General features: G+C 46.0%; 1 protein-coding gene and 2 non-coding genes across 3 annotated transcripts; 1 reads left to right on the forward strand and 2 right to left on the reverse strand.

Annotated features, from left to right (window-relative positions):
• Nucleotides 1–10,603: 10,603 nt before the first annotated feature.
• Nucleotides 10,604–291,140, reverse strand: TMEM132C (transmembrane protein 132C). The gene is made up of 8 exons (XM_021668938.2): nucleotides 290,258–291,140; nucleotides 171,822–171,968; nucleotides 101,289–101,472; nucleotides 53,617–53,760; nucleotides 25,593–25,798; nucleotides 23,545–23,818; nucleotides 22,212–22,403; nucleotides 10,604–13,712 (listed from the first exon to the last, which is right to left on the reverse strand). The coding sequence occupies exons 1-8, from the start codon at nucleotides 291,115–291,117 to the stop codon at nucleotides 12,507–12,509; spliced, it is 3,213 nt and encodes a 1,070-aa protein (XP_021524613.2). The 5' UTR covers nucleotides 291,118–291,140; the 3' UTR covers nucleotides 10,604–12,506.
• Nucleotides 255,888–255,994, forward strand: LOC135276305 (U6 spliceosomal RNA). Its single transcript, XR_010343873.1, has one exon. It is a non-coding gene; the product is annotated as a U6 spliceosomal RNA (small nuclear RNA).
• A 16,220-nt stretch (nucleotides 291,141–307,360) lies between the features above and the next one.
• On the reverse strand, nucleotides 307,361–307,463 carry LOC135276277 (small nucleolar RNA U13). Its single transcript, XR_010343853.1, has one exon. It is a non-coding gene; the product is annotated as a small nucleolar RNA U13 (small nucleolar RNA).
• Between the last annotated feature and the right edge of the window lie 269,253 nt (nucleotides 307,464–576,716).

Consider the following 576,716-nt stretch of genomic DNA (forward strand, 5'->3'; position numbering starts at 1 on the left):
GAACCACAGGCACATGCCACCATGCCAGGCTAATTTTTGTATTTTTAGTAGAGATGGGGCTTTGTCATGTTGGCCAGGCTGGTCTCCAACTCCTGGCTTCAGGTGATCCACCTGCCTTGACCTCCCAAAGTGCTGGGATTACAGGCGTGAGCCACTGCACTCAGCCAGTTTTTTTCTTTTAAGTCATTCAATCATTACTTCAGTAAATGGATGAACCATCCACTAGTTGCTCAAGTAAGAAATCCCAAGATTCTTTTGTTTTTATTTTTTTTTGAGGCAGGGTCTTTCTCTGTTACTCAGGCTGGAGTGCAGTGTCATGTTCCTTGCTCACTGAGCCTTGAACTCCCGGGGTCAAGTGATCTTCCCATCTCAGCCTCCTGATTAGCTGGGACTATAGGCACATCCCACTGCATTTGGTGATTAAAAAAATTTTTTTTTTAGATGAGATCTTGCTCTGTTGCTCAGGCTAGCTTCAAACTCCTGTGCTCAAGCAACCCTCCTGCCTTGGTCTCCCAAAGTGCTGGGATTACAGGGATGAACCACCATGCCTAGCCCCAAGATTCTTGATCTATTGGCAAGTCTTGATGGTCTTATGTCTGATGTTGAATTCCTCCAGAAGTAGAACCTGGGACAAAGGTTTGAAAACAAACGATTTTGGAGCAGTTTATTCCAAGAAGGCACCACCACAGAGCTGGGCTGTGAAGTCAGGAAGGGAAGGAAGCCAATTCAGGCATGTGAACGAGCATATCAGTCCTGCGGGCACCCTCAGGGAGATGGGGTCAGTGGTGTGCGGGTGAATGGCTCTGAAGGAAACCCTGATTTGTAGTTTACTGCATTGAATGGTGTCCTCTCCCAAATTCGTGTCCACCCAGAACCTCAGAATGTGACTCTATTTGGAAATAGGCTCTTTGTATATGTAATTATTCATGTTAAGTCATACTGGATTAGTGTGGGCCCTATATCCAGAGAGTGGTGTTCTCATAAGAAGACCCAGAAAGACACAGCAACATGCAAACCTGGAGGGAAGGCACTGTGAAGATGGGGGCAAAGATTGGACCGACGCAGCCACAAGCCAAGGAATGCCGGAAGCCACCAGGAGCTGGAAGAGGTGAGGCAGGATCCTCCCCTAGAGCCTTTGGAAGAAGCACAGGCCACTGACGCCTCAATTCCAGACTTCAAGCTTTCTGAACTGTGAAAGATTACTTCTCTGTTGTTTTCGGTTTCTGGTGATTTGTTACAGCAGCCTAGGAGACTAATGCGTGTAGTGTGATACGATTTTGGTCTGTGACTCCACCTAAATCTCATGTCGAACTGTAATACCCAGAGTTGGAGGTGGGCCTGGGGCGAGGTGGTTGGATCATGGGAGTGGAGTTCTCATGAATGGTTTAGCAGCATCTCCTTGGTGCTGTTCTCATGAGAGAGAGTGAGCGAGTGAGTGGCTTACGGCGAGAGCTGGTAGTTTAAAAATGTGTGGCACCATCTTGAGTTAATTTTTGTGTAAGTTTACAAGAGCAAAGATTTGAAATCAACCCAAATGTCCATCGATGATAGACTGGATAAAGACAATGTGGCGCATATACACCATGGAATACTATGCAGCCATAAAAAAGAATGAGTTCATATCCTTTGCAGGGACATAGGTGAAGCTGGAAACCATCATCCTCAGCAAACTAACACAGGAACAGAAAACCAAACACCACATGTTCTCACTCATAACTAAGAGTTAAACAATGAGAACACATGGACACAGGGAGGGGAACACCACACACTGGGGCCTGCCAAGGGTCGGGGGCAAGGGGAGGGAGAGCATTAGGAAAAATACCTAATGCATGTAGGGCTTAAAACCTAGATGACAGGTTGATACATGCAGTAAACCACCATAGCACTTGTATATCTTTGTAACAAACCTGCACGTTCAGCACACCTATCCCAGAATTTAAAGCAAAATGAAAAAAAATGTGTGGCACCTCCAGCCCCTCCCTCCTGCCCCAGCCATGTGAAGTGCTTGCTCCTGCTTCGCCTTCCACCAGGAGGCCTCCCCAGGAGCAGATACCGCCATGCTTCCTGTGCACCCTGTGGAAGCGTGAGCCAATTAAACCTCTTTTCTTTATAAATTACCCAGTCTCAGGTATTTCTTCATAGCAGTGTAAGAATAGATTGATACAGAAAGTTGAATCTGCATTAGTCAGGGTTCTCCAGAGGGACAGAAGCAATGGATCCATGTGTACATGAAAGGGAGTTTATTAGGGCGACTTGGCTCACACAATTATGAAGCAAAGCCCCAGGATAGGCCGTTTGCAAGCTGGGAAAGAAAGAAGCCAGTAGTGGCTCAGTCGGAGTCCAAAGGCCTCAAAATCAGGGAAACCAACAGTGCAGCATTCAGTCTGTGGCCAAAGGCTCAAGAGCCCCCAGAAAACTATTGGTACGAGTTCTAAAGCCCAAAGGCTAAAGAACCTGAAGTCTGATGTCCAAGGGCAGGAGGAGTGGGAGGAAGCATCCAACATGGGAGAAAGAAGCCAGGAGACCCAGCAAGCAAGGTCATCCCACCTTCTTCCACCTGCCTTGTTCTGGCCATGCTAGCAGCTGATTGGATGGTGCCCACACACATTGAGGGTGGGCATTCCTCTCCCAGTCCATAGATTCATGTCTATTTCCTCTGGCAACACCCTCACAGACACACCCAGAGACAATACTTCACCAGCCACCTAGGGATCCTTCAATCCAATCAAGTTTCTGTCTAACATTAACCATCACATAGTGTTGATGGTGTAAATATCCCTCCCATGGCTGATTTCAAGCTACCAGTGAGATGTGACTGAATAAAGATTTGGGAAGAGATGTTATGGTCATACTTTGTGAGCCAATACCAGCTGACTGCAGCCCATGACAGAATGGCATAGATTCTACACTGTAGAACATGCCTCTGACTTATTCCTTCTGAAGGATATAAATGCCTACTTATGTTTGCTGCATAACAAATTACCCAAAAGTTAGCAGCTTAAGATGACAAACACTTATCTCACAGTTTCTGTGAGCCAAGAATTTGGAAGTATTTTCACTGGGTGGTTCTGGCTCAGGTTCTCTTACAATGTTACACTCAAGGTACCAGCCAGGGCTGCATTCATTGGAAATTTTGAAGGGGCTGGAGTGCGTGCCCCTACATGGGTCTTGGCAGGAGGCCCCAGTTTCTCACTGGCTATGGGCAGGAGGCCTCAGATCCTTACCACATGGGGTTGTCTATAGGGCTGCTTGAGTCTCCTTACAACATGGTGGCTGGAATCCCCCAGAATGAGAGAGTGCAAGAAAGGAAACCACAATGCTTTTTGTGACTCAGTCTCAGAAGCCACATATCATGACGTCTACCTCATTTTATTCATTTCCTAGTGTGGCATAAATTAGGGGGAAGAGACCTATATAAGGATGTGGACACCAGGATGCACCTATATCCTCTGTTTCTTGACTGTGATTGGCTGAGGGCTGCTCACCAAGATGGCAACTCTCTAGCTATTCCTAAAGCATTCAGTCATATTTTGCATGCTTGTGCTAGGGTGCTGTTGGCAGGTACCGCTCCTGGAGTGTGGGGGAATATGGGTGGGGCACAGACAGGCTCTGTTGTATTCTTGTTCCAAAATGCATCCTACATTTTACTAGTTCTTTTCGTCTCTCCTGCTACTACCTCTGAGCCACTGCAGTCCTTCCCCAGTACAATTGCAAGTAGCCCTTCTAATGGAACGCATCTCAACACACTCTTCACCTGGTGGCTCGACTCATCTTTTAAATGGGATTCTGAGAATGTCCCTCTCCTGCTTGTAAGCACCCAGTGCCTTTCCCTCTATCCACTCTCCTTGCCATGCTACCCACTTTAGCAATCTCACCCTTTATGATTTTCTCCCGCACTCACTGCTTTCCAGCCACACTGGCATTTTTCCAGTTCTTAAATGCTGTGAGCTCACTCTTGCTTTGCACCTGCTATTCGCTTTGTCTGGGATCCTAATCCCCAGCCACAACTGTGTTTATTCATAAATTCTCAGCTTACATGTCTTCTGGTGACCACCCCACGTAAGTAACACCTTTTCCATGCATGGCGCCTGGTTATTGTTGACCATACCACTCTGTTTATATCCTTGATATCCTTTTCACTGTCCTATGTCATCGTTGACTAATGTTTGCTTTTAATTGATTTTCCCCTTTAGACTACATGTTCCATATGGATAGGGACTCCAACTCTCTCGTTAACTGCCATATTCTGACCACTTAGACCAGTGTCTCATTCATAATCCATACTCTGTGAGTATTTGTTGAGTGAGTGGATGAATGAATTGGATCTGCTGTGTCTTCACTCCAGTTTGTATCATCGTATCCAGTCTGAGTCTACGTTGTCACCTATAATGGAATTGATTTCTCTTTCCTTGGCTACAGAAATACTCTGAAAACAGCAGCTGTCTCAAGAGTGTGTCCTCACAATCCAAAATGGCCTGAGTCTTCCAATCACATGCCTCATTCAGAGGACAGTGCAAATCACAGAAAATGTAAATCTTGACCTCTAACTAACTTAATCTGAATTTTTTTTAATCAATAAAATGTCACAGTCTGGTAATTTCTTTCCACCCAAGTGCCCTCTTTGACAGAAAGGAAAAGGCTTTTTGGACAGAACATTTTGGTTAGTAGAAGATAAATGGAAAAAAATGCCGTAAGCTGCCTCATTTTTTGAAACATAATCTCATAATCTGATGTCCTCCCTAAAAGAAAAATGGTAACAGGATAACCTGACTTTCCTCTTCTTCTTAGTTCTACTTTATAAACTTCCTTGATCTTCAAATGAGCACCTCCACCTCAAAGAACTCCTAAAACAGGACTTAACTGTCCGAGCCCACGGGTTTTTGTTTTCGTTTGTTTATTGTTTAGAAGCAGTTAGCAAAGCCTTTTGAGCAGGCAAACACTCAGGAAACCCCACCCAATTTAGCTCTTCAGATACAAAGTTTTAGACGCAGAGACCAACACCCTAGTGTGATAATCAAATGTTTGAATACTTTGAGGCACGGTAAAGAACTTAGAACAAACACGCATTTAAAAAGCCAACGTATTCCATGGGCGTTTGGCTCCTGTTCCCAGTAGAGCTGCGACCTCCCCAGCTGTGAAGGGGGAACGGTGGCTTTTCACTGCCCCTGGGAAACGCTCTCTCCAGCAACGCTGTGTTTTCGCTTTTGTTTTTCAACGCCCGGTTCCTGGCAAGCTCCCACCTTTCTGTCCTGGGTCTTGGCACCTGCGCTTTTCTCTGCCAGGTATTTCGTCTAGATTCCAAGCATTTCTGAGCATCCTAAGCCTCCGGTCAAGCCACATTTCCTCTGCGTGGCCTTTGCTGACCTCCCTGACCACCTCAGGTGCGTTCCTTAGAACTTCTCCTAGCACTGTCTACCTCTCCTGAACATTTTCTGCAGCTGAAACTTATTTTTTTTTTTTTTGAGACAGAGTCTCGCTCTGTTGCCCAGGCTGGAGTGCAGTGCTGCAGTCTTGGCTTACTGAAATCTCCACCTCCTGGGTTCAAGTGATTCTCATGCCTCAGCCTCCTGAGTAGCTGGGATGACAGGTATGCACCACCACACCTGGCTAATTTTTGTACTTTTATTAGAGATGGAGTTTTACCGTGTTGGCCAAACTGGTCTCAAACTCCTGACCTCAGGTGATCCGCCTACCTCGGCCTCCCAGCATCCTGGTATTATAAGTGTGAGCCACCACACCGGGCCACGGCTAAAACCATTATAGTGGCCACTGTAAAGATTTGGTTTGTATTTGTAATGAATAAAGTTTATGTTCTGCCTACATCCAGATCTCTCCACGCCGTGCGTTTTGTGAATTCCTTCCCCCTGTCTGCCTGCCTTCTGCCGGCTTTCCTTCCCACTCGCTGGCACCTGCAGCTCTTCCTTAGAGGACCGTTCTTGGGCACTGGAATTCCACTTTGCCTACTTCTGCAGAGGCCAAGAAGAGCCTGGGAACTCACATCGTCCCAAGAGGATGCATGTGGCTCTGGGCAAGACCAGGTAGGTAAAGGCAGCACATCCCGCCCTTGGCAATGCTGTTTTTATCATCAGCTGGGTGATTTTTTGAAGGTTGCCAGTTTTGAGTGGTGTTTGGCACATCAGAGGGCTCTTTTTCAGCCCCAAGGGATGGACAAGAATGACTGTCTCAATTCTTTTCTCTCTGTTGCAGAAGAATCCAGGGAAAGCTGGGTGGTTAGGACATTCTGCAGAGCACCACGCTAACCAAGTGCATTCATGGACCATTAATTGGATCTGATGAGCAGGAAGTGGCAAGGGCTTTGAACGACCTGGAACACCTGCTCCAGAGGGTGACAGACAAACTCTGCAGAGTGTTTGAGGCCTGCCACTTTGGCAAAATGCTGAGCAGACTAGGGCACGCCTAAGCTGTTGAAACTTTCCCTATCAGGGACAGTACAAGTTGCTCCTCGTGCCTCCCAGCACTAAGGAAGTGGCACAGTGCTTGGCGTGTCTCCTCTGGTTTCAGAGGCAGCCTATCTTTCTTGGCCATATGTTGAGAGACTCAATAGGCTGCAAGCTTTTAGTGGGGCTCAGAGCAAAAAAAAAGTCTCCATCAAGTCCAGGTTGCAGGTCAATGGCCTTGTCACTTGGGCCATCTGAACTGTCAGAGCCCACGGTCATAGAGGTACTGCTGCTAGACGAGGTGCCCTGTGTGGTTTCTGGAAAGCTCCGAAAAAGAAGCCCAGTGGAGAGCCCAGGGGTCTGGAGCGCGGTCACCTGTCTCTAACAGAGAATAGACAGCATTATTCAAATGGTAGCTGCGAGCAATGGTGAGAGTGAGCACCTAGATTGGGTTGAATGGTGCCTCCCCTCTTAACTGGGGATAGGAAAGTCTGTGCAGGGGGCATATGGCTGAACCTGTGGGAGCAGGCACAGAGCATGAGGTTCACCTATGGCATGTTAATGCCAGACTGCAGAAGAAATACTCAACAAATGGATATGATGACCCACGCGTTAGAAGCCAGCCAGTCCTGATCCTCAACTGCGCCGGTATGCTCAGTAACAGAGTGAACACAGAGGCAGAAACCGGGGCCGTCCCTGGGCCTAGCAGGATAGTTTGCCTCTCGCCAAGGAGGCTCTTGCACTGCCACTACCGAGTGCCTGAGCTGTTCTCCGGAGAGACTCGTCCTGGGCCCCCAGATGGCTCAAAGGTACCGTGTTAGATTCCCATCGCTGCTGGAACAAATGACCGACTGAGTGGCTCCAGACAACACAGCTTTATTATCTTATGGTTCTAGATGGGCATGGATATTTCCCCTCTTATTTAGGTCTCCTTCAGTTTCTTTCAATAGCGTTTTATAGTTTTCGGTCTTCTGTGTAGATATTTTGCAGCTATGTTACAATGTTCATACATAGCTTCCTTTTAAATAACTTTTATGATTGTGACGTGTCTCTTCATCTCTGGTAACGCTTCTTGCTGTGAGGTGTTCTCTTTCTGACATTAGTCCAGCTACATTAGCCTTCTATTAGTGTTAACATCGTACCTTTGACCGTCATTCTTTTACTTTCAACCCTGCTAGCTGTGGCCCTGGGAAGGAGGCTCTGACCCTGCTTCCTCAGCTATAATAGGGGGGTAAAGCACCTGCCTCAGAAGGCATCGTAAGTAAATAACTAAAAGATGTTTAACGTCGGTCCTGGCGTGGAGTAAGTGCTCATTCAGTGGACTCTCTTATTACTGCTGCTGTGGCTATTCATATTCCCAGAGAAGTGCAGGCCTCCATTCACACTGAGAGAGAAGAGTTTCTATCACCAGACCTTAGAGCTTCTGAAAGGCCACGAGAAGACAGGCTGGGGTATACAGTCAACTTCTGTCAACAACGGGGTGGGAGCAGAAGAGCAGCAGGGTGGAGCCCCTGCCCATCACAGTGTCCAGTCATGCTGTGCCATGGCTGCCCCCACCTTCTCTGCCTCTGCCCTCTCACTGTGAGCACCTTAAGGTCTTGGCCATTATTCCATCTTTTGCATGCTGCACCGGGCCAGGCAAGGAGCAGGTGTTCCGTGAGTGTGTGCTGAGTAAATAATTGACCCAGCAACCGAGAGACGACGTAGCCTTCTGTTTCATCCTGTGAACATGAAGGAAGAATTCTAGGCTCGCAGTCGTGCCTCTTTCTCTGGTCTCATACGTCTGTGAAAAGGCAGTGGCTGGTGTGAAGTGGTGCACACCTGTTTAACATTTTACCTTATTTGCATAATGGGTTGAATTAGAGGCTACATGCCCACAGACACATCCAGGGGATCCCGTGTTTACACACCAAGGGGAAGTAGGCTTGGCAGGCTGCTGCAGGGCTGGCACTCAGGAAGGTGTGTTGGGAATCTTTGATGAATGATCCAATTTGTTTTAGGGTCCAACAAGATGAGGACTGTGTGCCCTTGCTGTGTAAGGTCATATTTAGTCCTAAGATTGTAATGAAAGAGAAATTTTGAACACCATGAGGCCCCCGAGTGACTGAACTCACCAACAGAAAGTGTTTGATGATAGTGGGTATCACTTACATAGGCCAGAGTTGCTATCCATCCAGTTGCTCCCTGGGAGGATTCCTGGAATATGGGTCTTCCAGGTTTAAATGAGGATGGTCCCAGAAGAAATGGAACCACCTGGTCACTCTAACATAGACTCTCATTTCTCTACCAACAACAATGGCAGGTTTTCCCTGAGCATCCTGCTTGAGGGAGGGAGTTCAGCCTCATTGTCTCAGGGCCTCAGAACTGGGGTAGCGACACTGGTCTGAGTGGACCACTGAGGGATCTGCCCAAGGCCAGCAGTTGCTTTGCCGCGGGTTCATGCAGGATGGGGGTGGAGATGGCTATGACCATTTTTTTTAGAGTTGGCATCTTGCTTTGTCCCCCAGCCTGCACCCAGGCTGGAGGATAGTGGCAAGATCTTAGCTCACTGCAGCCTCAACCTCCTGGGCTAAAGAGATCTTCATGCCTCAGCCTCCGGAGTAGCTGGGACTACAGGTGTATACATCATGCCTGGCTAATTTTTAAAGTTTTCTGTAGAGACAGGGTCTTGCTATGTTGCTCAGGCTGGTCTTGAACTCCTGGGCTCAAGAGATCCTCCCACCTCAGCCTCCCAAAATGCTGGGACTACAGGTAGGAAGCACCACACCCAGCAGATTGTGACCATCTTATAGTTTAACTCAGGGCAGAAACTAAGCATCCAGCATCACCTCCAACCACAATCGTCCTGTCCCTGGTTTGGAGCACAGGTCTTTTTAAGAATTACAGAGCTAGCTAGGCAGGTACTCAGACACAGGAGCAGACGTGGTATCTAAAGGAAAGGTCGTGAAGCCTCTGTCCTCTCTAACTGAACCTGCAGCTGTGTGGTGAGGAGGCTGACGTCTGCTGCAGTTTTGATTAGGAAAAGGAACAGTATGTTCCTCTCATCTGCTTCTCACAAGGAGAAAAATTGTTACTTGATGATGTCATGGGAATTCTAATCCCATGTGGAGAATTTTTAAGATGGTTTCCCATAACGAGATAAATGCCAGCCCCTCGAGGCAAATCCATGCACACAGAAAATAGGGTGGTTGTGACTTAGGGCTGGGGAGAATGGGAAGTAGGGAGGTGACAGCTAAAGTGCGTGGGCTTTGTTTTTGGGATGATAAAAATGTTCTAAGACTGATGTGATGGTGGGATGCACAACTTGGTGAATATGCTGAAACACACTAAGTTGTATACTGTAAATGGATCAATTTCATGGTATGGAAATGATATCTCAATAAAGTTATTTAAAAAAGAACAGCTTGACTTCTATCAAAAAACTTTCTTTCCCAACCAATCAATAATAGCAACCTCACCTGAACCTCAAACAAACAACAAATGCAAAACTGTCCAGGCGAAAGTACAACTCTTCCTCGAGGAGCGGTCTAACACTGTTTTCCACCTGGTACGTGGCCTTGCCTTCTTCTGTGAAGGACATTGGTAGTTTGCAAAGTTGGGCCTCAGTCTGGCAGTGCTGGCATCCGGCATAACCCTGGAAGTTGGGAAAAAGGCAAATTCAGGAGCCCTGCCTTAGTATTATTAAATCGGAACCTTCGGCCACAGGGCCCAGCCATCTGCATGTCATCAAGTCCTCCTGCTCGCTGACTGGGTACTGGTGTGGATGATGGTGGATCTGTGAATGAACGCCCTCCCGCTCAGTGACTCTGAATGCTGGTGTGAATGGAGGCGGTGTATCTATGAATGAAAGCCCTCCTGCTCATTGATTTTGAGCACTGGTGTGGATGACGCTGGATCTATGAATGAATGCCCTCCTGCTCACTGACTGAATGCTGGTGTGGGTGACGGTGGATCTATGAATGAACACCTTCCTGCTCGCTGACTTTGAGCACTGGTGTGGATGATCATGGATCTATGGACGAAAGCCCTCCTTATTAGGAATCACTGTGGATCAGTGAAGAAACCAAGAGGGATTTTTTTTTTAAAGATTGTCAAATATATTGTTTTCCCTCTAGCCTAACAGTTTAATTCTTCTGTGGTTGTATATTTTGGGGTGAGAAATAGCAATTAAGTGAAACAAAACACACCCCACAAGACACTGACTTGTAAGCCATGAAAAGCCTTTTAATGACAATTGGCATCACAGGTATAAATAAATAATCTTCTTCTTGCGATCTATGATATGTGCTACAAATATATTTTAAAACGTCCAGCCCAGGTTAGGAGGCTTCAAGGACCCTTTCTTAGCTACTGATTTTAGTAATTAAAAAAATAAACACAATAACCCCCCCTGGCATCTTTGTGAGCGTCCCCCTGCGGAGAGCATGAAAGGCTTGCAGGTGTCTTCGTCCTGCAGCCACAGCCAATGGTGCACATGGAGAACTGGAGTCAGGTGATCACGACGGGGCTTGTTTCACTGGTGTGGTCCTCAGTGCCATATGTGTGTCGCTTTGGATGAATGCATTTTTGCAATGTGCTGCTACACAATTATGCTGTTCAAAAACACAGTTGATTGACAATCTAACATAGATTTTATCTTTAGAGTTTATGCTGGTATACCCCACCCAACAAAGTGAAAAAAACAACTTAAAAACCCCACACACAGTTTGTATCTTGGTTCATGTTATGAGCATTTATGTATCATTTGTTATGTCTTGTGATAGACCCAGCCCACCAGGTTGGCTCTGATTATGCCTGAGTGTGGCCTCTTTTTTGATTTTTTTTTTTTTTCAGATGGAGTCTTACTCTGTCACCCAGGTGGGGGTGCAGTGGCACGATCTCGGCTCACTGCAACCTCTGCCTCCTGGATTCAAGCGATTCTCTGCCTTAGCCTCCTGAGTAGCTGGGATTACAGGTGCCCACCACCACGCCCAGCTAATTTTGTATTTTTAGTAGAGACGGAGTTTCACCATGTTAGCCAGTCTGGTCTTGAACTCCTGACCTCGTGATCCACCTGCCTTGGCCTCCCAAAGTGCTGGGATTACAGGCCTGAGCCACTGCACCCAGCCCTCTTTTTTGATTTAACCCAACTTTCTCCTATGCAGGAACATCCCCACAATGACAGGAGTAGATTCCCAAGGGGTCAGGGGTCAGATTCTCCTGGCCACATCCTGTCTGTACAGCCCCTCACAAGGCCACACCTGCTGGCTTTGCCCTATTGTAGTGGTGATGGATTGAGGACAGTTCCTCTCCTCGCAGAGAAGGCTCTGAGAGCTCCCTCCAATTGTACAAAACCAGCTACTATCAACAAAGCTGGAGGGATAGAGAAAAACATTCGAGTTACTACTTAAACAATGGATTAATTGACCTTGTTTCCAGGAACCCATCTGATGAATAGGAATATAATTTATGTTTCATTTAGGAAAAATATACTGCTTGATTCTCAGAAATAAACATTAAATATGAATGCAGTGGAAGTCTGAGACAGAGAGAAAAAAATAGGGAAAAGTGGAAAAGAAAAGATGATCAAGGAAAGGTGTAAAACTCCTTAGTTCTATCCCTGGAGGCATCACTGTTAGGAGACGTCTCCTCCCCGGACCTGTGGTGACAGTTGAAGGCTGTCCTCGAAAAGGTGAAAAAATGTCTCTTAGCAGGCCCTATTTTTATATTTTACTCCTTTATTAGAAATATAAACAGATGATTATTTCTATCTCTTTTTTATTTGTCTTTTTGCATTTTTTTAACAAATAATTTTTGGTAGCTTGTCTGTAGTATGTTTTGACTCATAAAATAACCTTCCTAATTTTGCCTGTGCAGTTCAGTAGCTTGGTCTGCACTCCCCATGGCCCAGACTTTATTCTCCTGACCTTTGAACATCCAGCATCACTGACTGCTGAAAATCCCTTGATACAAAAAAATGTCCTTTCCTGACTTCAAAACTTTCCAACTGGTCTAGCATGGCGCCCGGGACCTTCCCTTCCTAACCCGGCTGACAACTCCCTCTGCCCCACTTGGACCAGTTTCCAGTACAAGGAAGGCATCTGGGCAGGGCCCTTTGGCTAGAGGGGCCTAAGCCTTATCTTTGAGTTTCTCCAGATAGTTTCTGAGTTCCTGGGGGGCACCCACAGCCATGTCTTGGCACACCCATTTGATGTCCTCATCATGGCCGCTGACGATGGATTTCACCGTGGGGCAGCTGTCGTCCGGGGGGATGGTGGTAAAGGTGGTGAATTTCACCTTCTTCCTCTTGGAGGTGGGCGAGTGCAGGGGGTCCTGCTTCTGGTCTCTGCCCTGCCGCCCCCCAGAGTCGGCCGACCTGTGGATTTGGCTCTGCACGTGCTTGTGGGAGCCGCCGTTGAGCAGGAGGTGGTTGCTCTCCTCGCAGGCCCCCGGTCCGCGGTCTATGACGGTGGTGTGCTCATCCTGGGGCGGCGGCGCGTCCCCCACACTCTCCAGGAGCTCGGCCTCATTGCCGAGCCACACCCAGTCATGAGAGTGGGTCACGGAGGCCTGGCCTTCCAGGGGCACTTGCTTGTGCCTGTACTTCAGGGCAAAGGTGGCGCAGTTGATGAGGAAGACGAGGATGGCCAGGCAGAACACCCCCAGGAGGGCGTACATCCCGATCTCCAGGTCACTCAGGCCCCGCTGTGTCTGCACCAGGTCATTCTCCTCCAGCCCACTCCCGGCCTTGGGGAGGTCCACGTGGGCCGGGAAGTTGGTGAAGTCGATGGGGATGTTCTGCAGCTGCCCCTCTCCTGCCAGCCTGCCCCCGTCTGCCCGGCTGTTCTTCACCACTTTGTTGTCCAGCAGGGACCTGGCCGTGGTGGTGGTTCTCCGGAGAGCCCCCTCCTCGCGCTCCCCGGGAGAGCCGCCGTAGAAGTGTCCGTCCTGGCCTGTGCGCTCGTGGTGCTGACCCTTCTGCCGGCGGTCACTGGCGTGGTTCTTCATCTCATCTTTGTCATAGTCCCTGCCGGGGCTGGAGTCAGCATCGTTCTGTCCGAACTTGACCCTGATGTTGCCGATGCCCACGGCCAGGACGCTCTTGCGTTTGGATTTCTGGCAGGCCTCGGCGATCGTCATGTCCACTCGGACCAGCGGGCCCTGGCCTTCCCCTTCGGCCACCACGACGGGCCACCTGGGAGAGCGGGCCTGGGGGACCGACACGACAGCCTCGTCCTGGGAGGTGGCTGCCAGGGAGAAGTCCTTGGTGTCGTAGATGTCCAGGGGCGTCACTGAGCCATCGCTGAACTGCAGCCACGTGCTGACTACAGCTTCCTGCAGGGACACAGGCAGTTAGAAGACCACTTGGGGGGTGCCTCTTCCCTTAGAAACCCCCTCCTAGGAGGACACCCAAAGAAACAGGGAGTGGGACCCCAAATCCAGACCCAGTAGCTGATGCATCTGGGGACAACTCATACAGGGGCAGAGAAATCACCTTAATTTACATGAGAACAAATGAGAATGTGGCCAACAGCCCTCACATAATCCTTACGAGGAACAAACAAACTAAAAATCCCTAAGGGAGATGAGGTTCCAGGTGGCTTTATCCACACAGTGATCGCTTGAATCAGCTAGCTGGTGCATGGTCACAGACAGTGACTGGCTTCCAGGGCAGGCCCTGGTCATGTCGACACGCACCCCGTGATTAGTGGCCTGAGTATGATGAATGGATACAGCTGTTGTCTGTATCCAGCATGACGGCAAAGGCTGATGGGCGGGAAACACTGTCAGAGCCAAGGGCATTAGAAAGCAAGCTCCCTCTTCTCCCTGCACAGCCCCAGTGAATTAAGCTTCACCTGAGAGACAGGAGAACAAGAGCATTTTGCCTTTTAAGGCTGACCCTGTTGTGCCACTGCAGACGCTTTGCTTGGCTGCAGCTGGCTGGCAGTGAGGTGTGGGGTACAGCGCATGGCGTTAGCTGGTGGCCCCGTTCAGTGGTGCTGCCTTTGTTCTGCATGGGTAGCTGGAAATTCCCATCAGAGGGAAAGAGGAAGCTGAGGGCCAGTGTGAAGGGGCTACGTTCATTTCTCACTGTACTTCTGTCAGTGACCCAACAGCTATGTAAAAGTTATTTCCCATTGTGGAGACAGGTCAAAAAAATTAGACTTTATGTGCCTGGCTTATTTTACTCAAAATAATGTCTTTGGGCCCATCCACATTGCTGCAAATGACAATATTTCATTCTTTTTTATGGCTGAATAATATTCCAAAAAGAATTGAAAGCTACTGGCCTAGAAATGCCGCTCACAGCCATGCCCACGTGACTGGCAGATGCTCAGGTGCACAAGGCTTCCTGCTCTCGCCTTTTCTCCAGGGTGACAATGACCATCCTCTCCCCTTTGTGTGCCCAGAGCAAACATAACCCCACGGAAGGCCTTGTTTTTGACTTACCTGTGGGTACTTCTTTTTATTATTATTGTACTTTAAGTTCTGGGGTACATGTGCAGAACGTGCAGGTTTGTTACATAGGTATACATGTGCCACGGTTGTTTGCCGCACCCCATCAACCCGTCATCTACACTAGGTGTTTTTCTAATGCTGTCCCTCCCCTACCATTTGACCCAGCACTCCCATTTCTGGGTAAATATCCAAAGGATAATAAATTGTTCTACTATAAAGACACATGCACACGCATGTTCATTGCGGCACTGTTCACAATAGCAAAGACTTGGAACCAACCCAAATGCCCATCAATGATAGACTGGATAAAGAAAATGTGGCACATACACACCATGGAATACTATGCAGCCATAAAAAGGATGAATTCATGTTCTTTGCAGGAACATGACTGAAGCTGGAAACTATCATTCTCAACAAAGTAACACAAGAACAGAAAACCAAACACCGCATGTTCTCACTCATAAGTAGGAGTTGAGCAATGTGAACATACGGACATAGGGAGGGGAGCATCGCACACCAGGGCCCGTTAGGGGGTGGGGGGCTAGCTATGGGTACTTTTATTCTGCCTCCAAGAGTGGGAACTCCTTAAGGGCAGAGACTCTTAGTAGCTGCCCCAATGTTCAGTACTTAGGACAGAGCCTGGGTATAGATGGGGAATAGTTTTTCCTGGATGAATAGAGGAGGGTGAAATGTGTAAGCTAATCACAAAAATGACAGCCCTTATCCACCGGGCACTTGTTATGGGTCAGGTGTTGTTTGTAGCTATTTACAGAATGCATTTTCTCCTCTTTCGTGAAGTAGGTTGGGTTATGCTTCCTGCCCAAAGAGAGGTTAAGAAATGTGCTCACACACACACATATGTTCATCGCAGCACTATTCACAATAGCAAGGACATGGAGTCACAACAGCAAAGGAACAGAGTCAACCTAAATGGCAGCTGAGCCACAGCAAGTGCCCAGTACATATGGGCTCTCCATTTTGTGACTAGGATTGCACATTTCACCCTTCTCCATTCACCTAGGAAACACTATCCAGTCCATTAGTGATGAACTGGATAAAGAAAATGTGGTACATTTATATGATGGAATACTATGCAGCCATAAAAAGAACAAGATTCTGTCCTTTGCAGGGACACAGATGGAGCTGGAGGCCATTATTTTTAGCAAACTGATACAGAAACAGAAAACCAAACACTGCACGTTCTCACTTATAAGTGGGAGCTAAATGATGAGAAGACATGGACAGACAGAGGGAACAGCACACACTGGGGCCTATTGGAGGGTGGAGGGTGGAGGCTGGAAGCGGGGAGAGGATCAAGGAAAATAACTCATGGGCACTAACCGTAATACCTGGGTCACAAAATGATCTGTACAACAAACACCCATGACACAAGTGTACCTACGTGACGAACCTGCACATGTGCCCCTGAACTTAAAATAAAAGTTAAAAAGTAAAATAAAAAAGAACTATGTCCAGTCACGTGGTTAGGAAGAGGCAGGGTCAGGGCTGGAACAGATGTGGCTTCAGAGCTGAGCTCCTGACCACTGTGCTGGGGACCCCCGGGACAGCCACAGCCAGAGCCCATGTATCAGCCCCACAAAGACCACGACAACTCACCCTCTGCTGAGAAAGTCATGTAGCTGCCTCCTTTCCTCTCTGCCTTGTTTTTTACAGCAAACAGGTCTGACCTGTGGCCTTCCTGGACCTTTGTCCCCATCCATCCCGGACACTGTCATTGCAGCCCAGGGAGGCAGCAGGCACCCTCTCCATGGACGGGGCATGGGAAAATCCTACCTGCTGAGCCAGAGATATAGCAGCAAAGCTAGTGTGTGCTCTGAGCCTTGGCTGGAGATGTCTGCTCTCAAAATCAAAAGCCCACACTTGGGTGTGATACTGTGTGGTATGGGAATTGGGAGAAAAGAAACTCACTTGGAGCTGGACCTGTGCAAATGCAAATACAACCTCCTTCAGAACAAAACTAAGCCAAACAACCAGGGTTCGAGAGGCATTCATGATACAAAGAAAGAAAGGTTATAACCTGTGGGTGGGAAGGCTGCACCATGAGAGGGAACATTTACACAGGAAGGCGAGCAGGCTGATATGTGAGATCACAGAAGACTCCAAAGGCTATAACATAAAACAAACCAGCAAGAAACAATACTCTATGAAATAAAACGTAACGTAAAACAAATCAACAAAAATAGTCTATGAAATAAAATTAAAAAGAAATTAAAAGCTTAATTAAAAAATTAAAGAGACATTAAAAGGAGTTGGAATTGTCTTAACAAAAGTGAATGGGGCCCAGGCATGGTGGCTCACGCCTGTAATCCCAGCACTTTGGGAGGCTGAGGTGGGTGGATCACCTGAGGTCAGGAGTTTGAGACCAGCCTGGCCAACATGGGGAAATCCTGTCTCTACAAAAAATGCAAAAATTAGCTGGGCATGGTGGTGCCCACCTGTAATCTCAGCTACTTGGGAGGCTGAGGCAGGAGAATCGCTTGAACCCGGGAAGTGGAGGTTGCAGTGAGTCAAGATTGTACCACTGTACTCCAGCCTGGGCAACAGAGCAAGAATCTGTCTCAAAAAGAAAAAAAAAAAACAAAAGCAAATGGAAACAGAGCAGGAAGGAAGGGGAGCAAATAGCCATGTAGAATTTCTAGAAAGGAAAACCATGGTCCCTGAAGTCAGTGACTCAATGGGTGGTTCGAACAGCAGATGAGACGTGTTGGAGGAGAGAATGACTATGGTGGGAGACAGAGCCGCCCACGTTACCCCAAAAGATCCACAGGCATATAAAGAAACAAAACTGTGACGGGCAGGTGAAAAGAAAAGAAAAAAGAGAGAATGAGAATATCCAACGGTTGTTTGGTAGGAATTCCAGAAGGAAACATTGGAGTAGCCTGCGAGCAAGCAATGTTCACAGTAATGACTCTACATCCCGCAGGACTGAGGAAGAATGCCTGTGGTTAAAAAAAAAAATTCTGATGACATCGTTTGAGCATCTGCGTCTAGCTGTAGCTGAAGATCCGAATGCCTGGACATGAACTGATGCGTCCTGCTGTGTGTGAAGGCGGGCTGAGCTGGGTCATATCACTTGTAACGGTAAGCCCTGGCCAACGCCAGCTGGCTCTGAGGGGTGAGCCCGTGTAGGAAACTTTGGGAGGGTGTGGAGCTCTCTCTGGGGGGCTTCCCGCTTAGCTCCTGCTAGCTCAACTTTCAATGATCAACTGTGCTTTTTTTTAAACTTATCTTTTGCCCAAGGGCACTCTCTGGCTTCTGGAACCCCTGTGGTTGTGCGTACAGCAAGATGTGCCAGGGAGTGAATACCCGCTGTGGGCAGCCCTCAGTGAAAGACGACAGAGTTGTGTTTATCCCAGATCCCTTGCCCCCCGAGTGCAGTGACTCTCTTGGCCTTTCCAGATGTACAGTCTCCCAGCAGGCAGGCGCTCCGGCGACCCCTGGCGGTGGCTGAGGTGGTAACACACTGCTGGTTGCATTTCTCTTCCTCCCATCAGCCCCGGCTTCTCTGCTGGCGTTGTCTTTACCACTTGAATAAACTATGCACTTGAATCCTTGTCTCTGGCTCAGCTTCCAAGCAGACCAAAACGAACACAGAAGAGAGGCTCAGGGATGCTGGGGCTCACCTTTGTCACCTCTGTCCACATAAGCTGATGAATCACACAACCAGACAAGCCCTAATGCCTCAATCTCACACACGAATACCAAGTGATTTTTCATTTTCCTATCCTACTTTCTTTCTTTTTTTTTTTTTTTGAGTGAGTTTCACTCTGTCGCCCGGGCTGGAGTGTAATGGCATGATCTTGGCTCACTGCAACCTCCACCTCCCAGGTTCAAGTGATTCTCCTGCTTCAGCCTCCCAAGTAGCTGGGATTACAGGTGTCTGCCACTATGCCCGGCTAATTTTTGTATTTTTAGTAGAGATGCGGTTTTACCATGTTGGCCAGGCTGGTCTTGAACTCTTGACTTCAGATGATCCACCTGCCTTGACCTCCCAAAGGGCTGAGATTACAGGCATGAGCCACTGCGCCTGGCCCCTACTTTCTTTAGAGCAAACAAGGCACAGGGGACGTACAAGCCACTACCCTCATATTTATAGGTGTGAAACTCTTTCAGATTTTGTATTTCAAAGTTGAAAAGGTCACGAACAAGGTGCCAGCCTTCTACACTCTAAGGGCTGAGATAAAAGACTTAACAGTGTGCAAGTTCATTGTGGCTGACGTTTCGTCTTGAATTAATTTTTCTTCACAAACCAGATGGAGAAAGAAGTTAACATACAACAAGCCCCCGAAAGGCAGATAATCGGAACGAAGGTCTCAGAACACCCTTGTCTTGCCAAGATCCATCTGCATCAGCCTCGTCGCATGATTGAGACTAACTTCTTCCATTAGCTCATTACAGAGAGGCTGGAATGTAGCGTTTCATCAGGAGAAGCCAACGCATTTCCCCAAAGATGAGAAATTCTGAATGACTTAATGTAACACATGCCCAGAAATGATTTAGAGCTCCATCCTTTCAGGAGCCGTGACTGCAAATCAGATGAACTACATCCACAAATCCCCCTGAGTCAGTGCTAGGGGATGCCAATTACTGTCAGCTGATGAAGACAGATGGGTGACACGAGATGGGGGTCGCCCGGCTGTGCCCCATGCCGGGGGGTTGCAATGCCAATCGCCCACCCTAATTCATTATCCATTCTCAGCAAATAGCTTCAAGCTTTCAGCTTTCCTCGACTCGTTTTAATCCCAAACATGAGAGTATTACTCTGCTCTTTGTAAACCAGAAAACGCCATGCTGATTTCCTGCCCTATCTGCTCTCAGAGAGAAGAACTGAAGCCAGCACTGTGGGCTGGATGCGGACCTGCACGCACCCCAGGTCCCTCCTGTTGGCACTCTGGGGCAAAATCAGGTAGCAGCTGTCTCCTCGTTAGGCAGAATTCCTAGAATGGCCCACCAAAGATGTACCCCAATTCCCAGAACATGGGTGTAGGGTGAGTGATCATTCTCGTGATTATGTTATGCTGTTACATGACAGCTGATAGAGTGATTTTCCTGGATTATCTGGGTGAGTCCAGTGAAATCACATGAGTCCTTAAACGCATAGCGATTTCTCTAGCTGGTGACAGAAGGGGAAGCTGGAGAGACGGGGAGCATGAGAAGGACTCCATACACTGTTGCTAGTGTTGAAGCCGATGAGGGTAGGGTGGGGAGTGAGAAGGAATGCAGGTGGACTTGAGGGGCTAAGAGAGGATTCCGGCCAATAACCAGCCAAGAATTGGCAGCCTCCGCCCTACCACTGCAAAGATCTGGATTCTACCAACAAAGATGATTCTGGAAGTGGATTCTTTCTTAGAGCATGCTGGCAAGAACCTAGGCAACCCACACTGTGATTTCAGCCTTCTGATACTCTGAGCATGAATCCAGCGGAGCTCACTCACCGCGCTGTGCGCTAGCGAATAAGTGCACTTTGTTTTCAGCTGCTAAGTGTGTGGCAGTGGTTGCATAGCAGCAGATAACGGGCACGTCTCTGTGCTCTGAGCATCCTCGCTCTAGCTCCTCGTAGACCGCAATACTGGACAAGGCAGCCACATGGATTTTACACAGCCTGCACTGCTTGCTTCTAACCCCAGCCCAGCCCCGGTAAGCATTTGAGTTTGCAGCCCTTGAACTGCACTGAAATCCTGTACAGTGGTTGGAACTGTCCAATCCCCCCTGGAAGAACGCAAGCCCCTAGATTTGGTCATCATGCCCGCGCCCCTGGGCATCACTGCCCTCTGTTTGCAGCATCATGCCTCTGCTTTGTAGCATTGTCGTGTTCCTGCTAGCACACGCCAGGGAAACCCAGCCCCTACTCTAACCCCCGGGCCCTGTCGCCTGTCACAGCCACACGACAGCTCCTCCAGCATTGTTTAGCCCACAGTGGGGTGTGGATTGAATCTGAGCTTCCTCCCCGGACTGACTGCTTCTTGTGGCCGCAAGTCACCAGAGGAAACTGGGTGTGAAGCAGAATGTCTGCTCTGATGGAGCATCCAAGGCCCTGTGTGCTCTCACTAAAATAATGCTCATAATACCAGCGGGCATTCCCAGGAAAAGGGCTAACACTGGATGGCATGTGCCGGCCGCTGTTTTTAGCACTCGACATCATCAAGCCGAATTTAATTTGCAAACGGACTCTCACAGGTGTTGTTACTTTCTCATTAAGGATTGAGACACGGGTGAGGTGTCTTGCCTGAGGTTACATAGGTTGTAAGGGACATGGCTGTGATGCCATCTGGGCCTTCTGGCTCCTAAGTCTGTCCCAACGATGACGTCAGAAGCAGAAAGTCTTGCAGACAAGGCCAACACCCATATGCAGGTTGCTAAGGTCAGACGGGCACATCCTGGCTGTGTTACGTGGATCATTCTCCCTACTCTCTTTCCAGCATCCTGTCTTCCAGCTCAGCTCTAAGAGTCATTCAGTCACTCAACCAGCATTTATTCTGCACCTACTGTGTGCTGGCCCTGTGATTGTCAATGGGGACAGAGCAATGATCAGGGGGCTTGTCTTGTAGAAGCTTATATCCTATGGAGGAGAAACATGCTTTGTGTGGTAGGAAATGGGGCTGAATCAGACCCATTCGCTGTGAGCGAAGGCACTGATGAGAAGACGGTATCATAAGTGGGTATGAAAATGAGAAGGAGCCGCACTCAGCGGTGAGGGTGGTGTGTTTCAGGCAAAGCAACGGCCATTGCAAAACCCCTAAAGAAGTGCGAAGGGAGTGTGTGCCTCAAGTGGGATGAGAGAGGCGGAGGGCTGCGGAAGAGGAAGTCCGAGATCAGCCAGGGGCTGTGGCACGTGCAATGTCAAGGAATACAGTCTCTTTCTAAGTGCACTGGCAAGTCATCGGAGCATTTTAAACCAGTGTGGCATGATGTGATTTATGGCTCTTTAAAATTATACTTTAAGTTCTGGGGTACATGTGCAGAGCGTGCAGGTTTGTTGCACAGTTATACACATGCTGTGGTGGTTTGCTGTATCCATCACCCCGTCATCTACATTGGGTATTTCTCCTAATGCTACCCCCCCACACCCCCTGCCCCCCAACAGCAGTTTTAAGGCGTACTCTGCTCTTGAGAGGAGCAGGGAGTGCAGGGGTGAGAACGGCAGCAGGGAGGCCTGGTGAGGAGGCTGGTGACGGTCTGTGTTGCTCAAAAGCTACGTGGGCAAGGTGAGCACTTTGCCTGCAATGACTTGGCCTCCATGGTGCCATGTGGTCCTGCTGACCTGCCCCCATCTCTCCCTCCACCCTGCCCTCTGCTGAGGCAGGCACAGTGGCTGACCCTGTTCCCTCTCAACCTCTGACATTCGGCCCCTACCTGTTTGGGGGTCCGCAGCAGCTCCTCAGCGGTGGCCACAGCTGTTACGGCCTTGCTGTTTTCTGCATTGGGGTAAAGGGCGACGGACAGCCTGGCCACGAGCTGGATGGCCAAGTCTGTCACCGACACTTTGTCATCTAGCACGGTTATTGTCTTCTCCGCCAGGATGGAGTCCGACAGTGGGGACAGCACCTGCGGAATTGGCAGGACACAGGAGAATCCATCACACGTTTCCAGAGGTCAGCCCCCTTCCCAGCAATATTTCTTCCATCCCAATAGGCCTGAGGTCCAGAATACAGGGCAAAGGAGTTCCATATCTACTTCACTCTATACACTGGCCCATCTCATGCCTTCGTGATAATCAAATAAAGTCACCCCTTCCCCAAGACACCTTAATTCTTTCTGTTGAAAAATTGGAATATATATTAAAATCCATTCTGTCTTTAAAAGGGAATGATCTCTCCTATTTAGATGAAGTATGCTTGTACAGTGCACAACCTGGTTAACTGTACATGATGATCCTGTTAAACAGGTTCATGAAGAGTTGAATTATAAATTTACAAAAGTGAATTATAAATAGTTCACTCCTCCCACCACCACCACAATGTATCCTCTGCTGAAACACTGCTTTCTGCCTCATCTTGTAAGCCAAATGTCGGGCTTGAGATGTCCAGGGGAAACAATAGAAATGTGCTAAACATTTCCACATATGGTATAGGGATCCTGAATGACATTCCAGAAAGGTGGATTCAGAAGGGTGGGACTTGAGGGGCTGAGGAAAAGGCCGTCCATGCCCCATCATTTATCCTTAACATTTACCATTCTGTACACTTCCTCAAGTGCAAAAGAGAGAGTAGGATTTCCAAGAGTTCGTTGGAGAAGTAAATGACAGGACGACAGAGTGACTGAAGGAGGGAGAGATGAGAGGACGGATCCGTGCTTTTTCCCTGGGCTGCTGGTAGAAGCGGTGCATAGAGAAGAGGGTGGCTACTTCTAAGAAGGCGCAGGGGGAATACGTTAGGAGAGTGTGCGCTAAGTAGGAGAAGCAGAGGTGGGAGGCGGGTGCTGGCAGGTGGTGGGAATGGTGGATGCAGCCGTTGGGAATGAGGTCACACGGGGAGCTGAGAGAGTGCAGCTGCCACCTTCTCCATTCTGAGTGGAAGGAGACTGGATTCTAGATCCATCCTGGACCCATCTTCCTGTGTCCCCACAATACCATCTGGAGCCATCACAGGGTTAAGGAATCGGCCGCAGTGACCTGCCCACCCTTTGAGTCTCCCTCAACACCGCACACACGCCCAGTGCTGGGGACACGGAGACTCCGGTTCCCTACCTGGATGGTGGTCATCCCGACCTCTCGCCCCACCAGGACCCGGCTGTCCTGCAGGGTGGCCACGTGCGGCTCCTCCAGCTTCATGAAATCTGCCACCAGGTGAGTGACGTCGAACTGCCAGTCGGGACCCAGCAGGTGGCTGGGCTGACCCCATGGGCCGGCGCCCTCGGACACAAACTGGGTGAGGACCCGCACGGTGGCGTGCTGGTACTGCAGCGCGCAGCCCCGGCCCCGCCGCTCCTCCTCGTCCTCATCCTCGCTCTCACGAGTGGGCCTTGTGGGAAGGGACAAAGAGCTCTGAGATTCAGGGAGAGGAGTCTCAGATGTTCTTGAGACAGGCAGGCGCCCTCCTCAACCTCAAGGAGACAACACTGAAGACACGAGCCCCAGGACCACCCAGCGGGCACCAGGCCTATCTCTAGGCAGCATCTCCTTCTCGAATACATTTACAGAAAAATAAAAGACAAGGGTTAATATGTACTAAACCTGCACTGTCTCATAAGGAGCCATTGGCCACATGTGGCTATTTTAATTTTTGTTAATTAATTATTATTATATGTTTAGAGACAGGGTCTTGCTCTGTTGCCCAGGCTAAAGTGCAGTGGTCCATCCTAGCTCAATGCAGCCTTGAACTCCTGGGTTTAGGTGATCCTCCTGCTTCAGCCTCCTGAGTAGCTGGGACTATAGGCATGCACCATCATGCTTGGCTAATTTTAAAAAAAAAATCCGTAGAGATAGGGTCTTGCTATGTTGCCCAGGCTGGTCTTGAACTCAAGTGATTCTCCCACATTGGCTTCCCAAAGTGCTGGGATTATAGGCATGAGCTACCACACCCAGCCCTAAATGTTAATTTAAATCAATAAAAATTAAACAACAAAAAAATTGAACTTTTCCGCCACACTGACTACAGTCTAGCCACTCCAGAGCTACCTGTGCTAGTGACCACCATATTGGACAGAGTGGTTCTAGAACATTCCACCACAGTAGAAAGTCCTACTGGACAGAGCTGTCTTACACACTTGAGATGCGGCAGGTCCCATTCTATGCTTCCACATGTATGAACGGTTTTAGCCTCATAAGGCTACGAGGCAAACTCATAATGATTCTCACAACCAGACGAGGAAACTAAGGCACAGAGAGGTTATGTAGCTCGCCCACAGAGCTGATTAGTGGCAGAGATTGGACTGGAGCCCGGGAGTCTCAGTTCCTCCCCCTCAGGGATGTGGAACAAACTTACTGTCTTGGCTACTCATGACCACAAACTGATCTGAAGGACTGGCTAGATTCATGGCTGTCCTTTCCCATGAGCCAAGTGCCTTCAGCTTCTCCTCACAGAGACGGATTCCGCATCTCACTGTCCTGCTTACTCTCCTTGAGAAGCTCTCCCTTAAGAGAAAGGCCCTGTTGCCTGTGGGACTGGCAGGAAAAGAGCCCTGATGGTAGGGGGTGTAACATTCCAGGCGGGAAGCTGGGAACTCAGCGACACCTTCGCTTAGCTAACATCTGCTAATCCGGGGGTCACAGAGCTGAGAAAACAAGACCCCATACCCTTACAGGTTACAGACGGACAGTGCAGAATCCCAGATAACAAATCAGAGGCTTCTGGCTACCAGGGAGCCCAGGGGCCATTAAAATGCAATTAAATTTTATTTGATAATTTGATCTGCACAAAGCAATTCAAACTTAGAGATATGCATAAAGCTCAGAGGAGGACTTTGCCATTTTTCTTGGAGAAAATAAAAGAAACTTCAAATTGCTTGGTAACAGAGATGCTAAAAAAATGTATTAAACTCCATCGTGTCATTTCGGGAGAGCCTCTTTCAAGAGCCAGCCTCGTGTAAGCCACAGTGTAGAGTACAAACAGCCTGGGTTCCACACAGATCTGCTGTGGAGCAGCTTTTGGGCCTGGCTGGGTTATCTGGGAGCCCTGGGGAGACGCGGCTGCTGAGCTCATACCAGCACCTCTTAAGCACTGGGTCCTTTAGTGCTAAGGTCAGTACATAAAGCTGTTGTTTCGGCTCTAGGGTGTCTCCCCATCCCAAGCTCACCTCTTACTGGTCACAATGGGGACCCTCCAGCCCTTTATCTGGCTGAGCTCTGTGTCAGAGACCTCGATCTGCAGGGGCAGCCGGGGCACCCACACGGTGACATGCAGGGGGGCGCTCAGGTACTGGTATGCGAAGGTCACCACCGCATCCGTCTTGCCTTTGATCTCTTTGCCATTGACAAAGATGTAGTCACAGCGGTCAGACACCTGCACAGACAGAGGGAGAAAGGACGGGGGAGACGTTCACGGGGCTTTGGAAACCATCGTTTTTTTGTTGTTCCTATTCTCTTGCGAAGCACAAATCCTTCATTCGGGTTTCTCCTAATGCAGAGCCTGAGACAAGACTTGGTGCGCTCAGTTTAATTCGGAGGTGACTCCAGGGAGCAGGGGTGAAGGAGCAGACGAGGGAGACAGAGAAAGAAGAAAAGCCAATAGGAAGGTGACTTTCTGAGGCTGCTACAGGGACCGTACAGGGACCGTGGGCTCAGCTTTCAGAGACTTCATGAAAAGTATCTAGAATTATCCACCTGAGGGGCAAGAGGTGGGAATATCTTTTAGCTGCCAGCTTATTCCTACTGGTTGAGGGCTGCCCCTGCCTGGGACAGAAAACATACAGCAGACTGAGGTGAGACTGCAATCAAGAAGCGAACGTGAACTTCACAGAACTGCCGCTGTAGCTGAAATCTGGGCGGGCTGAGTAATTTGATGTGAGTACCAGAGGGGTTCGCGCCCTGGGCAGGTGTGTCTTTTCAGAAATTAACCGCACCCACAACCCACCCCTTTCAGCCTCCAAGGATGCAAAGGGCCTGTAGTGCCTTCCTCCCTGCGTGGTTCTCACCAACTCCGAGGTCTCTCCCCTCCATGCACATGCGGACCTGACGCAGGTTCTTTATGGCCTCCAGGCTTTGGCAAGGCCGGTCCCTTTTCCTGGAAGCACCCCCCATCCCTATATGCCCGACCTGCTCCAGCTCAGGGGCTCCTGGGACACGTCTTCCATGACCCCATGGGATTGTTTGTATAATACATGTTCATTACGTGAATGGCAGATCACAGAAGGGACGACCAACCTGTGTTCCCCTTTCCTTTTCCCCTTTCTGGCAGTTTGCTGTCTCAGGAAAGGTATGAGACAGAGCAGAATAAAAACACACAGACAAAAAAATAAAGTTTGCAAGTATCTGGCTTTTGTGTTCCAAGGCTATTCATTCAAATATGACTTGCTCTACAGCCCAGTGGCCATTCCCAGTGCAGCAAGGAAACAGCAGAATGATGCCTATGGTCTCAAGCAGGCAGGAAGGGTCGGTGTGGACAACAATGAGGCCCATTGAGAAGGTAACCTGTGTGCACTGTGACCGGTAAAGGATACCCCCTAGCAACTGCAAACAGAAGACTGTAAGACAGTTCCCTTCCCCAAGGCCTTGGCAATAGTTAAGTTCCCTGGAAATTAGTTTCTGCCACTATGATGAATTGAAAACCAAAAATAGAAACCAAGTTGGGTTACAGAGAAACAATATGACCCACCTTGAATGGTCAAGTTTATCAGATGTGATTTAAATGGGTCCCATGTGTCCATATCACCTCTTAAACTAAGAAATCCTTGAAGGCAAAAAGTACATCTTGTTCATTTTTCACCTCGGGGTTCCTTACACCAGCTGCTTATGAAGCAGGAGCTCAGTGAAATGGATATTGCATGGATGAACGGATGCATGAGTAGACGGATAGACAGATGAACAGATGGAGGAGTGCACACACTGATGCACAGACAGATGGACAGATGGAGAAATGGATGAACGGGTGGATGGACAGGTGAATGGGTGGTGGATACATGGGTGGATAGATGGATAGACAGGTGAACTGATGGATGGATGCACATGCTGATGGACAGACGGATGGACAGATGGAGAAATGGATGAATGGGTGGTGGATACATGGGTGGATAGATGGATAGACAGGTAAATTGATGGATGAAGGCACATGCTGATGGACAGACAGATGGACAGATGGAGAAATGGATGAATGGATGGATGGATGGACAGGTGAATGGGTGGTGGATAAATGGATGAATAGGTGGATTGATGGATAGGCAGATGAACTGATGGATAGATGCATACACTGATGGACAGACGGATGGATAGATGGACAGGTGAATGGGTGGTGGACAAATGGGTAGATAGGTAGATAGATGGATAGACAGATGAACTGATGGATGGATGCACATGCTGATGGACAGACGGATGGACAGATGGAGAAATGGATGAATGGGTGGTGGATACATGGGTGGATAGATGGATAGACAGGTGAATTGATGGATGAAGGCACATGCTGATGGACAGACAGATGGACAGATGGAGAAATGGATGAATGGATGGATGGATGGACAGGTAGATGGGTGGTGGATAAATGGGTGAATAGGTGGATTGATGGATAGGCAGATGAACTGATGGATAGATGCATACACTGATGGACAGACGGATGGATAGATGGACAGGTGAATGGGTGGTGGACAAATGGGTAGATAGGTAGATAGATGGATAGACAGATGAACTGATGGATGGATGCACATGCTGATGGACAGACGGATGGACAGATGGAGAAATGGATGATTGGGTGGTGGATACATGGGTGGATAGATGGATAGACAGGTGAATTGATGGATGAAGACACATGCTGATGGACAGACAGATGGACAGATGGAGAAATGGATGAATGGATGGATGGATGGACAGGTAGATGGGTGGTGGATAAATGGGTGAATAGGTGGATTGATGGATAGGCAGATGAACTGATGGATGGATGCATACACTGATGGACAGATGGATGGATAGATGGACAGGTGAATGGGTGGTGGACAAATGGGCAGATAGGTAGATAGATGGATAGACAGATGAACTAATGGATGGATGCACACATTGATGGACAGACACATGAATGGACGGATAGACAGGTGAATGGCTGGTGGATAAACAGGTGAATCTGTCAATAGACTGATAGATAAACAGATGGATAGATGCACACATCAATGGACAGAAAGAAGGATAGATGGATGGATGGACAGGTGAATGGCTGGTTGATTGGTTGATAAATGGGTGAATCGGTTGACAGATTGACAGACAGATAAACGAATGGATGTGAGCACCAGAGGTGTCCATCAATGGACAGAAAGAAGGATAGATGGATGGATGGACAGGTGAATGGCTGGTGGATAAATGGGTAGACAGTTGGACAGACGGACAGACAGGTGAACAGAGAGATGGATGCACACATTGATGGGTGGCTGGATGGATAGATGAATGGCTGGTGGATAAATGGGTGAATAGGTGGATAGATGGATAAACAGATGGACAGATGCACACATTGATGGACAGATACATGAATGGATGGATGACAGGTGAATGGGTGGTGGATAAATGGGTGACTAGATCGATAGGTTGATAGATGAACAGATGGACAGATGCACACATGGATGCACAGACAGATGGACAGAGGGATGGATGAGCAGGGCCTGCCCTTCATGGGATGCCTGCTTCAGGACAGTCATCAAAGATCTTGGGGTTGATGGAAAATGCAGTGAGAGACTGAGATGAGATGGAGCCAAAATCCACAAAAACACAAGAAGTTAATTCAAAAGTTTCTAGAAAGTTCTCGGGCAGTGTTTCCTAGCCTTTCCTGGGTCATTCACTCCTTCGAGAATACACATAAAGCTATTTATTGCTAGAGAAATGCACATACATACAGTTTAGTGGAACATCTCAGAGTTAATGAAGTCACTCAGAAACCCCTCACATAGCACTTAGCATACTAAGCTCTAATTGCTGATTTGCTTATCGGTCTCCTGTCTATATCATGTATTTTGGAAAGAACAGAGTCCCCTTCTGGGGGTCTGTGGCCTCAGCCAAATAACATCCAGTGCTGAGCAAAGAACTCTTGTAATCTGATCACCCTCTCTTCCCCCAGCTTCCGGGAACCATGGATGGCTACTCTGGGCTCAATTTTCATCTTCAACGTGCACTTCTGTTTGGAGAGGCAGCTGGTGAGGGCTGGGCTGAGAGAATTTCCTCCATCTGCTGGGGACAGTGGCAGGGAGCAGTTGGGAGGGGAACACACGGATGGATCTTCTCATTCATGGTCAAGAGTGGTTTAAAAATGTTTACATGCTGATTAAAGATGGAAGACAATTTTAGTTGCCGTCCCAGGCTTGTCATTAGCTGGTGAACACTGCCCTGGATCTGGGAAGGCATTAGCATAACAGCCGAGCAAGAGTTATATCAGTAATCACTTCTTTAATCAATGTTGTAATTTACAGACCATTGACTCTTCTCATTTATTACCTTTCTGAGCTCTGGTGGGAGGAAACCTGGCCGCTCCCGAATATATAAATAATTAGGAGCAATGCCAAGGGTATGAGGTTGCCGTGCATGATAGAGCCGTCACTGCTATTCCTGAAGGTGTCATAAACGCCTGGGGACATCTCAGGATGCATTAATCATCTCCTAAGTGGCTAGCAGTGAGAGCAGAACCACCGTATTAAAGAATGAGCCTGCTCATCTACACAAAGGAACCAAAACCCCACAGGAGTCTTTTTAGTCCCTCGGCTTTGTTTCTTAGCCTGCTTTCCATCCTTCTTCGTGGATGAATTGCCCGTTGAGAAAACTGCCCACTGGACTCCACTCACTCTGACATTTAAACTATGCGGGCAGAAGGCATGGTGGTCAAGGCCCAGATATCAGTGTCTGTCTGTAAGGATGCGGGGGCGGTCGGGTCATGTGGGGCTTGGTGGAGCCACATACGGTCAGTGGCCATATTCTGTTACCACTCAGGCTTTGGCACCTTCCTAATGGCACCTTCCTGAGACTGCACCTGCCTCCCTGGGGAGAGCCTCGGGGTCACTTTCCAAGGGGAAGGCAGAGGCATCTACCAGTCAGCCATGGATGTCTCATGGAAGCCTTGCCTGAACTGTACTCTAGCCAAGCTGCTTCTCAGACTCGAGTGAGCCTCAGGGAGGGCCTGTTGGCACAGACTGCTGAGTGTCCATCTCAGATTTGGCAGGTCTAGGCTGGTGACCCACACGGGCATTTGTAATGAACGCCCACGGATGCTGTTGCTGCTGCTGCTCTGGGTACCACTTTGAGACCCACTCACGATGGGAATCATTTAGTTATGATGCTTGAAAGTGCATCTCTGTGCTGACACCTCCTAAACTCCTGCCTCTGGACATCCACCTGCTTCTTCCGCGTCTCCCTCGGGTCTCTAATTAGCATCTCAAGCTCAACGTGTTCAAAAATCAAACTCCTAGGACAGTTTCTGTGCATCTCAGGGCACTGAGGTTGTGCTGGAATGAAGTTCACGGGAAAATCAAAGGTGCTTTTCCTGTACACCCGTTTGCAGACCTGCCCTTAATAACATCCCTGCTGCACATTTGCAAGGTGCTTTCAGGTCATTTTCTTTTTTTTTTTTTCAGCTAAGGTGTTTTATTGATTAATAGTAGATTGTACATTTCAAAACTGCTGAGAGAAAGTTTCGAATATTCTTACCACAAAAAGTTATTTGAGATGACGAATATGCTTAGCTTGACTTAATCATTGTATTAAGAATACACTGTATTCATACATCATATCACTTTGTACTGCATAAATATATACAATTACAATCTGCCAATTTACAGTATAACAAAAAATTTAAAAAGAAAACAGCAAAGAAGTCCAGGCGTGGTGGCTCACACCTATAATCCCAGCCCTTTGGGAGGTCGAGGTGGGCAGATCACCTGAGGTCAGGAGTTTGAGACCACCCTGACCAACATGGTGAAACCCTGTCTCTACTAAAAATACAAAGAAAACTAGCTGAGCATGGTGGTGGGCATCTATAATTCCAGCTACTAGGGAGGCTGAGGCAGGAGAATCGCTTGAACCTGGGAGGCAGCGGTTGCTGTGAGCTGAGGGTACTGTGAGCTGAGGGTACTGTGAGCTGAGGTTACAGTGAGCTGAGATCGCACCACTGCACTCCACCAAAAATCAAACCAACCAACAAACAAAGAAACAGAAAAGAAACCCAATTTTTAAAAACAACTTTTAAGGCTTTATTTTTACCATAAAATCAATTTTGCTTCCTAGGCCACCAGGTTTCTTCTCGTTACCATTTGTGTGATTTGCCTTTTCCCCTCTTTTACTTTAAGCCTTTCTGGAGCCTTCTGTATCCTGGATGTTTTAGATGCTTTGTAAAAATAAACACTTACAATGGTTTCCTTCTGGAAGTTTTCTCTGTAATTCATTGTTCTTTTGCTGGAACTTTTAGCACATTCTTGCGAGTTACAACGGACATTTTACTTGGATTTATTTCTACTGCATTATTTGTGCCATCTGTTCGTCCATTCTGTTTTCTTTTTGCTTATTTTTATCTCACTTTTGGCCTTCTTTGCCCATTGTTTTCATACTCAGTTTTTCTAGAGCTATGGACAGCAGTTATGATCCCATTCTGTAGATGAGAAAACTGAGGCCCACCACGGTTGCCGCTCATCCAAACTGGAGAGTTAGAGTGAGAACTATCTATAAGAGTCAGTTCAGGACTTGAATGGACTGTCTCAGCCACGTTGTTTATACTGGGATTATGGCCTTGGCTGAAGTCATCCTTCCTGCCATGTGGCGATTTGAGTCATTTGCATTCCTGTGGGCAGGTGGGCAGGGGAAAGGCAGGTGCTGAGAGAGGCCACTGGCCAGCAACTGTGGCATGCCTGTGGCAAGGGACCAGTGGCAGTCCGGAACCTCTCCTCCAGTGGCTCTGCCCGCACTTCCTCATCCCTTCCCCCAGGGGCCACGCGGAAAGGCTGTCTCTTTCCAAGACCAGGCAGGGAACAGATGGTCCACACAAACCTGAACTTGAGGACTGCTGATTGCAGGGGTGGGAGGGTTAAGGGAAAACAGTGTGAGTGGGGAAAGCACGCCAGGGCTCGGAGGCAGGCGGTGGGTTGCTCTGCATCCTCCAGAATTCACGTCTGCCTGGAACCTCAGACTGTGAGCTTGTTTGGAAATAGGGACTTGCAGATGTAATTACTTAGGGGTTGAGATAAGAATATACTAGCTTACGGCAGGCCCTAAGTCCAATGACTGTATCCCTAGGAGGAGAGGTGAGACACAGAGACACACACACAGAAGGTGATGTGAAGACACACACAGAGAAGGTGATGTGAAGTTGGAGGCAGAGATGGGAACAATGCGCCTTGAGGCCGAGGGATGCCGGAAACCACCAGGAGCTGGCAGAGGCAGGAAGGGTCGTCCCCTAAAGCCTTCAGAGCAGTGCAGCCCTGTCCACACCTTGACTTTAAACCCTGGCCTCCTCAACTATGGAATAATGCATTTCTGTTGCTTTAAGACACAGTTTATGTTACTGTGTTACAGCAACCCCAGACACGAGTACAAAGGCTCCCAGAAGTGGTCACCGCCTGGAAGGCAAAGTGAGCGCATCTACAGATCTGGCGTGGACACTGTCTCTGAGAAGAGGCTGCCGGTGGAGCCGGGAGCTTGTGTCCAACCCACAGCCTTGCATTGAGGGGCCAAGGGACCAACCCTCCTGAGCTCCCTCCTCTCCCACCCTCCGGTTTCACTGGAGCCTCCCATTGCCCAAGCCCAGTGAGAAACGGGCAGTGGCCGAGCTTGTTAGAGCCACCCACAAGGTGTAGCCTCCCAGGGCCACGGGCAGGGTGGGAGAGAGACGAAGGGACCTGGAGGGACAAATACAAACACCCAGACCAGGGGCCTCTTCTCAACAGCTGCCTCTGCATCTAGGGTGATTGCTGGAAAATGTTTAAATAATATCTCCTTTTCAACTCTGGAAAAATCCTTAAAGGATGTACAAGTTCCTCCCCGATGTGCTGGTTATCTTCCCTGTGCATCTTCCGTGGGTCTCACCTTGTCCACTCCACCTAGCCGCTGGCCTCCCTGCTGGTTCCTGGACACGCCAGGCGCACACCTGCCACAGGGCCTTTGCACGTGCTGCTCTGCCTGATGGCCCCTCCTCGACTTGTCTGCCTGATTTGCTCTTCATGTCCTTCAGCTCTTTAATCCAGTAGATCTCAACCTGGGGCAATTTCATCCCCCAGGGGGCATTTGAGCATCTCTGGACATCTTAGTTGTTATAAATGGGAGGCTAGATTGCAACCGGTATCTAGGCGACAGAGGCCAGGCATGCTGCTCAACAGCCTACAGTCCTCCACAATGAAGAATTAACCCACCCCAGATGCCAACAGCACCGAGGCTGAGAATCCCTGCCTTCTCAAATGTTAACTTCTCAAAGATTCTTTCTCTGACATTTCTTCTTTTTTGTGTGTGTGAGACAGAGCCTCGCTCTGTCACCCAGGCTGGAGTGCAATGGCGCCATCTTGGCTCACTGCAACCTCCGCCTCTCGGGTTTAAATGATCCCCTGGCCTCAGCCTCCCGAGTAGGTGGGACTACAGGCATGTGCTATGGCACCTGGCTAGTTTTTGTACTTTTTAAGTAGAGATGAGGTTTCATCGTGTTGGCCAGGGTGGTCTCAAATTTCTGGCCTCAAGTAATTCACCCACCTCGGTCTCTCAAAGTGCTGGGATTACAGGTGTGAGCTATCATGCCCAGATTGACATTCCCATTTTAAATGGCAACTCCCCCGCCCCTCCCTTCCCTCCTCCTTGCTTCCTCTCTCTAGGTCGCTTGCTTTGGTTTTGATGTGTCCTCCCTCATGAGAACCTAAACTCTATGATGGAGAGATTGTTGTCTGTTGTGTTTACTCTTGAATCCCTAGGGCCTAACACCTGACACACAGTGGATGCTCCATAAATATACGAGTTTGTGTCCTTTGTAGGGACACGGATGAACCTGGAAACCATCATTCTCAGCAAACTGACACAAGAACAGAAAATGAAACACTGCATGTTCTCACTTAAAGGCGGGTGTTGAACAATGAGAACACTTGGACACAGGGAGGGGAGCATCACACACTGGGGTCCATTGGAGGGATAGTGGGAGGGAGGGTGCGGGAGGGATAACGTGGGGAGAAATGTCAGGTATAGGTGATGGGGGGATGGTGGCAACAAACCACCTTGCCATGAATGTACCCATGCAACAGTCTTGCATGATCTGCACTTGTACCCCAGGAGCTAAAGTACAATTAAAAAAATGAATGAATGAGTGAACGAATCAGAGCTTGCAAACCGGTAGCCCTCCATCACACCTGGCCTTCACAGCGTTGTCTTTTTCACAGAGGCAGGGTCTTGCTCTGCTGTCCAGGCTGGAGTGCACTGGTGTGATCATAGCTCACTACAACTTCAAACTCCTAGGCTCAAGCAACCCTCTTTTCTCAGCCTCTTGAGTAGCTAGGACTACAGGCACACGCTACCATGCCCAGCTAATTAAAAAAACATTTTTTTTAGAGATAGGTCTTGCCATGTTTCCCAGGTAGTCCTCCAAGTAATGAGCTTAAGCAATTCTTCCTCCTTTGCCTCCCAAATCTATGGAGAACTAAATAGCTGGAGCTGGTCTCAGCATCACCTGAGTAGAATGTTGCCAAGGTAGCCACCAGATGTGGCCTTGGCAAGAAAGGTGCTCAGGTATCTGGGTCACTGAACACTCCCCGTGCTCAGGGGACACTCAGGGGTACCTGCTCACTCAGTGCCCCCAACACTACCCACCTATCACACATGCACACACACACATGCATGCACACACGCACACGCACACACACACGCACGCACACACACATGCACGCATGCACGCACACACATGCATGCACACACATGCACACACGCACGCACACACACACGCACGCACACGCACACGCATGCACACACACATGCATGCACACACATGCACACACACACGCACGCACACACACAGGAAGAGATGGACTTTTATCAGTGATTGCTTACTTTATAACAACAGCAAACATTCAGTGACTGCCCACAGCGCCAGGCACCATCCTAAGAGGCTTACCTGGGTCATCTCTCTGAGTCCTCACCATAAGCACACAAGGGCACGGCTATTTTTATCATATCCATATTGCAAATGAGAAAACCCAGACACGGACAGGTGATGTAACGTGCCCCAGATCACACAGCTGGTTGTCGTAAGTCGGGATTTAAACACAGCCAGCCAACCCTAGAGCTCTGCTCTCAGCCACGATGCCGAACCGGCTCTTCACTCAGGGAGTCCTGCCTTCTCCTCCATTACGGACGTGGTCTATTTCCTCTCCCCATTGGTGTTGGACTTGAGTTTGGCCAGGAAAACGTGAGCAGCAGTGACAGCCATGCTTGGACCAGTCCAAGCTTGGACTCAGAAATGTGTACTTGTGCTAGTCTTTGGAACTTTATCATTAAGAGGAACTTTCTCCAGAGTAGCTATTAATACATCTCTCAGCGTGGGCCCCAGAATGGGACACAAGGAACAGGGAGCTGACCACAGCCCCACGGCAGCAAGAGGCCAAACCCAGCAGAGCTCACACCTCAGGCTGAGCTGCCCACCTGAGCCCCACTTACCTGCAAATCCATAAGCTAGAAGAAATCACAGTCATCTTAGACAACTGAATGCTGGAGTTGTCTGTTACAGACTTGCCGACGGAGCCATTGTGCTAAGAGACGGGATGTGGACGGTCCTGACTGTAACTCTCAAGGGCTTCCGTATCGCCTCCCCTCTCCGCCTTACCTCCTGTTCACCTTTTCATCGTATTCTATTTTCTCTCCTCTTCAGGCAGAGGACACTGGCAGAGTTGAGAAGAAAGCAGGGACTGGCAGAGCCCTGGTCCCGGATTTAGAGGCTTCCCAGGATGTGGGAAGGCTCCTGTCAGAGCTTCTTGTCCTGGAGGGGCCACCTTTTCGGGACATTGACCAGGACCTGACTTTGGGACACCGGTTTAGAATCCCCTTCCTCTCCCTGCCTGCACCTCTTCCCATCCCAGGGGACTTCTGGCTGATCTGGCCTCTCCTGTCCAACGTGCCCTTCCCCTGCAGCGGCCAGAGCTGAAGTGTTACATTTTAAGGAGGTCTCTGGTGCAATTTCAGCAGTTCTCTCATTACTAAAGTGCATTATAGCTACTTCTTCGACATCTCTGGAAGAGCAGGAAAAAGAGAGTGGCAGAGAAAAGTCAGGGCTAAGCAGTATTTCTGAGACTACATCTACCCTCTCCCCTCCCTTCTATATCTCGCCCTTTGAAATGATGGCCAAACGGAATTCAAATGGCCAGGCAGAAATCTGTTCTGTGATAAATCACAGTTTATCCAGCTGACAATGCACGGCGCTGCGAAAGACTTGGACGCGTCTCCTGTTGCTCTCGGCTTGGGGCTGCTGTCCACACAGGGGTTGGCAGTGCTGATGGGCTGCCTGGCCTGGCTTGGGGAGATGGCTGGCTGCCCGCTCCACCTGGGCTGAGGAAGCAGGCCAGATTGTGGGTCAGGGCAGTGGGGCCCAGAGAAAGACACGCCTCCCTATAGGATCCAAATGTTGTAGAAACACAGGCTTGCACCTGTGTTGTGCTAGAGTCCTCGCTGCTCTAAGATTCATTTTCTTCACCTATGAAACAAAGATTCTTTCAACCAAAACTTTCCATGCCCCTACTATGGGCGAGGTGTTTCTAGACACGGAGATAGACACAGAAACGAGTGAGAGACCAGAATTTCACTTAGGGAGTAGGAATAGATGATAACAAGCAAACAAGGAAATCATCGTGAGTAACAAATGCTACAATAAAAATAAAACAAGAAAACATGACTGAGAATGGTGCAGAGACCTCTCGTGCGGTGACGTTTAGGCTGGAGATACAGGGGAAGAGGTTTCTAAGAAGAGATTCGGTAAGAGGCACCACATTTATCAAGTGTCTGCTGTATGACGTTTCTGTTCATTTATTTATTTATTTATTTATTTGAGATGGAGTCTCACTCTGTCACCCAGGCTGGAGTGCACTGGTGTGATCTTGGCTCAGTGCAACCTCTGCCTCCCGGGTTCAAGTGATTCTCCTGCCTCAGCCTCCCGAGTAGTTGGGATTACAGGTGCCCACCACCACACCCAGCTAATTTTTGTATTTTTAGTAGAGATAGCGTTTCACCGTGTTGGCCAGGCTGGTCTCGAACTCCTGACTTCAAGTGATCCACCTGCCTCAGCCTCCCAAAGTGCTGGGATTACAGGCGTGAGCCACTGTGCCCGGCCTGGGAAGTTTCTGTTTTAAGAGTTTATATGTGTGGATTCCTTTCATCTTCACACAAACCATTTTACAGGTGAGGGGGCCAAAGAACAGGGAAGTAAAATAACTGGTCCAAGGTCTCACAGTGACCAGGAGTTGGAGCTGGATTTGAAAGCAACCATCTATGTCCAGAAAAGCCTCACTTAGCCTCTCACTTACCGTGTACGAGGGCCTGGAGGTAGGAATAATTGTGGCCTGTTCTAGAAACAGAAAGAAGGTTGGGAGTACAAGGTCAGAGAAGTAGGCGGAGTGTGTCACGCAGGAAGAGAGACAGCAGCATAGGTTTATCAGGAAAATTAAATAAGAAAACCTACAAGTAGGGGAATTAGCCCAGTGCCTTTAAATAGCAGGGACACACTGAAAGCCTGTGGCCAGGCAGAACCCCAGGGCCTGGCAGATGGGGATCTGTAGAGGGCTGGGCAGACAGAACATATTAGCCCCAGAAGGGTGTTTACAAGGGGGCTGGAAGAGGAGAATGGGGAGAGGTTTCCAGGACATCAGCCTTAATCAGATCTGACCGCACCACGCATGCAGTTTCTCCCTGCAGCTCCTGCCCGGGTCACCCTCTGAGCCATCTGCCTTCTTTCTCCTTAATAGGCACTCGAGATCCTCAAGCCGTAAAACACAGAGGTAAGAGGCACCACATCCCAGCACTTTGGAAGGCCGAGGCAGGTAAGACGCACGGGGAGGACGGCCATTTGAAGAGGCAGGCAGAGAATGCGGTGATGCATCTACAAACCAAGGCACAAATGCACTGTTCCAGACGCTGCAAGAGGCAAGGTGTCTGCCAGCAGCCGTTGCCTGGGATTGTCCCCTAGAGGCCTCGGAGGAGGGGTGGCCCTATCCGCACCTTGACTCCAGACTTCTGGCCTCCAGAGCTGTGAGAAAGTAAGTATCCATTGTTTTAAGTCACCAGTGTGTGGCACTTTGCCATGGCAGCCCTGGGAGACCATGACAGGGTGTGCGCACACCACTCCCACCTGGGGCGGGCGAGGCCCTATTTCCACGGCGTTACATGTCCGCTATTTTCTTCTTGCATCCGTTTTCTGATTTGGAGCCATTCTTCTGAAGCTTCCTGCCACGGACAGTGTTAAGTGCCACGCCAGCGGTGCTGGGGCCTCTCAGTCAACAGAGGACCAACGCCTTCTTAGGAGAACCAACGGGGCCACCTGGCCGGAAGACACCCAGAGAGGATCTCTATTCTCCCACTTCCTCTCCGCCCCGGACTAGGTCGGGAACTTTTGCTTTGATGAATGTCATCGAGGAAAACCCATGCATGGCTGGGGCTGACATGGGCGATTTCCCTGACCCAGGCCACATTAGGAATGGAGTGGAGGTGCTGGGACAGGGAATAATTGGGTGGCAAAGAATAAGGGGGTGGAGGAGAGAGGAGCCCCTACTGTCGTCGCATGCAGCTCCCTGAGGCCACAGCCCTAGTTTCTTTGGGGGTCTTCCCTTGCCCCACTTCAGTCCAGAAGTTTGGCTGAAGCTTCGCCTCCAACCAGAGGAGTGACATTATGTGACCATGGCCTAAGCCAATCAGAACTTCTCATTCCTAGCCACAGCGATTGGCTCAGGGGTTAGCATACTATCTAAGCAGGACCAATCAGAAACCCCAGGAATTTGATTCGGGCCAGCCCAGGCAAAAGGTACCTGCTCTTTTCTGCTAGATTTCTGCCTGTAAAGATACCATCTGGGCTGGGAGTGGTGGCTCACACCTGTAATCCCAGCACTTTGGGAGGCTGAGGCACGTAGATCACTTGAGGTCAGGAGTTTGAGACCAGGCTGGTCAATATGGTGAAACCCCATCTCTAATAAAAATAAGAAAGAAATAAAAATAAAAATTAAAACAAAAGCTGGGATTACACACACCTGTAATCCCAGCTACCCAGGAGGCTGAGGCAGGAGAATAACAACCCGGGAGGTGGAGGTTGCAGTGAGCCAAGATCACGCCACTGCACTCCAACCTGGGAGACAGAGGAGGCTCAAAAAAAAGAGATACGGTCTGGTAGCTGTCTGCAGCCATTGTAGGCCAGGACAACTTGTCTGAGACTCCGACCAGCATGAGGAATACTGAGCCAAATGGTGGAGAGTCAGAAATAATATAAAAGTACTAATTAATTCATTTGAGCCCCCAGATCCAGCCATCCCTGAAGCCACGAGATCTCTTACTGTTCAGACATAGGAGATTCCAGATTTTTTCCCCCTTAATTCAGTTTGGGTCTGTTAACCAAAATCACCCTTTCAGATATAAGGGGCAATTTTGTTGGATATCTTCCCCAGCCCAGCCTCTCAGCAAGGAGGACAAGAAGAGAAACCTTAAAAAGGTATAACAATGAAAAACAAGCCGGTGCGGTGGCTCATACCTGTAATCCCAGCACTTTGGGAGGCCACGGTGCGCAAACGACTTGAGGTCAGGAGTTTGAGACCAGCCTGGTCAACATGGTGAAACCCTGTCTCTACTAAAAATGCAAAAAATTAGGAGGACATGGTGTTGCATGCCTGTAATCCCAGCTACTGGGGAGGCTGAGGCAGGAGAATTGCTTGAACCTGGGAGGCAGAGGTTGCAGTGAGCCAAGATCATGCCACTGCACTCCAGTCTGGGTGACAAAGCAGGACTCTGTCGCAAAAAATAAAAAGATTAAAAAAGTTGCCATTAAGCTCACAAAGCCTGGCCGTGATTAATCCTCTAAGAGGAAGCAGAGTACTGTGAGACAATTCAAAGTAAACTAAGAGGAAGCAGCCTGGCTGAGTTTCAGCTCAGATACACATACATGTGCTATTTAATATTTTTGCTGCCCATCATTCTCTTATTCTATTTTTTGTAACCATTTAAAAAAGGATTTACAGGGGACCCTGCCCATATCCCCATGGCCAGACTGTGTGCTGAGGTCTTGACCTCACCACGTAGTTAAGCAATGTCCATCACACTCCCCTGGCTGCAGGATTGGTCCAGGGATGGTCACGTGGCTCAGCCCGGCTCCATGACAGAAAGCCCCAGGATTTCTGATTGAGTGATGGCAGTGTCTCATTTCTGCTGGGCTTGAACCTGGGGAGGTGTGGATCTAGAGTCTCCAGGGCCCTCCATCTGGGGCTGAGATGGCATGTGCACAGTTGAAGGCAGAGCTGAGAGGTGCAGTGAAACTATTTGTGAATCCACCTGTCCCTGAAGCGAACACTGCCCTAGGCCTTTTATTCAAAAGACAGTTTCTTCCTTTACTTATTAAGCCAATTTGAGGGTCTTAACTGTTCAACCACTGTACACTCCTAGATAAAAGTATGATGGGTTGGCATAAAATGCTGTTGAGACCAAACCCTGGCTCTCAAATTCATTTTAGCAGAGGGGCCAAAGTGGAACAGAAACGATATGATCTGGCAGGAGAAAAAACAAGCAAGAAGAGCCGATTTCCAGAGCTCATCTTCCCTGAGGCACACCAGATACCCGGCTCTCGATCTGGACTCTATCCCGTGCTTCATGGACCCGAGTGGAAACTTTCCATCAATGCAGAGACCAGCTACAAGTTTCCTGGGACTTAAAAAAACCTGTGTTTCCATTTAAACACACCCACATGGAGGCCTATGTAGCTCAAGTAAAATCCGACTTATCAATAAATGGTCTTATCTTCCATAAAAGTCTTTTATTAGAACAGGGTATTATTTGTAGCTTAAATCGGAAGGTCAGAACAACCTGATCTTTTTTGGCCGGTTCTAGGCATTTATTCACCCCTAGGAGTGAATGTGTGGCACAGCTCCTAGCAGTCAAAGGTTTTGATTCTGTGCTTCCCATAGAACTTTCCGTGATGATGGAAACATCCTATATGTGCGCTGTCCAGTATGGCAGACACTAGCCACATGCGATTGCTGAGCACCTGAGATGCGGCATGGGGTGACTGAAAAACTGAAATTTTCACTTCATTTAAACTAATTTAAACAGCCATACATGGTTAGTAGCTGCCACACTGGGCAGCACAGCTATAGATAAATCTTTTTTTTTTTTTGAGAGTCTTGCTCTGTCGCCAGGCTGGAGTGCAGTGGAACGATCTCGGCCCACTGTAACCTCAGCCTTCTGGGTTCAAGCGATTCTCCTGCCTCAGCCTCTCAACAGCTGGGACTACAGGCACGTGCCACCATGTCTAGCTAATTTTTGCATTTTTGGTAGAGACGGGGTTTTACCATGTTGGCCGGGTGGTCTCGATCTCTTGACTTCGTGATACACCCACCTCAGCCTCCCGAAGTGTTGGGATTACAGACGTGAGCCACTGCGCCTGGCCCAGCTATAGATAAATCTTAATGTCAGTCTGAGAGGACAGCATATTCCCATACGCGTCTGAGCCCACTGGGAACCTGAGGCCATATGGGCTTGGTGACCAGGCAGACCTGGTTCGAATCTTGGCTTTGCTACTAACCAGCTGTGTGGCCTTGGCCCAGTCACTCAGCTTCTCTGGGCCTGAATTATCTCATTTGTAAAATAGAATTTATAGTAGTACTACCTCATACTTCCTAGAGTGATCTACTTAAAACCCAAACCAGAATATCCTGCTGTGTCATACTGCTGAGACTAACACCAAACTCTGAACACAGACTCCCAGGCCCTAGACAACCTGGCCTTGCCTGTTTCACCCAGCTTAATGTTTCTCTTCCTCTTCCTACTCTTCATCCTCCTTCGTCCTGGCTGTTCTTTTGTTCCTTGGACATGCAGAGCCTGCGCATACCCCAGGGCCTTTGCATTTGCTGTTCTGTCTGCTTGGACAGCTCTTTTCCAAGCTCTTGGCATTTAGATCTCAGCTCAGATGCTGCCTCCCCAGAGAAGCTTCCATGATGGTTGATCATGAACTAGCCCCGTGCAGTCTCTCCTCATCCCGTTATCCTCTCGGTTTCTCCACAGCATTTACAATATTCGAAACAAACGCGCTTTTGTGTGTGTTTACCTATATACTTTCGATCTCTGCTGTTACAGATACAGCAGTGGGAGCGGGGCCCTGCTGCAGCTGGTACATGGCTGCAAACCAACAGCACGGTGGGTGCTCGGTGAATATCTGGGAAGAGAATGAGAAAACCGTAGCTTTGATGAAAGGATCACAGCTGTAAAGACCATGGCTGTAAAGCAGGATGTCAGTGGGTATCATGTCCGCGAAGACCCCAAATGTGCCTGCAGTTTTGCCTGGCCGCTTGTGCTCCTATGAGCCACCAAGAGCAGAATGTTCTCCAGGTGCTGCTGCCTTTTGCCACCAAAACGAGGCACGTAGAGCCAGCCCAAACCCAGAACAAGCCTGGAGCCCAGCGCACACAACCGACACACGGAGGCAGGGCTGCTCTGCTGCACCCGCGGGCCCCTGAGGGAGAAACCAATGCTGTTGAACGCGCGCTCGCTGTGGACGGCGCGCTCCCTGTGGAAGGCGCGCTCCCTGTCGAAGGCGCGCTCGCTGTCGAAGGCGCGCTCACTGTGGACGGCGCACTCCCTGTCGAAGGCGCGCTCCCTGTCGAAGGCGCGCTCACTGTGGACGGCGCACTCCCTGTGGAAGGCGCGCTCGCTGTGGAAGGCGCGCTCGCTGTCGAAGGCGCGCTCCCTGTCGAAGGCGCGCTCCCTGTCGAAGGCGCGCTCCCTGTCGAAGGCGCGCTCGCTGTGGACGGCGCGCTCCCTGTCGAAGGCGCGCTCGCTGTGGACGGCGCGCTCGCTGTTGAACGTGTGCTAGCAGTTGAATGTTGCTGAGATGTCAGGTTGTTTTGCTATGCAGCATGGTCACAGCAAGAGCTGCCTAATGCAAGTCTAGCCTCCCAGGGATTAAGTAGGGCCCAAGTCCACCAGCCAATACAGGTGTGGAGAACGCTCTCAGCAGAGCTTAGTGAATATTGCAGCTGCCATCACCCCCATTACCAGTGTCAATTACTGAGCACTTACTATGTGCCAGGCATGCCACGTGCCTTTTCTTTTTCAATCTTTGAGTAGCACCTATGCAATAGGACCCTTAGGATCTCCATATTTGAGATAAGGACACAGAGAGGTTGATTTCCCCAAGGGCACTCAGAGGGTAAGGGACAGAAAGACCTAACCCGAGTCTGTCTGAGGCCAAAGGGAGTAACCCTTCCTTCTGTGCCAGATCACCACACCAGGCACTTTGATGGCACTGAGCGTCCTCCCGTGGGGAATGGGAGACCCTGTGGTGTCTGCTCTGTCTAGCACAGGACTTCTCAACCTCAGCATGACTGACATTTGGGGTCAGATAATTCTTTGTTGTGAGGGCTGTCCTGGAATTGCAGGGTGTAGAGCAGCGTCCTTAACTTCTAACTAGATGCCGGTAGCCTCTGCTCCAGGTGTGACAACCACAAACGTCTCCAGACATTGCTAGATGTTCTCAGTGGGGTTTCAACTGCCCCACAGAGAACCACTGGTCTAGGGCAGCCTGGGTAAGAGCTGACACAAAGGCATCGTCCTGCATGCTTCAGATGGATGACTGCGTTCGAACTCACAACAATCACCTGGGGTAGGCCTGGGTCTTCCCCCATTTTGCAGATGGAAGAACTGAGGCTTAAAGAAGAACTTGTCAGTGGCAGAGTTCAAGCTCTTAATCATGCCATTTAAACTGTACTTTGAATCCCAGATGGAGGGATGCAGGCGCTACAAGAACCCCTCAAGGAAGGTACATCCTCGCTTTACAGCAGGGACCCCGAGTCCACAAAGGGCCCATCATAGGGCAATGCCACCCAGCTTGGCTTGGAGCCCGGGACTTCTGGATTCCGGGAATTGCTTTGTTCTCTTTAATTTTCTTCCATCTGAGAACCAAACGGCTCTTGAGGATAAAGACCTTCCAGAGTTTCTTCCAAATCCCCTCCGTCATGACAAATACAAATAGAAAACTCTCTTCTTCCCACCTTCCTGCTTAGGGAGGGATTCCACCCGAAAGCAGCAATGCATCCTGTTGATGCCTTAAAAACTTAGGGCTGTTACCACAGAACTTCACACTCTCAAGGACTCAGAGCCTGCAAAACCAATAGTAGGTTCAACACAGAGAGAGTTTACTGCTGACAGGAGCCTGAGCTCCGAGCAACGATCAGGCTGTTGGCTGAGCAAGGTTGCTCTCTGTGTGCCGGAGCCAATGCAGGCATCTTTGGTCACTGGGGAAAAGCCAGGCCTGCTCGTTGCCCAAATGCATTATGTTTAGCTCTGCACTGGGATCCATTAGCTGGAATCGTGCCCTGGAGGTCAGGCAGGCTGCACTGGAAATTCAATAGATCAACTTTCTCTGATGATGCTTTAAATCTCAGCAGCCCCACCCTGTCCTGGGCAGTGCCTACCAACCCATGGCTGCAGGGGTCCTGTGAAAAGCACATAGGGCTGATGACCAGGGTGGGGGCACACAGGGAGCACAGAGTGAGGTATTGTGTGTCAGTGCATTAGGGTGAGGGGATGTACATAGGGTGCTGTGCAAATAGGGGTACAGTCAGGTGCAGGCATTAATTATCATTATTTTCCTGTGGCACATATACACCATGGAATACTATGCAGCCATAAAAAACGATGAGCTCATGTCCTTTGTAGCGACATAGATGAATCTGAAAACCATCATTCTCAGCAAACTGACACAAGAACAGAAAATCAAACACCGCATGTTCTCACTCATAGGCGGGTGTTGAACAATGAGAACATGCGGACACAGGGAGGGGAGCATCACACACTGGGGTCTGTTGGGGAGGGCTAGGGCTAGGGGGTGGACAGCTGGGGGTGGGGAGGTTGGGGAGGGATAACATGAGGAGAAATGCCAGATATAGGTGATGGGGGGGATGGAGGCAGCAAACCACATTGCCATGTATGTACCTATGCAATAATCCTGCATGATCTGCACATGTACCCCAGAACCTAAAGTACAATTAAAAAAATAATAATCATTATTTTCCTTGCCAACTTGCTCAGCTCCAGTGTCCCCTCCTTGAGGACAATCCCATCCCCAGTAGCCCCCGCCAAGCCCCCCCCAGCACAGCATCCTCTTCATAGTGCCCATCATCTCCGTAAGCTTCTCATGCATTTTCTTATTCCCTGCTTCTCTCTGCCACTAGCGTGCCGCTTCCCTGAGGGCAGGGACCGCATCTGTTCTACTTAATGCTGTGTCCCTGACACCAGAATGGTACCTAGAAAATGGCTAATACATCTGTGTTTAATAGAGTGTATGTGACCTGTGAAAAACAAGGACTGGATATTGCTAAATCTCTGTGACACCACACGTAAGAAAACCACGGCCGGGTAGTCTGTGCCATGTCACCAACTGCAAGACACAGCTTTATTTCGAAGATGCTTTAAAGCACGGCCCTGTAGATGAGGTCCTCTATGATGGACACTTGGGCATTGCAGCTGCTCGTCTGTACTCGTGTTTTTCCTCCTATTACTGTTCCTGGGGTTACTGTTGGGCAAGCCACGTCCTTCTCTAGGTGCTGCTCCTTCACCTTTTGAATGTGAATCACAGAGAGGCCAACGTCCAAGGCTGGCTCCCTTTCAGATATTATGACTCCTGTGAACCTGCGCATTGCAGGCCAGACTCTTCGGCTCGTACGATTCTTCTACACTACACACTGGCCTGGCTTCATTTTCCAAGTGCTCCAAGGCAGGGATATTCACGATGCATTGCAAGGTGAGAGAAGGGATAGGCAGAAATGTGTAAAGATATGGCTCTATTTCTGCCAGACAAACCAGGACTGAAAAACCCTTATACGTGTGCATTGAATGTATGTAAACACGTGTGTGGGTGTGTGTATATGTGTGCATAGATTTGCCAATAAGACAGTTTGTGGTTAACAAAAAACAGTATGTATGATATTATCTTATTCTTATAAAAGTATCTCCATATGTGGGTATATATGTGTAACAAATGATTACTAAAATGTTTACAATGGTTTTCTAAGGGTGATGGGTATAAAGGCAATTCTTTCTTAAAGTTTTCTGGAACCATTATTATTTTAGGCAAATTTTATTTATCATTTATATAATCAGAAAGAATGCCCACCAAACGATTTCAGGGTGATTTAAAAGCCCACAAACATAAATGAAACAAGTATGTACATATATCATCACTTATACAGTTATCCTTGCTGGAATGAAAATATGAAGAAATACTGGGAAACTTCAAATGAGGAATATTCTATTTAAAAAGAAAAAAAGACTGAATTTCTTAAGAGTATTCTGTGTCTTAAAGGACAGGGCAACGCTAAGGACCTGCTCGGCTTAACGGAGACTAGAGTGCGAGACACTTAAATGTGATGTGACTCTAGACTGGATCTTGTACTGCAGGTAAATATGCTCTACAAGACGTGGTTGGCCAACTGACAGAATTGGAAAACAGAATATGGATTAGATAACGTATTGCATCAACATTAAATTAACTGAAGTGATGACTGTGGGTGTGTAAAAGAATATTCTTATTCTTAGGAAATACACATTGAACTAGTTAGAATTAAAAGGCCATGATTATATGTAACTTGCTCTGAAGTGGTCCAGAAACAAATCCATCAATCAATCAATCTAACATCTATCTAAATCTACCATCTATCTAATCTATCATTTATCCATCAAGCATCTATTAATCATTTGTCTATTTATCTATCATCTATCTAAATCTACCACCTATCTATCACTTATCTATCTAACCTATCACCTATCTATTAATCACCTGTCTCTTATCTTATCTATCTATCTATCTATCTATCTATCTATCTATCTATCTATCTATCTATCATCTATTTCCCTTCTTCTATCTGTCCACCCACCCATCTATTCACCTATCCGCCCATCAATCCATCTATCCATCTACTTACCTACCTGTCTGTCTAGCTAGAGGGTGGGAAGAGAGAGAGAGACTGAAACTATGATAAAGCAAATGGGTTAAATACTGACAATAGTTGAACCTCAGTAAAGGGTATATAGTATACTCTGTCTAGTCACTACAACCTTTGAAATAAGTTTGAAATGCCAAATACAAGTAAAAAGCTAAGCAAAATTTGAATGTACAGAGATTATATTGCCTAATGATCAAGAGCTTTTGGCCCTCTAGTTAGAATACCTTCTCTGCCATGTGCAAGCTGTGTGACCTCAGGCAAGTGGCCTCCGTTTTCCGAGCCTCAGTTTCTGCTACTCTAAGAGGGAATGAATACCAGCGATAATGCAGGTGTTGTGAGGAGCAAGTGAGTTGGCATGCGTAATGACGTCTCACACGTCTACCTCTTCTCTTTGGCCGTGAGACCTGAGAGATGCACTTTCTTCATCTGTTTCTTCCTTACCAAATCACGAACCTTAAATGCGGTAGTTGGTTAATAAATGTTGGCTGAATGAAATTGAGGAGGAAAAGAGGAAGAAAGGAAGGAAAGAAGGAAGGAAGGAAAAAAGGAAAAGCTAGGAATAAAAATAATAAAACCCACGTCCTCCAGAACCTCAGCCTCCATATTTACCCAATGGGTATAGTTCCATCTACACACATTCAAATGTTTACACGGGCCAAGCAGATAATGGAAACGGACCAGATATAAGGCAACTGTGACAAGTCAGAAGGTGCCAGTGGGAGCCAAGCTATGAGGATGCAAAGGCATTAGGATGATACAATGAGCTACAGATATGATGCAGTGTATATACTGCTTGGGGGATGGGTGCACCAAAAATCTCACAGATCACCACTAAAGAACTTACTCATGTAACCAAATACCACCTGTACCCAATAACTGATAGAAAAAGAAAAAGAAATAAATAAAGAGCACCCCACAGTGTTGCCAGGTGAGCACGCTGTAGCTCTCCCAGATCTGCGGGATTTTCCCAATAAGCTGGAGGGGGAACCTTCAGATATAACTTGTGAGAATGCAAAATGATGCAGCCACTTTGGAGAAAAGTTTGGCAGTTTCTCAAACATTAAATGGAAGATTATCATACGACCAAGGCATTCTACTCCTCTGCATCTACTCAAGAGGAATGCAAATGTAAGTCCACACAAAGGCATAAATGTGAATATTCATTGCAGCATTATTCATAAATGGATGAAACATTTAAAAAGTAGAAACAACCCAACTGGGTGAATGGATGAACAAAATGTGGCATATCCATACAGTGGAATATTATTCAGCAATAAAAGAAGCACATGACTGCCGCATGCTAGCATGTAGATGAGCTTCAAAAGCATAACGCTAAGTGGAAGAAGGGGACGCAAGGACCACGCATTGTATGCTGTCATTCACGGGACACGCCCACAGCAGGCAAGTCTACAGTGACAGAAACCGGCTTAGCGACGGCTTAGAGGATGGGGATTAACTGTGACAAAAATGTTCTAACATTGGATCGTGGTGATGGTTGCCGAACTTAGCATAATTTACTAAAAATCATAGAATTGTACACTTGAAATGAGTTGCATTCTGTTCTGATCTTTTTAAGCAACACTGTGCATAGCACGCAAAATACACTTGTAAGCCTCCAGTCTTAATCCCTGATCTACCCAATCAGAGGATTACATGAGGTGACCAGAGTTGACTCTGAGTTATTAAGCACTTCCTATATGCTGGCTACTAGGTCACGTTCTCTGCTGGATTTGTAAAACTGATTAATCCTCATGCTGACCTTTTGAATTAGTAACTATGCTCATCCCCATTTTACTAAGAAGGAGACTGAGTACTGGAGGGAACACTATGAATCACCCAAGACTTCATGACTTGAATGTGGCAAAGCCACGAAGAATTCTTTGGGAGAAAGTCTCCATGACACTCTTGCATCTCCTCACATTGTACAAGCACAGCACTGACTGTTTTGGTTCTGAAAGGTCTTTTCAAAGGTGTTTTATATAGTGAACAGTCTTGGAAGGACAGTGCCTTCTTCTGGAGCAAAGGGCAGACACGCTTAAGGTCCAGGATGATAAAGGCGTCGTCTCTTTGGGGAGGTCAGGCAGGCTTCCTGCCTGCCTTAAGTCAGGATGGCCTGCTTTTACAGAATACCATAAGTCAGGTGGCTTAAATGACACACACTTATTTCTCACAGTTCTGGAGACTGGGAAGTCTGAAAGGAGGATGCCAGAATGGTTGGGTCCTGCTGAGAGCCCTCTTCCTGGCTTGCAGACTGCTGCCCTCTTGCTATGTCCTCACATAAGGGAGAGACGGCAAGCTCTGTCTCTTTTCCTCTTCTTATAAGTGTACTGCTCCCATCACGGGAGGTCCACACTCACGACTTCATCGAAGCCTAGTTAATTCCCAAAGGCCCTACCTCTAATATCATTGCATTGGGTGTTAAGGGCTTCAACATATGAATTCAGGGTGGGATACAAACATACAGGCTGTAATACCACCCATTAGAAAAGACACACATTCTCTAAGGTCAGGATTCCTCTTCTGAAACCCAATCCGTTACACGTGCAAGTGTCACTGGCTCCCTCTGCATAACCCTGTGGGAACTGAAGTCCAGGCAACTGGTACAGAAAGATGCTGATACAGTGGCTGTCCTTTGTCTCTGACCCTGGGGTCTTTTGTCTTCTGCCAGCATCCATAAAACGGTGACAGTTTGATTTGCCAGTTTACACTAGGGTGCAGTCTTGGAGTCTTCAGAATTCTTGACTAAATCCAAAAACCTCATGGGCCTGCTGCAGAGCTGGCTCTGATTAAATGTCAGCTCCCTCCCCTCTTCTCTCCACGGCATCCTGAGCTGTCCCCAACTGGCACTGCAAGTATCATTGCTCTCATCAGACCCCAGGCCACAAGCTAAGCCTGGGGCCTAGGGACTGTGCTCATGTACACCAAGCCTGCCTGCTCAGATGTCCTCACCCAGCTTCTGCTGACTCAGATTTCACATTGCTTTGTCAACAGCCAGGGGTATCAACTCTGGATTCATTTCAGGAGGCAGTTTTCTGTTTGAATGTATTTATTTCCCTAAAGACACTGATGATAATTCCTGGACATACTAGTCATGGACTCCATGTCAACATTGTTTTAAGGTAGCTAAGGGTGGCTATGTATACAGCTGTGATCAATTTCAGGTTGTTTCCATCTTGGGTTTTGGAGGCTAAAAGATAGGTTCTTTACCTCTAGAAAAGTTATCATTGCTGGAGCTGTCCTATCAACACGTGACAGTCATCAAGGGCTCTGGCTTTTAGGGGGTCTGTAAATCAGTAACAAAGGCCAACAACGGCAAGGACCTGTGCTGTCCACTGCGGGAACCACAAGCCACACATGGCTACGAAGCACCGGAAATGGGGCTAGTTTCGGTTTAGATGTGCTGTTAGTATAAAACACACACTACATTCCAAAGACTTAGTGTAGAAAAACGTAAAATATCTCATTATTAATGTTTATATATATTACATGGGGGAAATGATAATGTTTTAATATAATGGGTTAAACACAATGCATTATTACAATTAAATTCAACTTTTCTTAAAACTTTTTTTGAACGTGACTATTAGAAAATTTAAAATCTCTTATGTGGCTCACCTTGGGTTTTTACTGGACAGTGTGGTGTAGAACTTCCTCTCCCTTTTCCTCTTCCTGCCATGGGCCTTGTGGTCTTTCTGTTAAAGCACTCTGGATTCAAGGCCACCACAGCCCATATATCACTTTTGGGTGAATTAGGGAAAAAAGCCCTTCCTTGAGACACTACCTCCAACAGTCAGAAGGATGGTCATAATATACGGATGTTGCTGGAACGTTTACTGCCCCCTACCGGAATGCTGTCATGGTTGAGTGTGGACATCACTGTCTGATGGTGGTCCTGAGTGCAGTGGACAATCTAGCATGGGGGTCTGTTGCTTGTTCTGGGGGTAGAGTTTGTAGGGAAGTATTTTTTCCAAGCCGTTTCTCCATCTCAACAGTTCGTAAGGTTCTTCTTGTCTGCTCAGACATGGAGCTTTAAACACCAGAGAAAAGACTGATTGCTGTCTGTCAGACTCTATTCGAGGGAAACAAAAATGAAAAACCACTACCTGAATGCTTTTCTTTGATTTTTGTTTTTTTCTGGATGTGTTTCTAGGGATGACAAAAAGCACACAGAGACCCCATTTCCGGCTCGGTGAAGCCCTTGCAGTGCCTTATTCTTCAAGCAAACATTGTGCTGTAGCATCGTGACTAATGATAGGAAACACCAGGAACTGCAGTTCTTTCTTCAAAAACCTGAAAACTCTAGAGCACACATGACTCCAGGCAAACCTTTTCTGAGAAAAGCAAAATGCTGGATATTTTAGACTTTCTAAGCCATATGATTTCTGTCGACTACTCAATTCTCCTGTGGTAGCCCCCAAGGCAGCCACAGGCTAAATAGAAGTGAATTTGAGTGGCCGTGTTCCAATAAAACTTTATTTACAAAATAGGCGGTGACTAGGTTTGGCCCATGGCTCCTGGCTTGCCAACCCCTACTCTAGAAGAGTGCTTTTAAACAGTTACCCCACGGTCCAACCCGTTATGCAAATGGATTTTGCTTTTTATTTTTTTGCCCATTAAAAAATTATAATTTATTGCTAACTTTGAAAAACAAGGTTCCCCCCACCCCAAAATCTATGTTTCCCATTCTTTTGAAGACATAAAATACTGAACTCCTATTACCTCATGATCACAACTGGTTCTAGCAATTTCCTTGCTGGAAAGACAAAGAGCAGAATCTTGGCTGCCTTCTAGAACAGGCAGATCCAGTTTACCACTGATTTAAGTCACCTGCTTAGCTACAGTAGGCATTCAGGGTTTGACCCATAGTCCAAGGCACCACTGATGGTCCATCAAGGGTTAAGTGGGTAAAGAGAATGTGGTACACAAACACAGGGGTAGACTATTCAGCCTTAAAACAAAAAGGAAATCCTATTACTTGTTAGAACACGGACGAACCCACAGGACATCATGTTAAGTGAAGTAAGCCAGGCACAGAAAGACAAACACTGCATGATCTCAGGTACAGAGTTGAACTGATAGAAGCAGAGCTAGAATGGCAGTTGCCAGGGGCTGGGTAAGGGGACAGTTGTGGAGATACTGGTCAAAGGGTACAAAATATCAGTTAGACAGGAGAAGGATTATGTTCAAGAGTTTTTTGGTACAATATGTTGAATTTGGTTATTAATAATATATTCTTTTTTTTTTTTTTTGAGACAGAGTCTCTGTCACGCAGGCTGGAGTGCAGTGGCAGGATCTCGGCTCACTGCAACTCTGCCTCCTGGGTTCAAGTGATTATCCTATCTCAGCCTCCCAAGTAGCTAGGACTGTGGGTGCACATCACCACGTCCAGCTAATTTTTGTATTTTTAGTAGAGATGGGGTTTCACCACGCTGGCCAGGTTGGTCTCGAACTTCTGACCTCAGGTGATCCGCCCACTTCAGCCTCCTAGAGTGTAATAACATATTCTTGATAATTGCCAAGAGAGTAGATTAAGTTCTCATCAGACCAAAAAAAAAAAAAAAAAAAAAAAGCATGTGAGGTAATTCATATGTTAATTACTAGGACGGTACAAAAATAATTGTGGGTTCTGGCACTTAAAAGTAATGGCAAGAATCACAATTACCTTTGCACCAGCCTAACAGCTGAATTTAGCCATTTCCTAATGTATATGTATTCTACAATAATATGTTGTACATTATACACACAGACAGACACACACACACACACACACAGAATTTTCAATTGTCAAATAAAGGGAAGAAAGTCAGGAATCAACTAAAAGCCCCAACTAGGCCGGCATGATGCCAAAACAAAGAAACGGCAATGGGAACGTTGAGTGGATCGGCTGGAGTGTGTTGCACACAAGCCTCTGTACAGTTGAACCTCGTATATTTCAGTATGGATGTTCTTAGCAAATGGGATGTCCAAGCGAAAGTCCCACCAGTTCCATCCAGCTGGCTGTGGAATGACTTACTTTGACAACGTCCTCATCTGTGGACTTGCACTCCACCGCCTCTGAGATGTCCGTCACGGCACTGTTCTCCTCCACAGAGACCACCTTGATGGGCATGGCGACTGTCTTTCCTGTGAGTATGGCAGTGTTCAGAATTTCAGTGTCCTGCCAAAAAGAATCAGACACACTGGGTCAAGGGAGATAGTCCATTCTGTTGGGAACTGGACGATTCTAGGGGGAACCTCCTGGGGTAAACACCAGGCTGTCCTCATCTGGACTAGACACACTGTACCATTTACACACTGTGCCGGGACTGGGAATAAAGGGTTATTCTTTGGAACAATTTACCAAGAATGTTCAACAATTTACTTTTAGTTTATCTACGATCATCTTCCTAGTTTTCAACAATAGTCAAAAGGTATTTATTCTTTTTCTCTATTGTAGAGATCAAGTGGAAGAAATACATCAGTTAGGTTTTGGTTGGAAGCAACAGAAACTAATTCTGGGTACCTTAGAGAACCATAATAGGTTGAGTAATGCTTTCCTCTCACCCGCTGTAGAAGATATCCATGATCTAATCTCTGGGGTCTGTGAATATGTTACCTTACCTGGTAAAAGGGACACTGCAGGCAGGACTGAAGTAGGATCTTGGGATGGAAGGATTATCCTGGATTATCTAGGTGGATCCAGTCATCCTAAAGTCCTTATAAGAGGGAGCCATGAAGGCCAGAGGAAGATGAGGAGGTGTGGCAGTGGAGGCAGAGGTCAGAGTGATATGGCCATGAGCCAAGAGAGGTAAACAGCCTCTAGAAGCAAGCTGGAGAAGGCAAAGAACAGATTTTCCCTGAGAGCTTCCAGAAGCAGCCATCCCAGCGTCTTAACTTGAGCCCTTTAAGACTCACTTCAGACTTCTGCCCTCCAGAATTGAGGGATAATACATTCGTGTTAATTTGTCATAGCAACATCAGGAAACTAATAGAGATCCTCACGGGCTAGATCCTGGATTGCTCCCAGCATCAAAGGAAGAGCTCAAGAAGGCTTTGCAAAGGCCGGATCACCTTCAAGACTACTAAAAGCAGGAAATAATGGGCAGTGTCTCCCGAGTAAGGTGGAAGGAATGTCTTCAACCATTTCTTTTTTTTTTTTTTAACCTTATGTATAAGGGAAATTTATTGGCTCATCTGAAATGCCTATAGCATGGAATATGATTGTGCCCAAACGGCCAAACAGTGTGCCATATTCTGGTAGTTTTCTTGACCTCTTTTTCCCCCTGCATCTCCCTTTCCCCCTTCATCTCCCTTTGCCCCTGCATCTCCCTTTCCCCCTTCATCTCCCTTTCCCCCTTCATCTCCCTTTGCCCCTGCATCTCCCTTTCCCCCTTCATCTCCCTTTGCCCCTTCATCTCCCTTTCCCCCTTCATCGCCCTTTCCCCCTTCATCTCCCTTTCCCCCTTCATCGCCCTTTCCCCCTTCATCTCCCTTTCCCCCTTCATCTCCCTTTCCCCCTTCATCGCCCTTTCCCCCCTTCATCTCCCTTTCCCCCTTCATCTCCCTTTCCCCCCTTCATCTCCCTTTCCCCCTTCATCTCCCTTTCCCCCTTCATCTCCCTTTCCCCCTTCATCTCCCTTTCCCCCTTCATCGCCCTTTCCCCCATCTTCAACCATTTCTATTCTTTTGTTTTTTTCTTTTGAAATGGGGTCTCACTATGTTGCCCAGACTGGTCTTGAACTCTTAGCCTCGAGCGATCCTCTCACCTTGGCCTACCAAAATGCTGCCACCATAGGTGGGTGTCACCATGCCCAGATAATTTTTTTCTAATTTTTTACTTTTCTTGTAGAGATAGGGTCTTGCTATGTTGTCCAGACTGGTCTTGAACTCCTAGCTTCAAGCAATCCTCCCACCTCAGTCTCCCAAAGTGCCACAATTACAGGCTTGGGCCATTGTGCTTGGCAGCTTTATTATTTTTTTAAATGAAGACTAAAGCAAAGCAAATGGCCTTCCCCTGTTGCTCCATGGGAGCCCATTCCATCACAGCCATGAGGACTTTGATTTATCCTGCTCAGATGACTTCATGCAAAACTACTAGCATCATACCTTTCACGTATGTTGTGATTTGCAAGGTGCTGAAGAAAACACTTTCTATTTGATTTTGTAGGATACTACCTGACTGCCTTTTTATAATCCTTTTCTTTAAGAACAGATGAAAATGCAAAAAGGCCTTTGGCTTTGGGACATCTAATGATGCCAGTTTCTTCCAAAGTCCCTCTCCAGAAACACTGGTGTGAAGCGGAGATGGAAGGAAAAAAGATTTTCTCCATTCTTTCTCCAGGGAAGCAACTGACACGAAAATGACCTTTTGCATTAAACAAGAGCTCAGTTGAAAGAGCTATGAGTTGTAAGTAGAGGCTTGGCCTCTCTGCTGCTTTTGCATCAGCTGGCAGTTCCATCACCCTCGGCCGTGTCTTCTCCCAGGTCCATGGGATTCCTGGAGATGCGCTGCAATCCGGGCAGCTTGTGCAATGGCTATTACGGAGGCTAAGAATACTTTAGAAATTCCCCAAGTCTATTTTCAGGTTCATTACAGGTAATGTGCTCAGAGTTCAGTCTTTACATTTTCTCTCTCAGAATGGTTTTTGGCCAATGGCTTCATTAAGACAGCACATTCCCTCATGGACTGTGATTAGTTTTCTAACAGCTGTTGCAATTACACACACACACTCACACACACACATTCTCTCTCTCTTTCTCTCTCTCTCTCACACACACACATACACACACACACACTCTAACACTCCCTATTCCTAAATTGTGATTAGTTTTCCAATGGTTGTTGCAATTTCACACACACACACACATTCACACACTCTAACACTCCCTATCCCTAAATTGCATGAGTGCAATTGTGCAAGTGCCTGTGAATGTGCACATATGGATACGTGTGTCTGTGTGTGAGTGCCTGTGTGTATATGGGTACATGTGCCTGTGTGTGTGCCTGTATTTGGGTATGTGTGAGTGCTTGTGTTTGTGTGTGTGTGTGCCTGTGTTTGTGTATGTGCGAGTGTCTTCGTGTGTGTGCATGGGCAAGTGCCTGTGTGTGCCTGTGTGTATATGCATGAGTGCCTGTGTGCATATGGGTGCATGTGCCTCTGTGTATGTGTGAGTGCCTGTGTCTGTGTATGTGTGAGTGCCTGTGTGTTTACGATATTGATGTGGCAGGCCTACAGAGTTCTTTGCATCTGGCTGCAGCTCTCAAATACCTTTTTAGCTGAGGCCAATTCACAGCAATATGCCTAGTGCACTATTTATGTGTATACAATTGTTCTGTCTTCTGAAACCCACCCAAACCCCCACTGGCTCAAGAAGGACACATCGTGTGCATGGCTGCCTGGGTGTGGACGCCGCTTCCTTTATGCTGCCACTTAGCACTGCGCATAGGAAGGTTAACACTGCTGGCTGCCTTCCCTCTGGCCCCATTCGGCTCTGACAAGTTCAGCATCACAGAAGGCAGCCCTCTTCCTGAAAGCACACAGGTGTGCAATTCCTGCACGCCCCAGCAGGTCTTAGAGACCGCTTGCGAACACCATCTCAGGGCCTCACAGAACCCGACGAAGGCAGAAGTATGACTTGGAAGCTTTTGTATTATTAAATGTTTCACCTCTCCTTTTACCCTACTCTGAAGCCCCCCACCCACTTCCATCATAAATCAGAGAACTGTTCTGTTTTGCTGAAAAGAATCAATAAGATAGGGTTCTTTAAATCACGGTCATTTCAAATTTGAAAAAAGCCTGAGGCTTCTGAGAAAACACATTTTTGTTGTTTGATTTACCCTCATAAATGTAAATTAGTTTGGCCATTTTCTAGGTGAATTCTATTTTTAACTTTTAAATAAATAAGAACATGGAAATACTTCATGGAATGACTTCCGTGTATGGGTACATGTGCCTGTGTGCATGTGTGTGCCTGTGTGGGTCCCTGCGTGCTTGTGTGTGGGTACATGTGCCTGTGTGTGTGAGTGCCTGTGTGGGTCCCTGCGTGCTTGTGTGTGGGTGCATGTGCCTGTGTGCATGTGTGTGCCTGTGTGGGTCCCTGCGTGCTTGTGTGTGGGTACATGTGCCTGTGTGGGTCCCTGCGTGCTTGTGTGTGGGTGCATGTGCCTGTGTGCATGTGTGTGCCTGTGTGGGTCCCTGCGTGCTTGTGTGTGGGTGCATGTGCCTGTGTGTGTGAGTGCCTGTGTGGGTCCCTGCGTGCTTGTGTGTGGGTGCATGTGCCTGTGTGCATGTGTGTGCCTGTGTGGGTCCCTGCGTGCTTGTGTGTGGGTACATGTGCCTGTGTGGGTCCCTGCGTGCTTGTGTGTGGGTGCATGTGCCTGTGTGCATGTGTGTGCCTGTGTGGGTCCCTGCGTGCTTGTGTGTGGGTGCATGTGCCTGTGTGTGCCTGTTATTGATGTGGCAGGCCTACAGAGTAGGCACTCACATACACACACATAAGCACACACACATAGACACACACACATACACACAGGCACATGCACCCATACATAGAAGTAATATCATGAAGTCATTCCATGTTCCTTAACATGGAAGTGTTAAAAGACTCAGAAGTGTGAATGGAAAATTGGACTGACTGGCCGCAGAGATGGGGGATTTGTCCCAGGAATGGGTGTGCAATGCCCCACTTCGAGTATCCCCCAAGGGTTCTCTTGCAGAGTAGAAGAGTGAGGAAATGTATTCCATCCACACAGTGGAAGACGACTCAGCCACAAAAAGGAATGCGTGCGTGCTACAACATGGGTGGGTCCTGAAAATGCTGTGCGAAGTGAAGCAAGCCCAACACAGAGGCCGCAGCTTATACGGTTCTATTCATATGAAGTGTCCAGACCAGGCAAATCCACAGACAGCAAGTGCATTCATGGTGGCCAGGCGATGCGGGGGTGGGGAAGGGAAGTGACTGGTAATGGGTAAGGGGTTTCCTTTTGTGTAGATGAAAGTGTTTTGAAATTAGACAGGATGATGGTTCATAACCTTGCAAATACCAAGAACCACTGAACTGTATATTTTAAAAGAGTACATTTTATGGCATGAGAATTATATCCTATAAAAAAGAAGGGAAAGGGTGTGGGATGGGGCTATAGCCATGGAAAGGCCATCAGGCTCAGATCTGGTTTTTGACACTGGGCTCCTGCATGGCCTCAGGCAAGCCAACAGTCTATCCACCCACAACTGACTGACCCTGGAAATGGAACGAAAACAGACACCCTCGTGGCTCAGAGACCAGACGCCTGCCTAGTAAAGCAGCTTTGGGGGTTCAGATTTTATGAGTGTCTGGGGAAAGGGTGAGCTTAATCTAAAATATCCCAGAGAGCAGAAAACAACCTCTCTCAATTCATGTGTCTAGGAGTCAAGAAGAGGTAGTAGTTAATAAAAAGGAAAAAACAGCCAGGTCACATTTGAGGAGCTCTTGGCAGGTGCTCGGTGCTGCTAATATTCTTACTGCTACCGCAAACCTATGACGCAGGTAGTTGTGTTATCCTTGGTCTATGCGTGGGAAAACTGAAGAATGGAGCTGAGTGACTCACTTGTCTGGGGACACAGCCCGTACATGTTCCGGCCACACTTGAACGTCCAGCCCAGGGCAGGAGCATATGTTCTTGATCACAACTTCTCAACTCAGGTCAAGAGCAAGGACCTGAGCGAGAATTGCCTTAAATCCTGGCCCTGCCCTTTTCTTGCTATTATTTAAATTCTCTAAGCATCAGTTTCCTCGACTGTGAACTCACAGAATAATTAGGGTTGTTGTGAAGATTAAATCAGATAATGTTTATGGATTGCCTGTCAGGGTTTGGAACAAAGTCTAAGTTGACTCAAAGGGCAGCTATTAAACATAAATGTGGAGTGTCTCCTATGAGGCAAGTGGTGGCTGGAGGGAGGCCAGATTCACCCACTTCAATCCCTCTTTCTCTCTGAAAATTGGGGGTGTGCAGGGGGAGGAATAGAAAATAGAATAAAAAAAAGTCAAACATGTAGCAAACACCAAACACGTTTTAAAGCGCATTTATGTTAGCACTTTTTGTATTCATTTCATATTTTTTTTCTTTTACAAAAGAGAAAAAACATGCTGATAACTTTGAAATCTCCTCTGTCATTTTTTCCCAGTCTTGATCCTCAATTTCCGTGCCCCAGAGGCAACTGCTGTCAGGATTCGGCAAGTATCTTTCCAGCTTGTGATTCTACACTTTTACCGAGTATCCGTATTTATGCAAAGAAAATATATGGAAAACACAATTTATATTTCTTTAAGTAAAAAAAAAAAGAAAATATGGTATTGTCTTTTGCTTTTGTGTTTTATACAAAAGCGTGTTTTATATGGTTTATATAAATAGATCATATTGTAGTTTCATCAACTTATGTTTTGTTTTTCAAAACACTCAACATTACGTTTTATGATCTATCCCTGTTTGCAGAGCTGGACCATTTATTCCCATTTAGATCCGTATTTACATACTGATTGAATTCATTTGTCTCAAAGACTGACTCAACTCCATCGGGTAACTTCTCTGTATTTTACTTCTTCTCCATTCTCCTACCCATGGGAAATTACAGTGCTTTAAATTCTTTGCCTTTGCAAATAACTGGATGTGTCCCCATGCATATGTATCCAGGGTTCTTCAGCATCTTCTGATCCTAGAAGTGAAATTGCTGGTTGAGAGTGTATACATTTAACTCTTTGATTCTGCTGTTTGGCCTTTCCAAGTGGTTGTCCTCATACACTCTGAGCGGCGTGGGAGACTGTCCTTCCCTGAGACCCTGAAACCCCCGTGATTGTGTATCCCGTGGCCAGGTGATGGTTCCAGTTGGTCAATGGAACATGAACCTAGCTGTTGCTGTGATGGAATTTTGTAGAGCGGCTGATGCTCATCATCAGTTGACTTTCATAAAGGAAGTTATCCTATACGATCTGGGTGGGCCTGATCCAATCAGGTGAAAGGCATTTAGAAGCAGAGCTGAGGCTTCCCTGAACAGGAAGAAATCTTGCCTGTGGATAGCAACTTTCGTGTGTGCCCCAAAGATTCAGGCTGCACTTCATGACAGCTTTTCCAGGACACATAGCTGTATCTGTCTATCTAACCTATCAATCTATCAATCATCTATCTATCTATGTGTCTATCATCTATCAAATCTACCTTCCATCCTCTATCTAATCTGCTGTCTCTCTATCTACCTACCTACCTGTCTAATCTGTCATCTATCTATTATCTGTCTTATCTATCTGTCTACCTATCTTCTCATCTTGTTTCTCTAGTGGAATCTCCTGTGTTACCAGCCTCTTTATTTTAGGTAATTCGGTGGGTAGGGTACCATTTACTTCCCTATTACTGTAGTAACTGTGCCTGGCTCATGGTGGCTGTGGAGGTACAGGGTTTGTGGACTGCAGAGACCTGAGAGCTCTAAGGCCTGGCTTTGGGCCAGTCCCTGATGTCAAGTTCAAATGGGGCTTGGCAAGTTGCTTTCTTCCTTGAGGAAGCTGATCCCCATCTTTGAACTATATGCTGGGAAAGTGACTGCATAAAGTGTCCAGGAACCACAACCAACAAGTGGGAATCCCACAGAGAAGCAGGAATTAGCCCGCCTTGCACTTTGCTATGAAAACGTGGCCCTTCTAAGTGGATTCGTTTTAAGGGGCTTTTCTGCCTGTGCACGTTAAACCAGTCAGTCACACACCTCAAAGGAGACCCTGCAGGAACTCCCACTGGTTGAGCCCAGACCTTACATTCTCGTTCACAGATTTAATTTCTGGGGAGAAACTTCTCCTACAGAACTGGCTATTTTAAAGCAAGTTGTAAGTCATCTCATTTTTGAGCACCAGAGTCAGAGAGGAAAGGGGTTCCTCAGCCCACCTGGACAAGGAGGAATGGCTTGCTCAGGGCCACGCTTCTGGATAGTGACACCGTCTCACTTTTATTTCTTTTATCCACCACACCTGCCCCTTCTCTCAAGCGTGCTTTCTCTGAGACAGAGGAGACTTTTGGTGGCAACAGCAGCATGCGTTACACGTCAGATTCTCTTAAGCACTTTGGGCGTCCTAGCTCTCTGAACCCTCGGAGGGAGACTCTGTTCTCACCCTGATTTGAAGGGCGAAGAGACGAAGTCAAGAATGCCAGCTAACTCACCCAAGCTCACAAAGCCAGCAGCTGGCTGGAGCAGAGATATGAACCCCAAGCAAGAGGTCTAGCCCCTGGTTCTTACTCTTTGCACAAGACAACCCTCTAGAAAACAAGCCCCCCAGTGGGGGTGGGGGAGTGAGCGGGTGGCCCTGAGGGCCTGTCTCGCCCTGGACTGGAGAAGCCACTGGACAGTGGGACGTGGACATTTTTCAATTCTCTCCAGACCCGCTGTGACATTGGAGACTCTTAAATCTATCCAATCCGTCTTCAATCATCTATCCAAAGACACTCAAATTTAAGGACATTTAAAGATGCTTAAATCCAAGTGTCCTTCCTTCCATCTGCAGCCAGAGAAGCAGTCCACTCCTGTGAGTGTCCCCCAAATCCATGATTTTCTTCCCCGCCACCTGTCTTTGAAGGAGGAACAATTGGACGAATCTCCCCTTCCACATGGACAGGCATCCACAGAGGCCAGGGTGTCTCACTTGGTCTCCTCCGGGGGCTCACGGAGCTGGCTGCAGACCAAAAGTTTCACATTTTCTCTAAAGAAGGCAACTAGTAAGGAAATCTACTATTCACAAATTCGAAGTAGATGCTGAGAACAGAGATCGCCACCACGTGCTGCTGCTCAGAATGAAAAGAAAGATGAATTGAATTTCTGTGGGGAGAGGAGGTGTCTTTCACATCCCATTAGATTTTCCAGACTGATTAATAAGATGCAGGCACCAATTCCGGCCCATGGCATGTTTTCATGTGAACTTGTTAGCCAAGAATGATTTTTACATTTTCAAGGCTCGTAAAAAAAAGGAAAGAAAAACAATATGCAACAGAGACTGCGTGTCCCGCAACACTGAAAATGCTATCAGCCCTTTATAGAAAATCTTTGCTGATCCCAAGATCATTTTTCCAACACGAGGGGCCCTCTTTCCCCCAAGAGCCTCTCCTAATCCTGGAGTTTCAGGCCGTTCTCTCTGGTAGATCCATGGAGTCGCGTTCCTTGCGATGCTAACTCCCGTCCTTACGGCTTTTTCTTCTTCAGTGGTTCCTGATCCACCGTGTTTCTGGCGGGACTTCAGCACCAGCGTGATGACTTCCTCCACAAAAGCCTGCACCCTTTGCTAAACCTGCCACAGATTTGCACCTTGATAATTTGCACTGCATGTTTCTATGAGAATCCTTGTGCTAAGCCAGAGGGACTCATGTTAAACAGGAAGGGAGATTTGAATTGGGGATCACTTTATAAGGCTTTGATAATTTACATTTGTGATGATATTCGGATGACTGACAGCATCTGGTTCCCTGCACGTGCTTTTAGCTCAAAGAAGGTGAATATAAACACTTGAATAACAAGAAGCCCCTAAAATTGGCCTTTCTGGACTTAACCGTAACAGATAACATTATAAAACCACCTTCTCCAAAGGAAAAGTGTAAACATAGGGAAAAAAAGGTTGTTTCTGTTCACATACAACCAAAGTTGAACTGCAGTTGGCTGGGAAAACATCCCAGCAGGTTAGGACATTGAGGACAGCTGGAATGCCCTCCGCTCACGTGGCAGGCTCTGGGGAGGTCAAAGGTCCAGCTTTGAAATTGGAACCTAGAAAAGAGAGTCCAGCTACCAGCATTCAGAGGGCAGTGACCATCGTGGCTTCATGAGTTCAAACTAAACAGGTGCCTGCCTTGTTGGAGCTTTGCTTTCCTCATCTGTGAAATGGCAATAATCCCACTTTCCCCTGGGGTTGTAGGCAGGAGGACCTACAAAAAACCCCAGGTCAGTGCCTGGTACAGAGGTGACCACTGCACCACCCCGACCCTGTCCATCTTCAACTCAGGAAACAAAGCCAGCAAACTGTGACATTGTATTTGAATGCCCTGATTCACCAAGTTGATTTTGAGCTGCCTGTAGCTGCACCAGATGGATCGGTTCCATTTTTATGTAACAAAGTTGTGAGTTGTTTTTCAGTTGCCATGACCCCCAGGTTGAAGGTCATGTAGCCTGAGCATGCCCAGATGAGCCACACGTGCAAACAGGAAACCTAAGTGCTCAAACTGAGGTGTAGGTACTGAATTAAGAAGAGAGCACTGCATAGCAGGGTCCAGGATCCAATCAGATTGAGCCCTGGCATCACCCATGGCAGGAGCCAATCAGATTGAGCCCTGGCATCACCCCCATGGCAGGAGCCAATCAGACTGAGCCCTGGCATCACCCCATGGCAAGATCCAGTCAGACAGCTCTGGCATCACACCATGGCAGCAGCCAATCTGACTGAGCCCTAGGATCACCCCATGGCAGGAGCCAATCGGATTGAACCCTGGCATCACCTCATGGCAGGAGCCAATCAGAATGAGCCCTGTTGTTACCCCATGACAAGATCATGCCTCCCTGCATCACTTCATTGCCACATCCAGTCTGATCACCTCATGACCCAATGCTTGTAAAATCGGACTCAGCTCTGGGAGACACTGCTTTGGAAACTATCCCAGGTGTTTTCTTTACTTATTACAAGTAATACAGTCTCCTTGCTAACTCCTCCTTGGTTGTGGTCATTGGATTGATACTTGCCAAGCAACTGAACCCACCTGTTGTGTGGGCAACAACCCCAGCTTCTCAGGGGCAAGAGGATGAGCATTCAACTGCAACTGATTTGGGAACCAATTTAGCATCATTTGGAAGGCCAAGGAGTGGCTGTGTAATTGCACTTACAATTGGATAAGGAGGCACCATCAGTGGGAATATGGGGGCATTGGGAAGGTGCTTTGCTGAGGGCTTCAGTGCCTTGAAGCTGAACCCCAGAGTCTGGAGCAAGGTGTGGGCTGGTACTGATCACTGTGAATTTGGGGGCTGGGACTGACCTGACCCAGGGCTGATAAAGCGTTCCCTTCCTGTAGTAAAGAAAAAGAGCTTTTCTAGCTACCAAACAATGATGAAATCTGTTTAGTAGGATAATATTGAGATATTAACTTACGTTTTGCTTTCCCTCTGAGGCGTCCCCCTCCTTCCTCCTATTCAAGCAGGGAAACCAGTTCTGATGCACCTTTTGGGGAGGGAGGAGAAGGACAGCAAACAAAATGCCTCCCTGAATTCCAGAGACGCGAGGAAGATCACAAGTATGACAAAACGTGCGGCCAGAATCGCAGGGGAGGCGGCGTTCTCCCTCCATCCTTCCAGGACAGACAGAACAATGTTTTTTCTCTTGGGAGGTAATGAGAGAGAGGAAGAGTGGGCTTTGGGTTCTGAAAGGGAACATGTGTCTGGTTTCTAGGCAGTGTCTTTGGAGAAGACACAAGAGGACATGCCTGCCTGGTGTCTGTGCAGCAACACAAAGACCCTCGAATCTCAGAGGTAGCCCCCAAAAGGCAGGGGCTAGGAAAATAAGCTGATTAGATCTGGAGGAAATAGAGACCCATGCCTGTCAGTATCCACTCTCCTTTTTAGTCACTGAACCCTGATGCTCTGAGAGGTGGGTTGGGAAGAGACTAAACTTCTCAGCCTCCCTTGCAGTTGGCTGTGACCATGTGACAGGGTTCTAACACAGTTGTTCTCAAAGTGTGGTTGGGGCCTGGGCCAGCAGAATCAGCATCCTCCGGGGGCTTGTTAGAAATGCAAATTATTGGGCTGTACCCCAGACCTACTGAATCAGAAACTCTGAAGATGGGTGGGCCCATCAACCTGTGCTTTCCCAGTTCCTCAGGTGATTCTGGTGTTGCTGAAGGTTGAGAACTGGTCTAGTCCAAAAGTAAATGGAAATATGCAGCACTTTAGAAAATCTCCTTAATGAGAACTAGACTCAGTAAGTGGGGACATTCCTTTTTCCCTTCCTACCATCTGGAATATAGATATAATGGCTGGAATACCAGCAGTCACCTTGGATAATGAGGCAAACATGGATATATAAAAGCCATTTGATATAAAATCGGTGGCTCACACCTGTAATCCCAGCACTTTGGGAGGCTGAGATGGGCTAATCACTTGAGGTCACAAGTTCAAGACCAGCCTGGCCAACATGGTGAAACCCCATCTCTACTACAAATACAAAAATTAGTCAGGTGTGGTGGCGCATGCCTGTAATCCCAGGTACTAGGGAGGCTGAGGGAGGAGAATCGCTTGAGCCCAGAAGGCAGAGCTTTCAGTGAGCCAAGATTGTGCCACTGCACTCCAGCCTGGGTGACAGAGTGAGACTCCATCTCAAAACAAACAAACAAACAAAAAGCAATATGCTGATGGTGAGATGGCTAAATCTCTGATGACTACTGAGTGGTCATGGCCTTACTTATGTATGTGAAATAAACTTATGTTTTATCTATAGGGTAAACTTATGTAGATATTTCTTTTTATGCTTGAGATGATGGGTGGAGAGTACCATGGGTTATACTTGAATTCGTTACAACAAATTCCAGTTTTGTAACCATGAGAAGTCAAGTCTCTGGCCAGGATGCCAGATGGTGGCTTGCAGTTTGGGAATGGCAGGGAGTGGTGATAATTCCACTGTTCTCTGTTGCTGCCGGTGGTGGGTGCCCCTGTGGCGCCAGACTGAGAGCCGGGCTGTTATAGGAGGGAGGAGAAAGCAGAGACTGACAATTCAGCCTAATTTGCAGCAACAGAAAAATTACTCCAAAGGGGCGCTTCATTTTCCCAATTGAAGGCATGCTAGTTAAGATGATGCATGGGCCGCCCAGCATCCGACTGGTGTGCTGATTAGCGAGGGTGCTTGAAGCGTGGGTTCTGGATTCAGGGCAAAGAAGCCTGGAGAAGAGCCATCTGATTAACAAGCTGACTGCGTTAGGTACAACCAGCGATTTACATAATCCGGTGATTAGGAATATGTTACGCACACACACACAGGCATGGTAGGGGAGGCCTCTCGCAATTCCAACCGCTAATGTAATTTTCCCTCTACGCAGGCCGAGTGCACACCCCAGCTCTGCCAAATGCTGTTGTCTAACAGTTTCTCTCATCAGGGGAGCGAAGCCGACCTTGTTACCGCAGCTTGCAAAGGGCAGCCCTGACGGAGCGGACCAGGCTGGACCTGTTATCTGACCACACTGCCTCCCTGCTCCCATTTTCTAACGAACCCCAAGAATTCTGTATGATATTTTGGTAGAACTTATTTTAAAAAATGCTCAAGGAGACGCTGATAGGAAAATGCATTGCTGATGGCGACGCTAACAATTCCCCTCATTTCCTCTGCGACTGCCTGAGATTCCACAGGAGCAGTGAGACTCCGCGGTGGCAGGGCAGGGGACAGAGGAGAGAGGAGGCTTCTCGCAGGAAGCTGTCTCTCCCTAACACTTACAGGAGCAAGAGAAAAGACTTTCTTCATTAATACATCGCAGGTCCATCCATACTGAGGCTGTTCTCAGTTTCGCCTTCTCTGTCATCTCCGTTTGTCTTAACTTTGCAATTCCTTCTAGAAATCTTAGCACAGTGCAGTAGTGTACCAATTAAGATCCGTGTCATATCCAGGCAGCGTCTCAGCCCAGCATTCCGTAGCAGAGTACAGCAGGGTGCGTGTGGCGCTGAGTGACAAGAGCCTACTCGTTAGCTCAGAGATCCTGCGGGAGCCATCAATCATCAGAGCGGCTCAGTTATTGGGCATCCTCAGTGTTGTGAGCAGGAAGCAATGCACTGTTGTATACGTGGTCATGATAATAATAGTAATTTATGCGTATGCCTCTATTAGTTTTCTAGGGCTGCTGTAAGGAAGTACAGCAAACGGGTGGCATACAACAACTGAAATTTATTCTCTCACCGTTCTGGAGGCCAGAACTTTGAAATCAAGTTGTCAGCAGGGCTGTGCTCCCTCTGAGGCTCCAGGGCAGGGTCCTTCTCTGCCTCTTCCTGGCATCAGGGGTTTGTCCGCAACCCTGTAAGTCCCTGTCTTGTGTACGTGACGCTGCAATCTGCCTCTGCCACCACATGGTGCTCTCCCTGTGGCTCTGTCCAAATCTTCCCCCTACAGGGACACCAGCCATTGGATTAGCAGTCACCTAAGGACCTGATCTTAACCTAATGGTATCTGCAAAGACCCTGTTTCTAAGGAAGGTCAGATTCGTCGGTCCCGACGGTTAGGAATCCAGCATGTCTTCTGGGGGAACAAAATTCAACCCGCAATGATGTTTCTTTATTCTTTGCAAAGAATTTTCACCAGTCATTGTCACATTTGATGTTCAACGCAGCAGAGCAGAAAGGGCTGGTGTCCCTGCAGGAGGGGAAACTGAGGCACAGAGGACTTGGATTCCCGCCCTTCTGGTCTCTGGACAGCCACGTCCTCCAGTGTGCGCGCCCCTTCCTGTGGCAGCCCCTCTGAGCTGACGGGGAATTGATCCAGTCAGCAGCATCGTACTAGTAAAAATACCAACCCTAACACGGGCCACCTTGCATTCCACCACGATTCTGAGCTCTTTTCAAGTACCAGATGGTGTTCCAGGCATTCCTGCATGCACTGATTTGCCTACTCCCCGCAGCCCAGCGAGCGGGTGCTTCACAGGTTAGGAAATGGAAGAGTTGCAGGAAACGTAATGAACTAGCTCAAGAATTGGCAGCTACGATGTATGGAGATAGGAGGGGAGCGGGGATGGAGCCTAGCCCGATGGAACCCTAAGCGCATGCCCTGAACCACTACAATATCTGACAGTAATATCCCTCAAATATTGTAACTCAACTTTGAAAAAGCAAATACATGCACTAAATATCTCAAGAAACCTCCTTTTTTTAAAAAAATAGCTTCATCGAGATAGAATTCAGACACCATGCGATGCACACATTTAAAGCACTAGCCAGTACCCTCGCACTTTATCTAGTTTCAAAACGTTCCCCTCGTGCCAAAAGGAGACCCTAATCCCGTTGGCAGGCACTCCCATCCTCCCCCTCTCCCTGCCCCCGGCAACCAAGCATTGCTTTCTGCCTCTATGCACTTACCTATTCTGGATATTTTACTTAAAAGGAATCAGACAGTATGTGGCCCTGTGTGCCTGGCTTCTTCCGTCTTATTTTCAAGGTCTGTCCACGTGGTAGCATGGACCAGTCCTTCCTTCCTTTCAATGGCCGCATAATCTTCTATTGTATGGATAGACCATCAATATCAATTGATGGACGTTGTGTTGTTCCCACTTTTTGGCTACTATGAGTAATGCTGCTATGAACATTTAAGTACAAGTCTTTGTGTAGACGCCGGTTTCATTTCTCTTGGGTGTATACCTAGGCGTGGCATTAGGAAAGGTCCTTTTTAACAGCAGGTAATTACGTAGACTTTTCTCCAAGGTGAATTGTCTTTCTTTAACTCTGGTGAACTGACAAAGTTAGAATAATCTCATGGATTTATGAATCTCCTTCCTCCAAAGTGGCCCAAGTGCTTTTCTTCATGCTGTGAAATCTACTCCTCTGGAATGATTTTTATGGTCATTCCAGACAGCAATGGGGGCAGCAGAAGGGCTCTGCCCAGGTCAGGGCCTGGGAAGCGTGGCCGTTCTGGCCACCTGGCGGCCTCCTGTCCCGGGTCCCTGTTCCCTGGAGCACTGTCCAATTACAGACACGTGGAGGCATGGCCCTCTGTCTTCTGTGAATCCTGCTCCTTGTGGCTCTGGGAACTCCGTGTTCCGAGCTATGAATGTTCCTGGATGGTGTCTCATTAATTATAGCTTATTGGCTGCCTTGCCAGTTGCATCTTAATGAGTGACCCTCATTGCTGACCCTTTATTAGCACAGGAGTTCTTTGTTGGGTCCTGCATCTCTTCCGATTTTTTAAGCACAGATCAATGGGATGTTGTGGGGCTGACGTGTTCCACTTCCCATCCTGGGGGGACGGGAAAGCATCCTTGCATGTGCTCTGCGCAGCTCTGCTCCTGGCACCGACCCCACCCCACAGCCAACAAGCAATCCCTTTGATGTGCAGAGGAGGATGCAGTAGGGTTCTCTCACTATCTACTTCTGTGGCTACATCATATTTCAAGAGAGTTTACTCTGCAAGCAGCAGCCAGGGCCAGCCTTGACGTACCTGAAAACCCTAAGAATACAGAGGTCAGAACACAAAGGAGAGTCATCCTAGCCTAAATGAGCTACAAGGTCCAGGCACGTGGCTTTTGGACTGTGGAGAAGGGTGCTAACTGCATTAGTCACATTAGTTGAAAATAGAGTTAAAAACCCTCTAAAACGTCAGTGAGACCAGGCTGCTGCTCTGCTCAACTTCCTCCTGGTTTTTGTCTGATTCAGAGTGAAGCCAAAGTTCTGTGGAATCTGGACCCCTCGGTTTCCTCCCTGCTTCTTCTCCACTCCATCATGTTTTCCAGCCACAGCGTCTTGTTGCTGTGTCTTGAGCATGGCAGTCTTTGCATACGCTATTCCTTCTGTCTGGAGTGCTGTTCCCCCAGATATCCGCATGGCTCCACGCTCACCTTCCTTCTCCCCCAAGTCCCGTTCCCTGCTGTGGTCTCCCTGGCTGTGATCACCTAGGAGACACTGTTGCATTTCAGCTTCGAGGCCCTGTTGTGTCTCCCGCTTGCCATTCCTCCCCTGCTGCCTGGAACAGTGACTGGGCATAGTGGTTGCTTAACAAACACATAGAGCAGGAAAGAAAAGGAGAAACCATTTGCACGTCTTTCCTATCTGAGTTCTAAAAGCATTTAATAGCAGGGAATTTGAGGGCACAGCGCTTTAGGAAGAAGGTCTTGAATTAGAAAGAAGTGTGATCTTGGCCTGCTTCCTGCAGGAACACCATCAGGACCCTGGATGGAGTCATTGTCTGAAATGGCAGCTTTGGAGATGAGGCTGGAGCCCTGTGCTTGGCCTGCAGACAACTGCAGATGTGGACTGCAATCCAGGATTGATGGAGGGCTCAGGGCAGCCTGTGTCAGGATGGGAGACATAATCTCCTTCCAGCCACAGCCCTGGCTTGGGAAGTGGAAGATCCAGGAGCTGTTACCCCAAAAACTGAAGTGGGCAGAAACGCCTAGAAGGATGGGGCTAAATTCGTTTCTTATTCCCTCACAGAAGGGTGGAGTCAGAAATCTGGGCGAGGTACAGGACAGCAAGTCATGGTTTGAATTTGGAGTCCCCAACTAATGGATGGAGATTTATACCCATGCTGCAGCTCTGAGGGACCACAGGGAACCTCCAACACCCTTCTGATTGGTCAGTGTTATGACTCTGGTCTGTTCTGATTGGTTGGAGCCCACGCCACTCCAGTTGGTGGAGTTTGAGCATCACCTCCTTTACATCCCTGTAAATGGGACATTTCAGGTAACAAATGAGATTGGCTCTGCAATTTCTCTGGTGCCTGTGAGTGACCATGATGACTCCCTAGTATTTTGATGAATGTGGGCCAGCAATGATTTTTTTTTTTGAGACAGGGTCTTGCTGTGTTGCCCAGGCTGGAGTGCAGTGGCAAGATCATTGCTCACGGCAGCCTCTAACCCCTGAGCTCAAGCAATCCTCCCACCTCAGCCTCCTGAGTAGCTGGGACTACAGGCACACTCCATCCTTGCCCTGCTATTATATCTATATCTATATCCATATCCATATCCATATCCATATCCATATCCATATCTATATCTATATCTATATCTATATCTATATCTATATCTATATCTATATCTATATCTTTGGTAGAGATGGAGTCTCGGTATGTTTCCCAGGCTGGTCTCCAACTCCCTGGCCTCAAGCAATCCTCCCACCTCAGCCCCAAAGCACTGGGATTACAGATGTGAGCCACCATGCCATGTGTCCCTCACCTTTTTTAAAAATAAAATTTTATCCATGTTAAAAGTCTTACAATAGCAATAGCTGCCTTTTAATGAGACTCTTACATGAGGTCTTCATGGGTCTTCTTGGGGTACCTGGAAACCTCAAAAATACAGAGGTCAGAACACAAAGGACAGTCATCCTTGTCAAAATGACCTACAAGGATCTAGGCATGCAGCTTCTAGACTGTGGAGAGCTGTGCTAACTGCATTAGTCACATGGCATTAAAAACAAGCCTCATTCCTCTTCCCCACTGCACTCTGAGTTTCTGTCAGAGGTTACCACTAGGGGAACACAGACTCACAATAGTAAACCACTTAGCAGATCAGTCCTGGGGAGATGCAACTCCTCTCAAATGGCAGCCGAGCAAATTTTCCTCCCTCCCTGAGGACACAGTTAACGGCTCTGCTGGCTGGCAGTAACAGACCAATAGTTCTGGGCTGTCACTGCAGGGAAACCCAACTCCCTCCTCATTTACTTTCAATTCATTCACAGTGCAAGCTGGTGTGCAGGAAACAAACTTTACTCATCTGTCAATTTGCTTCTAATATAAGATAGAGAATCCATTCCAAAACGTGCATTTAAAAAAGAAAGCAATTTAAGCAGGCGACATCTTTGGAAAGTTCCATGCTATAAATAAGTACTTAAACAGACCGTCCTTTGGGGTGACATGTGGACTAAGTGGCACCAACTTTCCTGAGAAATGTCTTTTTTTTTTTTTTTTTTGCAACCTAGCCAAGAAAGGAGGCAGTTGAGAAATATGTACTTTCTTTCTCCAAAGTTAATAATCTCTTTCACTGTTTTCAATATTTTGCATCTTGGGTATAAACACATCATTATTGCTATAAATCAAGGGTATTTTCAAAGCCAGTGCCAAGGGCAGACCCTGCTGCAACAGCATTCTGAAAGAGGTGAAAATGGCCTGTGGTATCTGAGTGTTGGAGGCATTTCTGGTGTGCATCCATACCTGGCCTCTTCTCTTTCCTGAGCCACAGAGAAGTATCTATGTCCCAGACCCTTTGCAGCCAATAAAATATGAGTGCAAATGATGTGTGTCCCCAGCTCTCTGCTTCTTCCCTCTCTGGTGGCACAGTCTAGGGTGGCAGTATTACAGGACAGTGTCAGTTGGATCCCTGAGTCACTGGCTGGAGGGGAGGCCAGGCTGACCTGCACTACGCTTTGCATGAGTGTGATTAATACACTTTGGCTGTGCTGAATCCCTGAAATTCCATTGCTAGCCTGTTTTGGGAGCTAGCTTGACAGCTGCTGATAAATCACCCCGGGAAGCCAGGCTGGCATTCACCTGGACACGACGGAGTTCTTCAGTAGACAGACTCTCATCCAACTCTGATGGACTGAGCTAAAAGGGTGCCCCTGCTAGGGTCACTGGCATCTCAAAGAGAACCACAGGTAGAGGGAAACACTTCAAAGACAGGGATGAACTAGCAATGGTGGGTTGAGTCAACACCCGTGGGTTATCAGGGGAATTTGGAGGCTGGTTTTCTTGGTGCCCTTACAATCATAGAAAGCTTTCATCAGGTGGGGACTGGGGACTTGGGGGTGTGAGCACAGAAGCAACATCTGGATAACTCAAGCAAGAGAAGAATGTTGGGTGTCCCACAGAATCGGTGGTCAGGTGTCATGATAGGGCCTGGGCAGTGATGGCCTCTCCACATCTTTGTAGGAAGATGCTGGTGAGGGGTGCCAGGAGGTGGTTTCTGTTCTGTCCTTGTATTACCAGTTAAGAAGCAGAAAGACTCAGTTGGCCCAGCCTGGGTGGCGCCCATCCTTGGCTGGGGCAGGGCAGTGACAGAGAGCTCCAGAGGAGGGAGGCCGTAGTGGGCCCTGAAAAGCCACAGCGCCATAGTCCACCCAGACCCTCCACCGATGGTGGCTTGGGCACAACCACATCTGGTTTCCCAGACTTTGCTAGTAAGGCCAGGAGTCCCCTACCAGGGCTGCCTCTGATCTGTTTCAGTGAAGGCCAGGAGGTTCACAATCTCAATGCCCCATTAGTTCCACTGCAGCTGTCAGCACAGAGGACTCATTTTCCCTTTTAATGTTGTTTGGCCACGTCTATCCAAAAACCCCATGAGTCCTACTTGACCCTAACCATAGGTCGAAAGCCCAGCATCTGCCACTTAAAAAATAGATGGCACTGCCCCCTCGTGGCAGAGACTGGCAGCACAACACGTCCCAGAAAACATTTTACCTGTCACGGACTTTTCTGAACAGCAAGCTGCAGCCCACACACCTGACCAGAGGAAAACAGACTTTACTCCTCCCATGTTGTCGACGCCTCCAGAGCCCTACTGAGGTGAAATATACATGCCGTAAAAGTTAACCATTTAAGCATACAGCGCAATGGATTTTAGTAACTTTACACAATTGTGTAGCCTGTACCACAATCCAGTTTTGGAACACCATCATCACGCAGAAGGGCTCCTTGTGCTATTTGCAATTAATCTCTGCTTCAACATCCAGCCCCAGCGATCACTGATCATGCTTTCTGTCCCTATACTTTTGCCATTTTTTGAGAAAGTTCATCTAAATGGAATCCTACAATATATAATTTGTTAATGCTTGCCTTATTTCATCCCAGTGGTTTCTTTTATTGCCAAATAGCTTTTAACATATTTGATTTATTTTTACTTATTGTTCTATTTGATTGCCAAATCGTATTTTATTCCTTGGCTATCCACACTTTGTTTATTATTTCCCCAGTTGAGGGACACGTGGATTGATTTTGGGTTTTGGAGATGAGGTTGCATGATAACATTGGCCTTCCTGTCTCCAAGTGGACAGATGTTTAGATTCCTGAGAGCAGAGTGTCCGGGTTGCATGGCAAGCATGCATTCCAGGTATTAAGAAACTAGCAAATTGTTTTCCAACAGCTCTTCGCCATCCTGCTGCCTTCCACCACCAGCGTGTGCAGATTCCAGTTCCCCACGTCCGCACCAGCAGCTGGCATTGTACGCTCTTTCCATCTTAGCCTTTATCACGCACGGGCGGCGATATTTCACTGTGGCTCTGATTTGCATTTCTCCTATGACTAATGGTATTGACCATTTTAATTTCTCTACCATTTCAGATTTCAATTAATTACTATTATAGGTTTGGGCTCAAATCCAATTTCTAATATTATATTTAGGCCGTGCTATTTTTGGCTCGAATTCATTGAGCCATTACTGTAACATCATACTTAATCTTTATGTTGGAAAATTTGAAAAGAACCAGAGAATAGAACGAAAAGGAGGTATTTTGGCTTATCACCAACTGAAAAATAAAAATAAATGAAAATCTAAAGAAAATGAGAGAAGTTGGAAGCGGCTTGATGCAGCACAAAACAGTAACAGGTTTCATATTATCAACCATTTAAATCATCAAAACACATATAATTAGACGTACTTCCCTCTCCTCCCAAATTTCCCTGTAACATTGGATTTTTTAAAATCTGCCTGTTGTTTCTCCCAGCAAATACAGTGTATGAATAATGAGATTTTTCGGGCCCCAAATGGATGTGCGTGATGCTCTCAGTGGAGCATGTGAATTGCTGCTGTTATCTGGACGGGCTTTCTCCGCTCTCAGTGAGTCAAGTTCCTTGCCCGAGGTTTCATTACCTCCTCCTCAATTGTTAACGAGCATGTCTACTGAGGAGTCTGGGAGTATCCGCCAGAACGTGAGGTCCACATCAAACAGGTATGCCCAGACAGCAGCAGCCAGAGGCCTCCCTCACTGCCCTGGGTTGATCTCTCAGATTAATTCAAACCTTTTGCAAATTAGTGGAGAAATTTTCCAGTTTCCTGTGTCTCGGCCCAGCTTTGCAGATTTAATTTTGAGAAGCACAAGCAGTAACCTGGTCCTAAAATCCCTTGTCCCACGTGGTGTGACTGTCATATTGGACAAATAAAAGCCTCTGGGGGAAAAATAAAGAGGATCGCATCTCTTTCTTTCAAGTGATTAAGGGAAAGTGAACTGGTGTGTCAACCCCACGGTTTTTCTGGCAAATTCAAGAAAGCATTCTCTGATGCCAGTGAGGGATGATTACAATAACAAGAAGAGACCCAGGTATCAGAGGACCCAAACATTTCCTGCTCCCTGCTTGGGGACACTTGCCAAAACCCTCCTCGGCCTCTGCCCGCTGGCCCAGTCGGTGGAGCACAGGTGAACAGCACACACTCAGAAGCCAGTCCATGGGATTCCAGCCACAGCCTGCTGCTTCTTAGCTGTGTGTCCTTGGATAATTACTTAACCATTCTGTGCCTCTGCTTCTCCGTTAGTTTATTTAGCATTGCCATAAAGGGTGATCTGAGGCTGAGTAACTTATAAAGACAAGGGGTTTAATGGTTCACGGTTCTGTAGGCTGTACAAGAAGCACAGTGCTGTCATCTGCCTCTGGGGAGGCCTCAGGAAGCCCTTATTCAGGGCGGAAGGCTACACCTCCCTCTGGGAGCCTTCTGCGTTTTTCTCTTCATCTTTTCAGCCCTCGTCTCATCAGCAAGTGTGGCCTTTGTACTGGAAACCAAGCTAGCCTGCAGTACACTTTTAAAAAACAGTATTGAGATACAATGCAAATAAAATGTAATCCACTCATTGTGTGTGTGTGTGTGTGTGTGTGTCACCCAGGCTGCAGTGCAGTGCTGTGATCGTGGCTCACTGCAGCCCCAACCTGCTGGGCTCAAGTGATCCTCCCATCTCAGCCTCCCTGGTAGCTAGAACTACAGATTTGTGTCCCCACAGCTGGTTAAGTTTTAAATTGTTTTGTAGAGGTTTTGCCATGTTGCCTAGGCTGGTCTCGAACTCCTGGGTTCAAATGATCTGCCCACCTCCGCCTCCCAAAGTGTTGGGATTACAGGCATGAGCCACTGTGCCTGGCCCACTCATTTAAAACGTATAATTCAATGGTTTTCAGTAGATTCTCAGAGTCGTGCAGTCATCTCTGTAACCAACCTCAGAACATTTTCATCTCCCCCAAAAGAAACTCTGCCCACTTTACTCGTCACTGGCCCCCAGTCTCTCCCAGCCCTGGGCACCCACTAAGCTCCTTTTCGTCTCTATGGATCTACCCCTTCCATAATCTCACATAAATGGAATCACACGGCGTGTGGTCTTTTGTGACTGGCTTCTTTTACTTGGGATAATGTTTTCAAGGCTCATCCACGCTGCAGCAAGCATCAGTGCTTCATTTTTATCGCCGAGTGACTGCAGTACTCTTCAGTTGAGAGGCACTAAGCATTTTAATCCTAAATTAAAATGGCTGTATCTCTGAGTACTTCCCAAGTGCCAAACACTGTGCTCATGACACACATTATTGTAATTGAAACGCTTACAGAGGTTGGGCAGGCAAAAAAAGGAGGTGAAAAGGACTTTGCAGAAATTATTGCAAACCCTAGCCCATGCCTGCTCCAAAGCTGGCAGGGATGCAGCCTCCATTTGGCCTTGCTGATTTCTGTCTTGTGGGCTGCCTGCTGTCAGATAGTTTCATTTTTTTTTTTTTTTTTTTTTTTTGAGATGGAATCTCACTCTGTCACCCAGGCTGGAGTGCAGTGGTGCAATCTCGGCTCACTACAATCTTTGCCTCCCAGATTCAAAAAATTCTCCTGCCTCAGCTCCCCCCAGAAGCTGGGACTACAAGCATATGCCACCACAGCAGGCTAATTTTTGTATTCTCAGTAGAGATGGGGTTTCACTATGCTGGCCAGGCTGGCCTCAAACTCCTAACCTCAGGTGATCTGCCTACCTCTGCCTCCCAAAGTGCTGGGATTACAGGTGTGAGCCACCGCGCCCAGCCCATATTTTCATTCTTTAAGTTAGGAATCCGGATTTATTTGTGTGAAATATCCTAAACAATAGGTATGAACAACAACAAAATTCATCTTAAGATTCTGATAAAGAACTTCCTCCATGTAACAATCTGCACTTGCAAAGCAAGATGGTATCAGCGTAACCATGGTGTACCTACACATCCTGTTTGTAACCCCAAAGTCAATTTGGGAGGAAGGGTGATGGAGTCATCTTGCTTTGCCCAGCTGTCCCCATTTGAAAACTAGGAGTCCCACATCCTGGAAACCTCCTCAGTTTCAGGTGAACAGGGATGGTCGGTCACCCTACTGGGAGACCACTGTCTATTTCCATCAGTGTCCATGTTTGACATATTATGGCTGTTCACCTTTTGGAAATGCTCTCAGAGTTAATTTATGAACACAAGAAAGCAGAGAAGTCAATCCCTTCAGTTTATTGACACCTTCTTTTGGATCAAAAATGCCATTCTCTTTCTCCAATTTTCTCATTTCTCAAATATAGATTTGATAAGTCTATATTTATCAGATCTGATCTTTTGCTATTCTCAAAGATGACATCACCACTATTACCATGACCATGGGCATCACCATGATTATTATCATCACCATCATTCTTGCCATCATCGTTATTATTATCATCACCATCCTTCTCTTCATCATCACCATCGCCATCATCATTATCATTATCACTACCATACCATCATCATCTTCATCATCACCACCATCATCATCAACATGTCATTTTCATCATCACCATCATCATCACTACCATCACCATCACCATCATCACCACTATCACCATCATTATCATCACCACCACCACCACATCACCATCCTCACCATTGTCATTTTCATCATCAATACCATCATCATCATCACCACCATCACCATCATCATCACCACCATCATCATCACCACCATCATCATCAACATCATCATTATCATCAATACCATCCTCTTCCTCATCACCACCATCACCATCATCATCACCATCATTATCATCACTACTACCACCATACTGCCATCATCATCCTCATCATCACCACCACCATCACCATTGTCATCTTCATCAATACCATCATCACTACCACCACCATCACCACCATCACCACCATCACCATCACCATCATCACCACCATCACCATCATCACCATCGCCATCACCATACCATCATCACCACCACCATCATCAACACCATCATAATCATCAATACCATCCTCTTCTTCATCACCACCATCACCATCATCACCATCATCATCATTACCACCACCATCCTGCCATCATCATCCTCATCATCACCACCACCATCATCATTGTCATTTTCATCAACACCATCATCATCACCACCACCATCACCATCATCACCACCATCACCATCATCACCACCATCACCATCAACACCACCATCATCATCACCACCACCATCATCATTGTCATTTTCACCATCATCACCACCATCACCATCAACACCACCATCACCATCATCAACACCATCACCATCATCACCACCATCACCATCATCACCACCACCACCATCAACACCATCATTATCATCATCAATACCATCCTCTTCTTCATCACCACCATCACCATCATCATCACCATCATCGTTATCATCATTACCACCACCACACTGCCATCATCATCCTCATCATCATCATCATCACCACCATCACCATTGTCATTTTCATCAACACCATCATCATACCATCATCATCACCGCCACCACCATCACCATCACCACCACCACCATCACCATCACCATACCATCATCACCACCATCATCATCAACATCATCATTATCATCAATACCATCCTCTTCTTCATCACCACCATCACCATCATCACCATCATCATTATCATCATTACCACCACCATACTGCCATCATCATCCTCATCATCACCACCATCACCATTGTCATTTTCATCATCAACACCATCATCATCACCACCATCACCATCATTATCATCACCACCATCACCACACCATCATTATAATCACCACCATCATTACCATCAGTACCATCCTCTTCTTCATCACCACTATCACCATCATCATTACCATCATTATCATTATTACCACCACCATATCGCCATCATCATCCTCATCATCATCACTACTGTCATTATCATCAACACCATCATCATTACCATCGTTATCATCATTACTACCACCATACTGCCATTATCATCCTCATCATCATCACTGCCATCATCATCATTACTGTCATTATCAACACCATCATCATCATCACCACCATCACCATACCATCATCATCATTACCATCCTCCTCATCACCACCACCATCATCATCATCACCATCATAATCACCATCACTACCAGCAGCTTCACAGTCATTACAACCGCCACAATTATCATCAATGCTATCATCATTATTCTCCTCCTCTTCTCCACCCTTTTCCTGTAAGTATTTTCCAATTTAAGGTGTGCCAGTAAAATGATAAACTCTAGAGCCAGAGATACATAGGTTTAAACCCCATAACCACCTTTCCAAGCTGTGTGGCCATGGAATATTAGCTCTGCCTTCGGGCCTCAATGCCCGCACCCATAAAATGAAGATAATACAGGTTCAGGCATTGCTGAAACAGCTGTTATAGGATTAAATGAAGGAATGAACACGAAGCACTTAGCATAGTGCCAGCACTCAGGAACTGTTCATTATCAGCACTGTGGAAACGAAACTCAATAGGGTTCAGCAAACTTTGATCTTACAGATTTACCAAATCAGGGAGGCTCTAATTTCTGGAAATTCTTGCTAGTTTTTACTCTGATTTCCTCTGGTGAGGTGCCTCAGGATTACACAATCCTATTTTTGTGGGTACTGATGATGTCTGCCTTGAAAGGGGATTTTCCATGACTGACACTGAGAAACAGAAAACAAGGCCAAACATGTGGAAGCATTTTAGAAGCTGTAGAGCGCTGAGCACATGTCAGGAGCGGAGATGACGACTCATCCTTTAGCCTTCAGTCACTCGCGGGGCCAAGAGGGGCATCCAGTCCATTCTCTACCCCGACGCCTGCAGAACTGAGGACAAACACCCAGGGTCGGGCCTCCCATGCAGAACTGGAAGCTTCTAGGGGTTTTGCAGAAAATGAAAGCACTCTCATGTTTCCCATGGCGTCTCTCTGTAGGAAGCTTACTATATAAATAATCTCAATTAAAATCAGCCCCCAAATTATGGGTGACATTTCTTTTGCTGACTCTGAAAGTCCCAGGGTTCCTACCTAGATATGCAAGGCTGCAGAGAAATTAGGTCACAGAAAGACAAACATTCACACTTGAACTTGGCAAATTTCTCTTCCGGGAGCTACTGCTGTGCCAACTGTGCGATCCCACTGGGTTGTCTATAGCGGAGGAGGACTCATTTTATCTGCGGTGTTTCCCAGAAGCAGGTTTGTATGGTCGGGGAAGAAACATCAGGGAGATGCCTTAAAAATGAGAAGGCATCCAGCTACTCAGGAGGCTGAGGCAGGAGGATTCCTGGAGCCCACGAATTAGTTCCAGGCCAGCCTAGGCAACGTAGCAAGAACTTCATTTCTAAAAATAAAATAAAAGCTATTTTAAAAAGAGAATAGCAAAAACAATGAAGACTGTGGTAAATAAAGAGTGTTACACTATAACTACAGCCTCTCAGCTGGTCTCTCAGCTTCTGCAGTCATCGACAGACTGAGGTCAAGCCCCATGGCCACTCCCTACAAGCCGTGTAATTTTGGGTGAATGACTTGACTCTTTCAAGCCTTGACTTTCTCATCCGTGAATGGGAGTAATGCCTGCTACCGTACAGAGCTTTTGGGATGACTTAAGGAGCTTCTGAGCACCTGACAAACACCTCGGGGCGGGGGATTGTAGAGTGTAGGGAGGATTTCTAATAATCCTCTTGGAAAATCAACAAAACATGCACGAGAAGACCTTAAAAATGAAAAATAAAACTACCATGTGATCCAGCAATCCCACTTCTGGGGATATATCCAAAGGAAATCAAGTCAGTATGCACACCTATATTTATTGCTGTTACTCACAATAACCAAAACATGAAAATAGTCTAAGTGTCCACGGACAGATGAATGCATAAAGAAAACATGGTAGATACATACAATTGAATATTACTCAGTCATAAAGAAAGAAATCCTACCATTTGTGACAAGATGGATGAACCTGGAAGACCTTATGGTACGTGACATACGCCAGGCACAGAGGGACAAATGCTGCAGGACTCCACTCACAGGCCTCATAGGCGGTCTCTAGAACAGTGAAACTCATGGCAGAGAAGAGAATGCGGGGTGCCGGCGGCTGGGGGAGGGGGAATGGGGAGACGTTGACCAATGGTGCCAAGTTTCAGTCATGCCAGATGAACACGTACCTTCTAGAGCTCTGCTGTCTGACCCTGTGCCTGTGTTAATAATAGGGTGTTATGCACTTCACATTTGTTAAGGGGAGGATCTCCTATTAAGTGTTCTTAATTAAAACAAAGAAAACCCAGAAACAAAACAGAACAAAACCCACAAAAGGACATAAGTAAACTTTGGGAGGTTCTGGGTCTGCTTATTACCTTGATTGTAATGATCATTTCACAGATACATGTGTATGTCCAAACTGATGAAACTGTATACATTAAACATATGTAGTTTTTTTGATACATCAATTATGCCTCAATAAAGCTGTTTTAAAAATGTATATGACACCAGGTATGGCGGCTCACGCCTCTTATCCTAGTGCTTTGAGAAGCTGAGATGGGAGAATCGCTTGACCTGGGAGTTTGAGACCTGCCTGGGCAACATAGTGAGATGCTGCCTCTAAAGAAAATTTTAAAAAATTAGCTGTTCATGGTGATGCATGCCTGTGGTTCCAGCTACTTGGGAGGCTGAGGTGGAAGGATCACTTGGGCCCAGGAGGTCAAGGCTGCAGTGAGGTATGACTGTGTTACTGCACTCCAGCCTGGGCAAGAGAGTGAGACCTCATCTCAAAAAAAATGTGGATGAGAAGAATTTAGAACATCTCCTGAGAACCTAGAAGTGCCAGAGCTTGCCTCCCTCAGGGAATGAAGCTGAGATTGGGGGGATATGGGGAGTGGCTGTACCCAACTTCTGGGGCTCTCCGAGTGCAGGATGTGTGGCACTAGAACTCCCGTCCTCACCTTTGTGCCTTTGTCACAGCTTGGGGGCAAGAGGAAACTCTGCTCAGAAAAGGGTTTTGGGGCAGGGAGCTAGCATGCTGGGACTGTACACTGTAAGGGACACCCACTGGGAGCCCTGGCCCCTCAGAAGTCCTCTTTAGGTTCAGAAATAAAATTGCAAGTTGCCTAGGACTTTTAGATCATTCTGCTGCAACCCTGAGAGGTCATCACTCCACTGTGGGTTGCTTTTAGACAATAGAGATCTGTGTCAGGGGCTCATGTGTAACCTGGTAGCAGGTGGCCCCTCAAAGGGAAAACAGAACTCTCCCCTATGTACGCTTGGAAGGCAAAAATTACACTTTTTAATAAAACAAATGAATGTACTGATTTTGACCTTTTTAAACTCCTTGACAAAATCCAGATAGAAACAAGCAAAAAAATTATTTCATCTAGCTGTTCTCATATTAATTTACAAAGCAAAATACCCAATTCTCATTCTAATCTGCACCCACCTAAGGTTCTTGAAAATGAAATTCCATTAGTAATTCCTTTTCATTTTTACTTTCAAGAATCTTTCGTATGCAGGGACGTTGGCTCTGGTGATTTCTGCACTTGGGCACAGCGGGGATTCTGTAAGCATTCTGAAAACCGTGTTCTCTCCTACTACGAGATACAATGCAGTATCTTAGGAAGTTTGTTGTTGAGAATCTTTTAACGTTATGAAAGCATGTATTGGAGATAATGCCAGGAACACATTTGTAAGTGAATCTCAGGTCTGATTGCAGCAAATGCTTCCTTTAAAATACTTGCTCTAAGTAACCTGATCGCTCTCATTTTTGTGGTTGATATGTGCACACACACCAGCCCAGCATTTATAAGAATGAGGACTGCTTCCTCCCTACAGCCGCCTGACAGTCAAATTAGAAAAGGAATTCTCCACTGCTCATATTCTCGTTCCCTAATAGATCCAGCCTTTTCCAGGCCCCTTCAGAAGGAAAGGAAGAAAAGGGACACCATGAATCTTAAGCTAATGATGACAGTAACTTCAGGCTATGGCTCAAGCAAAGCCAGAGTCAAAGTCTTTGATTTGGTGCTAAAACCTAAAGTGAGGGTGAAAGAAAAACTAATGAAGAAGTGAACACTCCATAGATGGCATCTGTTTCTCTGTAACCAAGAAAAGTGGGTTTTACTCGGTTTGTAGATGAGATCACAAGCCTGCCAAGTACAGTTGGGCAGGCTTTGCACTGCACAAGGGCTCTACGCCTAAGGAGGTGTCATTCACATAGCAGGCGTCATGTATTTTCTGATAGAGGGAAGTCAATTGTCATATGTCCTTTCTAATTTGTTTGGGCTAGTGTTGGGGCCATTCCCTTGGGACATAATGAATTACAAAGAAGAAGCACATAAATATTTTCAAAGCCATCTGTTCTCAAAGAACTGGTTTCTAAATGAAGCCCAATCACCTTACTGTTTGATTTCGTGCCTGTAATTCCAGCACTTTGGGAGGCTGAGACAGGACGAAGGCTAGAGGTCAGGAGTTTGAGACCAGTTGGGCAACACAGTGAGACCCTGTCTCTACAAAAGAAATTTTAAAAATTAGCTGGGTGTCGTGGCATGTGCCTGTAATCCCAGCTACTCAGGAGGCTGAGGCAGGAGGATCACTGGAGCCCAGGAGTTAGAGGCTGCAGTGAGCTATGATTGCGCCACTGCACTCCAGCCTGGAAGACAGAGCAAGACCCTGCTCAAACAGACAGACAGACAAAGAAGAAAGGCATGTGAACCATGCAGCATGTAAGCAGGAGCCCTGATTATTTTGTTTACTCCCTAAACTCAAAGGCTAGAATATTTGCCTGGCACTTTGTGGATATCTAATATTTGTTAAGTGAAAAGATCGAAAGGTGATTTTGTATATGAAGCTGCAGCTAGCTTGACATCGGCCCTTGGCTTTTATCCCATTATCTTGGGAAGATTAATCATTAACCTTGGTTTTTTTTTGGTGGTGGGGTATGTAACATAAAGGAGTAAAGAATCATCTAGATGAAAAATTAAATAAATGAAATCTCCACTCACACACATTTGACAAGAACTGTTTGGTAAGGAAGTCTAGATTTCCGTGTGAGAATCAGGAATTAAAGGCTCTCCCCATACATCTCTTTTTGCTACTACTATTTAATTCTTCCAGCCTTCTTCACTAGGTGAGGGTTTCTCAAACTTTCTGGTCTCAGAATCCCTTTGTTGTCTTAGAAATTATGGAGAACTGTAAAAAGCTTTTTCCCATGTAGGTTTCATCTATTGATACTCGTTGCATTCGAAATTAAAACTGAAAAGTTTTTGAAACTCAAGATGACACAGTCACATGTTCTATTAGTTGTCAGGGTGATGACAACATCCTATGTCTCTGTGCACTTGTGAGGGAATGTGAGTGAAAAAGGCAAATAACATCATAGCATTTTGGGGAGTCAATTTCCAAGATGGACCCAGTAATTCTTGTCTTCAGTAGTCACACCCGGTGTATAATCCCCTCCGACCGAACCAGGGCTGTCGATGTAACCAATGGGATACAGTGGAATCCATGGTGTATTGTGGGGATTCACTCAGGGTGGTGGCAAAAATATTAAGGGAAAAATATTAGAGAAAGTTATAGAATATAGTCTTTTGGAAGGCCTGAGGATTTTTTCTATAGTTCTTGGCTGAAGGCAGCCAGAGTCTCTTTGCAGAAGCCAGAGAGATTAGGGCACAAATACATAGGAATGTGAGTAGTTCAGCTAATAAGCTTGTTTACTCATGTGGTCTTAAAACTAAACTTTGAGCTGGATGGCCCTCTTGTTGCGGGGGTGGTGAGGAGGTTGGCCAGGATTACCCTCTAATGGTGTTTGCTTTGGGCATTAGAAGCTGGCCTTTAATCTTTCTCTACAACTGCGTTGACTTAAAGCCTCTGTTATTAAATCTATACTGAATAAATGGGGAGAGGGAGCACTGGTCAGGGTCATGTAGCTGCGATCTCTCTGTGAGTGGCTCATGACCCCTTGGCCCACTCGATCACTGGAAATTTGTGTCTGAGTGCATTTATTCATCCGTCATTGGGTCAGGGTCTGCAGGACAGACCACCACAGGTGGTGACACCAACAGTGTATGACATCTGAGGCTGTCATAAAAGGCTCTGCAGCCTTGATCCCTGGGGGGAGCCAGCCACCGTGTTGTTAGGCCACTACATCACCTGCTGGGAAGGAATTCACTTGTCAGCCAGGTGAAAAGACCACCTTGAAACTGGATCCTCCAGCACCAGTCAAGCCTTCAGATGAGACTGCAGCCCCCACCAATCTCATACCTGCAACTCATGAAAGACCTCAGGACAGAACCACCCAGCAGAACTGCTCCTGAATTCCTGGCCCTATATTGCTACTTTAAGCCACTGTATCTTAGGGCAAATTGTTATGCACCAATAGATAACTACTACAGCATTATTAGGAAAATAATTTTGATCTCACAGACTCCTTGAAAGGGTCTTGGGAACCTCTGAGAGTTTCCATACCACATTCTGAAGACTGCTGAAATAGGCCATCCAGGATTTAAGGAGATACATTCCACAGAGATTTGAGGTCAGGAGAAGACTTTGCCTAGAAAAATGAATGGAAAACACAAGGCTTCATGCTAAGGAGACTGTTTGTATCTGGCAACCTCACTGATTCTGCACACGTACCCAAGCTGCAAAGAAAAGTGCTGGTTACTTTCCTCCTGCTCTTTCAGAAGCTTCAGTGCTCGTCCTACTCTGTTATCTTCCCATTTTCATAGTCTTGGGAAAAACTGCTCCTGTTCCTCCACTCACCTGGGAATTTAAGGGCACAATTTTAGCAGGTGTGTTGGCACAGAAACTAGCATAATATTAATAAACTTGGAGTATGCATCTGGAGAGAGAAAGAACATCAATAAAGTCTGTATGGATTCATAAATAACAGCAACTAGCTCCTTTCTTTGTAATAAACAAATAAATTTCCTATGAACATGGAGGAAGAGGCCCATGTTCCTATGAACATGATAAGAAGAAGCCCAGGCATCAGAAGACCCAAACGTTTCCTGCTCCCTGCTTTAGGACACTTGCTAAAATCCTCCTCGGCTTCTGCCCGCTGGCCCAGTCAGTGGAGCACAGGTGAACAGCACACACTCAGAAGCCAGTCCACGGGATTCCAGCCACAGTCTGCTGCTTCTTAGCTGTGTGTCCTTGGAAAATTACTTAACCACTCTGTGCCTCCACTTTTCTATTAGCTTATTTTGCATTGCCATAAAGGGTGATCTGAGGCTGGGTAACTTATAAAGACAAGGGGTTTAATTGGTTCACAGCTCTGCAGGCTGTACAAGAAGCATAGTGCTGATATCTGCTTCTGGGGAGGCCTCAGGAAGCCCTTATTCAGGGCGGAAGGCGAAGGAAGAGCTGGCATCACATGGCGAGAGAGGGAGGAAGAGCGAGAAGTGAGCGTCTAAGAGAAAAGCTAATTAATGTCACTGCTGCCACTGCTACTGATTAATAATAATGACCAATATTTTTCTACAGTCTTTAACATCTGTCAAGTACTCTTCTAAGTGCTTTACACAGATTGACTGAAGCAATCCCTGGTGCACTGGTGAGGGCTAGCATTATTACTATATTACATACTGAGGAAGCTGAGTCACAGAAAAGCCGAGTGACTTACCCAAGATCACGCAGCTCAAAACGCAGTGGGACTGGGACTTGAAGGCAGGCATTTGGATGCCACCATCAAAGCTGTAGCCTCTGACCCCTTATCCCTTTTTGTGTCTTCATAACATCTGGCAAGAGGTGGTGAGGACAGAATTTAGGCGAAGGGATGAGGGTCTGGCTGTGAATGCCAGGGTGCCTCGCTCGGGTTGAAGCTCACCTGCCCCAATCTCTTTTTCAACAGAGATCAGTAGGTTACAATCAAAATAGTAGCAGTCAGATCTGGGATGTCTGTAAAACTGGGGGTCACGGGCATCTGCTGAGGTTTGTCTGTCAACCCCCCTTTCCCCATCCCTGCTCCAATTATTTTGGCTTCTGTTGAACCTGAGGTTATGCTGGAGGCAGGCACACACCATGCCTGGCCAGTCACAGTCAAGGTGGCTGCTTCAGAAACCGGTTGACAATACCATTAGGAGGAGTCCTGGGCCTTTTGCTTAAACTCTTGGTAAAGAGGCAGACGTTTTATCGGGGATGAGGAATTGCCTGGATGCCAGGAGCTACTTTTGGGAAGGAAGCTACTTTTGCCTGAGAAGGAAATCTACAGACAGACAAAGCAGAGCTGAGACATAGAGACAAATGGCTAAGCTAAAAATGGTTGGGCACCTGGATCCAGCTGTGCCTGAAGCTACACGGACAATCTAATTCATTTTCTGTTTGGATTAAGCCAGTTGAGTTGGGTTTCTGCCACCTGCTCCAAAATTGTGCTGATGAAACACAGTGAATTCAAAATCTTCTTCTATGCTTTAATTTTTTGAGTTTGACATACTAGATCCCACATAATCTGAAAAAGAAAAGTAGCCCCAGCACTGGAGGATTTCAGAGGAAAAGACTAAGGGGTGAAGAGATGAAGAATGATGAAGAGAGAGGCGGTGACTCCCTGCAGAGCTGGGGCCGAATCTGGTTCTTGATTTCTAGAGCCACCTCCATCACCACAGATACTCTCTATCACCGCTCTGTGCAGTACAGTGGCCACTAGTCATGTTTGCTACTTATGTTAAAGTTAATTAAAATGAAATAAAAATTCCTCTTTTTTTCCTAGCCAACTTTTGGTGTTCAATGACCGCATGTAGCTAGCGGTCCCCCGAGTGAACGTGGCAGACACAGAACATTGCTGCCGAAAGCTCCATTGCATAACACTGCTTCATCCGTTTCGAACTGTGAATCTTCCCTTCCCAGACCAGGACCAAAACGACATAATGCTTGGAAACATATAGAAAACACAGACATGATTATAACTCACTCATTCAGTGTAGATTTTTTTGGCCATCAACTAGACATTACGCAGTGATCTGGAAGGTGGGGGCTCGGCACTGGACACGGCCAGGTCCCCGAGCCTCTGGGGATGACCGTCCAGAGGGGAGATGGACAATGGAGAGGCTGACGGTGCGCAGCTAGCGTCGTGTCTGGTAGAGACAGCGCTGCAAAGGGGGATGAGCCGGGAAAGCTCAGAGGGGTCCGAGGCTGCCGTTTTAGGCAGGTTAGTCATTCATTTAGGCAACAGGTATTCATGGAGCAATTTTCATGAGGCAGGAGCTGTGCTTGGCACTGGTGATCAAAACATGAAAAAGCCTAGTGAGGACAGGATGTTTGAGTAGATGCCTGGATGTAGCCCGGGAGCCAGCTATGAGAAGTTCAGGAGCAGCTGTGCTGAATCCTGGATGTGCACGGAGTCACTGAGCAGTGACCTCTAAATACAGGCCTGAGTTCTAACGCTGCTGATTTGACTTAAGTGGTGTGGCATGCATCCAGAAGCTCCACCTCTACCCCCCAGAGACTCTCACAGGTAATCAGAGTGGCAACCTTGGACCCAAAGCAGTGGTTCTTGAAGTGGGGTCCCTGGAGCTTGTTAGGGATGCAGATTCCCTGGGCTCACCACCAGCCTGCCCCCTGAGACACCCTAGAGGTGGGTGCCCAGGCTATCCCAAGTCCCTGAAGCCATGCTGACCCTGCTCAAGTTCGAAGACACCTGAAACACAGCCATGCCCCTCCCTTAGCCCACAGCTTGCATTTGAATTTTTTTAAAATTTATTTTATAGTGGTGAGAACAGGTAACATGAGATCTACCCTCTTGCCAAACTTTAAAATGCAGAATACAGTATTGTCGACCACAGGCAGACTCTGGAGCTTGTTCGTCCCGCATGGCTGAGACTTCACGGCCCTGGATGCATAACTCCCCAGCTCCCCTCCCCAGCCGCAGGCAGCCATCATTCCGCTCTTTGCTTCCGTGAATTGGACTACTTCAGATATGCCATATTAGTGGAATCACGTTATGTTGGTTTTTTTGTTTGTTTTTGTTTTGAGACAGGGTCTCACTCCTGTCGCTTAGGCAGGAGTGTGATGGTGCAATCATGGCTCACTGCAGCCTCAGCCTCCTGGGTTCAAGCAATCCTCCTGCCTCAATTTTCGATTTTTTTTGTACAGATGAGGTCTCACTATATTGCCCAGGCTGGTCTTGAACTCCTGGGCTCCAGCCATCCTCCCACCCTGGCCTCCCGAAGTGCTGGAATTACAGGTGTAAGTCATCGCAACCATCCCACAATTTTATTGTTAAGATTAACAAGGGCTGAACAAAGGGCCACGTGAACTCCATTCTCATTTGAAAAATGAATGGATGATGACGTTCAGCAGGTCCCAGCATGCACAATGTTTGTAAGAGAGGTTGAAATCACTCCACAGTATCCCTTACATCCACACAGACATGCATTCCTCATTTTTTCCTCCAAGATATTTTCTTTCCTCTGAACGTGATAATTACTTAAAATAAATTATAAATTCATTTGTAGCTCAATGCTCTAACATATTTCAAATCATGACATAATTGTGAGGCTGGAGAATAAAGGCTGACAACTTTTAGTGTTAGCCCTGCCACCATAATCATAAACCGAACAATAAGGCTAATGCATCTTCCTCGGGCTGCATTCCTTCAGGCAGCGGGCATTCACAGAGCAACTTCCATGAGGCAGGAGCTGTGCTTGGCTCTGGTGATCAAAACATGAAAAAGACCAGAGTCCCTCACCTCTGGGCAGAGCAGGCAGATGTGGCAGGTCATTCGTCCACCTCTACAGTCAACAGCTCCTTGTTACACACCTACTGTGTGCCAGACATTGTTCTAGAAGCTACTGATAGAGTGTCCGCTGCCCACATGGAGCTGACACCCCAGCGGGGAAACTCAGATAATGAATGTACAAATAGACACGCATTTTATTTGGTCATTTTGTGAAAGAAAAGCCAGTCAGGGAATAGAGTGGCTGGCTGTTCTTTTAAATCAGGTGATGGAGGTGCACCTGAGAAGATGCTCGCAGAGACCTGAAGGGCAGGAGGAAGATCACGCTTTGTTTTAGCTGGATGTGTGGCACACGGCTATAATCCCAGCTACTCAGGAGGCTGAGGCACAAGAATCGCTTTGGAATGTGGGGAAGAGGCTTCAAGTACAGGAAATAGTAAGGGCAAAGGCCCCAGGGCAGAATGCATGGGAGGGGCTGGGGAAGGAGGATAGATCCCAGCGTGCGGCTGTGGACCAGACTGCACTTTTTTAAAAAGTACAGTGGAGGGAGTTTTCAGAGAGGCGAGAACAGTGAGGAGATGACCGGATCAAGGTGGATCAAGGCTCTCACTGTAAGGAAGAGGCTGTCAGGAGTCAGCACTGAGCAGGGAAGACCAGGCCAGAGGCAGGTGAAACATCCAGGTGTGAGATGATGGGGCTTGGCTGGGACTGGAAGCTGTAGGCGTGGGAGATGCTACATTCGAGATGCATTTCGAGGGACAGCACAGATGGGCAGGTGCATTATCAGAGCATGTGGCAGGCCCGGGGGACCTGGCTGATGCCAGAATTCTGCACCTGCACCTGTACCCGAGAGTTCTCCTGTGGCAGCAGTTCTGTGCACTCTCATGGGCACTCAGAGTGGCAACCCTGGACCCAGGGCAGTGGTTCTCAAAGTGGGGTCCCTGGAGCTTGTTAGGATGCAGTTTCCGTAGTTGTGCAGATGCTGGCCATGAGCTGTCCAGCAGTTTCACCGCCATTTTTGGCCTCCTTTTCACGGCACTGACCAGAACCCAGCGCTTTGTGGACATGGAGGCCTGACTCCTTGGCGGAGGGAGCCGAGACACTGCAGAGCAGAGCTGCGGGGCAGGCGGAGGCGTCAGACCTACAGAACCTGCTGGCTTGGGTTGCAGGCAGCGAAACAGGGGACCCAGGGCTCACAGGGGCTTTCCAAATGACAGACACAAGATAAACGATCACAAGACAGTCCTGGTGCTTGGGGACAGGAAGCTTATGTCTGTTATGCTCGCTGCTCTTTCCCTAGACTGGCACCCACCAGTGCCCAGGGAATGCCTGGTGGGAGACCAGGAGGCAGAGACTCAAATGCGAAATGAGATAGAGACAAAATCCCAGCTGTCAGGGAGCCAGCATTGCAGACTGGGGCGGTTGGGGCAGGGAATAAATATATACACAAATGAAAACATAAGAAAGATAATGTCAGATAATGATTAGACAGAACAATAACTTTGTCAAGGCTAAAATGAGAGAAAGATGAAATTCCAGCTGTCATGGAGCCAACATTCCAGATTTCAGCGGGGAGGGGAGTAACCACATGAACAAATGAAAATATAACGAAGATAATGTCAGACAATGATCAGATAAAACAATAGTTTTATTGGATATGCCAAAAATAAGATTAGGCAATGTGCTAGAATGGGGGTAGGGAACACAGCTGTCAGCACCATCTGGGGACAGGAGGGGCTCCGGGGATGAGGTGGGTCCTGAGGGACAAGGAGGAGAAGGTGGCGGAGCCTCTCAGGACGGCACAGCCAGGACAGAGATTCTGGGTGAGGAGGGCTGGAAGCATCTGCAACAAGGCCTGCACACAGTAGGCGCTCACTAGGGAGAGGCCCCTGGTGGCTCCTCCCTTGACTCGGCAGGCCGGGGTGGCTGGAAAGAGTGTTTCCTTCTCTATGCAGCAGGCCTGAGCCACTTCTCTGTGTGGATCATGGGCATCTCTAGCAGGCACATAAGGTCTGAGAATCTTTTCTCAGAATAAAATTTTTAAAAGCGTGCAGTAAGATATGTGTGCTCACACAGGAAATCAATTGTATTTAAATGCAGTTACTGGCCGGGCATGGCGGCTCACGCCTGTAATCCCAGCACTTTGGGAGGCCGAGGCAGGCGGATCACTTGAGGTCAGGAATTCGAGACCAGCCTGGCCAACATGGTGAAATCCCATATTTTTGTATTTTTTCTGCTAAAAATACAAAAAATAGCTGGATATGGTGGCACACAGATATAATCCCAGCTACTCAGGAGGCTGAGGCACAAGAATTGCTTGAACCCAGGAGGTGGAGGTTGTAATGAGCTGAGATAACACCACTGCACTCAAGTTTGGGTGACAGAGTGCGACTCTGTCTCAAAAATAAAAATAAAAATGTTCAGTGCAGGCCAGGCACAGTGGCTTATGCCTGTAATCCCAATACTTTGGGAGGCTGAGTCAGGTGGATCATCTGAGATTAGGAGTTTGAGACCAGCCTGGTCAACATGGTGAAACCCCATCTCTGCTAAAAATACAAAAAATTAGCTGGGCATGGTGGTGAGTGCCTATAGTCCCAGCTACTCTGGAGGCTAAGGCATGAGAATTGCTTGAACCCAAGAGTGGAGGCTGCAGTAAGCCAAGATTGCACCACTGCACTCCAGCCTGGGTGACAGTGTGAGACTCTGTCTCAAAAAAAACAAAAAAATGCAGTTACCAAAATTCAAAATATTAAAATATTGTTGAATTAAGTAATAAGATATAGTGTTCTACTTTCAAAGCAGTGAAGAGTATAAAAGATATTTCTTGACATCCGTATCAACTGCATATGACATGACATGGAAATGTCTGAGTCTGGTGGCAGCTGCTAATGCTTTTGGGGGCTATGACCTGTGTTCACAATGGTTGTGTCCCCCAAATTCATATATTGAAATGCCAGCCCCCAAGGAGATGATGTTAGGAGGTGGGGCCTTTGGGAGGTGATGAGGTCATGCAGGGGAAGTCGTTATGAATGGGATCAGTGTCTGATATGGTAAGCTGTTTCCCCACCCAAATCTCATCTTGAATTGTAGCTCCCATAATTTGTACATGTTGTGGGAAGGACCCAGTGAAAGATAACTGAATCACAGGGCGGTTTCCCCCATGTAAGTCTCATGGTAATGGGTAAGTCTCACGAGATCTGATGGTTTTATAAGGGGTTTCCCCTTTTGCTTGGCTTTCAATTCTCTTTTTGCCTGCCACCATCCATGTAAGATGTGACTTGCCTTCCACCATGATTGTGAGGCCTCCTCAGCCATGAGGAACAGTAAGTCCATTAAACCTCTTTATCGTCCCAGTCTTGGGTATGTCTTTATCAGCAGCATGAAATGGATGAATACAGTGTCCTTATAAAAGAGACCCCAGATAGCTCATTTGCCCCTTCCATCACGTGGGGACACAGCAAGAAGGCACTGTCTATGCACCAGGAAGCAGGTCCTCACCAGACACTGAACCTGCTGACACCCTGATCTTGAACTTCCAGCCCCCAGAACCAGGAGCAGTAAATTTCCACTGTTTATAAACCACGCAGTTTATGGCATTTTGTGATAGCAGCTCAAATGGACTACGATAGGAAGGAAATGCTAAGTGTCAGTTGGATGTTAAGTGGAAATGCAGGTGTAACTTTCCCATTCAAGTTCAGAAAGCTGTGTGGATTCTCAGGGGGTTTCTCTGCCTGGGGACCCCTGCAGGGTGGCCGCAATGCGGCTGCAGCTGTTGCACAGTCTTCTATGGGCACAAGCACAGAGTCACCCCCTCACTCGCTACTTTCTCTTGGGACTGTGTTTCTTACATTCCAGCAGGAGGGCTCATCCTGAGAGAATGAGCTGGCAGGTGGTGTCACTCTTCATGTGAGTGTGGCACGGGGTTCACAGGGCTCTATGGACAGATTTTACTGAGAATGGCACCTGCCTGACTCAGTAGGATTCTAACTGGCACATGGATGAACATTTTTGTGGTAACAGACAGCTATCTACTGCAAAGTGATTTATGAACTACTGTTTGAATACCCACTAGTGATAGATAAATATTTATATTTTTATTAATAAATATAAGTAGAAGTTTAACCTGAAACTTGCTTAAGCTAAAATAAGCAGCCTTTCCTGAAGACTTACTAAGTGCCAGGCAAAGATTTCTGAGTACATTTAGTTCTTGAAACAGTCCCATGAGTTGGGGGTCATTTTTATTCCTATTTCACAGACGAAGAAACTGAGTCACTGGGAATTTAAATCATTTGCCCAAGGTCATGCAGGCATTAGGAGGAGGAGGCATTGGGACTCACCCCCACCCAGTCAGGCTGAAGCTGAGCATCCAATCTCTATACTATTCTCTCTTTAGAGAAAAATATTAAGCAAACGATAGACTGTGGCTTTTGGACATGGCAAAAAGTGAGAAAGGCTGTCAGTTAATCAGCCCTGCGGTGTGGTGTTCCCTCCCGGGCTCTCCTCCTGCCTTACGCAACTCCAAGTGAGCTGGAAGGTGAGGAAGGAGAAATGCTGGCCTAAGTCAATCCTGCTAGTTTCTGTTCTAACATCACTCTTTTCATTTTGGGATGACAGATTATTTTATTTTTTGCTTACGTATATAGTCTCTGTTTTCATATCTCAATCATCTCTAATGAAGTCGTATCATCTTTAAAATGAGAACATAGCTTTTACTCCTTCAGTAAAGCAAGTTCCATAACGGACAGGCTAAACTTGGGAAACGCCTGTGCTAGCTCGCAGTCCCCGCCTTCCTTTTGCTGGTGGGGAACCAAAGTTCAGATCATGATGATGCTACAAAGGACAGCAACGATCCCTCATATTTCCTGAGTGTTGACTCTGGCAGGCAGTGGGTATGGTATCATTTATTGGATAATTAATCAGCGACCCTGCAAACATCGCTACCAAGGCAGAACAGCTTTGTATGCATCAGAGATTTGCTTTTTAGGCAAAAATCTGGGCCAGTTAGTTGGAGTGGAGGGACATTTTTAAACCTAATCCCAAAGCAAATCTTCAGCTGTGACAAGAAAATACTTATTCTCCCCATATAGTTATTTTTCAACTGAGCAAACATTTTTCAATTGCCCTAGAGCATCCAACCCGTCCTTAAAATTCTCTTAGAGAGTTACAAATGAAATATTTTGAAGTTGGAACAGGAAAGTGGAGATCAGGGCAGGATGCTTTTGAAAAACAATAAAATATCATTTTTCCATTGTCTCTTTAAAAGCAATATTCTCCAATTCCTGTCAAAAGCAATCTCCCCGAATCCTGTGACATGCCTGCCTCCGCCCTTCTCCAACACAGGAGATACTGCGAACACGCTTCCCCACGGACCCCACAGCGGAGCGAAGCCATTCATCACCTTCAGATTGATGTGCAGATCCTATAGCATCTCTGCAGTGCCACGGGCCTGTTCACGAACACCTGGGTCTCTGAATTTAGCAAGGGCAAAGGATGCAGAAAAACAACCATAGGATGCCCCTGGTGGGGAAGCCCAGCGACGACCACCGGGGTCAGGATACCCCCACAGGGTGCCTTAACTGCTCCCTTCCATTTTGACTGTCTGTGAAGAGAAGAGCACCTGGGAATGTTTCCTGGTCTCACGTAACTGTATATATCACTATGTATACATAATATATATAACTCTATATCTATAACAACTATACATATATAACTCCGGTGCTACTGGAGGCTCCAGTCTTTGCCACCATCCTCACGTCTTGCATCCTCCACGTCCAAATCTCTGTCTCCTTGTAAGGATAGCAGTCATCGAATTTGGACTCCACCGTAATCCAGCATGGCCTCCTCTCAACTTCAGAACATCCGCAAATACCTTACTTCCAAATAAGGTCACATTCATAGCACCAGGAGTTAGAGCTACAACCTATTTTCTTGGGAGGGTGGGCACAATTCAACCCATTCCCTTCAGTTCCCTCTGGTGCCTCCCACTGGTTAAAGCCCTCCAGAAGCCAGAGGGCAAAGGATCCTGGGGGCTGTATTCTCATGGGTCAGCCCCCAGGACCCAGAGCAGAGTCCAGAAGGGTCTGGAAGGGCAAACCAGTCACAGGAGAAGGCCTTGCTGCCATCCTTTTCCTAATAATCCTTTCTAGCTGCATTCTTTATCCAGGGGTTCCAAGGATCTCTCAAGCCCTAATGAATCTCCATGACACCCCAGAGAGGTGAGAATTAGATCATCATTTTGCAGATGCGAGGAGAAGTAGCAATCTCTCCTTTAAACAGCCCTACTGATTGCCACTTTATTTTTAATTGATTTTATGCAGAGAGATAGGAACATGTTCTAGGATTTTTGAAAGCTCTGTGTAAGAAAAAAAACCCAAGTTACCACCATGCTTCAGGGGTCAAGGAAAATGATTTCATAATGAGTTTCGCAAAGGGTGAAAAGTGACAATGATTTGAAACTTTTCAAAATTCCAGGTAAATCTCACCACTTCTCAGGAAATTTAATTTCAGACTGAATATATCAGTCCTGGGGGCAAAGAACTTCTTCCTACACCTGCCAAAATTAGTGGTTACTGCCTTCTCTGGAGCCCAAAGCATGCCTCTAGAGTTTCTTTGTGTTTTGTTTTTTAAATTTCAAATAAACAGTAGGAAGAAAGTTCACGACGTTAACAGAACTAGAAATCAGTTGGACCCCACCCCCTTGCCCACCTTGATTTTTCTGACAGCAGCGTCTGATCACTACCCGGACCTCATCAGAGGAAACATCTACCTATTTGCTGTCTGTCGCTTCACCGGAGTATACCTGCAGGAGGGCAAACTGTCTGCTGACCACTGTCCTCTCAGGACCTGCAACAATGAATACCTGCAGAGCTGAGTGAGGCTGAATAAATTCTGCTGTGTGTTTATTCCTTTTTTTCCTTTCTTTCTTTTTTTTTTTTTGAGACAGAGTCTCATTCTGTTGCCCAGGCTGGGAATGCATTGGCACCATCATGGCTCACTGCAGCCTCCAACTCCTGGGCTCAAGCGATCTGCCCACTTCAGCCTCCCCAAGAGCTGGGACTACAGGTGTGAGCCATTGCACTTGTCCTTGTCCTTGTCCACTTAAAAAGTGACCACCACCCTAGCCACTGTCATACAGAAAGGATCACACAGAAATCTGTGTCAGGCCTCTGCTCATGTGGCCTCAACTTGGGATGCTGGGATGTGAACACTTTTTTCTTACATTGAAGAAAGAACAACTTCTAATGTTTTTTTCAGTCCCAAATGCTCCTTCCTCTGTAGTTTTGAAAGCTTTTTGTAAGAAAGTGGCCTTGGTCCTCCCATTCAGACCCCTCTCTCGCCTCACCCCCCCAAGCCTGACTTTGGCACAGTCGGAGCCAGGGCAGGCAGGAGGGGATTAGGGAGAGATGGGTGCTGGCAGGAGGGCCGTGGAGCTAAGACTTGGAGGTTTCCTGCCCCCACAAGGCAAAAGTCTCATTGCCAAGAAGCCTGGAGGCAGGATGAGCAAAACGGTAGCCTTGGGAATCAGTGCTCTCCAAATAAAACAGTGCCCAGGCACCCGCAGTGAGATTCAGGTGGCTTCCGCCTGCAGGGTCTGCTCTGGGGAGAGTTGAGAGTGCTTCTCCCTGCCTTTCTCATTGCATTTACTCAGGGGGAGAAAGAGGCTGTAGGGGGATGAGGCTATGGCTGAATCCTCCCATCCATGGCTGTATCCTCCCATCCATGGCTGTCTCCTCGGATTTAAGAAAGAGCTTCAGAAGGCCTGATTTTAAGGCAAGAACGTCCCAGTGAGGTAGATTTTCCATCTGTTAATCCCCTATTTCACCTTTCTGAAGTTTGTTTTCTTTAAAACGATCAACAAATTGAAAAACACACTTAATTTGTTCAAATATCTAACCAGCTGTTTCACTTGCTGCTAACAGACAACATAGGATTTGCTTTTTGTTCATTATTATTTTTTTATTTCTCATCTTCTAGTCAAAGCTGCAGTTTTATTAGCTAGTTATTTCCAACAAAAGTTTATTTTTTGCCTGGTTATAAATGTTCTGAAGCTTATTCTAAACCAAAACTTTGAACATACAGAAAATAGGAGAATAGAAATTCCTCCAAACTGTCTCGTCTGTTTTCTAATTTTCCATGTTGCTTTGCATAGCTGAGGTCAAGTTGTACATCCCAGGGGAGGCAAAATGACGCTACTGCATGTATTAGTCAGTTTTCACGCTGCTGATAAAGGCATACCCGACACTGGGTAATTTATAAAGGAAAAGAGGTAATGGACTCACCGTTCCATGTGACTGGGGAGGCCTTCCAACCACGGCAGAAGGAAAAAGCACATCTTACATGGCGACGGGCAAGAGAGAATGACAGCCAAGTGAATGGGGAAACCACTTACAAAAGCTCTAGATCTCCTGAGATTTATTTACTACATCAAGAACAGTATGGAAAAACCACCCCATGAGTCAATCATCTCCCATCGGGTCCCTCCCACAACATGTGGGAATTGTGGGAGCTACGATTCAAGATGAGATTTGGGTGGGGACACAGCCAACCATGTCACTGCATAAGCACCCAAATCCAGTGTTCAGAGCCCAGAACTCCATGCTGGTGCTGCGAAGATGTTTGTTTATCAATGAACTTTTGGATAAAGCTTGTTTGAATTCACAGGCATTTACTTGCAAACAAAAGGATCCTGACAAGAGTACAGACCTTAGTAGTCACTTCCCTTCCCTTTACCTTAAAGGCATTACAAAAACACAGCACCCCCAATAATAAAACATCCATCCAAGGAAGACTTGTGCTCCCTTGAAAAGGGCCATTATGATATCTCACATTCTTAAGATGGCTTTTCCTTTTCAACGTATTTGAATGTCTTATTCTTCTGAAATAGGTAAGACTGAAACTGAGCATTTGTAGTCCAGAACCGATGCGGGTGTGTGTTCTAGGACACAGGTCTGCACGTTTTCTCTCTGAAGGTCCAGATAATAAAAATTTTAGAGTGTATGAGCCAAGAGGCAGAACTGAGCATACCAAGTAGCCAGACAGGACCATTTAAAAATGTAGATATTTAAAAATATTAAAGCCATTCTTAGCTTGCATGGTGTAAAAAACTGGCCAGCAGATTGGATGTGGCCCACAGGCTGTTGTTTTTTGACCTCTGTTCTAGGACATAAAAAGCCAAAAGGAAGTATTCTCTAACCTCACAGTGTTTACAGATCTTTGTGGTAGATGATACCTTCTGGGGTGGACATCTGCTGTCTTGTCTGACCAGCATCTGTTCCCTGTCTTTCAGTGAAAGCCAGATTTTTCCATGATGCATAGGCTCTTAGTCTCAATCCACACCTGCCTCACCTGATTCCACACCTTCCCCACCTGAGGCTACACCTGCCCCACCTGAGGCTATACCTGCCCCACCTGAGGCTATACCTGCCCCACCTGATTCCACACCTGCCTTACCTGATTCCACACCTGCCCCACCTGAGGCTACACCTGCCCCACCTGATTCCACACCTGCCCCACCTGATTCCACACCTGCCCCACCTGATTCCACACCTGCCTTACCTGATTCCACACCTGCCCCACCTGATTCCACACCTGCCCCACCTGAGGCTACACCTGCCCCACCTGATTCCACACATGCCCCACCTGATTCCACACCTGCCTTACCTGATTCCACACCTGCCCCACCTGATTCCACACCTGCCCCACCTGAGGTTACACCTGCCCCACCTGATTCCACACCTGCCCCACCTGAGTCTACACCTGCCCCACCTGATTCCATACCTGCCCCACCTGAGGCTACACCTGCCCCACCTGATTCCACACCTGCCCCACCTGAGGCTACACCTGCCCCACCTGATTCCACACCTGCCCCACCTGAGGCTACACCTGCCCCACCTGATTCCACACCTGCCCCACCTGAGGCTACACCTGCCCCACCTGATTCCACACCAGCCCCACCTGATTCCACACCTGCCCCAGGGTGATACATTCCCCAGGACCGGCCAATAAGAGCAACGCATTATTTTGATTTCAGTGATTGACTTCAGGTTAGGCTCATGACCCAAGCCAATCAGTTCCAATCAGTCCCTGTTCCAAAGGATTTGCTGGAGCGATTGGCAATGAGGTTTCCACTCATTTCTTGCTGGACGTGATGCTGTGAAGAAGCCAGTATGGCATTGCCGGGGCCACCTTGTGACTAACAAAGAGGACAGCGAGCTAAGAAAGGAAAAGAAGCCAACATCCAGACCACATCATTTGCACTTCAAGTGTGGTCTGCAGACCAGACACACTAGCACGGCTTAGGAGCTTTGAAAAATAAGTTCCCAACCCAGACCTCCCAAGCGAGGATGGGCATCTACTCAAAATGTTTATGTGATCCTCATGAACAACAGTGTTTGGGAAACACTTTTCTAGACTTTTAAAGTTACGTGAGCCAAGTTTAAGTTGGGTTGTGTCTGTAGCCTTTATAACCCAAAGAATCCTGAATAACCCATTTCTCGTAATCCTGATGAATCCATTTCTCATGACACAATTCATGCAAGTAGCATGTTTGCGTACACATTCTCATCAGTGCACACTATTAATAGTAATCGAAGAGTGACCATATTGTGAGTCAGACAGAGGGTGCTGCACTACTCAAGCCCAATGTCACTCATCTACTTTCTATATTTCAGGTTGACCTTGCAGTCCAGTGAGCCCAGTGAGAGTTCAATGCTGAGTGAGCCCCATCATCCTAAGCAAAGAGGAGATGAAGGGGCATGTGTCTCAAGCATGGAGTGGGCAGCAGGAAGGAGCCAAGTCTGCAGAAAGATAGCAAAGCTGACGGTCCTTTTAGCTCAGGGTTTTCCAACTCTGGGTGCACGCTGGAATCACCTGGGGAGCGTCTCAAAATAACAGGTGCTCACTTCCACCTCCAGCAATCATTGTGACTTGCTGGACTACACTTTATGACTAAAGTTGGGAAAGGCCAGGCTAATGAAAAGTTGCAACTTCCAGGGTGGGGTAAGAGGAGAAACTGAAAGTAAACACTCCATAAAACCATTGCAGCAAATATCCCATGACAGATAGCAAGGACACAGGATGCGATCAGGTGGCTGAATGCAGGAGCGTCCATGGTAATTCAGGACTCACCATAGCCAAGGGAACGATGCCCACCAGGTCCTTCTGGCTGACGAAGATCTCGGACACTGCGATGTCTGTGGTCCCCTTCCGCGGGTATTCCACCTGCCATGTGATGGGCTGAGTCCCCGAAAGGCTGCTGAAACTGGCTATTTCAAAGTTCATCTGCACAACCTCATTGAATAAACTGTTGCTTCTGGAAAAGAGAAAAGAAAATGGCTTTAAGCCAACTTCATTCAAAGGATCCTTCTCTCCCTCATAATCGTACCCAGAAGATAAAAACAAAGAAAGCACTTTTGGGGGTGGCTCTGGGGTTTTGGTGGGGATGCCTGGGGCATGGAACCACCTACAAGGTAAGGACTGGCAGCTGGGACAGAGAAGCACCCACAAGTTAGGGATACGGGCCAAGGATCTTCAACACTGAGCAGTAACCTGTGACTGTGCTGATGAGGCCCTTGGAATGGTTATCACCAGCTCTGCAGATGATACATTAAGCCAGTTTATGTCACACCTGCAGTGTGCACCTGAATGGCCTCTGTTCAGTTCTGTAGATGCGGCAGATGCTTTAGGCTGGGATCCCCAACCCCTGGGCCGTGAACCAGCACCAGTCCATGGCCTGTTAGGAACAGGGCTGCACAGGAGGTGAGCGATGAGTAAGCGAGTGAAGCTTCACCTCTATTTACAGCCACTCCCCACAGCTGGCATGACCACCTGAGCGTCACCTCCTGTCACATTGGCCACAGCATTGGATTCTCATAGGAGCACGAACCGTATTGTGAACTGTGCATGTGAGGGATCTAGGCTGCACGCTCCTTATGAAAATCGAATACCTGATGATCTGTCGCTGTCTCCCATCACCCCCAGATGGGACCATCCAGTTGCAGGAAAAGAAGCTCAGGGCTCCACTGATTCTACATTATGGTGACTTGTATAATGAGTTCATTATTCAATATTCATTATTTATTCATTATTATCACAACATAATAATAGAAATAAGGTGCCCAATAAATGTAATGTACTTGAATCATCCTGAAACCATCCTTCCCCCACCACCCCAATCTGTGGAAACATTGTCCTCTACAAAACTGGTCCCCGGTGCCCAAAAGGCTGGGGACTGCTGCTGTGGGCCACTCACTCCACAGCACCTTCACCCCCCTCTGCTTGTCCTCCACTGCTCTAGGGGCTGAGGGGCCTAAACTACATTCTCAGGCCCCCTTGCTGCTCGATGCAGGATTGAAGCAGAGTTTGCTCCAGTCAGACTCACTCATTTGGGACTTAAGAGGGAGAATGGGTTCTGGAGAAGCAGCCAGGAAGGGAATTGGGGTTTTCTGGTGAGCACAGTGGCCCTGGTTCTCCTGGGGCAGCTGTGGGGTGCCCCTGGCATCCAGGCCAAGGGGTGACAGTGGTACTTCCACCACAAAGTCTTCTGCAGGGGCTGGATCTTTTCTGTCTGTGTTATCCCTGGCTGCCCTGTCCCTGGCTGTGCAGTAAACATACTCAATTCAGTGGTTCTCCTAGAGATTATTTGAATTACCTAGTATCCTTTAATGACACCTCTTCTGCTTAGAGGGACTATTTAGCTAAACAGCCTCTTCGCAACTAAAAATTCTGACCAATTCCATGCATTTGACATACATGTATTTCAGGAACTACTGGTGGTCCAAATCTTTTCATTTTTTAGATTAAATGTAAATTAAAGCCAAAAAAGGAAAAAAGGTTTGCCCACAGTCACATAGCTGGGTAGTGCAGTCAACATAAAATGTAGCATCTCCTGTCTCCCAGTCCAGTGCTCTTTACAGATCCTCACCTAAGACAGCTGGTGATCAAACACGACCTCACAAGGCTCCAACAGTTTTATTTTTGTTTGTTTATTCATCTTTTTTTTTTCCTTAGGGCAGGAGACACCAAGCTGTGTCCTGTGAACCAGATGCAGCCAGCTGCCTATTTTTTGAGTCACATTTCACTGCAGTACAGCCCGGCCTGCTCCTTTACGGTTTCCTATGGCTGCTTTCGTGTTACAAGAACATGGTTGAGTAACTGCATCCGTCAATGTAGAGCCTGCAAAGCCTGAAATATTTCTCATCCACATCTTTACAGAAAACTTTTGCCAGTATTGGCTACAGAAGGTCAGAGGAGGGGAAGCTGGCTGGGCTTTCCAGAGCTACTGAGTCAATAGAACTGCTATTGGTGGAAACAAGAAGGCAGGGCATGGCCGGGCACCAAGCTGGGTTTGTAGGGGGCCAGGGTTCTGGTGAGCCTTAGCATCCAGCCCGAGGTGGCTCCAGTGCCCTCTGCTGATGGCTAAGGATGGCGATAAGTGGTGGGTCAATGGTCAGCAAGACCTCAGGCTGGCATCCTGGAAGGCTACATGTTTGCAGGTGAATGAAAGGAGATTTTTCCATGGCACATCAAGAAAGAAATGCCAAATACGCTTAAAAACTGCATCTCAAGCATGTGCCAACATAAAGAGTAGCAGTGAAACGCTTCCTTTTGCTGGGGCATTAATATTGGGTACATACACCATTCAATCTTCAGGGCTTGATTGACAGCCAGAATGCTAACTCTCCACCACATCACCCTCAGTCCCGCTCAGTGGCTGGGGAAGGACGTAATGGGAAGGTTACTGCATCAAACAAAAGCACTGGGACTCATGAATCTTCCTGAAGTCCGCAGGGCCAGGAGTAGGGCCCAGACAATCATGATTTACGAGATGCTAGAGATTCCCCTGGGAGGGAAAAGAAATCCAAGGTCTTGACTATCAAGCTAGGGGCTGTGAATCTCGAGCATGAATTGCTGGTCTTTAAAAATGAGGGGGAGGTGTCTTGGGTCTAGAGTGTTTCCAAACTAAGAGACGTGTTCTTGGTCCAGCAGCTGAGGCCCAGAGGGGTCTGAGCCTGCACAACTCAACATCCAGGAGGTCCTCTCACTGCTGACCTGCAGACCGTCTTGCATTCCAGGGAGTTTAATCTTGTCTTCTTAGCAAGCACACCTGGACCTGACTCTCCTTATCTGCCAACTGGCCACCAGTACTGGCGCCGTCCAGGAGCTGCATGGCTACTTGAGTGACTCTACTCAGCAAATCATTACTTCCCTTAGTACTGGACGTGGCAAACATCCAGCTGTCCAAAGACCCCCTTTCAGTCCCAAAGGGGCGCCCATACTGGCAGAGCACCACAGAGGCTGCAGTGAGCTTTCAGCCTGCACCTCTCTTCACTCTCTTACAAAGCTCTGTGATCACTGCAACCACTCACATCATCTCTCCGAGACTCAGTGGCACCATCTAGAAGCCTGAAATAATGGCATTCCCATTGTACAGGGAGGAACGAGGCATGGAAAAGCAGCCAGCACGAGTTCTCATGTTCCAGCGGCAGCCACTGCGATTATGCTAACGAAGGGCATTAAGAAAGGCACAGTCAAGGACAAGAGAAAAGAGAAGCCGTATTTTTCCTTTTGGCCTGAAAGACATTGTTATGTGATTTTTGTGAGGAGTGAGGTGACCTCCTTAAAGCGTTTTGTTATAGTTGGCATAAGAATAAAAATAACATGTGACTGTTGACAATATACCCCCTCTGTGCTAGGCACTGGACCAGGTTCCATGCATGCTTTATTCCAAATTCAAATCCAAACGCTGGGGTGGTGGCTGAGGTTCTCATTTTGCACCAGTGCCCAGCACAGACACTCTCGAACCTCTGCAGCCAGAAAGAGTTTCAACCTGTTCCTCAACCACAGACAGAAGGGAGAGACTCAGCAGGGTCCCGTTTGAAACATTCCGCAGCTCCCAGTCTGATGCCCACCACCTGTGAGCCAACTAAACCTAATCTTAGTTTCAGAATGGAAAAAAAATATATAAATTTCAAAAGTGGATGAAAGCTCCAGCTTTCTGGCAGCTGCACAGAATTCTAGGTCAGGGTGACATCAGGGCAAGCTCCCTGGTGCACTGGGGGCAGGGGTCTGGCTTGAACACTGACATCAGTCTTTCAGGGAGTTGGAGATCTCAGACAGAAAGAAGAAGAGATAGTTCTGTGTCCACAGGGACCCTGGGAATGTGTGTGATAGACCAAAGGTCAGACCAGACTGACCCGACAGAGAAATGAGCTCCCGGGAGGCCTCAGGATTAAACATTCTGACACAAGACAAGGAATTCCTCTGGGAAGACACAGGACCAATGCCCTTGTTTCTTTCCTTTTGTGCATTCATATTCTTTCCTACCCCTTCTCCATCCCCACACAGGCTTGTCTTCTTCGTCTCTAAAAAATGCATAGTATGATATATCTAAGTTAAAGAAAATGTAACCCTATTTCGAAATTTGACCCTTTTGTGGAGATGAGTGACTGGCAATTTGGTGTTGCTGGTTCCGCTCTCGGCATTTTAAGGGAGCTTCTCCACTCTGTCCTTGCTGACTTATGGGATGACTGCTGGATAGCAGAAGATTTTTCCAGAGAAGTTGGGAATCTTGGCTTTTTTCTCTAAAATCCCTGGATTTTAAATTATAAGAACCTTCGCTTTTTAACCATGGTGTAGCTGAGACAACATCTCTGCTGACTCTCAGTTTCCTGCCTGTGGCTTAGAAGAAGGTTTCACTCCAGCATCTCCATATTCTGGCAAAAGCATTTTGTAGAAATGCTGTGACCTGAGGTGGAAGATGTCTTCTAAAAAACGATGCATGTGGTGACTCACCGACTGCAGTGCCAAGGACCCCTGGTGCTCCAGGGCTGAGGCAGCAGTGGCCACGGGGCTAGAGCCAGTCCCTAACCCCGCTCCCACCCCCGACAGACTCCTGTTGCGATGAAAGCACCTCCAAGCTGATGTGTTATCTACATTAGGCCTCCACAAGCATTTCATTGAAATAACGAAAGAGAAAATAAGAAATGAAGCAAGAAATGAATTGAGGAAGCGAGAAGAGAAGCAAGGAAGAAAGTGAGAGAGGGAAGGAGAGAGGAGAAAGTCAGCAGTTTGAACCTAGACGAAAAGCCATGGCTCCTTAAGCGGTGTACACGTGTCGGGATTCATGCTGCGGGCGTCAGACAGGCCTCCAGACTCACAGCCTGGCTTCCCCAGCCACTGGCTGAACAACTGGACAACTCTGCCTCATTTTCTCTATTTGCAAAATGAGGGTGTTAATCCCTCTCATTTCAGAGTTGTTATGAATGAACAAGTCAAAGTACTTAGAACAAAACTCGGTGCCAGCAAGCATCAGTACATTCTGTCCATTTCTTGTTTTTAGCAGGACTTGACATCATGCTCAGGCTTAGTGACTTTAGGGTTGGCTGTCTACAGCCACCATTCAGACACAATCTTGAAGGCTGGTCCAGGAGATTCCTGAGAATGAGCCACAGTGGAGGTCAGGCTCTCAACTGTTCACTGAGCACTGGGATTCAGTAGGATTTGCATACAGTGCATTTCCTGAGTGCTTGTCTCTGTCAGACGCAATGCCATAATGCACACTGTGTGGCAGATAGACACTAAAAAAATAAGAAATCTTCTTCTTTCAGTTCTTCTGTGGTCAGGCCTTTCTGCTGACTCTAATCAGACTGAAATATTTGCTAAGGTTTGCCTTGAAGAGACCGACAGTCTTCCACATCCACTCATATGGGGCTTGTGATGCTGCTGGAGTAATAAAGAGGAATTTAAACACTTAAGTGACTCCGGAGAGCACCCAAGAACCATCACTTGCTAAATCAATACTGTAGATTTCTTGCGGTAACTCTTGAACTAAATTTTAAAAATCAGCTTAAAAAGCTCTTACTCAAGAGCAAATAAATTCCCCCAACAGTCACAATAAAGTTTGGAGCACTGGAAACCTAATTTACCAAACCTCTTAGCTGTCGGAGTCTATTTGGTAAGAAAATTGAGTCTGGGGTGTGTTAAAAGCCAAAAGGACTTTACCTCCCTGGCACAGGGAGTTAGGGATTTTAGCTCCAAAACTGGTTGACAGTTTAGTGCCCACAGAAAGGAAAGAGGCTAACAAAATAAAGATCAACCTTCTCATAGAGAAGCCACTTGAGGAGAAGAGAATCACTTGACGCAGCGTTACTTTGTCCATTCCACCTCATGAGTATTTCATGAAGGTGAGGACACACGTTTCCTCGCTGGGAAAGGCTTTCTTAGAAAGTCCCATTGACCCTAATGTCAACACTCACATCCGATGGCTCTCTGGGATCTCTCCACGGTGCTGAGGCAAGTCCCTTGGTGGTGCAAGTTGCAAGCCACAGAAAACACCTTGCACTGATTGACAAGGAAAAGAGAATGGAACAAATGCCTCAAAACTACCAGGCAGACTGGAGAAATGGGCATGGGGCCTAGGTGGGAACAAAGGAGGGCTACAGAGCTAGAACCTCAGATGCCAGTTCTAGAGAGGACAGTGCTGCTGATGTCAAAACTAACGTTCTCCTGTTCTTGAGTCTTTGCCTTAAGGATCCCCCATTCAAAAGTCTGAGTAAGGATCTCTGAATGGCTGAGCTGAGCTAACACTCCTGGATTCAATATGCCAGGGGAGTGAGAAAGAATCTGGCCTTTTACAGAGGGAGTCCCTCCTTCATCCACACTCTCTGTGCCTAGCTCAGGGTGTGGGATAACAGAGACAAGCAGCAGGGAGGAGCAAAGCGTATGAAGGTCATCCTATTTCCAAGCATCCTTGAATTACATTATGAGTTCAAATTTGAAAAGCCAAACAGGCTGCACGTGGTGGCTCATGCCTGTAATCCTAGCAGTTTGGGAGGCCAAGGCAGGTGGATGGCTTAAGCTCAGGAGTTCAAGACCAGCTTGGGCAATATGATAAAACTCTGTCTCTACAAACAAACAAAAAACTAAAACTAAAAATTAGCCAGCGTGGTGGTGCAGGCTGTGGTGCTAGCTATTGTGAAGCTGAGGTCTGAGGATCCCTTGAGCCTGGTGAGGCAGAGGTTACAGTGCTGCAGAGAGGCAGAGGTTACAGTGTTGCAGGGAGGTGGGGACTACAGTGTGGCAGGGAGGTAGGGACTACAGTGTGGCAGGGAGGCAGAGGTTATAGTGTTGCAGGGAGGCACAGGTTACAGTGTTGCAGGGAGATGGGGACTACAGTGTTGAAGGAAGGCAGAGGTTATAGTGTTGCAGGGAGGCGGAGGTTACAGTGTTGCAGGGAGGCGGGGGTTACAGTGTTGCAGAGAGGCAGAGGTTACAGTGTTGCAGGGTTGCAGAGAGGCAGAGGTTACAGTGTTGCAGGGAGGCGGGGGCTATAGTGTTACAAGGAGGCGGGGGCTACAGTGTTACAGGGAGGCGGGGGCTACAGTGTTACAGGGAGGCGGGGGCTACAGTGTTACAGGGAGGCAGAGGTTACAGTGTTGCAGGCAGGCAGAGGTTACAGTGTTGCAGGGAGGCAGAGGTTATGGTGTTGCAGGGAGGCGGGGGTTACGGTGTTGCAGGGAGGCGGGGGTTACAGTGTTACAGGAAGGTGGGGGATACAGTGTTACAGGGAGGCGGGGGTTACAGTGTTACAGGGAGGCGGGGGCTACAGTGTTACAGGGAGGCGGGGGTTACAGTGTTGCAGGGAGGTGGAGGTTACAGTGTTACAGGGAGGCGGGGGTTACAGTGTTACAGGGAGGCGGGGGTTACAGTGTTACAGGGAGGCGGGGGCTACAGTGTTACAGGGAGGCGGAGGTTACAGTGTTGCAGGGAGGCGGAGGTTACAGTGTTGCAGGGAGGCGGAGGTTACAGTGTTACAGGGAGGCGGAGGCTACAGTGTTACAGGGAGGCGGGGGTTACAGTGTTACAGGGAGGCAGGGGTTACAGTGTTACAGGGAGGCGGGGGCTACAGTGTTACAGGGAGGCAGAGGTTACAGTGTTTCAGGGAGGCGGGGGCTACAGTGTTACAGGGAGGCGGAGGTTACAGTGTTACAGGGAGGCGGGAGTTACAGTGTTACAGGGAGGCAGAGGTTACAGTGTTGCAGGGAGGCAGAGGTTACAGTGTTGCAGGGAGGTGGGGGTTACAGTGTTACAGGGAGGTGGGGGTTACAGTGTTACAGGGAGGTGGGGGTTACAGTGTTACAGGGAGGCGGGGGTTACAGTGTTGTAGGGAGGTGGGGGTTACACTGTTGCAGGGAGGTGGGGGTTACAGTGTTACAGGGAGGCGGGGGTTACAGTGTTACAGGGAGGCGGGGCTACAGTGTTACAGGGAGGCGGAGGTTACAGTGTTACAGGGAGGCAGGGGTTACAGTGTTGCAGGGAGGCGGGGGTTACAGTGTTACAGGGAGGCAGGGGCTACAGTGTTACAGGGAGGTGGGGGTTACAGTGTTGCAGGGAGCTGAGATCTGGTCACTGCACTGTAACCTGGATGACAGAATGAGACCCTGTCTCAAAAAGAAAAAAACCAAAACCCACATTTTATTTCTCGCTACCACATTCCCTAAAGCCTAAAAATTTACAGAAGCAGACAATGTATGAAAAGACGAAATAAGAGAGAGAGAGTACTGAGAATCATACAGATGCCAGTGAAACTGCTTAAAAGAATTGCAGTCCTCATGGAAGAAACCCGAGCCTCCCCATCCTCTCAAGCAGGGGCTCTCCATCCTGGCTGAATATTATAATTACCTGGGGAAATTAAAACATAAACTATCAATAGCTGTGTCTACCTAGACTAACAGAATCAGAATCTTGAGAGGTGACACTCAGACATTAGTATTTTTTAAACTTAAGTGGTTTTAATGTGTTGTCAATGTTGAGAATTCCTGCTCTACACAGAAGTGTTTTCTCTCTGTGATTAACAAGATTTTCACTTTCATTTTTTTCTTTGACTTCCTAATTTCTATGCAGAGATATTGTTGGGTAGATCTTACAGCTCTGGGTTCTGAAATGAACATATTTGGGTTGGAATTCTGACTTCGCTATTTAGCAGAGGGGTAACCTTGGGGAAATTACTTAACCCACTAGTTCTCAACCGTAGTGACACACAAATAATTCTGGAGCCTGGGTCCCATCTCAGAGACCTTGCTTTCGCTGGTCTGAAGTGGGGCCTGGCTGTTGGGAGTCTTAAGAGATCCCCAGGTGATTCTAATATGCAGGGATGTTTAAGAGCCTTTAACTTCACCTCTAGAAGAATCGGGTTTTGACCTGTAATAAGCCCACCTTTGTGAGGCTGTTTGTCGCAAGGATGAATAGCATAGCACAAGTGTAAAGCTTAGTGCATATGGTAGCAGCTACCCACCAAGTGGAAGCTCTTACTATTGCTGCAATTATTTCTCCTGCTTAATAACCCAGCAAGACTTCAGTGCATTTATCTTTCTAAGGCCATGTGTCCTAAGGTTTGCTGAAGGTACCAGGTTAGCAGCGAGCCTTTACCCAAGCTCCCCAGGTTCTGATCGAACTGGTCTTTCTAGGAATCACATGTGCATCCCTTCCTGCCCCTAAATTTGGCTAGACCTGGCCCTGTTATTTATTTTCCTTGCTGCAGCACAGTGGGAGAGTGTGACCACAAGCTTTGGAGTCAACGCCCTGTGTATGAATCCCACATTTAATTATTTACTAGCCTTGAGACGTTACTCCTGTGATTCACGCTCTCAAAACCTCAGTTTCCTCATCTGTGAAATGGGATACACAGACTGGTCTTGCAGGGTGCTGTGCGTATTAGAGAGATAAATGTGCATACCTCGCACACCCAAGGAGTCGGGCACATAGGTGATGCTCCACAATGGTGGTAGCTGTGACTATCACATCGTTGTGTGAGGAGTAAACGCAGCTAAAATTGCCAGGAGTCATTCTTGAATTCTCTCTTCCCTTCACATCCCACGTCTAATCCATCAGCATTATTCTGAAAACATCCCGAACCGGAGCATGTCTCGCCAGTTTCATGACGACTGCTGCAGCCCAAGCAACCATCATCTCTCACCCGGGTCACTTCAGTCCCTCCTATCTGGGATGCCCATTTCTGCCCAAACCCACTCCCCTACCCATGCATCTCTCCTCCACGCGGCAGCCAGAGTAATTCTGCTGAAATGTGACTCGGGCCATGAGACTTCTCCGGCCTAAACCTCCAAGAGCTTTCCCATCGCACTCTGCTAAAGCCGAAGTCCTCGCCAGGGCGTGCGAAGCTGAGCCTGACCGGCGCCACCCACCCCTCACCCTGGGACCCCCCCCCACCCCTCACCCTGGGACCCCCCCCCACCCCTCACCCTGGGACCCCCCCCCACCCCTCACCCTGGGACCCCCCTACCCCTCCTCTTGCTCACTCTCCTCCAGCCCCACTGGTCTCCTCAAAGATTCAAACACTCCAGGAACATTCTTGCTTTAGGATCTTTGCATTTTGCTCCGTCCTCTGCCTGGAGTAATCTCCCTTCACACGTCTGGAGGCTTCCTCAACCTCCCTTACGTCTCAGCTCACATGGGCCCCCATATCACCCTCTCAGCGACAGCTCCTGCCTCCAGTTCCAGACCTGTCCTGTATTTTCCTTATTCCTATCTGTTGACTTCTTCCAGCTCCTGTTTTCTAAAATGAAGCCTCGTAAAAGGGTTTTAAAAACTTGTTTTGTTTACTGGTGAGCCCCAGCAATAACAGGGCTTCATATTCATAAAATGAATTTTAAAAATTCGAGAAAAGATCCACTCTCTGACAAGTTTGTCAATACATGAGAGAGGCCCGGGAACCGAGGCCTGCCCCTTTTCTGAGTCTCCCGGAGTGGGGGTGAGAGGCAGGGAGGGGCATTCATCCACGGCAGGGTCCGCAAACTCAAATGCCTTGCAAAGTCAGGCAGGTGGAATGCAGGTGACTGCGCTGAGTGTCACACACAGGCCTTGACGGAGGCTGTGACACACTAGAGGCCCTCTGCCACATTTAGGGGCAGCTGCCTCCCAGCTCTAGCCCACCACAGCCAGGTGCAAACCTGCGCCCCGTGTTTCCAGAAATTCTAAGAATAAAACCGAAGTTTGGATTTTTTTTAAATGGGAAATCTCCCACTGGGTAAATGTTGAAGTGAATCCAATTAAGAAAGGAGGCTGGGCAGCGAGGGAAATACGGGCAGGGGGAAGAGACCACGGATGAAAGGAAGCCCCTGAGAGAGGGGAGAGACCATGGGAGCTTCCCGTTCTTCCAGGCCCCTCCCATGTGAAAGCCCCTGGCGGTGCCTCCAGGGAACCCCAGCCACATGGGGGAGGGGTCCGCTGTGCTCTTGCGAGGCTGATGGTTTTTATTTTCCATGCAGGATGCAACTTCCTGAAGCAGAGCAGGTGGCCTGCATGGGCCTCGCATACCAGAAGTGTGTCGTGCAGCCATTCTGCAGCAGCTGAAGCTTGAGCTAAATGAGGTCACACTTGAGGAAGTGCAGCTGCCGAGAAGGCCTCGGAGGTTCGGGTGTCTTGGCTTCACATGGCCCCTGGCCCCAGCAGGCTCCCCGTGGGTGGGCCCTGGCCAGCCCAAAGTGGGCACTGAGTCCAGCCCTTCAGAAACAATTAACATGTGGGACAGAGGGGTCTGCGGAAAAATGATGAATCTCTCAAAAGTGGTTCTCAGAGAAGATGGAGCTGGGTGCATGGAAGCTCTAAAGACTCCCACAAATGACCTCAAAAGTTCGAGGAACCTGACGAGGACCCTTCCATATCTCGCTCTCCAAGGAGTGTAAATTCTCCAGTGTGGGAAACCGGCCTTGCTGCCCAGGACCTTAGGAGACACCTGAAGCAATAAAAAGGGGAATGAGGGGCTGGGAGTGGTGGCTCACACCCGTAATCCCAGCACTTTGGGAGGCTGAGGCGAGCAGATCACGAGGTCAGGAGATGGAGACCATCCTGGCTAACACGGTGAAACCCTGTCTCTACTAAAAATACAAAAAATTAGCCGGGCATGGTGGTATATGCGCCTGTAGTCCCAGTTACTTGGGAGGCTGAGGCGGGAGAATCACTTGAACCCAGGAGGCAGAGGTTGCAGGGAGCCGAGATCATGTCACTGCACTCCAGCCTGGGCAACAGAGTGACTCTGTCTCAAAAAAGAAAAAAATGGAGGGGGGGCGGTGTGGAATGAGAGAAGACCCAGTGGTACCTCAGCCACGAAACTGTCCTCTCCCACTTCCCTCTCCCCCGCCAATGCCTCAGGAGCTGGTTTAATGTGATGCCACTGAGGGTCTGGAAGGCTGTCACAACAGTCCCCTCATGCACCCCCGTCCTTCAGTCCCATTTAGTCTCTGCAATGATTAACTTTATGCATTACCTCGACAGAGCCTTAGGATGCCCAGACATTTGGGCAAACATTATTCTGGGTGTGTCTGTGAGGGTGTTTCTGGGTGAAACTAGCATCTCAGCTGAGTGAAGCTCTTGGCCCTCCACAATGTGGTGAACCTCATCCAATCAACTGAAAACCCAAACAGAACAAAAAGGCTGACTCTCCTCAAGGTAAGAGGGAATTCCTGCTGTCTGATCGCCTGGGACATCACTTTTTCCCCCCGCCTTTGGACTCAGAATGAAATATTGTCTTTCCTGGTCCTCACACCTTCAGAATGGAAGTACTTTGCTGGCTCTCCTGGGTCTCCAGCTTGAAAAATGCAGTGTTCAGGATTTGCCATCCTCTATAATTTCGTGAGCCAACTCCTCATTATCTATCTATCTATCTATCTATCTAATCTACCTACCTACCTATTCATCCATTCATCTACCCATTCATCCATCTATCTATCTACAATCTGTCAGCTATCCATCCATCCATCCATCCAACTACCCATCTATCTGTTATCTATTTATTATCTATGTATCCTATCCATCCATGTTTTATCTATCCATCTATCTATCCATCATCTATCATTTATCCATTTATTATCTATCCATCTATCATTTGTCTATCATCCATCTATTCATCATTTATCTATCTATCCATATGTCTATCCATCTATCCATCATATATCTATGTATCTATTATTATCCATCCATCTATCCATCTATTATCTATTTATCCATAATAAATAATTTATCTATAAATCAGTCATCTACCCATCTACCTATCATCCATCTATCCATCCATCCTTCTATCCACCCATCCATCCATCCATCCATCCATTCATCTATTATCTATCTATCCACCCATCTGTCCATCCATTTATCTATTATTTATGTAGCCATCTATTTATTATCTATGTATACATCCACCTATCAGTTGTTATCCATCTATCCATCATTTATTTATCTATCTGTCTATTATCCATCTATCATCTATCTATTATCTATCCATATCTACCCATCTAGTATCTATCCATCCATCTGTTATCTATCTTATCTATCTATCTATCTATCTATCTATCTATCTATCTATCTTATATCCATTATTTATCTAGCTATCTATCATCCACTTATCCCTCCATCTACAATCTATCTATCCATTTATATTATGTGTCTATCCATCTATCTCTCTATCCACCCATCCATCTATCTGTCCATCCACTCATCCTGTCTATCCACCAATCAATTAATCACTCTATCCATTTTATCTATCCTTCAATCCAGCCATCCTATCTATTCATCAATCAATCAAATCTATCTACCCATCCATCCAATGTATCCATAAATCTGTCTATCTAAATCTATATCTATCAACTCACCTATCCCATTGGTGCTATGACTCTGGGGAACCCTCATTCATACAAGCTCCTTGCTGGAAAGGCTTTGGATGGGAGAGGCAAATTCCACCAGGGAGAGGGGCACAGAAGGAAAACCTGCAGCTTTGACAACCTGTCTCGACACTCCCTGTCCTCTACGCTTCCCCATCCCACAGCAGCCAGGTGACCCACTTCCACGCTGGCCTGACCACAGTCGGGGCCCTTTCCTTAAGGATGCAGAATTCTTCAATGCTGGCTTTGTTTCTCAGGGCCGCCAACTTGCCTCCTGCTGCTCATGGACACCCTAGTTTGCACGGTTTTATATGATGCTGTGAAATATAACCAAGCACTTTTCCTCACTGGTGACTGACTGGGCTTCTTTACTGTGCCCCAGTCCTGGCAGTTAGCAAGGAGGCTGCTGTTGCCCTCAGAAAAGCCAGTGCAGTGGAAGAAAAGAGAGGTAACATGCAAGGCTCCTGGGTAAAAAAGTGAATAAAGTAAGCTGTAGACTGGCTGCAAGTGAAGAAAACTTTTGGGGAGAATAATCACCAAGCCCTCTGCCCAACAACCACTCCTGCCCAGACTAAACCAGGCACGGAGGGCCTGCTGGAAGGGAGACGCGTGAGTGGGTGCAGGTCCTGTGCAGGGCGGAGCTCGACCCGGACTTGGACCATTTCCTGTGCTCACTGCCTCTGCTGTAACTGCTAAAAGTGGCATTTGATCTTTTGTTAGACCCTGTGGTAAGTTATTAAGTGGTCTCAGATTCCACCTATCCCAGTGTGCCCACCCATCTGCAAGGGGACTCCATTGTGCCGCCCACCAAGAGGGGCATCTGTCCCCTCACCCGCTTGAATCTCGGCTGGCCCTGGGATTCATGTCAGCCCCTGCAAGGCTGCAGAGGTGATGCTGAAAAATTTCCAGGGCCTTGGGGAGCCTTCTAGCTGCTTTTTGCACTCTCTTTCGGAGCACCGCTGAAGCCAATGTGGCATGAAGACCTCTAGATGCAGGAGCCCCTGGAGAGGGGAGAAGCCTGGCCAGGCCAACCCCAAGTGACTGCACCAGATGGGTACAGCTCCAACAGACGAACTGCCCAGAAAACTCTGATTTATTGTGAGAAATATCAAATAAGTGTTTGGAACCAGTAACCTTGGGACACCTTGTCAAGCAGCAACAGATGAAGGTTCTGATTTCTAGAGTCCTCTTGCTCATTCCCACGTGATCCCAAAGTCTCCTCTGCACTTTGCCGGCAGCGAGTGGTGGAGGTAGATCAGGATTAGCTTGGGATGCCAGGAGCAGAGAGGAACTCAGAAGAAGCTGCCCTAATCCCAGGCCCCTAAAGCCCCAAATGGTATTGAGAGCAGCGGGCCGTGGGCCTAGTTCCAGGGTAGGTCACTCAAGACAGCTGAGGCAGGACCTGAGGCAAGTGTAAACCTGGCCTCAGTTTCTTGCAGGGGGAATGGGTGGAGTGGCGAAGACGGCACAGAGCGTGTATCGGGGACTAGGTAGAAATGTGGATATCTCCGTGAACGTCAAGGCTAAGTGATGGAATTGTACATCCCTGTAAAGGAAGCCACAAGAGAGTGAATACCTAGGATCTAACATTTCCCTCACTGCTCAGTGCCATGATAAACTTGCCCTCCCAGGCCAATCCTGGGCAGATCAGGCAAAGCTTGAGAGGCTGAATCAACTGAGTTTCAACTTGAAATGCCTTACCGGACCTGGAATGAGCGAGAGGAAGTTTTCTGCCACCAGGTAGAATGGGGGGAGATGCCAAGGGTATTGACTAATGGAGAAATAGGGTCGCACAGAGTGTTTTGCATGCTGGAGCTTGTAGATTGGAAATGCACTCATTCATTGGTGAGCTGAAGAGGAATATGGCTTAAAAACCTTTATTTCTTAATTTAGAGACAGGATCCTGCTCTGTCCAAGCTGGAGTGCAGTGGTGCCAATGTAGCTCAATGCAGCCTCGACTTCCTGGGCTGAAGTGATCGTCCTACCTCAGCATCCTCAGTAGATTAGACTACAGGTGCTAACCACCATGCCCAACTAATTTTCTTAATTTTAATGTTTTTGGGGAGACAGGGTCTTGCTACATTGCTCAGGCTTGTTTATTGGCCTTGAGCGACCCTCCTGCCTTAGCCTCCCACAGTGCTGGGATCACAGGAAAGAAACTATGAATATCAGGAAACTCAGAATGTTCATCAGATGACCATTCCGAGCCTGGCCCCAGGATCTGTAATGCGTTCACCTTCCAAATTCTGATGCTAGGTTGGCACAAAAGTTATTGCCACTAAAAGTAAATGGCAAAGACTGCAATTACTTTTGCACCAACCTAATAATGAGCTGTTCCTCTGCCACCAGTGCACTGATCCCCTTCCCTACCTCTCACCAGGTTTTTCCACCCATCTTAAGACAACTCAGACCCGCCAAGCACCCTCCACCTCAGTGCCCCTGCCTGTGCTCTTCCCCAGGGCTCCCCCGTCTCGGCATTCTCCCCTGCCATCCACGGCTCACTTATTCACGACATCCACCCTGGTTACATGGGACTCACTCGGCCACATTAGGTGTGCGGCCTGGGTGCAGGGTGTATTTCTAAGCATTTGGTGTTCACCATCTTCCTCCTCCATTCTCTGGCGTGATGAGCCCCACGACAGCGAGGACACCGTTCCACTCCCCGTTACTGCCTCGCAATACATCACAGCATGGACTCGTACGTAGCAAGTGCACAGCAAATGGTTGCTGCATGAAGAATGACTGGGTAAGTGCTCCAGGAGCCAAGTGCCCTGATAGTCACACTTTTCTTTCCTCCACAAGTCAGGCTGGTATTCATTTTTACTCAAGAAGGGAGTCGGCCTCTCTACATAACTGGAGAGGGGGACAGACGCATCCTTTGAAGCTATCAGCCTTTCCAGAAGGGTTGAGCCCATTCCAAGAGGGAAGCGAGACGCAGAGCTCATTGGAGACCTTCCAGGAAAGACACGCTCCAAGGTCCACTCCTAAAACTTTGCATTTTCAAAATATCACAGAACACAGAAGCTGGATTTGCTCCAAAGCTTGCTATTGAATTTTATGCCTGCTGAGCACTACTAAACACAGAATGAAGAGGCTGAATTAACTATGCAAAAGCATAATTTACAGTTAATGTTCATAATTGATGGGTTGAGGGTCCCTGTGGTAGCACTAACTGCTAAGACTAAAAGGCCCTAGGGGGATACAGTTTTTACTTTTAAAGCAGAAGGCTTTCTCTACTCAGTCTCCAACTCATTCATCCATTCATCCATCCATCAAACATTCATCAGGCACCAGATTTGTGCCAGGCACAGTGGGAGACGTACAGAAGCGAATCATTGTGGTTCATGGTGGGTCCCAGACCGCCACGGGGAGTTCCCTCACACCTGCGATCAGCTCCCCATCTGTTTGGCTAAAGACACACGAGGAGACCGACCAGAGTGCACTGGGAGGAAGCAAGTCTTGGGGCTGCTCTGCTCTCGTCCCTGGGTTCCCCTGGGGCGGCCAGCTGCAAAGGCATTTCCCAAGCAGGCATGGGCCCACTTGACTTGAGAAAGCCATCCAATTCTCGCTGCAGCACTTTCCTGTGTATTTAAGGGTCTGTATTAGTCTGTTAATCACACTGCTAATAAAGACATACCCAAGACTGGGTAATCTGTTAAGGAAAGAGGCTTAACTGACTCACAGTTCAGCGTGGCTGGGGAGGCCTCAGGAAACTCACAATCATGGTGGAAGGGGAAGTAAATAAGTCCTTCTTCACAAGGCGACAGCAAAGAGAAGGACTGAGCATCAGATCTCGCGAGAACTCACCCACTGTCACGAGAACAGCAGCAAGGGGGGAACCACCTCCATTATTCAGTTACCTCCCACCGGGTCCCTCCCACGACATGTGGGTATTATGGGAACTACAATTCAAGATGAGATTTGGGTGGCAACACAGCCAAACCATTTCAGGGTCCACATTATACTCATTCTGGAATAATTTACACTAACAATCTCTGTCTTCTTGTTCAAGGTCTTCAACCTTGGCTGCATGAGAGAATCACTTGGTGAGCTTCAGAAGAACACTACTGCTTTAAAAAAAAACCTTCCTTTTCTCTTTCTCCTTTGCAGATTCAGCTGATCTGTGGTGGGCATGGGTACCACTTTTCATTTTGGTAAAGCTTCCTAGGGTATCCCTACATGCAGCCAGAATTTAAAAGCATTTTTTTTAAGGGAAGAGTTTCAAACATAGAGATCCTATTTCTGCACGAAAGTCGGCAGCAGCAAGGCAACAGTCTCCTCCGGAGCAACACGGCAGAGGCCCAGGTGTCCTGGCCGCTGGCGCTGCCCCAGGCTTCCAGCGCCACAGGAAGGCCCTGTCCCCTAGCACCTGGAAGGGCTCGATCACTGGGTGCTTTTCAATCTTTGCTCATCAGGCAGGAATACCAAGCCCATCCCAGGCAGTTCTGCAGCAGGGATTTAATTCTAGTTATAAAGGTGTAGAAGGAACAGAAAAGTCAGGTTACCTGAGATTATCAACAAGAGGAAGATGCTTCTACTTTCAGGGTCAAGGAACAAACGGTGGGGGTGATGACCCCAGGGGCAAATTCGTTGGATGAGAGCTGGGTCTACACTGGGAGCTGCCCTGTGAGAGCTGCAGCCACAGAGGAACGGGGCCCTGCCAGAGTCACCATCAGAAGCAGAAGCCAAGAAACACCCGAGTTTCTTTCTTCCTTCCCATGGCCAACTTCCCACCAGTGCCTCCTGCTGGCTAAATGCAGCCGAAATCCAGTTGGCAAGGGGCCCAGAAAATGCAGTTTGCAGGGGTCACTGAGCGAAGAAAGGGCAGGAAATGGACTGAGACTAAGCAAACCACCATGGAACACACTCCCACCCAAACCTCACCCAGGCCCCACCTTTAGCTCAGCGGTACATGGTCCCAGCATTATAGTAAGAGGTGGCAAGGGCTATGATATGAAGAAAGCCTGGCATAATCCCTAAAATTAAGACAGCTAAACCCAGGGGTTAGAGGTTTCCCTGATGTCTCAGGGCCTTTGAGCTAAAAGCTGAACAATAAATGAAGAAAGCTCGGGGAAGAGGCAGGGTGTTTCAGGAAGAAGGGCCACTGGGAGTGAAGACATTCTGAGGAACTGAAAGAAGAGCACAGGTCCTGGGGTGCAATGCGCACAGGCCAGACACATTCTAACACTGGGGAGCAAGCTGGGGCTTTGCACCCCATTGCTGTGGCAGCTGTCTTCCACACTCATTCCTCTAACTTCTTTTTTTGAGACCAAGTCTTGCTCTGTTGCCCTGGCTGGAGTGCAGGGGCATGATCTCGGCTCACTGCAACCTCTGCCTCCTGGGTTCAAGTGATTCTCCTGCCTCAGCCTCCAGAGTAGCTGGGATTACAGGTGTGTGCCGCCACGCCTGGCTGATTTTTGTATTATTATTATTATTATTATTATTTTAGTAGAGTTGGGGTTCTGCCATGTTGGCCAAGCTGTTCTTGAACTCGTGGCCTCAAATCATCCACCTGCCTTGGCCTCCCAGAATACTGCGATTACAGGCATGAGCCACTGTGCCCAGCCTCCTCTAACATTTTTAAAAATGTAGTCTTAATGACTGCCAGGTCAACATTTTATCTTTAAAAAAGGAAAAATCTTTGAGAAGGTGTTGCGTTGGGAGGACATGCTCTGGGGAGCCCCCGAAATCTTCTACTTGGACGCATCCGCTCCCTCTGATCTCAGCCTTTGCTTTCCCCCTCTCCTTGATCGCTAAGCTGCAGCTACCCTGCGATCTGTGTCTGCTCCACAAACACACCAAGCTCATTCCCACGCAGGCACTTGCCGTTCCTCCAGCGACTCTGCTTGTTTGCTCCACACAGAAGTCGACACTGTCAAACACTTAAACACCCACCTCAAGGCCTGCGGTTCCAGAAACCATCACAGTGCTAGGTCGTCACTGCTGCCCTGAACACCACTGGAAATCCTGTTTGCTTCTCCTTTGTTCATTTTCCGTCTTCTCTGCTAAGATGTAAGCAGCGCCGGAGGAGAAACTGTGTTGGTCACTGCTGTGACCCTAAGGCTTAGAATAATGCCTGAAGTATAGGAGGGGAGGAATACATCTGTATTCGTTAGTAATAAAAGAATGAATTTACATTGCTTTGTTCTAGCTTCCAGCTTCATTTTTTCTTTCTTTCTTTCTTGCTTTCTCTCTTTCTCTGTCTTTTTTTTTTTGAGACACAGGCTGGTGTGCAGTGGCACAGTCTCGGTTCATTGCAACTTCCAACTTCTGGGTTCAAGCAATTCTCCTGCCTCAGCCTCCTGAGTAGCTAGGATCACAGGCATGTGCCACCACACTTGGCTAATTTTTCTATTTTTTAGTAGAGACGAGGTTTCACCATGTTGGCCAGGATGATCTCGAACTCCTGACCTCAAGTGATCCGCCCACCTCAGCCTCCCAAAGTGCTGGGATTACAGATGTGAGCCACTGCACGTGTCCCCAGCTTAATTTTCTTCGGATAGCACGGCTATCTGCACCGACCAACGCTCGTGTAAACTTACTTATTGGCAACGCTGCAGGAGATAGCCAACTGGTTACGCTCATTTGGAGAAGCAAAAGTAAATTGAGGAGAAGGTGGAGAGAAGGAAACTGATGTCTGGGGGTGCACTGTTGAAAGGCAGGGCTACTTAGCATCCCCAGTTCAGGAAAAGCCATTATGAAATGCCCTGAAAGCATCCTTAATAGAAAACAGATGAGCTGAAAAGAACAGCCTCCTTCGAAGACGGTGAAGTCTTTAGTCACCCAAGTTGCTGGTCGCACAGAGATGACAAAGCACTTGACAAAACCGGTGTTAACAGATAGTCTTCAGTGGGAAGAGCCCTGCGTGGTGGAGTTTCAGTCTGCTGGAGCTGCTGTGCGTGGTGAGGGGAAGGCCGGTTCTTCCAGCCCTGCTGCCATGGCACCAGGACGTTCGTAAGTGACAGCCCAGCATGATGGGGAGAACGGGGGTCAGGAATGGGAAAGTGGGCGGCTGGCCCTGGTAGAGTGGATGTTTCTCATGGCGGAGCTTCCCCACATCCGCCTGACTTAACGGCATGGCGGCAGGACATTGCTTTCCTGGGAAATGGCCCTTCTCCTACCGTATGGAGCTGTGATGGGAGGCTGCGTTCTGGGGGGTGCTCCCTTATTTTAAAGCTGAAGCAGCTGATTCCTCCCTTTCCCATTTTTACAGTCAGTGTGGCGTCACCAAGTGGATGTCCCTTCTAGGTCCTCCAATAAGTGTTGCACGGAAGGAAGAAAAGGGGGAAGGGCTGCATTTGTCAGTGCCACGGGTGGTGCTGGCTGACCCGTCTGCCTGAGGCCCTGGCAAGGGCAGCTGCCGCCTGGCCTCTGGGTCTCACCCCCCAAGTGCGTCCTGCTGCCTCTCAGGACCCGTGACCTCCTCCTCGTCACCGCATGGGTCCCTTTGGCTTATGTTAGCCAGATTTAGTTCTGTTGTTTTATAACCAACAACCGTGACTGCTACACCTGGCTTGGCTGTTACCTTTGCCCCTCCCTGGGCCCAGTTTCCCCCTTAGCGAAAGGCGGGGATGGTAAGACGGCCAGATGAGCTCCATGCTGTGCCTTAATGCCCTGGACTCCAGTGGCATTTCGCACCAACACTTTGGGAAGCCAGGGCCTGGAGAAAAGTCGCTTCAGACCACGAAGTCCTACCTCCCTCGGGTTACCTGGGAGCCATGTCAAACTCTTTCATCTACATAGTTCCTCGTGTTCTGATGCCAAGGCGGCCTGGCTTGAAATGCAGGCAGAGGCTGTGAATGAAGGTCTCCTCTGCGGGCCTCTCCCCCCTCTTCCCTCTCCCTTCAGCAAGAGAGTCAGGCATCAGGAAAAAATGCAGTGGATGGAAAAATAAATGGAGGATCAAAACAAGACTTCCCCGCACTGTTCTCCGGGGAGCAGTGTTGCCTTCTGACCGTGGTCACCGACCGTGGTGACCCATCCTAAGAAAGGAACGCCGACCGGCCAGCACCTTGCCCTCCTCGGATGTAAGGGATACGGCTGCCACCGAAGCCGGTTTCCCTCCGGCAGCTGGGACGGACAGCTAGGGGTGTTTTTCAAATCACAGGCACTGAAGCCGTAGCTGTTCTGCTGCAGCAATCCGAGGGGACCTCCAATTTGGAAAAAGCCATTCTTAGGTGTCTTGGAAGCTGCCCACATAGAGAGCGAAGATTCTGAAATGAACCGCATCCTCCGAGAAATCAGTTTAAAGGCTGCAATTTCGTCTTAGAGTAAACTCTGTTTAGGTGGGCTCCCTGGACTGAGGGCTGCGGGGAATTGAATAATACTGTGTTCACACTGGAAATGGGAACCGTCATCCTTGTTGAAAAACAGTTTCAATCCCAGCTGCCTCCCTGTACCGTGACAGCCGCTCTTTCTCAGCCTTGCTCGGGAGGGAGGTGGCTCCGGGTTCTCCAGGCACAGGGGTGGGAGGGCCCTGGCTCCCTCCATTTGCACTGTGCCATGTGCATTCTTTCAAGAAACGCCCACCGAGCACCTGCAGTAGGCGATGTGGTCCTTGAGGAATGGGGGCACAGCAGCCATAAAACAAAGACCCTGTGTCCCGTGGAGCTTTCATCCCACTGTATGTGGGGTTGGGGGCAGGGATGGGAGGAGAGTCACAGTGGCTCTCCGTGCTGACTGTGCAGCCCGTAGCACGTGGCCCAGCACTGAGCAATGTGCCCGAGACGTCAGCTGACGTGGATTTGCACGGGCACAGCTCCTTTCACCTGGCCTCCCAGGGGTGGGGACGCTGCCAAGAGGCTGTGCAAAGCTGGGCAGTGGGGAAGGGCTTGGTGCTGATCCAGGAGCAAATGATTCTCAGACTCCACAGAGGCCAGGGTCGCCTGTGGTGGAGGTGGGGGCTGTTTTTGGCTGATTTCTTTGTCCCCTCTTGTTTTTTCAGTGGGATTTTTGTGAGGGCGTTGAGAGCAGGCCTTATGTTAGGGGTACAGAAGGAGCCCTATAGCTCCCTAACTCAGGAGAGTCAGAGGCTGGAGCTCAGGCTCCTACCACACCTGCCAGCGTTCCTTCCATGATTTTGTGGGCAAGCAGAAAGTGCAGGGCTGTGATGAGATGAGAGATGGAAGCTCAAAGGCTCTGGAGGTTGGAGCTGCACAGGCGAGGGAAGGAGTCTGCATTCACCCCTGTGCTGCGTCCTCATCTTCAGAATTGCTCAGTGGACTGGACCCTTGTGGAATGAGTGGAGAAAGAGATGGAGACCAGGATTTATGGGGCAGGTGCCCCGTGCTGGGTGTTCCATATGCCTCAGCTCACACAGTTCTCAAAACAATGCTATAAAGTAGACACCAGACTCATGCAGAATCAGGACCTGCCCCAGGCCACAGGGCTCCCGGAGCAGGACCTGAACCCAGATCTGCTTGACTCCAGTTCTCATGCAGGAATCACGCACACCCAGCTCAAAGCCTGAGCTCCATGGATTGGCTGTGTGAGTGTCTCCACGCCAAAATCTGCAAAGTGGGAGGGAGGTCACACCTGTCATGGGCTTCCCTGGAGAGTGGAAGGAACCAGCTCCCACTCCACCCAGGGAGACATCAGTTTCTTACTTTAATTTTGAGGAGGATGGGGAGGGAAAGAGAGAAGGGAGAGGGGAGAGGGAAAGAGAGAAGGGAGAGGGGAGAGGGAGGAGAGAGAGAGAGAGAAAAGGAAGATGGAGAGAAGAAACGAGAGAAAGAGGATAGAGAAGAAAAGAAAGAAGATGAGAGAGAGAGAGAAGAACCATGAGAATTGGGATGACTGTGGCTGTGGCTTCAGGGAACCCCACTGCAGAGATAGGCTGGCTACAGAGGAAAACATGATCCTCAGAGGCCAAGGGCAGCTGCTCCCCCTGAGAAGGGCCCAGGCCTCCTGATTCTTGAAGAATGGAGACAAATGACAGGGCCAGGACCCTGCAGTTAAATGGCCCATAAGAGAAGGGAACCTGGGGGGAGCCTGGGGCTCCTTGCTATGGGAGGACCCTGGAGGTCAGCCATCTTCTCTCCCCAGCCTTCAAGCCTGTGTCTCCTCCGTGGCTGTTCTGACAGACGATCTCTCAGCCTCAGCAAGTTTCCAGCCAGGGCAGAGAGCTTAGCCCCTCTTGAAGCTGCCAATTCCACTCTCACAGCCTGACTGTCAGGAAGTCCTTCTTTATCTGGAGTGGAAATCTACAAGGTAACTTTCCGCCATTAGCCCCCCGTCAGGGCTGGATGACCATGAATTTCACTTATTCATCCATTGCATCCCTCACTTGGTCCTTCAATCATCTGTCCATCCACTGAGAACATATTCCTGAGAACTTGCCATTCAGAAACTGGGGGTGTGTGTGGTTCACAGGAAAGCCGCAAACACGGAGCGTGTTTCCCCGTGGTCAGGAGTCCCACAGTCAAATGTCCAAGAGGGCTGTGCTGAAGTGTTACGAAGCAACCGTGACAGCCGCTCTTTCTCAGCCTTGCTCGGGAGGGAGGTGGCTCCGGGTTCTCCAGGCACAGGGGTGGGAGGGCCCTGGCTACCTCCATTTGCACTGCGCCATGTGCATTCTTTTAAGAAACGAAATGAGTGAAGTGACCTAGGTGCATAAAAACTAGAGCAGTGGCATGGTGCTGTGAGGTGACCTGGGGCCTGCCTGGCCCAGTTAAAGGGGCAGCTGCTTGCTGCACAGACCTTCAGCTTTTCCAGTAAGGCCAAGAATCTGGGTATTTATGTAAAGCCTCTAGTTGTGTCTTTTTTTTTTTTTTGAGTCTCAATCTGTTGCTCAGGCTGGAGTGCAGTGGCACAATCTCAGCTCACTGCAGCCTCTGCCTCCCGAGTTCAAGTGATTCTCCTACCTCAGCCTCCCACATAGCTGGGACTATAGGCGTGTGCTACCATGCCCGGCTAAGTTTTTGTACTTTTAGTAGAGATGGGGTTTCACCATGTTGGCCAGGCTGGTCTCAAACTTCTGACCTCAAGTGATCCACCTGCCTCAGCCTCCCAAAGTGCTGGGATTACAGGCATGAGACATTGCACCTGATTGTCAGCTTGTTAACTTGGCAAAAAACTCAGTAAAAAATGAAAACACACAAACAGGTCAGGCTGGTGGGAACGTCAAATGGTGCAGCCACTGTGGAAAACAGCTGATCAGTTCTTCAGAGGGTTGAAAATAGAGTTCCCATATGATCCAGAAATTCTACTCATCAGTATACATGTCCTACGGAAGCATATGTCTGCATAAAACAACCTGTACAGGGACGTTTCTAGCAGCATTATTCATAAAAACCCACGAGGAGAAACCTGAAAGTCCATCAGCTGACAAAGGCTTGAACTAACCGGTCCGTCCACACACTGGGATGTTACTCGGCCATACAACGGAATGCTGCATGGATGAACCCTCAGACCATGACGCTGATTGGAAGATGCCACTTATAAAAGGCCACACACTATGATTCCATCAACACAAAACACCCAGAAGACAGAAAGCAGGTGGGTGTTTGCCAGGGGCTTGGGGAGGAGGGGGGGTGGTGACTGCTAATGGGTGCAGAGTTTCTTTCTGGGATGATGAGAATGTTCTAAAATCGATTGTGGTGATAGTTATGCAATGCTGCAAATACACTAAAACCCATTAAATTGCACACTTCAAATGGGCAAACTGTTTAGTATGTATTTATAGTAATAAAAGTGTTGTATTAAAAAAAAAAATAAAGGCCAGGCACAGTGGCTCATGCCTATATAATCCCAGGACTTTGGGAGGCTGAGGCAGGAGGATCACTTGAGGCTAGGAGTCTGAGACCAGCCTGGGCAACACAGTGAGTCCCTTTCTCTACAAAACATAGAATTAAAAAAAAACTAGCTGGGTGTGGCAGTTGCATGCCTGTGGTCCCAGTTACTCGGGAGGCTGAGATGGGAGGATGGCCTGAGTCCAGGAATTCAGGGCTGCAATGAACTGTGATGGCACCACAGTACTCCAGCCCGGCGACAGAGTGAGGCCCTGTCTTTAAAAACAAAAACAAGGCTGAAGAACACACATCTGTGCCTGAGCCAGCCTCGGCCTGCCCGCATGCAGCTTCCAATCCAGCGACTCTACACCCCCGTCCCTGGCAGCCTGAACCTCCTCCTCTCCTTGTGTGATGTGACTCAACGCTGTTCTCCTTAATCTGGTGGGACAGTAACAGTCTTAAAGGGAGTTGTCAGGACTGAGGCGCTGTTCTTGCTCTGGTCAGAGGAACTAGGTGAAAGTGGGGGAGACCTGGAGCCCCTCATCAGGACCTCGACTCACACAGCCTCAGCTCCCACTGTGCGGCTATGTTACGCCACAGTTTGCCAACGGTCATTTTCTAAGCATTGAGAATTTGCAAGCTTTTATTTTTCTCCACCCGCACAGTTTCGGAATTACATGTTTCCCATCCGGTATTCCTGAGCGGTTGATTTTCTGACCCAGTTGCTAACTTTTGAATCCACATCTCTGCTGAGCGCTGCCGTCTCTGCTTCGAGGCCATCGTAACAGGCAGCAGCAGCAAGCTCCCGCATCAGGACCCCGCCATCCAGTCTCAGGCAGGCCTCTCTCTCCCGGATCCCTCGCGAATGCACTAACTCTGACTTCACATTGCCCTCCAACGGGTTCACACGTGCCTCAGTGGGTGGCCGGAGTGTTCTGGCCCTAGCCCAGCCCATGGGTACGTCTTCACCAATTTCCCAGTCTCCAGATCCCAGAGAAGTCGTTTTGTTTTGGATTATGATGGTTAACTCAATGAACAACCTCCACTGTGTATTTTTCTTCCTCTCGAGGAAGGCACAGTAATGATTCATGAAACTTTGTGGCTTCAAACGCAACAGCAACGACGATGCTTACTAGCAGTTACTCCAAGCACCGTATGTGCTGCGACCATTCACTGCTCCTCATAACCCTGCAGATAAGTGCTGCTGTATTCCTGCTTTACAGGTGAGAAAACCGGGGCACAGAAAGCCTAAGTACCTTGCCCAAGGCTGCGTTGCTGATAAGAGGAACAAAAGGCAATTCAAATCCAGGCTTAATCCAATCCAGACTCCTTCAGGTATCACACAGGTGCTGTAGGTCCTGGAAAGTGAATGCTGAGCGAAACTGCGACTGCCTCCGCGCCGGGAGATGATTCCGGCATGTCCGTGTGTCTTATGACAGCCTTTCATGCTATGCAAATATCTCTGGAAGCTGGAAAGAGTGTCTCCCTCTGGGGCAGAGGGAAGATTTCCTGACCAGTATCACAAGGAGAGTGTCTTGCTATGGTGCTGAGTTTGGGGAAGTGGGCCGGGAGCCTGGGTACGTTCAGGGGTGTCCTCGGCTTAGCATTTCTCAACTGTGACAGACGCCTCTCAGTGCATCCCAGTTCTACCGGGGACCACTCTGCCTCATCCCTGCCACCCTGCCCCGGGGCTAGGCGGGGAGGATGGGAACCATGGCACCTGCGAAGCTCATGCTGCCTGCCGGGCTGTAAGGCTCTGTCTGAACCCATTTGGGCTCCCTGTTCCTTGGCCAGTGGAATTTAAGGAAGCATGGCAGGCAGACCTCAGGAACCACTCGCCTACTTCACGAGTGGCCTCCTGAATTCATGCTAAAATAGATAATGAATCAGATGAACCTACTACTATGCAATGAGACACAGTGCTGTGGAGAGAGGGTAACTGGTAAGGGGGTGGGGACTGTGGGGAGGGGGAGGGGCAGGCTATGGAATTTTACACTAAAACCTGGAAGATGAAGAGAGGCCAGCACACAGCGGGCAGACAGGCAGCATGTGCAAAGGCCCTGAGGTGGGAGGGAGGCAGGCAGAGTAAGAGGGACGGAGGGAGCCAGGCGAGCCTGGAGGGAGGTCTGGGCGGAGGAATGCAGGCTGGAGAAAAGTCTGGTCTTGGTCCAGAGGGCAAGGGGAGGTCCGTGCAGGGCTGCATGCTGGATAGCTTGCTGTGGGGATGGCTGGTGGAGGGGCCCTCACGTTCTGAGCTAACCCTTGTTCCTGTGCACCTTGCTTTTGTGCCCTGCATTGGGAGAGCCATGTGTGTCTCCTTTCCAGCCGGGAGTCTGTGGACCCCTCTCCATACGTAGGGAACAGACATATGACCTGACAACCTGCTTCTCACCCTGGAGCCTGACACACACCTGCCATCCGGGCTGTGGTCGATGGTCTTACTGCTTTCAGACTCTCTGACCTTCATGCAGTCCCAAAGTCTCCCAAGGTCGCTGCAGCCTGCAGCCCTTCCATAGACCGTCTTATAAAGTCACTATTGCGTGGTATCAGGAGTTTGCAAACACAGTCCCTGACACTCTCTTCATACACCAGGCATCTTGGTTTGTGGGCTGCTGTAATAAAACCTCACAGACTGGGCGACTTATAAACCACAGAAACGTACTGAGTGCAGATCTGAAGCCCAAGGGAGGTCAGCTTTGGTGTCTGGTGAGGGTCCTCCTCCCTGTTCACAGATGCTGTGTCCTCACCTGCTAGAAGGAGAGAGGGAGCTCTCTGGGGCCTCTCTCATAGCAGCACGAATCCCATCCCTGAGGGCTTCATAGGCCTCGCTCCCTAATACCACCACATTGGGGGTGACGCTTTCATATATGAATTTTGTGGGGAGGGACACATTCAGTCCATAGCACTGGGTCAAGGCTCGGGTTCAAGCAACCTGTGGCAATTCCAACTAAAAGACTCCAACTACTTATGAATGAATGGACACACACACACATACACACACATACACACACCAAACACACACCACACACACATACGCACACCACACACACACATACACACACACCACACACATACATACACACACACACCACACACACTACACATACATACAGACACATACACACACCACATACACATACACACACACCACACACACATACACACACATACACACACACCACACACACATACACACACATACACACACATACACACACACCACACACACACCACACACACACCACACACACACACACACACACACATTGGAAAGAGACTTTTAAAAAATTTAACAAATTGTTTTAAGTAGCTTCTTGCTGTCACCCAGGCTGGAGTGCAGTGGTGTGATCTTGGCTCACTGAAGCCTCAACCTCCCTGGCTCGAGCGATGCATGTGCCTCAGCTTCTCAAGTAGCTGGGATTACGGGTGCCCTCCACCCCACCTGACTAATTTTAAACATTTTCTGTAGGGATGGGGTTTCACCATGTTGCCCAGGCTCTCCAACTCCTGAGCTTAAAGTGATCCACCTGCCTCAGTTTCCTAAAGTGCTGATATTACAGGCGTGAGCCACTGTGCCCGGCCAGAAAGACATATGAATGTCATCTTCCGACCATTGATTTTTGTACTCTGGAAATGTGGATCATTTTCTCATCTTAAAATGGGGGTACACCAAAGGGCCTCCGTCTAGGATGTTACGTGCATTCACATGCACGATATGCTTTGCACAGTCTGACCAGGAGTGAGTGCTGTGTAAGAGTTAGGTGCTGCTGCTGTTGCTTTTGTTATAACTATCCTTAAGCTCAGGTCTCCAAACTTCGTATTTAGAATGCATACCACCTGCATCATGTTTTGCTAAATCGAGCTACCTATTGCTCTGTTATTTACTGTGTTTTCTCTGTAAATAGACTCACTTTTTTCCCTCAAACTTACATACATGTATTTAACAGAGAACTGTGTATCAATGCATCATGCTGAAAATGAGGTTCCCTTGCCAATACAAAATCAATAAAGTGAGTGCCTCATTAGCTCTTCCTGCAGGACAAAGTCCTGAGCTGGAAGACTGATCCCCAACAGGACTCACTTTGTGATTTGATTGGCTTAATGCCATTGGGTACATGATCCACATAAAGTCATGTGCTACAGTCTGAATGTTTGTGCCTTCGCTGTCCCCTGATAAATCCAGATGCTGAAATCTAAACCCCTGAGGTGATGGTGTTAGGAGGTGGTGTTTTAGGGAGGTGATTAGGTCAGGAGGGTGGGGCCTTACATGATTTGGCTTAGTGACATTATACCTAAAGTCCCAGAGAGCTCCCTTGGCCCTCCGGCCACGTGAGATTAGAGCGAGAAGACAGCTGTCTAGGAGGAAGCGAGCCCTCACCAGATGCGGAACGTACTGGCACTTCGATCTCGGACTTCCCAGCCTCCAGAAATGTGAGCGATCCTTTCCTGCTGTTTATAAGCCACCCAGTCTATAGTACTTTGTGATAACAGCCTAGATGAACCCAGACACCGTCTTATGTAATCCTTTGGGCAATACGGCTTATCTGGCCAGCGACATCCGCTGCTGCCAACACCCACTGCAGACAGCAGCACAAGGACACGTTCCCTGAACGCAGCTGCACATGATGTGTCCCCGCGCCGGGCAGCTCCCCTTCCATTCTCCTTCCGCCCTTACGGCCCAACTTATCTGTGAATATGGCTCTAAGTGAAAAGGAACAGTAGTTTGAATGAAAAGTGGGGTTACCAGTCCCTTGGCTCTGCTTTTTTCCCATGTCCTGTGACCTCTGTACCCCCAGAGGAGAGCAGGAGCTGCTCAGGGAGGCAGAAATTGTCCCAGGCAGCAGGGAGGGCTTCTGCTGAGACTGAGCACAGTGCTCCCCACGGCACGAGCCAGACGTGGCTGCAGGGTTGAAATCGGCTTTGTGTAAGACAAACATCTTCCTTCCCGCACTGGCTTAGCTTTCTGTTAACATTTGCCACAATTTTCTTTCCATAAAAGGCACAGTTGTTTTTCGTAAAAGAGAGAGAGAGAGAGAGAGAGACAGAGAGAGAGAGAACAAAACAAGGAAGATGCAGAGGAAAAGTCTCACATCATTAAGGAGTATTTAAATAAAGACAGCAGCTTGGCAGTTTTATTTGCTTATGCAATAGAGGAAAAATACAAGCCCAAATCCCATTTCCCCCAGCAGCTAATAATCCTTCTAACCATAACAGAGCAGAATTCTAGTCTTGCAAAGTAGGTCACAGATTGCTAAATATATACTGCTAAATAGATCTTTATAATATACATTATATATTTATGAAAACAATATATTAAAAGATGTCTATACTATTAGTCACATATAAGCATATATTATATATTTATAATGATAGATAATACTAAAGCATATGTGGCTATGGAAATCGTTTAACTTTTTCTGACATTTAAAAAAGACAATTTAAATGGGACCCATGCATGCAGTAGCAAACATTCAAACATAACAAAAAATATGGGAAAATGTAGGTTTTCTCCCATTGCTGAACCTTAATTCCTCAAATCACCTCCCACTGTAGAGCTTCCCAGAGACCTGCTATGCATCGGTCCATATATTCCTGTTTTATTTGCTCTTTTCCATTGTGGTAAGATGCACAGAATGCACGATTTGCTCTCTTCACCATTTTTACGTGGACAGTCCCTGGCACAAAGCACATTCACACTGTTGTGCACCTGTTACCACCATTCCTCTCCAGAACTCCTTTCATCTTGTAAAACTAAACCTCTGTCCCCGCTAACATGAAGCAGATCGCAAGGTCAAGAGATCGAGACCATGCTGGCCAACATGGTGAAACCCCGTCTCTACTAAAAATACAAAAATTAGCTGGGTGTGATGGTGGCCACCACCCAGCTACTTCAGAGGCTGAGGCAGGAGAATCTCTTGAACCCGGGAGGTGGAGATTGTAGTGAGCCAAGATCATGCCACTCCACTCTAGCCTGGGGACATAGTGACACTCTGTCTAAAAAAAATCTAAACCAAAACAAACAAACAAACAAACAAACACACACACCAACATGAACTCCCTACTTCCTCCTCATCCCAGCCCCTGGCACCGACTCTTGTATTTTCTGTCTCTATGAATCTGACTGCTCTGGGTACGTCTTCCAGGAGGAATTCTATAGCATTCATCCTTTAGGGAGGGGCTGATTTCAGGGGGCATAATGACCTCAAGGTTCTTCCATGACATAGCCTCCCTTTCATTTTCCTTTTCACCTCAAATAGTAACACGCCACACATGCTGCTTCCTGCCTTGTTTGGCTTTGTGATATTTCTTAGAGAATGTTCCAATCATTGGGTAACAGGTAACTCATTTTAAATGGCTACACAATATTTCATTTAAGGGAAGGGCCAGGACGTATTTGGCTATTCCCCAATGCCTTGGTGCCATGTGCACCCCTCGTGCAGGACACACTCCTGCAAGAACAGTTGTGTCATGGTCTTTGGGTGTTTAACAGCTCCTATCACCAGGCCACTGTCCAAACAGATGACATTAGATAACAGTCTCAACACCAAAATCCTCAAATATGCATTTCTCACGTGTGTGGTGATTTGGTATCAGGAACACAGTGTTCAAAAAAGCCAGTCTGTACATGTAGAGAACGTCTCATGGCTGCAAGCGTGAAGAGGGTCCGTCAGTGGCTGATGCATTCATGCTGAGGCAGGAAGCATGCCTCCTGGACTCAAGCCTTTCCTAACCCTGCCCCTTAAATCTAGGCTGACCCTGGGAAGGGGTTTTCCAAAGACAATTGGCAGACGTGATGCTGCGGCAGATGGGGACCTAAGTCTTGAGGGGTCACAGCAGCTTCCGCTCTGTGCTCTGGAAAGCCAGCCTCTGACTGCCCAGAGACCACCATGGTGGGAGGGGTGGAAGCTGGCTGTGGGGACAGCTACATGCAGGAGAACCAAGTCCCCCAACCCTCGTCCAGGGAAGCACCCAGCTGACCATGGCCGACACCCAGTCGCCAGCTGCACAGATGAGGCCACGTGGACTTTCTGGACCCAACTGAGCTGCCCTCAATGGGTGCTACACAGATCAGTGTGAGCACCTGCTGGGTCTCACCAAAATGATACACAAGTCAGGAGCAGCAGAAAGATGGCTGTGGAAAACTGCATGCTAGGGTCGCCTGTCACACGGCAGTTAGTAACCCTACACACCATTCACAGCACAGTGGGATACACACAAAACGTAGGAAACCAACCTGAGACCCTAACGGTGCCAGTGTTTCGGTTGGGAGAGACCCAAAAACAAGTGCTTACACTACGACATGCTAAGGGTGAAAAGGACAGAGTGCCATCGCCTTCATGGAGACAACAGATGCCGGAGAGGATGTGGAGAAGCAGGAACGCTTTCACATTGTTGGTGGGAGTGTAAATTAGTTCAACCATTATGCAAGACAGGGTGGCGATTCCTCAAGGACCTAAAAATAGAAATTCCATTTGATCCCGCAATCCCATTACTGGGTATATATCCAAAGGATTATAAATCGTTCTATTATAAAGACACATGCACACGTATGTTCACTGCAGCACAGTTTACAATAGCAAAGACCTGGAACCAACCCAAATGCCCATTGATGATAGACTGGACAGGGAAAATGTGGCACATACACACCATGGAATATTATGCAGCCATAAAAAACGATGAGTTTGTGTCCTTTGTAGAGACATGGATGAATCTAGAAACCATCATTCTCAGCAAACTGACACAAGAACAGAAAATCAAACATCGCATGTTCTCACTCATAGGTGGGTGATGAACAATGAGAACACATGGACACAGGGAAAAGAACAACACTCTTAGGCTAGATGGGGTGTAGGGGTGGAGGGAAGGGGAGGGACAGCAGTGGGGTGGGAAGATGGGGAGGGATAACACCGGGAGAAATGCCTGATGTAGGCGACTGGCAGGGGTGGGGGATGGAGACAGCAAACCACCATGGCATGCATGTACCTATGTAACAATCCTGCAGGATGCAGGATGTGCACATGTACCCCAGAGCCCAAAGTACAATTAAAAAAAAAATACAGAGTGTGTGCCAAGTGCTATGGTTCGAGAAGGATGAGAACGACTCACTTCACCAGCTGACGGGATTGAAGCAGGGCTTTGTGGAGGAGGTGACACGTGCTCCGGGTCCTCCAGTGATATTGCAACTTTCACGCATAGAACTCCAGAAAGTTTCTCATTAATTCCAGTGGTTTCCTGCTTCCAAGGAACTATTTCCTATAGTGGCAAACAAAGGTCAGGGGACTTTCTCTGAAATGTTCTCCAGTTGGGGCAGAGATGGCGACTGAGAACTAAAACGATGTGAGAAATATTTCCAATGCCAGCATCCAGATTCCCTCAACAGCGCCTCATCTACCCCTTTCAGTTCGGATTAGGAAATATGTCTTAGCAGGACCTGTCTTGATCCTGCTACAAAATACCTGAAATGCACAGCCAGCAACCTGGCTGGAGCTTTGTTTTTTCTCGTTGCAGGGAAGAAATGCAGTTAGTTCTTCTCCTACTCATTTTCCCCCAGAGCTTCCAGAGTCCCACAGAGCCATTTAGCAGAGGCACCCTGGGGAGACTCCTCATTCTGCTTTTCTCTGTGGGAGTGGGGCATGGATGGAGATGTTTGAATGCTGCTGTTTCTGCCCAGGAGGCCAGCTTCACGCTCAGCTTCTTCAGACCTCACTGCGGTCACTCGTGGTGCGGGCGGTGTGGTCGGGGGGCTGCTGTGTGGCTGCTGGGCCTCCATCTGGGGGTGCCCAGGAATACTCAGCACACGGTGAGAGAGGGAACCAAGGAGCAGTATTTCCCCTCCTACTCTCTAGGCTCCAGCCATTCCCAGCTGCTGACGGAGCTCTCAATGGCCTGGAGTCCTCCCCGTTCCCAGCATCAGGCAGGACCAGTGAGGTCTGATCAACACCGGTCTGATTTAAGGTGAGCCTTTCTAGAGGCGGTTGGTTGCTTGAGGTAGAGCGCACTTTCACACCTGCAGAGCAACTGTTCTTCAGTACTTAGCTCAAAATTGCTTTTTGTAAAGCTCTTTTTTTTAAAATCGATATTCTGCTTAAGGGTGACTTAGAATCTCATCACTGAAATAACTCCCCCCAGTACATTGCCTGCCTTTGCATTTTCAAAAATCTCTTACTTAAGTATATGTTGTATTGTACGATGTCAGCACAGAAGTGCATCTGTTTAACCTGACATAATTGTACCTGTTAATGAATTGCATGCTCAAAAAGTACCTGTAATTAGGAGGATAAGATCAAGGATGTTTGGAAATCGACAATATATATAGATTTAATTAGCCATGTCCCTATTGATAAACTTTTGGGTTGTTTTCTCTTATAAATAATGCTGCAATGAGCAAAACCTTGATGCCTTTTTATGAGTTCTCTTCTCAGCCACTACAAATGGAAGTACTGTCATAAAGGGTGAACATTTACGAATTGAATGGAAAAATTCCAAATTGCTTTCCTAAGTGTCTATACAGGGCTGAGCACCATGGCTTATGCTTGTAATCTCAGCACTTTGGGAGGCTGAGGTGGGAGGATTACTTGAGCCCAGGAGTTTGAGGCTGTAGTGAGCTATAATTTTGCCTCTGGACTCCAGCCTGGGTGTATTAGTTCGTTTTCATGCTGCTGATAAAGACATACGTGAGACTAGGAAGAAAAAGAGGTTTCATTAGACTTAACAGTTCCACGTGGCGGGGGAGGCCTCACAATCACGGTGAGAGGAAAAAGGCACTTCTTACACGTGGCGGCAAGAGAAAATGAGGACGATGCAAAAGCAGAAACCCCTGATAAACCCATCAGATGTTGTGAGACTTACTCACTACCACAAGAGCAGTATGGGGAAAACCACCCCCATGATTCAAATTATCTCCCACCAAGTCCCTCCCACAACACGTGGGAATTATGGGAGTACAATTCAAGATGAGATTTGGGTGGGGACACAGCCAAACCATATCACTGCTGGGTGACAGAGTGAGGCCATCTTTTTTTTTTTTTTTTAAAGCATCTATATCAGTGTATACTCCCACACAGAGTGTGCCAGAGTCTGCTTCTCCTGCATCCCCATCCACCCATGAGATGATAAAATGCTTGAATTGACACTGATCTGAAAAGGAATCTTATTTTTGTTTTCATGTGCATTTCCTTAACTCCCTTTTCCCAGGTTTAATGGCAACTTTTATTTCCTTTCCAGTGAAGTGCCTGTTCATATTGCTTGCCTATTTTCCATTGGGTTATACTTATCTTTTCCTTATTCTTGATACTATTCCTTTTCTATTACATGGAAGTCTTCAACTTTCTCTTCTGTGGTCGTCTCCTCGAGAAGTCCATGCAGTCACTGAGGCCTGGGAACCCGTGTTTGGAATCTCTGTCCCTCTGACATCTGGCTTCCTGTCTGCCACAGAGTTGGGTGCAGCATTTGCTGGGGAAATGGAGGAAGGATTCGTGAAGCTGAAGCCACATGTTTGGGTCTTCTAAGCTGGAGTCTGGCAGCCTGAACCCTCTCGGTGCACAACTCCATTGTTCTCAACCTTTTCTCAATGACATAAAACCATGAGCTATACATCACCCCTAATTCCTCTCTTCAGGGAATCTGAACAAAACATCTGCTTTCTCCATTTCCTCATAACTTCGTTCCTTTATGACTTGGCACTGCTTGGATCGCCCTGAACCAGAGCCCCCTTGAGCTGATGCAGTAAAAAGAGAAGATGAGAAGTCGGGCAAAGCGACATCAGCTGCCTGCCTCCGAAACACACTCCAGCTGGGTCTCAAATGTGTCTAATATCCTGCTTGGTCATTATCATAGCAAACTTTGCATTTTAAAGACTGGAAAGAGGTTCAGATTCAAGGAGCCCAGGATTTGTGGTAACTGCTGTGATGAGAATCCATCGTCTTCAAAGGAGAGTCAAAGTGAGCTGTGAAATACTGCGGAACCCACAGATGCCGCGTGCCCTTTGCAGACGCAGTAGAGGGCGTTTCCTCTCCCCCCGGTGGAAGCCGGAGTCTGCAAAGAGCCTCACCGCTGACATATGCTGCACATTCGTTCAAGGACTGGATGCGTTTTGGAACTCACTGTGATTTGCAAATTAAACATTTCTTTTGTTAGTGTTTAAAAGGAATTTGTTTTTTTTTTTATAAAAGATTCCTGGAACGGGGACTCCAACAGAGTTGCGATAGGGTCTGAGCGCTCCATCTGGGCCCGCACACGTCCGCATCAGTCTTTGGCAGTGACTTTCTGTCTGCTCCCTGAACTGGTGCACACTTTGCTCTGCCTCTCTGGGGCCCTCATGATGTTCCTGCAGCTCTAGCTCCCTCTTCTTTTTAATAAGAGCCTCAGGTTCGGGAGGGTGTGGGGTCGGTGCTGTAAACTAGTGGTTCTCAACCAAGGGCAATTTTCCCCCTCACGGGCCATTTTTCATTGCCACAATTGGGGTAGAGGAGGGTGTGCAGTCGGCATCTAGTGGGTAGCGGCCATGAATGCTGCTAAATGTCCTACCAGGCACCCGGAAACCCCCGCCAGGAAGAATTACTGGCCTACAGTGTCAACAGAGCCAAAGTCGAGAAGCCTGGTGAAATGCAGACCAGGTGCCTGCTGGCGTGGGGTAAGTCACATCACCGAGGGGAGCGAGCTGGGGTGAGCGGGCGGTGTAAGGGCCCCGCTCAGGGAGTGGTGGGGACTGTCACTATAAGAAAAATCATACCCAGCTCCTTCTCCACTCCAATCAACGCCATGCGCAACACACCTCTGTCCTTTGCAAGAGAATTCAGACATTTAGATTTTTAGATAAAATGTGTTGATCTTAAAACCGCTGTATGGAGTGGAAATAATATATCTACTTTGGCCATCCAATTTCCCACCTGGAACTTTATGTCTGCTCCCTGACCTGGTGCAATCAGATCATTGCAGATCAGGGAGCAGTCAGGCTGAGTGAGGTAAGATTTATTAACATCTGCCAGGCTATTTTCATGGGTTATTTTTGTTTGGTTGTTTTTTAATCCTAATAATTCACAGTATGATTCCCACTTTACAGATGGAGGAACTGAGGCTTGGCGAGATTCCATCATCAGACCCAGCAGTACCTATGGTGGGTTTGAACCTGTGTCTGTCTAGAGCTCTCCTCACTGCCTGGGAAGGCGCATACCACAGCCTCTTTGTTGAGGTGTTCCCTTTCTCTGAACTTCCTCTTCCTCTTTACTTAAATGTTAGCCACCTGTCAAGGTCTAGAGCAGTTCAAACTTCTCCAGAGAGCCTTCGTGACCACATACAGCCCACTCTTAGCTCTCTCTGGATTCCTACAGCAAAGTGGATCAAGACATTTATCCTGGCTCATTCTGGGTCAGCATCAATCAGCCCATCTCTCCAGCTTGAAGGCAAGGACTCAATTAATCATTCGTCTCCTCTGCTTCCTTCTCCCCTGCCCAGCACAGAGGTAGGCACTCAGCAAACAGCATGTACATCACTTCTCTAAGTGGGCTCTGGGGGTCTTTCAAAGATCACCCCTGCAGGGAGAGGTTCTGCCATCCAACACATCTGAGAAGCAAGACGTTTCCTTCCTGCAGGACTCATCAGTGCCTTTCCTATGAATGTACATTGGGATGCTCCAAGAAAGAGAATATAAATTGTATTATCTTCCAAATGTATTTGAGAAGAGAACCTGGGGGCCAGATGTTTGTTGGAGGATTGGGTTAGTGCAAGAGGCGTGTTCATGTTCTCCTTGCCCCAGGACATTTTCACAAAGTGGCAAATTTTCAGCAATTTTAAAGGAGAATGTTGACAGACAAGTGATGCATCCGTCATAGAAGACATTAGAGTAGAAATGATTTATTGATCCAGGCCAGTATGTTGGACATGTGAACAAAGCTGGGCTATGGGGAAGTGAGATATGTGGGGAGAGCAGGGCAAGAGCCTCCTTCGTGTATCTCCCTCCCCATCCACCACGGCACTGAGGCCTCTCCACGGGCGAAGGCGGCTCCTTCAGGCACTCGCCCCTGAGGCTACAAGATGGTGCTTCTGGCCCCGCCAGGAATGGAGCTTCGTTTTCCCTGGCAGTGTTCGCTTGTGTGTGGTGCTAGCATTCCACAGAAGAGGCTTCAGGAAGTTGATTCAATTGTTGCAAGGCAGGGCTGGTATGGATAATTCGCTAAAAATAAAACTCCCCTGGTCACCTCTATTTGGAGTCACATGTCTATGATCTCCCACATTACAACTGTTTATCTGTTACTAAGAATATTCTTGGCTGGTCACAGTGGCTCATGTCTGTAATCCCAGCACTTTGGGAGGCAGAGGTGGGCAGATCACGTGAGATCAGAAGTTCAAGACCCGCCTGACCAAGATGGCGAAACCCCATCTCTACTAAAAATACAAAAATTAACTGTGCAGTGGCAGGTGCCTGTGGTCCCAGCTGCTTGGGAGGCTGAGGCAGGAGAATCATTTGAGCCCAGGAGGCAGAGGCTGCCGTGAGCTGAGATCACACCACCGCACTCTAGCCTAGGTGACAGAGCAAGACTCCACCTTAAAAACAAACAAAAAACAAAAACAAACCAACAAAAACCTCTTTAATTTTCCATTTTCAGGTAAGCTTAATAGGAGGAAAGGATCTATCTGGAAAATCATTTGCATCTGATGATTCATATTAAGGTGAGAAGTAGACTTTGAAGGTACAAACGCATTTAGATGGATACTCGGGTAAAAGGGTGTTATTGGTGGGCAGAGCAGAACAAGCAAAGCTGGGAGTGGGTACCCAGGGAGCTCAGGCAGAGGTGAGAGGAGGGCTGGTGAAGGGGGAGATGAGAATACATGCCGACGTACTGGCTGTGACCAAGATGGGACGGAGGGACGAGCTGCCTGCCTCGCTTCAAGGCATGACCTATATTCTATTTCCAAATGCATCCTTCTGTTCATACAAAAGAGGATTAAGATGAAAGCTCTCTGGGGGCATTCGGAGGCAAGAGGGGAGACTTTTAGGCTCACTCAGCTCCACTGGCATGGAGGGAAGTGGGCCCAAGGCCAAGAATTTAATTGCATTTATTTTTACGGTTGGTTTTTATTTATGGCAAATGATACAGTTTTTTTCAGTAATGACATAAAGTTTCCTCTTGAAATATATTTAAGAAGAAAAAATGAGTTAACTTGAATATATAAGACAAACTAAATAATAATGACCTGCGGATAAGGCAAACGTCATGAATGGTGTTTAGGAAACTCCTCCGTGGCTACCTGAAGGCACGGCAGAGTCCTCCTTTGAGGGGATCTGCGAGGAAGGTGATATTTCAAGGCTTCTAACAAGGCAGCAAGGGCAGAACTGAAAGGGCAGGCACCTGCTTAACGGGAAGTGAGGAGCAGAGACTCATCCCATACCCCGGGGGGAGTTAAAGGCCACTGCTCTCTTTGCGACCCCAAGACGAGATCATAAAACTTTTAAAAGATCAATAGCCACTTCAGCAGGGCCAGGCTGGAGTGGAGTGCTGAGTTAATAAGAGCAGGGTGCACCAGTGGCAAGAGGCACGGTGCCATCCCTTGATGGCCAATGAGTTTCCAAAAGGAACGTTTTCAAGGCTTGGGGACAGAACGCTCAGCCGCTGTCAGTATGATTTCACAGAAGCACAGCTTTGGTTCCAAAGCAGCTTGGAAAAGCAAGTACCACTGGCTTGGGGAGGGTCTGTCTTCCAGGTTCTCCTATTCCCAGGGCGGGTATGGCCACAGTCCCTGGGCATAACCTGATGATGCATCCCCACTCTTAATTTACCACATTTTCTCCCAACAGTGAAAAGAGACAGTAACAAATGGGACTAAGCACAGGTCCCTGTGGTGTATCCATACAGTGGAATATTATCCAGACAGAAAAAGAAATGAACTACTGATACATGCTATCATACGAATAAACTGTGAAAACATGATGCTAAGTGGAGGAAGTCCATATAAAAGAACACATATTTTATAACTTCACATACATAAAGTGTGCAGAATAGGCAAATCCGTAGAGATAGAAAGTGGATTAGCGGTTGCCAGGGGCTGTGGGGAGGGAAGAAGGTCACGTGTCTGCTAGTGGTTATGAGGTTGCCTTTTCTTTGAGACAGAGTCTCCCTCTGTCGCCAGGCTGGAGTGCAGTGGTGTGATCTGAGCTCATTGCAACCTACGCCTCCTGGGCTCAAGTGATTCTCCTGCCTCAGCCTCCCGAGTAGCTGGGATTACAGGCGTGTGCCACCATGCCCAGCAAATTTTTGTATTTTTTAGTAGAGATGAGGTTTCACCATGTTGGCCAGGATGGTCTTGATCTCCTGACCTTGTGATCTGCCTGCCTCATTCTCCCAAAGTGCTGGGATTACAGGTGCGAGCCACCATGCCCAGCCATGGGGTTGCCTTTTGAGGTGATGAAGATGTTTAAGAATTAAACAGTGATGATAGTTGCAGAAGTCTGTAAATACACTAAAAACCACTGGATTGTACACTGTAAAAGGGTGAATTTTAAATATGTGAATTATATCTCAATTAAAAATACTATGAGAAACAAAAAGCAAGACAGTGATTCATTTTAAGTACATTTGAAGTTTTCTGAACAACTTTCTGCCAGCGAAATGAAAGAAATTTTCCATCATCATCATCATCATCAACAACAATGTCAACCACAACAGAGGCATGGGGCTGGGAGTCCGATCCTGCCTTCAAAACTCTGCCACCCCTTAGGCCTCAGTTTTCACATGTGTAACACAGAAATAATTGTAGAGGATGGATGTGACAATAAGAAATGCATACCAAGTGCTTAGCAAAGGCTGGCGAATAGAAAACGTACAAGCATGTCGCTGTTACCATTGATTACGAGCCATTTGCCTCTATCCTAGCTACAGTTCCAAGGGAAAGTCTCATGCCAAGGAAGATGAGCTCAAAAGATAGGAACCATTGAACAAAGAGAACCTGCCCACTCACAGGCTGTTTTAATTAACTGAGTACATACAGAACTCAACTTCAAACCGCAGAGGTGATCACCTTCCCCTTTGCAATGGTTTGCTCTTTTCTGCCTCTAAATAATTTCAAAGGCTTTGGGAGGAAGGCTTTGACTCTACCCTCATAGATACTGGGAGGCCACTGACTCTTCTTTTTCTTTTTTTTTTTGACAGAGTCTCTCTCTGTCACCCAGGCTGGAGTGCTGTGGCATGATCTTGGCTCACTGCAACCTCCCTCTTCCGAGTTCAAGTGATTCTCCTGCTTCAGCCTCCCAAGTAGCTGGGATGCACCACCACGCCCTGCTAATTTTTGTATTATTAGTAGAGAGAAGGTTTCACCATGTTGGCCAGGCTGGTCTCGAACTCCTGACCTCAGGTGATCCACCTGCCTCAGCCTCCCAAAGTGCCACTGACTCTTCAGTTTAGGTCCTCACCATGACTTGCACCACAGGGACATTTGTGATGGCCAGGAAAGGTGCACGATATCAGCTTTACATAATTTGGTGACCACATATTGTAGGAAATACTGTGACAGACTTTGAAGTGACCAAAAGACTACTGAGTGTCATGAATGGCAAATTCTGCCGCGTCTGGAACACATCTTTCCTGTTACTTGATTCTATGATGTGTGCACAGTGCGCCGACCTTGACGCAGTTTACAATTCCATAACATGTAAGTAAATGATAGCAATGGAAATAATTCCTGTCAATAGACAAGCAAATCAATGACATTCAGTGGAGGGGCAATAGCTGCTCTCCACACCCAGGTATAAAAGTCAGCTTTTCACCCATTTACACATTTATCTCCTGGCCTGTATGTGTCTCTGCCTTTTATTAATAAATTTTCCTTTGAAATGCCATATTTTATAGACTCCTTCATTAATCATTAAAATATTTCATACATGTTGTTTTCATATTTGTAAGAGAGTCATGACTTTACTGTGTGTTTTAAAAAAATGATCCTGTAACAATGTAAATGCTGGTCAAAGTTATTATTCCGTAATCCTACTGCCAAGAAAGTTAACGGAAGTACAGGACTGTCCGCATTACAAAGAAGGACACAGCAAGAGCAGGAGGCACAGATGACAGAGAAACTTGCATGGTTTTTATTTTATTACCTCTTAGCTCCGCTATAGCCTATTTTGGACCTACTGACCTCTTAGAAAAGGGGTTGCAAATACAAATGTCTTCAGAGACCAGTCAGATAATGGAAATGTGTGAAGAGGCTGGACCCAAAGTAATGAGGAGTGGCGAGGACAACTGGAGAATCCATTCTCTGCCCGCGCTGGCCAAATTCAGTGATGGAATTCACCAGGAAGGCCCTTTCTTTATGAGGGTCAAGGAATCAGTCCCTGATGCCACATGGTAGCATGGCATTGCCACTTACAACCACCCAAGCCCATCAATCTAGATCTCATGGAACAATCAGGTCTACACTGACGCACGGCCAATTTACTGGAATTGAAGTCTCTCGCCTGCCCTCAATAAGGGGGTCACTGGGAAGGACAATCGAACTTGGCCAAAGCAGCAGAGTTACAGCATGCCAAGGAGCGAGGGCTTCAGATCAGTCAGATTCAGGTGGGGCGGCAGTGCTGCCATGAGGCAAGAAGTCATGTGCAAAAGTGGCTTCACCTGCCTCAGCCTCAGTTTCCTCATCTGTAAACAGGAGATAATAATGGTTTCTCCATGGCAGTGATGCCATGAAGATTAAATGACAGCAGTGAAGCACTTCACCCAGTACCCAGCCTGTAGCTGGTGCTTGAGAGACATTAGTATTATCATACAAATGGTGCTCCAAATATTAGCACAGGAATGAGCCATAACTAGTAAGTATTGCTTAGCACCGTGCGTGGGCAAGATGCTCTGAATGATACGAGGATGAGCGAGGAAGAATGCACAATGGGGCAGGGAAATAGAAATGTCCAGCTCAGATCCACCAGGAGGAAGGAAGTGGAGCTCTGGCCCAGAGCCCAGGTGTGGAGAGCATGTGGGTTCCAAAGGGGGCATGCTCATCTGGGACTGTGTGGAAAGTGCCCCGGTAGTGGACATCTGTTCAGTCTGCCCATCAAGCATGTATTCTGTGTTTCTAATAACAGCATCTGGTTTTCCTTGGGGAAGCATCTCCACTCCTCTTTGGTGGTAAGGGCTCTGCAATGGAGTCCTACCTTCACTACTCGTAGACCACACGTTTCTAGTGGGACCAAGTCATCCCCTTCAAGAAGTGGGCATGTGACCCAGGCCCAGCCAATCAGAGACCAGCAGAGGCCACAGTGGGCATGTGACACAGGCCTGGCCAATCAGAGGCCAGCAGAGGCCACAGTGGGCATGTGACCCAGGCCTGGGCATGTTACACAGATCTGGCCAATCTGAGATCAGCAGAGGCCACAAGTAGGCATGTGACCCAGACCTGGCCAATCAGAGGCCAATAGAGGCCACAGTGGGCATGTGACACAGGCCTGGCCAATCAGAGTCCCATAGATGCCACAGTAGGCATGTGACACAGGCCTGGCCAATCAGAGGCCAGCAGGGCCAGCAGAGGCACATGATTGGTTCAGGGATGAGTAAGTGACTCAATCACAGCCAGTAATTCTCTACCCTGAAATGTTTCATGGGAACAGAGGAGGAGCGGTCATGGCTTTTTCACTTGATTTATATCTAAGAGGATGAAGACCTGGTATGGGTGAAAGAAAAATCTGCCTCTGAACGGAGTCAGCACAGAAAATATACCTACTGTAAGACAAGAAAGCACTTCTCAATGGAATAGATCTGAGTTCCTGCATCCAACCGTGCCTAACTGGATTCTCTTGTGGACTTTGCAACAAATTTCAGTAAGACTTTTCTGTCTCCTATAACCATGAAAGCCCTCATCAAAACATTCTCCTTTAAAAGACAAATACTGTGTAATTCCTCTTACACAAGGTACCTAGATGAGTCAAATTCATAGAGAAAGAAAATAGAATGATTACCAGGGGTTGGGGGAAGGGGGAGTGGGGAACTAGTGTTTAATGGGTACAGAGCTTCGGTTGAAGATAAATAAATGTTTTGGAGGTGGATGATGGTGATGGTTCCACAAGAATTTAATTGTATTCAATGCTACTGAACTTCAATTCAATGTGGTTAGAATGCTAAGTTTTGTTATGTATCTTTTACCACAATAAAAATATTCATTAACAAGCATTCTCCTTTGTATAAGACGGTGTCAGTTACAATATTTTGACTGAACACTCTAGAAACCTAAACTCAGACTGGATTAAATGATAGTGAGATGTACCTTTTCACCAAATAAAGAAAGGGTAGAAGGCAGGCAATAAAGGTTGGTTTATTCAGTAACTCCGCAATGCCATCAAGGACGCAGACAGTTTCCAAGTGTCTGCTCTACCATCCTCAGACCGCTGGCTTTTGTTTTTGGCCTCGTCTGGTATAGTTTCAAGGTTGCTGGAGCAACTCCAGCCATTAAGGCTCCACACAACTGCATCCAAAAGCTGGAAGAAAGCGTGCCCCTCCGGTCTCCTGGGCCAGTCACTGTTGGTTGCTTCTCTGACATCCATCCTTTTCTTCTTTCTTGCTAACACAGTCCTGAATTTTCAGGGTGGTGATGTGACCAAGTGAAAATATTAACTTTCCCAGACTTTCTTGCTGCTAGGAGTGGCTGGCTTACAGGTCTCATCCAGCCACAAGATATAAGGAGATGTCTACTGGCTGGACTTCCAAAGAAGCTATTGTTTTTCTTACACAAAGAGACAAACAGAGCCAGCCTTCACCTGTCTATTGCCTTAGCCATACATCTTCCTCCATTTGCTCTACCTGGAACACAAATAAGATGCCTGTGGGTATAGCTGTCATCCTGCAAGCATGACAAAAGCCACCACATGCCAAAGACAGCAGAGCAGAAAGAGAAAAGGAGCCTGGGTCCCCTGGTGGCTTTGTGGAGACACCGAGTGAGCCCCAGCCTAACCCTAGCCTCTGAACTTCATGCTGGGTCAAAGGAAAAGAAGAAGCCCCGCTTTGTTAGGCCTCTGCAATGTTCAGAGCATTAGTAAAAACACCCATTAGGGCAGCGACTGCGTAAGCGAAGGGAAAAACCAACCAAATTCTGGAATGAGGTCCAACCCAAGACCCATTCATCAGAGCGGTTTTTCTCTGACATGCATGTCAAAACAAAATTTGTAAAGGCCCACGAATACACTCACATGTTGTGAATTATTTGGAAAAGAAACTGACTACAGAAAGCACATCCCCAGTGGCTGTGCCAGTTAAGTGTCAGAATGTGTCTTGCATCTTTTCTTAATGTGACGTGTGTGTGTGTGTGTGCACGCGTGCACACATGCGCATGTGTGGTGGGGTGTGGGTATTTTTCAGTCCTTGAATTTTCTTTCTTTCACTTTTCCACACCTCTCTGGTGCTAAGGACTCTAAGATGAGAAGATAACCCCAGTTGTATTCACGGTGCGTTATATGCTTTTTCATATTTTTCCTAATATGGCCAGTGTTTATTCTCCATCTCTCTTTTCGCTTCTCACGTTAACAGCATGATAATAAAAGAGCATCAAAAGTGATCAAAGAAAATATGGTGAAGAAAGAAAGAGTCCAGGGCTGTGGAGACCAGAGGAGACTTAAATGTATCTGGGGTTGGTTTTTAAATTTTACTTAATTTCTTCTTTTTCAGTATTTTATGATTTTGGCAAAAGATGGGATGTGATCAGGGCTCTATCTGAGGTAGCTGTGTAAGCAATCCTCGTTTAACTGGAGACAATGAAAAATTAATCCAAGCCCAGCGTGGCTAAGTTTTCATAGAAACAATGAAACCCCTTGAATATTATCGTCCTCAACAGATGTTTGCTGACTGTCTGGATTTACCAGATTCCCTGTCAGGCTTCGCTACTCTCTCCACAAGCCACTCTATTGTCAGCTCGTCTTCATGTCACCTGCTTAATACAAAGCTGATGGTATAAATGGAAAATGGAAATCGTGCTTTCTCTTCTTTTTCTTTCTTCCTTTCCCCTCCCCTCCTCTACTCTTCACCCCTTGGTTAGAAAATCTGTCCACCATATATACATTTGCTGCGGTAGGTGAAAGCACTTTTTCCTTTTTCAACATTTAAGAGCTCATTAGTGCTTTTAACATCCGTCTTCATAAGAAAGGCAGAGTAAAAACATACTCGGGCCTGATTTTTGCTGCAGGAAGGAGACTGAGGAAGGCTGTCAGACCCGGGTATGTTTGTCCAGATTGAAAAAATAATAACTGGCCCCTGCTTCCTGCTCTGACCCTAATCACCACCATTGTCCCCTCAGGTGTCCTGCTCCAGCCCTACTGGACACTGTGGAGGCCCCCGGTTGGGTCCCAAACTCAGCTCACTGTGCCCTCTGCCTGTGCTCATGCCCTTCCTATTCAGGTGTCAAATGTCACCTCCTAAGAGAACTGGGCTGACCACTCAAACTCAGCACACCCTCGCTCGCCTGCTTCAATATCCCTCATGGAATGTGTCCTCACCCAGCAGGTCACACGCTTACCTGTCCTCTCTCTTCTCCAGACTGAAAGCCACGAGAGAGTAGGGTCTCAGTGTGTTTAGTCACTCAGTCCTAGAAGAGTGAGTGCCCAGTGCAGAGAAGGATCTCAGTATGCATGTGTGTGTGTGTGTGTGTGTGTGTGTGTGTGTTTTATTGTACTTTAGTTTCTGGGGTACACGTGCAGATCATGCAGGATTGTTGCATAGGAACATACATGGTAATGTGGTTTGCTGCCTCCATTCCCCCGTCACCTATATCTGGCATTTCTCCCCATGTTGTCCCTCCCCAAACTCCCTACCCCTGCTGTCCCTCCCCTAGTCACCCCGCAACAGACCCCAGTGTGTGATGCTCCCCTCCCTGTGTCCATGTGTTCTCATTGTTCAATACCCACCTGTGAGTGAGAACATGTGGTGTTTGATTTTCTGTTCTTGTGTCAGTTTGCTGAGAATGATGGTTTCCAGATTTATTCATGTCCCTACAAAGGACACGAACTCATCATTTTTTATGGCTGCCTAGTATTCCATGGTGTATATGTGACACATTTTCCCTGTGCAGTCTATCATTGATGGGCATTTGGGTTGGTTCCAGGTCTTTGCTATTGTAAACAGTGCCACAATGAACATATGTGTGCATGTGTCTTTATAATAGAATGATTTATACTCCTTTGGATATATACCCAGTAATGGGATTGCTGGGTCAAATGGAATTTCTGTTTCTAGGCCCTTGAGGAATTGCCACAGTCAATATTTTTAAACAAATGAATGAAGTAAATATTGCATAAAAGAACCCACAGTAGCAATCCTTTTCTGGCTTCACACTGACTGTGTTTTTCACTGGGCAGACTGTTTCTGAGAGATGGACACTTTGGATCTTGTTAGTGGAAAGCTGAGAGACCCGGGGCTCAGGGCTTCCTGAGCCCTGAGCGCCCACCTCACGCCTGGCTTGACCTCACTTTCCCACCTTCATTCTCTTCTTGTCCGATTCTGAGCTAGTTGAAATCCCCACTCTGCTACTTGCCAGCTGTGTGACCTTGGAGCGCTTCTGAAACACTCTGTACTTCAGTTTCGGCATCTGTAAACCACAGATGCTGACAACGCCCACTTCACAGGGAGGGTGAGACTAAACAAGCCTGAGAAAAGTGCTTAGCATAATGCCTGGTCCGTGGCAAGTACGGGGTGTTTGCTATGATTATTTATTTGACATCGGTTTTGGCTTCCTATATTGGACGCAGTATTGTAAATTGTTGAAAATCCTTTGTAGAACAAGGTGTGAGCATAAATACTAAAGCTGTTGGAGTGAAGCCAGGAGGAGAACACATCCTTGCTGCCACGCACGTCTGTGATCTTTTTTCCAGTTTCATATCCTTCGGCTGCCTCTGAAGGTCTTCATCACTGAGGAGCACCATAAAAAGCATTTGGTCTGTAAGTAAGACACAACTGCTCCCTTCTTTAAGGCAAGATGACATTGTTAGGAGGTGTTTTTGAACAGAAACGAAGCAACCACACTGTTTAGTAAATGTACCACTGGCATCATTTGTTCCCTAAATCGCAAACCCGTCTGCACACCTAGGCGCAGTGGAGGAGGCCAGCAGGAAACGTCTCTGCATGAGGCCCATCCCTCAGGAAGGGCTGCGTAACGGACACCGGCTCCTGCATCGTGTAACTCAGCGGTTCTCTCATCTATACTCCGGGACATGTGACCGAGACGGGGTTCCCACCGTGCAGCACATGGCACAGGCTTCGCGACTTGAAGCACGCCATGCACAAGGCACTGCGTCTTGTTCAGACAGGCATTGTAGCCTAGAACCTTAACAGCAGACTGGTCCTCAGAACTTCAGCATGGCCACGGGAACAGAGCTGCTTTCTTTCTGCCCTGCTGGACTGGAGCTTGGAAGGTTCAGGGGGTGGAGGTGGTCTGCCCATCATCCTGCCATGTGAAGTGAGAATGATTCCAGTGGAGGAAAGCAGAAAGAAACCACAGACCTTAAACTGGAGGAGGCCACTTTCCAGGGGCATCTTTTTCCTCAGCTTTACTGAGATATATTGACAAAGACAAATTATATTAATTCAAGGCATATGACATGATGACTGGATATGCATACTCATTGTGAAATGATTACTGTAATCACATTTATCACCTACCATAGTTACCTGTTGTGTGTGTGTGTGTGTCTATGGGTGTGTGGACACTTACGATCTCTCTTAGCAAATTTCCAAGTAAACAATACAGTACTATTAACCAGTCGTCTGGTGACATCCATTGAACTACTAAATCCTCTTGAGTGGAATTCAAGCTTACTCCTAGTTTGCTAGGTTCTTTTTTCCAATTCAGTTTGGGTTGGCTCTTCTTTCTCTTGCATTGAAATAGCCTTTTTGGATAAAGCCAACTGTGTGGAACGCCGTTGAATGAGATACCATGTTCTTCTGATTTGGATGGGGTCTTAGAGGACTAGCTATCCTTGAGTGGTCCTGGAAAACTTGAAATTGGGTTGGGATGTTTTCTAAACTGAATTTGCTCTTCAGAATGATGCATCCACTTGGTATTTTGCTCCGGTTTCTAGAAGTGAGGATCCTTGAAACGTTTCAAAGCAACACAATAACCACAACTGTAACAACATCAAGCATGGTGATAAAGCTTCACGTTTCCCAGGACCCTTTAGCAGCACATTAATTTAATTTTCAAAATAGCTGTAGGAGGACGCGATGAATGTCATCACTATTTTAAAGATGAGAAAACCTAGACATAGAGTTTAGTAAATGTGAGATTTCAGTTATTAAGTTGAATGTTGAACCTGAACCCTGGCGGTCTTTCCTGAGTCTGAGATCTGAGCACCACACAACACTAGCTACGTGATGAGGCAGTGCGGCTGAGAATGTGGCTCTTTATCCACCCATCACTCCTCCGACGGAAGAGTCAATCAAAGACATCAATCTCATGCAAGGGCGGCGTCACTCTTCCTTTCAATCTCAGAAGTAATTTCGTAGGCATTTTATGTCAGTTTGACATGCTCTAGACTGGAAAAAACAAAGCGAATACCAGCGGCCAGGATCCTTCCCCCGATGGTGTGGCTGCAATCGATACAGGGCTAAATACAACGTTTCACATTTTCAAGTAATGGTTGAACCAACCCAATGCATAAATAAAACAAGCAAAGAAATAACACTCTCGGGTCCAAAAAGTCAATCAGTTCTTTAGGAAAACCTCCTCCAAACAATACAGGTTGTCAGAAATATGCACACAAAATGCCAATCACTTTTTCTATATTAGACCTATGTTCATCCTAATGCTATCTTCTTCAGTAGCATTCTTTAATCTGAAAGCCTAGAAGGTAAGGGAATCTGAAAGGTACGGGCAGCTATTGATTAAAAAAAACTTTTTTGGCTGGGTATGATGCCTCATGCCTGTAATCCTAGCACTTTGGGAAGCTGAGGCAGATGGATACTTGAGGCCACATGTTCAAGATCAGCCTGGCCATCATGGCAAAACACAGTTCCTGCTAAAAGTACAAAAATCAGCTGGGCATGGTGGCGCACGCCTGTAAGCCCAGCTACTTGGAAGGCTGAGGCAGGAGAATTGCTTGAACCCAGGTGGCGGAGGTTGCGGTGAGCCAAGATTGTGCCACTGCACTCAAGCCTGGGTAACAGAGTGAGATTTTGTCTCAAAAAAAATTTTTTTTAAAACCTATTTAGATTATATCATGTTACTGACCTATATGCAGTTCTTAAGAGTCAAATTATGGCATTTATGCTGAGATGTGGAAAAAAGAATCCCCCAATAGATGGTGAATTTCTTGGAAAGAATAAAGCATTTTGGAGATAGAACACCATTTGCTTCTTCTAATCTGCTAGGTGGTTTCAGATGAATTACTTTTAATGCACTATAAATCTCAGTTTCCTCACCTGTGACATGAATGCCCACCACCCTGCTCAGCTCTCAAAGGTTTATGATGATGATGAAATGATGTCCATGAAGATGGTTTCTGCAAATTATAAAGTTCCATAAAGACAGGAAGGACTTTTCATATCATACTTCTATTTTCCTAGTATTTTTTAATACCAAGAGTTTAACACAGCAATTGTAGGTCATCTGTAAGAATACTGTGAGTTATGTATTTCTGGGAAACAAGTTTACCCTAAAATGTGTGTTTTAAAACAACACACATTTGTCATCTCAAAGTTTCTGTGGTTTAGGAATCCTGAAAGACTTAGATCTGTCCTCTGCCTCAGGGTCTCTCAGTCTGAAATCCAGGTGGTAGGAGAGGCCGGGGTCTTATACGAAGGAGAAGGATCTGCTTCCAAGTCCATGCGGTTGTTGAGAGGATTCTGTTCACCATGGGCTACTGGACTGGCAGCTTCGGTTCCTCCTTGACGGTCAGCTAGAGACCACCTTCGGTTCTCTGCCAGGTGGGCTTTGCCAGCACACAGGCTAAGAAGACAGTGGGGTCTGCTAGCAACACATAAGCCCCAGGCTTTGCCACCTGATCATAGGTGTGGCACATCACTGTGGGTTAGTTAGATATCCCATAATATTTTTATTAATGAGTTATAATAATTATTACCTTTCTCAGCCCATTCTTCATAACAATATCCCATAATATTGATTAACAGCATCGCCAGTCTAGCCCAAGGACAAGGACAGGATTGTGTAAGGGCATGAATACCAGGAAGGGGGGGTCCCTGGAGACTGCATCAGAAGCTGCCTCCCACAAACAAGAAACCCTGGCTTCCTCGATATCAGCAGCTCTCATTTTGGGCCAAGCATGTGGCACCTGTCAAATCATTTGTTCTTGAGGGCGACCTCATGAAGTGAGAAATACAAGCTCCCTTTGAGAGATAAGGAAACTGAGGCCCAGAGAAGTGTCTTCCCTGAGTTGCTTGAGATGTAAGTGGCAGAGCCGATTTCAAATGGCAGGTCTTATCTCTCTGCCCCTCACTGCACTTACACTGTTTTCTGGAATATGGGACTCATCATACCCTTATTTCAGGGTCGATGTAAGAATCAGAAATCATCCTGGTTGAACTGGAATTCCTGCACAGAAGCAGCGTGGGGTGGGCATAGGGCACGGCTGGACAGAAAGCTGGCCTTGAACAGCCCTGGCCGGGCAGCACTGTTTGTACTTGAATTCACGCTGGCTTGGGGGGCACTGCTGGGGATGACACTGTGATGGCTGAAACCTCTCCTCACTGACTCCTTTGCAAGGCCATGAGAAACAATAATGATTATAAAAGTGTGGTGGTCTGCATATCTGTGCCCCCTAAAATTCATATGTTGAAACCCTAAGCCCAATGCAGTTGTATTGAGAGGTAGGGCCTTCTGGAACTGAGTAGGTTTAGATGAGATCTTGAGCATAGAACCCCCCGATGGGACTAATGTCCTCCTAAGAAGATAAAGAGCCTGGAGCACGCTCTCTGTCACGTGGGGCACAAGGAGAAAGCAGTCCCTCCTCAGACAACAGGTCTGTCGTGCCTTCATCTTGGGTTTCCCAGCTCCACAACTTTGAGAAAAAAAGGTGTAGCCATTTATACCTAGTGTTCCATTATTGGAACGCTAAGCATGTGGACATTATTTATATCCTACTGCTCAAGGTCATCGCCAAGGTCTGACTGCAAAAATTCAAAATATCGCAACCCCAGGCATAAGTGGATTAAGCCGCCCAGTCTGCGATATTTTTGTTTGAGCATCCCAAATGAACTAAGACAAAAGACAATATTTACTGAGCATTTGCTAAGCGTCAAGCACAGTTCTAAGCTTTTCACATTTTTACATCATTTGTCACCCCCACAACAATCTTGTAATATCCCCACTTTATGGGTGAGAAGTCTGAAGTCTGCAGAGTGATTTTTCCAGGAATGTACACTGCCTAAACTCAATCACATCAGACCCAGACTTGCCTGAGAGCGCATGGCACAGTCTAGGAAAATAGCAGCTGCTCTGCTGATGGGGGACATCTGATGATCGTATCATCATTATCTTTATCATTCCAGGGAGCAAACAGGAGTCCTTGGCTTGCGGCAATGGTTGCCTTAAATATTGTCTCTCTCTCTGCTGGCCAGTTCTCCATGCTCTCTTGGTCCTTGCTCATGTGATTGATTTTTTTTTTTTTTTTTTGAGACAGAGTCTTGCTCTGTCACCCAGACTTGGAGTGCAGTGGCGCGATCTCAGCTCACTGCAACCCCTGCCTTCCAGGTTCAAGCGATTCTTCTGGCTCAGCCTCCTGAGTAGCTGGGACTACAGGTGCGTGCCACCACGCCCAGCTAATTTTTGTATTTTTTTTTAGTAGAGACAGCGTTTTACCATATTGGCCAGGCTGGCCTCAACCCTGTGATTTGCCCACCTCAGCCTCCCAAAGTGCTGAGATTATAGGCATGAGCCACCATGCCTGGACTGAAAACTTTTAAAAGCCCACTTCTGTCCTTTGCAGTTGAGCCCTCACCTTTCGGTCTGGATGGCCTCCTGCCAGACTGGCCTCCAGGGCCTGCCAAGGCTCTGGGTCTTCTGTCTGTCTCCTAGCAGAGGACTCATGTTGGATTTCCTTCAACATTCATACTCAGTATTTTCGGATTTGTACTTGAATTTGAGCAGAGACTATCAGCTGTCCGCTTCTTCCCCTGTGCCCTTTGGGCATCGCACATAATTAACTAGGATATGAGATGACATTTCCTTGCTTCCCTTGCAGCTAGACACAGCTTTGTGTGCCTGTTCTGTCATGAGACATGACATAGAGCTTCTGGGTCAAAAGCTTCTGGTTTCTGCACTTAAAGCAGCAGGCTCCTGGCTTCCCCTCTGTCCCTCCCCCTGGCTGGAGTTCACGGTGGTGATGAGCTCTCTTGGATTGCATTGACTGTGGCAACATTTTGGGGTGATGGAGCCACAAGCTGGCAGGAGTCTGGGTACCTGTCACCTTTGCAGAGTGGAAGCTGCTGCAAGGACTCAAATGCACAAACAAGAGAGGAATCTGCTCTATGCCAGATTTGGGGGCTGCTGACACAGAAGCTGATTCCTTTATCCTAATCAATCTACACCCCCCATGGTGACAGTGGTGACCACTGGGGAATTAAGATAGTCACTTGCCCTTGTCTGCTCAATGGTAGGAAGGTGAGGTATGCAGAGCCTCAGCCCAAGCAGCCGGTGAAGTATTAAGGTGATTTGCTTTCATCCTACACTTAAGCTGCAGCGCTTTCTCCCAAGGTGGGGAAATCAAAGGCATGATGAATGAGGCATCTTTGCCATTTAGCCAGCCTAGTTTACACACCACTGGTGAGAAAATACTGCACTGGAAACGGAACAAGTAGGGAATAATAAGGACCACTTATAAAGAATTAATGTGATGCTGAAAACAGAAAGAAAAAAAAACTTATTAGGTTACCCAGGAAAGGCATGGAGAGCAGCCTTACAGAGTAACCTGTCACGGCGTCTTTGAGAAGAGAAGTGAGTAAGAGGTCTGAAGGGCCAATTTAAAGTCATTAAGATAATCTCTCTGTGTTAAGAGACTGTCTCTTTTCATACTGCTTCAAAAAAATAGGTGTTGTTACATCTTCTCCTGAACCACAACCTCAAGTATTTTGCCAGCTTAAGGGGCTTGGGTGTCATTTCAGAATGCTTGGTGCCAGACAACACGGGCTTGTGCAAAGTGACAGAGGACAGAGAGATGAGGTCCCAGTTTTGCGGAGGCTGTAGTTCTGGGTAGACAGTGGTGGGAAGGTAGCCGCACACTGGATCTTTATTTGAGGCTACTGGGATAGTCTAGCTGGTTGATGGTGTCTTCCTGAACCACTCCCGCAACACCCCACCCATCTCTTCTCTGCTCCACTGCCCTCACTCGCTCTCCACCCTCCCACTGGCTGGGCTTCCAAGTCCTAGCACACCATACTGAATCGTATCAGCAAGGGCAGCCTCCAAGGGTACCAGAAAAAGAGACTGGGCTTCTGACGGCATTGCAGGGTAGAGGCACCAAACCCCTTTGTATCTCTATGGGGAAGAAAAAATAATGTTTCTGAAATTCATACCACTTTAAACAAAGTCTCTTTTGCAAGCAATTGACCCCCATTCCTGAGTCACGCACTTCTTTGCCTGGGTTCTTTAACATGGCACACCTCCTCTTCATGGCATTTGCCATAGCTGCAACTGAATCCTTTCTGGTGTGCATCTTTTCTAACCAATGATGAAGTCTACACAGTCAAGGTCCAGACCTGATGAACCTGAAAATGCCCACTGCTTAGAAGGCACTCAGTAATTATTTGATTAATGCATATAAAGACAAAAGTTCAGGGGCTTCCTCTAAGACCTTCAAATCAGGCTGATACAGTCAGAAGGTCCCTAACTGGGAAGGTTTAACAGGCATGCAGAAGGCGACATGTGAAGACTCTTTCGTTCTCAAGCTTTCAGGAGAACAGCCTGAGCCTTCCTGCTCCCTGCAAGTCTCTGATTTCTGAGTGGCAGCCTGGCATGAAGAATAGAGATGGAGAAGCTCTCTATTTCCTTATGATTAGCAAATTTCAAGCTCGGGCAAAGCTGTGAAGTTATTGCCAACTGGAATGACATCTTAACAAAATGTTTATATGTCCAGCAGTGCCTAGTACAACATTGACATAAAAACTTTGCTTCATACATTCCTCACTGCGTGAACAATAAATCCTGCCCCTGCCTTCATCACAGCTGTTGAGAGGAGCAGAGCTGCTGGGGACGTCTGGGGTAGGGGAAGAAGGCACGAGGCATGACAGTAGCTTTGGTTTTTGCTTTCATTCCCCTCCAAAATCTTGGGGCCCCATGACTGACTCCTACGGTGCCCTTGTGTCAGCACAAAGAGACGGTCTGAGCCTCTTCCTTTTATATGTACAATGGGACAACAGGCTCTAATTCAGTATATCATCACAAGCATCATTCATTCATCCAGTCATTCAGCAAATATTCCTTTAGGGGCCTGCACTGAGTGGCTGGAGGAAGAAATAGATATTTGCATGTAAATCTGTATACTTTTTGAGTTTGGAACTATATAAATGTATTACCTGTTACCCTAAATAAATCAAGATTATAAAAATAATAAAAGCAGGAACATGGGGAATATACCTTAGGAAGCTGACAAATTGCAACAAGCCTAGAAACTTTAGTGTTGGCTTATAAATAGTCAAAGCAAAGAATACTCAACCACCAGGTGCCCTCTGATGGGGCACTGCCCTCTCTTTTACCTGCAGGTTGCCCTGAGCCTGGGAGTAAAGGCCAGAGCCAACCAGCCTCTAAAAGGAAGAGGGAGGTGGACAGGATAGAGCTTCCAGTGGGAATTTGGAGTGGATCAGAGTCAGCAGGGCACTATGACTCAGTGATCGGCGTGTTCCACTGTATCAGTCTGTTCCACGCTTCTAATAAAGACATACCCAAGATGGGATAATGTATAAAGGAAGGAGGTTTAATTGACTTACAGTTCAGCTTAGTTGGGGAGGCCTCACAATCACGGTGGAAGGTAAAGGAGGAGCAAAGTCATGTCTTACATGGCGGCAGGCAAGAGAGCATGTGCAGGGGAACTGCCTGTTATACAACAATCAGAGCTTGTGAGACTTATTCACTATCATGAGAACAGCCTGGGAAAAACCCAGATCCACGATTCAATTACCTCCCACAGGGTCCCTCCCATGACACGTGGGGATTATGGGAGCTACAATTCAAGATAAGATTTGGGTGGGGACACAGCCAAACTATACCAGCCACCATGGGAAGAGAGTGCTGTGCCTCTGTCACAATTATAATGCAAGACATTCTGCACCACTGTATAAAAAGTGTCAGGAAGAACTCAAGGAGGCCTTCTTCCATAGAAAACACGATTAACACTCCAGATGGGCACCCCCCCCATATATTAACCCATTTAATCTTCACAAACATTCCTCAGCAAAGGTACTATTTTTAGTTATCATCTAATTTTCATATAAGACCCAAGGTGACTGATTGTGTACAAAACCACACAACTTCCAAGCAGAAGAGCCAAAATGTGGATCCAAGTTGCCAGGCTGGTTCAAGAGACCATGTTGTTATTTGTGGCGCCATATTGCTTTGCAGAATACTTGAAATATGGGCACCATGTGAGCAAACACTTCACCTCTGATGCAGAAAAAAAATCCATTATATTAAAAAATTTTAAAAAATGAGCAACTGCTCATTTCTACTGCCGTTTGCCACTGTCTTATGAAGATCAACCAGGTATGAGAAGCAGCCTCAATAACAAAAGTCTGTGAAATCTGAAGGGTTTTCCAAAGTGGATGAACCTTGCATGGCACGTGGCTCAGTGGTGGCTGGGAAGATTGCGAAAATGTTCTCCGAGACACACAGAGCCTTGGGGACATTAGAAATGCAGCCCCACAACCCTGTTCTAGTGTCCAGTTTGCTCTCTGAGGACCAGTAATGGAGGCAAGGCTTCAGGGAGAGGACTTCACCTGTGCCTCTTGGTAAGGCAGGGTCTCTAAGGCCAGACACCAGTTCTGAAATGCACCTGCTCTGTGTCAGAGGCCAGAGTATCAGCTTCCCAGCCTTCCCCTAAAGCTAATTACTGGGCTGGTAAGAACTTGAGAGACTTGTTAACTTGATACAATAAATCATTTCAGGACAGATGCTGAGATATATATTTGTTTTATACATTTTCAGTTTTGACTGGGGATCACATGTCAGACTGTGATAGGAATAAAGAAAGCAGAAACTACTCATTCTGGTCATGAAAGACCTTAAATGAGGCTTGAGTGCAGAAAGAAAAGAAATAAGCTTCCAGAGGTGATGCTGGGCTGGGAAGTGGGAAGGGTCCCTTGGTGTAAGAAGACAAGCCTGTCAACATCTCTTTGCTTAGGAATCTCTTCCTTTTTGTGGGAGAAGCGGGGGTGTGTAGAACCAGACAGAAGAGGATTAAAATATTGACACTGGTTCTTAGTAGCTGTGTGGGCTTGGCAAATAGTTGAACTCCTCTGAGTTCCCCTGTTTTTCATTTTTATGCTGCTATGCTACAAATCACCCCAAAATGCAGTGGCATAACACAAAAGCAATCATTTTATTGTTTCTCGTTGTTTCTGTGAATCAAGAATCCTGGAAGGGCTTAGCTGGGTGTCTTTCGCTTGGGTCTCTCATGCAGTTGCTGTCGGACAGTGGCTGGAGAAGCCAGGGGCAGCTGGACAGCATCCTCTATTCACAAGGCTTGCGGGTCCTCCTTGTGGCCTTTCCACATGGAATAGTTGGGCTTCCTCACAGCATGGTGGCTTTGGACAGTAGGACTCCCTGCATGTTGGTGCAGGGCACTTTTATGACTTAGCTTTAAAGTTACATAGCATCACTTCCACTCAGCACTATGAGTCAACCAGTCACTACAGCCCACCTGGTTTCAAGGGGAAGAGACAAAGTTACCACTTCTTCATGGGAGAGTAGAGAGGTTCCAGAAGAGCATGTGAGCTGGGGACATGCGGAGTATGTCCCTGCGAATATTTCTGAAAAAAATACAACCTATAAGACGGAGTGCCATAATTTGAAAACGGATCATATTAATACTCATTGTAGAGGGGAAACGGGTGATGATGTGGGAAAACTGTCCAACAGTGTGCAGGTTCTCACGGACGCCATGCCCTACACATCGGCTTTCACCGCCTGGCATCTATTCCTCCTCTGTAGACACCTCCTGACTTCCTTGAGGAAAATTAATCTCCTCCACGGTAGGTAGTCTTCATGAGATGATAAACCGTGGGGCTTGCATTCTGAAACAGCACCAAGCAACGAAGAAGCTCCTTCACCATTTCAGACATGAAATGGAGGCTTGGGATGCCAGACCTGGCCCTTCGGTCTCCAGTAAAATCTTCTTTCAGGCTCTTTCCCAGCCTCTTCTCAACTGTTCCTCTCCCCTACTCTCCACCCAGCACTCCAGTGCTTCCAGCAAATTCTCTTGGAAGAGTTTAGGATCTACAAATGGCCAGCAACTCTGGCCAGGTGCAGTGGCTCATGCCCGTGACTCCAGCACTTTGGGAGGCTGAGGTAGGAGGATCACCTGAGCCCAGGAGTTTGAGACCAGCCTGGGCAACACAATGAGACCCTGTTTCCACAAAAAATTCCAAAGTTAGACAGTTGTGGTGGTGCACACGTGTAGTCCCAGCTACTCAAGAGACTGATGTGGGAGGATCACCTGAGCCCAGGAAGTTGAGGGTGCAGTGAGCTGTGATTGTGCCACTACACTCCAACCTGGGTGACAGAATGAGATCTCGTCTCAAAAAAAAAAAAAAGAAAAGAAAAGAAAAGGAGGCCACAACAATAACCTCAATGACCGTGGGCTTTAACATTTGCCAGGAACCTCCGTGGAGCCCAGGCAGCCAAAGGCCTGGCACGTGCTGACGGAGGGAAGGGGGGGGAGTTTTATGGAGACCTGTACAACTTGTGTATCAGTAAATCACCCCGCTACAGATGCTCCCAGAAGCCTGCTGTAAGCTGCGGGTGGGTGGAGTGGGAGACACTTGTAACTTGTTTTAGGAAGGGACCCAAAATGTAGGCTTATGCCACTGATTGGGAGGTTTTAGTTTGTGGTACTTTGCAATCTTCAAATATCTCCTACAGAAAGCAGTTGGTCTGAGCAATTTCCTTTAGGGAAAAGCAGATTATTTTAGCACATGGTTCCTCTAAGCACTGCTGAAAACTGTTTACACTAAGCAGCTATGAGCACGTTCATATTCCAGAATTCTCCAAAACAAATAGCTGAGCACAGTTATGTGTATAAGGTATGCAACTGAGACTGCTTAAATGAATACTAATGGGCGTTTTAGTCACCATTTTCAATGATTTTGGGGTTTTTTGGAAAGAGCCTTCTCGTTTTATTACCTGCCTGATTTACTTCTCTCCCCACAGCAGAGAGTCCCTGAGGCCCGATGCTGGCTCTTGAATTAAGAAGCTTGGGGATGCAGCAGCTGCTTCTGTTCCAGGGAGGGGGAAGAGTGGCAGAGACATCATTCACTGTTCCGTGGAAGCACGTGGATCCCAGACAGTCTCCCCCAAGAACACCTGGGGAACACTGGCCCGGAGACCACCTCATCACACTAGAAGCTGGGTGACAAGAGGAGCAGGGAGGGAGGAACTCCACGCCACGCACCAAGATCCCAATTAGGGCTGACACTTTGAGCCGTAAGAACCAGAGCTCAGATGCGTGTTCACAGCATCTGCTGGAAATACAGGAGCGTCTGTGCGATTTGGTCTGTTTAGGAGGAGCGTGTGGTGAAAATGAGGGGCAGCTGAGTCTCTGAAACAGCTGGCCTCCTTTCTAAGTCCCTCAAAAAGAGGCACAGTCGAGTTCCCGGACAGCTGTTTCGCTGCAAGCTCCGTACCTGGACAATACAGGTAATCAACCTCCTAAAGAAAACAAGCATTATTTTGACTCAAACAGGCCACTTTTGTGCATGGTTTACTTCCCGATGAACAATTTTTCCTGAACAATATACCTTGTGTTTGATTTGCACAGTGATTTTAAACATCCAAGAAAATGTTCAAAAATTGAAAGAGTTCTGGATTTTCAGGAGGCCTAGAAAAATCCAGAGATCTGGCAACTCACAGCCTGCATTCCCCCTTGGGAAGGCTCCAGAGCCTAAATAACGGACGTGTCCTCTAAGAGGGTGAAGCCCCCCACCCTCCCCACCTCCCGCAGCATGCAGAGTGTGGACATTCCACCCACTTCACCTGTCACTTGCATTTGCGACTCCTGACTCCTGCTTAAATGGCTTGGAATTTCACGTGGATGCCTCTGAGTTCGGCTAGCTTTGCAGCCTCTCAGCATGCAGTCCGACAATTAGGAATGTCAGTGGCAGCCACTCTCGGGAACTCACGAGGTATCCCAGGAAGGGTTTCCAAAAGGCAACATGCATCCGTTGAGTAAGGTTGAGTCATGTGGATAGAAAGTGTTTCCCTTTTAGATTCTTTCAGAAGCTTTGAGGTTAAAGCGAAAGTGTCCCAGATGGCCTGTAACCAGTCCTGGGCACAGATGCCCTGGAGCTGCAACAAGGCGGGATTGGGGGAGTGAAAGAGGTTCCGTGCAGGGCCCCTCCCTCTCCTCCCGTGGGCATTCCTGGCTCCCGCCTCTTCCCTGGCCCCTTCACTGGGCTGGGTACCAGCTTTTGGCTCCCCCCGCCCATTTCTATTTTGGGTGTGGGGGCCAGGGAGAAGGGGTGGCGTAATAAAGTTAGGAAGGGCAGGGACGCGGACTAGAGCTACCTCACAGCAGCCCCCGGGTCCCACGATTCAGAACGGGGGGGGGAAGAGGCGGCGCCGTATCGGCACGGAAATGCGTGCCACTGATTGATCTACACTAAAAAGCTAGGAGCAAACAACCCGGGTGCGCTACCACAGGGGGCTTTCTAAATAAATTCGGGTCCATCCACTTAATCAGTAATTGAAAAAGCTAAGTATGGGACAAGCAAAGCACTTTGACAACGTTAAGTTACCAAAAGAGACGTAACATATTACAGACTGATCCCGATGGTATAAAAACACTTACGTATGTTCTGTAAGGCAGGACGCAGTAATGGCAACAGTTACACAAGGTGTGGAATGTGAGTTTAAAAAACATTTCTTTGAATATGTTTTTCTGATTATGAAAGTAAAATAAGGGCATTGAAAAAAATAAGCCTAATAAAAAGGTAAGTGGAAGAAAATCTCAGCTCGGCCTAGTCGCTAGCTGGGCTGTGTGTGGCCCAGGACAGCTTTGAATGTGGCCCAACACGAATTGGTGAACTTTCTTAAAACATTATGAGATTGTTTGGCAATTTTTTTCCCCAGCTCATCAGCTATAATTAGTGTATATTATGTGTGGCCCAAGACAATTCTTCTTCCAGTGTGGCCCAGGGAAGCCCCTAAACTCTGATGTGTCCCCAGCACTTCCCTGACACCTGCTAACCCCCTTCTAACCTCCAAGGCAAGCACCTCGCCTCTTCCTGCTAATATTATCTAACTAGACTTCAATAGGATTTTTATGGTTTTTTTTTTTTTTTGAGATGGAGTCTTACTCTGTTGCCCAGGCTGGAGTGTAGTGGTGCGATCTCGGCTCACTGCAAACTGTGCCTCCCGGGTTCAAGTGAAACTCCTGCCTCAGCCTCCTGAGTAGCTGGGATTATAGGCACACATCACCACACATGGCTTAATTTTTATATTTTTAGTAGAGGTGGGGTTTCGCCATGTTGGCCAGGCTGGTCTTGAACTCCTGACCTCAGGTGATCCACCCACCTCAGCTTCCAAAAATGCTGGCGTTACAGCCGTGAGCCACTACTCCTGGCCAGGATTTTTATATTTTAATTGTATTTGTTTATGCTCACCTTTATTTTGTGCAACTGATAGGCATTCTCTCCATTTATTTGTGAACATTATATTTTTTAAATAAAACTTTTTTATGATTTGAATATTCATTTGGATGTTCACTTCCTGTGAGTGTCTTTATTCTTTTCTTTATCTACCCAATGGTAGGACTCCTCAGTTCATGAGAACATTAGAAAAATTTACTGAAATAAAGTACACAGAGCATTTTAGAAAGTGCCAGAGACAGTGAAATATACACAGTAGTATTCTGTGTGCTGTCAAGCACTATAAAATCTACAGAATATTACAGTTTTCTATGTAAGTTTCTATTTTTAAGATACTATATTTGCTTCTGGAAGAGATGTTAACAGTAGTGTTTTAAGAAGAAAGCCTAAGAGGGAACTTCTGAGATGCCCAAGTGAAGCAGTTTAAGTGAGGGTGAGCAGTACCTAACAGCACAGGTGCACGTGGTTCCGTGGGAAGTTGTGCGGGAGGCAGGTGTGCCTACACCAGCCCCACTGGGGAGCCCACCTCATCAACAGCCTCGGGGGGTTGCACTGCCAGCACAGAGTCCCCTGCACTTCAGAGTATGCCCACAGTTTAAAGAAACACCTGTTTTGACATTTTCCCCTGAAGGAATAAGCTTAAAGTAAGGCTCCAGGAATGCTTGCGGCAGAAACCTTTACTAGATCAAGGTACACGTTCGAATCAAAAGTAGCCAGGGTCGGCTCTTCCCTCCTGCCAGTGCTGAGATCAGCCTCACAGGCTTTGTGAACTGCTGGCTTCACTGCTCCCAGTTACTCAGACTCGCCCGGACACCTGGTTTTGAAAAAAGATGCAGATCAGGGGAAAGCAGAGAAAGGGGGAAGCAGAAGATGGTTCCTAAGGAACAGAAGGATGCCAAGAGGACCGCAAGACGTGTTCCTGCCTTTCAGCATGCGCTCCATGTGCTTTTATGCCTCTTCCCTGCAGACTTCGAGGTATTTGCTTCACGTTCGATCCTCTCCGTCACAGGGCGCTGACGGGGAAGGACCTGGGCAGCATGCTAATTGCTCTGTTGGCCCCGCACCCTGTAAATACGACGTGTACTCTGGTAGGTTGTTGGCTGACTCTGCCTGACTGCCGAGATGCTCAGACCTCTCTCAGAGTGATGCGGAGCCTAGAAGCCAAATGCCATGCTGTTTGGTGTGTGTATGAACCAGGTGCCAGCTGTCTTCCTGGGTCTGAGCATTTACAGGCACATGGTTCCAGGACCCTAACAACCCACAGGTGTTTCGGAGGTTCTAGGTTACAAGGAGATGGCGCACCATCAAAACAGCTGTCTTGTTTGACAGTTTTTCTAACAACTGCTCTCTTCCCATCTAAGAGGCCATTTCACCAGGGGAGGAAGCGGGAGGCAGGCGAAGGGGCTCTTACAGTTTTGAGTCTCAGGTTGGGTTCATTAGAAGCAGATCATAAGATGACGATTCATTTACAAGTGACTGATTAAGGATGCTCTTTCCTTTCTCCCCACCCACCAGGAGAATCTGGAAAGGGGAAGGGGAGAGGGAAATAGTTCACATTGCAGGAAGAAGCAAAGGGAAGGTGTGATTTCAAAGCCCCAGCCTGCAGCCTGATCCTGTGGGAAGCTGAGTCGAGCTGTGTCCGTGACAATTCAGAGTTGTCTGCAATGGGGGAGATGGGTTGGGCTTTCGTACTCCACACCCATCCATCACCGGCAAAGAGGACCCCAGGAAGAAGTTCGAGGCTCTTCCAAGAATCTGCACAAGTACACAAAAGTGAGCGGCAGCCCCAGGTAGTGCAGTGACGGATGCAGGTTCAGGGTGACAGAGCAAACCCCACGATTACGGACTGAATTGTTCCCTCCAAAATTCATCTCGCAAAGCCCCTATCCCCAGCGTGACTATATTTGGAGAGCAGGCTTTTGAGACAGTAGTTAAGGTTAAATAAAGTCGTAAGAGGGGGGCTCTAATCCCATAGGACTGGTGTCCTTATAGGAAGAAGCCAGGCGCAGTGGCTCACACCAGTAACCTCAGCACTCTGGGAGGCTAAGGGAGGTGGATCCCTTGAGCTCAGGAGTTCAAGACCAGCCTGGGCAACATGGTGAAACCCCGTCTCTACAAAAAATACGAACAAAGTAGCCTGGTCCCAGTTACTTGGAGGGCTGAGAGAGGAGGATCGCTTGATCCCAGGAAGTCAAGGCTGCAGTGAGTCCTGTTTACATCACTGCACCCCAGAGTGAGACCCTGTCTCAAAGGAAAAGACAAGACACCGGGAGCTTCTCTCTCCACGTACAGAGGAAAGGCCCTCTGAGGACACAAGACGCCAAGGGGGTGGCAAACTGCCAGACAGGAAGAGATCTCTTACCAGAAACTACCCTTGACAGCACCTGATCTTAGACTTTCCAGCGTTCAGATGGTGAGAAAATAAATTTCTGTTTTTTAAGCCAACCAGTCTTTGGAATTTTGTCCAGGCAGCCCTGGCTGGCTAACACACCTACTGAGGGACACAGAGCAGTAAAAGGGACTTTAACAGGAACCGGTGGAGCAGTGTCTGCTACGTGGGGAGGCCTATTGGGTGTATTTCCTGTTAGGATAAGAATAAGCACAAGGGACGACCTGTCCTTCAAGGCAGACCTTCTGGGTTTGAATTCCACCTGCACCTCTTACTGAGTGGGTTTGAATAATGCATCGTGCCTCAGTTTCCCCACATGTAAATTGAGATCATAGCTCACTGTGTCTACCTCGGATGCCTGAAGGAGGATTCGATGCGCAGGGGGATTAGAGGCAAAGCATTTGGAGCACGCGAGGCACACAGCCAGCACTGCCGGTCTCGCCTATGATTCTTCTTTTCTTCACTCAAGTGCCATTGTTCATCCTGTGCTGAGCACGACACGGTTCATCACTCGCCAGGTGTGAGTTCATATTTGGGACAGTCTTCACATATCTCTTCTTCAAAGGTCCCCCCCGTAAGACTCCTGGCCGTAGACTGTCAGCATGGTAGCTGGCAAGCACCGGACACTTGACAAATATTTGTTGAAGAAATGAATGTGGGAAAGGGGAAGTCTAGAGCTTTTTCCCACAGATGGAACTGTGCGAGAACGTTGCAGCAATAGGGGACACCTTCTGAGCCAAGCAGCCCTTTGACGCGCCGCGGGGTGAATGATAGCTTTACTGTGTGCAGCACGCACTCTCTCCGCTCACCCACCCTGTATGTCTGGGTGGAGAGGACTTCCTCACCCCATGTCCTGGCCTCGTGACTCACATTGGCCAAGGGGATGTCAGTGGATGGGACACCAGTTTTGGTCTTAGATGAGAGGATAATGAGCTGCCGTGAGAAGAGCATGCCCAGAATAACTCTGCCCCTGGGCTCAGGACCGAACACACATGGACAGACAGACTTTCAGCTCAAGGTTTGGAGCTAAGCCCAACCAGCTCACACCTGGAGGCGGCCTCCCGCCTCAGCTTCCCCTTAGCCAGCCCAGACTGCACTTGACCTACAGCCCCGGGAGCAGGAGAGCAAAGCTTGGACAGTCATCCCTCGTTACCCAGGGGGGATTGGCTCATGGACCTTTTGCAGATCACAACAGCCATGGATGTTCAAGTCCCTTAGATAAAAGAATGTACTAGTTGCATATAACCTCTGCATATCCTCCTATATACTTTAAATCATCTCTAGATTATTTCTCATATCTTGTATAATGTAAATGCTATGTAAATAGTTACTGTTGCACCGTATTGTTTAGAGAATAATGACAGGAAAACAAAAGTCTGTACATGTGCATTACAGACACAGCCTTCCACTAAAAAAATATTTTCCCGAGGCGGGTGGATCACGAGGTCAAGAGATCGAGACCATCCTGGTCAACATGGTGAAACCTGTCTCTACTAAAAATACAAAAAATTAGCTGGGCATGGTGGCGCATGCCTGTAATCCCAGCTACTCAGGAGGCTGAGGCAGGAGAATTGCCTGAACCCAGGAGGCGGAGGTTGCGGTGAGCTGAGATCGTGCCATTGCACTCCAGCCTGGGTAACAAGAGCGAAACTCTGTCTCAAAAAAAAAAAAAAAAAAAATATTTTCCATTTGTGGTTGGTGGAATCTGTGGATGCAGAACTCAGAACTCATGGATATGGAGGGCCACTGTACTTAGAAATCACTGAGATTTTGGTGTTTTTTTAATGTGGCATGATTGTGGCAAATGTGTCCACATCCTGGTCCCTAGAGTCTCTGAACATGTAATCTCATAAGTCAAAGGGAATTGGTAGATGTGAGTAGGTAAAGGGTCTTGCGATGGGAGATGCCCTAAGTGGGCCCATGTGATCATGGGGTCCTTATGTAGCTGACTGATACACCAGATTTTCATACTAAAACACTTTCACAAACCACGTAGCTAACTCACAAGCGTAGAGGCCAGATACGAGGCAATAGGCTGGAATGGGGCCTATGGCTAATCGGAGATTTTGTGTGTCCCAGCAAATGTCACTACAATTTTATTTTTGCATGAGAAACGTAGATCAACCAAGTTCAATTCAGGGACGACCAGTTCATAGGAGTTAAGGAACTGGAAGAGAGCAATGAAACTGGTGTAAAGAGAACGGCACTTGGACGCAGCCTCGCACACACCACAGATTTTCAAGCAGTTGTAGAGTTTAGTGGGCCCCTGGTACTCATTCATGGTCCTGTTTGAAACTTATGGACTAGAATGACTTTCAGAACCCTTGAGGCGTCAACGACAGGCGTGTTTAACCACTAGCTGCCTGCCGCTTTCAGAGCTCAGCTCCCCAGATCAGCTGTCATGGCTGATCTCCTGCTAAATCTCCCAATATGGAAGGCTTCTGTGTTTGGGGATTATTAGGGGTGATGCAGTCATGCGGGTAAGGGCCAGGGGACATGCTTTGAAGCTGTGCTTATTTACAAAACCACTGCTTTTAGTTAGACTTGGTGTGTGTGTTTGGAGTTTCTGCCTTTGAAGAAACAGCAACGGATGGGAATGGTTGGTAAGGGGTCATAAAACCTTTCAGAACCACCTTTCTGGACCTGCCTGGGGAAGCCTCTGTGTGGCAGCCACTCCGTGGGCTGACCAGTTTCACTCTTTCAAAACTATTTATGTCTCCCCAGGTGCTCTGTTTTACGAGCCAGGGGATGTGGCCGACATGGGGATGTGGCCAAGATCTTAAGCTGCAGATGCAGCTTCCGTATCTCAAATCGGTGACTCGCCTAAATGCAAAAGCTCACAGGGGATATTTCAAGAGCCAAAGGCAAGGAGCAAACCACTCTCTGCACCTGTGAACGCCATTCCAGATGGCACAGGCTCTCAGAGTCCTGCGGAGAGGCTCCTGCTGGCAGACACAATCATGGCCTTGGTGGGGCTCGGTGCCAATGAGGCTTCAGACACTTGACTGAGCAACTCTCACCTTGAAGCAAGAATACGCCCTGCACACCCCTGACTGGCACTGTCTGCTTCCGCTGGACCCAGCCAGGAAGGGTGACGCCATTGCCCGTGGCAGTGCTGTACATGAAAAAGGTCTTGATATCAGACCACCCTGGCTACCAGGGGAGCTTCCATGGGAAGGAACGTCATTCTCCGTCCTGGGAATCTTGGAAGGTGCACTCACTGGCCTGACCTCAGTACCCAAGGTGTCCAAACCCAGCATTTCAAAGACTCAGGACTGAATGGACATTACAGGGGCCGTGCTATAAGAAGACAGCAGGAGCCCAATTCTTCTACATCCTAATCCTTAGAACCTATGAAATGTTACCTTACAAGGCCAAGGGACTTTGCAGATATGATTAAGTGAGGGTTTTGGTATGGGTGATGATCTGGGATTATCCAGGTGGGGCCAACATCACCATAACGGCCCTTATAAGTGAAAGTGGGGCTGTGTGCGGTGGCTCCACCCAACCCACCACCTGCCCTCCTCTTTGAACACGTTTCTTGGGCCCGACCATCTGCAGTGCTTCTTTCTGCGTCTCAGATGCCATTACTCTCTGTTTCTGCATATTCAGATCTTCCTCGTGTCCACAGTCTGCCGAAACATTCAGGATGGCTGACTGTGAAAACTCATACACAATGTTTACCACTGAGACAGCAAACACAGCTGCAGTCGAAGCGGGGCTCCTGGAAGCCTCAGAACAAGCAGGGTTGCCACAGGAGCCCTTCAAGACTCGATACCATGAGGCTCATCTCCCTCGCTCTGATTCTCATTCCGGTTCCCACCTGAAGAATTATTCACATACGTAAATTCCACGCCTGTTAATGAACACATTCACTTTATTTGCATAATCAACACTAATCTTATGGGTTAATTAGACTTTATGTATATTCGATTCAGGAGATTTAATTTGGCCTCTGATCTCCTGCTTGGAACAAGGGACTCATAAACATTTCTTTCTGGCCATTTTTTCACAAGTTCAAAGATTCAGACACCCAACCCTCGCCCCTGACCTCATCTCCCAGATGCACTAAAAATCCTTCTTAGGGTAATGATGGTGAGGGTTGGTGTTTCAGTTTGTAAACTGTTGGAGACACCAGATTTTCTTTTCCTGGTTACACATTAAAGGAAGGACAGAGGGGGGCTTCCAGGGACATAAGAACAGCATGGCTGTAAACCAAGCAGATACGTTGAGGGTTTTTCATGGTGCCTTGCAGCTGTCACTTAAGAAAATGTGTCCAGTAATAGAATATTCTTTCTTTAATACTAATCCCTTCAGAAAAATAAACTGGCAGTATATATCAAGAGCCTTGAAAAATAATCTCAGTTTTTGAATCTAAGAAGCCACCCTAAGGAAAGAGAGACGTGTACAAAGATTTACGTGGAAGGCGCTTTACTGCTGCATTATCTGTAACAATAAATCTTGGACGTGCAAGTGGCCGGCAAACTTAAGAAAACAGTGCTCCACATGACTAATCATCAGAGAAATGCAAATCAAAACCACGATGAGACGCCATCTCACTCCAGTCAGAATGATGATTATTAAAAAGTCAAAAGAATAACAGATGCTGGAGAGATTGTGGAGAACAGGGAACACGTACACACTGTGTGTAGCAAAGTAAATTAGTTCGGTGGCTGTGGAAAGTAGTTTGGAGATTTCTCAAAGAACTCAGAACTGCCATCTGACCCAGCAATCCCATTACTGGGTATATACCCAAAGGAAACAGACTGTTCTACCAAAAAAGGCACCTGCACTCCTGTGTTCACTGCAGCACCGTTCACAATAGCAAAGACGTGGAATCAACCCATCCGCAGCGAACTGCATCAAGAGAGTCTGGTATACATCCGCCATAGACTACTACACAGCCACAAGAAAGAAAGAATCATACCCTTTGCAGCCACATGGATGCAGCTGGAGGCCATCATCCTAAGCAAATTAATGGAGGAACAGAAAACCAAATACTGCCTGTTCTCACTTGTAAGTGGTAGCTAACCAGGGGGTACATGTGGGCAGAAAGATGGGAACAATAGAGACTGGGGACTCCTAGAGTGGGCAGAGAGGGAGGGAACAAAGGCTGAAAAACTACCTGCTGAGTACTCTGCTCACCACTTGAGTGATGGGATCATTCATGCCCCAAACCTCAGCGTCAGGCAACACACCCACATATCAAAGCAGCGCGTGTACCCCCCGAAGCCAAAATAAGAGTCGAAATTTAAAAACAACTTGGAACCAGCCTAAATGGTAAAAAAGACAGGCATGGTTGGTTGGTTGTAGCATGTTAAATCCATCTCATGGAATATTATAAAGTTATTAAGAATGTTTTTGAGGAATATTTAATGTCAAGAGAAAATGTTTCCAGTATCAGCAAAAATAGTAGTGTCCTTAAAATGAGTACGTATTTGATGATACCAAATTCGTAAAATAAACAGATTTAGTATATATTAGCATTACATAGGTATACAACCCTGGAAGGAAATGAAGAAACATGTTATCAGTGGGTTATCCTTGAGTGGTAAGGATATCTGCGTACGATTTTCCTCCTCATATAACTGTGTTTTCCTCATATTTTAAAATGAGTATGAATTGCTTTTATAACCAAAAAAAAATTATTAAAAAAAAATCATCCGGGATGTCTATAGTGAGTCTCACAGAGCAGGTTCTTCTCTGTTATTGCCACTGACTGTTACCTTCTTCCCTTAAATTCCTTTTCACTGAAGACTCAATCTTAGCCTTCATGAAAAAATGAGTACTTTGTAACTAAGCATCTTCTGATAATCAAGGGAGGGCAAAGCCCCCAGAAAGTCAGTCCAGGTGTGGAGAATGCACAAGCCCTATCAGAGCAGGGACGACCTCACTCTGCTCCACAGCCCCCCGTCAGCGCTGCAGAGCAAGCACCCCCACCCTGCTGCAGAGGCAGAGGGTCCTGCAGTGGGCGTCAGTGCCTCCAGATTTCCGGGCCGTGGGTTCAGCAGTCCTCTGAGCAGGGGCTCGTGCAAGTTCAAGTCAAGGCAGCAGCCCGCCTAGGCCTGGCACCAGGAACCACCCATGCTTGCAGGGAGGGCATTGCTTACCTGTTGCGAGGGCTGGACCCCAGGCGCTGGCAGGCCACGGTGGCTGTCACGTGCTTTCCGCCGCTGCCCACCTCCTGCTTGACGCCCCACTGCCGGGGCTCGCGGGTCTGAGCACTCAGGATGTTCACCCCCTTCTTCACCTTGGCTCTGTGGGGAGGAAGATGGGAGAGAGAGAGCCACAGGGTTACAGGCGGGCCTTTGCCACGTGCCTGCTCCGCAGAGCTGCCCGCTGCAGTTTCTATTTTGCTTTTGCACTTTTTTCATGTCTAATGAGAGGCAGACAAAGCCACCCCGGGTGGTAACGCCGGGCAGGGCGAGCGGGATCTGCCTGTTGATAAGGCAGTCACAGACCTTGCTGTCCGACTCCGACAGGGAGCAAGAAGGACCCCGGAAGTCACTAGACCGGGAGATCGCAGGGCAGAGTTGTCAAGGCATGCACTCAGCCGGCCTGGGTCAGTCTCCTCACTCAGAGGGCTCTGTGCCCTGCCGGGGACGTCTGGCAGAGTCTGGAGACTGTTGTGGTTTTCGTGGTTGTGTGTGTGGGTATTGTTACTCAGTAGGGAAGTGGGGAGAAAGGACAAACGCAGCTAAACAGCCAACAGTCCGCTTGATAGCCCCACCACACAGAGTCACTGGGCCCACCGTGTCACTAGTACTAAGAAAGCCGGGCCTGGGTTCACACCCCACATCCACCACTTTCTAGCTGTGCGAATTCAGGCAAGGCAGAACTTCTCCATGCCTCGCCTCCCTCCTCTGCAAGAAACAGAACGATCATAGTAGCTCCCATTATAAAGCTGTTGTAATGCTTGAATAGATGGAAAGAGATTAGAACAAGAACAGTGCCAGGCATGCAATACACACTTAATAAATGTTAGTGATTGTTACATCACTCCAGGGAAGTCCCCAGCCTGCTTAATGTAACTTGCCTGGTACACACGTAAGAAAGAGAAATTAAGTCAGGGACCAACCAAAAAACACAGAAACGAAAAGGCAGAGAGCTCCTCCCAAAGCTGCTGTTTCGAGCACGCCACTTAGCCGGTCTGTTTCCTTATCAATAAACAGATGAGACAAACGGCAGCTTGCGCACAAACACCTACTTACACCATCTTCCTCTATCCCACTCGCAGGACAGCAAAGAATCTGTTTTAAAAGGCATAAGCCGGCTGGGCACAGGGGCTCGTGCCTGTAATCCCAGCACTTTCCTTTTTTTTTTTTTTTTTTGAGATGTGGTCTTGCTCTGTCACCAGGCTGCAGTGCAGTGGTGTGATCTTGGCTCACTGCAACCTCCGCCTCTTCAATTCAAGCGACTGTCTTGCCTCAGCCTCTTGAGTAGCTGGGACTACAGGCACACGCCACCACGTCCGGCTAATTTTGTATTTTAGTAGAGATAGGGTTTCTCCATGTTGGCCAGGATGGTCTCGATCTCCTGACCTCATGATCCACCTGCCTCGGCCTCCCAAAGTGCTGGGATTACAGGCGTGAGCCACCGATACTGGCCAATGCCAGTACTTTGGGAAGCCGAGGCAGGCGAATCACTTGAGCTCAGGAGTTCGAGATTAGTTTGGCCAACATGGTGAAACTGGTATCTCTGAAAAATACAAAATGTAGCCAGGCATGGTGGTGCATGCCTGTAATTTCAGCTACTCGGGAGGCTGAGGCAAGATGATTGCTTGAACCTGGGAGGTGGAGGTTGCAGCAAGCTGAGATTGTGCCACTGCACTCCAGCCTGGGAAACAGAGCAAGGCTCCCTCTCAGTACTAATACTAGTAATAGTAATAATAATAATAATAATAATGAAAAGGCGTAAGCTCATGAGCGGGAGAGGAAATGCAGCCACAACAACAGATGTGGGAAGCTGGAAAGTGGGACCGTGGATAAAACAAGCCGGCAGAACTTCAAAATGGAGTTGCAAGCGGTCAGTGAGCAGAGCCAATAACCGACAGTTTCTATCAAAGAATCCCCCAGACTCAGGAACTGGTGATAACAGTCACAGAATCGAAGTGAATGAGGACTGAAATAAAGAGAGTTGGCTACCAGTCTGTTTAGGAAGCAGCCAGCAAGTAAACTTCCCTTTTTATGCCCAGAGTGATGCCAGGACCCCACATCGGGTATGGGTATCAGGGTGAGTGGGGAACTGGGGATGCCACACTGAATCCAGAGGGACCCCACAACCCCATGTGTGCTGAACGTTGAGACTCCCAGGCTGGTTCCCCTAGACTGATCTTCACCCTCCAGGAGAAACACAGGATTCCAGAGAGTGCTGCCATCCTAAGACCGAAATGCAAGAGGCAGTGGTGTTGTGGCCTCTCCGAACAGCCAGCCGGATGTCCTGCAGTGAAGCCTGAAGTCAGCAAGTGCTGTTGAGGGGCTCTGAGCCCCTCACAGCCCTTCAGTTCCCCCTCCTTAAATGAACCAGCAAACAGGCACCGTTAGGCACTAAGAAAGGTCTCTACGTGATATAAAGACCGTGATGTGCTGAAATACAGATCTGGTGCTCATCCTTGTTTCCTGGCATATAGCTCCCAAAATCCTGGGAATAGTGATGTCTTCTTGTGTGCTAAGGAGGTGGCTGGCGGCTGGCAACCCCTTCGTAGCTTCAGGATAGGGTTGGCCACTAGAAAGACCAAGGCAAGAATGAGGCAAAAACGACTGTAATAGCTTAACAAAGAACACCCAGCAGGGACGAAATGAGCCCCTGGAAATTTAAAATACAGCAAAAATGGAAAGTTGGTGGAATGGTTGATGGACAAAGGTGAGGAAATTTCCTAAGTAGCAGAGAAAAGACAAAGAAGTGGAAGATAGGAGAAAAAAAGTGTGAGCATGACTTTGAGGTTCAATATTTAATAAAGAGGAGGAATCACTAATGAAGTAATTCAAGAAAATATCTCCAAATGAAAGGATGTGGGTTCTCAGATTGCAAGAGCCCACTATGCGATCAGCACAACGAATGAGAACAGACCCACACCGGGCCATGTGATCAATACATTTTGGAAGATGGGGTACATGGAAGTGAATTCTACAATCCTCCAGAGAGAAAAAAGCATCAGAATGAATTCAGAATTCATAACAGCCACTCTGCAAACTAGAAGATAATAACAAATGTCTTAAGTATTGTAAAGGAAGATGATTTCCAACCTAGAATTCTGTATCCACCCTATGAGCTCAGAGTCTCCACGTATGTGCGATCTAAGAACATTTACTCCTTACACTCATGTTTGGGAACCCACTTGAGCATGTGTCCCATCAAACCACGAAGTGAAGCTGGAAGGACGACATGAGCCAAGGGGAACAGGTCCCAGATGTAAGCGATGTGGAAGGAATCCCAGGTTGATGACAAAGAGAAGTCCCTGAACAACACCAGAGCACAAGGCATGGAGAAGATTCCGGCAAAGACTTCCCCAGGAAACAGAAACTTTCCTAATTAATGTGATGTTGAATGAATGTTTCTTGAGGACATTCAGACCACTAGCGGAGAGTTTCAGGATAAATGTGAGCTGAATACACAGAAAATCAAGAAAAAGAATAAGACCCAATCAGTTTTTAATTCTGAAGATAAGAACTCATTATGCAGAGAAGGAAAAGTAATCAAAATTTAATACTTGATTTTACCGTGATTAGCACATGTACTTATATTTTAAACATTGAATATTAATCTAGACAAAATATGATTATTATACTTGAAGGATAGAGAGATAAAATGGGAGGCACTTATGTGGGGGAGAAAAGAGATATATCCTAATTCTCAAAAGTGGGAAATTTATAGATATGGCCTAAACAAAAGTGTCAACATCAGTGCATTACTTGGTGATATGCCTATAAATATCAGATGAGGAGAGAATTTTGCCTCTGTGCATGGGGAGAGTTAGTAAAAGGGAGCAGGGTGCTGCAGTATTATTTAAAAATAAGTCTGTATTTTTAAGTAGTTCAATAGTTTGAGATTAAGAGGAAGTCGTGGCTGTGTTTGGGGGCTCACACCTGTAATCCCAGAACTTTGGGAGGCTTAGGTGGGAGGATCCCTTGAGGCGGTTTGAAACCAGCCTGGACAACCAAATAAGATGCTGTCTCTACAAAAAGATAAAATAATTAGCCCCGTGCAGTGGCCCACGCCCGTAATCCCAGCACTTTGAGAGGCCAAGGTGGGCAGATCACCTGAGGTCAGGGACTCAAGACCAGCCTGACCAACATGGTGAAACCCCGTCTCTACTAAAAATACAAAAAAATTAGCCAGGCATGGTGGTAGGTGCCTGTAACCCCAGCTACTCAGGAGGTTGAGGCAGGAGAATTGCTTGAATCCTGGAGGTGGAGGTTGCAGTGAGCTGAGATTGTGCCATTGCACTCCAGCCTGGGCAAGAAAAGCGAGACTTTGTCTCAAAATAATAATAACAACAATAATAAGCCCCCTATGACAGAGTGTGCCTGTAGTCCTAGCAATTGGGGAAGCTGAGGCGGCAGGATCACTTGAGGCCAGGAGGGGCTGGGATAGCACCGCTACATTCCAGCCTGGGGAGCAAAGTGGGATACTATCTTTAAAAAAAAGTAAAAAGTTGCAAAACAACAAAATACTGAGTTCCCATGTACCCATCACCCAGCTTCCCCCAATGACAATATTGTACATAACCCTGGTTCATTGTCAAAGCCAGGAAACTGATATAGGCATAATACTACTAACTCAGGTACAGACCTTGTTAGCTTTTCCACGTTTTTACACGCACTTTTTTGGTGCATAGTTCTATGAAATAATCTCCTATGTGTAGATTTGAGTAACCATCACCATAATAAAGATGTGGCACTATTCCTTCAACACAGAGGAGCTCCTCATGTGACCCTTTAATAGTCACGCCCTCCCCAAATCCCGCCACTGATCTGTTCTCTGGCACTACAGATCTCACACTTTGAGAATGTTTTTTGCCAATAAACTTTGCGGAACTATTTGACTTTTCAAATTACATGCAAGAAATAAAAATACAACCCTAAGCCCCACAAAAGATGAAACAGACCCCCTCTTGGCCAAGGAGATGCCAATGAAACCTTGAAAAGTGAGTTCCCAGAAATGACGGGATGGGAGGCTGGAGGCACCTCCTTATGCCCCCTCCTTCCCTAAGCACCATTAGGCTTTCTCCCTGAGGGCTAAACAGAAGCCAGCCATATGGAAAGACTTGCTTTGCCCCAGATACTGCCTGACGCTGCCCTGCCCTTTTTGTGGTTTGACAAAACAACCGACCCACAAGTTCCTTCGTGATAAGAGACCACTGACCTTGGAGTGGTTCTGGCCATCTACTGAGGATGCACAGTGAGTGGTTTCATGTCCTCTGCTTCATCTTTTGATGTCACAAGGCTTAAAACCCCATCCTGGGATCACACTAACCCTGTCATCTTTTGTACATGGGACCCATGAAAGGGCGTGAAACTCAGCTGCACATGCACATGCTTCTCCTCCCATAAATATTCATGACTCCTCCTATGGCCTATTGAATATGCATATTCATCCTTCTTACTCAGCATAAATATCTGTCTCGTTCTTCCTATCTCTGAATGTCTTGTTTCTGGCTTCTGGCTGGAGGCTACACTTCCCAGCCTGTCAGAATGGCCACCTGGCAGGCTGCAATCCTTGATGAGAAATAAAGCTCTTCTTTCCAAATTTAGGAACCTCATCATTCTTCAGCTGACATATGCAAGGTCATGTCTTATGAAAGGAGCAGCTTAAAATATTACACACACACACACACACACACACACACACACACACACAGCCTACCAACCTCCCAGACTGAAGGAGATACAGTCTTGTAAATAGTTAAAAGGCTAAACATCGCTGATGAATGTGATTACCAGGCGGTCACCATGAGGGAACCCTGCTGGCAGAAGGTGGTGAAAAACACATCTTCACCTGCCAAACTTAGCGTGTCCAACCCTCATAGCAGCAACAGCATACCAGCCACACAGCCACCTTCTCTTAAGAAACTTCTCTGCATCTTACATTAAATGATTTCTCTAAATACACTTGCCAGTCTGAACACCGGGAGGCCAGGACCTGCTTGAGGGACAAAGATCAAAGAGGCATTAGCATGGGAAAGCCCTCATTGCCCCTCGCAGGGAAGCAATGCCCCCGGCGTCTTCACAGTGTGGACACCTTCTACTGCTACTGCTGGAAATAAATGCCTCTTGCAGTGTGACCTGGCTTGAAATTGGCTTTTGCTGCATTTGGATTTTTCTCAAGATTTCAGATTTCACTGAAGGTACAAATTGTTCTTTCTGCTTAATAGTGCATGCTCATAGGAGGCTTCTCACCAAACGGTGCAGTGGCTGGTGTCACCTCTGGATGGGGCGGGAGAAGGAACCACAGAAACGGGAGAAAGGCATAGGTGTAAAGGGCTGATTGTGTTAATCGGGTATTTCCTTCGATGAGAGCCGTGAATGTTCCTATTTCAAGGAACTAGCTGTTGCAGGGTTTGTGTCCAGGACCAAAGGTTTTGCAACCAGAGTCAGCATTTTAAAAAAACAGTGGAAGTGGGCGGTAAACACTGAGGATGCCTGGCTTCAAGGTGCATGCCAGGGAAGCTGGCCCGCAGCAGTGTGATGCCACCCCTGCTCAGCCAGGCTGCATGGAGGGGAGGAGCTTCCAGCCCTGCTTCTGAGGGTCAGGCAGATATGCTTCTCCTTCATCTGCTGCGTCCAGGGTGGCCTTAGTTCAGTGGTTTCCAATTTGTGGGTCTGCTGCTGCTGGATGCTTGGGAGACAATTTCCCAGGTAGCATGGAGCGCCGACTGTTCCAGCACTGTGCTAGATGTTGCAATGTAGCCACACGGGCCTCAGGCAAGGGTTGGACCTGGTGGCACCTCCGGTCCCATCTGGGTTACCTGAACGGGGCTCGTGTCATCTACAAGACACGTTGATCGGGATGCTCCTACTCAGGTTTTTAGTGGTTAAAATTAAAACAAAACAAAAAATATTCTCCCTCTTTTCCACATGCGCTTGGCTTGGGAATAACACAGGGATGATTAAGTGTTCCTTAAGGAAAATCAATGTTCAGTACAAATTTTGAACACAGGAAGCCTAATTTCCACCCTGCAAGCCATCTATCTCACGGTCGGCTACAATCTCCTTGTGAAATGCTCTCCCTAGAGGCATCTCAGGCCTGCCGGGGGGTGTGAGCGCCTGTGTATGATGAAGAGCATGTGTGTGTGTGCATGTGTGCACGTATAAGGAGCATGTGTGTGTGCATGTGTGAGTGCGTGTGTATGTGTGCATGAGCGTGCATGAGTGTGCATGAGAGGGCGGGTAAGTACCACCTGGTCTCTGGCCTCTGTGAGGCTGTGTGTTCAGGAGCTGAATCTGATCTTCAGAGTGTGTTCAGACTGAAAAGTGATAACTACTGTTGTTATGGGTTGAACTCCCCACTTTTTCCAATCCACATGTTGAAGTCCTAACTCCCAGCATCTTAGAATGGGACCTTATATGGAGATAGATCTTTACAGAGGTACTCACATTAAAACTGAGGTAATTAGAGTGGGCCTCAATTCAATGACTGGTGTTCTTATGAAAAGGGGAAATTTGGAGACGGACACCAGAAGGGAAAGTCCACGGGAGCATGAAGGTGGCCATCTCCAGCCCATGAGAGGGGCCTGGGACAGACAGTCCCTCAGACCACAGAAGGAGTCAACCCTGCCAGCCTGATCTTTAACTTCCAGCTTCCAGAACGTGAGAGAGTAAATCTGTATCCTTGAAGCCCCTCAGTCTGCAGTACTTTGCTACAGCAAGCAGCCCTAGGACACGGATACAGTTGCTAACATGAAAACGACGAAGCCAGCAAAAAGAAAGCAGCCCCCCCACCCCGGCCTGGCCCGTAGGAGGAGCAGGTGCTGTGAAGCTAAGTCATTGCCTCCCCGAAGGAACCAGCAGATGTAGGGTCCCATGGCACTCAGCCTGTCAGCCCAGTGCTCTCTACTCTGGGCATTGCGCAGGAAAGCCTCCGGTCACATGTACAGAACAACAGCACTGAGAAGAGGAGGGCTGGCCCTTTGCACGTGGTGCACACGGCATACAGAGGCATGGCACACCCGCATGCTTGCTCTCCCACTAGAATAAGACTCACAGACTTACATCCAAATCCACCCACCGACCTGACAGCAGCTCTACAAAGCTGCTTCCTCTAAAGGAAGGGGGCTGTGGGTTTTCAGGATTTCAAAGCACTTCAGAGGGATGTAACAATGGCCTGGGATCGGGGTGTGTGTACCACGTAACGTGGCGTGGGCACTGCTGCTGCTGCCCTCATCTCATCCAGGGAGTGTGGCCGGCCAGGCATCATGGGCTGATGAGGTGCTCACCGGAGGGAAGACGGCTCCACGTTATCCACGCGGCGTTCCCCAGGTTTAGGCACTCGAGCTCCACCCTCACATTGTCGGCACGTCCACACACTCTCTGTAAATCATTTCTTTAATATGTTTTTTTAAAATTTAGCTACTCATCCTTTTTTACTTTAGAAAAGTTATCATTTTCTAAAGTTTTTATTATTACGTAGTCATTTTATTATTGCATACATAGTCGTATATAGCTCCTCAAAAAGAAGCTGTAGATAAAAAAATTAAAAAACCAAACTTTTCCCCCTACATACACATTGAACTAAGCATATCAAAACACAAGTAAAAATGCTCGCTCAAGGATCTCATAAAAACATCTCTTGCTGCTAGCATGCGTACAGTACTCTGGCAAGCACCAAAAATGCACAATTTAAAACACACGTTTCCTTCCATAAGCGCAGCTTTGTATCTGAAATCTTTCAACACGTGGGAGGGAAGGGTAATTAGCAGGGCTCTGCATAGGAACGATATTGAAGGACACTGAAAATTCCTGTTCCTGTGTTTTGTTTTTAACAACACGAGCTGCTTTCCATCTCCACATCTGCCCACAGGAGCCTCGTGAACAGGGTCATCTTATTCCAGTGGCAGCTTTACAGGCTGAGTACAGGTGAGCTGCCAGTGGGGTGAAGGGGCAGTGTCCTTTTCCAGGCTAAGACCCAGACTCCTGCCCACTTGTGCTATCCCCCCTCGATTTTTCCTAAACTACCTGTCAGGGCAGACTTTCTACCCCTGTCAAAGGGAGTGGAGGCCCTAGGAAATGAGGAAGCGCAGACTGCTTCCAAGGCCATAAAAAAGACCCCAGTGGCCACCACTGCAAGTTCCTCAGAGAAGTCATGTGACTGTGCATGAACATGAGCACATACGTGCCTGTGTGTGTGCACACGTGTGCCTGCACCTGCGGTTATGTGTGTGCATGCATGTGTGTATGTGTGAAGCCACTGAAACCCAACTCTTCCCTTCTCTTCCCTGCCTGTAGAACTCCCTGCTCTCTCATTGACCAAGACGGGCAGCCACTGCCAGGCCATCTGGAACAAATGCTCCTCACCTCTTTCAGGTCGGCTGTGAAAACAGCTGCAGTCAAACGTGTTTCCAATCGAGCACTTTTTCATCTTCTGCTCAGCTTATCAGACACTGACCCCCTTTGGCCATTACCTTTCGCTGACTTTTACCATTTACCTCGATCTTGGGTGCTAATGGAAACTTCCTTATCAGCAACTCATGAAATGCCTGAGCTCTGAGAGCAGTAGGATTTCCTCAGCAGTGTTGCTACTTCTAATTCTATCATTTATTTTTCCCCATTCTGGTCCCCAACAAAGGGCTACTCCTATTGCAAAAACTTCAGCAAAAGGAATGTTTATTCATAAAACAATCACCAGCCCTCCCAAGAACTCCCAATTCCATCTCCCCACCCCGCCCCTTCTCTTCTTTCATTGAAACTTCAGGCTGATCAGAATGAACCAATCAGTGGTGTTTTGGCTGTTATATTTTTCAGGAATTTGTCAAGTTAGCTGTCAAACACAGCAATTATTCAAACATAAATCATAAACATACAGATGAATCTATGTTAGAAGCAAAGGTAAAAAATACTCAAAACTCATCACTTTCCTGATTATTTCATGACATTTTGATATTATCTGTGCTCTTGAGCTTATGCATGTATACGTGTATGGAACGAGGAAAATGCTATCTAAAGAAGTGATATTGGATTGTCTTCTCAACTCCATATTCAGTAATGTCAGGTGGCCTGAAATTGGCTATGGTGAGAGTATTTCATGCCACAGAATCTGGCGATCTCTATAAATCAAGGTCTTTTTCCTCTGGGGAGCAAGATGTCAAACGCTGACCAGCACGGCCCTCGTGAGGTGCCGGCTGCTGTGCTGTAAGGGGTGATCTACAGAGAAGTGTCCCCGACATCTTGCATGGCAATCACTGCTTCATTCCCATCAAATCATCCTCAGCCTGGGTGCATCGTCTACACCTGCGGGAGACTCCATCTGCACAATTGCCACGCACCCCACCCCCACCCACTTTCTGCCTTTTTCAGTCGTACTCCATGTCCTAGGAGGCTGACCTCTGAAAAGAGAAGGGATCCTTCCCCTTCTGGCTCCCATGAGGCTCGGCCAAATACTAGATTGAAAGGTAGGAGGGGAGAATTTTAAAAATGTTATCATTTTGCCATTATCATGCCTAAGAAAATTTATTTTCTAATGTAAATATTTTCCTAATAATCTCAAAAATACTGTTTTTCTGTAACTGGTTTGAACCCATCAGAATCCACACAGGGTTCACACATAGCATTTGGTTATGTTCTTATAGCTCTTTTAATTTTATTTTTTTTTGTTTTATTTTTATTTATTTATTTATTTTGAGATGGAGTTTTGCTCTTGTTAGCCAGGCTGGAGTGCAATGGCGCGATCTCGGCTCACCGCAACCTCCGCCTCCTGGGTTCAGGCAAGTCTCCTGCCTCAGCCTCCTGAGTAGCTGGGATTACAGGCATGCGCCACCGTGCCCAGCTAATGTTTTGTATTTTTAGTAGAGACGGGGTTTCACCATGTTGACCAGGATGGTCTCGATCTCTTGACCTCGTGATCCACCCGCCTCAGCCTCCCAAAGTGCTGGGATTACAGGCTTGAGCCACCGCGCCCGGCCTTTTGTTTGTTTTAATATGGAGTCTTGCTCTGTCACCCAAGCTGGAATGCAGTGGCGTTCTGGTTATCACGAGTAGGAGTGGGGGCGATACTGGTATTTAGTGGGCGGGGATGGGGAAGGCATGTTGCTAAACACCTGCAACACACAGGACAGCTTCCCTCACCGCCACACCGACCAGGACTTATCTGGCCCCCAAATACCAATAGTACTGACTTGAGAAACTCTGTTCCAAGGCAGGGTAAGCAGAGCTGGGCAGAGTGAGTGTGGCGAGCGGAAGTCACCACCGTGTGATCACCAGAATCGCCTAGCCACGCTCCCCGAAAACACCGTCCATACATCTGCTCTGAGATGATGACGCTGTGAGCCTACATGTGCACACAGTGAAGAGTTTTTATGAGCTTGCCTTAGCTATTTCAGAATGTAGACTGGCACGATGCTAATTTGATTATGGGAGAATAAACCGTCAGGAGGAGAGATCGTGCTGTGGCCCAGGAGAGTTTCAAAGAGAGCCCGCAACACGTGAGGACACACAATTCCGCCGATGAGACTCCCCTGGTGATCTGAGTCTGGAGATTGGCCAACGGAAGACAAAACCAAGTCTTTTTGCCGCTCCAACTTACCAGGTTCTTGTGGAAGTGAGGCCATAGCCCTGAAATTAGTGCTCTGCTGTTTGTGAGGATGTCCAATCATAACAATGGTAGCAACAACAGCTGACGTTTATTATTAATGTTGCTAGTATCAGCCAGACTCTCTTCTAAGTATTTTCCTTGCATTATTTTTAAAATATCTCCTAGCAACTTCATTGAGTAGACTCTTTTGCTATGCTTCTTTTAAACAGATGAGAAAGAGGAAACCACCACACAAAGAATGGCTAAGGAACTTGGTCAGGATCACACAGGGAGTGAACAGTCAGGAAAGAGTTAGTCGTTGACCCACACACTCTGACGCCAGAGTTAGAAAAATCCCAGGCAAGTGTTGGCTGGAAATATTGCCCCTGATGCCATGCCTTTTCCACTACGGTAAGGAAAATGGTGTGGATGTAACACACACACACACTCGCACACACACATTCACATACATGCACGTTCACACACACAGACAAACACCCCACTGCTAACTTGATAAGAACCAGACTTTTCTTTGGTCAAGAGTCACTGGTGCAAAAGAATGTATTAATAATAAAACCCAAAAGGGCAAAAGAGCCCATCCATCAAATCCTTAATGGCTCCTTAAGTAACTTCTTACAGGTAACTGCAGCTTCCTTGAGAGACAGGCAGCCAGGCACAGAGGAGCTTAGGCAGGAGGAAGATGACTTCAGCGCGGCCACCCTGTCAATATTTGATGAGGCTGACCTACTAACTCCCCCCGAAGGAGCCCTGGTCTCTCACCAGCACCGCTTTCCCCAGCAAGTAAGTAAAAACTCCTGTATAAAAAGCAGCTAAGAATGAGCTAATAGCACCGGGCTCCTGGCTGGGGGGGCATCACATCCCGGCCACTTTCCTGACCCCAGTCCTCGTGCCCCAGGAATTCATCTTTCCTTTGTTCTTCCATGCTGTGGTGCAATTCTGGACACAGCGGCCATCCATGGTTGCTTCACAATTCTTGCGCAAACTTCCCTGAATTTCTTTCTTAACTGCAGCTGAATGTCTTCTGGAAGATAACCAGGAGAAACTTCAAGAGGCTGCACGGGCCGAAACGTGTCTTCCTAGCTTTCCAGGGAGTCAGGCGGTGAGGTGCGGGGATTAGAAGTGTGTGCTTTGAGGCCCACCTGCCTGGGTTCACAGCTCGTCTCTGCCACCGTCGGGGTGTTTTCTACTCTTGTTCATTCCTTAAGGTCCTGCACGCTCTGCTCCCCGTGCTGTTCCTCCCACCTGCCTCTCTGGCCTCATTTTGCAGCCCTCATTCACGATCATCCAGTCCAGGCTCTGTCCTGCTGCTCCTGCCTCCGAGCCCTGTTCTCACTGTTCCCTCCTCCAGAACGCCTTTCCCTCGGGTGTCCGCATGGCGGGCGCCTTCCCTCCCCTCCCTCTCCACTCCAATCACACCTTGGGGGGGCTCATGTAAAGTGGAATCTGCTTATCTCCTCTCTCCTTTATTCAACTTTATTTTTCTCCATAGCCTTTAATATATAGTTTCTATTTTCTGTTGCTGGGTCTCCCCCACTCAAATCTAAACTTTGTCAGAGCAAGGATGCTACGGTCTGAATGTTTGCATCATCCCAACTCATGTGTTGAAATCCTAACCCCTAAGGTGTTGGTTTTAGGAGGTGGGGCCTTTTGGGAAGTGATTAGGTCCCCAGGTTGGAGCCTTCATGAAAGGGATGGGTGCCCTTATAATAGAGGCTGAGGGAGCCTCATCCACTCCACTTCGTGAAGACACAGAGAAGGCAGCACCTCCAGACCAGGAAGGCTCCTTCACCGGACACTAAAGCTGCAGGTGGCCTGATCTTGAACTTTGCAGCCTCCAGAACTGTGAGAAGTTAAAGTCCGTTGTCTATAAGCCATCCAGGCTGTGGTGTTTTCTTACAGCAGCCCTAAGGGACGGAGACAAAGGACTTTGCCTTCTTTGTCTGTTGCAGCATTTCTGGCATCTAGAACAGCTCCTGGCACACGGCACACACTCAAAATGTTTGTTGGCTAATTTCAATAACTATTTACTTACTGAGTGACTGCCCTGTGACTGACACTGAACTTGGTTTCTGAAATAGAGATAAGACCCAGAGCCATTCCTGCAGAGAGCTCATTCTGTGGCATTCCTGTCTCATTTCTGCCCCCATTGTGGTAGCACATGGAGGTCGTGCCCGTGGGTGTGGCGGCCCATGGAGGTCGTGCCCGTGGGTGTGGCGGCCCATGGAGGTCGTGCCCGTGGGTGTGGCGGCCCATGGAGGTCGTGCCCGTGGGTGTGGTGGCCCATGGAGGTCGTGCCCGTGGGTGTGGCGGCTCATGGAGGTCGTGCCCGTGGGTGTGGTAGCCCATGGATTGTCTGCCATCCAGGATTGTGAGCTCTACAAGGCAGGGGTCATGTGTATGTGGTTCTCCAGGTATAAAGACAACTTCAGGCCTCTTTGATGCCAGGAGCACTTTGTGTGACATCAGCAGCCAATGGCACTGCTGCACCTCAGGCACGCCAGGCGTTCCAGGTGTTTCTCTAGGAGGTTAACACAGATCCCTGGGGCTAACAGCTCAGCTCGTCAGATGTGAGCATCCTCTAGGATCCTGGGGCAGGGAGAGGCTGAGTCACCTGCAGCTTGACAGGGTGAGGCTGATGGGCTCTAGAAGCTGCATTCTTAATTCTTGACTTGCACAAGATCACGTCTCTCAGAAGGGCATTTGCAAAACTCAGATCAGCCCTGTGTGCCACTGACACAGAGCACGTGTGAGCACTTGGTGTTACTATGGATGCTTTGGGCTTCAAAAGTCAGCTCAAGAGATGCTTTAAAAAGCAAGACCTTTAATTATTTCAAAGAACAAGATGAATGGAGGCTGGCAGGTATGGGGTTCATCTCTCATCGTGTCAGGAGACTTGCCATAGCTGTTAACATTATATTCTTTTACCACTATTCAAAGCAGAGAGAGAGAGAGAGAGAGAGAGAGAGAGAGAGAGAGAGAGAGAGAGAGAGAGAGAAAGTACAAAGGATTTCTCTTCAAAGGACTTGGTTCCTGAAACACCAGAAAACTTCCCTTTACATCTCGTGGCCAGAAGACTACCGAAGCTAGAATGGAGTGCTTGGAAAGGCACTGCCTAGCACAACAGATTGGCATTAGAGCAATCATGATTCATCCTCGGAGACTCCGGGAAGGCCTACCTTCCTGCGACCAGCGCACCTCCACCTGTAATCTCAGCATCAGGCTCTAATGCCTGGTGTAGAAGGTGGGAGGCTACTGGGCACTGAGCCAGTCCTCCCAGGGTCTGCCTCGTCAGTTATTCTGGCGGGATCCTCCAGGTTAAGCTTGAACAACTGCTACAGTGGGCAGTGACGAGGGAAGGACAGTCTTCCATCCCACTCCCATTCACGGAGCACCCGGGCAAAGTAGGGATCAGACAGAATCAGGCGGGCATCACAGAAAATCACAGTTCTCGACTGGGTGAGTGGATGGTTGGCATTGATACCCTAAGTCCGTCCATATCTTTACAGAGGACTGACAGGTCACCTTCAGGGAGACAATGGCATTTCCACTTGTGCCCTTTCTCTAAGTAAAGAAGGAAAAGAGTGCCAGAAACCCACCGAGCCCAAAGCCCGCTTTAGAAGGACGTTTCAACCTGGAATCTCACCACAAGCTTCTCACAGCGGAATTTTAATGAGTAGGCTTGTTTTCTCCCAATTCACAAATGACTGTTTATAGCCTCCTGTTTGATGAATTCTACCCTGGAGTTTGCCTTCCAGGGTTAGAATTGTATTCTTAGTTGAAAGAAAAAGGTGAACAACAAGATAATACCCAGGGCCATAAATGACAGCACGTCCATGAGCCATGCGGGGCCAGAGCCAGCAGGCGAAGGGCTCTCTGACTGCAGGGGACAGCTCTGGGGCTTACGCACATCCAGCGGCAGCACTTGGTCCTGGGGAGACGGCTCATGGCGCAGCTCATGTTTTCAATGCACACTCCCAATGCCATCGTGTTACGTGGTGACTAGAATTGTATGCGACACACTCCCCAGTTTTTTCCAAAAGCTACCCCGTAGGTGAAGGATTCAGTTGCCCTGGACTCTACAATAGCTCTCTTCCCTTCCAATAACAGAATCCCACCTTAAGCCAAGGAACCCATTCTACATTGTTCTAGCATAAAGAAACGGGTATGAACCATAAGAATCACACCACCCTGGCCATGGCAATTGCTTCAGAAATGCGCCACAATGCAAGCTTTTTTTTTTTTTTTTTTTTGAGATGAGGTCTTGCTCTATTGCCCAGGCTGGAGTGCAATGGCACAATCCTGGCTCACTGCAGCCTCGACCTGCTGGGCTCAAGCGATCCTCCCACCTCAGCCTCCCAAGTGGCTGGGACTGCAGGTGTGCACGACCATGCCTGGCTAATTTTTTTTTTTTTTACTATTTGTAGATACAGGGTCTCATTTGCCTTGTTTTGTTTGTTTCTTACAGATTTTTCTGACATAGTAATAGGGAAAAAACATCCCTTTTCAGGGGTCATTAAATGAGGAGGTTGTGAGTCCACGCTGCTGGTGACATCTGGTCTACCTTGTGGAACATTCCTGAGAAATGGAGAGAGAAAGACAGACCCTTGATAACACCATTCGAACTCCTGGGTCCAGGTCCAGCTCTGCTGAGTCTAGTTCTGTCTCCAGACTTTTCAGCTCAAAGAGTGAATTAGTTTTCTTTTTTTAAAACAAAGTGGTAAAATACACATAACATAAAATTTAGCATCTTGAGCATTTTTAAGCACACAGTTCAGTGCCTTTAAGTACAGGCTCAGTATTGTGGGGCCATCGTCACCATACAACTCAACTCCAGAATATTTTCTTCTCCCCAAATCGAAACTCTGTACCCACTAAACACTAGCAGTCCATGCCCCCCTCCTCCCAGTGCCTGGCAGCCACCATTCCACTTTCTGCCTCCATGAATCTGACTACTGGAGAGATCTCACGTGAGTGGAATCCTACAGGATTTGTCCTTGTGTGACTGTCTTATTTCACTTAGCACAGTGTTTGCAGGGTTCATCCGTTGTAATGTGAGTCAGAATTGCCTTCCTTTTTATGGCTGAATGCTATTCCATTGCATATCGATGCCCCTTCTGCTTGTCCATTCATCCGTTTACAGATACTTTGCTTCCTTTCGACTATTCGCAGCACTGCTGTTATAAACACAGTTGTGTAACTATCTCTTTGAGTTCCTGCTTTCAGTTTTTTTGTGTATATACCCAGAAGTGAAACTGATGAATCATTCAATTTCCTTTTGCTTTTTCTTTAACAGTCTGGGTTAGGGTTCTGTTGCCTGAAACCACGAATAGCCTGTTTAATACGAACGACACCTTCAGCATCAATGGGAATAATGACAACAGAATATCCTCAAATAAAGACTCAGCCCAGCTTGGTTGTGGCCACATCTCAGTAATCATTTTGGATAGACATAAACAAATCAAACCTCATTCAATATTTCTTCAATGGAGGGGCGCTTCTAAAACTTCAGAAACTGTTTTGATTGCTCTGTTTGCCAAATAAGTTAAAAACAAGCTATCGCCATGTAAATGTGGGAAAACACGAAGCTTTCACTAACCAATGATGAAGGTTGGCTAGGGATTGAACATAACCACCTTCTGAATCTGAGCTCCAACGGAAAATGAAAATAAAATAACATAACCAAGCAATGCCAAGAAGAGACTCTGATAGAAAATGTACAGACTAGAGACTATTGCAGAGCAGGGGGAGCGCAGGGCTAGCAACCTGGAAAGCCTTCAATGGAGAAGGCTGTGTCTGAGTCCAGTTCTGCCGTGAGCAACTCTAGACACTGACTACATGTATTAAAATGGAACTGTGTGGCTCTTTGAATACCCACAGACCTCTGAGCATAGCACCTGAGTGTGTAGTAGCAGCTCCTGCTTGATGTGTGCGCTGCTAATTGTTATGACAACATGTTACAAGGGTACCTCCAAAATAGCTACGGGGAACATACTCCCCAGTGTTCTTGAGATAGCCTGGGGTTTGGAATTTCTCCCCTGTTTTCTGGCCATGTGTCAAGGCATGGTGTCCCAAATTTATGTCTAGAAATTACAGTCCTCATGACACCAGCAATGCACAGCTCAGCTCCAGCCAGGGAATCACTGAACAAAGACCTCATGTGTTTAGCTACATGTGAGGACAATAAAGAAAGTGAATTATTTCTACAGTAATCTTTACCTCCCTGGCTACGCAACACAGCAGTGAAGCACAAAATTTTGGACAAGAAGCCATTGATATGGACTTTTACATAAAATGCTATTACTTAAAATTTTTGTAGGGACTTTAAATATTTTAAAAACACTGTGGAAAAACAAAACAAAATATACCTGAACACCAGATTCTACTCCTGAGCCATCATTTGTAACTTCTGCCTTCTCAAGAGAGGCTACAGAATTTCCATGAACAAGGAAAATCTAGCCAAGTTCACGTCAGTAATCTGGTAGGGCAGATGTTGCTAGTTTGCTAAGCAAACAAAGGATTGATTTGTCTCTAACACTGAACATCTAGTTAGTCCCATATAATCTGTTAAAATTACTAAGAATATATGTGTGGATTAGCTAGGGGTATGGTAATCTACTGCAACAAAGACATTCAAAAGCACTTGTGTTAACAATATGTGTGTTCCTTTCTGTCTCTTAGGATAGAGATAATCACTTTGAGGATGGCAGAGCTGCTCTCCAACTTTCATTCTAGTGGTTCTCAATAGGGGGGAGTTTTATCTTGCAGTGAGTATTTGGCAATGTCTGTAGATATTTTTGATGATCAATGTAAGAACTAAAGAAAGAGGAGAGAAACACAAAGGGTGGCTTGACAGTTAACAGGTTTATTTTAAACCCGGGAATGGGCCTTAATAAGGACATTCCTTTCCTTTCAGGTGCACTAAGATAGGGAAGCCAAAGGCAGACTCAGGGATATTCCTGCCACTGCCAAAAAATGTACGGGAACAAACACACAACTCTCCCTCCCAGACAAGCACAACAAAGAGACACAGAAGCAGTCCAAGCCTCTGATAAACTCTCCCACCCTCAATCCTTAAAAGCTCTTAGTCTCCGGGTAGGCGCAGTGGCTCACACCTGTAATCCCAGCACTTTGGGAGGCCGAGGTGGGTGGATCGCCTGAGGTCAGGAGTTTAAAGACAGCCTGACCAACATAGTGAAACCCTGTCTCTACTAAAAATACCAAAAAAAAAAAAAAATTAGCTGCGTGTGGTGGTGGGCGCCTGTAATCCCAGCTACTTGGGAGGCTGAGGCAGGAGTATTGCTTGAACCCAGAAGGCGGAGGTTGTGGTGAGCCGAGATCTTGCCATTGCACTCCATGTATTAAAATGACTCCATCTCTAAACAACAACAACATCAACAAAAAACTCTTAGTCTGAAAAAGAGTATGGCTTCTGACCTAACTCAGTCAGAAGTCTCTCCCAGGTTTAAAATAAACCTGTTAACTGTCAAGCCACTCTTCATGTTTCTCTGCTCTTTCTTTAATTCTAACAATCACAACTGGGGAATGTGCTACTTGCATTTAGTGGGTAGAGTCCAGAGATGCTGCCAGATACCTTATTATGCACAGGGCAGTCCCCTCCAACAAAGAATGATCTTGCTCTAAAATGTCAATAGTGTTGAGGCTAAGAAATTCTGTGGTATACATATCTTCCATCTCTGGGTCTAAGGTGGCTGCTGCAGTGACTGCCATTACATGTATCTCCCAGCCAGTGGAAGGGTGAACCAAGTGTTCACATTTATACCTTTTCAGGACATAACTGGTTAAAAGAAACACATCTCTTTTGCTCGCATCCATTAAAAGGGAAACATAGCCTTTATCCTGGGTAGTCCTGGCCCAGCTAAAACCCAAAAGCTCTGTATTGTCAAAGGAAGAAAGAGGAAAACATTGGTAGACATCTACAGTCTACGACACCCTGACTGACAGCATGAAGGGGTGATAGGTGGACTGCTGAGTGAGGGCTCTGAGCTGGTCAGGAAGTGGCTTCCGGGATGACATCTGTGCTTTTGGGAGCACTGAAGAGGGGAAAGGGTGTCTGGGTGAACCTAGCATGTGTCTTTGCAAGTCCCCTTAAAGTTGGGGAGGGCAGAGGGTGACGGTCATTCCTCTGAGAGTTTAAACAGATCATGATTGAATTAAATGATATGAGAGGGGCTTAGGTCCTACAGATTTAATCGTAAACAGTCTGAGACCAACAGGAAGAAAACCAAGGAGCTTGAAATAACACATGTTTTATGTGGTTACCGAAAGTAACCAGGGGCAAGACACTGAAAACAAAGAGGAGCAGAGAGCAGCAGCAGTCAGGGCCGTGCAGGCAGTGCTGGAGGAGGTTTCTGGATATTACTGCAGAGGCTTGGCAGGGCAGACTCTCGAGGGGTCTCACTAACTGCCAACCCCTCATTCTTCCTTGTCAATACTCCCAGATTTTGTTCAAATTTTGACTGGCCAAGTACTTCAAGGGAAGTTGGCCTCTTTCCCTGGCCCTAGGGGAAAAAGTATTAATGAGAATACAACAAACTTGTAATTTCATTTCCCTTACTAGTGATGGATTTAGAAATAAACATGGATTGCCTTTTTGACCAATAATAAGGAAGGCTTAGTTCATGAGGCTGTAAGATTCTGGAAACGATTTCCTTGACCTTAAAGGACATAAGGAAGGGCCATTTTTTCCTCTAGCTCAGACATGTGCCTTGTAAAGATGTGATGAATGCAGTTGTAGCAGCCATTTTAAGACTTTGAAGGGACAAATATATGGGCAATGTCTACCACAGTCAGGAAGAAGGGGGGAAGAGGGAAAGGATGCAGTCCCTGGAGTGTTGGTGAGCCCTAGACTAACCAACCTAGAAAGCACCACCTCTTCAAACCCCTTGTTTCATCTATTGTTGAAGTGTTCATTTGCCCCTCCTCCATCCCTGACCAAGGCAGACATCACTAATCAATCCTGCCAATCATTGCTCCCAAACTACCATAACACAGTGCTCCAGGGAGCCAATGGACTATGCATGAGAGAAAACCTATGTGCTATTCTGGCCTAGGTGATGCAAAGAAATGTACGATAACTCCAACAATTTAGAATTTATTTACTTATCATTTTTGGCTGGGTACGGTGGCTCACACCTGTAATCCCAGCACTTTGGGAGGCCAAAGCAGGCAGATAACCTGAGGTCAAGAGTTCAAGACCAGCCTGGCCAACATGGCAAAACCCTGCCTCTAAAAAAATACAAAAATTAGCTGGCCGTGGTGGCAGAGCCCTGTAATCCCAGCTACTCAGGATGAGGAGGCTTCAGTGAGCCAACATCACACCTATGCCCTCCCTCCTGGGTGACAGAGCAAGATTCCATCTCAAACAAGAAAAAAATATAATTATTTTTAATTCCACTAACAACACATGATATCAGGCTAGCTTTAAAACACCCAAACAATGCCTCAGTAGTTGGAATAAAAAATGACAGACTGCCTCTTCCTCTCACTGTTTGGATTCCTCAATAGTTCGTTTTTTCTCTCTAATTATACTGTAGGTAAGGTAGGCAAGGAAATGGCACACGGAGAAAATGATGTTCTGCCAGCCACAGAGACAGAAAGTGGGCAGAGATGAGAGACAAGGTCCATGGCACTGAGTCTGGCATCCTACCTGGTTACACCAGGCTTATACAGTGAAAGTAGCTAGGCTTATCACTCAACTTAGCGGCTAGTGGTAAGCGTTAGTGTCCAAGTTCACACCTACATAAATAAAAAGAAGAAAAACAAGCGTAAGAAGAAGAGGAAGGAGAAGAGGAAAGAGGACATTTGGTGGAGGAGGAGAGAGAAGAAAAAGAAACAATGCGTAACCTCATTTGTATCAGGGAAGTGAAAATTAGAACAATCGCAAGGTACCATTTTTCATCCTTGAAATGAAACAGGCAAACACTGAAATCAAGGGTTGATGAAGATGCCAGATAATAGGAATGCATATACCCTGCTGAATATAACAGTTGAAGTGAACGTAAAATAGTTCAGCCACTTAGGATCGCCATAATGCAGTGTTTGTTAAAGATAAAAATGCACCTGATGACCCAGTGAGTTTACTTCTCAAGATTTAGTGCAGAGAATCACCATCGGGGGTAAGTTCACTGCAGCCTTCACTGTAAGGATGAAAACTGGAAGCAGTTCATCAGGGTTCATTCAGGGCAGTCCTAGTTTACACTTGCTGTCTTGGAATAATTATTGCTAACACGTTCTTTCACTCTGAAAAATTCCCAGTTTGGATAATAAAATGTGGTCACCCTCTCACAGGGAATGGCTCCCTAAGCCACACTTTGTCTGTAGTCTGGAATCCTCTGCAGCAGTAAAGGAGAATGAGGCAGAAGAGGTGTCTGTGCTAATGTGGAAAGTTCCCCAGGACGTACAGATGAGGGGAAAATTAAGTCATGCAACGTGAAGTGAAATACTGTATCTTCTGTGTTTAACACCCCGCACAAATACTAAACATTTACCAGTTTACATAGATTATGTAAATTATACATAATAATATGTAATCCTTAGAGTCTGCTCTCCCCATGCCAAACACCCTTCTAAGTTCTTTGTTTTCTTTTTTTTTTTTTGTAGAGAATTACTGATACACACCACAGCATGGATGAATCTTGAAAACATTATGTTAAATGTAAGAAGCCGGTCACGGAAGACCTCATATTATGTGATTCCATCTATATAAAATGTCCAGAATAGGCATATCTATAGAGATAGAAATTAGATTTGCGGTTGCCTAGGGCTAGAAAGCATAGGGTGTCAGGGTCATGGCTAAATGGTGTGGGGTTTCTTTTCGAGGTGATGAAAATGTTCTAATATTGACAACTCTGTGAATATATTAAAAACCACTGAATTGTATGTTTCAAATGGGTGAGTTGTACGTCAGTTATATCTCAATAAAACTATTACCAAAAATGAATAAATAAACTAGACGGAATACCAGCATTTAGGAGAGAAGGGCGGGGAACTGACACCGAGTCTATCAAACGACAGGCAAAGAATCAGGCACTCACACGGTTTCTCTCATTCAGCTGAGTTCCTACAACGTCCCATGCAATACGATTTTTTTCTTTTTCTTTTTTTTTTTTTGTTTTTGAGACAGGGTCTCACTCTGTCTCCCAGACTGGAGTGTAATGGCGATCTTGGTTCACTGCAACCTCTGCCTCCCAGGTTCAAGCAATTCTCTTAACTCAGCCTCCCGAGTAGTTGGGATTACAGGCACCTGCCACTGTGCCTGGCCAGTTTTTGTATTTTTAGTAGAGACAGATACCCTTCTAAGTTCTGTAAATATATTGACATATTTTTTTTTTTTGAGACAGAGTCTCTCTCTATTGCCAGGCTGGAGTGCAGTGGCGTGATCTTGGCTCACTGCAACCTCTGCCTCCCAGGTTCAAGCAATTCTCCTGCCTCAGTCCCTTAAGTAGCTGGGATTACAGGTGCCTGCCACCACACCCAGCTAATTTTTGTAGTAGAGATGGCTGGAGGTTTCACCATTTCGGTTAGGCTGGTCTCGAACTCCTGATCTTGTGATCCACCCGCCTTGGCCTCCCAAAGTGCTGGGATTACAGGTGATGAGCCATCGCGCCTGGCCCTACATTTACTACCCATTTAGAGCCAGGGAGTGGTGCCGTTATTCCCATATGACAGACAGAGAAATAGACAAAGGGTTAGGTAAGTTGCCCAAGTTCCTGCATGGCTAGTAAATGTCTAAGCTGGAATCCAAACCATGGAGTCTTTTGCCTTTTGCTTCTGAAATGATAAGGGTACGTCCCTGTGCGTGCACACAAACACACACACACACTCACATACACACACACTCACACAGATTCACACACCAATGAATAATTCAAGAGGATGGGGTAGGAGGTGTAGATTGAAGCTGAAGATCAAAAGAAATATTAATTTTATATGGAATGCTTTAAAAAATTTACAAAAGGTATCTTCATGACATTTTTGTATAATTAAAATACAGTAATTACTTTTTAGGTCCTGTGAAAAGAGGAGGAAGGGTCTCATCGTGGCCCCTCCGTGTGGCTTCAGGTCCTGTTCTGTCGCCCAAGGACCTTCTTCCTTCTGAACTAGGACACCTCTCAGTCTCTAAGTACAAGGACGCCAAACCAGCCGACCACAGGGTGGGTGATGCCAGCATGGACACCTGCATTCCACGGGCACCGTCTGAACTGCTCATCTTTTCCTCTCTTCCTAAGCTGTTGTTGGTAAAACTCGTGGGTTAATTGCAAAATGACTCCAGACAAAAATAAAAGACTCCTAGAATATATATCCAGGTGCTTTCCATTCCCATCGCATTAATTGTCAGCATATTATTTCATTTTCTGCACAAATAAATCAGTGGCCCAGAAAATGCAAGCTTTATTCACCAGGGTCTGGAAAGCGCAGGGCTGAGCCCTAGAGCCTTCAGCACACATTTGTTTGTGCTACATAAGATGTCGATTCTAATAAAAGAGAAAACGCCGGAGCTTAACCATGCTTTCCCCTAAGGGTGAGGACTTCTGCTACCTGATTTCAATGCTGTTTGCCAAAGCTTTCAATGCAACATAATCCTGAGGTTCCTGGCTTTCCAGGTCTATTCTGGTCTTTGAGACTAAGCTCATTTAGTAGCTGACATGTCCCCTTTTGTCCCTGTCTGAGGCATTCCTCCCTGGCATTGCACGAAGGTTTGCATAAATAGCTCAATCCATGAAGTGCGACTCCACCCTGGCTCATCTAAGCTCCTAGTTCCAAATCTCATTTTCATAAAACTGCTTTCACCAAAGAAAGGAAATAGCTGCTGGGGATAGCATGGAGAATGTTACCAATAACAACTCCTGGAGTGTTTACATTAATGATACCCGCCCCCAGATTTTATTATGAAAAGTTCCAATACACAGAGAAGGTAAAACCGCACAGTGAACACCCGTAGACCCCCCACCTGGAGTCTATGCTCAGCGTTTTGTGATACTTGCTGTATTATACACCTATTCGCTTCTCCATCCATCTGTCCATCCACGGATCAATCTTATTTCTGGATGCATTTCAAAGTGTTAAAGTATAAATCACCCCTAAAGATTATTAACTTGAGTTCAATCTTTTTTGAGAAAGAGTCCCACTCTGTTGCCCAGGCTGGAGTGCAGTGGCATGATCTTGGCTCACTGCAACCTCCGCCTTCTGGGTTCAAGCGATTCCTCTGCCTCAGCCTCCCAAGTAGCTGGGATTACAGGCGCATAACGCTGTACAGCTAATTTTTTGTATTTTTATGTATTTATTTACTGAGACAGAGTCTCGCTCTGTTGCTCAGGTGGAGTGCAATGGTGCGATCTTGCCTCACTGCAACCTCTGCCTCCTGGGTTCAAGCAAATTCTCCTGCCTCAGACTACTGAGTAGCTGGGATTACAGGCATGTGCCACCATGCCCAGGTAATTTCTTTTTTTTTTTTCAGTAGAGACAGGGTTTCACCATGTTGGCCAGGCTGGACTCAAATTCTTGATGACAAGTAATCCACCTGCCTCAGTTTCCCTAAGTGCTGGGATTACAGGTGTAAGCCACCACGCCCGGCAAATTCAATCTTTAAAAAAATTTGTAGAGACAGGGTCTTACTCTGTTGCCTAGGCTGGAGTGCAGTGGGATGATCATAGCTCACTGTAACCTTGAACCCCTGAATTCAAGCCATCTGCCTGCCTCAGCTCCCAAATAGCCGGAACTACAGGAATGTACCACCACACCTGGCTAATTTTCTATTTTTTTTGTAGACACAGAATCTTGCTATGTTGTCCAGCCTGGTCTTGAACTTCTGGCCTCAAGCGATCCTCCCAAAGTGTGGGGATTACAGGTGTGAGCCACCACGTCTGGCTCAATGTTTTTTTAAGGTTATTTTTCTCTCCTTTGGAGGTAAAATTTGCATACAATAAAATGTAAAAGTTGTGACAGCACCCTAAACTCCTATCAAGGCACCGAACATAACCATCAGCCCAGAAAGCTCCTCTTCCTTGCTCCCCGGCCCCTCCCAGCCCCAATCCTAGAGCCATCCTGCGTCCTGATGTTTTCCACCATGAACTAAGCTGCCCGCCGTGGAACGCCTCGGACATAGAATCACACAGCATGCGGTCTTTGGTGCGTGCCTCCTGACTCAGCTTAACGCATGTGGGAGCTGTCGTGTCGTGTGCGCGCCAATTGTCCCACTGGAAGCTTGTCCCGTAGGAAGAATGTTCCCCGGGTTTTTCCAGCCTCCAGCTGATGAGCACTGTTACTGTGTCTTGTGTTTGGCTCCTATAATCAAGGTGCGATGAGCATTTTCCTCAAGTCTTTTTGTGGATACTTAGTGTTTATTATGTTTTAAATCCAGTGAAGAGAGGACTAAGGGTCTCAGTGCCAACCCTACGTGTGGCATCAGGCCCCGTTCTGCCATCTAGGTTCCTCCTTCCTTCTGAACAGCAACATCACTCAGTCTCTAAGCACAAGGACCCCAAACCAGTGATCTGTAGGGCAGGTGATGCTGGCATGGACACGGGCCCAATGTGTCCCTGTAATATCCTATAACTCTGTATCCTGTGGACCCTATAATATACCATCACATCTTCCTATGATACACACACACATTGGGCTATATTTCTTCTTAAAAATGTTATCAAAGGTACTTTTCAAAGAATCAGTGGTGGCCAGAACCTTCACTTTTTGTTAAATGAAGCCCAAAGGCATGTGATCCCGCTGTTAATTCAGCTGCTTAGTGTTTCAAGGACAGAGGTGCATCCAGTTCTTGCATTTGGCCAACGTCACTGGCTTTTGCACTTTGGCTTGGGTGCTCACGTTCACAGAAAGGCTGCCACAGCTCCTGCCATCACATCCTCCTGTTATCATGGATAAATGCAGGTAGCACAGGTGCAGACCAATCAATGCAAGAGACCTACCCCTGTGTACCTCTCTTTATGCATCTGTCAGAAGTCTCCAGTGTATCTGAATGGCCAGAATGGGTTACATGTCCACCTCCTGCATGTAGGGGAGAATGTGATTCATGATGGCTGTTGGTTAGCTGACCAATGAAGTCCACTGTGAAAGATTATTCGATTTTAACCAGGAACTTGTCCAACACGCTAGGGAACAAGTTATCTCCATGGTCAGCCTTATACAACTTTTCTTTCTCCGTGTCCAGACTATTAGCAGTGTAGACACCACGAGTAGTTCTGCCTCAGGTAAGTTACTATCCTGTGTTTTATTGTTTGGGGACTCAGCATCAACAGCCAATAGTCTGTTCACTGTATTTACAGGTTTCATTTATTTAATCTGTTTGTGGTCTGAGTTTCCTCACTAGAGTGCAGAGCTGGGAATGCTGTCTGCTGTGTTCACGATTACATCTCCAGTCGCCGGTGCCTGACAGCTCAGTAAGTACGTGTCACATGAGTGGCAAATCTGGGCCATCTGTGCTCAAGGCATGGGGCTCACGGGGCCAGGAGTGCCTCGCCTTCACAAGGGCATAGAGAGAATTCTCATTCTTGGGTTCCATTACAGTCACTTCTTGCTGTTCAGACATCTCCCTCACAGCGGACAGACAAACATACCGACTTCTTCTTTAGGGTGAAGACTTGGCATCTGGGTTCAAATCAGAACTTTGGAAATCCTAAACACTGAATAAATTGTGTCTCCCCCACTCCTACCTGCCCACCCCCACCTCTCATCACATTCCAGATACATGAACATCAAGATAAAAAAAGATAATGAAATAAATGTAAGAAAGTCCAGTATCTGGCCTTGGGCAAAGAACTCACTCCCTGTGATTCAATTTCTTTATTTTAAAGTGGAGAGAATAAGAGCGCCTGAGTTGCTGCGTGTTTGGAAGACAGACGGAGACCACTTGCCAGGAAGGTGCTTAGCACACGGCGAGAGCTCTCGAGTGCTTGCTAAGTAGAAACAGAAACGTGTTTCCCCCCATGCTTACTGCTTGGAGTTCTTTTGAACTATCCACTTGTAAACTTCTTTCATAAATGTTTCTGGTGTTTGGGCTTCAGGGGTGCCGCCAACTTGGAGTGTGATGTTTCTTTTGCATTAGTTAAGTACAGCACTTTTGTTCACAAGAAAGGGACTTGGTTCCTTGAGGAGCTTGTCAAGCTGGTAGCATTCCTGACTACGCTGCTGTGCAGTAATTCTGCCTGGCAAGCCTCGGAGCCTCAAAACATGATGGATGGCAAAGCTAACTTAGACCGGCCGAGGTGACGCTGCCTTCCCCGCCGTCTTCCTTGCTGCAGGATCAGCTGTTCTTGGAGGCTGGGGCTGCCTGTCCTTGGAAGTGGCTCCATGTTGATCCCCTTTTGGTCGACTGCAAGGGGGAGGCCTGGATAATTCTGCATCCTGGACCACACCCTGCTGATCGTGCATGTGAGGACTTCGCCAGACACTCTGTCTGAAAGTATTTGTTCATTTAAAGGAGAAGTCCTCACAGCCCCTAGACAATTCTTTAGAAAAAGAAATCTCTCTGGTGCCTACATCTCCTTTTCACACCTGACATCTCTCCTAATCAGCTTTCCCCGTCTCCTCAAGGAGCAACTTTCCATTACAATTGGAGATGTCACGGTTAAGCCTGAAAGAGCCAGGACACTCTCCCTCTCACCCAGATCTCACTGCTTGTTAACTAAGTAAAATACTGGCTAAGATGGGAGGGCCCCATGGCTAAGCTCTCTGCCAGAAGGCGAGAGGTGTCGCTGCAGAAAGCCTCCACTGTGGATTATTCCCTTCTCCCTGGCGAGGGCAGGGCAAAGGAATTAAGACTGGTTCTGTGTTCGAGGACGTAATGAGATTATATCTCAGCATATTAATCAAGGTGGTTTTCATTCTTGGTGCAGCCTGTCTCCGACACTTCCCCTATACTTGGAAGCTGGAGGAAGGGGAGGCAGAGGAGATTATTCCACACTGACACTCTCAGCCAGGGACCTTCCCACTTCAGGATGTTTCTGCTGGACGTTGCCCGAAGCAGTCCTTCCCCTGTGAGCAGGCAGCTCCCTCCCTTCCTTCAAGCAGAGCCTACATAATGTCCCTTCCCCAGAGGGCACGCCCTGGCAACTGCATCTAACCCTGCTCACCTCTGCCTTCCTCTGTCTTCCCCTCCTCTGAGCTGCTTCTCACAGCCCCTCTCCCTCCCGAATATCATCCATCCAACCTGTGTCACGTGTTTCCCCACCAGAAGGTCCACACGGACAGCTCCACACGACAGGAGTGCTGCGGTGTCCCCGTGCCTACGCCACGCCTGGCTGAGATCGGTGTTCCATATACGCGTCTGTCGCGCAAACTCAGATGGAGAGCCTGGAAAGTCACACATTCTTGGCTTCAAATTTTCTTTTCTTTGTTTTGTGGCTTCACATTTTCAAAAAGCCAGGTGTGGGAAATCCGAAAGTTGCACCAAACCCACCTCGGTGCTGCGTGGGGAACAGGCGCTCTCTCGCACCGGTGGGCGCAGACCAGTGCCACCCACAGAGGCGAAGTCAACCAAGTCCTTCCAAATGACAAACAGTTTTCTCCCTGTGACCCAGCAGCCCTCCTCTGCTTACTTACAGAGCTTCACAGAATTTACCCCACAGCTTATGCACAAGGCTATCTATTGACGCGGGACTTAAAACACGTTTTTAAAGCATTTTTTTTTTTTCTTTTGATAACAGACATTTGGGAAACGCCTGAGTTCTCTTGCCTGGTGAAATAGATTCTGGAAGCTCCACTCAGTGGAATACTATGTGGCAATGAAAAAGCTGAGAGAATGGATATACGGGTATGGAAAAAACTCTAGGACACATTGTTATGGGAAAATGGAGTAAAACAGAACGCACAGAGTGGGTGCTTTTGCATGAGAAAAGAGGTAAAAGTAAGAAACGTTATCATACTTGCTTATATTTGTATAAAGAGAGATGAGAAGGAGCTACAAGAAGCAAATGCAAGTGGCTCTTCCCGGAGCAGGTGCACGGGGACGCGGGGGCGGGCCTGAGACGGAGAGCCCGGGAAGGGGAGCAAGGCGTCGCTCTATCTTTTTAATTGTTATGATTTTTGAGCTTTACTTTGCTTTCTAACGAATAATGACATACTTTAAAAAGAAAATGAAAAAAAACAGTGGCAGTGAGGTCGGAGAGTGCCTGTGGCTGACAGGGGCAGAGCTCGAGGGGCCTTGGTTGTGCCTGGACTGACAGAGTGTTGGACCAGAGAGGGTCTGGGCCTGAGGCGTATGGTAACAGTGGCCAAAGAAAAGGTGCATCGGCCTCTGGGGTCCTGAAAGGCCAGCTCTGAGCATGGCAGAACTGTCTTTGTTCACCGGGGCGCCCTGGGCCAGCCAGACCATAGCAGTAGGATGGAGAATGGGGACTCTGCGCCTCATCAACAATGCACCTTGTGAGGGGTGTGGGCCACACGCTATCCACTCCACCTCCTGCGGCTGGGGACTGAGGCCAGCCACGTGGAATGTCCACCACACTTAGGTGATGGGGCCCTGGGAGAGACGGGACACCGAGGCCCAGGTGAGCGTCTGGTTGCTGTGCTCCAGGGGTGCTATGACACAGGGCCAGGAAAGCGAGGCTGGCTGTGGCTCCACAGGAAGGTGACGGAAGCCCTGCATTTGGTGTCATCTCGGATCCTGCCCCACGTGCTTCCTCCCTCACATGGCTTTAATCTATGTCCCTCCTAGGAATGAAATGGAACCAGAGAGATGACAGTTTTTGGTGAGTTTTGTGAATCCCTCTATGAAGAACTGTCAAAGCTAATGATGGTTTGGGAACTCCCTAAACTTCTAACCGTTCCTTAACTTCTCACTCCTTCCCCAGAATGTCACTACCCAGGGCTTGGTTGTCTGGTTTATGGAAGGTGCTTTCAAATACCTGCTGGCCTAATGACAGCAGCTGCATCCATGGGAGGGGGCTGCAGCCGGTGCGGAGGCGTACTCCAGACAGAGTGTACTCCAGACAGGGCTCCTCCTTGGGAGTGCCGCGTGGCTGAATCCAGGCACTTTCCAACCTCATCCACACATCAGCTGCAGAAATCCCTGGGCCCACCCGAATGCCAGGGCCAGCCCTGCGTGCCTGCTGCTTCCACGGTGCCTCCAACCACACCATGGCTGCCAGCTCGTTGCGGGAGGAGGTCCTCCAGCAGGGCCTGGAAGGGAACAGCTATCAGCTGGGAGAAATGCAACATGGAGCTACCGGAAAGCAGCATGGACGTTGATGGGTGAGCAGCGCAGAGCATTGCATCACATCACAGGGCATCTCCAGTCTGGGAAGAAACGAGCTGCAGGCACAGGGCACCAAGAGAATGTTCCATCTGCCAGTCGCCAGGCAAGGCTGCCCTGTGCCCCGTGCGTAATCCATGCCATCCGAGGTGCTTCCCCTCCCAGCATCCCAGAGCCTGCCAAGGGCCTTTGATCCTGCCTGGGGAAGCCCTCCAGGGAAAGCGAGACAATTTTGGCTTATTTCCCCTCTGGTAACTCAGTGGGAACTGCGGTTTACCGTGTTCATGTCCATCTGATGGAAGCGGGACGGAAGCCAGAGAGCTTTGCTTTCACTGCCAACCAGCTCCAGCGATGCAGAAAATGTGAGGAGAGCCTTCTAGACGGCAGGCTACCGGAATTTACAAAATGCAGGGGGTGAAGTCAGATCATAGCCGCCATTCTAGGAGCAGGCTTGAGAGACCTTAGCCCAGAAAGAGACGCAGAGCAGAGAGACAAGCAAACCTTGTTATTAAATTTTTTTTAAAAAAAAGCAAGAGAAAATCTGCCCTCGTGGCAAATCCTGTCCCTAGCCTACCAGCACTCAGGGCCATTTATGATGGTGATCAGTGTGCAAACCTCCTTTCCCAGTCACGGTGTTTTTGGCCCGTAAATGTTTTATAGGGTGGTCACTTTCAGGATCCATCAACAGAGTCACAGATTTCAAAGGAAGAATAGTTCACAATATAAAAAGTAGTTGGCCTCAAAGTAGAGAAATACCAAAAGAAGGATGAAAGCGAACTCAGGACCCCGATCTTTCTCACCTTAAATCCCTAGGCCAATTGGGATTGACTTTGTAAGTCCTCGACTCCAGGCAGGTGACCAGCCTCGGGAGTGTTGTTTGACATCCCAAGAACAGTTTCCATCCTTTTTGCATCATAAACTCAGCCTCTTTCCTCCAGCATCCCCTACTCACTAAAGACCAAGGCATGATGGTAAAGTCGCAAAACCAGGAAAAAGGACACAGCCTTGAGCATCAGCATTTAGTTTGACTCTCTGATAACAGAATCATACATCATTTTCCCCTTTTAGGCTCAAGACGTTCTCATGCCTGTGACATGGTACAGAAAGCCTCATCGGCCTTATTTTTAAAAAGGAATATCACCAAATCCTCCCCTGTCCACCAAGAGCCGACCTGGATGTGTTCACTCTGCTGAGGTCTAAGACCTTTTGGGATCTCCCCCATTGCTGATGGCTGCAATACTCCAGTTCCTCAGCCGTCCCTGCCCCACACTCTCAGGCTGCTCATCATAAAAGGACTGAGTTCCTGGGGGGCTCTCTGTGGAAGGAAAACAGAATCTTGGGACCCCAAACTCACTATCCTAAAAGGAAACTTAAGTTTGGGAAACTGAGTCATGCAAAAACTGCCCCTCTTTTGCTACTAAACAGCTGTGATTTCACCTGTTTACATTATCTCGTGTAAAATGCAGATTTACTGAGCACACTAAGAATATCTCGTGTAAAACGCAGATTTACTGAGCACACTACCTCGTGTAAAACGCAGATTTACTGAGCACACTAAGAATGCATAGTTGACTGTTCCTCGACCCCTCCTTTCAACTGTAAAATGTGGATTCAGTGATCGCAAACCAAATCTCCCAAGAATGTGACCCCTGCCTCATTGCCTACCCTTTCCCCTTTTTCTTTCCTTTCGTCTTCGCCTCCTGCCTGCTCTTTCCACTTTAAACACTGAGGTCCACAGACCGTCTTTGGGAAAAGCACAGGTACAGATCCTGCTGTAACTTGTGTTTCCTTTCCCCGTGGCATCCGCAGCCTTGGCAAAATAAACCTCAAAATCAATGGAGGCTCGCCGCCGTCACTTCTTGCTTTGGTTTGGTTTGCACTGAGGACCCGCACACAGCTCAGGCCAGCCCGCTGCCCTCTCCCTGCCCATCATCCTTCTAATTCCCACTCGTTCACCCCAACAACATCTTCCGAGGCCCTGCCCTGGGCCAGGCAGGACACCGGGGCCTGGGTTTACAGATGTGAACCAAACGGTCATGGCCCTTCTCTCCTACAGCTCAGTCTTTGTTAGGAGGCGAATAACTGCAAGTTAGCCACACTGGGGGCGACATGACATGATATGGTGACCCCATGACACTTTCACAGCTCCAGCCCAGGAAGCTGAGCAGCTGGAGGGAGCACGGGTGTCAACAGCTGCAGGTGGCGCCAGGCTGACAAACAGGAAAATGAAGAGCAGCTCTTCTTAAGGAGGGGACGCTGGAACAATGAGAGCCCGAGAGGGAGGAGGAGGAGGATGGTTACAAACGAGCTCCATGGAAGGAGGTGCTGGGGCACCCGGAACCAGGCCTCACTCCACATAGAGGCTGGCAGGCCCGCAGCACGTGCTTGGAGGCCACAGGAAGTGGCTCTGCATACAGCTGGGGGCAGGAGGCACACACCAGGGAGTCCGCAGCAGGACCCACGTCTCCACTCTGCCTCCCTGCACCTGTCATTACCAGGAGAAGCGGCTGTCAACTCCTCATCTCGAGGGCCGTAGGGCAGGTGGACGCCCTTCAGATGGGCCACCCACTGACAGGGTTTGGCTGTGTCCCCACCCAAGTCTCATCTTGAATTGTTTTCCCGTAATTCCCACGTGTTGTGGGAGGGACCCGGTGGGAGATAACTGAATCGTGGACCTAGCTTCCCCCATACTGTTCTCATGAATGAGTAAGTCTTAAGAGATCTGACAGTTTTATCAGGGGTTTCTACTTTTGCTTCTGTCTGTTTCTCTCATCACCTTCTGCCATGATTGTGACACCTCCCCAGCCACATGAAACTGTGACCTCATCAAACCTCTTTTTCTTCCCAGTCTCATGTATGTCTTTATCAGCAGCATGAAAACGGACTAATACACCCACAGACAAAGCAAGGGTGTCAAGCTGACTCCAGACTGTCAGAGTCACTACAACCACATCACGGTTAATATTCAGCAAGAATCCACAGATCAGGCATGTGTTAGGACCTGGGTGGATGAAACTGGTTAGAGCTCCCCCTGAGTGGATCTTTCACCATCTCCCCACAAGCTTCTTAATCCCACTTTACAAAATGGTCCTCAGGTTCCCATGCCTCGGCCAGTTTCCTATCACCAAAATGATCTGATTACCCACAGAGAAGTCTGCGGAGCCTTGGAGGAGCGAGTCCCTTTCTCTTTCAAAACATGCTCCTGGGAGAGTTTGCTCACTTCATCAAACATTTGCCAGCAGAGGTGTGCTTTCGCACCTGTCGAAACACATACAATGTTTAAACGATTTGATGACTCAGGATTGCTGGCTGAGTTGGCAGTCCTGGAAACAGCCCCAGAAAAAAACCCAAAGCAGCTCCCTGTCATGTTATGACACATGGAGATTTTTCAAACATCTCTCACGGATGTTTCTGAAGCTTTTCCTACAAGACAGTCCAAGGAAATGAGGCACACACACGGTGCCTCGGGAGAAATCCTGTCCTTTGGATTTTCACTGGAAAGACTAAGTCACAGGGATGGCTTGGTCTCATGAAAAGAAACAGCCTGGGCAAACCTTCGCAACAATTGCAAGAGTTTCACTTTCTTCTCTCTCTTGATGCTAAAATCTCATTATCACATCTCTCTCTGCATGGTCCAGCATTTCCCAAGTACAATTAGGTCTCCAGGTGAAGTATGTAGTAATGGAATAAAAAATAAAACAGGAACAGGAGTCACCCAGGGTGTGGGGCAGCCTGTGCTGGTCGGGGATTTATTGCTTATAAGCAGCAGAAACCCAACTCAGACTGATGTAAGCAAGAAAAAAAAATGGTGGAAAGCAGAAAACCAAACACTTTAAATTAATCCAGGGGCTCCAAAGCCAGGGAAACCAGGATTTTCTCCTTCCCTGGGCTCTGGTTTTCTCTGTGTGGAACTCCTTTTCAGGGCATGCTCTCCTGGGTGGTAGCAAAGGTGGCCACCACGAGTTCACGATGCTGAAGAGAGGGTGCCTTTTAGCTATAGCACAAGTCCCAGATCTGAGTCTGAGGTCATGGTCACACCGCCCGGCACTCACTGTGACCCTGGCTGTTCTGGCTAAGGGCATCAGCCCTTTCTGGAGACAAGCACTGTGGCCAGTGGAGATGGATGTTCTGATTCATCAGTCTACTTCATGCGCCCAACCTTGGAATCTGGCGGTGGGAACAGGAGCATGGGAGCCACCGGGATGGTGCGTAGGGGGCTGGACATTACCAGTGGAAGCAGACAGCGGCATTTTCAGAGGAAGCGAGATGGAAGCCAGATAGGTTAAGGCAACCGATGTCCATGACAGCTACCCACAGTGGCCTCGGGTAATGTTACCCAATTTAAGCTGGATGACCCACATCTGCATCCTCCTCAAATAGCCTCCACCAGAGCCCTCTCCCGTGTCCAAGTCTTGGAGAAGAGAAAACCTGGGAGATCCTGAGGCAGCTGTGCAGCCACGGCAAATCTCCTCTTCCATGTCCTCTGTCTAGAACTCTACAAAGGAACCCCAAACATCTCCCACATGTGTTGACTCGAGCACACGCCTCTTTTTGGAGAGAAACTCGTTTTTCTGGTTCATAGCATTTTGCTCCTTGTAATGCTCACTGACTGGAAAGCAGACCTGAAGGAGACCCAAGTAACGCGGAGGGTGCTGAGGCCGGCTTCCCCCAGCCGTTCCCCACTGCTTTCTCCTGCACCTGGAGGGCTGGCGGGACGTCTGGAGGCGTGTCTGCTAGCTGCTGACCGTGGGCACAAAAGCCACACATTAATGATGGTGAGGCTGGCTCCTACAGAATGAGCGGGGCTTCTGCCTCCACCACAAACTGCTCATATCCAGGCTTGTTACAGAAGAACAAAACCAGAGCCAACAATACCTAAGATGCTCCATATTTTGCCACCATGGTCTGGTTTTCAGTTCCATGCAGCAGCAGCCCATTCTGATGGAGAAGGTTCTAAAACGTGGGGACTGGGAGGCTCTGTGGAGTGTCAAGTGCCGCCCCAATCCCATGCGTCTGCCCGCTCCTCAGCTCTCTGACCTCCCTCCTTAGACCTGTCTTCCAGGAGGGAGGCCAGGCCCCAAGATGAGTCTTCGTGTCCTCTGTCTGGAGAATTTAAATGTCACTCATTCATCCAGTTCATCACTCAGTTGACATTGGGCACCCCTCACATTTGCAGGGAGAGGCTCAGACACACACTGAGCAGAGGAGCAGTCAAACACATTGATTATGCTTTTTAGTGGTGGGCAATGATGACTGAGGGCCTCCTAGGTGTCAGGCATCAGGTTTGGCATGTTTTACGTACCATGCCATGTTTACAACAGCCCTCTAATATGAGGAACACTCGTCAGGTTTTCAGTGGCTATATATTTCTCCTCCGTGGGAGGGTACCAGGGCCCCCCCCCCAGACTCCTCTGACTGCGATCTTCGCAGAACTGTCTTTCAAGGTGTGGCACTAGCCATGAGCTAGCTGAGCAAGTAACTCACACTCTGACAAGAGAGGTGCCTCCTAGGATTGAGCAGAAGGATGTAGGAGTGTGGAGGGAAGAGAAGCATGCTGGAAATGATCCATCCCACCTCGGTGCCCTCTCAAGACTGCTGATTAGCCGCCGGCACCTCCATCTGTCTGTTCTCATCCCTTTCCCTGCCTGAATTTCCATCAGGTCCTTTGGTTCTAGGAGCCACCATCTCCTCAATGAGCCCTGATTTTGTTCAATCCAGCCAGTGTTGATTTCTGCTGCTTGCAAACAAAGGACTCTAATTGAAACATGTTCACTATGGGCTCTCTAACCCTGAAAAGGGTGCCAGGGCTGTGAGATAGTGATTTGTTTATATTTATGTAGTAACTAATCTAGCTGGTCCCCAAAATTATATATTGTTTTCTTTTTCTCTATCATAGTAGCCATTTTCCCGTAAGTCCAGTAAAGCATTTAAGACTTTGCAGTTAGAAATGATTATGGAATGAATTGTGTTTCTGCTCCCACTCCCCACCCCCACCTAAATTCATGTAATTCAAGTCCTAACCCTCAATGTGACTGCACTGGAGACAGGACCTATAAGGAGGTAATGAAGGTTAAGTGAGGCTGTACAATGGGGCCCTCATCCAATAGGATTGGTGTACTTATTAGAAGAGGGGGAGATGCCAGGGACCTCTCTCTTTTCACTCTCACACAGAGAAAAAGCCATGTGAAGACACAGGGAGTAAGTGGCCATCTGCAAGCCAAGGAGAGAGGCCTCAGGAGAAAAGAACCCTGCCGCCACCTTGGTCTTTGACTTCCAGCCTCTGGAAATGAATAAATTCCTGAAGGGCAAGCTGCCCAAACTATGGTATCATCTTATGGCAGCCTGAGCTGATGAACAAAGATATTGTGGCAGACTGTAATTTCCAAAGATTCCCCAACAATGAATTTCATTATGTACATTCCTCTTAAAATGTGACTTTGACATTCCTCCTATTGATAGCTGGAATGTATGTTCCATCCCTTTGAAACTGGGTGGGATTCTGGGACTCTTTTGGCTAAAAGAGCATATTGGGACAACTTCAAGTGTGTCGTGTGACTTCTGGGGCTAGCAGGCTGGGTTATCAATGGTTATTCAGGTTCTGATCTGGCCCGTGGGTTCACTTGCTTTTGGGGACCCTGAGCGGCCACATGAACAGTTTGGAGGTGTCCTGAGACCACCATGTTGTGAGGAAGCCCAACTAGCTCTCATGGAGCCACCACCTGGAAAGGCCCTGATAGGATGTGGGAGGGAGGGAAAGGGGGAGAGAGGAAAGAGGGAAGCCCAGACACCTCCCTGCTTTTCTAGTTCTCACTCCAGTCACTGTCTGTCTGTTCACAACTGCAGGAGTGATCATGGGCTACAATCACCTGGCAAAACCCTTCCCAAGCTCTTGATCCCCATAAACCATGAGAGATAATAAAATGTTGGTTGTTATGAGCCACCGAGTTTTGGGGGTAATTTGCTGAATAGCACCATAGAGGCTGACCATCCTGAGGGTTGATAGTCAGGTCTGGATTTGAAGCCAGCTCTGACACTTGCTAGCTGTGTGATCCTGAGCAAGATACGTAACCGGTCTGCATTTCCATTTCCTCATCTGTGTAACAGAGAGAACGATAGAACCTCCCTTGTGACATTGATGAGGCGATTAAAGTAAAGGATACAGACACCACATGGTAACCGTCCCGTAAGCATTAGTTATTGCTATTACGGTATTTGTGTTGTTTTTGTGTACCAATCCAAGAAGATTATGTCAATAGGAAAAAGTCAGAAACACTGAAGTTCAGAACAAGAAGAATGTTAGAAGTCCAACCCAATGCCCCACTTTATAATAGATAAACTGAGACCCAAAAACATACATTAGGGGTCCACTGGAAAAAAAAGAACGCTGCAAACTGAGCAGGAAGAATCCAGCACAGGAAGCCACCATCAGGGCATTCCCAACAAGACCAGAAACCTCAACTCCACGCCTGCACTTAAAATTCCTCATTGTTTTGAATCCAAGGTGGGAGAATTTTCTTGACTCTGAAAACCGTACATCAAGCTCTCGTCAGATGAACTCCGAAAGCCCCATGCATAGATAATGCATCTCCAGATGTGACAGACTGCCGTATTAAGGTCAATGATAGCCTTCAACTTTTCTGCACTTCCTTTAAAAGCAATTATTATTTAAAGGTGGAGAGCATCAAAAGTAAGTCCTCAAGAGTTAATGGGACCATTTTGGCTAGATGCCATCGCTCTGAGAACCTGAATAATGAGACACATTTTAGCCTTCATGTTTCAACAATGCTCAAGGTAATGGCACAGCTATTATCCAGCCTCCGATTGACACAGCCTTCTAAAATGCTCTGTGACAGGTTAAATGGAACCGAATGAGAAATACTTGAGAGATCAGAGCAGATGGAATATTCCATCTACGTGTGTTTTCTATTCAAAGAAAGATAGTATCTCGGCCCAAACTGGGAGCTGCCAAGGCCTCCACCACAGTGTGAAGGGTCTTAGGGTAGGTGCATTCCACTGGGGCCATCAGAGTCTCTGGTGAGGGAGTGGCCTGAAGAGGGCAAGGTTATTCATGGTGCACCTGTTACCTTGCCAAGTCAAGGCAAACCAAGAGGCTGCCAATCGCCTATGTCTTCACTTCTGTGTATCTTCCTCCCCATCCTGAGGCACAGCACAAATGGTCAGGGATGCTGGCCCTTGAGCCACTCCGGTGTAGATGGCCTATGAGGCTGACCACACCATACCACTTACCTACATAGGATTTGCCCTTTAGGGCGAAAAAGGTGATGACCTCTGCCAATGTGTTCTTCCAATATAGCCAGGAAATCAAATTGTAACTAAGTTAAATAAATTAGAGCTATAGGCTCTGAAAGAGCTGCCATTATTATCCAAACGGACCCTTTAGAAGCCCAGGAATCACCCTGTTCTTCCAAGGCGCCTCCTGATGTCTCCATGGAGAACAGCCCACATGCATCTCTGCCTTCTCCCCATGCCTGGCTCTCACCACTTCAAGAACACCCATCACACAGACCACTATTTGTTCATGTGTCTGTCTCTCCTCAGGGCTGCAGGTTCCTCAGGAGCAGGGCACCCTCTGTCACTTCTATATCCAAAACACAATGCTGGACCCATGGTCATTGGATTCAATGTGTCATCCAGTCAGTGCCAACCTTGGCTGCACATTGCAATCACTCAGCGAGATTTCCTTTTGTTTATTTCATCTGTAGATATTTGGGATGTAGTCGTACAATAGAATAACTTCCTTCTTAAATGACTTCCTTCTTAAATCATAACCTTGCACACAGAAAACAGCAAATGATTTCAGACAGAAATTTAGCAGGAATGGTGCTCAGGCTTCTCCCTACACCTGCTGACTCAGGCTTTCCAAGGGTGACTCTCAGGATGTCGGATTTTTTAAAGTGCTTCAGACACAAAGGCTTGGGATGCAGTGGTTGAGAATCATGGTCTAAGGTTTAACAGGTTTCTTTCCACCCACATGTAACCAACTTGGGCCTTACAAAAACTTCATCTGGATGCACTGCTGCTGCTGCTGCTCTCAGGTTCAAAGACTCATTCTTCTATTTTTATCTCGGAGGTTCAGATTATCATTGTGGTTGGTGGTTGGATCATTTGATTTCTCTCCAAGACACAAAACCCAACTCCAAGTATTGAAACCAGGGCATAATCGAAGCCCTGGCCTTCCAGAGACTTCTGGTAGAGTACATCACAGCCCATGCTCACACCCTCCTGTTGGTCCATGAGGGGAGAATGAACGTTTAGATGCTTCTTATCAGAACACAATGGTTTCCATGGTCTTAAGCTATAAAAATTATAAGGATGATAACACGGCACCGGTCACTTACCTAGGAGCTATGATGAATTTGGATTATTGACTGACATTTGGGTCACATAGGGATTCAGGTGGATGGGAGAAGAGAAAGAAAGCATCGAAGTGATGATGAAGTTTAAATAAGAGTCTCATCACGTGCATCTAGATTTCAAAGGTGACCACCAGCCTGCATTCCAGACTATGTGGAGTAGTCTAAGGATGCTGAAAACAAGAATGGCTGCCTCAGTCTTGGTTCCATCCGGGGAGCTGAGCCACCTGGGGTACCATGGAATATGGTCTTAGTTATAGGAGTACCACAGCTATGGGGGAGAGCTTCAGAAGTGAAGGCATGCAAAGGGAAGGTGAGGAATCACACAATATTTTGTCTTCTGTGTCTGGCTTCTTTCACTTAGCATGTTTTTGAGATTTGTCCATGTTGTAGTAGGAATCAATGCTTTATTCTTTCTATGGCTGAATAACAGCCCACAGTATGGCTATTCCAAGTTTTGCTTATCAGTTCTTCTGTTGATAGACATTTGGGTTGTTTCCACATTCTGGCTGTTACAAAAAGAACTACTGTGAATATTCATGTTCACGTTTTAATATAGATATATAGTTTCAATCCTCTGGCCTATATATCTGGGAGTAGAACTATTAAATCATGTGATAATTCTATGTTTAACTTTTTGAGAAACTGACCAATTTCTTTCCAAAGCATCTTGTACCATGTTACATTCTCACCATCAGTGTTGAGTGTTTCTATTTCTTCACATGCTTGCCAATGTCAGTGGTCTTTGGATTATAGTCATCCTAATGCGTGTGCAGTGGTATCTCCTTGTGGTTTTGTTCTGTATTTCCATAATGACGTAGGATGTTGGGCACCATTTTGTGTTGGACATTGGTGTATCTTCTTTGGAGAAATATCTACTCATGTCGATTGCTCATTTTAAAATGGAACTATTTGACTTTTTGTTACTGAGTTGTAGCAATTCTTTACGTGTTCTAGATACTAGGTGCTTATCAGATGATTGGTAAATTTTTTTCTATTCTGTAGGCCTCTTCACTTTCTTGACAGGATTCTTTGAAGTGCAATTTAAAAAAACATTAATAAAATCTGGCTTATCTATTTTATCTTTTATTGCTTGGGCTTTCAGAGTCCCATCTAAGAAACCATTGTCTAATCCAAGGTAATAAAAATGTACGTGCCCATCTATTTTCTTCTAGGAGTTCAGGTTTTAGCTCTTCCAAGTAGATTCTGCACTAATTTTTGTAGGCAGTATGAAGTAGAGTTGCAACTGGGTTGTTTTGCCTGAGGATAACCAGTTGTCTCAGGACCACCTGTTGAAAAGTCTGTTGTTTCCCCCACTGAATTGTCTTGACACTCACTCTTATGGCTTTTATCCAAAAGACAGGCAATACGAATGCTAGTGAGGACACCAAGAAGAGGAACCCTTGTACACTGTTGGTTGGAATGTAAATGAGTGCAGCTGCTATAGAGAGCAGTATGGAGGTTTCTCAATAAAACTAAAAATAGAACTATTATATGATGCAGCAATCCCACTACTGGGTATATATCCAAAAGAAAAATATCTGCATAGGGAAGAGAAATCTGCACTCCTATGTTTACTGCAGCAGTAGTCACAATAGGCGAAATACGGAATAAGCTTAAGTGCCTGTCATCAGATGAATGGATTTTTAAAATGTGGTACAGATACACAGTGGAGTACTATCCAGCCATAAAAAAAGAATGGAATCCCGTCATTTGCACCAAGATGGATGAAACTGCAGGACGTTATTTTTAGTGAAATAAGCCAGGCACAGAAGGACAAATATTGCATGTTCTCATTCATATGTGGGAGCTTAAAAATGAACTTCTAGAGACAGAGAGTAGAATGATGGTTGCCAGAGGCTGAGAAGGGTAGTGGGGAGAGGGTAGTAAAGTGGGGATGATTAATGGATACAGAATTCAGGTTGAGAGAATGAGTAAGATCTAACATGTAGTAGCACAGTAGGGTGACTACGTAACAACAATTACATATTTTACAATTACTAAAAAGGTGGAATTGGAGTATTCTTAACATAAAGAAACGCTAAATGCTTGAGGTGATGGAAACCCCAATTATCCTGATTTGATCATCACACACTGTATGTCTGCATCAAAACATCACATGTACCTCATAAATATGTACACCATTACATATCCAGAACAATCAAAAACAAAAATTTAAAAAAGAAAATCAATTGACCATTGATTTGTGTTTATTTCTGCACTCTCAATTCTATTCCTGTGATCCATATATTCATGTGCCAGTACCATACAGTTTTGATTACTGTAGCATTGTAGTAAGCTTTGAAATCAGGAAGTGTGAGCTCTCCAAATTTGCTCTTTTTCAAGATGGCTTTGGCTATTCTGGGTCCCTTGCATTTCGCTATAAATTTTAAAATCAGTTTGACAATTTCTGCAAAACTGATAGCTGGGATTCTGATAGAAATTGCATAGAATTGGTGATCAACTTGGAGAGTAATATTGCCATCTTGATTAAGTGTTAGTCTAAGTCTGCCAATCCTAAAACATGGGATGTTTTTACATTTATTCCGATCTTCTCTCATTTCTTTCAACAGTATTTTGTAGTTTTCAGAATAAAAGTCTTACTTTTTTTTGTTACATTTATTCTAAGAATAAATGTAATTCTTTTTGATGCTACTATAAAAGAAATGCTTTTTTAAATTTCATTTTCAGTTGTTCATTATTCTGAAATAGAATGTTTGTTTTTTGTATATTCTTTTTTTTTTTTTTTTTCTGAGATGGAGTCTCACTCTGTTGCCCAGGCTAGAGTGCAGTGGTGCAAACCCAGCTCACTACAATCTCTGCCTCCTGGGTTCAAGCAATTCTCCTGCCTCAGCCTCCTGAGTAGCTGGAATTACAGGTCTGTACCACCACACCCAGCTAATTTTGTATTTTTAGTAGAGACAGGGTTTCACATTGTTATCCAGGCTGGTCTAGAACTCCTGACCTCAGGCAACTCGACTTGCCCACCTCATCCTCCCAAAGTGCTGGGATTACAGGCATGAGCCACCATGCCCAGTCTTCTTAAGGTCTTTTTTTCTTTTAAATATAGAACATCATGTCATTGGCACATAGAGACAGTTTTACTTCTTTCTTTCCAGTCTGGATGCCTTTTCTTTTTCCTGCCTGATGTTTTGGCTGGAACCTCGGGTACAATGTTGAATAGAAACTGTAAGAGCAGCCGTACGTGTCCCACTCCCGACCAACCAAATTCTATCTTGCAGACAGTAGTGGGCAGTGCATTCGAAGGGTCTCCTTTATGGAGCATATAATTAAATCAGGGGGATCATTCCATCAAAATAAAAACAAAAACTATTCAGATCCCCAAAGAATTTTAAATCCTAGTGAGCCTGCCGAAATATGTAAGGGGGACCAAGGAAGATTGTGAGCCACTGGTCCAAAGAATCCATTGGAAGCTTCTCTCATAAAGAACTGGTACAGCCAAAGAGGTCACTGGCAAGTAGCCCATATGAGGACAGCAGGGGTAAGCAGACTGCTGGAGGCCACCTGAAGTTGGGAGCAGGTGCAGCTGAGAACTGGTACAACCCGTCCTTGAGAGAGAGCCAAGCAACGGTAGGCAAGGAGGAATGATGTGGGTCAGCGCCAGGTCTGCAAGCTCCCGGCAGAGGCGCGGAGTCGGCATCAGCACGTCGGGGAGAGTAGGAGCAGGATCACACTGAAAAGGCCCTGAATGGTTTAAAAGAGTTTCTCAAGTGCTTGTAGCTCTCAGGGAGTCCATCGGGCTGTTTGCCATTTTTATTCCAGCCAAAGATGTCACAGGAATAGTGCAGGGACTAATCTCGGACTGGCTCTCGCTCCACTGGGTACAAGCAGCCCGCTGACATTGCTGAGATGTATGTGCTGCTCCGTGCTGACCAAGGCAGGACTGCCTGAAGCAAAATTCATGGACAGAATCAATGGGATTGAGATGCCCAAATTGCTCAACTGCAGCAAAATCCATCAACCTCAATGTTGCCGTATTTCAAGAAAAATGGAGGCTCCAGACGGCAAGTTGGTGAAATTCATCTGACCCCTTTTTGTTTCTAGCTAGAGTTCCTGCTCCTTATCAGTGATAATTAATGTCCCTGCAGTGATGCAGCTTTTTCTTTGTCCACAGAGCACCTTGCCCATCACCTTCCGTTTGGCCACCACAGGGCAGCGCTATGGTCAAGAGGTTGGTCTTTGGAGCCAGACAATGCTGGGCTGAAATCTGAGCTCCACTCCTTACTCATTCTGCACCTTGAATGAGTCTTACTTAAAAGTAAGCCTTGGTTCCCTCATCTGAAAAACTGGTATTATAACTAGAAGTGCTCCTGAGGCTGTGAATTAAGTGAGATAAGGTGATGAGGGCTTAGTACAGTGCCTGATAGAGAGTAATCACTAAAGAAAGGCTGAAGAGTGCTATGAATGAGTCATCCCATGGGACAGAAAGGACAATCACTATTATCTTTATGAAATCAATGTAGATTTGCCATTTAGAACTTGGGGACTTTTCTAGAATTGCCTCTTGATACAAGACCAGAGCTAATTCTTAAACCCTATTATTCTGATTTATCATCAATATTCTTCCCACTCCACTCTTCGGGATTTTGCTTCGTGATTAACTTGTTATTCAGCACTGATCAGCAGGTATGTCAATACTAACACAACCACAGAGGCTCTCTATAAGGAGCTTCTGCGATGATAAAATATATTATTCAATGTGGCAGTTGCAGAATGCATCATTATGCACTGGCTTAGGTCTCTGGGAGTCTCCCCACCCCTCACTGAATTCAATGAGGTGCCAGGCCCCACCCACAAAGTCATTCCTCTAAATACACTGCTAGGGACAATGAGGGTGTGGAAGGGGAGGGATTTGCTTCCCATCATCGGGGAGCCATCCTGGTGGCCAGGTGTTCTCTTCCGGGGCGGGGCAAGGGAAAGAAAGCCCACCAGAGCTCCTGAGCACTTAAGAGCCAGGCTAGCTCCTATGACAAAAGCCAGGCACAAGAATTGCCTAGAAGAATCACATCTATGACCAAAGCTGGTTCTTGGATCAACACAAAACTCTTGGCTCAAAACCCAGTCTCTTTCACAGATAATCAGTGAAGGGAACTGATAAGGTAAGGTTAGGGCATTCTTCCCCAAATCACCTCCCTTCCGAGCCTCCCACTCATGCTTACTCATCCATACTTAGTCTCCTCAGTTGGAATTCATTTGGGATTAGATCTTGAAGGAATAGCTGAAAAGTGAATGTCCAGTGTAGACTATAAGCCTGTGGCTTCTCAGGCGTATTTTGGGGTCCATGACATGTTTGCAAACATAACGATTTTGGTGGTATACACGTGGACGAAAGGGAACTTCCAGATTCTTTTGATTGCTTGTTGGCTTGAACAGCATATATTAGGATGCTGTGAAAAAATTCCAGTTACTGTACTATTCAGCTGGCGGCTCTTCAATAGAAGGATGCTCATGAAACAAAGATTTCACGTGCGTGTGTGTGTGTGTGTGTGTGTGTGTGTGTGTGCGAGGCAAGAAAGCACTGGGGAATTCGAGCAGGGGAGTAGCATGATCAGACCTAAAGGTTTAAACAATCGCTTTCACTTCTGTGTTGTGGACAGTATATATATTCTTTAATTCTTATACAAAGTCTTTAAGGGCTTGTTGCCATATTATTATGATGTCTGTGAGATGGGGGCTGAGCTGAGAGAGTGTGAGGAGGGAAGGACAGACTACTTGTGAGATGCTAAGGCAAGTTGATGCCCCCAACACACACACACACACACACACACACACAGCATATGAACATATATATATATATATGAGCATATAAAAATACATATATATAATGGGGGGATCACCTTGCCTTTACATCTCACAAGCAGTCTGTCCTTCCCTCCTCACACTCTCAGCTCAGCCTCCATCTCACAGACTCATGATAACACGGTAGCAAGCCCTTAAAGGCTTTGTGCGCAGCAGTAAAGAGCCCACGTTTTCTTCAGCTTTTATTCTCATCTCCTTTTTCCCCTTATCCTCTTCCTCTAGTATGAGCATGGTGGGCGAGGGGAATGTCAAGGTGAGTTGGAAGAAATAACCAGGTGTATCATCATCTGTAACATCACTTAGCAGTTGACATCCTGGTGTGAATACCTGCCCTTCCACCCTCATCTAGCAGGAGTCGCCCCTGATAAGTACTGGCTGGGGTGGATGGGGTAGAGGGGACAGCTGGAGAACACATGGAAGAGAAGGAACAGAGACAGAGGCGCCTGCTGCCCACAGTCCGGGGACTAGTCCTGCGGGTCTGGACCCCTGGTCTTCAATTGCGTGATCTGGGACTCTCTAAGGCACTCCAGGAGTAACAGCCTTGAAAAGACCCTCCATATGTATTTGTGGATAAAAATCTTGTTTTTGGCAGGAAGAATCACAACCTTCATCAACCTGGGTGGGACAAACAGCACTGAGATATGAACTGAGAAGAGAAAAATTTGACTTGTAAAAGCTATTCTGTCATGGATTTTTTTGTTTTGTTTGGAAACATTCAACTTGTTTTCAATCAATAAGTAGTTATTAAGAGGCCCTGACATCCTAGTTATTGTAGATAAAGTTTTTGACATTTGAAGAAAGTTGGTTTCTAGTTGTAGGAACAGACAACAAAGTATATATAACATTAATACATAATATTTAATATCATATTTATAATATCTAGCTATCTATACATTTTTTTGAGATGGAGTCATGCTCTGTCACCCAGGCTGGAGTGCAGTGGCATGATCTTGGCTCATTGCAACCTATGCCTCTCAGGTTCAAGCAATTCTCCTGCCTCAGCTTCCCCAGTAGCTGGGATACAGACATGTGCCACCATGTCCAGCTAATTTTTGTACTTTAGTAGAGACAGGGTTTCACCATGCTGACCAGGCTGGTCTTGAACTCCCAACCTCAGGTGATTCATCCTCCTGGGCCTCCCAAAGTGCTTGGGATTACAGGTGTGAGCCACCACGCCCAGCCAATAATATCAATATTTTAAAATACTAAATATTATATGTACAATGTTAATTTGTCAGGTAATAAGAAGTGGTAAAATCAATCAACCTATCAAACAGGGTAAACATTCAGAGCACTGCTCTCCAATAGAACTGTCTGAGTTGACAGAAACGTTCTATGATCCACACTGTTCACATAGCCACTAGCCCCGTACCATGCAGTGGTAGGCTGGAGTCAATAGTTTAAATCTGATACATTTTTCAAGCCAGTTGGTAAATGCAGCCATCTTTGAAATTAGCTGTGATGTGAGTATTTACACCATGGGAATTGTCAAGTGCTACAAATTAGAACTTTGTTCTTTCTTGTTAAACAGTCAGTTACTAAACGTTGATCAGCACATCACTGTGTGTGTGTGTGGTCATCGCCACTTGAAATGTGGCTATTGCAACAGAATAACTGTGCTTTAAAGTTTGATTTTAATTAATTTTAACGGAAGCAGCCACACATGGCTCATAAGTACTTCATTGACAGTGTAGATCTAGAAAAGGAGGCCAGTTGCATCTATTTTAGGTAGAGCGGTCTGGGGAGGGTTATCCAATGAAGTAAAATCTGAACAGGGAAGTGAATGATGGGAGAGGCTGAGCCCTGGGGCTATTTGAAGAAAGTACTCCAGGCAGAAAGAACAGTGTGTGTCAAGGTCCTGGGGTAGAAACCTTCCTGGTTTATTCACACGATGGCCAGGGAGTGAGTGTGGCTACACAGAGAAGTCAGGTGCAGAGCTGCAGGCAGTGGGGCTGGGGTCCTTAAGTGAGGTGGGACCATGTGAGGACCTGCTGTCCACGACACGGACTGGAGCTTTGCTCGCCTCAGTGAGGCAAGAAAGCACTGGGGAATTCTGAGTAGCAGAGTAGTGACACAGGAGTTATTAAGAATATATATACATATATATATATAATTAAAAAAAATAATTTTTAGACAGATAGTAAGGGTAAAGGTTTCCAGTGGAAATTTTCCTGTGATAAAATACAACCCCCAAACCATCTCTTTCCTAATGGAAAAGGCCACGTGAAGGGGCAGGCTGGCAAGCTCTGATATGCAAATACAGGCCATTAGAAACCAGGTCCACCTCTCTTCTCGCCTTTGCCCCAACAGATGCCTGGGAACATGGCCACCCCCACAAATCCCCACATGCAGAACATCATGGTGCCCTGCATCTGCACATTAAAAGGCTAGGGCGAATACCCTTTATTTATTTATTTTTTTGTCTGATTGCTCTGGCTAGAACTTCCAATACCATATTGAATAGGAGCGGTGAGAGAGGGCATCCTTATCTAATGCCTGATTTCCAAGGGAATTCTTCCAGTTTTTGCCCGTTCAGTATGATATTGGCTGTAGGTTTGTCATATATAGCTTTTATCATTTTATGATACGTGCCATCAATACCTAGTTTATTGAGAGTTTTTAGCATGAAGGGCTGTTGAATTTTGTCGAAGGCCTTCTCTGCATCTATTGAGATAATCATGTGGTTTTTGTCTTTGGTTCCATTTATGTGATGGATTACATTTATGGATTTGCATATGTTGGACCAGCCTTGCATCCCTGGGATGAAGCCTACTTGATCATGGTGGATAAGCTTCTTGATGTGCTGTTGCAATTTGTTTGCCAGTATTTTATTGAAGATTTTTGTGTCGATGTTCATCATGAATGTTGGCCTGAAGTTTTCTTTTTTAGTTGAGTCTCTGCCTGGTTTTGGTATCAGGATGATGTTGGTCTCATAAAATGAGTTAGGGAGGAGTCCCTCCTTTTGTATTGTTTGATGCAGTTTCAGAAGAAATGGAACAAGCTCCTCTTTGTACATCTGGTAGAATTCATAGCCAAGACAATCCTAAGCAAAAAGAACAAAGCCAGAGGCATCACACTGCCAGACTTCAAACTATACCACAAGGCTACAGTAATCAAAACAGCATGGTACTGGTACCAAAACAGAGACATAGACCAATGGAACAGAACAGAGACCCCAGAAGAAACACTACACATCTACAATCTTCTGATCTTTGACAAACCTGGCAAAAACAAGCAATGGGTAAAGGACTCCATGTTTAATAAAAGGTGTTGGGAAAACTGGCTAGCAATGTGCAGAAAGCAGAAACTGGACCCCTACCTGTCAACTTACACTAAAATTAACTCCAGATGGATTAAAGATTTAAACATAAAACCTAACACCATAAAAACACTAGAAGAAAACATAGGCAAAACCACCAGGACATAGGCATAGGCAAGGACTTCATGACTAAAACACCAAAAGCAATGGCAATAAAAGCCAGGATAGACAAATGGGATCTAATTAAACTCCAGAGCTTCTGTACAGCAAAAGAAACCATCATTAGAGCGAATCAGCAACCAACAGAATGGGAAAAAATTTTTGCAATTTACCCATCTGACAAAGGGCTAATAACCAGAATCTACAAAGAACTAAAACAGATATACAAGAAAAAAACAAACAACCCCATTCAAAAGTGGCTGAAGGATATGAACAGACACTTTTCAAAAGAAGACATATATGAGGCCAACAAACATATGAAAAAATGCTCATCATCACTGGTCATTAGAGAAATGGAAATCAAAGCCACATTGAGATATCATCTCACGCCAGTAAGAACGGTGATCATTAAAAAATCTGGAGACAACAGATGCTGGTGAGGATGTGGAGAAATAGGAACACTCTTACACAGTTGGTGGGAGTGTAAATTAGTTCAACCATTGTGGAAGACAGTGTGGCAACTTCTCAAGGATCTAGAAATAGAAATTCCATTTGGCCCAGTAATCCCATTACTGGGTATATACCCAAAGAACGAAAAATTGTTCTCCTATGAAGACACATGCACACGTATGTTCACTGCAGCCCTGTGTACAATAGCAAAGACCAGGAACCAACCCAAATGCCCATCAATGATAGACTGGACAAAGAAAATGTGGTACATATACACCATGGAATACCATACAGCCATAAAAAATGATGAGTTCATGCCCTTTGTAGCAACTTGGATGAATCTGGAAATCATCATTCTCAGCAAACAGACACAAGAACAGAAAGCCAAACACCTCATCTTCTCAGTTGCAGGTGGGTGTTGAATAATGACAACATGTGGACTCAGGGAGAGGAGCATCACACACTTGGGGCAGTTGGCAGGGGTAGGGGAGAGACAGTGCAGGGTGGGGAGGGATAACATGGGGAGAAATGCCAGATATAGTGTGCATCTAAAGTTAAATAAATTTGAAAAAAAAGGCTAGGGTGGGAGGGTCAGGTTTTTTCATCGGCTATGTAAGTGACATGTCTGGTCAAACCAATCCCCTAAGCCCTGTGGAAATCAGGCACTACCTCCACTAGCCTCCACATATAAGCAGCCACTTTTCTGCTGCACGCGGGGTTTTCTCTTTGTTCAAATCCCGTCCCCGCCGTGCCTGTACAGGGGAGCTGTTGTCTTCTTCCTTCCTTCTTTCTTGCCTATTAAACTTTTCACTCCTTAAAACCACTCCACGTGTGCCCATGTCAATAATCCTGTCGGTGTGAGACCAAGGACTCTGGTGTTCCTCCAGTCATTAGAGCCATATCAGTAGCATGATCGGACCTAAAGGTTTAAACAATCACTTTCACTTCTGTGTTGTGGACAGACTGCGAGCAGAAAGGGATGGGGTGGGAGTTGTAGGGAGGCCAGTTAAAAGACTTTTCAGCTTTTTTCAAGAGAGCCCCAAACTAGAAATGACCTGCGTGTCTATTAATAGGTGACTGGATTTTCAAACTGTGATATATCCACGTGGTAGAATTCTACTCAGCAACAAAAAGAAATGAACTCAGACACAAGCAGGGCAAGGACAGGTCTCAACATCGTGCTGAATGAAGGAGCCCCACACAAAAGGGAGCAGACCATATGATCCTGCGGGTATGAAGTTCCCGGACTGGCAAAATGGACCGAGGGAGATGGGGAGGCTGTTCCTTGACTACGAAGGGGCACCAGGGAGCTTCCTAGGGTGACTGGAACACTGTAGGTCTTGATGAGCAGTCCTTGAAACTGATTACATGGGGCACTTAAGATCTATGCCTTTCACTGTGTGTGCCTGTGTATACATGCACATGTACATGCACACACACACACACACACACACACAATTTATATGTATAAAAGACTATACTGAATCCCAGAGAGAGACCAAAGTAGCTCATTCTTGGGCAATTGGTGTAAAATTGCCAAGAATGGTTAGCGTGTCAGATTACGGTCAAGTTCTTCATCTGAGAGCTAGAACAAAATAGTGAAGTTGATCTGGGAAGAGGGTGAGCAAATGCCAGCTGAACAGTTGCTTGAAGGGCCTGAATAGAACAAGGAGGATGGGTGAGGAAGAGCAGGAAGCAAACCTCACTGAGCTCCCTGGAACCAGATACCAGCCCTGTGTGGGGCATGCTGCCATAGCACAGCACGTGAGATCCGTGCACAGCCAATCACACCAGAAAGTCCCTCCATCAGTGGCCGGGTTTCCAGAACACCCCGGCGCCCCTTTCTTGCTTTGCTGTCCCGCTGTCGCTCTCAAATGGGCTGAGCTAGTAAGTTTCTAGAATAAAGTAGCAGCTGACAGCCTTAGGATCACTATGATGTCTTGACATTGTTTCTTTCTTGAATTTCACACTAGTAGCAGCACTAAAAGTGCTGAAGTGTGTGTGTGTACGCGCACACATGCACACGTTTAGAAGCATCTAAAAACACATTCTTACAGATCTGCAGTAATTCCGCAGCTGTTGCAAATTCTCTGCGAAGACTTGGTTCAGGTGACATTGGCAATGAGGTATAATGGTCACCAAAACATCCCCGGGACTGCCTGAGCTGAGAGGCTGGCCTTGTCAAAATCTCTCCTCCCACAGTGTAATTTACTTGTCATTGTTTCTCCAACGATGCTGAGAACGTAAAAAGGCAAGTGAAAAATAGAGAAAGAAGGCATGTTGTCAAGGAAACAGCATTTTTTCCAGAAGCTGTCTTTTCGAAGTCTTAGCGACCCACACGTGACAGGGCAGGGCTGTGAAAAGTCCCTGAGGCTGACTGTCTGGGAGGGAAAGTCTGCTGGGTGGGACGGTCCTTTGACTCTTGGCTGGTAGATTTTCCTTGGGCTAATTTCCTCCCAAACCATTTTCACTCCTGTGCCCAGTTTCATGTGTTCTCTTAATTACTTTTCCCATTATTGAGAAAGGTTAGATTCCCCCGGCTCTTGCCTCACTCACCACATGTCCATCTTGGAGATAGGAATGTCCAGAGAATGCTGTCACTTCTCAAAGTTAAAGTCACCAAGGGCTCTGAATAAAGGTGGCAAGGATCTTCAAAACAGTAATGCTTCAATGTAAGACTCTGAAAAGGTCACAAGCAGACGTGCCTACAAACGTGTCCTCACCCAGCCAAGAACCCGACGGTGAACCTGATGGCGTTCTAGGTCCAGAAGGCGTCGCCGAGTAGACCACAATGTCTCCGTGAATTATTGCATTGTCGCGTTTCTAAAATCCAATCCACGCACATCGCGTCAGACCCCGTCTCCCAAGTATGAGCGGAAATCTCTGACCATCCAGGAGAAGCCATTTTTTACGGACTGGACATCTCAGTGTCTAACCTTGAAGCGTTACGAGCTGTAAACATGACATACAGCTGCCGCAAAAGGAAAGGTGGATGCAAACCAGACCAGGAGGAGGAAGAAGGGAAAGGCGCTTTGCTGTCCCTCAGAAACCTCCGCGCCCTCCATCAGCTCAGTATTCGCGTCCAGCGGGATGGCTGGAAGGACAGGGGCAGAATGCTTCTGCGACACCTTCTTACGGCCCGAGACTGGAGGCCTTGCATCCCAGAGCGCAGTCCCTCAACCTCGGCACTACTGATGTTGGGGATGGATGAAGCTTTGCCGTGGCGGGCTGTCCTGTGTTTTCTGGGGTGTTTTGCAGCATCCTGGCCTCCACCCACTAGATGACAGTAGCACCCTCACTCCCCAGTAGTGGCAACCACAAATGCCTCCAGACACTGCCACATTCCTTCGGGCAAGGGCTGGGGGAAATATCCCCTCCGAATTAAGACCACTTAAGAGTTAAAAGGGAGCCCGGGTGCGGTGGCTCATGCTTGTAATCCCAGCACTTTGGAAGGCCGAGGCGGTGCCTGTAATCCCAGCTACTCAGGAGGCTGAGGCAGGAGAATCGCTTGAACCTGCGAGGAGAGGTGAGCAGAGATTGCACTACTGCACTCCAGCCTGGGCAACAGAGCGAGACTTCGTCTCAAAATAAAAGAAAACGGAACCTTAGTTCAGCATTACTCTTGAAGCCTGGGTCCCTCTTCCTGCATCCTTTCAGATGGCCAACAGGCTCTGCTCACACTTTTCGAAGATGTTTTTATTTTTAAGAAAGCCTGTTTCTTGGGCTGCTCACCTCTACTTGTTAAGAAAGCCTTCCTCTAATCCCCTCTCCTCCCCTCCCCTCCTTTCCTCTCCTTCCCTCCCTCCCTCCCTCCTTCCCTCCTTCCTTCCTTCCTTCCCTCTCCCACCTCCTTCCTTTTTTTTTTTTTTTTTTTTGAGGCAGGATCTTACTCTGTCACCCAGGCTGGAGTTCAGAGGCATGACCACAGCTCACACAGCCTTGAACTCCTTGGTTCAGCAATACCCCTGCCTCGGCCTCCCAGGTAGCTGGGACTACAGGCATGCACTACCATGCTTAGCCAGTTTTTAAGATTTTTTGTAGAGGTGGAGTCTCACTCTGTTGCCCAGGCGGGTCATGAATCCCCCGGGCTCAAGCTATCTTCCCGCCTTGGCCTCCCAAAGTGCTGGGATTACAGGCGTGAGCTGCCACACTGCCAAAAAGTGTTTCTTTAATTCAACTGAACTCTTCTTCCTTGGAATGTTTCCACGCGGCTGTTTTCCTTCCTTCATCACAGCCCTTTTAATATGAGAGCTCGGCCATTCTATCTCCCACGAGAAGAGACATAGAAATGAGAAGTAAGGTGTTCATGGGAGACAAGAGATCTGGGAGGGAGACTGAGCCAGAGTGCAGAAATGTACGTATCATCATGTATGGGACATGGAAGGCCCCAAAGATTCTACCTGCCTATGACGTCAACGTGCTCCTAGAAAATCCGCCCGCTGGACACCTGCTGCCCTCCTTCTGCTCACTGGAGAGCTTCCCTGGAGCTGCGGGGGCCTTCTTCCCCCACGTTTCATTCTGCCCCATTCCAAGTTCACAACCTCGGCCAGTTCTGTGATCTGATAAAACCTCTCACCACTTTTCAAGATGAAAGCAGCTTAGAATGCCTTTCCCTTAGTCTCTCCATTTGAAAGGAATTACTTGAGACCAGTGATGGCTTCATCCTCGGGCACCGGCAAACATGGAACAGCTCTCTGAAGCGTGGGAAACCAAAGCCCAGCTCTGCAGTGTTTGCTGGTTTCTGTGCTGCAAATGCTCGTCAGTCTAAGCTTCTGCAGAAGGATTCTGAACTGGAGTTGGAAGAGATGGGAGGAACATATCTGTAGCATTGTTACCATTTAGATACAATAAACATGAATGAACTCAAGAGCACAGATCACAGCAACACAGAATGTAATCACCAGGAACCGAAGAGCTTCGAGTGTTTATTATCTTTGTTTTTCATTTTGTTTAACTCTATTATTACATATATTTACTACTTTTGTTTATGTAATTTATATTATATGGAAGCGTAATGACAATGAAATACGTTGTACTTGTATATAACATCCTTTCTGACGGTGGCTGTGTTTAAACCCACTCGCTCCATTCCTGGACAGTTTCCCACGGGGCTCTGAAGAGCCAGTTCCACAGATGTCCATACACCATTGCTCTGGTTCACAGAAATGTATTTAACAAACACCTGTACAAAGTTTGCTCTTGGCAGGCTCTGCTGTAAACACTTTATCCTGATCTTTATAACAACTGCATTTTACAAGCAGGGATACTGAGGCACAGAGGTAGGAAGCTTGACAACCACTGCAGAGTTATGAAATGCTGGAGCAAGGACAGGAGCCCAGGAAACCCAGGTGGTGTGCTGCAGCAACTGCGACGTGTGGGAGAATCTTCTGGAGCCCTGGAGCCCCTCAAAGACTCACAAGTGATTACCCAGGGGCGCCATGGCCCCTTCGGCTGCTTGTCTTCTGCCTCTTGAGCAAGATTCCTTCCTTCCTTCTCCCCTCCCTCCTCCCCCCTCCCCTCCCCTCCCCTCCCCTCCTTCTCCCCCTCCCTGCCTCCCCCCTCCCCCACCTTCTTTCTCTCTCTCTTTCTTGTTTTAAGACAGGGTCTCTGTTGCCCAGGCTGGAGTGCAGTGGCATAATCACAGCTCGCTGTAACCACAAACTCCTGGACTCAAGTGATCCTCCTACCTCAGCCTCCCAAGCAACAAGGACTACAGGTGTGTGCTACCACGCCTGGCTAATCTTTTAATTTAATTTTTTAGCAGAGATGGGGTCTTGCTCTATCACCCAGGCTGCTCACCAACTCCTGCCCAGGACTGCTGGGCTCAAGTGATGCTCCTGCCTCAACCTCCCAACGTGCCAGAATGACAAGCATGAGCTTCCGCGCCTGGCCAGCAAGCATTCTTTATTTTATTTTTGGCTCTTACTCACATACACACCCATCTGCCCACTCATCCAGGAATGTGCTGGGCTCTTGCTCTGTGCAAGGTTGGTGCTGGGAGATAAGCATCTGTGGGAGACTCACAGGCATGAGGGGAAAGGGAACTCTGTGGGTGGCTCAAGGTGTGGAGCTGGGGCTTTGGGAAGAGGGTGCTTGATACAGAAGAGGCAGAAGGAGGAGATGAAGGGCCCTCACACGTGACACCTTCCACGTGCTCCAGACTTCGGCAGAGGCTTCTCAGCAGCTTTGCAAGGACTGGTGAGGTCTTACACTCATTTCCTCACGAGGAAACAGGGGCTCCACCAGGTCAAGCAGAGTGCCTCCAGCTCCGCAGCTGGGAAGCGAGGGACCACCAAGCCCCACTCCCCTTCCTCTGAAGGAGGCCAAGGCGGCTCAACGCACTTCCGCATCTGGCACCAAACCATGGAGGCCACGTGGAAGGTTCTGAGCATCACTTTTTGAGAAGGCAGGATTCAGAATCTGGTTCCAGAATCCGCCTGCTGGGGTGGGGCCTGCGCTTTGATGCTCACTCCCTGTATGGCTCGGAGCCATGAACTGGACGCTGTCAGGCCTCAGCTTCCTCATCCGCAGGGCGGCAGGTAGTGAGCGTGCTTATGGTGATGGGTGGATTCTAGGGCGTGATGCTGGAAAAGCCCTTGGCCTGGGGCTGGGGACCTGTGAGCACCCTGGAAGGTTTCCTGCTCTCTCTGGACAGCAGAGAGGTGAAGAGCCGTGGCCCCAAAGCCATCAGCCTGGTGAACATCCTGCCCCAATTCCTGATATGTGTGCAACCTCGGTCACACTTCACAGTCTCCCTGTGCCTCGTTTTCTACAATGAATAAACAGCATTAGGGCTGTAGAAGGGATTAAATGACCTACGCATGCTGAGTGAGTCACACCTAGCAGCCCCTGTACACCCTTAGAAGGGGTCACGGCCGCTGCCATGACTAGACTGGTGGAAATACAGACCCGACTCCAGCAATGATACATTTGGGCACCTAGATGTTTCATCAGGATAAAAGCAGAACGGACCATGCACAGGCCTGGATTCCATGAGCAACTCACGTGCACCTGCTCATTCCTGTCTTCAGTTCACATTGATTAAACATCTACCATGAGCCAGAGACCGTGCAAGGAGCTGGGAACAGTGTGAGGAGCTGGGGAACAACAGAGGCTCCATCCCCGCCCTCTCTGAGCTGACAGGGAAACTCTATTCACAAACCCTTTCCAAGCGGCTGGATCCTTTTTGGTGAATGACGGGCCGGAAGACGATGCAGGACTTCGCGCTCTTCCTGCTCAGATAATTTCTAAGGCCTGTGTCAAGGCTTCGTGGCTTCTCCCTCTGAGGTTCTGTGCCCCCTCATGCCAGCGTGGCCCCAGGAGGAGGCTGTTCAGGTCTCACAGTCACACTCCTGACTGGGATGACACATCTATACCCTAAATGCTAATAAGTGGGAAACCTGAGAATTCCCAAAATTCAGCTCTAACGCGGTCCTCACAGAGGAGAGCTCTTCTTTCACTACAGTCCAAAGAAAGCCCCGGGGTGCTTCAGTAACTGGGGCTGCAGCCTCAGAAAAGCGGGTGCAGCCAGACACCCCAGCTCCCGCATAGGCTGGCCCTGCCTGGGACTGGGCACTGTTACTACCTTGCAACGCTGCGGAAGCTGGCGGAGACCTCTGATGTAAAGCTGTTAACTATCTCAGACTCCTGGCACAAGCTTAGAGGCTCACTGCTGTCTACTTTAGCTTAAGAAATACAGAGGTTTTAGATTCAGTGAGGAAGGTCCACGTAGAATAATCACAGAAGCCAAATGTATCAAATTGACTGGGCCCTACGGTCCATGAATTCAAGGAGGAAGGTCAAAGAGATTTCGTCTTTCTTTGTGAGGCAGGCCCTCACTTTGTCGCCTGAGCTAGAGCGCAGTGGCTCAGTCATATCTCACCACAGCCTTGAATTCCTGGCCTCAAGCAATCGTTGCGCCTCAGCTTCCAGAGTAGCTGGGACCACGGGCACGCACCATCACACCCAGCTAAATTTTTAAATTATCTGTAGAGATGCTTTCCCACTACGTTGCCCAGGCTGGTCTCAAACTCCTGGGCTCAAGCAATCTTCCCACATCTGCCTCCGAAAGTGCTCAGATTACAGACATGAGCCACCATGCCTGGTCAAAACCAAGATGCTCCCCCCCCATGATTTACTGCCAAAATTGTCCTCATTCCTCAAACAATCATTTTTGTGTGTGAGGCACTGTGGTAAGCACCCAATCTATATTAATTCTGACCGTTCTCACAATATTCACATGAGAGAGATACTGTTGTCATCACCACCATTCCCATTATCTGGAAGAGGAAACTGAGCTCAATGTAGTTAAGAAGCTGGCTCAAGGCCACATTGCAGATAAGCAGCGGAGCCGGGCCCAGGTCCACCTCGGCTGGGGGTTGGCAAACAATTCCTCTAAAGGGCCACAGAGTAGATGGTTTTGATTTCTCCGGCCACGCAGACTCTTGCAACTGCTCAACTCTGCCACTGGAGTGTGAAGACAGCTGTGGCCAAAATATAAACCGATGAACATAACAGGGCTCTGATAAACTCGATCAAAACATACTGCAGTGTGAATTTCATATGATTTGCACTTGTCACAAAATACTTTTTATTTTTTTTCCCAATGGTTTTAAAATATAAAAGCTACAGGCCATCTCCCTGGCTGTGCAAAAGCAGGCGACCTGCCAGACTGGGCCTGTGGGCTGTAGTTTGCCAAGCCCTACTCTTTTCTTTCTTTAACTTTTAAGTTCAGGGGTAAAAGTGCAGGTTTGTTACATAGGTAAACTTGTGTCACGAGGGTTTGTTGTGCAGAATATTTCACCCCCTAGGTATCAAGCCTAGTATCCATTAGCCGTTTTTCCTGATCCCCTCCCTCCTCCCTCCCTCCTCCCTCTGAAATGCCCCGGTACCTGCTGTTCTCCTCTAGCTGTACACGTGTTCTCATCATCTAGCTCCCACTTACAAGTGAGAACGTGCGGTGCTTGGTTTTTGTTCCTGCTTTAGTTTGCTAAGGATAATGGGTTCTAGCTCCATCCACGTCCTTCCAAAGACATGATGTCATCCTTACCCACCCCTACTCTTAGGCAACCTATATGTACGTCGATGCTGAATGACTTGGTTTGACTTGTCCAACGTTGTCATAGGCCAGCCTTATGAGGTCTCTCTCTTAACTTTTTATGATGAAAATTTGCAAATTCACACAAAAGAGGAGAGAATGGTGCCATACATCGTTAAGGCACTGGCCCCCAACTATGACAGGTAGGCAGCGTTGTGAGACCTCTTAGCATAAGTCGGGAGTGTTGCGTAGACAGGATTCAACGAGCAGGTGCGTCTGAGTTCTTGTAGCGTCTCTCTGGCATGCAAATAATTTAGGAGGCTTCTGTGCCCTTGCTGTGGCTCCGGTAATGCTGCATTGAGAAGGACTGAAGCCTGGAGCATTGTCTTTTCACCTTCCAGTGAGCTACCAGATAGGACAGGTGCTGTCTTAAAACGAAATGCCTAAGCACTTTCCCAGTTCGATTAGAAGCAGAGACTGGATAGGATTTAAATACTCTCCACTCTACCTACGGGAAAAGAAAGCCCGGGATGAGTCCAGCCGACACAATTCCTCATGTTCTTTGGGCCAGCAACCTGGGATGGAATTCCTTCCTGAAAGGAGGCCATCCTGACTCCCACTCCTCTGCTCAGCCTTGATGGCCTCCTGATGCTAAAAAGAGGCAGAAGTGAGCCTTTGCTGGCTTGCCACAATGATTCATTTTGTTTAAGAACTATAAGTGCTTAGAGATTAAAAAAATAAAAAAACAACAGTGTTTTTCAATAAACAGCTGAGGGCTAAATTGAAGATGGAAACGCAGTCACAGTCATCTCGAATGAGCATTCATTAAGCGCCTATCCGCATGTGGGATGGGCTTTAGAGGAAATGATGCATTGACCTACTTTTTTCCAACAGAGATGCTTCACCTGTTTGGGTTTTGGTAGTCTGCAAACTGTTGCGACTTTAAAAATAAGTGCTCACAGACTTAGGGACTTGAGCTTGTAGACTACGGAATGGCTTGAAGCCCTAGTAAGAAAACGCCTTTGTCTTGTTATGCCACCATGTTCTCCGGTAAAGCATGACTGTTAAGAACACACGTTCTCACCCCCAATTTTCATCATGGAGAGACCAAGACCAAGTTTCATTCTACAGGAACTTATCAATAAGATGGTAGCTGCCCATCCTAATGTACTCTATTAGTTGTCTCAGTTCTTATCCCATTCTGGAGCCCAGAAAGGGCGTTTGCAGTGCCCTTCTGGCGGACGGGCTGTCCAATTCTTCATCTCTGGGCTGAACTTTAGCTAACAGAACACAATGGAAATGATCCTTCTGCTTCCAAGCTTCAGCCTCACGCTGCGGGGGTGCTCTGCTTATTCTTTTCTTCTCTGCTATTGCTACAAGGAAGACATTCCCAGGCTAGCTTGGTGGCCCAGGACGAAGCTGAGATACTTACAGTGCAGAGTGCATCTACCCAACTGATGTGTGTGAGAGTCTAGCCATGATTAGCAGGAAGACTAGCAGAATTCCCAGACCAGCCCACGCCAAATCGGCCAGCCCATTCCCTCTCCCAGGCAACCTTCACAATAGAGAGAAATCACAAATGAATGCTGTTTTAGGCCACTGAGTTTAGGGGCGGTCTGTTACACAGCAGTAGCTAACTAATATGTCAACTCACCTTAAATCAAACTTAAGCAAACTACAAGCAGAAAGCTATTTTTTTTCTGGAAAAAAATAGTTGTGATATATTCTAAATCCAAGTGAAAGTGAGATTTTATGTACAGATGTGGTTTATGAGTATTTATGTGGATAATTAAGGCTTTCCTATGGAATGCGGGAAGTTTAATAAAATTCTTTGCTTAGGAAATATTGTAGGCAAATATAAATATCCAGTGCTGCTCAAATCTAGCTGTGCAATACATCAGTCTGAAGATCCCTCACTTGTGCCCGACTGCCACGGATCAAACATTTACTGGTCAGGGAGTGAGGCCCAAATATTTTCTGCAAAACTCCCTGAATGTCTGCTTGCCTCATGCAGCTAAGGCTGAGAAACACTGAGCTCCAGGATGCTAAGATCTAAATAGTTAAAATGTAGTAGAGATTTTAGCAGATTCTGTGTTTTGTTTTTTCTCTAACACTAAATGCATTTCCCAGTCCCCATCAATATCAGATCAGACAGGTGGCTTTTTTCTAGATGACTTTATGATGTAGACAGGAAATGCTGTACTTCCAGGCTGGAGGCAGCTGCAAGCCACGTGAGAAATGTTCTTTTCTTCACCCTTTCTCTCCCATTACAATCTCCCAGAGTCATTAAGCCCCGTCCTGTGGCCTTGCTTGATTTTACATTGTACGGGCTTTGAAATGTGACGATGTGCACGCCACAACCCTCTCCTCACTTTGCCAGGAAGGATACCAACTCAGAGTTGCTGCTGAATCCCTATCTTGTGGACACAGGCATCAGACATTGCTGTTTTCATTCCAAGTGAATTAATCCCACAGACAGCCTTTTTTGATGGTACCCTGCCAGTGACAGGGAACTCAGAGGAGAATGCAGGGGTGATCGGAGACCGGCTCTCAAGGGAAGTTTGCCCTTTGCTGCCCACCAGGAGGAAAGCAGGAACTCAGCTGCTAGCGCACGTCCTGGGGCCCAGAAGACGGCTTGATTTAATGTCTGGACAAAGTCAGAGCAAAAGTCACTGGTAAAGCAGACACAGAAAGGTCTGGCTCCCGAGCCGCTGGTGGAAGTGGACGGGGACAGCAAACCACCTACCTCCCTGGGTCAGTCCCAACCTGGTCACTTGCCAGCTGTACAGTCCTGAGAGGCAGGGCGTCAGCTTCCTCATCTGTAAAAGGGTTGGCTCAGGGTCTGCCTCGTACAGGATGGCTGGGAGGCTTCTATGAAGTTACACATGGAACCCTGAGGCCAGTGTTCCCGTTATATTCACTCTACACAGATTAAGGGGCCAGCAAATATTGAGATAGACATTTGAAAGAACTGAAAGGAAATTCGATGACAAAAGAGATGGGACTTCACTGTGTGATCTTCTTCTCCTGCCTTCTGTCCTCCCCCAAATAAAGCGGTCTTCAGTATAAACTTAAACCTGAATTTTTTTATTGAGATATAAATCACATGCCATGTAACTCACCATTTAAAAGTGTATTCAGTGTGAATTCATATATATTCACAAAGTTGTGCAACCATCTCTATTATTTAATTCCGGAACATTTTCTATTGCCCCAAAGTGCAAGGGCACGCCAGTTAGCAGTCCCTCCCCATTCCTTCCCCCACCTGCACGTGCAACTGCTAATTTGTTCTCTGGTTCTGAGGACTTGACTATTCTGGGCATTTTGTATAAATGGAATTATGTCTAAATGGAATGGAGATAAGTACAATAGGTGACTTTTTGTGTGTAAGCCTGAGTCATTTTATAGAGGAAAAAAAATTGCAGGTAACTTCCTAAATGCCTAAGAAATGACATTTTGAGTTGGGGGCGGGGTCTTATCTTCTGGCTGTTACCTGATCTTCCCATCTGCTAGCAGGTGCTTGCATGGAATTCTGGAAATGGGGCTCCCAGCCACAGCCCTTCTGCAGAATGACTGCCACATCCTCACATCCCCACCTGTGGTCCCTTCCACGTGTAGCCTTGGTACTGGATCCCGTGCTCTGCGGGGAGGAGTTGTTGGGTAACTCGTTGTCCTGGGCAAAGAAGTATTCCAAAGCGGGCACTGTCGGAAATGTGTGACAACTTCTCACACACAGTAAAACTGAGACACAGATAAATCCCGTGGCTTCACGCCAAGCTGCGGTCTTTAAGAACGGGGCAGGTTATTTCCGAGACATACTATGTGGTACCAATTTGTGCAGCTTGCCACTGTGAAGTTTTCAACAGACCACTGCTCAAAGAAGAGACATATTCATAATTCCAGAATTCTTAGCAAAAATAAGGGATTGCATGGAGTGGCACAAACGGGCTATGTTGTAATTTCTTCTCCCGGGATGTCAGAATTTTCTCCGCTTCAGTGAGTGTTCTCACCGGGCATTCTAATCACTATGACAAATATCAAAACATTGCGTCTGCTGTTGCTGCAATCTTACTTAAGGAAATGCGTCTGGATATAAAACATGGTGTTCTGCTGCTTTGCTGCAAGACAAATTGTGTCTTATTGAAGTTGCCCATTTGGCAGTTGGCAAACATCCCTAGATGTGATGCTTTTCTGGAGTTTCACAGTGTGTGCCAAAGGCAGTGAGGACTTTGAGCAACAATTGAGGAAGCTGGGGTACTGTGTATCCAGGAACACAGACCTCCTGCAAATGGTGGGCCCAGCGTGCATGTGGTTCCTCTCCTAAAGAAAACCTGCCAGACCAGAGGTTCTGAAAGTGCCTCCTGGACCAGCAGCACCTGCATCACCGGGAACTACTTACAATGTAGATTGTCAGGTCTTCCAGACTTGCCACAGCAGACGGTCGTGGGTGGGACTCAGTACCTGGGCAGATTAAGACCTTCAGATGTGAATGCTTCCTCAAGTTTAAGAACCATAGTTCTAGAATTTTATAACTGGATGATTCATCAATGCCAGGAATTTGTGTAACAGGGACCCAAGATCACAATAAAGCAGTTTGTTATCAGGAGCATCAGGCATTTTCAAGATGACATGGCATGCAGTAGGTGACTGGTGACCCCCAAACATACATTGACGTTTGGGAAACGGCCAAAGTGACCTACTTTGGAGAAATGATTTTCGCAGATATAACTAAGTTAGGCATCCTGTGATGAGAACATCACAGACTCTCTAGGTGGGTCCTTAATCCAGTAACAAGTGTCCTTACTGGAGACACGAAGGAGAAGCTGGGAGCAGAAGACACATGAAGATGAAGACAGAGGCCAGAGTGAGGATGAAGACAGAGGCCGGAGTGAGGATGAAGACAGAGGCCGGAGTGAGGATGAAGACAGAGGCTGGAGTTTAGGTGAAGACAGAGGCTGGAGTTTAGGTGAAGACAGAGGCCGGAGTGAGGATGAAGACAGAGGCTGGAATGTGGATGAAGGCAGAGGCCGGAGTGAGGATGAAGACAGAGGCCGGAGTGAGGATGAAGACAGAGGCCGGAGTGAGGATGAAGACAGAGGCCGGAGTGTGGATGAAGACAGAGGCCGGAGTGAGGATGAAGACAGAGGCCGGAGTGAGGATGAAGACAGAGGCCGGAGTGAGGATGAAGACAGAGGCTGGAGTGAGGATGAAGACAGAGGCTGGAGTTTAGGTGAAGACAGAGACCGGAGTGAGGATGAAGACAGAGGCCGGAGTGAGGATGAAGGCAGAGGCCGGAGTGAGGGTGAAGGCAGAGGCCGGAGTGAGGATGAAGGCAGAGGCCGGAGTGAGGATGAAGACAGAGGCCGGAGTGAGGATGAAGACAGAGGCCGGAGTGAGGATGAAGGCAGAGGCCGGAGTGAGGATGAAGGCAGAGGCCGGAGTGAGGATGAAGACAGAGGCCGGAGTGAGGATGAAGACAGAGGCCGGAGTGAGGGTGAAGACAGAGGCCGGAGTGAGGGTGAAGACAGAGGCTGGAGTGAGGGTGAAGGCAGAGGCTGGAGTGAGGATGAAGACAGAGGCCGGAGTGAGGATGAAGACAGAGGCCGGAGTGAGGATGAAGACAGAGGCTGGAGTTTAGGTGAAGACAGAGACCGGAGTGAGGATGAAGACAGAGGCCGGAGTGAGGATGAAGACAGAGGCCGGAGTTTAGGTGAAGACAGAGGCCGGAGTGAGGATGAAGGCAGAGGCCGGAGTGAGGATGAAGGCAGAGGCTGGAATGTGGATGAAGGCAGAGGCTGGAGTGAGGATGAAGACAGAGGCCGGAGTGAGGATGAAGACAGAGGCCGGAGTGAGGATGAAGACAGAGGTTGGAGTGAGGATGAAGACAGAGGCCGGAGTGAGGATGAAGACAGAGGCCGGAGTGAGGATGAAGACAGAGGCTGGAGTGAGGATGAAGACAGAGGCCGGAGTGAGGGTGAAGACAGAGGCCAGAGTGAGGATGAAGACAGAGGCCGGAGTGAGGATGAAGACAGAGGCTGGAGTGAGGATGAAGACAGAGGCTGGAGTGAGGATGAAGACAGAGGCTGGAGTGAGGATGAAGACAGAGGCTGGAGTTTAGGTGAAGACAGAGGCTGGACTGAAGGTGCAGATGGAGGCTACACCCTCTGTCTTCAGAGGGTCCCTGGCTACACTGGTAGGTAGCATTTTATAACTAACAGCGTATGGGATGAAAAACCCTGTTCCCAGGGTCACTGTATGCAAAGGAGCCTGGCACACCTAATCTCAGATGAATCCAGGCCAAAGCTGAGCCCCAGGTGTTTGAAGTCCTTTGCTGCAGAGTCCCTGATGCAGGTGTCATCCCATAGCCTTTCCTGATGCCAACAGGGATATCATCTCCACTTGGAATTCACAGAAATCATCAGGATAGCAAGTTTAATATAGAAAGGTCTGTCTTGATATCATCCAATCTTCCGTCAGCATGGTGGTATTTCCCAGCCACTCCATGCACACGTGTTCCCTGGAAGGTAACATGGAGTCCCCTCAGGCTCCAGTGCATAATGGCCTACTAAGGCTCCCAGGAGTTCTGCCATAAAGAACTCTGTTTCCCTTTGACAAACTTAGTATTTCCCAATCTTGCATGGAGACAGGGCCTCTGACTCAGAACTGCTAGCATCTCACAAGACAGGAAAGTTCTCTGGAACACAGAGACGTGGGGAAATTACGCTGCTTGTTTATAATTGGCCAAGCAGGTGAAAAGATGCATGGGGCTGCAGAGAGTGTCTTTAATCTTGTATTATTTCATGGTGTCAAACATCAATATAGAAACCCAGGTTATTAGACAGCCCAAAAGTTTGTAGGAGCACAGAGCCCCACCCCTCCTGGGCCATCTTTGTCAAGAGGCACTGGGTATGCACAGGTACCTCCCTCAGGACCTACCTGCAGGTCTCTTGGGGAAGCACCATGGCTGTCAGCAGTGTTTCTTTCCTCACCATAACCCTAAGCTACCCCCAGACTGCAGACAGCAAGAGCAGTTTGATTTTCAGGGAACTGAGAATACTGCTTTTTGCTCCTAACTAAATATTTCCAAATTTCCTACTTGAACATTCCTAGAAATTTGACTTCAGAATATCCTTTTTTGGTGAGCTTTTATTTTATTTGTATTATTCAACAAGTGCTTATAGAGTGCTGACTTCAGGCCAGCCACCATCTAAATAGCTTGAGATATCAATTCATCCAATCTTCTACATGGCCCTAGCAGGTAGGAATTAACATTATTCACATTTTATAGATGAGAAGACTGAAGCACAGAGAAGTCAAGTGACTTGCCCAAGGCCACACAGCAAGGAAGTATTAAAGTCTGTATTACACCCAAGCAGTCTCACCCCAGGCTCTGTGCGCCCAAGCATGATACTATGCATTCAGTGCTGTTTCTCGCTTAGAGGCTGCCTCACATTTTAACCCCCTCTAGCAAACATAACTTCTTAAACTCCTACCTTACATATTTCTGTCTTTTTTTCATAGCTATGCTTAGGGCCAGGGGAAGAGCTTGACAACCTCCTCCCATTTGGTTCAGAAGAAGGAAGATCAAGATTCAGGTCATGGCCATCATTGATTCTTTAAGCAGCAACCAGGGGCCATCTGTGCTTCCACTTCTCTAAATTAATGCCTTAAGATCTTGGCCAAAGAGACCAAAGCACAAATACATCAGGAAGGAAAACAATGGTGAGAATTTAAAACACGAGTTCTCCACTGAGGGAAGTAAAAAAAATTCCTCTTTAAAGTTGCCTTTCTTGTTAAAGAATAAATCACAAGTGTGCTAATAACTCTTTGTTAAACCCTATCCTATGTAGCTGTTAGATGCACCATGCTTACAGGCATGTAGTATTTTCTATGTCCTTGTACTTTAACCAAGATGTCTGTGCTGGACCTGCTCACAGGCATGTCCCAGCTCTCCATTGCTTTTACCTGTTTAGAAAAGTTTTAAGTTGTTAGCCAATTGGGTTTTAGTTTAGATTGTGAGGTCTGGCTCCAGCCAATGGAAATCAGACACAGCAGTAAGGACGACCACAAATGCGTAAGGGATACATATGTCTGCTTTTCCTTTGTTCATTGTACTCTCATGGCAAGATAGCTAGTGAGAGTACCCTTCCTGCAGTCCAGGAGGTAAAAACTGCTTTGCTGAAAGATCCTTTGTCTCAGTGCCAATTTTTCTTTGTGGCACCGAGCATCTGTTTCCACCATCCAGTGAGGGCAATTTTCCCCCAACCCCACCTGGAGGGGAATTTGGCACTGCCTGGAGACATTTTTGGTTGTCACAGATCGAAGTGGGGATACTTCTGGCATTTAGTGGCTAGAGGCCAAGGGATGCTGGTAAACATCCTACGATACACAGGGGAGCACCCTTAGCACAAAGAGTCGTTTGATTAAAAATACCAAGAGTGCCACGGTAGAGAAACCCTGGTTTAAAGATGTCTTACGACATGATCTATGAAAGAAGAATGAAAGTACAGAAAACATGCATGGTTCAGGGCAGGGATAGGCAAATTATAATTCACGGGCCAAAAGCAGCCTGCTGATTGTGTGTGTAAATAAAGTTTTATTGGCACAGCACACTTGTTTTTAATGTACTGTCTAAGGCAGAGGTGAGTAGTTGCAAGAAAGGCCACCTGGCCTGCAAAGATGGAAATATTTACTATTTTGCTCTTTACACTAAGAAAAAGTGTGCAGACGCCTGACGTAAAAGCCCACCAAAACTTGAACGCATTCCTCTTGCAAAGTAAATTCGACTGAACAAAATATGGTTATTTCTCATATGTGCAGCTGAATGTAGTTCATGTATCAACGGAATCTGTTTGGCTCTTTAGTGTGTATGCGATTGATCCATGCTGGTTTTATGAACTGGATTATTTGTCTACATCCTCTTCCCCACCATCCTGTCCTGAATATTTTCCTCCTAAATTAGCAATGGTTGGAAAATTGGCTCCAGCAAAGACTGAGAGGCAGCAGGGTAGACCACAGAGAAGCAGGTGATTAGCAGGGACAAGAAGATCCTTCCGCCACTGCCTGAGCTACAGAACAAAGGGAAGTCAACCCAGCCTCGCCGAAAACTGGTCTTGGAATGACAGGGAATTCAGAGGGCATGCAACAAATGCCTCTTTGCTGTCAGAGTTCACGGGTTGGAAATCGTCCATCATAAGCCAGATAGGATGGTGAGTCGGCCAGCCACTTTCCCTGCCTCAGTGGCTGACCTTTCCAGTTCTCATTGCCAGGCAAAAATGAAATGACGGCCTTGAGGTCCTGCCATCCACATTCCACTCTTGCTTTTCAGAAGCTCGTCCACTTGGAACAGGAAACTTCACATCAGTGGTGTTTGAATAGGGGTTGCAAGCTATTTGGAATCAGATTAGAGGGTGTCATGCAGTCTTTTGTAAGTAACAAAGGAGAACAGAGAAGCATCAGTTTGTCACATAAAGCAAAAGCAAATACTGTTTTCTGAAACTGCATTTCAGATATAAACATACACACGTGTATGTGTGTATATATATGTGTGTGTGTATATAAATGCATTTATGTGTGTGTATATGTATGTGCATTTATGCATGTGTATATGTATACACATATATTTATGTGTGTATTTATGTATGCATTTATGTGTGTGTGTGTATATATATATACATAAATGCATACACACATATAAATGTATACAAGCATATAAAAATGCATGTTGTGGCCACGTGCAGTGGCTCATGCCTGTAATCCCAGGACTTTAAGATGCCAAGCTGGGTATATCTCTCAATGTTAGGAGTTTGAGATCAGCCTGGACAACACAACAAAACCCTGTATCTACCAGAAATACAAAAAAATTAGCTGGGTGTGGTGGTGCATGCCTATAGTCCCAGCTACTTGGGAGGCTGAGGCGGAAGGATCACCTGAAACCAGGAGGTTGAGGCGGCAGTGAGCCATGCACTCCAGCCTGGGCAACAGAGTGATATCCTGTCTCAAAAAAAGAAAAGCATGCTGTATGACCGTATGACATTACTTGTTTTGTGCACTCATGCTCATATATATGATCTGAGTCATAAAGTAAAATGTATCTCTGTGTATAATCAAAAACGAGAAAGCTTGCTTTAAATACTGTCTTTATTATCTGAGATGCCAGAACTCTTCTGTAAATGGCTTAGGCTGCCGGACAGAATTAGGAAATCAAAGAGAAATGTTTCCATTTCCTCCTGTGATGAAAACATCATAAATGATTCCTTTTGTTTCCCCTACGAGTTTGATGAAACTTCAACCGGGGCTATGTTTGCTACAAGGGATGAGTTGAATTCTTTGTGTTTCTAAGACCTAAGAAACAAAAGAGTTAGGGAGCTTGAAGGAAATATAGGAAAAAGAAAGTCCAATGTTTCCCACATGGAGTCTCTTCTATGATTTTTGTTAGAACCGTGACCAATATACTTTTATTTAATATTTTAAACTAATTTTTTTAAAAGTTGTCTTAAGTAGGAATATCTGTGCTATGGCCCATTTGATGTGATGGTGTTTTATTTTTTCCTAATACATATTCAACTAAACTCATTATTATATAAATAAAAAAGCTAAAATACACCTCCTAACATTAGTGGTATGCGTGAGACATTTTGGGAAATCCTGACTTTGCTAAACCCTCTCATGTCATTCTCCACCTTGGCAGTCAGAGAGAATTTTTTTAAAGTAAATTTGGCCCCTTCCCCGTAGCTTCCTCGTGCTTTTAGGAGAAAGTCTAAACCCCTCACCCTCCCTGCACACCCCTCATTAGGACTTCAGGCCATGCCTCTAACTCCCATCATCCTTGTCACCCCGGGGTTGGTGTTCCCTCTGGACTGCTAACCCCCCCCACAATTAACGGCTTCCCTTTGCTCGACACTTATTCGCTGAGGCCAACACTGTTAAGCTTCAGCACTGAGTCAGACATCGCATCATCAGCAGATACTTCTCTGCCCTCTGCCTCCCTAGGGTGCCAGATTCCCATCACCTCCGGAGTGATTCCCCTGCACACTTCATCACAGACCACATGTTTGTCATAGGTTCACATGCTCGTGTGACCCTCTGATCGATGCCCCCTCCTCCACTGGACTGTAAACCTCATGAGGGTGAGAAGCATCCTGGTATAACACATGATGGGCACACATCAAATGTTTGCTGAATGAATGAATGAACAGGCGGATAGACAGATGCTGGTGCCTGTTTAGCAGATGGGGAACCAGAATGCTGAGAAGAACGGAGGGAGGCTTGCTCCAGATGCAGCTGATCAGAAGCTGAGCGTTAGGGCTCTAGTCTGAGCTCTTCATCCTGCTCCCTCCCCCACGCTCCATTCTTGCAGAAACTATAGTGCATTTACCCAAATAATCCCAGACCATATTCCAAATGAGCCCCACGCCAGTGCTGGGGTCCCTGCTCCCCTTATCAGTGCTGTTAGGATCCAAAATCTGGACCTGACCCCTGCTACTGAGAGATCTAGAGGCCAACGTGGAGCAGATTTGCTCCAATTCATGGAATAACAACAACAAATGGAATAAAAGAAAACACAAAACTTAGCTCAGTTGGCTCACAATCAGCCGTAAATATCAGCTTATCATTAGCCACCTCATTAAAATAGAAACTAATTTAATTCAATCATTTAAACAACAGCCCAAGCCAGCACAGCCATTATCATCGAAAACTCCATAATGCTCACTCTCCACAAGACATGGCCATTTGGCATTTTTATTAAGAATATGGATATCACGCTGGGACGGAGAAGAAAATCTCTGGCAGCGGCCGTTCTCCCATTGTTCCCACGTACCAATGGCATCTCTGTTACTTTCCCAAACAAAGCAGGGAAGAAACCACCCCAACAAACCCAGAGACTGAGATCACAGTGCATAGAAATAGTGCAGGAGGAGGATTTTCTATCAAATCAGCAACGTGTCTGATGCTTGGACCATGAATGCCGTGAGCGCCCAATTCCATGGGAGGCTTCAACTGTCCCTGCCTGTGCATCCTGGGCTTCCAGCTGCTACACATCTGACCTTCACCTGAAAGCCCCTCTTCCTTATGATGTTGAAATCCTACTCCTTCCACAAGTGCTAGCTCAAAACCTCGGCAAAAGTCCTTCTCAGCTGTACCGGGAAGAAGAAAGACCTCCCCTCAGCAGGTCTGCAGCTTTATCTCTTCCCCTTTGAAGCCAAGTGTCAGGGCTCCAAACCTGAATGTCTAAGGGGACGAGGACAGGTCATAGAAAGAAGTGTAGCTGGCCAGCTGCAGTGGCTCACGCCTGTAATCCCAGCACTTTGGGAGACCGAGGTGGGTGGATCACTTGACCCTAAGAGCTCAGGATCAGCCTGGGCAATATGGTGAAACCCCATCTCCACAAATAAAAACAAAAATCAGCCAGGCGTGGTGGCACATACATGCAGTCCCAGCTACTCAAGAGGCTGAGGCACGAGGATGGCTTAGGCCCTAAACGTTGGGGCTGCAGAGAGCTGGGATTGCACCACTGTACTCCAGCCTGAGCTACAGAAGGCACAGTGAGACCTTGTCTCAAAAGAAGAAGGAAGTGTAGCCCTCCAGGCTGAGAAAGTCCCGACCTGGTGGAAGCACTGGGCTCTATTTGGCTGTAAGCAGTCCATTATTCTAAACTGCCATAAGTAGTCAGACAGTTGAACTTCCAAATGAAAAGTTTAAATGCTGGCCACTAAATGAGTAAGATGTAAACTTTATATAAGCCAAACAAAACATGCCTGCAGGTCAAACTGAGTCAATGGCTACCGCTTTTCTCCCCTCCGTTCTGGGGTTGTGCTGACCCTCCAGCGTTCTGTCCAAGGGCAGCGTGGATTCTTGGGTTTGTCACTCCCAGAGGGAGGTGGTGCCGGCCCCTTCGTTCCCGTGCTCTCCTCTTCACGAGGCTGGCTACTTCTCCGCTGCAGCCACGGTATCGCGACCTCACTTCTGGGCCCTTCTCCCACGTTGAATTCCACCTCCCTGTCCTGTTCTGTCTTTATTTAAAATTTTGATATATGGTTTATTTGCATTAATTTTAAAATTTCAAAAATATTTTATTTTCATGCAGTATTTACTATGGAGGCTTTTGGAGGCCCCTTCAACCTCACACCCAGTGCTTCACCTGCCTTCCCTCATCCCCGGGCATCCTGTCACCTGTGCCATCATCGTTTCCATGGACACATCCTTGTCACAGCCCCGCTGTGGGACAATGAGCAGCCGGCTAACTTAGCACCCCGTGCCACAGTCCAACAGCTGACGGCTCGTGTGCACATAGTCAGGTTCTGCACCTTAACTACGGCATGCTACTGCCAAGCCTGCAGGTGCTATTTTGGCCCTTGGGACCCTCCCGCCACACCCAAGCAGAGTCTCACTTTAGTGCTTGAGAGCGCAGGCCTGGGTCCAGGATGGAATGAGACAGGAAGCTCCAGGCAGGCCCTCACCGCGTGCCTAGCAGAACAGATTGTGCTGGTGTCACCTGGGTGGACGCCTAGCTGCAGACAGTGCTGGGTGTGTCGAGTGTGCTCATGAGTATCTGCCATATGAATAAAGAAATGAAGAGGTCGGGCGCGGTGGCTCACGTCTGCAATCCCAGCATTTTGGGAGGTGGAGGTGGGTGGGTCATCTGAGGTCAGGAGTTTGAAACCAGTCTGGCCAGCATGGTGAAACCCCATCTCTACTAAAAATACAAAAAATTAGCCGGGCATGGTGGCAGGTGCCTGTAATCCCAGCTACTTGGGAGACTGAGGCAGTAGGATTGCTGGAACCCGGGAGGTGGAGGTTGCAGTGAGACGAGATTGCGCTGTTGCACTCCAGGCTGGGTGACAGAGAGAGACTCTGTCTCATAAAAAAAAAAAAGAAATAAAGAACAATCGGGATGATGAACAACTTATTTTGTGTGGGCGTCTCCTTAGCAGGGGTTTAGAGAAGAAGACATTTGGACGGAGGACACAGAAACTCACCTGACACTGCTTACAGGCCACCAAGCATGGGAGGCTGTCTCGTGGGACATGATTGCAGAAAGCACGCCCTAGCCTCGGGAAAACGGGAAATTCCTCCTGGTCCACTCTCCTCCTTCTCCCCCCTCTCTGTGTCTGCCTCTGTCCTCTCTCTCATCTGTGTTCACTCACTGGCTGTGTACCCCTCACCGCTGTCCCTAAGTGGTGCCAGAGGCCCTTACGGTAACACAGCCTTGCAGGTCTGCGCTTCTCATCTGTGTTATGTTTTGTATTCTATTTTCTTTTATTTTATTTTTTTTTTTTTGAGACAGGGTCTTGCTCTGCTGCCCAGGCTCGAGTGCAGTGGTACAATTACAGCTTACTCAAATCCCAAACTCCTGGACTTGAGAGAGCCTCCTGTCTCAGCCTCCTGAGCAGCCGGGACCAAAGGCATGTGCTACCCTGTCTGGCTATTGACTTATTTATTCATTTTTTATAGAGGTGGGGGTCCCAAATATGTTTCCCAGGCTGGTCTCAAACCATCCTCCTGGCCTCAAGTGATCCTCCTGCCTCAGCCTCCCAAAGCCGTGGGATTACAGATGTGAGCCAACATGCTACATTCTATTGTCAAATGCCCTAAGAGGACACAGGCTCAGCCCAATCTGGGTGGACCACCTGCTCCTGGTCTATCAGCTAAGGTCCAGGGGCCCGGTTCAGGCTGAACATCATGTGCCCCCACCAGGGTGTGGGCAGGGCCAACTGCAGAGCATGCAGGGGAGAAAGGGATGTCCAAGGCCGTCCTTGCCTCACTGGTGTTTCAGTCCTGAAAAGTGTTACTCTGGGAAGCACCATTTAAGGCACGGGCTCCCTTTGCTCATGAAGGGTGGTCTCCAAGGCTGAGAGTGGAGGAGAGATGAAAGAAACTGATGACTCACAACGGAAGTGGAGAAGTGTTGCCTGAACTGACATCAGGAGATTAGGAGGTGTCTGGACAGAACTTAGCACGGTAGACGCTGTTGGCCGGTCCCTACACACAATTTCTGGTCTCCTCCCTTGTCTGTTGAAATACCTGTGTTATATAGGGGAGGGTCAGCTGCTGGAAAAAGGAAATGGCAGAGAGTCGGTGGTTTACATGATATAGGTTTATTTATGATCGCACACGAATCCAAGGTGGGCCCATGGCCGGGGGGCTGGTCTCCTGCACGTGGCCATTGACTGGCATCTCGGAGTCTGCCCACTCCCTAGGGCCTCAGCGTGCTCTGTATCCAGCCACAGATAACGAGAGAGGCCATAGGGAAGGCATGCAAACTGCGCACAGAAGCAACGCAAGCCAGTTCAGCTCACATCAGATGGACAAGAGCCAGTGCATATCTCACGGCACGCTGAGCTGCGAGAGGACCAGGGAATACTGGCCATGGCCAGGCGGGCCCTTCCAGGCACAGGCTTCACTAAGAAAAGGGAAGCATGAGTTTTTGGTAAACCACCATCCCTGCCATCATAGATGCTGAAAGAACAAAATACCAACTTCTCCAGCTTCCACAGCAAGCGGATGGGGCCGTGTGATATAACTGCGGTTGGTTATACACAATTGGAAGTGGCCGGAAGACCTCCAGGCTAGCTTCTGCTTCTCTGATAAGAGAAAGTCATAGCTTCAGCCAGGATGTCTCCTCTCCTCCTGCTGGAACGTCAGCTTGGCGTCTGTAGGAGCCGTCTGCAGCCATGAGGCAGAGACCAAGTGCATGGCAGATAAAAAAACCAAAGACCAGATGGGGCTGGGCTGTTCAGCTGGGCATCCCTACCTCCAGGTGTATTGATCCACCCAGAAAACGACCCACTATTTGCTTAAGTTCCTGTGACTGAGGAGTTCGGGTACTTCAGCCAATAGCATTCCTAACTTGCACCCACCCTGGGGCCCTCATCTTCTTTCTCTTCCTTCAAAGCAGGTATTACAGACTTCGTCAAGGTTACAAGCATTCCTTTCTGTGGCTCGTGCACATATGGGCCTGTGGACATTTTTGCTCCCTGCTACTGATTTAGGGACTTTGGTAAGTTTCTAAACGAATGAAAAGAAAAAAAAAAAATGAAACAAGAAGAGATCCAAGAGTTAGAATCTGGCTTTCCTTCAGGAGGAAGAGCTCCACAGAACGCCTGATCTTTTCATGTCTTCACCGTGGTGAAGTTTCATTTCTATAAAAATATTTAGCTTTTCTACTTCACATTACAAACAACTTTGGGAAAACCAGAAATAAATACACACGAACTGCAAGGGAAAACCATCAAATAGGGAAATAAAAGTCTGACTGCGATGTTGTTTCTCTGGGGATCATTTCAACTGCCTGCTGTAAGTTGCTTTCTCTTCCTCAGGTCTGCCGAGACCTCCACCGTCTCCCCACTGGAATTCTGCCTTTAAAAGTCTCCCCCAAGGACTTATCCCTGATGCTAGCATGTGCTGCCCAGTTCCAAGACTTATTGCAGACAGAACAATTCTCAGTGGCTCCCAGTGAATGTAAACTTCATGAGCCACCCACCTGGCCAATGACTGACCACCTACTGTGTGTCAGGAGTGTGCGAGGGCCTGGGGGAGCCAGAGGAGCAGAATCCAGTCCCTGCCCACAGGACACCACAGGCCCAAGGGGGCTCTGGGGGTACACAGAAAACATTCTACAAGGTCACGAGCTGTGTGCCCGGGGGAAGGAGGGACGGTCTTGCATCATCGGCCCTTTCAACAATGGGAAACCTTTGGAAAGTTTTAAGTAGAAGGAGTTGAAATATTGTGATTTATGCTGTATAAAAATCTCTCTGGATGCTGAGAAGAGATGGATGATGGAATGGAGAAGACGCCAAAGGAAGCGTCCGGTGGCGTCGTGGCTGTCAAGGGATGAGGCCCAGCTAAGGGGGCTGTGGAGAGGGGAAGAGCTGGGGACAGAGCTGGGAATATTCTGGAATGGAGTCACAGCACTGTATGACCAATGAAAGGGGAGACTTCCGGCATGACTCGTGGGCTTAGGGCCTGGCATTTACTGAGATGGAGAAAACTTGAGTGTAAATTGCTGAACTTCCTGTTGTGGGATGGGTTCAGGCAGGGAGAGTGGGTGGACAGCGGATGGAGGGCCTGGCTCAGCCTGTGTGGCTGGAGATGAACTGCAGACACACAAATGTAAATGCCAAGTGTGAGGCTGGATTTACAGGACAGGAGCACGGGGGCGGCCGAGGAATTCCTATCACACAGCAAATGAAAGACAAACTCCCCCGGGCGCGGAGGCTCACGCCTGTAATCCCAGCACTTTCGGAGGCCGAGGCGGGTGGATCGCCTGAGGTCAGGAGTTCGAGACCAGCCTGACCAACATGGAGAAACCCCATCTCTACTAAAAATATAAAATTAGCTGGGTGTGGTGGCACGCGCCTGTAATCCCAGCTACTAGAGGGGCTGAGGCAGAAGAATCGCTTAAACCCAGGAGGTGGAGGTTTCGATAGGCTGAGATCGTGCCATTGCACTCCAGCCTGGGCAACAAGAGCGAAAAAAAGGAAAAAAGAAAGACAAACTCCCTGCCTGGCCCAGCCTACGTTTCCAATCTTCCTTCTTCCCTCTCTCCCCCTCACTGTCAACCCTCTAGCTGCAACGATCTTCCTGTCTTAGGAATACACCCAGCGTGTTCCCCTGGCAGGGGCTCTGCATCTGCCATTCTCTCCACCTGGTCCGGACCCCTCCTAGTATTCACATTCTGCTCAGATGTCACCTGCTCACGAAGAACTCCTCTGACAACCCAGTCCTAAGTCACTCCCATGACCCGGCTTTCTTGTCTTTAGTGGTGGCTGAAATTATCTTAGGTCTGTATCTGTTTGGTGATTTATTGTATGGTATATAAACTTGCTACTGGCATATAAACTCCTGGCTCCAGCGAGAAAGGATCCCTGGACTGTCTCATTTGCAGACGCACCATAAGGGCATGAAACACAAGCAGGCGCTCAGTAGATCTGCGCTAATTTAGAGAAAGGCTTACGTAAATAGCACAGGCACTGTTCTTTGTTTCTTAAACACACAAGTACTTTTGCTTCTTAATGTCAACCACTGTATTTAATTCTGCTTTCATAAAAACAGATGCAAAATGTGTGGGGTGCGGTGGCTCATGCCTGTAACTGTAGCACTTTAGGAAGCTCAGGCGGGCAGATCGCCTGAAGTCAGGGATCCAAGACCAGCCTGGCCAACAAGGCAAATCCCTGTCTCTACTGAAAAATACAAAAATTAGCAGAGTGTGGTGGCGGGCACCTGTAAGTCCAGCTACTTGGGAGGCTGAGGCAGGGAGAATTGCTTGAACCTGGGAGGTGGGCTTGCAGTGAGCCAAGATTGCGCCAGTGCACTCCAGCCTGTGGAACAGAGCAAGACTCCATCTCAAAAAACAAAGCAAACAAACAAATAAACACACAAACAAAAACAAAAACAGACGCAAAATGGAAGCTGTATCTATTCCCAGAGCTCCGAGGAGGCTGGACTGCAGAGCGAAGAAGGCGCCCACCTTCTGCTGAACACACAGAAAATGAGGCAGCTGCTCCAGTCCGATGGTGTTTGCCATCCGACTGTGCACTTAAGAGGCAACAGAAACCTTTGAGGTTAGAATGTGAGGTCATTCAAATGGCGCTGAACTCTCTGCCTGAAAAGTCTTTTTTATGAGCAGGTCCTAGGTTAGGTACTCCACCACCCCTGGAGAATGGAGCTCTGGAAAGTGGGGCTTTGGAATTGAAGCAAAACAAAGGGAGAAGCCTTTGCAGGGGGCTTTGATAGAGAGTGACACATCACTATCACATATACCAACTTTGAATGAATTATTCAAAAAGTTTCCCTGGGTGGGCACAGGCCTACGAGATCCTGACTTGTTGAACAATGGGGTGGGCTAGATATCAGCCTCATCATTCCCTCAATGGAGCCTGCTGGAGCAGTGAACAACCTGTACAACTATGCGGAGCTCCTGGAAATGAGGCACAATAAAAACTTTGCCTCACTTTTTAGGGGGTCTCCCACTGACAGTCTTCAGGCCAAGTCCCTTTCTCAGACCATTTTCTTTTTGTTTTTGTGGGTGGAAGGGGGTGAGGTGGTGATCTGTATAGCGTTTCATGATAACTCAAAGTATTTGCGAATGTCTTCAGATGGGGCCTGTGCGCGCTTACTGATCGTCCATAGATCCCCCATCCCCTGCTCCTCATTCGTGACGCTCCCCCAGGGCACAGTTCTATGGTGCTGGTCTGGGCTTGTGCGGCACCTGATTCAAGAGAATCAGAACATGTAGATTTTAAAATGCCAACTGCCTCTTCTTCCCGTCTTTGAATTAATAGCTGCCAGGAGCAAACTCTGAGGTGCAAGTCACACACAGAGAAGATAAGTGGCTTTTTAATTTGGGTCACTGACAAGGTCAGCAATAGAACTCAGTTATTGTTATTTTTTTTCCTGCAAACCTGCCTACGTTAACTTTCTTTGAAAAAGCAACACAAAGAGGTCCCAGGCTTCTGATGAACGTACATCCTCTCCCCAGCTACTCAGTATCCAATCAAGTCGCTGGGGCGGGCCCGAGCCCTGGGAAGCTGGGGCTGCCTCTGGTCTGCTGCCCTTGCTTCTTGGTAAGGTTTCCATCAGGCATGTCCCCCGTCCAGCTGCTGAGCTGGAGGGAGTTAGAACAAGAGTGTGCATGAGTCTCCCTGATCAAATGTGGCCACATGGAAAGCAGCTGCCCCTCCCCGCAAACTTGCATTTATTGACCAACATCTGTAGCTTTGGCTTGGCCAACACCCATTTGCCCTTTTTCTGGTGACAACTTTTATTTTCTGTTGGGTAGCCATTGCTACTCAATGGGGTGGCAATGAGGGGCACTGCCGGGGGCACTGGGACTGGCCGCACTCTAGCTCTCGGGGTGAGTACAATACTCAAGCCAGGTAAAGTCATTCACAGGAACTGGTTCAGGAACAGCATGGACGTGAGTCACTAAGAGCCAGTCTGAGACTTCGGCTTGAAGAAGTGGATTTATTAAATTGAAAAGACACAGGTCTGGATTTACTGGTGGCCCCTGGTTTCCCTGTGAGGAGAGGCTGCCTGAGAACGAAGCCGTCACAGAAAAAAGCAGGGGTGAGAGATGGGTCTAACGGCAGTCCCAATGACACTGTCATTAGCCTTGATCCAGCTATGCCTGAAGTTTGTTCTACTGGAGTTTTTATTTAGATGACCCACTATTTACCCCTTCTCTAGCTGGATTTGGGTTTCTGTCGCTTACAAGTGAAACAGTTCGAGCTATTTATTCCATCTCCCAAGCAGTTCTGTTCTGCAGAATTCACTGGGAAATCCTAGGAATCTCCAAACTTGTTAACTACTAATACAAACCCTTGTTACTTTTCAATCTGAGACTCCAGACTCTGCCCTCCCTGAACCTCCAGGCCTTATTTTTAACACTTGCTGGATAACACTCAGAGGTGCCAAGAGAATCTCAAATTCAGAAAAATTTAAGAGAGCATTCTTTACCCTCCCCTCAAAACCTGGTTTTCTGTTTTTCTTATTTTCACCAATGACACCACTATTATCCGGGAGAGAGAGACTTCAGCGTCATGCTCTGTCTTCTAACTCCTTTTAACTCTCACATCCTACCACAGCTTCTAGCAGCTTCTAGCAACCAACAACCAAATCCTGGGAAGTCCACTTCCTCAGCTGCTCAAACCCAGGTCCTCTTCTCTACCCCAGCCACAGTGACCCCATTCAGGCCCTCCTGATCGCTCCCAGCATGGGTGCCAGGCTCCTGAGGGAGGTTTTCCTATGGCCAGCAGTGCAGAACAAAGACTCTGGTTCATATTCATGGAACTTAGGTCCTTACTAACCCTGTGATGCAGGGTTCTCAATGGCTAGATTCTCTTATTAGTCAAATATGAAAATAAGAGATATGCAGAGAATGCTTATCTCCACCCCCACTATCCCCCATTTTCTCTGAAAAGGCTGCTGGTCCAGTCTTCCCCTTCCATGCCTCCTCCACGACTGTAGTGGGACCTTCTAAATCCAGTTGTAATAACCAGATACTCTCCTGTCTAAAACCTCTTGTACTGCAGACGTCCAGTGGCCTCAATGATTTACACTCCATTTCTTCTATAAGAAAAGAGCCTTTAATTTGTAGCTGGGCCACCTGGCCACTGGACTTAATGTCAATGAAAAACTACCTTCCCCAGCCTCCCTTGCAGACAGGTGTCTAACTCCGGAGATGTTGGTGGAAGTGAAAGAGGCGATGTGTAGATGGAGCTCTTAAAACTGCGACATGCCCAGCCTGCACGGTGAATGTCTCTTCTGGACTCCACATTCAGTTTACTTCACATTGGTAGCTTGAAACTGCTGATGGTGGGAAAATTTACACCATGGAAATTGGCAAAAGCAACAAGTCAATCTCCCCTGCCCCCCAGCAGAGATCTGGTTGTTAAACACTTACTGGCGTACCACGGCTTTAACGTGAAGGGGTGAGCCCTTCCTGTCCTGTTTCTCCTTCCACCGGTGGGAAAAGGTACCTGGTGGTAGCCACTGGGCAAAGGGGACCATGTTCCAGGGACAATGGAGCAAGAATGAGAGGGACCCTGCATCCCCAGCACCACGAAGTGATTACACAACCCTAAACTGCTCACGGCTGGATGGCATGTGAGCAAGGAAGAAGGAAATAAAATTAAGAACACTGTATTTTGTCCAGATCATTAATATTTTGGGTTTCTGTTACAGCAGTTACCATAATATATGCTATGAGATAAAAATATAATATATATAATTTTAGTGTTATAATTATACAATTATAACACTAAAATATAAACATGAGATATTCTAATTATATATACTGATGTAGAAAATGAATTACAATATGTAATCAATCTACTAACTGTAATATCTCCCCACTGTGTACAACAGATATTTCAAAATGGGGTTCACTGCCAGGCTTTGTTTGGCTTATTCAGCATCATAAAAGCAAATCACTCAATTAAAATTGACATACTGCATTTTAAAAATGTGTAGTTTTGGCTTCTTAGGAGAAATAGAAAGATTTGACAACTTCCTCTGTCATGTGGCTGGTAGTGCAGAACAAGGACTCTGGCCCACATTCATTGAACTTAGATCCTTACTAACTACGTGATCCAGCGCTTTCAACGGCTAATCTCGCACTTCGTAAGGCCAACGTGGGTGGAACACTTGAGCCCAGGAGTTTGCGACCAGTCTGGGCAACATGGTGAAATCCCATCTCTACCAAAAATACAAAAAATTAGCTGGGCATGATGGCAGGCACCTGTGGTCCCAGCTACCAGGGAGTCTGAGCTGGGAGAATCACTTGAACCTGGGACACTGAGGCTGCAGTGAGCCAATAACGAGCCACTCAACTCCAGCCTGGAGGACAGAGTAAGACCTTTGCAAAAAAAAAAAAAAAAAAAAAAAAAAGCTAATCAGACCATAGAATTAAGATCTGTGCATTTTAATGTAGTAAATTGTGTCAGTAAAAATAAGGAAAAATATGAAACATATGAAAATAACTGCTGATTCCATAAAGAAAGAAGGAAAAGAAAAAAACAGTAAACATCTCTGAAGACTGCATCAGTTCTCAGACTTGGTCTTTGTATGTCTGCTATCAAGATTCTGTGGCCTGAAACTAAGAGAGTTGGTTCCTGAAAGAGCCCACGTGGCGTGTGGCCCACCATTCTCCCTCTATGCAGGGCAGACATCAACAATCAACGTCCTCCTCTCTCCTTCACTCAGGCATGGCCTCAGAATCCTCCTCAACACATAATTCCAGGCATTTGCTGCAAATAGAGCAAAGCTGACGTATTTGCCATCTGGTAGTAGAAATGTGAGCTTCCAGAGTACAAGACTGAAATCTCATTTGTCTTTGTTTTATAAACACTCAGCACAAGATCTGACACAGATGTTTTCTGAATCCACGCTGCAGTGAACTTCCTCTCCTTGCTGTTGGGGCCACAGTCTGAGCTCACAGGAGCCCATCAGTCAGCATGGACTGCTGTGCCCTGGCCCACAACTGTTTTGTCTTCATTTCCTTGGCTTTTATTTCCTAGGGCCGGGAGTGCACAACCTGTCATCTATAAACACCAATAAAATGGAGGTTGTGTTTACTTATCACCCACAGAACAAGATCGTATGTTTCTATTACAATATGTTTCTAATATGTTTCTATTGCTGATCAAAATGACTTGTAGTGGAAAACCTGCTTTGCCCAGCAATGGGAGTAAGGCGCACTGTCTCGTGAGCATGTTTATGTTCACGTAGGTATCTCAGTCGGGGAAAGGGTGTTTCTCACGATGAATAAGGCTGCTTCTCCCCATCCCACCTTCTGGTCTCCTTGCCATCTTTCAGGACCACAGTACAGCTTCGCTAGGTAAGGTGCACGTATTCCCATCCTGAAGCTGAGCACAGACAGCTGGGCTACCAGGCATTCGCTTTCCTCCCACCTTCTCACTTCTGTTGTTTCTGAAATTAACCACCTCCTCTATGTGGGGAGAGCCTGGTCTCGAGTGAAACTGAACTCAGGTGGCAGACCCAGTCACTGCAGACCCACTTAATTGGATTTGACAGCCATGATTTATTTACCCAGCAGCTCTTTGCTTCAAACTGTGACCACACCTAAGACTCATCTTCTCTTGAGCTTGCTTGGAGTACCAAATATTCAGATTTTTCTTGACACTCGGTAGTCACAGCAAAAAGGAAGGGCAAGGAAGAAATCATGAAGGACTTAAAAACAGTTAGTTATATGGCCTCAAGTTTCTACCTTTCACAGTTAATTTGGCTGAGTTTGTGGACATGAGGAGGAAAATCAGTGTGTGGTATCTGAACTCTGCCACTGCCCACAGGCAAGTCAACCCCCCACCCACTCTACGCCTCTAGGCCAATTTTAACAGGGGACAGGATCGATTGCCTTCTTTAGAGAGACTGAAGACCCCTGTCTCCATGACAACCCATCCTCAGGACCAGGACAGGTGAGATCAGAACTCAAACATGTGTCGGAAGCCAGGGTACCTTTGAATATTTGTCTGCACACAAACCTCTTCTTGAATCTGTCGGCTATCTTGGCCTCGATTCTCCTGTTCTGGGGTTGGATCATACACGATGGACAGTCCAGCTGACCATCCAGCCAAAAGTCAGTGTCAACTCCCAGCCACATGATGCTCTGTCCTGGAGGTCCTGCCCAGCGGGGCTTCAGGCCCGGTGAACACCTCTGCATCCTCCCTCATGGGAGACCCCAAATGAGAACTGCCCAGCCAAGCCTTGCCCCACAAAGCTAGAGGCAAAACCAAATGGTCATTTTAAGCTTCTATATTTCTGAGTAATTTGTACACAATAATAGGAGTCAGAACACCAGTCACATCAACTTCTGGACCTGCGGCTGAGATCCACATTTCCTGAAGTACAGCGATAGGTGAGAAAGAGTAAATCCATGGACCACTAATCTGGTTATCTGGTGTACATCCTTGTGGATCTAGATGGGAAAATATATGCAGAAGGAAAGAAGCATGAATCTTTGTTTCAAATAAAAAGAGCCCCTTCGCTAGATATTTTTCATGGTAAGTCTTCTGTCTCTCCTTCTGCACCTTCTGCCCCGTGGTCTCCACACACGTCCTTCACCTGTCCTAGCTGTCTCTCCCCACACTGGGATTTTTTAATCAAACCTAACCGCTGAGGTGTGGAGGCTTGTCACACCAAACCTACCATCTTTCTCGGCTTTCTACAGATGGCCAAAGAGCCAATTCTCCTCCCCTTCCTTCTTCTTATCCTGAAACTGTCCCAGCCCCTGAGGGCTGCTGCCTCGCCCTCCAACACACACACAGCCAGCCAAAGTCATCCATTGTTTTCTGTATGCTTCCAACCTGCATGAGCTGGTTTGCTCCCAGCTTTGGTAGATTTTCACCAAAGATGGCTGCAGCCCTCCTTCTCACCGCTCTGGTCTGATTGCAACGTGACTTTCTCACTGCTCCCATCCAGAGGCAAATGTCCCTTTCCTTGATTCTGGGCTGGCTCAGTGTGCTTTGAGCTCTGTAGTGTCTACATTTGTTCTCCCAGAACCCTGTTCTGCCATGTCAGGAAGCCCAGGTACAAAGCTGGTGAGACCACAGGACGGGAGAGATTAGAGAGGCTGAAAGACCACAGAGGGTGCTCGCTTCGGCAGCACATATACTAAAATTGGAACGATACAGAGAAGGTTAGCATGGCCCCTGCGCAAGGATGACACGCAAATTTGTGAAGCATTCCATATTTAAAAAAAGAAAGAAAGACCACAAAGGGAGAAGCTCGGCAGTCCAGCCACCCACATGGGAGACCAGACACAGGGTGAGGCCATCTGAAATCCCTCACCTGCATGAGAAAGTCCAGCCTACGCCGCATGCAGCAGAGACAAGACTGCCAGCTGAGCCCTGCCTCGCCGACCCAGAGAATCAGGAGCAGGTGAAGCAGCTGCTCTTTGCAGCCACTGTGTTCTGGAGTGGTTGCTATCCAGCACTAGAATATGGAGAGAGGCAAAGCACCTTCATAGTGGCGCTCTGTCACGCTGCAGTCATTAAAGAATCAACAAGGGCCGGGCGCGGAGGCGCACGCCTGTAATCCCAGCACTTTGGGAGGCCAAGGCGGGTGGATCACAAGGTCAGGAGACCGAGATCATCCTGGCCAACATGGTGAAACCCTGTCTCTACTAAAAATATTAAAAAAATTAGCTGGGCGTGGTGGCGCATGCTTGTAGTCTCAGCTACTTGGGAGGCTGAGGCAGGAGAACTGCTTGCAGCCTGGGTGACAGTGCGAGACTCTGTCTCAAAAAAAAAGAATCAACAAGGTCTTGTCTGCCATTTCCTTCTTCGATTGTTATTTTTGGAAAGGAAGGCAGGTATTAGGCGCTCCCTGGAAGAACCAGGTGTGTATCCCTATCACAGACTTTCCAGGTCCATATACTACCATTTCTATAGTTTATATAATGTTTTTCTTTACAGTTTGCCTTAACTTACACATTTACTACAAAACTAAACTTCATATTATCTTCATGAATGAAAAACTCATGCTACTTGATAAAAAATGAAAGTCCGCCCTAACGATACATATGTAATGATTACCATTTAATTATTAAATGCTATATTTATAATTAATATCATTTAAATATCTGGATTGGTAGACACCCCGAAATGCACAAATCACATTCTGAAAACATTGCCTTAAGATTTTTTTTTTTTGAGACAGAGTCTCACTCACCCAGGCTGGGGTGCAATCTCAGCTCACTGCAACCTCTGGCTCCTGGGTTCAAGCAATTCTCCTACCTCACGCCCCTGAGAGTAACTGCAATTACAGGTGCACCATCATGCCTGGCTAATTTTTGTATTTTTAGTAGAGGTGGGGTTTCACCACGTTGGCCAGGCTGGCCTTGAACTCCTGGCCTCAAGTCATCTACCCGCCTTGGCCTCCCGGAGTGCTGGGATTACAGGTGTGAGCCACCACGCCAAGCCCACATTGCCTTATGTATTAACACACTTGTAAAAATTACAACCAGGCATGGTGACTCACACCTGTAATCCCAGCACTTTGGGAGGCCAAGGCGGGAGAATCTCTTGAGTCCAGGAGTTCCAGATCAGCCTGGGTAACATGGCAAAACCCTGTCTCTAAAAAAAAACCAAGATACGAAAATTAGCTGGGTGTGATAGAGCATGCCTGTAGTTCCAGCTACTTGGGAGGCTGAGGTGGGAGGATCGCTTGAGCCTGGGAAGTGAAGCATGCAGCGAGCCGTGATTGTGTCACTGCACTCCAGTCTGGCTGACAGAGGGAGAGAGATCCTGTGTCAAAAACAAAGTCATAACTGCATATTCTTATTAAAAAAATAAATAAAAAATACTGCTTGGCCTTCTGCATTTTTTTCAAATTATTTCTGGATAAAAGACTTAGTAAATAATACTTCAAATTTAATTTTTATCCTTTGCACTTACCACTGTATTTTTAAGTGACTTTATTTTATTGTCTGATGGTTGTCCACCGACCCATAAAGTGTCAGCTCCTTTGGGTCCCTTTTTTGTCTGTTCTGCTCACTCTTGACTGCCCGACGTGGAGAGCTACCTCTTAGTAGCTGCTTAATAAATATGTATTGACTAAAGGAATGAATGAATAAATTAATGACTTGTGGCACAAAGCCTCAAACTCACCCCACCCATCAGGAGGAAACTTGTTTGATCTTAAAGACTCTCCTGAGAATCTCCTTCTCATAAATCAATATTGTTTGTACAGACCCAAAGTGCAATGCTCACTCGCCTTCATATTTTAGTCAGTGTTGCAATACATTTTTGATGGTGTATTTATTTTCTGCCAAGTAACAATAGGTCTCATGAAAAATGACTGGCCCTGCATGTTGGAATGTGCAAGGAAGAATAATGGGTTGATTAATGAACCTCACAAAATATGCAGCCCTCTTTCCTGCCGGGGGTAGCAGGCGGAGACTCATACAAATTAAAAAGGATGAGGAGGATCAATTTTCTAGAAATCAGAGAGCAAAGGAGGCCTGGGAAAAAATCAAAGGCACATTTTTAATCATAGATGCTCGTGTCTTTTCTTTCTCTTGAACTTAGGACAAATAGGAAAAATAAAATTTCTCCCTTTTTTTCTTTTATTATTTTATCTTGTCTTCCTCTGATGCTCAAGGGTAGAAAAGGGCAGTCTAGAAACGTAACACTGGTTTATTTTTGTATTTTTTTTTCTAAAGGAGACTAATACCTTAGTAGCCAAACATCTACATTTTTAGCAAAAGTAAACAGCAAATAATCCAAATCTCTGATACTAATCTTTCAATGGGGCTTTTACTCTCTGGCTGGAGAGGCACAAATAAAAAACTTTGAATCTATTTTTGTTTTCAATAAAAATCTTGTTTAACAGCATCATGAATATTCATGCTTTCAGCTTACTTCCAAATAAAAACAAGAGAAGCCAAATAAAACAAGAAAAGAAGAAAAAGTAGTTCACTCAGCTGCACGAGGGTTTGAAGGGCAAGATTTTATGTCTTAAGGCATGTGCATCAGTTAATAAAAAAGAAAAATACAGAAAAAAATAACCTGTAATAATCAGAGCACAAAAAGTGCCAGCATCCACAGCAGAATTCCTTGAATTTCAGTAATTGCCTTATTCACTTCGCAATATTTGCTGTAATTGGGAACCAATGATCTCATTATTTATATATTTTTCTGTAAATTGAATTCAGTCAAACTCACTTTAAAAAAATGTAGCCTCAGTTCTTTCTGTGCCCATTAATAAATTTGATAAGTGAATTATAGTTCTTATACACATGACTACAAATCATAATTAGTAAATAAAAGAAGCATAACTAAAATTTGGTATATCACCAGTGGCATGCCTACCATGTTTCTGGAAAGAATTATTTACCATAGCCTAGGGGATTTTACTGGTTTTTAATCATTCGACAGTCATTGACGGGTGACCCTCATCTGCTACGGGAATTGGAAATAAAACAGTGAGAAACAAGGGTCCCTAATCTCAAAGGCTCCCCCTCTGGTGCAACTCCAACCATAAAAGGAGTTGGCCTCGTTCTATCATTTACTCTTGATCTTGAACACCCAGAAGTCAGGAGTTCAAGGTCAGGCTTCTTAATGTTCCCTGCTATCCAATATGATAGCCAGTAGCCACAAGTGGCTCTTTAAATTAAAATTAATGAAAATTAAATAACATTAAAAATTGAGTTCCTCCATCAAATGAGCCATCTCAAATGTTCAGTAGTTACCTGCAGCAAGTGGCTGCTTATATCAGGCGGCACTGATAGAGACTGTCACCACCACCCACGAAGTTCGACTGGCTAGCTCTGTTCCAAGAAGGACAGGGGCTTCCCTTTCACGCCACAGAGCTACTTTTAGTAACTCACTCGTGAAACTCAGGGCCCCACAACCCTCTCTAGGCAGGCTGGGATCGTCACATCTTCATAGGCATTGTGGACATTTCTCTAGAAAATTCTAGCATCCATGGCATATTAAACTTGATTCCACTTCCCAGCAAGTTGCCTCATTTCTGCTTCTGTGTGTCAAATGCACTTCTTCCCCTGGCGAAGAGTTTCTACATGGAAACATCTAGTCACCTTCCTGGGAAGCAGCAGCTTTTTTTACTTTAATCACTGCATAGCTAAGGAGACACCTGTCAAAAAAACCACTGCTATATTTGAGACAATGGGATTATTTATGGCATGATTCATTTGTACTCTGATGGGTGACACTGTAACATATTCACAGCAAAGCCCAGTAAGATTGTATCTTCACGCCTTACATATTGGAAAACTATTATGACTACCCACCTAATGGAATCCTGATCACATCAGACAAGGGTGAGGTTTCATCTTGGCTTCAGTCCAAAAGGAGAAGTCATCCTAATAAACTGTAAACAGACCCAAAGCATGAACTAATAAGAAGTTATCTGGTCTACTTGTTTCTAGCAGTGGAGTAGGTTAACACAATTAACTTAATGAAGCAAAAGACTTAGGGCACTGAAATACTATAGTTGATACTGTAAACAAAAATGCCTCCAGGGGCCGGAAAAGTAATTTCAGGAAACGAGCAGGCTTGTCTAGGAGGCACTATAGCAAGTGCCTGGAGCTATGAGGGCGCAGAGAGCACAGGATCCCCAGAGCAGCCATGCTTAGCTCCAAACTCTTAGAGCAGAAAAATGGGCTCAATTTTCAGGACTTCTGATTTTTTAAGAGAAAACAGGCAAACATCTTCTTAAATAAAATTTCTTAATTTTTAAAGTATGACACAGACCCAACAAAATACTTCTTCAGGCCACCAGACTCTAACCCAAGTGCTAAGTAAAGTTTATACAAATTGGTTAATAAATAAGTGTATAATTGCACGTTCAGGTTATACCTTATGGTAGATTATAAAAAAGGGCATATTTTTTCTTCCTTGTATCCAAAAGTCCCTTAGCAGTTTGACTCCGATGCTCCTCCTACGAAGAAGTGGGATCTGTTTCCACATTCCATAAACACGGGATGGCCAACAGAAGGTGGCAAAAGCAATGTCATACCAGTTCCAATCCAGGGCACTGGCTCGAGTCTTTATCCTGGAGCCCCGGGACTTCCATGTCAACAAGCCCGGGCTGGCCTGCTAAATTATGACACACAAATGGCCCTGAGGCCCCCCTTCATTCCAGATGACAGCCAGTCAACCCCTAGAAGCAGAGCTGCCTAGCTGGCTGGCAGTTGACCTCAGACAAATGGGTGAGCCCAGCTAAGAGCAGAAGACCCGCCCAGCTGAGCACAACACAAATTAAAGACACAGAATTGCAAGCTGAAGAAATAGTTATTGTTCTAAGTCATTTGGTTTTCAGAGTGGTTTGTTATGCAAAAAGCTACATAACAGTTCAGTATAGCTATATCGTTAGCGTTCAAATCCCAGCTCCACCAACTACTGGCTTATGTAATTTGGAAACAGTCACTTAACCTTCAGTGCCTCCCATCAGTTTTCACCAGTGACAACTAAGAAAAAAGAAAAAGGCCTTACTTTTACCAAACCTAACATCCAGCAGGTTACTTGTTTCAGAAATGGGAGAATGTGGTGGGGTTGTTTTAGGAATTATAGTGCTATGCTTTTTTTTTTTTTGAGACAGAGTCTTGCTCTGTCGCCAGGCACCAGGCTGGAGTGCAGTGGTGCAATCTTGGCTCACTGCAACCTCTGCCTCTTGGGTTCAAGCAATTCTCCTGCCTCGGCCTCCAGCTAATTTTTGTATGTTTTTAGCAGAGACAGGGTTTCACCATGTTGACCAGGATGGTCTCGATCTCTTGACCTCATGATCTGCCCGCCTCGGCCTCCCAAAGTGCTGGGATTTACAGGCATGAGCCACCTTACTATGCTTTTTTAAAAAGCACTTGAAATAATGTCATACATCTAGGAGTGTGGCAACTCTGTCTCTTACTTGCTTACAAAGGCCATTTTTTCTTGAGATGAAGTCTTAGTCTGTTGCTGAGGCTGGAGTACAATGGCAGGATCTCGGTTCACTGCAACCTCTGCCTCCAGGTTCAAGTGATTCACCTGGCTCAGCCTCCTGAGTAGCTGGGATTACAGGCACCTGCCACCACTCCTGGCTAATTTTTGTATTTTTAGTAGAGATGAGGTTTCAACATGCTGCCCAGGCTGGTCTCTAACTCCTGACCTTAGGTGATCCACCTGCCTCCGCCTCCCAAAGTGCTGGGATTACAGGCATGAGCACCGTGCCCAGCCCAAGGCCATATGTTAAATCAGAAATTCAGTGACCCAGTTGGCAATTTGAAATTAATCATAGTGGGAGTATTTACACCTGAGAAATGGGCAGATCCTACACATAACGTCTTCTATTTTCCTCTCCCTGAAGAGCTGGTTGTTAAATATTGATTGGAAAATCTCTGTATGCATTACTTATGTACTAATCAATGCATCAGGTACAGCTTCTTCTTTCATAAACGTTTCTTTTAGAACCTCAGCATCCATTTTCTTCCCTGACAGCACCAAATTATTTTGAGGGAATTATCTCATGCCTGTTGTATAAAGTCTTGGTAAGACAGTAATTTTGAAGGACCAGAGGTGGAAAGGGCCATATTCCCTCCCGCCACACAACAGCCAATCAGGTGGTGTGTGGCCAATCTCAGCCAATCATGCCTTTTCTCCAGGAGCATGGTGATTAAGTAAGTGGACACAGGTGCAGGAGGGACAGGGCTGATCGCTGGTCACAACAGCTGCACGCAAGCCGTTTCTGAACCCTAGCTTTCCAGCACTGCCCTGAGAACTGGTTCCACTCCTTCCACATACTGCCCAATACACTTCCCAGAAGTTCCCTTTTCCTTAGCACACGTGTACCAATTGTTGCTCCCTGCAACCACAGAGAGAGGCCTCAACATTGGATTTGGAGACATTTATCCTACCTTAGTCTATGCCTGGCTCCTTGGACTTTTGCATCCCACAGGCTCTGTATTCATTTATGCATTTGGTAACTGTCTATGCAGCAATGAAACCACTTCTTAGAAAACAGCAGTGCAATGAGTCCCCAGAGGCAAAGTATGATGGCACGATCAAGTCATTTCACATGACATTGCTTCTTCTGTAGTGACTGAATGCAGACTGGAGTGCCTGAATTACCCTAGCGCTTCTGAAGCAAGGGGTCCCATGCCCATATTACTGGAGATGCAAAAGCAATCAAGGACAAAGCCTCAGAATTTAGAGGTCTGCAAAGCTAATCTACTTAAAGTGTGAACCTATGCTGTTTTCTTTTAAGGTTACGATTGAGTCCAGTCAATCGGTGTTTGCTAAATAGTTGATTAAAGGACTGAGATGGAGAAATTTAAATGCCTTTGGGAAAATGGGAGAATGGGCATCTTACAACTGGGAAAGTTTGGTATTTGGAAATGTGTGGTCTCCAGATTGGGGAGTTAGACATTCTTATGGAAGATGCTTGGCGTTGGCGGACTGAGGGACATTTTACTTCCCACCTGAGCCCCATCAATTGTCTGCGGCTCTCTCCACCAAAAGGCTGGTGCACCTGTCTGTGTCCCTCATGGCCCAGGGTCTAGAACTTCTTAGATCTGAGACTTGAGCTCAACATATAAGGATGACCTCAGAAGGAGGCAGCTCTTCCCCACCGCCACTGCCCTGTGAGTTTGTCAAACTGCGGCAAAATTGCTGCTGATTTCACCCAGGTCGTGGGCAGAATCAGGCATTCGATTGATTAAAAACAGGGCCTCTTTACTGTATCTGAGAAGGCAAATGATTTCGGCTGAAGATACATGTCCGAATACAGACCAATCTCACACCATCCTCTTTCGCTTTTTTCTTTTCATAGCATAAGAGGGGAAAAGGACATAATGGAAAATGCCGCATTATGAAGTTGTTGGCGGCTTTGTAGATGACAGAGATTAATTATCTCACATTCATTATGACTCAGTTATTGTGGTTTTCTGGTGTTTTGTGGCATCTCCTTTCATGTTCTACAAACACAGGCTTGGCTGCCTGTCTGAAGACAGAGCATTCTAGAAGCAGCGTGAAGTCCCCCAGCGAGGCGGGGGTGGTGGCGGGGGGCTTTTAAATCACCATTTACTCCATTATGGGAAGTTCATTCTTATTTCCCCGCAGACTTTTCAGCAAGTGCCAGGGCACTGAGAGAGATGCTCCCTGGAGGTTTGCAAACACCAGGCACTTAGAGTTAGCCCTTCATGAACAAGCCTGGGAAGTGTTTCTAGCCGCAGCCGCCTGGGTGCTCAGCAGAGAGTGAGGATGGTCCGCAGAGCTGAAGAGGAAGGAGCTGGTCTCCCGCAGCGGACAGGCAGCTTCCCCAGGGCTCCTGGGCTCTTCGCTGGACACGCGGACACTCCGGGACCAAGGTAGAGCGCCTCCAATACTGACAACTCCGGACCCACCACACACAGGCAGCTCTGCCGCTTGTTTACTGAGGGCTTTGACAGTGCCTCACAAAAAGACAAAAAGAGCAGCAGTGAGCTAAGAGTACACAACCACAGGAGAGGAAATGAGAGGAAAAGAGGCCACTCGAATCTTATAAACAGCACCCTCGCTTTTAACGTTGCTTTGTTCAATTCAGTTGGAATGGGCGCACCGCTGAACTGTTTAAATTAGATGGCCAAATGATAGCAATCTGGAGGGGCAAAAAAAGTTGTAGTTTTTTTTTAATGTAACATTTTCTTAACTTTTTTCTATGTGAAAGAAAAAAGGTAGACAATTTCCATAGCAACAGGCCTGTTTGCTTTTTTGGAGACAGTTCAAGAATTAATTTCAGAATTTTGTGAGGCTTTTTCAGATACAGGTAACTTTTAATTCTTTTTTGAGTAATGCTCTTTGTGGCTTCAGTTAACCCCAGTGGAGGAAGAGGCTGATATATTTCCCTTTAAACCTCTGTACAATGTTCAGACAACTTCCTTTTAGTCTCACCTGTCTCTGTCGGATTGAAAAATATAATTTCTTAATGAGTTCTTTGGTCTTGACTTAAGACCGCTTCCTAATGGTCACTCCTCACAGAGTTAAAAGCAGGAGGAGCATTCCAGTGCCATCGGAGAGGGAACGGAGGGAGAAACCTCATCAGATCCGCCCGCGCCTAGGATGTGGGGACACGCAAGAGTTGCTGAGTCTTTGCTCAGAACAAACCGGAAAGATATTTATTGCCATGATCTTTAGCCAAAGGAGACTGGAGTTTGTTTTCTTCTAGGCGTCAGCGGCCTGAATGTGGCCCGACTTGAAAAACCAGAGTTTAAGGTTCTGCCCACATTTGCTACACACGTCCCTTCCCAAGTATTTCCCAGCGTGACTGTCATCAACAGGCCAATGAGAAGAGGATCTGAAAATGCACTTAATTCACTACCAGTCTGCAAACATCAAGGGCATCTTTACAAAAAGCTCCCCATGTGGTCACACACCCCTCTGGACGCAGACCCTTGCTGCCCACTCGTCTTTCCATTAACAGTGTCCGGAGCCTTCCAGCTGGGGAGAAGCACCTGGAGATGCTGTGGCGAATAAAAAGGCACAGCTATGGCTGAAAATGAAGCACAGAGGCGTATTTCCACCTTCACAAATCCATGGTGCAAAGAGGATAAATGACCAAATGTACAGAAAACGATACAGGGAACTTGAAGAAGGTGGGAGCAGGCTGGGCGCGGTGGCTGCCTCCTGCAATCCCGGCACTTTGGGAGGCTGAGGCAGGAGGATCGCTTGAGCCCAGGAGTTCAAGATCAGTCTGAGCAACACAGCAAAGCCCTATCTCTATAAAAAACGTAATTAGCTGGGCATGGTAGTGCGTGCCTATAGTTTCAGCTACATAGGAGGCTGAGGCAAGAGAATCACTTGAGTCCAGGAGTTTGAGGCTGCAGTGACCTATGACTTGTACCACAGCACTCAAGCCTGGGTGAAAGAGTGAGGTTCCAGCTTTACAAAAAAAGGTAAGTTCATACTTGGCTCGAAGGAAGGGGCACAGGGATGAGAAGCAGCAGAAGGCAAGTCCTGAGTAGCAGGGAGAAGCCCGCTTTGTGAAGACAGAGGATGGAGCAGCATTCCAGGCAGCTGGAACAGCGATGCAAAGGCCCGAAGGCAGGAATAAGCTGTGTGTGTTGCAGCAGGGGATAAGCAAGCCTTTAGGACTAGCAGTGTGGGAAAGAGGGATGAAAACCGAGCCTGCAGATGGAGGCTGGTCTCAGGCTGTGGATTGGAGCCTTGTCTGTTCATCAGAGCCGTCCAGACAGAGACGTTAAAATACAAATTGTATCCAGGTGTAGTCCAGAGATTCTGATTTAACGAGATTAGGGCAAGGTTCAGGCATTGCTTTTCTTCTTTTAACTTTTTTTCAAAAATATTGTAAAACCATAGAAAAATAAAAGAATAGTATCATAAATGCCTCCAGCTAAATTTAAAAACTTAAAAAAAGTTTAAATGGCCAGGTGCAGTGGCTCATGCCTGTAATCCCAGCACTTTGGGAGGCCAAGGCGGTTGGATCACTTGTGGTCAAGAATTCAAGACCAGCCTGGTCTACACAGTTAAACTACATCTCTACTGAAAATGCAAAAAATTAGCCGGACATGGTGGAGGGCGCCTGTAATCCCTGCTACTTGAGAGGCTGAGGCAGGAGAATCTCTTGAACTCGGGAGGCAGAAGTTGCAGTCAGTCGAGATCATTTATAGAAATATATAAAGTTTTATAAATAAATAAAATTTTAAAATTTTTTATTAATTTTTATTTCAGTAGTTTTTGAGGTACAGGTGGTTTCTGGTTCCATGGGTAAGTTCTTTAGTGATGATTTCTGAGATTTCAGTGCACCTGTGCCCTGAGCAGTATACACTGCACCTTCACCCAATATGTGGTCTTTTATCCCTCACCCCCTCCCAGCCTTCCCCCTCCATGTCCCCAATGTCCATTTTATCATTTTTATGCCTTTGCATCCTCACAGCTTAGCTCCCACTTGTGAGAACATGTGATTAAATGTTTTGCTGTTGCTTCTCTGTGTGTGTATATACTATACACACACGTACACATCTATATACACACACATACATGCATTTTTAATGAGCCATTTGAACGTAATGCACAGACAGCACGACCCTTCACCCCTAAACACTCCACGTGCATCTCCTGAGAACAACAAACTTCTCCTATGATGGCAACATCCTGATTGTACTCAGGCAGTTTTTATTGATTCAAAAATGCCACTTAATAGATAGTTTATAGTCAAATTCCTCCAATTGCCAGGAGCTGGGGGTAGAAACAGATGGGGAGTAACTGTTTAATAGGAATGGCTTTTCTTTGTGGGGTGATGAAAATGTTCTGAAATTATTAATAGAGATAGCAGTGGCACAACATTGTGAATACACTATACGCCACTGAATTGGTCACTTTAAAATGGTACATTTTATGTCATGTGAATTTCACCTTAATTTTTAAAATCTCAAATGGTTCAAAAAAAACTCTTTGCAGCATGTTTTCTCCCCAGTGTCTGAATTCAGGATCCTGAATTGCACTTGTCACTGTTCTTTCGTTTCTGTCCCTCACCTTTTTTTTTTTTTTTAAGACATTGACATTATGAAAAGTCCAGGCCAGACCAAATTAAAATTCTTTTAATTTTTTAACAGTTTTATACCTAAAACTGAAGAAAAATACCAATGCTGGAAGCTCACCCTAATCTAATTAAATCAGCATCTCTAGGAGACACCTGGATATCATAGGCATGTCACTATCTCTCTCCAGATGGCTCTAATGAACAGTCAGGGCAAGGCCCATGGCCCCAGGTTTGCCAGCATCTCTCCAAACTGCATGTGCATATGCCCTGGAGAATAATCCACACTCTGGATCTGTCTTATTCGACTCAAGGTAAACATTCTTGGCAAGAACAGAAACTATATGAGGGAGAAATCAATCGGAAACCAACAGCAATTCTTTCTTCTGGAGGGGAGGAGGTGAGTGATGATGGTGCTAAACAGACAGGGAGGGGACTGAGGTTTCAGAGTCTTGAAGCCAGATTCCTTTTTTACAGAAGACAAGACTAAGGCCCAGGAGACGCGACTCCTCAGAACTGCCTAAGATTGCAAAGCGGAGCCATCATATTCTTCATCATGTAGACTGCTGACCTGGCACTGCCTGACTCAGGTTTCCAAGAAGAGCTGAATGCCTGACTTTCTTTGTGAAATCTCTTGGGTTTTTAGAAAAGTATTAGTGACTAGGTTAGATACTGTTCTTGCTTTTTGTTTTTATTGTTTGCTTGTTTTGTTTTGAGATGGAGTTTCACTCTTGTCACCCAGGCTGGAGTGCAGTGGCGTAATCTTGGCTCACTGCAACCTCCGCCTCCCAGATTCGAGTGATTGTCCCGCCTCAGTTTCCCAAGTAGCTAGGACTACAGGTGTGCACCATCACACCCAGATAATTTTTGTATTTTTGGTAGAGATGGGGTTTCACCATGTTGGCCAAGGTGGTCTTGAACTCTTGATCTCAAGTAATCCACCTGCCTCAGCCTCCCAAAGTGCTAGGATTAAAGGTATGAGCCACTGCATCTGGCTGCTCTCGCTTTTTGGATACCCACCATCATATCAGGATAGATTTGGATACCCACCATCTATCAGGTCCCCATTATCATCTTCATAAGACAGAAGCCAGAAACTCATTTTCCCAGACTCCTTTGCAGCTAGCAAGAAGTCATGTGACCAGCTCTCAACCAATCAGATATGGCCATGTGATATACTAATTTAGAAGAGAATAAAAAGATGTATTCCTTGGCAAGAGGGATTGATTTTGGAGGGCAGCAGAGATGTGGTCATAGTATTTAGTGTTGGTAGTGACAACTGCAAGGCCTCATTCAGGGGCTGTGGCAGCAGGCCCTTTCTTGGAGATGTCCCCAACAGAGGGATTTGATTATTACTCTTAGCTTTGTGGGTCCTAAGTATGGCTCCGTTCCTCATGAAGATTTTGTGAGCGACCTACCATCTTTTCTACATTCATTTTTTGTCTAACGTAGCTAGAGTGGATTCTGTCATTTGCAACTGAGAACTACAACTAAAAGAGAAACTGATTCATCTTATGTTTAAAGCCTTATAGAGAGTAAATACAACATAATTGTGGGAGTGATATAGCCAGAAGCCACTAGTTGTGACCTTTGAGTTGGAGTTAGCACCTGATTTTAACATGGATAGCCCCAGACAGGAGAATGGGAGGAATATCCTTTGGCTGAGAAAATTCTTTCCAATTGTGGTTATTCATAAGCATCTCAGAAAGATTATAATTAGACATCTCCTCCCTTCAAAGGATACCTCTAAACAGAAAGAGAAAAGCAAAAGTTCTCACGTTGTTTTGCAATACATGGTACAACATACCCTGTGAAGCAGCCAGACATTCCCTCCAGGAGGCTGGATGGGAAATGATCCCTCAAGGGGGCAATCCCATATGACGGTTCTCTAAGGAAGCTCACAGACTGCTGGGAGCACCATCAGAATCACTCATTCTGCTGCTGCATCATCTGCTGCTCATGCGCCTGCTGCCTGCCTTTCCCTTACTGTAGGGGATGCTGTTAAATCCAATCATGCCCTCCCTTTAACCCCCGCCCCCTACAGTCAGCTACAGAGAGTAGAGATAAAAATACTGCTTAGGAGAGAGGGCCTCTGGGTCTCCAGATGGCCTTGAGTAGGGTGTGTTGAAAACTGGCAGCTGAATCATTGCTTCATCCTGCTGAGAAAAGAAAGGTTCTTCTTCACAAATTTTCTGGAAGTTCCTAAGATATAAAGTATTGAATGAAATGACTCCAGATAGTATCGCTACTGAAAACACTGTCAAACACTAGGCAATTACTTTTTTTTGGATAATAAGTCTAAAATGCACAGATCTCATTTTACAAACCCAGAGTTTGCTTCCCCCATACCTCCATAATTGAACTAATTTTTCTTTCTGGCTATTACTCCAAAAGCTGATAAAATTGAGCCTCAGGGCATTGGCAATATCCTGTATTCAAAAGACATCGCTCTGCTTTCTGGCTAAGTGGACCCTAATGTGCTCTGGGCAGCATGTACCCAGCCTCAAAAGATGCACCAGAAATAACTTACACATTTTACTTTCATGGTGTTGTGGGGACAAAAAGATGCTTCAAGGTGAAGATGAGCCACTCCTTCCTAGCCATTGGCTGTCAGAAACTCATTGAAGTGGATGAATGACAACTTTGTACCTCTGCTTTGGACCATATGCTTATGAGAAGCATATGGTCATAGAAGTTGCTGTTGACACTCTGGGTGAAACGTGAAAAGGTCTTAGGGTCTGAATCTATGATAACAACCAAGAAGTCTTCCCCATAAAGCAAGGAATTTTGACCTTGCCCACCTGCTACTGAATGAGGGGCACCTTATTACAGACTCAGGAGAACTCGGGGGAGAAAAAGATAAAGTCTGCTCAGGTTGCATTGCAGATCCAAATCTGAGTGTTCTCAACTTGATTACTGTGAAAGAAAATGAAGTGGAGAGAAATGCGGAATAGGAAATTCAGAGACAGAAAGCAGACGAGTGGCTTCCAGGGGCTCTGGGGAGACAGGAGGGATGAGTAGGGGAGGACAGGAGGGGAGACTTAGGGTATGAGATTTCCTTTTGGAATGACAAAAATGCTTTGGGACTAGATAGAAACGGTGGTCACACAAAATCGTGAATGTACTAAATGCCACCATATTTTTCACTTTAAAATGGTTAATTCATGTTATGAGAATTTTACCTGAATTTTAAAAGTGGGTGTTTTAGTCCATTTTGTGTTGCTATAACACAATACTTGAGACTGGGTAGTTTATAAAGAAAGAAAGTTTATTTGGCTCACAATTCTGATGGCTGGAAAGTTCAGGATTGGGCATCTGCATCTGGTGAAGACCCCAGGCTGTTTCCACGCATGGTGGAAAGTGGAGGGGAGCCAGTGTGCAGAGATCACACAGCAAGAGAGGAAGCATGAGAGAATGGGGTATGGAGGAGGTGCCAGGCTCTTTTAAACAGCCAGCTCTCATGGTAACTAAAAGAGCAAGCACTCACTCACACCCCACCCTGAAATCCACCCCATGACCCCAAAACCCCCCATTAGACCCCAACTCTAACACTGGGATTCAAACGTCAACATGAAGTTTGGAGAGGACAAACATCCAAACCATGGCAGGGGTTTGAAGAAGGAATTTTTTTGGACTGACTGATATTACTGTGCCTTGTCACCTGAGGTCTAAAAGAGCTAACAGAATTTTCAAACTTGCAGTCACCCCGTAGAAGATGATTTCCACCAGTACGTTTTGAGAAAGCCCCTGAACATAGAAGATAAGGAACCAAGGACCAACGCTCCCAAGGTTCAGCATTTTATTACTGCACTCTTCCTAGATCACACTATCTACTAAGAAAAGCGCAAAGAGATCACAGAGGACGCTAAACTCCTGACCAAGAGAACAAAGCAGGCCAAAGAAAAATATCAGAAACAGATTGCCCAGGGATGGGGGCTGTCCTCTCTGAGAGTTTCCACTCCGAGTCTAGTCGGAAATAAAATTTTCTAAGGGAAACACATAAGATCAAACATTTGATAAAAGACATAACTTACGATGGCATCATCTCCTTTTCCCCTTTGCCAGAGATGGTGTAAATATGCTCAAAGAACCAGTTCTAGCCAATGTGATGTAATGAGAAGTCTGCTGCCAGGCTTGTGGGCAAGATTTTCCTCCTGGAAAAGGCAGAGACATACAAGAACGCAGTCCTTCATTTTCCATCTTTGCCCCCTTCCTTTCTGCATGGGCCACTCACAGTTGGTGAGTTTATCTTGATGGTGGTGGTGGCCATCTTGTGAGCCCTGGGGCATCATGGGTAAGTAGTGAGGAAGGCAGGGGAACATGATGGGAAAATCCTGAGTTCATGACAGTGTGGAGCTACTGAACCCATGCTCAGGCTCCTTGTTCAGTAAGCAATTAATGCCCTTATATTTATAAGCCAGTTGTTCTTAATGTTGGGTCACTTGACTGGCAACAGCAGCAGCACCTGGTGCATTAGTTTCTTAGGGTTGCCATAACAGAGTACCACTCACTGGGTGCTTTAAACAATGGACACATATTGTCTGACAGCTCTGAAGGGCAGAGGTCCAAGATGAAGGTATCGGCGAAGTTGGTTTCTTTTTAGGATTTCTGGCAGTTTGCTGTTAACCTCTGACCTTCCTAATCTCTGCCTTAATCTTCTAGGAGTCATTTTGATCTCCTCTTAACTAATGACATCTGCAATGATTCTGTACCAAATGAAGTCACATTTGGAGGGGCTGGGGGTTAGGACTTCAATATATGTATTTTGAGACACAATTCAACCTATAATACCCAGGAACTTGTTAGAAATACAAAGTATCTGGGCCGGGTGCAGTGGCTCACACCTGTAATCCCAGCACTTTGGGAGGCTGAGACAGGTAGACTGCCTGAGCTCAGGACTTCAGACCAGCCTGGGCAATATAGTGAAACTCTGTCTCTACTAAAACACAGAAAAATAGTTAGCCTAGTGTGGCAGCGTGTGCCTGGAGTCCCAGCTACTTGGGAGGCTGAGGCAGGAGAATTGCGTGAACCCAGGAGGCAGAGGTTGCAGTGAGCCGAGATCATGCCATTGCGCTTGAGCCTGGGTCAGAGGGAGACTTCGTCTCATCACCAAAAGAAGAAAAAGAAAATTACCTGGGCTGGGCGCGGTGGCTTATGCCTGTAATCCTAGCACTTTGAGAGGTAGAGGCAGGGCGGATCACCTGAGATCAGGAGTTCAAGACCAGCCTGACCAACATGATGAAACCCCATCGCTACTAAAAATACAAACATTAGCCAGCTGTGGCGGCAGGCGCCTGTAATCCTGGCTACTCGGGAGGCTGAGGCAGGATAATCACTTGAACCTGGAAGGCAGAGGTTGCAATGAGACGAGATCGCACCATTGCACTCCAACCTGGGTGACAAAGTGAGACTCCATCTCAAAAGAAAAAAGAAAAAACGAAAAAGGAAAAAAAATTATCTGGGTCTGCTCCACATATACTGAATCATAATCTCTAAGAGTGAGGCCCAGCAATGTTTGTTTCAACAGCCCCCCCGGGTGATTCTGGTACTCACTCAACTTTGAGAACCACTGGTGTGAGCTACTGTTGGTTGAGCGTTGTTAGCTGCAGCTGAAGGCAATTTAGTTCATTCTAGCTGATGATCTCCCACCCCTAGGGGAGCAGCCATATTCTCTGGGGGCTGGAGGCGAGTGGAGGCATCCAGCTGCTATGGATGGGGTCACACTGGCATCGGCTTGCTGCCCATATTGCTATCCAGAAACATGTATCCTAAAAGAACATTACCAAATCAGTGCAGCTCCTTCAAGGAAGCCCACTGATGCCTTCTTTTTCTGGTAACAAAGCCAGAATTTTCTCTTAGTTCTACCTCTGTCTTTTGTACTGCACAGGAAACACAGGGGATCGTGTGGGGCCGTGCCCTTCTGCCTAGGCATCTCAGAGACATTCCCATGACTGTCCTTCCATGCTGGGCACAGGACTCTGAGATCTTGCTTGCTCCCTGTGCTCTATTCAAAGAGAAAAAAATATCCCTTGTCCTCTTGATTTTCCCAGATTTCCCAGAAGTTTCTCAGATCCTCAGAGCCTGAGGATCCTCTTAGGCTCCTACCGACACTTCAGTTTTTCCAAGTCCCATCTGCCACTCTTTTTCATTTTACCCTCAGTTTAGGAAAACTTTATCTAATTTTCTGCAATAAGAAAAAAAAACTGATGACAGTTTCCCAATTTTTTTGCCCAGTTCCAAAGTCAAGGGTGTTAAAAGGGAAACTGAGACACAATAAAAAATTTTAATACAATTTAAGCAAATAATTCATGAATTGGGCAGCATCAACCCAGAAGCATTTCAGAGCTCATGGAGGGAACAGAAGGTGGAGGCCTTCACAGAAGAGAAACAGAAGTAAAGCAAAGCAAATATTGGATCGGTTAGTTACACACTGGTTTTATTTGGTCTGTCCCATTGGAAAGTCCCTAATTGTATATGCACACCTCAGTGACACTACAAATTTGGTTGCGGACCAGTGAAATAAAGTGAGTCACGGATTATTTTTGGTTCCCAGTACTTATAAAAGTTATGTTTATACTTACTGTAGGCTATTAAGTGTGCAATAGTCGGTGTCTGAAAAATAATGTACATATCTTAATTTAAAAATATTTTATCGCTAAAAATGCTAATGATCAACTGAGCTTTTAACAAGTCATAATTTTTTAATCCCAGCTACTTGGGAGGCTGAGGCAGGAGAATCGCTTGAACCCAGGAAGGGAGGTTGCAGTGAGCTGAGACTGTGTCACTGTACTCCAGCCTGGGCAACAGAACAAGTCTTTGTTTCAAAAAAAAAAAAAAAAAAAAATAGAGAAAGAAAGAAAGCAAGTCCTAGACGGCATCTTCTTCCAATAGGAAGCGATTTCCCCTGCGCTGGAGATCTGCTGTTTAGTGCGCCGCCTGCGCTGATGATCTTAGCTACATCTTCTGGATTACTTCCTGCCTCACCTTACATTTTTATGTCATGGAGACAGCTTCCTTCCGCCAACCCCATGAACCAGCCTCTGTAAGCTTCAAACTTTTCGTCTGCAGCTTCCTCACCTCTCTCATCTTTCACAGAACTAGAGCCATGCTCTGGATTAGGCTTTATCTTACAGAAATACTATGGCTGGTTTGATTTTCCATCCGGAGCCCTAAAACTTTCTCCTTATCAGCCAGAGGGCTGTTTGGCTTTCTTTCCATTTGCGTGTTCACTGGAGTCGCGCTTTTCATTTCCTTCAAGAACTTTTCTTTGCATTTGCAACTTGGGTAACTGGCACAAGAGGCCGCGCCTTTGGCCTTCCCGCTTTCCACATGCCTTCCTCACAAAGCTTCATCATTTCTAGCTTTCGACTGAAAGGGAAAGATGTGGGACCTTTCCTTTCACTGAAACATTTAGAGGCCATTGAAGGGTTATTAATTAGCCTAATGTCAATATTGTTATGTCTTAGGGAATACGGAGGCCTAAGGAGAGGGAAAGGGATGGGACAGTGGCTGGTCAGTGGAGCAGTCAAAACACACACAACATTAAGTTTGTCATCTTACAGGGCACAGTTCATGGTGCCCCAAAACAATACAATAGAGCATCACAGATCACTGATCACAGATCTCCATAGCAGATATAATGATAACACTGTTCGAAATATTGCAAGAATTGTCGAAATGTGACAGAGAGACAGGAACTTAGCACGTGCTGTTGGAAAAATGGCGCCCATAGACTTGCTCAATGCAGGGTGACCACAAACGTTCACCTCTTAAAAATCACATGACGCACCATCAAACAAGGTATGCCTGTATCATTGTAGAGTTTGTTTTGCTTCTGATGGATTGAGCTTAAGTCTTATTTTTTCTTTAAAATATGCATTTACAAGAAATGGTTCAAGTTAAGCTCTGGTTATGTTTGCAAATCAAGCAACGTTAAGGTCACTTAAGAGGCCTGTTTTTGTCTGCTGAGGAATTTTTCAGGCCTGGTCTGCATTTAATTTACTTGGACAAGGGTTTCACCCTCCCATCTGTCACGTGTGCTGTGGTATCCGATGCCATAGGGACATCAGTAGAACATGCTTGCCCTATGGCTGCAAGCTTGGCAAGAACGATGCTGTCATACAAAACATAGTAGGGTGAAAAATCACTTACATCAAATGTGGGCTGATGGCTGGTTAAATGGCCACTGCAGGCTTATTAGGAGTGTCATGGGTGAAAGAGTCTCTTGAACTCCCTGGAGACTTTGCAGCTCACTAGTTTACTGAGAAGGAGGCTGAGCGCCCCCAGCACCCTGCAGCCACCTGCCCCGGGAGGTGAAAATGGTGCCTTCCCCCATCCAGTGTGATGCGCAGCATGCCTGGTCCTCCTCTCCCCACTGTGCATCTCAGGATGGCATAATTTTGTCTGTCAGCTGCACCCTTACCTTGCCCATCTGAGACACAGAGCAGTGATCCATCACTTTTAAAAGCCAGTACCATGCCTGGGCCTTACTTTGGGATGTACTCATCAGAAACTGATGAAATGCATCATAATTAAGGCATGACACTCTTTCTGCCAGTGTGCTATCCGGGTGAGCCCCATCTTTGAATACTGCTCTCTGATGTTATCAAAGCCCTATTCTTCTTGTCGTTTTCTAAAGGAAGGGATATTAGGATATACTTACTACAAAGTATAGGCTAACTAGATCAGGTCCTTGCTTTTTGGTGAGTGTAAAAATTGGCCTTGATTTCCATGACCTATCAACACATGACCTGCAACACATTGTCAATGCATCTGGGAGGAGCATTTCAAAGAGACGGAGCTCCTTGCATTGTCAGGAAAGGCTGTTGTTGGGTTCCCGACAGACAGCTCTCAGCAGCCTGTGTTCACAGGCACATTCATGGTCCACAGAGAAGCATGGTGGCTTTTCAGACTGGTCAGCAATTGGTTATAACCTATGGCTGTGGTCATCTCCCTAGCCAAACAGCCATCAACCATTTCTTCATCTCAGCGTTTCTCAACTGCTGCACATCGACTGACATTTGGAATTGGAATAGTCTTTGTGAGGTTCGAATTTTCACAACCCAAAACATCTCCAGACATTGCAGATATCTCTGTGGAAGTGAGGGTAAAACTCTTCCCCTGTTGAAAAATCTGGTTTACCTCAATGAAAGCGATGGCATCCCTCCTCCCAAAGAAGGTAGATGCTGCTATAGAGATGGGAGTTCATCAATTACAATGCTTTCAGCTGCAATCAAAAGCGCTCACTCAAGCACAGTTGCAAAAGACTCGGTGTAATGTCCAGAAAAATACATGTAATAATAAAAATAATAATGCATTGAAAATAGAGTTAATATTAAGTGTTTAATATGTGCAAATATGTTAAAATTATCTTACTGAAGTCTCACAGTAACCCTGAGCCAGTGTTACTGTTTTCATCTCTATGTAGAAACCGAGGCACAGAAAGGTTGGGGAGCCTGCCTGGTGGCACAGCTGGAAAGCTGCAGGTGCAGGATTTGGACTCAGTTGTCCATCTCTGAACTTGCAGCCCTCCTCCGTGCCATCGGTGTGGCCACCTACCGCAGCCCCCTGCGAATGACACGAATCCTTCTCCTTCCAGCCCCTGTACCTCATTTCTCTCTTTGTCAAACCACTCTGTCTACACTTACAGTCAGCATGTTTTTGGTGGGATTAATCTACCACTTCCAGCTCTGAGGGTAGCCTGGCAAATGGGTATGTTGATAGTTGCTGGCCACAACAAGTGGATGAGAGGTGGGTGTGTGACTCACACCAAGCGGAGACAACTCAGTCTAAGGAAATTTACTGCACCTATTATAAAAAAGAAGCCTACTTTAAACTCTGAGCAGGGTCGGAGCTGGGAACCCCTGGGGTGGCCACGTAGAGAACCAGCAGGAGAAGGAGAACGATGTGGGTGAATGGGAGTTGCACAAGTACGTGAGGGAGACTCAGTCCCAGGAGCGTCATTCATGCCCTGATGCATTTGTACGTGAATCCCCTGACATTTTTAGTTGTAGGGAAAAAATTCTTTTTGAAGTTTAAGTCAGTTAGAGTAGCAACCAAAATAAGCTTGACAAATGCATTTCTCTTCTCTCAGAGCTTCGGTTTCCTCATCTGTAGAATGGGTTGTTGAGAGGATTGCACGGCACATGAGGACTGCGTGACTTGCCAAACCCCACACAAATAGGATTATCTGGAAGCCCCGTAGGGTAGCCCACGCAGCCACCCTGGGAGGAGTCAGCACTCCGGCTCTCGGGACCGACAGGTCCCATCCTGGCAGCACTGGGTAAGAACAGCTGAAAAGGCTGTGCACTCTTTTATTTTGTGGTAGCAAATTCTGTTTGTAAAGATCCCTCTGGAAAATTCAACAGAAAGAAGGCTTTGCCAGGAAAGCATGTCTGCAGTGCTGGCAATTTCAGAGCAAAAGGACAATTGGCACTGGTATTTAAAGGAACGTGAGAGATGGCCTCTGTCCCCTGAACATTGTACTGAGGAGCGTTTCCCTCTGAGTGAGAGCCACAAGCCGGGGTGAGGATGCCGAGCTTCTCCAGACGAGTGCCTGAACGGGAAGGTGATGGAGGAAGAACGTTCTGGTGGATATGCGCTCACCTACTGTGGCTGGGTGGGGCCTCGAGAGCTTGGATCCCACCCTGGAGGAAAGTGGGGAAAGGGAATCAGAGGATCCAGCCCTGGGGGAAGCGTCCTAGGCTGAGCCTGAGACCCACAGCCTGCCTACTCCCTCCCTCCCAATCCTGTCTATACTGCGCCCTCCTCCTATGTTCCTGGATGTCCCCACTTCCAGACCACCACCTTTCATAAAAAAAAAAAAAAAATTATACCTTTGGAAGTAGAAACTCAAAGGACTAATACAAACAACCACGGCCGGACGCAGTGGCTCACATATGCGCCGTGCTAAAGGGAAGGAGCTGGGAGTTGTAATCCCAGCACTTTGGGAGGCCGAGGTGGGCGGATCATGAGGTCCAGAGATTGAGACCGTCCTGGCCAACGTGGTGAAACCCCATCTTTACTAAAAATACAAAAATTAGCCGAGGCGGGTGGATCATGAGGTCCAGACGTCGAGACCATCCTGGCCAACGTGGTGAAACCCTGTCTTTACTAAAAATACAAAAATTAGCTGGGCATGGTGGCGTGCACCTGTAGTCCCAGGTATTTCAGAGGCTGAGGCAGGAGAATCGCTTGAACCCGGGATGTAGAGGTTGCACTGAGCTGAGATTGGGTCACTACACTCCAACCTGGTGACAGAGCGAGACTGTGTCTCAAAACAACAACAACAAAACACTCCTCACTTCTCTAGGGGCACAGGAAGTGGGAGCTGATACAGCAAGGAGGTTCCAGGAAAGACTTTCAACAAGCATGATGCAATCAGAATGCTTTTGAAACAGGGATTTTTTTTTTTTCCCTCTCTGTCTCGCCAAGATTTTAATTCAGTTAATTACTTTTGTGGTTTCAAGACATAAATGGTGCAGGATTGTAATATTTAGGGGCCCTGGAGCAATGACACGACCAGAAACGGGTGGCAGCGTGCGGGTCTCTACGGACGTCTCGGAACCCAGAATATTGGGCTACCCGGAGTGCTTTCTGAAACCATCACTTCCCACCTTAGACTTCCTCTCCTCCCCCAGATTTTTAGATAGAAAGGGACTATGTGTCACAGGTCCACTAATTCACGGGCTAAATCTTTCACAACAGACAAAGCTGTGATTTGGAGAACTCGAAAACTAAGACGGCACTTAAATGGGCTAAAGAATGTGGAAGAAAGAAGGCAGGATTCGGGTCAGAAGGGCTCTGGTTCCTTTCTCTTTTCACAGAGCTGGAGTCAATTTTATGTTTAAATGTTTCCCACAACAGTAAAATCGCTCTCCAGTGTTTCACGGGAGCTGGGCTGCCTGGCAACCACATGTGTTGTGGGGAGCTGCGGAGGGGACAGGGGGACGGGGCAGGAAACATTATTTCTTTACTTCTTACCAAGCAGAAAGAAAATTGTTCCTTTTCTCTGTTCCAGAAGAATACATTTAAAATGACAAGCTGAAGAAAATGAAAACAAACCCTTCCTTTGGAGACATTCAACAGGGGAAATGAATTTTAGACAGACTGTGGGAAAATGAGTTTCCAGAGTTCTCTGAATTCGCTCCAACTCTGCAGTCAATGCAAACTTGATCGGGTTTTAGGGTCTCCCCTGCTAACGAGGAGTCTGGGAATGGTCAGCTTGCTCCTGAGGAATCCACTGGAGCCTGCAGGGTGATTATTCCCCGGAGGAAAGAGACAGCCAATGAGGACATAGGGCAAGCCAGCTATCTGGACAGTGCCTTCGAGGCTTTCTCATATCCTCAGTCGTCCAGTAGGTAAGAATAGACCGCACTCCCTGAAATTAAGCTATAACAGCATACACACGGGCTGTACTCAGTACTCAGAAGAGTGGATTTGAGAGTGCGGTCTACACTCCTCTGGCAGAGAGGAGTTTATTCTCCACGTGGCGAAGGTCCAAATTCCCATTTGTAACTTTGCTTTTCCACCACGGGGAACATGGCCTGGCGTTGCCAAGGGGCATGCGGCAATTGAAAAGAACCAAGGCATGACAGAGTGGCAGGCTCCGAAGCACACGGGGCAGCCTGTCTTCTCAGTAATGGGTTGAATGCTGCCTCCCACCCACCCCCAAATTCACATCCACCTGGAACTTCAGAATGACAGGCCCTTTGCAGATGGAATTAGTTAAGGATCCCCAAATGAGAGCCTTTTGGATGCGGGTCGGCCTGAAACTCAAACACAGGTATCCCAGTAAGAAAAGGGACAGGGATATGAGACACAGAGGAGAAAATTCACATAAGACAGGGCCAGATGTTGGAGAGATGTGGCCACAAGCAAGGACCGTGGAGGACCCGGCAGAGGCAAGGAAGGGCCTCCTCTCGGGCCTTCGGAGGGAGCATGGCCTCGCTGGCACCCTGATTTCAGGCTTCTGGCCCCTAGAAATGTGAGAGAACAAAGTTCTGCTGTTTCAAGCCACCAAGTTGGGCGCAATTTGTTATGACAGCCACAGGAAACTGATGCATCGTTCTGCTTTGAGGCATGATTTAAACCAAGAGACACAGTGAAGTCCCCCGCCTGTGCAGTGGTGGTGGAAAGCGATTCTGCTGTCACCTTCCACTTCCAGTTTCTCTTTAGAGCCAGTGACTGGTTGCTGTGGTCTTGGGTTCTGGCATGTCTGAAATCGAGAGGACTTGTAATGTGGCTGCACCCTTCAGCAGGGCACACGCGTGAGTGCCATTCACTGTGGCCCCTCCCAGGTGAGTGCCAAGGGGAAGGGGTTAGGGTATGCACAAAAGGCTAGTCATGGTGTGCAGGTGGAGAGTTTGCATCAGAACTGGTTTTGCATTATGGATATAGTGTCTTCATTAGATTATGTGTTGATCTGGGTGGCCTGAGGGCCTGGCTAATGGAGATGATGGTGGGGGGATGCTGAGGCCCTTTCAAATATCCCTTTACCACTCCCTCTCCCTCCCCGCAGGAGCTTCCCTCACCTATATCCCTGGCCAGACATATACGCACTGAAGTTTGCCACCTTCAACCCACGTATCAGATTGAAGTTGGCTGGTCCTTGTTTTGGCCAGTCTCACTAATCAAAAATGTTGAAGAGGTTTCTAAATGTGATACAGTACTAAGTGTAATAATAAATTAGAAAGAGTGGCCTGGTCCTAAAACCCTTGTTAAGGAATGGGCAAAGCAAAACATGTGGCCACCCAGTGGGTAAACCATCTGCAGGATAAATTTTTGAAAATCGGCTCAATGTTTAATGTGTCGTTAGTTTAGAGACAGTAAAGAAAAATCAAGGTCAGCAGCCTTTTCTATGCCACACGTCATCTCTTGGGATATCATTTTGTCTAGTACACAATTCAGTACTTAGTATATTCACAAAGTCGTGCAACCATCGCCACTACCTAATTTTAGCATGTGTTTGTCACCCCAAAAAGAAACCCCAAACCCACTGGCTGTCCCTCCCCACATGCCATCTCCCGTTGTCCTAGCAATCACTAAGCTGCTTTCTGTCTCTAAGGATATGCCTATTCTAGACATTGCATATAAATGGAGTCGAGTAATACGTGACCTTCTGTGTCTGGCTTTTTGTTTTTCACTTAGCATCATACTTTTAAGGTTCATCCATATTGCAGCATTTATCAGTAGTGTATTCCTTTTATGGCTGAATAATATATCATTGCATGCAAATATCACATTTTGCTCATTTGTTCGTCAGCTGATCTGTGCATACAGGGATATATTATTCAGCCATCAAAAGGAAAGCTGTTGTGAGCATTTATGTATTTTGTAATCGTGTATATTTCTTGCATAAGTAGGAAACTCACTTCTGAGGATCCATGACTGGCTTTCGTCCATGAGGGCAGGCGTGATCCGTGAATCCCACCTGTCACCCTCCCGTGGGAATCTGTGACGCTGCCCTTTGCCCTGAGCTGCTTAGAAACTTAGGTTTAGTCTGCAATGGATTAACCTCCCAAAGTCCTTTTAAAAGGGGTGAAAGCCACTTTCTTTTTTAAGAGACAGGGTCCCACTATGTTGCCCAGGCTGGACTTGAACTCCTGGATTCACACAATCCTCCTACCTTAGCCTCCAGAGTAGCTGGGACTACAGGAAAAAACCAGTCTTTCAACTCCACCTGAATTTCCTTCACATACAGTGAGATTCTAGAAATGAATCCACCTATAAACCTCATCCTGTTTGGAAAAATAATACTTCTCTCAGTATTCTTGCATAAATCATAGCACATTTCTTCAAAGACTTTCTTCCCTGCACCCACTCCTCATCCTTTTTGTTTATTGGAACGTGGTGAGGCCATACGTGGCTGTTAAGCACATGCAGCATGGTGTTGGCTTGGTTGGCGGAGAGTTAGTTACTAATAAAATGACTGGGCCTCATCCAGCAGTCAAAGCAGGACGGAACTAATGAACCAGGAGGCCCCATACCCCACGGCTAGGGCTGAGAGCTGTGGCTGAGAGCAGCTCCTTGCTCTCTTATTTTGTGAGTGCACCGCTGCAAAGCAAGGGCTATTAAAGACTGCATGCGTGCCATAGAATAGTCTGTCTTTCGTTCCGTCTTTATTCTTGAGGGAGGACTACCTCCTTATTTCACAGTGTTTTACTTAAAAAAAAAAAATCTCTTAGGATTTATGTCCCGAAGGCTCCATTATCAGTCCTGACATACAAAACCTACCCAGCAAAGGAGAGAGAAGCAATGTAAATTGCTCTTCTATTTTCAGTTATGTTTGAGGACCATCACAAGGCCCACATGCCACAGACTATCCAGATATCTATGTTCTCTGCAAATCAAGGGTGTAGGCTCATGTTGTCAGCCAGGGTGATTTTGTCCTCCAGAGAACAGCTGGCGATGCCTGGAGACATTTTGGTTGTCAGAACTGGAGCAGAGGTGGAGGTGCTCCTGGACTTGATCTGTTGAGTAGAATCCAAGGATCTGCCCAGTACCCTACCATGCACCAGGCAGCCCGACAAAAAAGAATTATCTGGCCCAAAATGCCGACAATATTGAGGTTGAGAAACCCTGGCGTAGACTAAGCCAGTCCCTATGCTAAGCATCTCTCTTCATTGCATTGCGACATGGGGATGTGTCTATTTACTGTGCATAAATTCATGTTAGTAGCAGAGTATAATCTCCCAGTCAGGAACGAGGCTTTATGACTCTCTTAGCATCCCTTATGCGGGGTTCAGAATTAGTTACAAGTAGAGAACAAATCCCTTCCATGTCTCTGAATCACATTTTTCAATTAAGCGAGCCTACTTTAAATTGGAGAGGATGAATGATCACCACCTTTGCTCTTTAAGTGTCTTACCGACAAGGCCAAAGGTTCACGCCCCATCCCCCAGTTCTTCGCTTTAATCGCCTGCAGGGTCAAGACCGACCTACTTACTTATAACCTGCAAGTTGAGTCAAACACACACTGATTTTGACTGCAGAGTGCTTCTGTGAGCTAGTGTAAGCTAGGCTTCGGGAGGCAGTCATGGGGAAGTCGTACCATCCTCAGCATCCTGAGGTGTTCAGGGGCACGGAGGTACACTGAGGTGGCAGTGGGAATTTTCAGAACTGACGACCTCCATTGTCAATATATCTTAAACATCCTTGGAAAAGTAAATGATGCCTGTGTTTTCTCTAAGGAATCCTGATCTGTATTTCAATAAAACTCAGTCAGTTATGAAAGAAAAGATCCATGAAAAGGAATGTTTATGAAATAGGTTTGATATTAGGCATTTGATTTTGCGTTTATTCAGTAAATGTTTACTGGGGCTTTATTTTGTGCTAAGTCATACACCAAGGGCTGGGGATACAGCAGTGAGTAGAGAGATGGAAAAAGGACTTACCCTTATGAGCCGACACACTTGTAAGTACTTGTAAAACCTATCTGTATATCTGTTCTTCATTTATGTTGGTAATTATTTTATTCTTTTCTTTTTCTTTTTTTTTTTTTTTAAGACTGAGTCTTGCTCTGTTACCCAGGCTAGAGTGCAGTGGCACAATCTCGGCTCACTGCAACCTCTGCCTCCTGGGTTCAAGCAATTCTCCTGCCTCAGCCTCACAAGTAGGTGGGATTACAGGCATGTGCCACCACCGCGCCTAGCTAATTTTTGTATTTTTAGTAGAAATGGGGTTTCACTATCTTGGTGAGGCTGGTCTCGAACTTCTGACCTCGTGATCCACCCACCTTGGTCTCTCAAAGTGCCAAGATTGCAGGCCTGAGTCACCGTGCCCAGTCTTACTTTTTATTTTCTAAAATAGGCTTCCAAAATAACATTATAGCTACAAGAAACAAAGATTCCATCTTCCACACCTTGACTTTTGAGTCTCATGAACCAATCTGATTATAAAGCAAGGGTTGCCTTTGAATTTACTTTGTGGAGTTGCACACAAAATCCAGTCTGCTTCTTTTCGCTCACAGAAGAGTGTCCTTTGTGAAAATGATCTTGCAAAGAGGTTCATGCCAAGTTTCCATGTATGCTATTAGTCCCATAAAACTTCCCAAGAAGTCCAAGCCCTCTCCAAATGTCGCAGCTTTGTCAGGGACGCCACTGTGCAAAGAGTGACTGGAGCAAGTCCTTGGGTTTCACCCTGAGGAGAGACCATTCAGGGTCTCCTGCATGTCCCCCATGAATTTCCCAATAGAAAAGATCCAGCGACGGACCTTGGTGATCCCACATTCTGTGTCCTGGGTGGATGTCTCCTGTGATCTAACCAGCAGCCATAGTGAAGGCAGCTGAAGAGAGGCGGATGATATATACACCACATGTTCTTTATGAGTTGATTCCACATCTCTGCAATTAGCTATGGGTACACAGGGGCGTACAGAGTGGTAGAATGGACATTAGACTCGGAAGTGGAGAGGGCAAGAGGCAGTTGTGGGATGAAAAATTACCTACTGGGTATAATGTACGCTAGTTTGGTGACAGGTGCACGAAAATCCCAGACTTCACCACCGTGTATTTCATTTCTATAACCAAAATCCACGTGTACTCCTAAAGCTACCGCAATGCAAAAATACAGTGTTGGTTCCCAAACTTCACTATTATTGCCACATCTGTGTACATCCTCTTATACTATTTGCTTCTTGAATATTTTTTCCTTGAAACAATGATTTTAAGCATTAAAGCACATTTGAATTAAATTAAAATTATAATACATTATCTAGAAAGGGAAAACCTGCCTCTCCCACAGGCTTTCCATCACAGGAATGGCAGCTCTGAGCTTCATCCCCAACATCCTGACGCTCTGTGTCTCCTTCACACAGGGTGCCCACAAATCTCATCAGTCCTACCTTTAAAATTCATCCAGAATCTGCACACTCATTCACACCTCTACTGCTGCTGTCCTCATCTAAGTCTCTCTTCTCTCACCTAGATTACTGTTATACATAAAAATAAGTTACATCGTGACATTCCTTATTCAAAGCCGTCCAGTCATCCCCATCTCACCTGGAACAAAAGTCAAGTCCTTACAATGGCTCATAAAGTCCTGAGTGATGTGAGTCCCGGCTCCCCCCAACTAAGCTCACCTCCCCCTACCTCTCCTATCTTCCATTCTGTTTCAGCCACATTTGTCTCTTTGCTGTTCCTGAGACAAACCAAGCAAGCAACCCCAGGACCTTTGCACATTTCCCTGCCAAGACCATGCTTGATTCAAATATCACTTTTTCAGCAAAGCCTGCTTTGACTGCCAGCTTATTTAAATTGCATTTTCAGCACTTTTCATTCTTCCTCCCTTGTTTATTTTTTTCCTAAGCCACTCATCACTATCCATCATATTCACTTGGTAATTTTGATTGTTATTATTATTTTGAGACAGAGTTTTGCTCTTGTCACCCAGGCTGGAGATCAGTGGTGTGATCTTGGCTCACTGCAACCTCTGCCTCCCAGATTCAAGCCATTCTCCTGCCTTAGCCTCCCGAGTAGCTGGGATTACAGGTGCCCACCACCATGCCCAGCTACTTTTCTTTTTTGTGTGTATTTGTAGTAGAGATGGGGTTTCACTATGTTGGTCAGGCTGGTCTTGAACTCCTGACCTCAGGTGATCCACCCGCCTTGGCCTCCCAAAGTGCTGGGATTACAGGTGTGAGCCACCACACTCAGTCCACTTTTGATTATGTTTATCCTCCTCCACTAGGGCATAAGCTTCACACAGGCAGGAAGTTTTGCCTGTTTTATTCAATGCTATATAACAATGCCTGGCAAATGGGCAGGGCTCAATACATATTAATTGAGACAATATTTACCAAGTGAATGAAAAAAATATTGTATCCACAGTGGAAATGGAAAACCACTGTTTGTTTTGTATTTGGGCTATCAAAAGAAAATAACTATAAATATAAACAATGAAAACAGAACAAAATTTTAAAATTCCAGCTAGAAAAGGAGGCTTGGAAACAGTGACCTGTCTTTGTTCCAAAAAAGCAAGATTAGTAGGTGCTCCCAGAATGTTAGAGGTATGCTGACAGAGCACAAGACTTTTCCTTGTAGCATTAGAAGTGAATGACAACAGAACACAAAGCTGTGTACACTCTGCAATTCCATGGCGCTTAGCATCTAGCATTGTGCATTTCTTGTACCCAGCTGTGAGCCGACATATGGAAGAGCTCCTGCCCATCCTGGAGAGTCTGCCATTCATAAAGCTCATGTTATGCAGGATGGAATTCGAGGGACTGTCTTTACCTGCTGGCTGAGGCTAAGCTCTTTGATGGCCTCTCAGATGTTGTCCACCTTAAGGTAGATGGTGCCCAAATACCAATGGTTTCTTGACAAATACCAGACTCAGAAAGAGGGGCGTGCCTGCAGCCTTGGGGGCTGTGTGAACTATGCCCTTTGGCTGTGTCACTTCTTGGCATGCATACACATTTTTATTATTTTTATCTTGCCTACCAGAATGTAAGCTTCACTGGGGCAGAGTTTTGTCTGTTTCATTCACTGCTGTAGAACAGTGCCTGGCAAATGGCCAGGGTTGGACACCTGCACATTGAATTGATGATACAGAAACACACAACATATCTGAGGTCCTGGAAAGATGGCATCTCTGCACTGGAAGGAAGTTCTCTGTACTCCCTAAAAACACAGGAGAAGCAAACCGAGCCCATCTTTTCCTAACAGACACGCAGAGAGACTCAGGCAGGTGTTCTAATGAACTAATTATTCCAACTGAACTTCCTTGCCTTTGGAAATATCTTCAGTCACAGATAAGCTGGAAAGAGATAAGGTGCCCTAAAACCAACATTCTGATCTAAATGTGCTTTAGTTTGGTTAGTAACGTTATGCCAATGCCAGTTTCCCAGTGTCAATATTGCACTATGGCTATATAAGGTGTTACCACCAGTGGAAGCTGGGAGAGGGGTCTATGGGAAATCACTGTATAATTTTTGCAACTTCTTACAAATTGATAATTATTTAAAAACATAAAAGCTTAATTTTTTTAAAGAAGTACCTTCAATCATGTTAGGGAAACAGGAGAATTGGAGAGAGGCAGAGAGAGAGGGATGAAGAAAAGGAGAGAAACAGAGAGACTCCACACAGAGCAAAATTCCATTTGACACACTGTCGCCTGCAGATCATTTTGGCAACTCGAATTAAGGCAAGGCTCTGAAATGTGTATACCATCCATAATGTCCCCTTTTTAATAGTGAAATTCCATCTTCAGAGTAAGAATGAACCTCAAAGATGGGTCTCCAGATGATTTATTTGTTCCCTATTCATTGAATTCTGACATGCCTGAGACACAAGGACATGCGTTAGCACCTGTGTTTGGGGAACGTTTTCTGCTCAGACTTTCTCATGAGCAATTGCTTTTAGTCCTTAGGAAATTTGCTTCAAATTTAAAATCTGAGGTAAGGAAATCTGTAACACATGCCGTATCTTGGTGAACAGGGGGCGAGGGGGATCTTCTCTCCCCAGGACTTTGATCTGTGATTGGAAAGATCAGAAGGAAGGAAAAACAGCTGCTGCACTTGACGCCATCAAGCAGTGCCATTAAATGTGACTAAGTCTCACACCCCAGGACCACGCCATCAGTACCCTCTGTGCTACAAGTGCTTCTGTCATTACACAAAGACACCGCTCTTTAAACAAAATCGTAGTACGATGGGAATAATACAGTTTTGAGAATAAACTTTGGAGTTGTTTTACACAACACACAATGTCCTTTTACTGCGAAGGTAGAATTCAATGCTTATTGAAGGTTTGATGGATGCTTAAAAACAGCCCTGTTAGTAATATTCAATATTGACAGAGAACTTTCAGTGCACCAGACACTGTTATGAGCAATTTGCAAATAAATATTAGCCCACTGAAAGGAGACAACCCCATGGGAGCAGGTACTGTAATTACATCTGCTTTAGAGAGGAGGAAACTGAGGCATGCAGAGGTTAGTCTGTAAGTAGAAGAGACAGGATCAGAATTGAGGTCAGCTGGTTGGAAGACCTTTGTTTACCACCACCATGCCTATCTTTGTGATGAAAAATTCAGAAAACGGATGCTCCTCTCTGAAGAGCCTGGCTAAAGCATCCCTTTCGGATACAGCTGGAAGGTTGTGCACCTTAGACCTAGGGACCCAAGTGGCTTGGCTCATGCTCACCCTGGTGACACTGGAGCCTGCATTTCTGAAGACAGAAGTTAACCAAGTGCAAGGGGGAAAATGATCACTCTAAAATTTTACAACTACTTAGCATGCCATTAGTTCCCTGGTCTTTCTGTCTCCAGCTTCCAAAGCCAGGGATAGATGCAGTTATTTCATGATTGATCTGAAACTCAGGGGGCAAAGGGCTCACCAAAAATTAAACTCAGACCTCCCAGAGCAGTATCTCTTCGAATCCAAGCCAGGCAGAAGCAAACCCAATATCCAGGTCCTTTTATCTGAAATATTGGCTCTCATGGCCCCACAGTGACAATGTCATGATACTTTCAATAAGCCGCCGATTCACCGACAGTGAGACCTGTCCCTCCCCACCATGATGTCAGCAGGTCCCTCACGGACCACCAAGGTTCACAACGCAAATGCAATGAGAGTCCCTCGTACAGTAAATCTCATAAAAGGTGTAGGATTTCATGACGTTGCTGAAAGGGATGTCATAACAGTCCTCCAAGCATGTCCAAAAAACACTGGCAAAATTAGTCCACTTAAAAATCGAAAGGAAAAATAATGGTAATGACAAGATGCATACTTCAGAAGACAATTACTTGAATCTGAAGGAGTAAGACGAGAAACTAATGGAAATCTCTGAACCTTTTTGTAAATGAAGAAACAAAAACAAGCAGAACAAAAAAAAACCCTTAAAAATAAGCATCCTCATGTTCATATGACAAAAGGTAAACAGAAACAAAATACGGAGTGATATCCTATCATTCTTGCTTGCAAATATTTTTTGAGGCAACTCATTCAAAATGTGATTAAGGCTATATTCTAGCAAGAACCAAAGCACAGCCACAATTACAACCTACCTCCTTCTTAACTATAACAGAAAAAAACCTTAATCTTTATCCCATTTTTTTTAAACATATTTCAAACAAACAACTTTTTCACTATTATGACATTCTAGTCCACATTTTAAGAGGATTTGGTTTAAGTGAATTTTGCCCCAGTATTAATTATCCTCAGGAAATACGTGCTCCTGTACCAAATTTTAGAATCGTTATGCAGAGTGAAGAGCAGCCCTGTGACAGCTTTGACGCCGCTGTCTGCCGAACCCGCAGTGGTGAAAGCAGGTGGATTATTCTGCCGCTTTGTTTATTTGCTTTACAAGATGGAATACCTTTGCTGAAGAGTTTAGTGCCGGGCATGTTCGCTTAATTATTGCTAAGCTACACCCATGCACTAAGGCCTCCCAGACACTAACTGGCAACAGTTAACCCCACCTAATTAAGAAAAAGGGTACTATGCTTGGCTCTTTTCATATATACACCCAAGGTGAGACGTCATCAGTCTGCTGCCTTCTCTTGGGCTTCCTGAACACGGACTTTCAATCATGCAACTCAAATGGTATCGCATCAAAGCAACCACAGCAGAAGCAGTCTCCAGGTGTGAGGATAATGGAAGGTCTAGAGGGAGGATTACACTCGTCTTGCTCCTTTTGGATATAAATTCTGCCCGCCCTTTGCCTCTTCTTCCCTCCATAACCCACAGTGTAAGCAGCGCTGTTGAGAGCATGTGGGCAGGTGCATAACCTGGCATCCCCTGCTAATGCTCACAGGCCCCTGAAGGTGGTAAAAATCGATGCTTCCTGAATATCTATCTGCCAAAGGTAGTGAAAATTGACGCTTTCTGAATATCTATCTGCCAAAGGTAGTGAAAATTGACGCTTCCTGAATATCTATCTGCCAAAGGTAGTGAAAATCGACGCTTCCTGAATATCTATCTGCCAAGCGTGGAACCCAATCTCACACCAGGCATGCCAAAGATGAGCAGGGGCAGGCACGGGCACCTACCTCAAGATGAAGAAGTCCACGGAGGAATTGCTGGAGATGGTGACATAGGCCGTGACCACGTCTCCCTGCTTGACCGGCCTGGAGGGCAGCCAGACGACCACGTTACCATCCAGACGCAGCTCGCTGAGCTGGGCGCTGTCCTGGGCCCGGTGAAGGCGGACGGTGCCGATCCTCTGCAGGTGGGACGTGGGTTCCTCCAGCGTGTCCTTTCCTGGACGGATGGCGTTGCCCTTCCTGAGGTCACCCCCGGCACAGTTCCCTCGCTCGTTTCCTGGGTGCACGGTGTAGTAGAGCTCCACGGGGGTCCCCTCCGGCGGGTCCACGGGCCTCCTCCTCCCGGCCACCGCCGTCGGGGCGCTGAACCAGCTGGACAGGAGCTCCAGCTCGGCCACACACAGCCCCAGGTCCCCCTGCAGCCGGCAGCTGCCCCGCACCTCTCTGGTCTCTCGGAAAGCAAAGACCCTCAGGCACGGCAGCTTCTCCCCGGCGCTGCGGTCGTCCCAGTCCCTGCCCACGACGTGGAACAGAACCTGCACTTTGGGCCGGCTCAGGTAGACTTGATCCCTCAGGATGTGGGCTTTCAGTTTCCAGTCGAAACTAAACTTACTGGTTGGACCTAAAAAGTTTGAAGTCAGCATCAAGTCCAGAGGCACAACCTTCTCCACGGAAAAGGGCCCATAGCTGGCATTCAGTACTGGGAGCTGCTTGGTTTTGTAGGTAAAGAAGGATTCCACCCGGGCCCGCAGGCTGGAGTTCCGCAGCAGGTCCTGGTTGGCCTCCTTCAGGAAGAAGGAGGTCTCTGCTCTGAGGATGTGGTAGCTCACGGGGAGGTAAGGTGGCAGCGAGGAGAATCTCTGCATGTTGTCTGTGACCCCGTGACCCTCTATCACTAAAAGGGGAAAAAGAAAGAAAAAGACGAACACGGGATTATTAATAGGCTCCTCATTAGCTGTTAGGTCTGTAAGTCATTTAGAAATGAGGGATAGAAATTCGGAAGTCCGCTTGGCTAGAATTTTTATATTCTTTCTGGAATAAGTCATTAAACGATTCTACATGGGCCACGAATTATGCATATACTTATATTAGGTTGAAACATATGAAAATGAGAATTCGGTAGAGTAAGACTCATTGAATGGTGGCAATTTCATAGAGTTCAACTTAACAGAATGCTGGTAAATTACCTATAGGAGTAAAATGGGTATTTTATTAGTAATCTGCATGAGTTTAAAATGTACTGAATGGCACTGGTACATGAATAGCAAAACAGGCCAATGAATAAAGTCCATAAATAAACCCAAGAACATATGGAAGTTTAGTCAGTGATAAAGGTAGCATCTCAAATACTGAGGTAAACATAGACCTTTTCTTCTTCTTTATAATTTTTTTTAATAGAGATGAGGGTCTCACTATTTTGCCTGGGCTGGTCTCGAACTCCTGGGCTCAAGCAATCTTCCCGCCTCAGCCTCCTAAAGTGTTAGGACAACAGGCATGAGCCACTGCACCTGCTGCAAATGTTGACTTTTAAATCACTGATGCTGGGACAACTGTACAGCCATTAAGAAAAAAGTAGATCCACACCCACACCATACATAAGATTAAACTTCAAATGGATCTGGAATATAAATCAAAGAAGTTACTGCTTTTAAGCACTAAAGAAAACATGGATGAATTCCTCTATAACCTGGGTGTAGGAAGAGCTTCACAATGATGACTCAAAATCTAAATGCAATTTTTAAAATAATAAATTTGCCTATATAATTTTTATAATATTTGCATTACAAAAACACCATAAAGTCAAAAGGAAAATGACAAGCTAGGAGTAAATATTTGCAGCACATACAACACATTACAAGGGCTAATGGCCCTAATATAGAGATCTTGAAATTTGAGAAAAAAGATTTTTAAAAATTGAGAGAGAAATGGGTAAATGATATGGACATTCACAAAAATATATTAAAGTTGTTTTTATATATATTTAAAACTACTGAGCGTCACTCACAGAGAAATACAAATGAAAACTGCAAACAAATACCACTTCTCACCTACGAGACTGACAAAAATTACCAAGTCTAACACACACTGTTGGAAAGTCGTCAGGTAAGAGGAGCTCTTAGCATATTGCTGCTGAGAATGAAAAGTGCTACAGCCTTTCTGGAAGGGAAATTGGCATTACATTTGCATTTTTCTTTGACTCTTTCATCTGACTTCTAGGAAGCTACTCTGAAGATATACCTCTGGCAATTAGAAAACACACACACACAAGATCATTTATTGCAACATTGGTTTTAAATGCAAGATATTTTGGCACAACCTACATCCCTTATGTAGAAAAATGGTTGAATAAACTACAGTAAATCCACACAGTGGAGTAGCATGAGCTGCAATAAAAGGAGTATGATCTGTATGAAGCAATATGGAGTGCTTTCAGAAATACACTGCTAAGTGAAAAGGCACAGTGCAGAAGGCTATCTGAGTACACTAACTTCTGCTAAGAAAGAAGGGGAGTGTATTAGACTGTTTTCACATTGTTAATAAAGACGTACCCCAGACTGGGTAATTTGAAAAAGAAAGAGGTTTAACGGATGCACAGTTTCACATGGCTGGGGAGGCCTCACAATCATGGCGGAAGGCAAAGGAAGAACAAAGGGATGTCTTACGTGGAGGTAGGCAAGAGAGTGTGTGCAGAGGAACTCCCATTTACAAAACTGTTAGACCTCGTGAGACGTATTCACTACCCTGAGAACAATATAGGGGAAACTACCCCCATGATTCCATCATCTCCACCTGGTCCTGCCCTTGATGCATGAGGATTATTATAATTCAAGGTGAGATTTGGGTGGGGACACAGCCACCCAAACTATATCAGGGAGATAAGAAAATGTGTGCTCATTCATGTAACACACATGCACACACAGGAAAAGAAATCACAGTCTAAGAGGCTGGTCATCAACAGCCCCAGGCAGAAATAAAGGGGACTGATGATGGGGAGAAGAGATGGAGGGTGTGGCTTTTTGGTATAGTTCTGACTTTTGGAATCATGTAAATGTTTGATATATGATAATAATGTCCACAAGGATGAGTAAAAACCCTGAATTGGTTAAAAATGGAAAGAAATAAACTTAATCGTATTTCAAATGAATATCAAAACCATACTGAAGGAGGGCAAGGGAGAACTAATCCAAGGAATTTTGGACACATATTTTGGCTATAAATCCTGAGGCTAAAGACAACAGAGAAACAGAGACAAATATTGAATGATAGTGAGTAAATTTGTTTTGGACAAAAGTATGAATTAGCAACTCTGAAACTATTTTCTGTACATTTCTTATCAAGGAGATAAGAAGCATATTATGAACCTGGAAGCCTGTTTATCACTGTCAGGGAAGGGGTTACAAGTATAGAAAGGTGTAAGGCCAAAATGAAACCCGCAGTGGGTTAGAATGGGATTGGCGTACATGAACTCTAGTTTTTAATTTATACAGATAGAGAAATCGACGTAGATTGTGTATACACATGTATGTGTGCGTATGTACATAGATGTGTTTCCTAGCTCTGTCCTCAGCGACACCCTAAGAGCAGTATGCACATCTAGCACCCAGATATTGGTTTCTAAATACCATTCTTCACGAAAAGGAACCAGGACTGCTTGGAAAATTCTCTCATTACCAATACAAGAAGAACCTGGAACACCTATCTTATTGTGTCTGAAAAGGATGAAGAGCCCTTAGAAGAAGAATATTTCCAAAGGATGCAGGAGCGGCAGCACTGGACAAACTGAGATAATTTGAGCATCAGAATAAATAATGATGTTAAAAGATTATAAGCCATTAAATGAAATAAGAATCTTTGACTTGATGATAATGTCATAAAGTCAGATGGGAGGGACAGTTTTTTATTTGTTTGTTTTGAGACAGAGTCTCACTCTTGTTGCCCAGGCTGGAGTGCAGTGGTGCAGTCTCGGCTCACTGCAACCTCCACCTCCCAGATTGAAGTGATTCTCCTGCCTCAGCCTCCCGAGTACCTGGGATTACAGGCATGTGCCACCACACCTAGCTAATTTTTTGTATTTTTAGTACAGATGGGGTTTCACTATGTTGGCCAGGCTGGTCTCAACCTCCTGACCTCAGGTGATCCACCTGCCTTGGCCTCCCAAAGTGCTGGGATTACAGGAGTAAGCAAGTGCGCCCGGCCTTGGAGGAACAGTTTTTCCTTATGATATTAACCAAAGGGATCACTGACAACATTCACAGTAGTGACTGATTCAGGTGAAGAGCACAAGTGGATGCTAAAACCAGCTGGTGAAAGTTTCATGAATAACAGGAGATTTGCATCATTTTAAATTGTCTTCCAACAATTTAGCCCCAAGTTGTTCACTGAATTACAAAGAAAACGCCAGTAGGTTTTGGTGGAGAAACCTGGTAGGCAGTGCTTTAGCCAAGTGATCAAAACTGACATCACTAGCAATGGGGCCAACAGAGAACTGTCCCCCGACAAGCACAATGGAGGAGAACACAATATCGATTCCCTAGTATTTCTGCAAAAATTTGCATAACTTGCATCTAATCATGGGGAAATGTCTAAGGTACATTCTATGAAGCAATTGGCCTACACCCACCAAAAATGTTGAGGTCATGAATTAAGAGGAAAGTTGAAGGAACTGTTCCAGATTTGTGGATAAAAAGATGTCTAAAGATACACAAAACTGAAGGCAACACATGACTGGAAATTTTATTTTCCTATGAAGAACATTTTTCAGACCACTGACAAAATTTGCAAGTCTCTAAAATAGCTAATAGTTTTGTACCAATGTTAATTTCTTCATTTTGATAATTGTACTGAACTTATACAAGAGAACATCTTTATTTTGAAAATATATGTATTCAGAACTAGTGATAAAGTGACATTATGTTTCCTTGCAATTTATTCTCAAACAGCTTGGGGTGGAGGGGAACTCAGGTAAAGGGAAATACGGTAAAATCTCACCATTTGAGGAACCCAAGTGAAGTGTATATGAAAATTCCTTTTACTATTTTTGCAACTCTTTTTTAAGACTCTAACTGTGTCAAAATAAAACTGTTTCATTGAAATAAATAAAATCTAAGCAAGATACCTTGGTCTTTTTTTAAATTCCTCATCTCTCCCTTAGAGATTTTGCCTATTTATATTTATTCATTTGTTGGAAAAAACTGTAATGAGATAAGTCATTTTTCTCATGTTACTCAAAAATAATGACTCAGTGCCCACCATATTATTATTCCCAAATTTGTCAGATTCTTTGATAATCTTGACCCATCTGGGGGAGAGTGACTTTTAGTAATTGATCACCAAAGACATTATCTTGTCATCGTCGCCTTCTTTCTCAGCTAGGGTGAAAGTATTCATTATTAACTCTTCAGGTGAAATGAATTAGCAGAATGAATAAGCATGCCACCCTCTCTCCACTGGGTGGGAGCCCAGTTCCAAGGCTCGGGTCTCTCCGGCCCCCTACTGAGATTCGGCACGGGGAGTGGTGATACTGACTGGGGCGTAAACCACGTGGCTCTGGGCTCTGCACGCGCTCAGACCTGACATAGCAGACTGCTCACTCTGGAGCTCCATCCAGCCTGCAGATGGGTTTTGCTTGGCCCACAGTGTTTTTTAAAAAAATCTTTATAATGTAAAAAAAATAAAAAAAATTAGCTGGGCGTGGTGGCATGAACCTGTGGTCCCAGCTACTCGGGAGGCTGAGGCAGGAGAATTGCTTGAAACCGGGAGGCGGAGGTTGCAGTGAGCTGAGATTGTGCCACTGCACTCCAGCCTGGCGCCTGGCAACAAAGCAAAACTCTGTGTCAAAAAAAAAAAAAAAGTCTTTATAAAGTGAAACTCAGTTTTTAAACACTGGGGAGTCTCTGGGTTTCCAGCCTGTCTTTGAACATGGGAGGAACTGGCAACATTCGGGCTTTCTCCACACATGGCGACGATGGGAGGAGGTGACTTGCAGCCCCGGTGCTGCTGTCATCCTACGCTCAGCCCACTGTGCTCCATGCAGCTGCCTCCTTGTCCCACAGGTGCTTTGAGCTTGAGATTCCTGATTTAGAAAAATCAGCCAGCTAAGTTGCTGAATACTGGGGGGGTCACAGGTTCAACCCCAAGGTAGGAAAGTGCGGCATGTCACCCTTGCTTCCCGGGTTTTTTGAACCATCCCTGACATCAACAGAAGGACCGCCAGCAGCCTCCTTGCTGTTTGAATATTTTCTTTGTGAAGCTCCTCCATGGGCTTATGCTAAATGAGGGCATAGCTAAGAACATGGTACACACTCACAACCCAGAAACATCATTGCCCCAGTGGCTAACTTCCCAAACCCAAGAAAGCCCATCTCCTTGCTTCTGTGTTTTAAAACCCGCAGAAAACCCAAACAAGCCTGCATTCGCATGTTGAGAGAGGAGACGGGAGGTGTCCGTCTCCTTCTTTCCAGGCTTCCCTCCTGTCCCTTCCTGTCAGTGCAGCCGGCGCAACCCGCCAGCATGTGGGGCAGCCCGGCTCTGCTGTCCTCTGGAAGGACCCTAATCCTTTTCTGGGCAGGGACACTGGCGAGCAGATCAAAGCTGCCTTTGGTGCTGCAGCCAAACGGACTTGGATTGTCAAGATGGCTTTTCAAAGAAAACGTACTCTCCTGTTCTCAGCCCAGAGGCCTTGTTCTGGGGTCACCAGCAACAAGGGCACATTCGCCTCCCTCTCTTTAGGGATGGCTCAGAGCTTCCATTTTAACTCCCTAATTTCAGAATCCGCTTAAAACATGCTCAAAAGACCCTGCCGAGGTACATGACATTCCAGAAACAGCTCTGGCTCTCTGTCCTTAAACGTGGACTATTTAGACAACTTGTAATATACTGTAAAAGCCAACAGATGAATTGCCACATCTGATGCTTTTATTTTGAGGTATTTATCCCAATCCAAAAAAACACTCTTAAATCTTGAAGTGCAGGGACTTAGAGACTCATCTGTTTGGGGAAGGTTGTGAGCCAAGGACTCTGTGAAGGGGCGGGGCTCAGGATTCCAGACCCATCTGCAGCGGGGCATTCGCCAACAGGAAGCATTTGTCAACAAGCTGTCTTGTCATTCTTCATCCTTCCTACACAGAAAGATTCCTTTTCTTAACTGGAAAAATGTCTAAAGGAAAACCATTTGCTTTTAAGCAAATGCTGAGTTTATTTTCTATAAAATACAGACGGAGTGGGCTTGTGGTCTCGCCTCCTGTCTTAGGGGTCTTCCACTCTTTGAGCAGGTCACTCTTTATCCTTCACATGAGGAAAAATGAGAAGGGATGGAGTGACATGAAGCCTAGCTCATCCCTTCCAGTTGAGCCTCATTCTGAATTCTTCCAGCTCATGAGAGATTTGACTTGAGTCACGAAAAGAGAGACACCCTAAAGAAAGGAGCAAGGCCTTGTACAGTGGCTAAAGGAGCTTTAACTTCCACAAAGAGTGAGACAGTGAGAGAGCAAGAGACAGAGCGAGAGAGAGAGACTGAGACTGGTTGATCTAGATACATAGAATAATACTGGTAAAAATGGAAGAGTGATTAGAGATGGCACCCCATCTGCTGTATCTACACCCTTATCTACACCCTTAGCATGAGATGTTGCAATTCTCCCATCAAGAGGTGGAGTCAATTTCCCCACTCTTTGAATCTGGGCTGCCTTGTGATTTGCTCTGGCCGAGAGAATATGGAAGAAGTGACAGCGTGCCTATTCTGGGCTCAGGTCTCAAGAGGCCTTGAACGTTTCCACTCTGCCTCTTTTGGACGCCTAATAGCAGGAAGAACAAGCCTGTACCAGCCTGGAGGAGGAAAGACCACATGGAGGGGAGTGGTGTGATCCCAGCTGAGGCCATCCTGCATCAGGCAGCCCACGCCCAGCCCCAAACAAGTGAGCAAGCCCAGCCAAGATCAGAAGTCCCGAGACTCAAGAGGCCTTGTACATGATCGAAGCCTCTACATTTTAGGGTGTTTCATCATGAAACAAGCCAGAAGTTATCAAGAATTGACTATGTGTATCAGTCCATTTTCACACTGCTATGAAGAAATACCCAAGACTGGATAATTTATAAATGAAAAAGAGGTTTAACGGACTCACAGTTCCACATGGCTGGGGAGCCCTCACAATTATGGCAGAAGGCGAAGGAGGAGCAAAGGCACATCTTACATGGTGGCAGGCAAGAGAGCATATGTAGGGGAATTCCCCTTTATAAAACCATCGGATCTCATGAGATTTATTCACTATCACAAGAACAGCACAAAAGCCTGCCCCCATGATTCAATTACCTCCCACCAGTTTCCTCCCACAATAAGTGGAGATTACAGGAGATACAATTCCAGATGAGATTTGGGTGGGGACATGGCCAAACCATATCACTGTGTTCTAGGTATGCTTTTAACTGCTTACATGTGGAATCTCAATTAGTTCTTCACAACAATCCTATGGGGTAAGTATCATGATGCCCACTTTTTACAGGAGAGGAAATTGAGGAATGCAGAAGGTAAGCAGTATTGCCCAAGATCTCCTGGTTGCAAGTGATGTAGCTGAAACTCATGCCTGGCTGTCTGGTTCCAGAGGTTCTGGTCCCCTCGGCAACAGGGCTCACCTCTCACTATTCACCGCCTGCCAGGTACATGAAGGTTCATGGAGATGATGCCTACAAAGTTTTTAACAAGTGCCTGACCCACAATAGGGGTGCAAGTGGGGTTATATCTTAATTATATCTTAATATGTCCTTGTTCCTGATTTTTAAAATTATTATTGAAGTTTAAATAGATCTTGCTCCTTCATATATCCAGGGTTCCACATATGGTCACTCCTTCTGCCTAATTTCCATTCAGCTCCCAGATCCACCCCACCTCTCCTATTAATAGGAAGCCTTCCTGACTTCCACACTAGGTCCAGTGCCCCTCCCCAAACACCATGCACCTCTATTTTATATCTTTTCACACAGCTGTCATTTTATATTTATTTGTGTGCAGGTTGGTTAATGACCATCTTCCCTAACACACTGGAAGCTCCATGAGAAAAAGGACACTGTTTTTATCCACCAGGGTACCCTCCTGTCTTAGATACCATGTGACCCAGTGACTACTCAGTCAACACTTGAGGAATGCATGATGTTTGATCAACATTCAGCAAGCCAGATGGGGGAAGAAGCCACTACTCAAGACATGATGAGGGAGAATGTAGACACCATTCGTTGGAAGGCAGAACTTCTCATGTGTGGTAGGAAGAATTGGAGCCAATGTTCATGGACATTCTGGTGTCCAATTCCAGGGATGGCGACTCTCTGCAGCCATTCAGTGTCAGTGCATCAGATGTGTTGAAGAAACTTCACATGCATGGAAGCACCTTCTTTGCCTCACATTTGCCTACTTTTAGAGCTTATGCTCACCCAGAAGTAAAATAACAATTGTTGCAGAAGACAAGAACAATTATTCCTTTCCCCAGTAAAATAATGCACTAGGAACTGTCCATGGAGCTGCTGAGAATCGATCAAGAACTTCTTGAGCACATACATGCCCTTGACTGCCTGGCACAGCTCTCTGTACACAGAGCTTTCAACAGAGGGTGGTGTTTCGTAAACTTCACACATCCATCACTCTCATGACATGAGCCAGATAATGTATGCACTGTTAATCAGTCCAGGAGCTTACTAAGAATTGATAACTTTATTGATTAAAATGGAAATTAATAATGTACTAATATGAATGAATAATTTTGTTTAAATAATCTTACTGTAAATAAAAAACCAAGCTCCCCTAATTGCTGCCTGTCTATAGCTCTGAGCCTCAGTTTGCCATTTCTTTGTTAAGCGGGGAGATGATCAAGTGTTGGCTGCTGAAGACACAGCAGCAGCAAAATGAGATTTTCTCTCAGACTCAGAATAATTCAAACAAGCAGGAAATTCCCACTTTCTCATTTGGTTGAACAGGTGATTTCATGCCATGTCCAGGTATCTCCAACAGCCAATCACAGAGATGCTCATGTGAATGGGTCCCCCACAAAGCTCTGCAGGGTCCATCTGCACCCTCAAATGCTATAACACTGTGTGTGCCCCTAAACTCACCTCTCATCTTGGGAAGCCCAGAGACAGCAAATTAAGGAATAAGAGGTGGTTGCCAGGCTTTGCTGTGTTTTCTCTTGGAAACATTATCTCCTGACTGCAAGGAAACAATTCCAGGGCTGCCATGCCACTGTGAGCTCTGACAAATGTCTCCCCTCTTACTCCACTTTATCTGCTTGCCCCAACATCTCCCAGAAAGATAGGATAATTGAGTCATTTTTATTGACCTGACGCAATAGCCCTGGAAAAGTCCAGTGCCAGTTTCCTACGGCCATGGGAGGGAGGCTGGGGAGCAGCTGACAGCTGCACCTGCCTATCTGGCCTCCACGCGGACAGCACGTCCATTGCTGTCTCCCCTCCTGTTTATCCATTTTCTTTATCTGTACTTGTCTGTCAGTGCTGGGGATATTGTGTCCTCCATCGGTTGTTCATCAGAGAACTCTACCACAAAGCTGCTGCCGGAAATTGAGTTTTTGAGATGCTGAGATAGTGGACACAGGAGCTGGCCATGTCACTCAGCGCCTGGACAGGATAACACTGGGAGAACAAGCCTCCCTGCTAACATGATGCATTGCCTTCATCACAGTGCTTACTTCCAGACGTGTTGACCAGGGATGGATTCTTTAGAGCTAATATTTTATGGGCTGGGACATAAAGGAGGGTGAGACCTGAGGAGGTGGAATGGAGTGTGGCAGGAATCTGGGATGAAGAATAACATAACCAAGAGATCGGTGGAGGGAAAGCTCAGGAGCCCGGCATGCGAGGAGTGGGAAAACCATCCAGGCAGATGGGATGAGGCCACGTGTTACTCTAAATGGGGTAGGCAGTGGATCCCCACACATGTGCCTTGGTAAAAATACTAGGTCCTGCTTTCCTCTTGAATTGAATAAAAATAAAGATAACATCCCCTGAAATCATCCAAAGGCACAAGTGGAATTGTTTGAGGGTGTGTAAGGGACTTTCAAGAACAGCATCTAAGTCAGGCTTCCCCAGGAAAGGGTGATTTTCCTGAGAAACGCTTGGAGACGTCCGCAGACGTTTTTTGGTTATCACAAGTGGGAGGAGGCTGTTACTGACATCTCGTCAGTAGGAGCCGATGGTTCTAAACATCTTACAACATACAAGACAGTGCCCCTACCACAAATAATTATCCAGCCTACGATGTCCATAGCATGGAGGCTGAGAAACCCTGATCTCACTTGAGCTACACGGAAAGCCTGAGGTAGTTTGTTAGATGTTACATGCATCGGAAGACAGAGGGAGGATTTTAATCAAAGTCTTCCCCAGCCCAGAAAGAAGAAATGTATCACAGTGGTTAAGAGTTCCTGGAGTCTCACAAAGTTCAACGATGAATCCCGGTCCCACAACTTCCCAGATGAGGATTTTGTTTTTGTTTTTTTTTGAAAAAACCTTAAACTCTTGAGCCTCAGAATCCACTGACCCTTCGCTTAAAGCAATACACCGAGCACTCGGCATGCTGAAGAATTCGGAGCTGCTGTTGCTATTATCCTAATCATCACCATTATTTCAAATATGTTGATCAGTTACAGTAACAAGCTTTTAAAACTACACAAATGTGGGGTGAGAGGAAGGGTGATATCCATATGTGAAACACAATTGGGTGATGTGTATGTGAGAAGGAAAAATCTGAAATTAAGGGAGGCGGGCTCTTTTCAGGACTTCAGAGGCGTCTGCTGCATCAGGCATCTCCGGTTTACTCAGATGATATCAGACACCTGCAGAACAGGACTTGCCTTTCTCCAGACGCCTCAAGGAGAGCCCTGATTGGATTTTCCTTCCAAGTCACTGCAGCTTACTTGAAACACAAGCCAGCCTGAATATTTTTTCCTCTCTCCATTGGTGATTTATTAACATTCCCAGACACAGAATGTCTCTCTCTCTTTGCTAAATATGGCTCGTTGTTTCTTTTTTCTTGAAACAAAAGGCACCTTGATAAATGGATTATTTTATTTCAATGCCTCTTCTGAACAAACCCCGAATATCCTTTGCTGAAATCACATAGCGACGTCTGCAATTTCGTAACCGTCAAACTCTCCTTTAAAAGAGCAGGTACTTATATTCCCCTCTGGGCCTCTGGGGGGATATTTCCCCCCTTTTCTCTGGGAGAACTCCATAATCACTCTCAGATGCTCCTCAGTCAGACCCCTAGAAGTTCAGGAAAGGAGCTGTGCCTGTGGAAGACAAATGCTCTCAAATCTTCAGAATCTTGGACTTCATCAGCACAAGAAGGGTGCCTTGGGTAGGCACAGAGGAAAGTGTTTACCAGGCAAAGTTAGAAATCTAACATGGCCTGCTTTAACGGCATGGCGTTACAGTGTTGCCTCAAGTTAAGCTCAGCCAGTGTCTTGCGTGGTGACCATGTGGCCGATTCCTCCACATCCTCCGCCTACCCTCCAACGCTGGCCACCCACGATGCAGCTTGGAACCCAGGTCCATCTGCAGGTAGGATCTGATCGGCTCAGACTGGGGCTCTCCCAGGACAGGGGCTCCTCTAAGGGACGGCGTGTCAGCTTCCTATGCTGCTGGAACGAATTACCACAAACTTAGTCGCTTAAAACAACACATACTTATTTTTCTTAATAGTCCTGGAGGTCAGAAGTCTAAAATCAAAGTGTCACTGGGGGAACAACACACTGAGGCCAGACTGTGAAGAGTGGGGGAGGAGGGAGAGGACCAGAAAAATAACTAACGGATACTGGGCTTAATACCTGGGTGGTGACATAATCTGTGCAACAAACCAGCATGACTCACAGTTACCTATGGTAACAAACCTGCACATATACCCCTGAACTTAAAACAAAAACAAAAAAACCCTGAAGTGTCCGTAGGGCTGTGTTCCTTCTGAGTCTTCAGGAAAGAGTCTGCTTCCTTTCCCAATTTCTGGAGGTCACCTGCATTCCTCAGCATGCAGTCTCTTTCTCTCTTCTAAGCCAGTAGATACCTAGGCAGCTTCTCTCGCCCCTGACTTCCTGTCTCCCGCTACAGGGACCCACGTGATGACATCAGGGCCACCTGGATGATCCAGGATGATTCCCCCATCTCAAGAGCCTTACCTTAATCCCATCTGCAAAGTTCCTTTCCCCCTGCAAAGTCACATATTTGCAGCCTTTGGTAGTAGGGATGTAAACGTCTTTGGGGAGGGTGGCATTTTTGATGATCACAACGGGTGGAGGGAGGAACACCACTGGCATTTAGAGAGCAGCCAGTTCTGCGAGGTTTTCTGCACAGCATGAGGCAGTTCCACAGCAATCAAGAATTGCCCAGATTCTGCATGACTTTGTCCCACTGGACATTCACAGAGGTCAGGAACCCACTTACAGTGATCCAAGCAGAAAGACGATCTTAAACATCCACTAAAAAATTGGGAGCAGGGCAGCGATTTCACATACTGTGCATGTTCCAGAACTGCAACTACTGGGGTGGAGACCGGACTTTGATGAAACTTATCTAAAAAGTGGTTGATCAGCCAGGCGCGGTGGCTCACGCCTGTAATCCTAGCACTTTGGGAGGCTGAGGTGGGCGGACTGCCTGAGATTCCAGGACAGCCTGGGCAACATGGTGAAACCCCGCCTCTACTAAAATACAAAAGAAATTAGCCAGGCATGGTGCTGTATGCAGGTAGTCCCAGCTACTTAGGAGGCTGAGGCAGGAGATTTGCTTGAACCCGGGAGGCAGAGGTTACAGTGAGCCAAGATGGCACCACTGCACTTCAGCCTGGGTGACAGAGTGAGACTCTGTCTCTATTAAAAAAAAAAAAGTTGTTGATCCTTTTTGAAAATTACATACACAATGCACAATCTGCATATGAAATCCGATTTGCAGCAACACAGCTATACCAGTCTTCATCTGTGGCTGACACATCCATGGTGACCGAACACAGGAGCAAGTATCTGACCACTTCATTCAGATATATATATATACTTGTTAAGTATATACTTGTTAAGATATTACTTGACTCTGAATTATTTTTCCTCCCTATGACAGAGCACTATGCTGATTTATCTTTAATTATGTCTGTATGTAGGTTACCGAATCATGGATTTCATTTCATGGCTCATAAAGGTGAGGACTGAGAATCACTGTGTTGATCTAACCCAGGGGTTGACAAACTTTTTCTTAAAGGACCATATAGTAAATATCTTAGGTTTCTGCAGGCTAGGAGACAAAAATCAATATTATATAGGTGCTTATACAAACATTAAAAATGTAAATACCATATTTAGCTTGCAGGCCATACCAAAACAGGTGACGGGCTAGATTTGACCCACGTTCTGCAGTTTGCCAATCCCTGGTCTAAATCAAACAGGGCAGTTCCCAGCCGGTTCCCAGTACCTGGTTCAGTTACATATAGACCTAAACGTGTGGTTCTCAAACAGAGGCAGTTTTGCTCCCAAGGGGACATTTGACAAAGTCTGGAGACTTTTTCCATTGTCAAGAATGGCGCTGGGGGTTACTGGGAGGGAGCTGGGCACCGTGGCTCAAGCCTGTAATCCCAGCACTTTGGGAGGCTAAAGCAGGTAGATCTCTTGAGGTCGGGAGTTCGAGACCAGGTTGGTCAACATGGTGAAACCCCATTTCTATAAAATATGCAAAAATTAGACAGGTATGATGGTGTGTGCCTGTAATTCCAGCTACTCAGGAGGCTGAGTAAAGTGAATCACTTGAACCTGGGAAGTGAAGGGTGCAATGAGCCGAGATTGCGCCACTGCACTCCAGCCTGGGCAAGAGAGTGAGACTCTGTCCCCCAACCCAAAAAAAAGAATGGGGTTTGGGGGCATCCTGTTAGCATCTAGTGGGCAGACAGAGGCCAGGGATGCTGCTTAACACCCTACATGCAAGGAACAGCCCCTCCTCCGCCACACCACACACACAGAATTATCCAGCCCCAAGGCTCACTGTGCTGCACTGGGAAAGCCCTGCCCCAGGCCAAACTGGGCCAAGGAACTCTGAGGAGAAGTGTTTTAGGACTTCTGGGAAAGAGGGTCCCTCACTCTTAAGAAAAGCACAGAAGCAAACGCCTTTCACTCCAGCGGCCAGTAAGGGAGTAAGTCTCCCCATAATACTGTCATCCATCTGGAATCTGTGCATGAAGTGCCCGAGACAAGGCCAGCCACAGGTGGGCACAGTGAGGGAAGGGGCCATGCTTTTATGCCAGGGTTGGCCCAGAGAGGGGCCTGGGACAGGCTCGCCGCGATCTCCCCCTGCCGCTGCCCTTCCGGCCCTGTGAGCCAGTGGATTGCCACAGTGCACAGGGGTTTTCTCTTACTTTCAGCCAAAAGCTTCTTAAAAGGATCCATCTTGCTTTGTCCAAACTGCGGTAACTCTGCTTCACAAGTCACATAAAGAAGGAGTCAGCATACTTCCTTCTGTAAAGCCTCAGACAGTAGGTATTTCAGGCTTCATGGGCCAAATGGTGTCTGTTGCAACTACTCAACCCTTCTGTGACCGCAGCCAGAGAGAAATGCCAACCAGTGACTCTGTGTTCCATAAAAACTTTACTTTTTTTTTTTTTTTGAGACGGAGTTTTGCTCTTGTTGCCCAGGCTGGAGTGCAGTGGCGTGATCTCGGCTCACCAAAACCTCCGCCTCCCGGGTTCAAGTGATTCTCCTACCTCAGCCTCCCAAGTAGCTGGGATTACAGGCATGTGCCACCGCGCCCAGCCCTAAAACTTTACTTTCAAACAATAGAATGTTAATTTCACATGTCAGAAACACTACTACTCTATTAAAATATTTTTTCCAACTATCTAAAGATGTAAAAATGTAAAAAAAATTATGAGTTTTCCGGCCACCACACAAAAGCTGGTGGTGGGCTGGGTTTGACCCATGGGCCATGGAGTGTGGGCCCCGACAGAGAGGAAGCTTTTCCAAGTCGTGTTTCGTGCACAGGAGAACGTTCTTAGTGTTTTCTTCCGCGCATTTTACAATCTGAACCACAGACCAGGTTTACCGCTTTGATTCGAAATGTAAACATGGTTTTTACTATGCCTCCCAAACAGTTTGGAAATGAAAACCAAAAAAAAAAAACAAAAATCGGGAGGGATTTAGAGTTGCATAATATAAGCATTTACAGCAGAATTTAAATAACTGCATTTGCTGCTCACATAGCATATGGTTTGAGAATGTTTCACTGTATCTATTCAAAGAGAGAGGCATCCATTTATCACAGATGGTGATATTATTTATGATGGAAACTTACATTAATCCTGAGCATCCCAATTATCTCAATTCATATAAATAAAAAGGAACAGCATTCCTGTTCTTTATGATGGTCTTTTTCCTCAAAAATAAAGAGCTTGTTTTTAATATAGTCCACATATTTTCTTTCCACTAATTACAGATAATTTTAAAAAACTTGTATGTACCATTGAGTCATCGGCGTTTTTCCTGCACATGTGAGTTTCATCTGCTTGCCAGTTAGCATCTGTAGCTTTGTTTGGTTTATACCAGCATTTAGAATAATTATATTAATGAGAAGTCTTAGGGGACAGAGTAGAAAATGCTTTCCTGATGACTGAGTAAACAAAAAGAGAAAAGAATACACCAGAAGATAAAAGCCATTTTCTCTTTCATTTTATAGCCTTTATCTTGTGAAAAGAACATTTAAACTGAGCTTTCCAATAGGGAATGGGGAATTATAAGGGAGAATCCTGAAAAGCCAATGGGGAAAAAAATTCCTTAAGTGGAAGGTGACATCTTTTATCCTTGTGACACCTGGATCATTAAGACGGGCAGAGGACAACAGGGAAACCACCCATCAATGTCCTGTGGGTCGGGGTGCTACATATTATATATAGACTTCTTTATACTTTCAACAACCTCATGCATGAAGTCTTTCTATTATCCCCAATTTTCACATAAACAGACTGAGACCCAGAGAGATTAAGTAATTCAGCCAAGGCCACACAGCTAAGAATTCTGAAATCAGAATTTGGACTCAGGATCCCTGCACTCACTCTCGTGCTGTCCTGTCTCAGAGCATGGGCTTTATTTTTCACATCAGATGGTCAACGTGCCAACATCATAACAAGGTTTGAGGGAGACACGTCTCACACATGAGCGTCAAAACCCAATCATCACCCTTATGACTACAAAAGGACCCAGGCTTTACTTCAAATCCGTATGTCACTCTGGCTCCGCTTTTTCCTATAGAGAGAGAGAATGTCTGTGCTTGGTAGACACAAGCGTTGCCATACTGTCACTGGCTGATGCTCAGGGCACTCTAGAGATGCTGAAAGCCAGCTTGCAAGTACCTACAGTTAACATTGAGGAAAGAAGGATTGGGAGACGGAGCCCCTGAATCCAGCAGCGCCTGAAGCTGGAGCCCCTGGACTTTTCCCCTTCGTGGCTTGGGCCGGCCTGAGATGCCTTCCTGTCATTCTTAAATTGACTATGCCCAGCATCCTGTCTGATGGATGAGGCCACTGAGCTTATCGAGGTTCTTATTTAATATTGCACCAGAAAGACATCCATCTCAGTCTTAATGTTAATGGGGGAAAAAACCAACAGAGGGATAGGATAAGGAACGGTCTTCCCTCAATCCACATTCACTCAGAGGCTTGTCTGTGCCCCATGCTGCCTTGCTTCTGTAGGAAGCATACGAATAATTAAGCTGTGTTTATCACGCTCATGGGAGGCTGTGCAGAGGGGAGGTGACCCGTCACAATAGGGAAGAGCTCAGATGGGAAAAAGTCTGCAGGGGCGTGTGATATGACAGGTGAGGGCAGCTGTGCACCCTAATTGCTGTTTAGAAGCAGAAGTTGGCCATGTGAGGAGGGGAGCAAGAGGACTCCACACTGCAGGAGTGCAAGGCTGGAACGCAGAAGAGGGAGGAGCACTGGGACCCATGTCTTGAAGGAGGAAATGTCCCAGCGGGAAGGGCGAGTGCAAGCCACCTCCGTGGGTACCAACTCGCTAACACACTGATTTCGAATTGCCAACCTGTAGTAAGAGCAAAAAGCAGACCCACTTTTGCTCTGTTTTATGGTGGTTTGTAAGTTTCTCTATGGAATACAGACCCCTTCTCATGACCTTTCACTGCCGCCTGCCTTGCTGCAGTGCTGTTGCTGGGTGCTGCAGGCTCGATGGTTGCAATTGTTCCAGAAAGATGCACCTTCCTTTGCAAACTCACAAACCACAAAAAAAGGCACTCAAGGGAGATGGAAGGGACCATTAGAAGACACACGGCGAAGCCCCATCCAGAACTTTCTCTCTCCCCCACGGGACGAAAGCCTTCAGGTTAAGCAACCCTTGTGGCCCCTGGGCACAGGTGGAGACACAGTATGCTGGAGGAAGGGGAAGAAACCACCTCTACCCATCGGGGAGTGGCAGAGAGATGTCCTGAGCCCAGCTACTAGAAGGTTCCCCGACCCAGGGGCTGGTGAGGCTTGGGGGAGCAGCAGCCACTGGTCAGAGCTGCTGATGTGTGGTGGGGGCACCTGATTGGAAGCCACTGAAGCCTCTGAGTGCCACTGCTGACCTGATGCTCCCTGGTCACCCTAGGGTCACTCCCACTCCTGAGCACAGGCAGATGTGCCTCAGGTGTCCACTGCGGCTTTGCCCCCGATTGGAAGTAATATAAGTGCCCATCCACCGTCAAGTGCCTGAACATAGCAAACCCCAGGAGAGAATGCTGTGAAGACAGAAAGAGAAGAGAGACCGACGACAGGGCCCTGTGGAGAGGGTGCCTCCGATCACAGCCGGGCCACTTCCTAGCTGTGATGTCGGGTGCTCACTTAGCCGGTCTGTGCCTCTGTCCACCTGTAGAAGGAGCTTCATAACAGCACACTCCTCTTGGGACCATTTTGAAGATTAAACAAGTTACTAAAAGTGCTCAGTCATGCCTGGCACATGGTAGGTCCTCAAAAACATTACCTATTAATTACTTTCTAACTTTAGTTCTGGGATACACGTGCAGAACGTGCAGGTCTGTTACCTAGGCATACATGTGCCGTGGTGGTTTGCTGCACCCATCAACACCTCATCTAGGTTTTAAGCCCCACATGCATTAGGTATTTGTTTAATGCATGCGAGTTTTTGTAATTCTCTCTCTCCCGTTGCCCCCCAACCCCAACAGGCCCCATGTGTGACGTTCCCCTCCCTGTGTCCATGTGTTCTCATTGTTCAATGAAGTGGTACTCCCACTTATGACTACCTATTAATTCTTTCCTATTACTGGGAGCAGCTGGAAGGAGAACTGCATGGGCTGGCGTAGAAAGATCTCCAAGATGCGCTACTGGGTGAAAGCTAAGTTGTAGAGCAATGTCAATTATGTAAAAACAATCACAATTATTTATAATAATGACGTTTTCTTTGTAGTTGTTCCCCCCACAGAACTTTAGAGAAGCACTGCTCAGAGCTTATTCAACAGCTCCACGAACTCACTAAGGACACGGCATCCATGTATCACCAACTCTACTAAAGGGCTTCATGCCTATGATCACAACAAAGCTGCTACCCATCCAGCCATTGCCCCTGAGTTTCAGGAGAAACAAATTAAGGGAAAAATGTCTGTATTAGGTAAGTCTATTTACTTAACCTTTTTTTTATTGGCCCAGGTAACTCTCTCAGTGAACATCAGTTTATATATTCTCGCCATCCTGGCTTATAATTACACCACCACAAGGGGGTCTGGGAAGGGGACTGCAGTTGGTCCCCAACTTAGGATACTGCAACGCAGCTTTTTCCACCTTACGATGGTGTGAAAGTGATACCCGTTCAATAGAAACTGTGCATTGAATACTCAGATGGTTTTTAAAAGGGGAATTTCCCTGCACAAGCTCTCTTCTTTTGTCTGCTGCCATGTGAGATGTGCCTCTCACCTTCCACCATGATTGTGAGGCCTCCCCAGCCACGTGGCACTATGAGTGCATTAAACCTCTTTCTTTTGTAAATTGCCCAGTCTTGGTATGCCTTTACCAGCAGACTGAAAATGGACTAATACATCATCTTTAAAGAAGCGCGTATTTCAGCCTTGCATGCACTTAAAGATGGCTGTGTGCCAACAGCCAGGCCATGACAAGAAGAAGTCGTAGGGTGGGGCTTCAAGGAAAGTGCCTTAAAAGGAGCACAGCTGAGCCATTAACAAGTACCTCTGCCCATCTGCCCTTTCTTTTTGGCCCAATTGCAATGCTGATCTGATGCTAGAGATGGAGCAGCCTTTTTGTGACCGTGAGGCAGGGAGCCCATGCTGAGGATAACTGAGTGGAATAACAGCAGGCACTGGGTCCCCCTTGGCATCTCAAAGCATCATGCCAGCCTGCACCGCCAAACACAAAACTCCTTTCCTTCTTCAGCCCAGCATCTAGCGACGCCTTCTGTCACAGAAGGAAGCTAAGAGATGTTGGATGCACATAGATTTATATTAATATATGCCAAACACGGAAATTGGAATACAAACTCCTCCCAAACACTGGACTATTAAAGACAAAATTGATTCTGCAGCAAAATAAGCAAGGGCTGTTAATTCACGGGCCTGTGGTGGTGAAGTCCACTGTCTGTCAGTTTCCTCTCAGCAAGGATGCCAGGGTTCTAGGAAGGAGAGTCCATTTTATAGAATAAAAGAGGAAATCCTGAGACAGCGTCTGATTGGCAAGCGTCCTATGAAAATGGGAATTCTGAAAGTGGGGTGAGACTTAGTCTTCATGTACATTTGACGGCCCTGGATTGGCTGGAAGCGAGCAAGGTAGGAATCGGGGGATATTTCAAAAGAGGAAGACTGTTCAATGTTATAGGCTGACTGTGGACCGTCATTTCCTAGAACACATGGGGTCAATCAGGCGCTATTTTAAAGCAAGGACGCTTAAGACAAGTTGCATGCCATGATAGGCATTTCTCGGGACTTTTTGTTCTGCAAGAAAAATAAAGTCCCAACTCTGTTTGAACCACCCATTTTTAGGTTTCTGTAACTTGCAGATTCCTGGTAACACTGTTTTTGCACCTTGATACATCTATGCCTCAGGCTAGAGACCTTTTAGTAAGAGAAACCGATAAATCAAGCTTGTGCAACCCACGGCCCGCAGGCCACATGTGGCCCCAGATGGCTTTGAATGCAGCCCAACACAAATTTGTAAATTTTTTAAAAACAAGAGATTTTTTTTTAGCTCATCAGCTATCATTAGTGCATTTTATGTGTGGCGCAAGACAATTCTTCTTCCAGTGTGGCCAGGAAAGCCAAAAGACTGCCTGGATACCCCTGAAATCATCTACTTTTGTATAAGAACATTTGAATATAATCTGCTTTCCAGTCTTCCCTGCCCACCTCCTCCAGGAAGTCTTCCTTGATACCCCTGGCCAGCACTAGCCCTTCCTTCTCCCTGTGTCTCCTCCCTATCCTTCCCCTGGACCACACACTGTGGTCTTTCATGACTTTCTGGGGTCAGGCTCTCTCACACTCAAATCGTATTTGAGAAACTGGAATATAAGCTCTTTCAAATCAGGCAGGCAGTTGAGAAGGAAGAATATGCTTTTGCATCAGGCATGATAAGGTGCAAATCCTCACTTGCTAACTCAGCTGCCTGGGCAAGTGGCTATACCAGTTCAAGCCTTTCTTTTTCTTTTCTTTTTTCTTTTGAGATGGAGTCTTGCTCTGTCATCACCCAGGCTGGAGTGCAGTGGCATGATCTTGGCTCACTGCAACCTCCGCCTCCCGGGTTCAAGCGATTCTCCTGCCTCAGCCTCCTGAGTAGCTGGGATTACAGGTGTACGCCACCACGCCTCGCTAATTTTTGTATTTTTAGTAGAGAGAGGGTTTCACCATGTTGGCCAGACTGGTCTCGAACTCCTAATCTCATGATCCACTTGACCCAGCCTCCCAACATGCTGAGATTACAGCGTGAGCCACCATGCCCAGCTGAGCCTCTCTTAATGAATGAAGTGGAGTGACAACTCACCTCCCCCCAGGGGCTGCCGTGGAGGCTTATTAAGATCCCTACAAGAGTATCTCAAAGCACGGAGCTCCCTGTCTCCATGGAGAAAAGGGTCTGTGTTGCAGGCACACATCTCAGAGGGAGAGAGAGAGAGAGAGAAAGAGAGAGAGAGAGAGAGAGCAAGCGAGCGTGCACAGAGAGAGCAGAGGGTGAAGGAGGCTCTGCAAAGGTTTTATCAAAGATTCAGATCATAGATATTAGTGGATAGTAGGTATTTTATGACAAGAAGCAAAATTGAGGATGCTATGTAAGTATTTACACAACTATTTAAAACAGAACCATTAAAAAATATAAAGACTATTCTTAGCTTGAAGGCCATATAAAAGCAAATGGCAGGGGTTTGGCCCAGAGTTCTAGCTTGCCAGACCCCTGGTCTAGAGTCTGTGTGGGGACAAAATGCGCAGGCTCTGAAGGTTGACTACCTGAACTTCAATCCTTTTTCTGCCACTTAGCGTCTGGGTGACCTTGAGCAAGGCAGTTCATTCTTCATCCCCCAGTTTTCCTATCTGTGGAATGGGGCAATAGTACCAACTATCCTACCTCCTAAGGCTGGTTTGAGCATTAGCTATATAAGATGATTAAAACGAAACCCAATATGCAGAAAGTGTTCAATAAACGCTAAGTAGGATGGTTCCCTCACCGCGTCCAGCACACAGACCATGGCAACTTAATATTTTGCTGGGCTCTGGGGTCCTCGGGGAAAGTGGATGGATATTGAAGATCCTTTTCCTGAAGGGAATACATGTTCCCACTTAACATGCACGTGCAGAGAAGGGAGTCAGGGCCTCCTTCTTCCACCCACCACAGCGAGCCTCTCACATGAGGTCTGTCCTCAGCTCCTGTGAAGGATGCTGAGTAAGCTCTTGGAAAAATGATGAGAAAGGGTCTCCTGACCTTCCCAAAGGCCACTCCTCAAAGGCCATCCTGCTGGCCGGCTGCTGGCATGGAGTCAGGATCTAAGTGTTAGCACCAGCCCTGCCACAGTGGCCCTCAAACTGTGGCATGCTGCATGGGTACCACTTGGAGACCGTGTCATTGCAAGAGCCCCTCCATTAGAGCGGCCTGAGAATCTGCATTTCCAAAAACGTTCTCAGGAGATGCTGACGCAGCTGGCCCAGGAACCCACTTTGAGGACCGTAGCGCTAAGGCATCGGCCTCCACTCCCTGGATGCTGATAAAATGCACCAAGAGGACAGCACACAGCTCTCCACAGGACAGCTTCAACAGGAAAGCCTGGGAAGCTAGAAGACGATCTGATTCGAAAAGCAACCCTGCATCTGCCTGTACCAAAAAGCGTCCCTGTGTCTCCCCTCCTTGGCCACCACTCGGCCCAGGCCACCTGTGCAGATGACCTAGACGGCACCACAGCCTCTCCCTGGGCTCCCAGCTTTGCTCTTTTGAGGCTGTTACCCATTTCCCTTTCAGCACAGAGGGATCTTTACACATCAGAAATCAGACTCTGTCCTTGTCTGACCTAAAACCCTGTAGACACAATAATGCCCCCTCTCCTAGAGACGGCCTCATCCTCACCCGTGGAGTCTGTGCTATGTGAAGTTGCAGGGACTGGGAGGCAGAGGCGAGGCTGCAGGTGGGGGCTGGTGGTCAGTCAGCTGACAGTAAGACAGGAGGGTCGCCCAGAGTGATAGGGGGCTCCCCATGTGACTTGAGGTTCTTAAGAGGGGAGGAGGGGCCTGGTGCAGTGGCTCAAGCCTGTAATCCCAGCACTTTAGGAGGCCATGGTGGGAGGATCATGAGGTCAAGAGACAGAGACCATTCTGGCCAACATGGTGAAACCCTGTCTCTACTAAAAATACAAAAATTGGCCAGGTGTGGTGGCACATGCCTGTAGTCCCAGCTACTTGGAAGGCTGAAACAGGAGAATTGCTTGAACCCGGAGGTGGAGATTGCAGTGAGTCAAGATCGTACCACTGCAATCCAGGCTGGTGACAGAGTGAGACTCAGTCTCCAAAAAAAAAAGAGTGGAGGAAGGAGGCAGCAGAGAAGGCCCGAGGGGATGTGATGTGAGCAGGACCCACCCACGACTGCCGGCTCTGCAGATGGGGCAAGGGGCCAGAAGCCGAGGTACATGGGCGCCTCTAGAAGCTGGCAAAAGCAGGGAAATGCATTCACCCCTGGAGCTGCGGGAGGCACACAGCCCTGCCAGCACCTTGCTGTCAGCCCACTGAGGCCACTGCGGGCTTCCAGCCTCCAGAACTCGAAGGTAATCAATTGGTGTTATTTTAAGCCAAGAAAGTTGTGGTGCTCCATCGCAGCAGCCCAGAAAACCAACAGCCTGCTGGGTGCAGTGGCTCACACCTGTAATCCCAGTGCTTTGGGAGGCTGGAGTGGGAGGATCACTTGAGCCCATGCATTCGAGATCAGTCTGGGCAAGACAGCAAGACCCCATCTCTATGAAAAAATTAGCTTGGCATGGTGGGGCATGCCAGTAGCCCAGACACTCAGGAGACGGGGGCGGGAGGATTGCTTGAGCCCAGGAATTCAATGCTGCAGTGAGCTGTGATTGCACCACTGCACTTCAGCATGGGTGACAGGACAAGACCTTGCACTCCCAAAACAAAACAAAAACACAGAAAAGAAACTTCAGCAGCCCTTCAGCAGCTTCTCTTTGAATAAAATCTAAGCTTCTTAACACGGCGAGGGCTGGGCCCTCACTGGCCTGTGTCCACCTGGATTCATCCAATGCCCCCGACTCTGTGGGTACCCACCTCGGGCCACACAGACCAGCATGGCATGTTTATGCCAGCTCGGAGGCCTGGGGCTGGCCATAGCCTCTCCTTGGATGCTCTTCTCCAAATCCTCATGGGGCCTTTCCACGATGCAGGTGCTCCCTCCATGATCAACACACTGGCTGAGCACCTACTGTGTGCCAGGCCCCATTCTGGGTGGCCGTGAATAAAACAGCATCCCTGAAAGCATGATGCCTTCATGCCAGTGGGAGAAGACGGAACACAGACCTGCCGTGTTGGCTGGTGATGAGCACTCTGGAGAAAGACCATGTGCCCTGGCAGGAGCCTATTTCCTGACTGTCCCTGTGGAAGCAGCTGTCGCCCCGTCCCTCTGTGCCGTATCTGTCCCCATCCCCCTCCACCGCACTGTCCTCACGGCTCTTCCTGCCGGCTCCAAAATGATCTTTGTTTTTCGCTGTTTCCCTTTTTGCTGTGTCTCTCTTTTGCTACTAAACTGGGCAACCCAGGAATGACAGACTTTATCGCCTTCGTCCGCAGGGCCCAGATCAGTAACTGGAACTTGAGTGTGCTTACTAAGTATGGAATGAATGAATGAATGAATGGATACTAACAGAGTACAGGAATGAGCACTCCATGGGGCTCAACTGCCACCGCCTGGGTGCCCCGGGCTCATTTCCACATCCCGCCAGGGCTCTGGTATTCACCTCTCCCAGGGGCACTCTCGCAGGCTGTGAAGGGAGCCACAGAGTCAGAGAACACAGACTGTCAGGGTCTGCTGCTGGCCGCACGGACGGGACGTCTTTGGGAGCAGCCTCCTGTGAGTTCAGTATCTGGCACGTGTTTAGGCAGCTGCCACTGTTTTCCTCAAGCTACATGTGAAACCGACACCCTGTTAAGAAGTGGAAACAAGATCCTCCCCGTTACTGCATCAAAACTAGGGCAACCGAAATAACACGAAATCAGCACCCGGAAGAGGAGGGAAGCCAGCCGGCATCAGCTGCACAGAGCACAGGGTTCCAGCCTCCTTGGAGGGTGACTGCGCCTCGTTGGGTGCCCCCACAGCAGGGTGATGGCAGGGCCTGCTGGGCGTCCCCACCGTGCTCTCTAACCGCTGCACACACTCCCCGCCCAGTGCTGGTAGAGGCTGGTCAGGGGCTGCAGAGCTCAGACTTAGGGGCACCCTCTCCAGGGAAGCGCTCTCACACTGTAGGCCCAGGGGCCTCATTGGCCCTCGGACAGTTTATTGTACATACAGCAGTTAAAAGAACAAGAGAGGGAGCGAGAGAGGGAAGAGAGAAGAGACAAGGGGAAGAAGAAAGGGAGAGAGGATGGGATGACACTTCTTTAAAATGAGAGGCAGCACAGAAAATCTTAGATTCTTATTCTTTAGAAAAGTGAAGATGTGGGGCTGGGTGCAGTGGCTCACGCCTGTAATCCCAGCACTTTGGGAGTCTGAGGCAGGCAGATCATGAGGTCAGGAGTTTGAGACCAGTCTGGCCAATATGGTGAAGCCCCGTCTCTACTAAAATTCAAAAATTAGCCAGGCGTGGTGGGGAGCGCCTGTAATCCCAACTCAGGAGGCTGAGGCAGGAGAATTGATTGAACCTGGAAGGCAGAGGTTGCAGTGAGCCAAGATCACGCCACTGAACTTCAGCCTGGGCAACAGAAGGGAGAATCTGTCCCCCCCCCCAAAAAAAAGAAAGAAAGAAAAGAAAAAAGGAAAAACAAGAGGTTAATATTTGGGGCAAGAAGAGGCTGGATTTGCTGCCTGGCAGCCATTGGCTGGAGTCAGAAAGGGGCCATCCCTTGGATATTCAGATCACCAAAGTCTCCACCTGGCTGCCCTGGCATTCCAGCCCTGCCTGGCCCTGTATTCTCTGGGTCGGCCTCCGCCAGCCAGAGAGGAGCCTCTTCTTCTCTCCACACTGAGACCATGGATCCCAGAGGAGGGAGCTACTGGCCAGGAGACTTTTCCTGGGCTTGGGCTCCTGGAAGTGGAGGAAGCCCCCTGGTGAACTAGAAACCCAAGCCTCCTGGGACTAAGTCAGAACCTCATAGGAACCTCCCGGCCAAGGAGCCAGGGGACATTTCTAAGCTCAGCCACCAGAGGGCGTGAAAGGGCACAGGTGAGGGCCAGGCACAGCCACCCAGGAGCAAGCCAAATCTGGGGTTCCGGGAGCCAGGCAGGGTGACCCCCACCTGCACAGGCAGCTGGCCTCCATAAACACCTGTGTCTCGGCACCATGCCGGGAGCCTCCGTGAGTTTTTTTTTTGAGATGGAGTCTTGCTCTGTCGCCCAGGCTGGAGTGCAGTGGTGCGATCTCTGCTCACTGCAACTTCTGCCTCCCAGGTTCAAGCAATTCTCCTGCCTCAGCCTCCTGAGTAGCTGGGATTACAGGTGCCTGCCACCACACCCGACTAATTTTTGTATTTTTAGCAGAAATGAGGTTTCACCATATTGGCCAGGCTGGTCTGGAACTCCTGACCTCGTGATCCACCCGCCTCTCCAAGTGCTGGGATGACAGACGTGAGCCACTGCACCTGGCTGATTTTTGTTTTTAATTTGTAATGAATTGAGAAAAATTTGGTTCCTTAGAATTGCCAGAGGAGTCCACCATGATCTCAGTCACTCAAAGCCCTGAGGGCAAAGTGCTGGGTGAGCGGGTCCCTCCCAGGCACAGGTTTCCCAAGCCCGGTGCTCCAGGTGGTCGGCCGGCCAGAGGCACCCACACTTCCTAGTGCAGAAGCCCCAGGCCTAGAGTGACCTCCCTGGAGGGAAAAAGTAGGGAGTCTTCCCTGTGGTTCAAAGACAAGCGTTGGCCCTTCCAGCCATCTAAGAAATCAAGGGTTAAATGTTGGTGAAAGAGAGAAACGGTACCACTTTCAGGGGCTCACCTCTCAGGTCTGCCTGATGGGTCATCAATGAACATTCTGGGAGGTAGACGTGGGAAGGAGCAAATGAATAAAACGCCACCTCTGATGAAAACACATCTGGCTGAGAAGGAGCCTTCCCAGTTCTCATACGATCAATTCCGAATAACACACAGCCCCCATGTGCGTGTCTTCTGGGTCTAAGCATGAGGGGTCCTACCAGCAAACCCTTCGAGCCAGCCAGACCCACATACTTCCTGAGGGCCTGGTCCAGGGGCCCTGGCCCAGTTCTCTATGAAAGCAGTGTGGTGAGAGGTAGCCTTTGCCCCAAGTTCAGAGTAGGCAGTGGCTGGAGAGACACAAGCCTGATGTCCACAGCAGCTCATGGGGCAAAGAGCATCCGTGTCTCCTGATTGCAACTCTCACTTGCTGCTGCGGCAAATCGGAGCCGCGGATCAAACGTCCTTCCCTAGTTCTTTCTGATGTGCTGTTTTACGCAACAGAGGTTCAGTTAAGGACTTATGTCCAAATTGAACTTCTTGTATTTCCTCTCTAACTTCGGCGATGTTTTCTCATTTCCTACCTCCCTGTTCTCCTCCAGTGACTTAAAGGGTGCTAAAATGCATCTGTAAATGTTTCCCGCATAAAGCAGAGTCATGATTTTCTACAATTGCAGACAAAGCCCACAGGCTGGGTTATCTTTTTTTTTTTTAATTGTACTTTAGGTTCTGGGGTACACGTGCAGGTCATGTGGGGTTGTTGCATAGGTACATACATGGCAAGGTAGTTTGCTGCCTCCGTTCCCCCCATCATCTATATCTGGCATTTCTCCCCATGTTATCCCCCCGTCCCCACCGCCCGCTGTCCCTCCCCTTGCCCCCCCCGAACAGACCCCAGTGTGTGATGCTCCCCTTCCTGTGTCCATACGTTCTCATTGTTCAACAAGGTTGGGTTAACTTATAGCGGGCCTCATGTCAATTGAAAACCGAACCATTTCAGGGGCAAAAAGGAACTGGATGACTCAAGTGGCGTGCATCAGGCTCTGTGCTAGGACTTGGCGTTGATGTTTCTGATCTTTGTAATGATCCTATGAAGCAGAGCTTGTTAGCTCCATTCCACAGATGGGAAGAGGGAGGCGGAGACCATGACCAGCTCTCCAGTCACACAGGATTTTAACACAGATGCATCTAAATTGCAAAGCCGAGCCCTACTCATCACATTTTCAGCATCTGAGCCTGGAAAGGGTATGACAGCCCATAAAGGTTCTTGAATATTTTGAGACGAAGTGACAAAAACCAAGACAGGAGGCTGGACTTTGACAGACCTGAGTGTGAACATCGCAGGTGGCCATGAAGGTTTTAGGAGCTGGGAGGGGACCCCATATCCTGCATGGCGGAGGCCTTTGAAGGGATGTGGCATTGAGCAGGAGGCGCCAAAGTTGCATGCGCGTCTTTGAAGGGAGGGTTGGTGGACATTACTTGGGCTCACCAAGGCAGCCTTCAGTGCCCCACCGTGGGAGGTGGATTTGAAGGGGACAGAATAATCACTTACTGCATGAGGCCTGATTAAGTGAAACAAAAAGTTTCCAGAAATACATGTAAAAATCAGAACTGAACAAGATTGATCCCTAAGAAAAATGGTCTTAAAAAACACCCTCTGACTTCCAGAAGCTTTAGCGGAGCCTAGGAATGAAGTCCCCAACACGGTGGCCTCACCAAAGGCCACAAAAGAGCCATCCAGTCCACGGTCACCGGCCTTGCTTTGCTTAGAATCCTGAAAACTTTGCGCTCTGATCTTGAAGATGAAAACAAAGATGCCTCCTTTAAATGGGATTCATAAAAGCTTTCGACCCTTCTTTACTTGACAGAAGGCAAACAGTACACTCCTGCCTGCCACTGTCATCCAGACTGGGGGCCACGCACCTGCTGGAGGAGCCGCCCCTCCAGAGCCCCTGCCTCGGTGGTAGCTCCTACGTCCCACAGTGTCTTCTGCAGGGAGGGCGCTCCCCAAACCCTTTCCCATCCCGTGACCCATGCGCAGAAACTCCCAAACCAGGGACTTACTGATTCGTTTACTCTCTAAATTATCTCCTTTGTCTTTCAAGAAGGAGAGGGTCAGACTTCAGCATCTCTAATAATTGATGACAGGCTGCTCACCTGACTTCTCCCTTGTCCCCTTTTCTGGAACCTGACCACCTCTTTTTGTTTTGTAGGATTTTATTTTTTTGGCGGGGGGTTGGGTTTCTTTGGTGGTAGTGGAGTTGTTTTGTTTTGTTTTTAAACTGTCCTGCTTAGCTAAAAGCCACCCTTCGGCATTAGCCATGGGGCCAAAGTAGCCCAGCTAAAAAGATGCATTTCTCTTAATAGTGTAAGAAGCATCGTTGTGTAGGTAATCCATAGATACCCTGATGTGGAAGCCCTGCTCAGTGAGAGAGCGGCGACACTACGAGGATTCCTGGAAGCAGAGCAGAACATTGCAAGCTGTTAAGAAAGCAAAATGGCTTAGCCTTTTCCCTCCCTGGGCTTCCGATTCCTTCCTGCATTAATTGTGTCTTTATGGGAAAGTATTCGCCTGGAAAAACTCATTCAAGCAAGATCCAGAAACACCGATGGTCCCCTGCCCTGCCAAGACAAGGACTGGGGAGGGGGAGGAGAAATCCGCTGGGGGTGGAGAGAGAAATTCCATTTGAACTTAGGAATGATAAGACGATCAGGGGAACAGGGGGGCTTTGTGTCATTAATCTGACCTGCTTTATCTGGCCCTGAATCCCAGGACACGCAGGGATTCCCAGGCAGATGCCAGAGCCTGAGCACCATGGGAACCAGCTCAAGCATCCGTCCCCGGGGTCGGCGGACTCGGCGTGGCTGGGAACTCCATAGCACCCGGAGAGTGTTTCCACGTGAAGCTGATTTCACTGCCCGTTGAAGTGAACTGGCCAACGGGCAGCTGGCCATTGTGAAAGCTGAAAATGCACCCATCCCTTGCCTACTTCTGAGTTCCCGCCCTAGAGGAATACACAGACCTGCATATATATATACACAGCACAAATACACATGTCCGTGCTCACACACACATACACATGGGTGCTCACGCACATTCAGGCACACTCCTAAACAACTGCATGCACACACATGCACATGTAGACACAGATACACATGGATCCAAGTATATCCACATACAGATGCCCAGATGCACATGAACACACACACACCTGCACCCGTATAGACACACACATACACAGACACACATAGGTATACACACAGATGCAGTCACACACCCTACACACATACATACGCATACACATACACAAATACACACAGACATGAACACACACAGATACACAGACACAGAGACACACGTATATATGCACACATACACACATCCGTATACACAGATACACAGACATGAACACACAGATATGCACACATACATACACAGTACACACAACACACACACCTGCACACATACATATACATAAAGACACAGATACACAAATGCAGACAGACACCCTGCACACATACATACATACACACCCACATACACAAATACACAGATACGCAGACATAGAGACATAGCCATATATGCACACATACATACACACATCCATATACACACAGACATAAACACAGATACGCACACATACACTGATACACAGTGTACACAACACAAACACACATGTACTCAGATACACATACATACTCAGATATACATACCACACACACTGAGAAACGTGTCAAGAGGATCACTCTTCTACGTGTTTTAACAGAAAATTAGAAAAAGTCTGATCTGTCCTTCTGTCAATAGGAGAAAGGTTAAAACTATTTACGCAAAAGAATACTGCAGACAGTTAAAAGGAAGACTCTAGAACAAGACTGGTGACATTCTTATGATGGAATCATTACTATTAAAGCTGGAGGAAGAGTGCATAGGAATATGATCCTCTTTTTTTATAGATGTTTGAAAATTTCCCATCATAAAAAAAAAACAACAATAAAAAGAATGACCTGGAGCTGTGCTACCATTCAACACAGAGCCATCAGCCACATGTGGCTATTGATATTAAAATTAGCTAAAATTAAAAATTCAGTTCTTTGGTCCCGCTCGGCAGGACTCACGTGCTCAGAGACATCCCCATTATTGCCGAGGTTCTATCTGTCAGCGCTGTCTGGATCTTTGATGTCTGAGATATTGAAAATATCATGTGCTTTTATCACAAGGGAAATGGGGTTCCTCCATGGCGGTCTGCACAATACAACAGCATGATAGCATTTATGTAACTCTGTAGAACTCAGGGAACAACTGCATTTTTCCGTGAGCACGAATCTGTACGCACACAATACGTGAAGGGTCTGGGAGCTCGTGCCAAGCCCAGAACAATGGCTTCTTTTGCCTAAGGAGAGGCTGAAATATTACGGAGCGGCGGAAGGTGGCTGAGGGGAATCGGCTTGACCATTCAAGTATGAATGTATTTTGTGTGTACCTAAGGAAAAAATAAAAGTGAAGAAAGAAAACAAAACTGGACAGCTCTGGGGGAGGAGTGTCGCGAAGGGTCTTCCATGGGACAAAGGGGAGGAGGTGAGAGAGCAGAGTGTATCCGCGACGGCTTCCCCTTGGCGGGAATGTCTTCCTCTTAAAAGCAACCCCCCTTTCCTCTTAAGAGCTTGCTAGACTGCCCACCGCTTTTCACTGCCGACAAAAAGCAAGGAAAGCTTCCGAGAAGTGCTTCTCTTTGAGCCGCTGAAGTTAGTGTCTTGCCACTGGCACTCTTTCAAGCCGCCAGATGCCGTCGGCCTCAAAGCTGCTCTTTGTGGAGGGTATTAAACCCCGGCCAGCCTCCCAGCTGGGTCAGCTCCCTTCTACTCAGCCCCCGCCCAGTGACTGTGCCTTCAGATGGTGTCTTCGGGGAAGCGATTCCCGCAGGAGACCCTAGGAGCCACTTCCGAGGAAAAGCTGAGGACGAGCAGGCTTCCTCTCTCACGCCCATAGGTTTGCTGGTTGGTTATCTTATGATTAAGCCCTTTCCAAAGAGCAGACACAGCTAGCTAAACTGAGTCCTCTGTAAACCCTCAGATTCGCTGCTAGAAAGCTGCTTCTCCCGAAGGTTGGCTCCCCAGCTTGCGACCCGTGTTTAGCATGGACAACCTGAGTTTCCTCAGAGAGGCTGTCAGAAATGAACGGGATAAGCTTAACTCTTTGACTCGGCTGTACCAGTTGGATACGCAGTCAAGCCCCATCATGTGTGGATTCTGTATCTGCAAATCCACCTACTCGGTAAAGTCCATCAGTGCCCCTGGCACTTTCACGGGCATTCCCCGATAAGGCGGTGCAGAGACAATTTTGAATGGCTCAAAGCATGCTACTAGCTGAGGTCCAGTGTGGCCATGTTGTGAAGTCCTGCTTTAGCCGTGGTACCGAATATAAGCAAGTGGCCTTTCTGCGGTCCATGTAATTTCATGTTTTTGGTCTTTTTGTGCTTTCTGTTGGTGATTTTGCTGTTTTAAACATCCCCCAAGCACGGGAATAAAGCATTGTCTGGTGTTCCTAAGTGCAAGAAGGCTGCACTGTGCTTCACAGAGACACCTGCATTCCATCAGCTTCCTTCAGGCGTGACTTATGGTGCAGTTGTCCATGAGTTCAATGTGAATAAATCAACAATATGTATCTAATCAGGCTTCTTTAGACAGAAAAATGCACATAATCAGGTTATGCATTAACCCATTGATGAATACGTCATGATCAAAGTCTTGTAGGGACCTAACTCTGTATTTCCCTTAAAAGAAAAACTATATTTTAAAGATGGGTGTCTTGCCGTGTTGTCCAGGCAAATTTGGAAGTCCTGAGCTCAAAGCCATCCTCCTGCTTCAGCCTCCCGAAATACCAGGATTACAGGTGTAAGCCACCACACGTGGCTTATATTTCCTTTAAAGCAATGAATCAGTATTTGCTAATTCAATGTTTATGAAGACTTTATAGATACCTGCTGTGAATGATGAAAATCGATCGTACTTCCCTCCAATATCTCTGCCTTAGAAAAGATGGGATGCTCAAATAATACATCTTGCCACATGATGATTTGACATCCTGTTTCGTATTTCTTGCTGTGAATGAGTGACATCCGAGGCATTACAGGTCTGGTATAGAAGTCATTTGGGAAATGAGAGGGGATAGGGCAGGAGCTGGCATTCATGCGAGATCTCCTATCACATGGACTCTCTGATTTATTTCTCGTAAAACATCTGGCGACATGCGCTGGGCCATCTCCAACACTATGCAGTGCTTCAGCACACGGTTCTTGCTCACCTACTATGAGCCTGAGCCAGAACAGTAGACAGAATAGACAAACTGTCTTTCCGAAGCTTCCTTTCTGTGTAGTGAGGACTATCAGAGGATTAGGAATGAGTGTAATTTTAATATAGTGATCACAGGAGATTTTACAGAGAAGGAAACTGAGGCATGCAGGGATTAAGCTCTTGCTGAAAGTTCTTTGGCTCTTCAACAGCGGAACTGTGACCAATGCTTGATTGGCTGGTGCCTGTATCTCCACCCACACTCATCCCCAGCTCACAGCACAGGGTGAGGTCTTGGCAAAGTATTACTGAACAGAAATCTGAACTCTGACCCCAGAAGAGTATGTTTCTTCTCTTGGGTTTAAAGTGGATTGAATGCTAGCCCATAAAAGCAAATGCCCATCCCCAAGCCCCAGAACATGCAAATGTGACCTTATTTCCTTGGGAAAGGGGTCTCTACAGATGTACTTAAGTAAAAGATCTTGAGATGAGAGCGTTCCGGATTCGGAGTGGACTCTTAATCCCAATGACAGGTGTCCTTCTAAGAACTAGAGGAAGAAAAGATGCAGGAAGAGGGGGAGGTCACATGAAGATGGAGGCAGACACTGGAGCGATGCCACGACTAGCCAAGAATACCTGGAGCCACCCGCAGATGGGAGCGGCAAGGAAGGGTCCTCCCCTAGCGCCTCTGGAGCAGGTGCAACTTAGACTTGCTGCCTCTAAAACCAACAGGAATTAAATTTATGTTGTCTTAAGTCATTCAGTTTGTTGCCATTTGTTATAGCAGTCCCAGGAAACTGGTATAGGTTATAAAAAGCCTAACTGAGACAAACCAGGCAGAACCCTTCAAGTTGTGTGGGCTGATTGACATGAACAACGTGGGGAGGCAGAGGAGGCAGCTGCTCAGCTAATGTGCACCAACATTACCCAGGAAACTATTCTCTCTTTCTCACCCACAACGTACCATGTGGCCCCCATCTTTCCTTTCCCTGACCAACCACAACCCAACCCCATCTGATGGCATGGTCCATGAACAGTGGGGATGCAGGGCTGCGGTGAACAACCAATCCATCATGGCATCCTCATGTAACAGTCTGTTTTCATGCTGCTAATAAAGACATACCTGAGACTGGGCCCGTTATAAAGAAAAGAGGTTTAATGGACTCACAGTTCCATATGGCTGGGAAGCCTCACAATCATGGCGGAAGGTGGAGGAGGAGCAAAGGCATGTCTTACATGGCGGCAGGCAGGACAAGTGCTGATCAAAAGGGGGAAAAGCCCCTTATAAAATCATCAGACCTCATGAGAATTCACTATCACAAGAAGAGCAGCATGGGGTAGCCACCCCCATGATTCCATTACCTCCCACCAAGTCCCTCCCATGATACGTGGGGATTATGAGAACTACAATTCAAGATGAGATTTGGGTGAGGTCACAGACAAACTGTATCACTTCAATGTTCTTGCAGTCCCAAGCAGAGGGGAGTCCAGTCATCTTTTGTGCCTGGGGAACTGTGAATTGATCGTCATCCTAGTCACTGGCCTGGAGGAATACACATTACAATGACAGCTCCTTCTGCCAGCAAGGTGTGCTTGGGGAGAAAGACACTGTAATGGTGCCAATTAGGGCTTTGATGCAGGTGTTTCTGGAACTGTGCTCTCCTGTCAAAATCTGTGAGTGGCACTGAGCACATCTGCTCTAGGAAATGATGTTCTCCTCGCTGGGCACCTCCAAGTGATCTTCTAAAATGCTCACAGTAACAATCCTAACACACTAGGAAGATGCCTCTGGTTCCTGGCTCCGTGCACCAGGCATCCTTGCACATCAGGCTCGATTCCAGATCTCACACTGGCCCAAATAATTTGTCCATGGAAATGAGTAGGGCAGAAATATAGGGTTGGAAACATTGGAACCAAGAGTTCCCCTCATAACTCAGCCAGCCCTGGGGAAGGTGCCCACATGGTTCTTCAGAAAATCTGATGCCAGAGCAATGTTGATTAGTCCACAAATCTACAAGTTGACTATTTGCCAACCCACAGCACACAATGTAGGTGTTTATCCTGCTTTAAGGCTTAACAATGAGGAGCCGGGCAGTGGAGTGCATGGGGATGGTTTACAAACATGCCAGTCCCACGGTCTGAAATATTTTCATCATGATTAGGACACACGCACATAGACACATACATGAATTCATCTCACCAAAATGAAAGTCTCATTACACAGTACTGTTTTCTCGTCTACTCTGTTACGTTCTGTTCTACTCACTTCCATTTCATTCCATGCTAGTCTGACTCTTAAATACCTGCTGAATGTATCTTGTCTCCTTCTAATGAGCCATTACCCACAACGGGAAAAACACCAGCTGACAGTGGTGCCATGGAATCCCAACCTGTGTGGTAGGCAGTTCTGAAGTGAGCCTGTTGAGGCAAAAATATAGAGTCAAAGGTATCTAAGAAAAAGACTCTCGAGAAAGCAAATGCTAAAGGATGACATAAAAATCTCTTAGTTCAGAGAGTCCAGCATCTCCCTGAAGGGGAGTCCAGTGTCTCCCTCCAGCATCAGGGAGATGGACATTCCCAGAGTTGGATGTCAGTAGTCACTGGCTTGCTTGGTGATCCACACCATAGCAGCAATGCTTATCTTTCCATGGTAAATTCACTCTATGACAAGCACAGGAGAACGGAGACCTGCGAGGAAATACGGGTTCACATCCCATGCCCACTTCAGGGCACACGTCCACGAGTGGAATGCCAAGGGGGCTGCTGCTTCACTTAAGTTTTCTGTTCCTAAATAAAAAGTGAGATGCATACACTTTACTAGACCTGTTCATCTGCAAAGTAACATTCATTTAACAAAACTTATTTTGAGTGCCTGCTCTGTTGAAGGCACTGTTCTAGCTTTCAAAATTCTAAGAGGCTCTAAATAATCTCATATTTGGATCTATCTTTTAAAAGTAGAGTCACATGTTGGCATCCACATCTTGAAACCCCTAGAACTTGAGGGGTTTGCTTAATGCTTCAAGTTCATGGGTTTTTCAGTTGCTTATTTTCTCTCTTATATTAATATATCATAATTTTCTTGATATCTAAGGTTGACACTTTACAACAAGAGATGTCCTGAAGGCCCTTTTTTAAAACTATCAAACCCTTGAGTGAATAATCACAGAAATTTCACTCTGAGACAAGTAGAAAAGTTCCAGATTTCTATGACAACATCCGAGAACAAACTTGATCAGCAGTTTCAAACTTTGGACCCTGAGACCTTCATAAATCAGAAGAAGAGAAATAATGTCTCTGATGCACCTGGTTACTTTAAGCCCAGGAAATAATTAGGGCAGGCGACTGCACTATTTCTTTGGTTTACTTCCTTCTAAAAATCCTTAACTGATGATTTAAAACATTCTCTTAGTGATTACAGCTTCCTGATGATTAACAGCTGCAAAGTCATCACTATCTCTGTAAGCCTCCTCCACAGGGGAAAACGGGAAACAGAACAGACCCACAGCAAACTCTGCTTGAAACTCTGAAGCTTCCCACCGCAGGCAGCATTAAACACAAGGTGATTCTCACGAGCTCCGAGATCTCACATGAGCAGGCCTCGCCTAAGTGTGCAAAGTCACCTTCTAAATCTACCCTGCTACCGACACTCCAGACCCAGTGGTCACCTTGGCTATACCACCCTCGCTCATGCCTCAAATCCATCACCTTTGCATCCATCTCTTTTCCCGGAACACATCATGCCTGACTCCTGTAAGGTTTAAATGAGAGGCAACGGAGGCCAGTTATTGAAATGAAGAAATTTAATCGGCTCCTGGTCCGGTTTTGGATGGAGGAGTCAGTTTCCCCAGGAGGGGTCTTACAACTCCTCCCGGGTTTCAGCACCACTTCTAAGGGTTATTGCCGAGTTTAAAATGAGGAAACTGAGGCCAGCACAAGAAGATCCAATGCGAATTTATTCAGCTCCCGGGCGAGGTTCTGCGGTCCGACAGGAGGGACCGGAGAAGTTGCCCGGACTCCTCTCAGATGTGGGGTTTTATAGGGAGTGGAGGCGTTTGATTGGTGGTGGGAGAGCAGGACGTGGATGTACAAGCTGCTATTGGCAGGTAGGTGGGATTTCCGGTGAGCGAGCCGCCCAGGGGAAGTGGGACCTGGACGGTACAAAATGCTATTGGGTAGGTTCTGGCGGAGCTTCTTTTGAATTTTGGCAGGATTCTTCAACGGCTGGCTAGGTGCTGAGTGCAGAGCCTAGTGCCTGAGTGCAGAAGTGGGCGTGGGATGATGACATAGTTTCTAGGTACGGAGAGGGGGCGTGTCCAAGCTCCCGGAGGGGGAGTGGGCGTGTCTGAGCTCCCGGCGAGGCAACCGGCCTTACAACTCCCAACACACTGGCTTCTTTAAGTGCCTCATTCCCACCCTTCCCTTGGGTTTCATGCCTTAAGGAGTACAGTGTTGAACTATCTCCCTCCAAGAGCTGTGTCCAGGTCCTAACTCCTGGCACTTACAAACTGACCTTATTTAGAGACAAGGTTTTTGCAGATGTCGTTAGTTCAGGAGCACAAGATGAAATCATCTTGGATTTCCGGTGCCTCAATCTAATGGCTGGTTTCCAGATAAGAGAAAGGAGAGGAACAGTTGAGATGCAGAGACACAGAGGAGAGACATGGCGGGAAAGTTCACCTGAAGGAGGCAACAGAGAAGGGAGAGATGCAGCCACGAGCTAAGAAAGACCAGGGGCTGCCAAGAGCCACCAGAAGCTGGGAGAGGCTGGAACAGATTCCCCCACGGCCTCTAGGCAGAAGCCGCCCTGCCAGCACCTAGATTTCAGATTTCTGGCCTCCAGAAATGTCTTTGGTTTCATGCCGCCCACTGTGGGGTCAATATCACGGAAGCCCTAGAAACGGACATAGGAGCCCTCCCGTGACCTTCCTTTGACAACAGCTCCTGCACCCTCTAGTCACACTGTCCCCAATGATTTTTAGCTAGGGCAGTGCTGTCCTGCAGGGGACATCTGGTAAGATCTAAGGGCATCTTTGGTGGCAACTCCGGGGAGATGCTACTGGCATCACTGGCTAGGGGCCAGGGAAGATGCTGCACCTCGCACAGTATACAGGATGCCCCCTGCCAGAAAGAAGAATCTGGCCAAGAGCGGATGGTGCTGATGCTACGGAATGGTTCTCATCCCCTGCTTTCCTTTATTTCTGTCTTCATCTTGCAGCCTTATCTCTGTACCGTGGGTGTTGTGTGGTCATCGGTCTTGGGCTGCTGTCTGTCTTACCCTCCTGCCCAGGAGGACAGTGACTGTGTCTTACTCCGCACGGTGCCTGGAGCCTAACAGCACTTGGCATAAAGGTGCCAAAGATGCCAGGTGGAAAAGCTAGGAGCTCCCAGGTGCCAAACAGCCAAACCTACACGCTGCCTGGCACATGTCTGCAAATGGCAGGTACTGGCTGTCCTTCCTTCCCACTCCCACCTGCAGGGCACTCACTGTGCCCAAGAACTGCATTCACTTTGAGTCACTCCAGAGACCCCGGAGAGCCTGAGTCTGGGGGGTGCCAGCAGCCATGCCTCCACCCAGGCCACAAAGCCCAAAACTCAAAAGCTCACCTCGACACATCTTCCCTCACTCCAGTCATCAGCCAGTTCTGAAACTTGACTTCTTCCATATACAACACACACGCTCCACCCGGGAGAGTCCTGTTTCACTCCTGTTGTTTTTTGCATAAACTATGCAGTAGTCTCTCCTAGAGTGTCACCATCATCATTCTCATTTGCTGAGGGCGCCCCCACCCACTGCCAGGGCCAGTCATTATCCCCAGCACCCCAGCTGCATTTCCTCATCGTGTCTCACACAGCCTTGAGCAGGGACTCTTATTATCCCCATTTGACAGAGAAGAAAGTTAAAGCAGAGAGGTGACATGAGAGACATAGAATTTCAACACGGGGCCCAGGCTGCGTGGCCTGTGTTTTCAATCCCACCCCTTGCCTGACTGATGCCACGGGATGGATGCAGGCTGCTGCTGCGGGAATGGAATCTAGGCTGAAGTGCCGCACACAAGCCCATCCTGGACCTCGCCTCCTGCATCTCCCTGATGCTCATGTTAGGAGTTTCAACAGTGAACTGCTTGAGCTTCCTCCAAAACCCTGAACAGATTCAGACCTTCCAGTGAGCGCTTCCTGCCTCCTCCCCATTCCCCCAAAGAAATCTTTTCTTATCCTCTAAGATCTGGCTCGGCAGTCAACAACAGGAGATCTTCCTGGGTAACCCCGTGAGGCCTGGTGTAACATGAGATCTTCCACACTCCACGGGCCACTGCACATCCCACTGTGCTACATACCAGAGAGGTGAGCCATCCACCCAGGAATTGCTCCCAGGCATCACTTTCCCTTCGGCAAACACTGCTAGCTCTTACCCAGCATCCGTTCCGTCTCCCTTGCAAAGTGAACTTGGTTTTGTTGAATTCAGGAAGGCAATGATAATTGGCCCGTCAGCCAGGAGTCCCATTCCCTTTGAACACTTTATCTTTCTCAGTCTGCCTTGAAGGTAGAGGCAATCCAATTCTGGCCAATCACAATTAGGGGGTATGTGCTTTGGTGGAAAGCTTTTCCTTCCTTGACAAGGAAGGACAGAGAGGACTGGCCCCACTCCTTCCTTTCTTGACCAAGAGTATGATGCCTGAAAGGGCAGAAATGATTTTTTGACTCTTTGGGAAGAAGACAAAACAGCTGAGTTAAACCAAGCAGAGAGACAGAAAGAACGTGGGCTCTGGCCGGGCGCAGTGCTCACGCCTGGAATCCCAGCACCATGCGAGGCCGAGGCAGGCGGATCACCTGAGGTCAGGAGCTCAAGACCAGCCTGGCCAACACAGTGAAACCCTGTCTCTACTAAAAATACAAAAAAATTAGCTAGGCTTGGTGGTGCGCGCCTGTAGTCCCAGCTACTCAAGAGGCTGAGGCAGGAGAATTGCTTGAACCCGGGAGGCAGAGGTTGCAGTGAGCTGAGATCACACCATTGCACTCCAACCTGGGTAAAAAGAGCAAAACTCTGTTTCAAAAAAAAAAAAAAGAAAGAAAAGAAAAGAAAGAAAGAGTGTGGGTTTCTGAGGACATTGTTGAACCCTGCACCAAGCCTGAGTTCCTCCCTCAAGAGCTCGGGCTGTTAAAGGCAATTACATACATTTATTACTTGTTTCCAAAAGCAATCCTGACTGGTCTAATACCCTTTGTTATGGGCAAAAAAGCACATCCTCTTTGAACTGAACTCCAACACTGGATGCTTCTGAATGGCGTCATATTGGCCCCTATAAAACTGCTGTTAATGAATTGCACCGTGGAGTGGCTCAACAGAAATTCAGCACCTACTTGGTTTTAAACGTACAAGCTCCAGGTTTCTAGAATGCAGCATGTTTCCCTCTCACTCTGGCTATGATGAAGCCCAGAGTCCGGCTATCATCAGTCTTGGTCGTGCACAGGTCCTCACGTTCAGCTTTCTGTTTACGAAGCTTTCTTTCAGTTCCAGCTTCTCTCTCAGCCCACATTTCCTCTTTGCCTCATTTTTCTTGTGTGGACTTACTTAATCTAGGAACACATCTTGTCAGCATCTTGGTTAGTCTTTTTGGAACTAGACAGGATATGAGAAATTAATAAGTAGGCATTCAGATGCTTATTGTGCAAAGTAGTGGTGAAGACATCCCCAATTTAGCTAAGAAGGACGACTTCCATACACTCTACCCAGCTTTGTCGCTGGCAAACCTAGCCTTGGTTCTGTCTCATGTTTATTTCATGTTGTGTTTTCAGTCACGCGTCTGTTTCTGTCTTTCTCTGTCCATCTCACGCTAGGGGAGGATTCATAATTTGGAGACTAAGTCAGAATACTTCCAGTTACATAAGGCAGAAAAGCTCACTGAAACTAACTCACAGAGGTACACACACACACACACACACACACACACACACAGAGACACACGCATTTAATTTTAAAAGGATCTTATAGTAGCTCCTGTAGAAAGTTAAGATTCAGCAGTGGCAAACTCCACGGACTCAAATAATGCTGCAGGACTTGGTTTCTCTCCATCTCTCAGCCTGACTTCCTCCAGTCCCAGGCAGGACGTCCCCTCATGGGGCCAAGATGACAGCCAGCAATGGAGAGAAACAAAGTACATTAGTAGGTGCCCGGACCGAGGATGGCACTGAAGATTAACTCTAAAGGGGCATGAGAGATCTTATTGGGGTGATGGAAATCTTAAGACTAGAGTCATGGTGATGATTGCACAACTCTGTAAAGTGACTAAAAATCATTGAATTGTACACTTAGTGGGTGAATTTTACAGAACATAAATTGTGCTTCAATAAAGTTGTTTACACGACTAAAAGAGGCTGGGTGCAGTGGCTCACGCCTGTAATCCTGGTGCTTTGGGAGGCTGAGAAGTGAGGATCAGCTGAGGCCAATAGTTTGAGACCAACCTGGGCAACATAGCAAGACCTGTCTCTAGAAAAAATTTAAAAATATGTATTAGCACAGCAGGGCGGCATGTGCCTTTAGTTTCAGCTACTAGGAGGCTGAGACAAGAGGACTGCCTGAGCCCAGGAGCTTGAGTCTGCAGTGAGCTGTGACTGTGCCACTGCACTCCAGTCTAGGCGGCAGTGAGACACATACAGACATACACATATACATATATAAACAACAACAACAACAACAACAAAAAGATGAGTTCAAGCAGTTGGAAGCCTCAACGTTCCCAATGGAAAGAGTCTGCTTTTCCCTCCACAGAGCCAGTAGAAGCCCCAGGATGTGTCTTGTTGGCTCTGATTGGTCTGATTTATGTTACATGCCCGTCTCGGAACCAATCGCTTTGGGGAGGAAGACGGATGCCTTGATTGGACAAGCATGGGCCATGTGCCTTCCTGGAGCCAAGATGGAAGTCAGTTGCACTTGAGTTACATCGACAGAGAATTAAAAAGAAATAATTCCCTAAGAAAAATCCAAGTGCTGTTATGAGAAAAAGGGAAAATAGATTTTAAGTAGGCCAGGCAACACTAGCCACACAGCAGTACACCTTCTGTTCACATGAGAAGAACACAATCCTTGGCCCCCAGAAATCTCTTCCCTTTAAATCACACCCTACCATGTTAGGATGTTAGACGAGACTAACATCCCATCCATGTTAAACGAGGCTCCTGTGCGTGCTGGTTAGACCTGCAATTATTCTAGAGCCCAGGCACCTGGACTGAAAGCCCTGCTTTACCACTTCTGTTGGCATAAGGGCAATAAGAAGACTTATCTCAAAGGGTGCTTCTGAGAATTAAATAAGTTAGGACATGAGTCCTCAGAATAACGTCTGGGGCATAGTAAGCCCCTCAGGGGTAGTTGCTATTATTCTGGTGTCGTGCAGGATAGGTTGAATTCTATGAACAAATGGGAAACTGTCTGCCAGTTTTAGGAGCTGTGCTGGAAATTCTTCACTGAGCCTCCCCACTCCACCTCGATCCACTCTGCCTTTCTCTGAACCTTGGGGAGATGACTCTCACAGATGGGCCATCTGCACTCCCTCTCACACTGGCTTAGAGTCAGCTAGGAGATCAGAGGTTTGGGGGCGAGAGGTCAGGGTGCCTTTCCCAGTTCCCCCTTTTCTCGGAGCTGTGCCTCGGGTGGTGGCCACTTTCGTCTGCGTCTCTACCTCCCTCCTGCTTGACCCCTTTCCTGAGGCCCCACTCTCACTGGGCTCTAGAAACACTACGCCCCGCCTCTTCAACTTCACTCTGCTGTTGGTCCCTGGGTACCCTGAAACATCTTGTTTGTTCCTTTAACCCTGCCCGTGACTCAGTCAATAGTCCCTTCATTTGACTACCCTGGGTAAATGTTGTTTCTTGCTAGGATGTTGTCTCATATGGGAACGTTTTCTGGTTGTGCTTATGCTACATTAACACAACTTTAGGTCACCTGAAATAGTCCAACATACCTACGACTGTTGCTCAGAGGAACCTAGGCAGTCCTGGGTATGTGCCAGATTATTACTGCAGGCAGGTATGGCTCTCCCTGCACATCCGAGCCCCAGGACTGGCAGGGGACTTGCTGGCCAGGGCATCTGCCCATCTAAGCTCAGGACCCCAGGATGTCAATGGTGGATTTGTTCCATGAAATGGGGTATGATAAGCAGCCACAGAGGACTCTGGTAGACATGGAAAGACAGGAAAATTTAGTGCAAAAAGAAAAGCCTTTCAAGAAATGCAAAGATCCATCAGCAATAAACAAGGGCCTAGAGCCCAACTCTTGCTTTTAAACCCGTACTAATGTTTGGGATGGCTTTCTAGCCGGGAAAACCGGAACTACGTGACAGAAACATCATGATTCATATACTGATTTAGGTTCAGATATGAGGGTCTCCATAACAGGGACAAGTGAGGAAGCAAAACGTGCGCACAACAGGACCGAAGCATCCCTGGCAGGGCAGCTCCACGAAGCGAGTCACGGCTTCAAGGCACTGTCCACGGCAGCCTGAGGTTCTGGGTGAGAGCCACCACTGAACAGGACACATGTCCATCCCAAGCCCAAAACCTGAGAACAAAAACCATGGCCCAGGCAATCATTTTGAGTGATAACTATGGAGACTTTAATTCAAATGAAATGGAAGTAAGGATGGGTTACACGCCTGGGTGTTTACTCTCTGCCAAATGCCTGTGTTACCTCCTGCTGTACCCAGTTAAATAGCCCTGGTTAAGCATGAACGCTGAAGCATGAACCATCTGCATCATCACAGCAAGATATGCAACCTGTGAAGCCTCGGTTTTCTCAGCTGTAAAAAGGGAATGATCAGAGAACTTCCTCTGATTTGGCATGAATGTTTTCATAGTAAACATTGTATCAATGTTTAATGAGTTTTTAAAAACATTGTATTGAGTTTAATGCTCAGTCCAATTGTACTAAGCTCATCATTTTAAGTATCAATGAGATAATCTGTGTATAGTGCTTAAAACAGTGTCTGGAATTTAAGAAGGCTTAACAAACAAGAGTTACCATCAACTTCATGATCACCATCCTCATCTCATGATCATCTTTGTCACTGTGATAAAAAGTGAATGTCTTACTAGACTTATCAGTATTCCAATAAGTAAAATTTGCAAATCAACACCATCCACTCACACCTTCTCAGGACACTGAAATGTCTCCACAGAACCTGGAGGGAACAGGAGTTTGCAAAACAACACATCCCTCGAATATTTTTTTTAAGTCAACCCTAATGGATGCAGGGAGTTCTCTAGAGTCTCAGGGGTGAGTTCAGTTCCCCAAAGCCTCTCTTCATGCCTTTGGTGCACTTTCCTCTAAGCTCCCTGATTCTCAGTGTCCTCCTCTGTGGAATGAGTTCCCAATGCCCGTCTTAGATGTGAGATAAAAAACATAAACAGTTACCTAAAAACATGAGCAGAAAACGTGCTCTGTATTTCATAGGACCACCTTGTGGGGAGACAAGATGCTTCCCAACCAATGGATAGGGGTTCCTCCAAGGCCAGAAGCGACATTTCTCCTTCAAGGGCATCTAGGCATCCCTTACACCTTCATGCCCACCCTCCTTTGCTAAATCAAGGATGGTCATCATTGTAATAACAGCAAACATTTCCAGAGTGATGACTATCTGTCAGGAACTGGAGAGATTAATTAACCCTTTCACCAAGCCAGGGAGGACCTTATTATCATCACTGCTACTTTAGAAATAGAGAAACAAAGACCCAGAAAGCTTAAGCAGGTAAACTGCCCAAGATCGACTGTCCAGACCATTTCAGAGCTAGACCGGATTCAATCTTTGGTTGGTCCCAGAGATGGCAGTCACAATCACTGTACTACCTTGCTTCAAATATGGCTCCCTGGCACTCAAACCAAACAGACATTGGTTCCGGCTGTATGGCAGAGCAGAGGGGACAAATTAGTCCTGAGCTGCTACGTGCTGCTATGCAGACTGTGGCCTTCGTAAAAGCTCTCAGCCAGCAGGGATGAACTATGATGCCCTGTGTCCATTTGCTAAGTGGTGCACCTTGGCTGGTGGCTGGGTCTTCCTGGAAGATGAGGTATTTTCTCCTTCTTGGTCTGCACAGAAGCAGGAGCTTTTTCTTCTTTTTCTTTTTCTTTTTTTTTTTTTTTGAGACAGAGTTTAGCTCTTGTTACCCAGGCTGGAGTGCAATGGCGCAATCTCGGCTCACCGCAACCTCCACCTCCTGGGTTCAGGCAATTCTCCTGCCTCAGCCTCCTGAGTAGCTGGGATTACAGGCACGCGCCACCATGCCCAGTTAATTTTTTGCATTTTTAGTAGAGACGGGGTTTCACCATATTGACCAGGGTGGTCTCGATCTCTTGACCTAGTGATCCACCCGCCTCGGCCTCCCAAAGTGCTGGGATTACAGGCGTGAGCCACTGTGCTCGGCAGCAGGAGCTTTTTCTAATTCACACAAAGTTGCCACGTATAATGCCAGAACTCTGATAATGTCATATATTATATGATCTCTTTCATCTCCAAAGTCTGGGGGACAGCAGTTAGCATGATCTAGACCAGCCGCCACTATCTAATAGAAATAGAATCCAAGACTCAAATATGGGCTAAATATAATACTATATTTCCTAGTAACCACATTAAAAAAGTAAAACAGATGAAACTGATTTTAATAACATTTTATTAAACCCAATACAACAAAAATACTATCCTTTGAACATGTAATCACTATGTAAATTATTCATGTGATTTTTTTTTTACTTTTTTTCATACTATGCTTTCAAAATCTGGTATTTCAGACTTACAGCTCATTTCAATTTGGACTAGCCTCATTTCAAGGGTTCACAAGTACACTTGACTACTGTAGTGGACAGATCAGGTCTAGAATCACTGGGAAACGGCCACTCAGGTGGACTCCTGGCCTCTGTGAGCTTGCTAGGGGCAGTGGCAGAACCCATGGACTGTGCCAATGAATAACTAGCCCAACGTGGAGCCCATCAGACGGGACTGTTGGATACGCACACCTCACTATTGTTTTCCAGCCCTTTGGGGTGGAGAGCAGCACTGTCACCTAGATTAAGCTGCCAAAAATAGCTGACCAGAAAAGGTGTTTTCTCTCCCAAAGGTGACAATTTTGTGTGATGAGCATAGAACACAGAGCTCAAGTCTTTAGCACTGGAGGAAATGCTACTTCAGGACTGTGTTCAAGAACAGAGACATCTCTGGATGTGTTCTGGAAACTGATTAATCTCTTATCAAAACCCCCAGTGACCCAGACCTGGCCTTCCCCTCCAAGCTCCTGTCTTGAACCACTTCCTTTCCTTCCCTAAGCCCCAGTCACCATGGCTGCCTTTCCTTCAGGTCCAGGGCTTCCTTTTCTCCTACCTCAGGGCCTTTGCATGTCCTAGTTTCACATTCTAGAATGTTCTTCCCATGGCTGGCTCCATCTTGTCATTCTGGCCCCAGCTCTGTCATTGCCTCTGCAGAAAGCCCTTCAAGAACATCAAACCCAAACTGCTCCCCAGGTCCTCACTACCATGCCACCATGTGACTTAACTCTGCTGCGCACGTCTCTGAATTCACATTGATTGCTTAAGCACTTGCTTATATTTGGCCCTGTCCACAGGAATGTCACGTAGGACCCTGCTTTTCCTACTCAGGTTCTTTTTCCCTAGTATGTAACTCAGCACGCAGCACATCAGAGGTGCTTAATACGTGCATGTTAACTAAACAAAGCCGAAAGGGGTCCCACAACACTTCTAGTGCCATCCCCAAATTTCATAGATAAGGATTCTGAAACTCAGAAGGAGGAACTGGCTTGACACTCAAGGCACCAAAAGGACTGTCCCACTGTCTTCTCTGTGGCCTGTGTGAGGCTGGGGCAGTTTCCATCTCATCAGCCTCAAATTTACTGAACAGGGAGGGAGACAAGGGCCATTTCCATGCAGTTCCCCGAGAGGTCAGACGGCTACCAGAGATCCAGAGAACCATCAGAGAGCTCTGTGATCAGGAGCTGTAGGAAGCCGTGTCCCGCTGAGGAGCCGGAATGTCATTAAGGGCGGTTGCGTGCTCCAGTGACGCACATTTTTTTAAACCCCATCCTGCAGGAGCAGCTAAGGGAAGTCAGGAAGTTCGCACTGTGCCGTTGTCCACGCTGGGGGGAAAAGGTGCCAACAGTCTCAGTCAAACAGCCTAAACAGTTCCCTCAAAGGCTGGAAAATCGGGTGGCAGCAGGGGAGGCAAAAAAGGAAAGCGGACAGGATAGAGGTCTGGAGCCTGTCGCTGGGAGAACTGCGGGCGACGCAGGCAGCGATGCACACAGCACCTTCTCCCTTCCTGGGGCTGGGCTGAGGCCGGGGCCGGCGCTGCCCTTGCAGCACACATCTTGTCTGTGTGAGCCTTGTGAAGGGAAGTGCATTCACAGCGCCTTCCGAAACACCATCTCGGCAACAAAGCCGGCAATGTGTTTAATAGCGGCCCGCGGATCCAGCTGAGTTTACAGCAGTGGGTGGCTTTCAAACCTAACACTGGATCAAAATGAAAAAGTGGCCCTTCCTTTCACCCCGTGACAAGCCTGTGCGTATAAATCACAGCCTTCCCTCCCGGGGAGGGCTCCTCGGCACACAATCAGCGGGGCAGCCTGGCCACTTCCATCCCCATCTGGACAAAGGGGGCTGGGAGTTTTCAAGGGGCCCAGGAGTTTTTAAAGGCCCCTTGTAAAAATGAAACTCAGACACCATTCGGAGCACAACTGTGGGGGCAGGGAGAGGAGCCATCCTCGGAGATTTGCATTTTATTTGGTTTGAGAGCTCAATGGAAATCACAGTTCCAGCTGGAACAGGAGCTCCAACAACCAAGGCTGAAATCAGCAGGCAGGGAGGCCCTTCCAGTTTCCAGACATAATACGCATTCGGCTTCTAAGAGAAGGGAATTCAGAAATGTGCATTTGGTCGGGAAAGAAGTAGAAGGAGGATAATTCTGAAATTAGTAAAGTCAATTAATAGTCAAAATATGCTAGTAATAGCATATTACTACTATAATCGGACTATAACAGAACGAATAGTAATAGTATAATAGTGTGACAATATCTAATAGTGTCACGATAATGACAACCGCACCAATGGGTAACAGCTTCCCTGAGCACTCACACCAAGCTGGCTACACGTCCAAACGCTTGAGCATTCCTATGTGTTTCATTTGTTTTACAATCCTACATCACGAGCACTCTGCTCCATTTTGCAGATGGGACAAAGGGACCCAAAGGACTGGGCCGTTGATCAGCCAGCCAAATGAGAGCAGAGCCAAGAGAGGAATACGTCAGTGTGGCCCGAGAGATTCCTGCCCCAGGCTTCCCCGAGACCACTGTCTAGCATCACGATTCACTTCCTCACAATTCAAACACTTGGGAGGCTTGTTTCAACTAAGGATGTGCCAGTTCTCCAAGTCCGTCCATCACTGGTTAAGGAACACACAGGGGTTGTTCTGAAACCCCGAACATGAATGATCCAGGAAAAGTGCTGGGGACACCTCCCTACCCACAGACGGCCGACGCACTCTCCACGAACGTCTAAACCTGGTGTGTAGTCAAGGGACTCCCCAGATGGGAGCTGGGGATATTCAGCCCCTCACAGCTCCCTGAGTGCAACACTCAGAATGCCAGGCGTGGCTCTTTGTCAAATCAGAGTGAATCCGAATTTCTCAGCATATCAGAGTGGGAGCCCCTCAGAGGCCACCACCAACCCACTGTGACCCTCATGAGGCCATGGTAGCCTCAGATGGGGAAGGAACTTACTGAAGGTCCCACAGAGCCCTCAGTGCCCAGAGTGACAAGGACAGAACCACTTTGGAAAGAAAGGACTCCTCTCTTAGACTCCACCAGAAACTCTGCAGGGTCCAGACGGGGAATCTTAATGAGTGGAGCTTCACTCAGTGTGGAGCCCATCCATGTGCCTGTGTGAGTGACGGGTCTCCCGAGAGACAGAAGAGCAAGAGACAGTCATCCAAGAGAAGGACTCTGTGAGCCTAGCTACGTGCTGGTGCAAGAGTTCGTGTGTGTGTGACTGAGAGTGATGGGGGGAGGGGGGGAGAGAGAGAGAGAGCACGCAAGAGCGGGGGGTTAGAGAGGGGGTAAGGGAGAAGGGGGAGAGAGATGGGAGGAGGAAGAGAGAAGGAGGAGAAACAGAGAGTCAAACTTTTAATATTGCAAACTTGTTCAGACTCACAGTGCCCTCAACGTGGCTATGGGTCAGGTCAGATCCCGGATCTGCAGTTTCTGGTTTAAGACTTAGTGACTTCACTCCCTGTCCTCCAGCCACAAGGTATCTAACTTCACTCTTCCCTTCAAGGCAGAGCTTGATGTCACCTCCTCCATGAAGCACCCCCAGAGCCTTCCAGGAAGGGCTGCTTCCTCCTAAGATTTTCCTGGGTTGTGGTTATTGGAATACACAGATATCCAGCTTCCCTGCCACGCTGAGATGAAGTCGTGAAGTAAGGGACTCCTTTTGTTTTTTTTTTTTGAGACAGAGTTTCGCTTTGTTGCCCAGGCTGGAGTGCAATGGCACAATCCTGGCTCACTGTAAACTCCACCTCCTGGGTTCAAGCGATTCTCTTGTGTCAGCCTCCTGAGTAGCTGGGACTACAGGCATACACCACCACACCCAGCTAATTTTTATTTTTAGTAGAGACGGGGTTTCTCTATGTTGGCCAGACTGGTCTCGAACTCCTGGCCTCGTGATCCACCCACCTTGGCCTCCCAAAGTGCTGGGATTACAGGTGTGAGCCACCACACCCAGCCAGGAACCCCATCTTATTCTCCATCCTCGTCTCCCCAGTGCACGCAGAGTGTCTAACCCACAATGAGTGCACCCACACCGACTCTGTTAGCTTGACTGCCATCAGGTCAAAGGCTGGAACAATACAGGCAGCTTACCTAAGCCTGTTCCCTGTTCCACAGATTGTGCAGGAAGGCCTCACGTTCCAGGAAGCATCCCTGGAAATCTAAAAGTAAGAAGAATCAACTTCAAACAGAAAGTAAAATGCCACTGTAAGTTGTTGAAGTGGAGTGGGGAGAGGAGACTTTGAGTGGGACTCTTTTTTGAAACGTGACAGTTATGAAAATAATTGCATTTGATCTGCCCTTTCACAAAATATGAGCTTTAATTAAAACCATGTGCTCGCTTTTAGAACAGAGTGAAAAAATTGTTACTTCTGGTGAAAAAAATGGCAACTTGATTTTTCCTGCAAAACGGAGTGATAGTCTCTCAATAAATCTCTTTATATTTGACTTTTGCAGCTCAATTGTAAAGAAGGCCGTCTTTTTTTTTTTCTTTTTTCTTTTTCCTGGCAAAGGCTTAGAATATTTCCTCAATTTTGCTCAGGCCCTCTCTTAGTCTTTTGATATTAAATTCACGCTCTTTTCATTTTCACTTCTTCATCTGAAAGCAGGTGGAAGCCCAGGGGACATTCACTTTGCCATATTTTCAGAGGCTTTGTGGTTGGAGCGGCTCACCAAAAAATCACCTTCATGAACCTCAGGAAATCTTATGTCTTTTGCAAGATTTGCAAACTCACTTCATAAACACTGCACTTATGAGTTCAGCATCCCTACTGAAAAGTCTAAACTCTGAAATTCTCCGAAATCTGAAACTCTTTGAGTACCAACATGATGTTCAAAGGTCATGTTCAAAAGAAATGCTTATTGGAGCATTTAGGATTTTGGATTTTCACATTGGGATGCTCTACTCGTATTACATGTAGATATTCCACAATGTGAAAAAGTCCGAAATCTGAAACACTTCTGGTTCCAAGCACTGTGGATAAGGTATACTCGACCTGTAGTGGCGGACGCTGTTAGTCCCTCAAATTACAGAACGAACAAGAAAGACTCTCATCATATGAAAGCTGCAACCACTAGCTAGCTTTTTAGCAACTCACACCATTAATGAATCTTCGCTTGAGATGAAAACATCCACCTTTTAACACAATCTTACAACAGGCAAGTAGATGACAGATACCTGGCTACTGAGAGACCCCCTAACAAGATGCAGGAACTCATGGGTGACGAGGCATCCCCTCTCCCGCCGCAGCCATTTCCACCTCATACTGACTCTCCTGTTTGCAGTTTCCAGGCCCATTTGCTCACTGTCTGTTGTTAGGTTTTTATAGTTTGCCTCGGGAAAGGCACCAGGAGAGGTTTTGAGCTGAGGCCGCAACTGATGCTCTCCTAACCAACCTGGTCATTCCACAAGTAAGAAAGTCGAGTCTTATTGGAGACAGCAGCTGCCCAGTGAGTGGCTGATGATATCTAGAAAGAATCTTCATCTCCTTGAGGAATCAAGGGTGGCTGGAACTCCGGGTCCCCCGACCTTTTGTTGCTGGCTCTCTCCGGCGGGCTGCTCATCTGCGCTCCCGCCCTGATTAATGAACTTCACAAGCTTTACGCCTGTGGAAATGGCACAGTCTTGGAGTTTCAAGCCTTTCTGTGAACCACATTTGTTTCCTAACGGGGAGAGAAGCAGCCTCCCTTCCTAAGGAAAATCCTTAGAAGAAAAGGGCTTACCAACGGGGCCCCAAGTCCTCAGAATGAACACACATCAAACATCCTTTACCGGAGTGTATTTTGGAAAGTTAAGAGCTCAGGAATTGAAAGCACATGGCCTCCATCTCCTCCCACAGGCACAGCGGTATTAAAAAAAAAGGTTAAAAGAAAGAGGAGTTTGGAGAAGTATGTTTTAGTTTTCACAGACCCTCAAACACTTGAAAAGAGCTCAGATGTTGCCCGTGATTCCCGCAATCACTGTGACTCTTTTCCCAATGACGGAGTATTTCAAGACCACCAAAAGAGACGTGTGTTATTTGGGGAAGTCCTGACTTCAAAAGCCCTGTTCTTTCTGAGGCTAATGTGATGGCAAGGGTCAGGCAGGCGCTTCTGATCTCGCTGGTGCCCGCAAATTTGAGATTCCCCATGTAGACACAAAGACATCCTTGGAGGTTCTGGCCAACATGTGGAAAACTTCACACAGAGATCCTCAGAGCCTTTCAAGTATCCTCCCATCTTTCCCCTCCTGATAAAACCGCACGAATTTCAGTTGCATCCACCCACCATCTCTCTGCTTTGTAGCAACACAGGTTTTAAGACAGATGGAAATTCTTGGATCCCCTGGGCCAATCCTCTGGGTTAAAACCAGGGATCTCAGTCCCACAGAGTAGGTGAGTTCCTCAGAGCAAAGAACATCAAACTCAAGCATTATGATCTAACAGCGAGCACAATCCACCTTCCCCCTGCCCAGCACCTGCACCATGAGCTTCACAGACACAAAGACTGTCTTATTTCTGGTCTCCAAAGCCTTAAGTAATGCTACATACAGAGTAGGAGCTTATGACCTGTGAGCTGAGTCAGTGAATGAGAAACATGGTCAGCACAGAGACACTCTGAGACACAGTCTTAGCCTGCAAGCGAATAGAAACAACTTTAACTCACGTATGTAGGAAAAGACGTCACTGGTACACTCCAGCAAGGCGAGGGGCACCTGGAGAACTGGTGGGGAAGGTGGAGAAGCAGGCATGGATGGACAGGCATCAGGCGGGCTCCTAACGTCTAAAGCTTCCCTGGTGGAGAATTAATCCATTCCAACAGCCTTGCTCAAGATTCAAACTCCAGGAAGAGAGTGCCTGATGGCCTTTTCCCTTCACTGTTAACCACGGCCAAGTTATTCCACTTCCCAACGATTCGGGCTGAGATACATCCTGTCTGGGAATGACGGGTAGGATCAATTCCTCTTGACCGTAGGGAGCAAGGACAGGAGACAAGTGGCTCCCTGAGGAACGAGGGGTGCCCTTATCAGCAGGCATGAGGGGACATTTACGTTCACATTAATTAAAACTGAAGCATTCAGTTCCTGAGTCTCACTAGCCACATTTCAGGGGTTCAGTTTCCATGTGGGACTCATGGCTTCCATGTGGATAGCACGGTCATAGGATATTTCCATCATCATCCAAATTCTGTTGGACAGAATCACTCCAATCAAATCCAGGTTCCTCCTGTTGTGCTCCCAATACTGCTCTGGTTTAAGTGTGTGTGTGTTTGTGTGTCTGTGTGTGTATCTGTTTTTCATCAAGCTAACATTGTTACTGTATACTTACTCAATTCATATTTGATTCTTCTATTAGACTGTGAGACCTACTAGACTACAGAGCTTCAAGAGCAGTCACAATGTTGGTTCAGTTATTGTCGTCTGCCTGGTGCTGAGCAAGTCATCAGCATAGATCAGAAACAATAAATGCCTGTGGAACAAGACGCATGCACACCCTCCAAGCCCACCACAGTGACTGCCACTCTACCTGCAATTTAACAGAACTTAAATTTGAAAAATTAAAACATCCTTCGTCACCAGTCCTCCTGGGTTCTAAATTAATATTTTGCCTTCCTTGCTATAAAACTTCACTCTCATTAGCATGCTTCAAATTAGTTTTATCCTGCTTAAAGCCTAATTAGCCACTATCTTTAAATTAGCACCAATCAAGTTTCTGTCAAATGGCATCTACTTGATGAGAAACAGCAACATGACACCCCAAGAAAAGACACGAAGTGTTCTTCAGGTGTTTGAGGTTTATTTAGATGCCACACTCACAGCGTCTGAGACTGCATGCCATCAAGGGATTTCACAGAATGAAAACACCCTCAGAGAACACAAACAGAAGTCATCATCTTTGTGTTTGTTTGATTTTTAGAATAGGGTCAGGGGCTAGAAGTGGCTGTTTCGTTTTTCTCATGTCACTATAGCAAATAACAACTAACAAGTGAAAAGTCCTAGAAGCTCCTCAAAAAGGCAAATGATATGGTTTGGCTGTGTCCCACCCAAATCTCACCTTGAAAGGTAATAATCCCCACAGGTCAAGGACCGGGCCAGGTGGAGATAATTGAATCATGGAGGCAGCTTCCCCCATGCTGTTCTCCTGGTAGTGAGTAAGTCTCAGGAGATCTGATGGTTTTATAAAGAAGAGTTTCCCTGCACATGCTCTCTCTTCTCTCCCACCATGTAAGACGTCTTTTGCTCTTCCACCATGATTGTGGGGCCTCCTCAGCCATGTGGAACTGTGAGGCAATGAAACCTCTTTCCTTTACAAATTACCCAGTGTCAGATATGTCTTCATTAGCAGCATGATAGCACACTAATACAGCAAAGAAGGTACAATGACAAAGCGAGTAGGAGGTGAGTCCTGGCTCCACTGCTCCGTGACCTTCTGTGACCTTGAGCTGGTCCTGAAGCCGCTCAGAACCTCCGTTTTCTCATCCATAAGATGGAATACTATTACCTCCCTTGCTGCTGGGAGCACTGAGTGGGTTGATGTGCAGTAAAGTGCCTAGCATGGCCTCTGGCACACGCAGGCACTCTACACCAGTTTGCTATCACACTACCATTTTTGTGACTGGTACCAGGGTGAGCATTCTCTTCCTGTTTTGGTTAGCAGAGCATAGAAAGCAAATTCAGTTAACATTCGTGTATGCACAGGCTTTCCTACACATATCTTGGAAGCCTGTGTGCACAATTCAAATTCTGTGTACCTTTTTCCTGATGTTCTTCAGGTCTACGTATTGCCTGGGTACAAGACGTCGTCCCACTGTAATGACTCAGTTAGCTTTGGGTATCACATAGAGCTCGCCAAGGTCTCACCCCAAGGCACATGCTCTTACCAGGGACCCCATGGCTGGTTCAAGGCCCTATTCCTGTGTCCTGCGTGGCCAAGAGACTTAGCTCTTAAAACTATTACAGCACGTATTGGTTCTGTAGGGAGTCAGGCACACACGCACTAGACGCACAGACACACACACACACTTGCACACATACACACTTAATCTTAAAAGTGGCCGTGGCATCTTCTGATACCTACTTCATAGCATTTGCTACTGCCGTTTTTAGTGAAAAATCAAACTCTGACATTAGAACACATAAAATAAACTTAGCTTGTTTTTGCTTCACAGTTCATCAATTTAGAAAGCAGTCCAATCCATGGTTTCTTACCAATTTTTGAGCAGGATAAGCAGGTATTAAAAATTTGAAGTGTCCTTCTGTGCATATGTAGGACTCTTTCTTTACAAAGGAGACTTTGTAGACCTGCCCTTTCTGAGTAGTCACAGGCCGAGGCCACTCCTGTCCCTCCACACTCCCTGTGAAACCTTCTCCAGAAAGTGAAGACCTTCACTCTAGGCATCTCTGCCCGGTGCCCTACAGCCCCAGCCCCAGAGTTGCTGGGGATTCAAAGCCTGACTGCCCCACAGGGGTCTCTCCCCACATAGTGAATGACTCAATGCAGGGATAGGACTCAGAAGGGACAATGATATCGATGCAGAAGCCCCGAGGACCAAGGACACTAGAGGCCCCTGAGCAGGGTGGAGTCCTGTGTCCCATTCATGTGCCTGCAGTTCTACAACAGAACTGGAGGGAACCCCAGTCCAGGGCTGGGGATGTGTGTGGACGGTGCTGTGATGGAGGGGAGGCCTCTGGGGTGGGTGTGGTGGGGTGGGACATTTCTCTGTCATCTCCAAGAACAGAGGTAATCAGCAGAAGCCCAGGACTGCACTGGCCTCACCCTCAGCTGGGGGAGGGGGGCACATTTGCCTCTTTGGGCTCCCTCTTAATTTAGTAATCTGACTGCATTCGAACAAAAGCCGCACGTGGGTAGGTATTTTGGCTGATGGAGCTGAGGGGTTTCCTGGGGCATCCTCCATGAATTCCCTTGATCCTGCTGGTGAGAAAGTAGCAGGACAGAGGGGCTGCAAACCTAAGCCAGGGATAGGGCGGGATGTCACCAGGAGGACAGTAAGGTTCCTGAGTTAGGCGGGCCACAGCTCTGAACTTTGCTCCCCAAAGCAGCTCGACACCTTTTCTTCATTTAAACGCACTCAGGTTGGACACTTGGACCCCAGACCTACTCTATTCAAGAGAGAGAGAAACAGGCAGACATGCTGCAATTCTGTATTTAACTTAATGGGTGTTTTAGTATAATGTTTGCAGACATTTAAGATGTATGTGTGTGTCTCTGTGTGTGTGTGTGAGAGAGAGAGAGAGAGCGGGAAACAGAAAACTACACGTGACTTCAAATACAAATGAGATTTTCATCTCCCATATTTATCTTGGGCAAGTTGTAGGATCCATCTCTATTTAAGGTGGAAATAAGCACATTTTTAGTGGAAAAACAAAAGCAGCCTTGCAAGAAAGTCCTACCCCAGAGCTGACAAGTGCAAGACGCATTGCAAGGCCAGGCATGGCGTGAGGTCCCGGAGCGGGCAGAGGCTGCAACATTAATACGTGGCTCATTACAACCGAATTAGAGGCTGGTTACTCAGTGCTCCAAAAATACGGGCTGGTTGGCAGCAAACTGATGTTCCCATGAAAGCAGGACGTGTCCCGTTCAACCCTGGAAATCACTAATGATGGCTGCTGAGCCTCCTCACATGCAGAGCCTCCTACCTCTTGCTTTGTGCTTTATAACTCTAGTGTCCGGGTGTAAAACGTCCCTTCTGGGAGCTACTGCTCCTCAGAGAGTCATTTATTTTTTCCTGAGAAGACAAGACAGTAACCTAGTTTTAATATCATGTTTCTGCAGGTGAGTATACAGTGGAGTCTATGCATTACACTGATGCAGATTCGACTCTAGGAGGCAGAGAGCAGGTGAGTGTGGCAGACCCTGTGGGTCCGGCCATCCTTCTCCCCAGGGATTTGCGGCTGAAGGCTGAGGCGCAGGGTCCGGGTTTTCACGCACTCAGTGGGGCTCGGATCCCTGGCTTCTTACAAAGACAGCCTCCGCCTGCTTGCTTACTCTAGTCTTTAAAGGTGCATTTTCTATACTACCTGGTCCTGAAGCAGAAGCTAAATATTTCTCCTGGAGTTCCACCTGAGAAAGAGACACCAGTTCTAAGAGTAGAGAAAGAATCAGACCGTCCAAACCCTAAGGGTGTTCCAGGGCCATTCATTTCTTCCACCGTTCCTTGGACATGTGTTGGGTGAACTCTGGCCACATGCCTGGCTTTGCTTCAGATTCTCAGGATAAAGCAGAGATCAACACAGACCAGACGCCTCGCCGCACAGAGATGACCTGCTTGTCGTGGGGAACCAGCACCCAACAAGACCAATAATAAAATAGACAGTGACAGGATGGTGACAAGGCAGGAAAAAGGTACAGATGCCAGGGGGCTGCAGTCTGAGGTAGGGCGCCCAGGGACAGCCTCACTAAGCACATGGCATTTAAGTAAAGCCCCAAAGGAGGCAGAGCTATCAACCATGCAGATGTGGGAGGGGAGCACTTTGCAGGCAAGGGCAGGGATGTGCAAAGGTCCTGAGGTGGGAGCTTGCCTGAGCGTCTAAGGGACGGCAAGGAGGACGCTGTGGAGGAAGGGAGGGAATCAGGGAAGAGGGTCAGGGGAGGTGCCTGGGGGGTGGGGAGGTATGGAGAGAGGGACAAAGCATGCCTTATAGATGATTTGGGCTTTCAATCTGAGTAAGATGGGAGCCACGGAGGGTGTCAGGCAGAGGGTGGCACTGGCTGACTTAGGTTTTAAGAGGATCACTGTGGTTGAGGGTAGAGTTTATGGGAGCTGTGGGAACAGGAAAATCAGTGTGGAGGCTCTTGCACTGGTCCTGCTGAGAACACCTAGATGATTAAGCAAATTCCCTGTGGATCCTGTCAATACAGACGGCTGCTCCGCTGCAGCCAGAGGCCCTCCTCAGGCACAAACTCATGCACGCTGGACCCTGCAGAGAGACCCCTTCCCTGCAGAAGATGCCTCCATGGTCCGGGACCCTTCACCTATCCCTGCTCCCCCTCTAGGTGTCCCCCAGTGCCCCTGTGAAAACGGAGGCTTCTCTATTTCAGTCCCAGGGTTGTTTCTTCTTTGGGCTTCTGCTGGCTTAAAATGGAACATCTCAAGAGGGCTGTCTCTCCTTCCTACAAAGTTCATGTCTCAGACCTGCAGGGAGGGATTTAGAGTAATCACAAAGAAAACACATTCCCAAACCAGGACGGTTCCCACGGAAAGATGTGTCCACGCTGCCTCTAGACGGGGTGTGCAACGATTCTCTCAGGTAGTGGAAGGTGGAAGAGGCACTTGTCCCCTGACCTGGGTGAGTTCTTTTCTGGTTTCAGGTAAGCTGGTTTTCAGGCTACCTGGTGATAACACCTGTGGCAGAGGGAGTGATGGCGGAGAGCGGGGATCCCTCCCAGACCCATCAATCTCCAACTCATATGAATGGCTCACCTCTTCCTCAGCCTATAGCTCCAGTCTCAGGGTTCTGCAGATGCACAGATCACATACAGTCTGCAGGTAAAGGGAAAATCATGGAAAGACAAATGACTCCTGACAAATCCCTTATGTGGTCTAGGAAGCACAGGAAAGTTCCATTCTTCCTAAATCCTCCTTCTATTCAGCTTTCCAGAGAAAGCTATGGATTTGAATTTAGACACCCTGTTGTAGACAAGAAGGAAGAGAGAGGGCGAGAGAGAGGTGGAGAGAGGGAGTGACAGAGAGAGAGAAGGGAGGGAGTGACAGAGAGAGAGAAGGAAGGGAGGAAGCAAAGAAAGAAGGAAAAGAAACAGAAGGGAGGGAGGGAGAAGGAAAAGAAGGGAGGAAGGGAAAGAAAGAGGAAGAAAAAGAAAGAAAAAAGGAAAGAAAGAAAGAAAATGAGGGAAAGATGAAGAAAGAGTGAAAGAAAGAAAGAAGGAAAAAAGGGAGGGAGGGAGACATCACCGTACCTCCTGCCCCTCCCTCCACTGAGTGGGTGGATCAGAGAGGGGAAGGGTCCGGGTCAGCAGCTTCTCATTCATTCTCCTTGGGGGACTCACACACCTAGGGGCCTTATGGGAGAAAGTCAGTCTGCTCTGTCTCTTTCTTAGACCATGCAGTTTATTTGTCCCAAGCTAACTGCAGTTTGCAGATAGTGGTGATTCCAACTGGGTAACCTGGAGGTGAAGAGACTCAAGCCACTCTGTAGGGGCTGATTCTCTTCTTCATTAGCTATTTACATTTATACGGAAACACCGTTGCAGGATTCAACTTTTAAATTCCCTGATATGCAAATATCTGACTCCGTTCAGGTAGATCAAAACAACAGCATCCTTTTTAAAAGACAAACAAGTTGAAAACAACAGCAGCCCCCTGATATGAGGCAGCAGCACCCACAGAGTGCATCTTTATGCCGGGCGCTGTTTTCAGCACTTGGTACCTTTCATCTCACTTAATTCTCACAGGAAGCCCATCAGGTGGCGGCTACTACTCCCAGGAGGAAAGTGGGACCCCGGGAGGTTGAACAACCCACCCTCGGTCCCAGAGCCAAGGCAGAGACAGCACTTCCAGCCAGGCTGCCTCCTCCTGTGCTCTCTGCCAATGCGGGAAAACAAACAGCATCGTTATCCTGACACCATTCACAGGAAGCAACACCCCAATAAAAAGCCACAGGAGGGGAGGAGCTGTGCAGAGTAGGGGCCATAAATAAAACGGCTCTTCTGAGTCCTCCTTTGTTGCCCTGTCCTCAGCTTTCCTGAGAAAACTCCATGGGAGAACGCCCTTGTGAATGCCGCCAGTGCATTTCCAGGAGCACCCGGCCTTGGCAGAAGTTGAAGGAGTCTCAGATCGCAGCGTTAGCACCTCTGTTCTCTGTGAAACTACCATGCCATATTGCAAACCAAGGCGGCAGGAAACCTTCACTACTGCCACATCTCTGCTCCTTCTCCTCCAGACAGTGAGAAGCAGATGTCTGCTCAAGTTTCCCTTTTCACTTGTGCTGCCAGGAAGCCTCGGGAGTTGCATTTTTAGAAGTTTTATTCACTGTTGATAAACATGGATGATTAACAGTGTTTGAATTATTCCCTCCTGGTCTCAACCCCACTTCTGTTTTCTTTGGCCTTGATTTATATTTATCTTTCGTATTTCTCTACTTCGTCGTATACTTTATCAGTGCTGGTTCTGATCTTTTAGGAAAAAAAGGCAGAATCGCCAAGTATGGGACAGGAATGCGGTGCCTGGCCACGCTCCCTGAAGCACACTTGGAGACCCTGGGATCCTGCTTCTTTCCAACCTCGGACAGTTCCCTTGTGCTTTGCTTCCAGATGTCAGTCACACTTCCTCACTGAACTAAATTAGGAAATGGTATTTCTTTCTTCTGTGTAATTCCTGTCTCACCAGAACCACAAAAATCACAACTTTGCCCTGGTCCTGGCTTCCTGAGGGATCCTGCATTGGGTGCTGTAAGGCAAGCTCCTTAAACTATCAAAGTAGCTACAGAGCTGTGAACTATTAGACTGCCTGTTTATAAAAGTTTAGATTCTGCAAATCAAATCTATACACCTGAAGTCAAAAGCATCTGAAATGTGATCACTTCCATCATCTCTCTCCCCTCCTCCTTCATCTTGGTAACCATGGGAATGGCTGCTTTAGCAATGCGGCACCTAGCTTGAAGGATTCAGTGTGGTGGCATGCCATGGGCTACTCATGCTCACCTGGCTGGCAGCTCTGACGTGCAGCATGGGTCACTTGATGGTGGTGACTCTGCGTTTTAAAAACAAGGGCTCAGCTGGGCATGGTGGCTCACGCCTACAATCCCAGAACTTTGGGAAGCCAAGGTGGGTGGATCACCTGAGGTCAGGAGTTCAAGACCAGCCTGGCCAACATGGTGAAACCCTGTCTCTACTAAAAATACAAAAATCAGCTGGGAGCAGTGGCACAAGCCTGTAATTCCAGATACTTGGGAGGCTGAGGCAGGAAAATCACTTGCACCTGGGAGGTAGACTGCAGTGAGCCGAGATTGTGCCACTGCATTCCAGCCTGGGCAACAGAGTGAGACTCCGCCTCTAAGACCACCCAGAGTCCTCCTCCCCCCATAGCGCTTCAGGGTCACAAACAACAAACAAATGACTTCAAAACAAAGCATCTTTCAAACAGAAAAAATGTCATAATTGGCAACTGGTATTTTCAGCCAGTTCTCTCAGTGACACATCCTCTTCAGATCTCCAGTGACATTTCATTAAGGAGAAACAGATTCTCAGGGATGCAAAGAGACTGAGTGTTTGAGCTGCAAAGATAAGCCCTAATGAAGATTTGCTTTTAGGAAATAAATAAGTAAACACTTTCACCCCACAGAAAGATCAGAAAGCTCTAGGATGACCAGGTTTTCTTTGTTTGCCGGGAACTTTGGCGTGATAAGCCTCACATTTTAGGAAATCTCTCAATTCGAGGAAAACCAGAATGGTTGGACACCCAAGAAAGGGCCTGAAATGCGTCATTTTTACACAAAAGCACTCAGTGGACCACAGCTGCCATCATACTCAGTAGTGAGAGATTCAACGTGTTCCTTCTAGGGTCAATGGTAACACAAAGATGTTTGCTCTCATCACGTGTACTCGATACTGTACTGGAGTTTCTAGTTAGGGCATTTAGGTAACGAAAGCAAAGGAAAAGCATCTGGATTAGAAAGGAAGAAATAAAACCATTTCTATTTTTAGGTGGCACGATCTGTAGTCAGGAAATCCTAAGGAATCCATCAAGAAAAATTACAGCTTATAAATAAATTCGGTAGAGTTACAGGATACAAAATTAATATGCAGGTATCGATGGTATTTCTATATGATACAATGAACAATCCAAAATTAGATCAAGAACATAATTCCATTTACCATAGCCTGAAGAAGGATACTTAGCCACAAATTTAACAAAGGAAGTGCAAGACTTGTGCTCAGAAAACTATAAAACATTGCCTGAGAAAATTAAAGTCCTGAATGATGAGAAAGACATCCCGTGTTCATGGACTGGAAGATGCATATTGTTAAGACGGCAATATTCCCCAAATTGATTTACAGATTCATGCAATCCCTATCAAAATCCCAGCTGCCTTTTTCTAGAAAGTGACAAGCTGATCCTATAACTAACTCAGATGGAATTGCCAGAGACCAAAAATAGCCGAACAGTCTTGATTAAAAGGAACACATTACACTGCTGGTGAGAATGAAACTAGTACAACCACGATGAAAAACAGTATGAGGGTTTTTAGAGAACCAAAAGTCGGACTACCACGCAATCCAGCAATCCCATCAATGGGTATCTGCCCAACGGAAAAGAAGTCATTATGTGAAAAAGACACATGCGTACGCATGCTTATGGCAGCACAGTTCACAACTGCAAGGATATGGAGCCAACCCCAGTGCCCATCAACCAACAAGTGGATAAAGAAAATGGTAAATACACACCATGGAATACTACTCAGCCATAAAACAGAATGAAATAATGGTCTTTGCAGCAACTTGGATGGAGTTGGAGGCCATTATTCTAAACGAGGTAACTCAAGAACGGAAAAATCATATATATTATGTTCCCATCTGTAAGTGAGAGCTAAGCTATGAGGATGCCAAGACATAAGAATGATATAATGGACTCTGGGGACTCAGGGGGAAGGCTAAAAGGGGCTGAGGGATAAAAGACTACACACTGGGTACATATATGCTGCTTGGGTGACAGGTGCATGAAAATCTCAGAAATCACCACTAAAGAGCTTATCCATGTAACCAAAAATTATGTTTCCCAAAAACTATTAAAACAAAATTTTAAAATAAGAAAATTAAAACAGTTCCTGATTTTGAGACTTATTACAAAGCCATATTGATCGAGACTTTGTGGAACTAACATAAGGATAGACATATAGATCCACACAATAGAATTCAGAGTCCAGAAATGAACCCTTGCACTTATGGTCAATTGATTTATGACAAGGGTGCCAAGATAATTTTATCAGGGGAATCACTGTCTTCAAAAAATGACTTGGAACAAGTAGATATCCATATGGAAAAGAATGAAGTTGGATGCCTACCTTATCATGGACAAAAATTAACCCCAAATGATCATAGACCTAGATGTAAGATCTAAAACTAAAAAACTCTTAGAAGAAAATATAGGTATAAATATTTGTGACTTTGTATTAAATAATTATTTCTTATCTATAACACTAAAAACACAAACCACAAATAAAAAAAATAAATTGGACTTGATCAAATTTTAAAACTTTGTGCTTTAAAGGACAGTATGAAGAAAAAGAAGAGACAACTCATAGAATAGAGGAAAATACTGCAAATTATATAGCTGATACGGGGCTCATCTCAATTAAATATAAAGACATAAAGACAAAGACAACCCAATTTAAAAATGAGTAAATACAAAAGCTTCTTAAGCTGATAAAAAACATTCAAAGTTTCAGATACAAAAATCAATGTGCAAAAATCACTAGCATTCCTATACACCACAAACAGTCAAGACAAGAGCCAAGTCAGGAACCTACCATTCACAATTCACAAAAATAACAAAATACTTAGGAATACAGGCAAATAGAATTGTGAAGGATCTCTATAAGAAGAACTACAAAACACTGCTCAAAAAACATTCAGAGATGATGCAAACAAATGGTAAAACATTCAGGCTCATGGATAGGAAGAATCAATATTGTTAAAATGGCCATACTGCCTAAAGCAATATATAGATTCAAAGCTATTCCTATTAAACTACCATTGAGCTACTTCACAGAACTAGAAAAACTCTTTTAAAATTCATATGGAATAAAAAAGGAGCCCAAATAGCCAAGTCAATCCTCAGCAAAAAGAACAAAGCTAGAGGCATCACATTACTCAACTTCAAACTATACTACAGGGCTACACTAACCAAAACAGCATGGTACTGGTATAAAAACAGACACATAGACCAATGGAACATAATAAAAACCTAGAAATAAGACCACACATCTACAACTATCTACTCTTTGACAAACCTTCCAAAAACAACCAGTGGGGAAAGGATTCCCTATTCATTAATTAGTGCTAGGATAACTGGCTAGCCATATGCAGGGGTGTAAGGACCCCTTATACAAAGGAGTCCTTATACAAAGGACACCATATACAAAAATTAACTAAAGATGGATTAAAGACTTACATGCAAAACCCAAAACTATAAAAACCATGGAAGACAACCTAGGCACCACCATTCAGGACATAGGCATGGGCAACAATTCCATGATGAAGACGACAAAAGCAACAATTGACAAATGGAATCTAATTAAACGAAAGAGCTTCTGCACAGCAAAAGAAACCATCAACAGCATAAACAGACAACATACACAACGGGAGAAAATATTTGCAAACTACGCATCTGGCAAAAGTCTAATATCCAGCATCTATAAGGAACTTAAACACATTTACAAGGAAAAAAAAAACATTAAAAAGTGAGCAAAGGACATAAACAGACACTTTTCAAAAGAAGACATACATGCGCCCAACAGTCAGATGAAAAGAAGCTGAACATCACTGATCGTTAGAGAAATGTAAATCCAAACTGCAATGAGATACCATCTCACGCCTGTCAGAATGGCTCCTACGAAAAAGTCAGAAAATAACAGATACTGGTGAGGTTGTGGAGAAAAAGGAACACTTATACACTGTTGGTCAGAGTGTAAATTATTTAATAGTTCAATCATTGTGGAAGATAGTGTGGCAATTCCTCAAAGACCTAAAGACAGAAATATCATTTGACCCAGCAATCCTGCTACTAGGTTTATACGCAAAGGAATATAAATCGTTCTTTTATAAAGACATATGTTTACGGCAGCACTATTCACAATAGTAAAAACATGGAATCAACCTAAGTGCCCATGAGTGATAGACTGTATAAAGAAAATGTGGTACATATACACCATGGCGTACTATGCAGCCATAAAAAGGAACGCAATCACACGGTTTGCAGGGACATGCATGGAGCTAGAGGCCATTATCCTTGGCAAATTAACACAGGAATAGAAAACCAAATGCCACATGTTCTCAGTTATAAGTGGGAGCCAAATCATGAGAACACAGGGACACATAGGGGAGAAACAACACACACTGAAGCCTGTTGGAGGGCGGTGGGCGGGAGAAGGGAGAGGATCAGGAGGAAGAGCTAATGGATGCTGGATGCAATACCTGGGTGATGGTATGATCTGTGCAGTAAACCACTAGATACACGTCTACCTATGTCACAAACCTGCACCTCCTGCACACGTAGCCCTGAACTTAAAAGCTGGAATTAAAAAAAGAAACACTTTTTTTTTTAAGGAAAGAAAGCATTAGCCTCAACAGAACCTGTTTGTGTAGGGTTTGTGTTTTGCTTTTAAATAAGAACAATTTGAATATCTGTCTCTACTTCTTTATATAGATGTAGAGAACCAATCTTTAATTGGCCTATAAGTACATAATTTCACGCATTTACAGGCAATAAGTACATGAAAAGATGCTCAGCATCCTCAGTCATTCAGGTACCACAAATCAAAATCACAAAACACCACTGCAAACAGAACAGGATGACTGAAATAAAGCTGGACAATAGCAAGTGCTGATGAGGACGTAGAGAAATTAGACGCCTCATTCACTGCTCTTAGGGCTCTAGAATGTAGCAACTTCAGAAAGCAGTTTGACAGTTCCTCAAAATGCTAAACATACAGTTACCTCATGACACAGCAATGCCATTTTAGGAACATACCGAAAAGAAATAAAAACATATATCCACAGGAAAACTTGTACATGAATGTTCACGGCAGCTTATTCGTAACAGCCGAAAAGTGGAAACAAGCCAAATGCCTATCAACGAATGAATGGGTACACCAAATGTAGCATATCCATACAATAGAAGACTACCCAGTCATAAAGAATGAATTATTCATACATGCAGCAACGTGATGAACAACAAAACCCCCAGGCTAAGTGGAAGAATTCACTCGCAAAGCACTGCGTATTGTGTTGTGTGAAGTTCTGTACATATTACACAGGATTTTATTGTACGGCATGTTGTATGGTTTCATTTCTATAAAATGTCCCAAATAGGCAAATCCATAGAGACAGAAATTGGACAATGGTGGCCAGGGTGAGGAAATTGGGTCTGGAGGGTGACTGCTGAATGAGTACAAGGTTTCTTTTCAGGGTGAAAAACAGAATCTAAAATTAAATGATAGCGATGGCTGTACAACTCTTAATATATTAAATGTCATCGGCTCGTAGACATTAAAAGGGTTAATGTTATGGTATGTAAATTATGTGCCAATAAAACTTATTAAAGAAAAAAAACCATTTAGTGGAATATTGCAATCACTTCCTCAACCACAGGATAAGATACTCAATGAGGACCAACAGCTTTAACCTTATGAGAAAGTGGTAACAGTACAGTTACTTTAGGAATATCTGAGTAAGTAAGAAAACAGTTCTCTTTTTTTTTTTTTTTTTTTTTTTTTGATGCAGTCTCATTCTGTCACCAGGCTGGAGTGCAGTGGCATGATCTCAGCTCACTGCAACCTCTGTCTCCTGGGTTCAAGCAATTCTCCTGCCTCAGCCTCCCAAGTAGCTGGGATTACAGGCACAGGCCACTATGCCCAACTGATTTTTGTATTTTTAGTAGAGACGGGGTTTCACCATGTTGGCCAGGATAGTCTCGATCTCTTGACCACGTAATCTGCCTGCCTCAGCCTCCCAAAGTGCTGGGATTACAGGCCTGAGCCACCGTACCCAGCCACGGTTCCTTCTTAACTCCCCAGATGTACCTGCACAAACTCCTCAATTGCCTTAAATGTTCCCCAACTGCCACCTGGCAGAATCTGTCACCCTACACTTCTCTTTGGCCACCTTGCTACCTCCACTTGCTACATCTCCCTCGGGACATCTTAGGGATCCTGCTTACTTTGCACGATCAAAGGATGTTCAGACCCCTTGAAGACTGCAAAGAATGGACTTCCATCAACAACCTCTGCACTGTGAAGTCAATGCAAATGCACAGCACCGGTAGCCAGGGCAGGTCCTCCCTGCTCCAAAGAAAATGAAGTTCAAAGGGCAGAGGGGAAGCTGTGTCCACTGATAGGAAACATCCCCAAGCATGCAGCAGGGGCCCAGGGGCAAAGGAGGAGAGCAGCAGTTCCAGGCAGCAGAATTCCTTCTCTGCCTTCCCTGGGAAGGATCAAAGCAGGATGAAAACAAAACCCACCCGGTCTGAGAAGGAGGCCCGGCTTGCGGAGCATAATCAGATGTAAAGACTTGTCAACACTCTTTAAAGAATCCCACAGGACGTGAACTCATCGTTTTTGATGGCTGCATAATATTCCATGGTGTGTATGTGCCATATTTTTCCTGTCCAGCGGGGTGGGGAGTTGGGGAGAGATAGCATGGGGAGAAATGCCACATATACGTGAAGCGGAGGAAGGCAGCAAATCACACTGCCACGTATGCACCTATGCAACAATCATGCATGTTTTTCACATGTACCCCAAAACCTAAAATGCAATAAAAAAAAAAAAAAGAATCCCACAGAACAGAAGGAAAGGAGGGAGGACATGATAGCCTGAGATTAAACTGTGAGAGTGATGAGTGACACTTTGGCAAGGGGTATCCACTGGGGGCTGTGTCTCAGCTCCTTTCTTCTGTCCAAACAGGTTTGGAAGATTCTCTACCTTAGGTAATCGAGATAACTGGACTCTTGACTAATACGTTTATACGGTAGTATTAGCAAGGTGTTCTGAAAATGTATTTAGCACAAAAGGACACTTTTTTCCTTTCCTGTTTCTTACTGAACATTTTCAAAGAAGTGTGACCAGGCGAACTTTTAGCCTGGAAGGTGGAGTTGACTGTGGTAGTGGAAAGAGAGGGAAGGCAGGAAGCAGGGGGTGGGTGGGAGACTGTAATATATAGATATTAGTCAGGATAACTCAAACCCATCAGTGGTTTATCAAGTAGTTAGATATTTATTTCCTTCTCATTTAAAATACAAAGAAGTGAAATGGTGCAGGGGCTGAGTTAATAGTTCCATGGTATGAGAGCCCCAAATCTGCATGCTGTCCTCTACTTCTGCCTCATGGCCCAAAATTGCTGCATCAGTTCCAGCCATCATATCTACATTCTAATTAGCAGCAAGAAGCAGGAAGAAGCCTACCTTCAGTCCTTTCAAGTAAACTGTCTAAAGGCTGCATACTCCATGCCCATTTCTGTTTGTCATATAGAATAGTTAGCTCCACTGTTTCAGGAGAGGTTGCATAATGTATTTTTTTTCCTGATACACTACATAATTTTGACAGAGTTCTGACTTGCCCCAAAAGTGTGGTTGACATTGAGCTAAACTATTTTTAAATCCTTTAGAGTAAAATAAACCACCTTGGGAGATAAATGATTAGCAACGACAGTAATTACTTTTTTACATCAACAGACTACTTTTAACTTCCTTTATCACTCCGATTAAACCACTTACTGAGAATTCCCTGACAGTCGGTAAAAAGAACAAATGTATTCAGAATGCCTTTCCGTCCTAGACATCCTGAGAATAAATGAAAAGCAACACAGAAGCTTGTTAGCCTTTGCCAGCAGAGACCCAAAGAAAGAGCACAGAGTTTTTGGGAGGCCAAGATGAGTGGATCACCAGAGGTCAGGAGTTCGAGACCAGCCTGGCCAACATGGTGAGATGCCATCCCTACCAATAATACAAAATTTGGCCAGGTGTGGTGGTGGGCATCTGTAATCCCAGCTACTGGGGAGGCTGAGGCAGGAGAATCATTTGAATTTGGGCGGGCAGAGGCTGCAGTGAGTTGAGATTCCACCATTGCACTGCAGACTGGGTGACAGAAAAAGACGCTGTTTCAAAAATAAATAAATAAGAAGAAAGAAAAGAACGAGCATAGAATATCAGGATGGTGAGGAGTATCGTTCCCCAAATGGGGCACATTTCATCTTGTCCTTGGGTAACACCATTTTCGTATTCGGGCTATACCTTAGATCAATGAAGACTGCTGATGCCCAAATAATCAGACTAATCTATTAATGCCATTAATATAACTGTGTCTTTGCTCTACGGATCCCGCCGGTCTTACTCTTTTCCCTACTAGTTTATTTATATTTCCTTTTGAATTTGTAACAGCTCTTTATTTATGAAAAATAAAATACCTTTGCCATTTTGTTGCAGCTACAATAAGCTTTACTATAATAAGATAATAGGTCTTTAAAAAAACAACTCAGAATGAAGAACCACGGGTAGAGCGTCCAAGCGGTTAAGCAGAATTAGGCAGAAAACTTTCTGAACCCAGAGATATCAGGTGCTGATGTTAGATAAGGTGAATGTGAGAAAAACATTTTCAATGTGAACACCACTCATTTTCAAGGTCTCCAGATAGTCAAGACTGCCAAGTTCCCAAGCTCTGAAGGCCTTTGGCACATCCCAGACTTTCAATAGAGTGTCTCCTTACCAAGGAAAAGCAAACAAGAAATAGCAGCTAAAAGTCATCTTAAGGAGCTCCTAATGCCGTACGTAAATATGGGAAGGGACACAGAGCCCCCTCTAAACTCAAAAGAACCATCCAAATGTTACTGTCCTTTTCTTGTGAACTGTCTGTACGAACACTTGCACTGATGACCACGTTTGTGTTAGAGAAACACAGAAAAGGTGGCCAGGAACCGTCCTCCAGAGAGCATCTGCGTAGACACAGTTCTGCCAAGATGCCGGGGCATGTGAGCCCCTGGGTGATGTCCTGGAGGTGGGGCCTGAAGCTGCCCACTAGTTGCCTGGAATAGGAGGAAGACTTCGCATCTTTCCGCTTCCCTGGCTCCGGGTCTATGTGCAGGAGGATCAGCTCCTCAAATGCACAAAGACCTGCAGGCTGCGCTGCTGCTGGGAGTTTTTTTAAGCACTGGTGTCTGGAACTTGGGAAGTGATGGGGATCTTCCTGGGGGGAATGAGATGAAGAATCCCTCAACGCACCTGTGGAAAGACAGTAAACAGCACCAAGACAGCAGTCCCCAGAGCCAGAGACAACCACCCAAGGCCACTTCCTAAGCGGCCACTAAATCGCTGGGAGAGGAGGGGAGACTTGCAGCTTTAAGCAAACAGAACAGGCCCATCCTAGGAGGACACTGTGCTGAACCACGGACCTCGATAAGCAAGTGGGGTGAAGTCAGTGGACACCCTCCTTCCTCTGAACTTCCTGACTCCTCTGGATAAACCAGCACAGACAAGATTAGACCAAAAGAGAGACAGAACTCCAACCCCTGGGCTGCCATAGCTGCCCTCCCAGAGGAACTTAAAAAGAAAAGCCCTCTGTAACTTGATCCCCTTTGCCTCTAAGAGCTGGAGGCCCTGGGAGGTCCCTGGCAAGTCTCCCTGAACACAGACCACATGCTGGCAGTGGGGGCTGACCTCCAGTGCTTTGAAGGAGGGAACCCTCAGCCCCCAACACAGACGCCTACTCCAACAAGGCTCAGAAAATCAGCAGAGGGGAAGAGAGGCTCAAAGACCCTTTTTAAATTTGCCTGCCAGATGTGAAAATCCAGGCAACCCAGGAGGAGCACTCAGAGAGACACAGAAGAACCTTAAATGCTTAAGTCCTCCTTAAGGATCTCCTGCTAATCATTTAAGCCAAACCAACATCTTCACAAAATCAAGCGAATTACCCAAAGCCCTCAGTGAGGGGAACTTCTAAGTGGAGCCTGGGATTGCCTCCTCCCCTGACATCATGTGAAACGACTCAGGCAACAGTTAATCTTAAGACCCTGGGACGGATTTCATCTTTGTGCAGAAAAAAAGAAATATATGTATTTCTACAGAAGGAAAATAAGAAAGGAGCCCAGGATCTGAGTGTAATCAGTTAGCTGATCAGGGAGCTATAGTCACAGAGAGCCAAAAGCTCAGAAAGAAGTGGGAGGGGCCTGCTGAGAACTCTTGCTTTGGAGAACTTTTTCCAGCGATTCAGCAACATTGACGGAAACATCCGCCACGTGCTAAGCTCTGTCCTGGGCATGAGGAAAACAGCAGAGACTCCACCCCGGGAGGCTTCGATACACAGCACACATACTAAATAAACGCATTTTATAAATGGGTCACATGTACCAAGGGAAAATAAGGGCGAGCGGAGCACGGGCTCAAAGAGAAGGTCTCCCCTGGATGATTAAGCTGTTACTGCTCTGGCAATTGACTAAACTTCCACTCATCGGAATGCACACTGTTTGGCATGCAGGGATTCTACCTGCAGGAGTCTCAGCACCACCTGAGAGGACAAGTAATCTCCTACTCTTCTGTGATCTAAAAGATGCTGTGTGCAAACCTCCCTGGTGCTTCACAATACTATCAAAGAGAGAACCTTATGTCTGGTCCTTACAGGAATCTGAATATTGCTTTGAGAGGTTCTACAGATAGCCGGTAAAAATCAAGATTAAAAAAAAAAGCCAGATATAAAATAGCATCTCGGAGTGCAAAGAGTTCAACGCGGAGACAAGGAGTGTGAAGTCCAGGAAATGTAGGCTTCCTTTCCCTGGTTCCTGTTTCAGGAACATCACAGAGCTGGTCTTCCCTGGGGTGTTAGGATCCTCACTGTTACTACATCAAGAGTCTCACATGTTTGTGAACTGGGATAAAAACAAAAAATCTACCTTCAAGTTAGTTCATCCATTTCCAGAGCTCCACAAGGAAGGAATTAAGTGGACAGGAAATCACCCAAACATGAGGATAAAACGGTCTGACAGAGAGTGTTTGAAATATGAGGAGTGCTATGAACTCTCCCAAAGAAGAGAAACAGCCAGAAGACTGATAGAATTGCAGAGGTCTGCAGGGAACAAAAGAATGCCAGGAGCAAGGGGAAGAACCTCTCAGACCTGAGACCTCCCTGGGTTTGCAGCTTTATTTGTACTTTCAAAACTGGGTCTGGGCAGTTTGGAGGCTCATTTGGATTTCATGAACCTAAGTGGTTCTTAGATTTTTTTGCTCTATCCAAGTCAGAAAGTGACTTCAAAACATTTTGTATTGGTGGAATGCCAACCTGAGACATCAGAAAAAGATAGAAATGAGATCACAAGCCCACCTTGGAAAAATCCATACACATTTCTGAAGCCTCTTCTTTATTTAGCATTGCCTGAGTAGCAAAGCATAGCTAACGATGAGGCTGAACTGTGAACACAACACACGTCCCTGGGAACAATAGAAAAATATAATCAAGGAGTCAAACCCCAGCATAGTGATAATTATTCTTATCGAGTCATTCTCCCATTGAATATAATAAGCCAGACACTATAATCTTCAGGCAAAATGTTGCAGAAACAGCTGTAGTAATTGAAGAACATGCTAACGAGATCAGAGACCATGAAAAAAAAAAAAAGAGAGAGAGAGAAGAAGAAAACAAGAAACTCCCATACCATCTCTTCCAGAAGTTCTCTATCTTTAAGCTTAATTTCTCTATGGCTTATTTCTCTTGTTCTCTTTAAAGCATTCTCTTCAAGGCTGACTGGTTTCTGATTTCCATGGCTTTAGACTTAAGTTTGTCATGCCAACTTGGAAGGAGGCCAAACTGTAGGTAAAATAGAAACATTCCACATAAAAGCAATGGAGTCTCAACCCAAGCTGGCACAAATGTGGGATATGAAGTGAGCACACTCCTTGCTCTGAAACACTGCCTCCAGGAAGCCCCTCTTGCCTTGCACCAAGATGAGCTCTCTCCTGACTCCTGGAAAAGACAGGAAGAAGATGGCAGGGATGCAGGGTTCTGAAAGCTATTCTCAGTGAGCTGGGTCTTGGGGACTTTTGCATTAAAAAAAATGGCACATCAACTAGCATGTGTCTTGCTGCCAGGGAGCGGAAATGTCACCTCAGCTTAGGGACAGACAGATGGCTAGCCAAGATGGTTTCTCATCACCGTTGGCTTAGTTCATTCCTGTGCATAGCAGCAGTAGATCCTGGATAAATGGCTGTGTATTTGAGAAAACATGATACATATTTGATATTTAACTTTTAGAGTAAAATAAAAGGAATGACTTCTCAACCTTTCAAAAGAATGGTCTTGCTAGAAATAGTAACTTGGCTTAAATTTAGAGTCCCAGCTGGGATGTCTTCATCATATAATTACTTAACTAGAGACATTCTGTTAGGAAATGGGCATACAGTGTCAGGAAATAACCCCTCCCAGAGAACTACAGATTGCACGGAGAAAATTCTATTTTTCACAAAGCTCTATAATGACCATGTATATAAAGCATCTATTTATATATGTACATATTTAAATGTAGTATTATAGGCATGCATATATTTTATATAAATGCAGCCTCTTCCCATCTAATGAACAAACTCAAGACAAATTCTATCTCATGCACTGTAATAGTATGACTATAATAGTAATTAAACCCAAATCACTTAAATATTTATTGTCCAATATTAGACAAGTATTTTCACAATAAAGCCTGTTGTATTTATTTAAAACACAAAATGATAATGGAAAATTGCCCTGATCACTTAAACCCCAATACTACAGAGGCAAATAACACTTTTCTTTCCATTGGTCTAATTTAATGAGCTGGGATAAAGCACCGGGAATAATTAAGGATTAGCTCTTTAAGAATATCTACACTCTGTGTTTCCAATAAAATAATTATGAAAGAGAGTGTTTAGAGTAACAGAAAGAACCCCTGGGGGGCAAGGATGCATTTGTCCATCTGTCCCGGGTTCTCCTCTCACTAACTGGGTGTTCTTGGGCAAGTAACTTACCCTCTCTTTGTCTCAATGCCCTCATCTATGGAACGGGGATCATGCAGATCAGATATCTACCCCACGGGGCTGTTATGAGCACTCACAAACTAATACTTGCTTCACCACGTACTTACTGAAAGAACCTGATGCGTTATTCTACTTGTTCTAGTTCAATTTTCCTCTCTTGTAAATTGAGAATAACCATGTGCCTTCTTAATGAGCTGCCATGATAATTGAAGGAGGTTATTCAGGCGTGAGTGCTGTTACGTAGAGCAAGCGTTTTAACACACGCTGGTGACTACTGATCTTCCTTGGCCCCATTCAATACAAGGATGGGAGGTTAGAGTTCAACAGCGATGGTTAATCTTCCTGAAAACCTTGATCTCTCTTTTGAAAATCCAAATACCAATATGTAGGCTAATATACCTTTATTGTATAAATACAAAGGTATAGTTATTTATTATGGAGTTTGAGATCATGAAGATGCTTTTGTGGACAACAAATTCCTTTGCAAAAGCTAACAATTCAGATATTACCCCAAAATCATAAATCCATCCCCATCACAATATTATCACAAAGCATATTAATTTTTCATCAAGCAGCATCATCTGAGGTTTGAACAACCTTTCACAGAGAACACAAAGAAGAGAACTCAGGTGTCGAGTTATACGTGAATTCACATAGGCAAGTCTGAATTTTAAAACATGTGGTATAATCCTGTAACTTTGGCAATCCATGATACATGTGAAACACTTAGCTTAAAAAAAAATCAACATGGAAATCTCTAACTATTTAGAACTAATAAAGTATTAGTGCACTGAGAGATTCAGCCAAAGCAGCATTGAAAGGAAAATTTATAGCTTAGCTATGTGCATTAGAAAATTGAAAAAGAACAAATAATGTTTTATGTCCCCTACCAGTGGAGAAACTCAAATAAGTAGGTTGAGATTTTAAAAGATAAAAAAGATTTTTGCTGACAACATTAGAAGTAAACGTTAAGCGTCTCCTAAGGAGGGGTGATGATAGCCTATATGCCAACGGAACACAGTTGGAAACCATTAGGCTCGATAGGGAGATACTGGCACTGAGGAATGAGAACACACGCTGGCCCTGGAGCTGGCCCTTCTGCCAAGGCAGGGGTCTAATTCCTTGAATCTCAAGGACATGAGGGGTGGGGGGTGGCAGTCCCTGGAGATGGGCTGCGCTGACACAGAGGTGCAGCTTGGATATTTTAATATTTTAGTATTTTGGCAACTGCGGCCTCCTTTCCAGGTCATCTGAGCCGAATGTTGGCACTGAAACTAGACAGTCTTTATGACTCTTTCCAGCTCTTTCTGAAATCCAGAAGTTTCTACGGTTTGTTAAGGTGGGGTGAGGTGGAGACATCCTGAAAACCAGAGAGAAGGAAGAGCATCTGCTTCCTTCCCCCCATGTCTTCCTTCCTCGCACCCACACAGCACATGACTCGTCACACAGTCATATGCATGCACACACCACACACAAGCCACACACTCTCACACATACAACACACAACACCACACACTCTCACACATACACACACCACAAACTCTCACATCTGTAACACACCCAAGCCACACACTCTCATACATACACACACAACAAACTCACACATGCAACACACACACCACACACTCAACACATACACACCACACAAAACCACACACTAACACATACACACACCACACATTCTCACATATACACACAAGTAACACTCACATATACATGCTACACTCACAAACGTAAACACAATGCCCTCAAATACACACAACACATACACAACAGACACACCACATCACTGTCAAATAAAGCAATGCTCACACACATAAACATAACACTCACATATACTGTCACCCATAAAGGCATTCACACATATATACATACTCTCAAATACATACATACTCTCAAATACAATAATGCTCACACACATACACACAACACTCACACACACATAAACACAACAATCAAACACATGTAAACACAATACACTTTCATACACATACATGCAACACACATAATCACATTGTCACATTCATAAACGCATCACACATTCTCACACATACACATATGCACATGCATCTACATACACACAACACTCCCACAAACACATACACACATGCACACACACATGCACACAACACGTGTGCAACACATGCACACACATACACATAAAAACAGCACTCACATAAACACACAGCATTCATACAACACACATGCACATACAACACACATACACATACACACAATACTTATAAAACACATTCACACAAATAATCAGCAAAGTATCTAAACCTAACTTTTCAAAACATGACACTATGTGCCCATGTCATATTTTCTAGCTCTGGACTCCAAAATTCACATTTTCTTAGCAAATTCCGTGCTGTCTGGAGGGTGGAGGCCTCCACAGGGCCACTAGGCAGATGTCCAAGGCCCCAGGACACTTGGCAAGAGCCACTGCAACTCCTTGAAGAATAAAGATAATCTCAGAGATGACTGGGAACGCGCTGATTCCCCTTCTGGAGGAAATGAGGGGAGAGCCAGGGCTCTGGGACACCCACTCCCATCCACAGTGGACACACCAGGGAAGCCCTGTCCACGAGGTCCAGCGCCTTCCCACACATAGACTCACACCCTTCTCCTAGGCATGAGAATGACAGGTGCACCAAAGGGGTGCTGCAGGAGCCTGCGGCTGCGAGGTTGCAACCTTTTATTTTTGATCCTTCAAGAAAATCAGAAGTGGTGCCTGAGGGCTTTGGCTTAAGACCTTGACATGTGAGAATTATATGGTCTATCACTTCCAAGAAAACCACTGTGGCTCACAGCAGAGAGAGAGAGAGAGAGAGAGAGAGAGAGAGAGAGAGAGAGAGAGAGAGAGAGAGAGAGAGAATATGTCTTCAAGCATCTTCAAGGAAGAGCTGTTAACAATTTGAAGACAGAAAACTGATGTGGCTCTTAATATTAATATTTCTAGATGATAGTTCTGGGGCTGGGCAAAGAAACAGCTTTTCTAAAACAGAAAAAGGACTGCAGAAGAGCAGGAAGGCTGACCTTCTTCAAACAAATCACCTTTCTCTGCCTTCCCAGAAGTGAAAGAAATGCTTAGGTGTCTTAAGACATTAAGAAAACATTTTCAATCATCTCCCTGAAAAGCCCTTTCATATGTGCAAACACTACTTGGAGCATGATTATGTGTAGTAATGAAAAATGAAATACCACACATACCCATCACCCAAGGAACGTTTGCGAACATGTGGCATCATCATATATTGCATAAAATATAGGAGCTGAAATGCCTGAGCTAGATCCACAGGCATCATCAGGGCTTGAGCGTGGAACCATCACTTCGGGTGGAATAAAAGTAAACCGGAGGAAGAGACCGGATGATACTCTGTGTGCCTAGTTTCAGAATGTTTGAAGCAACTTTGTTGCTTGTGGTTGGTGGGAATGTAAATTAATACAACTTCTATGAAAAATAATATGGAGATTTCTCAAAGAACTAAAAGTAGAAATACCACTCGATCCAGCAGTCCCACTACTGGGTATCTACCCAAAGGAAAAGAAATCATTTTATCAAAAAGATACCTTCCCCGGTATGTTTATTGCAGCACTATTCACAACAGCAACTTAGGATTCAGCCTAACTACCCGGGAATGGATGACTGGATTTTAAAAATGTGGTATATATTAATATATACCATGGACTACTGCTCAGCCATAAAAAAGAATGAAATCATGCTTTACGTAGCAACACGGATGGAACTATGGAGGTCACTACCCTAAGTGGAACACGCCAGGTACGGAAAGTCAAATGTCACATCTTCTATTCAAAAGTGGGTGCTAAAAAGTGTGTACATGTGGATGTAGAGTGGAATAAGAGACGAAGGTGACTCAGAAGTATTGAGAAATTAGGTAATGGGTACAATGTGCATTACTCGGATGTAGATATCCTAAAAAGCCCTGATTTGACTACCATGCAAGTAAGAAAATTGCACACGTACCCATAAAGTTGTACATTAAAACAATTAGAATAGGTAAAACTTTGTTGCTTATTGATATGCATATATTACAAAAAGTTCAAAGATATGGACTAGAAAAATTAGCACCACATTCGCGTTAGTGAATGATAAAGGGGTAGAGGTGGGAATGGAGGGAGGGCTGGTGGAAGCAGAGAAAACAGGATGAGGGAGCAGAGGAAGGGCGGAAGTAACAAGGGGCCGGGGCAGTGGATGGAGGGAGCATCCTCTGGGGAGGCTGCAAAGGATTTCAGCTTCGTCAGTGGTGTTGGCTTTCTTTCATTCTTTTACTTTTGAATACAAACCTGACACCAACAGGATGAAATTCTAGCATCTGTAATTTTGTGACGGATGTTAGTTATTCATTATGCTATTCTCTCTTTTTAAATATATATATGTATACATTTAAAGGCCTTTTCATTTTTATAACAGGGAAATGTTAATAGTCATGCATATAAAAATCTGATGTTTCTAAGAGCTTTTTTCTCATATTCTACCTTCCTAACTGAAAACTCACGGATTCTATTTTTGGTTAAAACTAGAATTTTTCTACTAGAGATTCAGAGTGGGGACATGAGATATAAGTGATGACAGGCATTCCAGAGGATGATTTTTAAAATGAAGGGTGTTTAGAGGGATTCTGACTAAATGGAGCAGTCAGAAGATGATCTGCAAAATGAATAAAATGAGTTTTTTCAAATCAATCTATTAAATGAAATACACTTCACAAACATTTTTTAGAGACAGGGTCTTGCTCTGCTGCCCAGGCTGGACGGCAGTGGTGCAATCACAGCTCATTGCAGCCTCGGGCTCCTGGGTTCAAGCGATCCTCTTGCCTCAGCCTCCCCAGCAGCTGGGACTACAGGTGCACACCACAATGCCGGCCCTAGAAATGGACTTTTTAAAAACGTTGTTTGTATAACATATTCGAGGCTGGCTATGGTAAACACACAGCAGAGAGGAATCACCACCAGATTTTCAAATCTGTTAGTTTACTCAGTCAAATTTTTGGCCGTCGCAACAGAAGTGTAAAGAGAATCATGATGTGGGCTTTTGTGATTGGGGCTTTATGTGCACATGCTGAGGGTGTTCACATGTCACGTGCATATGTGTGTACCTGTCAGCATCATGCCCGTATACTTTTGTACCTGCAGAGACATCTGTGGGCGGTGGCAGTGACACCATCTTCAACTCACAGGCTTTAACAGGCCCCTGACTTCTCGGGATTTGATACTGTGCAGACACAGCCAGAACAAAAGAGACCCTCGCCTACAGGCAAATAGAGCGCTTCATGCCACAGAGACAGTAAGGGAAAACACACGTGCACACGGACACAGGCACCTAGCGCTGAGGCTGCCACCGCTTCCTCGCAGTCGCCTCTGTCAAGTTTCCATCTAACACGACACATCAAACCTCAGCACCTTTAATGAGGACAATCATAGCTAAATATTTGGCTTGATATATTTGAGGAACATTTCTTCTTAGTACTGTTGAGCTGCCCAGACCTCCTGGGACCAGCTTAATGGTCTGCACATGCCTGCTGCATGGGGTCCAGCTCTGGGAGCATCCTGAGTCCCCAACAAAGCTGCCTGGCCAATGCAGAAACGGTGGGGGGCCTCGCAGGGTGCAGCTGGGACAGACCTCCGCATACCATCTTCTGATCAAGGGGCATCCATCTGTGGGATAATAATTTAAACCATCTCCTTGTCCACAAACACAGAGAATAAAAAGAACAGCGGAACTCTGGCCCCCGGTAGATCCTGGGCTGGGAAAACACAACTTTGTTCAACTTTTTCCCTAAGAACCGATATTTTCACAAACCAATAAAAGTTAATCCGCTTGCTCCCAAGCCACCTTTACCACATACCTTTTTAGCCTTGTACTGACGGCCAGAAGGCTTTGCAGTCCTCGGCCCACAAAGGATTAATCTTCAGCCTTCCAACTGCTTTCGTCTCTTCCCCACTCCCTGACGGAGTTTACTGAGATCTGAGTCATAAAAGTATACATATTTTTTAAACAGAAAAAGAATCCGACTATGCTAATACTAGAGTTTTCATCTCCGAAATAATTCCAAGGTTCAACCATATTGTGGTCTTTCAGAATGAAATACTGAATTCCTCAGATGAAACAAATAGAAATGCTTTTCAAATCCCCAGGTTACCACAGCCTTGCCTTGGCCAGTGATGTCTGCACCGGATTTGTCACTCACGGAGCAGGCCTGCTCCTTCCCCTGATGAGTCCTGGGGCCCAGGGCAGAAATCGCCACTCAAGACAATAGCAATGGAAGTTCCCATGGAAACCAAGGTAAGGAAAACACGGAGAAAAAACCTCAAAGAGCGTAAAGGATAGGCAGGGATGCACCCCAGCATTTATCCAAATCGTAAGCCAGAGTCCGACAACCTCAACTGCTTTATATCTGGTTCAAATCGCAATGGTGTTTTACAGGTTGGAGCAAAAGTAATTGTGGCTTTTGCCATTATTTTTAATGGCATGAGGGGAAGGGGCTTCATAGGTAGGTTTTAGAAAGTTCTGACTGATAATTGGTTATCATCAACAGAAAGGAATGTCTGGGTTATGATAGGACGTTGTGGAGACCAAGTTTTATCATGCAAGTTTTATCATTAAAAATAATGGCAAAAGCTGCAATTACCTTTGCCCCAACCTAAATAGAAAACTGAGGCCTGTCCCTAGACAGCAGCGTTCTGTCCTCTGTTTGCTGCGGGCCAGGGGTAAACATTAGTTCTACCACAACGACAGTGTCATCCCCTCATCCCAATTTGGCCTTAACCATAGAGGATGGACATTTTTCATTCAATCATGATTCTTTTTCACCAGCTCACCTATATACTAGCCTTGTTTTAAGAAGCCATGTCTATGATAGCAAAGTTTGATGGGCTAGTTATTTTGAAATAGCTCAGCCTAAAAATAGCCCCAAAGCTTTCCAATCACCCGCTTTCCCACTCTGTAAACTCAAAATAAAATTCTAACCCCACTCCCCACCCCGCAGACATCCGACTGGACTTCCTCCGTGGTCAGGGCACTTTAAAATTTAACCTGAAAGACTGGTTCAGACCACCACTGGAAGCGGGGGTCGGACATGCCTCACTGTGCCCTCCAGCGTTAGCATGGACACACACCTTCAGTCTAATATGAAACATTTACATCTGTTCTCTGTGAAGCCTGCACCTGGAGACTTCATCTGCATGACAAAACTTGGTCTCCACAACCTCCCATCACAACCCAGACATTCCTTTCTGTTGATAATAACTCAGTCAATTATCAGTCAGAAAATTTTTAAATCTACCTATAACCTGGAAGCCCCCCGTCCCTCAAGCTGCCTTGCCTTTCTGGATCGTATTTCTTAAATGTATTTGATTGATGCCTTCTGTCTCCCTAAAATGTATACAAGCTGCACCGTGACCACATTGGGTCCATGTTCTCAGGACCTCCTGAGTGCTGCATCATGGGTCACGGGCCATGACCACTCATATTTGGCTCAGAATAAGTCTCTTCAAACATTTTACAGAGTCTGACTCTTTTCGTCGACAACTCCTTGTTTAATTTTCATCACAGTTGATGTTTTCCTGTGCATTTCTACCTGTCTTTCTCATTAGGCAATCTCCTAATGAGGAAGACAGGGGTTGCCTGCCCCATTAAAATCACTCCATCTAGGTCTGGTAAATGATTAAGTGAATGAACGGTGTGAGATGACATTGACTCAACTTCCCTTATCATGTAACCTGCACACAGACAAAAAGTTTGAGTGTAAAAGAAAACCTAAAAGGGAAAATAACACCACTAAAAATAAATTTCACTTAAATCGTTGTTGTAACGTTTTTTCCTCCTGCGACATGACAAATCTTGAGCTTCCCAGAATTAAGCAAGTTCAATGTTAACAACAACAAAAGCCTCTGTTTTATTAAAAAATCGAGACCATCCTGGTCAACATGGTGAAACCCCGTCTCTACTAAAAATACAAGAAATTAGCTGGGCATGGTGGCGTGTGCCTGTAATCCCAGCTACTCAGGAGGCTGAGGCAGGAGAATTGCCTGGGCCCAGGAGGCGGAGGTTGCAGTGAGCCGAGATAGCGCCATTGCACTCCAGCCTGGGTAACAAGAGCGAAACTCTGTCTCAAAAAAAAAAAAAAAAAAAAAAAAAATACAATTAATTCCTGAGTGCTGTTTTACTATGTTGTTGAGACAGAAACAAAATATTGTGAAGACAGTAATGAGATTTGGGAGCCATAAAGACATCTGATGAATCTCGAAACTTCTCTGCTTCTTACCTTCCAGCCTGCTCATGTTAGGGGCACAAAGGCTAATAGAGATCCTGCTTCAGTGTTCCCCTCGTCCGGAGTGACAGCCTAATTACCCACGCTATAATCCTGGGGCTTTGCAAGAGCTGTCTCCAAGTACATTTTCTTTTCCTGGGGCTAATGTTTCAATTCTAGATATTGTGGATGACTGGGCTGCTCCACCTCACACGAGGCTCAGGGCAGGACAGGAAACCGAGACCCCTCTGGAGAACCCGGATGATTTGTAAATCTGCCTTTGCAAAGATACCTGAACCAGAGGGGGATAAGGGTCTGCCAAAGGCTCAGAAGTATTCATCTTTATAATTTTCTCCAGCAAATCTGGCACCTTGAAAAGTGAAACCCTGCTACACACAGAAAAAAACAATCTCATATCCAGAGAATCAGACGCAGAGAAGAGCCCAGGGAGGCTGGAGGGTTAATGAAGCGAGGGTGGTGGGGATGAATGGAGGTCTCAAACCAAGGCAGACTTTGGTCTTACCGCCTCTTTGCAATTTACAGTTCCCTCACCCCATAAAAACAATAAAACATAACAAATGGTATTTATTCACCTAACTGGCAGAAATGATATTTATCTTTGAAGGAACATGAATGCATTCATTCATTCATTTGCTCATTCATTCTAATACTGAGTGAATACCGGCAATGTCCTGAGCATGGCATCAGGACCCAGGAATACCATCAAGTGCAACCTCTGCATGTGCACAAAAAGGGACGGCACATGTCCTGCTCTCTGTGGGGCCGTGGACCGAGGAGCAAGGAGTTTGCACCCCGGAACCTGCACTCAAAGAAACTACCCGCCGTCCAAAACCGCACCGTGATGACCTCAGGCCACTGAAATCCTTCTCTTACTGGGAAGGCGGCCTGACGGTCGGGTTGCTGGTGATCCTTCCAGGTCACCAAATGGGGGAGCTGCAGGATGGACCTGGGGGACACCAGGTGCCCATTGCTAAACGCCCGAAACTGGAAACAGCCACAATAAGGCATGGCCAAGTGATGGTAAAAGCATACAGAGAAGTACATGCTAACATGAAAACATCTCCAAGACATTGAGAAACATCATGGGAAAGACAAGTATATATAAACTGCACATTTAAGATAACTTTTATGAAGACCATACACACACATATTTATATGCATACATATGCATGTATATACGTGCATGCATACACATATACAGATATTTATATACACTTATAAAAGCATACAATGCGCACAGAGACACACATGTGCTTTTGTTTTCTGGAAGGATCACAACACATGGTGAATGGCGAGCATATGGAAGGTGAGCTGTGCTGCAGCCAGCAGACTGTATGTTCATGTCTACCTTTCGGTCACGGCCCAATTCCTTAACTAGATACAGTAACTAATCATCTTGTTTGAAACTTCCAAGAGGATTTTGGGCATTGAATTTGGAGACCTGTTATTCGTTTCTTTCTGTTTTCTTATATAAAATTAACAGCAGCAGCACTAGCCATTATTGTGACAATCAGTAAGAACACGCGCTAAAGCAGGACTCACCTGAGACGCACACACTCCCAGCTGGTGCGCGGGCAGCTGCCGCCCTTCTGCAGAGTATCATGCCTTCGAGAAGTGCCCCTCCTCTCAGGAATTCTACTTTTGGTAAGTCACAGAGATCTACTTAAAATGTTTTCCGTGGCTTACATCTAAGATTGTTTACAAAGTGTTATAACAATAAAAGATTGGAAATGTAGATATTCACTAATGTAATTGAATGGAAAACATAATCACTGATGTCTTGTTCTTGAAGATAATGTTTTGAAGTCAGAACATGCTCACAACATGATTTAAAAAAAAAAAAATTTTGAGATAGGGTCTCACTCTGTCACCCAGGCTGGACTGCAGTGGCACAATCATGGTTCAGGCAGCCTCAACCTCCAGGGCTCTGGGACTACAGGTGTGAGCCACCACACCTGGCTAATTTTTGTATATTTTTGTAGAGACAGGGTCTCACCATGTTGCCCTGGCTGGTCTTGAGCTTCAGAGCTCACGTGATGGTCCTGCCTCTACCTCCCAAAGTGCTGGGATTACGGGCGTGGGCCACCGCGCCTGGTTTACAACATGACTGTTAGTGACAAAAAAGGCACCTGTAAAAACCAACGGGTTTTAACTTTGTAAACAAACATGATTTATGAACATAAACACATATATATGCTGTATGGCAGACATACGTGTATATGATAAACACACACGTGCACACATGGACATGGAGAGCAGGAAACTAAGCACTAGGTTAAGAAAAGCCGGCAGAAAGTACAAAAAATTACTGACAGTTGATATGGCTGATCAACCTCTCCTTTTAGGCTGTTGGAGGCTGCTAGTGGTTTGCACGTCATTCTTTACATGTTCTATTAGTTTTATAAGCTGAAAAAATTTGACCATATGCATTTCCCTGTTTAATTTCAACCACCATCACACCTGCTAAGCAACTCTCTGGGTGCACTTACCCTCCTGATCATAAGGAAGGCGGATTGTAGACAGGCTGCTTGCCACGTGACTCTGTGGACACTGAATGAAGACTGGCCCACAGCGACTCTCTAAGTAGATCATGTGTCCACAGATTAGTTTCCAGGTGGCACAGAGCATATCTGGGAAAAGGCTTTTTACCGCGATCTGGCCCTTTACAGAAACGACCACATTTTCAGCAAAGGCCCTTCTGGGAAGTTTTCTCAAAGAGCTGCTTGCAGGCCTGCCTTTCTTCTGGACTTCCCTGCCTCTCTTTCCCCTCCTTGCCTTTCCTTCTTTGTTTTTCCTTCCTCCTCTCCCTCTGTTAATCGATGCCACCTCCCCGGCGTGCAGTGGTTTAGCTGCACACAGGTACCCCAGCATCCCTTCAAAGTCTGCAGCCTGAGCACAGCTGAGCATACGCAATCAGGCGAGCTGCTTCCCGGCTCCCTCCAGGATGGTGTCTTGCAAGGGAATTACATTTTTTCCACTGCCATTGGCCACCTGCTGGTTCCTGATCCACACTCTGTTACTGTGCTTATTGGCAAAGCCCACAGATTCAATCTGGAGCCTGGGGAGGCGACAGAGGTGTATCTATCAGTAATCTAATTCCATATGCCTGGTGAAAGGAGCCAATGTTATCACAGCAAAGACTCGCCTCTTGCTATATTGATTTTTATATTAACAATAAAGGACAGCTGGACCCCCAACAAGCAAGGCTATGAAGAGAAGACGAACATCCCCACTTCCCTCTTGGCCTGCAATTTGTGAATATTCTTCGGCTAAAATTCCTGCTTCGTCACGCCTGACAATCTCTCCTTTTAGGCCAGTGGGCTCTCCATTCTGTGTATAATGGCTCCAGGCCAATCTTGCACTGATGGACCTGACACTTAGTCTTCCACGTCCCCAATCAGTCCAGGCTGGGGAAACTAAGCTGCTTTTAACTGATAGAATTCTTGGCTCTGGTTCCATATCCTTGCACCGAGCCAGGACCTCATCAAATGAAGTATTTCTCCTGGAGTTGGCATATCAATTCTACAGTTTTCTGGAAGTCTTATTCTGTGATGCTCTCAGTACTTCACCCACCAAGGTGAATATTAGCTGGTTTGCTTGTCTGTTTAATTCAGTCCCGCTCCACCAAAATATGATGCGCGCAGGAGCAAAGACCTTCTCTACCTTGTTTATGGCTGTGTCTGCAGTCCTAGAACAGGGCAGGCACTTGAAAATATATGCTGAATGAATGCATGGGTTCTGCCTTCTTTTACATAATAATATGGCATATTTAATCATCCCTGAACCTGTTCCTCCTGTTTATCATTTTAATGAATATCTCTCCTCCACTTTGTACAGAAGAGCATGGTTAAAGAGTTAGTCTATGTAAAAGTCAAGAAACCTTAAAGAAAACAGGGAGTTTTGGCTAGAGATTATTCAATGCTTATATATAATTGGTGCACCAAATATTAAATAAAGTAGCACCCACTAGATGCTTCACAAGGATCTTTTGGGGCAGTTTCTCAGACTGATTTCTGTCAGTTACTGATGTCCTTTGAATGCCCCAGAGTCTCTGAAGTGAGTTCTTAGGAGTGACAGGAATGTGAAAAGATGAAATTGACTCAGACCCCCATGGAGTAGCCATGTGTGGTTTTTAGCTGTCCCCCATCCTCCTAATAGGGAATTTCCTCTTTCCCATAGTGTGCAGTGTTTGGAAAGAAGGTAGTCCAGTAACTTATTGCTGTGCCACAAACCACTCCAAAAGTTTCTGTCTTAAAGCAACATTTATTTCACTGATGAATCTGCAATTTGGGTAGGGCTCTGCCAGGACGTCTTGCCTCAGCTCCACATGATAGTACTCAAGGTGGCTCAAATGCTGGGGTGAGAACCATGGAGAAGCTAACTCAGCCACATCTAGAAGATCTGTCTTTCAGCTGGACTGTCAGAAGGAACACTTACAGGTGGCCTCTCCACATGGCTTGAGCTTCCTCACAACATGGTGGCTGGGTTCCAAGCGCAAGTACACAAGAGAGATAGATGGAGGCTGGCAGAAGCCACATCAACTTTTATACCCAGCAAATTTGATTCATCAGATAAGTCACAAATCTTCTCAGGTTCAAGAGGATGTAAAATAGTTTCTATCTCTTATTGAGAAGTAGCAATATTCTGGGAGAGTGTGTCGGTCTGGAAATAATCACTATGGTCATTCTGGGGAGATATATTCTGGCACTTTAGGTGGGCCAAAGTCCTAGCTTTTCCACAAGACAAGCTGTAGGGTCTCTGCTGGACCTTCTGCCACATCCTGTCTTCAGTCTCACTGGAGATAGGCAATAGACCAAACAGATGATCTCCGAGAATGTCTTTGTTGAACTGAAAGTTTTTATTGAGATGATTGAGGTGTACTTGCATTTGTAAGAAATAATACAGAGAGATCTCATGGACTCTATCCAGTTTCTCCCAATGATGACATCTTATAAAATAATAGTACACTCCCACAACCAGAATACTGGCACTGATGAAATTCTCTGATCTTTCCTGAGTTGTCCACAATGTGCTTGTATCTTTAGTTCTAACAGTGTTATCCCATGTGTAGGCTGCATGTCCACCCCCACCAGGTAAGGATACAGAGAGTTCCATCTGCACAAGGAGCCCTCCTTTCTCCCTTTATAGCCAAAGCCACGTCCCTCTACCACTCCCTCCATCTCCAACACCTGGAACTCACTAATCTGTTCTCCATTGCTGACATTCTGTCTTTTCAAAAATGTTATTTGAATGGGATCATACGCTATGCAGTCTTCTGACCTTGGCTTCTTGTCACTCAGCATACTTCCTTGGATGCTCCTCCAAGTTGCTGTGAGCATCAACAGTTTCTTTCTTGTAACTGCTAAGTGGTATTCCATGGTACACAGTTTGTTTAAACATTTCCCTATTGAAGGACAGTTTCTCCAAGATGTTTAATCATTAGCAATGGCATAAGGGCAAGAGGAACGTGAGCATTATTGTTTGCTTTATTTCAAACAAGGCACCCTGGACAGGAGCCTGAGCTCCTCCTACAAATCATGGTTGAGGCTCCTTTTTAGTGTTCATGGCTTACAAGTCAGATTTTGTGAGTCCTCGATAGGCCTCTGACATTTCTGCTTTTGCTCAAATTATCCCAAATCAATTTCTACTACAGGCAACCAATTGTGTGCCTAACTGACATGATGCTGGAGCTGGGGCCTCACATCAACAATCTGAAAATGGATACTGGTGACGGCCTCTCATTTCTTGGAGACCTATTTCAAAATCCTTTATTATCAAACTTTGATATCTTCAGCTTTTTTGTTTCATTTTTGAGACAGGGTCTTGCTGTGTTACCCATGCTGGAGTACACTGGTGTGATCTCAGCTCACTGCAGCCTCGACCTCCTAATCTCCCAGGTGCAAGTGATCCTTCCACCTCAGCCTCCCAAGTAGCTAGAACTAAAGGCATGAGCCACCACCCCTGACTGATATATACATAAATACATTGTAGAGACAAGGTCTTACCCTATTGCCCAGGCTGGTCTCAAACTCCTGGGCTCAAGCAGTCCTCCTGCCTTGGCTTCCCTAAGTGTTGGGATTACAGGCATGAGCCACTGAATCTCACCATCTTCACCTTTTGAATATGTTACTGTTCAAGTAGACTTTAAAAGGTAAATAAAAATCAGCAAATTAATAAAAATAAAAGATACAAATCCTAAATATTTTGGCACAACAAATAATTCAAGAAACAGTTATGCTCACTAATCAATGGAAGTCAACAATAACAAAATTGTCTCACACAATCCCACAAAATGGAGATCTGCAAACATTCAAAATGCAAAAAAAGAAAAAGTTTACAGGCAAGTCTCACTTGATCTCACACTTCACTGCAGCTTGAATAGTGAAATAAAATGAATTAATTTTATGACAATGGCAACTCTTCCTAGAAAAACACACTTAGAAAAAAAAACCACCCACAGAAACAAAAACAGAAGCATTCCTAACTAACAACTTTTGGGGATTTGGGTTGGGCCTTATTAGACTACAGGGCATGATAATTCAACAGGGTTTTTCTTTCTTTCTTTTTCAATTCCTTGAGATGATAACCTTTACACTGACAATTTTTTCTAAACACTGCCACCAACAATTTCACCACCCAGAAATGTCCAAGATCTCACAGAGAGCAGGGCTTTCTCAGATTATCCCGCATCTGCTCAAGGAGAAGCAAGATGGGAAGGTCAGTGAAGACTGTTCATTTTGGTGACCCATTTTGAACACCATTCCTTCTTTTGGTGACGCCACTCCCATCGCTTCTCACAGTAACCACCTCTCCAAGACTATCAGAGAAGGAGTCGTGTACTCCCTCAGCCAAAACACAACATGTGAGCCACACTTGCCCCAACAGACAGACAGACAGTATCAGTCTCTCTCTCGGGACTACGAAGTGGAGGGAGGAGAGAAAAAAAGATGCAAGAGTCAGCATTCCATTAGCAACCCTCTGGACAAGGTCATCGTGTTCCTGTTAACTGATGAGTGATATTACTGATCTCGATCACCCTAATGTCTCTCTTGCAACTCCTTCTCCATTAGGGCAACAACAGGGCTTCTGTTGCTGACCACGAAGGAGCCCTGCTCTACAAACACAAGCAGAGACTCCAGATCCTAAGCAGTTTGCCTTATGGCTAACATATAGGTACCCTCCCTCACTGGAACACCTCACCCTAAGTCACAAAAGTAGGATATCTGCGTTAACAGGGATTTTTCAGACCCACGCAACAGTCATGATGCAGATGGAGATGCATAAGCCCTAGGTGAGGTCAGCTCTGGAAGGGAGCATTTTTGCCATGGGTCATCATGAGGAAGGAACCCCTGCAAGGCTAGGACCCACAACTTCTGACTCCTGCAGAAGTGCTCCTTTCTTGTAGCAACAGATGACTTCTACCCAGGATTCTTCCCTAACTGTCACGAAAGCACCACCCCAGTTCAATATCTGAAGGCTGCTGTGCCAGGATGTAGCACATCTCTCAGTGATCACTTTAACATAGCCAATCTATTGATAAAACCCCAATTAAGTTTCTCCTGTCAATTAATTAAAGCTGAGATGAATGAAATACTGGTTTTTATTTGAAGTTCAGTAAAAAATGGCATGCAATTAGCTGGCAACAGACTCGATCTCAGCAGGGTTTCAATTATGTTATGCATGATAGTTTCCCTAATTCAATACAAAGCTGTAATTAAGAATGTAATTAACTCTTGAAGTTGCAGTGATGTCATGCACCACAAGAACACATAATGACCCTTGTTGTTCTCATACAAAAGCCTTTGGGAAGTCAAATTAGTCTTTAGAGGAGTGTATGTTTTTACTTATCATTTAAGTACATAAAATGATTTCTAATGGGCATTTAGCCAGTAGGCTGGTTACATGTACAAAGCCAGGAAAATGCAAGTAACATCGCTTTTCCAGCACCTGCTCTCCAGAGATTTGGAGAACTAGAAATTTGGAGCTGTTTTTCATTACTGATAAAGAGCCATTTGTGGTCCAGCAAAGAAGAAAAGGAAACTCAAAACTGGTCCTCTAGGAATTTATCTTCAAACACAAGGCAAGTTCAATATTTTTTTCCAAAGTTCTGTTTTTGATTCATTCCTCAGTAAGAGTCAGGTCAAGAACCAAGTCTGCTTTTTTCACCACCACGTCCTCAAAGCCTAGCTCCAGCCTGACATCCAGCAGGTCCTCAATAAATACTTCTTGTCTAAACTAACTCACACACAGTGTCCTCTTTCTAAACTGTCTTGTATATTTGATGTCTTGTCTGAGACCTTAGCACAAACAAATGGCAGAGCCAAAATTTACTTGTTTCTGAGATCTTTACAATTTCTACTAATTTGTAAGTTTTTTTTTTTTTTTTTTTTTTTTTTTAAGACAGAATCTTACTCTCTTACCCAGGCTGGAGTGCAGTGGAGTGATCTTGGCTCACTGCAACCTCTGTCTCCCGGGTTCAAGCGATCCTCCTGTCTCAGCCTCCCTAGTAGCTAGGACTACAAGTGGGTGACACCACACCTGGCTAATTTTTTTATTTTTAGTAGAGACAGGGTTTCACCATGTTGGCCAGGCTGGGCTCGAACTCCTGACCTCAAGATATCTGCCTGCCTTGGCCTCCCAAAGTACTGGGATGTACTAAGCATGAGCCACCTCACCCAGCCTAATTTATAACTTTTATTCTCCTCTAAAATACTCCTTTGATAAAAAAAAAAAAAAAATCCCTAAGGGAATTATGTAAACAGAAACAGAAAAGAAATATAGACTACATCGAATTTCTTTTCAGCTTGACTCATCTTGTTTGTGGGTGGGTTTGTGTCTTGATAGATGTGAGTTTGCCCAGTTTTCTTCCTTCATGTTTCATCATCTGGCATTTGAACACCCAGTACCAAGATCTGGACCCCTAAACAATTGATAAACATTTCTGGTTTGAGCAGATAAATGTGTTATCAGTTGAGTTTACTGAACGTCTGTTCTTACTTCTTTTTATTATATAACCACATGGCAACCCAGTTGCTCTTGGCTTTGTTCCTCAAAGAAATCAGTTAAGAAAGGAGAAAGTTTTGCTTAAGAAAAAAAAAATGAGCACAGAGCTGCATTTGGTGCAGGTCAGTGGAGAAGATAAGAGTCTTCTGAGAAGACTATGATGGAATATGTGGTTCTGAGCAGCCAAAAAGTCCCACATGGGAATTAAACACATGCCTGAAACAGATTTGATTACTGAGCAAACAGAAAAGATCAAGCCCTCAGGATATTTATGTAACTGCATTTTAAAGTACACAAGGGTGATAGCTATTCAAAAAATGGAGGTTACATGGATGTATTGTTAAGGTCCCAGCTTTTGTTATAGGTGGCGGGTTCCCAGGTGCTTATTACACTATTTAAAAATAAACAATTAAAGAACTATGTAAATATGAGTGAGACACAGTTGGCCCCAGGAAAGGAGTGTATCTTGGAACAACCGTTATGATTAAGCCAATGCTCTACCTGTGGTCAAAATAATAACAAAAATATTAATAATAAAACCAAAAATTAACTTGAGATGATTTAACATTAAAATTGTTTAAATAAAACAAGTAAATAAAAAGCTGCTAATAATGATGGGAGGGACAGTCTCTTCCTCCCCACCCCTTGACACCAGAGGGGCATGAACGGGGTTAATTTTAAGTTGTATCGCGGTCTTTGCATGTCTGTGACACACAGAGCCTCAGAGCCTGTGTCCCCAACATTCTACAGCTGCATTTTCTATTGCAAAGCCGGGTTTCCACCAAAGATTTTCACAGTGGGCCCTCACTCAGTTCCTTTCTAAATGGGATGCCTGCTGAACTCCCATCCCTTCCAGGAATGGAAAAGTCCTGTCTCCAAAATCAACTAAAAATCCTCAGTGAAGTCCGTCGGGTCTTTCTTACTGCTGTGGAAGTGGCAGGGAAGGAAACTGAGGAAGGAGGAGGAAGGGAACCTTACCCCAGCAGTTTTGCCAGCAGTGCTGAGATGTGTAGCCTATGTGGGACCCCCCACACTCAGAGCCACCCCACTGTGGAAACCAGCAAGGCCCCTGGGGGTTCCGGTTAGAACAGAGAGTCTAACGGAATCAATGAGAAAGCGGGGAATCCGCTCAAGTGACTGTGCCTTCTGACCCTACGTAAGAAACAAAAGCAAAAAGAACCAGCGAAAGTGCTCCTTGCTCCTGCCTGGGGGATTTATTTTTGATTCTCAAAATGCACCCCAGTCGGTATCAGTCCCTTGAGGCTGCTCTTACACAGTGTCACAAGCTGGGTGACTTAGAACAAAAGGAATTTATTCTCTCACTGTTCTGGAGGCCAAAGGCTGAAATCAGGGTGTTGGCAGTTGCACCCTCACTCTGAGGGCTCTAGAGAGAATCCGTTCCAGGCCGTGCTCCTGGCTTCGGGTGGCTCCTGCTGTCCTTGTCACCCCTGGGCTTGTAGACGCATCACTCCAGTCTCTGTTTTCTTCACTGCGTGGCCTTTCTTGTCCATGTCTCTCTTGGGGTCTGCACGTGGCCTTCTCATAAGGACCCCGGTCACTGGATTAGGGGCCCACCTACTCCAGCACGACCTCGTCTTCACTGATGACATCTGCAATGACCCTGCTTCCAAATAAGGTCACATGAGGTCCTACAGGGATACACATTTGGGGGCTGAGACACACATCTCTATCTGTCCTGCCAACACAGGCTCCCGACCTCTCCTGCAGGGACAGAGTCAACCTGAAAACTCAACTTTTTTTTTTTTTCCAAAAAGTTGGATGGATTTGGTGAGTAGAAAAGGCTACGGTTACCCTGGTGGGACTGGCAAGTCTCATCTGAAATGGCACCGTTTTCTTCCATATTTTAAAAATCAGCTGTCCTCTAATTGTACCTTTCACTATACAAGTCCAAGTGTGTGGTCTTGTCACTTGCTTTCTATTGTGTTATGTAAATGTTACATACATTTAGCGATGCCTGGAACGCAGCTCCCGACCCCTGCAGCCTCCCCGCCATTCCTCTCCCCATGGTGGTGCTGGGGCACGGACACACTGGCTTCTGATTGTGAAGCACCAAGCTCTCTTGTACCTCTGACCTTCACAGCCCCCTCTGCCTGGGCATGTCACCTCCAAGGGTCGTGTGTCTATCCAGTCCTTTTAACTGTCCTGGTCCCCGATCAAATGTCTCCTTATTGAAGAATCTTCCCAGACCATCCATCTGATTTAAAATAGACTTTCCAGCACAACCTGACTCTGGGCAACACATGGCCTGCTTTAATGTTTTTCGATAATCCTTTTGAAATGCGTGTTTATTTCCTTTTTTCTTGTTTACTGTCTCTCTCCCACTTCACAGGCTGGACAGCTGGCACGTGAGCTCTTACAACCATTCAATCCTCTTACAACCATTGGAATTCACTCCCTGTGGCTGCCTAACAAAGTGCCCACACTGAGTGGCTTAAAACAAAGGAAATTCATCCTCAGACAGTTATGGAGGCCAGAAGTCCAAAACCAGGGTGTCAGCGGGGCTGGGTCTGCTGCAGGCCGTGAGGGTGTGCCTGTCTCTCCCAGCTTCCGGGGGGCCGCCGCAGTCCCAGGCTCCAGTCTCTGTCCCCGTCTTCCTGAGGCCCCTTCTCTGTGTGTCTGTCTCCTCTCCTCTAAGTATAAAGTTAGCAGTTACTGGATTTAGAGGCCACCTGAATCCAGTATGTCCTCACTGAAACTCAACTAATTCTATCTGCCACGACTCTATCTCCAGCTAAAGTGACACCCTGGGGTTCTGGGTGGATGTGAATTTTGGGGGACACTGTCCATCCATGACACCACTGAATTCCTACTATCCGAATGCCAGATGGAAGGTTCTTAATCAAAAATTAAGGAATACATGCGTATGGGAGCTTTCTATCAATGGCACATTCAACTGTAATTTTGAACAGCCTCGAATAGAAAGCCTGACGGGCAGCTGTGAACTCCTGCCTTCCCCAATTAAAGAAAGGATTGTTCCTTATAAAGCTCAGAAATCACCTGAAAACCAAACACCCTGATCTGCAATAAAGACAGAAATGGACAACACATTTCTTCCTTCTTTTCTCACTCCAGGGATTTTTTTGGCTCCAACAATAAGTGACTGAAGTAACAGATTTCTCCACCGAGTAAGATAAAAGTCCTTTGATCTCCGAGAGACTCTTGTTTGCTTTCGTGCCAAGAGCTATTAAATAGATTCCAAGTTCAAGTGTCTCCCAGGGACCCTAACCATTTCTAGGGTTTCCCACCCTTTCTTCTCAGCTGTGAGTGATGGATTTAATCAACTTCTCAGACAACTTGCAGGAGGAAGGGAATAGCCTCAAACGGGGGGCTGGTTTTTCTTTTGAGGGAACTCAAAAGACTCTCTTAGGGGAAAAATAGAATAAAATAAATTAATCCCCACATGCTTGGCCATTTCTTTTGTCCTCCGAGTTATGACGGACTTGACCCACACACTGTTTTCACTGTAATTCTGCCCGCAGCGTCTGTGCTATGCAATCACTGCGTGGAGCAGAAATACTCAACATCAGTGCCAGCCCTTTCTCCTCCTTCCCAACAAGATCCCAGTTTGACCAGCTATTTATGCTCCTCTGCTGGCCCCATCCACCATCCCAGGGGCTGGATCCTAACTGGTCTAAATTAATCACAGTGAAAAGAAACCCTTGTCCTACAGGACCTTGGAGAAATGTCTGCTGCTGTTTGGCCCAGCCAGTCCTGAATCCCCATATCACCAGTGTTCTCAGCTCACGGTTAATAAAGACCAAGAAAAGCCAGTCCCGATAACTGGATACTTCTCGCCTTTGGGAAAAGAATTCTCGGTGATTCGGGGCCTCTGGTCTGCCTTAGGGCGATGGCGTGCAGAATGGCAGAGTGGGTGGGAACTCCTGAAGTGACGACAGAGGCCGAGGGTGCCAAGGCTGATTCTGCCATTGAACCTCACTGAGCAGCCTCGGACGATGACTTGGCTTCTCCGCGCTCTCCTTACATACATGCAGGAGACAGACAGCAGAGATAAAAACATCTGCTCTGACACTAACAAAGTGGGTCCTTGGAGATGGGGCTCTCACCCTTGGAGAAGGGTGAGTTCAGAAGGTCTGGCTCTGTGCTGCCCTGTGGGTTAAACCCACCTCCTCCAGCCCTGAGCCTACCTTCCCACCCCAGAGCAGATGAGAAGACACCCTCCTTGCAGGCCGGAGGCTGCCCAAGGAAGCGGCAGCTTGGGCTGAGCTTGTTAGGTGGCCCCTCTGTGCACTAAGCCCTTCTTCCTTCCACGAGGAGAGGGAGGGTGGAGTGGGCTGAGGAGTGGGCTTGGCCTGCAGCCAGGGCAGCCACTCCACTGGGGAAACACAGAAACAAGGCAAGAAAGCATCCCCCCTCCGGAGCTGGTGTGCAGGAGGCGAGCTGAGTGCAGCTGGAAGCCATCGCTGATTTCACCGGGTGAGAATCAGCCTGTGAATGGAGGTGCATCACTTTCCCAGAGCTGCCATAATAAATCAGCACAAACTAGGAGACAACTTTATCCTCTCAGTTCTGGAGGCCAGAGTCTGAGATCAAGGTGTTGGCTTGGTTGGTTTCTCCTGGAGGCTCTCAGGCGAGTGTGCTTCGTGAGTCTCTCCCAGTTCCTGACGGCTGCTGGAAATTCTTGTCACTCCTTAGTGCGTAGCTGTCTCTCTCCCATGTCTGCTCCGTGGCTACATCGCCCTCTACGCTGTGTGCCTCTGTGTCCGAGTCTCCCTCCCGCTTCCCGTAAGATACCAGACGGACTGCGCAATATGGCGAAATCCCATCTCCACAAAACATACAAAAATCAGCCAGGTGTGGTGGCGGCTGTAGACCCAGCTACTCGGGAGGCTGAGGTGGGAGGATCATTTGAGCCTGGTGGAGTGAGGCTGCAGTGAACCAACTGTACCACTGCACTCCAGCCTGGGCAACAGAGCAAGACCTTGTCTCAAAAAAAAAAAAAAAAAAAGGCAGCAGTCCCTGGATGAAGGAAGCACCCTAATCCAGTACGTTCTCATGGTAACCGACTACGTCTACAAAGACACTGTTTACAAATGAGATCACATGCTGTGGCTCAGGGTGGACATGAGATTTGAGGGAACACTATTCACATTCACAGAAGGCACCCCGGAAGGAAACAGAACTGAGAGAGGCGGGGAAGGTTCTCAATGGTATCCTTAGGACACTTCCTGTCACTGCACCTAAGAGTTTCCACCGCAGGACTTCGCAAACCAAGTCAGCCTCGCTCCAGCGTCCCTTTCAGCGCAGCTGGGAGCTGGGTTTCTGCCGCCACTCAGCATCCTGATGAACCCAATCTGAGATAAGCAGAGGATATGACTCAGCTTCTGAATTTGAGTCGTCCCTTGCCATCACTCGGGCACAGTCAACAGCAGCCTGGAAAAATACTGCGCAGACAGTCAGGAGAGGCTGAGGGCATGATGTGGATGGTGGACACGGGGAAGAGGTGGGGCCTCGCTGGCCCGTGCTTGGTACGAAGGTTTGAGCAGGCAGCGTGGGGAGCCAGGAACCACGTGAAGTGAGTTGCTATTTGAGGATGGCCACACCGCAGCACGCGGGGCTCCTGGTTCCAGCGGGGGTGCCACGTTTCTTGCACAAAGGAGAGAGGGAACAAAGAATGGCTCTGAAAGTACTGTGGGTGACTTAAACATACTTCCGGGCAAATCTAATGGACTTGATCAACATCTGGTGCTGTCACTATGGCAACTCTTTTGGACTTTTACCTTTAAACAACAAAAGTAGAGAACAGAGGCAGAGAAGCGGGCCCCCTCCCGACCACAGCCCGCTGTGTCGCTCTCATCTAGGGCCACAGCATCGGTCCCCTGCGGCGCACACTCAATGAGTAAAAGGCTTCTGGCTTCCTGAGTGGGTGACACCTCACAATTCCGTAATTACAGCAAGGAACAAGAGTACAGTCACAGAAGTGAGGCGATGCTGCGTGCGACCTTCGGATCCAGCTTAGCCGAGTTAATAAGGGGAGGCTAGAAAGAAGTACGGATCTTATCTCGTCAGAGTGCTTGAGACCGTCAGTGAGAGCGCCTGAAAAATGTGGAGAGGGTAAAGGAGCGTGCAGACTTCCGTGGTCTAGGTCTGACTCATTAGCTCTGTGGGCAAGCCACACGCCTATTATTATAACTAGTATTCATATGAATAATAGTGTTGACATAACAGTTAATAGTATTTGATCATATAATTTACACTTTTAATTTTTAGTTTAATTTTTTCTATTGATACATGATAGATATACATAGTTGCAGGGAGCATGTGATAATTGAATATTCCCATATAATTTGTAAAGATCAAATCAGTGTACTTGGGATCTCCATCATCTTACATAGTAGTCTTTTCTTTATTCTGGGAGCAAATTCTCCTCTTCTCCATATTTTGAAACGCACAGTACTGTAAATTACAATCACCTTGCTGATCTATCTGACACAGGGTCTTATTTCCTCTCTCCAACCGTATGTTCATACACATTAATCAGCTTCTCTCCATCCCCACTGGTGGCTATAGCTTGGATGTTTGTCCCCACCCAAATCTCATGTTGAAATGTGATCTCCAGTGTTAGAGTCAGGGGCTGGTGGGAGGTGTTGGATTATAGGGGTGGATCCCTCATGAATGGCTTCAGCCGTCTCCTTGGTGATCAATGGATTCCCACTCTGAGTCATGGAAAGTGGCGCAAAAGTGTGTGACAAACCCCCAACCAGCCACTGTCTCCCACTTGCTCCTTCACTTTCTACCATGATTGGAAGCTCCCTGAGGCTTTACCAGAAGTCAAGCAGACGCCAGGTGCCATACTTCCCATATAGCCTGCAGAACCATGAGCCATTTAAACCTGTTTTTTTAATAAATTACCCAGCTTCAGGTATTTCTTTATAGCAATGCAATAACAGACTAACACACCCATTTTACTTCTCGACCTCTGCTAACCACCAATCTACTCTCTATCTTCATCCTTTGATAATATCATTTAATTAATACAAATAATCAGTGTGTTTGTCATCACCATTCTTAAAATGTAAATACTTAGACATGAAGGTTCACAGCAGCATTCTTCACAATAGTCAAAGGGTAGAATCAACCTCTTGATCAAAGGTTTGCATAGTCAAAAGGTAGCTATACAAATTGTAGTCTATCTGTACAATGAAATATTATCCATCCCTAAAAAGGAATGAAGAGAGGCTGGGTGCTGTGGCTCATGCCTGTAATCCCAGCACATTGGGAGGCCGAGGTGGGTGGATCACCTGAGGTTAGGAGTTTGAGACAAGCCTGGCCAACATGGTGAAGCCCTGTCTCTACTAAAAATACAAAAATGAGCCAGGCGTGGTGGCAGGCCCCTGTAATCCCAGCTACTCTGGAGACTGAGGCAGGAGAATCACTTTAACCTGCAAGGCGGAGGATGTTTCAGTGAGTTAAGATCACACCACTGTACTCCAGCCTGGGTGACATGGCAAAAAAAAAAAAAAAAATGAAGAGCTGATATATTTTACAGCATGGATGAAACTAAAGAAGTGATGCTGAATAAGAGAAGCCAGACACAGAGGTCACATACTGTAGGATTCCATTTATGTGAATTTCCAGAACAGGCAAACGCACAGAGTAGGGTCCTGGTTGCCAGGGGCTGGGGGAGAAGGGAATGGAGCATGATGGATTAATGGGTATGAGGCATTCTTCTGGGAGGAAAAAAACATTTTTTAAACTAGAGAGATGTGATGGCTGCACAACATTGTGAACGCACTTAACACTGCCGAATTGTACACTTAAAAAACGCATGTGTTGGTGCTTACTATGTGCTAAACATTTGAAGTTCACAAAGAAGGTCCTGAGAATCTGTAAGAACAGGTGACTTGCCAAATGTCACAGAGTTAAGAGAAAAAGCAATATTTGAATCTTTCTCCTTTATTTTGGCTTCTCATTCCTGGGTCACAGCTTTCAAACAAAACGATACGGTTTTACTCTGAACCTGCCTCCTTTCCATTCATCCCTGCCTTGCCAGATCTCAAGGTTGGCAGTGCCATGATGGGAGGTCACTGAAAGGTCCTTTTTTCTGCTTGAGTGAGGACCTTAATCCCCACCCCACCTCCCAAATTGTCTCCTCTACTGTCTGTCATCACAGATACCCCAAATATCCCCAAAGACTCCCCTCATCCCAGCAGAACAATGGCAATTATTCCTGTTACCACCGCTGGAGGAAAATACCTTCTATCACATTTTTAAAATACCATTTCCCCCTATGGAGACTGAGGGAGACAAGGTAATTGAACCTGAGAGCTAATTACTTCACAGGAAAAAAGAGCCTCTGCAGCAGGTGATGGGACCGGAAGATTTCTTGTGTCTCCTGCTGTGGACTTGACCAGAGGGCAACTGAAGAGACCAGCAGAGCAAACCCCTAGCCGTGTGCATGGCACTCAGCTGATGCTTCATAAAGGTCAGCTCCCCTTGGAAGATGACAGTGGCTGGCCAACAACAGGTTCTCCCTGCGCCAGCCCTACTGAACCTGCAGCTCATCCCCGCCTAGAAAAGCTTCTCTGGCCTAAGGAATCGCTCTTGAAGACAGTGCAGCCCTCTCCCAAGGAAGCACTGAGAGAGACTTGCAAACATTCCTCCATTCACTCGGCAAAGGTATCTTGAGTGTCTGCAACGTGCCAGGTGCAGTTCTAGTTTCTCTGTTGTGCACTGGCCTCTGTGGTAGGGTTAATTCTCTTCCTAAATACCATCAGCTTGCAATGCCATGCGTTTCCAGGATGTGGAACAGGAAATGCATTTCTAGAATCTGAATCCCTAGAACTGAAAGAAAAAAGGACTGGCCAAGGGTGATATGTTTGATAAGATTCAGTAACGAATAGTAATAATTTTAAAAATCTCATTGAGACTTCCGTATAAAACCGACTGCTATGGACTCCTAGAGTGGGAAGGTCCAAGGAAGGGTCTGGGTCTCAAAGAGACTGGATCTAGGAGTTGGGATGGATGATGCCATTAGAACCATAGGCTGCTTCCATCCGCATGGGTTTCACGCTTAGGCAAGACAGCCACCTGCAGCTCCAGGACTCACAGTCTAGGTGAAAAGAGAAGTACCGTTTCCTAATTGTTGCAGATAAAGTCCAAGGACAGACATTCCTTGCCTCTCCTTGGACAAGCCTGGGGAAGGAACCCCACCCTAAGGGACTGAGAGACGGGGAGGGGCAGCTCCCCAAAAGTAAAGCAGGATGTTGGCCCATTGCAAAGAGGGCAGTGACTTCTTGGCGTGAAGGGACTGGTGGGAGTGGGGGGGCCCATTGCCATTTGACAGCAGGATTCATAAATTAAGGGCTTAAGAGTCATGCAATAGGATGACTTGAAGTTCTTAAGAATCCTGACATAGCAAGAAATGCACTGGGAACATCTATTACAAAAAGAAAGTAAAAAGTCAAAATGCTATTAAAGAGATAATACAGTTTTTGCTTTCCTTAATTATTAATAGACATCGAGGAATAATTTAGAGTTATATTAAAACTGGATGAAGGAATTCATAATACATTTGGGTCACAAGAGATTATGAAAATATCTGGCCTCATTTTCATGTCACCTGATAGAAATTTCTCCTGCAAAACAATTGTGAAATGTAATAATGCATATTAAAATATGGGTCCTTAATAGCTTCCCTGGTTTTTCCCCCCTTCTTTTTTTTTTTTCAAATCCGGAGAGCTGGAGCTTACAGTTCTATGTGCAGACAATTCTGAGTGTCTTTACTTAAACACTGCTGAATTTCTAAGACACGTTTTGACTTCCAGTTGAGATATTTGTACATTTTGACAACTCAATATCTTTTCTCCCTTCATGATAACACCCCACTTTGGGGACAGAAGAAGATATTACTTCTTCCCAGTTCTGTCCACTCTAAGAGTGAGGGTAAGTCTACAAAACCAGCTGATAAGGTTAAGGTTTCTAGAAGCTCCTTGCCCCTTATGGTACCATATAACCAGGGGTGGGTGTGTCAACTAACCCTGGGAAACTGAACTCTTGCCAAAGATTCAGAGCCTTACGGATGCCAAAAAGAAGGAGGTCATTCCTTCCAGCAATGGTGGAAGACTTCACATAGCTCCTTTCTTTGATTTCTTCAACAATAGTTCAGGGGTTTCAGCCACCTTCTTAACCCGAGGGGCCAGGGAATATGCTCTTTAGCCAGGGTTCACTCTTTGCTTACAGCTAAAGAACGCTGCTTCACTCAGTGGTTTACCATGCTAACATAGGCCCATGCTTTTCCCAACATGCCAAAGAGAGGATAAAAACCTTTCTCACATTTCAGCAATAACTCACTTTGGAGAATCATCACTGATTCTTTCATTTTTCGTTTTCTCCAAAACCCTAGCAGTACTCCAACTGACAGACGGGAAGCCGAGCTCCAGCAGAAGTGGACAAAGGTCTCTTCCTTTTATGTGCTCTTCTAGACGTCTTCAAAAAACAGAACACTAAAAATAACTAAATAGGTACCTGCCACAGAAATCCTGCTGTCCCATAAACATGACACCTCAAAAATTCACTAGCCTTTAGCCTTCTAAAAATAACATTACAAATGAGAAAGCAGAAATCCCCAAATCACATGTTAGAATTTCTTCACAGGGTAAAGAGGTGTTTTCCAAGCTGAAATTCTTACTTCTAAATGTTTTAACCAGAAGTCACTAGAATGGAAGTCTCTCTTGGGAGGAAAAATCTGCATACCTGTTTGGAAAATAAAATTTGGGTCATTGGTATCAAACCCAGCACTATCAGGAAGAAGAAAGTCTCAGACTGACTTCATTAACTGCACACAATCAGAGATTTTCAATGCCTAAATTAAGTCTCAAGCCCTGAAAATGGATTACAGACTCCTTGAGATAATCTCTAAAGTAGGAGTCCATTCATAATTGTGAATATCACCAGGCTACTGCCAGTTCTAGGCATCGTCTATATAGGCAGATACCAAACCACTAGAACCATGCTGGATAGGTCTGTAAGAAATCAGCACCATCTTCAAAAATCCAGATGCAGATGAAGCTCGTGTTCCAATTTCTCTGAAAATACCAAGTAATAGATTCAGGGGTCTTCTTAAAATAGGTGATTTGCAAACGGCAATTCTGATTCAGATTGCTGCTGCCAGGAGGTCTCATTTTTAATCACAAGCCAATTCTTCCATTAGAGCATAAGATAATGACGCTTAAATGTCATCTAATGCCCACTGTTTAACAGCTGTGGTTTTGTCATTCCAGATAATTTAATTTCAAATGAAAAAAAATAAAGCCACAAAACCACAACATGAAGCCACAGAATCATCTAAAGTTTGGCGGAAACTTAACATTTCGAGAATGATTGAGTTCTCAGGCTTGGTAGTAAGGTCAGGATTCAGGACTCCCAGGTCTCGGGCAATCTGGGGGAGACAGAGTAACTGCCGAGACGGGGGTAGTATTAAAATGCTAAGGCTCTTTCTCCTTACAAGTAAAACTCTAACTCTTCAGACTGAGATATTACATGCAATCTTTTCTTTTGAAAGTTGGGGTCTAGCCACCATGCCTAATTTACTATTATTATAGTGATAATAATTATTATTACTATCGTAGAGATGGAGTCTCACTCTGTTGCCGAGGCCGAACTCCTGGCCTCAAGTGATCCTCCCACTTCCGTTTCCTAAACCACTGAGATTACAGGTATGAGCCACTGAGCCCAGCCTAATAAGCAATGCTTTTAAAGACTGCTTTCCATTTTTCATCTCTCCCCAACAGGAACTGATTGGCAATCAACGCTTTCTTTACCCCTCCTCTCGGCAATGGTCAATGGCAACTCCAGCCTCTGTATATCAGCTCATGTCATTGCCAGGTTAGAATCTACCCTTCCAACTCCCCACAGCATCCAAACCAATCTTTCTTTCCACCCAACCTGTCCCATCAAAAAAGCCTTTCCTAACTGGACCGGCCAGATGCACCTCTGAACCGACAGAACAATGGGACCTTTGAGTGGGTATACTTTGAAATGACTACTGAGGCAGAACTACTGAATTCGGCACTTAAATCTTCCCTAATTTTTTCACATATGCGGATGCTGCCTCCCCAGATAGATGATATCCAGTGATTCTGAAAGGCTGTTTCTAAAGCTGAGCATGCACTTGCACACACACTCATATGAGCACACACACACACACATTTTCTATATCTGACATGCACACAAATGCCATTTCTGAATGTGTAGAGAAGCTTGATTCTACATTTGTTCTCAGGTAAAGAAAAAAAATAAAATGTCTCAATGAAAGAGAAATTTAAAAGATGTGTTTATCTCTTCAGAAATACTTTGTAGCAATCTACCTTTTTGTTACTCAGGACCTTGTGTAGCACTGAGGGTATCAGTCATCACCAAACTTGGTTGGGTTAAAACAATAGCCCATTGAGGAGGCAGATCCAAGATGGCCGAATAGGAACAGCTCTGGGGTGCAGTTCCCAGCGAGAACAACACAGAGGGTGGGTGAACACTGCATTTCCAAATGAGTTATTACTGCTCACAGACCAGGAGATTCCCAGGCTGAAAAACACCACAAGTTTCCAGCATGGCTGTTTCAGCCAGTGCAGCGGGTCTCCACACAAAAACTCACAGAAACTGGGCAGCCATTTCAACTGGTGTCTGGAACGCCTGGGAGACAGAGCCACCCATTCAACTGAAAAAGAGGGGGCTGAAACAGGGAACCAGGTGATCTGGCTCAGTGGGTCTCACCCCAACAAAGACCAGCAATCTGAAATGCTCTGGATTGAGAGTTTTGCAGCAAGCACAGCTGGACCTTGGTCCCGCTGTGTTGGGGGAAGGGTATCTGCCATTACTGTGGCAGTCCACCATCATAGAGACAGTCAGCCATTATAGAGGCAGTCTGCCATTACAGAGGCAGTCCGCCATTACAGAGGCAGTCTGCCATTACAGAGGCAGTCCACCATTATAGAGGCAGTCGGCCATTACAGAGGTAGTCTGCCATTATAGAGGCAGTCCGCCATTACTGAGGCAGTCCGCCATTATAGAGGCAGTTCGCCATTACTGAGGCAGTCCGCCATTATAGAGGCAGTCCGCCATTACAGAGGCAGTCCGTCATTAGAGGCAGTCGGCCATTACAGAGGCAGTCTGCCATTACAGAGGCAGTCCGCCATTATAGAGGCAGTCTGCCATTACTGAGGCAGTCCGCCATTATAGAGGCAGTTCGCCATTACTGAGGCAGTCTGCCATTATAGAGGCAGTCTGCCATTACAGAGGCAGTCTGCCATTACTGAGGCAGTCCGCCATAACCAAGGCAGTTCTAACTATACCTCTATAAACAACCTCTAGAAACGATTCACAAGGAACTTCACACAGCAGCTGGGCAGAGCCCACAGCAGCTCAGCAACGTCTCTGCTGGCAGACTGTGACTAGGCTACCTCCTTGCTGGGCAGGGAAGCTCTGAAAAAAGGCAGCAGCGTGTCAGGAACTTATAAACAAAGCCCCACCTTCCAAGGACAGAGCACCTGGGCAAAAAGGCGGTTATGAGTTCCGTTGCAGCAGACTTAAACCTACCTGCCCAGCAGCTCTAAACAGAACAACAGATGACACAGCTCAAAACTTGAGCTCCTATAAGGGTCAGACTGTCTCCTCAAGCAGCTCCCTGACCCCCCTTTATCCAAAGAGTCATCTCATAAAGGAGAGCTCAGGCTGACATCTGGAGGGTATCCTCCTGGGACGAAGATAACATAAGAAGAAACTGGCAGCAACTCTTACTGTTCTGCAGCTGCCGCAGGTGATCCCCAGACAAGCAGGGTCTGAAGTGGACCTCCAGCAGTCCTAAACTAGAGGGGCCTCACTGTTAGAAGAAAAACTAAAAAACAGAAAGAAATAACTTCATCATCAACAAAAAGGATGTCCACTCAGAGACCCCATCCAAAAGTGACCAACTACAAAGACCAGAGGTAGATAAATCCACAAAGATGGGAAGAAACCAGCACAAAAAGGATGAAAACACCCAAAATCAGAACGCCTCTCCTCCTCCAAGGGATCACAACTCATCACCAGCAAAGGAACAAGGCTGGATGGAGAATGAGTCTGATGAATTGACAGAAACAGGCTTCAGAAGGTGGGTAATAAGAAATTTCTCTGAGCTAAAAGAACATGTTCTAACCCAATGCAAAGAAACTAAGAACCTTGAAAAAAGGTTTGACGAAATGTTAACAAGGATAAACAGCTTAGAGAAGAATATAAATGAATTGATGGAGCTGAAAAACACAACACGAGAACTTCGCGAAGCATACACAAGTTTCAATAGCTGAATCGACCAAGCAGAAGAAAGGATATCAGAGATTGAAGATCAACTCAATGAATTAAAATGAGGAGGCAAGATTAGAGAAAAAAGAGTGAAAAGAAATGAACAAAGCCTCCAAGAAATATGGGATTATGTGAAAAGACCTAATCTACGTTCGATAGGTGTACCTGAATGTGACGGGGCGAATGAATCCAAGCTGGAAAATACTCTTCGGGATATTATCCAGGAGAACTTCCCCATCCTAGCAAGGCAGTCCAATATCCAAGTCCAGGAAATACAGAGAACACCACAAAGATATTCCTCAAGAGGAGCAACCCTAAGGCACATAATCGTCAGATTCACCAGGGTTGAAATGAAGGAAAAAGTACTAAGGGCAGCCAGAGAGAAAGTTCAGGTTACCCACAAAGGGAAGCCCATCAGACTCACAGTGGATCTCTCAGCAGAAACCCTACAAGCCAGAAGAGAGTGGGGGCCAATATTCAACAACCTTAAAGAAAAGAACTTTCAACCTAGAATTTCATATCCAGCCAAACTAAGTTTCATAATTGAAGGAGAAATAAAATCATTTATGAAGAAGCAATTTCTCAGAGATTTCGTCACCATCAGGCCTGTCTTACAAGAGCACCTGAAAGAAGCACTAAACATAGAAAGGAACAACCAGTACCAGCCACTTCAAAAACATACCAAATGTAAAGAGCATCAACTCAATAAAGAACATGCATCAACTAATGGGCCAAACAACCAGTTAGCATCAAAATGGCAGGATCAAATTCACACATAACAATACTACCCTTAAATGTAAATGGGCTAAATGCCCCAATCAAAAGACACAGACGGCAAATTGGATAAAAAGTCAAAAACCATCAGTGTGCTGTATCCAGGAAACCCATCTCACATGCAAGGACACACATAGGCTCAAAATAAAGGGATGGAGGAAGATTTACCAAGCAAATGGAGAGAGAAAAAAAAAAAAAAGCAGGAGTTAAAATCCTAGTCTCTGATAAAATAGACTTTAAACCAACAAAGATCAAAAGAGACAAAGAAGGGCATTACCTAATGGTAAAAGGATCACTGCATCAAGAAGAACTAACGATCCTAAATATATATGCACCCAATACAGGAGCACCTAGATACATAAAGCAAGTTCTTAACGACCTACAAAGAGACTTAGACTCCTACACAATAATAGTGGGAGACTTTAACACTCCACTGTCAATATTAGATAGATCAATGAGCAGAAAATTAACAAGGATACCCAGAACTTGAACTCAGATCTGGACCAAGCAAACCTAATAGACATTTACAGAACTCTCCACCCCAAATCCATAGAATATACATTCTTCTCAGCACCACATCACACCTAATTTAAAATTGACCACATAATTAGAAGTAAATCACTCCTCAGCAAATGCAAAAGAACGGATATCATAACAAACAGTGCAATATCAGACCACAGTGCAGTCAAATTAGAACTCAGGATTAAGAAACTAACTCAGAACCGCACAGCTTCATGGAAACTGAACAACTGGCTCTTGAATGTTGACAGGATAAACAATGAAATGAAGGCAGAAATAAAGATGTTCTTTGAAACCAATGAGAACGAAGACACAATGTACCAGAATCTCTGGGACACATTTAAAGCAGTGTCTAGAGGAAAATATATAACAATAAATGCCCACATGAGAAGTAAGGAAAGATCTAAAATCGACACCCTATCATTGAAATTGAAAGAGCTAGAGGAGCAAGATCAAGAAAACACAAAAGCTGGTCGAAGACAAGAAATAACTAAGATCAGAGCAGAACTGAAGGAGATGGAGACACAAAAAATCCTTCAAAAAATCAATAAACGCAGGAAGCTGGTTTTCTGAAAAGATCAACAAAATAGGCAGACTGCTAGCCAGATTAATAAAAAAGAAAAGAGAGAAGAATCAAATAGATGCAATAAAAAATGATAAAGGGGATATCACCATTGATTCCACAGAAATAGAAACTACCATCAAAGATTACTAAAAACAACTCTATGCACACAAACAGTAAACCTGGAAGAAATGGATAAATTCCTGGACACTTACAACCTCCCAAGTGTAAACCAGGAAGAAGTCGAAACCCTGAATAGACCAATAAGAAGGGCTGAAGTTGAGGCAGCAATTAATAGCCTACCAACCAAAAAAAGCCCAGGTCCAGATGGGTTCACAGCCGAATTCTACCAGACATACAAAGAGGAGCTGGTACCACTCCTTCTGAAACTATTCCAAACAACACAAAAAGAGGGACTCCTTCCCAGATCATTTTATGAGACCAACATCATCCTGATACCAAAACCCGGCAGAGACTCAAGAAAAAAGAAAACTTCAGGCCAATATCCATGATGAACGTAGACGCAAAAATATTCAGTAAAATACTGGCAAACCGATTGCAACAGCACATCAAAAAGCTTATCCATCACAATCAAGTAGGCTTCATCTCAGGGATGCAAGACTGGTTCAATGTACACAAGTCTATAAACGTAATCCGTCACATAAACAGAACCAAAGACAAAAGCCTCATGATTATCTCAATAGATGCAGAGAAGGCCTTCAACAAAATTCAACAGCACTTTATGCTAAAAACTCAATAAACTAGGTATCAACGGAACGTATCTCAAAATAATAAAAGCTATTTACGACAAACCCACAGCCAATATCATACTGAATGGGCAAAAACTGGAAGCATTCCCTTTGAAATCTGGCACTAGACAAGGATGTCCTCTCTCACCACTCCTATTCAATAGTATTGGAAGTTCTAGCCAGAGCAATCAGGAAAGAAAAAGAAATAAAGCTTATTCAATTAGGAAAGGAGGAAGTCAAGTTGTGTCTATTCACAGACAATGTGATTGTATATTTAGAAGACCCCATCATGTCAGCCCAAAATCTCCTTACACTGATAAGTACCTTCAGCAAAGTCTCAGGATACAAAATCAATGTGCAGAAATCACAAGCATTCCTATACACCAATAACAGACTTAAAGAGAGCCAAATCAAGAATGAACTGCCATTCACAATTGCTACAAAGAGAATAAAATAACCTAGGAATACAACTAACAAAGGACGTAAATGACCTCTTCAAGGAGAACTATAAACCACTGCTCAAGGAAATAAGAGAGGACACAAACAGATGGAAAAACATTCCATGCTCATGGTTAGGAAGAATCAATATTATGAAAATGGCCATACTGCCCAAGGTAATTTATAGATTCAACACTATCCCCATCAAGCTACCAATGACCCTCTTCACAGAACTGGAAAAAAACACCTTAATCTTCATGTGGAACCAAAAGAGAGCCTGCATAGCCAAAACAGTTCTAAGCAAAAAAACAAAGATGGAGGCATCACGCTACCTGACTACAAACTATACTACAAGGCTACAGTAATCAAAACAGCATGGTACTGGTACCAAAACAGAGATACAGACCAATGGAACAGAACAGAGGCCTTAGAGGCAACCCTACACATCTACAACCATCAGATCTTTGAAAAACCTGACAAAAAAAACAATGGGGAAAGGATTCCCTGTTTAATAAATGGTGTTGGAAAAACTGGCTAGCCATGTGCAGAAAGCAGAAACTGGACCCCTTTCTGACACCTTACACTAAAATTAACTCCAGATGGATTAAAGACTTAAACATAAGGCCTAATGCCATAAAAAACCCTAGAAGAAAACCTAGATAAAACCATTCAGGACATAGGCATAGGCAAGGACTTCATGACCAAAACACCAAAAGCATTGGCAACAAATGCCAAAATAGACAAATGGGATCGAATTAAACTCCAGAGCTTCTGCACAGCAAAAGAAACAATAATTAGAGTGATCTGGCAACCAACAGAATGGGAAAAATTTTTTTGCAATCTACCCATCTGACAAAGGGCTACTATCCAGAATCTACAACGAACTAAAACAGATTTACAAGAAAAAAGCAAACAAACACATTCAAAAGTGGGCAAAGGGCATGAACAGACACTTTTCAAAAGGAGACATTTATGAGACCAATATACATATGAAAAAATGCTCATCATCACTGGTCATTAGAGAAATGCAAATCAAATCCACATTGATATACCATCTCAAGCCAGTTAGAATGGTGATCATTAAAAAATCTGGAGACAACAGATACTGGAGAGGATGTGGAGGAATAGGAACACTTTTACTCTGTTGGTAAGCATGTAAATTAGTTCAACCATTGTGGAGGACAGTGTGGCAATTCCTCAAGGACCTAGAAATAGAAATTCCATTTGATCCAGCAATCCATTACTGGGAATATATCCAAAGGACTATAAATCATTCTATTATAAAGACACATGCACACATAAGTTCATTACGGCACTGTTTACAATAGCAAAGACCTGGAACCAACCCAAATGCCCATCGATCATAGACTGGACAAGGAAAATGTGGCACATATACACCATGGAATACTATGCAGCCATAAAAAACAATGAGTTTGTGCCCTTTGTAGGGACATGGATGAAGCTGGAAACCATCATTCTCAGCAACTGATACAAAAACAGGAACACAAACACTGCATGTTATCACTCATAGGCAGGTGTTGAACAATGAGAACACATGGACACAGGGAGGGGAGCATCACACATTGGGGTCTGTCAGGGGAAAATAGGGGAGGGACAGCAGGGGGTGGGGAGGTTGGGGAGAAATAACATGGGGAGAAATGCCAGATATAGGTGATGGGGGGATGGAGGCAGCAAACCACATTGCCACGTATGTACCTATGCAACAATCCTGCATGTTTTGCACATGTACCCCAGAACCTAAAGTGCAATAATACATAAAAAATAATAATAGCCCATTCATTTAGCTCATAATTCTGGGTTCTGCTGGGATCACACATGTGTCCCAACTTCCAGATTAGTTGGGTCTTGTTGGTCAAGAATGGCCTTCACTGGGAAGCCTTCCCTGGTAATTTCTCAAATTCCATACTTTCACCCATGCTTGCTCACATGGTAATGTGGAAGGTTCCCAGAGAAAGACAGAAGTGTGCAAAAACCCCCAGAGGTCTGAGCTCAGAAATGACTTCCACCACGCCTCTTCTACCTCATTCTATTGGCCAACACAATTGTAAGGCCTGCTGTATGCAAGAGGTAGAAAAATAAGACTCTTCCTTTTGACAGTAAGAGCTGAAAAATGTCAAGCCTAGCAGGAGTGAGGAAAACAACTACCATTTCTGCAATCTACCTCAGCAAGCAATGCTGAGAACAGCAGTTCCACCTGCATGCTTCTCCTGATGCCTAAGGCTCAAGATGTATTTTAACACCCCTTTTTGCTTTTTGTTAATTGGGTAAACAGACATATCATTTGCTTGAATTGACCAGTGAATAAGTGGTCAGGAGTTATTTTAAGAGACAGGTCTGAAATTCTGCAGAAACGTAAATTAAAATTCTTGTTCCCTCATCCCAAAGAAAGAAAACTTTGGAATCAGGCTGTCACAATGGATCCCTACATTGCTTCACTATCAGAATATCTGCTTCTCAGCTTGCCCCATGAAAGATCAACAGGAAGACGGAAAATGCAAGGACAACCTGAGACTGTGCTGAAGACACTAAAACTTGGACCCATTTTTACTGATAAAGTTTGTATTCCTGCAGTTGTTGTATCCTTTATTTAAAAGAATAAATTTCTGTTTGCTTCAACAAGTAGATAGAATGATTACTTTTGTTTTAATACCCATGAGGAGAAAGCTGAATTCACATGGCATCATTAATGCTGTACACCCGAGTAATAAATGGATGCATATCCTAAGAAGGCAAAGCTGTGTCCCCCTGTTTCATTTTCTCCATCACTGATTCATTGATTCTGGCTCAGGTTGGAGAACACCATTTGGAGGTCAGGTGGGGGCATACATTGCCCTAGGGTACAAAGATGCTTCCAAAGTTCTTGGCTATGAACCTTATTTGGGGTATCTGAAAACTGATACCAGAAGACCAAAATACCTGCAAATGATGGTTTGAAAAGACCCTCTTGAAACACTTCACCAGGGTTAATCCATTCAACTCTGAACCATCATTCAGCCCATGGATCTTCAATTCATATAAATTATTTCATATGTATTAAGGTAAAGGCTTTGAAGCTTTGACATTGTGTCACATCGATATGTTTTATTAACCCTCCCTTGCAAGCTGCTCCAAAAAAGTATGTCTCTCAATACTCGCTACATTCTCTTAAAGCCGTGGTTTCCCTTAGTAGCTCATAGTAATCTATAAACAATAAAAGCTTGCTAGAAATGTGTGACACGAAAGAGCTACATGACATCTTTTAACTTGGCTTGATTTGAATAACAACTGTGTCTCCTGGACAAAGCTAGTGCCCTATGCAAATTTTATTTTAGCATCTGAGTCCATTTAGTGGCATTTCAGAGAGGAACAAAATGCCTATCAAAGGAATCCACAGGAGGAGTAGGTCTCAGAGCTGAAAATGGGTCAAGTAATCTGATTCTGCCTGTGTTGCCACTGCTGCCTACAGAATATGTTTACCCACATTTGATTTGTGAGACAGATAATATAAGATCAGCCACACTGCGATGACGGTGGTCAGCTCCTTCCAAGACCCAAAAATTATTTGGTGCCAACGATATAATACAAAGTAAAGAAAGTTTTCTCTCACCCTCTATTCTGATCCCAGCACTTCAATGTCAGGTACAAAGCCGAGTGACCGTCTGACACACCTGACAGAGTGACGCCATTTATACCTGATATGGTTTGGCTGTGTCTACACCCAAACCTCATCTTGAATTGTGGCTCCCATAATTCCCACGTGTTACGGGAGGGAGCCAGTGGAGATAACTGAATCATGGGGGTGATTCCCCCATACTGTTCTCGTGGTAGTGAATAAGTCTCACGAGATCTGACGATTTTATAAGCAGTTTCGTCTTTTGCTTGACTGTCATTTCTCTCTTGTGTGCCACTATGTAAGACATGCCTTTTGCCTGCTGCCATGATTGTGAGGCCCCCCCAGCCATATGGAACTCTGAGTCCATTAAGACACTTTTTCTTTATAAGTTACGCAGTCTCAGGCCGATCTTTACTGGCAGTGTGAAAATGGGCTAACACAATACCTTAGTTAGCTACCTTAACAGGACACCAGTAATAATGGCATCTTACTATTGGGCCCATTCTGCATCTGATTACCAAGTCCTAATACAAGTGAAATGGAACTCCTTCCTCCAATCCTTGAAAATGTCTTTCCTTTTTGGGTGGCAACGGTGGCATTGTAAATACTACCATCCCATCATTGATACCTGGTTGGTCAAAAATCAAGGCAAATATTCTGGCTCTGGTGGGGGGGGGGGGCGCAGGCAGGGGGACATGGCTCCTGGGGCAGAAGCAGGGCAGTCATTTGTAGATGCCAGGGCCAAAAAGAAGATGGGAAAGTATCAGGCAGGACAGGCTGTGCTAATACTAACACTACTGATAATAAAGTTTGATATTTTTAATGCCATGAGATGCAAGTAAAAGAACAACATTCTCAAAATAGAGAAACTTATTTTAAGGCGCAACTACCTGGGAGAGCCTGAACACAGCAATGAGGCAGGAACTAGGACTGAGGTCTGGAGAGCTAACCGGGATGAGGCAGCAAGAACTCGCTCAGTTGTCTCTGGTTTTCCTGCATTTCTGTGTCTATTTCCGTCTCTGACTCCGATGTTCCCCCAACACATTCCCCTCCTCTCGTCTGCTTCCATCACCCCATCTCCAAGCTCTCCTCCTTCTGCTTCCCTCAGCACACCCCTCCTCCATTCACTATCTGTTTCTCTACCGTGTGCATGGTAAAAGGTAGTTGTACCATGGTCCCCGAGTTTTTTGTATATTTGTTTTGTTTGTTGTTTGTCTGAGACAGGGTCTTGCTCTGTCACCCAGGCTGACATGCAGGGATGAATTCCTAGCCCACTGTAGCCTCAAACTCCCGAGCTCAAGCAATCCTCCCACCTCAGCCTCCCAAGTAGCTGAGACTACAGGCGTACATGACCATGCCTGGCTAATTTTTAAATTTTTTGTAGAAGTGAGGTCTCCCTATGTTGCCCAGGCTGGTGTTGAGGCTCCTTGCCTCAAGCAATCCTCCCGCTTAGGTCTCTCCAAGTGCTGGGATTACAGGCTCCGAGCCACCCTACACAGCTGGACCTGAGTTTTCGATAGGAGCTTGGCTCCACCATAAATAGAGCCTGGTATCAGCCAAGATTTCGTATTTCTAGGGAAACACATCTTCTTAGTCCAGCTGGGAATGAGCGTCCACCCGGGAATGAGCATCCACCCCTGGTTCTTAGAACTGACGAGACCAGAATCACTTATGGAAAATATGGCTGCTTGGTCCTCTCGAAGGCTTACAGTTCTCAGTGAAAAGGCATCACTAACTCAAGCAAACACACTCAACAGTGCCCACCACAACTCTGCTGTGAAAAGGTCTGTTCACAGAAGAAACAATGCAGGAAGCACAAGGACACACGGAAGGAGACTCCTCTCTCTCTCCCGCTGTAACTCCTCCTTCAAATGAGGAAAATCATGAACTCTGCTTTTCAGGAAGGTCCCAGGCTCAAGGAGGTAAGTTCATGAGGCTGGAACCTGAGCCAACACTCCATATCCTCTTCCACCTTCCCGTTGCCACCAATAACCCAGGGAGGAAAAGCAGAGAACTTCTCCCAGTCTTTCATCACAGAGGTTTCTCTTTTAAAGCCAGTGGGGAACTGCTAGGAGGTCTTCAAAAGAAGCCCAATCCCAGGGAACGAAAAATCGCTGGAGCCACCTGCAGACTTTGGCTAATGCTTACGGCTGTCTTCTTAAAGCATCACCTGCTTTGATCATGGATTTGCCCAAACATGTTTATCCTCGCTCTTAGTTATCTTGAGTTCCACTTTTCGTATTGTGTCTAGTCTAGTACTGAACACTGCCCGAGTGTGTCTAGACTACACTGATGGAATTATTTAAATGTGGGCACCCTGCACCAGTTCTCCTGGCACCTGACTCCTGGTCTCTCCCTGGTGTTCAATGTGGGATGTGCCTACACAGCTCAGTGCTAGCATCTTAGAGTATGCGAACCCACCTGCAGTCACGTGGCGGGGGAGAGAGGCAGGGACCACATCTCACGGAATGGAGACCTGGAGGAAGACTCTGGGCTGCAGGCAGCTTTGGAGACCCTAGGCAGCAGGATTTCACAAACCTTTACCTTAACGTGACCCAGCTGCACAGCCCTGCCCGACTCTCTCCAGCCTTCTACCAAATGTTTTCTCTATGAGAAAAACAATCTGGCATTGTTTTCAAATTTCAAATTTTATCTTCTCCCATTGCTTGAGAGGAAGACAACATCTACTCTCTCACACCTCTGTTTTTCTCTGTGTGTTATCATCTCTCTCCTCTCTGGTTCTCATCTGGGTCCTCTGAACTGGCACCATCGACTCTTTCTCTAAGAGCATCTCAATAGACATGCCATCAATAGCTGGTGAATTCTGTGTTCATTGCTTAACTTGAAATCTCAGTGGACCAGCTCATCTGATGAGACCAGCTCATCTTTTCAAAACCAGGCACCCAGGTATGCATTAACCACCCAGGGAGCAGGTGTTTCTTGTGATTGACTTGAATGTGGATTCCATGTAGAAGACAGAAATCACATGGTATGAAACACGGCTGCCTAAAAACTAGGGCTCCGAGGCAGCACAGAGCCCCTGGGACAGTGAGTCTCATGACCAATATCTCTAGCACGATTTTGAGTTTGCAGAAAATTTATCACCTTCCAAGCCCCAGAGTGATGGTTAAAAGGTAAACGTTGAACACGGGGCTCAGAGTCAGGATACATGGACTTTCATACTAATCCTACCATAAGCCACCAGGAGGAAGTCATCACATTCATCCCACACATACGTGCTGTTGCTCTCAGCATTAAATACCAACACTGTATGAAAAATTCAATACCACATGGGGGAAATGATAGTACATACAGCTAAGTAAAAGAAGAAACTCCCCTGTCTTCATGAAGCTTCAAGTTAAATGGGGACGACGTGTATGAACACGCACCTACCTCCAGGGAAATGCCTGCCATGCTGGACAGGTCCAAGGCGCTCTACCAGAGACCTAAGTCCACTCTCGCTGGGGAAAAACATTCCCCCAAGAAATGAGCTGAGGTCCTCTGCATGAGTAGATGTGGATCAAAGACAACTCCAGTCTGATCTGCAAAGTTCATTTACTTCCCCCAAACAAATGTCTTCATGTGAGGACACAGAGGAAGCAGGAGAGAGGCCCTGAGGGCACAGTTTAGTGTCTTCAACAGAGCAGTAGCTGCTACCCACAGGCGGTTACCCACGGGATGCAACGGCAAAGAATTATGCAGGCACCTGCTGCTGCTGGTTTCCTGGCTGTGAGTCATACCACAGTTATGTGCGATGCAATCACTGGAGGAGCTGGGTGAAGCGGACTTGAAGCTCTCTGTTGAATGCCCCTTAACATCCTGAAGATACAGAAGGTGATAGGAAAGGCCCATTTCTTCGACAAATGACAGAGCAGAGAGAAAGACAGAGGAATGCACAACTAAATATGGTTTTACGCAACTTCCTGTCTCTATTTCCAAAAAAAAAAAAAGTTAGACAAAAAAATCAACATAACAAGTCTCCCTGTAGGAAGAACACTTTGACCTGTACCAGTTGCCCTGTAGGAAGGAGCACAGGGCCAGGGAAAGACAGGAGGAGAGGGCGTGAGCACCTGAGCCTGGAGGGCTTGGAGGAGCCTGGGGAGCTCGACCACAGAGGGTCATGGGTTAGTGTTTAGGACAATGGGAGCCACACTGGAGTCTCAAGCAAGGGAATAACGTGATTAGATGTGCATTTGCACAGGTGCTCTCGGCAGCATCCTGAACCGGCACTGGGCAGAAGGAGAGAAGATAAAATGGGATAAAAGGAGGAAAATGCTTTGTAACCTTTAAAGTTACCTTCGCAGCTAAAGGCAGCATGAGATTACCCCATAGGCTGTCACCCCAAACAAAAGCAAAACAGGGAAATTAATACAAAGGAGGGATTATTTTTCTAAATCATTTGATATCAAAGTCATTATCAGGAAAAACAAATATTTTGTTGGATTTTCTTCCATTTGCTTGGTGGCTAAGTACTATTTTAACTGAGAACTGCAGACAGGTTGAGCAGGGCCCCATCATTTATCTTCAAAGCTTGGGGGCTCTAAGGAATTTGATCAGGTCCAGGGTAAATAATTGGGTTTAAATTTTTTTTTTTTAATTATAGAGTTTTCACTTAAGATCATGTGGGTGTCAGAAGGAAAAGCTCATGTGAGATATTGAATCCTAGAAAAAGGAACAGAATTGTGCCCACCAGGAGATGCTGCTATACTCTTTGAAAAGACTTGGGGGTGAGGGGTCAGAATTAAAGTCAGACCTTCTCAGTTCAAGCTGAGTGCCTTCAAAGCCAGCATTTGCAGGCCTTGGTTAAATGTTAACCCCAAGCAGGAGAGACTAAGAGGGAAAGCTTCAACATCAATTAAGGCAGAGAGTCACCATCCCAAGGAGAGCCAAGCTTATTAGAGACCCAAAGCCATGATAGCACCCGTAAATTGCTTAGAGGCATGACCAAGGAGTAATCCAATAATCCATTTATGACTTTAAATAAATCTGGCTGCACACTAAACCCCTTCTGAGTTTACAAACCTACAATATTCACAGCCACTGGCCTCGTACCGGCAGGAGGCCATCACGTCTGGTCCAACTTCTGCATGGTGTTCATAGCACAGAAAATTAACCAGAGCCAAGCAGTCAATACCATATTATCTCCCTCACTGCAGTTATTTATTCCATTTGCGGCTCTTCGTTTCAAGCCAGTCCGGCCCCTAAAAACAGACTCTTGCTACTTTCTATTGAATCATGAAAGTTTAAAAAGGGAAAAACTTACATATGCACTCTGCAATTAAGAAAAAAAAAAAACATTCGGCAGAATTACAGCTGTATTTTCTACATCCATAAAAACCCGGGATTCATTTTGTCCAAAGATCACGGGGTGTGTTTTGGTGAAAATATGCAGGTTGGGAAGTCTAGTCTAAATCCAGCAATTCCCAAAATGGTACACAGATAAATATCTTTTATTTATATTATCATATATTTATTTTAATACCAGTTAGAAGAAAACGCTAGCAGTATATCAAATCCTCAGGTTTTAAAAATAGTTCTGCTAAATTAAAGAAATGCATCGGTCGGGCGCTGTGGCTCAAGCCTGTAATCCCAGCACTTTGGGAGGCCGAGGCGGGTGGATCACGAGGTCAAGAGATCGAGACCATCCTGGTCAACACGGTGAAACCCCGTCTCTACTAATACAAAAAATTAGCTGGGCATGGTGGCGCGTGCCTGTAATCCCAGCTACTCAGGAGGCTGAGGCAGGAGAATTGCCTGAACCCAGGAGGCGGAGGTTGCAGTGAGCCGAGATCGCGCCATTGCACTCCAGCCTGGGTAACAAGAGCGAAACTCTGTCTCAAAAAAATAAATAAATAAATAAAAGAAAGGCATCAATTTAAAGAAAAACATGAATTCCTTGGATACTCCTGATCGTATTGCCCCATCTTTTTCCTCACCACACTCACAGTCTGAACCTGACTGAAGACAACTTCCATTCCCAGTTCCAAGTGTGGTTCTAGCTACCCCTTTAAGGCGAATCCAGCTCCCTTTCTAGTAACTGGCTACAGAATGGCTCTGTGCTCTAAATATGACCAGGAAGACAGAAAACTAAAGGTGGGTTGGCCCTTCTTTGTTTTTGAGAGAAACCCCTGAAAAGTTAGGCACTCCCTCTAGCCATAAACATATAAATCATGCACCCTAAACACCAGTGTCATCTCTCCTGTGATCATGAGAACAACCAGTCTTGGGGTGAAGCCAGCCCTCAGGATGCCACGGGAGAGACAGAAAGACTTTGATCATTAAGAGGAACAATAAGCCACCTCATCAATTAACATGGAAACCACCCTGCTGCTGGAGTTGGTTTTAAGAGAATACATTTCCTCACCATTTAAGCCAGATGGTATTCACATTGTTCTTACTTGCAGCCCGAAGTATCCTAATGATAAAACCTGAACCTCCAATGATTGGAAAATCCAGGTCCCAATGCCTCTCTCTATCTTCTCTCTCTCCCCCTCCATGCCTCTCTCTCTCTCTCTTCTCTCTCTCCTCTCTCTCTCTCTCTCTCTCTCTATATATATATATATATATACACACATACACACAAACATACACATACACACACACATACATATTTTTATTTATTTATTTAGGGCTCACACCAAGCATTGGTTCCTCAGATACAAGTCAAAGATGAGGAAAATTGAGGCATTCAAATAAAATATTTGAAATCTCACTACAAAATGGCTGTATTCTAAACATCTCTGTCCCTTGAAAATTCATGTGTTGAAATCTGCCCTCCAGGGTGGAGGTGTTAAGAGGTGGTGCCTTTGGGAGGTGATGAGGTCACGGGGTTGGGGCCTCATGAATGGGATTGGGGACCTTATAAAAGAGGTCTCCCAGCCACTGTGAGAGCACACAGCAAGAGGCCCTGCCAGTGAGCCAGAAAGCCAGCCCTCACCAGATACTGCACCTGCTGCTGCCCTGATCTTGGACCTCTGGGCTCCAGAACTGTAAGGAACAAATTCATATTGTTTAGAAGCTTCCCAGTCTCTGGTATTTTGTTAGAGAAACTAGAACAGACTAAGACAGGTGTCAATCATAAAAATATCAACTTCCTTCCCATGCTCAGAGTGCCATCAGCCAATTCTCCAACGGCTTGCATTTTTTACTGTTTCCAGAATTAAAGAGGGAGAGGGAGGCAGTGAAGCCCGAGTCCTTTTCAGGCCACCTTGCTGCATGAGTCCCTGGGGTGTGGTTTTGCTACTGTTGAGCATTGTGGGTGGTTTCTGCAGATGTGGTAAGCCTCAGTCTCATTCAAAAGCACCAGGAGGGAGACACATGTCTGGTCAGTCCCCTTCTTACTCTTACGGGTCTGCTAGGCTTGTTCTACCAGGGCATCTTTGGACATCTTCCCACAGGTGGCTCACAGAGGAAGATGCTGAGCTGGGGGTGTCAGGACGCCTCTAGTGAACTCCTGAAAGTAGATCCCATTTCTTCCACTTCTCAAGATGCTGCCTCGTCCCCAGTCCCCAGAGTGAATGACTGAAGTGCCCTCTGCTCTGCAAAACCCAAGCTAAGTCACCATTTTATTTCGTTCTGATTCCCCCAGCAGACACAATCACCTGATTCCCCTTTGGAAATATTCTGCACCAAATGAAATCTGAGTGAGGTCATTAATTATGAAAATTCACAATGCATAATTATAATAATTACTCTGATCACATAAACATTATACCACCATGAATAATTTAAAAGGAATCTTGCTTTTGAAAAGCACAGCAATTAAAATAAAACCCAGGGAGGTGACAAAGAGGATGCAGGAAATATACACTCCAGAGTGTTCAGAGGAGGCTGTGCCGTCCCCAGAACGCTCACTCTTTGTCATAAAGAATTACTCTCGACCTTAGGAGGTTGGGAGACAAAGAAGGCAATGAGAGACCTGAGAGTTTATAATGGGCTCCACTCCTGAGAAACGGAGATCAGGAGCTCAAAGAGATTCCATTTTTCCCCTAAATAAAACAAGTTCAAGCATCTTCATCCCCCAGCAAAAAAAAAAAAAAAAAAAAAAAAAATTCTGATTGAAGAAGAAATGATTCATCCTGTCTGGACACCAATCCTCTAGTGTCCCGAGGTTCTTTGAAATTCTGTATGGAGGTAGCTCTAGAAATAAATACTAGTTTTCTGGCCTCCCAATGGGTGGTGTGTACAATTAAGCAAAACAATCAGGGTGGAGGGAATTATATTTTGCATTAAAAAGAAGAAATAAGACCAATTTACCCTGTGACTTTTATTAGTCATGACAAAATATTTTTTAAGTACCTTACTAAGTTTGTGAACAAGCAGCAATTTCTGCAATGAAACAGCCTCCTGATATGAGGGAATTAAGTTATTTGGAATGGCTGGAAAGGAGGGTTTATACTGTAGAGAGGTGCAAAATGAGACCCGGGGGAGTTTGGACCCCGTTTTTAAAGAGGATCTTCTGTCCTCACTGATGGCAATCCAGGAGACCCTGCGGGTTCAGACTTACACAACTCCTTACTGTTCACAAAAAGCCAACCTGTTATCTTGCTCTCTGGCTTTCAAATTTTTGAAAAGCAAGGTCTATTGTGAGAACACAAGTTGGTACACATGCTTGTGCACACACACACATACACACACACACACCCCTATACCAACACAGAAAACGCAGACATACCATGTGAAATGTACTCTATTAGGAATAGAGTTTCTATGCTATTCTGTTTAGGAAAAAAAAAATGCTGACAGCAATAATCCACCAAGTCAATTCCACTGAGTCATGATCCACAGTTCTTACTGTACACTTAACAGACACTTATGAAGTACCTCATCTAAGTACAAGGGTACCTAGGTACTAAGTATACTTAACAGACACTTATGAAGTACCTCATCTAGGTACAAGGGTACCTAGGTACTAAGTATACTCAACAGACACTTACGAAGTACCTCATCTAGGTACTAGGGTACCTAGGTACTAACTATACTTATGAAGTACCTCATCTAGGAACTAAGGTACTTAGGTACTAAGTACACTTAACAGACATTTAGGAAGAACCTCATCTAGGTACAATGGTACCTAGGTACTAAGCACACTTAACAGATACTTACTTACGAAGTACCTGCTGTGTGTCCAGCACTCATCTAGGTACTAGGGTTTCAGAATTGGTAACAGAGACAAAATCTATGTCCACGAGGAGCTTACATTCTACTGGAACAAGTTAGAGAAAAACACTGACAAACCCATTTCTTACAACTGCTGGGTGAGGAAGCTGGGCAGGGACTGTCAACCCCTTTTAACTGACACAAAAACAGGTTCATGTGGAGGAGCGCGGGCCCATCTCCCTTTTACACAGCAGGAATCTGAGGGAGGCAGGCTTTGTTTTCAAGGCTTTCCTCTAAGTTTTGTCTTTCATTCTTTTTGACCAGGATTCTTTTGACTACAAGAAACAGAAAACAAACTTGAATGTGCATAAGAAAATAAAGGATATTTTGTCAGAATTCAGCTGGAAGAAAAACACAAAACAAAACAGCAATTGCTGTATTTACTTCAACAGAAGGGTCTAAACATTGATTATGTAGTGAGGCGAGAGTTACAAAGCAGAGATGGTTGGTGAGACACCCAGATACCACTGACAGGAGGGCACCCTGCAGCCCTAGGGGAGGAGGAACGACGGATCCCAGGGGGCCAAGGCCACCCTCAGGGCAGGGTGCACACCAGGACACAGCGCGCAGAGGCTGCCTCTCGTCAGCCGGGGCTCCTGAGAAGCCCTTGCCACCACTGCAGGCAGTCCAGGAGGCAAAGCAAGAAAAGGAGACAAACACTGTGGCTTTTCCCCACCTCAGTCTCCCTCCCGTCTTCTTCCACTGCCTCAGAGTGGACTAGAACGTGTCCAGAAGCCAGAAGGCAAGGGAATCTGGGAGATGCGGTTCCCTGTAATCCAGAAGTGAGCAGGGGAAGAAACGAGATGGATCTGAGGCTGGAAAGGCAGGCACTGAACCAGCATGGGTATTTAGTGGGGATGTTCCAGGGCATATCACTGAGTTACAGGAACAGCAGGGAACACAGGAAGCTAAACCAGGGACTCCAGTCCCCCCCCACTCTCCTCTCCCTGTTGTCTATTTCTGCTGTTCTGGGTCTCCCAGCTTCATCTCCTCCTGCAGCAGGTCGGCTGCATTCACACAGTCGGCGTGGGCTACAGGCAGCTCAGCCCCTCAGCACCTGCCCATCCAGGGGAAAGGGACACCTGGCACTGTATGGACTGTATGGGGACATTCTGGTTGTCATCACCAAGACTGGGTGCTGCTGGCAGTGTAGTGTGTCGGGAAAGAAACTCTACACTATAGGGTGAAAATGATGCCTACACCAGAGGAGAGGAGCTGGACTTCAAAGAACGTCACTCGTGTCCTGAATCCTGGGAGGTCTGCACCATCTCTACAGATGTTTACTTCTTCTTGGATGTACTCGCAGGGGAATCCTGGGATTACCTTGCAGCTGTCTCAGACCATAAGAATGTTCCTTGAGAATTTGGGAATTCCTTTGCTGCTCAGGTCATCCAGCTCCACAGAGGCCTAAGAGCTGCAGGACCTTACCTACAAGGAGGGCGGCACACTCACCTGCAGCACGCTCCAGTGCAGCGGCTTTCATTTTGGAAAAGATGTGCACTTATATTTGGACCAGTAGTTCTCAATTGGGAGTGGCGGGATGTGCATATATCAGAATCCTGGAGTAGTTTTAGCATTAAAATGCATGTTCAGTCATTTCTATCATGAAATTGGGAAATCACTTACTTTTTCTGTTGAATGAACCACAGAAGGCAAAGTTAATCTATTTGTTGTTCTTTTGGCTTGGAGAACAAAGAACAGGGTCTTTAAGGGATCATGTTCCTTCCTCTGGGAGAAGGAGTGGAGAAAAATCCCTGGATTTTTATATTTATTTGGAAAGGGCATATATGTTTAAAGTTGGCAAACGCTGACTCGCATTTCCCGGCTTTAAACGTATATGCCCTTTTCTTGGTTGATGGGCCCAAGCCCAGCAGTGTCCCGGTCTACAATTGGGCACCTGGTTAGGGGAGACGCTACGTGACAGTGCGACGAGGCTGACTCCCGGGAGCAGTGTGTCACTCACCTTCAGTGTCTGAGATGGCCTAGCTCTGTGTCCCCACCCAAAGCTCATCTTGAACTGAAACCCACATGTCAAAGGAAAGACCTGGTGGGAAGTGATTGGATCATAGGGCGGCTTTACCCATGCTGTTCTCCTGACAGCGAGCGAGCTCTCATGAGATCTGATGGTCTAAAAGTGTAGCACATCCCCCTTCACTCTGTCTCTCTCCTGCTGCTACGTCAGACGTCCCTTGCTTTCCTTTTCCCATGATTGTAAGTTTCCTGAGGCCTCTCAGTCATGCTTCCTACTAAGTCTGTGGAACTGCAAGTCCATCAAACCTCTTTCCTTTATAAAGTACAGAGTCTCAGGTAGTTCTTTATGGCAGTGTGAGAACGGACTTCATACAGTGTCCCAGCATCACACGCCCTGCTGGGTTTCATATGGTAGAGAAGAATGCTCCTTTCTGTGCCATTCAGAATTTCGGAAAGCCATTCCTCTACCTTTTCTGGAAGCCCTTATTCCATGTTATAGGACAGGGCAGGCAATCCAGGGTTCCATCAAGGAAGGAAAAGCAGCCAATATCAGACCTGCCTGCCATCTGCATCAGGGCCTGAGGACAGGGTTTGGCGCATGCAGAATGTGAGGTAATTCGGGGTAAAACACAGAAAGACCTTTAAACATTCTATCAGTTCTGTATTTAGCTTAATGTTTTGGGGAAAATGCAATTAGTATGTAAAACGGTGACTTTCATAGAAATGATTGCTCAGGGCAAAACTCAGATTAAAAGATTTGAAAAAGGGAAAAATTGTTATTAAGTAAATGGGAATGCAGATGACACCAATACAGGCCAAAAATTGCTGAGGATCATACATGGCAGACTGCAAATTAGAAAATGCTGATTTAAAAGTTACTAGCAAGTTTCTGTCTTTGGAGATGGGGACTTTAAATACACCTCTCGGGCCTACTTCCTTTCTTTCAGAATATTCTCCAGAATGAGTTGTGAGTGTGTGTGCCTACAGGTGTGTTTTCAGCGGCACCCCTATAAACCAGGGACGCTGTGTTCCTGGAGAAAGCTGTGAATTACCATGAACCTGAATGAAGATGTTCATTGCCTTGGTTAGTCATGCAAATAGATGTACTGACAGGACTGTGCCCCCACGGAATTAGGGACTTTTAAAATTCCTAAATCTAGATTTAGATTCCCTTGTGGCTAAAAACTAATGGCTAGTCATGAGGCTGCATTTGTGTGTGTATCCATGACTGTGTGTGTGTATAAGTGTGCATGTGTGTTAACATGTGAGAAGGTGTGTGTGTATAGGTGCATATGTGCATTAATGGGCATGTGAGAGTATGTAAGTGTATGTGACCATGTCAGTGTGCGTGTGCATATGACCATGCATGTATGAATTCGTGTGTGTGTGTATGACCATGTATGTATGCATTCGTGTGTGTGTTAATGAGCATGTGCAAGTCTTTGTGCGCATGTGAGCACAGTTGTAAATGAATGTGCATGTGTGTTAATGAGTGTGCATGTGTGGAAGGTGAATGTGTGAAGGTGAGCGTGCACATGTGCACTGAGCATGAGTGTGTGACTGTGTGGGGGGATGCACCCATGCAGGCATGTATACGCATCTTCTCCAGGACAGTAAAAGCCAAGAAGAGCTGGCTATCCTGGGGACGTTAAGGGAAGGAGAGGGAAGCAAGGAGATGTGAATTTCCTTCGACCCTCACTGAAGGCAAGGTTATAAAATAAAAGGGCTTATTTAACCTGTGACACTCAGCTACAACAGCATGTGTCAGACTTCAGAGACTAGAGTGGCTCTGACCCATGAATCTATGACTGCCAGCCTCCACAGTGACATGGAGCCCCTGTTGTCCCTCACTTTTCGGAAACTCTGGTTCAGATTCCCACCTGCCCTGTGTCATGCAGGGGGAGCTATGAGCCAGATCTCCTCCCCCAGCCCTGCCTGGGAGACAGCCATGCCCACATGCCTGTCCCGGGGAGAACCCAGCAGCAGAACTCCACACAGATAAAGAGGCAGGGGCAGAAGGAATTACTCGTGCCAGGGCAGAACGGCCGACACACAGCTGCAGGGGAAGGAAGGAGAGAAGGGTTTCCTACAGGCAGGCCTGTGAGCCCTTCTGCCACAATAACGGGGACATTAAAAGTAAGAGTGGGTCCTGCAGGGATAACTAGGGACCTCAGTGATATTAAGACTGCACCAAACACACAATCATCCCAATTCAGAACTCAGTGTCCAGAAGGGCTGGATCAATTCGAAATGAATGCAGCTATTATCTCCAAATCAATACGGATCAAATTGAGGGACATTCTTCTAAAAAATCTGGCCTGAACTTTTCAAACACATCCGAGTTGTGAAAACAAAAAAAAAAGGCTGAGAAATTATTTCTGAAGAAAAGACACAAGGGAGACATTACAAGGAAACATGGCATGAGACGCTGGGCCAACAAAAACTTTGGGCTTTTTTGCTTTAAATGACAGTAATGGAAGAACTGGAAACATCTGAATAAAGGAGGTGGACGCATAACAGTACCGTAGCAATGCCGTTTTCTTTCAACTAACGTAATGTGATTATATAAGAGAATAGCCTTATTTTAAGGAATACACATGAAGGAGGTATAACGTGTGCAACTTGTCAACAATTAGTTCAGAAAAATTGCACCTAGACACACACACACACAGATACAGCTAAAGATACGGATATGCAGACACAGAAGGGTGAGAGAAACACTCAGACACAGCTAATAAGAAAAATAATGATAAACCTCGTAAATGCTAATTTGGAGGAATCTAGGTAAAGAGTATATGGGACTCTGTACTATTTTTGCAACTTTTCTGAAAGTCTAAAATTATTTCCTAGCAAAACGTTTAAGACAATGTTTTCAAGCAGAAAGTACTTTATACACAGTGGGCAGGAGTCAAACGAGAGGTTCTCAATGCACACAAGGGACGTTTGGCAATGGCAGAAGACATTTTTGGTGGTCATAACTGTGTGGGCAGGGAAAATGCTGCTGACATCTAGCCCTGCACAGGACACTCCCCCTCCCCAGCAATAAACAATGATCTTGCCCAACATGTCAACAGTGCTGAGGCTGGGAAACTCTGACTGCAAAATTTAAAGGAGAAGGACCCAGAATTCTCACAGACATGATCACAGCAGTGCTGGCGAAGCCACCGCCATTCTCAGAAAAACAGCATCGTTTGGCAGAGATAACATAGTTCTTCCTGGTCTTCTTTCTCTTATTCTCTTGACCAACATTTTCAGTCTTTCTACCCCATCTCTCTCAAGCTTTCCAGGATCCTGTTCAATGGACACTAATCCTGTGTGCCTGGCTCTCCCTCTCTCCCTTCTTTTGGTACCAACACATCCCTTCTTCTGGGAAGGGATCTCAAAACTCCAGCCACGTGGATTGGATGGGAACTTCAGTGTCTGTGTGGATCTTGCTGCTTTGGCCTCAGGTGACCGTGTGCTCAAACCAGGCCACTTCTAGCAGCTCATCCTTTCCAACAAAGTTGAGCGGTCAAAGGTAGAAATGAAAAACTGTCCTGAGGCCATAATCCAGACTATTTGTCCCACACAGCATTTAATAATTGTTTATTTTGTTGCCAACACTTGAAAGCTGCCATTCCGTATTTAAACATCCCTATTTCCTGGTTTATGTCAACCAATACGGCTTAGGACTCATTCTGCCCACACCCACTACTGTCTATGGGGCCAGGGCTACTCAACCTGCTGTCGCCAGTGGGAGTGGTCCTGGCCCCACAGACAGAGTATCACGTTTCCATTCATCACAGCCCAATCAACGGACCTCACTCCTGAGTAAACCTGGGCCATGGATGTATTTGAGTTTGTCAGCCTACATCCAGGACTGGCCACACTACACCAAGCAAGCCAGAGTCGTTTCCTGGAATGTTCATGTATAAGCTAAGGGAATCAAAGACCTTCCTGAGAACTGAAGTCCAGGAGCTCTCAGTGGCCACATTTCCCATAATGTAGAAAATCCAAATGAGAGAATGAAGCCTCCATGAAAATGCAGATGTGTACGTGAGGGAGAGAGAGAGAAAGAGACAGAGAGGGAGAGAGGGAGAAAGAGAGAGAGGGATAGAGATGGGTGGGAAGAGAGAAAGAATATGCCCTTGATGCCCCATTCAAATCTCAGTGGACCCCTGGGTCCGGCTGGCTCCTCTCCTCTTTTAATCAAGTTTCCCTGGCTTTCCTGTCTGTAAAAGTTCCTCTGCTGCCTGCCCTTCTCTTACTTGCTTTTAAGAATCTAATGATTTACCATGGCAACTCCATTAAGCTCTTTAATCTTTTAAAAGTTGGTGATACTTTTATTTATTTGCTAAGATTTTTTTTGGTTGCTTTCATTCTTATTTGTAATTAAAACATAACTGTACATATGTATGGGGTAAAATATGATATTCTGATACATGTATAACATGTGTAATGATTAAATCAGGGTAATTAGCATATCCATCACCTCAAATACTTATTTCTTTTTGCTAAGAACATTCAAAATCTGTTCTTCTAGGTATTTGAAAATACACAAGTTGTTGTTCATCATAGTCACCCTGCAGTGCTGCACAACCCTGGGCCTTATTCCTTCTACCTCACTAGACAGGATCTTGCTCTGTCTCCCGGGCTGGAGTGCAGTGGTACAATCTTGGCTCACTGCAACCTCCAACTCCCGAGCTCAACAATCCTCCCACCTCAGACTCCCAAGTAGGTGGGACTAAAGGCACTCACCACCATGCCAAGTTGATTTGTGTGTGTGTATTTTTGGGGGTAGAGATGGGGTCTCACCATATTGCCTACGCTGATCTCAAACTCCTGGGTTCAAGCAATCCTCCCACCTCAGCCTTCCAAAGTACTGGGATTACAGGCATAAGACACCACACCCAGCTGTCTTCTACTCTTCTCTTTATTTCTATGAGATATCATAGCCTCAGAATGGCTTATCATTATTAAAATGACAACTTCTCCCAAATTCATATATATCATTTTCTTATTTTACATAATTCTAATTAACTTAAGCCATTGACTTTTAATGTCACGTTATGTTTTACCTTTATAGATAGAGATTGTCTTATTTATGTGGTCTAGAGTTACACGGGAAGTCTAATCTGGGCAGAGGAGAGGCATTCTGCTGACCTCTCATTTGCCATTATTTCTTACAGGAAATCTGGCTTGGATTCATGTGGATTAGCTTCACATAGGCTTGAGGGCACTCACAGCATGGTGGTCACGGCACATGTGGCAAGGATCAGGAAACAGACCCACTAGGTCCAGACCCTGACGCTGCCAATCATTCACTGTACCTTTTAGGAATGCTCTCAGTGCCCCCAGTTGTAGGAATAGCAAGTGTGCTTATCTCCTGAAGTTACCATGAAGAAACAGAACCGATAGGATATAGATATGTAACAGGAGACTTGTTACACCAATTGGCTCATGTTATTTTCCTAGGAATGGCTGGTCAGAACATGGTGGTCCATGGGCCTATGGTCATTTCCGGTCAGAATGCTCATTCACTACCCCGACCCGCAAAGAAATGGGCATCTTCAGGTAGAGAAGTTGCAGCATATTCCTTTGAACTTTATATAATTCTTCTAAACAGATAATATAATGGAGTTCATGTAACTGAGGATATGAACTGGATGCTGTCCCTCTTCCTCTTGCTTCTGAACAGTTCAGCCCAACACCATCAGGAGAGGCCCGGCAAGGCATGCAGTGGAGTGTCTGGGGCAGAGGGTCAGGGGAGTGGCAAGGAGGACAGGTGGCATCGGGGGCTGGAGACTGAGCAGACTCAGGTGGAGAAGGCAGGGGAAATGGCCTGGCCTGGGATTAGGAGAAAGGAGGTACAAACACAGAAAGGAAGAAATCTAGAATGACTCCTGTGGTGCTGGATTAGAATCGGTGACATTCCGTGTGAACTCATGGTTTTTAAGACAGATAAATAGATTAGATAATAGACAGATGGATGGAGGCGTAGGTAGATAGATACAGAACAGTAGACAGAGGACAGTAGATAGACAGGTAGGATAGGTTGGTTGGTAGATATATAGATAGATAAAGATGCCTAGATATAGAAGAGTAGATAGAGGTAGAGAAGTAATGAGAGAGGAAGACAGAAAGGCCAATGTATGCACAATGATTTCCTGCCTCTGTCCACTGAGTGAACCTAGAGCACCCCACTAGTCATGAGCACATGTAGAGCCAGGATCTTGGTGTCTAAATGCCATTTCCCCACTAAAAACTGAGTTGATTCCAAGACTAGGGCAGGAAAGGTACAGATGAGCCTGGAAGATCTTATATCCAGAAAGTAGGGCAGTGCTTAAAGGAGGAGAACATGTCACATAACACAGAAGTTGTCATAAAATGGCTCCCACTGGCAAAACCTGTGATATTGTCAGCATCAAAATAAAGTTATAGTAAAATGTAAGCCATAGAGCATAACAGAAATGCAGGAACCCATCCTGTTAGAGATTCATAAATGAAATAATGAAATTCTAATGAGGAACAGGATGTTCACGTAGCCTCTGAACATCTTTCCACCAAATATTTCTTAATTTCAAAGGGAATAAGAGTAACCTCACAGTAGAAAAGCCCAGCTGCCACCACCTTAATCAAGTGATCAAAGAGAACATCATTAATATTGTGACATATTTAAATCCCATGCAACCCGATAAAATGCATCCTGTCTGGAGCACTCCTGCCTGAAATGTAGCATCTGAATCTAATCAGAAAGAAACATCAGACAAATCCAAATGGAGGGACGCGTCACAAAATAACTAGCCTGTAAGCTTCCACAGTGTCGAAGTCATAAAATTCAAGGGAAGACCAAAATAAACAAAGTACAAAGCCATGACGACTAACTGCAATGTGCAGTCCTTTAGATCTTTCTGCTGTAAATTACGGAGCAACAGTTGACATGCTTGGGCTCTGTGTCCCCACCCAAATCTCCTCTCGAACTGTAATCCCAGTGTATCCAGGGAGGGACCTGGTAGGAGGTGACTGGATCATGAGGAGGCGGTTGGTGGTTTTCTCATGCTGTTCTCACAATAGTGAGTGAGTTCTCACGAGATCTGATAGTTTCACAAGGGGCTCTTTTCCCTTTGCCTCCTCCCTTTCCTGCCATCTTATAAAAAATGTACTTGCTTCTCCTTTGCCTTCTACCATGATTGTAAGCTTCCTGAGACCTCCACAGCCATGCAGAACTGTGAGTCAATTAAACATCTTTCCTTTATAAACTACCCAGTCTCAGGGGTATTATTTATAGCAGTGTGAAACCAGAGTAATACAACAGTATTGTGTGGTAATAATGGAGCAATGGTAATTCCCTGATTTTGATATTATCTTGTGGTTTTGTAAGACAATGTCTTTGTTTGTAAGAAACACACAACAAAACATTCAGAGGTGATAAGCATCGACTCAGCCAGTTACTCTGAGATAGTTCATGGGACAAAAGTTCTAGGCACCTATTTGTGAAATGTTCTACATGTTTGAGCTTGTTTAAACATAAAAACAACAGAAAACTCCAGCCATTTTTCACTTTGAGTTTTTTTTATTTGTATAAGTGTCAGCCTCAGGAGGAAAGAGAATCCACCTCCAATGGTTCAAAGTCCCTTTTATGAAGGAACTACTTATGGATGAAATGAAATAATGAGGCTGGGTACCTAAAGATCAGAAATAGTGAGACATTACCTTCACCTGAAGGGCGAAGTGGAGAAGGGAGTGTTCCTGACGGTCAGTGGGAACTGGAATCTTGAACGGAGGACACCCAACAGGAGTTAGAGTCACAGGGAGACAAAAGCACAGTCAGAGATGGATCCAAACAAAGAGCGAGTGGGGAACAAATATTCCAACTTCTCCTTTCTCTTGCCCTCCAATCTCCCGCCATTCCCCCACTGGTCAACCCCCACGGAACCCAGCAGATATGGGAACCAGGAGTTGCCATTTGCAAGGTCAGCCTCCTAGGGTTCAGAGCAGGACAGAAAAGAATGGAGACTGTAGCCAGAATGTGCAAATGAAAAATAAAGACAAATACATATTAGGCCATTTGACCCTTTTAAACAACTCCATGAGATACATTTTACTAGACCCAGTGACAGACCCAGAAACTGAGGTTTGATGCTGTAAATGACTTTCCCACATCTACACAGTAGAGCAGGGATTTGACTCAGGCCCATACAGCCACCAAGCCTTGATCTTGCCTCCCAAACAGGACCTGTCTAGAGAGGAAGGGGCCCTGATTTGCTGAACCAAACCCGTTTTAGATCTCACCTTTCTCTTCCAACTGGTACTTGGGCCATCTCTTGCATCTGTCTTATTTTGCCCCTGATGCTGAAGGCAATCAGGGTTGACAGCTGAGTGATAAACGATGTTTGCTTATCCTTGGTTTCAGAAAAGTCTGACATAAAGTCAATTAGGAAACACATCTTCATGCTGCCTCCTGTTCATACCTACTAACCCAAGTAGACTTCTGAGGAGGAAAGAGATACAACTTGTTTGCATGACTCTTTTACATTCCTGTGACCGTGTTGATCACACTCTCAAAACTGGAGATGTAGGAATAGATAGTGTTCTTTTTCTGGTCTCAATAATTCATCCCTTTTCTGGCAACAACACCCAAATGTTTCTCTGCATCCCAGTTCTAGCCCATGGCTCCCTGGCTGTGGGATAATTAGAGCACACTGTTTTCTGTTGACTGGGTTGAATGGTTCAGAAACTTGCACATGTAACAAACAGAGCCAATGAAACACAGTATGACTTTTGCTGGGATTTTGGGAGAGAGATATTTGTCCCCTTAAGGGTGTAAACCTGCAACTTCCAAGAGCCTAGATGAGAACCTAAGAAGGACGCCAACACCATAACAGACAAAGCAAATCACTTTTAAAACAAATTCTAATGCTATAATTGAACACCCAGATCCAGTCACATCTTATGCCTCATTATAATATCTTTCCATCCACGCAAAAGATTCCTTATGCTCATTAGTGGTCAGTCCTCATTATTCTGGTAATTCTTCTATTCAGTGAACCGAATATAAGCATGTTTTCCTTACATAAGGATATTAGAATTTTTTCACTATTTACAATAGAATTCTGGTCTGTGTTTGAAGTTTATTTCTTTAATGTGGTCAGTTTTGAGAATCTACTGTCTACAAGGAAGGAGCCCCTCCTGTATCTCACCTGAAAGTAAGAGGCAGATGGGTACAGGGGAGGGTGGGACCACTCAGAAATAGTCAGTGACTTGAAAATGTTGCCTGTAATCCCAGCTACTCAGGAGGCTGAGGCAGGGAGAATTGCTTGGGAGGCAGAGGGTGCAGTGAGAGGAGATCGCACCACTACACTCCAGCCTGAGTGACAGAGCGAGACTTGTTTCTCAAAAAGAAAGAAAATGTTGCCTTGGCCAGCATGTGAATTTGTGCATCACACTCCTGTTCTGAGCATTCTCACCTCAGATTGATGAGGACACTTCCCTGGAGTGGCAGACGGAGAGAGAAGATGAAGACAGGCTCTGTCCTCAGCTAGAGACCCTTAATAAAATGGTGGCTATCAGAAATTTCTGGCATAAAAAACTTACCTCCCTATTTTCATGTATATATGAACAGGAGGCAGTATCAACCTCAGGCTATCCAGATTCAAGAGATTAGCTCAGAATGAAGGACAGATAGTACAGGAAGCCAAAGACAGACTGAAGTCATTTATTCACTTGTCCATTCATTCATTCATCAAGTACTCAGGGCCTCACCAGAATACCAGAGGCACCAGAGTCCATCACCAAAACAGATAAATACAACCATGAACAAAATAGGCTAAAATCTCTGCTCTCATGGAGTTTTAATTCCAGGGGGTGGGAAGACAGTTAAATAAGTCGAAGTTATAGTTTATCAGGAGGTGATAAGTGCAAAGAAAAATGACAAAATAGGGACAGGACACAGAAAGGGCAGGAATGGAGAACAGACAATGTGAACAAGGGAGACTTCCATGAGGAGATGCCCTTGGCGCACAGATCTGAGAAGCTGAGGGTATGTCATGTGGGTAACTAGAGGTCATGCCATAGTAGGCACGTGCAAAGGCCCTGTGGTGGGAGTATCTGGGGTGGTGAGCCCAGCAAGCAGGCTCATGGGACTGGAGCAGAGTGTGGGGTGGAAATGAGATCAGAAAGCTGGGGGCGGTGGCTCACGCCTATAATTCTAGCACTTTGGGAGGCCAAGACAGGTGAATCATGAGGTCAAGAGATCGAGACAATCCTGGCCAACATGGTGAAACCCCTTCTCTACTAAAAAATACAAAAATTAGCTGGGTGTGGTGGCACACGCCTGTGGGCCCAGCTACTTGGGAGGCTGAGGCGGAAGAGTTGCTTGAACCCAGGAAGCAGAGGTTGCAGTGAGCCAAGATTGCGCCACTACACTCCAGCCTGGCGACAGAGAAAGACTCCATCTCAAAAAAAAAAAAAGAAATGAGGTCAGAAGGGTGATACAGGGTAGGAGATTACAGAGTGACTTGTAGATCACAGCACAGACTGCGGCATTACCTCCGAATGTGATGGGAAACCTAGAGAATTGGGGGCAGAGGACAACATGATCTGACCACTGATCAAGAAAGGCCTAAACATGCAGCTGGTGTTTGCTGAGGATGATGGACATTTAGGTCTTCCCATTGGGCTAATGAACAAGGAACAAAGTAAGGAAGCCATGTCTCTATAGGATTAGCAGTGATTTAATATAAAAAAAATGACAGTATCAATTCTGTCCCTAAAGTTTATTCCTTTCACGCGGCCAGTTCTGGGAATCCATTATCTTCAAGGAATGAGGATAATGAGTGTGCTTGGAAAATAAGTGAGAAATTTGAGAGAGAAATCAAAATTTCCTTTGCTTGGCACCAGATCTTCCCTCTATTAGTCAGGGTTCTCCTGGGACATAGAACCAATAAGGTGAGTATACACAGAGAGAAACTTATTTTAAGGTATTGCTCATGCAATTACGGAGTCTGTCAAGTCCAAAATCTGTAGGGCGGGCTGGAAGGCTAGAGACCCAAGGAAGATCTAACGTTGCATCTCTCGTCCAAAGGCTGTCTGCTGGCAGAACTCCTTCCTGTCTTCTAGGGTGCTTGGCCTTTTGATCTCTCTAGACCTTCAACTCATTGAATGAGGCCTACCCACATTATGGAGAGTCACCTGTTTTATCAAAGTCCACTAATTTGTTAATCTCACCCAAACACACACACACATGCACGCACACACATGCATGCACACGCACACACACACACACACACACACAGAATCATGCTTAACCAAATATCTGGGCACTGTGGCCTACACAAGTTAACACATAAAACTAGCCATTATGAACACCCTGACCACTGGGGATTACTAAGAAGCTGATGTTTGCAGGCTTCTTGCCTCTGTGAATGGTGGAGTGGACCCCTTCCCACCCAGAACTAACGGGAAACCACACAGACAAACCACTGCCAGCTGTCACCTCCATGGCATCAGTGCCACCGAAAGGCAGGCTGGGGTCAAGGGCCAAGACATGGCCAGGGAGACAACTGACCTGGAGAAGACAGCGAAAGGTCCCAACGAGGAAACGTCATTTAGTTAATAAGATATGAACACGACAGATGAAAACACTGAGTTTGAAGGCAAATGAGAAAAGTCTGCTCTCTGAGGCAATTCATTGCTTACAATTAAAAAATGGAAAATTAAGAAAACGGTAACCTGGGGCTGTGTAGTGACCTAAAAGATTTACATAAATTGAAGATAAGAGCCTATCACCACTTAGGAAGGCGGAAAGATGGCACAGAGCCAGAGCAGAACAAAGGCCCTGAAATGTGGACTGCTCTTGGGATTTTTGTTCCCGTAAATCAGGATGATAGAGGGGCAAGCCTTTTAGGGTCACTGTGCATAGCTGAGGCACGAGAAACTGGCAGGCTTCAGGAGCTCAACCCAGGCCTCCCTCCCCTGTCCTAGGGGTGAGCACCTGAGGCTGAAGGGAAGGTTTCCTTGTCTGCAAGAGGAAGCCAGCGATAGAAGATGCTACTATTGCATCATCTGCCCATCTCTTACTGGAGGGATGTTGGATGGATGGATATCAATGAAAGAGGAAGGAATGAAGGTCAAGAGAAGCAGAAAATGAGAAAAGCGCCCTGAAGTAGAGATGTGCCGGGAGATGAAGAAGGTCACCCTCCTAAGTCAAGACGTCCTGACTTTGTCGTTTGTGCGTAAGCAGGAGAAACGAGCTGACCTCCCCCGTACGCTACCCTACAGTGTGAATCACACCTGTGAGAAGCAGCACACAGTGGCTTTTGATTCCTTTCGTTTTGCTCATTTGCTCGGTGAACAGCGTTTTGCCAGCTTGGCATTCATTCTCCATCTTCTGATACAGCTCCCCTTGTGTTTGGGCACCATCACACCTTCTGTGTTAGTGGTGTGGGTGGAAGGGACCTCACCCCCAGGCTCCCGGGCTCCCTGTGCCTGAGAGCTGCATAATCGGAAAATCCCATTCCCTGAAGTCAGCAGTGAGTGGGCACAAGACCGTAGTGAGTGCCAGAACTTTACCCCTGGAACTTTGTCTACAACCATGTGAGAAGTCACTTTCTTTTAGCTGAGTCTGCTGTGTAGACGGAATATAAGCCTGGAGCTGCTGTGGATAATGATGACCTCTCCAAAATGAAGACGGCACAGAGGACTGAGGAGCCAGGAGACAGGGAGGGGCAGAAACCGTCCGATGACGTCACATGACCCCTGGATTCAGCTGTGCTTGAAGTCTACCTGGACTTTGCAGTCACTTGAGCTAATGATTTTTTTCTCTTTTTTTGGTTTGGTTTGCTTGGGTTTTTGGCATTTGTAGCTAGAGAAAACATAACTAAGAAACAGAATAATTTGGTGCATATTCAAAGAACATTTCCATCAAAAAGACAGAGAAAACTGCTTCAGTGTGTCAAACCCAAACTCACTGCTTCCAGTGAAGGCGAAAATCACATTTTCAGGGATACCTTGTTTATGGCACAAGTGAGAGTTTTTTTTCTCTTTTGTCTTAAAATCATCACTAAGCTGTAACTCAATGATAAGGCCAGAAACTAGCCTAGGGTTGTATTTATGCGTGCGCACACGCACGATGCACACATCTGTGTGTTGGGGCAGGAGGCAGATTTCAAGTTCTTTTGAGAACATGAGAATCCCTTGTTGCCTCAAAGACTTGCTAGTTGAATACGGTCTGCCAAAGTGCCTAACGTTCCATCCACATTTCTACAGCTCCTGGGTCCACAGAGACAGTGAGGAAACGCAGCAAAAGCAAACACAATCATGAGGCCAGAGGGACCAACTGAGTAAGAAGGATGAAAAAAGTCAACTGCAGATTTGGAAGAAAAAAATTAACCTAAGAGAGAAACGGGGCCTGCTCTGGATGGTTTTCATGACTCTGAGAACGCAGAGGGAGAAAAGGTGCTTAAGATAGTGTTAAAAGTATCCTAACATGAAGCCAGATGGAATTATGCCTAAGCTGCAGCTAAGCATGAAGCGGTCAAGGGATGTCTCACAATATAAACCTCTGGCTCTCCGCTTAGGTCAACAACGAATGAACACCTCACACTTGACCAGCTTTTCCTATTCCCCAATATTGTTGAATGCACAGTTTCGTTTGCTTTGCTTTGTGTTTTTAATTATTCTCAGTTATTTTTAAAATATCCATGCAGGGTTTCCATTGTATTGCACTGTGGAGTCTTCTTTTCCGTGGCTTTAATAATACAAATAATGAAGACCCTGAGTTATTGAACTTTACTATGTGCCAAGTCTTACCGCATGCAATAGTTTGCATGGCCCCCAAAAATGAACGTCCACTTAGAACCTGCGAATGTGTCCTTGCTTAAGAAAAAAGGTCTTTTCAGATGTCATTGAGCTAAAGATCGTGAAATGAGATCATCCTGGAATACAGTGGGTTATAAATCTAATGACCAGTATCCTTGTAAGACAGAGAGGTAAGGAACATTTACAAGAGAAAGCTATGTGAAGTCAGAGGCAAAGATTGCCGTGATGCTGCCACAAGCCAAGAATGCCAGGAGGCCAGAGAAGGTGGAAGAGGCAAGGGAGGGCCCTCCCCTGGAGGCTCAGCACACCGCATAGCTCCGACAACATATGATTTTGGACTTTTGGCCCAGAATTGTGAGAGGATCAATGTTTGTTACATTAAGCTTCCCCGTTTGTTACAATAGCTGCTGGAAACTCATGAAGTGTGCTAAATGTCTCAAGTCCACTTTTGCATTAAATATCGTCAACCATCCTATAAAATAGGTATTATCCCTCCTTATCACAGTGGTCCCCACCTTTTTGGCAAAAAAGACCAGTTTCGTGGAAGACAATTTTTCAACAGACGGAGTTGAGGGGTTGTTTCAGGATGATTCAAACACATTACATTTATTGCGCATTTTATTTCTATGATCATTACTTTGTAATGTATAATAAAATAATTATAAAACTCACCATAATATAGACTTAGTGGGAGGCTGAGCTTGTTTTCCTGCAACTAGACCATCCCATCTGGGGGGGCAGTGGAGGATAGCGACAGATCATCAGACATTAGATTCTCATAAGGAGCACATAATCTAGGTCCCTTGTGTGTACAGTTCACAATAGGGTTCACGCATCTAATCTGACAGGAGGCGGAGCCCAGCCAGTAATGTGAGTGATAGGGAGCAGATGACGCTTCACTCACTCACCCACCACTCCCCTCCTGCTGGGCAGCCTGGTTCCTAACAGGTCATGGGCCAGTATCAAACCACCACTAGAAGGGTGGGGACCCCTGACTTATAAAACAAAACTGAGGCTCAGAAGAGCTGTCCTTTATTTTTTCACCACATACAAAAACTAGGTCTTAGGGCCACTGGAATGAACACTGGTTGATTTTTTTCATCCAGCATCCATCCCATCTTCCTTTAGTAAAAGCTCTTCAGTTTTTCTCTGGGAGGAAAACCCTTTCCCCTTGGATACAAAATGATGAAACTATTAATGAGGCTGTCTTGTACCTTTCTAGATAGAGATGGGCCTACACGACCTGTTTGCATCCCTGACAGTTAGAACCACCTGAAGAGCTTTGAAACTGTCAAACGGATAAGCCCTGCCTCTACAACCACCCCTACTCCATCCCGGCCAAAGAGCCTGATTCCTTGGTTTGGGATAAGGCCTGAGGATTGGCATTTTTTAAAGGTGCCCCAGGTGAAAAGTTCAGCCAAGGTATGGGCTTCTTTCATCCTGGAATCTAAAATGTGAGCATTGTGACAAAACTAAGTAAAATGGTTCCTGTTTTCCAACAATGGTACCCTCAAGAAGCCAGACAATAATTATAGCTATGGGAACCCAGCACCTGGAAGCTTTCCTGCTCATTGGAAACCTCATCCTTCAGCTTTCTCTGGAGTCAAAGGCTTCCAATTTCTTATTACTTAGTAATAATCAATTAAGGTATAAGATGTTACTGTTACTAACAACCAAAGACTTCTGTGTCATTCACCCAGGAACCGGTGGAACAGAAGCGCAAACTTAAGCTTTTGTCTCTATGACACTAAGACTTCCTAATTAGTCCATAAGTGATAACTCACCATGTTGCTGGCAAGATGAAGGGTGTTGAGAGAAGAAAGAAAAAAAAGTTATACATAGAAAAGACATGGTCTTCTATATTAAGTCTTCAGGTTGACTTAGGATCCCAGCCATCTGCAAGTGTAAACTCAATATTCCTAACACATCATTAAGAACATCTTTAATCAGGGGAAAAAAAAAAGAATATATACGCATCGCAGAAAACAAGAAATCAGTCTCTCTGGGAGAGTAACTAGAACCCACTGTCTTGGAAATTTTGCTGATTTAGACTCCAGATGGGTTGTATTTCACATTTGTGTTCTCCTTGAATGCAGCAACTTCTAAGTTCCTAAAGGCACGTAAAGCAAGGGAGCTCAGTGCACAGGTGGGGAGGATAACGTCTTGCAGAGAAACTGGTTTTAAGAACATCAGAAGTACTCACTTAGAAACAAAAGCAAGAACATTAATACAATTTTTATTCTTCTTTAATATACATAAAAATATTTTTTAAATAAAAATTCTCAGTCACACATAGGGTATGTGAGCGCGTGTGCTTGAAAATATAGTAGAGGAAAACAGTGTAAGGAATATACTGTTGTAAATTTATGTAGCATACAAAGCACCGTAACTTAATTTGAATGCAAGTTATGATTAATTAAAAATGTATTTCCTAAGCCATAGAGTAATAACTAAAATTTAAAAAGAAGTACACATAATAAGACAACAGTGGAGATAAAATGGAATCATAAAATATACTCAATATAAAAGTTGTTATGGAAAGAGGAAAAGAATAAATCGCAGATGGAACATAAAGAAAATGAACAAAACAAAGGATCTAAATACAAACAGATGAATAATTATATTAAATATAAGTGGTCTAAACATTATAGTTAAAAGACAGAGATGATCAGATTGGATAAAAAAGTGAAACCCAACTATATGGTGCTTATAAACAATCAACACTGAATATAAAGACACAAGTTAAAAGCAAAAAAAATGAAAAAGATATTACCATAAAAATACCAATCAAAAGTAAGCTGAGGTGGCTATATTAATATCAGATAAAATAATTCTAGAACAAGAAACATTTATAAGAATAAAGAAAGGCATTATATAAAAGTGGATTGATTTAAAACCAACAAAAAAATTTCTAAGTATGTACGCACCTAAGACAGTGTTCAAAATACATGGAGCGAAAGCTGTCAGAGTTAAAATAAAAAAAATAGACAAAACTATAACATAATCGGAGACTTGAATACTCTTCTCTCAGTAAGTGACAGAGCAAACAGATCAGTAGGAATATAGAAGACCTGGACAACATTATACACATTTACGGGAATCATTGCAGCCTTGGGGTAGGCAAAGATTTCTTAGATGTGACACCAAAAATGCAATCACTAAAAGAAAATATTAATAAACTAAATATCATTAAAATGTAAAACCTCTGCTCTTCCAAAGACACAGACTGGGATAAACTATCTGTAAAACACTTATCTGACAAAGGACTTGCATTCAGAATATATAAAGCACTTTCAAAAATCATAACAGTAAAATAATCCTTAAAAAGTGGGTACAATATTTGAAAGTGATATTTCAACAAAGATGATATAAGGAAGACAATTAAGCACAAGAAATAATGTTCAACATTACTAATCATGAGGGCAAAAACTGAAACCTCAAAGAAATATCTGTTATGGGCCGGGCGCGGTGGCTCACGCCTATAATCCCAGCATTTTGGGAGGTCAAGGCGGGTGGATCACGAGGTCAAGAGATCGAGATCATCCTGGTCAACATGGTGAAACCCCGTCTTTACTAAAAATACAAAAAATTAGCTGGGCACAGTGACGTGTGCCTGTAGTCCCAGCTACTCAGGAGGCTGAGGCAGGAGAATTGCCTGAACCCAGGAGGCGGAGGTTGCGGTGAGCCGAGACCGCGCCATTGCACTCCAGCCTGGGTAACAAGAGCGAAACTCCATCTCAAAAAAAAAAAAGAAAAAGAAAAAAAGAAATGTCTGTTATACACCTATCAGAATTACTAAACAAAATCTAAACAAAATGGATAATATCAAGTGCTGTTGAAGATACAAACCAACTAGTATAGATGGCTGATGGGAATGCAAAATGCTAAAACTAGGTTTAAAAAGAGTTTGCAGTATCTTACGAAGTTATGTATAATTACCAAAAACTGGCATAATTTTAATGTCTTTTCGGTATGAAATAAATAACTGTGGTGCATTCATTCAATGGAATGCCACACAGCATTGAAAAGAAACAAACTATTGATACATCGGTGACTATCAAATGAATCCTGCTAAGTAAAAGAAAGTAATCCAAAAGCTGCATACTGCATGATCCTGTTTTTATGACATTATGAAAAAGGTAAAACTCTAGAGACAAAGAACAAATCAGTGGCTTCCAGGATTGGAGATGAGGAAGGAGGGGCTACAAAAGCCAACAGAAATTTTGGAGCATAATGGGCATGTTCTATACCGCAACTCTAGTGTTTACACGACTGTGTGCATTTGTCAAAACTTAGAACTATACACTCAAAGAGGTGAATTTTATTGTGTGCAAATTATACTTTAATAAGCCTGGCTTTTAAACATAGTAGAAGGCTGTAAAAATGTTCTATCAATCAGATGTTCCATTTATTCCATTAATTCAGTAATACTCCCCTTCATTTCAATTAATATACCAAAGACACATTTTTATTAACCTTGTTTTTTATGACTATGGATGTATGAAATATCTCATACATTCAAAGGCTTTGTTTTAACCTCTGCTCGTGGAGGTGTTAACTACTAATATAATTGAGAGTGCTGAGCTCTTCTCCGTGTGACTGTAGCCACCCTTATGATCAAGCTAACAGTGAACAGTGAGATGGACGAAGAACAGGTTAAAGCAAAACTCAACTGCTTAAGGGGAAGGCCAGGTGAGTGAGCAGAAGAAGAGAGGACTGAATAAACACACCCTCCAGAGGAAGACACCCATGCTCAGCTTTGGCACAAGGCAGCCATGAAAGAAAGTACACCCAAGATTGGCAGACTATGGACACTTTTAGAAAATCTGGAAATCCTAATTTGTTTTTCATAATGAATGAGAACACTTATCTGATCATCTCAGTAGATGCAAAAGAGCATTTGATAAAATTGTATATGCAACTTCTAGCAAACCAGAAATAAAATCCTTTTTATAATTGTCAGATAAAATGTGTATCCAGTTAGAGTACAACATGATGTTTTGATACATGTTCACGTTGTGGATATCCTGAGTTTTATATGTGAACTCTCCCATTTCTTTTTCTTTTTTTTGAGACCAAATCTCACTTTGTCACCCAGGCTGAAGTGCAGTGGGGTGATCTTGGCTCACTGCTACCTCCGACTCTCAGGTTCAAGCGATTCTCATGCCTCAGCTTCCTGAGTAGTTGGGATTACAGGTGCCCACCACCATGCCTGGCTAATTTTTGTATTTTTAGTATAGTTTGGGTTTCACCACATTGGCCAGGATGGTCTCGAACTCCTGACCTCAAATGATCCACCCACCTCTGCCTTCCAAAGTGCTGGGATTGCAGGTGTGAGCCACCATGCCCAGTCAAACCTCCCAATTTTTAAATGTTGATAGCCTTTGAAAAGAAAAACTGTATGGATAAAACAATACCCATCTGCAGGTGCTGAAGTTTGCAAGCACTAGTCAAGAAATGCGGGTATAAAGGAAAGAACTCTAACAACACATTGAGATCTGACAGTTTAACAGAACGATTTCCAAGAAGTTGCAATGACTACTAAGAGGCTGGAACACAGTGAGAAATTTTGACTTGAGGGATAAGAAGGGACGAAGATGAAAAGAAAATCTATGTGTCCCTGTGCTAAGCGCACACATGCTGTAAGTGTATGCAGAACACGACACCAGCATCATTCTTTGGTGCCAGCACTAACGTGCATGAGCTGAGAGGGGCTTCTTTACCCTGATGCCATCCTCCTATTTCTCATCCCTGCTATAGAACCTTAACTCCTTACCAGAAACCCAAAACCCCCAAAGCACTGAGAATCCCAAGGTTTGTTTGGTTGGTTGTACTTAATTCATTCAGTGGCCAATACTGATCTGAAGCCAAGCTATTTTGGATCTTATTATCCTTCTTTATGTAAAGACTCATACACTGCACACAAAGTCAGCACCACGTGCAATTACAGGATGCAACTCCACAAGAAGACTAACATGCCATACCACACACGCATATGACGTTAGGCCTCTATTTTTCTATCTTTCCTTCTATCCTGTCATTCAAGGATCTCAAAAATTCTGAATCTTGAAATACATTTGCCCCCATAGATTTCAGAAAAGTGACTGTTGTCCCACATAACCTTCCCAGAAGGTCTCATATGTGACTAACAACCGTCACTAAACTTCTGAGGGCATCTCAGCCTGGCACCGCCCTTCCACTTGCTTCATACAGGGGCAATACATCAACCTCTAAGTCAAGGATGTTTTGCCTCTCCTGACTCAGCCCAAGACTTAAATCTTAGGAAAAGATTCATTTCTTTTAATGCCCTGTCCTATTTATGGAACCTCCCAAGAACAATTCTGCCTCCTCCAAACCCTGACAAATTACAAAGCCTCTAAATCCGCAGTCAAAAATAAACAGACAATTGGTATTAAAAATTAATCGGTGGTTTCAAGGATTCCAGAAATCAGCACTTAAATCATGTGCAGGAAGAGACAGAGATGGCTTTTGCTTTTTTTAAAGACAGCAGAAATGTAAACAAGGTCAGAAAACTTTCCTCTCTAGAAGGTATCTTATGGGGCAAACGCTTTACTTGTGGAGGAATCCAGGGGGGAAAGAACTGCTGCTTTTGATCACGAGAAACAGACGGAAATCGTATTTTGCAGATGATACGTTGCAGGCCCTTATGCACCCCCAAATCACGTGGTGAACTCTGCAAAGCAAAAAAGCAAGGAAAGAAAGCTCCACCAGATCAAAGTTGCACTTAGCCAGAGGTCAGGGGTGGTTTGGGATAGGGGAGGGGCTTCGCTCTGTCCATAGTTTTCAGCACTTCCCTTGCGTGCAAATACCAGCTTCAAATCCAGTCCCAGTTGGCTTTTCAGCCAAATCACTGCCCCCAGTACTGAAAACGCGGACATCTGTAACAGCCACTACTCTCATGCAAAAGTGAAATCACACACACACGGAATGCGAGCCTCAATGAAGAACAGTCCACACTTGCTCTAAAGGGAACATCCAGCTTCCTCACCTGGTTAAATTCTCTCAAGGGCAAGGGGAGAAAACCTGGAGGAGGTTGGTCACGCCCTGCTCAATGGGCCTGGCACCACCTTCCTCTGCAAAGTGCTTTCCACCCATTCAGTCATTTTATCATCAAAAAACTGCTGGAGGGTAGGTTGGGAAGGGAATTCTTCAATGGCCACTTTGCATTTAGGGAAACTGAATCCTAGAAACGCTGTAACCTAGCGCTAATTAACAGCAGAATTCAGGCACCAGATTGTGACTAATGACTCTTTCAAATAAAACAGAAAAGTGCCCTCTCTCCTACTCTCCCACCCCCGTCCTTCCCTCTCCCCTCCCTTCCCTCTTCCCCCCCCCCCGCCCCCCGTCTCTCACCCCCTCTACCTGGAGCTCTTAGAAGAAAAGAACACTTATATAAAACATAGCAAACTTGTCTGGTTGGTGTATCTGGGAAAGTGCAGCCTCAAGGAAAGTAGATTTTTCTGGATTTTCAGGCGGTGCGGAATGACTTTTGAAAAGCAAACGCTACTTTTAAACATCCATTGACAACTTGTCTCTCTCAATTCATTTCTAGCCCAGCCTCAGAGCATTAAGCGGGAGAAGGGTGGTTTTGAGGGTTCTCTGCTCAGAGTCTGGGGCCGATACCGAACCCGCGGCGCCGCGCAAAGGCGCAGGACACCCTTGTACGCACCTGGGTTTAACCACAAGAACCCGAGACCCCAGGCAGCAGGACAGTGATGCTCTCCCTTCTCTACGCCTGGACGCGCTCCGGGACTCGGGCAGCTGATGTCCCTGGCAGAGCCGAGGCCTTGCTCCCCGCCTGCCCCGCGGCTCCTGGGGCTGGAGACCGCCTCTCTCCGCCCTTCCCGCCGCCGGGTCCCCGCGGCCATCCGGCTCACACGAACGTAATAATAATGGTCGGAATAACCACACAGCTACCTTTTTTGAGCCCTGCGGGCGCCATACGTTAGCTCCTTGAAATCTCTTCAACCCAGGGCAGGGCCCCACTCCCTTTGTAGAGAAGAGGTCACAGAGGGGAAGGAGTTCGGGGAAGGACCGCCCGGGAGCCAGTTCCCATCGCAGGGGACGCGCCCACCTCCCCATCCGTCTCTCACACCATAGGGGACTAATTTGAGGCAACCCTCAGAGAGTCCCTGGTTTCTGCCAAGCTGGGGTCCCTGGTGAGCTGCGCGATGCGTGCGCGTTCCTCTGGGACCGACACAGAGACCCTGGCGGTCGCGGAAAGGGGGCGCGAAGACCTGGGCCTTCCCTTCTGGAGCCCAGCCCCACAGTGCGGGAGCTGAGGATGGGGAGCGCACCGCGCGGACCCCATCTCCAGGACCCCGGCTTCGCAGCGTGACTGAGCTGGGCTGCGCCAGTCCCCGCGGAACTCAGGGTTGGGGAACGAACCGTACCCCTCGGCCACGCCCCCTCCTCACCCGAGGGGCAGCTCTGGGTCCAGGGTGGGAGATTTGGGAACTCGGGGACCAGCCTAACTCCGCCCGGATCCCGGGGCCCAGCTGGGAGCGCCCCTCTGGGTGAGGGGCGGCGCGGCACCCGCAGAGGCGCTCTTGGTGGAACCCGCGCCCCCACAGAGCCCCGAGTTCCCCCGAACTCGGGAAGTTCGCGAGCGTCGGCGCGCCTGGCGGCCGCCCCAACCTTACCTTTGCCCAGCAGCGCGCCCAGCAGCAGGCTCAGCGCCCCGCACAGCGGCGCCGCGGGCCCGGAGGCCGCGCCCTCGGAGCGCATCCTGCGTCCCGGCCGCCTCTCACGCCGTCCGCCGCCAGTCCGGGGCGCAGCGCTCGCCCGCGGCCCTCTCCGGCCGCCCCATGCCCCGGGCCACTCCCGCAGCCCGGTCAGCCGGGCCCGCTGCGTCTCTGCCGTCCGCGGTCCCCGCGCCTGCCGGGTCCACGCCGCGGACGCTCCGGCTCCGCGGCTGCTCGCGCTCCGGCCGGGACAACTTTTCTCCAGCCGCCGCCGCAGCCGCCGGCCCCGCCCCGCCCCCGCCTGGCCCCGCCCCTTCCCCGCCTCCGGTCAGGCCCCGCCCCCGCCCCGTCCGGCCCCGCCCCCGCCGCGCCCCGGGACCGCGAGCACAGGGAGGGTGCGGGAGGAGAGAGCGCTGCCCGCTTGGAGGGGCGGCGGACGGAGAACCCCACGCCCGGGCTACGGAGGCCGTGCCCCGGAGAGAAGACGGGGCGGGGAGGGGGCGGCCCCAAGGCGGCGGGGAGCGCTCCTCCGGGGGTGCGCGCCATCACCGCGAAACTCAGCGTTCGCAGCCTCCTGCTTGGGTGCCCAGAGGCCCGCGGTCCAGAGGGTCCTGCTCAGGGACCCACCACTCAAGACGGAGCTGGACCCCTTCTCCCCACTCTCTCGTGGTCACTGCGGGGCCTGGTGGTCGCCGCGCCCCATTCCTCAACTTCAGGTGGCCCCTGTTTTGGCCTGGAGGGTCGGGGACATCTGGCTGGCAAAGTCCCGCGCAGCTGCTGCGGGGAGATCTCCTGGCTGGATCCCTGAGCCGGGAGAAGCAGTGCGCGGCGGAGCGTGAAGGCGGGGTGCGGGCTCAGGCAGATGCGGGTGTGCACCTGCGGGTGTGCACCTGCGTGTGTGCGGGGCAGGGTGCGGGCTCAGGCAGATGCGGGTGTGCACCTGCGTGTGTGCGGGGCGGGGTGGCGAGGGACGAGCTCAGAGCAGTGTGTCTGGGAAGGGGACTGGAAGGCAGGGAGAAAGAAAGCATCGTTTTTCACTGCATGTCTGTGGGCGTCCACTCCCCAATCACCCGCCCCCCGCCCCCACGCATGTGTTTTATTATCTATTCGGGGGTGGGGAAGAGCCCCTCTGCAGACTTGCTCCTGCAATAAACAATTTCTCTGCAGACTCAGACAAGGAATATCCGACCTCCCCACCCCACTTCATTCTCTGAATCCTTTCCCTCTGGTTTCCCCAGCGCTGGCCTCCCTCCTGGTGATAATCCCAAGTGATCTCAGCTGCTTCCCTGTGCGGTTCCTGATGCTCCTGCTCAGGCCTTTCTGCTATGCAGGGTCTGAGCAGTTTGAGGGCGGGACTCGGACTCCCCCTTGTGACTGGGAGTGAAGGGCCAGGGTTCCGAGGCCTCTGGAGGTCCCCTCCTGTCCTGGGCTCCTCACCCCCTCTCTCCATGGGGTGGCTTGGTCCAACCTCAAAAGGAAGCCTGAGGGGTCTTGTCTCACCATCATTGCAGGAAAGAATTTCAAAAGAAAAAAGAAATCCTTGAGTGAAAGAAAAGATGCAGGCCGGGGCGCGGTGGCTCAGGCTTGTAATCCGAGCACTTTGGAAGGCCGAGGAGGGAGGATCAGCTGAGGTCAGGAGTTTGAGACCAGCCTGGCCAACATGGTGAAACCCCATCTCTACTAAAAATACAAAAATTAGCCGGGCATGGTGGTGCGTGCCTGTAGTCCCAGCTACTCAGAAGGCTGAGGTAGAATTGCTTGAACCCGGGAGGCAGAGGTTGCAACGAGCCGAGATTGCACCACTGCGCTCCAGCCTGGGCCACAGAGCAGGAGTTCGTCTCAAATAAAAAAATAAATAAATGTAAAGAAAGAATGGAAAGAGAGAGAGAGAGAGAAAGAAAGAAAATGTAAACAAATGATCCCCTGCAACTGCAACCCCAAGGCTTAGCTCTCAACTCAGCCCCTAAGGAATAAGCCAGGTATAAGGAGAAATTGGGGTAGGGTGGAGCGAAGGCCTTGCAGGGCACTGGCCAGAGTGGGAGGCTTATCTCCTGGGTTGGGGCCCGGAAGTCTGGGCCCAAGAAGAGATGGCTCCCTGGTTTTCTCAGCCAGCTCCACTCACATGATGTGGGGAGAAGGTAGCTTGAAAACTAGCCAGGCCCCAAAGGGAATGGTAAAAACTTGTTTCTCATAGGCCTGGATAGCGGAGACTTGATTTTTAAAGTGGAGATGCTGATAATTGCCCAATTCTTCAGTTCATTCAGCTAGTGTAGACCTGACCTTGGGGGAGGGTCGGGGGGACAGGGGGAGTTATAAATTGGACTTGGGGTCCTAAAGCGGAAGCACGTTTTAGTCTCAGTGTTTTGAGCCTACACATCACTGGGGAATAAATATATATTTTTTCATTTAAATGTTCCCAGCATGAGGGAGAAATACACAACATGTCTCATTATTTGTGAGTAAGGACAGGAATCTGCTTCATCCTCTGTCCTCCCTAACTGATAACAGGGACCAAAAAAAAACCAAAGAAGCGCCCTCCACTCCCCTGTTCTTCTGTGCAGCCTCATAAGGTACCTTCTTTCCACATCACTTCTTTCCTTTCGGCACAGAACATTGCTTTCCCTACTGTAAAGACAAGTGCAGGTCCAGAACTACATTTCTATGGTGCAAATAATCCAAACCAGGGGCTGTCAAACAAGCCACCGCAAAATAAATGCAAATTCAACATAGGGGTGGAACGGGGAGAGGATTCTCAGTCAGGTGAGTTCACTGCACAGCACATCAAAGGCATCCACTGGCTTCAGGTGTTTCTGAATCACAGCTGTCCCTTGAGACTATGACGCCTCCGGGCATCCCCTTTGAGAGCCTTCAGGAGACCTAGCAAATGAAAACTTCTCTGCAAACGTTCCTATAGGACTCCATTTAATCCATTGTGTGTCCCTCTAAAAAGCAGTCAAACAAACATGCACACAAAACTGAACAAACAAATAAAAGAGATGATACAGTCGATTTCTCTTTTATAGATAAATACACAAAAATGGAGCTTCATGGGCTAATAAAGATTTCTCTGTTTATTTTTTTAAGTCATGTATTAACCCCCAAATCATTAATTCCTTAACTTAAATTACTTCCAGATGCTTTTCTGAATTTCATAAGGAACATCAGAGGCTGCTAATCTCCTCAAAGGCTAGTGCAGAATCTCCTAAGGCTGTGGGCACATGGAAACACTTAACAGAATTTACGGGCGAGGAGAATGATTGGAAAGAGGAAGCTGCTGCTTCCACAGGGGTTCAGGGTTCCTAAGTCAACGAGGCAACTTCAGATTGTTTCGTCCATGCTGAAATTTCAAATTGTTAATATCACATAAAATGAGGGAGGGACCTGGTGATTTCAGTTCAAAGACTTCTCGCATTGTCTACCTTTAGACGGGACTTATAGGTGTGTATTGCTGAGGACGTGGAAAAGAAGGGCTACGTGTTGGCCTCATGAAACAGGTATGGTCATCCCACAAATTCAGTATCAAACCCTGACTGTCTGCCTACTATTAGAGATTAAAAAATAAAACAAGAAAGAAAAAAGGGAGGAAAATGAAAGAAAGGTCTGTGCTTAGTGCTATGTCCTGGCATTGTTCTTAAGACATATAGGCACCATCTCATTCAATCTTCTCCACACTCATGGGGTGTACTATTATTATCCTTTGACATTTTATTTATTCATTAAACAAGTATGTGTCACTTGCACACTATTTTTCAGGCCCAGATTTTGGGGTTCTAGCAGTGAACAAAATAGATGAGGTTCCTAAATTCATGGACCTTGCATTCTAGTGGATGATACAGATCCCAGAGTAATACACAAGCAAACATATCTGATAAGGCAGTGATACATGCTGTGAACAAAAATAAAGCAAAATAAGGGAAGAGTCTGATTTGGGGTGCAACTTTAGGAAGGGTCGATAAAGTGAGAGGGTGAGCACATCAATTTCTGGGAAAAGAGCTTCTCATGCCGATAAAAATGAAAGTGCAAAGACCCTAAGCTGGAGGCCTGAAGGGTCTTATTTTTCTTTCAGAAGGACCACTTTTCAGAAGTGTGTCACTTGTAGACCGCAGCCTACAGGGGTAGCCAAGGAAGACTGGAGTCCAATTAAGATCTGGCTCAAGGCACCCAGGAGCCTCGGATGCTTGCGCTGGAGTAGGAGGAGCAGAGTTGTGAAGTCGAGACATGGACCAGTTAATAATGCCTAGTGGAGGTGAAGCCGACAGGACTTGCTGATGGATGGGTGTGGATTGTGGGAGGGAAAGAAGAGGCCGGTGTTTTTGTCTAAACAACTGGGTACCCCAGGGTTCTCTTTAGAGAGGTGAGGAAGATGGGGGGTGATAGGGGGTGAGTGACCTTGGTGTGTACATTGGTACAGATGAGGAAACTGAAGCTCATAGAGGAGGTTAAGCCACTTGCTGGTATGTGACAGCCCACACATTGGAAGTCAGCTCTCTGCCTACCCCAGAAGCAGCCACGCCAGTTTATGACCACCAACCCTAGGGTACATTGAGTATTGCATGTCATCCCCTCTTTCGTTAACTCCAGTTCTACGTCTGGCTAAGATAGAGAGGAGTCAGAAGTGCGGAATGTAGAAACAGTATGATCTTCCTCTCTCCATGTGGGTAGATTCCAGCCTTTGTTCTATCTAATGAAAATATATTTAGGGAACATTTATCAGGGACCATTCACTATCTACCCTTGTTCCTTTATTTGTTGGCTTGCTCATTCCCCCTTCCATGTCAATTCCATGGGGGACAATGTCTGACGTGCTCACCCCTGTATTCCCAGCCCTCCCCTACAACAAGTGTGTACATGAAGGTAAGTCCTTGTCCAATGAATGTATACTGTGAATCCGTAGACAATTAGTCCTCCTTTACTAATGAAGAATCTCAGATCACACATTTTACCTTTGGTTCATTTGGCTGTTAATAGTGATGATGAAGATAATAACAATTAACATTTACTCGGTACTTGCTAATTGCCAAATAATCTCACTCACAACCCTACGAACATGTACTCTTGTCATCTCCAGTTCACACGGAAGGAAGCTGATGTCAAAGCAGTGAAGTGGCTTGTTCGACGCTACTCAGCTAAGAAGTGGTTGAGCCAGGATTGAATCTAGACCATTTGACTTCAGAGGTCACATTCACAACCATGCACTAGACTGATAGGTGTGTGCTCAGGTGTTTCCTACACTGGGTGCCTGGGAAACTTGTGTTAGGTCTCACTTGCTAGGTGTCTGTGTCAGGTTTCACCTGTTGGACCTTTGTATTTTGAACAAGCACACTGAAGAATTGTCCACTTACCATTCCAGACAACCTCCTGAGACCCTTGTGCTGCTCGGGCGCTGCCACCTGAACTCAGCCTGCATGGAGCTTCATCTACCCTGAAGAGGACATAGGCCCAGCATCTCCAGATAAGATGCAAGATGCAGGTGACTTTTGGCCTGCAAGAACACCTTTTAAGACTGATGCTCCAGTGCCCATACCTGGTTATCATCCCATTTTTCACGTGGTACCTGTTGGATGCCCAGACTCCTCTCACCTTTGTGGTTAAGACCCACAGAGTGGATCCTTCACCCTTCCACTAGGATTAAAGGCCAGCAAATGATCAATTTACTATAGGAATTAGGTTAACAAAGCTTCATATTAGGTTACAAATGGAAATAATCACACTGATATTTCCTTAACTGTATTTGCATCATTGTTATCACCATTATCACCATCACCATCAGCATCACCATTATCATCATCGTCATTATCACCATCACCACCATCATTATCACCATCACCACCATCAACATCAGCATCACCATTACCATCATCATCATGATCACCATCACCACTGCCATCATCATCATCACCATCAGTATCACCATCATTATCTCCATCATAATCACCATCACCATCATCATCACCATCATCACCAATCAACATCACCATTATCGTCATCATCATAATCACCAACCATCATCATTATCACCATCACCACCATCACTATTATCATCGTCACCATCACCATCATCATCTTCATCATCTCTAACACTTGCAGATTCCTTACTCTGTGCCAGGCACTGTCTTAAGTACTTTGACAAGTGTGGACTCATTTAATCCTCACAACAGTCCTATGACATTACTTTTGGTATTAATCCCTCTTACACATGAGAAAATTGAAATACAGTGTTTAGGAGACTTATCCAGTGCCACAGAGAAGCTAACTGGCAGAACTGGTGTTCAAACTCAACTACTCCTGTCATAGACTCCCTGCTCTAAATGTTCAATTCTTAGACTTTCCTGTGTATGCACGTGACCTAGAGAACTTGTTAAAAATGCAGCTTCTGACTCAGGTGCCGGGGTGGGCACTTCTCCTCTGCATTTCTCCCAAGCCTCCAGGTGATCTTGACACCATGGGTCAGTGGGCCACCTTTGAGTAACAACTCCCTAAATGATTACCCTATTCTGCTCCCTATCTACTTATGCAAAGTCATATTATCCAAACTATATTTATTTGAAAATTTCACTGAAGTTAAACTCTTTTCTGTTTCTCAGCATAAAGCAATCACAAGCATATTCAGTGCATTCCATCATTCCAGAAGAAACTTGAGACTGGAGAATTCAACCTGCAGTCAGTTAATAATGGCTATTTAATACACACCCCTCATTGAACCCAGCATTTAGAGTGAGCAGGTGCAGTGACCGGCTTTGGTCTAGTTAGTAGCTGCTCCATCAACTGAGTCCCTAAGTGAACCTAATGAGCAAAGACCCCTGCCAACCTGCAGTGGACACACACTCACAAACACACACACACACAAATGGAATGAGAGGCGAATGTTTGCTGTTGTATGCCCTGAAAGCTTGGGTTATTTGCTACAGTGCGTTCACATAACCCATCCTCATTGCAACCCCCAGGCATTCAAATCCATTGCGTGCCCACTCACTCAGCTGCATCCCTGTTCCTTTTGGACAATCAGGTTTTGCAGCAATAAGATGCCCTCTGTGTCCTGGCATTCTTCAATTCAATAGTAATTGTTGAGTGATTACTTACAGGCAGGGTTCCTGCCCTCTGACAGCCCATTAGGTGGGATAATGTGCGTGCACAAATATCTCAAATCAACATCAGAAAACAGGCACACATTAAATATTTTAAGGGCCTAGACAAGCTAAAAATGATTTCCCTGCCCCCCGCCCCACATTTATGCTAACTGTCCTGTTCCCTCTCCTGGCTCTGCACAGTTGTCTCCCTCCAGAAACCTGGCACTTGCTGCTCTCTCTTCTTCAAATGCTTTTCCTACCACGTCCCTCTCCTTGCAAATATCCCCTCAGCGCGGTCTTTTGTCCCAGGGCTACATCCCCAGAAACGAACACAGAGCCAAGACCATATCCCACACTCAATAAATATGGCTGAAGTCATTCCATGATGTTTGATCATAAGCATCAGGAACAGGGGGAGATTAATAGCGGAGATGCAAGGAAAGAAAGACAGGAGAGCAGGTCCTTCTAGCAGAAAGAAGGAGACAGCACACAGGACTGCCCATGAACAAGAATGGAAGTTGTTACAGCCAGTCATTTCCCAGAACCACCAGCCAGAAGATGCTGATGGTTCCAGCTCCAAAGTCTTGGCATTGAGTTGGGGTCGGCTCTGCTGTTACGTTGATTTCACCCGCTCTACCCCTAAGTCTTTGGATTTATTTTCTCAGTTTTGTAGTCCTTACTCATAAGAACCTAAATGTTGAATTTTTAATAGAAAATAATTCAAACTCATCCAGGCTACAAAATACACAACAGAGCTGAGTTCCAATATTAAACTACCTATAAAATGTCCCTTCTAGCCGACCATGATCCGAATCCTAAGCTGTGGGATTATTTGTGGGATTATTTATTCACAGCAGATTCAGCCAGGTTCTGGGAAGGAGGACACTGATGACTTTTAGGTATGATTAGCTCCTTTCAACCACCTTTCTCGGGGCAGACAATCCAGGTAACTAAAGGTGCTTCATAGAAAGACCGACTGCGTTGCTTTTAACTCTCCTCAAGGCTTTCTGATGGCTTGTTAAAAAAGATTGAGCTTCAAATGGAAATCTGCTAAAATTGTGTTGTTTTGACAGTTGGAACAATGGAATGCCAATTTCATTAATTTATGTGCGAAATATCTCAGCTCCAGACCCACACACGGTCTGGGACTGGTTATAGAGTAAACAGCGCTCCCTGGTGGCCCTGACTAGCATTTGTTGCTAGCAGAGAAAAAAATAAGAAAAATCGGATTTGGGGGTCTAAGTGGCAAACAAATCGGAAGAGTGTCCCTAAGTTCAGCAGCATTTCACACTAATGGATGCCTTTGTTCTCAAGAGGCAGTAATGGTCACTACTGGCTCCTTTACCTCTGACGTGTAAGTACAAGTTGTGACACCTCCTGGGGCAGCCCAACTTTGATGTAGTCAGTAAAACAGTGATGCCTGCTTAAAGCTGAGGCCTCAATAGAGCTCAGGAGACGGCCATTTGATCTTTATGGAGCATCCAAGAGAGACTAAAACTCAGGCCAGCTGGGAGCAGGACCAAGGTTGGTGGAAGGAAGGCATGAAATTCTTTGCCTCCTGTTCACTACGGAAGGCATTGAGCGTAAATTGTTCAGATTGCCATTCTTCTTATGGATGGAACTCAAATGCCACTGTACCAATCAAGGTTCAGTGAGGGAAACAGAACCATCAGGAACAGAAATCTATTTTTAGGAATGAGATCTTATATAATTCTGGGAGAAGTAAGAGCTATAGGAGCCAGAAGAGGGAGTCGGAGGATAAGCAGAAATTACTGACCAGCTTCCCCGAAGCTCTGGCCTGGGATTCAGGACAAGCTGAGCTTTTAGTCTATTTCAGGGGAACAAATTGGAACTTGCAGGAGGATCCTGGGAGGCAGGATTCTCCAGCTACAGGAGTAGGAAGATGAAAAGGAAACTTCAAAAATGTTTGGAGTTCAGCTTTCAGCATGACCAAGTCAGCGCCTGCTGGATGGATCTTCACACAGGGTAACAACCTTAATCTCTGAATAAGATACAAAACAAAAAAGGAAATGCAGACACATAAACAACACGACAAAGACTTCCAGAAGGCTGTGAAAAGTGAAGAAAAACAGGAGACTCTGGGAGGAAGTTGACATTTGGAAGGAGAGGCATGGAGTCATTTTCCTATTTTGGTGGCGATTCCCCTAAAAACAGGCCAAAATCATTGATGCAAGGGACAGCTAACCCTCTTGTGGAAACTCTCCGTTTCTTTATTCTATTTTTTATTTTTATAGATGGCGTCTTGCTCTGTCACCCAGGCTGGAGTGCAGTGGTGCAATCCCAGCTCACTGCACCTCTACTTCCCAGGTTCAATTGATTCTCATGCCTCGGCCTCCTGAATAGCTGGGATTACAGGTGAGCACTATTATGCCCGGCTAATTTTTGTATTTTTTGTAGAGAGAGGGTTTCACCATGTTGGCCAGGCTGGTCTTGAACTCCTGACCTCAAGCAATCTGCCCACCTCAGCTTGCCAAAATATTGGGACTACAGGAGTGAACCACCGCAACCCACTGAAACTCAATCTTTCTAAACTGAAGAACCAGACAACAAAATCTGTAGCAATCACTGCTACTGGAATGCAGAGGGGGGTTTCCAACAAAGGCAAGAGCCGTAAAGAAAGACCCCCAATTGCTTGTATTAACTGCCCACATTTTTGGATGACCTATGAACCCCAGAAGCATGGGGAAGACTACGCAGAGCAGTTAAGATAAAAGGACTGAGCTGATCTGAGCTGAACCCTAACAGACATTTCGTAGTGTGAATTCAACCAAGCCATTACCAGCCAAAAAAAATCACTTAATACTTAATTGAGGAATACCACAAAAAATAGAATCTGCATGGAATTCAAAATTTTAAAACAGTCATAAATATAACATTTGTAATGTGTAGGGCAAAATCCAAAATTATTGAATAGATGTTTCTTAAAAGAAGACATATAAATGGCCAACTGATATGTGAAAAAACACTCAACATTACTAATTATCAGAGAGATGCAAATTAAAATGACAGTAAGACGGTCACCTCCCACCTTGCTAGGATGACTAATTTAAAAAGACGGAAGATAACCAGTGTTGGTGAAGATGTGGAGAAAAGGGAACTCTGGCACACTGTGGAAATTTAAGTTGGTGAGGCTGTTACAGAAAACACTATGGAAGTTCCTTAAAAAAATAAAAATAGCCAGGCATGGTGACTCACAGCTGCAATCCAATAACTTTCAGAGGCTGAGATGAGAGGATCGCTTGAGCCTAGAAATTCGAGACCACCTTGGGCATATAATAAGACCCTGTCTCCACAAAATAATACAAATGAGAATAAAAAAATAGCCGGACATGGTGGCATACACCTCAGTCACTCTGGAGACTGAGGTGGGAGGATCACTTGAGTCCAGGAGTTTGAGGCTGCCGTGAGCTATGATTTCACTGCTGTACTGCAGCCTGAGTGCCAGAGCAACCCCCTTTCTCAAAAAATAAAATAAATTAAATAATAGAACTACCATATGATCCAGCAATCCCACTACTAGGCATATATCCAAAGAAAATAAAATCAATGTCTTCAAAATAAATCTGCACTCCCATGTTTACTACAGCACTACTGACAATAACCAAGTTATACAATCAGAAATAGTGGACACAAATGGATAAAGGCATTTTTAAAATGTGGCATATATGCACAAAGGAATATTATTCAGCCTTACAAAAGAAGGAAATCCTATAATTTGCAAGAATATGGATGGACCTGGAGGATGTTATACTAAGAGAAATAAATCAGGCAGAGAAAGAGAAATACTAAATGATTTCACGTATATGTATGTATTAGTCTTTTCTTGCTCTGATGATAAAGACATACCCAAGACTGGGTAATTTACAAAGAAAAAGAGCTTTGATGGACTCAGTTCCATGTGACTGGGGAGGCCTCACAATTATGGCGGAAGGTGAGAGGCCTTACATGGTGGCAGACAAGAGAGCATCAGAGAGCCAAGCAAAAAGGATTTCTGCTTATGAAACCATCAGACCTCGTGAGACTTATTCACTACCACGAGAACAGTATGGGAGAAACCACCCCCATGTTTCAATTATCTCCCACCAGGTCCTCCCACAACATGTGAGAATTATGGGAGCTACAGTTCAGGATGAGATTTGGGTGGGGACACAGTCAAACCATACAACTTAGAACATAAAAAGGTTGAACTCGTGGAAGCAGAGAGTAGAATGGTAATTACCAGGGGCTGGGAGGGGAAGTGGATTGGGGAGATGCTGGTCAAAGGATATAACATATCAGCTTGACAGAAGGAACAAGTTTAGGCGATCTGTTGTACAACATTGAGACTGTAGTTAACAATACATTGAGTACTTGAAGATTGCTGAAAGAGTAGATTTTCAATATTCTCATCACCAAAAATGTAAGTATGTGAAGTAATGGATGTGTTAATAAGCTTGATATAGTTACTCCACACAGTAAACATATCAAAGCATGATGTTGTACACCATGAAAAAAAATGTAATATTTCCATTTGTTGGTTAAAATACTAAAAAAATCAGAGAGAACAAGATTGCAGGAAAATGAATAGAGGTGCAATGACTGATAGAAATGAAATTCAGTGAAATGTGTGTGTAAGTAAAGTTGCAGAAGGAAAGGAGAGAAAATAGGACAGAAAAATACACTTGGAGAAACATTGATTGAAAATGTCTTCAATTTGGTGAAAACCCATTATTTCTAGAGCCAAAAAGTTCAGCAAACTTAAAACATTTAGAGTAATATATATTACAACAATAGTTTGAAGGTGAGTAGAGGAATAAATTAACCAAAGAGTTGCAAGTTTTCTGCATTATTTTTTGGTAAAGAGGTAAAATATTAACTGCAAATTGACTGTGAAAAGTTAAAGATTACAATCCTCTGAGTGATCCTTAAAAATAATTAGGGAATTATAGTTAAAAAGTCAGTATGTAAGTAAAATGGAGTTTAAAATGTATTTGAATATTTCAAAATCGGGTAGAAAAGGAGGAACAGATGAACCTTTCATAAAATGTTAGACCTAAATTAACCATATCATTAATTGCATTCAATGTAAATTGGGTAAATATTCAAATTAAGAGGCAGAGATTGATCCGGCATGGTGCATGCCTGGAATCCCAGCACGCTGGGGGACCAAGGCAGGCAGATTGCTTGAGTCCAAGTGTTCAAGACCAGCCTGGGAAACACAGCAAAACTGGGTCTCTACTAAAAATACAAAAATTAGCCTGGCATGATGGCGTGTGCCTGTAGTCCCAGCTACTCAGGAAGCTGAAACACAAGAATCTCTTGAACCCAGGAGGTGGAGGTTGCAATGAGCCAAGATTATGCCACTGTTACTCCAGGTGACAGAGTGAGACTCTGTCTTTAAAAGTAAATAAATAGAGATTGTCAGAATGATTTAAAAAGGAAGGTCCATCTACATACTGTCTCTAAAAAATACACTTTAAATATAAAGACACAGATTGGATGAAAGAAAATGGATGAGAAAGATGTACCCTTTGTTATGTGTTGAATTGTACCCCTCCCCCATAAAAGTCTTAAATTAGAGTCCTAGTCCCCAGCACCTCAGGACATGGCCTTAGTTGGAAATATGGTCTTTGAAGATGTAATCAGTTAATTAAGATGGGGTATGGTGGGGCCCTCACTGAATATGGCTGGTGCCCCAACAAAAAGAGAACATTTGGACACAGACACACACACCATGTACAGATGAAGGCAGAGACTGGTGTGATGGGTCTACAAGCCAAGGAATACGAAGATCACCAGCAAGCCTCCTGAAGCTGGGGGGAGGGCTTGGAAAGATTCTTCCTCAGAGTTCCAGAAGGAAGCAGCCCTACCAGCACCTTGATCACAGGCTTCTGGCCTCCAGAACTGTGAGATGATGCTAATGCATTTATATTGTTTCAGTCACCCAGTTTGTGGTACTTTGTTAAGGCAGTCCCAGCAAACTAATAGTTCATCCGAAGAGGAAGCATAAGATAACCGGATGGCCATATTAGTATCAGATAAAATCAACCTCAAAACAAAGAACATAACCAGATATCAAGAAGGACATTTCATAACATTAAAAGCATCAGTTAAATAGAAAGACATAAAAATCATAAATATATATGTAGCTAATAACAAAGACTCAAAGCACACCAAGAAAAATTAAACAGAATTAAGGAGAAATATGAAAAATACCAAAATAATTGTTAGAGAATTTAAACACCCCCTCATCAGCAATCAGCAAATGAAACAACACTCCTCTCTCCTGCTTTCTCTATCCGCTCTCCCTCCCTCCTGTGTCAGTACAGATACAGATGATCGGAACAGCGTTATCAACTGCATTGCCTAATTGATAGTTATAAAACTTTACACCTGATAACTTCAGAGTCCACATTATTTTCAAGTGCCCATGGTGTTTTAATCAATATAGACCATTTTCTGAGCACAAGAACAAGTTTAAATACATTTAAAAGAATAGAAATTATCTGGGACATGTTATCTGTTCAAAATTGAAATTAAGTTAGAAATCAATTACAGTAAGGTATCTAGAAAAAAAGCCTAAATATTTGGTCTAACTAATCCATGAATCAAATAAAAATTACAGCAAGTTAGAAAATATTTTGAAATAAATAATAATAAAAACACAACATAAAATTTGTAAAATGTGGCTTGAAAAGTGCTAAAAAGGAAATGTATAGCCTTAAATGTTTACAGTAGAAAAGAAGAAAAATCTAAAATCATTGACCTAAATCTCTAAAGCCTAGTTGGAAAAAAAAAAAAAGCAAGTGGAAGGAAAAAAATTAAGACAGAGAGACAGAGGGGAGAGAAAGAGAAAGAGAAAGAGAGAGAGAGAGAGAGTGAGAGAGGGGAAGAAACAACAGAGAAAATGAGCAAACCCTAAATTGTTTTTGTTCTATTTTTTAAAAAATATCAATGACAATTATTAAACTAGACTGATGAAAAAAGAGAACAATATGAATTACTAATGTCAGGAATAAAAGAGGCATTATTACTACAGATTTTCTGAACATTTAAAGAGTATATCATCAAGAACAATAATTTGACATTTTAGACGATGTGGAAAACTTCATGGAGAAATGCAATTTACCAAAACTGACACTAGAAGAAAAAGAATATCTGAATAGTCCTATATTTATTGTAAGTCATTAAAATCTATTGCTAACATGACACATTACAACTTTATTGATTGAAGGAGCACAAATTTACTATTTCACAATTCTGTAGGTGAGAATCCTGGTATAGGTTTTACTGAGATAAAACCAAGATGTCAGCAATGTTGCATTCCATTCTATGCCAGAGCCGATAGGAGATAATTCATTTGTTGTGTATTCAAGTGTTAGCAAAATTTAGTTCTACCCAGGTATAGAATGACTGAAGCCTGAATTTCCTTGCTGGCCGTCAACTGGGAACTGTCCTTGGCTCTTAGAAGTCTCTTCGGAGTTATCATACACCATCCAGGGTCAGTAGCAGGTGCTGAATTCTTCCTTCACTGACATCTCACTATCCTAGGTCAGAAATCTTCTCAGATTTTAAAAATTCATGTGATTAGATTGTGCCCACCTGAATAATTCAAGATAATCTCACATTTCAAGGTCTATACCCTTAATCAGATTTGCAAAACTCCCTTTGTCCTGTAAAGTAATATAATTGCAATTTCCAGAAATTTGGCATGAACATCTTTGGGGGAGACATGATTCTGCCTACTGCAAAATCTTTATCAAAAGGCTTCCCAACAAGAAAACTCCAGGCCTAGATGGTTATATTGGTGAATTTTATCTAACATTTAAGAAAGAGACAGCAAACTTACACAAAATCTTCCAGAAAATGAAGGAAGAATAAATTCTTTTCAATTCATTTTTATAAGGCCAGCATAATCTTAATATAAAAACCTGAAAGACTCATTACAAAAAATTACAATCCAATATTTTTCATGAACATGGATACAAAAACTTTTAACAAAATATTAACAAATCAAATCTGACAAACTGTATATTCTGTGAATTTTTTTTTTTTAATCTATGGAAAGCTGTCAGTGTTCTGTTGCCTCTGGGGCAACTTGTTGGTCATAGGAAAAGCAGTCCATAAGAGGACTAGGAACATGGTAAAGGAGAGAGGGGAGAAGCTAGATGTCTTCTGCTTCCTCTGTGGTCACTATAACCTTCAGACAGTAATGAGTGCTTCACTCTCACCTTCCAGATCTGTCAATCTGTGAATTCTAGATCTATGAATTCATGTTTGACCAACTTTATCCTGAAAACATTTGAGGCAGGAGATCCTTAAAAACTTACGTTCTGCCTAACCAAGCAAACACAGGACATTTGTTTTTAATTTAATTTAAGTTCCAGGATACACGTGCAGGATGTGCAGGTTTGTTACTTAGGTAAATGTATGCCACATGGTTTGCTGCACCTAGGTATTATTAAGCCCCACATGCATTAGCTATTTACCCTGATGCTCTCCCTTTCCCACCCAATAAGCCCCAATGTGTGTTGTTCCCCTGCCTGTGTCCATGTGTTTTCATTGTTGAGCTCCCACATACTCTTGTTCCTTTTTATGGCTGCATGGTATTCCATGGTGTATATGTACCACTTTTCTTTATCCAGTCTATAATTGATGGGCATTTGGATTGATTGCGTGTCTTTGCTATTGTGAAAAGTGCTGCAATGAACATATGCATGCGTGTATAAATGTTACTTTTTTTTAAAAAAAAGGTAAAAGTCTGATAGATGTTTGAAGTGATGAGAGTTGGCATCATTCTCTTTTTGCTGAATTCGCAATTGCACTTGAAAGTTGAGATGGAGACCATGGAGGCTCCACAGGAGTTAGCAGCAATTCATCAACAACACAGCCAATTGAGTATATTGACTAAAACACACACACACACACACACACATGTACTGAGCAGAATGCAGAAAACAGTGCTTCAGATAACACCCAACCTAGTCTTTGCTTCTACCTTCTTCCAAGGAAATACCTTGCTTGAGCACAGACAGACTGTTGCTCCCCAATGTCTCACTTTTGGAGATCTCAGTTTGTTCTTCAGAGGTAGCTGGCGTTGTAAGAAAGGGGACCTCAGCAAAAAAAGTTTTGATTTTGCTGCAGATTGTCACGTATTAAGACTTCGGGAAAGAAAAAGAATAGACTTCATTTTTGTCTAATGATGCAGGGACAGGATGACAGCCTCCTTGGTAAATGCCCTGTTTAGCTTGTAGTGAACACAAAGGTCATACATACTCTCTTATAAGACAACATCTAGAGTTTAATGCAGAGCTTTCGTCACCAATTAAGAGATTTAACAAGTGGAGTGAAATGGAGAGTTATCACATAGGTCAGGCAGAAATTTGGGGCTTTGGTTGAAAAGAACTGGAGGTGACTGCAGAATTGTAATGAGAGTCAGGGTGACGTACACAAAACTATTTCTAGAAGAGCAAAGAACAATAGTTTAGAATTAGAATGTAGTGTTGCACAACGTTTTAGCGTAATGATATTAACTTCAGCACTGCCAAAGATGCCTTCCTCGATCTATATTTTTATACGTTCAACATACTTGACCCCCCCGTGACTGTTTTCTAATCTTTAAAATGGGCATAATAAAAATACATACCTTGTAAGTTTGATGTATCGAATCCATCAGAACGTTGTTGGTGACAGGAAACCGAGCCCAAAGTGTCTTCAACAGCGGATGTCTGTTGGTATACTACAGGATTAAGTGTTTGTGAACAGGGCTCGCTACAGCTCAGCCTAATCCTAGACTCACACGGGGTCTATTTCTCGTGTTCTTTCTGGATTCATTTTCAGCTCTGCATGTTGGGTCTGGGGAAATTTAGGCTCCAATTTAGGCTCATCAACTCATGAATGGACTGCCTTGAAGCCTGGGCCAGGTGGAAGGAGTGGGTTGCACTCTGGATCCTGGAAGTAGAGTTAGCGCCACAAAGCTCTGTGGCTGAGATTAGGAGTAGACTGTTTCTTCTAAAGGGTTCTGTTGACCCACGAAAGGGAATGGACATTGAGTAGCAAACGCTGCAAGTATCCACTGTGGCCAAAGAGTCCTAATCCTGCTTTCATCAGCCATGTCAAGATAAGCATCAATTTTCAGCTCATGTTTTTCATACGGGCAGCTTCCCAACTCCAAGCACAGTGTCAGAACCCATTCACTATTTTCGGTGTGTCTAGCAATTAAAATGGTGTGTCACAGGGGTGAGCTCAGACCACCTTCTGTGACAGCTTGCTGGTGTTACTTGTTTTTGGTTAATTACAATAGAGTATGCTGACCTCGTTTGATTCCTTCCACCTCCATTCCACCCTCCTCCTGGTTGGTGAGACGAGGGAGCTAAAACTCTATTCCCTAGACTCTCCTGCAACCAGAGTTCTGGAGAAGGTGGTCCTGCCGATTAGATGTCCTTGCTCAAGATGAGGAAGAGGACTGGGGGAGTTCTTTTCTTTCTCCTACTGATGAGTGTATGGAGCTTGAGATTTCTCTGTATTGCTGCCCATCTTCCCATTTTCCAGCTTCCCAGCAAAATTATAGCGGTTGCCACTATAATTTCATGCAATAAAGAGCAATTCAATTGCTACAAGTTGTGAAGGATAGATGGCAGAGTAAGGAACATACCTGCTGGGACAGAGTAGGTGACCACATCGCATAGGCTGGTACGCAGGCATGACCTTAGATGATCTGTGGGGTCTCCGTCTCCTCCAGTGGGAGTTTTCTCACAGACTTTGTGTGGAGATGGGAGTGTGCCCCACACTGCCCTTGGTGGGCTGCCTCCCAGTGGTCAGCTCCCAGGAGAGCGGCAGGAAAGGGAGAGCCTGCAGGTGTCTGATTTCCTCTGCAATGATGTTTATTATAAGGCCAGTGTGAGAATTATTCTTCTTTTTCGAGATAGAGTTTTGCTCTGTCACCCAGGCTGGGGTGCAGTGGCACAATCTCGGTTCACTGCAACCTCCGCCTCCTGGGTTCAAGCGATTCTCCTGCCTCGGCCTCCCGAGTAGCTGGGATTACAGGCATATGCCATCATATCCAGCTACGTTTTATATTTTTAGTAGAGACGGGGTTTCACCATGTTGGTCAGAATGGTCTTGATCTCTTGACCTCGTGATCCGCCCGCCTCAGCCTCCCAAAGTGCTGGGATTACGGGTGTGAGCCACTGCGTGGGGCTGAGAATTCTTTACTAGTTCACAGGGCAGTCTCCTGTGATTTTCAGGGCAAGAGGAAGGCATTCATTTGCGCATTCTTTTATCGCAAGAATGGTTATCAATCACCTCTTTTTCTTTTGGGTTGGTCAGGCCACTTGGATGAAACTGATAGAAATTCATAAAAATTGAAAAAATATGAATTATTTTGTGTTACCAATGTCAAGAAGAGCAGTGTGGAGTTAATCTCAGTCTGAACTAGAACCAGGGACTTGAAAACTTTAACAACAGGCTTGTCCAACCCACAGCCCGTGGTTCACATGCAGCTCAGGATGGCTTTAAATGCAACCCAAGACAAATTCATAAACTTTCAAAAACATTGAGTTTTTTTACAATTTTTTTAGCTCATCAGCTATCGTTAGTGTTAGTGTATTTCATGTGTGGCTCAAGACAATTCTTTTTCCAACGTGGCCCAGGGAAGCCGAAAGATTGGACACCCCTTCCCTACAGGCCTTGTCTACTCCCTCTCCCTCTGGCCTCCTTCCCTCCATTCTCCCCCCTCTCTCTCTTCCTCTTTCTCCCTCTCCCTCCTTCCCTTTCTCTTCTCTTCTTCTTCTCTCTTTCCCTGTCTCTCCTCTGCCTTCTCCTCCTCTCTTTTTCTTCTTTCTGCCTAGTACTCTATTTTTCCCTGTGTGTATTAGTCAGGTATCTCCAGAGAAACAGAACCAATAGGATATATAGACATAGACAGATAGACGTAGATATAGATGTACAAGGGGATATTTAATATGGGAAATGGCTCGCGTGATCGTGGAGGCTGAGGAGTCCAGCAACGTGCCCTCTGCAAGCTGGGGACCAAGGGAAGCCAGGGGTGTAATTCAGGCTGAGCCTGGCGGCCTGAGACACGGTGTGTGTTGGAGGGGGTGAGGGGATGTGGGTGTGGGGAGGGGGGTGTATGTCCCGGTTTGAGTTAGAAGGCCCAAGAACCAGGAGCTCCTATATTTGAGGGCAGGAGAAGACGGACGTCCCAGCTCAAGGAGCGAGAACCTGCCCTTCCTCTGCCTCCTTGTCCTGTTCAGGCCCTCGGTGGGCTGGAGGATGCCCTCCCTCGTTGGTGAGGGAGATCTCCTGTACTCAGCCCACCGGTTCCAATGCTGATTTCTTCCAGACACACCCTCACAGACACATCCAGAAACCATGTTCAAATGTTTGCCAGCTTTCTGAGTATCCCTAAGCCAAGTCAAATTGACACGTAAAACGGACCTTCACCCCGTGACAGCTTTACTCACTTAGACCACCTGTTCTCCAGGAGGCTGGAGCCAAGAGTGCTAGAAGCTCCTGGGCTCAAGTCATGAAACTGAACAGTCCCAGGGAGGGGGCCTTTAATGATCCAGCCACAGGCTTGGCTTTTCCTCGACTCTCTGTTACCAGAGCAGCAATAACACACAAGTAAATGGAGTTGGTGCTTCTGGCTGCTAAGTGGCGTGTGGGTGTCCATGTGTTCGTGCAGAAAGAGAGGTGGGGCAGAGTGTGGAGAATGGCGTCTCAGAAGAGGAAAGTTGCATTTCCGATGAGGAGTTGGTGCTTCCGGCTGCTAAGTGGCGTGTGGGTGTCCATGTGTTCGTGCAGGAAGAGAGGTGGGGCAGAGTGTGGAGAATGGCGTCTCAGAAGAGGAAAGCTGCATTTCCGATGAGAAGAGAGAGGAAGGGCTGGGCAAGGTCTTTGTGAGTCAGTCCTGCCTGCTAGGGATTAGGGATAGGCCAGGGCATTATCCATGCTTTCTATTGGGGTGTTTCTTTTTTATCCATGGATATTGTGTCCCTAGGGAGGCATTTGGGAATTATGGGGCATTTTTAGTTGTTCGAATGGCAAAAGCCAGGAATAGAAAACCGCCTCACTGTCCCACAGTGAACTCCATCCTGCCCAAATGCCGCCAGTGCCTTTGTTGAGAGACGTGTATACAAACCAATGTCAGATGCCTCCCCTTCTGGCAGCCGAGATGCCAACTGACACACTAATCCACCATCCCAGAATTATCTAACTGGGGTTTTATTTTGCTCCACAAATATATGCTACTGAAAGTGACAAACTGAATACTTAACACCTCAATAGGAAGTGGTTTATTAGACCTTTCCAGGGAGAAAGAAGTGGCCCCAGCAGCTACAGATCCACAGAACTTCTTGGGGTCATGCAAAGGAAGAGGAAGTGGGCATTTAAGGAAAAGCAAATATCAGTTTCACAGCTGCACCAGTGCAAGTCAGTGCGAGAGAGACAGGGCTGGGGGAGGTGAGGTCCACTCCAAACACCAAGGTGAGCCGCATCTGCCCCACCTTCGTCGTGGGGCATGAAGCAACCCCGGATGGGCTCTGCCTTGCAGTCGGCTTCTCCCAGTACTTACCCACTCTCCAATATTTCATTAGAAAAGAGCAACAAGCTGTCTTCCAGCTTCTGAAATCGCTCATTTAAATTACAAACATGCAGGGGAAGTGATTCAAAGAAGAAGTGTGCTCATTCGAATCAGATCCCCCAGCCACCCCCAGCTCACACCGGGCACCCTCCATCCTTCCTTTGTGACCACCCCTCCCTTGTGGGCATGAGGCTTCATGAAAGTGCTAAGGGAAGGAGGTGGCACTTGGGATGAAATGGAGAATTTTGTGAGCGCTTTAAATATTTTTTACTACTACAGATGTTCACCTGACGTGAGGGTGAGCTGTTCAGTCTTTGTGTGCATAACACGATGCTGTCTTTACAGGCTGGAAAAGCTGCTGGCCCTCAGAACCCAGGCATCACCCCTACCTCAAGGGATGGAAGTCGGTCCTTCCAAGTCTGCCTCCTGTACTTGGTTCATACCTTGAATTGACTTTGGCTTAGAGACTCTGAATTGGCTTTTGATTTTTAAGTCACCCTTTCCCAGATCCTGATTCATCTAGTTGTTAACGGGTGCTTACGAAAACAGAATTCTGAGGTTCTAGGAGAGGCTCTGGCCAGGGTTAGGGTTAGGTTGCATCATTCAAATGACCCTTTCTTCTGGACCTTTCACTTCATGTAATTCATTCTTAACCACTCACAACTCCATGCTTGAAGCATGAAAACTCTGTGGCATGTTTGTGTAATGATTCCTGGATGAGCCTTCTTCCTAAGGGCATGGCCATGAGTGAAAGTTAGCACCGTGAACTGGTCACAACAGGGCTACCCTGAGGACAAAGCTGGCATCCATCTTTTTTTTTTTTGGCAGAGCCCAAAGAAGGCAAGAACCTGGTCCTTGGAGATGTCAGTTGCTCACTCACATAAATTACTTGGCCCTAGCTCGGTTGCCCTCTTACGAATGCGAAAATAAATTCCAGTGTCATGCAAGCCAGGCCAGTTGCGTTTTCTGTGACTGTAGCTGTTCAGAGCCCTCAAAAGGACCCAGCGCTCTTTCATGCTGCATGCTCTCCCTCACTCTGCCACTGACCTCCTGGGACACTGAACTCACCACTTGACCTCTTTAGCTTTTCTTTAATTACAGCTGTAAGTAAGAGCATCGCCTGGGACAATCTCAAGGACTTTGTGATCCCTGAAATTTTAATTTTCTGTGGTTTGGTTTGTTTGAGTTTCAGGGATTAAAGAACTAGGCTTTCCCAGCAGGGAGCTGAGGGGCAAAAACTGAGCAGCTGATACACACTGGGCTCTTTAAATAAAACATCTCGTGATCCGGCACAGTAGCCCAGCCAGGTATGACCACACAGATGATAAGACCAAGGCTCAGAGAGGTTTAGCCACTTGCTCAAAATCACACAGCTGGGCAGTGACGGAGCAGTACTTTGAATCCTCATCTGCCCCAATTCCAATGCTGTGACTTTGCTATTTCTATCTCTCAGGGAGACAGAGAGAGGAATTACTATTTTCCGAGACCTTCATAGAAGGAAGTTTTACATGCAGCAGACATTTTCAGATCTCACCACATTTGTCCTGTTTTTCCACACTTAGACAGAACCATAAAACCAGATGCTCAAAGCCAATAGCAAATTAAACCAGCAGAGGCTTCTTTCTACATCTGGCTGGGCTCCTGTTGGCTGTGGCAAGCTCTTACTCTGCAGCAAGCCGACTGCATAGGCCCAGGCCAGAAGTCGGCTACCTGGAAAGCAGACGTCAGCAGGCTGCTCTGCACACACTTACTGCTTTCTCCAGGGCTGCCTGCATCTTAAAGCTTCTTATCAGCACCGAATTCAATTAGGTCATTCAACCGTCTGATTAACGTGGCCAGACAACGCACTTCCTAAGCCACAGAGGTTCACTCATGGCTCCATTGACTTGCGGGGGCATAAATGATACTTCATCTGCGCCTTTGGACCGGCTTCATGGCCTTTTGTTCTCCCAGTTTTAAAGTCGGTGCTTCGATGTAAGCCTTTGGGTCATTCGAAGTGTGGGCTCAGCCTTTCTGCACCTTATGGTCAATCTATTTTATTTTCTCAATTTATATTAACAGTGATCAAACCACCTTGTCACAGATTGAGACACGAATACAGTGAAATAAATCATGCCAGTCCGCCAAGAAGTCTCATTAATCACATATTCTGCTCCAGGGACCTGTCCCTTTGGGTCTGGCTTTGGGGCTTTAGAACACTGGACGGCTCCTGTTCCCACAGGTAAAGGAGGAACTCCAAGGCTCCGACTAGTTTGTTATTTTCCCCCATTCTGTGGAGTGAAGCAAAACCTTCGGAGGGATAAAGCCGTGGGCTCTGTCTAAAGACCAAGGTTCTTATTGTATGACACAAACAAAGCCAATGTTGAAAGTCCACGCTCCAGTGAAAAAGGAACTTCTTTTTGGGTTCATTTGTGTGAGGCTGCTTTATGAAATAAAAATCAGATTAAATTCCTTTTTGCTCAGATGGCCTGAGAGCGTGAGAGAATCACATTACCTGTCTGACCTCATTAGGCCCCGTGTGGGCAAATGGATAGAGCGAGATGATGCAATTTTCTGTGTGAATCGGTGCTTTGAATTCAGATGTGCTGTGGGAGAGCGGAGGAGGCAAGGCGATGTGGGCTGACGCTGGAGACCCGTGGACGGAGTTTTCCCTGGCTGTGGGTGTCATCCCTGAAAACGTCCCTGGTCAGGAAAACCTGTGTGAGCCTGGGGAGGATTAAATCATCTAGGGACAGTAGAAAGAGCCAGGCTGGCTTATGAGAAAGGATTGCGCCTGGGAGATTAACAAAACACTCCACTACTTGAAGAGTAAGCAAATAAGAGTTTATGTGAAGCATGTTATGAGAAGGCGAGAGGCAGAAACTCCAGACTTTGCGGAGTGGCTCCATGTCGTGCCCTCGACCTCAGCTCTATGTTTCTGCCCCATCGCTTGCACTTGGCTGTATTATGGCTGCACAGCGGGAACTGAGCCTCCAGGCATCATTGTCTATGCCCCAGGCGGAAGGAAGGAAGGAGGCGGTGCCGAAAAGCAACATGCAGGATGAGAACAAAAGGAAGGCAGGGGCCGGGCGTGGTGGCTCACGTCTGTAATCCTAGCACTTTGGGAGGCCGAGGTGGGTGGATCACGAGGTCAAGAGATCGAGACCATCCTGGTCAACATGGTGAAACCCCGTCTCTACTAAAAATACAAAAAATTAGCTGGGCATGGTGGCGCGTGCCTGTAATCCCAGCTACTCAGGAGGCTGAGGCAGGAGAATTGCCTGAACCCAGGAGGTGGAGGTTTCGGTGAGCCAAGATTGTGCCATTGCACTCCAGCCTGGGTAACAAGAGCGAAACTCCATCTCAAAAAAAAAAAAAAAAAAAAGGCAGGCAGAATTCTGAGACGGCCTCTGAAGTTTTCCCATCCTAATTTTAAATATTGTCTGTAGGATGACACACCTGTCTGTAACTATATTATGTTCCCTGGTAAATGAAATTTTTTTTGAGACAAGGTCTGGCTCTATCACTCAGGCTGGGGTGCAGTGGCACAGTCTTGGGTCACCCCAACAGCCGCTTTTCAGGCTCAAGTCGTCCTCCTTCAACCTCCCGAGTAGCTGGGACTACAAACCTGTGCCAACGTGCCTGGGAAATTTTGCAGATGTCATTAAGGTTACTAATCAGTTGACTGTGTTCATCATAAGGTTTGTCTGAGTGCACCTAGTCTAATCACAGGAGCCCTTTCAAAGCAGAGCGATTTCTCTGGCTGGCAGCAGAAGAGGTTTGAAGCACAAGAAAGAGTGGATTGAGTCCTCGTTGACCTTGATGATGGAGGTGCTCCTGGGCAAGGAGGGCAGGTGGTCTCCAGGAACTGAGAGTGGGTGGCCTAGGTGACAGCCAGCAAGGTGAGGGGGACCTCGGGGCTCCAGTCCCACAGAACTGAACTGGATTTACCAACCCTCTGAGTGACCATGGAAGACGATTCTTCCCCATGGCCTTCAGATAAGAGTCCAGTCTAGCTGGCACCTGGATGTCAGCCTTGTGATGCCCTCAGCAGGAAACCTAGGGAAGCCTGCCTGGACTTCTGACCTTCAGAACCAGGAGCTAACCAGCTGCTGCTGTTTTAAGGAGCCATGCCTGTGGCATTTGTTATGGCAACCATAGAAAATGAACACACCTTCTTTCCATGCGGTTTGGAGTGTTATCTGAGATGGAAGTCACCTCCCAGAAGACTCCTTACTAACTGGATGAGCCACAGGCCCACCAGTGAAAGCAAATGCGTGGCAGGACCACCAATGTTTCAGCAGGCTTGTCCGCAGGAGCCCGGGGCAGGGAGGGCGAGGGTCCTTGCTGAACTGGCAGGTGCTTGCATCCACCTGGACCGATTACTCCACCTTGTAAGTCTAGCTTCCAAGAGGGTGTGGGAAGGAGAGAGTCTCAGAGGGTCCATGGTGAAGGAGAAAGGAAGAAGAAAACGTACCCCTGGCCCCCACCTCCCACCGGTCAAAGGTTCACCCCTTGTGTGTTACCCCCTGAACTTCCTGATGGGCATATGTGGGGGTTAATCTCAGCTCCTGCAGCATCTTGAATCTCAGACCAACAGGGATGCCCGGGTGCAGGAGGCAGGGGACACCCCTCATGACCCTTCCAAAAGATGTGCCAGGTCATGCCTGCAAGGCACAGCCAGAGGTTCCACCCAGGAGAAGCCAGCAGAGCCTACCCCACTGAGCCGGTCACCCAGGTGGAATGCAGTGAGTGGTCAAAGCGCCAGGGACAAGGGAGACCTAAGCATGTGGGGCAGAACACAAGGAATATCTGACCCACGCGGCTGGCGTAGTCCATGCCCTGGGGTGTGCAGGCTGGGATGCCGAGAGCTGGGAGGGCAGGAGGATGGTGGCTCAGGGGGCCTCGGACTGTGTTTGCCGGGGAGTGAGTTGGCTAGACCTTATATGCAGGCTCTCACAGGTGCAGGCCAGTTAGCTGGAAGAAGATGCAGGGTGCACAAAAGGAACTGGATAGGCGGGAATGGGGAGCAGGGAACAGCCCTGTGTGGGTTCTGGGCGTCCACCTGGGCCTGGCTTGGGTGGAGGCTGCTCATCCACAGAGCTCTGCCTCGGCCTCACTCTGCCTTCTTGTATTCATGGTAGTAAATTTAGTTGGTTAAAAAAATATATATGTTATGTATTAATTATTAAGAAAATCAAATTCTAAAAAAAATACAAAGAAGAAAGCAAGAAGAACCCCTCTCTTTATGCACCTGATGCCTCTAGGTTATCCTCTCGCTGTTCCGTGAGCCTCCAGACCTCTCTCTGTGAAGACGGGCAGTGTCACGCTGGGTATGTGTGGGTCAGATTCGGCCACTGGGGTCCACCCTCCTCCTTCGTGGGTCTTCTTTCCTTATGGGCAATGGCCTCTTCCGCACAGTGTGTGGTCTTGATATGCAGGCTCAAGAGATGCCTCGTGAATGTCCTGTTTGAATGCCTCCTCCGTGGGAGCCAGTGAGGGAAGCACTTCGACTGTCTAGCCCTCAAAGTCACAGGTGGGCAAGTAACCTACATGTAGCCAAAAGTCAGCGGCTCTTGAACTTTGTATCTTTTTTTTAAAAAAAATTGTGATGTAATTTGCATACCATAAAATTTACCCCCCCCCCATTTTTTAGATGGAGTTTTGGCATTTGTTCAGGCCGAAGTGCAATGGTGCAAGCTTGGCTCACTACAACCTCTCCCTTTTAGGTTCAAGTGATTCTCCTGCCTCAGCCTCCCGAGTAGCTGGGATTACAGTCACCCGCCATCATGCTCGGCTAATTTTTTGTACTTTTGTAGAGATGGGGTTTCACCATGTTGGCCAGGCTAGTCTCAAATTCCTGACCTCAGGTGATCCTCCTGCCTCAACCTCTCAAAGAAATCTACCTTTTTACAATGTGTAGTTCAGTGGTTAACAGTTTATTCATAATGTTGTACAACTATTACCATCATCTAATTACAGAACATTTTTATGACCCTTAACATAAACCCTGCACCCGTCATCACTCCCCACCCCCTTAACTCCCCAGCCCCAGGCTATCTGCTCTCCCTCTTGTGTACTTGCCTGCTTCATTAGTGTATTTCAAGTTTCATCCAGATTGTAGCATGAATCTGTATGTCATTCCTTTTCATGGCTGAGTAATATTCTATTGTACGGTGATATGGTTTGGATACTGTCCCCACCTAAATCTCATGTTTAAATGTAATCCCCAATGTTGGAGATGGGGTCTGGTTGGTGGCAGGTGATTGGATAATGGGCACAGATTTCTCATGAACAGTTTAGCACCATCCACCTTGCTATTGTCCTCATGGGAGTGAGTGAGCTCTCCCAGTACCCAGTCATCTGAAAGTGGGTGCTACCTCCTCCCTTGCTCTCTTGCTCCTGCTCTGGCCATGTGACCTGCCTGCTCCCCCTCCACCTTCTGCCACGATTGTGACTGTAAGTTTCTGAGGCCTCCTCAGAAGCTGGGCGGATGCCAGCACCACGCTTCCTGCACAACCTGCAGAACCATGAGCCGATTAAACCTTTTTCTTTATAAATTACCCAGTCTCAGGTAATTAGAGCAACGTAAGAATGGACTAATACCTATGGCTAGGCCACATTTTATTTATCTATTCATCACTTGATGAACAATCATTTGCACTTTTTGGCTACTGACTCTTGCATGAGTGATTCTTGGACAAAGTAGTCACTTGGTGGCCATTTCCTACCACAGCAGTGATGGGATGGCATAGGCGGCTGAGTGGTCTCCACAGTGGTAACTTGGATAGAATAACTTTTTTGGTTTTGTTTTTTTGAGACAGTCTCACTCTGTCGCCCAGGCTGGGAGTGCAGTGGTGCGATCTCAGCTCACTGCAACCTCCGCCTTCCTGGTTCAAGTGATTCTCCCATCTCAGCTTCCTCAGTAGCTGGAATTACAGGCGTGTGCCACCATGCCTGGCTCATTTTTGTATCTTTAGTACAGATGGGTTTTCTCCAGTTTGGCCAGGCTGGTCTCAAACTCTTAACCTCAGGTAATCCACCCGCCTTCGACTCCTAAAGTGCTAAGATTATAGGCATGAGCCATTAAGCCCAGCCAAGAATATCTTTATGTTCTGCTTCCTCCTTTCTCCCCTTAGAGAACTCCTTGGTTCCAGCCATTCTCAGCTTCTGGTCCTATGTCTGAGCCCCCAGCTCTGATACGCATAACAATTATAACTCACTGAGGTCTGATCCCAAAAACAGAACAATTGTAGAGATGGGAAAATGAGGTTATACGAGGCAAAGAATGACTGAGGGAAGAAAAAAAGGAGGCGAAGGGGCTCACAGTTAGAAGGAGGACAAGTCCCTAGCTTACACGCTGAATAAATATTTGTTGAATAAGCTACGAATAAAGCAGTCTCTCTATTAGAGACTTCAAACTTAAATCCCCCAAGACGAATGCCTTAAATAGAGCAGGTGTCAGACAGCAGGGAAAGGTGAGGACTGTGGCAAATAAAGATCTGCACCATCCCCATTAAAGGGTAGCTAGTGGTCAACTCTGGCCTATTGTGTCCAGGCGCAAATGGGAGGGAAGCGTGGCTGAACTGACTGAGTTTTATGTAAATTTCCCTAATGCTTAAGTGTTGGCCACTACTTTAATTTCTTTAAAACACAAAATAAGCGTTGAAAAGACATCTGTGGTCCGATGAGTTTTTCTTCCGTCTATTTTGTTCTATTTGTCCTAAATAAACAAGCAGAACCCCAGAGGGAAATTCCTTCATAAAACTCACCACAGAAACCTTGTTAGCAAGTTACATTTTCCATTTTCATGTTTCTCCCAATGCAGAAAGGCTTAAAATCCTGAAAATCCCTGGCACAATGGTGGGCAAAATTCGCGGATTCTTAGAAGCACAGCTCTTCCTCATAACTAAAAACTTGGCTGACAAATGTCGTGAGATCACACTTGGACAATGATGTACTGGTTTGGTCACTAGAAGAAAGTGAAGCTGTTTGATTTTTTGTCATAAGTGAAAAGGGAAGAAAAGGACACTTTGGAATCAGGAGAGAACAGAAGTAGGGAGCAACTGGGGTCTTCACGCAGACACATAGTCGCTGCTGTCCACGGAGCCCGTCCTTCCTCCAGGACTGAGGACTGCGGGGCTGGGGCTCGGGCTGCTGCCTACAGAGGGGCTGGCACCATAAAAGAGGTCTCTCTTTGGAGTGCGTCAGTTTCCCTGAAAAAACAAAATTCTCTTCATCATTGTCACCCACGGAGAAAAACATTTTGGATTGTTATATGGAAAATGCACACACTGCAATGAGATGCTGGATGTTGCAGGTTTGTCAAAATCTGTCTCAGTTTTTGGATTTGTATTCTGGGGCTGCCGTAACAAATTACCACAAGCTTGGCGGCCCGAAACACAGACACTTACATTTTTACAGAAGGAGGCTGGAAGTCCAAAATCAAGCTGTGGGCAGGTCTGCACTCCCTCCAAAGTCTCTAGAGGAGGAGTCTTCCTGCTTCTTCCGGCTTCTGGTTCCCGGGCATTCCTTGGCTTGTGGCCGCATCCCTCCCATCTCTGTATCTGTCTTCACATGGTCTTCTGCTCTGTGTCAGTGTCCTTTTCTGTCTCTTATAAGGACAGCCTCACTGGCTTAAGGGCCCACCTGAATCCAATATGATCTTGCTACAGGAAAGGAGTTCTGATCCAGACCCCAAGAGAAGGTTCTTGGATCTCGCACAAGAAAGAATTCAGGGTGAGTCTGTAGACTATAGTGAAAGCAAGTTCATTAGGAAAGTAAAGAAATAAAAGAATGGCTACTCCATAGACAGAGCAGCCCCGAGGGCTGCGGGTTTCCCATTTTTGTGGTTATTTCTTGATCATATGCTAAATAAGGGGTGGATTATTAATGCCTTCCCTTTTTAGACCATATAGGGTAACTTCCTGCGGTTGCCATAGCATTTGTAAACTGTCATGGCGCTGGTAGGAGTGTAGCAGTGAAGGCAATCGGGGTAACTCTGGTGGCCATCTTGGTTTGGGTGGGTTTTGGTTGGCTTCTTTACTGCAACCTCTTTCTATGCCAGGTTTTTATGACCTGTGTCTTGTGCCAGACTCCTGTCTCATCCTGTGACTTAGAATGCCTCAACTGTCTGGGAATGCACCCCAGCAGGTCTCAGCCTTATTTTACCCAGCTCCTATTCAAGATGGCGTTGCTCTGGTTCAAATGCCTCTGACCATCTCAACTCTATCCTTCCTTAATTACACCTGCAGAGATCCTACTCCCAAATAAGGCCACATTCTGAGGTTCTGGGTAGACACAAATTTTAGGGAGGCACCATTCAACCCAGGGCAGGATTTAAAGGCAGAATCATGGGGGAACTGGAAAGGGAGATGATGTATTGTTCCCTACCCTCTGTATCTGTCAGTGTCTCAGCAGGTAAGAAATGCGCACTCAAACTGGGAATGTGGAGAGAGTTCTTAAAGGGACTGTTTATAAAGCTGTGGTCAGGGTTTGAGGAAATCAAAGAAATAATGAAGATTTGTGGCTGGGGAGAAAAGGGAGCTGTGATCACTCCCAAAGCAAAGGGACAAGGGGAAGGTTGGTTCTTGGAACATGGAACAGATAAATAGAGACTAAATTTAATGTGCTTTGGCCTTGGGTAATGGATGCAGCCCAGGCAGGACTCTCACGGGAGGCTGCGGGGAGTAAATGCCCAACCTTGCTCTCTTCTCACCCTCCTGTCTCCCATTGGTGCCTCCCATCAGCCAAGCCCAGCTGGATGCTGAAGGCAGGAACCCGTGGAAGCCACCTCCCTGGGCACAGAGATTGGGGGAGCAGGGGCTGGGGAGAAACTGCTGGGAAAGCAGAAGATCTCAAACTTAGCCTCTCAGCTTGGAATCAGTGGAGAGACAAACGCAGGAAGCGGATGGTTGCAGAAAATCCACCTGCTCTGTTGTTGCATAAGCTGGATTGGAGGACATGACCTGACTGGTGGCCAGGTTCAGGTGTTCTCATATGCTCCCTCCAGATCGGACTGCACCCATCCAGAACTAGCCCTCTCCTTACAGGCCTCAGAGGAGAGGAGAGGTGGGTGGGTGGGAACCGGGGAGGGTGATCTGAAAGGAGGTAGGGAGGGACTGAGCTGCACCAGCTGTTCTAACTCCCAACCCACCTGTCAGAGAAACACACATCCTCCAAGGGTGGGGGTCAGTGAGGGCAGAGAGAAGGGCGGGTCTTGCCCCAACAGTCCTCCTCGTGCCAGGACTGAGAGGACGCTGACATCCCCGTAGAGAAATGGGAGCTGGAAAGATGAAGTGGCCTCCCTGCTAAGGCAAAGGTAACAAATCGTATATGGTAAGGGTGGACAAACTACAGTGAGGGGGCCAAATCCGGCCCTCTACCTGATTTTGTAAATAAAGTTTTATTAGCACACAGCCATGCACATTGTTTATATATTGTCCATAGCTGCTTTCCTGTTACCACGGCAGAATTCGGCAGTTGTGACACAGACCGTACGGCCCTCAAAGCTAAAAATACTCTCTGGCTCTTTATGGAAATGGTCTGCCAATTCCTGGTTATGTGATTTGGAAAATCTTTTCGACTGTCCCCCAAATACAGCATAGAATGCTGAGGGTGCTGGGAGATTCTCTGTGACAGGCTCCTAGGAATTCCGACCATCTGAGGGGACAAGACAGTCACATTTCCCATCCTGTCCTCACCTTGGGGACAAAGAGAGGACAGCATCCTGCCCGCTATTTAAACTGTTATTTCTCTCTCTCTCGGCAGAAAGGATATAGTTAATTTTGTGTATGTGAAATGTGTATCTAATGCAAATATATTTTTTGTTAAAATTTTACATAAACAGAACAATGAAGTGAGTTATTTGCAAACTTTGAAGGAATAAACCAGTGCACTTAACACGTCCTGGAAAATAAGGGAGAGGGTCTTTGTCTCCGACACCATCAGTGAGTCCAGCACAAACCCTGGGTCTCTTCGAGCCTGGCCTTCCCATGCAAACATATTCACGTTTTAAATCATGGGTTGATTATTCTGTTACTTGTGGTCAAAAGCATTCTTATTATGCATGTAACTTGAATACCTATAAATAATATTAGGTAATGGTACAAATAAAATAGGCACAGATAAAAATTTTTTAATGATATTAAAATGTTAACAGTGGGAGGACCATGGGCAGTTTCTTTTTTTCTTTTTCACTCTCTCTTACAAATTCTTCATATTGAACAGCCACTTCTTTTATGATGTGAGAGAGAACACATCTGTTGTTTAATATAATGCTGCCTGTCAATCTACAAGACCGGTTGCTTCCCAGTAGAGCTGCGTTTCCCTGGAGGGTGCTGAGTGTGTATTTCCTGCAGCATCTGCCTGGAAGTTGCCTCTCCAGGGAGCGCTGCAGTGGGTGGAGCTACAGATCAAGGGGCAGCATCGTAAGTGAGGGGTGAGAGTTAATGCCCCTTCCCTGCAGTTTCCAGATTTCAAGTAGGCTCATGTTCATGCTTGTGCATTCGAGGTGACTCAAGTGAGTCACTGTTTGGCAGAATTTTTCTTTTCCCAATTGAAAAATCCAAATTCCCTTATTTACTTTTGAAGTCCCCAATTATTTTTCTAGCTGGTTGTGATGAAGATGAAAAACTCCAGCCCAAAGAACCTTGTTTGAGGAATCAAATGTATAGGCCGGGCAGGGTGGGGGCTCCCACCAGGTGTAACTACAGCAGCAAAAGGAGTTGACTCCCCAAAATGCTGTTGCCCTCTCCCTGAGAGCCTCGAGTGATGCAAACAGGTTAGAGTAGAAACTTATCCTTTTGGAATTTGAAGGAAAAAATAAATGTATTTACTTCCCTAGGAGCACCATCCCATGGGTACACCCTGTCTGTCCAGGACTGTGGGGTGCTGGGGCCTGTGTGGAGCCCTGATCTACTCCAGCATAATTTAATGTTGATTGGGGATGCTGTCTCCAGCATTTAAAAAATGAACTAGAACAAGCTAAAATGGGCCCACCTGAGTGCACGGCCTGTGGTAACTGTAGCAGGTGCAATCCACGCCCCTCAGACCCCATCAGCAGCCTTTCCACTCTTTCTGAGCTCCCTGCAGCCTGAGCCTGCAAGAGGGTGCTGGAGTGCAGATGACTCCCTCAGGCCCTTCTGCTTCTAACAGCTCACACTTGTGAGTCTCCAGGGGCTGGCTGGAGCCACTGCCAGATCGCAGAGAGAGGCTGAGACACCGGGAAGTTAACATCCTTTCTGGGGGGCTCCTGAGCCAGTGATGGGCCTTGCTGAAAGCCCAGTTTCCTTGCCTTTAGGTAAGAGAATTTGGAGGAGCAGGACCTGGACTGAGGTGAGACGAGGGAAGCACCCAGGTGCAAGAATGATGAGGCCTCGTGCTTCAGATTACACAAATGTAGGGTCACCGTGGAGGCTCTGGGAAGAGAGTGTGAATTCATCCTTGGCACTTGAATCTGCCCCTCTGGGTCTGCTTGGGGGGACCCCGGCTATGTTAGGCTGAATCATAGCACCCAAAGATGTCCTTATTCTTATCCCCAGAACTTGTGAACATGTCACCTGACACCTGCATGTGAGTGTGTGAATGCCTCAGAGCCTGTGAACATGTCACCTCACACCTGCATGTGAGTGTGTGAATGCCCCAGAGCCTGTGAACATGTCACCTCACACCTGCATGTGAGTGTGCGCATGCCCCAGAGTCTGTGAACATGTCACCTCACACCTGAATGAGTGTGTAAATGCCCCAGAGCCTGTGAACATGTCGCCTCACACCTGCGAGTGTGTGAATGCTCCAGAGCCTGTGAACATGTCACCTCACACCTGCATGTGAGTGTGTGAATGCCCCAGAGCCTATGAACATGTCACCTCACAGTTGCATGAGTGTGTGAATGCCCCAGAGCCTGTGAACATGTTACCTCACACCTGCGAGTGTGTGAATGCCCCAGAGCCTGTGAATATGTCACCTGACACCTGCATGTGAGTGTGCGCATGCCCCAGAGCCTGTGAACATGTCACCTCACACCTGCATGAGTGTGTAAATGCCCCAGAGCCTGTGAACATGTCACCTCACACCTGCATGTGAGTGTGTGAATGCCCCAGAGCCTGTGAACATGTCACCTCACACCTGCATGTGAGTGTGCACATGCCCCAGAGCCTGTGAACATGTCACCTCACACCTGCATGTGAGTGTGTGAATGCCCCAGAGCCTGTGAACATGTCACCTCACACCTGCATGAGTGTGTCAACGCCCAGAGCCTGTGAACATGTCACCTCACACCTGCATGTGAGTGTGTAAATGCCCCAGAGCCTGTGAACATGTCACCTCACACCTGCATGTGAGTCTGTGAATGCCCCAGAGCCTGTGAACATGTCACCTCACACCTGAATGAGTGTGTAAATGCCCCAGAGCCTGTGAACATTTTGCCTCACACCTGCGAGTGTGTGAATGCCCCAGAGCCTGTGAATATGTCACCTGACACCTGCATGTGAGTGTGCGCATGCCCCAGAGCCTGTGAACATGTCACCTCACACCTGCATGTGAGTGTATGAGTGCCCCAGAACCTGTGAACATGTCACCTCACACCTGCATGTGAGTGTGTGAATGCCCCAGAGCCTGTGAACATGTCACCTCACACCTGCATGAGTGTGTGAATGCCCCAGAGCCTGTGAACATGTCACCTCACACCTGCATGTGAGTGTGTGAATGCCCAGAGCCTGTGAACATGTCACCTCACACCTGCATGTGAGGGTGTGAATGCCCAGAGCCTGTGAACATGTCACCTCACACCTGCATGAGTGTGTGAATGCCCAGAGCCTGTGAACATGTCACCTCACACCTGCATGAGTGTGTGAATGCCCCAGAGTCTGTGAACATGTCACCTCACACCTGCATGTGAGTGTGTGAATGCCCCAGAGCCTGTGAACATGTCACCTCACACCTGCATGTGAGTGTGTGAATGCCCCAGAGTCTGTGAACATGTCACCTCACACCTGCATGTGAGTGTGTGAATGCCCCAGAGTCTGTGAACATGTCACCTCACACCTGCATGAGTGTGTGAATGCCCCAGAGCCTGTGAACATTTCACCTCACACCTGCATGAGTGTGTGAATGCCCCAGAGCCTGTGAACATGTCACCTCACACCTGCATGTGAGTGTGTGAATGCCCCAGAGCCTGTGAACATGTCACCTCACACCTGCATGAGTGTGTGAATGCCCAGAGCCTGTGAACATGTCACCTCACACCTGCATGTGAGTGTGTGAATGCCCCAGAGCCTGTGAATATGTCACCTCACACCTGCATGAGTGTGTGAATGCCCCAGAGCCTGTGAACATGTCACCTCACACCTGCATGTGAGTGTGTGAATGCCCCAGAGCCTGTGAACATGTCACCTCACACATGCATGTGAGTGTGTAAATGCCCCAGAGCCTGTGAACATGTCACCTCACACCTGCATGTAAGTGTGTGAATGCAAGCATGTGCATGTGTGTCTTTGCAGACATGAATAAATTAAGACTCTATAGACGGGGATTATTATCCTGGATTATTCAGGTGGGGCCAATGTGGTCACAAGCTCTTTATAAAGAAAGAGAAAGGAGGCAGAGAAGAAGATGTGTGATCGAAGCAGGGGTCAGAGGGGTGTGGTGTTCTGTACAGAAATATGCCAGAGGAGAAGAAAAGACACACACACAATACCTTTAAGGATAAACAACCTTTATCCCATGTGCATGGCAATGTAGATATAATAAGCAAATGGTATAATAAGAAAATTGATATAAAAGCAGATTTATATAATAAGCAAATTGCAATGGGGAGAAGGAAAAATACACAGACACACACACACACACACACACATATATTTTATATTTGCACTCACCAGACTATAGAGGATTCACCACCAGACTGGGCAGCAACAGTCTGGACTCCGAGTCAGCCAGTCATCCGTGCACAGACAAGGAGAGGCCTCATGGAGCTTCAGCGCAGTCTGGGACCCCAGCTCTTTCTGTAATGAGTTGTTAGACATGAGGCCCAGTCACGAGGGTCCTTCGCGACTTGACTCAAGGAACACAAACAGGTCAACTTGTTTTTGTGATTGTCTGTTGTTTCTCAATAACTGACATAATGGAATAGATTGAAATAGAGGTTTCTCCAAGGCAGAGCTGGATGAACGCCGGGGCTCACACAACCTGTTCTGGCACTTGGTGACCATCGTCTGTGTCCGTGTTCAGTTGAGTTCACTTTAACATTTAACTTCTCCTCCACATGTGGCCATGAGCCAAGGGATGCGGGCGGCCTCTAGAAAAGGTAACAAAGTGGATTCTCCTTTGGAGCCTCCGGAAGGAACTCATCCCTGCCAACATGTTTGTTTTAGCCCCGCGAGACTCATTTCAGACTTCTGACCCTCTAGACTATATGAAAACACAAGTGTTGTTTTAAGTCACTAAATTTGTGATAATTTGTTGTAGCATCAATATGACACTAATACATTGGCTTAAGAAAATAAGAATAATGTTTATTCAGGAAGCCTGTGTCCTGTGTGCATTATTTGTGCATGTAAATGTAGATATGTTGGTGTGTATGCAGCATTTGTCTGTGTGTGCATTTGTATGCGTGAATGTGTGTATGCATATGTTTCTGGGTGTGCATTTGTATGCAGTGAGCATTTGTGCATGCATGTGAGTGTATGCATGTGTGCATTTGTTTGTCTGTGTGCACTTGGTCACCACGTAAAGTGCGCTTTAACTGAGGGCTGTGGTCAAGAGATTTGAGGAACACTGACCAAGTCCCGCCTCCTCCCACCTTAGGCCCCACGACCTTCAGGGTTCTGGGTGCTGTCCAAGTTTCAGGAGTCATAGTGGTGCAGAAGACAGATTCTGCCCTTGTGTGGTTGATAAGCTAAATGAAAGTGGACAGAAAATATTTCTCCCACTTCCGTCTCAGGGAAGCCAACCTGAGAATATATTTTCATCATCTTTCTCTGGGATCTGTCCCCATATCAAAGTTTCTCCTTGTCTGAAAACTCTCTGTAAATTGTAAAGCAAATCTCTCTTGCTGCAGTTTAAGCCTAGGTCAGACTTTCTCTTATGGAAAAGAAGAGACGGGATGTCTAAATTCATGCCTGCTCCCGACTTCAGGAGTTTGCCCAAAGTTGTAGGGCTTGATGTGCCCTCTCTTCTGTCCTCTGCCTAGCCAGAATTCTTATTGATGGTTTAAGACCAAGCTTGACTCCCACAGCTTCCAAGAAGCCCTCCTGGATTTCTCTAGCCCTTTCTGTTTCCAGGACTCATAGCACTAGCTGTCACTCAGCCTCAGTGGGCAAACTGACCACTTGTAGTGAGAACCAAACCCTAAAGACCCTCCCACTGTGATTGCTCAGTGGTTTTGGTCTACTTTTTCCCCTGGGGTTGGAATACTTATCCTGAGTTTTCACACTTTACCTTCTGGGGCTTCAGGGTCTCCTCACCTTTCCTTTGCTCCTTTTTAGTCAGTCAGGCCTATGCATGATTTCATCAGAGTCCAGCTGGACACAGGCAGAATGAGCCAGTTCTTGATTTGGGAATTTTAACAGTAAGGTCTTGTGAAGACAGAACAGCAAGAGTTAGAAGAATGGATGGGGGGAAGAATCATCCTGTTGCCCAGAAACTAGATAGATTCTTCTACACTTAGAATTGTGAGTGGAAGAACCATGCTCAATGGCACATTCCTAAGGTGATACAGCTTCTACAATAAATCTCAAAATGTTAGTGGTTTAACCAACACAAGTTTATTTTCATTTACATGAAAGTCAAATTGGTAGCAGGGGGAATGGGGATGGAGTGCAGGAGGCTCAGCTCCATGTAGTCACTCAGGGCCCCAGGCTGATGGAGGCAATTCCACATTAACATGTAGACCCCCAGGTTCCTGGGTGTTGACAACCAGGTGCTTGATGAAATAAGAGAGAATAGACAGTGATGCTGGAAGATTTTGTGGGCTAGGCTTGATGAGTACCAACATCACTTCTTCCTATGTAGAGCTGGTTAGACCCAGGCCACATGGACACAAGGAAGAATGTGAAATGCAGTTTAACTGTGGAAGGGAAGAAAGGTAAATGGGTGTGATGAATGGTATTCAAGAGTGTGAAACATTGTGAATGGGCATGACTTTTACTGAGAAGATAAAAAGATATTTTGTACCTACCACTAGAAAGAAAAGATGGCCCTGGACAGGTGCTCAACTCACCCTTTCTTAAGCATTGAGAATGTGTATGTAGACTCCTACAGGGTCATCACCCAACAGCAGGACAACCCCAGGGGTGGAAGGGAAGATCGTCCCATTACTTAGACTAGAATTTGCAACGAGGGGCTCATGGGTCTGGTTTGGGTCATCACTCGCTGTGGAACCCATCTCTGTGGATGAGGCTGTGACACAGGCAGAATGAACCAGTTCTGAGTTTGAGAGTTTCAACAGCAAGGTCTTGTGAAGGCAGAACAGGAAGACTTAGAAGAATGGATTTTCCAGGCTGGAGCCCGTATCCATCCCCAGAATCATGAACTGACTCAGCTTCCCGACCCATAGCTTAGGGGCAGGTTCCTAAGGGAAAATCGTCCACAGGCAAAACCAACAGGTGTCCACTGTAACTGCAAAGGTAAGACTCACCTCCAGCGGCAGTCCATACCCTCCTCCTGTCCTGGTAGGAGGGCTTCTCGGCACTGGGGCGGGGTAGCGCCTAAGCCTCCGAGAGAGCCATGCACCTACAAGAGGCGGGGCTGCCAGCATTTCACAGCAGCTGCTGCCGAGAATGGCTTCTGTCCTCTGCGGTACTTCTAATTACGTAGATATGAAGAGGGCGGATCGTATCTAGATTAACAGCTAAGAATAAATAGATTTTGCATGATTATTGTTAAACTTTTCTTGCCGTGGTGCAATTTGGAGCTGCCTAGATACAGAGCCACAGCTGCAGGGCACCCAAAAGAATCCTGTAATCAGCTAACAAGGAGAAGTGATTTTTAACTCCCTCCTCTCTCTGGTTGTCTTTTCTTTCTTTAACCAATCCTCATCTTCCTTTATTAAAAAATAAGAATATAAATATTCATCCAGAGCCAAGGAGAAAACGAAGAGAAGAAAAGAAAAAGGAAAAGAAGAGGACGGGGAGGGCTTAAGAGCAGGAGTCTGGCCAAGACCACTTGGAATCGAAGTGCCGTCCTGGCCGTTGACTTACTGTGAAGCTTTTGGGAAGGTGTCTTAATATCACTGCACCTTGGTTGTCCATTCTGGAAAATAGGGGTGATAATAATTCTAACCTTGTAAGATTGCGGGGAGGATGAATTGACTCAGACAGAGTCAATTCTGAACAAATGACCATCAGATTGAGGAAAAGGAAGCAGAGAGGATGGGAAAGAGGAGAAGGAGATCTGAGGCAGGAAAGCCTATTCTACAGGAAGAACTTAGGCGGGGACTGAGTCGGCAATAGCAGCTGCTCTTCTCCTCAGGTTACCCAGAGATTTGCATGTGAAGCAGAAAAGCATTTCAGTTCCACAATTTAGTGAACAAAAATTGCAGCTTTTCTTAAGTTCACTTATCTCTCTTGGGAAGTACCTAAGTCTCAGATGATCTGAGATGCCCAAATGCTATAGACTTAATGCTTCTGTCCCCATAGAATTCATATGTTGAAACCTAATTCCCAATGTGATGGTATTTGGAGGCAGAGACTTTGGGAACTGATTGTAGAGTGGGGCCCTCAGGAATGGGATTAGTGCCCTTATAAAAGAGATCCCAGAGAGCTGCCTTGCCTCTTCCACTACGTGAGAGCCAAGACAGCCATCCATGAACAAGGAAGTGGGTTGTGACCACTCAGTCTGCAGGTAATTTAATCTTAGACTTCCAGCCTCCAGAGCGGTGAGCAATAAAGTTCTGCTGTCTATAAGCCACCCAGTTCATGGTATTATATTAGAGCAATGCAGATAGACTAGGACACCATCCCTTTCCCTGGCATTCTATGTTCCAGGGAGCCAATAGAACATGAGTGAGGTGTTACTGAGGAGCGATTGGGGGTGGACTGTGAAGCCACACTGCCTGGGACTGAACCTTGCATCTGCTGCTTATCATCTGTGTGGCCTTTGCAAGTTACCGGGCTTCTCTATGCCCCTGTTTCTCCAACTGCAAAATGAAAATAATTAGAGGATGTAATGCAGATTGCTGTTTTGAGGATTAAATGAATTCACACAGAGTCAGTTGCACGCATGACTTCAGGGAGCACCATTTACATAAAAATATTTACATGAAATATTTACATGAAACATACTGTAAAGGATCCTCTGGAGCACAGAACATGCCCTGTAAAATGTAAAGTCATCCCACCCATGTAGGAGAGCACATGCCAGCCTCATCTCCCATCCCAATGTGTGCAAACCAGTGAATGGCTTTGCCCAAAGCCAGGTCCAACCATCACTCTTCGACACTTCTGCCTAAAGCAGCCCAAGGAAAGTGCCCTGGTCTCCATGCAAAATGGGTGCTGCTAATGAATTACTTACTGGTGTCTCAGAGACATCTGAATTTCTCTTCCATGAGTCTCCTTTCCACTAGGTGACATGGAACCTCAGATTCCCATGCATTTGGGGTTAAAATGCATTATTCAAAGAGAGTTATTTAAATGTGCATGTTTAATTTTAGAGGGGATGTAGCAGCTGATTATGAAATAAGAATGAATCAGTTAATAGAGGAACACACAGTAATGCCTTAGTCCACTTGGGGAGCCTTAAGTCCCAGTGTGCAGGGCCTCCTTCCCCCTGAAATCCTGGTTTGTTTGGCTTGAGGGATATAGCTCAGACTTGAAGTCTTTTAAAAATCTCCCCAGGTTTTTCTGGTGTGCAGCCAGGGTGAGAAGCTGAACCTTGAGTGAACAGGACCAGACCTATCTGTCCTGATGGAGGAGGCAGGAGGGGCTTTGGCAGGAACGGGGCTCAGTGAGGACAGGTACAGGTGTGGAGGATGTGCCAGCAAAGGAAGCGGGTTGATGCTCCCAGTCTCAGGGCTATGAAATTCCTGCAGACTGCTGGCAGCATTGGGGCAGGGGAGAATCCCATCATTTATCAGAGGTCCACATTTCCTTCTAGGGAAGTCACATTCTTGTGCAGGACCCTCTTAATTAGCTTCTCTCCAGTGTCCTCCCACATCCCCCTCCTTCCTCCCTCACTGCTACCCCACTGGCCTTCTCCCCATTTCTGGAACAGAAATTCTTCCCTATCGGGGCTTCGTACCTGGGCTTCCTCTGCCCACGTGCTCCTCTCCCATAGCTTCCCAATGCTCAGCCAATCGGGTGGAGGGGGCCAGGACTTCACAGTCTTCAGTGGAATTATCCCTCCCCAGAGGTCCTCCTGCCACCCCGTCTAAGCCAGCTCTGCCCCAGCTCCCCCATCACTTCATCCACCTGCCTTCCTTGTCACCCCAGCACCTCACACTCTCTGAAATCTCCATTTTTATTCTAATTGTTTATGAGCTCTCTCCTCCCTGGGATATAAGAGACTTCACAAAAGAGACTGTCTGTCTTGTTCACCCTGATAACCCTGACCTCTAGAACAGTGCCTGGAACATAGTAGGTGTTCAATGCACATACAGTGGATGAGAAAATAAACAAATTTTAGGTATGTATTTTTTTTTGTGTTAAAAAACATATATCATAAAATTTACTGTTTCGGTCATTTTAAAGTGAACAATTCTGTGACATCAATAAATTCACCATGTTGTGCAGCATCACCAGCCTCTAGTTTTCCACCCAAAACTTTTCCATCACCCCTGTTGGGGCTCAGGACACACCACCCCAAAATATGCCTGGAGGAGACCAGAATATGCCACCCCGAAATATACTTCTTTGGCATATTTTGGAACTGATTATTTTGAGAAACTGCAGACATGGGAGTAGCTCTAAAAAGCTGCCCTTTGGTAAAAGAAATTTACATCTAGACAGGAAATCTACATCAGTAAAAGTATCCACTCCTGGAAAACTTTTACTCCCCAAGAAACCTTTCATCTGTGTAACAACGCAGTCTTTTTTCATGGCACGTTTTTCTCCCCTTACCCTCCCAGAACCTGTCTCCATGCACCTCCCTTCCCCCTGCAGCCCATAAGAAGCTTCACGTCCTCCTTCCTTGCTATAGCTCGGGAGATGCTGTATAAGCTTCAATCACCTGGCCCTTCTTTCTTCTTTGAGCCTCATATTTTTGTGGGACTCCCATACATAAGTCTCCCACATGTAATTAAAACTGTTTTTCCTGTAAATCTACCTTATGTTAATTTGTAGCCCAGGCAAAAGACCTAGGATGGTGAAGGAAAGCCATTTCCCCTTGTCTTCATTCCCGAAGGAAACCCGGTACCACCACTACCCATTAAGCATCATTATTATTTTCAATAGTGAGAGGCCTTTCATCTTGACAGTTTGTAACAAATAACAATGTTTAATAAATATTTTCAAGGATGCATTTTTCCTTTCTCAAGAGCTGGCAATCCATCCTGATATTGCTACATCAATGTGCTAAGCTTCTTCAAGATCCCTGTGCAGACTGCATTAGGCTTGTAAATTCAACCAGCTGTGGAGTAAAACTCACGGAAAGACTGTCCTCCATAGGTTCCTCACATATTTCAAAATCCCTGGGGCAACATACTCAAGACTTTATCATTTAAAATTGAGGTAATAGGCACTTCACATTTACTGTTTTATGCTTAGGAAGTTATATTTGGAATTGGAAGTCAAAATCTCTGAGTGCCCATAACAGCTTTGATTTTATTGCTGTGAGATTTTTCCCCAAGTAGAGGAAACACAAGTAGTTAATGTTTAAGTAGCATTTGGGACAGCTTTTGCATTGGGGAAAATAAAATACAGAATTGGCTAAGTGGAGGGTGATTCTACTTGGGTGAGTTAAAGGCTGAGGTGGTTGGAATGCCAGCCACACAGCTACCTTCTCAACTCCAGGGATGGGACAGGTTCTAGAACACTGGGTGAGGAGTTTGACTGTCCAAGGGGAAGTCACAGCTAAGGGACACAGCTGAATTTAGCGGGGAAGCCTCAGGGATGAGTGAGGAGTTTCTATGTGGTTCTGTGGTTGCTCTACTGGGTGGCTTTAAGGAAGTCAGTGAGACTGTGTGGTTCAGTTCCTTTGTCCATCAAACAAAGATAAAGCCTCCTCCTCCCGCCTGCTCCACACCACTCACGGTTCTGCCGGCTGCATAGGGAGCAAGGCTAGGGAGGCCTTAGGAAACTTACAATCATGGCAAAAAGTAAAGAGGAAGGACCGGGAGGAAGAGAGAGTGCCACACATTTTTAAACAACCAGATCTCATGAGAACTCTATCATAAGATGGCCCTAGGGGCACAGTGAGAAGACACTGCCCCCATGATCCGATCACCTCCCCCAGGCCCGTCCTCCAGTGCCAAGCCATTAGACACTGCCCCCATGATCCAATCACCTCCTCCAGGCCCGTCCCCCAGTGCCAAGCCATTAGACACTGCCCCCATGATCCGATCACCTCCCCCAGGCCCGTCCTCCAATTTGACCTGAGATTTGGGTGGGGACACAGGGACACAGCATATCTCCTTGCTTCTGCCTTGACTGGAAGCTATGGAAGGCATTACCAGAAGCTGAGCAGATGTTTGTGCAGCCAGCAGAACCATGAACCAAATCAAACTCTTTTCTTGGTAAGTTACCCAGCCTCAGGTATTCCACTACAGCAATGCAAATGGATTAATGCACTGGACTTTCAGCCTCCAGAACTGTGAGAAATTCCTTTGCTTAAGCCGCCCAGTGTGTGGGCTGCACTTTGCTTGGCTTAAGCTGCATTTTTCTGGCAGCCCCAGCAGAAGAAGAGCAGTGCCTTCATGGAAACAGTTGAAGCAAGAGCCTTCCAGCTGCTCTCTCTGGAAGGAAGTGCATTTTCTGCGGTTACACACATTCACACACACACACACACACACACTTGCACATGCACTTTTGCCTCTAAGGAAAATACACCATCCATACTAAAAGCCTGTGGATAATGTCAAGCACTTCAGAGTTTGAATTCTGCATTGCATTATCGGGCCTTGAGGGAGACGGAGGCAGGGAGGCCTAGCTGTAATTCTGGTCCTCTCCTTTAATTCTGTGACATGGAAGAGAAAAAACAAAGCAGGAATAGTCACCAGGCGAGTGGTGATGGCGTGGCGATTTGCCCGTCGGGTGTGGAAGCATCTTCCTGAGCTCTGATAATTTTACTGCATGGCTTTGGTGCAGAAACAGGCAGCTGCATGAAACAGAAATGGCTAACTTAAGTACACAAATGTTACATTTTATATTTGAGTCTCACTGTCCTTTAGCCAAGACAGTCCCCGCATCCTGTCTACCAGGTGCTCTGAGGACGGTGGTCGGGTAAATTGGTGCAGAGGAATGGCCGGCTTGGAGCGAGAGAACAGGGGCTGAGGAAGTCCCGGGAGGAGATGTGGCTTCCTGGTCTCTGATTGCCGGTGGTCCTCCTTTTCCAGGTATGCCCTTCGTCATAAAGTATTTGGGAGGACTTCACCATCAGCTTAAAAGACCTACCCTAGAAACAGAGAGCTCACTCTGTTACTGATGAGATACCACGGTGGCCGCCACATGAAGGACAGCATGTTTCTATGTGTCTGACCCATTTTTCCCAAAGGGTTATGATCAAAGCATCCTGATCTCCTTTGGAATTTATCTCTCCCATTTCTCCCCTCCTCTTCCTTCCCTCCCGTCTTCCAGCTTCCTTTCTCTGTCTCTCCACTTCTCACTCTCTCTCCTTCTTCCTCTTCCTCCCCATCTCTCTCTCTCTCTCTTCTTTTTCCTGTAAAGCTCCTAATAGCTTGTGGCTTTTTCTCGCTTGTAGAATGATTTAAATTCTATACGCTAAGTCAAAATTCAAAAGTCAACCCCAAACATCATGTTCCCCCACCCTGCCCACTGAGGAAAGCCCACCGTCTTTAGCTTCTACTAGAAAATCAGCATCAGCCTAAATCTTCTCCAATATTGTCTACCACTGAGAGGAAAGAGCAAAGTTCCAGCTGAGAGGTCCGTGCCCGAGACTGCCTAAGGAAAGGAGAATGCCGAACACTGCTTATGTTCATGTCTGCTGAGTCAGGTAGCGGGGTTTGCTGAGTCAGGTAACGTGTCTGCTGAGTCAGGTAATGGGGTTTGCTTGAAAACTCACCTCGGGAGGCCTGGGGAGGGGCAGATAGAGAAGACAGAAGATGGAGTGAATGTGAATAGTTAAGAGGCAGATATTGCCCACGCTTCTGCCTGTGTCCCTTGCTTGGCTGGAAGAGTGGATTGATATTCTGAGGTTCTCGCCCAGAGCATTTCCTCCCGTCTATTCCTGGATGAAAATCAATACTCGCTCTTGATCACCTGGCAACATTGACCACGCTGACTGTTCAGCTTCAGCACTGCACAGGTGTCTGATAGCTGGTGCATCACTAATGGACTCATCCCTCAGAGGGCAGGAATGTGGCACGATAAGCCTATGCTGGCATCCCTGGACCGAGTGCAAGGCCAATTAGTGGAGTCAGAAAACATTTTCACCATGATTAGCCAGCCCGAGGATGCTTCAGGTTCCTTGCACTCTAGGTGGCAGCCAAGTCAGGTATTTGAAAAGAGGGTTGATGTGAATCCATTTGCATGTTCTAAATTTGTCAGCCTGAGTCTGGTGCCCATCACTTCAGGGAAGGCATGAGGAAATTTTACTTGATTTCCCAAAGTATTGCTCCAAGTGGAAGTTCCCTTTTCGGGAGAATATGCAACTTTCATAGGGAAGATCACTCTCGTCACTGTCACTGGTGCTGGAGAAGAGCATCTTTGCTTGGCCTTAGGTTCTCAAGCCTCCAGCTCCTCCTGGGTGTGGGGCCAACTGAGAGGCAGTTCCTGGGTGGGAAGCACCAGGATTCTTTGGTGGTTCCATGTTACAAATCTTCCCTAGGCCCGGAGTCAACTGCAGCACATCTAGCTGTGCCTCGAGCCGACGGTCTCAAAGAGCAAAAATCAAATCACCCACAAAAATAAATTGTTCATTTTCCAGTCATTTAGCCTCTATTGACTTCATTTGGCTTGGGTGTCTCTGTCTCTCTTTTTTTTTTGGTTTTGTTTAGACGGAGTCTCTGTCACCCAGGCAGGGGTGCGGAGGTGTGATCTCAGCTCATTGTAACCTCTGCCTCCCAGCTTCAAGTAATTCTCCTGCTTCAGCCTCCCAAGTATCTGGGATTACAGGCTCCCACTACCGTGCCGAGCTAGTTTTTGTATTTTTAGTAGAGACAGGTTTCGTCATGTTGGCCAGGTTGGTCTTGAACTCCCAACCTCAGTTGCTCTGCCCACCTCGGCTTTCCGAAGTGCTGGGATTACAGGCATTAGCCACTGTGCCCGGCCTCATTTGGATCTCTTAACAAAACTTGAATTTTAAAAATATTCATATTATATATTAAAGCAATTAAAAATGGCCATGTGCTGTGTTTAAAACATCAAATCCTGATTCCTCTCTAACCAGTTGAGAGTGATCTTTAGGCAGGAGTCTAGGCAGAGTTGATGCTGAAAGCCCTCTCCTTGCCTTGATCATGTAATGAAAGACGTCCTGACCCTTCCTGTCCTGCATATTCAGCTGGGGGTCCTCACCTCTGAGAAGCCTTCCTTGGTGTTGCCTGTAGACCAGGCACTTGCCTGTTTTTCACTGTGCCCTGGGGACACACAGAAGGTGAGGTCCTGAATGTCAAGGTCAGGCCCTAAATGCTGCACACAGAATCTGATTTACATGGTGCTTAAAGAGAAAGGAGAAGGGGCCGGGAGCCACGGAGACGATATGAGTGTGATGGTTAATACCGAGTGTCAACTTGATTCGACTGAAGGATGCCGAGTACTGTTCCTGGGCGTGTCTGTGAGGGTGTTGCCAAAGATTAACATTTATGGGCTCAGTGGACTGGGAAGGCAGACCCACCTTCAGTCTGGGTGGGCTCCGTCTAATCAGCTGCCAGCATGGCTAGAGTAAAAGCAGGCAGAAGAACCTGAAAAGACTCGACTGGCTTACTCCCCTAGCATACGTCTATCTCCCATGCTGGAGGCTTCTGGCCCTCGAACATGGAACTCCAAGTTCTTCTTATTCTTTTTTTTTTTCCCCGTTCTTCATCTTTGAGACTCTCGGACCTTCAACCGCAGACTGAAGGCCGCACTGTCAGCTTCTCTACTTTTGAGGTTTGGGACTCGGACTGGCTTCCTTGCCCCTCAGCTCGCAGATGGTCTATTGTGTGGAAACTCACCTTGTGATCATGTGAGTCAGTCCTCCTTAATAAACCCACGTTTACACATACATCGATCCTACTACTTCTGTCCCTTCAGAGAACCCTGACTAACACAATGAACAAGTGTGTGTGAGGCTGTGTGTGAAGGGGAGAGGGATGATGAGGACACCTTTAGTGTCATGAAGGTAGAAACACTGGGGGAGAACAGAAATATTTACTGGAAATTCACTAATTCTGGTCAAATAGAAATCATTGTCTTTTCTTTCCATGAAATTTTCAGCAAAATCAGAAGTGTTTGATCATGTTTTATGGAATAGATTTTTGGGAAGGAATGAAATTAATGTTGCTTGAAACTGTTGAGCACTTAGTATGCACCACTGCATTCGTCTGTTCTCGCATTTGCTATGGACACCTGAGACTGAGTAACTTATAAAGAAAAGAGGTTTATAATCGGCTTATGGATTTGCAGGCTGCACAAGAAGCATGGTACTGACACCTGCTTGGCTTCCGGGGAGGCCTCCGGAAGCTTCCAATTATGGCAGAAGGCGAAGGGGGAGCAGGCACACCCCATGAGGAAGGCAGGAGCAGAGCATGTGCAGGGAGGCACCTGACACTTCCAAACAACCAGATCCTGTGAGAACTCACTCACTATCGCAAGGACAATACCAAGAACTCCGCCTCTATGATCCACTCACCTCCCACCGGGCCCCACCTCAACAATACCATTTTAATATGATATTTGAGTTTGGACACACATGTCAACCATATCAACCAGGAGCCTTCTTAGGACCTTGCTTGTGTCAAAATGTTAAAGCATCACAACAAACCTGTGAGTTATTATCACCATGCCCATTTTACAGAGGGGAGCCTGTGTGTTAGGCAGCTGTCTCAAGGTCCCCACAGACAGTTAGTATGGGACCTGGTGTACTGGTTTCCTGTTGTTGCATAAACTTAGTGGCTTCAAACACTACACATTTATTATTTTCCAGTTCTGGAGGTCAGAGGTTTAAAGTCAAGGGGTGGGCAGGACTGTGTGTCTTCTGGAGGCTCTGGCAGAGAATCTGTTTCCTTCCTGTTTCCAGCCTTTAGAGGTAGCTGACATTCCCTGGGTCATGGCTCCTTCCTCCCTCTTCAAAGCACCTCCCTCCTACCTCTGCTTCCATCATCCCATCTTCTTCTCTGACTCTTCTGGCCTTGTGAGGACCTTGGACCCAACCAGATAATCCAGGATAATCTCCCACCTAAAGATCTTTAGTGTAACCACATCTTCAAAGTCCCTTTTGCTATGCAAGGTCACCTAGTCACAGGTTCTGGGGGTTAGGATCTGGACATCTTAGAGAGCCATTATTCAGCCTAACAGAGCTGGGATTTGGACAAGCTGGTGTTAGTCCCAGAGATCTAATTCCTAACCACCACACCATCCTCATCCCAGCGGAGTTAAACCAATGAATCATACTTGATGGTTGACAGAGGCTGGGTGGCCAATGCAGAGAGATCTAGACTACATTTGTTTAGTAAAAGACAGAATATGCAGCGTGTTAACTGGCCGGGTAGACGTTCTTCTTAATTGTCTCCATACCAGCTGGTCATTCGAGCTTAGCATTTGGGGTCCAAAGAGGGTTTTCTAGCAGCCAGCCAAGAGCCTTTATGTTGGAAGACAGTGAGGAGGATTTGTAAAAATCCTTCCAACTGCAAATAACAGAAAAACCAACCCCAAATAGCTAAATGTCAAGGAAAATGTAGCATCTAAGAAATCAAAATGTCCTAAGTGGTGGAAGCTCCAGAAGAGGTTAATGTAGAGCATCTCCAAATAGAGTCTCTGATACTTTCTGCTTCCCTGGGTCCTCAGGTTGGCTGCCCTCACTTAGGCAGATGGGGCCGAAGTTCCAGGGCTGCTGTCAGGATCCAGCCATGTTCTGTGTGTCTTCTTTTCCAGCCTCTAGAGGCAGCTGACATTCCCTGGCTCATGGCTCCTTCCTCCATCTTCAAATCATCCCACCTCTGCTTCCATTGTCCCATCTCCTTCTCTGACTCCACCTCTTCCAGGGAACACCCAGCACATTTTCTCTCACATCTCATTGGTCAGATCCAGGTCACATGCCTACCCCTAAACCAACCACTGGTGAGGCAAGTGACACCATGATTGGCTTAGACTATTCTGGATCCTGATCTAGACATAGATGAGGTCACCTACTCTGAGGGGAGTGATGGATTTTGAGTCTGGAACCAACACCTTTTGCCACAGGCAGGAACAAAATGTGTGGGACAGGGAATGGGACCGAGTTGGAGCTCACTCCCAGACACACATTGTGGGGTTCAGGTTCATTCACCAGAAAGCACCTGTTGACTGAAGGAATTCAAATGGTCCCTGTGCGTGCTTGAAAGTCAGATTGTTCACTTCTTCTAGACCAGATATCCTTTGGATGGGGGAAAAACACACAGACACAAACCCATTTAGTCTGTACCACAACTTCAGTAGTAACTTAAAAAAGAGTTTCAACAGGAGTATTTGAAACAGGGATAATTACTTCTGAAATGGAAACTTTTGCCGTATCACTATTAAAAGTGAAGAGCAGTACTATTTTTTTATTTTGACTTTTTGATAGAGAGAAATATACAGTGAAATTCAGCAGCAGCGTCTCTGCTGCTCAAACAATATGATGCATATTGTTTCATAATGTGGCATGCTGTTTCATATTATTTCATAGTGTGTCATAGTGTTGCACATTGTTTTCATTTTGCTGCATGTTGTTTCATAGTGTTGCTTGTTGTTTTCATATTTGCACGTTGTTTCATCGTATTGCATATTGTTTCATTTTGTTGCATGTTGTTTCATAGTGTTGCATGGTTTCATTTTGTTGCATGTTGTTTTATAGTGTTGCATGTTGTTTCATATTGTTGCATGTTGTTTCATAGTGTTGCATATTGTTGCATGTTATATTGTTGCATGTTGTTGCATGTTGTAACATGTTGTTTTCATATTGTCTTATATTGTTGCATGTTGTTTCATACTGTTGCATATTGTTTTTGTATTGTTTCATGTTGTTGTGTATTGCTTCGTAGTGTTGCATATTGTTTTTATATTTCTACATGTTGTTTCATATTGTTGCATGCTATGTTGCATGTTGTTTTATAGTGTTGCATGTTGTTTTATACTGTTGCATACTGTTTTCATATTGTCTTATATTGTGGCATATTATAGAGTTGCATGTTGTTTCATATTGTCACATGTTGTTTCACAGTGTTGCATATTGTTTTCATATTGCTGCATGGTGTCTTCATTTTGTTGCATATTGTTTCATAGTGTTGCATGTTGTTTTCATATTGTTGCATGTTGTTTCATATTGTTACATATTGTTGCATGTTGTATTGTTTCATATTGTAGCATGTTGTTTTCATATTGTCATATTGTTGCATGTTGTTTCATAGTATTAAATGTTTCATAGTGTTGCATATTGTTTTCATATTGCTGCATGGTGTTTTCATTTTGTTGCATGTTGTTTTTATATTGCTGCATCTTGTTTCATATTGTTGCATGTTACATTGTTGCATAATTGTTGCATATTGTTTCTTCAGCAGAACAGCTTGGGGTTTTGAGAAAACAGACTTTTAACTCAAGATACTGTGACAAACAAATGCCTGACAAGAAATTTATTTATTTTTCTATTCAAAGCTCTTAAAGGGGGAAGGATTCGTAACAGAATCACTACAAAATTAGTTGTGTGTTTCCCTAGGGCATTGCAGTCCTTTGGCTAAGATTAATGAGAAGAGACACCTCTAATGATGAAATAGGCAGGAGAGGTGGTGAGAGTCTAGTCTGAAATCTTAAAATATTTCTCACAAGTGTGTGGCTCAGGTTCCATGTGACTCTCACCTTTCTCCATTTTATTTTGTTTTCAGGAAACTTCTCCTATCAACTCAGAAACCCCTCCAGGAAATGGATATGCCTTCCCTACATTCCATTCGACCCCTCCTACCAAGACAATCAGCACCCAGTAATGATCCAACTGTAATGATCTTTAGGTCTTGGGTATCATTACAGCCTGGGTTGAGCTGATGTGCAATACCATTACATACTCCTCAACTGGCCCCAAGTTTTAGAAGATCCTCAACCTTGTACTTGGAGGATTAATACATTCAGTGTTGGCTGTCATATTTTGAATAAGATTTTTCTCTCTTTAAATGTCACCTCTCCTCATGCATAACCATATAATTGTTTATAGGTCATGAGCTATAAAAGTCTAGCCTAAAGCTTACTCATTACATTTGAGTTGAGTGGAATTAAAAGTCTGGACTAGATAAGCATGAGAAATTTAATCTAAAAGTTAGATTTTCTTAGAAACATAGAAAAGAAGAAATATCTTTTTACTTTGACAAATTAATGCATGTTAGTGGGAAAAGAGGGGAGTATGATTCATCCATTTAGTCTACAGGATTTATCAATGACATAAAATGGTCTCCTTTTTTGGAAGGAGGTCAGGTATAAATGCAAGCCTGACCCCAGAGACCTTCTCTCTTTTGGCTTCAGGGAAAACCTCCAATAGCTCCTGGACAAGACTTGACATTCGCCCTCCCCTTCTCTTCTTCTCTCAGTCCTTACTCATCTGGCAGTGTGGGCTTGCCCTGTGTGACTCCCTCCTCCATCAATATTTCATCTACAGCTTGCATTGACCATGCTTTAAAATCCACCATGCTGGTGGAAATAACCCCAAATTGAGAGAACCCAGAGGCCTCAGAAGTGTCAATTCTGTGATTGCCTGAATCTCAGACCAGACACTTGCCATCTAGGCCTCAGTGTCCATCTTTATAATAAATTGATTACACAAGATGAGCACCAAGGCTGCTTCCAGTGCTGCCATGCAATGATTCCAAATTATAAATAATTCCAGCACCTTTTCATAAAGGGAACCTAAATTCTCAGGCTGTAATTCCCAGGCATGGTCAGGCAGACCCCATGATGGTCTCATCTTAAAAGTTTTAAAATGTTAAATAAAAAAAAGACTGTTTTAAAGTTGAACCCTGAAATCTCTGTTTTGGAACTTCAACCTCCTCCTTCAACATTCTGTGAGACTATTTGTGTGTGTGTGTGTGTGTGTGTGTGTGTGTGTGTGTGTGACAGTCTTGCTTTGCCATCCACTGGAGTGCAGGTGCAATCTCAGCTCACTGTAACCTCTGCCTCCTGGGTTGAAACGATTCTCCTGCCTCAGCCTCCCGAGTAGCTGGGACTACAGGCGTGCACCACCACACCCAGGTAATTTTTTGTATTTTTAGTAGACACAGGATTTCACCATGTTAGCCAGGCTGGTCTTGAATGCCTGGCCTCATAATCTGCCTGCCTTAGCCTCCCAAAGTGCTGGGATTACAGGCTTGAGCCATCTTACCCAGCAGACTATTTTTTTCTTAATCGTTGGGATTAAAGGCAATAAAGTGGGACCGAAGGAAATGAGCGCCCATTCGGGGACAGTCAAGTGCTGCAGGGATTGCTGGAATGGCTGTAGCTCTGAGCAATAAGGTTTATCAAGTATACAGACATCCAGGAGTCAAGAGTGCATGTCAAAATCTCAGACTCAGCACTTACACAGCGTCAGGGTACTAATACGTGGCAGTGACTGGTTTAAACTTGGGTTGTATGCCCCACATTAGGGTTCACAGGGAGGAAATTCCATCCTGAATATATGGAATGACAAAGTAAAGATTTAGAACCTTAAATGCAAATTCATGGGTGCTGAGAGAAAAATTCAGATAACAGCAAGAGCCAAGCATTGGCCGTTGCCCCCATCTTGTGTTCCCTCCATCCTGCAGTGTTCAAGGAGATAATGAATCCATACACTTGTGCACCCAGAAGCTCAGCAAGTTGTTCTTGAGAAAAGGAATCAGGTACGTCAATTTCTGTCCTAGTTGGGTGAATGGTGTTCTCCAAAAATTTATGTTCAACTGGAAACTCAGAATGAGACTTTATTTGGAAACAGGGCTATTGCACCTGTGACTGAGGTAAGAAGAGGTGATACTGGAGTAGGACAGGCCCTAAACCCAATCACCATTGTCCTGATAAGAAGAGGAGAAGACATTTGGAAGTGGAATAAGGTCATGGGAAGATGGAGACAGAGACTGGAGTGAGGCAGCCACAAACCAAGGGTCACTGAGGATTGCCAGGAGTCCAAGAAGCTTGGAAGAAGCAAGGGAGGTTCTTTCCTTGAGTCTTTGGAGGGGGAATGGCCCTTGCACCACCTTGATTTTAGACTTCTGGCCTTCCAAATTGTGAGAGAATATTAAACCCATTGACATGGAATATGAAGCCTATGGCTCAGTTTCTGGCAAGTGGCTACAGTAGCCCTGAAAAATTAACGCACATTTACAAGTCCAGAAACCCAAACCCAGTTCAAGGTTTGTGTGTGGTGCAGACATCACAGCACCTCCTTCCAAACTTTCAGATCCTGTTTTTCCTCACTCTCTCACTAACACTCCTTCCTCCATGTGTTTTAAGCAGATTCACTTGAAATGTGACTTTTACATTTAGCCTGAGTCACTCTTCCATTAGAGGTTGCTGTTTCAGAAAAAAGACAACAGAAAGATTAAAATCATTTGAATCTGAGCAGATTTATAAAATGCAAATTCAAAAAAGATATGAGAGATACAGAAACGTTCTGCTTTCTGTGGTAGTCTTCAAATACAGTCATTAATAATCTCATCTAAGAAGTCTGAGTTTGCAGAGACTTCCACACTGAAAGAAAGCTCAAGCTGCCTTTCTGGAGAAGCACTGGAGCTTCAGGTATGCAGCCCCGCCATGTGAATGACCTTGGTCAATGCCATGGGAGCAGAAGAACCGCCTAGGAGAGCCCTGCCCAAATTCCAGTGAAATAACACACTGAGAAATTATGAATTAAATCATCAGAAATGATAAGTTACTTTATGCCTGTAAGTATTCAAGTGACATGGCAATCAATATGCAAAGCAACACTTGTTCAAATTCCACAAAACTGGGATAGTGAGAAGTTTTTCATGAGTAGAATTCTCTCTGCCTTAGGATGGTCATTCTAAGGCTAAGAATATCCTTCATCAGCTAACATTGACTTTAGACAGTAAATCACTTTGAATCACTGGTTTTTAGCAAGGGGTAACTTCGTCCCCTCAGGTGATGTTTGACAATGTCTGAGGACATTTTTTTTTTGTCACATCTGGGAGAGTTGGTGCTGGTGGGTAGAGGCCAAGGACCCTGCTAAGCATTCTGCAATACACAGGATCCTTCTCCCCAGCAGAGAATCATCTGTCCCCAAATGTCAACAGCACACCATAAATATAAATTCCAGTAGAATATGATAATAAATATAAACAGTGCTGAGGTTTAGGATCACAGTTTTGGCTCATGTGGTCCTGTAATTTTTTTTTTTTTTTTGGTATTTAATTCTATATATTTGACAATCACCACACATTTATAATTTGTAAACTTCTCCTTCTAGTCTTCTAAAAATAGAATTATGTTGATCAACACCTGATAGGATTGTAAGATAAAAATAAATCAATGAATAAACAAGGAAAGACATACACTTAAAAACAGAGTGGGTTTCTTTTGTGTGTGTTAGCATTGGCTGGGAAGGTTGTATAGAAGTTTTAAACACAAAGTGATATTTTGTCACTGTTCTTACTTAATTATGTGCAACTTTTTTTCCAATTGGTTAGTTAAAATTAAATATAAACCAGGTGATTTGTAAATATGTTAAAGCTGTTTTATTTGCTGCAGACATGAAGGAATATGGAGCTAAAAAGGCTGGTGAAGTTGAAAGCTGGGAGACGAAAACACCTTGGTAATGAAGTGTTTTGTCCCGCCACCAGGCATGCGTGACGGTGATGAGAACTTCTGAGGTCGAGGGCTAACAGTGCTGGTCAGGGATTGCCTTTGAAGCCATGTGGTTCCTCCCTGTGCAACCATCTGTGAGTGGGGCCAGAGGGCTCAGTGGCAGGACTTGGGGTCCAGGTCAGAGAGCAGAACTGCCATGTCTCAGACCCCCAGATAAGCTACTAACTCCTGCAAGATGGGAATGGTCGATGAGTATCCAGGGTTCCCCTGTCTGACTTTGGGGACCTGTGCTGGCCCAGATGAGAGACATCAGTGAGGCATGAAATAAAATACTTGGGTCAATGACAATAAAAGTCAGTGTTGCATTGTGTTGGATTTAACATGAAGAAAAATAGAAGTATGAATATGTCAAAGTAAGAAAATGTGTTCAATCTTTATTTGCTCTGGTGAGAGAATACTAAATATGCAAATTATCTTTAAAAATTGTAAAGTGATTAAATTGTGTAGAAATATTGAAAGGGAAAATACTGTTGTTTGTTTTAATTATTGACATTAATTGCTTCCACATAGGAGGTGTGTCATTTTTATGTTTGCCTGAATTCTGGCATCACCACTAGCTCATACAGCATTTATAAAAAGTTTTAAAAATTCTGCTTCTTTTTGATGACACGTTTCCTACTATCTGTCAGAAAATGGTTTTACTACACAGTCTAAACTTCACTGCTGGAAATAAACTTTTTATAATAAATGCTATATTTTAACAAATTGAAGTTTCTTTTGATTGTCAGATTTATCAGTATTTTATAAACCACAAATGAAAAAATGTTGCCAGTTACAAGTGCTAGATGCCATTGTTTTAAAATGTTTCCAAATTATAGAACTGTTAAAGTATGGGGAAAAAAACGTATCTTGGAACTGATGACTCGGGTGTTCCAAATCTATAATATTGACTGATTGTGAATATTGCCCCTTTATATGGGGAGATGTGGTGGGGTGCACATCGTGGCTGGCTGTTTGTGGTGGCCCTGTTGACTTTTAGAATTTAGAATCAATAGTCCTGTGCCTTTCCAGATCCTGGTGTCTGTTGATTCCACGCATCCTTCCTGAAGACAGGATTCACGCCCTAGAGCAGCAGGACCAATAAAAGTCATGAGTGAGACGGAACACAATTTCCAGGGTTCTGAGTGTGGGTTTTGCAGCACACAGACCCTCAGTCTGAGGAATGGGGAAGTCTCTTTAGACTTTGAAGGAGGCCACACCTGCTCTGCCACTTCCCAGCTGTCCCTCCAGGAACCTCCCCAAGCCTTGGTTGCCTCAGTTATGTAAATGTCCGTGATAACAATACACACCTGTGCCAGGGGTCTCTGAGCCCACCCGTAGACTAGATAATTCTCTAGGAAGAATCCTAGGACCCATCATATAGTCATACTTAGAGCTATGATTTATTACAGTGAAAGGATGCAGTGTAAATCTGCAGAGGGAAAAAGTGTATGGGGCAAAGTCCGGGGGAGACCAGGCACAAGCTGCCAAGAGTCTTCTCCCCCTGTGGAGTCACACAGGATGCACCTATTTTCTCCAGCAATGAGTTGTGACACCATGTGCAAAATGTTACCTACCCAGGAAGTTCTTTGGAGACTCAGTGCCAAGGGTTTTAATTATGGCTGGGTCAAGTAGGCATCTGCTGTCTGCCATGCACCAAAAATTTGGACTCCAAGAAAGAAGGCAGGTGTTAAGTAAGAGTGGACAAACTGCAGACATAATTCAGTTTCAGTGAGCCATCTTATCATTTAGGAAAAGTTTCGTATCAGTGTAGGGAGCTGTTGACCAGCCAATTTGCCAGATGCCAGCACAGGTCCAGTCTTGCAAGCAAATCTTTTCCAAGGACAGTAGGCACAGCTATTCTGTGTTAACTCCTTTCTTCCCAGCCTCCCTCAGGGTTGTTTGCAGATTCAATAAAATATTCCATGCAAAATGCTGTGCTCAATCAATGCTACCGAGATTTCCTTCTTTCAGAGTTCCCTGCAGATCGAGCCTGAAGTACGTATTGGCTAACATGCCAGAGTATGCAACACATTCTATCTCACAGGGAAATTAAAAAATCTAAATACTTTTCGTCATATATACATTTGCAGTAATTTTGGAAGAAAAAGTATAGATTTTTGCTCCTGTAAATCCAACATATTCTCTATTGGAATGTGATAGGAAATAATCCTATACATAAAATAATAGCCTTTCAGCCCCGGAAATAAATGATAAATTCACATAGCAAAAGGAAGTGTATTAGCAACAGTGCACACTGGAGTGTGTAGAAGAACGTTACAAGTAGCAGATAAAGGGTGTCTTGCGCCTTGTACAGTTTGTTATGAAAGCAAACACCAGTTCTGTAATGCACAGAATACTGGTGACTAATCAGCAAGCCACAGTATGAAATAAATGCAAATTAGAATGAGCTCCCCACTCTACTTGCAGGAAAAGCAAATAAAGCAACAATGACAACAAAAATTCCCGTACACGTGACTGCGTTCCCACCCCGGTGGCCATAGTGTATGTAGACAAATAAATATTTCAGTAAAAACAAATAGAAACACACAAGGGACAAAATAAAGAATCCAAATCACACTTACGTATGCAGCAAAAACAAATATTTTCCTGACTGCTGGTAGACCAGGAAGCCATGTGAAAAACAATTAAAATAATTCTAATAGAACTGGCATGTGTCCTAAGTAAAAGGAACTTCTTAGACCATCTATGTCTCTTTGAGCTACGGATTATGATTCCAAGATATAACATTTTATATCTAAAATGTAAAGTCAACACCTTAAATCCACGTCTCATTATCTGATTGGGTAGTCAGAAACAAAGAGTTGCCTGTGGCCAGGAGAAGTTCTCCTGGACAACAGTCCCATGAGGGCAAGTACTTTATCTTCCTTCTTCACCTCTGTATCCCAGTTGCCCAGAACAGTGGATGGCTCCGAGAAGTCACACAATACAAACTTGTTCAATGAATGGATGGATAGATGATTAAGATGGAATTTAAGACATTTGCATAAACTTTGGAGGAAGCACAATGAACTTATTCTAAGACATGGCAGAGGAGACTACCTAAGCAGTAAGCTCAGTAAGACTGTACCTAAGCAGTAAGTATTGCCTAAATCTCAAAGCTCAGATAGAGATTGTGCCTGCTCGCCTTGGAAAAGATCTGCTTGCAAGACTGGACCTATGCTGGCATCTGGGAATTTGGCTGGGCAACAGCTCCCTACGCGGATACAAAACTTTTCCTGAATGATGAGGTGGCTCACTGCAATAGAATTCTGTGTACAGTTTGTTCAGTCATACTCAACAGTTGCTTTACTTCCGGGACTCTGAATTTTTGGAGCATGGCAGGCAGAGGGTACCTACTTGACCCATCCCCAACAAAAACGCTGGGCACTGAGTCTCTAAAGAGCTTCCCTGGTAGGTAACATTTCACGCATGTTGTAACAACTCATTGCTGGAGGAAACAGCAGGATGTTGGGGTTGTGCATGTAGAGTGCATGTATGTGTGCATAGGCGGTTGTGCATGTGGAGTGCATGTGTTGTGGTTGTGCATGTGGAGTGTGTGTATGTGTGTGTGGTTGTGCATGTGGTGTTCGTGTGTATGTGCATGTGGAGTGCATGTGTATCTGGTTACGCATGTGGAGTGTGTGTGTATGTGGTTGTGCATGTGGTGTGTGTGTGTATGTGCATGTGGAGTGCCTGTGTATCTGGTTACGCATGTGGAGTGTGTGTGTATGTGGTTGTGCATGTGGTGTGTGTGTACGCCTGTGTATGTGATTGTGCATGTGGAGTGCATGTGTATGTGGTTGTGCATGCAGAGTGTGTGTATGTGTGTGTGTGTGGTTGTGCATGTGGTGTTCATGTGTATGTGCATGTGAAGTGCATGTGTATCTGGTTACGCATGTGGAGTGTGTGTGTATGTGGTTGTGCATGTGGTGTGTGTGTACGCCTGTGTATGTGGTTGTGTATGTGGAGTGCATGTATGCATTTGTATTTGGTTGTGCATGTGGTGTGCACATAGTGTATGCATGAGAGGGAGGCAGAGACAGAGATCAGGAAAAGAGCCATCATGTGCTATCTTTGAGTGTTAAATTTTCAGGTGATTTTTAAAGATGCAATTTTGGCAATAAACATGATTATAAAATAAAAATATGTTCATTAACATTTATTAATAACATCAAACCCACTTTGTTTCCTGAAAACACAAAGTCGCAGCTGAGCAATGAGCAGACAGGATGTTGGCTAGCTCTGGCCCTCAGGTGATTTTCCCCTCTCCATTTCCCAAGGCTGATGGATGTCACAATTTCAAGATGACTTGCAAATGCAGGACAGAAATGAACTGTGCCACATCGTCACACTCCCTAAGTGATGGACGTTCCAGGGCCTGTTTCTTGCAAAGAAAAGCTGCAATGTCTGGTTTCAGGCATCTGGTCACCTCCTCCCAACCTCCCCTCCTCTTGAGCCATATTTCACAGTTAGAGTTTCCCAGTCAGCCTCCCCTGTAAGTGGCTCCATTCACTGCTACTTGGAGTTAAGTTCAGCAGCTTGGATTGTATCTTGGAGGAGATGCCTTTAAGCCTGGAAGACATGCATGAAAATGAAGATTCTCTCCTCTAATTCGGTCCTGACAACAGTGTCTCGCCTGTGGCTCTTGCTGGACCACAGACAGGGCTTGGTGTCATACAATGACAATGGTGATTTGGCCTGAGAAATGGAGGCAGCATCTGGGGAAGGATGATGGCCTGACAGCCACAGGTGGCCAGGAGGGGGACTGCCAGGTCAGTGAAGGGCACCCTCTCAGAGAGACACTTCTGTTATAAAGACCAACCCTTACTCAGAAAGACTCTTGCCCCCCGAGAGAAATAGATGGTCTGTGGCTTGGGACAATATTACCCTGAGACAATATTAAAGTCCAGGGAGCTGGGATGAAAGATGGCCCAGCTTACCCTTGTCTGGACCTGAGGGATGAGTGTAGGTATAGGACCAAGGCTTCTGCCACAATCCAGGAAGAGATTGCCCAGGTGAGCACTTGTCTCCCCGGCCTCTTCCTCTTCCCATAACAATTTCCTTAGTGGTGCAATTTGGGCAAGACAGTGAAATGGTCTCTGCTTCAGCTTCATTATTAGTAGAGTGAAAATAATAACATTATTTAACTCAGAGGGATGCGTGAGGACTAAATGAGTTAGTGTATACAGAAGGACGAGCATGACTAGCACACAGACATACTCAATAGCTCCAGGAAACAGTTACTGTTCTTAGTTCCCTCCTCCAGAGTCCCCTGCTTGCTCTCATGTGACCAACACTCTAGCCTCCGCTGCTCTATTACTGGACAATGCAACTATTTTCCTTTAAGAGCTAAAATTCAGTATCTTCCATAGGAAGCTGAATTCTGGGAAGAAGAGGTTTTCTGAATATCGCCCCCCCGCCAAAAAAAAAGGAATTTTGAAGTTGAGAGACCTGTATTTTGACTATGTCTTATAAAGTTTTCTTTGCTTCAGATTTCTGACCTGTAAAATATGAATATTAATATTTACCTGTATGTGAAATTTAAAGGAGAAAAATAATAAAATATATAGAGCCATCTGGGTTCAAATCCTGGTTTGTGCAGAGTGGCCTTTCCTCTCCGTATTTCAATATTCAAATCTGTAAGTTGGAGGTAATAGAATGCATTTGGAGAAGTAATTGTAGTAATCTAGGAAAAAGGCTTAACCTAGTGCCTAGTGTACAGTCATTACCCAGTAGCAATTATTGTCATTAATGTTACTCAGAATCATACTACTTCAATATGCAGGACTCTCTCGGCTGCATGTGAAAAAAAGATTAATTCAAAATTGTTTAAACAAAATGAAAAAATTATTGATTTATGTAACTGGAAAATCCAGGAGTAGAATCCTTCAAGCTTCAGGCTGGAGGAGTCCAGATGCCAGACCTACATCATCAATAGCCTCCTGTATATCCCTATCTCTACATTTATCTCTCTGTTCATCTCTTAGTTCTGCTTTCTTCTGAGTGATCTCTCAAAGTGATAGATGAACATTAGCAGTTGTAGACCTATGTTCTTACCCTCAGATAATACTTATCTTTCCAGTAGTTTCAGGTAATTTTCTGAGTAACTGGAGTGTTAATAATTCATTAGGTCTGACTGGCTTTGCCTGGGCCACTTGCCCATCCCTAAGCCAATTCCTGCTTTGAGAAGGATGGGATGCTTTTTTTGGCCATGACTGAGCCATGTGCTCCCACCTGGTGGCAACAGTAAAGTTAGCTTACTTAACTGCCTGGCTGGAGTGGGCAGGGCCACACACATAAGGAAAATGTGGGTGCTGTCACCAGAGTAGATTGTTCTGGTCAGGAAAACTCAGTTGTCCTTTCATGACAAACAATCCTCATGTTCATCTCTTCATCACTTTGAGAAATCATTACAGAAGAAAGCAGAATTAACAATCCCAAAATCTCAGTGGTTTAACAAAATGAAGACTCCCTTTCAGTTCAGGGAGACTCCTTCAGGGAACTAGGCAATGGCTCATGCCAGCAAGAAACGTAGTGATCTGCTTGGTTCCATCTGGTGGCTCCACTGCCTCAAACTGGGGATGTCCATGGTTGTGAGGCAGGGAAAGCCAGGGCTGGAGGGTCAGACACTGGATCTTAAATGCTTTGGCCCAGAAAGTGACACGTCACTTGCCTTACACAAAGATCACGATGAATTGACGTTTTTGTTGCTGTACAACTTCTATTTCTCTGGTAGTTTACTTTGTTGTGAGGCCTATTTTATTTAACATTAATATATTCAATGCTTAATTTTGATTAATATTTGCATGATATGCATATTTATGTTTGTCTTTTTATTTTCAATCTGCCTATATCATTATACTTGAAATGTTTTGCTTGTATATAGCATAAGGTTGGGTAATACTTTAAATCCACTCTGGCACTCTCTGTTTCAATGGATGTATTTAAGATGTGTTTCATTCAATGGATGTGTTTCAATGGATGTATTTAAAACTTTTATATTTAATATAATTATTGATGATATGTTACGGCTCAAGTCTGACATTTAATTTTTTGTTTTCTGGTGGTGGGGGAATGATGGTTCCTTAAGGGAAAAAAATCAAAGGTTCTGTGTTCAGAAGAGAAAGGAATAAACGCTGGGCAGGTTCAGGAACAGGCAGCCTAAACAGAAACCCTAGCTTCATTGTACAGACTGCTAGAAAACATGGCTCCTGGTGCTCTATAGGGAGGGAAAGCAGCAAGCCTTTGTGTGAGAGCTTTGACCTACTCTCATCTTTATGTGCCCCGAGGAAGAACATATTCCCCAAGGATACCACTGGCTTATGGATTTGGGCCTTTGCTTGCTGCCAACATCAGGTTCCACAAACTGGGAATTGGAGGGAAGTTAAGCTAAGCTCTGGTGTAAACAGCATTCTTAGAGAAGATCTTGTCGTCACAGTCAGGCTGTAAACTCATTACCTGCCAGATTTAAATCATGGATAGATAGAATATGTGCCATTAGCTCAGGGATAAGTTAATAAGATAGTCCTTAGGCCAACGTTATCTTCAACCACTCCACGTAATGCGGATTTGATTGAAATTGCAGTCCTTCAGAAAATGACATCATTTTCTACATACTCACTTGAAACTGAAGCTGTAACTTTGATTTATAGCTCAATCTCCTGTGTACTAGAGTGATATTTTAACACAACAGACAAATGTCTTTTAAGATACTTTTTTATTTTCATTTTTAGTAGAGATGGGTTTTACCATGTTGGCCAGGCTGTTCCTGAACTCCTGGCCTCAAGTGATCCGTCCACCTCAGCCTCTCAAAGTGCTGGGATTACAGGCATGAGCCACCGCGCCCAGCCACTTTTGAGATATTTTAAAGAACTTTCACTTATATTCTTATTTAAAATGCCTAGAGTTTGGACAAATGCTACTCTTTACGACTGGGACTGATGGTTCCCATCATCTTGCTGTCCTCCTTGATGTCATGGGGCTGTGGTCAACATTGTGGAGCAGAATGATCACTTCCCCCTAATAATAATTGTTAACCTTTATTTACAACTTACACTGACTTAGGAATTTTATATGTTACCTGACATGAGGTCCAAGAATTGCACTATGATATTCTCCATTTTACTGACGTCATCTCTGAGGCAGACAATTGAGAAGGACGATGTCCACAGCGGTGGTGGAATGGATGTGTGAAGCGAGGCCTGGCTTCAGATCCTGTGAATCACAGAGTGTTTTCCATACAGGCAATTACATCCTCCGTGTTCTCCCACACCACTGTGGGAAGACTTACACTGGGCAGAAGGACTCAAAAACATTTAAGAAAGGGAAACGCTTACAAATGGGTTCTTAGGGTATTGGGTTGTATTCATTTCTCATTGTTGACATAACTAAGTACCACAAATTTATGCTTAAAACATCACAAACGATGCAAATTTATTCTCTTTTAGTTATGAAGGTCAAAATTCCAAAATGTCTCTTAAGGGGATAAAAGGAATGTGTTGGCAGCATATCATCCATCTCACAGGCTCCAGGGGAAAATCTATCACCTCGCCTTTTCCAGCATATAGACACCGCTGGCCCTCCTTGGCTCTTCTGTTCTCAAACATCCATCCCCACATCTCCTTCTGTAACTCTAACCCACCTGCCTCCCTCTTTAAGGACTCCTGTGATTACATCAGACCCAGCTGTAAAATATAGACACTAATATTCCTATCTCAAAGCCTTTAACTCAGTCACATCTACAGAATTCCTTTCACCATGTCAGATAACATTCAAAGTTTCTGTGATTAGGACACGGACGTCTTTGGGGTCATTATTTAGCTTACCACATAGGTGTGGTTGAAGCATTTGCTTTGCATGCCCTGTACAAATTTTTCTTTCTTCTAGGAATAGCAACACATTTTCCTTTGAGAAACCATGCATTCCTGAGGATGAACCCCAGTCTGAAGAATACAGAACCAATGGACTTTGAAAGACGGCATTCTAATTTTATCATTTGAGTAAAGTTGGATACAGCTTTAAGATTTTGAAATCTGCATAAATTATCTTATTGACACATGTGATTTGATGTAGTGTTACTGTCACCTGCAAACAAATATATTCCATCTGTAATTTTAATTTTGTGTTAGCACAAGCATTCAAAATGGTGGTCCTCAAAGGTAAGTCTTTTTATTTAGAAAGGATTTAGCCCATTCTTCCTGAATCTCAAAAAAAGAATCATCTGCCTTTTGAAACTCTCTACATAAATAAAAGATAAATTTTTCTAATGTCTTCATGAAAAAACAAAACAGACAATAGGGATTTCATAGAATTTGTGCTCAATAAGTGAGTGTAGAATTAATGAGTAAATGGAAGAGTAAATCTGGCTTCACAGAGCTACCAGTCCCTCTTCCAGGGGTGTGTAATGCAGCCGCTGAGAGCTGGGGATCTCGGGGCTCACTAGTCTGCATTTGAAGACTGGCTCTGTTGACTCACTGGAATCTCAATTTCCTTTGACTGTTAAATAAGAACAAATGTGTTACATGATCTTTGGGGCTGTGTGGATGAAATGTGATGATGTAAGCAGTCTGGCCAAAACCACAGTAGGATACCATTTCACCCTCACTAGGATGGCCAGAATTAAAGAGAAAACAGCCAGCGTTGGCAAGAGTATTGGGAGATTGAAACTGTTGCATATTTGCTGGAGTGAATGTAAAATGGTGCAACCACCGTGGACAACAGTTTGGCAGTTTCTCAACAAGTTCAACGTAGAGATACCATATGATCTAACAATTCCACTCCATATATAGTTAATACCCCCAAAACTGGAAACAGATACCCAAACAAATAGACGCACAGGTGTGTTCATAGCAGCATTATTCCAAATAGCCAAAGGTGGGCACAACCCAACTGTCTATCAATAGATGCACGGATAAATTGTGGCGTATCTACACACATGCTATTTAGTCATTAAAAGGAATAAAGTACTGATTCATGCTGCGACATGCATAAACCTTGAAAATATTGGGCTAAGTGAAAGAAGGCACACACAAAAGGCTACATATTATGGGCTCCATTCCTATGAAATATCCAGAATAGCTAAAGCCATAGGGATAGAAAGCAGGATGGTCATTTCTTATACTGTTTAATGAGTATAAGGTTTTATTTTGTAGTAATGAAAATATTTTGGAACTAGCTGTATGTGGTGGTTGTACAACATCGTGGCTGTCCTAAATGCCACTGCACCACACATACACAGGCACGCACACACGCATGTGCACGCACACACGCACACACACACAAGCACATACGTGTGAACACACACACACACACACATGCAGAATGGGTCAGCAAGAAGGTGAAAATAAAAAGAAACCTGCTTAGCAATACCCTAGACACAGTATAAAAGACAAATAACTGACCACAGCTGTTCTTCCCCCTCCTTATCTTCTCTTCCTCCTTTTCTCTTCTACCCCTTTCCCCTCTCTCCACCCTGCATTCTTGTCTTACCCTGTGTCAGTCAGTCTCAGATGGTGGGCTCAAATGTGAGAAAGTTTAGTAAAGAAATCACTATTATAGAGACACATGCACACGTATGTTCATAGCAGCACTGTTTACAATAGCAAAGACCTGGAACCAACCCAAATGCCCATCAGTGATAGACTGGACAAGGAAAACGTGGCACATATACACCATGGAATACTATGCAGCTATAAAAAATGATGAGTTTGTGTCCTTTGTGGGGACATGGATGAATCTGGAAACCATCATTTTCAGCAAACTGACACAAGAACAGAAAATCAAACACCACATGTTCTCACTCATAGGCAGGTGATGAACAATGAGAGCACATGGATACAGGGAGGGGAGCTTCACACGTGGGGTCTGTTGGGGGGGCCAAGGGAGGGACAGCGGGGGGTGGGGAGGTCAGGGAGGGATAACACGGGGAGAAATGCCAGACGTAGGTGACGGGGGGATGGAGGCAGCAAACCACCTTGTCATGTGTGTACCTATGCAACAATCCTGCATGATCTGCACATGTACCCTAGAACCTAAAGTACAATAATTTTTTAAAAAAGAAACCACTTACAAAGGAGGGACCAGGATGTTGGGAATAAAGGGATGTCATTGCACCCCAGGGTCATGGAGTCACTACCACTCATGTCTGAAGGGGCAGGAATGGCCCTTTGGTGGTGATGCTACGCCAGGACTGCGTAGAGTAAGTACCCTTCTCTCTGATCTGCTGAGTGTCTCAGTGGTCAACCTGGTTGAAAGGCAGCGGGTGAGGGAGGCCACGGAGGTCGTCCTCTCAGGTCAGCCTCCCAGGGCAGAGAGCGAGAGAACATGACAGGGGGGTGAATGGAGGAAAGGAGCCACAGAAGTTCTCAGACACAAGAGAGCCTCTCTTTAATCCCCGGTTCTCAGGGCATCTCAGCAGTGGGTAAAAATGTAGACAGAATGTCATCAATGATTTTGTACTCAGGGACAAGTGGAAGTCCTAAGGTGACTGCAAAAGCAGATCTTTATAGCGTGGCAAAACAGCTCTCATTAGCAGGACAATGATGACCTGTGCTGTGGTAACGCAATCATGGACAACTAGAGGTGACTTTGTTCCCACAGACGTGCCTTCTGTGGCCATCACCATGGGTAAACTGAGTTAGCCAGCTTCACATGTACCACCTACCTCAAATGCTGCCACCATTAGGCATTCGTGGAGAGATTATTTTCCATTATTAACCTTCTTGGTCACCTCTGGTTCCCAGTTGACTGGTGTAATAAAATGAAGACAAATATGAATGTGAATTGATGACATCAAATACTTCACTGCATTCAGCTCTCTCTTCCCGGTTAGGATTTTTGAAAGACAATTTCTCTGAGCTTCACAGCGGCATGGCCTCTCGAAGCTGGGGGACTGCCAAGTGGGGTTTAAAGTTTTTAGACAGCCCACACCCCTGCTAAACCCAGAGCCATCGATTAGAACCACAGTAATAACAGAACCTGGGTGCTCATCTCTGAAACCAAGAAACGTTTAATAAGGTCCATTGGAACTAGACAGAAGATGTTTACAATGGGTGTAACTTGATCTGTTCGGCAGTTCATTGACATCTGTGGAGGTTGATGCTTTTTCATTTTGCGTATCTGCCATTTGCATTCTTCATCAAAATGAGCCTGTGTCTCCTGACCCAGTTACTCTTTCATCAGTGACCTGAGGTGGGGCAAACCAACGTGTTCAAGGCGCTTCAGGCTCTGGGATCAAGGCAGGATGTTCACGGCCAAATGACTGGACAACTTTTTCCATGCATAACTCAGGTGAGCTACTCCTCTACCCTGCCATGTGACTCAGGTGAGGAATTCCTCTACCCTGCCGTGTGACTCAGGTGACGCACTCCTCTACCCCACTGTATAACTCAGGTGAGGCATTCCTCTACCCCGCCATGTGACTCAGGTGAGGCATTCCTCTACCCCGCTGTATAACTCAGGTGAGGTATTCCTCCACCCCGCCGTGTGACTCAGGTGAGGCACTCCTCCACCCCGCCGTGTGACTCAGGTGAGGCACTCCTCCACCCCGCCGTGTGACTCAGGTGAGGCACTCCTCCACCCCGCCGTGTGACTCAGGTGAGGCACTCCTCCACCCCGCCGTGTGACTCAGGTGAGGCACTCCTCTACCCCTCCATGTGACTCAGGTGAGGCATTCCTCTACCCCGCTGTATGACTCAGGTGAGGCACTCCTCTACCCTGCTGTAGACTAACAAACGCCGACTCTCCAGCTCAGCCTAACTCAAGAGCACAATGATTGGTGTCCTCTCAGGCTCCCCAATGCATTCGTCACTCAATTCTCTTTGTTCTTGGCTCTGTAAGAACTGGGTGTCAGATTCTTTTTCCTTTTCATGCGGCGCAACGGTTTTCTCCAAAGCAGTTCAGAAATGACTTTCCTCCAGCTCCATGACTGAGGTCTCCTAATTATTGCCTTTGCTTGTAATCACTGCAGGGACATGTTGATCCACAGCAACTCCCAACCGTGGGTCAGTGATGGCCAGGGCTCACCGATGCCCTGATGAAGCTGGCTGATGTTCTACGTGGTGCATCTAAATACACTGCTTCTCCAGTGACAACGGACTCAGTAGCTATCTCGCACGTTTCTCTGTTCAGGTGGTTTTGGTATTTTTAGGCAAGAAGAAACTGCTATTAGGGACTGACAAATTTGCTGCACTTAATTTTTCTATCTGCAGACAGAGGTGTTGAAAACCAAGATCAAGTGAGGTCAGGGACACATCACTGCTGGGGATGACACAGGCAAGGTAATTACTTGCTCTCTGCAGGGACATGGTAGTCTCCTCTGTCACAAAGTGGTCTAAGAATATGATTCCGGAGAGGAGAGATCATTAGGGAGACTGAGATTTAATGAACACGCTGGAAGGTTAAGTTTTTGCAAACCAGTTTTGAAAACCAGTGAAGGGAAGGTACTTGTCACTCAGTGCCAGAAGATGAGAGGAGAAGATGGGGAAGTCTATCTGACATCTGTCAGCAGCAAACCATCCAGACTTCACTTGCAAAATATGGACCTTGTCAACGGATAGGTCACAGATAGTCCTGCTCGCTTTATTAAGGCTGGGAGCAGCTTCTTCAGGCTTCCGGCCTTTCTAGGGGAGCAGTGATTACCACAGGACAGGCTCTGGTCACTGTCTCTGCCCAGCTACTCATGTTGGTTCCTCAGGGCAGTGGCTGTGGATGGCCGTCAGTGGGTGGCTGCGCTGGACTTGACTGAGGCCGGGCTCCTTCCTCCACCGAGTCTGACTGCAGGCTGAAGTCTGTCTCCACACTCAGACCAGTGCAGGGGCATCTGCGAGGGGGTGTCAGCATCAGTCAAGAGATGGCGGTGGTCAGACAGCAGCCGGGCACAGGGAAGCACAGAGCTGTCGGCCCCGGGACAAGGGACTGAGTGACGGGCCAGGATTCTTCAGTGACACACGTGTGGCCGGGCCGTTCCTTTCTGAATTAAAGGAGCCCCACAGGTCTGATGGATTCACCGGGGAAAGATAGAAAAGACAAGGTCTCAGGGCTTGATGGAGTCTGAACAACTGGACTCAGCCATTGACAACATCCAGAAACATACTTCCCCAATCTGAGCTTCCTCCGCCAAGCTTTAGTTCACAGTTATTTCTTTGATGAGTCTTACTTATAAATTTGGAAAGTACAATCCATTTGAAAACTCCAACTGGAAACTTATATGGAAAATTCTCCAGCTTTATAAACTATCAGGGATCGTGGGTAGAAATGCTCACAAGGGTGAGGCAGGTAATGTAAAAATGGGAGGAGGAAGAGCCTGGACCTGAAATTCACAGGAGCCAAAACCAGTGAGCTGGTGGGGGCAGGTGGGGCAGCGGGCGCCCTGCAGGAGCCTAGTCCACTGGGGCAGTGCCGCCCACAGTCAGGGGCGCAGGGGCAGCTGCACTGCTTCCTCATCTGTACATGGAAGGCGGCTTAGAACAACAAGGACGGTAGCGACCGTATAACCCACATCACAGGGCTACCGTTAGGGTTCCAGAGAGACGCAAGGAGCCCAGAAAAACCCCCATCACCGGTGAGCGCGACGCTAGCGTTAGCTATCAGTATCTTACTTCCACTTCCCAGGAGAAAGCAGCTATCTCGATTTTTAAAATGTGAAATCTCTAATTTTAAATGTCAATGGTACAGTTAAATTACAAACATATTACATATATATACACATATATTCCAGTGAAACAGTTCATTATGACTATGTAACAAGTAAATGTATACATATATACAAATCATATATAAATATATATATTGTGTAATAAATATATAAAAATTGAATACATACAGATATAATGTCTGAATTTATACATATATAAATGTATATGTGTTAAAATATTTATTAATAAACTATGTAAGTATGTACTAGTACATATTCTCTAGGTAGCAGATATTATATGTCATATATAACACTATTATAGGCTATAAATAATAAATTATATATTATATAGGGTGCATATATGTAGAATTCAATGAGTCATATATATATGGACTAAAATGTAATACATATTATATATGTAATGTGTAATAGATTGTCATATGTAATATATAATAAATAAAATTTATTATCAACATACAATACATGTATTCCAATGAAACAAGGCATGCTTCCACGTTAATCTGGGCAGTGCCATCTCTGACCTAAAATAACTTGCTCTGAATAATCCATGAGGAAGGGTGCCTGCAAGGGTCCATGGTTCTCAGCGTGCTCCTGCAGAGCCGGGCCCACCCCCTGCCTCTCACAGCCCCTCTAGACGCAAGCTCCACCCGTAGCTTCTAGAAGAAAGAGGAGTCCTGAGCACCACGTGACCATCCCCACCGGATCCACCCCTTCTACTACTGATTGGTCCAGGGATGAACGTCTGTTTCAAGGCTGGGGTGTGGGACCAATCAGATGTTCTCAATGATACAAGGAATATGGAGATTGGGCCAATGAGTGGTAATCTCGGGTTTGGAGGGCCGGGTCATGGAGTGCAGACTGGCAGCTGATTGGGCTGGTCCAGGAAGGGTGAGCCACAGAGCTAGAGGAGGAAGTGGAGGGAAACCCACCGGATGCCTCTGAGACAGGGGACCTTCTCTGTGTGCAATCCCTGCAGATCTTAGCACTTTCCAACTTGTGTTCTTAGATGTTCTCCAGGTAAACTGCAACCAACATATTTACTTATTTTTATTTTTTATTTTTTATTGTACTTTAGGTTCTGGGGTACATGTGTAGATCATGCAGGATTGTTGCATAGGTACACATATGGCAAGGTGGTTTGCTGCCTCCATCCCCCCATCACCTATATCTGGTATTTCTCCCCTCATTATCCCTCCCCACCCTCCCCACCCCCGCTGTCCCTCCCCTATCCCCCGCAACTGACCACAGTGTGTGATGCTCCCCTCCCTGTGTCCATGTGTTCTAATTGTTCAACACCCACCTATGAGTGAGAACATACGGTGTTTGGTTTTCTGTTCTTGTGTCAGTTTGCTGAGAATGACAGTTTTCAGATTCATCCATGTCCCTATAAATTGTTCTATTATAAAGACACATGCACCTATATGTTCACTGTGGCACTGTTTACAATAGCAAAGACCTGGGACCAACCCAAAAGTCCATCATCGATAGACTCGATAAAGAAAATGTGGCACATATACACCATGGAATACTACGCAGCCATAAAAAACGATGAGTTCGTGTCCAAAATCTTTAGAATAAACTCGTCTGTGCTTGGGCCAGCCTGAGAGGTTATCATTCCTTCCTGTCCAGAAAACCTGCTTCAAAGACTGCAGCATAACCAGCTTCTAACGTCCACTGGAGGAGGTTATTTAATTTCTTTCTGATGTGAAGAGCAATAGTGGCCAGGAGCTCCCAGCAGGCTTCCCTCAATCCCTCTGGCCAGACTGGAAGCATTCCCAAGCCCTTCCTCTGTAACTGGCTGCAAAAGTGGGCATATGGTATTCTCAGTCCCCAGTGAAGGAAGGAGAAGGCCTTTAAAATCAGGAGAAGGGGCTGGGAATGGCTTCTGGGTGGAGAACCAAGACTCTGCATTAGTCAAGCCCAGAGGTGAGGCTGATTTATAAATCTCTGCGGCCCAGCATTTGGCCACGCACACCAGAAGGGCTCAGTGCACAATGATACAGCAAGGACAGTGGCAAGAGTAATTAATAGCATTTCTGGTGGCGGTATTGAAAGCACCAGGGGGCGCTATTCGCACAGCAAACAGCGCGAGTAGGGCTCTGGTGCACCGAGAGCCTTGAGCGTCAGGCCCTGTGCTGAGGTCTCTGCTTAACTATCTGATACACTCTCCATTAGCTGGGAGGAGAGGGTTTCCCTGCTTCATCCCCCCTGTACTTCTAGAGAGATCATATTTGTAACAGGTCTGTGAGAATGGGCTTCAGACAAGACGAGCTTCTGGGGCAGGGTTAGAACTGCAGAAGAGACAACTTTGATCGCTCTGACACACGGGTGTGCCTCCAGGAGCCTGCAGCTCTGATGTTCACCCCGCTGGCCAGCGTAGGGGTTGGTAACCGCAGGCAATGGCTGGCATCTCAGCAGACACCCGGGAGATGGGCAAGTCTCAGAAACAGGGGGAGATGCTGCCAGGAGCGTTACTGATTCAGATGACCAAGAACACATGCACTCACACATGCACATATCCACAGTCACACACACACCACATACACAGTCACACACACGCACACACATGCACACACAGAGACACACGCTTACACACCACACACACAGAGCATCATAGTTACACACACATATATACATGCGCAGTCACACACACACACGGACACACTCATACATGCATGCACACAGCCCCCACATACTCTAACACTTTCATAGTCACACACACATACACACACACGCACACACACACAGTCACACACCACATACACAGTCACACACACGCAAACACAGAATCACATACACTTACCACACACACACAGCACCATAGTCATACACACACACACATCGTCACAAACATGCACAACACACAAGCACCACACAGTCTCACACACACGCACACACGGACACATTCATAAACACACATGTAAATAGCCCCCATACTCTAACACTCTCATAGTCACACACACGCACATGCACAAACACATACGCACACAGTCACACACACCACATACACACACAGTCACATACATGCACAGAGTCACACACACACACCATACACACAGAGTGCCATAGTCACATATACTCACACACACCACACTCATACAGTGCCACACAGTCTCACACATATGCACACACGGGCACACTCATACACACATGCAAACAGCCTCCACATACTCTAACACTCATAGTCACACACACTCACACACGTGCACACAGTCACACACACTACATACACACAGTCACACACACACACCACACACAGTGCCATAATCACACACACACACATAGACACACACACTCACATGCCACACACACAGAGCACCACACAGTCTCACACACACACTCATACACACACGTATGCACACAGCACCCCACATACTATAACACTCTCAGTCACACACATGCACGTACTGGCACATAGTCACAAACAATCACACACCACACACACATACACAGAGCGCCACACAGTCTCATACACATGCACACACTGATACACATATACACATGGACACAATCCTCATATACTCTAACACACACACGTACTGACACATAGTCACACACAATCACATACCACAAACACATATACACAGAGCACCACAGCCTCATACACATGCACACACTGATACACGTACACACATGCACACAGTCCCCACATACTCTAACACTCTCACAGTCACACACACACTCATATTCAGTCATACACACATTCACACTCACCTACACACACACATTCTTTCACACACGCTCACACCCACACCCACACATATGCTAACATTCTTTCTCCCTACACACTCACGCACCTACACCCACACACATGCTTTTGCTCACACACATCATCACAGTCACACTCACACACCCAAACACACCCTCACGTACACACACATACTGTAACTGTCACACATTAGCACACATAAACACACCCACACACTCTGCACTCACACACACCCACATTTTCTCACTCACATACCCCCTCACATACTCTCACATTAAGACACAACACTTACACACACACTAGCACAAGGCATGGCAGGGACAGCTGGTTGACCTCCGCAGCTTTATGCCACCGTCTGTAGTCTGGAGCTCCTCTGCGAAGCAGTTGCCCAGCCCCTGGCCACGCTTCCCAGCCCCATTGCTAACGGTTGGGGCCACAGATCTATTTCTGGTCAAAGAAAGGTGAGCAGTATTGCTAGAGAAAATACAGGTGGCTGGGTAAAATTGGAATGTCACGGAAACAATGAATACCCTTTGTGTTGTGGAATATACTTACCCTCAGCATTGCATAGACCTACTTATACTAAAAGTATTATTTTCTGGGGTCCTTTCCACAGAGACCTTGGAAGTTGAGGTGAGACGGTGCAATGACCAGAGGGAGAGCTGGATTCTAGGGTCCCCTCTCGCTTCCCTGGACGGAGCTTTCTGCTCAGAACTCCAGAATGTGAGGACAAGGTTCTGTGAGAGCCCCTGAGATCCAGGGCTGTCGCTGAGCTCATTTATCCTAATACCGCTAGACTTTTCCTGCACTTCAGCTTATTTGGGGGAATGAAACCAATCTGATTGCTCTCAACACCCAATTGTTGTTACTGATTGGGTTCAAGGGAATGATTTCATCTTCAGATAACATTGTGTTATTTGAAGCAGCTATATAGGTTAGATAAATATGTACACACATATATATGTGTATATATATATAAAACAACAAAGATACGTATAAATATATACATACATGTTTCATATAAGCCCACGTATGTCTCTGGTCTCTGAAAAGTGAGAGGAATATAGAAAACCAGTGTTACTTGGCTCCTGTATCATTCAGCATCCTGATTTGAACGATGCACTGAAAGTGCTGGTGAAAGAGAGTTTAAGGATGGCACTATTTACAAGTTGTGAACAGAATGAAGGGAAGCCAGCAGGGGACTGAGTACAGGGGAGGCCGTCCAGCCCCCATTGGGACCTGCCAGTGCGAGGTCCAGGTCACTGGAGCTTGAGTGATGGGAGAAGGGCCACCCAGGAGAAACTGTGTCCCTTGGTGGAGGCACACAGTCACTTCCAACGTGTGGCCCAAAGTTGGGTGTGGGGGAAGCAGAGTTGTAAGTATCCTGATCCTTCTCTTCTTCTGCTCTCTGACCTCCTTGGTGCCTCCTGTTGACCAATCCGATCTGGAGTCTGGAAGACAGGGGGTTTAATTCATGCAGTACTTGAATATTACATCCCTGAGATGCAGGGTAGGGTGGAGAGAAGCTGAGGGTGGACTTGGAGGCGCACAAGCAGAATGCCCAGTTCAGTCTCCATAGAAGTCTTTGACCTTGAAGGAGGTCTGCTCCACCATTGCACTTTCCCTCAATGAAGAGATCACGTTTGGCAGGTGTATTAGTCTGTCCTCACACTGCTAATAAAGACATACCCAAGACTGGGTACGTTATAAAGAAAAGAGGTTTAATTGACTCACAGTTCCTCATGGCTGGGGAGGTCTCACAATCATGGAGGAAGACAAAGAAAGAGAAAAGCCACATCTTCCATGGCAGCAGGCAAGAGAGGACTGATGTAGGGGAACTCCCATTTATAAAACCGTTACACCTCATGAGACGTATTCACTACCATGAAAACAGTATGGGGAAACTGCCCCCATGATTCAGTTATGTCCACCTGGTGATTATTACAATTTAAGGTGAGATTTGGGTAAGGACGCAGCCAAACCATGTCAGCAGGTATCATTTCAAAGGACATTAACTCCCTCAGGTCCCTGGTCAGTCTCCAGTTTCAGGGAGAATCCAAACAGAGAGAAGAAGGATGTCTGTGGCTTCTTCAACAGAAGAGATTGAATTCCCATTCTCTTCTAAACAAACCCTGTCACCTTGTCCAAAATGGAAGATCCTTGATATTTCTGTGTAACTGCAAAGGTTTCTGAAGGACTTTTCAAATGGAGCTAAATAGATATGGATAAAGGGGCTGGAAGAGAATGTTTATTTTGTTTTCCTAATGAGAGAAGAAGCTCACATTGTTACGGAAGATATTCAGAGACGGCTTCGAGACTGAGTAACGTGAACTGTCTTCACGAGGATAGTGCACAGGACATTCTCTCTCCACACAGACCGGCTGGAAGCCTAGGAGGCTCATCCAGTCCAGGAGCAGTTTCTTCTGGTGTGGTCTTCATTCATAAAATGAACAAAAAGTGACACACTTGAAACCTGTGAAAGTGGCACCTTATCCTCACATTTTGTTTCCTGAAATAATATATTTCACCCCAGATGAACACCTAAAATCAAGAAGCCTTCCAGGATATAGTTCTCTACCCAAGAGACCCTCCTGGAATAAAGGCCAGCCCCCCAGCAAGTACTCAACATGCGTGTGTCTGGCCATGGGGTGGTTTTTAAGGGACAGTTATCATGAGCTGCTGGAATCCAGATGAACTTTGTTAGTACTGCACAGCATCTACAAATGAATTAGTTGATAACAATTGAAAATTGATTTTTTGCTGCCATAAAACAGAGCAAAATCTTATCTTTTGCAGCAGCATGGATGCAGCTGGAGGTCATTCTCCTGGGTGAACTAACTCAGAGATAGAAAATCAAATATCACATGTTCTCACTGATTAGTGGACACTAAACAATGGGTGTACATGAAATAAATACGGAAACAGTCGGCACTCTGGCCTCCAATGGCGGGGGAGGGGGGGTGGGGGAGAACTGAAAAAGTACCCACTGGCTGCAGTGCTCACTATCTGGGTGATGGGTACTCACTATTTGGGTGACGGGTACTCACTATCTGGGTGATGGGTACTCACTATCTGGGTGATGGGTACTCACTATCTGGGTGATGGGTACTCACTATCTGGGTGACGGGTACTCACTATCTGGGTGACGGGTACTCACTATTTGGGTGATGGGTACTCACTATTTGGGTGATGGGTATTCACTATTTGGGTGATGGGTACTCATTATTTGGGTGATGGGTACACTAGAAGTCAAAACTCCACCATTGCACAATGCGTCCAGGTAACAAGACTTCCCATGTACCACCTAAATCTAAAATAAAATAAATTTTAGGTTGGGTGTGGTGGCTCATGCCTGTAGTCCTAGCACTTTGGGAGGCCAAGGCAGGTGGATTACTTGAGGTCAGGAATTCAAGACCAGTCTGACCAATATGGTGAAACCCAGTCTCTACTAAAAGTGCAAAAATCATCCAGGAATGGTGGTGCTTGCCTGTAATCCCAGCTACTCAGGAGGCTGAGGCAGGAGAATAATTTAAACCCAGGAGGCGGAGGTTGCCGTGAGCCAAGATCATGCACCATTGCATTCCAGCCTGGGCAACAGTGTGAGACTCTGTCTCAAAAAAAAAAAAAAATTAAAATAAAATTTAAAAAAATGTTAAAAGTTAAAATGCTAAACCCTTAAAATTTGATTTTTTAAATATAAAAATACAGATTACAGATGTGTTGTTTTTCTTTAAAACAATCCAGTGATATGGCACCACAGAGAGCTTGTTCCCCTGACAGTCCCTCTGATGGGACCTGCGTTCTCCATTTCGGCACAGTCCCCACCACTCCCTGCTGTCCTCTCTTGTCAACTGAGGATGAGCTGCCATTTATTAGCACGGTCAATCCATTTTGCACGGATCATAAATCTAAGAGAAAAGTAAAATTTATCTTGTATCGCTGCTATACCTACAAAAGTGAGAAAATGAAAAATAGAGTCAGTGGTCTTTGAATTTTAAGAAAAATGAGAGAGAGGAGGATTCTTTATGGAAGAGACAAATGTTCCCACATGTTTAATATATACATTGTGTCTAGGTCATTGCACTCATTCGATAGGGCTGCTTCACACACTACCACAGGCTTGGATGGCTTAAAGCAACAGAAATGTATGATCGGGGGCTGGAAGTCTGAAATCAAGGTGTCAGTGAGGCCAGACTCTCTGAAGACTCCAGGGGAGGATCTGCTCTGTGCCTTTCTCTGTGTTTCTGATGATGACAGCCATCCTTGGCTTTTTTTGTTTGCAGGCACATTGCTCCAGCTCTGCCTCTGCCATAACCTGGCATTTCTCCCAATGTCTGTGCTCACATTGCCTTCTCAGCTTGGGTCTGACTCTGTGCCTCATCTCATAGGGAAACTAGTCATACTGGATCAGGGCCCCCTAAAGACCTCATCTTAACTTGATTACATCTGCAGAGATCCTGTCTTCAAATAAAGTCACACTCACAAGTACCAGGGATCGGACTTGAACATGTCTTTCTGGGAAATGTAACTCAGTCCACAAGGGTCATGTGAATGCCTCTTCCTGCTGTACTCAGTTTCCCATAAGCCTTGGGCCCTTTGGGCATCTTTTATCATCTGCGCTATGGGCTGAGAGAACCACTGAAAGGGCTTATGGTCATGCAGAAGTGGAAGGACGTGGGGAAAATATTTATCAGTGGAGTGAATGATGGATGACACAGAGAAACAGAATCAAGCTTCACGTTGAATAATTCAGAATGTTTAGAGACAGGAGAAACAACCTGAGCTGAGAGGAAAGGGGGATCTTCCTGAATTTCTGGATTTTAAAGGAAGACATAATTGGGTTAGCAGCAGAAATAAATACAGATGCCTTTTATATGATGACAGTCCACTAAGATGCACATATTAGGCTGGGTTGGAACAGCTCACGACTGTAATCTCAACACTTTATGGGAGACTGAGGGGGGAGGACGGCTCAAGCCCAAGAGTTCAAAATCAGCCTGAGCAGCATCCTGAGATCCTGTTTCTACAAAAAACGAAGACAAATTAGCTGGGAGTAGCGCACACGCCTGTGGTCCCAGCAGCTAAGGAGGCTGAGGCAGGAGAATCGTTTGAGCTCTGGAGGTCGAGGCTGCAGTGAGCCATGATTGCACCACTGCACTCCAGCCTGGGCAACAGAAAGAGACCCTGTGTCAAAAAAAAAAAAAGAAAGAAAAAATGCCCACTTTACGTTAGGACTCAGCAGACAATCACACAATCACATGTTGTTACATATCTAACTAAAAATAAAATTTGAAGAAAAACACTTTGTTTTGGGCATGCATTCCAATATGTTCTATTCAATTTCATTTATTTGAAAATGCTGGTTGAGCTGTTTTCTATTAATTGTACGGTGCACTAAGCTTATGGGCCACAGTTTAGACCTGAAGATGGAAATACCCACTGAATGGGAGACTCAACCAGGATCCTCCTCCATCTGGCTTCTTTCCCTTTTCTCAATGCTCATTGTCCTCTTCCACCATGTTGGTGCCTGATTTTCCAGCCAGTCTGGGAGACCTCTCAAAGTTTCTGGTTCCTGATGGGCAGAAGCCAGTCCTGCTTCAGGCTTGTTGCTGAAAGGTCTATAAAATGGCTCTTGCCGGGCGTGGTAGCTCTGGCCAGGCGTGGTAGCTCTAGCTGGGTGTGGTAGCTCACACCTGTTATCCCAGCACTTTGGGAGGCTGAGGCGGGCTGATTACTTGAGTCCAAGAGTTTGAGACCAGCCTGGGCAACAGGGTAAAACCCCACTGTCACTAAAAATACAAAAATGAGCCAGGCATGGTGGTGCATGCCTGTAATCCCAGTTACTTGCAAGTCTGAGGCAGGAGAATTGCTTGAACCCGGGAGGTTGTGCTGAGTCAAGATTGTGCCACTGCACTCCAGCCTGGTCCATGTCTAAGAAAAAAATGCTCTTACCTGGCAGAAACAAGTGAAAATGGATTGGTCTTTTGCTTCTGCTAAAGAAGGAAACAAACCCATCCCTAAGCCCCTGTCCGTTAATGAAGAAGTCTCATTTGGCAGGTACCATTTTAAAGGACATCAATTCCCTTAGTCTTCTCAGCAATCTCCAGTTTCAGCGGGAACCAAAACAGAGGGAAGAAGAATGTTTTATGCTTCTTCAACAGAAGAGATGGAATTCCCATTCTCTCCTAGATGCAATCAATACCTACCCAGATGGAAGACACCTGAAATACCACCTTTCAATCGGGAAGAAGGAGAAATAATAGCATGATTCTTGCACTGTGTGTTTGCTGTATTGTTTAAGAATATTCAACCCAATTATGGACAATAAGAAAATGAAACAAAGGAGGGCGATACACACAATTCCACAGGAATGGAAGGACGGAGCATGGGCTAAGTCGTCACAGGCCACGTTAGACACCAAACATTTGTCACACAGTGAACACACAGAAGGTCCCCAAATTGATGATGCTTTCAAAACTCATGAGTCAAAAAATGTAAAGCCATAAAACATTTAAAAGAAAACAGGAAAATATACATGGGACACCCAGGGTACTTAATATTTATGATGCTGTTAGCTATCACCCGTTCTTGAGCTATGTGTCCTGAGACCAAGAAAGGTAAGTGAGGTACTTGATCATCAGGTGAGGGTAAGCTTCAGCCACTGATGCAGTGCACCTGCTCCGGGGTCTCTAAACAGTGCAAGTGTGTTGTGCTGGCCCCAGGCATCTCAGTGTCTTGGGTCTCCTTGCCCAACACCCACACTGGTGCTTGTATCCACTACAGACCAGTGTTGGGGGGAGGGGGCAGGGACGAACAAAGGAGGGCAAGTGGAAGGCGGGGGGGGACGGAGAGAGAGAGAGAGAGAGAGAGAGAGAGAAAGAGAGGGAGAGAGGGCGGGGCAGAATGTAAGCATCACATAATCCAGGACTGAAGTACTAGTGTGGTTCCTCCCCAGCTTGCGTGGTATTCTAAGTGTGTTAACTTTTGCTACCTGGTTCCCTTGCTTCTGCTTCTTTCATTTTCTTTCTTCTTTTTTTAAACACGTCTTGTTGAGGTATCAGTTACCATCAGAACCACCCTGTTGCAGTGCATAATTCAGTGGTTTTTAGTGTACTCAGAATTGCAACATCATCATTACCTAGTTTTAGAACATTTTTACCACCCCCAAAGAAACTCCCTACCACAGAGCAGCCACGTTCATTTCCTCCCAATCCCGCAAGCACCTAGCCACCATTATTCAACTTTCCGTCTCTATCGATTTGCCCAGGCTGGATGTTCCATATGAATGCAGTTGTACAATGCGTGGTCTTCTGTGTCTGGCATCTTTCACTTAGCCTAGGTCTTCGGGGTTTATCCACATTGCCACCTGTGTCAGTACTTCACTCCTTTTTATTGTTAAATAATATTCCATTGTATGTATTTGCCACATTTGGTTTTGTGATGATTACAATTGAATGTCAACTTGGTTGGACTGAAGGATGCAAAATATTGTTCTTGGGTGTGTCTGTGAGGGTGATGCCAAAGGAGTTTAACATTTGAGTCAGCGGACTGGGAGAGGCAGACCCACGCTCAGTGTGGGTGGGCACCATCTAATCATCTGCCAGCTCAGCTAGAATAAAGGCAGGCAGAAGAACGTGGAAAAATTAGACTGGTTACATCTTCTGGCCTCCATCTTTCTCCACGCTGGATAGTCCATGCCCTCAAATATCGAGCTCCAAGTTCTTATGCTTTTGGGCTCTGCAATTTACCCCAGTGATTTGCCAGGGGCTTTCGGGCCTTTGGCCACAGGCTAAAGGCTGCACAGTCATCTTCCCTACTTTGGAGGTTTTGGGACTCAGACTGGCTTCCTGGCTGCTCAGCTTGCAGACGGCCTACGGTGGGCCTTCACCTTGTGAGTGTGTGAGTCAGTTCTCCTGGGGAACTCCCTCTCTTACGTGCATCTACCCCATTAGTCCTGTCCCTCTGGAGAACCCTGACTAATACATTTATTCATCAATTGATTGTTGTTGGCCGTGAGATCAGCACGTCTGCCAAGGATCTCTTGACCAGCAAGAGGGTCCTAATACCTGGAAGAGAGAGTGCGCGGAAGAGAAGAGAGAGAGATAGATGGGTCTGGAGGACTGAAATGAGATATGCTCAGATCAGCGATTTATTCTTTGTGCTCATGTTCTTATATATGATTTTACATACAGTGGCTGACGTCAGTTTTCTTACAGAATCATTATCAGGGGAAAAAACAGAAAGTTACAAGGTAACCAAAGGAGGTTCAAAGTAACCAAGGGAGGGGGCAACATACAAGTTTACCTAAAGTTCACAAAAGGTTCTTATCCTTTTATCCATTGTTACAGAAAATAACGTTAAGACAGGTGGGCAAGCAATAAATCAGGAGGGGAACAATTTTGTAGTGATTCAGTGAATGATCTCAATGTTTCTATGGCTACGGGTAAATAGAGTCATAGAACTAGCCCAGAACAGTGACTTCAGGAGAAAAACAATAATCTGGCATTACTTCAGTCAGTGCCTTAGAAGCAGTGAACTGAGAGTGACTTTCTGCAAGCTTAACATTTCCCACGTCTTCCTGTAGCCACCTCACTCGACTGCACCCAGTGGAGAGAGACGTGTCTGGGCTCAAACCCCGTCATGGCGGAGACACGGAGGGGCCTCTACGCTGGTGGGGGATCCCCACAGTTGATGAACATTTGAATTGTTTAGTCTTTTGGTGGACAATGCTATGAACATTCCTGTACAACTTTTGCGCTCTCCTTCTTTCTCTATGTTTCTTAACAAAGCATTTAATTTGAACACCATAATTTGGTCTGTAAGTCTCTTGAATGCAGGAGCCCTAGAATAGCATGCTTGGAAACATATCTGGGTGCTGCCATAGCACGAGGTAATTTCCCACAAGACAATTGTATTCTGCGGCCATCCAAGATGCTGCCTTCCAAGGAATATTTAGTTATGGGAAATAAATGCCAATTCACAGTCTGTAACTAAATGGGAAAATCAGTGCCTTGAGTATAGGTGATATTAATAAACGCTTTACAAGGAAGTTGCAGGAGCAATATCTGTATCAAAGCCCCCCTACCTAACTGGTTACAGTCCAGCTCCTATGACTCCAGGCTAATAAGCCCAGGCTTCACTCTTACTAGACCCTGCATACACTAAGCACTGTTTGGCTCCCTCTGTGACCAAGAGACTTCTGCAACGCCTGTGTGTGTGGATAGCAAATGCTCATCTGCACAGCCTGGCAGCTACAGAAATGCTGCATTTCTTGTATATAACGCCCCACAGCAGAACTTAGCAAGATGGGACTCTGAAACGGTCACATGACCATCCTGAACCAATCACTGTTGCCAAGGGATAGCATACATTGATTAGCAATGCTTGAGTCATGTGACACCCCCACCCCATCTCCAAATGGAGGGTATCCAAATTTAGAGTGGGCAGAGGTGGATTCCCAGTGAAAATTCTATGTTGCTTTTGAACCTCAGGAAGAGACACGAGTTAGGGGAAAAACACTACACACAGCAAGCTTGCAGGATTCTTATACACATTTCCAATTTTCAGGAAAATTTAGAATTTAATTTCTGGAAGTGTTCAGTAGACACTAATCACAAGACAGGTTCTATCTTTTGATTAGAAACTATTTTTTTCATTTATTAATCTTGTAAAATATTTTCTTCAGAAGAAAACAACATAAGCATGAAGTGATATATACACAGAGATACAGTCAAATGAGTGTGTGCATGCATGTGTGTACACACACACACACACACACACAGAGTAATTTGAGCAGCGATTTATTTAGAGTACCAGCTACTCTGCCAACCCTGACTGTTACGGTTAGGCTTCGTGTCCCCACTGAAATCTCATCCGTCCCCAGGTATTCAAAGAGAGACCTGGTGGGAAGTGACTGGATTATGGGGGTGGTTCCCCCATGCTGTTCTCATGATAATTAATAAGTTCTCGTAAGACCTGATGGTTTTATAAGTGGCAGTTTTCCTGCATTGACATGCATTCTCTCTCTCACCTGGTGCCATGTAAGGCATACCTGCCTCCCTTTCACCTTCCGCCATGATTGTAAGTTTCCCGAGGCCTCCCAAGCCATGCAGAGCTGTGAGTCAATTAAGCCTCTTTCTTTTACAAATTACTCAGTCTCATTGGTATTCTTCAGAGCAGTGTGAGAATGGACTCATACAGTGACCCTGGTGTCTAGATTTATATTTCATTCATAGGGTCATTGCTATTTGATTCCTCACTGTCAATCAATCAATGTGCATAACCGTTTCTCTCCTATTTCTATTTCTGAAATGCCTACAATGATTAAGCATTTTTAATGAAGATTTTCCCAAAACCTCCTGCAGGAATGCATCTTTTAGACTGTTAACTAACCCACTTCTGACACATGCCTTTGGATTGAGTCTTTAAAGATCCTTGACATTTATTGACAGATAGTGATTAGTCTGAAGGAGCTGACTCCTGCCAAGTGCATGACTTGCCACTGAGTCGTCTTCTCCACAGCCGCTCCCCTTGCGGTGCCATTTACAGGAAGGTAAATTTCTGTTCACTCCACATTGTGTCCACTCCTGGCCCCCTTTGAGGATGGCACTCTGCCTATTTTCTTCCTGGATGGAGCTTGAGGACATCAGAATCGAGGAGAGAGGCCTAGGTCATTAGCACTGAGGAACAAATTGCTAGCGAAGCCAAGCCATGTATTCAGTATGAGAATACACCCTGAGAATTAAGGAGGCTGGAAATTTGGTTCTCTCAAGCACACTAAGCAAAAGGCAATTGCCTAACTTCGTGTTCACATCAGGATGGATCTGAGGGGGAGATGGGATGCTACCAACACATAGACTGTGAGAGTAGACATAAACCGAACTTCCCTGGGTGAACCAGGTGCTATAGACAGTTGCCTAAGGGGCATTTTCCTACTGTCACATTTTTTAAAGACAGGGTCTTGGTATGTTGCACAGGCTGGAGTGCAAGGGAGTGATCATTGCTCACTGCAGCCTTGACCTCACATGCTCTAGTGATCCTCCCAACTCAGCCTCCCGAGTAGCTGGGACTACAGGTGCCTGACACATGCCCAGCTAATTTATTTTATTTTTTGTAGAGATGAAGTCTCACTACTTTGCTTAGGCTGGTCTCGAACTCCCCACCTCAAGCAATCCTCCCATCTCGGTCTCCCAAAATGCTGTAATTATCACCACGCCTCCTACTTTCCCATTTTAGCTCTTACTGTTCACTCACCTTGGAATATCCCTCCTCTCTTTGTTAGCACACTTTATTCAGCTTAATGCCACCTCTGCTCCAAAGTCCTCCCACACACCATTGAACTCCCACTAACACTGCTGACAGCTGGGAATGTTTCTCCACCACTGTTTTTCATTTCTGCAGAGGCTTACCTGGAGGATCAAGTCTCAGCTGGTTGCTCCTTATATGTGATCCCTGCCTTGAAGCCTGGTTCCTGGATGGAGGAACACCGTATCTCTATGGCTTCTCTGTTCTCAGAGCCCTCACAGTGCTTACCAAAAACAGTAGGCAACATTTGCGTGTGAGAACACACATTCTCTACATCGGGAAACTGAGGTTGTATCAAAGATGGCAGAAAGATTGATCCCAAAATTTGGAGTAGAGAAATTTTTTAAAAAAGAAATTAAAATTTTGAATCTTAAGTACTGGTTTTAACTTTTATCTACTGAATACCTTGAATTAAACATCCCTTATTTAACTAGTAGTCTATTCCACTGGACATTATTTACAATATACCATTAATGAGAACAGATATCAAAATGATGGGTGTATCCAAACAAGCCTTCAGAGGCATAAATTCTTGCATTATTAAAAACATTTCTTAAAAAACGTGAACTAATAATGTGCCTGAAAGCTTTAGAAAAAAAAACTAAAGTAATTTCTGCAAAAAAGTCTCCCAGGATTATTTGCATGATATGACATATTATTTTAAATAAACATTTTCTTTTAGAATAGTTTTACAATTACAGAAAAGTTGCAAGATAGTAGGCAGTACCTACATACCCTTCACTAAGTTTTCCCCATTGTTAATATCCTATAGGAGCGTGGTACATAGATCATAGCTAACAAGCCAGTACTGATACATGATGTTATCAAACTCCACACTCTATTCAGATTTCATCAGTTTTCCTCTAATCTCCTTTTTGTCTTCTAGGATCTCATCCTACCATGTCACACTTAATTTTCATGGCTAGACTCCTTGGATCAGTACCTAGAGGTGACATGGGGTATATTCAATTTACAGAGCACTCTGTGGAAAATTAAGCAGCTCAACAGAACTGCATCTTTCAGCACATTAATATGGTTTACATCTATTCATTTAGGTCTTTTAATATCTCTCAGCATTATCTTCTAGCTTTTGGGGTAAAGATCTTGTCATGAAATTTATCCCTACATATGATAACTTTTAGATTCTGTAGTAAATGGCATTTTAAAAATATCCTTTCAAACTTTTGTTGCTGGTATATAGAAAAATACCTGTTTTTTGCATAATGCCTTTAACCTAGCACTTTATCATGGTAGTTTATTGTTTTTGTTTGCTTATTTCAAATTGTATTTTAAGTTCTGGGATACGGGTGCAGAATGTGCAGATTTGTTACACAGGTAGACGTGTGCCATATCCTCCTGGTAGGTCTGTCTGCTTTTGCCATTCTGATGCGTGTACAGTGGTATCTCATGGCTTTAATTTGCATTTCTCTAGTAGCTAATGATGTTGAGCATCTTTTCACTTGCTTATTTGCCAGTGATGTATCTTCTTTGGTGAACTGTTGAATCTTTTGCTCATTATTTTTGTACAATGGGTATTGTTGATGTACTATTTGACGTTTTGTCAGACTAGTTGATGAAAATGCACAGATCATTATTAATTTACATTTTTAATGATAGGTTAGGTTGAACCACTTTTTTCTGTATGTCTATTGGCCAAGTGTAGGTCTTCAGGTAAGAGTTTGCCGTTTGAGTCTTCTGTCTTTGTACGTATAGTAGTGAAGATGAGATTATTAATTGGTGGCATGTTACTTAATTTTGAATCATTTTGCTTCCAGAACCAAAATGTTAAAGATGTGCAGAACCCCAGCACTGTGGAAAGTATTTTAACAATTTTCTTATGCCCCATCCATATCCCAAATATTGGGATATTTGCCTTTTTCTTATTGATTCGCAAGTGCTCTTTGTATTTTGGAGATATAATCCCTTTGTCTCTTAATTTGAGAGGGTTTTCATTGGGGAGACCCAGGACTGCACTCCCCTGAGAAAGTCTGGTAATTATTGCACTTCATAATGAACTGAGGTGTATTTTTATTTGGGCCCATGGCTTGAATCAGGTCACAGAAGTTAATTTGCAAAGCTCTCTCATTAGCAGATTGCTTTGTAGATGCATTTTTCCTGGTAACAGTAAAATAACTTCATTCAAATGGCAAAAAAAATGGAAATACAAATGAATGTAACTCTTCTGAGTTCTTTGTGTCATAAAAGAAAAATAAAAGAGCCAATGGAAAAAAAAATCCTGGATGTATGCTACTACTTCTATGTATTTCTTATACCAGAGAAGGAAGCACGAAGACAGAAATAGGAATATATATCAAGAATGAAATACCAAATGTCTATGGTATTGAACCAATCTAAAGTTTTCACATAATATTATCAAAAATTGGAAGTGGAAAGCAAGAAGCTTTCATCTCCTTTCCCGGCCATCCCAGCTCCATCGTATGCTTAGTGTCTGTTGCCTGCTTTAAACATGGATCCCTTCACCCTGCCTCTGCAGAAAAATCCAGGTCCTGGAACTTTGGCCTCAATAGCAGAGTGGCTGTAGGAAGAAGTGCTGGAGGATTGAGGGGTCAGAGCGGGTAGACCAGTATGGTGGGTGAGCCTGGTATACCTGGTCATTAGAGCTGGTGCCAGGACATCTGCCTGGGCCAGGTCCTGGTTCTGCTGCCCAAAAACTGTGTGGAGAAGGTCATGGTCAGGAGGTAGACTGCACTCACCTACTGCCAGAGACTGTTCTCTATTCTTTACTCCTATTCATCCACATAATCCTTGCAACAACCCATGTGGCAGATTTTTATTTGTATTATATAAATGGGAAACTGAGGCACAGAAGGTCAAATAACCAAGACTACAATTACAGAGCTAGTTGTAAGCTAGCTAGAATGCAAACTCTGGCAGTCTGTTTTCAGAGTCTTTGGATCATATGACACATTCTACAGATATTCACCCAACAGGCCACCAAAAGATATGAACCGTCTGTCTCTGGCCATCTGTGTGCCATTGAGCAGATTATACAAATGGACTTCTGAATGCCAGTTAGCAACATTTTTCAACTATTTTTATAGTTCCAAGAAAATGCTGGTTGACTGGGATTATTAGGAATTGCCTTGCATTTAGAAAACATGACATATGCCACCATTATATTCATGGCGATGGCAGACAGTGATTAAACGTACCAGCTCCCAGACATGAAATTCAAAATAACTTTTAGCTCGTATGGCATAGGCTTCGGCAAACCAGAATATTTGGAACCTGAACTATGGGCTACTGCAGTAAACAACTGGTACGATATCTCACACATCTGCTCAGTACCAGCCCTGCGTGTTCTAGAATCAGAAAGGCTTTGGTTGACATTTGGGCTTTGCCATGCATAGGTTGTAGACTTTGGGCATACCTAGTCACTTTTCTCAGTCTCAGTTTCCCCATCTGTGAAACGGATGAGCATGCTAGCAGCTGGTTTACAGAGATGCTGTAGGGAATAAATAGCCATGTTGAGCTTTTAGCATGATTTCTGGCATATATCAAGGTCAATAACAATGCATTAATACTACTTGACCCATCAAGGTATAGAGGTCAAATATAGCAGACACTCACCCATGTTGAAATCAAGACTAGAACATGAAGCTCTGCCTCCAGGCTTAGTGTTGTTATGGCAGAGTGCCACCCTAGGGTATAATTCTGATTCTAAGACATGGCCTGGGAATGGTAACTTTGCAACACCCAGAGGCTCACACATCTCATTGCATGAAGGATTAGAACTTGGGTTTCTGCCTCCAGGGCTGTTTTTACAATGGTAGAGTGTCACCAGGGTGTGATTCAGACTCTAAGACACGCATGGCCTGGGCCCATCTAATTTACAGCATCCATCTGGTTGCAAATTACATTACTGAGCAATTAGTCTGTGCTTTGTTGGTGCCGATGATAGACATGATTGATTTGAGCCAGAATGTCCCCGGTTCACCCAGGTTGGCAACATAGTACACAGGCGATAAAGAATAAACCCTGGAGTCAGATTGCTCTAATACTGCCTGGACCACTACAAACCTGAAGGACTTTGAACGGCTTCACTCCTCTCCACCTGCATCATATAGGGGACTTGATAAAACTTAAACCTCATCATATAAAGTGATTGTGGGAATTAACCAAGCTAGGCATGCCAAAGCTTAGCCTGCTGGACACTTGTTCCAGCCAGGATCAGTCAAGACAGCAGGCACCATTCGACCTCCAAACAGAGAGAATTTAATGCAGGAGACTGATTATGCAGGTGACTTAAGGACTGAAAAGCCAGATATTACGAAGCAACCAACAGGAAAGTGAAATGGCTAATATTGAGCGTCAACTTGACTGGATTGAAGGATGCAAAATATTGTTTCTGGGTGTGTCTGCGAGAGTGTTATCAAAGGAAATTAACATTTGAGTCAGTGGACTGGGAGAGGCAGATCCACCCGCAATCTGGGTGGGCAACATCTAACCAGCTTTGAGTGCAACTAGAATAAAAGCAGAAAGAAGAGCATGGAAGGGCTAGACTTGCTGCGTCTTCTGGCCTCCGTCTTTCTCCCATGCTGGATGCTTCCTGCCCTCAAACATCGGACTCCAAGTTCTTCAGCTTTTGGACTCTTGGACTTACACCAGTGGTTTGCCAGGGGCTCTCTGGCCTTTGGGAGCAGACTGAAGGCTGCACTGTTGACTTCGCTAGTTTTGAGGGTTTGGGACTCAGACTAGTTCCCTGGCTCCTCAGCTTACAGACCACTTATTGTGGGACTTCACCCTGTGATCGTGTGAGTTAATACTCCTTAAAAACTCCCTTTCATGTATGCATCTATCCCATTAGTGCTGTCCCTCTGGAGAACCCTGACTAATACAGGAAGCTGCTTTCCTCCAGGGCAGGAAGAGGAGCTGTTTATCGTGCCCAGGATCCAGGACACTTGACGGAAGCTGGCACCACAGTGGGCTGCCCAGTGGAAACCGAGACCACAAAGGGAGGGGTGTCTGGTGTGGCTGGAGTCCTGGAGGAGACGTGGTCATGATGGCAGTGCTACCTGAGGCAGACAGAGAGGAGGAGGAGGAGGACACGGGATTCTCCCTTCCTCCCACCCTCCAACCACCCCCTGTGGGCTGATTCCAGCCAGAAGCCAGTATTGCTCATCCAAGCATAGGAATGTCAGCTATTAATGCACATGGTGGACACAGACTCTCATCTGCAGGTGATCCACTCAGAATCAACTGTTTAGATCCTGGCACTCTCCTAGACCTTTGTACATGGGTTTACAAAAGCATTCATGATAGTTTGTCATCATCTGTGTGACCGTGACTTTTCTAATACGTTGTGACCTGTGATGGTTAATATTAAGTGTCAACTTGATTGCATGGGAGGATTCAAATGTTATCCTTGGTGTGTCCGTGACGGTGTTGCCAGAGGAGATTCATATTTGAGTCAGTGGGCTGGGAAGGGCAGATGCACCCTCAGTATGGGTGGACACCAACCAATCATCTGCCAACTTAGCTAGAGCAAAGCAGGCAGGAGAAAGTAGAACGAGCCGACTTGCTGCGTCTTCCAGCCTCCGTCTTTCTCTCCTGCTGGAGGTTTCCTGCCCTCAAACATCAGACTCTAAGTTCTTCAGCTTTTGAACTCTTGGACTTAGACTAGTGCTTTGCCAGGGGCTCTCAGGCTTTAGCCACAGACCGAAGGCTAAGCTGTCAGCTTCCCTACTTTTGAGTTTTTGGACTCGGACTGGCTTCCTGGCTGCTCAGCTTGCAGACGGCCTATTGTGGGACCTCACCTTGTGATCATGTGAGTCAACTCTCCTTAATAAACTCCCTCTCATGTACGCATCTATCCCACTGGTTCTGTCCCTTTGGAGAACCCTGACTAATACCTGATCTCAATCTCTCTTTCAGCTTCCAGTGCTGCTGTTGGGAAGTCGGATGCCTGTGACACCTGTTCCTTGGTGTGCAACTTGCATTTTCTTTCTGAAAGCTTCTAAAATATTATTTTTATCTCTATTGCTCTGAAATGTCATGATAATGTGCCTGAGTGTGCATATATTTTTAATTTTTTTTTTTTTGAGACAGAGTCTTGCTCTGTGGCTCCGGGTGGAGTGCAGTGGGGCAGTCTCGGCTCACTACAACCTCTGTCTCCCGGGTTCAAGTGATTCAGTGATTCTCCTGCCTCGACCTCCTGAGTTGCTGGGATTACAGGCATGCACCACCCACCCAGCTAATTTTTGTATTTTTAGTAGAGACAGGCTTTCACCACATTGGTCAGGCTTGTCTTGAACTCCTGACTTTGTGATCCGCCCGCCTTGGCCTCCCAAAGTGCTGGGATTACAGGCGTGAACCACTATGCCCAGCCTAAACCTTTTTAAAATTCATAATTCCAGACACGATGAAACCTTTTAATTTGGAAATAATTGTCATTCGTATTTCCAATTTTTCTTTATGTGATAATTTTTTTCTCGTTAGTTTCTGCATTCTCTCTTTTTGGAACTCTCATTGTTCGAATATTGTAGTTCCAGACTAGATCCTCTAAGCTGTAACCAACGCTTCTTTTTCGTCCTTACATTTGGTTTGCTTGTTCTTCTTTTTTGTTTGCTTTTCTTTTTAATCTACTCTCTGGGAGCTTTTATCAACATAAAAATTTCCTACTCTTTACAAATTTTATATTGCTATTATTCTATTTTAATTTCTAAAACTCTTTCTTGTTCTTGGAATGTTCATATAAATATAATTTAAAATTGTCTATATATTATGATGTTTTGACATATCAAAAAAACCTTTCTTGGTGGGACGAGACTGCCTCTTTAGGGGCTAGCCAATTTTTAGACAGCAAAGGGCTCAGCCCTGGGCATGCCTTTGATACGGAAAGTAACCAATCCAGAGCCAGCCCTCCTCTATCCGGTCCATACACCTCCAAAGGCAATATTGTTCTGTGTTAACTTTCTAGGGCCAGGTATCAGGCAACTAGGGAGTGCCCCTACAGCTTAGAGCCTTCCAGAATTATTCCAGTTAGCCACATCTCACCTGCTCACCTGTCCTGCCTTGCCTTTCCCTCAGACGCCCCAAGAAAGGCCTTGTCTGTATCCTCCCAGCACTCCTGCCTCCTGATTACCTGGTGTCTTTTCCATGTGGTTCTCTGTGGCCTTCTGGGCCTCCTGCCTCTAGGACCCGTGAGTGCAAGCTCCTTCTTCTTCCTGAGCCTCCCCTCTGTCTCCTCTCCTGGATGCACCTGACTGGCCTCTTAGAACTGGACACAAAGCAGTTCATTTTCACAAAAAGGACATCATCTTTCCAATTTCACAGACTTGAATAAAAATACTAATGAGTTTTTCTTAAAGATTTCTTATGCCTGCATGGTCTCTTTTCTTTCAGATGCCTTTATTGGATTTTCCCCTCCAATCTCTGTCTTTCCTGTTAACTCTTCGCTGTCATTCCTATTCAAGGAGGATGGACAGAAAGCTGACCAGAAGCCCTGGAGGTGTGGATGCTGCTTGACCTCTGCGAGGCTTCGTGGAGCGTGATCTGCCTGGGTTGTCATGGCCTACACACCTGTCAGTGTGTGTTCATTTCTCCAAGCTTAACAGTCTGCTCAGAGAGCACCCTTGACTCCCCAGGCTGCAGCAAGCCGCTGTGCGGGGAGGCTGCCGGCATTGGAGAGCTTTGGGTATCAGGGGACTGGTGAGTGTCTCACTCACCATCCTGTCGGTGGACTTGCGCACAAACTATTTCCTTCCCTTGACTGGGCCTAGAGTCTGAGTCTAGGACCCCCGTTGTTTTTCCTTCCCATAGAGTAAGCTCCAGTGTTTTATGAGTGTTAGATTTATAACGGGTTTATAATGTCAGGGAAAATCCACATGGAGACAGTGGATCACTCAGCAAGGGTAATTTACTTCCCGCCGGAAGGGTGCAACTCGCTGGCAGTCTTGCCATGAGAGCACACCTGAACAGAGGAGACAGGGACATTTATAACATTCATAACCTCATGCAATCGCCCTACTGCTGTGTCCAGTTTCCGTTGGCTGGAACGGGACCTCACATTCATGCTTGATCCAATTGGCTAAAAGCTTAGAAATTTCCTGAATAGATAAGGGAGAAAGAAGACCAGGAAGGAGAGGAAGCTAGCCAGGAGGTCGAGAGGGTTTCCAAATAAGGCATGCCATGCACCAGGGTTTGGAGCTTGCCCAGTCCTGCTCACACATGCTGGAGCGAGTCAAGGTAATGGATTGAAGATGTAGCTGACTTGGAGAATATATATACATGGGTATATGTTTATGCTAACAGCAGATAATGGCCATAGAGCCAGAGATGTAGCTCCTTATAATATAGTCTAAGATACACACTTTGAAGAAGAACTTTCCCATCTCTCACAATGGGGCAGCAAGAAGGGATATTGTCTGGCAATACGTGCAAGAAGGAGAAATTTTGGTGGGGCCTAAGCTTTTAGGGAACGCCCCCGTTTCCTGCTCCACTCATGCCTCACTCTCAGAGGCTTGCTACGTGTCTTCAGTGTCGTTCCTGCAAGGATGCTGGATGCTGCAATGGGCTTGTGTGTTGGAACTCCCAAGCTAGGCTCTGTTTCAGCTTTCCTTGGCTTGCTAAGTCAGCTGCCACTCAGCCATCCCGTTTCGAATTCCCCCGGTATCATTGCCGGCATCTCCCTTTTCCCATTTGCTTTGTCCTTTTGTTCCTGCTCCACCCACCCCTTTGCAATTCCTTTACAGCTGTCATTTCTGGGGATTTCGAAAGGAATTAAGGTAAGCTTGCGGGCTCCACTGTCTATGTTTAAACAAACGTACTGGATTGTATGGAGGGAGGATCATGTTAACAGTTCTGTTTACTTCTGAGCATTCAGGCACCCACCCCCACAGCTCCAATTCCATAGAAAGGTGGAGGAGTGGCCACTCAAGGCAGCGGTGAAGACGAGCATCCTCTCCGGAACTAGACAGCCAGCCGGGCACAAAGCCTTCGTGCACTTTTTCTTGGCTGTATGGCCTTGAGCAAATTTCTTTACCTTCTCTGTGCCTACATTTCTCTTGCATCAAGAAGGAATGATGATTAAATAACATACCCATAGGTTTTTTTTCTGAGAATTAAAACGGTAAGTGCTTCAAGCAGAGCTAGGCCCTGATGCTTCAGTGTTATTCTTGTTTTCCTGCAGGTGAAAGGACGGGTTGTCACCTGAAGCTTGAAAAGCATTCACTCAAACCTTTACGAGCAGCTCCAAATAAGCTGTAGACACCTAGGAAGACCAAGCCAGGCTTATATTTTCCTAATCGCTCCTTCTTCCTCTCTGATCCATTTATTCTTGTCCCTCCAGTGACATAAGTTAGGGGAGCGGCATCTGCCTTTATTTTTATGGCCTTGTTTTCCTGGTTGGTGTCACACTATTAAATCGAATGCACATCCTGGCCTTTAGAAATTCAGCCTAACTGGGACTTTAATATCTCTGCAGATGGATGAGGGCAAGAGCTGTCAAGAAGATGGCTTAAAGTGAGATCCCTGTTCCAGCAGCCCAGAAGACAAATGGAGAGGCGTGGATTGCTACCCGTCAAAAGGGCCATTAGCATTTTCTTTATTTTGGAAATTCTTCAGATGCTTTCTTACCCATGCTGGGCATTTCATGTTTGACTTCTTTCTATGTCTTGCTCCATTGACAGAAACCAGACCTTTGGAGTGACCACTGAAGAAATGGTTTTGGGGCAGAATGAACACGGCTCCTGGATTGGATTAGATGGTTCATTTGATGTTTAAGAGGCCCTCTGATGCTACTCTTTAGTATGTGTGCCACTGGAATGGTGCAATTGAAGTATCTCTATCTCTGTTTTTTTTTTCTTTCTGAAATCCAATTCATCTGATTAGATTTAAAGTTAAAAGAAAGTGTTCTGATGACTTTGTCTGAATACCTGTCTCATTTCTATCATGCTCTCTCTCTACCTCTATTTCATCTAGGAATCTGATCTTTGTTCTTTTCTTTTTATCTTCCCTTCTCTCACTCCCTCTCTCTCTTTCTTAATTTTATTCTTTCTTTCATCCATTCACTCCTCATCACAGCACACTCAACTCTGTGTCTTTGGTTTTGTCCCCTCCTCTTTCTGGGAGTCAATTTCTGAGTCTATACTCCACTCAAGCAAACTGCAATCCACAAACACGGGGGCCTTGTTTCCAACAGCTCAGAGTGCAGACAAACAGAAGCCTAGCAAATGGCCCTACTGTGTGAAAAGCCTGGGGTCCCAGCCGTGTCAACGGAGAGGTGGGAGGTGGTAACACCAAGAAGAGGAACGCCACTGCCTTCAGGAGAGTTGGGGAACTTTCACGTGGGAAATGGCATTTGCACAGGGCCATGTTGAATGAAGAGAAGTTTAATAAGTGGAGAAAGGAGAAGGGGATATCTATGCAGAAAAGGAAATGAGTTGTGAAAGGAACGATTATGTTGAATATAGTGAGGCAGTTCATGTGGATGAAGACCCGGGGAAAGGGATGATGGGGAAAGACAGGAGCTGATGACGGGAGCTGCATCAGGAGGATAGACCTGGGTTTGTCAAACCAGTGACATCAGAGACTCAGCTGGTATCGTTGTAACCGTTCAATGCGTTCACCTTGCCGGGGTGCCTGGACAGAACTGATTTATCAAGACGAGGGAATTGTGATGGAGAAAGAGTAATTCACGCAGAGCCGGCTGTGTGAGAGATCGGAGTTTTATTATAAGTCGAATAATCTCCCCAAGCATTTGGGGATCGAAGTTTTTAAAGATAATATGGTGGGTAGGGGCTTGGGAAGTGGGGAGTGCTAATTGGTCAGGTTGGAAATGGAATCATAGGGGGTCAAAGTGAGGTTTTCTTGCTATCTTCTGCTCCTGGGTAGCATTGGAGAACAGGTCAAGCCAGATTACCCATCTGCGTGGGGCCTGTGGATCCATCCAGTACAGGGTCTGCAAAATATCTCAAGCACTGATCTTAGGTTGTACAATAGTGATGTTATCCCCAGGGCTCCTACAGACCCCTAAACTGTCATTTCTAATCTTGCAGCTAATTTGCTAGTCCTGCAAAGGCAAGCTGGTCCCCAGGCAAGAAGGGGCTCTTAGCAATTTTGCTTCAGAGTCAAACCATGAACTGAACTCCTTCCCAAAGTTAGTTCAGCCTACACCCAGGAATGAACAAGGACAGCTTAAAGGTTAGATGCAAGACAGAGTTGGTTAGGTCTGATTTCTTTCACAGTCATAATTTCCTCAGTTATAATTTTGCAAAGACAGTTTCATCATGAAAATATTTTATGGGCGGGGTGATACTAGAGAGTAGTGAGGATTGTGGCAAAATCCTCACTACTCCATAGCCCACCTACGCTGAGTGGAGATAAACATGGGGTTAGCAAAACAAAACATGTCCACTGGGCCATAAATTTATGGCTCCTTTGGACTTCATCCTATACACTGAAAGAAGCCAGAGAAAATCAATAACTAAAGTATTACATATTCATACTTATTTTTCACTCATTTTATGTCTGGGGCCAATGCTTTGGCCCTACCACAAACATTTGATCTTGAGGTAGTATTAAAAAAATCACTCAGCATCTCCATTTGGCCTGATATCTTAGGGGTAGTGGCCAGAGAAAGATTCCTAATGCTCCTAAAATTCTTCATTCCATCCTGGGACATATTTTCACAGTAGGAAAATTTCCCAAATATCTGTCACTTCCAGACCCGTGGTCATCAAAATACCGTCCCTCACAGATGTCCATGTCCTGATCCTAGATGATATGAATGTGTTACGTTAGGTGGCAAAAGAGATTTTGCAGATGTCATTAAATTAAGGATGCTAAAATGAGAGTATCCTGGACTGGCCAGGTGGAACCAGCATAATCACTAGGTTTCTCATCAGAGGAAAGCAGGAGGGTTAGCGTTAGAGAAGGGACACGATGGTGGCAACATGATAACAGAACAAGAAACAAGGAATGCCAGAGGTCTCTAGAAGCTGGGAGAGGCAAGAAAACAGAATTCCTTTCCTAGCATCTACAGAAGGAGTGCGGCCCGCCAGCACCTTGGTTTTAGGCTTCTGACCTCCAGAACGAGAAGATAATAAATCTGCATTTCTCTAAGCTGCGGAGTCTGTGTTGATTTGTTATAGCAGCAATGGGAAACTAATACAACGTCCTTCGCTGAGTGATCTGTGTGGGCCAGGGTGAGACCTTGCGTGGATTCTAATGGCTTATCCCTTCAAGGAAAAAGAACGGTGTTCGCAACGTAACAGACCACTGTTCACTCAGGGGTTGAAAAACTTTAGGGGGTTGCTGCCTTGAAGGTATTTTTTTTAATGTTACTTTTTGAAGAGGAGCCTGACACTAACCTAGGTTCTGATTGGTACCCAGTGCACTCGTCCTGGCCCATGACTTAGGGAAACAATGAGGGGAGGTGAGTGTCCAATCACCAGCCAATTCAGTTCTATCTGCCGTGCTGTACAGTCATGCATAAGAGTGTCCTTCAGTCTCAGAGGCCTTAGAGACAGAGCAAAGGAAGATGAAGCCCACACAGGCTGAGGGCGGCAGGAGGGAAGGAAGTTGGGTGAAGGCAACAAAAGGCAGCAGGGGTTTGTGCTTCCATTGCCTCATGTCAGCTTTCCCGTTGTGTACGTTACAGCTCCCCATATTCCTGGGGAGCTCAGATTAAGTTTTTGGGGATGCTACTCTGCTTTCCGTGAAGAAGAACCAACTTTTATGCCAGTTCCTGCTGGGAGGGCCTGCATTTCATGAGCCCTGGTGCGGAGCAGGTGTCCTGAAGTGAGCTTCCTGGGGTGGAATCCTAACATTGTAATTGCTGTGGGCAAGTGAATTGATATTCTGAGCTTTAGTTCCCTGTATCTAAATAGGGATAGTCTTAGTACCTGATCTCAGGGTCTCTGTGGAGGGAACCTGGAAGCATGGGCAGTATAGCGCCCAGCACAAAGATTCCAGAGGATGAGGGATGCTGAATGAGGTCTGAGGAGGTGGGCCCGGGAGCCTGAAGATGTGGACTAAGTTCTGTCTCCACCACTCACCAGTCAGCTGTGCAGCTTGGGGCCTCTTCAGTTCTCTCCTCTGTAAAACTGAGCCAACAATAAGGACACCTGCTGGGACTGTGTATTACATGATTTAAAAGATGCAATCCACTTAGAAGAGAGGTTGACTAGCAGTTGATGATGCGCCAACTGTCAGCATTATTATTCTGTAAGCTCCTGCTCAGGGCAGGGCTGCAGCATAGGTAGATGTCTGTCAGCAGGACTCAATTCGAAATCACATTCCCATACCTGCAGAGAGCTGAATCCAGCCAACGACCTGGATGGGCTTGGAAGAAGATTGTCCCCCAGAGCCTCCAGAAAGGAGCACGACCCAACTAATGTCGACCTTTGTGAGGGAGCTAAGCAGAAGACCTAGCTGAGTCATGGTCCACCCAGGCTTCTGACCTAATAACTGTGAGATAGCGCATGGGTGCTACTTTAAGCTGGTGTATATTTTTAGTAATTTTATATTGTAGTGGATACACTATAGAAAGGAAACGAAAGAAAATAAGCAGAAGAACTGAAAGAGACACTATTGCCAAGGCTCTTATAGAACATATGCAGGTACTTACTGTACGTATGTAGGTGTGAGTGGTGATGTTATTGATGGCAATGATGGTGGTTGTAGCAAAGTTCATGGTGGTGAAGATGGTTGTTGGAGGTGATGACAGTGGTATTGGTGGTGATGTCGGAGATACGTAGTTACAATAGAAATGGTGGCGATGATGGAGATAGTAAAAATTACGTTGGAGGTGATGGAAGTGATGTGGTGGAGGTAATAAAGGTGATGATGCTGGAGGTGATGGTAGACGTGATGGAGGTGACAATGATGGAGATGAGGAAGGTGATGATGATGGAGGTAGCAATGGAGTTTCTTTTGGTAATGGTAGAGGTGATGAAAGTGGTGTTGGAGTTGGTGGAGGTGACGGAGGTGATGGTGATGGTGGAGGTGATGGAGGCCATGGTGAAGGAGGTATCAGTGGTATTGGTAGTGATGGTGGAGGTGATGGGGTGATGTTGGAGACTGTGGAAGTGATGGAAGTGATGACAATGGAGATGATGGAGGTAATGGAGGTGATGATGAAGGTAGCGGTGGAGTTGGTGATAAGTGATGGAAGTGATTGTGGTGGAGGTGATGGAGAAGATGATGGTGGTAGCGGTGGTATTGGTAGTGATGGTAGAGGTGATGGGGTGATGTTGGAGACTGTGGAAGTGATGGAAGTGATGACAATGGAGATGATGGGGGTAATGGAGGTGATGATGAAGGTAGCGGTGGAGTTGGTGGTAAGTGATGGAAGTGATTGTGGTGGAGGTGATGGAGAAGATGATGGTGGCAGCGGTGGTATTGGTAGTGATGGTAGAGGTGATGGAAATGGTGATGGAGATGACAGAGGTGATGATAATGGAGGTAGCAGTGGTATTGTTGGTGGTGATAGAGGTGATGGAGGTGATGGATTTGGTGAAGGTGATGGAGATGATGGAGGTAGCAGTGGAGTTGTTACTGGTGATGGCAGAGGTAATGGAGGTGATGGAATTGATGGAGATGATGATGGTGGAGATAGTGGAGTTGGTGATGGTAGAGGTGGTGGCTGTAGGGGTGTTAGTTGTGATGGTAATGGTGATGGTGGTGGGGTGTCACTAATGGTGGAGGAGTGGGCCTGAGCAGCTGGGTCGTCTGTGAGAAACGTGCACTTCAATGGAGGATGAGTTTGGGGGATGTGAGGCTGGTGCTTCTCAAGAAAGCATTTGATGTAATGCTCTGTCTGATGTTTCTGCAAACAGCTGAAACATCATTTCACTACAGGAAAACAGATTCTGATATTTGAGCAGCTTTGAGTAGCATGGATTTATGTAGAGCAAAGTAACCACACACATGTAATACCAACTCAGATGGTTAAATGGCAAAACGTGCTCTTTTTCAGCCATTTGTTTTGCTGCCATTTCATCTTATGCCAATGTGGTACTAAAATATTAGGCAGGAGCACCCAGTTCATGTGGTAACAATGAACAGCCCAAATGACAGTGAAAGCAGGAAGGTCCATGCTTCTCAGTGCACTGACTCTGAAAAAATCAACCTCCTCTTTAATCAGGGGCATCCAAGGAGGCCTGACAGGGCTGATGAGCCTTGGCTGGGCTGCGTGCCTGGGGCTAAGCAGCTGGGACCAGGGACCCGGCCTGGAGGGCAGGTGTAAAGTGCTTTCCACTGGCAGAACTTCAGCTGCTGGAGTGTACAGCAAAACTGCGCTACCTCCTGTTAGTTAAACACAAACGAAGAGGGTTCGACAGCACACCAGGAGTGCTGATGGAGAAAGAGTCCTGTGAGCAAACAAAACAGCAGGGTCGAATTATGAGTGAGACACAAGTGGGGGCTGTTGTCGAATGAAGTGCAAATGTGACCTGTGGAGTTGGCTTCTTACCCTGTTATCTACACGAGGGTGTCAGCAAAATGCAGTCCACAGAACAATGAGAACCAAAGTCCCAACAAACATGTCGTGTGCAGGGGAATATGGTCTCCAGTTCCTCCAACCTGCATGCCGCATTGTTTTTTTATATACGTGGGAGTGAAAAGCCAGAGGGTTAGCCTGTCCAGAAGTCTCCTCTCTGAAATCCAACATGCAAACAGCCTAAAAACTGGCAGAGCCAATAGTCACAGGAAGAGTGGGGAGAGACCATTTGATTCCATTCATTGGGGGCGGCTGGCTGTACTGGCAACTAAATCCACCAGAACCTTCTCATGCCTTTCCTAACAGCAGCAAACACGATCTTCTCCTGCCTGACGCTGCTCCAAAGTTTTCCTTTGTCAATGGGGCAGAGACCCACCAGTCTTCGGGTGGCTTAGGGTCTGCCTGCCCTGAGATACGCCTCCCTGTACTTCAACATGTTTGTGTGTGTGTGTGTTTGTGTGTGTATAGATATATGGATATGTATAGAAATGTGTGTGTATGCATATGTATATATAGTTACATACACAGCATATACATATATAACATAACTAGTTATATATGTGTATATATAACATACCTAGTTATATACGTGTATATATAACATAACTAGTTATATAAGTGTATATATAACTATATATTATTTTATTAGTCCATTTTCACACTGCTGATAAAGACATACCTGAGATTGGGAAGAAAAGGAGGTTTAATTAAACTTGCAGTTCCACATGGCTGGGGAGGCCTCAGAATTATGGTGGGAGGTGAAAGGCACTTCTTACAAGGCAACAGCAAGAGAAAACTGAGGAAGAAGCAAAAGCAGAAACCCCTGATGAACCCATCAGATCTCATGAGACTTATTCACTGTCACGAGAACAGCACAGGAAAGACGGGCCCCCACGATTCAATTACCTCCCCCGGGTCCTTCCCACGGTGTGTAGCAATTCTAGGAGATACAATTCAAGTTGAGATTTGAGTGGCTGTAGGGAACCAGCCCCCACACCCCACCTGTGGGTACCCCGAGTTCAGTGGTGACAAAGGAATGGGAAAAAGACAGATTAAGAATGAAAGTGGGACCATCACTTTGTACTGAGGCGGTGAAGGCCCCGAGCTCTGGTTTCCACAGTATTTATTGAACACAATCACTTTTATCTACAGAGCAGGTGGTAGGGTGAATCGGTGAAGGGAGGCTGTGCATCAAACATAACATTGACAGCAGTGGCGGTTTATGTGAGTTTCTCAAGAGCTAAAAGCATATGCTTATCAGTAGGCAGTGCAGCTGGTGGCAGCGGGCTTAGCAAGGAGCCTCCATGCCTGGTTACATTCAGTGCTTCCAGGGAGTGTGATGTCCTTGGGCACTATGTTTAGAATATCGGAGCTTAGGTCACTCTGCTCCTGGGAACACGCCGGCATGGAGAGGCCTTTCTTCCCAGAGGCCTCTGAGACCTTCCGCAGTTTATTGTTCCTGATTTCTGTACATTACTTATAACCAGTCTATGTAGGAACACTGTAAACCCTTCGCCCATTGCTGCTTCTCCCAACAACTTATTCACTGTAATGAGAATAGCACAGGAAAAATGGGCCCCCATGATTCCATTACCTCCCCCAAGTCCTTCCCACAACATGTAGAAATTCTGGGGGATACAATTCAAGTTGAGATTTGAGTGGGACACAGCCAAACCACACCAATTATGTATAGTTACATATAACGTTCTGTCTGATCCATTTCTATATACAGCTGATTCATTCCATCAATTAACTGCAGGAAAACAGGTTCCTCTGAGCAGCTTTGAGTAGCATAGATTCAGGTAAACCCTATATATTTCTATACAGTTAAATAACAGATATATATTCATATATGTGTGCATGCTATATACATACGTGTGTGTGTTTGCAGATACATGTATGAAGAGATTTATTATAAGGTGTTGGCTTATGTGACTATAGAGGCTGGAACGTCCCAGGATCTGCATCTGGAAGGCAGAGATCCAGGAAACCTGAGGGTGCAGTGAGAAGGCCCAGGAGGTAATGGTGTAGATTTCAGTTCTGGTTCTGAAGGCCCAGGAACAGTGAGGGCAGGAGAAGATCATGTTCAACCTCCAGCAGACGGCCAGAGCGAGTTCAACCTCCCCCCACCCACCACTGTTCTACCCAGGCTCTCCATGGCCCACTCCCATGGGAAGAACAATTCTTTCCTCAATGCATCAATTCCAGTGCTAATTTCTTCTGAATACATATTCACAGACACACCCAGAGATCACGTGTGACCAAATACCTGGGCACCCCATGACCCTGTCAGATTGACATATAACATGAAGCATCACAGACTGCTTCTCAGGGGCTCCTTCCGAGGCCCCCCAGGTCTGGTTCCTCTGATCTGGGTCTGTCCTGAGCCCACTGTCACTGTTGTGTGCCCGCCCCATGACAGTCCTCACGTCCAGGTGCGAATGATGCCTGCTGCTCCCCCAGTACCTGCTCTTCCCTTGGCACAAGGTGTGTTCCCTGCGGTGTCCTCAGCTCACAGTGCAGTGCCTGCCACACAGTAGGCGCTCACTGTATACTCATTGAGTAAATGACTTTCCTTTAGCAATCACAATAGTTCTATATGGGGGGTGCCAGGCATGTCTTCCACTTAGAAGAAAATTGGTTGCAGTTGTTGGTCCTCACCTGCCCAAGATCCACAGTAGTTTCCAAAACTGGCCTGACCTTCAGAATCACATTAAGATTCCATCAATTTGCCTATTCCTGGGCTCTATCTAGCCCTAATGAATCAGAGCCTCCAGAGTGGAGCCTGGCATTTGTATTTTAACAACACCCTCAAACAATTCTTTTCATCAGGAAGTTTGGGAAGTTTAACTTAGCACTCGAGTCTGCAGAGGCAAGATGCTTATCAAATTAATTTTCTCGGTCTTTGTTCAAGCTAAAAGGAATCAGCCATCTCTTCAGTGAGTATTAACCTCTGACTGAAAGTCTATCTCTTTCTCTCTCTTTTTTCCCTTCTGCTCACTTCACCCATTAAAAAAAATAAATGCATCAGAGACAGACTGTTTATCGCTTATCACCCACTCAGAAAATAAGTCTGTGATCATAAGTGTTCCCTTTTCTGAGAGACACAAACTATTAACTGATAAAATTAGTCTGGAGTTGTTCAGATTGCAAGGACTTGATTTATTTAATATTAAATTAACCATTATAATCAACTTTGATGGTGTTTGCCTTCGCTATGGGAGGTCAAAGGCACTTGGAATGAAATTAGAGGATCTCCTAGCATCTGGAATTGGGTTCCTGGGGAGGTAATGTGGATGAGCATTTATCTTACAAAAATCCTGTTTACTCCAAATCTTTCTACTCCCGGGACCCAAAATGACTCAAGCAGAAGACAAAATGTGGTCACCAAGCTTCACCTCCAAACTTCCCGGGGACTTAGAGCAGAAATAGTTATCTTGTGAATATTGGAAGCACACTGAAAACTCTGACATTGTTCAAATTGGCCAGCTTTTCCTCTCTTCTTAAGTCCAGAGACCTCAGACAATCCTACTAGTTGCAAGAAAAATGCAAAAGAATCTTTCTGCTCTCTTGTTTGGGGTTGGGTTTAGAATCAGCTGTCATATGGAAGGTACTAAACAGCTCAGCCCGGTCTGCTCACAGGCTAGGAACGTCCACCTGTCTCTCCCTCCCTGGCCCTTCTGACCCACACTGGCCATGGGAGAAGGTGGATTTATTGCCTCGGGGTATGAAGAGTAGAGACAGATGCTGGGTTTCTCCATGATGCCTAATGTTTCTGTCTGTGATGGGCGGCAGATCCCCTGTAAACAGTATCCTAAATTATAAATCATAGCAGAGAAAAGTTCAGTGATAGAAAATTTTTCCCCAATGGACTTAGGGTGCACGTCCATAGGCACCAAAAAATAAATCAGCACAACAACAACTGAGATGAGGTGAAAAAGTCGAGGTTGAGAGAATTGGAGCATATTTTGTAATAGGTCATGGTTTGGGAATGTTCACATCTTTTATATTTTTAAATATCACATATATTAATCTTCTAAGAACACTCATCCATTTCAAGTTGTGTGAGACTGCAATGTATATATAAAGTAGGCAGAGGCATTGATAATCTAAATCTATCTATCATCTGTCTATCTATCTATCTATCTCTATCTCTATCTATCTATCTATCTATCTAGCTATCTGTCTATCTATCTATCTATCTATCTATATCTATCTATCTATCTATATCTATCTCTATCTATCTATCTCTATCTATCTATCTATATCTATCTATCTCTATCTCTATCTATCTATCTATCTATCTATCTAGCTAGCTAGCTATCTGTCTATCTATCTATCTATCTATCTATCTATCTATCTATATCTATCTATCTCTCTGTCTATCTATCTATCATCTATCTATCTATATCTATCTCTATCTCTATCTATCTATCTATCCATCTATCCATCTGTCTATCTATCTATCTATCTATATGTATCTATCTATATCTATCTCTATCTATCTATCCATCTATCTATCTGTCTATCTATCTATCTATCCATCTATCCATCTGTCTATCTATAAAGTAGGCAGAGGGTACACACATACGTGTGAGCCTTAGCTCTGGCCATCTAGCAAAGACATCTCAGGTGCTATACATACACCTAAAGCCCGCATCTTGGCCTTTAAAACCATTCGTATTAAAATGAACCAGGACTCCAGAAAGAAACGGCTAATTCCAGGGTCGGGACACAGTAGGAACAAGATGAATTTGGAACCTCTTGGATACAAGACAAGAAAATGTCCCCCGAAAATGATGGGGACATGTCACAAGTATACAGCGGCCAGTTTAAAAGGGCCAAATCTGGGACAGTTTGAGATGTGCTGTACATATAGAATATGCAACAGGTTTCAAAGACTTAGTACAAAATAAAAGTAAAGTATCTGTAATTTTTCTGTTGATTTCATGTTGAAATGATAATATTTTGGATATATTCAGTTAAATAAATTAGCAACATTAATATATATATGTATATTTGTGTTGTAATATATGCACGTGACAATTAAATCAAAGAAGGTTGTGATGAAATTCAAAAGTCATCATTCCACCCTCTTCAAGTTCACTTCTCTGCTTCTGCAGCACTTTTCAAACTTTGGAGCCTTTGATTCTTGTGATGTTTTCCTCCAGGACACTATAATATGCTTATAATGCTATTTCTGTATTTACTGACTTTATAAAGTATTTGTTTTCTCTTCTTTGAAAGATGAGATTTATTTTTTTCCATTCACAAATCTTTTTATTCTCCTTCAGCTTCCAAGGATAGCTAGTGGGATGATTCTTCTACTGGGATTTTTGTAATTTAAAAAAGATGCTAAGGCTTCCATTCTGCTTGTTCCGTCAGCTCTTGCCAGGAATGTGCCCCGATGGGAGGGCACAACAGCACAGCTTCCACCTTCTTCTTTTTCTTCCCCACTGGGACTCCCTCCCACTTTGTACAAGCCACGGTTTTACAGTTTCAAGGTTATTAACATTTATATCCCATTCTGTAAGTGTAAGTGCAGCTTTAGTGCTTTGTCCAGATTCTTAGAACAGAAACACATCAGACAGGATTGACTTGAGTAGAAAGTGGTATCCGCCTTACAGGTTTATGAGGATTAAGCATGACAATGGATGCAAAGTGCTGAGCCCAAGTTCTCTTCAGTACATCCTAACTGCTTGATCAATAGAAGCTATTAGCAAGCATTAGCAAGCTAGAAACTATTACTGAATAAGCTGATGGTGAAGTCAACATAAAATTTAAACCTGTCTTTCCTCATCACCAGGAGTAATTGGTGATTCTCATTGCTCTAATGTTTAAGATTTATCTTCACTGGCTGCACCTTGTTTGCTTGTGTGAGCCGTGTATTATTTGGAATGTGTGTAATGAGATGGAGAAAATGGTATTCTCTTAACAGCTGGTCCTAGAATGCTTCTGCAGTGGTTGTGAAATAGCACATCAAATCAACTGTGAAAGAAATACAACCTTTCTTTATTTTTATATAATTCAACATCTATTTTAAGCTCATGTGTCCAGAATGGCAGAAAAACTTAGTCAATTTAGGATTTTCCCACATTTTCTTTTATGAGATTATGTCTTAGGATATTTACATAGTGGTGAGGTGTGTGTGCACACATGTGTGCATGTGTACTCCCGTGTGTGTCTGTATGCCTGTGTGTGTGTGTGTGTGTGTGTGTGTCTCCTGGAAGCCTCTGCCCATGGCGGTATTCACTGAGAATCTACATCTCTTCATGCCCATGATTATCATGTCACTGGGGAGTCTATGTTCCTTTTGATTATCTTTAGTTTCAACAACTCTCTTTGTGTTTCTCTACTTTTGAGTTTTTCTGGTTTGCTTGGAAATAGATTCCTTTCAGAAATCTGTAAGGGACTGTCCCAGAACCCACCTACTTTGCTACCTTTGACAGGTGCAGGGGCCATCCTGCTGATACATGGCCCTGCTGCAGAAAATTCTGGGAAGTTATCTCAGAGCTATTTGCCAAGACATTGGTCACTGGAGTCTTACCAACTTCCTGGACTCTATCTGGATACATAGGCTAAGTTTCTATTTGTTCCAACGTTCTGTGAAAAAGCAGATGTTATTTTGATTCTCTCTGCCATAAGCTGGACTAGAAGGAAAGGGAAGGCAGAACGCAAGCCTCCCTCCTTACATGGACAGACGTCAAAGCTCTCTGCTCACTCTCAAACTCAACTCCAACTCCTCTGCTTAGGGAATCTTCATGTCTTAGAGTAAGGAGTCTTGCCGGAATCTCCATAATCTTTTTAGCAAACAGCTTCCAGGTTGCTCCTTAACGCTTTAATACAAGTACGGCGAAGGCACAATAACCGAGCAGAGATGCCGGAGCAACCAGCCGGTTCGCCATGCTTCAACAGGCCAGCCTCCATGGTCTTACCCATGGCGCTTGGGCAAGGCTTTTACATTTTTCCATCCTTTTCTCTGTAACATCGATATTCTGAGACACGTTACTGCTGTATTGTAAAGCCATACAAATGTGAGAGAGGCTAACAAACAGACTAGTTTATCTTACCACCCCTCCACCCAGGGAGAGGCCAGAACTTGTTAGAATATTTTGATGAGCTTGTTTTGGGAGAAGATTGAGCTTCCCTGGCCTGGGTATTGTCTCACATGACAGCCTGAGAAGCAGCAGAAATCTACCTGGAATAAGAAAAACAACCACTCCCTGTGTGCCAAACATTTTTCTAAGTAGTTTGCATGCATACATTCATTTAATCTTTACAACAACGCTTAGGTCCTAGTATTTGCTATGGGTTCCAGTATTTCTCCATTATTGCAGGTAGATGAACCAAAGCAGGAAGGGTTTGAATAACTTCCCAGGGTCACATAGAAAGGACACAGTAGAGATTTACATTCTGCTGGTCTGGCTTCTTTGCCTCAGTGCTGTATCAGTCAGGATAGGGTTCATTATGCTGTAGAACAAACAATCCCCTATTGACATATCTCAAGAGTGTATATTTTGGTCATGCTTCCTGTCCATTGAAGGTCAGTAGGAGCCTTTGTTTAGCTTCGTTCTTCTTCCTCTATCTAAGCTGTTGGAGCAGACACCATCTTGAACATCAGCAATCATTGCACTGGAGGGGAAGAGCTCCAAAGGGTCTGAAACTGACAATGAAATGACGTTATCTCCGAAGCAATCATCATCACGCCTCCTCACAACCCATTGGCCGAAAGTAGTCTCATGGCCTTTACTCAACCACGAGGGAGCAGGACATGCCTGGGAGAGAGAAGTGGAAATGCCTGGGGAAGAGCGGCTATGGCCACCACACTGGGAAAGAAGTCCCAAGGGCACATGGGAGTAGGAGGAGAAACAAGGAAGACGAAATTGGATGTAAGGCAGTGTGCATGGCAATACGACCTTGCTCCAAGCTCCACTAAATTTTCAATAAAATCTATCAAAACAGAACACGATGAGTGAGATTAAATCGACTGTGGAAACCAGGAAAGATGAGTTTGGCATCCTCAAAAACGTGACCTCATGAACGTCAGCCCACATGGACGCAGAGCTGGCTCTCCTGAGGGCTTCTGCTTCTTTGCTGGAACAGCCTTTGTTCTGTGGGAGAGCTACTTCTTGCACAGCGTAAGTGGACACGTGTTCCTGGGAGGCCAGGGGATGCTGATTGCCTCTTCACAACCATCTGTTCCAGAAGCCCCCTGATCAGGCCACAGAAGACCACACACATCAGCAAAGCCAACACAATTGGAAGCCAACAGATCATCTGGAAGGGATTTCTCCAGGGGAACACTCAAAGTGCACAGATCTGTGTCCAAAGGCAATGCTTATGGATTCTGCCCTGTTCCAGTCATTCCCTTGCACAGATATTCTGTGAGGTCAGTTCTCATACATCAAAGGATGCCTGTGCTGATTCATAAAGATGTGCAAAGGTCAGAGGAGAAAACGCACCTGTTTCAGCAGAGGGTCCAGAGTGATGGCAACAGCTCTTTCTGTGCTTCCTCCAGAGAATGCTCTCCTGTTAGTTTGGAGTGAATGGTGTTCCCGCCCACGTAGCGCAATACTCTCCTTAGACAACCTCGCTTCTCTGTGGCCAGGTATGCTAAAAGGAAATGCTACTTGAGAAAGTGCCATTCACCAGAAACTGGCCTCCAGGCTCAGGTTTAGGTTGAAGTAAAGAATGCTGAAGGATCTTGGAGAAGTTTGAAGCAAACAAAAGAATCCCAACTTGTACCAGTCAGTATCTAAGAAGGAAACAGATGACACAAACAGTTTAAAGTGAGTTCAAATAAGGGACTATGTGCAAAGATGTGGTTAGGACTGAGGGGATCAGTGAGATGGGGTAAAGCGTCCAGGGTTTACCTCCCCTGGCCCGGATTGGCAAAGGGGCGAGCAGGCACCAGTGCTGGGGGAGGCACAGCCCTGGAAAAGGTGACTGGCGGACACCGTGGACTTCTTTAGAGGCACACGGACCCTTAGGAAACATGCACCCTACAGCAGGCGTGAATGCCCCCACCTCTCTCTATCATCCTCTGGTCTACTGCTGGTGAGATCTGAGGTCCACTTCTTATTAGATCCACCTGCTAGAAGGAGGACGAGGGATTCTGGGAGATGAACAGACAGCTTCCAGGGAACGGAGCAAGTGGAGAGTGGTGGAGAGGATGCGCTAAGGAGAAAACACAGAACCTCCTCCTCACATGCCAAGGGCCGATTCATTTGATCTAGAAAGTGCGACTCCATCCAAGGAGAGTTACAAGTTCTTCTCAGTTCTATTTTACGCTATCGGAACTTCTCAACTTTTATTAGCCACTAGGTCTGTAATTGTATAAAAGGAAATGAGAGCAAACCAGCAAGATGAGTAAAAAGAGGAGAGTGGAGTTTGCTAAAGAGAAACGGCTAGAGAAATGCCAGCGCCTCAAAAGACACTCAGCCTGTGGACTTGGGTTCTGTGCCGCAGGCAGGTGTGAATATGAGGCTCCGATGGCTTTGTGGGTTTTCTTTCTTAATTCAGTAATTCAGAGCAGGGCTTACACTGTTTACTACAGTGAATATTTCACAGTCGAATTGTTCATAATAGAAGGAAAAGTGTCCTATGTCCAGAAGCTTTAGAGATGGAGTGGCTTACTAAAGGGCCTGACCCCTCAGAACAAGAAAGGTGGTGAGAAGAAAGACTGTATTCCCTTGAGGCTCAGAGCACACAGCATGGCATGGAGGCTTTCCAGATAAACCCTCAGACTGCTGAGGGGCACTAGACAAGGCAGCCCCCACGAGAGTCCAGTGCTGACGCCACGGGATGAAAACTCAATTTCCAGAGGCCGGAAAGGCAAGCAATTATTGGAGGGTTTACACAGGGGCAGTGTGTTAGATTGGATTATGTTTTATCCTATCTAGAGGCATTCCAAACCACATAGCCTTAAATCCTGTAACAGCCCAATGAAGAATATCAGGCCAAATTTAGCTAATGCTGGTGACTTTTACCTTAGTCCTGTCTGGGGTCCAGTGACCCAAAAGCACAGAGAAGCAGCATCTCTCTCATCCTCCATGGGATTAACAGCCCCCAAACCCTCAGAGGCAGATGTCCAAAGCTTCTGCACAATTCCTGGCTGTGTCAGACACGGACCCTGTCTCCAATCTCAATGAAACCACTGCTCAGAGGAGCCAACATGTGAGGTAATAGGAGAAAAATGCACAGTAAGTTGCAAGGGTCTCTATGTATTAACACATCTCACATTGAAAACCCAGCGAGAGAGACCCTAACGTTTGTGGGGTTGGCCACAAGCTTTATGGTGGAAGGGGAAAGGGTGAGCAACGTGGCCAAGCGGGACCCTCTCTCCTGGGCCCCGAGTCTTCATTTCCAGCCCCATCGTGAGCATTCGTGATCATCTCCAACATAAGGGGCCTGGTGGAGCTTAACTTCCTCCACAAACCTCATTGTCTTCCTCAAGTTCATTACTGGGTCACCATCTTGATTATTGGTCCCCATCTTCCCAGGCTCCTAAACGGAAGACGGTGGGGCCGATGAGGTTTGAGTGTGTGTCCACTCCAAATCTCATGTTGAAATGTGGTCCCCGGTGTTGGAGGTGGGGCCTGGTGGGAGGTCCTTGGGTCATGACAGTGGATCCTTCATGAATAGACTGGTGCTGTCCTTGTGGTGATGGTGAGCTCATGCTCGGAGTTCACATGAGGTCTGTTTGTTGAGCAGAGCCTGAAGCCTCCCCTGCTCTTGCTCCCACTCTGGCCACGTGCTGCTCCCCCTCTGCCTTCTGCGATGATTGAAAGTTTCCTGAGGGCTCATCAGAAGCTGAGCCGATGCCAGCACCATGCTTCCTGTACAGCCTGCAGAATCATGAGCCAATTAACTCTCTTTTCTTTGTAAATTACTGAATCTCAGGTATTCTTGAGAGCAACACAGGTGGCCTAACCCAGGGCCCACCTTGGTGGATCCCTCTGCACACCCGACTGGCCCCTAGACCCTGGCATTCAGCTTCTTCTTCTTCTTCTTCTTTTTTTTTGAGATGGAGTCTCACCCTGTCACCCAGGCTAGAGTACAGGTTTGAACTAGGGAGGCAGAGTTTGCAGTAAGTTGGCACAATCTCAGCTCACTGCAAACTCTACGTCCCTGGTTCAAGCCTCCCAAGTACCTGGGATTACAGGTGTGCACCATTATGCCCCACTAATTTTTGCATTTTTAGTGGAGATAGGGTTTCATCATGTTGGTCAGGCTGGTCTCCAACTCCTGGCCTCAAGTGATCCACCCACCTCTGCCTCCAGAAGTGCTGAGATAACAGGTGTGAGCCACTGAACCCAGCCTGGTAGTCAGCTTCTAACAAGTCTCTTCAGTCATTCTTTTTCACTTGCCTCCACGACTGTAGAAAGTTCTCCTAATCAGCCATAGGCCTTCACTCTCTTTTACTCTCATTGGTTCATTAGAGGACCACCTGAGCTATGTCTCAAAAACAAGACCTGATTGTTGTTAATAATAATGTATATCTCAAAATTACCAAGAGAGTAAGTCCAAATGTTCTCACCATTAAGAATAAGTATATGAGGTGATGGACATATTAATTAGCTTAGTTTAATTATTCCACAATATGTACTTACATCAAAACATCACATCGTGTCCCATAATATATACAATTACTATTTGTCATTTAAAAATAATCTGATTGTATGGCTTCTTCCTTTTCCAGAACCATAAAAGGCTTTCTGTCATTCACACAGAGAATCCCTGGTTTCTCAGCATGCTCCACCACATCCACTGAAATCCGCCCTCATCTCCCTCCCCATCTCTTCTCCTTTCCCTGCTTTGTCTGTCCTGGTCCTCATGGAGCCACCCGAGGTTCCCTGATCTCCTTGTGCAGTTTCACACGCTTTTCTTTATACTGTGATAGCAACAGCAGTGCTCTCGAATCGAACTGCCTGAGCTTGAAGCTGAGCTGCTCCTCCTTCCAGGGAGGTGATCTCTGGGGAGTTATGGGACCCCTCCCAGACTCAGGCTTCATCTGTCAAATGGGGATGATGAGGCACCCATCCACAAGGTTGCTGTGCAGATGAGTGAGCTAACGCATGCAGGTTGCAGTATGTGGTGCATTGCAAGCATTCGATGTAATTGTTACTATTATTTGAATGTGCCTCATATTTGCATGTTTAGAAACTCCTCCAAATACTGGCTTCTTTATAAAGCCCACCCTGATGTTTGATGCCTGAACCCCAGCTCCTTCTCCTGACTCAGCATCCTGTGCCACCAGTGAAGTTCTTCTCCTACTTTCCCTGGTAATACAATCACACCAGACCTATCCGTCTCCCCTGGTAGACTCCAGTTAGCTGTGTGAAGGCAGGTGCACTGTCTCTTTCATTTTGTGCTTGGAAAAGGACCTGGAAATTGTGGGCCCTCATAAACTATTGTTTAACAGAATGCAGGTTGCTTTGAGTTTAAGGTAGTTGAAGGGTTTTTAGGTGAGGACATACGCTGAGCTCAGCTAGGTTTTTAGAACTTCAGAGATGGGCAGAAACTTAAGCAGATCTCCTGACTTTATAGGAAAAGAAACTAAGTCTCTCAAACTCACAGAGGTGGGGCAGAGGAAGAGAGGCAAGCAGTTTGGCATCACGATTCAAACAATGTGGAGGCATGAGTTTTAGAGTCAGACAGACCTGGATCTGGGGCTGACCTTTGTCACTGGCTTTGGACCCTGAGCCTTACTTGACCTCCAAGCCTCATTTTCTTTGTCCCTAAAATAGGAATGATAACAGAACTTAAAGTGATTGTTGTGATATTTCATGGAACTACCGTAAGCAAAGTGCTCAACATCCTATTTGGCAGATAGCAAATGTTCAATGAGCGTTGGCTGTATCGCTTGGGAGGAAGGATTCCATTTTGGAGGAAAAGGCGTTTGAACTAGAGAGTAAATCATAAAATTCCATTTCAGAATAACAGAAAAAGGAGTCTGAATTCCAGCTGGTGGAAGGTAAGTCCCAAACCACCTGTAGTAGAATCTTGTGAATTGCTGTGAGATATATATTATATATATTAAAAAATACATTCCACTCTGTAACTTTGGAATCAGAACTTGTCTGGGAGGCTCAGTAATTGGCAAATGCGATGAGCTTTCCTGACCGTTTCGTTGGATGCTATAATTTAAGAGTCATTGCTCAAGGCATTGCACAAACTGGAGGGATATATTTGCAGGAGTGCATTGGGAACCAAGCCACACCTCCCTGGGTCTCAGACAGAGGAACTGAAGGACGCGTGGAATCCAGTACCAAATTCCAGATGCTGAAACGAGATCAGAATCTCAGGGATCCAGGGGAGGAGTGATAAGCATGGCCCACATCCCAGAGCACCTGGTTCTGTGCATCTTGTCCTGAGTACGTGGCTAGGAGTGGAGCTCCCGGAGAACCCACCCCTCACACACAGCGCCTTCCCACTTACCAGAGCTAAACTCTGGCATGCAGAGAATCCGCATCCAAAAACCGGTGCAACATCTATTTATGAGCATTATCAACATTTGTTTTATCTTAAGAAATGGTACTCAACTCTCATGACTGAATATTTACTTCCAGGCAGTGTGTTTGCTAGTCTGAAAGTGGTTCTGCTCTGAATTACTGGGACTTAGAGAGTCACTGAGACTACAGCCTCATGCTTTTGTAGCTTTCCAAGGTAAAAGTTATTCAACACAATTCTTGTGGATATGAAGTTAACATAGTTTGCACATTATAGTAACATTAATAGTTGAGGGATATATCTGTGTGAAAAAGAGAGTATTAGCTAGAGAAAAAAGCAGATATAATGACATTTGTGTATAGAGTTAACTACATGATGGCTTAATAAACAGCTTGAATGATGACTTCTGGATTATCTGAAAAATAGATACTTGAAGGTTGTTCAAAAATTGTCATTGCGCATTGAGCATGCTGCCATATTTATAGATAATTCTTGGTAAACATAAAGTCATTTTTTACAGTTCCTTTTTTTTTGGAAACAGGGTTTTGTCACCCAGGCTGGAGTGCAGTAGTGCAGTCTTGACTCACTGCAGCCTCCACTCCTGGGTTCAAGTGATTCTCCTACCTCAGTCTCTTGAGTAGCTCAGATTACAGACACATGCTTCCACATCCCATTAATTTTTAAATTTTTAGTAGGGACAAGGTTTTACCATGTTGGCCAGGCTGGTCTCAAACTCCTGACCTCAAGTGATCCACCCACCTAAGCCTCCCAAAGTGCTTGGATTATAGGCGTGAGCCATCACACCCAGTCTCATTTCCTCCAATTCTTAATGTTCAAGTTATATATTAATATAGCTGAAATTTTATGCAATCAATAAAACCACTCATTTGTATTTGAAAATCACTCAATGATATATAAAGGGAGAAAACAGACATAGATGGGTCACGAGCGCTCCCATACCTCTCTGTGCAATTAAGGACCAGGTAGAAAGTCAGCTGGATTTGCCAAAAGGCACCCAGAGAACTCCATGGTTTTGGAGAGGGCTGTGTGTGAACAGAGAGTAAATTACAAACTTTTTCTCTGAAACAGGAAAAATAGTAGGTTAGAACTCTCTCTGGTGCTAACACCCCATCCAGAACATGCTGCTGCCTTCTCTCCGCCTATGGGAGGGGTATTTCAGGATGCTGATGTGCCTAGCAGAAGCAGTGCCTTGATGTAGATTCCGGCATATCGCTTCCCGGCTACACCTCCCCTCCAACTGCGTCCAATAGAGTTCTCGCCTGCTTTCTCAGCGTAGAGAGCCTGCTTTGACCAAGTAAGGTGGGGTTCTTGTTTGGGAGAGAAGACACACGTTTGTTTTCCCTTAGGTAGTGATACCAGCATCCCAAATTTAGGAAACTCCAGAGTTGTGTAAGTCACACGAAGGTAATATGGAATTAACATATAGTTATGGAAAATGATATTCTGATAGATTGACAGATTTCTCTCTCATTCCTTTCTTTCCTTTTAACCTCATGGCCCTTTCTTCATCAGTCACTTTGTCTTTCGGGGAGAGATGAGACCGGAGAAAGAAGAAAACAGCTGTGGTGTGCTGGTGCCAGCTCCTGCAGCCTCAGGAGAGCAGAGGGTTAAATTTTCAGGAAATCTGCAAGCCAGTTGTTATATCTGTTGTGTAGCTTGAAATCAGTGGTGGCAGAAGTATTTTACACCATGGGAAAGAGCAAATGCTCAAATCAGAACACACCACTGGAGATGAATCATCTTTGTCCAGCTTTCGGATTTACAAAGCCTAGCTCTCAGAGAAAAATGGAAAGGGCTCTTGCATAGAAAATCAAGTAGGACATTTCCTAGACTATGGCAAGAGGAAAAATAGAAGGAAAGAGAGCAAATGCCGTGAGTATCAGGCCTGCTGCCCTCATCTTGTGTTCTTCCCTCTACCTCAGCTTTTGAACTCATGTAAGTAAACATTTACAAGACTGCAGAACAACAACAAACACAGAACAGTAAAGATATTGATGCACTGTAGCCAAAGAAATGGCCTCATAAGCAAAATAGAGAGAATAAAGTTATAACAGGCCAGGCACAGTGGCTCACACCTGTAATCCCAGCAAGGCTGGGTTTACATTTGGGTGCCCTGAAATTGGAATTATATAACAACAACAGTTTTATATCTTGACCACCTGAATTTGTGGCCTGTGGTTCTTTCAGGCCATATGGTTTATCTGCTCCTGGATTCCCTGTAGAAAAATTCATGGTCACCAAAGGCAGCCCTGGGTTCCATCACCACCATCATGTGGACATTGGTCTTCTTCATGTTGTAGATGGGATCCTGACTGGAGGGAATTCACACCCAAAGTGAGATGAAATGAACTTAAAACGAGAGGAGGTGCTAGATGAAAATTTAGAATTCCAGTATCAGCCCCTTGAGGGCTGGGCCCTTTGCCAATGTGTAGAGGAAAGGTTAGTGGGTTTTTGTTGTTGCTGTTGTTGAGCAACAGAGTTTCACTCTTGTTGCCCAGGCTGGAGTGCAGTGGTGCGATCTCGGCTCACCGCAACCTCCATCTCCCAGGTTCAAGCGATTCTCCTGTCTCAGCCTCCCAAGTAGCTGGGACTACATGTGTGTGCCACCACGCCTGGCTAATTTTTTGTATTTTTAGTAGAGATGGAGTTTCACTATGTTGGTCAGGCTGGTCTCAAACTCCTGATCTCAGGTGATCCACCTGCCTCAGCCTCTCAAAGTGCCGGGATTACAGGCGTGACCTCTTCTTCAGAAGTTTCTGAGAGAAGAAAATGTGCATGCCCAAGAACACTCTGGTGTCCAAGATAAAACTGTGGTGCTACGTGACTATGGATGTCTCCATCTTTTAAGATTCCTTTTCTGTCCTGTCCTCCAGCTTTCAGTTATAACTGAGCCATTTCATTTGAACATTTGGGAATGTTGATATTTTAGGTATATTCCAGATATTTTCAGGCATGTATTTTAAAACATACACATTAACATACTTTGTTATCTGGTAAAAGGAGAGAAACCAACCTCCAGAAAAGATTTTGCAAGTGTTTTCTTTGTTTCCATTTCAAGTTCAAAGCTAAATATGGATATATGTTTCAAACTATATGCACACAGGCATACACACACCACAGATCTTTCATCCCCTCTTTCAAGGGTAGCAGAGTTGCATTTTGGTTTGCAGTATGGATTCAGCATGGAGTCCAGGCTCTCAACGTCCTGTATATCAACTTTGCAATCTTGGACACATGAACTTCTCCCAACTTCCCTTTTCTCCATGTGATATGAAGATAGTAATAGAATTTGCCACTTAGGGTTAACATGAGGATTAAATTAGATTTTTTTTGGAAATATTAATATGTGGTAAATATTATTATCTTTTTTTTTTTTTTTTGAGACAGAGTCTCGCTCTGTCTCCCAGGCTGGAGTACAGTCGCATGATCTTGGCTCACTGCAACTTCTACCTCCCAAGTTCAAGTGATTCTTCTGCCTCAGCCTCCGAGTAGCTGGGACTACAGGTGTATGCTGCCAAGCCCAATTAATTTTTTTGTACTTTTAGTAGAGACAGAGTTTCACTGTGTTGGCCAGAATGCTCTTGATCTCCTGACCTCGTGGTCTGCTGGCCTCGGCCTCCCAAAGTACTGGGATTACAGGCGTGAGCCACTGCTCCTGGCTAATTATTATTATCTTAATGAAGCAAGGCAGCATATATTCTGTTGAAATTTTAATTTGTTCAGCTCTATTGAGGCATAATTGACAAATAATAATTACATATTTAAAATGTACAACTTGATTTGATGTATGAATACATGAAATGATCACCACACTAATGCTAATCAACCCATCACCTCACATGGTTATCTTTTGTGTGTGTGGTGAGGACATTTAAAGTCTACTCTCTCAGCAAACATCAAGTGCTATATACAATATGGTATTAACAACAGTCACATTGCCAAGCGCTCGATCTTCAGAAGTTACTCATTTTACAAAACTGAAGCTTTGCACCCTGTGACCAACATCTCCCCATTTCTCCCATCCTCCAGTCCTGGTTACCACCATGCTGCTCTGCTTCTGTGAGTTTGACTATTTCAGATTTTGCCTATAAGTGAGATCATGTGCCATTTATCCTTCTATGATGGCTTATGTCACTCAGCCTACTGTCCTCTGGGAAATTTTAAATTTCTACGCTGATTTCAGTACTGCCTCTGATGACGTCCCTGACACCATTCTATGGCCCTCTTCTGTGGCCACGCCCTCACTCCCCACTCAGGTCCAATGTCCTTGCAGGAAGGAGCAGGGGGTGGGGGGACACTGGCCCTGCCTGGGCAGCCCTGGGTTCCGATCCCGGCTCCCATTTCTCACGTGTGTCCCTCTGCACCTGTATCTCACAGACCAGGGGCAAAGCCCGATAGGAGCTAACAGATGAGCTTGCAGCAGATGCGAGGGAAGTATGACCTGTTAAAGAAATCACTTTCATGAAGCAGAAGCTGTGGATTCATGGTGCAGTCCAGGGAGAGCTTACTTTTGGATCACAGAAGGACAAGTTACGCCCTGATCCATCTGTGTGAACACGAATAGCAAAACAAGCAGGAAAGAGGTAGGCGGAGATTGCAGTGAGCTGAGATCGCGCCATTGCACTCCAGGCTGGGTAACAAGAGCGAAACTCTGTCTCCAAAAAAAAAAAAAGAGAAAAAAAGAAAGGGGTAGACCTGCACAAAGCAGTGGAAACCAAGGCCTCCAGACTTGTTCCTTCTCCCTCCAGAAAGGCTGAAACATCTTCACAAAAGTGGTCTGAGGGCTATTGATGTCATGTATGGTCCTTTCGTTCTTTTTTATTTATTTTATTTTTATTATTTATTTATTTATTTATTTATTTATTTATTTTTGAGACAAAGTTTCGCTCTTGTTACCCAGGCTGGAGTGCAATGACGCAATCTCGGCTCACCACAACCTCCGCCTCCTGGGTTCAGGCAACTCTCCTGCCTCAGCCTCCTGAGTAGCTAGGATTACAGGCACGCGCCACCATGCCCAGCTAATTTTTTGTATTTTTAGTAGAGATGGGGTTTCACCATGTTGACCAGGATGGTCTCGATCTCTTGACCTTGTGATCCACCTGCCTTGGCCTCCCAAAGTGCTGGGATTACAGGCATGAGCCACTACTTATTTTTTATTGCATTTTAGGTTTTGGGGTACATGTGAAGAATATGCAAGATTGTTGCATAGGTACACACATGGCAGTGTGATTTGCTGCCTTCCTCCCCATCACCTATATCTGGCATTGCTCCCCATGCTATCTCTCCCCAACTCCCCACCCCCCGCTGCCTTTTTTTTTTTTTTTTTTTTGAGACAAAGTCTCACTCTGTCACCCAGGCTGGAGTGCAGTGGCATGTTCTTAGCTCACTGCCACCTCCTCCTTCCTGAGTAGCTACGATTTCAAGTAATTTTCCTGTCTCAGCCTCCTGAGTAGCTAGGATTGCAGGCACCCACCACCAGGCCTGGCTAATTTTTGTATTTTTAGTAGAGGCGGGGTTTCACCATATTAGCCAGATTGGTCTCAAACTCCTGACCTCAGGTGATCCACCCTCCTTGGCCTCCCAAAGTGCTGGGATCACAGGCACGAGCCACCGCACCCGGCCCCATAGGGTCTTCTTTCCTGAGATGTGAAAATCACTGCAAGGAGGGTTGCAGACTCTATTTAAGGAGTTTCCGAAGGATTTCCAGTAATAATCCCCCACCCAAGGGCAATTTCTGATATCACTTGAATACAGGAAGTGAATCAAATGGATCTTTCTTTTTTCAAGGTGACGGAATGTGCTTTTGGGCCTTAGGGGCATTCCCCGAGGCCCTGATTCTGAGGCTGGGATGAAAGTCTAAATCTGTTGGCTGCAGTAGACTTGACTTTGTGGCTATTGACACGGTATCCATTTGGTAGGAAGGATGCCATTCAACTAGACAATCAGAAAGCAATCTCCTGATCACAGGGCGTTTTCTCCCAACTCTCACCCATAGTCAAAGGAAAGGTGATGAGAATATTGACTTTTTGTGCTTTAAACTATGACTGCTGCCCTGAGACTGTAGGTTAACTAAAAAGAATTTAAGTCGTATTATTATTTTAATTAAGTCAATTCAACAGTGTGTGTTAGGTCAGTCAATAATAGAAAAATCCTGCTGTAAAGTGACATTTCTCATATGCATTCTTTATTGCATAACCTTTGTTAATGTGTACACTATATATACAATGTAACAGTTTGTACATACAAAACAGATTTCCTGGATATTGCAATCAATAAAAGAGCTTTTCAAGAGTAATACTGACTCAAATTTTAACCTCATAGGCTAAATACAGAATCTAACCTCTTGGTGAGATGCCACACCACCATGGTTCAAGGGGAATTTTGCAAACAGATTCCAAAATCCAATTTGAAGCATACCATAGAGTCCTTACTGAGGACACTACTATACTCTGAAATTCTTTTTAAAATGCTCAAACATTTGTTTTAAGTTTAAATTTACTTATAATTTGGCAATGGGTAAGGCATGATGTCACAAAATCATGCATAATAAGAAAATAAAACATTGGAATGTGTGCAACATTTTTATAATTGCTCTGAATGCCACGAGGCTTTCTCTTCTACTGGGAGAGGGCAGCGAAGCAGCACAGATGAGGGTGTTTATTTCATGGAGAAGGGACCTGGTCCATCAACAGCCACATCTAATCAGCTCAAGCACTCTGTGTGGATAAAAATAGGGTCATGTGAGTCTCAGATGGGGAAGTCAAGTCCACGCGCCTTTATTTTTCATCCCTGGAGTGTTATCAGGATGTATGAAAAGATTAGTGGGTGAAGCTCCTGGGTACGTTTCTTCATTCCTTTCTGGTAGTCTCTGTCTAATCAAACCAGTCAGCGGGGGTTCTACTATTTAAGCTTCTATCATGATAATTGCATCTCAAATGCACTATAAAGGTTTCTATTAACACACCAAGAATTATTCGTTGATGGAGCAGATTAGTAAAGATCATAATCTTCATTGAGTTCAGAAGACCAAGTTTCAAGATCAGCATAGACACTTCCTAACTGTGTGACCCTGGACATTTCACTTAAACTCTGTCTCATTTTTATTAGTAATACTCAGAAAATTAGTTTCAGGCTGGATACTGTGCCTCTCTCACCTGTAATCCCAGAACTTTGTTAGGCCAAGGCAGGAGGATCACTTGAGGTCAGGAGTTAAGAGACCAGCCTGGCCAACATGGTGAAACCCCATCTCTATGGAGAATCACTGGAACCGAAGAAGCGGAGGTTGCAGTGAGCCAAGATCGCACCACTGCACTCCAGCCTGGGTGACAGACAACAGAGTGAGACTCTATCTCAAAGAAAAGAAAAGAAGAGAAAAGAAACAAAAAGAAAAGAGAAAAGAAAAGAAAGATAGTGTTAGGATTAAATGGCATCATCCGCGCAAAGGGTTTGATTCAGTGGCTAAGTTGCTGAGTCAGATACTGCGTATTATTTAGTGCACGGGCTAAACAGCTATGCCAAAGAGAACGCAATGCACAGTGGCTTAGCTAGATAACAGTTGATTTTATAGTAAACTTGATAACAGTTTATTTTTCTTTTAATAGTCCAGTGACAGGTGTAGCTTTTGCATGATTAGGTGAATAGGTTATTTTTCTCTGTGGCTCCAGTTTTTATTCTGGGGGCTGTGTGCCTAGAATAGGAAGAATACCTAGAAGCCATGAACAATGTCTAGGATTTAGAAATTCACACCCAGGCCCCCTTCATTCTACAGTCTCCATTTTTAACCCTTCACAAGCATGGTAGGCTGGTCCATTTAATAATGTACTTCAGGTACCTCGTCTCATGTGGCTTTTGGGGGTTAGTATGACCCCCATATTATTGTGTATAATAACGGGTATTTGATTGTTTCCGTTCTCTCCATAAAATGCAAAAACCTCCTGAGGCTCAGATTCTGTTGCTCCCCAAGTACTTAACATTCATTCAGGTGTAGATTCTTTTAAATATGGGGAAGAAGAAAATTGAGAAAGAGAATAGGAAGAACGGTATTTAAAGTCAGTCTTAGTACCAAGTAAGCCCAGGTCCAAGGAAGTAGTGCTGACAGCTTTCTACAAGGTGCCTGATACCTGTTGCTCAAACGCTGTAAGCCATTCCCGGGAAGGTTTCAAGATACAAGTTTGACACCAATTTTGAGTAGTAGTTGCTAAAAAAAAAAAATACCTTCATCTCTCTTGATTGTTAGTTGGGCAGATTTCTAACCTCTCTTAGAATAACCATCTTTATTCATCATCATTGTCATCATCATCATGATCATCACCGTATTTTATATTTACTGAGAATCCCAGGCAAACCCAGGGTGTAATTTGCATGCATTATTTGATTTTAGTCTCAAGACAGTCTTATGTATGAGTAGGTACTGTGATTGTCAGAGAGCCTCACAAAAAACCTACTTTGCCTGGGTTTGACCGGCCAGTGCAGGGCAGAGCTGTGGGCAGTATCTGGGCAGTCTGCCCCCCAAACCTGCACTCAGGGCCCTTACTGTAAAAACAAACAAGCAAACAAAAATAACAACAACCACGAAACTGCCTACCTACCTGCGTCATAGGTACCAGGTGTCCTTTTAGAGTGACGTGAATATTTGAAAGCACATAGAGGTGGCGGCTGCACAACATCGCACGTGTACTACATGCCACTGAATTGTTCACTTTAAAATGGTTTACTTTGTGTTACACAATTGTCACCTCAATTAAAAAATGCACTTAAAGAGAAACAATGACACACCAATAATACACCATTCCTCAGGGTTCCACGGACTAACTTTTCCCCGCAGGGTGGCTTTCCTCCACGTGGCACAGCTGAAATCACTCAAGCACTTCATTCAGCCGAGAGTTAGCCTGTGGTTGGGCCACAGGACATGGGCTCCATCTCAGGGTCTCCCTCCGTGTGGCTCACATGCAGCCCCAGCATCTTTACTCAGGGGAGATCTCTGCCAAGAGAGTGAACATTGAGGCTGCAGCCGTAGAGCTGGGACAGCTTCCCTCCCACTGTATTCTCCCAGTCACAGCAAGTCGCAGGCCAACCTACATGTCAGAGCAATTCCACGTCTTGGGAAGGGAAATCAATGTCCCATCTTGATGGGAGGGGCAGCTTGTGCCGACTGGGAGGGGAAGCACTGGTGGGATCTTCCTTGAAGAGTGTCCGGCACCACTGGCTCACATGCTTCCTGCGCCCCTCCCGCATTCTCAGGTATGGCGGCAGGTGTTGGCTTTGCTGGTTGTTGATGGTTCTCTTTCCATCTCAACTCGGTGTTCGGAAAGAATATCACCAGAGTCCTGGAGTTGACAAAAGGGATAAAATCACCTTGCTTCCCTTGTGGAGAGAGCATGGGCTCTGCAGGCAGACAAGCCGTGCTGAGTTCAAATGCCAGCTCCATGCCAGTGACCAAGCATGACGACTTTCCTGGGACTCTGTGGTTCCAGAGAAGTGGGATGGGGTTTACGATGATAAAACCTGGGAAGTGCTGTGTGAGCCGGGATAGGTTAGTCACCCTGGGCTCCCTACCACTTGTGCTGAGTAAATTCAGGCAAGTAGTTATGGAAAGAAACAAAAAATACCCAGATGGGAAGACACTGAGCTTGCTATACCGAGGGAGCCAGCCACCAGCACTTGAATTTGGCAGAGACTCTAAGGCAGAGAGAGGACGGGGAGAGCTTGTCCTGGAAAAAAAGGGAAAGGCTTCAGTGCGTTCTGATTGCAGGCTGTTGGCCTGAGGCAGCTGGAGGTGGAATAACTAAAACTGGGACATCCTATGCTACTGATGTGAGAGCCATTGGCTTTCTTTTTAAAATTGTGAGTTGGAATTGGTTGCAAAAAATAGGGAAACTGTTGACCAAGTTCTGAATGCTCCAGGCTGATTTCTGTAGCAGCTGTGGCTTGGCATCCTGGGCTGGTTGCCACGGAGGTGCTGGGTCCGTGTTCTGTCATCATATGTGGTTGAGGCAGCCTCTGTGTTTAGTCTCTCACAGTGCAACACCTATGAGCCTCAGTTTTCTCACCCATGCAATGGAGGAAGAAAAACTTACCTCTGAACTTTTTATCCTTTCTACTTATTTTATTTGTTTGTTTGTTTATTTATTTTGGAGACAGAGTCTTACTCTGCCGCCCAGGCTGGAGTGCAGTGGCACAATCTTGGCTCACTGCAAACTCTGCCTCCTGGGTTCAAGCAATTCTCCTGCCTCAACCTCCCAAGTAGCTGAGATTACAGGCACATGCCACCATGCCCAGCTAATTTTGTATTTTTAGTAGAAATGGAGTTTCACCATGTTAGCCAGGATGGTCTTTATCTCCTGACCTCGTGATCCGCCCTCCTTGGCCTCCCAAAGTGCTGGGATTATAGGCATCAGCCACTGTGCCCGGCACCTCTGAAAATTATAGAGTAAGTGTATGCTGTAGACACACTAAACTCTCAATGGTGCTCTGTACATGAAATTTTCTTGGTCCTCTTTTTAATGGATGTCCTGTTACACCGAGGGTGATCTTTGGGTTCTCTTATTGTCTTCTCTCTCATGAGCAAATGAGGAGTAACCCTAACTCTTCTCTATGCACTCCAAACTTGAGAGTTTTACCTTATCCAGCAAAGAGACACCTTCCTCCTGTGAACTCGTTTTGAGCACACATTTTACTGCAGGAACCCATGTAAAGCACCAAATGGCCAGATTAGGAAAACAAGGCTAATTCAGTATAAGCTTTCATGAGAGTGCTAGGACGCTCCCTGTAGGCAGGGAGCCCTGTGACACTGGGTTTCTGCTCCCGGAGGAGAGGCCAGCCTCCATGATCCTACCCGACCTAGGGCCAAGCCTGCCAGAGGCCACCTCCATCATCAACACAGGTGTTTGGACCTGGCGTGACTCTACCTGGGCTGGTTCATCCAACCGTAGGCTACCCTACTCCTGGGAGGTAAACTCATGATGTCAAATTTAGTGCAAACACCCAATCAGCAGTGCAGTAGAGCCCCGAACCCCTGGACTCGGCCATCCTCCTAAATAGCTGGAACTACAGGTGCAGACCAGCGCGCCCAGCTCAGCCACTTAAAGGAATCAATAGCTGTCCGGTATGTGCATCTTTTTTAGCCTTTTGTATATATCCACCTCCAAAGATACACAACCAATCAAACGTGAGTGATTTCTGAAGCATACATTGGCATTTTGTTTCTTAAGAATCAAAAGTTTAGAGGAATCTGTGCAGATTTTTTTTTGTTTTTTAATAATGTATTAGAAATTATTATAGTTCTTAGAAGTAATTTCACTAGTTTATTCACTGGTAAGGTGCCCATGGCTTAGGGCTTCAGTATAGCTAGAAATAAATTTTAGTAACCATTTGGTATCTTAATAGAAAAGTGAAACAATATTTAGTTTATTCTTTCACCTTTTATTTGACAAATACTTTAAAAGTATTGTCTGTGTGTCAGAGGCCAAGTTAGAGGATTGCTGTATGGAAATCAACCAGATAGACTCAGCTCCTTGTCCCCATGGAATCAAGGAAGGCAAGCAAACATTACATAATGCATTTTGCAATTTCTCATGCAGTTGCAACTGTAGTGAGAGCTACTAGGCAGAAGATCCAGATAATATGACTACATACAACTGGGGAAAGTGATCTGCAAAATCTACATGACTATTATGTGGTGGAGGCAAGGTGTGTTCAGTAGGGATGCATTCAGCTGAAAGTGGCAGCTCTGGAAGGGAAGCCCATCCAAATGAGAGCAGCACCTGCTACTGACCAGAGCTCCCATGCCGAGGAAGTCAGATGCCATCGCTCACATTTGGCAGAAACTCAAAGCCAGGCTGAATAGTGGGAAAGCCTAGGGCGGACAAAAGGGAAGGCCGCGGGTGTGCAAGGATGGGATTGGAGGTTGTTGTCAAGCGGAAGCTGGAGGAAGGTTAACTAGAAGTGGGGCATCTCTTGCCATGGGTTTGGAGAGCATATTTTGGTCCTGAATTGTAAACAGAGACAATTAGAAAGAGAAGCTGGATACAATGATATAAAACTTTAACCAATCACTTACATCTTAGCATGAAAGTATTTATTAGATAAATATAATGGATCCTTGACTCTGGAGGAAAATAACACATTGGCACGTTTTTCTTTCAGTTCTTTAAATCCCTTCTGTAAAGATTATAACTAAATAATACACATTTTAGTCACTTATCATGAAAAAAGATGGGAGAGCATTTCTGTGACCTTGGAGTGGGAAAAACGTTTTCAGATATGACACTAAAAGCACGATCAATAAAAGACATTGATAAATTGCACTTCTAAAAAAAGGTGGGGAGCTGGGAGTCACCCTTCAGGTTCTGACCTTTCTGGGCTGGTTGCTGCAGAAGTTGTGGCTCGGCTTCCGGGGCCAGTTGCTGCAAAGCTAAAGGGTCAGAGTTCTATTCTCTTCTAGGCTAAACTACATATTTTGTATATTCGTATATTCAGTTCCTCAAAGCAGCTGCCACTGATAATTGGCTTGAATTTGTAAGCTAGGGCTGTTCATTAGCTCTACCATATCACAAAAGTGGTTTCCATAGTTGTGATTCTCTTGGCTCTCATCTATTGAGTATAAGAGGCTGTGTTCAAGACCAGCCTGACCAACCTTCTCCTCATGAGAATCTAATGCCTGATGATCTGTCACTGTCTCCCGTCACCCCAGATGGGCTTCTCTTGTTTCAGGAAAACAAGCTCAGGGCTCCCACTGATTCCACATTATGGCGAGTTGTATAATTATTTCATTATATATTACAATGTAATAATAATAGAAATAAAGTACACAATGAATGTCACGTGCTCGAATCATCCTGAAACCATCTCCATGCCCCCCGCCCCCTAAATATTGAAAAATTGTCATCCATGAAACTGGTCCCTGGTGCCAAAAAGGTTAGGGACCGCTGCTCTACTACAGAGATTTTCTCCCACCTCTGCCACCCCTGAGACAGTAAGATGAAGCCCTCCTCTTGTTCCTCCTCCTCCTCATCCTAGTCAGTGTGAAGCCAGTGAGGATGGAGACCTTCATCATGATCCACTTCCACTTAATGTATAGTAAATAAATCTTCTCTCCCTTGTTATTTTCTTAATAACATTTTCTTTTCTCTAGCTTACTTTACTCTAAGAATACAGTATATAATGGCTAGGTGCTGTGGCTTATGCCTGTAATCCCAGCAACTTGGGAGCCTGAGGCGGGTGGATCACCTGATGTCAGGAGTTCAAGACCAGCCTGGCCAACATGGTGAAACCCTGTCTCTACTAAAAATACACAAATTAGCCGGGCATGGTGGTATGTGCCTGTAATCCCAGCCACTCGGGAGGCTGAGGCAGGAGAATTGCTTGAACCCGGGAGGTGGAGGCTGCAGTGAGCTGAGATCGCACCACTGCACTCCTGCCTGGGCAATGAGAGCGAGACTCTATCTAAAAATAAACAAAACAAAGTACACAGTTTGTAATACCTAACATACACAATACGAGTTAATTGGCTGTGTGTGGTATTGGCAAGGCTTTCAGTCAACAGTAGGCTACGAGTAGTCAAGTTTTGGGGGATTCAGAAGTTATAGGAGGATTTTTGACTGCATGAGGGCTCAGCAGCTATAACTTCTGCATTGATCAAAGGTCAACCATAGAATCTCTGTAAGGTACAAGTTCAAAAGATAGTGTAACAGAATGGAAAGTTGTGTGACACTCTGTAATAAACACATTTAAAAGCAATGTATACAGTAGAGAAAACCCTCTAGAGAGTCACTCACAAGGGCCTTCAAACCCACATTGGAATTTCCACCAACAATCTCCCTTTAACTTTTACAAGTGAGGTGATTTTCCTGTTTTGGTCAAAATCAATTGAACTTCGGTCTCTGATGAAAGCATTGCACACCCAGATGAGATGTTTGCAGGCGCGCTGCTAAGCACACGTCTTATTATTGCTCTTTCTGACAGATTCTTATCTTGAGATCATCTTGTAGGAGGAAACCAGGCTAATGAGAGTTGGGACTTTGGAACAGGAAACTAAGAGGAACAAAACTGATTTTTGCAGACAGGGGAAATACGGAACCCAGCAGAGGCAACCCACCTGAAGAGTCTGTAGAATTTCCACTCTCGCTGAACTGACCAGACTGGATTTTCAGAGCACACGAAGTCTCCACAACGTGCTTCTTCTCTGGTTTCCCTGGACCAGCGGTCCCCAACCTTTTGGACAGGAGGGACCGGTTTTGTGGAAGACGATTTTTCACAGATGAAGCAGGGTGGTGGGGGATGGTTTCAGGAAGGAACTGTTTCACCTCAGATCACCAGGCATTGGTTAGAGTCTCACAAGAAGTGAGTAGCCTGGATCCCTCACATGTGCGGTTCACAATAAGGTTTGAGCTCCTACGAGAATCTAATGCCGCTGATCTGACATGGCACCGCTGATCAGGTGGTCATGCGAGTGATGGGAATGGTGGTAAATACAGATGAAGCTTCCCTCACTCCCCAGATGCTCACCTCCTGCTCTGCAACCTGGCTCCTAACAGGCCTCAGGCTGGTGCTGGTCCATGGTCCGGGGGTTGGGGTCCCCTGCTCCAGACCCTTTCTGAATTTGACAACATGAGAAATAATACCCGGTAAAGACGGGCTGCCTTCCTTTCTCTCTGGCTGATATTCCAGTCACATTCCTGGGCCATAGGAATATAGCTATATTCAGTTGGGCTTTTTTCTTCCCCCCACAGGAAGGTGGTTAAAAATAAGAAAAACTTTCTCTAAATAGCAAATGCTCTCTGGTAACCCATCTTTCTACACGAGCCAAAGTGTTTTGTAATTTTTCATTATGCAGCAGTGAAATGAAAAACAAATAATCAGGGCAAATCTCAAATCTGAATGATAAGCTTCCCTCCCAGAGGGCACATTAAATATAGTTAAAACACAAGCAATCAGATAAAACCCAGGGACATATTGAACAACTACAAAAAGATTCCGAAATAGAAGGTTATTACTAAATAGGTAGGCGTTTGCAGATAATTCCAGGCAAAGTTAGTGTTGGCCACTTGGATTTGCTTCCAAGAGGTTGGTGTGTATATTTTTCAAATTTAACATTTAATTGCTTTCCTTTAAAAAGAGGATCTACATGTTATTAGAGTAATGTCGGAAAAATATTGAATACATTATAGCTAAAAATTAAAATGTTCATTGTGGCTTTATGTAGAGTAAAGGAAATACCTGTTTAAAAAAATTACATTCCAGAATGCATATTCTTTTTTTTTTTTTTTTTTTTTTTTTTTTTTTTTTTTTTTTTTTTTTTTTATTGCATTTTAGGTTTTGGGGTACATGTGAAAAACATGCAAGGTTGTTGCTTAGGTGCATACGTGGCAGTGTGATTTGCTGCCTTCCTCCCCTTCACCCATATCTGGCATTTCTCCCCATGCTATCCCTCCCCAATTCCCCACCCCCCCGCTGTCCCCCCCACTCCCCCACAACAGACCCCCATGTATAGTGCTCCCCTCCCTGTGTCCATGTGTTCTCCTTGTTCAACACCCGCCTATGAGTGAGAACATGTGGTGTTTGATTTTGTGTTCTTGTGTCAGTTTGCTGAGAATGATGTTTTCCAGGTTCATCCATGTCCCTACAAAGGACGCGAACTCCTCGTTTTTAATGGCTGCATAATATTCCATGGTGTATATGTGCCACATTTTTCCTGTCCAGTCTATCATCGATGGGCATTTGGGTTGGTTCCAGGTCTTTGCTATTGTAAACTGTGCTGCAATGAACATTCGTGTGCATGTGTCCTTATAGTAGAACGATTTATAATCCTTTGGATATATGCCCAGTAATGGGATTGCTGGGTCAAATGGAATTTCTATTTCTAGGTCCTTGAGGAATCGCCACACTGTTTTCCACAATGGTTGAACTAATTTACACTCCCACCAACAGTGTAAAAGTGTTCCTATTTCTCCACATCCTCTCCAGCATCTGTTGTCTCCAGATTTTTTAATGATTGCCATTCTAACTGGTGTGAGATGGTATCTCAATGTAGTTTTGATTTGCATTTCTCTAATGGCCAGTGATGATGAGCATTTTTTCATATGCTTGTTGGCCTCATGTATGTCTTCTTTTGTAAAGTATCTGTTCATGTCCTTCGCCCACTTTTGAATGGGCTTGTTTGTTTTTTTCTTGTAAATCTTTTTTAGCTCGTTGTAAATTCTGGATATCAGCCCTTTGTCAGATGGGTAGGCTGCAAAAATTTTTTCCCATTCTGTTGGTTGCCGATTCACTCTATTGACTGTTTCTTTTGCTGTGCAGAAGCTGTGGAGTTTGATTAGGTCCCATTTGTCTATTTTGGCTTTTGTTGCCAATGCTTTTGGTGTTTTGGTCATGAAGTCCTTGCCTACGCCTATGTCCTGAATGGTTTTGCCTAGGTTTCCTTCTAGTGTTTTTATGGTGTTAGGTCTTATGTTTAAGTCTTTAATCCATCTGGAGTCAATTTTAGTGTAAGGTGTCAGGAAGGGGTCCATTTTCTGCTTTCTGCATATGGCTAGCCAGTTTTCCCAACACCACTTATTGAACAGCGAATCCTTTCCCCATTGCTTGTTTTTATCAGGTTTGTCAAAGATCAGGTGGTTGTAGATATGTTGTGTTGCCTCCGATGCCTCTGTTCTGTTCCATTGGTCTATATCTCTGTTTTGGTACCAGTACCATGCTGTTTTGATTACTGTAGCCTTGTAGTAGAGTTTGATGTCTGGTAGTGTGATGCCTCCTGCTTTGTTCTTTTTGCTTAGAATTGACTTGGCTATGCGGGCTCTCTTTTGGTTCCATATGAAGTTTAAGGTGGTTTTTTCCAGTTCTGTGAAGAAGGTCATTGGTAGCTTGATGGGGATAGCATTGAATCTGTATATTACTTTGGGCAGTATGGCCATTTTCACGATATTAATTCTTCCTAACCATGAACATGGAATGTTTCTCCATCTGTTTGTGTCCTCTCTTATTTCGTTGAGCAGTGATTTGTAGTTCTCCTTGAAGAGGTCCTTTACATTCCTTGTTAGTTGTATTCCTAGGTATTTTATTCTCTTTGTAGCGATTGTGAATGGCAGTTCGTTCTTGATTTGGCTCTCTTTAAGTCTGTTATTGGTGTATAGGAACGCTTGTGATTTTTGCACATTGATTTTGTATCCTGAGACTTTGCTGAAGTTGCTTATCAGTTTCAGGAGCTTTTGGGCTGAGGTGATAGGGTCTTCTAGATATACAATCATGTCGTCTGCAAATAGAGACAATTTGACTTCCTCCTTTCCTAATTGAATACCCTTTATTTCTTTTTCTTGCCTGAGTGCTCTGGCTAGAACTTCCAGTACTATATTGAATAGGAGTGGTGAGAGAGGGCATCCTTGTCTAGTGCCAGATTTCAAAGGGAATGCTTCCAGTTTTTGCCCGTTCAGTATGATATTGGCTGTCGGTTTGTCGTAAATAGCTTTTATTATTTTGAGATACGTTCCATCGATACCTAGTTTATTGAGGGTTTTTAGCATAAAGGGCTGTTGAATTTTGTCGAAGGCCTTCTCTGCATCAATTGAGATAATCATGTGGTTTTTGTCTTTGGTTCTGTTTATGTGGTGAATTACATTTATAGACTTGCGTATATTGAACCAGCCTTGCATCCCCGGGATGAATCCTACTTGATCATGGTGGATAAGCTTTTTGATGTGCTGTTGTAATCGGCTTGCCATTATTTTATTGAAGATTTTTGCATCTATGTTCATCATGGATATTGGCCTGTAGTTTTCTTTTCTTGTTGAGTCTCTGCCAGGTTTTGGTATTAGGATGATGTTGGTCTCATAAAATGATTTGGGAAAGATTCCCTCTTTTTGGATTATTTGGAATAGTTTCAGTAGGAATGGTATCAGTTCCTCTTTGTATGTCTGGTAGAATTCGGCTGTGAACCCATCTGGGCCTGGGCTTTTTTTGGGTGGTAGGCTCTTAATTGCTGCCTCGACTTCAGACCTTGTTATTGGTCTATTCAGGGTTTCGACTTCTTCCTGGTTTAGGCTTGGCAGGAGGCAGCTGTCCAGGAATTTATCCATTTCCTCCAGGTTTTCTAATTTATGTGCATAGAGTTGTTTGTAATAATCTCTGATGATGGTTTGAATTTCTGTGGAATCTGTGGTGATATCGCCTTTGTCATTTTTTATTGCATCTATTTGGTTATTCTCTCTTTTCTTTTTTATTAGTCTGGCTAGTGGTCTATCTATTTTGTTGATCTTCTCAAAAAACCAGCTCCTGGATTTATTGATTTTTTGAAGGGTTTTTCGTGTCTCTATCTCCTTCAATTCTGCTTTGATCTTAGTTATTTCTTGTCTTCTGCTAGGTTTTGAGTTTTTTTGATCTTGCTCCTCTAGCTCTTTCAATTTTGACGATAGGGTGTCAATTTTAGATCTCTCCTTTCTTCTCATGTGGGCACTTATTGCTATATATTTTCCTCTAGAGACTGCTTTAAATGTGTCCCAGAGATTCTGGTATGTGGTGTCTTCATTCTCGTTGGTTTCGAAGAACGTCTTTATTTCTGCCTTCATTTCATTGTTTATCCAGTCAACATTCAGGAGAAAGTTGTTCATTTTCCATGAGGCTGTGCGGTTCTGGGTTGGTTTCTGAATTCTGAGTTCTAACTTGATTGCACTGTGGTCTGAGAGACTGTTTGTTATGGTTTCCGTTCTTTTGCATTTGCTGAGGAGTGATTTACTTCCAATTATGTGGTCAATTTTAGAGTAGGTGTGATGTGGTGCTGAGAAGAATGTATATTCTGTGGATTTGGGGTGGAGAGTTCTGTAAATGTCTATTAGGTTTGCTTGTTCCAGGTCTGAGTTCAAGTCCTGGATATCCTTGTTAATTTTCTGTCTCGTTGATCTGTCTAATATTGACAGTGGTGTGTTGAAGTCTCCCACTATTATTGTGTGGGAGTCTAAGTCTCTTTGTAAGTCTTTAAGAACTTGCCTTATGTATCTGGGTGCTCCTGTATTAGGTGCATATATATTTAGGATCGTTAGCTCTTCTTGCTGCATTGATCCTTTTACCATTATGTAATGTCCTTCTTTGTCTCTTTTGATCTTTGTTGCTTTAAAGTCTATTTTATCAGAGATGAGAATTGCAACTCCTGCTTTTTTTTGCTCTCCATTTGCTTGGTAAATCTTCCTCCATCCCTTTATTTTGAGCCTTTGTGTATCCTTGCATGCGAGATGGGTTTCCTGGATACAGCACACTGATGGGTTTTGGCTTTTTATCCAATTCGCCAGTCTGTGTCTTTTGATTGGGGCATTTAGTCCGTTTACATTTAGGGTTAATATTGTTATGTGTGAATTCAATCCTGTCATTTTGGTGCTAGGTGGCTGTTTTGCCCTTTGGTTGATGCAGATTTTTCATTGTGTTGATGCTCTTTACCTTTTCGTGTGCTTTTGGAGTGGCTGGTACTGGTTGTTCTTTTCTATGTGTAGTGCCTCCTTCAGGAGCTCTTGTAGAGCTGGTCTGGTGGTGATGAACTCTCTGAGTTCTTGCTTGTTCACAAAGGATTTTATTTTTCCTTCACTTATGAAGCTTAGTTTGGCTGGATACGAAATTCTGGGTTGAAAGTTCTTTTCCTTAAGGATGTTGAATATCGGCCCCCACTCTCTTCTGGCCTGTAGGGTTTCTGCTGAGAGATCTGCAGTGAGTCTGATGGGCTTCCCTTTGTGGGTAACCCGACCTTTCTCTCTGGCTGCCCTTAGTATTTTCTCCTTCATTTCAACCCTGGTGAATCTGATGATTATGTGTCTTGGGGTTGCTCTTCTAGAGGAGTATCTTTGTGGTGTTCTCTGTATTTCCTGGACTTGAATCTTGGCCTGCCTTGTTAGGTTGGGGAAGTTTTCCTGGATAATATCCTGAAGAGTATTTTCCAGCTTGGATGCATTCTCTTCGTCACATTCAGGTACACCTATCAAACGTAGATTAGGTCTTTTCACATAGTCCCATATTTCTTGTTGACTTTGTTCATTCCTTTTTACCCTGTTTTCTCTAATCTTGCCTTCTCGTTTTATTTCATTGAGTTGATCTTCGACCTCTGATATCCTTTCTTCTGCTTGGTCAATTCGGCTGTTGAAACTTGTGCATGCTTCACGAAGTTCTCGTGTTGTGTTTTTCAGCTCCATCAATTCGCTCATATTCCTCTCTAAGTTGTCCATTCTTGTTAGCATTTCGTCAAGTCTTTTTTCAAGGTTCTTAGTTTCTTTGCATTGGGTTAGAACATGTTCTTTTAGCTCACGGAAGTTTCTTATTATCCACTTTCTGAAAGCTGATTCTGTCATTTCATCACACTCATTCTCCGTCCAGTCTTGTTCCCTTGCTGGTGGGGAGTTGTGATCCCTTGTAGGAGGAGAAGTGTTCTGGTTTTGGGTGTTTTCATCCTTTTTGCGCTGGTTTCTTCCCATCTTTGTGGATTTTTCCACCTGCTGACTTTGTAGTTGTTGTCTTTCTGATTTTGGTAATTTTAAGTCTGCTGTGGCAGAACTCATAAACCCCCTGCTCTTCCCCCGAGGTGTTCTGTCCCAGGGAGTTACTGTTTTCTGATGTTCCCCTGTGCGGTTGCTGTTTTCCCTGCCCACAAGGTGGCAGCCTAGTCACACTCAGGTTGCAGAGGCTTCGCTAAGCTGCTGTGGGCTCCACCCAGCTTCCGTGTGAACTTCTGGGTGTAGTTAGAACTGCTTCCGCTATGTTGGCCCGCCCCTGTAGTGACGGAGTCTCTGTAGTGGCGGATTGCCTTGGTACAGAACAGCAGGGTGCCTATGGAGAACGCCCCTCCTCCACAGAGCTGGACCGTCCCGGTTTCAGTTGTGTTTCAGGTCTTCTTGCTGGGTAAGAGGGGACACCGTCTCATCCGATCTGCCTCCGGAGCCGCTGCGTTGGCTAAAGCCGCGGCTCTGAGATTCGTGGCGCTGGCCTGGCTCCCCGTTTCAGCTCCCCTTGCTGGCTTATAGGGGCTCAGACTCTCTCACTTTATACAGTGAGCTGTTGCCTCAGGGTGCCGGCCCAGCGGCTGCGCCGTTCAAGCCAGCGGCGCCAGCGGCGCTGGCGACCCGTGTGGCTTCTCTGCGTGTGAATCTCCTGTTCTGTGGGCAGTAAAAATCAGTCTGGAAATACGGCGTCCACTCACCCTCTGTGCTTTCTCTCGGAGCTGCATTCCCGAGTTCCTCCTAAGCGGCCATCTTGGATCTCCTCCCAGAATGCATATTCTAAAACTGTTTTCCAAAGGCCTCATTCTCATATCAGGACTTCATTAATCTAAGGTTCATGAAATAGGTAATATTTCAAAATTGTAAAACATAAAATCGACTCAGACATCCAACATTTGCATATAAATAGAAAAGAACTCAGACCCAGACTACTAGGAAAAAATGATTTCCTACATTTTTCATACAATTTTCACTAAATTAGCCTTTAAAAATGTCCTTGTCATGCAGATTGATTTTTTTCTTCCTGTTTAAACAATGAAAATGAATTTTTTTCCTAAAGAATTGCTGCTTGAGACAGTGGACCTCAGTGAAAACCTTCCTTAAGAGAAACCAATAAAGTGATTATTTTCTCCGCATTTTATTTCAGTTTTTGCACCTGCATTCATTGATCTGCTCCTCTCCTCTCTATCAGAGTCCAGTCATCCAACCAGGGACTTCAGAGCCCACTGTCCCCTTGCTTCCTGCAGGAAAACCTGCCTGGGTGCTCTTTGGAAAGCTTTCTGCTTGCTCAGTGTCCATTCAAGGGTTATTTTCCCTATTACCACACACCCTCCTAGGAGGGTTTAGTCTGCTCCCTCTCTCTTCACGTTCTGTGTAATAGTTGTAAAGCTTGGTCAATTTCTCTCTCTGTATTGGTTTTCTATCTCCACTGTAAGCTTAGTGACTTAAAACAACATGAATTTACCTTCTCATGGTTCAGTAGGTCAGAAGTCTTAAGAGGCTCTCCTGGTTCCCTGGGTCACTGGTCTGCACTCCTCTCTGGAGGCTCCAGGAGAGAATCTGCTTCTAGCTTGTTTGCATGATTGGTACAATTCAGTTCTTCGTGGCTGTAGGGCCTGAGTCCCCATTTCTCCATTGGCTGTCAGCCGGGAGCTCCTCTCTGTTTATTAAAGCCACCTCTATTTCTTGTCCATTCACCTTTATACCAGGAATAACATATCGAGTCCCTCCCTTCTTTGAATCTTTCTGACTTCTGCTGTGTCTGTTCTGTGTCCAGCTGAAGAAAGTCATCTGCTTTCAAGGGTTCATGTGATTAGGTTGATCCCACCTGGAAAATCTCTTATCCCAAGGGATGAACCTGTAACTACATCTGCAGGGTCTGTATTTGACATTAAACACATCTATTTCTGGGTTCTGGGGATTAAGAAATAAACATCTTGTGTGTGAGGCGGGGTATTCTGCCTATTACACTCCCTCAAATAACCTAATATATAAGCAAGATGCATTCATGTGTAACAAATGTCAACTTCTTTATGTTTCTAAAAGCAAGCCAGTCTAGTTTAGCTTCCATCATAGTGGCTGGCAGGAAATCCAGTCTGGGGAGTTTTGAGGGCTGTCTTTGCTCACTCATGTGGGAGTGTCTGCTGCTCTGGGGGTGCAGTGTCCAGCAGAACAGACGAACACTTGGGTCTGTGGTCTGTCATGGCTGCCACTCTTGGGCACTCCATCCTAGGTCCTCAGGTTCCACTCAGACACAATCGCCTCTCCTCCTTTCAAGCCAAGATAGAGAGAGAGACCTCTGCTGAGGGACCTGAAGCCCACCTACCTAAGCAGGTGGCCAACTGCAACCATTTTATGCCCTCAGGTGCTGGAAACAAGTGGGGAGAAGCCATACTCCTCCATTCCCCTCCAAATGGGGCCTCTGGTCAACTGGACACCAGAACCCTTTCTCTCTGTAAGACCCAACCTTTACTTCAAGAGTTCTTTAGAACTCAAAGGCTCCTTATCTATTTCCTGGGGAAATAGCACAAAATGCAGGAGGGCGTTGTTAGAGTTTGTTCACACACAAAAAAAGCAGCATTCTATTTCGCTTGTGATAAAACGTGTGGAAGAGTGGGAAGAACGGGACATAGTGGGATGAGACAGGAAGCTCACAAGAAAGCCCGCAGGTGCACCTCTCCCATGAGGAAGATATGCCACAGCAGATGGGAACAGGAACCCCAGAGCAGATGCCTGGACTTCAGTCCTGGCTTCCCATCCCCAACCCGTGTGACGTTGGACTGGCCACATAACCTCTCTAAGCCTCTGTTTCCTCATCTGTAGAATGGGTTTAATTATAATGTCTTAATTGTAATTAAGTTAACCTTGGTAAGTGGCTCTGAGCAATGCTTGAAGGGCAAAAACTGTGTCTCTGCTTCTTTCAAACTAGAGTTGATACAGTTGTTATCAAAAAAGAATTTTGTTTAATAATATTTGTGGCCTCCAGCTCTTACAATCAGCTTTATTATTGGAGCTCCTTCTTTATTTATTTTAAGAAAAATAACTTTTCTGCCTTAAGAGTAAAGCTCTCCCTCTCGACGTCTGCAGGCTGAGCCAGGGTTCTGGCTCTGTAGCAGGAGAGCTGCAGGGAGAGGACTCGACCATTCAGCAAGTTGCTGTGGCTTGTCTGAAGCCAGGGTTTTGTTTTAGTTGTTGTTTCTTACTTTGGGGGCATGAATGACATCAGGGTCTTTATCGGAGGCTGTCTAACACCGGAGACTATTTCCACTCGGCGCATTTTTCACATAAGTTAATGTTCCAAAAATGCTCCCTCGCAGAAGGTATGTGTAGCTATAGGAACACACGTGGTTGGATGGAACATGCTGGACATGGGTGATGAAATTATTGACTCTCCAAGTATTATAAATTCATTGCTAAGCCTGTGGAATTTGGCAGACGTGACTTACTGGAAGTGCTGTCCAGGGACTCACTGATGCATATGGGGTGCTGGTGTATGTCTTCCACTCCATCCTTTTTAAACATTTGGTGGTTTGGCTCTGTCCAAATGCTTGGCTGCCCTGTAACTGGAGAGCTGTCCATTGTGCTGAGAAGAAAATTTCCAAACAGGAACATAGCACACATCTTTGAAGATGCAAGATTCTCTGACTGTAACTGGTTTAAACACACCTAATGTTTGGTTACAAGAAATTGTCATTATGGTAAATCAATACTAATTACTCCACGTTGTTATGCCATGGTTAGCATAGGAATTCCAGTACACAAGGAAAACATCCTAGCTCATTTCTCTTAACTCTGATAATGCCAATGTCTGACTTTGCTTGTTTCAAATGGGTATAATCCAAAGGAAATAAATTGAGACTCTCTTACAATGATTAAAAGCATTATTGGGAGACCTCTGAAAACACCAGGATAAAATTATTTAATCTAGATCTACTGTATTACACATGTCCACATCCCAGCCTCAAATCCACACATTTTCTCATACGCGTGTTTGAAGTTGCATTGGAAGGGGATAAACTAAATTAGTTTCTGTTTGAGCCAAACGCTTTCTGGCATGAATTATGCATCATCCGTGTAAGCTACAGAACTTAAAAGTACAAATAAGTAAATGTCACTTCTGAGTTTTTCTCAAAGAGCATTCTGATTTGAAGCATACTATGGACATAAATACTGCAACTATTCTTTTAAATGTCAAAGAATGCAAAATTTACTCTTTATACGTACAAATCTCTCTCTATCTCTCTGTCTTTCTCTTTCTCCCTTTCCCTCCTCTGTCTTCTGGATCTCAGTGTAGTATTCAAGATAATTACTATCAGTAATAAGCTTAGAAAATTCAGTAACTTTTGTTCCATGATGTTTCAACGTGAGTACTTGGTTTGGCTGTGTGACTTATGAACTAAATTACAAACTGCCAGAATTATAAGAAAAAGGTATATCTAGAACGATCATTGGTACCTACCAAAATAATCACATATAATCCAGCTTTATACATAGTAGGAGCTAAATGTGTATTCTAAGACTGGTTTTCCTAGGAATACTGGAATGAATAAAACCCCTAAAGTTTGGAGATATTTATGTCGTAGACTTAATAGTCAAAATGTCATGCAATATTTTCTCATTATTCCTCCACCCACAAAGATTTTGACTGGTTTGAGCTCCACTCCATTGGGAGGGTGATCTCTGAGCAAATACTACTGGCAGGCAAGACAGCTGGTGTGTTTCATCAGACCAATGCGTCTGAAAAACCGGCTGCTTAGTTGCAGTGGTGTGTACCCCAGGAATGAGATGATCGTGTCTCAATCCAAAAAGTGCCAAAACTCTGGTTATGGACAGAGGTTGGTTTTAGCCATGAAAGTCTTTGTAAGAAATCATTTCCACCCAGGAATTTGTAATGGCAGGGATAAGACCATTTCCTGAGCGTGTGTCTCAAAAGTTACCATCATCCTTTGCTTTTCCATCCAGTATGTAACTATGTGTGTGAGCCAGGCAAGAGGCTCAGAGCCAGAGCAGTGCTGAGCTGTGGACAGGGGCAGAGAGAGAAATAAGACATGGTGTTTTCCTTAAATGCTCTGCCCCTGCTCCTTGCACTGTTGATCTTGCCCTTTGGCTGTGGGGAAAGGGGTGGCGGGAGAGCCTGTGTGTGTGTATATACATGATTTGTGGGAAAGCGCAGGATGAGTCAATGTTTTCTTTTCTTTACTTTTTTTTTTTTTTGAGACAAGGTCTTGTGCATAGTTCACTGCAGCCCAAACTGCCGGGCTCAAGGGATCCTCCTGTATCCTCCCAGGTAGTTAGGACAACAGGTGTATCCCACCACGCCCAACTAATATTTTGGTAGAGACGGGGTCTCACTATGTTACCCAGGCTGCCCTTGCTCTCCTGGGCTCAAGTGATCCTCCAGCTTTGGCCTCCTGAAGTGCTGGGATCACAGGCCTGTGCTACGCCACCTGGTCAGTCCATGTTTTCTTAATTATATGCTTTTAAGCCATGATTGTCCAAAGCAATGGAACTGGATAAGAATCCATTTCAGTCAACTTCTCTTTCTTTGGAATGTCCCTTTTTTCTTCTTCCCACAAATCTAAGTGCTCAGTATCCCATTTCCAGCCCCAGCCTCTACAGAAAGCCCACCCTGGTTCCCAGCTTACCTCCTTTCCCTGGAACCCTCCAGCACTATCAGCTGGGGCTGCATCATTTAATCATCAAGTTTGCTTGATTGCCTGTTCAGCGTGCATCTTGTTTTCCCAGTGAGGTTAGGACTGCCTTGAGTGACGAAAGCGTTTCTTATATTCCCTGACTCGACTCCCCTCACCATCCAAGAGGGTACACAGGCATTGGAAAGAAGTCGGCTCATTGATTGGTTGGAACTGTAACCTGATACATGTGCAGCTGGCCCTTGTTAGTTGGGAACAATCTGATGACTCAAGGGTCTGCCCAAAGACACAGCAGGCTCAGGATTCCCAGCCACACTGAGAACCAAGACATTCACTTAGGGGGAGTATACAGTGTGGACAAAGCCATAGATCCTTCTGACTGAGATCCACTATGACCTTGTGGGTTCTTCAGTAAAAAAATGTGTTCAACTAAGCCAGAGTCTGAGTGTGTGTGTGTGTGTGTGTGTGTGTGTGTGTTGGGGGGGTGTACAGGATTAGTTGTAACCATTTGATAGGACAATTAAAAGCCAGAAATAAGTAATGCAAATTGTGAAGTGTATGGTACAACGTTTTAATGTCTGAAATAATTAAGAAGTTACAAGTCATTAAAAGGATAGAAAATAAAAGCAATCAAAATAATGCTCATTCACAGATGCTAGAAGGATTGAGGAGGTTTTCCAGGAGCTCAAGGTGCTGGCTTTATGCAAAATG

The sequence above is a fragment of the Aotus nancymaae genome, unplaced genomic scaffold, assembly GCF_030222135.1.
Source record: "Aotus nancymaae isolate 86718 unplaced genomic scaffold, 86718_ANA_hifiasm-v0.15.2.pri h1tg000021l, whole genome shotgun sequence".
Taxonomy (NCBI): domain Eukaryota; kingdom Metazoa; phylum Chordata; class Mammalia; order Primates; family Aotidae; genus Aotus; species Aotus nancymaae.

What these genes read in the sequence shown, in the direction of transcription:
- TMEM132C (XM_021668938.2), bottom strand. Translation starts at nt 291,117, where the DNA reads ATGCAGAGATTCTCCTCGCTGCCACCTTACCTCCCCGTGAGCTACCAC. An exon ending in GTGGACTTCTTCATCTTGAG is followed by an intron (nt 171,969 to 290,257) that starts GTAGGTGCCCGT and finishes TCCTCCCCACAG; the next exon opens with AGCCAAGGTGAAGAAGGGGG. An exon ending in GGGTCCAGCCCTCGCAACAG is followed by an intron (nt 101,473 to 171,821) that starts GTAAGCAATGCC and finishes TCTCTTTTCCAG; the next exon opens with AAGCAACAGTTTATTCAATG.